This window comes from Staurois parvus, unplaced genomic scaffold (assembly GCF_062004578.1).
Source record: "Staurois parvus isolate SC_StPar_1 unplaced genomic scaffold, SC_StPar_1.0 ptg000153l, whole genome shotgun sequence".
Classification (NCBI taxonomy): domain Eukaryota; kingdom Metazoa; phylum Chordata; class Amphibia; order Anura; family Ranidae; genus Staurois; species Staurois parvus.
In genome coordinates, this window is record NW_028317949.1 from 24,104,692 (window position 1) to 24,619,609 (window position 514,918).

Below are 514,918 nucleotides of genomic sequence, written 5' to 3' on the forward strand. Positions count from 1 at the left end.
CTGTGGAGAAGATTGTCTCTGCCCTCTCCCTGACTCAACAGTTGGCAGCAGGGAGGACAAGAGAACTCTTCCTACAGATTCTGCGCCTCTCTGTGCATTTGCAGCACCCCTCTTGTCTCCACGCCCACCTTGTCTCAACAGTCAGCAGCAGAGAGGAGGACAGCACTTCTCCGCCAGATCCTGCACTTCTCTGTTCAGCTGCAGAGAGGAAAGTCTCTGTCCTCTCCCTGTCTTAGCAGTTGGCAGCAGGGAGGACAATAGAACTCCTCCTACAGATTCTGTGCAGCTGCAGCATCCCATCATCTCTGCCTCCCCTGGCCTCAGTATTCAGCAGACTTTGGCAGCTGACTTCAGCACCCTCCAGTCCTCCTCCAGACTCTGCACTTTCTGCTTCTCAACTTCTGTCCTGTCAGCAGCACAAGGTAAATGGGGTGCACTGTGATGTAAGGGAGGGTGGGGATGTCTTGACATCTGATGTAAGGGGGGGTGGGGTGCTCTGCACATCTAGTCCTACAGATACAACCAGTCCTTTGGGAGCAACCATAAAGCTGAGGTGGCCCTCCAATTAAATTGAGTTTGACAACCCTGCCCATATTTACTGAATAAGGATATTAATAAGGGAAGCAGCAATTTTTACATTCTATGGAAAAATAAACACTTTTCTATTAACTCTAATGACAGAAATATACAATTATATTTTTTATTACAATGCATCGCATGTCATGAAGTTTAGAATAAGGCAGTGATTCACAAAGCATGCCAATTTCCAGATTAGCAATTATAATGCCCATTGTATACCTGCATAATTGGGGGGGGGGTATTTATCAAAGATTTTAGCCCAGTATTCACCCAAAATTCACGCAGAATTCAGGGATGAACATTCTCTGGTTCAAGCCAAAATAGCAGAATTTATTCCAAGATTTACTCAATGGAAATGACATTCTCTGATAGTTAACATCTGTTTTTCAATAGAAAAAGGTATTACATGATAAGTTCATCTTTTTACCAATAATAATAACTGCACATTTTTTTGCAGGTAAAAAAAAATGTGCATTTTTTATTTTTTGTTTCTGGAGTCTCTAAAGCATTGCAGATCGCTGGTGCCAGGCAGATCTCCTGCAGACCTGTCAATATATCTGCTTCCCTGTACGCGATGTACGGGCAAGCATATATGCTGACAGGAAGAATCAACAAACTACCACAGTGCTCTACAGCGCCATGGAAGTTCATTGGGAACTACTAGCCAACAGCTGCAAAGGCTCTCGGGACTTGTAGTTCATTTACTCACAGAACACCATGAACGAATGATGTTGCCGGCCAGGCGGAATGTGTTTTTTTTAAAATAATGATTGCTATCAGGGAGGAGAGGATCCCCCGCTAACTGTCACAATGGAGAGCGGAGGGGTGTGGGGGGCAGTCTGTTCATAACATGTTACACCCTGAAGATGGATGTAACATGTAACATGTTATGAAAGGTGAACTTATCCTTTAACGTAATTTTCACCCTGTATAAGAAAAGACTGATCATCACATTTCCTACAAATTTCCCTGACATTCCTTCAACGTATTTTTTCCCAAATTCTTCTGGATTAGCTGCAGAAATGTTGCATTTTCACCTAGAAATGTAGTGATGGTCTATGGAGAGTGCTAAGCTTGTGGTTTTAATACAGATTCAGCTCTTTAATGGACAGCTCTGGTACCTAGTCCCTTTGAGAATCTTCCATGTGATCCTGACTCACTCCCCCTTGTGCCTCACAGGTTGCAAATAAAAGGCTTATTTAGACATATTTGGTGGAATTGCTCAGAAGTAAAAAGATTTTGGATCAGAGTCTATCAAATGATCTACATCAGGGGTCTCTAAACATCCTAAACAAAGGGCCAGTTTATTATCCTTCAGACTATAGAGGGGTTTGACTGTGGCCAGTAGGAGTAGTAAATATCCTGACGTCGGTAGCAATGCCCCATCATTGGTGTCAGTGGGTGGCATAGTGTCCCATCATTGGTGTCAGTGTCAGGAATAGTGCTCCATCATTGGTGTCAGGGCTGGTAGAGTGTCCCTTCATTGGTGTTAGTGTCAGGAATAGTGCCCTATCATTGGTGTAAGTGAGAGGAATAGTGCCCCATCATTGATGTCAGGGGCTGGTAGAGTGTCCCTTCATTGGTGTCAGTGTCAGGAATAGTGCCCTATCATTGGTGTAAGTGAGAGGAATAGTGCCCCATCATTGGTGTCAGTGGGAGAAATAGTGTCCCTTCATTGGTGTCAGGGGGTGGCATAGTGTCCCTTTATTGGTGTCAGGAGTAGTGCCCTATCATTGGTGTAAGTGAGAGTAATAGTGCCCCATCATTGGTGTCAGTAGGAGAAATAGTGTTCCATAGTCAGTGTCAGTGGGAGTAACAGTGCCCCACTGTTAATGTCAATGGCAGGAATTATGCCCCATTATTAATGTCAGTGGAAGGAATAGTGCCCCAAGGGCCGGATAAAGGCAATCAAGGGGCCACAGTTTGGAGACCACTGATCTATATGATCACAGGTAAGTTGTTTCACAGATATCCCTATTAAGCTCTTCTAAATAGACAAACTTAGGAGTGCACTAACAACTAATTCAAACTAGTCTCACACATTTATACAGCGGCAAAAAGGGTAATCGTATGAGCATGGAAAACCTGACTGTCCCTTTCATGGAGGTCAGCCATGGGGTCAAATAAGTCATGAAACACTAATAGCCAGACAAAACAATAAGAAACTGAAACTGTGGAAGGTATGGGAACCATGGATCGAGTTTTACTTACCATCCATTTTCAACCATTACTCGCTGACTCCATGAACATGGGGAAAAGTAGGAAAAAAGAGTAAACAAACCCCTTCCATTTTTTTTTTCCTTTCTCTCTTCTTTTTCTTCCTTTTCTACCCCGCTGTGCTTATGCCCTCATCTGCAGGTTGGGAAGACCTGGACTAGGTGGGAACTCATATGCACTTTCTATCCCTTTAGCCTAGTACACACTACTAGTTTTTTTTTCATTCAACCCAAGGGGCTGAACGAAAAAAAATCTGACAGCTCAGGAGGAGCCTCTGTACTAACTATCCGATGTTAGTACAGAGATCTCCCCTGCTGTGCTATTGTGTTCTTACAGGGGGGACCTCCACTGGCTGACAGCGCTGATTGAAAGTCGATCGGCAGACCATTTTTGGTTGTACCCCTTCAACAGAAGCCAAGCCTTGAGATTTTTTACGCTTTCTTAGGACAAACAATGTTTATATCTAATTTACAACTGACAATGAAATCTGACAGCACATTACAGACAGGGTTAATTGTAGTAAACAAACAAATTAGCCATCTCCTTACCTAGCAGGGGAAAACTTCAGCTTTGGAGTTTTCAGAAAACACCAAGTAAAAATGTAAGCAGCCATTTTTAAATATTGCTTTTTAAAGCAGAGCTGCACTGCATCTGAGCACCACAAACAAAAAATGCTATTTAAAATAATTTTTAGTATCCAAAGCAAACCTCCACATCCATCCTTGTCTCCATGCTTTATTTTGCTTTGAAATCACTTTGAAAAACACCTCCTAGCATTTCTGGCCGTGATCATCTTGAGTGAGGGCAGATGATTCTTGTAGTATTTACATCCTGGAATCCATCTGCTCTTAGCTGAAGCATGCAGGCAGGAAGGTGTGCTTAGCTGAGAAAACTCCTCCTCTCCTTTTCTGCCTAGGGATGGAAGCCAGGAAGTTACTGAAAAAATGTAAAAAAAATGTTTAAAATAAGTAAATCCGATATACTTTCCTATCTATTTACTAATACTACCAGAAATAAGGATTAAAAATAGTCACTGTTGATTGAGAGAGTGAAATTCTGCTTTAAGTTTTAAGTAGAATTTTAAGATCACTAAGAGCTCAATCCTTGGGAATGTTCCATTACTACTTCACATTCGCTCTCTTTCACTCTAATGCGTGCTTGACTAAGAAATGTTCCCCTACCTTGCACCTAACCTTGGAATCCTTGTTTTCATTACTAGTGACTTCATCAGTTACTGGATGAAACTGCTTTTTGTTTAAGCCACCAGAAGCAGGATTTTGCAACCTGTTCTATTCTACGTTACATTCTATGCTCGTAGCATGCCTTGCAGATCTACATTTCAGAGTATGTGGGTCGGCTCTTGGGAATGCAGTCAAAGCAATGGGCTAAAGGTACGGGTAAAGGTGTTGGTGGTGGACTGAACTCGGCAGGAGGGGGTCTGCAGTCGGTGAACCTTGGCAGGAACCTAATTCTAATACACTCACTGATTCAATCAGCACAGACATGAATACATTAGCACAGCCTTTAATTAAACTATCAGTGGGTGTTTTCTGTGTGCACACATAAAGTAGGCAGAGGTGGCAAATCCTCTAAACAGGGAGTTTTGTCTCAGGGCCGATTTTGGATTAAAATTAAAGATGGAGGCAAGAGGACCTCAATTCAGGAACATTGGGTGTACTGCATTATCTTCCAAATAAAAACAAATTCAATTGAAGATGAGTTTTGAACATGCTAATGTGGCCTTTCAGGAACACTTTTTAATCAGCGTACATCATCAAGTCAATTAAACTCCCGGGGTATTGTTCTGGTCAGTTAATTAGCAGAGGGGGTTGTTAATCAGTTTCAGCTGCTTTGGTGTTAATGAAATTAACAACAGGTGCACTAGATTGGCAACAATGAGACGACCCCAAAAACAGGAATGGTTTTACAGATGAAGACCACTGACATTTTTTCCAAACTCATCTTTTATGACTGTTTTTCACTAGTTTTGCATTTGGCTAGGGTCAGTGTTACTACTGGTAGCATTAGGTGATACCTGGACCCTACAGAGGTTGCACAGGCATTCAAATTCCTCCAGGATGGCATATCAATACGTGCCATTGCCAGAAGGTTTGCTGTGTATCCCAGCACAGTCTCAAGGGTATGGAGGAGATTCCAGGAGACAGGCAGTTACTCTAGGAGAGCTGGACAGGACCATAGAAGGTCCTTAACCCATCAGCAGGACCGGTATCTGCTCCTTTGTGCAAGGAGGAACAGGATGAGCACTGTCAGAGCCCTAAAAAATGACCTCCAGCAGGCCACTGGTGTGACTGTCTCTGACCAAACAATCAGAAACAGACTTCATGAGGGTGGCCTGAGAGCCCGACATCCTCTAGTGAGCCTTGTGCTCACTGCCCGGCACCATAGAGCTCGATTGGCATCTGCCATTGAACACCAGAATTGGCAGATCTGCCACTGGCACCCTGTGCTTTGCACAGATGAGAGCAGGTTCACCCTGAGCACATGTGACAGACGTGAAAGGGTCTGGAGAAGCCATGGAGAATGTTATGCTGCCTGTAACATCTTTCAGCATGACTATTTTGGTGGTGGGTCAGTGATGGTTTGGGGAGGTATATCCATGGAGGGACAAAGAGACCTCTACAAGCTAGATAATGGCACCCTGACTGCCATTGGGTATTTGGGATGAAATCCTTGGACCCATTGTCAGACCCTACACTGGTTCGGTGGGTCCTGGGTTCCTTCTGGTGCACGACAATGCCCGACCTCATGTGGTGAGAGTATGTAGGCAGTTCCTGGAAGATGAAGGAATTGATACCATTGAATGGCCCCCACACTCACCTGACTTAAATCCAATAGAACACCTCTGGGATATCATGTTTTGGTCCATCTGATGCTGCCAGGTTGCACCTCAGACTGTCTAGAAGCTCAATAATGCCCTGATCCAGATTTTGTCCTCTCATTCGGATCATGCCCAGACGTTGTCAGGCATGCATACAAGCACGTGGGGGCCATACAGACTACTGAGTACCACTTCGAGTTGCTGCAATGAAATTTCAGCAAAATGGACTAGCCTGCTGCATCATTTTTTCACATTGATTTTTGGGGTGTCTTTGAATTCAGTCCTCTGTAGGTTGATAATTTTAATTTCCATCAAATGATGGGGCATCCTTATGTACCTAATACATTACCCAGTCCATATCAGTATAGATCTCCAGCATGATATTTTTCCCCGTTGTGGTCTGATGTGTTTTCAAAGTGTTCCTTTAATTTTTTTGAGCAGTGTATGTAGATTTAGTGATATTGAAAATGGATAAATTGGGGCCGAATGTGAAGTCACAAAATTGGTTGGGCAGCAGAATTCAGGTACTGTCTGGCTTCCAACCAGGGGCGGACTGACCATTTGGAAACTCGGGGACTGCCCGAGGGCCCGGGGTCAGTAGGGGGCCCCATGAGATACCCATGGTACCTTTTTCATAGGCTTTTTTGAGTTTGGGCAAGGACACAGGGGCCCCATGATCCCCTATTGCCCGGGGGCCCCATGAATTGTCAGTCCACCCCTGCTTCCAACCTGGAATACACTATTCAATGTATTATTACTCCTGATGCTCCTTAAAATAACCTTCATCTTGCAGGTCTCAGTGCTGGAACACAGCTTGCCAGGCTGATTTAGGGTCCTTTTACAAAGGGCTTCCAATCAGATGATCCTGTCAGTTTCTCAGGTGGGTTCAGACAGAATCTCAATGTTAGTCTATGGACAAGCTGATGTAAACGGACATGTTTCTGTTTACATTAGATCACCTCCAATCCATCAAGGCCGCAAAAAAAAAGAAGAAAAGTAAAGGTTTGCATCTTTTCTTGATTTTTCAGATAAGTTAAAGAATGTAAACAGGTATTTGTCTATTTACATTATCCTGCCCATAGACCAAACATAGGACCGTTAAGTTCCACAAGAAAACAACTGAACGAATAAAGAGGTCACATAACTTTTACTGCTCTGTTCTGTTCCAATTCAGCAGATGATTTATCTACAGATCACTTGCTGATTGAACCAGATGTCGCCCTTGTGGAAGCTTTCACTAGAGAAAATAAATCTGCACACAGAATTTACCAGGTTCTGAAACGTTTTTAAAAATGTAGATCAATCTTTAGGCCCCAGTTCACAATAGTGTGGTGCGGGAAACAATGAGAACCCTAAGCGTTTCCCACACCAGACTTCAAACAGTCTGTGTTTTGCAATTTGCTGCAAATCTTAATTGCAAGTGTCAAATACCCTAAAAGCAGGATGCATATGCAGTGCATTTGACTGAGCCAGATCGCATGATACAAAACAACCATGCAATCTGGTTCCAGTGCGTTTTTGGTGCAGATGCGCTGCGATTCTAAACCATTCAAAATGAATAGTCACACCCAGGGGCGGACTGACAACTCATGGGGCCCCCGGGCAATAGGGGCCCCTGTGTCCTTGCCCAAACTCATAAAAGCCTATGAGAAAGGTACCAGGGGCATCTCATGGGGCCCCCTACTGACCCCGGGCCCTTGGGCAGTGCCCGAGTTTCCAAAATGGTCAGTCCGCCCCTGGTCACACCACACAGAATCGAAAATGAATTGCACAGGAATGTGGTGTGATTCCTGTGCGATTCACATGTGGTTCCTAGTGTGAATCTAGGCTGAAGCTGCTTACCAATAAAACTGCCATTTAATTTCATGTAACATATGGAACTGGTTAAAGAGATATTGTGTTTCAATTATATTAACATCTATCTAAATGTAACGCTATATGACAAAGCGTAATTCAACCATTGTATTGCCTTTTGAGGAGTGTTGAGGACATCTAGTGGCAAAAAAAATAGACTACACCAATCTAACATAAAACATTCTTAACCAGAAGTTACTGCAGAGGGAAGCTGTCTTCAAAAACGAGATTCAAAGCAGTTCTAATGGTAGCTCACTGTAAAGATCGACCTATACACCAATAAATGCTTCAGAGCCTGATAAATTCCTAGTGTGGGTTTATGTTTTCTGGGTCTTACATTTTCAATAAGACAGAAGTAGTCACTTTATGAGCAGGCAATGCTTTGTAATAGAAAGTCCAACATGGTTTGTAATATAATTGTAGTAGAAGCATCATGTATGTATGCCTATTTGAAGAGTACAATTGTTATACAAATACGATTGTAAGCTCCCAGGATCAGGGCCCTCCTATCCCTCTTGTATTGAACTGCATTGTTGCTGTATTGTCTCCCGTTATATTGTAAAGCGCTGAGCAAACTGTTGGCGCTATATAAATCCTGTATAATAAGAATAATAATAATACAATAAAGAAAAAAAAATCAGAGCTTGGAGCCTCTGACCCTGACCCTCTAATCACATTATTATCAAGCAGCTAAAATTTTGATAGGGCCCCTCCGCTGACCTCCCTACAGTCATTGGTATATTTATATCTGGGAACAGTAGCAGGAGAGCTGTTAGCATGATCAGTACATGACTAGGGACCAGACCTGTGAACAGAAGTTGCCAAGTAAGGAGGATCCATTCATGGAACTAACATTTAGCCTATATTGTCCAGCTAAGTACTCTGTCCTCAGTAGCTCAGAGTTGTAGTAATAACTATCATAATATTTTATATTATTATGTAATTGTGAGTACTCCTGCATACAATTACTCCAAGGCCCTAATGCAAAACTTCTTTAAAATGTGCCTTATTTTTTGCAGAAATACAAACAGATATTTCTGCAGTTTTTCATTCCTTTTAGGGGCAAATCAGAATATGAATCACTTAAAAATGTTTTTATTATTTTATGAATAATTTAAAAAAGCTATTTCTACTTATACTTTGTAACCAGAGGCGGACTGACCATTTGGAAACTCGGGCACTGCCCGAGGGCCCGGGGTCAGTAGGGGGCCCCATGAGATGCACCTGGTACCTTTTTCATAGGCTTTTTTGAGTTTGGGCAAGGACACAGTGGCCCCATGATCCCCTATTGCCCGGGGGCCCCATGAGTTGTCAGTCCGCCCCTGTTTGTAACCATAGATGTCTATAATGGCAGCCATGTCTGGTCATGATATACTGTATGTAGTCTGTACTTCTTGCTTCGTGTAACTGTACAGTGACTTTGCTTCACTACTTCTCTGCTAGGAGGATGGTAGCAAGCTAAAGGCTGCTTTCCAACTATTTAGCAAGTTGACTCTGTGCTATGCTATGCTGTGAAGAGGCTTAAAAACCAAACGATAGAGAAAGAAACACAGCTGACTGAGTCAAAGGAGGGACACACCATCAATCTATGCTAGCAGATTAATGACCCGTACACATGATAAGAAAATCGTATGAAAATTTTCATGGAATCACTGATTGAAGATTTTCTCTTTTTTGATGAGCAGGAGGTTTTAACCGATAACGATATTGTGAATGAGAAAATCCGCTATCACGCATGAGCGGAAACAGAAGATGATCCAGATGTTTATGTCCAAGGAATATTCATAAACACGAATGAAAAATCAAAATGTTAGAAGCAGGGGCGGACTGACAACTCATGGGGCCCCCGGCAATAGGGTATCATGGGGCCCCTGTGTCTTTGCCCAAACTAAAAAAAAAACTATGAAAAAGGTATCAGGGGCATCTCATGGGGCCCCCTACTGACCCCGGGCCCTTGGGCAGTGCCCGAGTTTCCAAATGGTTAGAAGTAGATTGGCCTAATGTGATAATGAAAGCAGAATTCTGCATATTATATTTTTATGTATCACTATTTATGTGTATAGTTCATGTAATAAACTATATTATACTCATTGCTGTTAATTGTTGTGTATATTGCTCGTTCTGGCCAGAAAAACGTGGGTACAAGGTCACACGCACACTGCATCACTTCCACTTGTATGGAAGGCGTCAACACTATGTATTGCCCAATGAACAATTTTTTTTAGATTGGTTAATGTGGGCCACGATTTCAACCAACAAAGAAATGCCTCTTGGTTGTCGGATGAGCAATTGGTATTCCCACCTTAAGTCTTGTATTTTCTTATTCAAACTTTTTTTATCAAAAACATTACCAAACAGCATTGACATCAAAATAGAAGAGCCACATGCATACATAAAAAGTTGGTCAACTTCAAGTATAGACAATAATAAAAATCAAAATAAAGTAATTTCCAAAGTTTTTTAAAGTAGTTACTTTAAGGGGTTCTGGTTATGTTAGGTATCAGTACTTTATAGTTTTATAGGATGAGAAGTCCTCGTAGATCATGATTCATGGTTTCCAAGAGACTAAGTAGTAAAAATTAAGTGTAAAAATACATCACACTTACACCCTTGTTCACTCTCCCTCTATTACCAGCCAATGTAAAATCAACCATATTCACACTTCTCGGTCTATCTACTGCCGTTGACCCTTTGAAGAGCCCATGTAAAAACCCATCACACTCGCACAGCTTAGCAACACACTTGAATAGCTTGGTGCCCTGCTGACTTTCACTCCTATCCATTGCTACATACAGCTACACAATACTAGTAGCTTCCATAAGAGGGCCCCAAAAAACAGCAGTCACCAGAATTTCATGTTTAAAAAATACAAAAAATAAGAATACAATAAATATTATTTACTATACAAGTAATGGGTGATAATTATCTGTGCTTATTATGTGTTTTTTTGTGCTTATATGTACAGAATGCTTACATGGACTATATACAAGTCTGCTTTTTATTACTATGTACAACCACATTTCCAAAAAAGTTGGGACACTGTGTAAAATCTACATAATTACAGAATGCAGTGATTTGCAAATCTCATAAACCCATATTTTATTCACAACAGAAAATAGAAAACATATTAAATGTTTAAACTGTAAAATGTACCATTTAAGAAAACAGAGCTGGAAGAACATTTTGCAACTAATTAGGTTAATTGGCAACATGCCAGTAACAGGATTGGGCATAAAAAGAGCATCTTAGAGAGTCAGAGTGTCTCAGAAGTAAAAATGGGCAGAGGTTCACCAATCTGTGAAAAGCTGTTTCTGAAAACTGTAGAATAATTCCAGAATAATGTTCCTTATTGTAAAATTGCAAAGACATTAAATAAATCACCATGTGCAGTAAATAATATCCTCAAAAGATTCAGAGAATCTGGATAAATGTCTGTGCGCAAGGGACAAGACAATACTGGATCATTGTGATCATCAACCTCACCGAAGGCACTGCATGACCAGAAGCTTTCACCCCCTTCCTGCCCAGGACAATTTTCAGCTTTCTGTGCTGTCACACTTTGAATGACAATTGTGTAGTCATGCAACACTGTACCCAAATGAATTTTTTACAATTTTTTTCCACACAAATAGAGCTTTCTTTTGGTGCTATTTCCTCACAACTGGGTTTTTAATTTTTGCCATATAAACGGAACAATACCAAAAATGTAGACAAAAACCCCACGTTTCTTACTGCACTGTTTGTTGTGCACTGGTGCGCAGTCATGTTGGAACAGGAAGGGCCATCCACAAAGTTGGGAGCATGGAATTGTCCAAAATGTCTTGGTATGCAGATGCCTTAGGAGTTCCCTTCACTGGAACTAGCCCAACCTCTGAAAAACAGCCCACACCATAATTCCCCCTTCACCAAACTTTACACTTGACACAATGCAGTCAGGCAAGTACCGTTCTCCTGGCAACCGCCAAACCAAGACACGCCCATCGGATTGCCAGACAGAGAAATGTGATTTGTCACTCCAGTGAACACATCTCTACTGCTGTATAGTCCAGTGGTGGCGTGCTTTACACCACTGCATCCGAAAATTTGCATTGCACTTGGTGATGTAAGGCTTGGATGCATTTGCTCAGCCATAGAAACCCATTCCATGAAGTTCAGTACGCACCGTTGTGTTAATCTGAAGGCCACGTGAAGTTTGGAGGTCTTTAGCTATTGACTCTGCAGACAGTTGGCGACTTCTGCGCGCTGTGCACTTCAGCATGCGCTGACCCTGCTCTGTCTTTTTACATGACCTATCACTTTGTGGCTGAGTTGCTGTTGTTCCCAGTTGCTTCCACTTTGTAATAATAGCACTAACAGTTGACCGTGGAATATTTAGTAGCAAGGACATTTCACTGATGGACTTATTGCACAGGTGGCAACCTATCACCAGGGGCGGACTGACCATTTAGAAACTCAGGCAGTGCCCAAGGGCCCGGGGTCGGTAGGGGGCCCCATGAGATGCCCCTGGTACCTTTTTCATAGGCTATTTTGAGTTTGGGCAAGGACACAGGGGCCCCATGATCCCCTATTGCCCGGGGGCCCCATGAGTTGGCAGTCCGCCCCTGCCTATCACGGTACCATGCATGAATTCACTGAGCTCCTGAGAGCGACCCATTCTCTCACAAATGTTTGTAGAAGCAGTCTGCATGCCTAGGTCCTTGATTTTATACACCTGTGGCCACGGAGGTGATTGGAACATCTGAATCCAATGATTTAGAGGGGTGTCCGAATGCTTTTGGAAATATAGTGTATATATGATTCTGCACAGAGCGACTGCCCTGTAACAGTAAAGCTGCTATAGGGTGGATGGCAACTGGTTAAATAACAACAAAGATAATTTTCACTTCCTTTCACTGGAGGGGGTTAGTTGTATACCAGATGGGTCAGTCCAACATGGAGGTAGTTCAATTCTGTCACTGTGAACCACAAAGGCCACACTATCGACATGAACCCAGTAAACAAAACTCCTTTCTCCTACTTGGTAGTAACCAGACATTCTCACTGATCCTAAATCTTGCATTTTGACAATTAACATGGAGCCTATGAAAATAGTGTCTGTACAGAACAAGTGTTAATGCCAGGTAAAAGAGGTTGCTGAGGTGAGATAGAAACCTGTAAACATGTTAAGGTTTATACTTTGCACATAAGACATGCTAGAGGGACATGTAAACTTCATGAAACTCAGGCTTCAGTCAGTTTCCAAATAGTCATGAAACTTACTGAAGCCTTCTACCAGAATGTTTAAAGAAATTATATATGCATTAAACACATTTTATGTATGTTATTTAACTGTAAATCCCTTCATTCTGTAGACATCCAAAAGCCCTGAGACTTCAAAACTCCACCATCTTGGATGCAATGTTAACAGGCCTAGCTGACTCTGAGCTGTCACTCAAGTTACACAATATAGTATTCCCTTTTGCTCCTCCCCCCAATGCTACATGAAGGGTTATGTAGGGAGGTGAGGGAAAAGCGGAACGTTAACACCTTCCCACCCGGCTTATAGCAGATTAATGGCCGGGTGGGACACTCCTCCTTCTGAGTGGGCGTCATATGACATCCTGTCAGAAGGAGCAGCTCACCTGGCCACGGGGCTGTGCAGCGGCACGATCTGTCATGGGCTGTGTCCACGGGACACAGCCGATGATAGATCACTACACCAGCCCGTTGCCAGTGTCATGTGACCGCTGTGACAAATCACAGCAGATCACATGACAATTGTATACAATGGATGGCTTCCTGTCATGCCATTCATTGTATACAATTGTAATGCTTGCTGTGATTGGTCAAAGCAGTCACATGGTACAGACATGACCAATCACAGCCCATCTGTATCATGTGATGAGTTTTGCCCAACCAAAGCTAATCACAACCAAAGACTGAATGAATCAGTTTCATTCAGTAACAATGGTTGCAAATACCAATGAAATACATTGGTATTAGCAATCACAATGTGTAAAAAAAATTAAAAAATCCTGATCACTTGCCCAGAGTAGTTCAATGTTACAATGGTAACATTGTATTGCTTTGGTCACAGTGTGTTGAAAACAATAGTAATAAAAAAATAAAAATAATAATGTAATAAAAAAGAAAAAAATTATTGACACATTTGAAAAAAAAATTAAATTATTATTATTATTTTAATTTTTTTTACATACTGTTACCAGTCAGTGTCCCTGATCACCGCCACACCAGTTATATAATAACGCTGTACTGGACTGGTGACAATATGTAAAAAGAAAAAAAAAATAGATTTTTTTTTTAATTTTCTTAATTTTCCAAAATATTGTAACAAACCGACCCATGATGTAGGATGGACGCGTGGTGACGTCTTATCTGGTATGGACGGCAGCCGCCATCTTGGTACTCCCGATCCCATACACCTTCCCTGCAGTTTTCTACTGCAAGAATTTTGCTGTTTTTGGTTTGCGGACCTATTTTAAATGTGAGTAGTGATTTTCAGATGTTATTCAAAATAAGGTTTTTGGCATAGTACATTATGGGAGTCTTCTTGCTTGCATCTTCTATGCGAGACACTGGAGATGACAGAAGTCTGCGGCCATTTCTGTAGCATACTTGTGAATGTTTGTCAGCACCATTGGAGATGACCATTTGCTCTTTGATTGCTATCGAGGAACAATTTCTTGGAATCATCATTTGAGGTTCTCTATGCTTTATGACTCCTTGCAGGTCACATGTTGAAGGTGAGCGCGCCAGTGGAGGATATTTTCGTATATGTTTGCAGCACTGGATGTTTCACTGCGTGCACTGAAGATTTACTCGTTTTTTTCCTGAGTTTTTGGGACTGCCATATATATAATTTTTGGGACTGAGTCACTTATTGATTTATTGATTTTTTGGGACTGAGTCACTTATTGATTTATTGATTTTTTTGGGGACTGATTCACTTTTATATTTCAATAGTTTTTAATCATTTTAATTTTAAACAGTAAAAAACATAAGCAACAAAACACGCCCACGAGGGGGCTATCAATTGCACCGATAAAAGCAAAGCATAATAGAGAAAACAGTGCTCTAACTCCAACAAGGCAAAAGGTACGCCCACGCAGGGGCTATCAATGGCACATAAGTTACAATAACATTAATGTAACTCTGACTATAACAACTAAAGGCAGCTGTCCACTGTCACACCAAAAACAAACAGAAAAAGAGAGAAAGGAAAAAAAAAAAAAAAAGCAGGGGTCCAAGAGCGCCAATGCCAAACGCCATTACATACCCATACTAACTGGGGGGAGCGTGGGAAAGGCATATTGCAACCACGGCTCCCATATTTTCAAAAATTTACGTTGGGAGTCGTTGCATATACTCAACATCTGTTCGTTGAGCATTATAGTGGTCATACGATCCCGCCATCCCTGAAGAAGGACAAACGGACTCTTCCAGGCCTGAGCAATTGTTCTAGTGGCTGATAAAAACAAATAGGAAGCCAACTTCTGCTGATGAGCCAAGAGGCCCGATATGGGACAATGAAGCAAAGCATACCGAGCATCCCGGCGTATGGAGAGATGGAACAAAGTGAAAAGGAGGCCAAACACACAAGACCAAAAATGAACCAGTCTCGGGCAAGACCACCAGATATGCAATACATCGCCACGATGGCCACAACCCTGAAAAAATCGATCACTACAGGCAGGGTTAGCCTGGGCCAAACGAGCCGGAACCCAATACCAACAAAACAATACCTTATAGGCTGCCTCCAGCATGGTCATATTGAATGAGCATTTAGCTATGATGCCATCACCCCTACAGGAGACGTGTTATTACAAGAAGCGCGTCTAGGAGGAGCCTCTGCACGCCTTGACGTTACGCCACCGGATCAGGAGGTCCGGTGGCCATCATTTTTTACCCACTGGTCAGTGTATTCAAAGAGCTCATTTCACACTATATCTGTATAGGTACTTTAACCCTGTACGTGTATTATTTTATCATAATGATCTTTACCCAATAAATACATTTCATAATACTACACCATGAGTATTTCCATCTCTATCACCTGGCACTGAGCCTTCACATCTCAGCCCAGCATTCTAGGAGTCCATCCAGGCAGGAGAATTTGGGATATAGGTCCAGACCATCATCTCTGGCAGCCATCACCCCATTTACCACCAGAGGGCACCTTCATCATCAGGCTGTACCTTCACGGGACTTCCGGCTTCATGGAATTTCTATGTGCACATTAAATTGCACTTCCGGTGAGTGGGCAATTTTTCTACACCTTCATGTTAGGATGTTGGAATATACCCATCTGGATTGAAGTCATTCATACTCCATCATTGGAATATACCTTTTTGGACTGATATCACATCACCTTGGACTGTATATTATTCAGTTTATAGGACTTTTTTGTCATATTTTGTCATACTTGTGACAGTGTGTTTTATTTGTATAGCGCTGCACACCCCATTTTTATGTCATGAACAATATATGCTCACCTCCAGACTAGACCCTTATGGCTAATCAAGGGTCACATGAGCTTGTGCCCCCTTCACGGGCTGCAGACAGGATTGCTCCAAATTCACTCCACCACAGATGGCTCCCACTGTTCCATGGTTCCTCCACTCACATTAGAAGTGTTATTTAATTCATGAAAAAAGAATAGAGACTTATAGTGCTCTCCGTACAGTAAAAACATTTATTCAATATTAAAAATTATACTTACAAGTCAGTGCACACACAGTGCTATGTACAGCGCATATCAAACACAGGCAGCTTTCTGTCTCACCACCTCCAATGCTGACATCAAGATGGCCACCAATTGACCCCACTCCACTCCTAACATAGGAGTGGAGTGAGGTCAGTCAGCGGGGTTGTGTGAACTGAGTCCAATGAAAACTATTGCTTTCAGTTTGTTATTGCATTGAGCCTGTGTAGCCTATTGCATGTGGTGTAAATGGGTCTCTAATTTATAGGCTGAGGGTCAGACAGAGTAGAGCTGGTGGGAAGATGCAGCATGCAAACTCTACTCTACTCCACTGTGTGAGTAGAGGCAAAAGGCACACAGGATTCTCAATGCTACCGTTTAAGGGGCTTTCGAGTATTGTTTCTGAGTGAAGACTGGCTTGACGGTGGTATCCAGGTTTGGTTTTCCCAGATCAGCGTCTGGAGCTTGGAGACTTCAAATAGATTATGGTGCTAGGAGGTCTCCAATCCTACACCCAGATCTTACTGGAGGCCCGCAGTTTGTGTGAGTGTGTAGGTGTGCACGTTAAGTGTGGTCTGGCCATAGCTCAGGGCTCCAGTCTGCAGACAGATGTGGGCTCCAGTTAAGAGACAGTTATATACTCCATCCAGGAGATATGCATACTGCCAGGAGGAGAGGTGATCCACTTGAGAGACTACACTCCACGTTGGAGAGATTCCTTACCCACAGGACTGGAAGAGTTGGGACAGCTGAGGGAACCTGGAGAACTGGGCGAGCTGAAGCAACTAAATGAGTTCAGGGGACTGAGGGAGTCTGTAAATCTCGGAGGAATGAGAGAGACCCGGGTTCCAGGAGATCCCCTATTGAAAGCCCAGGGTGTGGGCCCATGTAGCTGGCTTCCATAACTAAAGGCTGAGTCGGCCAGGAGAGCCCTGAGAGCTGGGAAAGCTGGGTTTGAAGGATCCTGACAAGAGCAGCAGAGCTGCTGAATAAATGGTGCCCTAACATTTTTGTTATCTATTTTGTTTGTAAAATCCCCTGCGTGGGCAACTATTTTTGTGAACTTTAGTTTTGCTTGGTCTAATAAAAGTGGATAGGCACATAACTACAGTTCCAACTGGCATGCACCCACTGAAATTTATCTACCACTGAACTAAACAACCCCCATATCACACCCTGCAGACAATTCCATTCTTTCCTGGAAGGCTATGGCTCAAGGCTTTGAAACTGTCAGCCAACATTGACAGGGCCTAGATGCAGGGGCATATCTGCCACGAGGCAAACAAGGTGTTTGCCTTGGTTGGCATTTTACAGGGGACGGCACCACCCCCAGAGGGGATAGCATGTGTGTGAGTGGCAGGGCTGCCATCGGTGGGGGGGGGCAGCCAAGCCAACACGCAAGTAGGGCAGAATGGTGGGCAGATCCTTGGTGTGCGCAGTGAGCAGTTGAGGGCCAGGGCCTGCTGTCAGTGTGAGCCGGGCTGTGCAGGCTATGCGAGGTGGGTGAGGCCAGGAGGTGCAAGTGGATAGCCTGTGGAGGGGAAAGAAGAAGAAGAAGAGGACAGGGTGGAGGAGCCCACCCCCCACTCTTTGTTGCAGCTCCCGCCAGAGATCCTGGTGGATATGGGACACAGGCTCAGCTACCACTCCTGGCACCATCTGGAGGAGCTGCTGCTGGACAGATAAAAGCTTGGAGGACTGGTACTTTCCCACTCCTGTCATATTGCCCCCTGTCACTCTGCCCCTCACCTGTCCTGCTGCTCCCCTGTCTCACTGCCCCACATCACGCTAGCCCCCCACCTATTCTACTGTACCCCCAGTTACACTGCCCCTCTCCTTTCCAGCTACCCCCCCACCTGTTCTGCTGCTCCCCTTCTGTCCCACTACTTCCCACCTGTCCTGTTGTCCCCCCTCCTGTCCCGGTGCCCCTCTCCTGTCCTGTTGCCCCCACCTGCCACGCTGCTCCCCTCCTGACCCACTGCTCCCTCCTATCCTGCTGCCCCCCTCCTGTCGCACTGCCCTCCTCATCATGCTGCTCCCCTCCTATCCTGTCCTGAAAGGGTGGGACAAATTTAGATGGGGGGCACCCAATTTTAGTCTTGCCTAGAGCAGCACAAAACCAAAATACATCACTGCCTAGATGTCTAAGTCTTAACTCAATTCCACCAAAAAGACAGGAGTGGATAAATACTTAATATTTTTACAAACTGAGCTACTATTACCACATTTACAAAAATGCTTTAATGTCCTAATGTTTTTAAAACTATGATGTCTAAATAAAATATGCATTTATAGGGACAAATATAAAGTTACATGGTTTATGAATATTTCTTTGCAAGAAAAAGTAATCTACTGTTTGTTCCAGTGCTAAGTAAACAGCTTATATAGCTTTGTAGAATGGGATATTTTTGCCTAATAGTACGGTGAGCTAAGCCTTTCACTACTATTTCTTGAAGAATGTACTGGCAGCATCTTTGGAGTGGAAAGCAGCTGTGACTAACAATGCACTGGAAATATGTGAAAGGCTGCCATTAAATGCAAACCAAGAGCATATCAGCTGCATAAACAGAACAGTATGAAGACACTCTGGATCACAGCAGTTGCTTTGTTTTAGTTTAAATGTTTCCTTGGAATCCTACTCTCAGTTTGAAAACAGTGTTTATCCACTATGGCTTAGCTCTAGAAAATATTTTTTAATTGCGTGAGGCAAATCACAGTTTCTACAAAGGCATTTATAATGTAAATGCCACGCATGTAGGAATAAATATATTATAAACATTGGGAGAACATTACCAAGCAGTGGAGGTTCCCTGAGGTCTATTTGCCAAGCTTTGCAGACCCACCAGAGGACATTCCCCAGGTTATTTCAGTGGTTTATTTTACATTAATTGACCTGCTGGGGATGAAACAGTAAAATTCTATTAGCATCACAAATGTCATATAAATAGAATAACAAATACACATAGTTACATTTTCTGGAGTGTTTTGCACTGTTCTTACCAGTTAAATAGATCTAAAAAAGAGAAGTATTTTTGCTACATTGAAACTCATTCACAAACTTCCCTGAAATCACAACACAAATGTCTCTTTTCACTGTCGGTATGTAAAAGAGGCACTGATGAGGAAAACATGGACACGTGGGTGGTTTACAACACTGAATTACATGGTTGGAACTGACCTCATCCTCCACTGGAAAGAAGTGTTTGTAACATTTCCAAAAATAAAGCACATAGTGATCTGGAATAAAGCTAACATCCTCGCAATATTTGTATAAAGGACTGTATAAAGGATTTGCATAAAAGCCGAAACAGTTTACATCATTTTCTAGTCATATAGTCATACTATATAACAAAACATGCAAGCTTTGACTGAACATAACCAAAGTTCAGACATGGTCCAAATATTAAAGCTGTTCAAATTTCTTCTTGATAATTTAGGGGGGAGCAAGGTCTTCATGCAAATGTATGAATTGTACAAGGCCAATTGAAAAAATGGACATGGACACTTTTTTATACCAGTAAACGGATTTTCAGGTTGCCAGATAGGGCAGGCTTCATCAGCTTGGTTGTTGAAATCTATACCTCCCATTTATAGATTATATTCATGAACCCAAATAGGTTTTTGAACCAGACCTTCCTTGAGCTTGTACTGAGGTATATTAGTTGTTGAATGAAAGGACATAAACATCCCATTTATCTTGCCATTTAACTGGCCAAAGTTTCCTCATAGCAAAAACTTGCTGATTTTAATTTTTGTGGTGAAAATTCTTTGTGGAAAGACTTTGCAATTTGGTTGCATTGTACCATAAGCAACATTGGAGAAAACGTTGTCTGGAAGATTGCACGTTGGAATAGAAATTGTCCACATACAGTAAAGGTGGTGTCCCTGACAGAATAAGGATGACAAAGTCCCACACTATCCTTCTGTTGCTACCAATATAATTTGGGCATCCAGGGGACTCTAGTCAGGTAGCTCTGATATTGTTTGATGTTAAGTCTGCCTCTGAAATGTATAAAGGACTCATCATTGCAGATATTTTTGTGGAGTATACATTTTTATATAGTTATACATCCAGTTCAACCATTAAAAAAAATATATATATACATACATAATATATATATATAATCCTATACCCAGAGTTGATCCAGAGGAAGGCAAAAAAACCCAGCAAAGCATGATTCAATTTGCTCCTGCTGGGAAAAAAATTCTTCCTGATCCCCCGAGAGGCAATCGGATATTCCCTGGATCAACTTTACCTATAAATGTTAGTATCCAGTTATATTCTATGTATCTAAGAAAAATCCAGGCCCTTTTTCAAGCAATCCACTGAGCTGGTCAGAACAAACTCTTGAGGGAGTCTATTCCACATTCTCACAGCTCTCACTGTGAAGAAACCTTTCCGTGTTTGGAGATTAAGTTTCTTTTTCTCTAGACGTAAAGAGTGCCCCCTTATCCTAGTGATGACCTCACAGTGAATAGCTCTACACCGAGTTCACTATATGAACCACCTGGGGCAGACTGACCATTCAGGCGCTCGGGCACTGCCCGAGGGCCCGGGGTTAGAAGGGGGCCCCATGAGATGCCCCTGGTACCTTTCATAGGCTTTTTTGGGTGTGGTTTGAGTGTGGGTGATAACACAGGGGCCCCATGATCCCCTATTGCCTGGGGGCCCCTTGAGTTGTCAGTCCGCCCCTGGTCAACTATAGCTATTAGCAGTGTCTAAAGGCATAAATAATACACTATGACATACAAATGTGCATGATGCCAGAAACACATATAAATATCAAGATATAAAGGTGAAATAAATGTCCTTCGAAAAAAAGTAATTAATATAAACCTCAAAATACCCCAATGTGTCAAAAAGTTATTATAGGTTTCAAACACCAAAAAAAGTCCTCTATACGGCAGAGATGTGCAATGAAAGGAAACTCAGAAAAGCTCCAAATCCCAAAAGAGTATCACACCACCTGTGTGCAACAGGCAAAAGCTTACCAGAGGTATATGACTGCTAATGTATAGTGGTCAAAGCACACTGTAAATGGTATTGGGCTTTTGCAACCCCACAGCGTTCTTCCACTTCCACCAACAGCTTTGTAACCTCTAATAGATAGCCATGTAATCTTCCAATTGTCAAAGAGACATCTGCTCATAGCAACATCATAGATATGACCTAGATATCATATACGAGGAGAAAAAAGAAATACCATCCACAGTGAAGATCCGTATAAAAACTGAAAGGTTTATTAGACCAATGCACTTACAGCATGTAAAACGCATTTACAATTCGCAGGGAAAGGAACTCCAAATGACAATATCCAAGATGGCCGTGAGTGTCTCATGCATGTGTGGTGTGTCATACATCCCGGCTCTTCATGTGTCACTGAGATGAAGATGTGTATGTTTCCCAGGAAAGCTGTGTAGAGGGGAATGTGTCCATTCCCTCCACTCAGGTCTCAGATTACAATCAGCTTTGTGTTCTGTACTATGAGATGTCAGATCCCTGCACCCTGCCTTCTGGAAGCTGACAAATATGTAGTTTAAAGGGTTCTGGAGCAGACAGGGTTGTAGATATAGAGGTACAGTTTATGCAGGAGGATTTGTTTCATCATTCTTTATCACCTGAGGTTTGTCCTTTCATTGGGCTTATGTAACGGTTTATTACCACTTTATCGCAAACCTGTGGTTTGAGACAATTAAAACCCCCAACCTCCACTATAGAGTAGCATACCTCCCAACTTTCCTTCATTTGAAGAGAATTACTCTTTTGGAACCTAATCACACTGCCCCTTTTAATGCCTATTTATGCTCTGATGTTTTGACCTCTATAAATAATGTACTACTTAACTACCAAAACGTTATAATACACTAAAGCTTTCATCCAAAAAATTTATTTGGTATTTTGAAAGGCCAGTATAAAAGCAAAGTATTGGCAAAAAGCACTTTTAGGTTTAACCAATCATTTTTGATTATTAATGTGGAGATAAACCTGTACATAAATACACTGAAATGACTAGCATCAGGTGATAAACAATCATGAAGCATATCCTCTCACATAAACTGTATGTCTGCAGCTGCAGTCCTCTCTCCTCCAAACCCCTCTAAATTACACTGAGAAGATAGTATTTCTTAGCTTCCAGGAGGCAGAAGAGGGATCTGACTTTACACATTCCACAGCAAAGAGCTGAGTGCAATCTGAGACCTGAGTGGAAGGAATGGCAAAACCAGCCTAAGGCCTGGTTCACACCTATGCGTTTTTGGTGGTTTTTGCAGAAATTAATTTAACATGGTTTCCTATATGTTGCACTAACCCCTTAGGAGTCGCTGAGTTATTTCCAGGCTCCCTGTCGCTCTGGACCCCTCTCTGTAGGTACAAACCCCTGCTGACACCACAGTACTCTTCTGACCAGAGTAAATTATCACCAGAAAATAGACTCACACACAGATTAGAGTGACCTGATATGATGCTTATATTAAACCTGACTGTAAGCTTAGTCAAACAGCATAAAGTGGTATATATGTACGTAATGGCAATTACCACACTTAGCAACTCTAATCAAAGAACACAACACATACAGCAAATTCTCAATCAGTGTTGTCAGGCCTGCTATTCAGAAGTTAACCCAAAACCTCAAACCTGAGGTGTTTCTAGTCCCCAGTGAGCAAGGAAAACTATCAAAGATGGAACTAGCTCACTTTGGGCCCTCAAGGTCTGATGACAAAGATTAAATCTGAAATAGAAAAGAGCTCTGTTAATTAGGGTAATCAATTTCCCTTTAAATGCAGTGAGAAATCTTCTGCATGCTTGTTGGGGCCCAGTTGATGCACTACAAAGATCCAGACCTTTTATGTGGGAAGAGATGGAGGTGGCAGTCCCTCAAAGGAATAATACAAGAAAAGGAAGAAGGAAGGACAAGCACTATCCCTTTAAGTGGCACTTGACTTGGGAGGTGTTCCTTAAATGCACTGAGCAGGTTGCAAATTTTAGACAAAAAGGAAGAAGTTGGCAAAAGCACTTGCTGGCAAAGAGCAACTCATCTCTGGGCTGCTGTAACTAATGGCAATGGTAGATGTTATCACAAAGAGGGTTGGCTGTTGGGTAAGGGAACAATGATGTGGTTTGGCCTGCAGCAGGCATGCACTTTGACTAGCTCTGATAATTGAACTATGCTGCAAATGTGTTCAATAGTAGCAGATGGGGAAACTAGGCTGCAACACGTGTTAACTATATGCAATGTCCAGAACTGTGTGCAGGAAAGTGGCAGATTTGAAAAGAATATCAGTGTTCACTTGTTTGTCTGGTGGATGGGACTCTCTCATCCAAACTGTGGCTTGCAGCAAGTCTTGGTGGTCTCTCTCTCAGCAGATGGGGGCCCCCAGCGGTTCTCCAATCCCCACTGCAGCGCTAGGTCTGGTCATAGCACTCTGAGTCACCTGCTGACAGGATTTCTTTCTCTCTCTAGGATGGCAATACTGGTGGTAAGCGATCTCTCCTCGCTCCTCTCACCCTCTGTGGCCTGGTCCGGTACCTTGGCGGGTGGCACAGCTCTCTCTCCTCACTTCTGCTCTCCAGTTCTCTCCCCTCTCACTTCCGGTTTGCTCTCCCGGGCTTCTGTATATATCAGTCCCTACCCCACGCCAGCTCCTCTGGGAAATGTAGTCCTCTGACACTCCCCTCTCTAACAAAATCCTGCGATGCAGCATACAAAGTTCATGAGGCTTTTTCTCATCCCAGAATGTGAGTGCCACTGAGCTGCAGGACACTGACATCCAGTTTTAACATCCTGCAACTAACATTGCAGCAGAGTGTTACATATAGGACACGTTTACATCTAAGCCTTTTTCAGCTGCTGAGTTTTTGGAAAGGGTCAGGGACTTTTTAAAATACTATTTTTTTTGGGTTCAATAGACTGCAATGGAAACGGTGCAGAAAATGCATGTAGTGCATTTTTTATGTGTTTTGTATTTTTTATTCTGCCCAACAACAAAATGGCCAAAAAAGCATAAAAACACAAAGTGCATCAAAAAATACTTTAAAAATGTAAAAAAAGGCAAAACACACCGCAAAACGGATCACAAGGAAGGAGAGAGTGGTCAGAATTATTGGAAGTTAGGATGATTACCATGTTTCCCATACTGAGACATACAATGTTTTAAGCTTAGGGTATGTTCAGGGTGCCCTGCATAGTGTGATGGATATGGTGTTTTAAATTCCTAAGAGGTCTTCTGAGAGTTTATTATAAGTTATAGAGACAAAGAGGCATCTTCTCTTTGTATGATTGCTGGCAGCACACATTTTTTTCCATCATTAGTAGAAATCATCTGTTAGCTGAATTGCATATTGTCATAATATGCGTAGCCACGTTAGGACCTGTAAAACAAGAAAATGTTCTGTTTAAAAGATGGGAGCCTAGGAGAGGGGTGTTGCTTTGGGTACAGAGTTTATATGCCTACAGGCTCCAGAGACTGAAATTTGGCCTTGACTTTAATTACCCTATTATATTTTAAGAAATTGGATAGATTAAAATGTTATAGGTGCCAATTTATTTACTTACAGAGGGACTTTTACTGTGTTGCAATGGATTTCAAAGAAAGAAATCAACTGAAAGCAACTTTCTTGGGATCATTCACATCACAACACAACGTATGTAGGGCTGGCCATGCATTGTACAATTTCCTTTAGACTTACCAAAACCATATGTAGTACTACCCCCTTAGGAGTTGTAAAGATTTCGGGTTCCCCTATAGCCCTGTACAGCCAGGCAACACACATTTTCATGCAGACTTGCATCCAGGAGTCAGAGGTCAGTCCTTGAGCTTTATTTTTGTGATTTTATTAGGGGGATTTGAACTGGGATAGGTTTAGGGGCGTACAGGATGCCCAATGGAACCGATAAACTGAGGACAACTTCCTGGAACTATTTACAAGCCTCCACTGCAACACAGTCTCTCTTAGAGAGCTAGCCAGCGTCTCCTAGTGTACCAACCCGGACCCTAGATAGACTCCTCTTCCTCTACCCAGCTGTCTAGAGGCATTCATAAGCAGGTGATCTGGTGCCTGTCCCTTTAAAAGATTAGACATTCCAATAGGTGGCGAATCCGGTTTCCCACAAGAGAGCTCCTTCCCCTATCTGGCCCAGGGAGTGCAGGTCTACTCACTCAGTCCTTCTTCCGTGTGACTGGTGAGTTGGTGGCTGCTACCAGGCCATCTAGTTAAGTCGATCCTTCCCTGCTACACAGGTGGCTCTCTCTCAAGCGTCCAGTGAAGTACCCAGTTTTCTACCTTCCGAGCTCCACTGCCTGTAGGTGAGCCCATATCTTCATCTGGGCCCCCTCCTAGGCTCCTGCCTTCAGCCTCGCATCTTCTTCTCTGTCTTCCACCTGAACTCTCTCTCCCAGTTGAGCAGGCTCTCTTTCTTTTAAGGGTTGTCTTGGATCCTTGCCAAGCCTCCTGTTGGGGATTGGCCAGGATCCCTTAAAAGTACAAGCCAGCCACTCCTCAGATCCACCCTCTGCTTCTAGACCTTTTTCCAAATTTCTAGAGCAGGGGGAAATTCCAGAGGGGCTGGCCTACAGCGCCTCTCAGCTCTGACCAAAGTTTGACCCCTGCTAGCTATCACACCCAGGCTGCTACTCAGCCTTCCTAGCTAACAATAAGGCTCTTAGCTCCCCCTAGCTGACTAAGAGGGTGCTACACAAACAATATGAGGTCAAAACTAAACACTTTCAATTTGTATGCATCTAGGCAGGACCTTGTACTACATAGTTAAAGGATAAGTTCACCTTTGGGAACATGTTATATGTTCCACCCGGTTTTAGGGTGGAACATGTAACATGTTCCCATAGTTGTAGCAACACACACCACACCCCCCCCTCTGACAGATAGCGCTGGGAGAAGTTTCTCCGTACTATCTGTCAGATTTGAAAACAGCGCGCCCACAAGGCCTTGTCACTCATTCAAAGAGTCCTGTGAATGAGTTCCTACAAGTCCCGGCAGCCTTAGCAGCTGTCGGCTTGTATTTTTCAATGAACTACCACAGCGCTGTGGAGCACTGTGGTAGTTCATTAAAACTTCCTTTTAGAATATCTACTTGCTCGTACATCCCATACAGCAAGCAGAAATTCTGACAGGTCTGCAGGAGACCTGCATGGCATCAGCGATCTACTGATCACTGGTGCAATGCTTTCCAAGCTCCTGCACATAAAAATAATTAATGCACACTTTTTACCTGCAAAAAAATGTGCATTCATTATTTTTGTCAAAAAGGTGAACTTATCCTTTAAAGGTAAATCTAAAGGAAATTGAGTAAGAAAATTGTATAATGTATGGCCATCTTTACAGTAAGGACTAGCATTTCACTGTATAAGTGTGTTGTGGTGCAATACCTTCTATTGTTAACTCCAGCTACATTTATTTCACAGCCAAAAAACAAGAAAAGAGGTGAACCATTTGAAAAAAAAAAATGTTGAAGTTTGTGAAAAGGTTCTTTTGCTGTGTTCTGAGATACAATCATCCTGTACATAATTACTGGATGTGCGCTATAGTAAATATGCCACAAATGTATTGAACAAGCTTTATTTGCCCAAACATTTGAGTGAAATGATGTACATCAGATACAATCTTTAGTTTTGTTTCGAGAGATATGACTCAGTCTTCCACTGACACTGACAGCAGCATCACTGACATTATTGGTAGATTGGTTTCAGTTTCGTTTCTCAGAAAGAGAGAGTTTTTGTTCCCATGGAAGCAATGTTCTCTTTACCCAGTAGTTATCATTACCCTCCGCTGAATTACTAACCTAGGAGTAACAAACAAATGTGCGTGTTACTCTTCAGCATTGAAAAAGAATTTATGTCCTGTTCATACCAATATCACCAGATTCCGAAATGGTATTAACAATTCTGTTTCTAAGCCTTCTGCTATTTAGCATAGTCTGGCAAGTACTGCAGCAGAGAGCCGCATACACGGTGATGTGTTCTTCATGCACTAAGATGGATTTTACATCTTGCTTTTTATAATGCTTCATATAACAAACAGGGGGGTTGTCAAAACCCATTGTAAATTATTTTCTCTATAGATACGGGCAGCATATCCTTTATTGCTCTACACTCAATATTTGCAGTTTAACACCTTCCCGGCCTATAGCAGATTGACGGCTGGGCATGACACTCGCTGTTGTGACTGGGTGTCATATGATGTCCTGTCAAAACGAGCTGCTCTAATGCGGCCGTGGTGCGATCTGTCACCGGTTGTGTCCACGGGACACAACCAATAACATATCACTACACCGGCATGTTGCCAGTGTCAGGTGACCGCTGTGACCAATCACAGCAGATCACATGTCAATTGTATACAATGGATGGCTTCCTGCCATCATAATGTATAAAACAAATTTAAAAAATCCTGATCACTTGCCCGGAGTAGTTCAACTCTGTTACTCTGGTAACATTGTATTGCTTTGGTCACGGTGCGCTGAAAAATAAAATAGTAAAAAAAAAGAAAACATTTCATAAAAAATTAAAAAAAAATAGAAACATTTGAAAACAAAATAAAAATTCAGTTGTTATTATTATTTTCACCAAAGAAATGTAGCAGAATACATTTTGACCTAAATGTATGAAAAAATGTTATTTATTTGCAAAATGTTATAACAGAAACAAAGAAAAGTATGTTTTTTTTCAAAAGTTTCAGGTGTTTTTTTTTTAATTAGCAAAAGATAAAAAAAACTCACTGGTGATTAAATACCACCAAAAGAAAGCTCTATTTGTGTGAAAAAAAATGATAAAAATGTTATATGGGTACAGTGTTGCATGACCACGCAATTGTCATTCAAAGTGCGACAGCGCTGAAAGCTGAAAATTGGCCTGGGCAGGAAGGGGGTATAAGTGCCTGATATTGAAGTGGTTAAACATTTTTATCTGTAGCCACCCTGCCCTAAGAAGGAATGGCTCTTTAAATTTAGTGCTGCAGGGTTATCAGCCTAAACTGAATTGATCATTTGGTGTTCACTTTATCTCATTTAACCCCCGTGTTATTATTTAGTTCAGTCTGTTGTTGGGGTGTGTACATGGCAATAGTGCATGAAGATCCATTAAGGCAGGATGTGAATATTTTTGTTCCCCTGACCAATAACTAGGAGGTTTCTTGCCAGTGTTGCCGCCTGGGAGAGGATATAAATATTTGGGTGTGACCTAGTGAAGCACCTTTTCTGAGGAAGGGTGTGTGCTGGACGTTTTGTCCTCCTACATTCATGAGGTTGTGAGAGTAGGCCTGTGTCTAGGGCCTAAGCTTGTACTGCCTTGCTGGAAGTGGCTTCCCAGAAGGAGCTGAGCCAGTTCCGGGAAGGAGCACCAGGGAGGAGCTTCAGCTGAAGGAGCCCAAGAAGCTGGAATTTAGATTGGGCTGCACACTGCACAGGGAATTTGGAGTCTCACCCAGAAAGTCTTTGTTGCATTTGCTCTATACTCTATTGCTTAAGGATCACAGCATTTTGGACTTTTTACCTGTGAAGGCTGTGAGTATGATTTGCCTGGTGCCTGCCGTGATCTCTGGATGTCTTATGCTATGGTGGCAAATAAATTCTAACATTTGACTTTAAAGTGACTGACTACTTGGAAAAATACCCAAGTAGGGCCGGTGGGCAATGGGAACGAGATGTTGGGACTTTTGAGGATGACCAGTGGGAGGCTGCCTTGCAGTACATCTTAGTTCGTTGACAGTTTCCCATCGCATTTCTCAACTATATATTCTACTTAGGGTTCACTACACTCCGGCAAATTTGTACAAGATGGGGCTACATCAGGATCCCCTGTGTGGCAGATGCAGACGGGACCATGGGGATCTGATACACATGTTGTGGAGATGTCCAAAACTGCATAGGTATTGGGAGGAGGTGGTAACTACCCTTAATTTGGTGTTTCAAACTAATTTAATTTTGGATCCTAAGCAGTTCATTTTGGGTATTTTAGATTTGGTAACGCAAGATACATTTATATTAGAGGCCCTTTCCAAGCCCTTGTTCCAGGCGCGCAAGGTGATTCTGGTGCGCTGGACCTTTGATACTCCCCCCACTGTTGCCGATTGGAAGCAAAATATGGGTATTATTTTACGATATGATCATTTAGTTTACTAGCATAGAGGATGTTTGGGTAAATTTGAGAAACTTTGGGATGCTTGGTTGGCCACTCCAGGTCTAGCCCCTTTTGATTTAATAATGCACAGAATGCTGTAGTTACTTCTGATTGTAATTTGATTATCACTTTCTTAAGACCAATTTCTGTCTCTCCTGTATTCCCCGGTGGGGGTGGAGTGCTCTCTGTTTCCCGCGGGTCCACTGTTATGGGGATACTCCTATTGTCCTGTATATGCAAAATTGCCTTACCATGTGATTGTATTGTAATGTGTTATCTCTGTAATTTTTCACAGACTCTTGAATTCTTGTCTTATTGATGGCACTGGAAGGTTCTCTTTATTATGTTGTTTGGTTTGTAATGATTAAGTCTTTGCTATCATTCTGTACATGCTTTGTCATTTTGGAAATGTATGACTTCACCATTAATAAACGGTATTTCTGATTTAAAAAAAAAGGTGACTGACACCCATCTGTTCACAACCCCACTAAAAGTCAAGAACTGTCAGCCCACCTAACCTCCTATTAAGGGTCCTTAATAGTCTCTAAGGGGTAAGAGGGCAATACATATCTAATAGCCACGAGAAACACTTTTTCACCAATCACTGGGTTACACTTACAAAGCATATACCAGTATACCGACGGATAAATGAAAGAAAATGAATATAGTGTGTGAAGTAGTCACTTTCAGCACACATTATTTCAGAGAAACTACATGGTTAAACAACAAAAATATTCAGCCATCCCCTGAAACAAACTTCACTTCCAAGCTTTGCTTCCACAATTTAAAGAATTAACTTTTCAGATATAAAGCAAAATCTAATCTACGAGTAAAAACAAAAATGTAGTATATTGCAGTTTACCAGTCCTTAGATGTTGTGGCTGTATTTTCTTTTTTCAGAATAAGAACATTTTCAGCAAGTACAGAAAATACTTGATCTTACCAGAAATGCAAGGTCCTTGTCACTTAATGTTGACTTTAACATAAAGCACAAACAACTCCCTTTTTTTTGGTAAACTACTATTACTTTTACTCTAATTTACCCCGTCTGAGCATCACTGTGTCCCTGAGGCTGTCCTAACCCACGGTGTGGTAGAGATCCATCTCCAGAAGCTACTGAATGAAACAGGCCTGGTCACTCAAAAAGTTCCCTTGGCTGCACATGGAAAGGGAAAAAGAATAAGAGCTAACATCTCTTCTTCCTGCAAGGCTATATAAATATAAACTGCTAAATACCTTTTCTCATCAGCAGTATATAGCAGTCTTGTGACTTCTATCAGTGTCCAGGAGTGTAGCAATCGTACCCACAGAGATGGACGCGGTTCAACCATTTTGCTCCAACCCTCCATCTTGTAGATCTCTCTCCCCCTGTTTGCTCATTTCCCCTCCCTCTCTGTTGAGTGACATGTGGTCGGTGTGTGTTTGCAGAGATCACAGGCACCAAACTCAGTGGGAGGGTGTCCTGGCTATAAAACCTCACTAGCTGGGTGCCTCTCTGTCTAAGAAACTGTGCAATCTGAAACATCGTAAAAGTGTAAACCAAGTCCTTCACTAAGTTCAAAGACATTCCAGAGCAGTAATAAACTAGACACCACATTCAAAATCCATTTTCCCTCAAAATCCATCATATCTTGGAAGATGAGGGATTTACACAAAACACAGGCATATCTTCAGATTGGTCACGTTGAGACAAATTGTTTGGTATATTACCTTCCCTAGCTGAGATCAACAGGAGAGCAGAAAATAAAATCTCCTTAATCATCCCAGCAGGAATGTTATATTTCATATGCAGATCTTCAGCAGACAATTCTGCATATTAATCTACCCGTGAGTGGAATGTTACATATACCTTGGAAAAGTTATGGGCCAAAATATCAGCTATGAGAGTTTCTGATCATAACTTAAGTCTCCACCTACACTTCCCTCCCCAAAAGGAGACGGTTGGCTTCACTGCTCCAGGGAGACACCCTGCTGAGATCCTAGAAAAAGGCTGTTATGCTTGAAATGTGAGAGAAAGATCTCCCTGCCTTAACATCAAAACTAGCAGTGGGAGATCAAAGCATCCTTTTGGTCATGAAACTTGAAGCTGTTTAAAACCAAGGCTGACTGGCAAGTACTTTAACCCTTTAAACTCCTTTCTGTTATCTCTTTGCTGTGCTATTGTTCTTTGTATATTTATATATATCTATTGGCTACATCTGTTTCTGTAAATATTTTTATTGCACCCTTTTGACCTTTTAGTATTAAACCCTTCTTTCTGAAAGTGTCGAACTGTTTCTAAAGCTCTTTAATGCCACTTACGAATCCCTGCCGCTGAAGAGAGCTACTATGTGTGTTTAACCCTCTGTATAACCTGCCTGCGGTGACAGTAGTATACAGATGATTATTTCAATCATCATAGTGTTATTGCTGATATTGCCGAGTGTTCTCTTTCTCTGTACAAAAAGGAGGTGGTGGCAGTGTGAAGGGTTAATTGCGTAATTAACCTGACCCAGTAACAATCACTTCCAGGCTGCCGGTACACAGACTGTGGTCCATTAGCTGGAAAATCTTTGTGCAGGGTGCAGCTGGGCATGTCACTGTTACGCAAGTGACATTGCGGTTTTAGATTGGCTAGTCCTTCGGTCACAAGTTTGGTGAGAAGGGCAGGGGTCTGACGCCGCGATCGTCACAAGGAGAGTACTGGTTAAAGCTTTTAGGAGGAGTTTTCTTCTCTGACTATCCTATGAGGCTGAATTACCCCTGACCCTCTGTGTGGACAGTGCTGATTGGCCTGTGGTGATCACATGCACTCTCCCAAGAGGAAAAAAAACCCTCTAGCAATACACACCAAACTGAGCATGTGCAGAGTGACTCCACACACTATGTCTTATCAAGACATACGAGGGGGACACTGGAAGAAGGGGAGGATCAGAGAAGACAGGATCAAACAGCCTTTTTACACAATTCAGAGGATTAACCCCTTAGGTTCCACAGTGAGTATAACAAGTATGCTTTACTGAATATACGGACTGATTTTACTGTTGTGGGTTTAGTAACACTTTAACCACTTGCTCTCCAGAGGATTTACCCCCCCCCCTTCCTGACCAGGCCATTTTTTGTATTATGGCACTGCGTTAATTTAACTTGAGAATTGCGCAGTCATGCAACACTGCACCCAAATTAAATTTACGTCTTTTTTTCCCCACGAATAGAGCTTTCTTTTGGCGGTATTTGATCGCCTGTGCGATTTTAATTTTTTGCACTATAAAAAAAAATGACAATTTTGAGAAAAAAAACTATATTTTTGACTTTTTGCTATTAAACATGTCCAATAAAAAAATTTAAAAAATAAAATTTCGTCATAAATTTGCACCAAAATGTATTCTGCTACACGTATTTACTAAAAAAAATCCCAATATATGTAAATTAATTGGTTTACGTGAAAGTTTTTTTTTCTACTAGTAATGGCGGTGATCAGCGACTTATAGCAGGACTGCAGGAATGTGGCGGGCATTCTGACACTGGGGGGAACTGACTTGGTGTCACTGCTATCCCCAGTGACACCAATACAGTGATCAGTGCTAAAAAAAAGCACTGACACTGTAGTAATGGCACTGGGCAGGAAGGGCTTAACATCTGGGGCGATCAAAGGGTTAATTGTGTGCGTGTTTTACTATGAGGCTGTGTGTGTGCTTTCCACTGTAAGCACACTGCTTTTATGGCTCTGCTATGCAGAGTCATACAAAGCAGTGTGCAGGAGCTGACAGGGGAGAGAACTGTAATGTTTACGTACAGTTCTCTCCCCCGTCGGTAATACTTGCTGATCACCGGTTGCAGGCGAGTAATCACCATCCGGGAGCTGGTGATTGACAGCCAAGGCCACGAATGGTGGCGAGCCCCCTACCCAGAAATGCAAAATCACGTATATATACGTGATTTTTTTGCACTTCTTCCGCCCTGTAGCAGTATTTCTGTTAATAAGCAAACTGGTCCCCTGTCTGGCTTTATCTCCAGAAGAGAAAAAAAGTTTTTAAAAAGAAGCTATAGACTTCTTTTGGCCTCTACCACCAGAATTAAAGACTGGAGGAAACATGGATATTTTGTGTAGCAAGGTGTGCATGGCAGCAGTCAGATTACTATTTATTTTATCTGGGGCACCCACAAAGCAGCTATTAGTCTGTTTAGAAAGGGGCACCCCAGGTTCTCCCCAGAAGATGGATCGGGTTGCCAAGGCAACACTCCCTACAAGACCATGGGTGTAGTCCAGCCTATAGTCCACACTTTCAAGCTCTTTCCATCTCTCTCATTGTCTTCGCTCCACTGAGATTCCCAGCATAGGTCCATGCCCAAGGGTAGTCCTTCATTCTGTACCAGGCCCTTTATTGCAACAAACATGATTTAATAATGATGACTGAATGTACAAAGAATCATACTAGGTAATGGTGGCACCACACTTGAATGAGCTGCAAACAAAGGTATTGTGCAAGCAGTGAATGTCTCTCCTCAAAACATATCTGACAAGCCCTTCTTGGACTCTTTCTCTTCTTCAGGTAATGTTGAATCCTCTGGGCCATGCCCCAAGTCTGAGACACTGGTTACAACTCCACTCTCCACGGGGAACTGGATACAACTCTCCCATGGGGAAATAGACAACCCCTGGAACCCCACTGTTAAGGCCTATTGCACGCAGATATGAAAATTTACTGAGGTCTATACAGTACTTAGGTTCTTGTTGACACAAAGATCCTGAATGAAATGTCTGTAAAGACCTTGCATAAATGCGTGTATGCGTAAACATGCCTAAAATTCTTCAGCATTCTCTTCTAGTTGCCAGTGTTTCAATATATGTGTACAAATGTGTAAATTATTGCACTCAAGCATAAAATGTTCTATTTTTATTTTACACCTCTGTATTCATCGCTGCATTGCTGAGCTTATGGGTACTTACACATGGTACTGACGTGTGAACATCAGACATTCCCAGCAAAAATGTGAGTATGGGCTGTATAACACGTGTGCATATTTGCACATGTTCACGTTTTCACACATAAAAATTCTCCTAGTTTTATTTGGATGCGTGACATATGTGCATATATATGCATACCTAATCTATACACGGTGCAAGTTTATGCCTGTGTGCACAAACCCATTAAAAGCAATTTAGATCATTAAAAAAACATGATTCAATGCCTAAAACATGGCATTTTTGGCCTCTTGCACATGGGACACCTAATGCACTTAGATGTTATACAGCCCATTTTTTTTGGAAAGGAAGGAACTGACCACCTCCAGCCAGAGACAGCCTTCCACACTCCGTGCTGATGATCCATGGCATCTTTGGAGACAAGTGAGTCCCCATGGATATCTTGAACCCAAAGTTAAGTTAGAGGGGGAAGCATCCAAAAGCCCACCAAAGGTATAGGAGGAAGGACAAGGAACCATCACCATGGCCTCAGTTTGCTCCTTTGGAGTTGCCCCTCCAGTTTTTCCAAGCGCAATGCTCATGGATCATACTGTTCCACAGACTGGCAGCAAAGGAGGAAACTACAAACTCTGCATTATGCTCAGGATGTGCTGCCTTTCAGTAAAGAGAAATAGTAATCAGCGCAAACACTGGAACCAAGTCCATAAAGTCCAATAATTAGTGGTAATAGTCTGAATAACTTAGATTTGGGAGGTCCATAAGGCACTAAGGGCAAGCTTCATGTAGTACTGTAGCAGAACTCTGTGTAATAGAATAGAGACGCTTCTTTTCTCCTTCTGTGCTGCCTTTCAGGTTTAGGATAAAACCAGAGTGTAAGGGCCAAATGACTCCTTCTGATCCTCTCATGCAGTTCACCAGGACTTCCACTGGGTAGAATCTAAGGCTGGTGCCTAAGGAGCACTTGACTGTGTCCTGTGGAAAACCCTCTCCAGGGACCATCTTGCAAAACACTTGCTCATGTAGCAGCAGCATCTTACTCTCCCTCTCCTAGTAGATCTAAAAGTGGAGTAATTCATTTCTCTTGGAGTTCATTTTGACCAATGGGGCTCTCAGACCCTGTTCATAATGCCAACATGTCTGCGACATGTCTTTGTTAAAAAAAAATCCAAATACGTGTAAATTAATTGGTTTACGTGAAAGTTATAGCGTTTACAAATGGCGGTATATATACTGGGATTTTTTTGAAAAAAATTTATTTTTACTAGTAATGGCGGGCATCAGTGACTTATAGCGGGACTGTGGCAGGCATTCTGACACTAGGGGGAACTGACTTGGTGTCACTGACATCCCCAGTGACACCAATACAGTGATCAGTGCTAATAAAAAGCACTGACACTGTACTAATAGCACTGGGCAGGAAGGGGTTAACGTGGGGCGATGAAAGGGTTAACTGTCAGCTGTTTTACTGTGTGCTTCACTGTAAGCACATTGCTTTGTATGGCTCTGCAGTGTGCAGGAGCTGACAGGGGAGAGAACTGTATTGTTTACTTACAGTTCTCTCCATCCCTCGCTGTAATGCTCCCCGATCACCAGGTGCCAGCGAGTAATCACTGGCCGGGACCCGGTGATTGACAGCTGAGGCCATGAATAGAGGCGCGCACTCCCAACCCAGAACTGCAAAATCACATACATACATACATACATATATATATATATGATTTTGAGCACCTGTGCTACCCTGTAGCAGTATTTTTGCTAAATTAACAATTACCAAACATTTGGAAAAAAAACACTTTTTTTGGTTTCTGTTATAAAATTTTGCATGGCCTAAATTTATGAAGAACAAAATTTTCCATTAGTCCCTTCTGAATAAGATGACGACGATCTTTGTCCAGGTTGTCAATTCCTCCTTTTGTAAACTTGATGAAATTCCTTTAAATAGAAGCAAAGCTGTGGAAGTTTTTAAAGTGCCTCCAGAGGACGGCTTGACAATTCCCTTATGGTGACTGAATCAAGTGGCTGTACTACACGGATGGAGCATGTTGTCACAGCAGGATGTCAAGAGTTTTGAATCACCCTTTTGGTCAGTGTGTCCCTTATGGGACTGGCCAGATACGTGACGTGATTAGAAGATATTGTGGCCTTCAAGGACATACTCAATAACTGCATTGTTCTTGATCTTGGAAGGTGAAGTCTGAATTAATAGTGGTCAGTTTGACTTCCTGCCTCAAGATAAACATCTGTTGAGTTAAAAGAGACTGGAGTTCAAGAGTCCGTTTCCACGCTCACTCCAGAGAGGGTAGCTTCTGCATTTCTGGCTGGGAGTCAAAGAAAAAGCCAGCACATAATCCAAGGGTAGACCTAATGAAGTTAGACAGCAAAACAAGGGGGCACTTAGGGGTTTATTTACTAAAGCTGGAGAGTCCAAAATCAGACTCCCTTCTGCATAGAAACCAATCAGCTTCCAGGTTTCATTGCCAAAGCTTCATTGAACAAGCTGAGGTTAGAAGCTGATTGGTTTCTATGCAGAAGGGAGTCTGATTTTGGACTCTCCAGCTTTAGTAAATAAACATCTTAATGTCTCCCTCTGAAGGTTTCTCTGGTTGGCTCAAGTCAATACCTTGCAGCTACCAGTTGCCTATGTGCTCGGTTGGAGGAATCTTTAGGCAATTTGTCCAGGAGAATCCTGGATGACAATGAATGGCCCAGACTGACAAGTCCTTCGAGAACGAACAGGCTTGGTAATCTCTTCCAGAGGCAGACCTGTTCACATCCTCAGTCAACACCATGTTGCTTTCTGTCCCAGGGTCCAGCATCCACAAGCAATTGGGGTGGAGGTGCTGTTCGCAGAGTGGATCTCCAGGACAGCTTATGTCTTTCTGCCTCTCCCTCTGATTCTCAGGTGATAGTTCTGGTGGTGATCCCAGATTGGTTGAAGGGGCTTTGATACCCTCTGCCCCCCTCCTAATGAGTGCCAAGGATCCACTCCCTCTGCTGTTCAGATCGGATTCTCCAAAGTCACATTCATCCGATTCTCCAAAGTCACATTTATCAAACACCTGACAGGCTCGATCTCATGGCTTAAGTCTTTAGAGGCAGATGCTAATAGATTTTAGGGGCTCTGTAAAGGTTGTGAATACTCTTATGAAAGCAAAAAAGAACAGCACTAACAGTGCCTATAGTGGAATATAACAAATTCACAGGATTGCTGCTTATCAAGGTTCTTCACACGTCTGTCTGAAGTTTCTGTAGGCGGAGCTTGATTTCGCTTTATGCACAAGTATGCTATGGGACCACATTTCAACTATCTCAGCCTTCTCTGGCATACAATGAGCATCCAACACTCAGTTATACTGTCCTTCAAGCAGCAACTTGGTTGAAACCTACCTAAGGGATTGTGAAGTGGGATCTCCTATTGGCGTGGGGCATCAGATGCCTTTGATCAAAATGGCCACTTGTGGTACCTCTTGCTGAAAACTGCTTTCCTGGTGGCAATTACATCAGCCAGAAGAATGTCCGTATTAGCAGCTCTGGGGTTTAACCTCCCTAGCGGTCTGATTATGTCCATATTTCTGTACTCAAAGCGGTAAATTTTTTTGCATGAAAATACGTTTTTTTTTATTGTAGGCCTGTAATTTTTAGGAATAACTCACTGAAATCTGTCCGAACAAGAGTCTAGTAAACATCCCGGGTAGGATAAAACTTGAAACACGAAATCATAAATTATAATTTAATAATCATAAAAAATAACAATAAATTAAATTCAATAATATAATCAAACCAAAAACACTGAAATTTGAAATATAGGGAAAAGTTGGCACATCACTGAACAAAGTCGCAAAATCGTTTTCAGTGTCTGATGACGAATTTCCCCACGAATCATTATCACTCAATTCTGCAAGCGGTTCTGATTTACTATCGCTGTTCTCTAGCTAGTCTAAAACCGATTTTGACCTAAAGGGACGCTTTTTGGACGCCATGGACGTTTCTCAGTTTCCAGGCAGAAAGAACAGTAAAAATGCAGGCAGGGCACAGGACAAAGCACTCGGGACAAAATGTATGTGAAATGGTTTGATACAGTAATGTTTTACTATGTGATTTTAGTGATCTTAGTGAATGTCACTTTTTGTCATTTTCAAATTTCCCGCCGTTCCGTCCCCCGTACGTCCCGAAGTCGCAGGGAATGGAATCCAGATGACAGATGCCGGCATCCACCGGAGGACATTACAGGGGACACTGCAGGAGGGACATCGCAGGAGCGCAGGACAAGGTAAGAGAAGAACAGATCCTGGAGCAGCGCCGCATGGTAAGCCTGAGTGTAGCTCGGGGTTACCGCTTGTGGTACTGAAACTTTACTCCGAGCTACACTCGGGAATACCGCCAGGGAGGTTAATGAACCCTTTCTTAAGTTCATCCCGGATAGGTTGATACTCATGCTGATGCTCAAGATTGTACAAAAGTGGCCTTCATAGTCCTTATCACATGGAAAGTTGTCCTTCCTACATCCCTCTTGGGGAGTACTGAAAAGGTTAGCCCATCAGATGTGGGTCAAGCTTTAAAATTTAACATCAAGGCAACATCTGGCATTAGGAAGTCAGAGCACATGTTTGTCATTCCATGTGGAGCGTGTAATGATTTCATGGCTTCCAACAAGATTATTGCCTCCTGGTTGGTGAAGCTCATCTCTTTGGCCTACAAGTTGAAATGGTTGGCTGTGCCAGGGGGCATCACTTCACTGTCTACTGTCGACTTTGTGAGCGGCAGCAGGCTAAATGTGTCTAGGCACTATCTGCAAGGCAGCTACGTGGGGGTCAATATACAGGTGAAACTCGAAAAATTAGAATATCATGCAAAAGTTCATTTATTTCAGTAATGCAACTTAAAAGGTGAAACTAATATATGAGATAGACTCATTACATGCAAAGCAAGATAGTTCAAGCTGTGATTAGTCATAATTGTGATGATTATGGCTTACAGCTCATGAAAACCCCAAATCCACAATCTCAGGAAATTTGAATATTGTGAAAAGGTGCAATATTCTCGGGCTCAGTGTCCCACTCTAATCAGATAATTAAGCCATAACACCTGCAAAGGGTTCCTGAGCCTTTAAATGGTCTCTCAGTCTGGTTCAGTAGGAATCACAATCATGGGAAAGACTGCTGACCTGACAGTTGTGCAGAAAACCATCATTGACACCCTCCATAAGGAGGGAAAGCCTCAAAAGGTAATTGCAAAAATTGGATGTTCCCAAAGTGCTGTATCAAAGCACATTAATAGAAAGTTATGTGGAAGGGAAAAGTGTGGAAGAAAAAGGTGCACAAGCAGCAGGGATGACTGCAGCCTTGAGAGGATTGTCAGGAAAAGGCCATTCAAAAGTGTTGGGGACTTTCACAAGGAGTGGACGGAGACTGGAGTCAGTGCATCAAAAGCCACCACACACAGACGGATCCTGGACATGGGCTTCAAATGTCGTATTCCTCTTGTCAAGCCGCTCCTGAACAACAATGTCAGAAGCGTCTTACCTGGGCAAAAGAAAAACAGACTTGGTTTGTTGCTCAGTGGTCCAAAGTCCTATTTTCTGAGCAACTTTTGCATTTCATTTGGAAACCAAAGACCCAGAGTATGGAGGAAGAATGGAGAGGCACACACTGCAAGAAACTTGAAGTCCAGTGTGAAGTTTCCACAGTCTGTGTTGATTTGGGGAGCCATGTCATCTGCTGGTGTTGGTCCACTGTGCTTCATTAAGTCCAGGGTCAACGCAGCCGTCTAACAGGTGATTTTGGAGCACTTCATGCTTCCTTCCGCAGACGAGCTTTATGGGGATGCTGACTTCATTTTCCAGCAGGACTTGGCACCTGCCCACACTGCCAAAAGCACCAAAACCTGGTTCAATGACCGTGGGATTACTGTGCTTGATTGGCCAAGCAAACTCACCTGACCTGAACCCCATAGAGAATCAATGGGGCATTGCCAAGAGAAAGATGAGAGACATGAGACCGAACAATGCAGAAGAGCTGAAGGCCGCTATTGAAGCATCCTGGTCTTCTATAACACCTCAGCAGTGCCACAGGCTGATAGTTTCCATGCCACGCCGCATTGAGGCAGTAATTGCTGCAAAAGGGGCCCAAACCAAGTACTGAGTACATATGCATGCTTATACTTTTCAGAGGTCCGATATTGTTCTATGTACAATCCTTGTTTTATTGATTGCATGTAGTATTCTAATTTTCTGAGATTGTGGATTTGGGGTTTTCATGAGCTATAAGCCATAATCATCACAATGATGACAAATCACGGCTTGAACTATCTTGCTTTGCATGTAATGAGTCTATCTCATATATTAGTTTCACCTTTTAAGTTGCATTACTGAAATAAATGAACTTTTGCACGATATTCTAATTTTTCGAGTTTCACCTGTAGATATGTTCATGGCTCATTACTGTATAGAAGCAGTCCTAATAACAGTTGGGTTTGGCAGAGGCATCCTGGCTTCTGCTTTTAGTCAGAATGGAGGAATGTGTAGCATTATCTCTCCCCTGTATGGCTACTTAGTTCCCAGCTGTGATGACATGGAGCTGTCCGGAAAACGGGAAATTGAATGGCAGATACTTTCCGTAATTTTCCTTTCCTGACGAGCTCCATGTCAGTACAATTCCCACCCAGCTTGGTAGGACTACTTACAGATCCCCGAGCCTGCAGGTGGGCTCACATTTATGAGTTAGGTCCTGAAAGCATGGGGGGGGGGGCTTACTAGCTGTGCTGACATCAGGGGCAGACTGACCATTTGGAAACTCAGGCACTGCCCGAGGTCAGTAGGGGGCCCCATGAGATGCCCCTGGTACCTTTTTCATAGGCTTTTTTGAGTTTGGGCAAGGACACAGGGGCCCCATGATCCCCTATTGCCCGGGGGTCCCATGAGTGGTCAGTCCACCCCTGCCTGGTACCTTTTTCATAGGCTTTTTTTGAGTTTGGGCAAGGACACAGGGGCCCCATGATCCCCTATTGCCCGGGGGCCCCATGAGTTGTCAGTCCACCCCTGCCTAGAGCTCATCCGTGTGTTCTAGGTTCCAGCCGGTGAACACATCCATCTCTCCTCATAACATGTCGCCCAGTACTGAGCCCTGACAGACGGTGCTCTCCTCAGAGAGGAGGTGGCGGGGATCCCGCGCTCAGCCAATCACGAGCCAGGCTTTCCCGTGCTGCGCGCCGCTGACGCCACAATGCTGAGACGTCACGGCTCGAGCAGTGGAACCCGGGGAAAGGGAACGAGCGTTCTGGAAGTCGTCTGTGATCCCTCCCCTCACACGCCCAGCGCCCGCTTCTCACTCAGCCCGGACTGGGGAGAGCTCCTGGGCCATGGCAACGGCTGCGCGGGCCTGAGACTTCGGATGCCGCTCGGCTGTACGGGCAGAGAATGCTGAAGATGAAGCTGCCGCCGAGGAAGAGCAGCAAGCACAAGGCGTTGGATGAAGAGGAGGACGACGAGGAAGAGCGGGGGATGTGTTCCCGTCCTTGTGCCCCCCTGACCGGGCCGGCCCCGCTCCAGCGGGAGTCCGTATACGAGTGGTTCGTGCAGTCGCTGGGCCCGGCTCAGAGGTTGGAGTTCGCCTGCGGCTTGCTGGACTTGTGCAATCCGCTGGAGCTGCGCTTCCTGGGCTCGTGCCTGGAGGACCTGGCCCGGAAAGACTGTCATTACCTGCGGGACTGTGAGAGCAGGGCCAACGGGCCGGCCGGAGAACCGGGGTTGGGGGACCTAAGCGACCGCACCGCCCGCTCCAGGCTCATCGTCTACCTGGCGCTGCTCAGCTCCGAGAACCGGGAGGTGGCCGGCCGCCTCTACCGCCTCCTACTACTGCCGGCCATGGGGACGGAGCGCCTGCTGGGGTGCCGGGAGGACGGAGAGCGAAAGCCGGGGGAGCTGGCGGCTTCTCGGGAGGAATTGCTGCTGCTGTTTACTATGGCATCCCTCCACCCGGCCTTCTCCTTCCACCAGAGGGTCACCCTGCGGGAACGTCTGGACCAGTTGCGGGAGGCCATGTGCAGGAAGGTAATTGGGGTGTGGGGACGGTTACTATGGAGAGCACTCCCTTCACACCGTGCACGCCCCCTTCACCACCGGCCTGTCACAGCGCACATGATCGCAGCACCGGTTAACCTGTGAGCTGCCATGCTGCGCTCACCTTCTCTGTTAGATTGTAGATCGCCTGTGGAACTACAAAGCCCAGCACACCTTGCTTCTGATGACAGGAGGTGCTGAGACTTTTTACAGCGAGTGGAAAATAATAAACGTTGTACTTGCCTGCTGTATGCAGTGCTTCTGTACAGAACAGCCAGGATCCTCCTCTTCTCAGGACCCTGCAGGCTCTCCTGGTTCCTCCCTCCTGTCCAGTGCCCCCACAGCAAGCAGCCTGCTATGGGGGTACCCGCTGCTCCGTGTGTCCATTCACACACAGCCGTGACTTGGCCTCCCTGCAGAAAAGCCCAATATTCTTACTTTCTGCTATAAAACATATTCAATAAAAATAAAAAAATCAGATTTCCCTTTTAACTTAGTAGTGAAAATTCTAGACTGAAACCGGAAATTCAGGATCACTTGGCCGAAAACCAAAATGGACAGTTTGTTTCAATATTTTTATTAAGTTTTTCAGAGATAAACAGGGACAAGAGATATGGTTCATTTATACAATATGGCAATAGATAAAATATAGTTGAGTATTTTTGTTGTGATTCCGGCCATTGGACGGTGGAGGAGTTGGTCTTGTTTAGTGATATCATCAGAGGTATTCGTGTGTAATTGATGATCCTTGGTGAGGAGTTAGGGGTGTTAGGGGGTTTTGGTGGAGAGGTGGGGGAGGCTAGGATTGGGGAAGGAGGGATGTAACTCGGCATTTGAGGAGATACCAGTCTTGGTATGGGAGGTAATTTCATCTCATGAAATGTCATCAGGGTTGTACAGAATATTTTGGGTGATTTAGCCATCGGGTCCATTGGATATTGAATTTGTGATAGGAAGAAGTGTTAATTGCGGATCATTTTTCCATTCGACATTGAGTGTTAAGGTCTATAATTAATGAAGTGATTGAGGGGTATTATTTGTGTTCCATAATCTGGTAATATTAATTTAAGCAGCAAAGAGTATGTGGCTAATAATTGTTCGGGAGTTTCTCGATTCTGATGTGTAGGAGTGCTAATGAGGGGTTCGGGACTATCGAAATTTTGTTTATTCAGAGATTAATTGGAACGTAGTATTCCAGAAGGATGGAAGTGACTTGCGTGACCACAGAATATGTAGTGTTGAGCCTGGCTCACCACATTGTCTCCAGCATGTAGGAGATAGTTTCGGGTAGTAGATGGAGAGTTTGACCGGGGTCAGGTACCATTGGTGGAGTATTTTTAGATATGACTCCCAGTGGGAGCTACATCGGGTAGCTTTATAGGTGATGTTGAAGGTATTTTCCCGGCATTTTAAAGTTATTTGATCTGATAGGATTTTTTCCCAATCGGTTAGGGAGGTTGTAGAGTAAATTGTAAGTTTATGAGGTATGTATAGAAGTTGGATATACCTTTACCAGGGTATTAAGGTTTGGTGAAGAAGGTGTAGGCTGTAATTGGTATCATAGTGTTGTGGGGTAAGCTAGTTGTTTGTAGACAATGAGCGATTATTAGATATGTAAAATTTTCAGTAGTAGGGATATTATATTTGGATTGGAGAACCTGGAAGGGGCATATAGATTGATATAGAGGTCTGTTATGTTGGTTATTCCTTGTTTTGTCCATTGGGATAGGTCTGAGGGAATGAGAAGGTGTAGTATATTGGTTCGGGTAGGTATATGTTTAATGTCTTTAAATTTAGTGGGTAGGAGGTCCCGCCAAGCTTGTAGGGAGGCTAGAATGCAGGGATGTTTTAGTTGGGGTTTTATTCGGTTGGTCGGTGGGGTCAAAAGTATATTTTGGGGGTTAAGTGGTTGAAAAGGGAGGGTTTCCATTATGGACCAAATTTTTGGGGGGTTAAGTGGTTGAAAAGGGAAGGTTTCCATTATGGACCAAATTTTTTCCTTCGATGGATTCCACCAGAAATATAATTGGTCTAAAAGAGTAGCTGTGTAATAAGACTTGAGGTGTGGGAGTCCTGCTCCTCCTTTAGTTGTAGGTCGTATTAAAAGATTGGTGGAACATCTCGTTTGTTTCGAGTTCCATAGGAACTTTGTGAGGATTGATTGTAGGTTAGAGAAGAATGAATTAGGGATTGGTATGGGGAGTGTGCGGAATATGTATAAGATTTTGGGTAAAATATACATTTTTAGAGTCGTCACTTGGCCTAGTTTGGAGAGTTCTGAGGTGCGTAGAGTGTTTAGTTCTCGGGGAATAGTTTTCAAGCAATATTTTGTGATTTGCTGTGTATAGATGGTCTGTCGTTGGTGTGAGTCTGATTCCTAAGTAAGGAATGCTGTTTGTTTCCCATAAACAAAATGGACAGTTTAAAAAAAAAAATATATATTTTCATATATAATTGTATAATATTCAACATTCTATTTAATATCATGAATTTAAATTAAAATAGCTATATTATTTGGGGAGGGCACTGGAGCAGAGTAATGAGGCTGCAGTTTATGGCATGGCACTGGCTGTAATACGCGTGAGGTGAGCTAATCTTTCTTGGCCGTTATCAGCCAAAACGCCGATAACCCTAGTTTCAGCTTAAAATTTTCAGCGGCCAATATATGAGTGCATCACTAAAATTTAGGCCAAAATGTATTCTGCTACGGTTCTTTGGTAAAAAAAAAAAAGTCTCAATGAGTATATATTTGGTTTGTGTGAACATTATAGTGTATACAAACTATGGTGTATGTATACTGAAATTTTTATTTATTTTTTTCATATACTAGTAATGGCGGTGATCAGTGATTTATGGCAGGCAATATGCAGGGATGTTGAATTTGTATCGCCCAATGCCCAGGACATGTAGTTTTTTTCTCAACCTTAACCCTGCTGCAGGCAAGCAGCAGGGCTCAACTGTCAGGTGAAAGCATTTGGGCGCCTGCGTTTTCGCCCGTTTACTTTCACACAGCCCACTATGGAAAGCCAGCCTTCTCCCCCCATGGCTAACCTTCCTCCGCCCACTATGGCTCCCGGGCTCCGCTTGCCCATCTGCGGGCCTGGTTCTGCGTGCATCGGCAGCTAGAAGGGGGGGGGAGGAGAGCGGACACGTCTGTTCCCCTCCCCTTCTTGTCCTTACAAACGTAAAAGCATACGCTGGGATGCCTACGCATGAAAACGTTGAATGCAATACACGTTACATATCACCATGCACGCCAGAATTAGATCAGTAATTCTAGCATGAGACCTCTTCTGTAGCACTATACTGATGACCTATAGGGGCTTTAAAAGGGTCGCCTATGAAAAATCTAGAGTACTGAAGTTTGTTGCCATTTCACGAGCGCACACAAATTTAAGGTTTGACATGTTGAATATCTATTTACTCATCTTTTATATTTTACCCAAAAATAGGGTAACTTATTCATTTTCTGTGCCCTAAAACAAGTGTATTTGTTACTAAAATTTTGCTTTTCCTAGACTTTTACGGTAATATCCTGCGACATGGAAAATTGGAACTACCACTATTTTATTATCTAGGGTCTCTGCTTTCAGAAAATATATAATATTTGGAGGTTTTCTGTAATCTTCAAGCCTAAAATGATTTTTTGAAACGTGTGCAAAAAAATGCAAAAACGGCTTTGGCAGTGAAAAGGATAAAGGATAAGCCCAACACTCCCCGTTCCTGAGAACCCAGTCGGTGCTCATTACGCTGCAAGGTTTCTCCCCTCCCTGCTAGTCCCCGGGTGCGGTGCTTGGGAGGAGAAGATATACAGCGCAATGTAAAAAAACTAAATGTGTAAGTCGCCATAAAGCCCCAGACATTCTTAAAAGCACCTCAGATTTAAATACGGTTTTGGTTAAATTTTAATTTTTTTTATCTGAAAAAGTAGATTGTCATGCAGGACAAGTAGATTGGGACCCATATTTAGTCCCTGGAAAAGTAGTTTTTTTCAAAAACTTCCACACCCCTGAATCTGACACTAGCTGACCCTGGCTGGGACATACACTGACTAATGCTGGGTAAACGCTATCAGGTTTTTTTTCTTCTTCAACCCAGTGGGCTAAACAGAAAAAAAAACTGAAGCGCTTGGGAGGAGCTTGCTGTACTATCTATCCAATGTTAGTACAGCAATCTCCCCGCTGAGCTATTGTGTTCTGACTGGGAACTGCCCCCACCAGAACACACCGATCAGTGCTCACAGGCATTGGCTGCCAGCATTGATTGGATGCTGGTTTTCTAGTATGCCGTTCGGTCGGCTCCTGTTGAACAGGCAGTTGTATACACTGGCTGAATGTCGGCTGGTTTTTATTGAACTGACGTCAATATTGGCTCTAATACAGTGATCGGTGCTAAAACTATACACTCTCGCTGTACTAATGACACTGACTGGAAAGGTGTTAACATCTAGGGATGAATTGTGTGCCTAACAATGTGTAATATGCGCTGCTTTTACGAAGGATCTTGGTTTTTCTCCCTTCTTAGCAAGGAAGACAAAAAAAAAAATCTAGATCCCCTCTCGGTGAAGAGAGCGGGCTTTCAGTCAGAAAAAAATATAAAATCAGCAGCTATAAATACTGTAGCTACTAACATTTATTAAAAAGACACTTTCCTGTCTAGGGATCCAGGTCTGTCCTAACCCAGGCTAGCTCTTCACTAGTCTTCGTGTGCCTGACCGACATAGTTAGCGTGGGAAGCCGGTTGGGACTGCCTTCGGCTTTACAGCTTGCTTCCCACTGTGCATGCGCAAGCTGCGCTGCACTTTGTGAATGGTCCCGCAGCCTTCTGAGATCTGAGATGGGTCACAGCTGCTGGGAGGGAGAGGGGCAAACTTGCACTTGGATCTCCCAGGCGTTCCGAGTGGGAGTGGGTACTTGTCAAAACAGGTACCACCACCACCCCAAAAAATATGTGCCAAAAGCAGAAGAGCAAAACTTCCTCTTTTTGGTGAAGTCCCACTTTAAAGCGAATCTTCATCTCCATCCCTGGCAGCAAGACCGGTGGGGGGGCCAGTGGGACAGGAGGGGGTAGCGGGATAAGTGGGGGCAGCGTCACCGGTGGGAAGCAGTGTCACAGGAGGGGGCAGCGGGAAAGGTGGGGGACATTGTCACAGGTGGGGCAGCGAGACAGGTGGGGGCAGCATCACAGGAGGGAGATAGGGACGGGGGGGACAGCGTCACAGGAGGGGTGCAGTGGGAGAGGTGGGGGGTAGAAGGACAGGTGGTGACAGTGTCACCGTGGGTGGCAGCAGTGGCTTCTCCAGATGTCCGCTTGGTTGTTGTGGTTGGTTGGGACTGTTGGCACCGTGCTGGAGGTGGGACTGTCCGCTATCGCACTGGTGGCTGGACGTGCTGGTAGGGAGCACCACTGCAATTGATGGTGGCTTTGATGGACTCCGTGGTGTGGATGGAGTGGACGGTGCAGGAGGCTGCATCCTCCACTCGATGGGCTCGGGGGGGCGGCGCCCTGCGGTGTTCTCCAGGGGGCTGGCTTTCCTGTAGCTATGCAGCTCTGTGTTCTGCCTGTGGACGGGAAGGGATGGGGGAGATTCCGGGGGTCCTGGAATGCTGGGTTCCACTCTGTGGGGCAGGGGAGAGGTGCTGGCCGAGGACATGGGGTGGGAGACAACAGAGCAGTGTGGGCTGACGGGGGTCCAGGCATCAGTATGCAGTTTCTGGTCGCCATTATGACCTGGAGCCTGGGAATTGTCAAGCCCTGCTTTAATGCCATCTGTTTATGATGTGTGTAAACTGAGTCTTGTGGCTAAAATATTAACCACCTTCCGCCCGCCATATAGTGCAATGACAGGCGCAAGGTGGGTCTCTCGTTCTGATAGGACGTCATATGACGTCCTTCCATTCTCACCGTGCATGCGCGGCTCAGGGAGCGCGCGGTGATCGCCGGTGCGCTGTGTCCCTTGGACACAGCGGATCACGGAACAAGCCGAAGATGTCGGCTCGGTCATGTGATCAGCTGTGTCCAATCACAGCTGATCACATGTAAACACGGAAATGCCGGTTATCGGCATTTCTCTCCTCTCGAGCTGTCACGCTGACAGCTCGAGAGGAGAGACGGTAATCGGCTTTCCGCAGAGGGGACATGTACACTGATCATCAGGGCACTGATGATCAGTGTGCCCTGATGATCAGTGTGGCCCCAAAAGTGCCACGTGCCACTGCCCATCAGTGCCACTGCCCATCAGTGCCACATCAATGCCACATATCAGTGCCCATCTGAGCTGCCTTTCAATGTCACCCATCAGTGCCAGTCAGTTCCACCTATCAATGCCAATCAGTGCTGCCTGTCAGTACCATATATCAGTGCCATATATCAGTGTCCTGTATAAGTGCTGCCTTTCAGTGCCCATCAGTGATGCCTGTCAGTGCCCATCAGCGCAACCTACCAGTGCCTCCTCATCAGTGCAGTCTATCAGTGCCCATCACTGCAGCCTCATTAGCACACATCAGTGAAGGAGAAAAATCACTTATTTACAAAATTGTATAACAAAAACTAAGAAAAAACGTTTTTTTTTTCAAAATTTTCAGTGTTTTTTTGTTTGTTTAAGAAAAAATAAAAATCCCAGATGTGATTACCACCAAAAGAAAGCTCTGTCTCAAAAAAATGATAAAAAGTTCATATGTGTACAGTGCTGCATGACTGTGCAATCGTCATTCAAAGTGTGACAGCGCTGAAAGCTGGAAATTGGCCTGGGCAGGAAGGGGGTATAAGTGCCCTGTAGGCTTGTGGTTAATTGATCCTAGCTGCTAGATTAAGTTTTATGCACATAAGCTCATGTTTATAGTTGTGTTTAGATGCATTTATGCTGGAAAACTCCCCGAACTATGCAGGTTTGGGGCATGTTTTGTATCTGTGAACACTGCTCTTAAATACACCTGTAAATGGTACAGGGGGTAGGATCTGGTGAACCTGTGCATGGCTTCTAACTTTAGCTTGTTCAATTAAGCTTTGACAGTAAAACCTGGAAGCTGATTGGTTTATCTGTAGAGCTGCACCAGTTTTTTCACTCTCCAGCTTTAGTAAATAACCCCCCAATGTGCATATGCACAATAGATCAGGGCTTGACAAATTTGCTTTGAATCTAGGAGTCAGCTAAAAAAGTTAGAAGCAAGTTTTTTTTTTTTTCTTTATAAAATGGCAAGATAAAAGCTATAAATTACTTACCCTACCAGTCCCATGAGGCGGGCAAGTAATTTATGGCTTTTATTTTATTATTTTATTTAATCATTTTAAAAATGAGACAGCTGTTTCATTCAGTTACAAGGCTAATGAATGAGACGGCTTTCTCACTAGGTAATTTCAAGGGATGTCACACAATATTACCGCAAGGTCTAGGAAATACAAATTTTCAGTAATAAACACACTAAAGTTATCTTTAGGGCACAAAAACACAATCGATTATCCAATTTGTTAAAGTATAAGGGTGCACCAAATAACTAGATACCCAGTATGTCAAACCTTACATTTACGTACGCCTGTGAAATGGCGACAAACTTCAGTACCGTATATTTTCTATAGGCGATGCTTTAACCTCCCTGGCGGTCTGATTATGTCAATATTTTTGAATGCCGAAGCGGTACATTGTTTTGCATGGACATTTGTTGTTTTATATTGTAGGCCTGTAATTCTTAGGAATAACTCACTGAAATCTGTCCAAGCAAGTCTCGTAAACATCCCGGGTATGATAAAGTTTGAAACACGAAATTATAAGTTATAAAAAATAATATAATAATAAATTCAATAATGTAATCAAACCAAAAACACTGAAATTTGAAATAGAGCACCAAGTTCGCACATCACTGAGCTCAGTCGCAGAATTGTCGCTGTTGTCACTTTCAGTGTCTGATGATGAATTTCCCCAGGAATCACTATCTCTTAATTCTGCAAGTGATTCTAATTTACTATCACTGTTTTCTAGCTGGTCTAAAACCGCTTTTGACCTAAAGGGACGCTTTTTGGATGCCATGGACGTTCTCAAGTTTCCAGGCAGAAAGAACGGTAAAAGTGCAGGCAGGGCACTGGACAAAACTGAGGTCAAATGGTTTGATACAGTAATGTAATCCTAACAGATTACAATGTATTGTGTATGCCATGTTTTTACTTTGTTGAATCTCCCGCTGGTTCCGCCCCCTGCTTTGCGACGCTCGCAGGGAAGGGAACCCAGAAGGCAGATGTCGGCATCGGCTGGAGGACATGGCGGGAGGATATCGGGGGATCACAGGATAAGGCAACTGCACTACAGTGTAATCAGGAGTGGCTCTGGGTTACCGCTTTTGGTACTGAAAATTAACCCCGAGCCACACTCGTGATTACCGCCAGGGAGGTTAAAAGCCCCCTGTAGGTCATCCGTTTAGCGTTACGGAGGAGGTCTGGTGCTTGAATTATTGCTCTCATTATGGCATGTGTGGCGATATTTATCACTTTTGACGTTTTCATGCATAGGCACCCCAATGTGTGCATTTATGATTGTATGTGTGTGTATATATGTGTGTGTGGGGGGGGGGGTGTTATGTGCTTGGGCGTAACTTGTAGTTTTTTACAATTTAAAAAAAAAAAAATTAACTTTTTTTTGTTTCATCACATAAGGAACAAAAAGTCCCCTATATGATGATCTTTTGGTGATAGGTTCTCTTTGAGTCATGCAGGGTCCAAGACCCTGCATGTCTCCCCTGTGTTCCACCGAATGTAATGCAGTGCAGATCGCACTGCATTACATTCTTAGCTGGCTGGAAACTGGAAACTTGTATGACATCACTTCCGGGTCAGGAACAGGTGGGCACAGCCATCCAAAGCAGTGTGACCGAGCTGACAGGGATGAGAACTGTTCGTAAACAAAACCGTTCTCCCCGTCGGAAATCACCAGGTGCCGGCAAGTAATCACTGGCCGGGACCCGGTGATTGACAGCCGTAGCTGCGAATGACTGTGTGGATAGTGCTCGCACACGCCCCCTACCCATAGCTGCAAAATCAAATTTCGTATATATACGTGATTTTGCGCACCCATGCCGGCCTGTAGCAGTATTTCTGCTATAGGGTGGACGGGAAGCAGTTACAGTAGAACTAAAAGGAAAAAACATTTTTTTTCCCCCATTTTGGACAATGTAAGGGAGGACTATAACCCGTGTAAGGTTTATTTTTGCCATCTGTGTCCCCATAGGGGAGATTTATTTCACTTTTTGTCTCGTATCCAAAACAGGAGGTGAAAATGAATCCCTTCAAAGTGAGAGAAACCCTGGTTGTCACGAGAACTAGTGTCCCCATTGGAAGATATCCCTACGATTCCTGTACTGGGGAGAACTCAAAACTTGTTTTATGCAAGGGTGGTGATTTTGCTGCTGGGGAGATCTTGCCAGCAGAAAAATTTCCATTAATATAAGCTTAACAGTAGCTGGACATAGTAGTTAATTAACCACAAAGCTCCCTTTCTCAAATACTTTTTAGGTAACTGGTGTGCACTGGTGTAAAGCAGGACCTGGCTTCCCTATACTCTGGAAGTTGGTCATATGGCACACGATGAAGAGCACAATTGAAGCTGGTCCCGCTTCCCTTATAGATTGTCTCAAGTCTGACAAGTAGATCTGAGTTGGAAAGTTTATAGGAAGGAAGTCTTGGTCCCAAAGGATCTTATTTTCTGTTCTGGTGACTGGGATTTGTTCCGCCCTGATAATAGACAGCAGTAACAAGATACAATTGAAGAGATGTGTGTCCATACACACCTATGCTCTAGTAACAGATTTAGGAGTCTGAGTTTGTAGCTGAAGTCAAGGAGGGTATAAAAGGCACAGCAGACCTTATAATGATAAAGCAGAGATTTTGTGAAATGTGGTAGACTGTATATTGTGACTGTTTGATTTATTCATACTCCAAAGATGATTGCCCTTCACTGTCTGGAAGTGGTCAGAGCCATCTACCTCAATGCCCACACTTCTGCCAGGAAGGCGGACTCCTTTTTTGTCCTTACCTCAGGAGCTCACAAAAGACATCCTGCTTCTAGATCCATCACTACTAGATTAAGATGAGAGCTTGCACCCTAAAGGACAGAGCACGTCCTGCACTATTACATGCTCACTCTACCTGGTCAGTAGGAGTTTCCTGGACATTCCAGCATCAAACCTCTGTTACCCAGTTTCGTAAGACTGACTAGTCTTTTGCTTATGTATTCAAAGTTCTACCTTGTAGATGTTTAATCTTCTGCTGAAGCAGCTTTTGGCTGCAACATTCTTGCAGCAGCACACTTGAGTTGGGTCTGTTGACCCTTGAGTTGGGTTTGTTGCTACAGTTCTGTTCTCTTTCCTGTAGCCCACCCTTCTTATTCATTTCTTAGGGACGTCCTAGGGTCTATGAATATCAAGCCTGTATCCTGTACTGTATGATTAAGATAAAAGGAATGTTTCCTTAACTATATATTTGATGCCATTTCTCCTTTGGACACAGGTCTGTGTGGAATCTCCATGGTGCTTCCTCTGCCCCTGTGTGGCCGTAAAGGTGGGCGCTTGCTCTCCGCTTATGTGGCCATATGGCCATGAACTTCTTCCTCTGGACTTTTGTGGCCTTACAGGTGGTCGCTTCCAGTGTGATCCTGCTCTTGGATCACCTCCTAAGCTTCCATGTGCTGCCTTCACACTCATCTGGGTGTTTCTTCACAGTGGCATCATCTCCCACTCCTCCTTACCTGGCATGGCACAGTAACAGTGCTGGATGATAGGGGCTTCTCCTCCCTCTTCATAGTACGCCAAGTACGCTTCTAGGGACACTTTGAACTGCAGGTGGCATATCAGGAGCTTAGGGGGGGGGGGGGAAAGGTCCTCATTAGATCAGACTGGATAGTTGGCTTCAGTTGTGAGGGACTCCTCTCGACAAGGACCCATCACCCTCTGTTCGGACAATTGCTCCCAGTCTGATTCCATGCCGCCTTTTGAGCACTCTTCCTCCTTTTCTTCCAGAGAGGAATTTTCTTAAACAATGTCAGATTTCATATGAAGAATTTCAGGCCTTATAGAGGCCATTAACGCAAAGGGTTACAAATGTGTGCCTTCAGTTTTCACTCCTGAGTAGGTCCCAGATTTTGCAGGCAGGCACTCTACCAGAGGAAGTAGTAAACGAGGAAGATGGCAGATGATGACCCCCCCCCCCCCCTTTCCTTCAAAGGAATCAGATCAGGACGAGATGCCTTTTTGTTGAAATTTCATCCAATCTTTAAAAAACCATTGCTACCTGTATTGATATTGTGTGCTTTTGTTTAGAATTAGAATAGTATGAGTCTGCTCAGTCCAAGGTCTCAAGTGTAGAATCACTAGAATTGCCAAAGCCTGCTAGTTTCCTAGTTTGCTACCTTGTGGAACCTGTCCCCTTAAATACTTTAAGGTTAACCACTTGTTTGTTCCCTATTTAGATACGTATATCCATTAGATCACAGTAGAGTATGAGTACTCTCCTTTCCAAGAAAAAAGTTTTGGTCTTTTATCAGTAGATCTTTTATTCCTGAGGTTATGAAAGGTTCCTTTTTCTTTCAAACCTCCAGTTCCAAATTTAAGCCAAGAATATCTTATTTGTAATTAGACATGGCCCTCCAAACCATCCAAGTCTGGTTCTAAGCCCGCTCCCTAGCATGGTATGCCTTCCCATCTAGGTCTTCTGGTCCCAGGAAATTTCATGCATCTTGATTGTCGTTTTCCAGGGGCTGCAAATCGGCTTTTCGGACTTTATCTCTTCATGCTTTTAAATTTGCCTCTCTCCCCACAAAAGCAGGTTGCTCCTCTTGCCATTCAGCAGCTTCTGTGACAAATGAGTATTTTGGTACACCTGTACCAAAAGGAAAATTTTCAAGGCTCTTGCTAAAAACCTCTTCACAGTTCTCAAACCAAATAGATGAGTTCAGCTCGTTCTGGACCTACCGACTCAGCTTGTTTCTAACGGTTCAGAGGTTTCTCATGAAAACTACCTCATCAGTTATTGCATACCTTCTTCCTAAAAATATCTTATACCTTGGATGATTTGGTTGTTCGTTCATTTGGGAAGGCGCTTGACAAGATTCTAGGTAGACAGTGCCATGGCTGTGGCCTGCATCAACCATCAAGGAAGGCACCAGAAGTCGTGCCACTCAACAAGAAGTGGACTTGATCCTCTCTTGAGCAGAACTATCTCTTCTGGCCCTGTCTGCTCTCCACATTCCAGACGTGGAAAGTTGGCAGGTGAACTTTCTCAGTTGGAAATGGGCTCTCCATGCGGAGGTATTTCAGATGTTGATCTTCTAGCATTCAATTCAACAATACACCCCGTTTCAAATTATTATGCAAATTCTATTTAAGTGTTACAAAGATTAAATATTTTGTTTTTCAGTTTAACTCATGGATGGCATTGTATCTCAGGGCTCTTTTGATCACTGAAAACAATCTCGGACACCTGTGATAATTAGATTAGCAGGTGAGCCCAATTTAAGGAAAAACTACTAAAGGAGGGTGTTCCACATTATTAAGCAGAGCACCATTTTCAAGCAATATGGGGAAGAAAAAGGATCTCTCTGCTGCCGAAAAGAGTGAAATAGTTCAATGCCTTGGACGAGGTATGAAAACATTAGATATTTCATGAAAACTTAAGCGTGATCATCGCACTATTAAGAGATTTGTGGCTGATTCAGAGCACAGATGGGTTTGTGCAGGTAAAGGCACATTGAGGAAGATTTCTGCCAGATCCATGCATCGGATCAAGAGATCAGCTGCTAAAATACCATTACATAGCAGCAAACAGATATTTGAAGCTGCTGGTGCCTCTGGAGTCCCACAAACATCAAGGTGTAGAGTCCTCCAGAGTCTTGCAACTGTGCATAAACCTTCTATTCGGCCACCACTAACCAATGCTCACAAGCAGAAACGGCTGCATTGGGCAGAAAAATACATGAAGACTAATTTTCAAACAGTCCTGTTCACTGATGAGTGCCGTGCAACCCTGGGTGGTCCAGATGGAGTAGTTGATGGTTGGTGGACGGCCACCCTGTTCCAACAAGGCTGCGACGTCAGCAAGGCGGTGGTGGAGTCATGTTTTAGGACGGAATCATGGGAACAGAGCTGGTTGGCCCCTTTAGGGTTCCCGAAGGTGTAAAGATGACCTCTGCAAAGTATGTGGAGTTTGACTGACCACTTTCTTCCCTGGTACAGAAGGAAGAACTATGCTTTCCGTAATAAAATCATCTTCAGACATGACAATGCACCATCTCATGCTGCAAAGAATACCTCTGCATCAATGGCTGCTATGGGGATAAAAGGAGAGAAAGTCATGGTGTGGCCTCCATCCTCCCCTGACCTCAATCCTATTGAGAACCTTTGGAGCATCCTCAAGCAAAAGATCTATGAGGGTGGGAGGCAGTTTACATCCAAACAGCAGCTCTGGGAGGCTATTCTGACATCTTGCAAACAAATTCAAGCAGAAACTGTCCAAAAACTCACAAGTTCAATGGATGCAAGACTTGTGAAGCTGCTATCAAAAAAGGGGTCCTATGTTACAATGTAATGTGACCTGTTAAAATGTTTAAAAAGTTAAAATGTTGTTAAAAGTTTGATTGAAATAGCTTTTGATTTCAGTAAATATGCTGCAAACACAACAAATGACAATTTTCAGTTCTTAACAACCTATAAAGTGTTTTGAAACTTACTGTGCATAATAATTTGGAACAGTACATTGTAAGTTTTTTATGTTGTATGTTAAAAAAAAATACTGTTATCATTAGGAGGTTTGTACAATAAAATTTGAATTGTACTCTTCATAGTTGATAACATGAGAATTATGCTGACTGTTATTTACATCAATTATTTAGGTAAATGAGAAAAATATAATTTGCATAATAATTTGGAACACGGTGTAAACTGGAAAGATTCATTACCAGTTTCAGGAACCTTCAGACTTTCGATGTGGATGCTCTGGCGCAGTGGAATCGTTTTCACTCTGATGTACACCTTTCTGCCCCCTCCAGATTCTCTCTCGACTGCTCCGTGGGATTGAGGTTGAGGGCACTTTTTTCATTACATAGAACAGGCCCAGGAGATGTGGCTACTGAAACATCCTGGCAGATTCTCCATGGACCTTCCTGCATTGTCTGGACCTTTTTTGTTCCAAGGGCCAGTACACCATGTTGCTTATCAGTTGATGGCTTTAATGGCATGGTATTCGAACTCAAGATCTGAAAGAAGAATTATCACAATTCTTTCTTTCTTCCTTTTTTTTTTCTTTTTCTTTAGTTTGATGAGGAAAAAAGTACATGTAGTACTTTGTTTTTTCTTTCTAGGTGACCTGAAACATTGGATTTGATATTGTACAGGTCACCCCCCAAAAAGAGAGTATGACTTGCTGAACATTGCATCTAATGTTTTAGGACCCCTAGGAAGCTGGGACAAAGTACTACATGTATTATTATTATTATTTCAGGTACTTATATAGCGCCATCAATTTACTCAGAGCTTTACATATATATTGTACATTCCCATCTGTCCCTAACCCTCAAGGGGCGTACAATCTAAGGTCCCTAACTTACATTCATACATACTAGGGAAAATTTAGACAGGAGCCAATTAACCTAGCAGCATGTCTTTGCATGTGGGAGGAAACCGGAGGAAACCCGAGCACCTGGAGGAAACCCACTCAGGCAAAGGGAGAACGTGCAAACTCCAGGCAGGAGTAGCCTGGGATTCAAACCAACAACTCTAGTACTGCCAGGCGGAAGTGCTAATCATTTAGCCACTGTGCTGCCCATACATGTACTTTCCAATAAAAAAAAGAAAGGTATTTAAAAGACAGGAGTCTGTCAGATTTGGTCAATCCTACCCTCTTGAAAGCTAGGAAGTTGATTTCCTGGATAGTCTACTATTGTACTTGGAAGTCCTATTTTGCGTGGATTCAAGATAAGAAAATTTCATCCTAGAAAGTACTCCTTGGGATGCATTCCATCCTTCCTCCAGTCTGATCTGGATCAGTAGCTTTGAATACTCTGAAAAGGCACATCTTGACCATGGCCATTCTCTTTTAGCAACTGCTGGCCTCTTATTCCTTAGTCTCACCTTTTTGTGCAGGGTGTCCGCATACCTCCTTTTTTCCCTATATGCTCCCCTTGTCTTTGTGGGACTTTAGCTTGGTTCTTTTGAAAACTATTAGGAATAGTCCCTCATCTTGCCTTGCTCACAAGACTGCCTTTGTCATTGCTTTGACATACTAATAGAGGAAGTCTGATGTCTATTTCCACCCAAAGTGTTGTATTGAAGTTTAGGCTATGTTTTTCATGATTTCAGTAAATGTAGTTATGCTATTTTTACCTTTTTTATAATCAGTGTTGTAAAAGTCTTTTAGGTGGCTGAAGTTTTACTTAGGCTAGCAAAGTGGCTGTGCAAGGAATGTGCTGTAACATCTGCCGCTGACTTGTCTTGCTGGCCTGTGCCAGAATCCTCCTGCATTCCAGCTGTCTCTGAGAACAGGGAATCCTCCTGTGACATAACAGAGCTAAGAACTCGCAGAATACACTGTTGATTTTGGGTCATACATGGTTTCATTTTTCTCGCTCTGTTCAAGGAAAATAAAAATTACCTCTTTAGTCAGTCTAAAGGAATGGTAAAGCAACCACGTACATTGACATCCTTAAGTTTAATGAAAACATGTTTCAAAAAAATTAGCATAATGGACATTATTTACAGTCAACGTGATGTATCCATTTTGCTGTTGGCTACAGATTTAGCTGTAATCTTCTGTCCTCCAAGCCTTCCAAACTCCGCTACTGTAATATTGCGGCAATTCCAGGGCAGTAGAGCTGAGGGACCTGTCTAATGCACTTGTCAAGAGTCCTGACTATGCCCTCCCTTTCCACCCAGCTCCTTCATTGAAAGAAACTGTATTATAGCTTCTGCAAATGAAAAACAATCTATCCGTCTGTCCTCTGATCATAGGTTGTGTTTTATTCCTAGAACCTGGTCCAGCTTTTATGAATGAAGCAGGGGTATGAAAAGTGTGGGCAAAGTTTTGGTACTCTTGATGAATGCATATGACCGGTCTGTTAACCCCATGGCACCAGAAGATTAGGGAAGCAGGTGGGGAGATCGGAGAATGGAAGATTTTTAACTAAAGCTGCAGCCAGCAGCACAAGGGACACCTACATTTTTGACTTGGCTTATGCTTTAACTTTTTTGCTCCCAGAGCCATTCTTGAATTTTTGCACATAAGGTTACAAAATCATTTTAGGCCCGTAGATTGCATAAAACCACCAAAACATTATAATTTTCTGAAAGCAGACACCCTAGAAATTATAGTACTGGTAGTTGCAATTTTTTATGTTACACGAAATTACTGCAAATGTCTAGAAAACCCTGACATTTAAGTAAGAAATACAGTAAAGTTAATTTTAGGGCACATAAGCGCAATAAATTACCCAATTTTTTGATACAAATAAAAGATGAGGTTGCACCAACTAAACAGATACCCAACATGTCAAACCTTGAATTTGCGTTCGCCCGTACAATTGATACAAACTTCAGTACCCTATATTTTCTAAAGGCGGCACTTTAAATCCCCCCCATAAGTCATTGGTTTAGCGTTTGCTCTCACTCTGGCATGCACAGCTATTGCAATCTACTTTTTCATGCGTAGGTGCCCCAGACATGTGTTTACGTTAGTATGTGCGTATATATGGGGAAGGGGGCCTCAAAAAAAAATTTTTTTTTTCACTTAAAATGGAACTAGAGGCGAAACCTTTTTTTTTTTTTTTTCCATTTTGGATAGAGCAAGGGAGGGTTATAACCCTTGTCAAATTTGTTTTTGCCACCTTTGTCCCATTTTAAGATTGCCCTTCACTTCCTGTCCCATAGCCAAACAAGAAGTGAGAGGAATTCTCTACAAATTAAGGGAATTCCCTGGGCACCTTCAGGCCACCAAGATTTCCCTTCGGTTACATTTCTGGGGACAACCCATAATTAGTAGTTTTCTTTTACTTTCAATGATAATGGTAAAGGGGACATATAGAGAGGTGAATATCTCTCTAATAATGGGGGCACAGACAGCAATAAAAACTGACAGGTATTCTAATCCCTCTCCACTCTAAAGTATAACTAAAGGCAAAGCTTTTTTAGTTTTAGTTAAAGTGGTTGTAAAGGCTCAAGATTTTTTAACTTCATGCATTATATGCATGAAGGTAAAAAACCTGTGTGCAGCGGCCCCTTCCCAATATTTACCTGAGCCCCCTCTGATCCACCTCTGCTGTCTCTGGACTCTTTCTCCTCATTGACTGAGACAGCAGCAGGAGCCCATTGGCTCTCACTGCTGTCAATCACAGCCAGTGAGCCAATGAGCAGAGAGTGTGGGGAGGAGTTGAGCCGTGGCTTATGTCTTATGGACACATAGAGGCAGCAGCTCGGGGATGAGCATGCAGCAGTGCCCTCAGGGCGAGCGGCTTTCTCTGGGGGCTTTGTTTGAGGGGGAGGAGCCAGGAGCACCAGCGGGGACCAAAAAAGGAGGATCAGGGCTGCTCTGCAAAATCGCTCATCAAAAAAAAAAAAAAAGACTAAGCTTTAGTGTCACTTAAACAATTTTTTTTTTTTTTTTTTTTCATATCACATAGGGGACAAAAATATTTTTGGTGACAGGTTCTCTTTAATGAGACTTTTAGAGCCTGGATGATTCCCCTGTGCTCCACTGAATGTAATGCATTGCAGATCACATTGCATTACATTTTTTCCTGGCCATGCTAGCCAGGGTAACAGAGGTGGACCCGGAAGTGACGCCAAACACATTGCTTCCAAGTCAACAAGAAGGGGAGGAGAGCGAATGTGTGTCCGCTCAGCTGCCTCCCCCTGTGCTGGTCCTGGACCTGCAGGTGGCCAAGAGGAATCCGGGACACATGGCGTGTGCACCGTTACTGCAGTATGTGAAAGCAATCCGGGCTGCTTTCATCTGACATGAAGCAGTCAGATTTACACACAATCTGGTGGCTGCAGACACTGGGATTGTATGTAAAACCCCCACTGTCAGGTCCATATGAAAAGGTTAAAGCCCAACTTCAGGGAAATTTAAACAATTCAACCTTTGTAGCCCCTCCATCTCAACGACTGTCTCCAGGTCTGAGGTAGGTGATAGAGACCTCATTGTCCACTTTTAGCCATAATGAGCATTTAACCCTTGCAGTGGGTGGGGGGCTGCTGCAAGATTGACATCCTGGCGTTAGGCTTTAGCCGCTTTCCCGCCGCCCTATAGCAGAAACACTGCTACAGGGCGGCAGGGCTGTGCAAAATCACGTGTGTGTATGTATGTATGTATGTGTGTGTGTATATGTATGTGTGTGTGTGTGTGTGTGTATATATATATATATATATATATATACACACACACACACACACAGCATTTCCAGGTAGGGGGCGCACGCCGTACCTGCACCGCCATTGGCGTCCTCTGCTGTCAATCACCGTGTCCCGGCCGGTGGTTCCCCTGCGATCATGGACGGGGAGAGACCTGTATGTAAACAATACAGATCTCTCCCCTGTCAGCTCCTGCACACTGCTTTGTATGGCTTTGCATAGCAGTGTGCTTACAGTGTAAAGCACACACACACAGTGAACAGCACACAGTTAATCCTTTCATCGCCCCAGATGTTAACAGGTTCCTGCCCAGTGTCATTAGTATAGTGTCAGTGCTTTTATTAGCACTGATCACAGTATTGGTGTCACTGGGGATGTCAGTGACACCAAGTCAGTTCCCCCCAGTGTCTGAATGCCCGCCGCAGTCCTGCTATAAGTCGCTGATTGCCGCCATTACTAGTATAAAAAAATAAATAAATACAAATTCCAGTATATGTACTGCCATTTGTAGATGCTATAACTTTCACGTAAACCAATTAATTTACACATATTGGGATTTTTTTCTAGCCGAATACATTTTGGCCTAAATTTATGACAATTTGATTTAAAAACAAAATTTTACTGGACATGTATAATAGCAAAAAGTATAAAATATAGTTTTTTTTTTCTCAAAATTGGCTGTCTCTTTCTTTTTTTTAATAGCGCAGAAACTAAAAACCGCAGAGGCGATCAAATACCACTGAAAGAAATCTCTGTGGGGATTTGAGTGCAGCATTGCATGACTGCGCAATTGTCAGTTAAACTGACACCGCGCCGTATCAGGAAGAGGTGTAAATCCTCTGGAGGGCAAGTAGTTAACCAGTTCCCTGCCACCCTATAGCAGAACTACTGCTACAGGGTGGCAGGGCTGCGCAAAATCATGTATATATACTTAATTTCGCAATTCCGGGTAGGGGGTGCTTGTAAATGGCGGCTACAGCTGTCGATCACTGGTCCCTGCCAGAGATTCCCCACCGACACCCAGCGATCACTGAGGAACAGTGACGGGAGAGGTCTGTATGTAAACAACACAGATCTCTCCCCTGTCAGCACTGACATTCTGCTTTGTGTTGCTCTGCATAGCAGAGCAATAGAAAGCAGTATGTTTCCCTAGTAAAGCACACAAAACACACATGGTAAAACAGCACACAGTTCACCCTTTGATCACCCCAGATGTTAACCCCTTTCTGCCCAGGGCCATTAGTACAGTGTCAGTGCTTTTTATTAGCACTGATCACTGTATTAGTGTCACTGGGGATGTTGGTGGCAGTTAGTCAGTCCCCCCCAGTTTCAGAATGCCCTCCACAGTCCCGCTATAAGTCGTTGATCGCCACCGTTACTAGTATATAAGAATAAAAAATTCCAGTATCTATACCGCCATTTGTAGACGCTATAGCTTTCACGTAAATCAATTAATTTGCACATATTGGGATTTTTTCTTTGTTAGCAAAGACGTAGTAGAATACATTTTGGCCTACATTTATCTAAAAATTTGATTTTATTTTTTATTGGATATGTTTTAGAGCAAAAAGTCAACTTTTTTTTTTCAAAATTGGTCTTTTTTTGTTTATAGCAGAGGCGATTAAATACCACTGAAAGAAAGTGCTATTTGTGGGGAAAAAAGGACACAAATGTAATTTATGTACAGTGTTGCATGACCGCGCAGTTGTCAATTAAAGTAATGCAGCGCTGTATCACAAAAAATGGCCTAGTCAGGAAGGGGGGTGTACATTCTCTGGAGGGCGAGTGGTTAAAGTGGTTTTAAGCCCAAAAAATCTAAATTGAAATGACCAGTCTACCTTACTCAGTATCGCAGCAGAAGTCAACTGTCCCTAGTCTGTCCAAAAAAAGAAGCCAGTCATTTGAAATCCTCTCTGCTTTCCTACAGTGAAAAAAACCACACATGTGCAGACACTATGTGCTGATCTCTAATAAGGGAGGAGGAGGGGGAACACATGATTTTATAGATCATCCTTATCAACTAATGGGAGCCAAACAACCTCACACAGGTTAAATCTGTGTGAGGCTGTTTGGCTCATGCATGAGACTCCTAATTAGTTTGAAAAAAAGGAACAAATCGGTGCTGGGAGGGGACCAAACTGGAAAATGAATTGATAAAATATAGTGGATGGTCAGTATAAAATAGTGGAGGGAGGAATGGGGGATATTGAATATAATGTGTTAACAATAATAAAAATCAGTAGTGATAAAAATAAAGAAATAATACAATAAAAATGACAGATGAGACATACAAGTCCATAATCCAGGGATCCTAAATGGTGTATGGCAGGTGAAGGCAGCTCCCCATAGAGTGAAGCAAAACTCTGCAGAAGATAAAAACGGACAGAAGGGGGCGCCGATCTAAGTGTAGAGGGTTATTATTTTAATAATAACATAGGGTATTAAAGCTACACAAACATCATGAGTAAGAAAGCGTGGTGAGGTTTTCCTTTGTTAAACCGTAAGTCCACCAGTGGTGAGAGTCCTGGTTGTTCAGGATGAACGGGGATGGAGCTGTCAGCAGTGCAGAGAGTTTGAAAATGGCGCTAAAACCAGCGCATTTGCTGCTTGTTTCCAAAAGATTGTTGTCGAGTGTTGGGAAATGCGCAGATGAGAATGCAGGCTAATTGTTAATCTCAGTTAGCAGACTCATGTTTTACTGCCAAAATGTGCATTGCTCCATGTAGGGAGTTTGTCGTGTGCAAGGCAGCTCAGTAAAGTGAATGTGCTGACGCAAGGCTTTTTTTTTTTACATGTGAGAAACACACAACAAAAAGTGAGTGGAATGTGCTTTTCAGCTATGCTCATGTGTGAATGGTATGTGCTAGGGAGTACATTTTTGGGAACAAGGATGACCAGGGAGGAGAGGTGAGGGTTAACCCCCCCCCCCCAACCAAAAAACAAAAAAACAAAACACTGCCTCAGAAGTACCAGCAGATTGGCTGCAATTAAGGAAATGTACAGCTTGCTGACGATTTTACATTGAAGTCTATGGGAGATGTACAGCACAAGAATCGTCCAAAAGTAGTGCAAGAAGTATTTCTTTTGTTGATGCAACAGTTAAGACAGCACCCACTGAAATCTGTATTTTCACTTGACCTGCGATTTTACGTTACAGGTTTCTGGAAATTTTTTTTTTTTTTGCACATTGAACACACAAGCATATAATTGGCAATTGAATGGCATCTTATCTGATTTGACCAACTTTATATAATTTTCATATAAAAATTATGAACTACACAAACATTACTTATTTAGGTACCACTCCCAGCATTGCAGAAGAGAAGAAGGCACATTATAGAGCAGCTCTCCTCTATGGTTGCACAGCTTTCACCACAAAACTGACATACAATTAAAATTCCCCATCCCTGCCGAATTCATACTTTAGGGGCCACTATGAAGCAGTTTGCTGATAAAACATTCAAGAATAACTTGGTGTTTTGTGACGTAGAGGACTGCTTTTCAGGAATTTCCTGACCTTTTGTGCTGGGGATCAATTACACACTGCTGTGTTTTTTTTTTGTTTTTTGTTTTTGTTTTAAAAAAGCTCTCGTCATGTGAATTTTCCTAGGTTAGAGGATGCCGTCAGCCTGCTTCACACAGATGTTGCCTGTGATGTGATCAAACTGATACATTGTAACTTCATAGAAAGTCTCACACTGAGAGGATGCCGTAAGGTTTGACCTGTGTCAGACGCTTGTGAATATGGCTGGTGACTGCACAGGCACAAGGATTTACTGTATTTTTCGCTCCATAAGACGCACCTGACCATAAAACGCACCTAGGTTTTAGAGGTGAAAAACAAGAAACAAAATATTCTCAACTAATGGACTGCAGACATAGTACAGGCTCGAAAGAGCAGGGCCCTCAATCCCCTCATGTTTTGCATTGTATTGGTATTGTTCTGTCACATGTTCTGTCCCCCTTTGTAATGTACAGCGCTGAGCGAACTATTGGCGCTTTATAAATACTGTATAATAATAATGACCAGAGACTGCGGACATAGTACAGGAGATGACCAGAGATATGCGGACACAGTACAGGGATGACCAGAGACTGTGGACACAGTACAGGAGATGACCAGAGACTGCGGACACGGTACAGGGGATGACCGGAGACTGCGGACACGGTACAGGGGATGACCGGAGACTGCGGACACGGTACAGGGGATGACCGGAGACTGCGGACGCGGTACAGGGGATGACCGGAGACTGCGGACGCGGTACAGGGGATGACCGGAGACTGCGGACGCGGTACAGGGGTTGACCGGAGACTGCGGACGCGGTTCAGGGGATGACCGGAGACTGCGGACGCGGTTCAGGGGATGACCGGAGACTGCGGACGCGGTTCAGGGGATGACCGGAGACTGCGGACGCGGTTCAGGGGATGACCGGAGACTGCGGACGCGGTTCAGGGGATGACCGGAGACTGCGGACGCGGTTCAGGGGATGACCGGAGACTGCGGACGCGGTTCAGGGGATGACCGGAGACTGCGGACGCGGTTCAGGGGATGACCGGAGACTGCGGACGCGGTTCAGGGGATGACCGGAGACTGCGGACGCGGTTCAGGGGATGACCGGAGACTGCGGACGCGGTTCAGGGGATGACCGGAGACTGCGGACGCGGTTCAGGGGATGACCGGAGACTGCGGACGCGGTTCAGGGGATGACCGGAGACTGCGGACGCGGTTCAGGGGATGACCGGAGACTGCGGACGCGGTTCAGGGGATGACCGGAGACTGCGGACGCGGTTCAGGGGATGACCGGAGACTGCGGACGCGGTTCAGGGGATGACCGGAGACTGCGGACGCGGTTCAGGGGATGACCGGAGACTGCGGACGCGGTTCAGGGGATGACCGGAGACTGCGGACGCGGTTCAGGGGATGACCGGAGACTGCGGACGCGGTTCAGGGGATGACCGGAGACTGCGGACGCGGTTCAGGGGATGACCGGAGACTGCGGACGCGGTTCAGGGGATGACCGGAGACTGCGGACGCGGTTCAGGGGATGACCGGAGACTGCGGACGCGGTTCAGGGGATGACCGGAGACTGCGGACGCGGTTCAGGGGATGACCGGAGACTGCGGACGCGGTTCAGGGGATGACCGGAGACTGCGGACGCGGTTCAGGGGATGACCGGAGACTGCGGACGCGGTTCAGGGGATGACCGGAGACTGCGGACGCGGTTCAGGGGATGACCGGAGACTGCGGACGCGGTTCAGGGGATGACCGGAGACTGCGGACGCGGTACAGTGGAAGACCGGAGACTGCGGACACGGTACAGGGGATGACCGGAGATATGCGGACACAGGGCAGGGGATGACCAGAGACTGCACTGACATTTTTTCCCCTTTTTGGGAGGAAAAAAGTGCGTCTTATGGAGCGAAAAATACGGTATATAAAAACCAAACCAAATAATTTCCTTGCCCTAGCAAAAAAAAAATATGAAGACTGCTGTATTCACTACACAATCTAGATACTAGATGTAAAACAATTCAAGATAAGTGGGTTCACTGTCTTTTAAAAATTCCAAAGTGCAGTTGTTCAAACAATATACCTATATCAAACCATATTATTTTATAAGGAAATAATAGTGTAAACACAATACATGCAATAACCTAAAAACATATAAACATTTAAAACCAAGTATAAACACAAAATTGTACCTTTGCTTAAAAAGCATTCAAATATTAAAGCATGTGTAACACCATACTCTTCTTTCAAACCTAGAAGAGTGTATATATGGACAAATGTGTGTATGGACAATAATTTCAAAAGCACTCAAACTTTATCCACTTGCCTACTGGGCACTTTTACCCCATTCCTGCCAAGGCCAATTTTCAGCTTTCAGTGCTGTTGCACATTGACAATTGCACGGTCATGCAACACTGTACCCATATGAAATGTTTATCATTTTTTTGAGACAGATATAGCTTTCTTTTGGTGGTATTTAATTACCACTGGGTTTTTTACTTTTTGATAAACCAAAAACAACTGAAAATTTTGAAAAAAAAAAACGTTTTTTTTTCTTAGTTTCTGTTTATAAAATTTTTGTAAATGAGTAATTTTTCTGCTTCACTGATGTGAGCTAATGAGGCTGTACTGATGGGCACTGATAGGTGGCACTGATGATGAGGCACTGGTGAGCATTGACAGGCATCACTGGTGGGCATTCACAGACATCACTGATGCACACTGAAAGGTAGTATTCATATATGGCACTGATTGGCACTGATTGGCAGCACTGATAGGTGGCACTAACTAGCACTGATAGTTGGCACTGAAAGGCAGCTCAGATGAGCACTGATATGTGGCATTACTGTGCATTGGTAGGCACTGATATGTGGCATTGATGGGCAATGACAGGTGGCACTGATGGGGATACACTGATCATCAGGGCACTGATGATCAGTGTAGATGTCCCCTCTGAGGAATGCCGATTACCGGTTCTCCTCTCTTCACGAGCTGTCAGCGGGACAGCTTGTGAGAAGAGAAATGGCGATAAACGGCATTTCCTTATTTACATGCGATCAGCTGTGATTGGACACAGCTGATCACATGACAGAGCCGAAGTAATTGGCTCTTTCCACTGATCGGTGATCCTCTGTGTGCCAGGGGCACAGCGCACCACCGATCACCCCCGGGAGCGCGTACGTGCAGTTAGAGTGGGAGGGCATATGATGTCCTCCCAGAATGAGAGAACCGCCTTGCGCCAGTCATTTCTTTACATGGCGGGCGGCTAAAGTGTATATAATATAACCCAGTACTCCACTTTCTGAATAGAAATAAATATAAAGAAGTGTATACATGTGCAGATGAATGGATGTATATATGGACGATAATAAATAAGTAGAAATAAAAGTTTTATTCAATATTGCAAACAAAAATAATAAAGATGAATAAAGCACACAAATGTGCAAAATGTCTGTAGAGATGGATGAATATGCTGGTGAACAGTCCAAAATCAAAATGTAGAATCCCAAAGAAATGGAAGATACACTTCAAAGTATGAGACGGAGAGCCTTCAGTTCAGTAAAATAGAGGGTGCAAGGAAAATCACATCACCCACATGTAAAGTAAATGCCTTGCCAGAGACACTGATCACACACATAGATTATAAATTGCCTTGCTGTCCCACAGCACAAAATATTCAGACACTCCACTCCATCTAGGTACGATCCTGTTAAAGTGCACAGTGGAGTTAAAAACAAGAAGGGACCACCATAGTGCAGTGGGAAAAAAAAGAGCTTTTGACGTACTTACAATAAGAAGACAATCACACGCCAGAGTGAGTAATAACGCCACGTTTGTCCCTGCCCTAAAGCATTTCACTGTAAACAGCATGCCTCTATCCTCTAAAGATGCTGTTTACAGTGAAACGCAATAGGATGGGGCCGAACACATGACATTATCACACATGCTAGTGGGAATCCAGCGGTGCTCATCGGTATATGTATGTAATTGTTTTCTTATTGTAAGTACATTACCATAGGGGTTTATATGACACTACCACCTGTGTGTCAGCATCTTGGTACATGGTGTAGATGATGGCTGAACAAGGATGGTGCCATCCCCCTGGAAAGCAAAGCTGCAGAATACTCGACATCCATGCATTAAATGTGCAAAATGTTTCTGATGCTAGGCCCAACTTAAGCATCAAGCTAGTATATGATAGTTTGCATTTTGGGTAACTGTTATTAGATATATGTAATTTTTTTTTTTTCCCATTGTTCTTTTTTTTAGGGAAACCTACAGGAATACTTGCCAAATCAGGAGAAACGTGTTGTAGATGGCAGTATAGGTACTTACAATGGCGTTAATGCTACATCTCATAGCCTTCAACAAGAAGGTATGTATAGTATTGTGTGTGTGTAAAAAAAAAAAAAACAACAAAAACTAGTACTATTGTGCTGGGCTCAAAAGATTTTTGTAAAATGCATCACATCTACATCGAGTGTGTGTGTGTGTGTGTGTGTGTGTGTGTGTGTATGTATTATGTGTGTATACACACACTTACTTGACTATTTATACACTGACACTAATTGCAATTTAAAAAGCCACAGATGTGGGACATTAACCTCTAATTGGCATTTTAACCCATGTGTGTCACCTTGTGTGTCTGTACCAATGCCAAACATTCCGGGGTATGTAAACTTTTGATCATGGCCATTTGGGTGATTTCTATTATTATGAATTAAAAAGGAGCCAAACAACTATTTGGTAATAAATGGCTTCATATGATCATCATACTTCAATAAAAGAAAAATTTTGGCATGATCAGTCATATTTTCAATATCAATGCCAAAACTTCACAATTTCTGCCAGGGTATGCAAACTTTTGAACACAATTATGTGTGTGTGTGTGTGTGTGTACACATACAGTGAGGAACAGAAGTACTTGAACACCCTGCAATTTTGCAAGTTCTCCCACTTAGAAATCATGGAGGGGTCTGAAATTCACATTGTAGGTGCATTCCCACTCTGAGAGGCAGAATTTAAAACAAAAATTCAGGAAATCACATTGTATGATTTTTAAAGAATTTATTTGTCTTGCACTGCTGAACATAAGTATTTGAACACCTAAGAAACAGCAAGAATTCTGGCTCTCAAAGACCTGTTACTGTGCCTTTTAAAAAGTCCACCTCTACTCCACTCATTAATCTAACTTAGTAGCACCTGTCTGAGCTCTTTAAAGACACCTGTCCACCCCACAGTCAGTCAGACGCCAACTACTACCATGGGCAAGACCAAAGAGCTGTCAAAAGACACCAGAGACAAAATTGTGGACCTCCACAAGGCTGGAAAGGGCTACGGGGCAATTGCCAAGCAGCTTGGTGAAAATAGATCAACTGTTGGAGCAATTGTTAGAAAATGGAATAGGCTAAAGACGTCTGTCAGTCTCCCTCGGACTGGGGCTCCATGCAAGCTCTCACCTCGTGGGGTATCACTGATGATAAGAAAGGTGAGGAATCAGCCCAGAACTACAAGGGAGGAGTTGGTCAATGACATGAAGAGAGCTGGGACCACAGTTTCAAAGGTCAGTGTCGGTAGAACACTACGCCATTATGGTTTCAAATCATGCATTGACTTGAGCAGGGGAACCTTCCGTGCATCACATATCCAGGCCCGTCTGAAGATTGCCAATGACCATCTGCATGATCCAGAGGAGGCATGGGAGAAAGTCATGTGGTCAGATGAGACCAAAGTAGAACTTTTTGGTCTAAACTTCACTCGTGTTTGGAGGAAAAAGAAAGATGAGTTGCATCCCAAGAACACCATCCCTACTGTGAAGCATGGGGGTGGTAACATCATGCTTTGGGGGTGCTTTTCTGCAAAGGGGATAGGACGACTGCACTGTATTAAGGAGAGGATGAATGGGACCATTTATTGTGAGATTTTGAGCAACAACCTCCTTCCCTCAGTCAGAGCATTGATGGGTCGTGGCTGGGTCTTCCAACATGACAACGACCCGAAGCACACAGCCAGGATAACCAAGGAGTGGCTCCGTAAGAAGCATATCGAGGTTCTGGAGTGGCCTAGCCAGTCTCCAGACCTAAATCCAATAGAACATCTTTGGAGGGAGCTGAAACTCCATGTTACTCAGCGACAGCCCCGAAACCTGACAGATCTAGAGGAGATCTGTGTGGAGGAGTGGGCCAAAATCCCTGTTGCAGTGTGTGCAAACCTGGTCAAGAACTACAGGAAACGTTTGACCTCTGTAATTGCAAACAAAGGCTTCTGTGCCAAATATTAACACTGATTTTTTTCAGGTGTTCAAATACTTATGTTCAGCAGTGCAAGACAAATAAATTCTTTAAAAATCATACAATGTGATTTCCTGAATTTGTTTTTTAATTCTGTCTCTCAGAGTGGGAATGCACCTACAATGTGAATTTCAGACCCCGCCATGATTTCTAAGTGGGAGAACTTGCAAAATCCCAGGGTGTTCAAATACTTCTGTGAATGCTTTTGCTGCTGTGCAATTGGATTTTGAGTGACTAAAGCGTTTTTCATAAAACTACCAGTTTAGTATAAATAGTGCCACTATCTCCTTTCTATATGAATTCCGATCAGATCAAATATTAGATATACCCTGGTTATGGACAAATGTGTTTAATATATGTCATTGGTGGCAGAAAAGAGGACCATGGTATTCTTTCTGGAATCATTAGTGTTTGTGTTTAATTGGATTTAAAAAGTATGTGCTAATATTTTATAGTTCATTGATGGACACAGAATTCAGAGACATCTGGGTTATACTGCTACCTACAAGAGAAATTGGGCACTAGCAAACAAAAAAATTGTGGCTAACCTCTGATATAACCCTGGAAGAACGGTCTGGATAAAAGCGCACAGATGTGTCCCAAAGGAAATAAGTGAATGGTATATGTCAACTATGATTGGTGGGGAAAAAACTCACTGCTGCCATGGTAAAAACACATCGGTTTGTGGGAGGTATGAACAGGAGCCAGGCGCTGTGTAGTTGTGTGATAAAAATAATACACCTTGTATGGAGGTGTGCCTTTAATAAGTCATATGGTAAAACAATAATAAATAACCAGCCTGTGGCTTTAGGAAGCCAGGTTCCAAGATGGACGGCCCGTCCGCTCAGAGGGAAGCAGTGGAGTAGAATGCCTGTCAGTGCAGGGACCACGTTTACCCGACGTCCCAGCGTCCTGGATGACGTCACCACGATGTGGAGAGACGGAGGGGGGGAACTCTTGCTGGAGCCGCAGCTTTAGAAGGAAGAGGCCGGTTGCTGGGACAACATGTTTCGCGCGCATGCGCTTTGTCAAGTCTTGTTGTTTATTATTGTTTTACCATATGACTTATTAAAGGCACACCTCCATACAAGGTGTATTATTTTTACCACAAAACTACACAGCGCCTGGCTCCTGTTCATATCTGATATAACCCCACCCACTCCCAGCATTTGCCAGCGTCTCAGAAAGATGAATGTTTTTTTTTCTCTACTGAGATACGTTTAAATATTTTTAAATTTTTTTCAAAATTACTGTATTTTGTTTTCTTCAATCAAAACTTAAAGTGCAGCTCCAGTGACAATTATAAAAAAATAAAAGTCAACAGCTAAAAAAACCTCTAGCGGCTGACTTTTAAAAAACAGACACCTGTTCCTCGTTCCTGCGGTGTCCTCACTGGCTGTCCTCTCTACCCAGCACCAGGCATCTTCAGTGTGGGCACCCGGTTGTGACAGTTTGTGTCTTCTCAGCCAGGTGCCCACTAAACGTGCATAAGTAGCGCTGCTCTTTCTGAATGGTCCTGTAGTGTTCTGAGACTGGTCACGTGTGTCCCAGAAGACTATGGGAAGGGGACAGACAGCGTCCGCTTCTGATAGCCTGGCAAAATCAGGAACCCGCTCCACAAAGGTGCCAATCCTTAACGGGGAGCGGGGACGAAGCCTTAAAGTGGAACTCCGCTTTAATCTTGAAGGTGCTTGAGCTGGTCTGTCCATGCAGCTATCCGGACTGCTGTTTCACTAGCAACTGCTTTGGGGGCTGTACCCCCACCCTGCTTGGCTGAATGTCTTCAGGGCCTGCCTGGAATGTTACACTCAGGCATAGGGTTCCAAATTTAGGCCTTTCCAGACCTTTCTGTACTGTGTTAGCCACAGAGCGCTTTCTAGGTCCAGAGTTGGGACCCAGTCTTTTGAAGACTGAAATTCTGAAGATTTCAGTGGGCTGAGCATTGGGTGCTACAACAGTTAGGTGCATTTAAATCAACACCATAGAAAACTTTTTCCCAAAATACTAGCAAATCTGATTTTTTTTTTTTTTCCCCTCCTTTTTACCATATATTATACACAGAGACCAGGTTGGCTTTGTCCTGGGCTGAGATGCCAGGAACAACACCCCCAAAACCTTTTACCTTCTTTCATATATCCATCAATGGGGAATTCCAGCCTGTCTATCATTTGACATGGAAAAGGAGTTTTGATAAGGTCAACTGGAAATTTCTACGCCTCTACCTGGAACAAATACTGCAGGTCTAGGACACAATATCATCACTAAAATCATGTCTCCATATTCCTCTCCCATCTTCAACAGTCCTGGTTAATGACTTCAAATCCACTTCTTTCCCCTTTCTCAAACGGGACTTGTCAGGGATGTCCTTTATCCTCACTGCTATCATCATAGAACATTTTGCTCAAGCAATCAGATGTAATGATTCGATAAAAAGCATTTCTACTCCCTTGGGACACTACAAACCCTCCTTACATGCTGATGACTTGCTGTTATATGTACATCAACCGCACACCAGTATACCTTCAATTTTCTCAGAAGTCTTTGGCCCCCTTAGTCATTTCAGACTTAACATTTCTAAAACTGAAGCCTTAAACATCTCCCTACTTTTTTCCTCCTTATTTTGTCTCCAGGACAATTATCCTTTCCAATGATAATCCAAGTACATTACCTACTTGGGTACAGCAATCCCAAACCAACTTCCAGATCTCTAGGCTTTAAACCACAGTCTCCTCTCTGAGTTTTTTTTATAAAGAACAAAACTCGTGGCCAAATATGCGCATTCCATGGTTGCTAGAATAAACATCCTGAAAATGGACACGCCTAAGCTTCTTTATATATTTCAGACCATTGCTATTCTCCATCCTAGAAACGTTTTCTGCATCTTGGTCTTCCTTTTGAAGCAGTTTATCTGGCAGAAACACTTTTGTAGACTGCGATATAGACTTTGTGATCCGAAACTACATGGCAGCATGGGCCTACCTGATTTTGAATTGCATCACACCTTGATATTGGCACTGATATTGCGTATGATAGAATGGTTCCCTCGTCCTCTAACCAAAGCCTCCACTCTAATAGCACAAGACTTGTCTCCTTTGGACTTTCGTTTGCTCCCCTGGGGCTACACTCAGGCTTTCCACTCATTACTGACCCTCTCTCCCTTTACTACTGCCACATTACACACATAGTATCGCATGAGAAACTTGTTATCACTTCCATCCAGACTGAGCCCTAGTATATCGCTCTTCTTTAGTATGAGCCTTCCTAATAGTCTAACATACTGCATTTTGGCTAATATGATAGGGTCTAACGGCCCATGGTGCGTTCTTTCGTTCACCCTCACTCAGGCCACATTATAATCCACACCTCCCAAAACAAGTGTATGGGACCCTACCCACTTATACCAGATTGTGGTCTAGAGCAGTGTTTCTCAACCATTTATCAGTCAAGGCACCATTTGAAATTATGGATAGTCCCAAGGCACCCTTTAAAATTATGGACAGTCTTGAGGCACCCCATTCTAAAATGTGGTGCCTCTAGACCAGGGGTGTCCAAACTATGGCCCTCCAGGTGTTTAGGAACTGCAAGTCCCATGAGGCCTTGCAAGACTTTGATATCCAAAGGCAAGACACACAGAGGCAGAGGCATGATGGGACTGGTAGTACTTCAACAGCTGGAGGGCCATAGTTTGGACACCCCTGCTCTAGACTGACCATAATTTTAAAAGGGCACCCCATTCTAAAATGTGAAAAACTATTCCAATAATTTTAAATAATGCAGCAACATCCACACATGTAGGACACTCAATATTAGACGTGATTTATTCTTCGAAAGCAAGTACACTTTTGCACACTGGTGCTGACTAGTATTCCAATGTTTCTCTTCTCCCTCAGTTTTTCCCCAGCACTGATGGAGAGGGGCAGGGGAGAGTCAAACAAAGATGCTGTGCAGGCAATCAACATCCTCCTTATCAACTGATGTCATTGGTTGTCAGGATGCCAGCAGCTAGAAGGTCATTTAGGTGCACAATGAAAACCTGTTGCTTTGTGTAACTAGAAGGCAGTTTTGTTTCATCCACTGGCTTGTATTCAAGTTTTGGGCAATTTTTAGACATTTTGCCAAGGCACCCCTGAAGAAATCTCAAGGCACCCCAGGGTGCCTGGGCACCCTGGTTGAGAGAGGCTGGTCTAGAGACTTGGGGTGAGAGTTGTCTCCCGATGACTGGAAGGCAGCGTTCCTGTTCACACATACATCTTCTGTTTCATGTTATGTTATGCCCCCCCAAAAAATTAACTCCTCTCCAGATGTTACAGAGACCTGGTCTCTTTACTGTATATTCCCAGAGGCTACTGATAACTGCTGGAGATGTACCTGCACATATAGTGGGAATGTAATAACATTTCTCCCTTTTTGGCAAAAAATGTTTTGAATGTACAGCGAGTCACTTTCACCATAACCAGATATCGCCCTATTATCTATTCTTCTGGGCTCCTATAGGTCCCAAAGGGTTTGCCTTCTACAACACTTATCAGCTGCCCGACAGTTGATTTCCATTTTTTGGAAATCCCTTTCTATTCCTCCTGTCACTCAATGAGTAGATATTGTTAATATCATGTGGATGGAGGAGTTAATGGCACAGGCCTCTGATATGTGGGACACATTCATTGCCCTGTGAATGGTGTGTATATTCATCATCAGATGATTTAAAAAAACAAAAACTAATCTCTACATGACCCTTATCAGCTTCTCATTCTTTGCTTTGTCCCCCTGCAGTTGATATTGGGATTCCTGGATTGCTTACCTTGGCCGTTATACTTTCTTCTCTTACCACAAATGTAGTCTTCATGAGACAAAAGCTTTTAGATTCATTCTTGATTCTCCCCCACTTCTACTTTATTTTCCTCACTCTTCCTTTATCCCACACCAGGGTATTTTTTAAACCCTTCTCTAGTTATTATAGTTTTAGTTTACATACTGTATATACGTCATGACGACTTTCTTTTGTTTAAGATATGCCGTCCTTCCATTGTGTTTCTTAAAGTTGATTAGTGTACTTGTTGCTGGAAACGTATAGTATCACATTTTCATTGTGACGGACATATTGCTGTTAAAACGAAAAAAATTATGTTCAATCCTAAATCAATACCTCCGTTGGGTGTATTTAAGTAAATACTACAAACACCTAATTAACTCTGTGCTCAAAGCTATTACCATAGGTACTCTACCAAAACAATTTGTGCAATTGCTGCCACATTAAAAAATAAAATCATATCGGCCCATAAGCAGATTAAAATCTCTTCAATAGGTAGCGCAATCCTTAATAACTTCAAATAACACACGTAATGATAAACATTAGGGGGCGTGGTCTGGCCGCGATCCAAAAAGGCCACCTAACAGGAGCTCACGCCAGCTGAGAACCTGCAACCTTAAACATCAGCGGAACGGGTGAGCTTAGTACTGCCACAATATGAGGAAAGTGGATTGGAACACCCATGCTTCCCGATCCCGCTTTCCCTGGGCTCCTAACTCCCAGCAGTCCTGACATATCACGGAGCTCTTCCGCTCACAGCAGAGGGACACACCGCCGCCATCTTCTTCCCCTCTACCTCCAGCAGCATCAGCCTGCATGCAGAGCCCTGTGAGAGACAGCCTGCCACACACGCCCTCTCTGAGAGATCTCCAGGCAGTGGCAGCTGACATTAAATATACATTAACTACAGCCCTAGCTGACCTAAGTAGTGACATACAAACATTGGGCACAAGATTAGAAGGAGTTGAACTTACTACTAGAACACACGCAGAAACCATACAGCAGGTGCGACAAGTGACCGCATCTCATTCACAACACATCCGTGACTTCTATAGGCAACTAGAGGACCTGGATAATCGTGGATGCAGAGATAACATCAGAATACGCGGTCTACCAGAATCAGTGGAGTCGGGCGACCTCTCTAAAACTGTGGTAGCGATTTTCAATGACCTGCTTGGCCACCCGCCTGCTAGCCCCATCAAGTTGGAACATGTACATAGATCCGTCCGCCCCAGGGGCAGAGATACCGACCCCCCACGAGACGTCTGCTGTCTTATTAGCTTCCCACTTAAGACATCTTAAGACGCTCTAGCGTGAGACGCTGCCTTCTACATTGCAGGACTGAAATCCAGTTATTTCAGTATCTTTCCAACCTAACTCCGCAACAAAGAAAGGGAGCTACGTCCCCTGCTGGACACACTCTGCTGTAGAGGCATCCCTTACAGATGGAGAATTTCTTTCTGCCTCTTGGCTTATGCTCACAGCCACACGGCCTATCTGAGGGTCCCGGAGGACTTGCCTAATTTTTGCTCTGCTCTCAATAATCCTGCAATTGTCATACCAGAATTTTACCGTTCAATGCACCTCCCTGACTCAACAAGTTTGCTGCCGCAGATCTATCCCTACAACTCCCCCCTAGACTGGCAGTTCCAGGGTCTCAAATGGCGAACAGCCTGACGGCTTCTCCAGTGTATTGGAGACCTCGCCACGAAGTCTGACTGACAGAGCATTGAAATACACCAGACAACTCATTGCGTGACGGCTAACCCTCCAAATCACCTTTTCTATGGGTCAGGTTTACCCCTCAAGGATTGGAATACCTACCTGGATATACCATTCTTCTTAACTCCTTGAGGCCTACCCACTGCCTCTCCATGAAGCTCCTCCATACCTACCCCATACTAAGAATAGTTCTCTTCAGGATCAGGGGTTCATTCGAGATCATACTGCTTCACTAGCATACATCAGTGCAGCAGATACCCAGTTTGACAAAGACCAGCGTGCACAACCCATGGCGAGTAGAGGAGCATTTTTTTCCAGCTCTCTCTCCTTTTTTCCACACGCCTTTATCCTCGTCTACGGCTCTCCTGATGGATCACCTCCCCCCTTCCTGTCCTGGAACTCTACAATCTCATGCTTGCACACAAATGAGGGTCGTACTAATGTATCAAGGCCTTCAGGTTTAAAAATTTGAGGGCGTTGTTCCACAGAGCGCCACCTTTTTGATCCTCTCCTGTCTGGTTATGGGAAGATGGATACCCGCATCTGCTCCTGTTGCACTACCTGGACGCTCTTTACCTGTTACATTCTGTTGCCTCGACATGGGATCACACTGTCCAACGTTTGTCACAAAAACTATCACCATATTCACCATTAACAAAGTATTTACTGAGTCCTGCTGATAGTTATCAGATGCCCGAAAGATGGAGGTGAGTGTTGCCCGTGGATAGACCTCGGATGGACTAAGTGATACGAGGCCATACTGTATTATTTCTCCCTCCAGTACCCAGCTTAGTCTCTAGCCTCTATTCGGTCGTACGTGGGGATCATCACCTAAAGTTCCTCCCAGCCCCCCCCCCCCCCCCTTTTTTCTCCTTTTTTTTTTTTTTTTTAATTTTTTTTGTGAGGCCCCCGCCTTCTTACTGGTCCATTTCCTACTCATCCTTGCCCTCCGACAAGGTTGTGTCCATTATTTAGGCTGTAATCGAAGTCATGTTGAATATGGACCATCTGCATGTTGTCATATGATTGTTTCGTAACTTGTTTGTATTTCTCATGCTCTCTCCTCCATTTTTGCATATTGCTCATGTATGGTTTTGGTAGTTTGCCTTTCCTTTCAGGATGCTCTGCTCTAGCTCTGATAGGCCTCCACCCTGCTTCCTAATGTCGCAGCTGGCATGGCAGCATACATACCACTATTACTATACATACCAACATTGCTTTGTCCCCTGGTAGACTTCAGACAAAACTGTGTCCTATATCCCTACCCACACATCTAATGTCCCATGTTCAGTAGAGGGATTCCAATTTTCCTGCTGTGCGCACTTGTTTACCTTATTCACCTGTATACACTACTCCAGGTTGATTTAGTCATACACTTCAAACCACATTTCCCCTTTTATGAAGAGACTGCTGTGAGAAAGCCCTCTTCAGTCTCCTACATATACACATAATTAGGCTTATCGTACCTGCATGAGGCTACCATTGAGCCAATGTTTATCTCGGATCATCATCCTATTACGTCCACGTTGCGTTTTCAGACCCGCACTAAAGTGTGGCGACTGGACACCTCTCTCTTGTCCGACAAAGCTCATGAAGCTACTATCCGCACTGAACTTATGGAGTACTTCAACACCAACCGCACCCCAGACACTTCTCCCTTAACTCAGTGGGAAGCTCATAAATGTGTAATTTGCGGGACTTTTATTGCCCTTCCCACAAAGTGCAAGCGTGAACAGCAAGCACGCATAAATACCCTCATGGATCACGTCGCTTTTCTGGAAAGGGTCCATAAGCGCACTCACGCTTCTCTAACCTTGACAGACCTGACTGAGGCTTGCTCTCAGCTTTTGGAAGAATTGGGCAAAGCGACGAAACATAAGTATATCTTGACACAAAAACTCTTCGAGCATGCCAATAAAAGCGGTAAATTCCTAGCCAGAGCTCTTCGTGCCAAGAAATCGAGCTTAACGGTTCACCGAATACGGGACACTGATGGTTCCCTGGCTACTTTGAATGTGGATATCGCTTTTCACTTCAAGCGTTATTATAATACCCTATATAACCTCCCCTTGGAGTCCCCACTCACTGCAGGCGATGTATCCAGGTCCAACTGGAGGATGTAGCCCAAGACTTGGAACGACCTATATCTATTTTTGAGTTGGAAAAAGCAATCAAACAAATTTAGCCTGGAAAAAGCCTTGGCTCTGATGGTCTCTCTCTAGCCTATTACAAAACATTTCCGGATATTCTAAATGTTCCGTTCCTGACGGCCTTTCACACCTTCTTCACGCTCCCTGTGTTGCACCATCATCTTTTAGAGGCACACATTACGGTTATCCCCAACGGAGATAAAGATGCGACGTCTGTGACCAACTTCAGGCCCATATCGCTACTGAACGTTGGCGTTAAACTTTATGCCAACATTTTAGCCAATCGTCTCCTCCCCGTTCTGCCTTCCCTCATAAACTTAGATCAGGTGGGTTTTGTTCCTGGGAGGGAAGCCAGAGACAATACCATCACTGGCTACGCACCTCCAAAAACAGCAGATTCTTCCTTTCTCTAGATACCGAGAAGGCTTTTGACAGGGTGGCTTGGGACTACATGGCAGCGGTCCTGAAGGCCATTGGTCTCCAAGAACACATGCTGAATTTTATCATGGCCCTCTATTCCAGTCCGAAAGCCCGAGTACGCGTGAATGGCCACCTGTCGAAAGCCTTTTCCCTTCAGTACGGCACGTGTCAAGGGTTCCGTCTCTCACCACTACTGTTTGTTCTGACACTTGAGCCACTTTTTTGCAGACTTCGTTCTAATCAAGATATTAAGGGCATCTCAGCTGCGGGATATGATTACAAGATTTCCGCTTACGTGGATGACATTCTGCTCTTCCTCTTGGAACCCCATATTATTCGGCCAATCTGCTTAAGTATTTTTTATATTTCCAGAATATCTCGACTTTAAAGAGTAATTTCTCCAAGTCATATGCTTTGAACATTTCTCTTTCCGCAGAACTGGTCTGTTTAAGTCAATCACATTTTTCTTTCACCTGGAAAACGGATGCAATTACATATCTGGGTGTTCAACTTCCAGGTGAACTTTCTGAACTCTATGTAAGAAACTTTCTTCCAGCTATCCGTTCTATCCAATCTGACTTGCAGAAATGGCATTTAGCCTTCTTTTCCTGGTTTGGGAGGGCAACCATACTGAAGATGAACATACTTCCCCGTCTCCTCTGCCTATTTTAAGCCCTCCCTATCCACCTGCCCCATGTGTTTTTTACTTTGTAGGCGGCTCTGCTCTCAGTTTCTCTGGAATCACAAACACCCGCGTATTTCCTTCTCTCAATTGGTGCTCCCTAAATCCAGAGGGGGTGATTGGGCTCCCAGACTTCCAAAAATATCATTGGGCCTGTCACCTTTCCAGAATCATTGACTGGAATGTCCACTCATCTACTAAGGCTTGGGTGAACTTGGAGAATTCTTTTTTGCAAGCACCCCTTGCTTCGATCCCCTGGTTTCACTCAAAATACATCCACCACACTTTTTTCTCTCACCCATTCATAGGGCCGACTCTGAAAACCTTCTACTCTGCTTGTAAGACAGCTTCCACCTCCTCTCTACCTAGCCCGCTGACCTCCATACACTTGAACCCGGAATTCCTTCTGGGCATGCACAATTCCTTCCTGGCTGGGCATTGGCCCCATCGGCACATGCGTGCCAAGAACTTTTTCCATAAAGGCCAGGTGGTGACCCATACATCCCTAGCCAGCTCCATGCAAAATCAGTCCTTTCCTTTCTGGATATATCTCCAGATACAGCACTTTCTCCAGACTCCAGCATATTTTCATAAATGGAGTCGACCTCTCACCCCTTTTGAAAGTATCTTCTTCAAAGCAGAACCTCAACGGCACCTTGTGTCAACCACATATCTACTATTGTTTGGTAATGAGGTCCCACAAACACTTCCTGCTTGCCGAGCATGGGAAAAAGACTTGGCTTTAGAAATGAAGGCATCGGATTGGGAACAAATTTTTACTTTCATAAAGTTCTGTTAATGTTTCCACACAGGAAAATGGGTACAAACTTTTCTCACGTTGGTATAGGACCTCCTCGAGGATTCATCGGTTCAATGCCTCGGTGTCCAATAAATGTTGGAGATGTGGTGTGGAGGTGGGCTCCCTTCTCCATATGTGGTGGAATTTCCCTTCTATACAACCCTATTGGAGGAAAGTGCATCGTATTACTTCCTCAGTCTCCACCCTCGCTCTCTTATATACTCTGGCCCAATTTCTTCTCCACCACACCTCCCTCCCTGGACGTTTTGTGTCTTAAATCATTAGCGATGCATATGATAAATGCTGCTAGACTCTGTATCCCGGTCCTGTGGGGATCTACTCGTGTCCCGTCGGTATGTGATTGGCTTATCTGTCTTGGGAGAATTGCGGATATGGAGGGATTGATCGCAATGTCTCAGGATAACCCAACAAACTTTTCTTACATCTGGTCTTGCTAGATCCACCTTCAAACTACCTCAGAATACCATAGCCTTATGGGCACTTCCCACCAACGCACTACCTGAGGTGAGCTCATGTTGAGAATTACGCATGCATACCCATAAGCTATCTTTTCTCTCCTTTACACTGTACATCAACACATCCCACACACCGCTAGGAGCGTAGCGCTGTGTTCTATAACGATTGGCCTTGGTTTTTGATCAGGCTCTTTTTTCGTAAGGGCTTGTGTATGCTTCAGGGTCTAGACTGCAACCCAACACCCCCTTCCCCCTATTGACCTCCCTTACCTCCCCTCCATACGACTTTCCCCTGCCCTTTCTCCGCCACTGTACCCCCCCACCTCCTTCTCTCATTTCCTTTCTACCCTCTTCTCCAACCAGAGACTGCGGACACAGTACAGGAGATGACCAGAGACTGCGGACACAGTACAGGAGATGACCAGAGACTGCGGACACAGTACAGGAGATGACCAGAGACTGCGGACACAGTACAGGAGATGACCAGAGACTGCGGACACAGTACAGGAGATGACCAGAGACTGCGGACACAGTACAGGAGATGACCAGAGACTGCGGACACAGTACAGGAGATGACCAGAGACTGCGGACACAGTACAGGAGATGACCAGAGACTGCGGACACAGTACAGGAGATGACCAGAGACTGCGGACACAGTACAGGAGATGACCAGAGACTGCGGACACAGTACAGGAGATGACCAGAGACTGCGGACACAGTACAGGAGATGACCAGAGACTGCGGACACAGTACAGGAGATGACCAGAGACTGCGGACACAGTACAGGAGATGACCAGAGACTGCGGACACAGTACAGGAGATGACCAGAGACTGCGGACACAGTACAGGAGATGACCAGAGACTGCGGACACAGTACAGGAGATGACCAGAGACTGCGGACACAGTACAGGAGATGACCAGAGACTGCGGACACAGTACAGGAGATGACCAGAGACTGCGGACACAGTACAGGAGATGACCAGAGACTGCGGACACAGTACAGGAGATGACCAGAGACTGCGGACACAGTACAGGAGATGACCAGAGACTGCGGACACAGTACAGGAGATGACCAGAGACTGCGGACACAGTACAGGAGATGACCAGAGACTGCGGACACAGTACAGGAGATGACCAGAGACTGCGGACACAGTACAGGAGATGACCAGAGACTGCGGACACAGTACAGGAGATGACCAGAGACTGCGGACACAGTACAGGAGATGACCAGAGACTGCGGACACTGTACAGGAGATGACCAGAGACTGCGGACAGTACAGGAGATGACCAGAGACTGCGGAAAGCACAGGGATGACCAGAGACTGCGGACAGTACAGAGATGACTGCTGACCTTTGGGGAGGGAGGGGGAGCGGGTACCTGAATTTGACAGGTACCCGCTCTACTTCCGCAGAGTTTTTTTTTTATCTTACCTGTTCCTTTATCCAGCCGCGCGCTGTCTTCCCGGCTTCTGTAGTGTGGGCGCTCGTCGGACAGCCGGATGCCCAGTGCGCATGCGCGAGAAGCGCTGCGCTTTGTGATTGGTCCGGCGGCTTCTGGGATCTGTCATGTGTCCCAGGTACCGCCTTACCATTCACAAAGAGCACTGCTTCTTGCGCATGCGCACTTGGGACCCGGCTGTCACGCACACTACAGAAGCCGGGAAGACAACGCGCCGCTGGATAGAGGGACAGGTACGGTCCCACTGCAGAGCTGAGCGGCCGGCCCGGTATTCTGACACGGCGGCGGTGGAAATACCGGACCAGCCGCTCTATATTCGCTCCATAAGACGCACTGACATTTTCCCCCCTTTTTTGGGGGAAAAAAAGTGCGTCTTATGGAGTGAAAAATACGGTATTCTCCTGGCGTGCCCACAGATAAGGCTCGGCGTGCCGGCTGTGGCACGCGTGCCAAAGGTTCGCCATCACTGATCTATACCATCCGAAGCCCCCATTGCCTATACTCACTAACACAGCTTGCATGGCAACAAGTCTTTCATCGCGTAGGACCCCTCCTTACTTAGTCTAACTTACAATGTACCATATGATGTCATTTTACTCGCCCTTCTTTCCACATTGCCCCTCTCACCGAGCATATCAGACAACCCTGGTTGGTAGTGGATTGATATACCGCCTACTTCATGTTATTTCGTACGTGCGTTCCCCTTCTTCACTATGTCTGTTTTGCAGAGAAGTTATTAAACTTTTTGTCGATGTTTAGTGTGTGCTCTAAGATTGCATATGTCGCTCAGTTCATTGTGACGTCTATGCCTAACGTGTATACACTGTATTCAGCTGTACACCTTTGTTTCTGTTATGTTGCATTTCCTTTCTCAATAAAAACATTATGGAAGAAAAAAAAATAATAAACATTAAAGATTACAATCACCCAGTGAGAAATAAAATGTCACTCAGTACAGTGTTCATGTAAACCAGGGGTGTCCAAACTTTTTTCAAAGAGGGCCAGATTGGATGAAGTGAACATGGTGGAGGGCCGAACATTTTTCCAAACATTCTTTGAACCATTACAATTAAATGCAAATAAATAATTTTATGCCAAGTTAATTGCAAACGACATACTTTTCATTTCATAACATTAAGATCAACTGACAGCTGAGTTTTCACAATGTATTGAAAATAAATTTAAAAAAAACTTACCTGCACTAATGTGAAGGGTGAAAAAGGTAGCTGGAGCTGAAGTCTCTGCTCGGCAGCCGGGAGGGGAAGAGAAACACACTTCACGCTGGAAGCCCGGCCCCGACGTCACCGCCCTCTGTCGCTCCCAGCGCGGCGCAGTCACGCATGCGCACTGCTCTCAAGCAGAAGACTGTCTGCCACAGAAGGGAGGGCCGTGCGACAGCCGCATTTACACAGACCAGGGAGAACGCGCCGCAGTCAGGCATGCGCACTGCCCTCTGCTCTCAAGCAGAAGACTGTCTGCCATAGAAGGGAGGGCCGTGGGAGGGCCACATTACACAGAGCAGGGAGGGCTGTTGGAGGGCCGTATTAAACCGACCCCCGGGCCGTAAATGGGCCGCGGGCCGGACTTTGGACATGCCTGATGTAACCAATACAAGATGTCTAATTGTATCTTCCTAAATAGTACAGTAGTGTAAATCACACTGAAATTGTCTAACTTCCACAGTGCATGTAATGCCTATGAAATGTGTTGGCCTTGGACCCTTTGTTTCTTGGGTAATTTTTACAATAAAGCATTGTTGCACAAATGCCAGGGACATGAGAGGTGACTTGATGTCATTTCTTTAGCCAAAGGAACAGAGTCACAAGATATTCTGCTGAGAGAAAGATGTGGAATGAACCGTGTTTATAACACCTAGTAACCTCACATTAGGAGACAAAAACCTGTTTAAGGACATCTAAGTTAGAAATCCTTAGGTCCGGGGGAGATGAAAAGAGGTTTTGGGGTAGATAAGCAAAAGTGTGACTTTTCAGATAACGAATAATGGTGGTTGAACATGACTTATCCTAGCGGAACCCTTCTACTCGCCCCTCCCATAGTGGGTGTGGCACCGCCCACTATTGGACTGCTTCTAGAAAAAGGATTTATAAGGCGAAGGTCTGGGCAAGACCAGTGGAAGCTCCCCTAGTGGCCAGAGGACGTTCTGACGCTGGGATTTTTACCAAGGCTATATGGGCTCATCAACTGGTCGCGCCTATGGCTTCTCCGTGACCCCCTGGGCAGTTTGGTTCCGATGGGATTCGTTCCCAGCTTCCACATAGCTTTGGTAATGTATTAATTCTATGCTGTGACGCTGTCAAATGATGTGTTTATATCATGCTGTAATACTCACATTATTATTGGTGTGTGTTATTATGTAGATTGTGATGAATATAAGATATATCCTCCTGTGTGTTGTGTGATAATAAAAGTGGAGGTTTTGACAGTGCAAGAATATTCCAGTTGGATTCTGTTATTTCTTGGAGTGCTGGGTGAATGCTATGATGTGCCAGGGCAGGTATTTATTGGGTAGTTGGTCTTTCACAATGCATAGAACATGTAATGGTTTAAATGCTGATTAAAAGCACGACTGCATGTTGATTGTGTGCATATATGACTTGTTTTGTTTTTAGTAATTGCACCCAGCATCACTATTACAGTGCACTAGAAGTAATTTCCTCTCCCCATAGCTCACCAAACTCACCAGACAGATTTGCCTCTCATTTTCATGATCAGCTTAAGGCGCACTCCTTAGAATCCCCTTATAACGGCATCTCCAATTTGCACCTCTGTTAATTGCTCTCACCACTCATAATGCCACTATTATACTAGGGGCCTTAGGAGTGGCGTTATGAGTGGTGACAGCGATTAAAAGAGGTGCAAATTGTAGGAGCCATTATAAGGAGTTTCTAAGGAGAGTGCTTTAAGCCGATCATGAAAATGAGAGCCAAATCTATCTGATGAGTTTGGGGACCTATAGGGAGAGGAAATTACTTCTAGTGCACAATGTAAGTTGGAAGATTCCAATGAGATTTACACTACTGTACTGTTTTGGAAGATACAATTGGATACATGAACCATGTACTGGTGAATACTTTATTATTTACTGGGTGATTTCAATGTTTGGTTTTAAGTGTGTTATTTGAAGTTACCAATGATTGTGCTACCTGTTGGATGGATTTCTGTTTCAATCGTTTTTATTGCAAATTTTTTTTCATTCTTTTACAAAAAGAAGGAACAAGACATAAGTGCATAGATGTTCTGATTGCATCATTATTATTATTATTATAATACAGTATTTATATAGCGCCAACAGTTCGCTCAGCGCTGTACATTACAATGGGAGACAATACATGAGACAGTACAATAACAATACAATGCGATACATGAGGGGTTCGAGGGCCCTGCTCCTTGGAGCTTACAATCTAGGAAGGAGGGGATAGTGGTACGGGAGGAGGGTGGGGTAGGCTTCCCTGAAGAGGTGAGTTTTCAGGATGCACCTAAAGGAGAGGAGAGTAGGTGATAGTCTGATGGATTGGGGTAGGAGTTCCAGAGGATGGGTGATGTCCTGGAGGCGGGCATGGGAGGAGGAGACCAGGGAACTAGAGAGAAGGAGGTCTTGTGAGGAGCGGAGGGTGCGTTTTGGGTGGTATTTGGATATTAGGTCAGTGATGTAGTTTGAGGCAGAGTTATGGACAGCTTTTTACGTCAGTGTTAGCATATTGAATTTGATCTGTTGGGCAATCGGAAGCCAGTGGAGGGATTGGCAGAGGGGGGTGGCGGAAACGGAGTGGTTGGTGAGGTGGATGAGTCTGGCCACCGTATTCAGGATCGACTGAAGCAGGGATAGCCTGTGGTGAGGCAGGCCAGTGAGGAGGGAGTTGCAGTAAGTCGTGATATGATGAGGGAGTGGATGAGTTGCTGGGGTTAGGAATCATCATCCACAAAGATATTGTGATTTATACTAAAAAGGAGTGGGCACATATGGATAGCCAAATACACGTGTCTACACCCCTCAGGGGGTGAACCCTGAGGTAGGCAGAGAATTGCAGCAATAATTGGCGCTCTAAGAGTACAGAAAAAGGATTATTCAGCAGTACATGTCTGGTCAGCAAATTACGTATAGCCACTGTGCGGTGGCATTAGGGAAAGTTGAGCGCGTGCTGTTGGAGGGATTTCACTGCTTATGGGTTGAAATAGTTGGCTGCAGTTGAACATGTGCATGCTTTTTTTCATTCCAATAAGTGTGTAGTAGCATCTTCCCGTCACTGCTCCTCCTTTAAAAAAAAAAAAAGACTGCCAGTTTCATCTTGGTTGGTCCTTGCTACTGCCAACAGTAACTTTGGAACCTCTGGCTATTTGAACCTCTCTTGCTTCCAGCAGTCAGTTTGTTAGCGCCTGAGGTTTAACTTGTATTTGAGCCAAATTGTTCTGCTTGAGGTGCAACATGGCAGATCTCAAACACATAGTGCCACTGTATTAGGTCCCTCTTGCTTTTGATCTAATAGCTGTTCTGTGACAGCCTGCAGTGTTCCCTCTCAAGAATCCAACATGGACAGCCTACAATGTTGTCACCTGCTTGAGTGTCTACACTTTTTCTGGAGCATTCCTTGGCTCCGTTGAGTATGGCCCTCTCCTTAGTTTCACAACCGTTTTGCAGGATTTTATGGGCCAAATGTAATGGCTTCCCTCGCAGAATCATTCGCTGACCTGCCTGCAGTCTTAATGGCTTCTCAGCCTTTGACTGCGAAGACTCTTATCTGTAAAATCTCAAAAATCCTTGCTGGATGATATTGGCCCTGAAGAGTTGCAGGCAATTGCTCTGATTCCCAGGCTTAGATCATTTTGGGTACCATTAACCACCCACTTAATACCGGCCAATTCTGACACTTCTCTCATATATATAAATATCTGCTTTTTTTATTTTTTTTTGCTAGAAAATTACTGAGAACCTTCAAATATTTTATTTATATATGTATGTACAGTGTGCAGTATAAATGAGTACACCCCTTTTTGAAAAGTAAGATTTTAAGCAATATCTCCATGAACACAAGAACAATTTCCAAAATTTTGACAAAAATGAGTTTTTTATAACATTTGTTTAGTTCATTACATGAAAGTAAGGTTAATAATTAGGTATGTAGCACAATTTTGGCCGCTGAAACATATCGGCTGAAAATAGCCCTATCATCTGTATTTTGCCGATAGGAGAAATTTAGCTGATACAGGTGCCGATACAGGGGACTATGTACTGCAGATCTGAGGTGGGGGTGGAGGGAGAAAGGCAGGAGAGAAGCAGTGTGTATACAGTAAATGGCTGCTTATATGTCAGTGCCTGTTTTTAAATTTAATTACTGGCTTCGCTATAACTCAGAGGATGAGCTGTCACTTTCCCTGGAGCAAAAAGAAACAAAGGGGCGGGGTAACTTAGTGACATTACCCAGTAACCCCACCCCTTAGTTTCCTTTAGCTCCGTGGAAAGTGATAGCTCGTTCTCTGAGCTATAATGAAGAAAAAAAAAAAAGCCGGTAATTACATTTAAAAACCAGCACTGACATAAAGTGACAGCCAGTGAGGGAGCCTCTTTGTGTACACTGCTCCCTGTATACACTGGTATCCTGTCTTCTCCTTGCACACACTGTTCCCGCACCCCCTGCCCCCTACAAAGAGGACCTGTCATTTATATGCTATTACATAGGGGACTATTGGTCCCCTATGTGATAACAATAAAATCATAAGTAAAAAAAAATACATTAAAGTAGAAAAAAATACAAAAACAAAATTGGAGCCTCCCCACCCCCCACATATGCAGACATTTCGGTTTGGTTTTTGGCCACGTGCATTCTAAATTTTCGGTATCGGTTTCGGCACCACAATTTCCATTTTGGTGCACCACTATTAATATAACAAAGATTACAAAATCTTCAGTTTTACTCAAATTAGTTGATGCAAAAATGAATACACCCCACAACAAAAACTACTACATCTATTATTTTGTATGACCTCCATGATTTGTAAGGACAGCACCAAGTCTTCTAGGCATGCAATGAACAATTTGGTGACATATTGCAACATCTTTTTCCATTCTTCAAGAACAACCTCTTTTAGAGCCTGGATGCTGGATGAAGAGGGATGCTCATCTTGTCTCTTCAGAATTCCCCATAGGTGTTCGATTGGGTTCAGATCAGGAGACATACTTGGCCACTAAATCACTTTCACCCTGTTCTTCTTCAGAAATGCTGCAGTGGCCTTAGTTGTGTTTTGGATCATTGTCACCTTGGGAAAAGTGCACGACAACCAAGGGCACGGAGTGATGGTAGCATCTTCTCTTTCAATATAGAGCAGTGCATTTGTGAATTCATGATACCATCAATGAAATGCAGCTCTCTGGCACCAGCAGCACTCGTGCAGTCCCACAGAAGGACACTGCCACCACCATGTTTCACTGTAGGCACCATGTATATTTATTTGTACTCCTCACCTTTGCAACGGCCTACAGTTGTGCAGCCATCCGTTCCAAAAAAAGTTATCTTGGCCTTATGGCTCCAGAGTACAGAGTCCCAGTAGTCTTCTTTTTCAGCATATGCCCTGTCAAATTTTAGGTGGGCTTTTTTGTGCATGGGCTTTAGGAGAGGCTTCCTTCGTGGATGACACCCATGCATGCCATTCTTCTGCAGTGTACACAGTATTGTGTCACAGGAAGCAATCATCATAGTTTGGCTTTCTACTTATTTAACTAACTGCAGTGAACTTGCATGGCGATTTTCTTCAATTCTTCTGATCAGGAGACGCTCCTGTTGAAGTGTTAACTGCCATGGATGGCCTGGTCGTCTCTGTGAGATGGTTGCAGTTCCATCTTTGTAAAACTTTTGTATCACTTTTGCTACAGTACTCTGACTGATAAGTAAAACTTTTCTGAACTTCTTGTAGCCTTCACCTTTCTTGTATAAAGACATTATTTTCTTTCTCAGGCCTTGTGACATTTCTCTACTATGTGGTGCCATTGCTGAAACATGAAATGAGAAGGGTGTTTTATTTGTTAAATAACACCCTTTTATAATCAACTGTCTACTGGATACCCGTTTAACCTCCCTGGAGGTATTCCCGAGTGTAGCTTGGGGTAAAGTTTCAGCACCAAAAGCGGTAACTCCGAGCTACACTCGGGAATACTCTGCAGCATTGCTACGGGATCTCTTCTTCACTTACCTTGTCCTGCGCTCCTGCGATGTCCCCCCTGCAGCGTCCCCAGCAATGTCCTCTGGCTGATGCCTGCATCTGTCTTCTGCGTTCCGTTCCCTGCGACGTCAGGATGGGCACAGAAGTGGCGGGAAATTTAAAAATGTCAAAAAGTGACATTCACTAAATATACTAAAATCACATAGTAAAACATTACTGTATCAAACCATTTCACATACATTTTGTCCCGAGTGCTTTGTCCGGTGCCCTGTCTGCATTTTGACTGTTCTTTCTGCCATGAAACTGAGAAATGTCCATGGCGTCCAAAAAGCGTCCCTTTTAGGTCAAAAGCAGTTTTAGATCAGCTAGAGAACAGCGATAGTAAATTAGAACTACTTGCAGAATTGAGCAATAATGATTCGTGGGGAAATTCGTCATCAGACGCTGTAAACGATTTTGTGACTTTGCTCAGTTGTGTGTGAACTTGGCGCGATACTTCAAATTTCAGTGTTTTTGGTTTGATTATATTATTGAATTAAATTTATTATTATGATATTTTATGATTATTAAATTATAATTTATGATTTTGTGTTTCAAATTTTAACATACCTGGGATTTTTACTAGACTTTACAGGCCTACAATGAAAAAACTACATACTTCCATGCAAAAAAATGTACCGCTTTGAGCACAGAAATATTGACATAATCGCGCCACTAGGGAGGTTAATGAATAATTAGACTCACCTGTAGCTGAATTCTTGTTAATTAGGATTTTGTTGTCTAAAATTAGCTTTGCGTCTAAGACATTCATTGGGGTGTATTCATTTTTGCAACATGGTCTTAACTGAATTTGTTAGGAAAAATACTTTTTTGTGTGTGCAAATTAACAAATCTTGTTTGCAATCAATGTCCCACATTTTTGGGAGTATTTTGTAGTATAGTGTCCCATAGAAAATGTTGATTCTGAAAGCAAAGGTTTTCTGATAAATCTGTTGGGGTGTACTCATTTATGCTGACCACTGCCACATTTGGCACTTTTTTGGAGGGAGGGGGTAAAACCAGGTACCCACTTCTGACTCCGTTCACTGTGGCGAACTGAGCTGGAAGTTCAGCCCCCCTCCTTCCCCCTGCAGCCCTTTGAGACACTTCACAGGTGCTAGAAGACTGCCGGACCAGGAGGCGCAGCACGACTCGTGCATGAGCAGTGAGCACCTGGCTGCTGCAAGGAGCCACAAGCTGTCCTAGAGGGGTGCCCATAGTTGCGGTGCCGGCGCCAAAGGGAGAGAGGGGACCACTCGGGTGAGTGCATTGCTGAATTCTGTGTTTATTAAACACAAAAACATCTGGAACTCTGCTTTGAGCAGAGGCCCTAGTGAATATATGCTTGTAGCTTCCTAATTCTTAGACTATAGAGATGATTGGCACCACTCTGGTCTCCAATCAGCTCTATGGTCAGCTGGCAGAAACACCGGCTACATTCTCAGGTTCCCCCGATGGCACAGGACTGCCCGAGAAGGCCGTGGAAGGCAGCGGGGGAGAGGTGGTCATCATCTCCCGCTGCTTGTAAAAGCAATCCTGCAGCTAATTAGCCACTAGGATTGCTTTTACATAAAAGTCGATCGCCGGCTGAAAAAAAACGATACCAGGGTGATGCCTGCAGCTGTAGGCATCATCCCGGTATAACCATTCAAAGTCCAGTGATGTATCAGTACATCGCTGATCCTTGTTGGGTGTATATGCTATGTCCTTCTTTTTTTTTTTTTGTATGCAGCCTGTGGACTGAATGAAGAAAAGAGAAGAAATCTCTGCCGGAAAAAGTGTGTGGTATGCCCACCATTAGAATATACTGCCCTGCATCCACCCACTTCTAATGGTGGGCACACATTAGGTCACACTTTGCCACAAGTGCCAGTTCCAAGATTGAACAAATGTTTAAATAGTGGCACGCTTGAATAAAAATTGTCCACGTATAAGTGGTACCCCATATGGAAAAAGGATGACACCAAGTCCCAAACTATCTTGCCACTGCTCCCCATGTAGTCTGGGCATCTGGGGGGCTCCTCGTGACTATCTTTTCCGTCGTAAATCCGAAACCTATAAGTATAGCCTGTCTTCTACACAGGTCTTCTACATCTTGACCCCATATCTGGCACGCTTGCTGGGGAGAAATTGTTTGAATGCAAGGCGGCAAGAAAAATTAATGAGGGACTCATCAACGCAGATTTTTTGCTGGGGAGTATAGACATCTGCAAATTTTTGGTTAAGGTGATTTGCGAGGGGCTGAATTTTGTGGAGCCGGTCAAATTCAGGGTCACCCCGAGGACAACAGAGTGTATTGTCGTTGAAATGCATAAAACACATTATACTTTCATATCTTTGCCTGGCCATGGCAGCAGAGAACACGGGCATATGATAAATTGGGTCTGCGGACCAATACACCAGCAATTCATTTTTTTTAGTAATGCCCATGTTGAGGGTTAGGCCCAAAAAAAATATAAATTCATAAACCGTAATGAGTTTCCATGCGACTGGTCTGGCAAGGTTTGAATTTGGGTTGGCGGCGATAAATTGTTGTGCATATAAATTTCTTTGATCCACAATCAATGCATACAGATATTCCGTGAAAAATGGCTCCAAATATCAAGGGGAGTAGTTAAATTTGCTATTTCCACCTGAATTCCGGGTTGGGCAGTGAATGGGGGAAGTACGGGTGCTGAAGAATTTGTGGGCTGTCAGTCGGGATTTGCAAGCACATCCGGAAGGTTACTAGGAGCTCTACGGGCTTGTGTGCGAATTCTTTGTTGTTGCAGGACAATACTTGTGCTCGCCACCGCACCAGCTTGTACTGCACTCATGGGGCTCACCACGTCGCCAAGTCATACTGCAGTGCTAGTATTTTTATTATTATACAGGATTTATGGCGCCAACAGTTTGCTCAGCGCTACAATATAATGGGCGACAATACAGAACAATACAGTTCAATACAAGAGGGTTAGGAGGGCCTGATCCTGGGAGCTTATAATCTAAGAGATATGTGAAAGACCAGGATGTACTAGGTCACTAGTACTCGCCAGTTCACCAAAAGGTAGCGTGGCACTAGTACTGGCACTCTGCTGCATATGAGAGTCATCAAAATTTATTGACAAGTGCTAACAGAGATCAGGCCTGATTCTGCGAACACTGCGGTTTTGTGTGTAATATATAAAGTGACAGTGACCTACTGACGCTGCACTTGCTGGGGGAGAAGGAGGGGGGGTAAGCATAGGGGCTAAACGCAGGTGCGGGGCTGATCCCGCTAACGCTGCGTTTTTGGGGGCACTATACTAATGTGAACGCTGGTATAGTGCTAATCTGATCAAAGATATTGATCCGTTCAGACACTATACTAGCAATGGAGGTTTATTGTGCATGAGTGTGTTCCTGGCAATCCGTGCCACTCTGTAGCAGTATTTCTGCTATAGGGCGGTCAGGAAGCAGTTTGTGTTACGTTGCTGCGTTACTTTAACTGAGATTTGCGCGGTCATGCAACACTGCACCCAAATTAAATTTACGTCCTTTTTTTTCCCCCACAAATTGAGCTTTCTTTCGATGGTATTTGATTGCCTGTGTTTTTTTTATTTTTTGCGCTATAAAAAAAAAAGCTGAAAATTTTGAGGAAAAAAAAAAACAATATTTTGGACTTTTTGCTATAAAACATGTCCAGTAAAAAAATTAAAAAATTGCGTCATAAATTTTGGCCAAAATGTTTTCTGGGACATGTCTTTGCTAAAAAAAAATCTGAATATGTGTAAATTATTTGGTTTACGTGAAAGTTATAGCGTTTACAAATGGCGGTATAGATACTGGATTTTTATACTAATGATGGTGATCAGCGACTTATGGCGGGACTGCGGTGGACATTCTGACACGGGGGGGGGGACTGACTTGGGGTCACTGACATCCCCCAGTGACACCAATACAGTGATCAGTGCAAAAAAAAAAAACAACACTGACACTGTACTAATGGACCTGGGGAGGTAGGGGGTTAACTTTTTTTAGGTAATGAAAGGGTTAACTGTGTGAGGGGAGTGTTTTACTAGGGGGCGGGGGTGTGTGCTTCACAGGAACATGCTGGTCCCGAGAGATGAACTCCGCTCTCAGGATCAGCGTGCTCGGAACTGACAGGGAGCCGGTAATCGCCAGGACCCGGCGGGTAATGACCAGCTGGGACCCGGTGATTGACACTCGCGGCCGCGATCGGCGGCACAGGTATGGCGGTCGCGCGCGCCCCCTACCTGTTTTGCAGAATGACATTTTAAAACGTCATTCTGCGCAGCGGTGCCGCCCTGCCGCATTATAAACACTGTGGCTGGACGGCAAGCAGTTAATACAAGAGAGGATTTCGCTCACTTTTGAAACCGCAGCTTGGCATTGCATGCCATTATTAAGCTTGTGATCTACCAGAACTCCCAGATCCTTCTCCACCATTGATTCCCCCAATTATCCCGCCCCCCCCCCCAGTATGTATGATGCATGCATATTCTTAGCCCCAAGTGCATAACCTTACATTTGTCAATATTAAACCTCATTTAAGTAACTTGAAGACATCCTGTAAGGACGTTATTCCACTGCACAGCTTTGTGTCGTCTGCAAAGACTGAAATGGTATTTTTAATCCCAGACCCTATATCATTTATAAATATATTAAAAAGTAAGGGTCCCAACACTGAACCTTGGGGTACACCACTGACAACCCTAGACCATTCAGAGTATGAATCATTAACCACTACTCTTTGAATATGATCTTTTAGCCAGTTTTCTATCCATTTACATATGGATTTTTCCAAGCCCGTAGACTTTACCTTACACGTTAGCTGTGTGTGAGGAACTGTGTCAAACGGTTTTGCAAAATCCAAATATACCACGTCCACCGCCACCCCTCTGTCCAAGTTTTGCTCACCTCATAAAATCAGATTTGTTTGACAACTTCTGTCTTTCATGAATCCATGCTGTCTGTTGCTTAAAATATTTTTTTCCAGCAAGAATTCATCTATGTGGTCTTTTATTAAACTCTCCAGTATCTTCCCAACTATAAAAGTGTTGTGTTAAGGGGCACTGCAATGTAAAGGGGGGCAATGATGTGAAGAGGAATGGAGGACACTGTGGGACTTCTTTAAAGAGGGGACTGTGATGTAGGAGGACTACAGTGTGAAAGGTACGCTAAAGATAATGTACCCGGGGACTGTGATGTGTTCTATCGCTAATGAAATTGGGACCTCTGCTGGAAGGAAATTTTGCTGACTGGACCTCTGTGAATTTTAATTCAAGACCCCTGTTTTAGAAGATTGTTACAAAGGTCGCCAACCTGACAGGCTGGGTGGGAGTCATAAACACCTTGTTGGTGCAGAGGACTAGATGCTGGAGGAATCTCATCTCCCAGTCATCGTTCTGGAGTGTTGAGCGATTTGGTTGTTCCTACATTGCTTGAAATTTTGATTGAAGGGTCATCAGTTCGGGATCCAGCTGAACAAAGCCATGACAGTGATGTACATCAATCAGGGAGGATTCAGAAGTCTTGCTATGGCAAGAGAAGTAGAAAAGATTCTCTCCTGGAACCTTGGTTTCCTGCCTAGTTTGTCTACATTTCAGGCATAGACAATTGACAGCCTGGCTCTCAGTTGGCTGCGCTTGGATCCAGGGGAATGGGCTCTACACCCAGAAGTGTTCCAGAACCTGTGTCAAAGGTGGGGAATGCTGGATGTTTACCTCCTGATCTCCAGTTTCAACCACACACTGGAATGGTTTGTCTTCAGGTGAAGAAACCCTCTGGTAGAAGTAATGGATGCTTTGTTCAGTAGAACCAGATATACTCCTTTCCTCTACTGAAACCCCTTTCTTGTTGGCAAAACAGGACCAAAAGGAAGGGCAATTTGGTGATCCTCATAGCTCTGAATTGGGGCTGTTGGATGTGGTACTCATACCTGATCAGACTCCTGACAGACATCTGTTGACTCTTTCAGATAATTTGAATCTTCTGTCCCAAGGACTGGTTTATCACCCTGCTTTTTTTTTTCCTTTTGCTTGCTTTTATGACATGGCTGAAGTCCATGGTTTTGAGGGAAAGGGGTAATTCCAAATCTGAGATTCTCACCATTGTAAAAAAACGAGGAAGTCTGCTTCCTGGAAGTCTGCCATTCCACATGGAAGACACACTGTGCTTGGTGCAAGGAAAAAGATTTCCATCCAAAAAATATTCAGTGGGACAAATCCTAACTGTTTTACAGTCAGTCCTGGGTCATCATTTAGCCCTGAGTGCGACCCAGGGGCTAATCTTGGCACTTGAGATCTTATTTCAAATACTGCTATCCTCCCTTTCCATTCCTTGATTAAATCTGAACTCCAGGAAACCTAAACCCTTCTGTGTTTATGATCTTTGTTCCCAGTACTGCTTTGTTCTTTCTTTAAAATAAATAAAAAAAAAAAAAAAACAGGCCTGCTGTGAGTGTGCAGGATTTTAGGATTTTACCACGTTAGTCACTTTTTTTTTTTGTCAGTTTCTAAATCCTCCTGTAGGTGGCAGGCAGCATAACCCAGTTTGTCAATGAATGTCTCACAGGTCCAAGAAAGGGATTTTCTGGCGAGTAAGAAAATCCAGTTTTTTATTATATGCAGCAGCGTTGATCGTTCATGAGGAAGCCTGGCATGTGACTGCAATGCACAAATATGGGTAAGCTGGGCTCAACTAGTTTGTGTGGTACATCTAATGGTAATGGGAAGAATGATATCCCCAAAACATGAGCCTGATATATTGCTTGAAGGCTATAAAAGATATAAAAAGCAGTTCTGAGGCTGTTAAGGCCATATCCAAATCTGTTACCAAATTAAAGTGCAAAATATAAAAGCTAGAACATTGAAAACCACTACATCACTGAAACATGAAAAAAAAAACCTCTGGGGTTTGTAGAATGCACTCAATGTCTTACAATTTTTTTTTTTTTTGTCTATAGCAGTACACATCAAGAACATCAGTTTTAAATATGTGCAGCGGAGGAGAGCTGAAAAACACTCAGAATATACTTTTGAGGTGGGTGTATGGTTTACACATGGTGATTTACATGTATTTTCCTTGTTCTTAACCCCTAGACGCTGAGTGCACGCAAATATGCAGCCGCTCGGCGTCTGGGCCTTGACGCCGTGTGGCCGCATATTTGCTTACCATTTGAAAATACGTATGTGGTGAGAGTGCATGCCCTGCACGCTCCCAGCACATATGTCCGTGACTCATGGAAAGGTCCTAATCTCCCCTTGTGATCGGAACCTTTTCCGATCATGTGACCGCCATCACAGCAGTCACATGACCCTAAAACCCCACCCCCCTTCTGAAACTCTTAAAGGGCCGGGAGGCACCGGCGCAAAGGGGTTAAGCTTTCAAAGATATTAAAATGTTTTGTTTAGACCAAACTATATATATATATATATATATATATATATTTGTTTTTTTTTTTAACTCAGTGGGTGTTCCACATTGAAATATGCTGCAACCACCTACCAGGCATTTGACACGTGGTTGGGTGCATCAGGAGGTGAAGTGGTAATGTGAACAGGTCAGAGTGGTAGTCACGAAAGTAGGACACTAGGAGTCTTGGAAAGTCAGGGAAGAAAGGAAGCACTGGGGGGTTACTTAGAATCCTCTCCTGAAGTCAGGGACACTAGGAAGAATTGGGGCACTCCTAGTGTAGAGAACTCCAAGTCACTGGGGGACCTGGCACTAGGAACACTAGCTGTTGCTCAGGCAGTGCCTGAAGGAATGAGCCTAGGTTAAATATAAAGGGAGACTGTCTTTCTTTCTATAATAGAATCAACAGTAGGTGGTTAACCAGTCTTGAACTTAAGTCTTTGGGATAATTGTCACCAGCAGAGCCTTGCAAGTTAAATTCATGGCACTACATGTATCTGCATGATTGCTTTGGGAATAGATTGATAAGCAGCAAAGCTGCTTTTTGGCAACAGTCTCATTTTTGTCCTCAATAAAAATGTTTATAGTATGTTAGATTAGATGACAAAAGTTATAAGATGTAGAACGGACATGGCTTAAGAATTGAGTTACTGAGTTGATTAAGCATATCTGTTTTCATTTTATTTTAGGTGACCTGGTCCGATAACTCCAAAACTTCAGTAACAAAGTCATATCGGGAGTTGGCGGAATTCCTGTTAATGGTATTGCCTGTTTCTGATATTGTGAAAATAATTAACTTTATGCATTCACAAAGCAAAAATTATGAACACTTGGTGATCTGGCCAATAATTTAGGGAAATAAATGCTCAAGCTGCCACTGCTGACCTCCCCATAAAACGAATTGCTTGGTTGTAGTTAAACAATTCAGTTTTGAAGCCAAGGACTCAATGCTACAAGTATTTTAGAATGATTTAAGGGTTTATCCTGTTGGGGTAGAAGTGTTGAGTGTTATGACTGAATGTAGTGGTGTTGCCCAGAGTATCCTGTAAAATGTAACTGTGTTAAAGTGGATCTTTAGTGTGCAGATTTAAATTCCTTGCATGTGCAAAAATATGGGAGGTTTCCTGCTTCCCTATTAGAGATCTTTTGTGTGGCAAAACCAGCAAGTGCGCAGATGCAGAGTACTCCAGGACATGCCCAGATGTACTGCAAGGATCCATAGGGATCTACGACACATCTGCTCACTCACTGGGAGTGGTGACAAAGTCTTGCCTAGGCAACAATGGAAGTACTGCTTTACAGCACAAATAAAGTGCTAAAAAAAAAGTCCAATAAGGAGGGAGGAGAAGGCAAGGGAAGACAGCTTCACAGTTTGGGCGAAGGTCAGCTTTAATTAGACAGGACACTAAACTTGTATTCTTCAACCATTGGCTATATGGAGCTACTGTCAGGTGATTGGACAATAGCAAAAACTTGCTAGAGGCCCCCCAGAGCACACCATATAACCTCACCCACTCCATGAGACTCATTTGTTTTGCTAGTGTCTTTGGGTGATTTGACCTTTTCACTACTGGAGAGGTTTTTCTCTGAAACTTTTTTTTTCTGAAACTTCTTTTAAGACATAAGTGCTTAACTTCCCTGGGCTGTTTAGCAACTTTCCTGATTGGTTATACTCTGTTTGTACCTTGGGAACTGTAACCGGACACCACTGTGTAAGGCTGGCCTGTAATGTTTACTTTGGGCACTGGGTCCTTTGTGGTCACAGTAGCATGTAGTGCAGTGCATGGAGTAGGACAGGAGGCAGAAAAAGAACACAGCATCACCTATAAAAAGTCCTAGCTGGTATGAACACCCTCTATGCTATAGGCAAGCCAGTTATTTCTGCCTAGTGTTTTAGGAATAAGGACATAGTTCCCTGCTGGGAGCTGAGGTTCCATAGGCTTTTTTTTTTCTTGGGATTTTATTCCTGTGGGGACCTTTCTTCAACAGCCAGACTTGAGTGATGAGCTGAATAATCTAGATTCAGTGATTACCCCAGTCTGGCCTAAGAGCACAGAGACCTTTTAGCTTCCACACTGGTTGGCCTCGACAAGCCCCATCCTGGACCGGGGCTGCAAGCGAGTTAAACGTCTTGCGTGGGCACATATGACCGGGAGTCTACAGTCCATGTCACAGTGCTACCCTGGCTGACAGCCCCCCACTTCGATGGAGATAAGGGTCTGTCTGGGGACTATTACCCGCAAACTCCATGGATCGGTAAGTAGATGTCTCCCCCCTCCCTTCCCGGGTGCGGTGCGGGTCGCGGACACTCCCTGGGGTGGTCAGCCCTGTAGGGTTCCTCTCCTCCCCTTTAGGCCAGTTGGTTGGCCCTGTGGGGTCTCATCCCCCCTCCTGGACTAAATTGTAGTCTTTTCTGCATGCTTATTAGCGGATCACTTGGTCCAGGCCCAAAGTACCTTTGTGAGCCATCCTTGGATGCTGCTCCACTTCTTACAACATTTCTGTCTTGGCAGTGATGCTTCTGTGGGTGCTGTCCAAGCTTCTACAAACGTGTTGACGGATATGCCATTCCTGGGAGAAACTCTCTTCGGTGCTAGCTTGGATGAAATCAATAAGAGTCTCTCGGGAGGCAAGAGTACCTTCTTCCTACAGGCCTGCAAGGGAACTAAACTGCCTCTGAGATTCAGAACCTTTCTTCCTGCCCTCTAGAGGCTTTTCTGTTCTCCTGGCTCTTTTGACAAGGGCCCCAAGCGCTTCCAGGTTCCTGTTGGTGGTACGCAGAGCTGCTGGTTGCACAAGTCCACCAAGGCTGCAGACAAGCCCTCCGTCTAAATGTTTGCCCCCACCTGTTTCCAGGATGAGAAGTCATCTTCGCTGCTTCGGGGCCAGTACAGGGGTGTGCAGGATCTGCTGCTCCAGGGAGCGATAGTCCCTGTGCCCGAGCTTGAAAGGATCCAGGGTTTTTTTTTGCTGCAAGCTTTTTACGGCTCCAACAAATGTTTGCCCCTTTTTGGACCTCTATGACCTGGCACTGCTTTATTCTGGTGCAGAAGTTCAAGATGTAATACATCTGTTCGGAGGTGCTTTCTCTTCATCAGAGGGATTTTCTGGTGTCCATAAACATCAAGATTGCATGCCTGCACATTCCCACCTATGAGGGACATCAGCAGTTGCTTCATTTTGCTGTGAGGGTCATAAATTATCGTTTTGTGGTACTCCCTTTCAGGTTGGCTTGTTTTCGCCAAGGTGTTGAAGCCAGTACTGGTTTTGCGTAGACAATTGGGGATTGCGGTGATGGGTTATCTGAACGACCTGTTCCTGTGGGAGACTCCCAGGCTGCACTGACGGACAACATGGAAATTACGATGTGCTCCCTGAAAGTCTTCGGAGGGGTCCTGACGCCGACCCAAAGGCTGAAGTGTCTGGTCCCAAGCCTCAGCTTGAAGCATGCCACAGTATTTTTCCTGGCTGATGAGCTTTGGACTGTGGTTCACCTAGTCTTGTCCCATGGACAGTCCTCCTTGCAGTCTTGCTTGCAGGCTCTGGGTCTTATGGTGTATACCTTCAAGGCGGTCCACAGAGGGAAAACCTGTTGCCTTTGGACTAGTCTTCTGCTTACCTGGCTGACCAGATTCATCTGGGCTTGTGGATGAGGGCCTCCCTCCGCTTGTGGCTCCGGTCTCCTTCCCTATAAGCCGGGAAGTCCTTCTCTCCTCCCTCAATGTATGGTAGCCACGTCTGGCTGGGGAAGTATCCTGGATTCAAGATCAGCACTAGATCACTGGACTCTGGAGGAGGCTCGGCCAACCATCATTGACCTTGAACTGTGAGTGATCAGTCTGTATCTGGAGCACTGCATGGATCTCTGGGGTTCCAGGTCAGGTGCCAAGTGGACAATGTCACCGTAGTGGCCTATGTCGATCATCGAAGCTGAGAGAATGGCAGGAGAAGAGCAGTGTAAATAGTGAGATAACGCTAAATGTCACTGCTGGTTTTTAAATGTAATTACCGCCTTTTTTCCCCCCTGCACTATAGCTCCAAGAATGAGCTGTCATTCTCTCTTCCACTAAAAGAAACTAAGGGGCAGAGTCACTGGGTAATGTCATTAGGTTACCCCGCCCCATAGTTTCCCTTGGCAGTGGGGAGAATGACTGCTCTCTCTTGGATATATAGTGAAAGAATAAAAAGTCAGTAATTCCATTTAAAAACTGGCACTGTTTTTTTTTATATGCAAATGTGTTTAGAAATCCTTCAGCGCAATGAAACCTCCTAAAAAAAATTGTGCAGCTAGCATATAATGTGTTCCCACATGTAACTAAGTAAAGGAAATGAAGAAATGCAGCTCAACAATATATAAATAAATATAATGGTGCTTACAATCTAATGTGTATGTGTGTGTGTGTATAAATAGTGAAAACAAATTGCTGTGCTCGTGAAGATCAGTATATGCTATTCAAGATGTCTTCCAATGCATACATATAAACACCCAGAGAAACTGCATATAACCAGTACTATAAATATAGTGCATACAAAAATAAAAACTTTAAATCCTAAATGCCATCATGTGGATCGGTGTGGTACACTTCCTGTGTATCGTGATCCAAATACACCAACAAAAAGTGGTGGACCGTCTCTTTAACCACTAGGGGACCTCCCACAGTAGATATACTGCGGCAAAGCGGCCCCTGTAGGCAGGATCACGTATATAAATGTGATCCTTGTTTACATGGTAGGGGGCGCGCGCCCGCCCTGCCCGCGGCACCGATCGCAGGTGTCAATCACCGGGTCCCGGCCGGTGATTACTGTCGGGTCCCGGCGATTGCAGGCAAACAGTGACACAGAGCACAGCTGCATTGTTTTCACTGCAGCTCTGCTCCCTGTCAGTTCCCAGCACACTGTCTGAGAGCAGAGATTAGCTTTCTGGGACAGCATGCAACAGTGAAGAACACCCCCCCCCGCCCACTAGTAAAACACTCCCCTCACACAGTTAACACTTTGATTGCCTAAAAATGTTAACCCCTTCCTCCCCAGTGCCATTATTACAGTGTCAGTGTTTTTTGCACTGATCACTGTATTGGTGTCACTGGGGATGTCGGTGAGCCCAAGTCAGTTCCCCCCAGTCTCAGAATGTCCACCGCAGTCCCGCCATAAGTCACTGATTGCCGCCATAAGTCACTGATCGCCGCTATTATTAATATAAAAAAATCCAGTATCTATAGTGCCATTTGTAAATGCTATAACTTTCACGTAAATCAATTAATTTACATGTATTGGGATTTTTTTTTTAGCAAAGACATGTCGCAGAATACATTTTGGCATAAATTTATGACTAAATTTGATTTTTAAATTTTTTTTACTGGACATATTTTATAGCAAAAAGTCCAAAATTTAGTTTTTTTTCTCAAAATTGTCGGGTTTTTTTTTTTATAGTGCAAAAAATAAAAACCGCACAGGCAATCAAATACCACTGAAAGAGAGCCCAATTCATAGGGAGAAAAGGATTTAAATTTCATTTTTGTGTAGCGTTGCATGACCGCGCAATTGTCAGTGACGCAGCGCCATAACACAAACTGCTTGTGTAACTGCTTCCTGACCACCCTATAGCAGAAATACTGCTACAGGGCGGCACAAGTGTGTAAAATCATATATATATATATATATATATATATATACACACACATACATACATACATGATTCGCGCTCCCGTGGTTTTCACACCCCTCCCAGATAGTGTCAGATTGCCTGTCAGTACACCAGTCATCACATTTAACCCCTTGATTGCCAGGAAGACGCTCATACACAATAAACCTCCATTGCTAGTATAGTGTCAGAACGGATCAATATGTTTGATCAGATCAGCACTATACCAGCGTTCACATTAGTATAGTGTCCCAAAAAACGTTAGCGGGATCAGCCCCGGCACCTGCCAGCCCCTGCGTTTTAACCCCTACGCTTACCCCCAGCTTCTCCCCCAGCAAATGCAGTGTCAGTAGGTCACTGTCACTTGATACATTGCACAAAAAACCGCAGTGTTCGCAGAATCAGGCCTGATCTCTGTTAGCACTTGCCGGTAAATTTTGATGACTCTCATACGCAGCAGAGTGCCAGTACTAGTGTCGCGCTACATTTTGGTGAACTGTCGAGTACTAGTGGCCTAGTACTTCCTGGTCTTTCACATACAGTTGCAAGAAAAAGTATGTGAACCCCTTGGGATTACGTGGAGTTTTGCATGAATTGGGCATAAAATGTGCTCTGAACGTCATCTAAGTCACAACAATAGAAGAACACAGTCTGCTGAACATAATACTACACACACATTAGATGTTGCCATGGTTTAATTGCACATAATATGTAAACATTCACAGTGCAGGGAGGAAAAAGTATGTGAACCTTTGGACTTAATAACTGGTTGACCCTCCTTTGGCAGCAATAACCTCAACCAAACGTTTCCTGTAGTTGCAGATCAGACCTGCACAACGATCTGGAGTCATTTTGGACCACTCCTCTTCACAAAACTGTTTCAGTGTAGCAGTATTCTTGGGATGTCTGGTGTGAATCGCTCTCTTAAGGTCATGCCACAGCATTTCAATTGTGTTGAGGTCAGGACTCTGACTAGGCCACTCCAGAAGGCGTATTCTGTGCTGTTGCAGCCATTGTTTTGTTGAATGACTTGTATGCTTTGGGTCATTGTCCTGTTGCATCACCATCCTCTGCGGAGCTTCAGTTGGAGGACAGATGGTCGTACGTTTTCCTGCAAAATGCCTTGATAAACTCTGGAATTCATTTTCCCATCAATGACAACAATCTGTCCAGGCATTGAGGCAGCAAAGCAGCCCCAAACCATGATGCTCCCTCCGCCATGTTTCACAGTGGGGATGAAGTTTTGATGTTGGTGTGCTGTGCCTTTTTTTCTCCACACATAGTGTTGTGTGTTCTTCCCAAACAACTCAATCTTGGTTTCATCTGCCCACAGTATATTTTGCCAGTAGTGCTGTGGAACATCCAGGTGCTCTTTTGCAAACTTCAAACGTGCTGCAATATTCTTTTTGGACAGCAATGGCTTCCTCCGTGGTGTCCTCCCATGTACTCCATTCTTGTTTAATGTTTTCCTTATTGTAGATGTGTCAACAAAAATGTTAGCATGTGCCAGAGATTTCTGTAGGTCTTTAGCTGACACTCTGGGATTCTTCTTTACCTCATGCAGCATTCTGCGCTGTGCTCTTGCAGTCATTTTTACAGGACGACCACGCCTAGGGAGAGTAGCAACAGTGCTAAACTTTCTCCATTTGTAGACAGTCTGTCTTACCGTGGACACATGAACATCAAGGCTTTTGGAGAAACTTTTGTAACCCTTTCCAGCTTCATGCAAGTCAACAATTCTTGATCGTAGGTCTTCTGAGAGCTCTTTTCTGTGAGGCATGGTTCACATCAGACAGTGCTTCTTGAAACCAGTAAACCCAAAACAGGTGTGTGTTTTTTAAGGGCAGGACAGCTGTCAGCAACACATCCAATATCATCCCACTGATTGGAGTCAAGGTTGGCTCACTCCTGGCTCCAATTAGCTCTGGGAGAAGTCTTTCAGCTAGGGCTTCACATACTTTTTCCTCCCTGCACTGTGAATGTTTACATGTTATGTGCAATTAAACCATGGCAACATCTAATGTTTGTGTAGTATTATGTTCAGCAGACTGTGTTCTTCTATTGTTGTGACTTAGATGACGTTCAGAGCACATTTTATGCCCAATTCATGCAAAACTCCACGTAATCCCAAGGGGTTCACATACTTTTTCTTGCAACTGTACCTCTTAGATTGTAAGCTCCAAGGAGCAGGCCCTCCTTACCCTCTTGTATTGAACTGCATTGTTGCTGTATTGTCTCCCGTCATATTGTAAAGCGCTGAGGAAACTGGTGGCGCTATATAAATCCTGTATAATAATAATAATACCAGCACTGCAGTATCACTTGGCAACGTGGCGAGTCCCATAAGTGCAGTACAAGCTGGTGCATTGGCGAGCACAAGTATTGTCCCGCAACCACCAAGAATTCGCACACAGGCCCATAGATCCCCTAGTATCCAGATGTGCTTGCAAATCCCGATTGGCAGCCCACAAATTCTGCAGCAAATTTAACTACTCGCCTTGATTTTTTGGAGCTGTTTTTCACAGAAGATCTGTATGCATTGATTGTGGATCAAAGCAATTTATATGCACAACAGTTTATCACCGCCAACCTAAATTCTAACCTTGCCAGACCATTCACATGGAAACCCATTACGGTTTCGGAATTTAAATTTTTTTGGACCTAACCCTCAACATGGGCATTACTAAAAAATATGAATTCCAGTTGTATTGGTCCACAGACCCGATTCACCAGATGCCCGTGTTCTCTGCTGCCATAGCCAGGCATAGATATGAGAGTATAATGTGTTTTATGCATTTCAATGACAATACACTCTGTCGTCCTCGGGGTGACCCTGAATTTGACCGGCTCCACAAAATTCAGCTCCTCGCAAATCACCTTAATCAAAAATTTGCAGATGTCTATACTCCCCAGCAAAACATCTGCGTTAATGAGTCCCTCATTAATTTTTCTGGCCGCCTTGCATTCAAACAATTTCTCCCCAGCAAGCGTGCCAGATATGGGGTCAAGATGTAGAAGACCTGTGAGAGGGCAACAGGCTATGCTTATAAGTTTCGGATTTACGAGGGAAAAGATAGTCATGTGGAGCCCCCCAGATGCCAAGACTACATGGGGAGTAGTGGCAAGATAGTTTGGGACTTGGTGTCATCCTTTTTCCATATGGGGTACCACTTATACGTGGACAATTTTTATTCAAGCGTGCCACTATTTAGACATTTGTACAATCTTGGAACTGGCGCTTGTGGCAAAGTGTGACCTAATGTGTGCCCACCATTAGAAATGGGTGGGTGCAAGGCGGTATATTCTAATGGTGGGCATACCACATACTTTTTCTGGCAGATATTTCTTCTCTTTTTTTTGCATTCAGTCCACAGGCTGCATACAAAAAAATAAAAAGAACATAGCATATACAGTATACCCAACAAGGACCAACGACGTACTGGTACATCACTGGACTTTGAATGGTTATACCAGGATGATACCTGCAGGCATCATCCTGGTATCATTTTTTTCAGCTGGCGATCTGCTTTCATGTAAAAGCAATCCTAGTGGCTAATTTGCTGCAGGATTGCTTTAACAAGTAGCGGGAGACGATGCCCCACTGCCTTCCACGGCCTTCTCGGGCAGTCCTGTGCCATCGGGGCAACCTGAGAATGCAGCCGGTGTTTCTGCCAGCTGATCATAGATCTGATTGGAGACCAGAGTGGTGCCAATCATCTCTATAGTCTAAGAATTCGGAAGCTACGAGCATTTCATGACTTCAGTTTCACAGGATATAAACAGCGCCATTTGTAAACTTTCCAAAAAGGGGTCATTTGGGGGGGGGTTTGGTGCTATCCTGTGCATTTCAGGGCCTTTGAAACTGTGATAGGTAGGGAGGAAGTGAAATGAGGAAGTTGCGCACCATCAGGCTTTCAAAGTGGTCATTGGATTTCAGGCTCAGTAGAAGTAGCAGAATGTATTTTGGGGTGTAATTCCACATATACCCATGGCTTGTGCGAGAAATATATCAGAAATATTTAAATGACAACTTTGTGTAAAAAAAAAAAAAAAAGTTTTTGTCATATTCCAGAAACATGTGGAAAAAAAATAAATCTTCCATGGACTCAATATGCCTCTCAGCAGATAGCTTAGGGTGTCTACTTTCCGAAAACGGGTCATTTGGGGGTGTTTGTACTATCCTGGTATTTTAGCACCTCAAGAAATGAGATGGGCAGTCAGAAAGTAAAAGCTGTGTAAATTCCATTATCTATACCATAGTTTGTAGACGCTATAACTTTAACACAAAGCAATCAAGCAATTGGGATTTTTTTAACCAAAAACATGGAGTAGAATACATTTTGGCCTAAATTTATGACGAAATTTTAGTTTTTTGGATATTTTTTATCACAGAAAAGAGAGAATATATATATATATTTTTTTTTTCTCAAAATTTTTTTGTTTATAGCGCCAAAAATAAATGTGCACAGGTGATCAAATACCACCAAAAGAAAGGTCTCTTTTTGTGAAAAAAAGAACATAAATTTCATTTATGTACCATATTGCATGACCACGCAATTGTCAGTTAAACTAGCGCAGCGCTGTATATCAAAAAAAGGCATAAATTACAGTATCTATACCATAGTTTGTAGACGCTACAACGTTCACACAAAGCAATCAATATACACTTATTGGGATTTTTTTTACCAAAAACATAGCGGAATACATTTTGGCCTAAATTTATAACTAACTTTGAGTTTGCTATATATTTTTTATAGCCAAAATGAAAAAATATAGTTTTTCTTCAAAATTTTCAGTACTTTTTTGTTTATAGCACGAAAAATAAAAAGCGCACAGGTGATCAAATACCACCAAAAGAAAGCTCTATTTTTGTGAAAAGAAGGATGTAAATTTAATTTTGGTACAGCATTGCATGACCACGAAATTATCAGTTGAATTTGTGCAGCGCCGAGTAGCAAAAAGAGGCCTGGTCATTAAGGGGGGTAAATCCTCTAGAGGGCAGGTGGTTAAATCTGCTGTACTTCAAGTGGACCAGTGTAAACATACTACTGCATAAACCTGTACGGTGCTCCTGTGTCACCCCTTAGTGCTCTTTCACCTTCAACCCTCTATTGCGCTCACCTCCAAGTTTGACCCGTAATGACAGTTCAAACTGTTCTTTTTCCCTTTAACATGGGAGGGTATAATGGTACACAGATCTTCACCACCGTTTGCCAGCACTTTTAAGCAGATCTAGATCGTTCTATATCCATGTCAAAAAATGCTCAATATAGTGTAGTATTTCTACTAAAAACAGCCTTTATTAAAACAAAATATCTTCAACTCACAATAAATTGTGTCCTCCTGGGACACTACAGGGTTAAAAACTCACTTTACAGTGTTTCTCACTATTTATACAGGCACATTAGATTGTAAGCACCATTATATTTATTTATATATTGCTGCGCTGCATTGCTTCATTTAATTTGTTTTTAAATGCAATTGCCTGCTTTTTTTTTTTTCCCTTCACTATAGCTTTGAGAAGGAGCTGTCATTCTCCCCTCTGCTAAGAGAAACTAAGGTGCGGGGTCACACAGTGACATTACCCAGTGATCCTGCCCCTTAGTTTCCTTTAGCAGAGGGGAGAATGACAGTTCATTCTTGGAGCTATAGTGAAAGGGAAAAAAAAGCCGGTAATTACATTTAAAAATCAGCAGTGACATAGGGGCAGCCAGTGAGGAAGCCTGAGTGTATACACTGCTCCTCTCGTGCCCCCCCCCCTCCCTCCTACAAAGGGGATCTGTCACTCATGTGCTATTACATAGGGGACTATTGTAACTATCATAAGTTAAAAAAATAAATAAAAATACACATTAAAGTTAAATAAATAAATGCATTTGAGCCTCCCCACTCCCACATTCGAAGACATTTTGGTTTCAGTTTTTGGCCACATGCATTCTGAATTTTCGGTATCCATTTCGGCACCAGAATTTTAATTTCGGTGCACCACTAGTGTCCACCCATGTTCCTTCTTGGTGGCTCGGGTTTTAGCCTTTCTCCAACAGGGAGTTGCTCAATAGCTTGCGTCTTTTTTCAGTTCTAACGCAAAAAAAAAAAAATTAAATACCACCAAAAGATATTTCTGTTTGTGTGAAAACATTATAAAATTTCATATGGGTACAGTGTTGTATGACCGCTTTGGTGTCATTCAAAGCACGACAGCACTGAAAGGTTAGATTGTACGCTCCTTGAGGGTTAGGGACTGATGTGAATGTACAATATATGTATGTAAAGCGCTGCGTAAATTGACGGCGCTATATAAGTACCTGAAATAAATAAAAATTAAAAAAAAGGTGAAAATTGGCCTGGGCAGGAGGGGGTAAAAGTGCTCACTAGGTAAGTGGTTAAAGGCAAGCAATTCTTCTTCTTCCCCATGCATTCCTTGATCTGCGCTTTCATCCAGGGTTGTCATGTAGTGCCTCCTGTCTGTTCTTGTTTACCTGAATTTGGTACTTTGTGTCCGCTGAAAGTCTCCCTTTGGGAGTACTCTGAATATTCCCCTGCTTACCTTTTCCAAGGTTGCCTACTTGGTCACCATCACTTCTGTACGATGAGTGTCGAGACTGGTGGCCTTCTCCTGTGGGTCTTGCCCTTTTTTTTGCCCTTGCACAAGGATAAGGTGGTTTGCCGTTCATGCCCTTTTTTTTCCTCTAAAGGTGGTGTTGGATTTTCACCTGAATGAGTGCATTGTCCTGCCTGCCTTCTGTCCACAGTGGTTGCATCTTTAGGAGGTTGCGTTGCACTCCTTGAATGTGGTCCACGCGATTCTTTTGAAGTCTGCTATGACTTCCTTTTGGAGGTCAGATTATCATTTGGTGCTTGCGGTTGGTCCAGGAAAAGGCCTGGCAGCCTTTCAGATTTGCAAGCCGGCTCTCGGTCGTCTGTTGATGTATTTACATCTTTGGATGGTTATTTTTGCTTCAAGGTTCTGCAGGTCACTGATTAGGAGCCCTTGTTTTTTTGTTTGCCCACCCCTTCTTGAGACACTGCTTTGGGGCATCCTAGTCAATAATCAGAAGAGCTGTGTCCATAAATGAACGTAAGAGAAAATGGGTTTTTATTCACCCTAAAATCCTCTTCTCTGAGTTAATTGATGGACATAGCACCCACCCTTATTTTTGTGGAGTTAATACTTCTGAAACTGCTTTGTGACTAACTTGCTTGCATATATCAGAGAGGGGGGGTTGCCCCCTTTTGGCCAAAAAGGCCTTGGTTCTCGTCACTGCTTAACCTGTTTGCGAGACCACCAATTTTCAGCTTTCAGCACTTTGAATGACAATTGCGCGGTCATGCAACACTGTACCCAAGCTAAATTTTTAGCATTTTTTTTTTTTTTAGATAAATAGAGCTTTCTTTTGGTGGTTTTTATTTTTTGCTAAATAAACTAAAAAGACCAAAAATGTTTTAAGAAGTTTTTCCTATTTACAAAACTTTGTAACAGAAAGTAAGTGATTTTTCACCTTCACTGATGGGCGCTGATGAGGCTGCAGTGATGGGCACTGATAGTCTGCACTGATCAGGCTGCACCGTTATACGGCACTGATGGGCTTTAATAGGTGGCACTGATGAGGAGGCACTGCTGAGGCTACACCGATATGTGGCAGTGATGGGCACTGATATCTGGAACTGATGATCAGTGTAGATGTCCACTCTGAGAAATGCCGCTTTACGGCTCTCCTTCTCACGCAATGACAGCGTGAGGAGAAGGCTGCCGACCACCAGCATTTCCTATTTACACTGTGATCAGCTGTGAATTGGACACAGCGATCACAGCTCAAGTACGGTGTGCACCCCGGGGGTGTGGTTTATGGGAGGATGTCCATGGACGCCCTTCCAAAACTAGCCAACCGTGCTGTAGCTGTCTTTTGGCTATAGCACGGTCAGGGACTAGTTAAACGTCCCATATCAGAGATGTGTAATAGTTGCTGCATCAAAAACGTGCTGCAAAATTCACCAGAAAAAGCATAAAGAAGCACACACAGGTGCAAACCTAGGCTTTGGTTTATTAATTAATGAAATGTGCTTTGCTGGAAGTGCCCTCTACAAAATATGTCCATACTGATCAGGCTTGAGTAGCAGTTCAGAGATAGTTTGACCCATTTGTTTATGCGGTTTTGTTTTAGGTAATGCACATTTCTAAAGTCTTGCATAAAAAGTGTTTTTAATTGTTGTATTTGTTCGCTCTCTTAATTCCAGATTCTTGCCTTTGCTTTGGGTCACTGTCATATTATATGATTGATCTTCTTTAGGTATTATGGTAACCTCAGTAATTTGTTGCAACTTTCCCACCAGCTTCCAAAGGAGTTGTCCAATGAACATTTTGATAATACTATAATAGATGCCTTACACCTAGGAAAAAGGAGAGAGGATCATCAGTGTTCAGACTTGGAGCCTATAGTACAGTAAGTTTTTGCTTCTGAACGTATTTTAGTATTTTAAATATATTTTAGGTTTAAAAGCATACAATGCATTTCATATCGGTTGGCATCTGGCTAAATATTTTTAAATACACTGAACATCTGGTTAAAATCTACTTCTCTCAAAATGAATTTCTTTCTTGCCCATTGAGGAAAACACATTCAGCCTATACTGCTGCTTACAACAGAGATTGGAGGCTGAAAAACAAAAGAACTGTAGGCCATTTTTCCTACTAGCATGCCTCAGTTTTTCATTGTGTCCTATATAAGGAATGTCCTTTCTTGAGCTCTGCTGAGAAGTCTAACTTAACCTTGCTAGAATCATTTTTTTTTATTCAACATGTTTTCCTTCATTCTAGATCCTTACCTATGTTAATGCTAGAGCTGGTCTCTGCAAGTTATCTGGTGCTGCCGCCCTCAGCTTGGATTTGGGAGTTCTGTATCCAGACCCCACTGAAATGGATGTGAGGATAGGCTGAAAGTGACGTTCAAGCATTCTGGGACTTGGCATTGACACCATGAACTGGGTGAACTGTCTACATGCTCATGCTCTGTAACCTTTCCTCTGTGAACAATGGTCTACCCCTACTGTGGATACATCAGTGGAACACCTTAGCAAGGAAGTCATTTTGGTTTTAGAGAATGTTCTGCATTTAAGGAACCCCCTGATGAATGGTTGGAAACCTTGTTTAGAACTTAGTTCTAACTGCTGGACCTTTCTGTTCGCCCTGTTTTGGTTGTGATTTAATTCGTCAAAACCACGGCAAAATTGTCAAAATCCCTAAAGAGACCCTTCCACTGTGGCAGTTGATTTTTTTAATGATAGAGCATGTGGGAGCAGTGAGCTGAAGCTTTACACTTTGGCTGTGATGGCCTGCTGGAAACATCTTGGCTTGTTACCTGTGTTGGTGTTAATGTGTATACATATATAGAGTACTGTGGTTAAAGTACTGATCTACAAATTCTGCTTCCAAGGACCAATGATTTGTATGGTCTTCAAGGAACAATATCACTTTGGACCAGCACTTAATATTTTCACGACTGTCACTGTAGACAAGAGCACTCCCATGCCTCAGTGCAAGAAGCTTGGGAAAAGGTCTGTAAATTATCCTTCCTTTTTGTTTCCTTACCCTTGGAATATACAGGTCTCAATAAGATACCAGGTCTCCCAAGCTTGGTTCTCTGGCCACCTGCAAAGTCTGGGTAAAAAGCTTGCTAAACACTCAAAAGAAAAATATCAGCATGAAGGTGCACCCACTTTCCAAATTTAGGGGCATTTGTTACTCTTTGTGGATACCTGGATAGTTTGCCCTTGGGGTAGAGTGAATGAGATATCTCCGCAATTCAAACTGAACCCTCATTTTTTGATCCCTCTTTGGCTTCTCACCAGTTCCTATGGCAAAACGTTCCTCTGGCAGGATCTTTCCCATGTATGTCTCATTTCGGGCTTGTAAGTTTAAAAGATTTTGCATGGTGGTCTCCATGAGATCTGCCATTGCTCCAATCCTCCAGGGGACTTTCTGTTTTTTTGTGATCAGTTAGATTGTGTACCTACAGGCCTCCATATTTCCAGTACTCTTGTACCCTGAGTGTTCCCCAGGGTGTTGGCTCCAGTGTTGGCCCTATTGCCCTCCCAGACTATCCCCATTGCGGGATATTTGGGAGACCTACTGTTGAGAAAACAGTCGGCGTTGGCGGTTGCACAATGTCTCACTGCCCAAATGTCGTAGCTGTTCAGTTGTGTCCTTAATCTTCAGAGATTGGCACTGAAATCATCTCATAGACTGCATAGGCCAGAAGATATTCTACAGGAAAATCTTCTGTCCATCCAGACTTATTCTTGCCCTTCAGTCCAGGAATTTCCCTCCTCTAAGTTGCAGTCATGGGCCAGTGGGTAACCCTCTTTGAGGCAACCTCTTTTGTATAATACCATCCCAGACTGTCTCAGCACTGCACTGTGTTGTTATGGGACAAGTTGAGTTTCGAAGCTGACCGATTTTTGTCTGCTCCTGAGGCTCCTTCAACCTCTGGAGTTGGAAGTTCTTTCTTCACCTTCTGGAAAAACCGATCATGGAATGCCAGCCTTTGGAGCTGGAGAGGAGGCATGGGCTCCCTGTTGGTACAGGGCACTTAATGGTCAAAGAATTCTAGTCTTCCTTTCTGGATCCAGTATTTTCAGGAGATGTAGTTGTTTTTACATCTCTGAATCATCCTATTGTCAGGTCACCTGGTTTGGATACAATTGGACCATGCCACTTCTTAAAGGGGAGCTCCACCCAAAAGGGGAAGTTCCGCTTTAAGGACTGCTCCCCCGCTGCCCATTAAGGATTGGCACCTTTTTGGGGGCGGGGGGGGTACCCGAATTTGACAGGTACCGGCTCCCAATTGCGGTTGGACCGCCTAGGCGATTGGAAACGGAAGGTGTCCTCCCTCCTTCCCTCCCTGTAGTCTTCAGGGACACGTGACAGGTCCCAGAAGACTACAGGACCATTCATGAAGCGCAGCGCTACTCGCGCATGCGCAGTGGGTACCCAGCTATGAAGCCGCAAGCAGTCACAGCCAGGTGCCCACACTCAAGATGCCGGCCTCCAGGAATCCAGGACGGCAGGTGAAACGGTCTGCGGGGGACACACCATGGGACGGAGGGACAGGTAAGTGGCTGTTTTTTAAAAGTCGGCAGCTACAGATTTTGTAGATGCTGACTTTTTTTTTTTGACAGGATGAGTGGAACTCCGCTTTAAGCTTGCCTCAACGAGGAACAGGAGATCTTGAAGCAATAGGAGCAGTGGACAAACTGAACGTTCTAGTTATATTCACTATATTCAACTCGGGTTTACATTTTTGTGGACATGCTTTCTCAGTGGATGCTCTGGCAACTCGATAGGATCTATCTGTCCAGATCTAGGCCTTTCCTCACTAACACTTCTTCATCTGCTTTACAGAAAAGGTCAAGGGATTTTTTAGCATTCTCTTTTGCCCCAGATTGACCCACAAGAATGTACTTTGCCAGCCTGGTGAGGCTCCTGACTGTTGGTCTGTGGACTTGATGAGTCAGGAGCATCTCTAAAGCTGGGCTATGCAGATAGATTTTCATTTGAATGGTCATACAGAAATCCTGAGAAATTGTTTGTCAGAACATTCATTCTTGCCATCAAGTCAGCTAATTTATTTGGAAAGCCCTTACAGTTTCACACAGACTTGCTATTTAAGTGGAATTTCAGACATATTAAACGGGTCTCATTACAATATGCACAATTTTTCCTGAACAAAAATCACACTGTTAGAATTTCATTTGTTTGGAAGAAAGTCAACATCCTTCTCCTACAGGTTTTCTCATACAGTCAAAAACTTTTGTAATATTGACACCACTAACTATTGAAAAATTGCATGAACATTACAAAAATTGAAATTTTTAAACTAAATTCTACTGAGGTATATGGCCAGCTTAAAGCAGTAGTAAACTGCACTAAAAAAAAAAAAAAAAAAAAATTTCCCCTGCAAGGTAATGTCATAATGTGCTACTACTAGCACAGTATAGAGGACTTGCCTTAAAACAAAGCCTTCCAGTGGCACGCTGTCACCGCTCCAGAGGCTTTCATTTTCACTCGGTCTTCTTTCCGGGTTTATGAGGTCTAGCCATCTGACTGACCAAGCCTCGAGTCCCGTGCCATGGCTGGCTGTCAAAAGGAGCGAAAATCTCCTGAATGGTGCACGTTTAGGAGAGATTCATTTTACCTACAGGTAAGCTTTATTATAGGACTACCTGTAGGTAAAAACAAAAATCTGGTGTTTACTACCACTTTAGTTTTGTGCTTCTTAATATGTTGTAGTGTAGGAAGCCTATTCCAGCAAGGGTCCGTCCTAGGGCATCCTCCCTGTCTGGCTTAAAGGTTGGTCTAGGGCTTTTCTGTCAACGCTGTTAAGTTTGGATTCTTCCTTGCTACTACTGGTTAAGACTGTTAACCTTCTGCCTCTTGCCTAAGACTGTGTATGGGGATTGTCCCATGTCATCCCAAACAATTTACCAGCACACTTATCAGCTGGCCTGCAAAAAAACCCAAACTGATCCTGTCTAACAATTGACACTGGATTTTCCCACCGTGTACCTACCCCTTTTTTTGTCCCTTGTGGAGTCCAAATTTGTGGGTCTTTGCATTTTGAGGAACTGCCCTAAAGCGGGATTAAATAGTTTACAATCCTTAAATTTGGTGGCTGCATTAGCTTTTTTTTTTTTTTTTTTGTTCTGTTCCTAATAATCTGACCAGTAACGTACGTCTGTCTCTGGATGGAGGAGTGACAAACACAACTTTGGACAGCAGCATTGTCGATTTGTGGAGAGGGCAGTGTTAGATGCACTGCTAACTCATTAAGCAGTTACAACAACAGATTTTTTTTTTACCCTTTTGGAATAAATTTTACACAAATGGGAAGAAACTGATCGTTGTAAGTACCCCTGTCAGTGGTAAATGATTTGTCTCAACCCTCTAATTTCCGCTTTTGGTGGACAGCTTGGTCTGTTAAAGGAAGTTGAAAAATGAGATTTACTGGCTGGATTAACAGGTGAAAAATAGAGAATAAAATCCTAAAAAAAAAACAAAAAAACAATCACCACATCTCAGAAGCTGTGTTATAATTATATTATGTTTTTAGGTTTATTACCACTTTAGGTAGCTGTTTATTGTAGTCATTGTTTCTGCATGTGTGTCTACCTGAAAGGATGAAAAATTGGATCCATACAAAACTTCCAGTATTCTCAGTGGGTACCTTCCCCTAAAATATATCTCAAAACAAAGAGCCCATCAGACACCCAAACAGGTTGGAGTAATTAAAGATGGGAGTCTATTTGCACCACACAGAGACAATAAAATTACATAAAATCCTATTTTATAATAAATGATTAAGGGCATTCCACATAGGTAAAGTGTGACTGTCCACAACTGTATACTCAAAAGTTGGCATAAACCATTCTTAGTGATTCTAAAGGTTAATTTTTTATTTCTTTGCAAAATAACAAACATGTTTATACTTACCCGCTGTATGCAGTGGCTTTGCACAGAGCAATTGTTAGATGGAAATAATCAACCTACGGAGGACTGAATTCAAAGACACCCTAAAAATCAAAGTTGAAAAGATTATGCAGCAGGCTAGTCCGGTTTGCTGAAATTTAATTGCAGCAACTCAAAATGGTACACCGTAGTTTGTATGGCCCCCACGTGCTTGTATGGATGCCTGACAACATCAGGGCATGCTTCTAATGAGACGTCAGATGGTGTCCTGTGGTATTTCCTCCCAGATCTGGTCCAGGGCATCACTGAGCTCATGGACAGTCTGAGGTGCAACCTGGCGGCAACGGATGGACCGAAACATGATATCCCAGAGGTGTTCTTTGGATTTAGGTCAGGCGAGGAACCTCTGTAGGGTCCAGGTATGGCCTCATGCTACCAGTAGTGACACTGATGCTAGCCAAATGCAAAACTGTTTTGGGGGTAGTCTTGTTGTTGCCCATCTAGTGCACCTGTTCATTTCATTAACACCAAAGCAGCTGAAACTGATTAACAACCTCCTCTGCTACTTAACTGACCAGATCAATATCCCAGGAGTTTAAAGTGTTATTAAACCCAAAACCCTGCATTCACTATATCTGGTCTCCCACAGTACAGAGAACATGGAAGTGCAACTATTTTAGTAAATATAAACTGCTAAATACCTTTTCTCATCAGCAGTATATAGCAGTCTTGTGACTTCAGCTGAGCACTAGTTAAAGCTTGTAGGAGGAGTTTTCTTTCTGCTCTAGGAGGATGCAAAGTCCCTGACCTCTGTCTCGACAGTGCTGATGAGCCCTGTACTGATGACATGCACTCTCCCAAGAGAAAAAGAAAAACCTCTCTAGCAATAGAGAGGTATTAAAAAGTGTTAAAAAGGTATTAAGTATTAAAAAGTGAAAGTCTGATGATTATTATTCTGTCCCATTACTTTTGGTCCCTTAACAAGTGGGAGGCACATATGCAAACTGTTGTAATTCCTACACCGGTAACCTGATTTGGATGTAAATACCCTCAGATTAAAGCTGACAGTCTGCAGTTAAATCACATCTTGTTTTTTTCATTTCAAATCCATTGTGGTGGTGTATAGAGCCACAAATGTTAGAATTTTGTCGATGTCCCAATATTTATGGACCTGACTGTACATACCTATAAAATTTCAAAAGCCCCATCTTTAGAGCCTATATAAACTCCACAGGACTGAAGAATAAGAGGTCAACTTGCTGTACTGTGTATAGGTGCAGGGGAAAGGGGAAACCTATGGGCTCATTCTGAATTCTAGTAAACAAATATTTCTACATATAAACGTAATGTGTAAATCTAAAGTAAAACTATGCTTGACCTATCAAGACAATCTTGCCTGATGTGTAAAAATGTGACTATATATTTTGGTAAGCTTCTAAAATACGCATTTACTATTATCCCCTATTATTTGGTTTATTATACGTGTTGACACTTTTTTTGTGTACTGGTTTTTTTTTTTTTTTTTGTCTGATTTATTTTTCTAAATTTTGGAAGGTCCTCAGCATGGTTGACCTTTTTCTTATTAACACATAGGGTAAGGTTCTCTTTATGGGTTAAGCATATTTTTACTTTTGATTTACACATGGTTTATATGTAGAAATATTTTTTAGTTATTCAGGATGTGCCCATGGGTTTCCATTTTCCACTGCATTTCTGCCATCTACAGTATGGCATTGCTGTCAATCACAACCAGTGAGCCAATGAGAAGAGAGAGGGGACGGGGCCAAGTCGCGGCTCCGTGTGTGAATGGACATACAGATCAGTGGCTGGGGAGTGTGTATGCTCAGGTGCCCCCATAGAAAGCAGCTTGCTGTGGGGTCGGCTGACAGGAGGGATGGGCCAGGAGCGCCGGCGGGGTACCCGAGAATAGGAGGATCTGGGCTGCTCTGTGCAAAACCACTGCACACAGCAGGTAAGTATAGACAGATTTGTTATTCTTGTACAAAAAAATGTAAACCTTTAGAATCACTATAAGTAGTTAGATGATTATGGACTATTTTAGGAGAATGGGGATGTTCTTTAGTGTCACTAAACATAACATACAGGACACAGGGTTTATACTCGTATACCGTGGGTTATATGCAGGATCAGGTGATTGGACACTGGCAAAAATCTTTCTAGGGCTGCCTCTGATGCATGCTTATATAACCCCACCCACTCTGTGATACCCCAGTTTGGGGGTGATGGACCTTTTCTTGTTTGAAGAAGTGTGTGTGTTGTTTTGTTTTTTTTTTGTTTTTTTTAATCATGATTGGAATGCCTATTGCCCAGGGCTATTGAGCAGTTTCCATCTCTATGGTTCCCAGACTCTAAACCCTTCGGGGGGGTATGTCCAATGTGAGGGGCAAAGCTTGGACTCTGAATGGATCCAGCTATTTAGACATGGCAAGATAGGGTTTTCCTGTATTGTTTACCAGTTTTTGGCCTAATAAACAACCCACAGTGCTTGGCATGCTATAGTGAGAAATAGGCAGTGGAATGAGGAGGCATTAATTTTGTTGCATTACTCCCTGTTGTAATTGTCTCCAATGTTGTTGGTGCAATAAACAATATCCACTTAATTTCACCCGTCTGCTGGTTGACGCACTTCCACCCACCATATCCACTGAAATAGCACAAAGCACATATGCAGAAATTCCTACTGCATTCTGCTTTAGAGACACAGCCACACTAACGTAGACATTCAAAATTAATGGACTGTAACGCACCTCAAGGCCCACAATTTTAGTCCTGTGTTTTTCGCAGTGTATTGCAATGCACACTGAAGTAATTGTGACTGCTGAAACCCCCAGTATTGTTGTGAGTGCAATAATAACCTCCAGCATTGTTGTCAGTGAGTGCAATAATAACTCTCAACATTGGTGTCAGTGGTGTCCAATAGCTCATGTGCCGTGTGTTTGACACCAGGGCTCTAGTATATCTCTGATCTGTGTGCCTATGTGTAGGATTTTGTGCTCAAAACTTGGTCTGCTGAGTCAACTTGTAAAAGATGCCCTTTGATGGTGAATGAGTATTTGGGGAATCCCTTAATAAATTCATCAAAAATAGAAAACGCTTAAGTGTACAACCTACCACCTCTACTCTGCAAAAGGTGTCTTTTCGCTCTCTTCAGCAACAAACCCTAGACTCAGTACTTTCTTTCTTTGGAAACATTGGACCCCCTAAGTCAACCAAGCCTAAGCAGAATCCCTTGTCACACTGAAGGGACTCCCCCCACTCCTAAGACTGGGAGGACGTTTATTGTCTTTTGCAGCATTCTGAATCGGAGACATCTTGAACCTCTGGCTCCAATCTGCCATTGGAGCCAGAGGTTCATTCAAAGGGGAACAAAATCAAATTTTATCTCTGCTCCCTCCTTGCTTCTTATACCCCGTACACACTGTAATTTTTTTTTTTTTTTCATTTAACCTAGGGGGCTGAACGAAAAAAACTGACTAAGACATTGTTAGTACAGCGATCTCCCCTGCTATGCTATTGTGTTCTGACGGGGATTACCCCCCACTAGAACAGGCAGATCGGCAGAACTTTTTCGGTCATGCCCCTTTGACAAGCTGGACGAACGTCCGGCCTCTGTCCAATCGACTGCCGTACACACAGGCCAAATGTTGGCCAGTTTCTGTTGAACTGGCCATTACCGCCCGATAGTCGGCCCGTGTATGGTGCTTTTACCCTCTTAACTGTTAGTATCAGCTCAAAAACAAGCAGGTTTACTTGATGCCTTACACCAACTTCAGTCACAGGCAGTGGTTGTACCTGTTCCTTCAATGGAAAGGTTTCAAGTTTTTTTTTTTTTTTTTTTTTTTGACCTATTCACAGTCCCCAGAACAAATGGGGCCACACACCCCATATTGAGCTGAAAAATCTCTGAACAAGTTTCTTTGTGTACCAAAATTCCTTATGGAACTGGCAAGATCTGTCATTGCTTCTCTCAGACAAGGGGGATTTCCCAAGTCATCCTCCAGGACAGTCACATGAAAGATAGGCTCCACCTCCTACAGGAAACACAAGCACAGGTTTAAAAGGCCACCCAAGAGGCTGCCCCCTAAATGTTTGCGTTTCTGCATCCTGCAGTTGCAAGCACAGCAGCTACAGTTCGTTATTTTGTTAGGGTATGAATACCTTCCACCTCCTGGCTGTGGAAGGGGGACTAGGGGATCTGCTGCAGGGACACGGGGTGGAGAGAACATAAAGGAATTTCTGGAGGGTTCCCTCTGTGGGCTCTTTTCTGTTTCCAGGTTGTATGCCCTTTAATGGGAATGAATGTTTTCTGCAGCTCAGGTCGGGAGGCTTTGCAAAGCGTGGAGGGGACTAACCTGGTTGCCGGCCAGGAGGTCCTGAGCTTGCTATACTGTCCCACCGCATCCCCTCCGCTGACTCACGCAGACAAACCTGGAGGTTCTGGAGTCTGTCTTGTGTTGCAGACTTTTCCTCTTCTTTCTTCTACTGTGGTCATCGTTCTAAGATGGCTGATAAGGGCAGAGTGGATATCGGGCAAGATCGCATCAGACCCGAAAGAGGGGAATGTACAGCGGCCATCTTGCAATTGGCAAGGTAAGGGCTGCTGGAAAGGACGTGGCAAAGATGGAAAGACTGCGCTGACACCGGGAGTGCCGGGCGCCCGCTATCATTATAGAGGGCAAGGTCCAGCACCGGAAGTCATATTGGGGGGGGGGGGGGGGGGCAGGCAGCTTGCAGGGTGACATTACCCCTATCTCCAAGCCATGGGAATGGTGGAGGACTAAGCCTTGCCTGCCATGAAGCGGGGCTTCTTTTGGATGTGACGTCTGGATGCTCCTCGTAGACTGTTGGCTGTGATATCGCGGTGAGCGAGGCTTGTCCCTGTTTTGTTGAGGCTGTCATTGCTGGTGTCGGCTAGACACCCTGTTTGTGAGTGCGTTTCTGACATTTTAATAAAACATTTTGGTTTTAAACGTACTGCACCATGATTTCCTTTTTTGATTCCCCGAACATGATCTATGGTATGGAGATGTGATGACTACCTGCTGTTAGGGCTCGTTCACACTTGGCTTTTTTACCAATGCTTGCAAATGCCCCTATAGTGTTTGGCAAGCGTTGTATGTAGATAGATATAGATATATACTGGAATTTGTATTTATTTTTATTTTTTTTATACTAGTAATGGTGGCTATCAGTGACTTATAGCGGGACTGGGGGACTGCGGCGGGCATTCTGACACTGGGTGGGAACTAACTGCCACTGACATCCCAAGGACACTAATACAGTGATCAGTGCTAATAAAAAACACGGACACTGTGCTAATAACATTGGGCAGGAAGGGGTTAACATCTGGGGCAGTCAAAGGGTTAACTGTGTCCTGTGTGTGTTTTTACATAATGTTCTGTGTGTATTTTACTAGGGAAACATGCTGTCGTGTATTTCTCTGCAGAGAAATACACAGCAGCATGTTCTTGCTGGCAGGAAAGAGACCTGCGTTTATACACAGGTCTCTCCCCTGTCAGTGTTACTTGGGGATCGTTGGGTGCCGGCGGAGAATCTCCGGCCGTTACCTGGTGATTGACATCTGTAGCAGCCAATGGTGGCGTGCGCCCCCTACCTGGAAATGCAAATCAGGTATATATACATCTTTTTTTGCAGCCCTGCCGCCCTGTAGCAGTATTTCTGCTAGAGGACGGGGAGCAAGTGGTTAAGCAAAGGCTTCTATACTCCGGTAGTTGATACCCTGCTAAAGAGTAGAAAACCGGTAACTAGAAAAATTTTACACTAAAATCTAGAAGAAATACTTTGCAGTAATAACTCTGGAAAACAAAAACTCCAGGCAGCTGGCTACTGTTCTAGATTTTTTACAGGGCACAGCGGAGGACTTTCAGTAAGTATTCTCAAATTCCATTCTGCTGCATTGGTGGTTTTTCTCAACTTTCTTTTGAGCAAAAATGCTATGGTTTAAGAGGTTCTTTGAGGCCATTTTAAGAAATTGGAAGAAACATTAGTGAAGTTTTTGACGTTCAGAGTAGCCTTCTTAGTGGCCATCACTTCAGCCAGGAGAGTCAGTGAGCTTGCAGGCCTTATACATTAAAGAGCCTTTTCTAACAGTTTTTGCAGACAGGCTCATACTCAAGACAGATCCCCTATTTTTTGCCACAGGTGGCAGCTACCATAGATCTCATGAAGGGTACTGCCATCCTTCTGTGAGAATCCTATCTATCTTGTCCTGACCAACATCTTGCCCTGAGTACCCTTTAAGGTTTCTGCCTTATCCGTTCTCTTGCAGATATCTCTTGCTTTGCAACCTTCAATCAAGATTTTCTTAAGGGTGTTTGCTCATATAAATCCCCCTTGTCGACCCCCTGTATTGCCTTAGTATCCTCAACACTGTGCTCTCTGCACCGTAGAGACAACCTTTTAAATCTATTAAAGATATTCCTTTGAGAGTTTTTGTCTGTTAGGTGTGTTTTTAAGCTGTTAGCCCATTCTTGTAAAGAGTTTTTTCTTGTATTGCACAGCGACAAGGTAGTCTTGAGACCAAGACCTCCTTTTCTCTTCAAGGTGGTAGATAAATTTACCTGGCTGCCACAACTTCTGTTCATTTTTGTCTTCAATGCAGGCTCTCGTAGAGGACATCGTGCCTCCTCCCACTCCTCCATTGCCAGGTGAATCGGGCAACTTATCTCCAGGATCTATGTCCTTAAAGAAAGCTTTTCTCTCTGTCAACATTGGCTTTTTTAATCCTTATGCTGTTAGCATTAGCAAATAGATAGGAAGGTATATTGTTTTAAACCTTTTTTTTTTTTTTTTTTTTTTTTTTTTTTTTACATTTCTTCCGTTACTTCCTGGGTCCCATGCCTAGACAAGTGATGTCATACATCCCAGGAGACTTCAGAAGGGGAGGAGGGGTTTTCTCAGCTAAGTACACCCTCCTGCTTGCATGGCTGAGCTGGGGGCAGACATATTCCAGGAAGTAAATGCTACATGAATCATCTGCCCTTACTAAAGGTGGCCAAGGCTAGAAATGCTAGGGAGTGCTTTTCAGAGTGATTTCTCAGCAAAATAAAGCATGTAGAGAGATGAATGTGTGAGTTTGCTTTTAATATTAAAAATGAATTAAATAGGGTTTTTGGAGCTCAGATGCAGTGTATTTTCCAAAAGGTCTTTTGGTGTCTCTTACACTTTTCAGGATCAAGCACCACCTAGTCCTCTGTTCACTTGTTTTCCAAGTTTTACCAGGTCGATGTTCAGGCCTCAACTGGTGTGAGCTTTTGGGGCAAGGTACTTCAAGTTGTCCTCACACCTGCAGGTTTTCAGGTTCCTTAACCTTTGTTTTTTGTGGGAATGATGGTTCTGTCTGCTTTATGGTTGCCTACCCCTCAGTTTACTGAATTTGAATGTTCTATGATCTGAGTATAATCCCTGTGTCCTGTACGATTAAGATAATAGAAATTTTGACTTACCTATAAATTCCTTAACTTTGTGTACTGTACAGGGCACATGCCTATCCCCTTTGTGTTCTCTTGTCACTCCTTGCATAAAAAACTTGAGTTTCACAGGGTGGATGTGGTTATATAAACATGCATTAAAAGTGGCCAGTAAGAGGTTTTTTATATTTTTTTGTCCAAGATTACTTGCATAGACCCATGGTCTCCGAATGTAAAACCTTGTTTTGTACTGTATTCCAAGATAGGAATTATACATGCAAGAAGTCAAAATTCTTTTTTTACTTTCTTCTTTTAGGCAAATATTTTCATCCCCGTCCCAGGCGCTCCTGCAGAATAGGAGAGTGTGCAAGTTCTTCCATATTGTGCGGACAGAAACTGGACATTCCAGTAAGTTAAAAAAATAAATAAATAATTATGATGTGTGTGTGTTCGTTCCAAGTCCCTGTGGCTGATCTATTTTGGGCTAAGTGGCAATTACACTGAACAGGTGGAATATGATCACTAGTAATATGACACAAGCTAGTGTGAGCTTTGCACCTCATATATAAACATCATATATATCACACAGTTTGTTGAATAAAATAAATTTACAATTAAGGTTTCTTTTTTTTTTTCCCCCTAAAGATTTTCATTCTCAGAACTCAGATTTTATTTATTTTTTTGACCCAATTGAGATCCCCCCCACCATTTCCTTTAACACCTATACAAGAAGAGAGGGATGTAAGTGTCATTTTCCATGGGTAATTTCTCCATTAGATTAATAATAATAAAAATATCTTCCATATCCGATAGATGGGGGTTCTAATCTGAAAACTATCTGGGCATGTGCCCTACTAAATGTGTAAATGTATACAAATAAGAATAAATCATGTATACAAATAAGAATTTTATATAGAAAAAACAGCACAGGGCAACATACCCTACCCAAATATCAAGATTTATTAGATACACAAGTTTCAAACAGTTTGATCCAAAAATGTACAAAAAAGCACAACTTCCCCAACCTATTTAAAACTATACCAGCGGTATTGCCCACACTCCTGCCCTTGACCTCTCTGAAATCAGACTACCTAACCCAGTGGTGAGCAACCTTTTTTTTCAACTGAGCCAAATCTCGCCAAAACCACGATTGAAATTTATTTTGAGAGCCACATTTTTAAAACTGAATATACATCCCCCATATAGTAATTCATCCCCCATAGTAATTCATCCCCCATAGTAATTCATCCCCCATAGTAATTCATCCCCCATATAGTAATTCATCCCCCATAGTAATTAACCCCCCATATAGTAATTCATCTCCCATATAGTAATTCATCCCCCCTATAGTAATTCATTCCCCATATTGTGTCAATTCACTTACCTTTGCTCCGCACGTTCCTCTCGCCGTGTTCCCGCGCCGTTCCGGTCTTCAGGGCGGACTGTGAGAGGAGAGGAGTTCGTCACGCTGCCCCGCCTACATCCTGACAGCCAATGTTTGCCACGCTCCGCGGGCCGGATTAAAAGGTCCGCCGGGCCGTAGTTTGCCCATTGCTGGGCTAGCTGCAGAGTCCTGACTTTTGGGGCGGCCGCCCGAGAGGAGGGAGGGGAGCGGGCGCCCGGCACACAGAAGAGCCGCATTAAAGTGTGCAAAGAGCCGCATGTGGCTCGCGAGCCGCGGCTTGCCGACCACTGACCTAACCTTCCCTATCTAAATAGAACTTGTACAGGCAAAAATCTTTGCATGATGTGTAAAAACCTTTTTATTTACAACATATTAAAAGATCATAAAATACCATTGTTACAAAATAAATATATTTATCCAGTGCTGTAAAAAAATATTTGCCCCTTTCCTGATTTTTTTTTTTCCTTCTTTTTGCATATTTGTCACACTTAAATGTTTCAACTCATCAAACAAATTTTAATATTACACAAAGCCCGAGTAGGTACAAAAAAAATGCAGTTTTTAAGTGATGCCTTCATTTATTAAGGGTAAAAGCTGCTCAAACCTGCATGGCCCTATGTGGAAAAAAAATCCCCCCCCCCTTTCCTTGCCATGCCCAGGCCCGAATACTGCCAGACCTGTTGAATAAAAAAAAAAAAAAAAAAAATTCTAAAGAAATTCAAGAAAAGATGAGAAAGTGATTGGCATGTTTCAGTCTGGAAAGGGTTACAAAGCTATTTCTAAGGATTTGGGTTTCCATTGAACCATGGTGAGAGCCATTATCCACAAATGGAGAAAACTTGGAACAGTGGTGGACCTTCCCAGGAGTGGCCAGCCTACCAATAAGAGTACAACAACAACATATCCAGGAGGTCATAAAATAACCCAGAACAACATCTACAGAACTCCAGGCCTCATTTGCCTCAGTTAAGGTTAATTCAACAATAAGAAAGAGGCTGGGCAAAAATGGCATCCATGGGAGAGTTCCAAAGCAAAAGCTACTGTTGACCAAAAAAGAACACAAAGGCTGATCTCACATTTGCCAAAAAACATCTTGATTGGCGTTTTGGCGCGTTTGTGGCATATTTTGCTGTGCAAAAACACGAATCTGCAGGATGCATTTAGGATGCCACTAACTATTTTTAAAAAATTAAGAATTCACCTGCAATTCTCGCAAGCATGACCTTTCAAAAATGCCTGCCATATGGCGTCCTCCCGGACACAAGCAGTTTGCGCGCCTGCAGAGCCGTGCAGCGGCGTGATCTGTCACCGGCCGTGTACCTCGGACACGGCCGATGACCGATCTGAGTACCGGCCCCGTTGCCGGTACCATGTGACCTGCTGTGACCAATTACAGCAGGTCACATGACAGTTGTATACAATGGATAGCTTCATTCATGCCATCTATACTAGTGTGCCTAGCTGTGAATGGTCACAGCGATCACATGCACAAGCTGGGCCAATTACAGCCCAGCTGTGTCATGTGATTCGCTGTGGCCAAATCACAGCTAAGCACAAAAAAAAAAAAGACCTGAATGAATCGATGTCATTCAGGTAAATGCTTGCTTATAGCAAAGTAATTCTTTGCTATAAGCAAATTGTGTAAAAAAAAAAAAAAAAAAAAAAAAAAAAAATACTGATCACTTCCCCAAAGTAGTACAATGTTACTATGGTAACATTGTACTACTTTGGTCATAGTGAAATATGAAAAAAAATCTTTAAAAAAATGTAATAAAAAATTAAACAAAATAAAAAGAATTTTTTTTTTTTTCATACTGTCACCAGTCAGTGTCCCTGATCGCCGCCATGGCAGTTATATGATGACGCTGTACTGCACTGATGACAGTATGTAAAAAAAAATAGTGAAAATAATTTTTTTAATTTTTTAATTTTCCGAAAAATTCTGACAAAAAAAATACAACTTCAAAAAACTTGTCATGCCTCTTATGAAGTACGTCGGACTGTCTACTTTGCAAAATTTGGTCATTTGGGGGATATCTGTACTGTTCTGACATTCTTGGACCTCAAGAAATTAGATTGGCTGTCAGTACTTCAGCATTGATCAATATTCAGATATATCCCATAGTTTGTGAACTCTAACTTTCCTACAGACTAAAAAATACATCCTAATTTGGGTTATTTTCACCAAAGACATGTAGCAGAATACATCTCGACCTAAATTTATGAAGAACAATTATTTATTTGCAAACTTTTATAACAGAAACAAAGAAAAACGTGTTTTTTTTTTTCTTCAAAATTTTCGGTCTTTTTTTGTTAACTTAGCAAAAAATAAAAACCCCAGTGGTGATTAAATACCACCAAAAGAAAGCTCTAGTTGTGTGAAGAAAATGCTAAAATTTTAGTTTGGGTACAATGTTGTATGACCGCGCAATTGTCATTCAAAGTGTGAGAGCGCTGAGACCTGAAAAATGGCCTGGGCAGGAAGGGGGTAAAAGTGCCCGGTATGGAAATGGTTAAACACAATAAAATTGGGTAAAAGAAGGGACTTCGAGCTGTAAAAATAATGTAACCTTTGACAGAAGTCACTTTACAAACAACATAAATAAGTGAAATTGGGATATGTCGCAATGAATTTCTAAATTATAATTATCTGTTATCACATCTGTATACTATTAGAGTGAACAATTATTTCCATCCTGCTGGTACCCTAACTAGTTTTGTTAACTTTGGCAGACAATCTACATTTGACCAGTTATATCCTTTGGTCTACTGCAGCTGGATCAAAGAGTGAAGTCTGTTTTAAAATTATGTCAATACAGCTAAACTAAAAATAACCTAGTCATTAGGGGCTAGGATATCATGAGGGGGGTAGCAAATTACTTGGTAAAACTATTGTAAACGGGAAACTAACAAAAACATCAATTTGATCAAACTATAGTTACCCTTCAAAAGCAAACATAGTGAATCACTGGGTAGAACAGATAGACCTTGGAATGGCTGCTGACCAAGCCCTCAAAGATGGCTGACGATCAAAGGGTGGAGATTTGCTGAGCCTAATGTTGAGATTGTCTTCTCAAAATGGAGTCTAGCCAAGATGGAAGATGTGTGTCTTGGGATATCTGATGATGGATGAGATGATGTCCTCTTGAATATATATCTTTGATCTTGAATGTCTATCCTCTGTCTCCCTGAGCTTACTATATATTGAAAACAATACCTCTATAAAAAACCTGCCAAGAGGGTGTAGCTGGTATTATTTACTTATTGGAAGATCAAATTATTGATTGATTAATTATCTGTATAAGCACCAGCTTAACTTGGCCATCAGGTGGCACTCTGAGACCAGAAATTTTCCACCATTTCCGATGTCAATAATTTTGCACAATATATGGTTAATAACTTGGACATCACCCAGGTTGGATTTCCCAGTAACATCATCCTGCGTTCATATAGAAAAACAATGTCTAAAAATTCACTTTTGAATGCGTCAAGCTGCCACCCTCCACATGTGATCGAAGACAATCAGAAGCCAGTTTATTAGCGCGAAACGCAATTGGTCCATTCGGGCCAACTTTGATAGAGGCATCTCAGATGGATTCTAGATTTGTGAAACGTGTGTACAACAAGTTAGCGATCAAAAGTGAATATGCTTACACGAGGCATCTCAAGAACAGGTCTCTTGGGAAGCCACTCACATAAATGACAGGAAAGGAGGGGTGAATTTTATTATAACACATCACCCTCTGTGTTCTCCACACTTTAAAGTCCAAAAGTTCAAGACATCTACTTGTTTCTAGATATCTTTCCATTTTATATAGGGACCCTAGGAACAGAAAGATAATAGACAAAGGGGTCAACTTTGTGGCTAGAAATGCATGAATCGTCAGCAACATAGTCTCACCTAGCCTGTTCCGTTCTAAGAAAATTATGAGAGCATGGCTACATACTACAGGCATATTTCAATTCGGGGCTACGAGTTTTATCTGGGTGATTCACATATTATAGTGTTCAAATGGTTATTCGACTCAAATCAAACAATTGGTCAACTGTCAAACTAGGTTTGTGATCTATGTGATAACATGTGTTATCTGCAGCATACAATATGTTAGTATGACTACCAGACAATTATGTAACTGAATACGAGACCACCCATACTTCTGAATAGTCCCTTTTCCATCTACTCTCTGTTCCCTCTTTTTTTTCAGCCTTTCCCGTCTTCCTTCTTCCCTGCGTATTCAAGCCTCTAATATGCTAACACCTTAGTGTGTCTAATTATGTTCATACTTCCTCTGAAACATGCACACATCACCCCCATACTTAAAAAGCCCTCCCTGGACCCCAATGACCCAAACAACCTCAGACCCATCTCCCTGCTCCCATTTACATCTAAACTCCTCGAGCGCCTAGTCTACACCCGCCTAAGCTCTCACCTCAACGACAACAACCTCCTCGATCCCCTACAGTCCGGCTTCCGTCCCCTACACTCCACCGAAACTGCCTTACTCAAACTCTCCAACGACTTGCTAACCGCCAAAGCTAATGGCCATTATTCAGTGCTCCTACTCCTTGACCTCTCTGTGGCCTTCGACACAGTCGACCACCCCCTCCTCCTCAAAAAACTACACTCCCTCGGCCTCAGAGATTCTGCTCTCTCCTGGCTCTCATCCTACCTGTCACAACGCTCTTTCAGCGTTACCTATAATGCTACCACCTCCCCCTCACTCCCCCTCTCTGTTGGGGTCCCTCAAGGCTCTGTCCTCGGGCCCCTTCTCTTCTCCATCTACACCTCCTCCCTTGGCCAACTCATACACTCTCACGGCTTCAACTACCACCTCTATGCCGACGACACACAAATCTATCTCTCAACCCCCCACCTCACCCCCTCAGTCTCCGCCCGAATCACACACCTACTGAGCGACATATCGGACTGGATGTCTCTCCACTTCCTTAAACTGAACCTCTCCAAAACCGAGTTTCTTGTCTTCCCCCCAGCCCGGACACCACCCCCCATTGACTTCTCCGTCACATCCAACAACGCCACCATCAAACCAGCCCCGCAGGCCAGAGTACTTGGTGTCATTCTGAACTCCAACCTACCCTTCCAGCCCCAAGTCCAATCTTTAACAAACTCGTGCAGACTCCACCTCCGCAACATCGCCAAAATACGCACGTTCCTAACCCCAGAAACCACTAAACGGCTCATCCACTCCCTCATCATATCACGACTCGACTACTGCAACTCCCTCCTCACTGGCCTGCCTCGCCGCTGGCTATCCCGCTTCAGTCGATCATGAATACGGCTGCCAGACTCATTCACCTTTCCAACTGCTCCATCTCCGCCACCCCCCCTCTGCCAATCCCTCCACTGGCTTCCGATTGCGCAACGGATCAAATTCAAAATCCTAACACTGACGTACAAAGCTGTCCACCATACTGCCCCGAACTACATCACTGACCTAATATCCAAGTACCACCCAGCACGCACACTCCGCTCCTCACAAGACCTCCTTCTCTCTAGTTCCCTGGTCTCCTCCTCCCATGCCCGCCTCCAGGACTTCTCCAGGGTGTCACCCATCCTCTGGAACTCCCTGCCCCAACCCATCAGATTATCACCTACTCTCCTCTCCTTGAGGCGTACCCTGAAAACACATCTCTTCAGGGAAGCCTACCCCACCCCCTGCTAACCTGCCGACCTCCTCCACTCTTCCTACCACTCCATCCCCCACAGCTATCTCCTCCTGTACCACTATCCCCTCCCTCCTAGATTGTAAGCTCGAAAGAGCAGGGCCCTCGATCCCCTCATGTTTTGCATTGTATTGGTATTCTGTCACATGTTCTGTCCCCCTTTGTAATGTACAGCGCTGAGCGAACCATTGGCACTTTATAAATACTGTATAATAATAATAATACTTCCTACTATATATGAAGCTTCTGAAAGTGGTGATTAATCTAGAGACGTGCATCACACACTAGACAGAGCTCCTTTTTACCTTATCCTTATTTCTTTTTAAAACACTGCCTTTTGTGGCTTTTTTGGTTAACTACATTAGCAGCTCATGATGGGATATATCTCCTCAACCACGGAAATGGCCCCATCTCCATGATTAAGCCCTGGGGACAGGACTTAGACAGAGCAAGCTAAGGCTGTTATTACTTGTCTGCAGCTGTGTATTTACCGCGAGGCAAACAAGGCATTTGTCTAGGGTGGTCTGCCTTCAGGGAGCTTCTAAGATCCTTAGCTCTCATTCATACATACACATACTAGGGCCATACCGAAGCCAATTAACCTACCAGCATGTCTTTGGAGTGTGGGAGGAAACGGGAGTATCCGGAAGAAACCCAAGCAAGCACAGGGAAAGCATGAAAACTCTATGCAGGTAGGGCTGTGGTTGGAATTTGAACTGATGACCCTAGTACTTCTAGGCAGAAGTGTTAACCACTTAGCCACTGTGCTGCCTTTCTGTTCGTACCTTTTTATAAGCTTTATGAGGTGGATAATTAATCCTGAGCAGATGCAGCTTTCGGTCGCAAACTTGTTCGGCTTGTTGGCACAGTGTGAGCATCCTGGATGTTCCAGGATCTATGAATATTAAGCATGTGTCCTGTACTGTTAAATACATTTTTGATTTGTCTCCAAATTTTGTATCTTGGAGCATAATACAGGACACAGGTTCCCCTTCCCTATGTTCCTGTGTCCCTCTGCATTGCTTGCTAGAAAACAGAACTCAACGAAGTGGGTTAGGGGGGTGGCATGTAATCAAAAGCTTTGCCATTGTCTGAAGGTGCAGACATTGCCTGAAGGTGCCAACCTACAACACTGTGTCTTTGAATATCAAGCCTGTGTCCTGTACTGTACATCCAAAATGTCACGTTTACATTTAAAAAGTAATTTCTGTGCCAATAACACATCCCAACATATGCTATTGCCAGCAGTTCAAGTATTTTGACAGTGGATTTATATGGTGTCTCAGATAAGGGGTTGGGATATATCTGAGTAATGCAGATTTAGCAATTACTTTTCACTTAGAACTATCATCAATTTTGTAAATGTAATAATGTAATGGTCTCAGCAGTGTTTTTTCTTGTTTGTTACCAGGTCATTTGCAGGCAGGCTCAAAGTGTTGTAAAACGTCTGAAGACAGTTCTGAGACTTCTAGTCAAGAGGAAGGTAAGATTCCTGAAGAATCTAGTGTTGAATTTTATTTCTCTCAAGTTTTTGTTCCTACATTTATATAATGTAAGACGTATTTCATGTTCTTTGCACTGCTTGCTGATAAATAAAATGTTTCATTTTTCACACACGTTAAAATCTGCACTTTTTTTTTGCTAGAAAATTACTTAAAGCCCCCAAACAGTTAATATATTACCTGAAAGCCAGAAGCTCTGTAAAATAAAATGGTGGCAGTTGCAATTTTTTTAATGTTGCATCTTATTTGCGCAACTGTTTATCAAATCTGTATTTTTAGGAAGATCTAACTTAACATTACTTTTAAGGTGCACAAACACAATTTTTTTTTGTAAAATATAGGAGATGGTGTCTTAGTATATAGATACCAAACATCTGTTATCAAGTAAATAAATACTAAACATGTCAAGCCTTAAAACTGTGCTCACTTGTGAAAGGTGCATTCGTATTTGTGCGCTTGGGGCAGTGGAGTTGCTGTTAAAATTAGTGGTGCACCGAAATGAAAATTCTGGTGCTGAAAACAAAAATTCAAAATGTACTTGGCCAAAACCAAAAAGCGCAGTTTTTAAAAATGAATATTTTTTGGAGAAAAAACAAAACAAAAAACCCCAATTTTTTGTAATATATGAAAGAGGATGTTACGGGAAGTAAATATATACCCAACCTGTTACACTTTAAAATTGCGCACACTCGTGGAATGGCGTGAAACTGCGATACTTAAAAATCTCCATGGGTGATGCTTTAAAAACTTCTACAGGTTAGCAGTGTAAAGTTAGAGAAGGTTTAGTGCGAGAAATATTTCTCTTGCTCTGACGTTCGTGGCTATACCTCACGTGTGTGGTTTGAACACCATTTACATATGTGGGCATGGCCTACGTATGCTTTTACCACTACGTGCGAGCACGGGGGGATGGGGGCACTTTAAACATCACTCCGGTCCTCCAGGGCATAGAGAGGAGTGGAGGCCATCTTTCCTTCACCAATCTCTATTCCCAGCGCCGGGATCGTTCGATGCTTTCTCAGCTATGGCTGATGGCGGTGACGGCGGGTGGGCAGCGGCGAGGGGCAGGATTTTTTCTGCACCTGTATCGGTGTTTTTTTTTCATATTGGCCAACGGCCGAAATTTCGGCAACCGAAATTTCAGTGCATCCCTAGTTAAAATGTTTCCTATTTCTTTTATTATAAACACAAAACAATTGTGTGCTTAGTGCAAAAAGGGAATAAAGAAACCTATTTTCCGGACACAAAGGAATTACAAAATTAATTAATCTAAAAGGTAGGCAAAACCAATATCTCTGTAGTGATCAATACAAAAATGTGTATGAAAAAAATAACGTAACTCCATATTAAACCATATTGATCAATGCTCATCACATAATTGGTGAAAAAGTACCGTATATACTCGAGTATAAGCCGAGTTTTTCAGCACATTTTTTGTGCTGAAAAACGGCCCCCTCGGCGTATACTCGAGTCAGCGTCTGCAGATGGCTCCCCCCCTCTTTCCAACAGAAGGGAAACTACGGTAAGTACAGGGGTGGGCAGGGGGCTGCTGTCTCTTACCTGGCTCCGGTCCCACGACGATCCGGTCCAGGAAGCACGGCTGCTCCTTCATTCGGTTCGTCCACTGGATGTTCATGCGGCTGCTCGGCTCCGCCTTCTCACCGGTGATTGGCCGCCAGAACTGTAGCTCAGGAAAGGCACACAGGCGGCCAATCACCGGCGAGGAGGCGGAGCTGAGCGGCCCTGCGAAAATCGAGTGAAGGAGATGCAGGTAAGTGTGCCGTGCTTAGGTGCTGCTGCAACCACATATGCTGGCTGCAGCAGCACCATACTGGAACAGAGGTCAGCAAGTGTCAGTGGGCGGAATAGTGCCCCATCATTGGTGTCACTGATACCAATCATGGGGCATTATTCCTCCCACTGACACCAACGATGGGGCACTTTTCCTCCCCCCACTGACACCAACGATTGGGCACTATTTCTCCCCCCCCCCCCCCCACTGACACCAATGATGGGGCACTATTCCACCCCCCACTGACACCAATCATGGAGCACTATTCCACCCCCCACTGACACCAATCATGGAGCACTATTCCACCCCCCACTGACACCAATCATGGGATACTATTCCCCCCCCACTGACACCAACGATGGGGCACTATGCCTCCACCCCCCCACTGACACCGATGATGGGATACTATTCCTCCCACTGACACCAATGATGGGACACTATTCCTCCCACTGACACCAAAGATGGGGCACTATTCCACTGACACCAATAATGGGGTGCTATTCCCCCCACTGATACTAATGATGGGGCACTATTCCTCCCACTGACACCAATGATGGGGCGCTATTCCTCCCACTGACACCAATGATGGGGCACTATTCCTCCCACTGACACCAATGATGGGGCACTATTCCTCCCATTGATACCAATGATGGGGCACTATTCCTCCCACTGATACCAATGATGGGGCACTATTCCTCCCACTGATACCAATGATGGGGCACTATTCCTCCCACTGACACCAATGATGGGGCACTATTCCTCCCACTGACACCAATGATGAGGCACGATTCTTCCCACTGGTGTTCCCACCCTCGGCTTATACTCGAGTCAATAGTTTTTCCCAGTTTTTTTGTGGTAAAATTAGGTACCTCGGCTTATATTCGGGTCGGCCTATACTTGAGTATATACGGTAGTTTCATATAATTCACTTGTGCATAACAATTAAACCTCAAAGAGAAATATATACAGTAAGTCTAAATGTGATATCTTGAAAATGATGCTAGTCCATGTGTAAGAATCCCAAGCCACCTCACAGATATCCCCTGAAGACGTGTGTTGCACTATATGAAACACATGTAGGGTGAGGCCAGTGGAATAATCCCTGAAGACTTTTGTTGCTCCAGATAAAATGCATGTAGGGCGAGGCCATTGGCATACGATGTTGTATACTTGCTGTTGATCCCTGGTGTGTTTTGCATATGTTACTCTGTAACTTTTGTTAGTGTATCTGCTTTTAATAAATCATGTGGTTTTAGCATACTACTCTATGGTCTTTTCTTCTTTCTCATACGCTTTATTACTCTGAGGTGTGCTGGCTTTGGATAAGTAGTTAAGGACTGTGGAGGCCGTGGAGTCAGTTGTATCCTCAGTGGTGGCCCCAAATCTGGATGATTTCTGTGCTGTTGATCTCTTATTATTCGGAGATCATTGCTGTTTGGTAAGGGAACTGGCACACTTCTGTGATTCTTACACCTGGGCTTTCATCTTTTTTCAAGATTTCACATTTGGACTTTTATATATTTCTCTTTTGAGATTTACGTGTTTGTTATGGACAAAGGTATTGTATGTTGTGGGACTGTGTTTCCTATTTATGTGATGCACATTTTTCATTATGGTTTAATATGAGTTAGCTTTATCTTTTCACACACATTTTTGTTCTGATCACTACAGAGATACTAGTTTTGTGCACCATTTGAGTATTTTATTAGAATTTAGATTTTCTTTTTTTGTTGGTAAACTTTTTATTTTTTTAACTGTATTACTAAAAAGCCCCCTATGTGATGGTACCAGCAGGCGAAAGGGTCTCATTATTATTATTTATTATTATACAGGATTTATATAGCGCCAACAATTTGCGCAGCGCTTTGCAAAATTAGGGTAGACATTAAGGTAGACATTACAGTTACAATACAATTTGGTACAAGAGGAAATAGAGGGCCCTGCTCGTTAGAGCTTACAATCTAGGAGGAAGGGTTGAATGATACAAAAGGTAATAGCTGTGGGGGGATGAGCTGATGGAGGAAATAAATGGCGGCTTACTAGGTAGAAGCAGAATAGGCTTCTTTAAAGAGAGATTTTCAGGTATCATCTAAAAGTGGATAGATTAGGAGACAGCCGGACAGATTAGGGTAGGGAGTTCCATAGGATGGGAGAAGCTCGGGAGAAGCCCTGGAGGCGAGCATGGGAGGAGGTGACACGGGAACTAGAAAGCAGAAGGTCTTGGGAGGTTTGAAGAGAGCGGTTTTGTTGATTTTTTGAGAGATAACCAGGGAGTGAATTAGGAACTTTGTGGTATCATTGGTTAAAAAGGGGCGTATTCTGGAGATGTTTTGCGGAGGTTCAGGCGGCATGATTTGGACAGGGATTGGATGTGGGCCTGAAAGGATAGTTCAGAAGCCAGGGTTACACCTAGCACCCTGGTATTCAGGGATGGGTTGATAGTGGTGCTATTGATCGAGAAATCAGGGCAAGAGGCGCGTGGGGGAGGAAATATTATGAGCTTAGTTTTGGATAGATTGAGTTTTTTAGGAAGTGGTGTGACATCCAGTTTGATATGTCTGTTAGTAAATCGGTGATACGTGATGAAACTGATGGGGTGAGCTGAGGAGTAGAGAGATAGATTTGTGTCATCAGCATAGAAATGGTATTGGAAACCATGGGAAGCTATCAGCTGACCCAAGGAAGAAGTGTGGATTGAGAATAGGAGAGGTCCAAGGACAGAACCTTGGGGGACCCCAACAGTAAGAGTAGGAGAGGAGGAAGTAGAATTGTAAGTGACACTGAAGGTGCGGTGAGATAGGTAAGATTCGAACCAACAGAGAATACAGTCATGGAGACCAAGTCAATTGTTTTTGAGGAGGAGGGGGTGGTCAACTGTGTCAAAGGCAGCTGACAGGTCCAAGAGCATGGAATAGTGACCATTGGTTTTAGCGGTTAGTAAGTTGTTTGTGAGTTTTAGGAGAGCAGTTTCTGTGGAGTGTTGTGGGCGAAATCCAGACTGAAAGGGATCAGGAAGGTTATTCTCAATAAGCTGGCAGCTCAGCCGGTTGTAGACTAGACGTTCAAGGTGTTTGGAGGCAAAAGGGAGTAAGGAGATGGGTCTAAGGTTGCTAAGATTGGTGGGGTCCAGTGAGGCTTTAAGTATGGGGGTGACTAGCGCATGTTTTAGAATGTTGGGGAAGATGCCAGTAGAAAGGGAGAGATTGAAGATATGAGTTAAAGGATGAAGGATAGAGTCAGAGGATGACTGTAGTTGTTGCGAGGGAACAGGGACCAGGAGGCAGGTGCTTAGGTGGGCTTTAGAAAACAGTTTACCAACCTCCTCTATAGTAGCTGGGTTAAACAAGGGAAGTATAGATTGTGCAGGTGGTCAAGGAGTGTGGGGTGAGGGAGATATCTGTACAGTGGAGATCTCGTCAATTGTATCAATCTTATTTTTGAAGTGATTAGCGATCTCCTGGGCAGTGAGTGAGTTAGTGGGTGGTGGTAAAGAAGGACGAAGTAGAGCGTTAAAGGTAAAAAAGAGTTGACGGGGATTGTGTGAGGTGGTGTTAATGAGAGTGATAAAATAGGTCTGTTTGGCAGTGTAGAGACAGGAGTTGTATTTTTGAAGGACAGGTTTATATTGGTCAAAGTCTTGCTGGGTCTTAGTCTTACGCCATAAACGCTCCAGAGCACGGCCACATTTTTTGAGGCATCTGGTATTGTCTGTTTGCCAGAGCTGTAGTGGTTGGGGCCTGATTCTGTGTGTAGTGAGGGGGGCCAATGTGTCCAGGGTGGATGATAGTGAACTATTGTTGACAGAAGTCACTAGGTTGGGGCAGGACAGGGCTGAGATTTTGTCAGAGACAATCTGTTGCCAAAAAAAGGAGAAGGGTTAAGATAACAAAGGTTTCTATGGGTAACTGTTTGGTAGTTGGAGGACAAGGAGGAGGAAGCCAAGGAGAGAATGAAGCTAATAAGGGAGTGATAGGAGAGAGGAAAAGGAAAGTTGGTGAGGTTGCAAGGAGTGCACAGGTAGGATAATACTAGGTCGAGGCAGTTACCATTCTAGTGAGTAGAAGCATGTGTCCATTGTTTTAGGTCAAAAGAAGTGGTTAGGCTCAGAAGTTTAGAGGTAGCATGAGTGTTAAGATTGACAGGGATGTTAAAGTCACCAAGAATGATTGTGGGAATTTCAGAAGAGAGAAAGTAAGGCAGTCAGGCAGAGAAGTCATCAAGGAAGCTTCATACCGGTCCAGGAGGCCGATAGACCACATCAATTCTTAAAGAAACTGGAGACAAAAGAGGAATACAGTGAACTTCAAATGAGGAGAGGGACAGAGAGGGAGGTGAATGAAGGACCTGAAAAGTGCTTTGAGGGGATAGGAGGATTCCAATTCCACCTCCTTTTCGTCCACTAGACTGGGAGAGTGAGTCCAGAGGAGACCACCAAAGGAGAAGGCAGCAGGAGAGGGAATGTCAGATTCATGAAGTCAGGTTTCCGTAATTGCAAGTAGATTAAAGGAGTTTGTGATAAAAAGATCATGGACAGAGGTGAGTTTGTCACAGACAGAGCAGGCATTCCAGAGGGCACAGGAAAGGGAAGGCTGGTTCTAGGAAGCAGAGGAATAGTAACTAGATTGTGTAGATTTCAGCTGCTGTTGGAGGATAGGGGGTGCCAGGTGTGTTGATCAAAGGAAAAAGATGGTGGCCCAGGATTTGGGAAATGTATCCAGATGTTAGGAGAAGCAGAATGGTGAGGGTGGTATGATATGGGAGTATGACTTGTATGGAGGGACAGGTTCCAGTGTCCTGGAGGTTTTATTAGTGTGTGGGTTCAGAATTTGCAGGAGTTCATGAGTACAGTAGTAAGGAGAAGAAAAAAGTGAGGATGATTATATATAAGCTGAGGGGTGAAGGAGAGAGAGTTTGAAGAGAGAGAATACAACTGTGAGGAGGAGTAGGGAGTGCATGTTAGAGTGGAGATGAAGTAGACTGGATAAGAGCTGAAAGAGCTGGATGGGGAAAAGGTCACCTGTAGTCTTAGTATATAAAGTTGTCTGCTGCTCGCTTTGTGCATTTGCTGAAGTGCAGAGCCGAAGTGTAATGCTTAATACTTAATCCAAGATTAATACTTTATCCATGGTTATAGTTGCCAATGCTACCCCTAGCTGTGCCTCCCCCTAAGGAAGGCCTAAATTTATACTGAGTTGGGTGGGGGCATTGCCAATTAATCAATTAGGAATGCATAGCAGAGACACATGGCTAGCAGGGCAAACTTCTCACAACAAAGAAGGACTACAAGAGACAACAAGAGAGCAGGAGGGCGGAGTTGTAAAGATTAGGATCAGCTCATAAATTTGGGTTAGACAATAAAGAGCAAAATAAACACAGTAATATAGACCAGAGTTAAAGATTTTTTGAAGCAGTAAGAATGACCAATAAGAACATTGATAGTTAAGAATCAGCTTCAGTTAGAGGTGGATTTTAAAAGCAGTATAGATTACATATAGCAGTGTGGGGTGAATTAGCATTCATACATGGCATGGGTGATATTACAGATGGATATTGCTTGCAGACATTTACCATATAGCAGTGCTCATGGAGACACTGGGGGTTCCCCTGCCTTCCACTCTAGCCAATCAAACACAGGATTGTACTTAATTAGCAGTTAACTGGGATTCAGACACTCAGTACTCAGTCCTAATAATGTCCAGGTTCAATCTTGATATTATTTGCTGAGGTCTCAGAGGAGCAGGAGAGCCCAGGAACCAGTGCAGGGGGGATTGCACTTCTAAGTACTATAAAAGTGAAAGCAGCTGCTCTTCTGCTACCCGGATCACTTTTTCATGAAAGACAATAGCTGGCTGAACAAAACGATACCAAGCTCACAGCTGCTGCATGAATTTGTTTTAAAATGTTGTCTACTCCGACATTTATAAATGCATTTTGGTAGACAAGAAGTTATCAATGTCAGTAATCGACATTTTTGTAGGTAGTGTACAATCAATGCTCATATTTGGATGTGACTTGGCAATTATTGTATGTGTTAAATATTCAGTCAATGTTTGGTGAAAATGCAGCTAATTAGTTTGCTGTAACATTTTTATTTGTTTGTTAGATGGTATGCACCACACAACAGGCTACAAGAAATCAGGAAAAAGTCTGGTTACAAAGTAAGTTCACTTATTTTTTTGGAAGTTGATATCTTTTAATTTTCATTATTATAGTAGCAACATTAAAATACAGAGCAGGTAAAATACGTATTGAACACGTCATTTTTCTCAGTAAAAATATTTCTAAAGGTGCTATTAACATGAAAATTTCATCACATGTTTGCTAACGATATATTTTTGTCGATTACGAACTCGGGGGTCAATTTGCCAAATTTACTTGCGGTTTTGGATTCCTTTGCAGCTCTCTCAGGCCTCAATGTCAACCCTGCCAAATCTAAGGCTATGTCAATTACCCTCTCACCATCACTTTTGGCTACTCTGAAACATTTGTTTCCTTTTCAGTGGCTCTCGGCCTTGCCGTATTTAGGAGTCAAGCTCACCCCAACTTATGAAGGACTTTACCGGGCTAATTTCCCCGCCGTCTTTAATGAACTGACAGAGCTGTTGTCCTCCTGGTCTCACTATCCGCTTTCGTGGTTCGGTAGAATCAATGCGATCCGTATGACTTATCTTCCCAAATTATTGTATGTGTTTCGAGTTTTACCTGTCCCTGTTCCCTCACATATATTGCGTATTCATCAGCGAAAGCTCCTGTCTTTCATTTGGGGTTCTTCTCGACCCAGAATTCGTAAACAAATCTTATTTGCTTGTAGGACCGCAGGTGGGTTATCTGTCCCAAATCTTCAGTCTTACTATCTGGTGTCCAATATTGCCCCCTTAGCCCATCTGTATGCATCTCACCACTTTCCCTTGTGGGCTACTATAGACTTGATGGATTACCACCCGATACCACTCTCTTCTTTGCCGTGGCTTCCCTCTACTCATCGACCTTCATCCCTTAGTCCGACGCTGACGCTAACGCTTCATCTTTGGGATTCTATTAAATATTCCGCTGGTCTCATCTCTGCCCACCTACCGTTACTACGTTTGCTACATAACCCATTATTCCCTCCAGGTCGTGATAACCCTGGACAGTTTGCTTGGTGGCAAGCACATAGCTTCCATGATGTACATTCGATGCTATCTCCCACTCGAATACTCACCTTTGAAACTCTGTGCTCCTCTCATGATATCCCATTGCGGGAACATTATGGCTATCTTCAAATACGCCATTTTATCAATACATTAATACAGACGCACTCGGGACCCTACAGGTTGTCCCCCTTTGAAAATCAATGTAGACATAGACCCCAGGCTCCGGGCTTAATTTCTCTGGTCTATTCTTCTATTACTTCTTCTAGAACTCCTCCGGTCCGTTCTTATCAGTGTTGGCAGTTGGAACTCGGGGGCACTCTGGATCAACAGGATTGGAGGACCATGACCCAAGCGTTATCTAAATGCTCTAGGAATGTTATCATACTAGAAAATGCTTATAAGGTTCTTTATAGATGGTATTACACGCTTGCTCGTCTGGCTCGTTTTAGCCCTACATATTCCCCGACTTGTTTTCGGGGCTGTCAACAAATAGGTACTATGGTCCATATTTGGTGGACTTGTCCTAAGGTTTGCAGATTGTGGATCAGAGTTTATGCCCTCCTCCGTACTATGTTTCACACAGACATTAAGCGCAACCCATATGAAGCGCTTTTATTTAAACCATTAGTGGGCCTACTTCGTCCCGAACGACAGCTGGCATCAGACCTGTTTATGGCTACCAAGCTGACGAATGCAAGGGCTTGGAAGACACCCCTCCTCAGCTTCGAGGCTGTCAAAAACCGGATGAACTTCATAATGGTCAATGAAAAACTGATGGCTATACTGTTAGACACCCACACAAAATTCCTGCAGACATGGCATCCCTGGCTTGATATAGCCCAACCATCGAGATTCGACCAGTCCATTTTGTTGATATAAAATTCACATATCAGTTTATTTTTTTTTTTTCTGCTGCGATCCCCCTGGAGCCCTTTTTTTTGTTTTCGTTTTCGTCTCCTTCCTCTTCGTTCCTCTCTTTCCTTTTGTCTAGTCTGTTTTCATGTTATGTGTACTGATTGTGATTAATGCTTTGAGTGCCGCACCAGCAATACTATATCCGTATGCTGGACTCCATCGGGAGCCCTGCGTGTGGAATGCCCATTTTTATTCAGAGAGGTTCCATCTCATATCATCTCCGCTTTCTATATGCTGATATAATGACAATTTTTCCTTAGAGTTTATATTCTCATTGGTCTATAAACGTTTCCCATTTTTGCAACTTATTGTTTTCTCCCTTTTTTTTTTCTGTACTCGGCACTTAAGTATGCTGTTTATTTCTGTGTCTCTCCATCAGTACGTATTCTGTAATATTCATCTAATACCTTGTATGTTTTATTCCTGTTGGTCAATGTATCTGTTTTTGACTGATTCGCTGCTCCTATCTATTCTATAATAAAATTCTTTGTAAAGGAAAATTTCATCACATGTCAGTAAGAACCCATGCAATGCATATATACAAACAAACCAAAACATGTTCAGAAATGAAGTTATGTATAATAAAATGCACTGACACAAGGAAAAAGTATTGAACATATGAAGAATGGGAAGTGCAAAAAAGGCATGGAAAGCCAAGACGCCAGCTGGAATCTATCGGTAATTAGAAAGCAATCCTGCCCTTTGTCAGTGCAAATTAATATCGGCTGGTTCAGTCTCAACTGATGGCCCATAAAAATGTGTCTCATTACCAAGGTGTCACGCAAAAAAACATCTCATGATGGGTAAAAGCAAAGAGCCCTCTCAAGATCTTCGCAAGGATTTCTAAACTTCTGAATGTTCCAGTGAGCACTGTTGGGGCCATAATCATAAAGTGGAAAGAACATCATTTCATGATAAACCAGCCACAAAAAGGTGCTCCTCGCAAGATTTCTGTCAGAGGAGTGAAAAGAATTTTCTGAAGAATTGTCCAAGAGCCAAGGACCACTTGTGGAGAGCTTCAGAAAGACCTGGAATTAGCAGGTACAATTGATTCAAATAAAACAATAAGTAATGCACTCAACCGCTCGTTTAAAGTTTGCTACACAACATTTAAATAAAAATCTGCTGCCATCTACCAGGATGATGAAGATGAAATTAGGGTGGACGTTTCAGCAAGACAATTATCCCTAACACAAAGCCAAGGAAACACTCAATTGGTTTCAAAGAAAATAAATGTACTAGAATGGCCTAGCCAATCACCTGACTTGAATCAAATAGAAAATCTATGGAAAGAACTAATAATTGGAGTTCATGGAAGAGGCCCTCAGAACCTTGAAGATTTGGAAGAATGGGCCAAAATCACACCTGAATGATGCATGCGACTAGTGTCTCCATACCAGAGGTGTCTTGAAGCTGTCATTACATACAAAGGATTTTGTATGGAGTATTAAATTTCAGTTGGCATGTTCAATACGTTTTCCCTGTGTCGTTCTATTTTATTACACACAACTTAATTTCTGAACTTATTTATTTTGGTTTCATTGTATGTATGGATTGCATGAGTTGTTATCGACATGTGGGGACAATTTCAGGTTAATAGCACCTTTTTAGAAATATATTTACTGTGAAAAATGGTGGAGTATTCAATACTTATTTTACTCTCTGTCTATCTTGAGCATATAGTATTGCACACAGGCAGAGTACTCCTACACCATAGGCTATAGGCATGTACCGTCATTGGACATGTCCCCTTGGTGCCTTCCCTATAACTCCCCTACGTCGCTCCGTTAGTTCAGTTTTGTGCTAATGTCTGAAATTGATGGAACTTTTCTTCTTCAGGGGATCTACTTACCCTAAGATTAACCTGTCCTGACCATGCTATAGCAGATATACTACTATAGGGCGGAACGAGTGCACAAAATCATGTGTATATATATATATATATACAGTCAGGTCCATAAATATTGGGACATCGACACAATTCTACCATTTTTGGCTCTATACACCACCACAATGGATTTATAATGAAACGAACAAGATGTGCTTTAACTGCAGACTGTCAGCTTTAATTTGAGGGTATTTACATCCAAATCAGGTGAACAGTGTAGGAATTACAACAGTTTGCATATGTGCCTCCCACTTGTTAAGGGACCGAAAGTAATGGGACAGAATAATAATCATAAATCAAACTTTCACTTTTTAATACTTGGTTGCAAATCCTTTGCAGTCCATTACAACCTGAAGTCTGGAACGCATAGACATCACCAGACGCTGGGTTTCATCCCCGGTGATGCTCTGCCAGGCCTCTACTGCAACTGTCTTCAGTTCCTGCTTGTTCTTGGGGCTTTTTCCCTTCAGTTTTGTCTTCAGCAAGTGAAATGCATGCTCAATCGGATTCAGGTCAGGTGATTGACTTGGCCATTGCAGAACATTCCACTTCTTTCCCTTAAAAAACTCTTTGGTTGCTTTTGCAGTCTGCTTTGGGTCATTGTCCATCTGCACTGTGAAGCGGCGTCCAATGAGTTGTGAAGCATTTGGCTGCATATGAGCAGATAATATTGCTGGAAACACTTCAGAATTCATCCTGCTGCTTTTGTCAGCAGTCACATCATCAATAAATACAAGAGAACCAGTTCCATTGGCAGCCATACATGCCCACGCCATGACACTACCACCACCATGCTTCACTGATGAGGTGGTATGCTTAGGATCCTGAGCAGTTCCTTTCCTTCTCCATACTCTTCTCTTCCCATCACTCTGGTACAAGTTGATCTTGGTCTCATCTGTCCATAGGATGTTGTTCCAGAACTGTGAAGGCTTTTTTAGATGTCATTTAGCAAACTCTAATCTGGCCTTCCTGTTTTTGAGGCTCACCAATGGTTTCCATCTTGTGGTGAACCCTCTGTATTCACTCTGGGGAAGTCTTCTCTTGATTGGTGACTTTGACACACATACACCTACCTCCTGGAGAGTGTTCTTGATCTGGCCAACTGTTGTGAAGGGTGTTTTCTTCACCAGGGAAAGAATTCTTCGGTCATCCACCACAGTTGTTTTCCGTGGTCTTCCGGGTCTTTTGGTGTTGCTGAGCTCACCGGTGCGTTCCTTCTTTTTAAGAATGTTCCAAACAGTTGTTTTGGCCACGCCTAATGTTTTTGCTATCTCTCTGATGGGTTTGTTTTGTTTTTTCAGCCTAATGATGGCTTGCTTCACTGATAGTGACAGCTCTTTGGATCTCATCTTGAGAGTTGACAGCAACAGATTCCAAATGCAAATAGCTCACTTGAAATGAACTCTGGACCTTTTATCTGCTCATTGTAATTGGGATAATGAGGGAATAACACACGCCTGGCCATGGAACAGCTGAGAAGCCAATTGTCCCATTACTTTTGGTCCCTTAACAAGTGGGAGGCACATATGCAAACGGTTGTAATTCCTACACCGTTCACCTTATTTAGATGTAAATACCCTCAAATTAAAGCTGACAGTCTGCAGTTAAAGCACATCTTGTTCGTTTCATTTCAAATCCATTGTGGTGGTGTATAGAGCCAAAAATGTTAGAATTGCGTTGATGTCCCAATATTTATGGACCTGACTGTACGTGATTTTGCATTTCTGCGTAGGGGGCGCACGCCCTACCCACACCACCATTCGTGGCTGTGGCTGTCAATCACTGTGTCCCGGCCGGTGATTGACGAGCATCTCCGACGAGGAGGAGAACTGCATGTAAACAATACAGTTCTCCTCCATGTTAGCTCGTGCACACTGCTTTTGGGTGGCTGTGCACAATACAGCCATGCAAAGCAGTGTGACTACACACAGACACAAGTAAAACAGCACAGAGTTAACCCTTTGATTGCCCCAGAGATGCTCAATTGGATTGAGATCTGCTGACTGTGGAGGCCATTGGAGTACAGTGAACTCATTGTCATGTTCAAGAAACAGTTTGAGATGATTTTGAGCTACAGTGTCAGTGCTTTTTTTTTTTTTTTTTTTTTTTAGCACTGATCACTGTATTGGTGTCACTTGGGATGTCAGTGACACCAAGTCAGTTCACCCCAGTGTCAGAATGCCGCTGCAGTCCCACTATAAGTTGCTGATTGCCGCCATTACTAGTAGAAAAAAAAAATTGCAGTATATCGCCATTTGTAAACGCTATGACTTTCACAAAAAACAATTAATTTACACATATTGGGATTTTTTTTTTAGCAAAGACATGTAGCAGAATACATTTTGGCCTAAATTCATGATGAAATTAGGTTTTTTAAAAATGATTTACTGGACATGTTTAATAGCAAAAAGTCAAAAATATTTTTTTTTCTTTCAAAATTGTTGGTCTTTTTTTGTTTATAGCGCAAAAAATAAAAACGGCACAGGCGATCAAATACCACTGAAAGAAAGCTCTATTTGTGAGGGAATAAAGGACATACATTTCATTATGGTGCAGCGTTGCATAACCATGCAATTGTCAGTTAAACTAACGCAGTGCTGTAACGCAAAAAATAGCCTGGTCAGGAAGGGGGGTAAATCCTCTGGAGGGCAAGTGGTAAAAAAAAAAAATATATATATATATCCAGTCACATGGCAGCAACGCAATGCATTTAGGTATGATGTGGTGGAGACTACTTGCTGAAATTCAAACCGAGCATCAGAATGGGGAAGAAGTGAGATTTAAGTGACTTTGAACGTGACATGGCTGTTGGTGCCAGACGGGCTGGTCTGAGTATTTCAAAATGTGCTGATCTACTGTGATTTTCAAGCACAACCATCTCTAGGGTTTACAGAGAATGGTCCAAAAAAGAGAAGATATCCAGTGAGCGGCAGTTGTGTGACGAAAATGCCTTCTTCATGTCGGAGGTCAGAGAAGAATGGGCAGGCTGGTTTGAGATGATAGAAAAGTAACAGTAACTCAAATAACCACTTGTTACAACCAAGGTATGCAGAATACCATCTCTGAACGCGCGACATGTTGAACCTTGAGGCAGATGGGCTACAGCAACAGAAGACCACCCCAGTTACTCCTGTCAGCTAAGAACAAGAAACGGAGCCTACATTTCGCACAGGATCACCAAAACTGGGCAATAGAAGATTGGAAAAACGTCTGATCTGATGAGTCTAAATTTTCAGCTGCAACATTCAAATGGTAGGGTCAGGATGTGGCGTAAAAATGAAAGCATGGCTCCACCTGCCTTGTATCAACAGTTCAGGGTGGTGGTGTATTGGTGTGGGGGATATTTTCTTGGCACACTTTGGGCCCCTTAATACCAATTGAGCATCATTTTAATGCCACGGCCTACCTGAGTATAGTTGCTGGCTATGTACATCCCTTTATTAATACAGTGTACTCATCTTCTGATGGCTACTTCTAGCAGGATAATGCAGCATGCCACAAAGCTCATATCATCTCAAACTGTATTTTGAACATGACAATGAGTTCACTGTACTCAAATGGCCTCCACATTCAGCAGATCTCAATCCAGTTGAACATCTTTGGGATGCGGTGGATCGGGAGATTCGCATCATGGATGTGCAGACAACAAATCTGTAGCAACTGTGTAATGCTATCATGTTAATATGGACCAAAATCTCTGAGGAATGTTTCCAACACCTTGATGAATCTATGCCACAAAGAATCTAGACAGTTCTGAAGGCTAAAGGGGTCGGTACTAGCAAGGTGTACCTAATTAAAAGTGGTTGGTGTGTGTATATGTATGCAGTGGTGCATTTTGGTTTTGTGCTGCCCTAGGCAAGACTAAAATCGGACACCCCTCCTATCTAAATTCATCCCACCCCTTCCTGTTTAAGAACCACCCCTTCATCTGTAAACTCCACTCTTCCTCTTTAGGCTCCACCTCTTATTTTATTCCATTATCGGTGCCATTTGGAGGAATAGTGCCCCATCCCTGGTATCACTGGAAGGAATAGTGCCCCATCCCTGGTATCACTGGAAGGAATAGTGCCCCATCATTTGTGTCGGTGGGAGGAATAGTGCCCCATCATTGGTGTCGGTGGGAAGAATAGTGCCCCATCATTGGTGTCGGTAAGAAGAATAGTGCCCCATTACTGGTGTCGGTGGGAGGAATAGTGCCCCATCATTGGTGTCGGTGGGAAGAATAGTGCCCCATCACTGGTGTCGGTGGGAGGAATAGTGTCCCATCATTGGTGTCGGTGGGAGGAATAGTGCCCCATCACTGGTGTCGGTGGGAGGAATAGTGCCCCATTACTGGTGTCGGTGGAAGGAATAGTGCCCCATTACTGGTGTCAGTGGAAGGAATAGTGCCCCATCATTGGTGTCGGTGGGAGGAATAGTGCCCCATCACTGGTGTCGGTGGGAGGAATAGTGCCCCATCACTGGTGTCGGCGAAGGGAGGAATAGTGCCCCATCACTGGTGTCGGCGAAGGGAGGAATAGTGCCCCATCACTGGTGTCGGTGAAGGGAGGAATAGTGCCCCATCACTGGTGTCGGTGGGAGGAATAGTGCCCCATTCTGGTGTCGGTGGGAGGAATAGTGCCCCATCACTGGTGTCAGTGGGAGGAATTGGTATCCCATCACTGGTGTAAGTGGGAGGAATTAGTGTCCCATCACTGATGTCAGCGGACGGAGAAATAGTGCCCCATCACTGGTGTCGGCGGAAGGAGGAATACTGCCCCATTATTGGTGTCGGCGAAAGAAGGAATAGTGCCCCATCATTGGTGTCGGCGTAAGGAGGACTAGTGCCCCATCATTGGTGTCGGCGAAAGGAGGACTAGTGCCCCATCATTGGTGACGGCGAAAGGAGGAATAGTGCCCCATCATTGGTGTCGGCGAAAGGAAGAATAGTGCCCCATCATTGGTGTCGGCGAAAGGAGGAATAGTGCCCCATCATTGGTGTCGGCGAAAGGAGGAATAGTGCCCCATCATTGGTGTCGGCGAAAGGAGGAATAGTGCCCCATCATTGGTGTCGGCGAAAGGAGGAATAGTGCCCCATCATTGGTGTCGGCGAAAGGAGGAATAGTGCCCCACCATTGGTGTCGGCGGGAAGAATAGTGCCCCATCACTGGTGTCGATGGGTGGAATAGAGCCCCATCACTGGTATCAGTGACATCAATGATGGGGCATTATTCCTCCCACACGAACACTAATGATGGGGCACCATTACTCCCACTGACACCAATGATGCTTACATTGCTGACCCCTTCTCCAGCCTGGGCTCCCTCCCTCACCCATCCACAGCCACCATACCTGGCTGCAGCAGCACCATCTGCTCTGCCCAGATGCCGGCTGCACACTTACCTTACCGATCAGATGTCTTCCTTCTCCGGCCGCTCTCCTTCTCTTCACCGGCTTCGACTGGTCCCCCACTCCGATCAGATTCTTCAATCTTAGCGCTGCCGCTCGGCTTCTCCACTCCAAGCTCCACCTCCTCACCGGTGATTGGTTGCTTGTGTGCTTTCCCTGAGCTACAGATCCGGCTGCCAATCACCGATGAGTAGGCAGAGCTTGGAGAGGGAGGGATAGGCTGCCCGATGATCCTGGGGGTTTGGCCAGGCGAGAGCGGCGGCATGTCATCCGGCCACATCGCGATCCAAGAAGATGAAGACACTGGACCCCTCCTCCAGCAGCGCCTCATGAACTGGATCGAAGTGGGACACAGGTAAGACACAGCAGCCCCTGTCCATTTCCCACGGAAGTGCCCCCCACGTCCATATATACAGTATTTGGACACAGGCACAATTGTAGATTTTTTTCAGATATTTACCAAAACATATTCAAGCTATATATAATGTATATGGGCTGAAAGTGCACACTCTCAGTTTTAATTTGAGGGTATGTACATCCAAATTGGAGGAAGGGTTTAGGAATTACAGCTCTTAAGAGTAGCCATCCCCCTTTTTCAAGGGACCAAAAGTAATTGGAGAATTGAATCAAAAGCTGTTTCATAGCCAGGAGTGGGCTACTCCTTCGTTATTTCTTCATCAATTAAGCAGGTAAAAGGTCTGGAGTGGATTCTAAGCGTGGTATTTGCATTTGGAATCTATTGCTGTGAATCTAAATCATGTGTTCCAAGGAGCTGTCTATGCAAGCGAAACAGGCCATTGTAAGGCTTCAAAAACAAAACAAATCTATCAGATAGCAGCAACATTAGGAGTGGCCAAATCAACAGTTTGGTGCATTCTGAGGGAAGAAGAACGGACTGGTGAGCTCAGCAACATAGAAAGGCATGGACGTCCATGGAAGACAACAGTGGTGGATGATCGCAGGATCCTCTCTATGGTAAAGAAAAACCCATTCACAACATCCAGACAAGTGAAGGACACTCTCCATGAGGTGGGTGTATAATTGTCAAAGCCTACAATCAAGATAAGACTTCACGAGAACAAATACAGAGGGTTCGCCACAAGGTGCAAACCATTCATAAGCCTGAAGAATAGAAAAGCCAGATTAGACTTTGCCAAAAAAACATCCAAAACAGCCAGACCAGTTCTGGAAAAGCATTCTTTGGACGGATGGAACTAAGATTAATTTGTACCAGAATGACGGGAAGAAAAAAGTGTGGAGAAGGCTTGGAACAGCTCATGATCCAAAACACACAACGTCATCTGTAAAACATGGTGGAGGCAGTGTGGTGGCATGGGCATGCATGGCTTCCAGTAGCACTGGGTCACTGGTGTTTATTGATGATGTGACAGAAGCAGCCGGATGAATTCTGCAGAGAGATACTGTCAGCCCAGATTCAGCCAAATGCAGCAAAGTTGATTGGACGGCACTTCACGGTACAGATGGACAATGATCCAGAACACATTGAAGACAGCTGCAGTTAAAGCCTGGCAAAGCATCAGAAAGGAGGAAATCTAGTCTTTGGTAGTGTCCATGGGTTCCAGACTTCAGGCAGTCATTGCCAGTAAAGGATTCTCAACAAAATATTAAAAATGAAAATGTTGTTTATGATTATATTAATTTGTCCAATTACATTGAAAATGGAGGAACGGTGTATAAAAACGGTTGCAGTTCCTAAAATTTGTACTTCATATTTGTTTAACCCCTTGCATTAAAGCTGAAAGTCTGCACTTCAAATTCATTTGGATTGTTTTGTTTTAATTTATTATGGTATATATATACCATACTAGTAATACCACTCCAAACCACTAACAATATACTACATTAATAAATAAATATACCCCAGTAGCATAAATCCACCTTCACCCTTGAAGTTGTCAAATTGATAATCAAAAAATGCCAGTCAATATAAATAATAAATCAAAAACATACAAAATCCAAAAAAACAAACAAAACAAAAATCAAAATATGTCCAAAATTCTAAAGTCCAAAACTATAACCCCAGTGTTTGTAGTTGTCAAATATGTGACTCCACACAGTAATCTCAATATTAGAGCCTCCTACAGGCTTGCACAATCAAAATTGCCTCAAAGAAAAAGAAAAGAAAAAACATAGTGCATTATCCTTTTACATAAATAAACTTTGAGTGAATGCACTCCACAAAAAACACACTTTTGAATCCTCTATAGTGATTAGAGTGCAAGTGTATAAGTGAAACATGCGTTGTGCCACACAGGTGAAAAACCGTGTTCACTTCTATTAAAGTAAGGAATAAATACCCTTACCAGAGCAACAAAATAATTAAGCCTTATCCAATGGAAGTTCTATAGCCCTCGAAAGGATCCTTATGGTTATCCCTCTCTCCTTCTATCCTCCAGGATCCATCAGCAAGTCAGCTCCATACTCCTCCTTACACCATACTTCACCAAATTGCCAAAATATATGGGGAATATAATAGTTTAATGCCGCCACTGTACCATGTAATATCTTTATTCAGTGTACTCACAATATGCACTCCTTAAAACCGCATTGATCCAGTAATATCAGACCTTTTAACAATCCTCTGCAATCTCCAGATAGTTTGGTGTGCTTTTGCCACAACTAAAATGGCCGCCCCCCCACTTCCGTTCCTCTCTTGCCTTTCAGCAATCCTCTGCAGGAGGATCGGAAGTGGGGCGGCGGCCATTTTATTAGTGGCAAAAGCATGGTACAGTGGCGGTATTACACTATTATATTCCCCATATATTTTGGCAATTTGGTGGAGTATGGTGTAAGGAGGAGTATGGAGCTGGCTTGCTGATGGATCCTGAGGATAGAAGGAGAGAGGGATAACCATAAGGATCCTTTCGAGGGCTATAGAACTTCGATTGCTATTTGGATAAGGCTTAATTATTTTGTTGCTCTGGTAAGGGTATTTATTCCTTACTTTAATAGAAGTGAACACGGTTTTTCACCTGTGTGGCACAACGCATGTTTCACTTATACACTTGCACTCTAATCACTATAGAGGATTCACAAGTGTGTTTTTTGTGGAGTGCATTCACTCAAAGTTTATTTATGTAAAAGGATAATGCACTATGTTTTCTTTTCTTTTTCTTTGAGGCGATTTTGATTGTGCAAGCCTGTGGGAGGCTCTAATATTGAGATTACTGTGTGGAGTCACATATTTGACAACTACAAACACTGGGGTTATAGTTTAGGACTTTAGAATTTTGGCCATATTTTGATTTTTGTTTTTTTTGGGGGGGATTTTGTATGTTTTTGATTTATTATTTATATTGAGTGGCATTTTTTGATTATCAATATATATACACCATAGTTTTTAGACGCTATAACTTTCACTTATTGGGATTTTTTTTCCTTTACCAAAGACAGGTAACAGAATACATTTTGGCCTAAATTTATAGAGACATTGGATAGTCACATTTTTTTATTGGATATATTTTATAGCAGAAATTAAAGTTTTTTGTTTTTTTTTTCCCCCAAAAAAATGTGTAATCATATTTTTTTGTTTGTTTATATAAAATAAACCCAGTGGTGATCAAATACCACCAAATCAAAGCTCTATTTGTGTGACACAAATTATACAAAATTTGTTAGGGTACAGTATTGCATGTCCACACAATTACCAGTTAAAATAGTTCAGTGCCAAATAGCAAAAAATGGCTTGATCATGAAGGGGGTAAAACCTTCTGGAGCTGATGTGATTAAGCTAAATTAAGCCTTCCCTCCAGTGCAAATTCTGCCTCGTCTGCTTGTAAAATAAAGCAAGAGTAGAAAATGGGTACACAGACATACTCAGACTTTTTGCAGACAACTCCTGGCCTCTTCCTGACAGGCCAGATCTCCTGTATCAAGGCGCTCTATTTTATCCTGCTTCTCAGTCTCTGGTTTGGCTGTTTAAACTGTGGGCTTCAAGGATAGAGTAGTTTCTTAGTCTGTGATTTCTAACTTGCTAAAAGCAAGAAAAGGCTCTTCCAGGAAGATCTTTTTTAATAACTGGAAATCCCTTTTTGTCTGTTGTGAACACAGACAATTAAATCCCAGAGATTGCTTTGTTGGAACTACAGGATCCATAGTATAAACAGGAACCAGAACTTGGCCTGAGGTCTCAGCCTTATCCATTCGTTTTCAAAGGTATTTTCAAGGGTGTATCTTGTAATAACCCCCTTGAAAAATCCGGTGCTTCCTTTGGGATCTTGGCTTGCTTCTCTGACCTGCAGAAACCCCCCTTTGAACCTATCAGAGATAATCCCCCAGAGCAGGGTTGGACAAACTGCATCCCACCAGCTGTTGCAGAACTACAGGTCCCATCATGCCTCTGCCAATGGGAGTCATGTTTGTAATTGTCAGTTTTGCATTGCCTCATGGGAAAAATAGTTTCACAACAGCTGGGGGGCCACAGTTTTCCCCATCCCTGCACTAGAAGATCTCTGCTGCAAAGTAGCCTTTGCATCTGGCAGACTTGTTCCTAAATTGGCAGCCCTTTCCTGTAAAGAACCTTTCCTCATACTTCACAATAACAAGGTTGTCTTGATCCCAAGGCCATCATTTCTCCCAAAGGTGGTTCCAGTATTCCTCTTCAATGAGGACATTGTCCTATCATCCTCATGCCCTTCTCTTAAGTATCCAAATGAAACCCCTCTACTTTGCTTTGAATCAGTCAGAGCCATTCACATATATCTCTGGGTTACTACTACAATCAGATGGATAGATACCTGTTTGTCCTGTCCTCAGGAGCTTGCAAGGGATGCCCTCCTTCAAAGTCCACAATTGCACGATGGATAAGGAATCTGATTGCATGAGCTTACATTATCAAATAAAAATATCCTCCTATGCTTTTATGCCTTTATTTCACCAGATCGATGGGAGTTTCCTTGGCATTTTGACACCAAGTCACTATGGCCCAGTTAAGTAAGGCCTCCAACTGGTCTTCTGTATATAAAATTTCAAAGTCTTTTTATCAGGTGGACTCCCAGTCTTCTGCGGATGCAGCTTGACTGCAAAGTTCTTGCAGCGGCTCACTAAAGTTGGGGCTTCTGACCCTTGTAGTTTGGGCCTGTTGGAAAAGATCTGTTTGCTTCATTGTTGCCTGCCCTTTTTATTCATTGCTTGGGGTTGTCCCATGGTGTAAGAATACTCTGCCTGTGTATACCGTGCCATTAAGATGAGACATTTTTTTGCTTTCCTTTAAATTCCATATCTTGGATTATAGTACAGGTCAGATACCACCCTGCCTTCCATTCCTTGGTTTACGCTGCATTGCTTGCTACAAAACTGAGGACTCACGGAGTGGGGTAGGATTATAGGAAAGGCGCCAAGCCTTGTCTCCTCTAAAGCTTTGCCAGTGTCCAATCACTTGAGGGTACATGCCTATGACCCATGGTATGAGTACTCTGTGTCATGTACTGTGCTCCAAGCTATTTACTTCATTGTCAAGTCAAAATTTTCAAATATTTCTGTGTTTACTTCTGTGTTTGTGTGTCCTTACTATGCTATAATACTTGAAAATATAGCATTGAATGTGCTTTTTACTGTCTTGGAATAACTGCTGCATTATATCTTTATTTACTTCTTCTAACAGTTATGTTGCTGTGAAAAGCTCAACCAGTGATGGTGTTCACATCTCTTGCCTTGAGCATAATGGAACAGACTGGAGGAAAAATGATTGTAAGAACCCTCAGCATCCTTTGCGCTATATAAATGATGGACACCAGGTGAGAGAAATAATGATCAGTATCAGAGCTTAACCATTTGCCTACCACCAACAGTAATTTGGCTGCAGGCAAGCGGGTGGCACATGCAGGCACAATCATGTACATGTATGTCAATGTGCCCAGGGCTCAAAATTTCAAGTCCTGAGCTACTAGGCAGGACTTAAGAGTTACTTGCCACCAGTTGCCCCACCCACCCCCTACCATTCCCCTCCCTTAATTCCACCCCGAAACACGCACTCATAAATTATCTCATGAAATGGCACTCTTAAATGTTTTATGCAGAAGAAAGGAAATCGAAGGAAGAAAGGAAATGGAGCGAGGGGTGGAGGAAATGGAAGGAAGGGAGGGGTGGAGGAAATGGAAGGGAGGGGTGGAGGAAATGGAAGGAAGGGAGAGGGAGGGAGAGGTGGAAGGGAGGGGTGGAAAGAAGAAAGGGAGCGAGGGGTGGACGGAAGAAAGGGAGCAAGGGAGGGAGGGGTAGAGGGAAGGGTGGGAGAAAGGAATGGAAGGGAGGGAGGGGTGGAAAGAAGAAAGGGAGCAAGGGGTGGACGGAAGAAAGGGGTAGAGGGAAGGGTGGGAGGGAGGAAGGAATGGAAGGAAGGGAGGGAGGGGTAGAAGGAAGAGAGGTAGGTCAGACTTACATGCTCAGTCAGCAGCATCAGAGTTGCTGGCTACTCTGTGTTCAATTACTCGCCCCACAACTCTGAAGCTGCACGTACTGGATTGTGGGCAGGCACATGGGGGGGGGGGAGAGCAGATCCAGCCTCTCTACCCTTTTCTCCTATTGGTGTGGAGGATGGAAGGAGGGCCTGGGCACTGTGTGGCACACAGCGGGGGGAGGGGCAACAAAGAAAAGGAATGATCAGGAGTGACCAGTGCAGTGATGAGCAGCGATCTCCCTGTATGGCTTTCAATGAAGCAGCTGGAAGCTGATTTTCCTCCTCTCCCTTCTGTGGATTCCATACAGGGAGATCGCTGCTTGTCACTGCCCACACCACACCCACCCCTAGTTCCGATGCTGCTCGCCCCACCTTATTTCCACTCACCACATGCTAGCGGGCAAGTGGAATTTTCGAGGGCTGATTGTGCCTGCTCTGGACACGGCATATTGTGGCTCCAGGTACCAAGCAATAGAGCAGTCCCGGCTCTGCTCGCCCCCACCTTATTTCCACTCACCAAATGCTAGCAAGAGAGTGGAATTTTCGAGGGCTGATTGTGCCTGCTCTGTGGCTTCCGGTACCAAGCATGATCACAATGTCAATAAAGCAGTTATGAATGAATCTCATTCATAACAGCTCTGCTTTCTATACCAGTGACCTGTGATTGGCCCACAGTTATCACATACCTGGGCCAGTGACAGCACTCTGTACCATGTAATTAGCTGTAACCAGTTACAGATCACTAGTAAGCATTCATTCATGACAGTTCAAAGCATTGTTGTTACAATGGTCATCATTTTAACAGCAATAAAAAAAAACCAACAACTCCCTGATCTACCCCCCCCCCCCCCCCAGAGTAGATCAGTGTTGCTATAGCGACACTGAACTACTCCGATGAAAGTATGTAAAAAAAAATAAAAATTGGCGCCGGCGCCTCCCGGCCCTTTAAGGGTTTCAGGAGGTGGGGTGGGGTTTAGGGTCATGTGACCGCCATGACACGCGGTCACATGATTGGGAAAGGTCCCGATCGAAAGAGGAGATTGGGATCTTTCCTTGAGTACCGGACATGTGTGCTGGGAGTGGGCAGGGCGCACGCTCTCAGCACGTTTTTTTTTTTTTTTAATAGAACGCAAATGTGCGGCTATTCGGTGTCAAGGCACAGGCGCCGGGAGGCCGCACATTTGCGTTCGGCCGGTGTGAAGAGGTTAAAATTGTTTTATAACCTTTTTCTAACAATGATGTAAAATTATTTACATTTCTATAAATTCCTTTTTTTTTTAACATTGTCACCAGTCAGTGTCCTTGATTATTGCCACCCCAGCCATATGATGACACTGCACTGGTGACAGCATGTTAAAAAGTTGAAAAAAACCCCAAAATTTATTTCATTTCTTAATTTTCCAAAAAAATTGTGACAAAGAATTAAATCCTCAAAAAACTTGCCATGCCTCTTACTGACTATCTCATACTGTCTACTTTCCAAAAAGCGGTAATTTGGGGAGTATTTATATTGTCCTGGCATTTTAAGGGTCTCAAGAAATGAGATCGACCATCAGTACATCAGGAATGATCAATTTTCAAATATGTATACCATAGTTTGTAGACGCTATAACTCACACAAATCAATTAATATACACTTATTGAGATCTTTTGATTTATTTTTAACAAAGATGTGTATTTTTTGGCCTTTTTTTTTTTTTTATTATACTATGTGATATGTTTTAGAACAGAAAGTAGAAAATAACATTTTCTTTTTCTCAAAATTTGTTTGTTTTTTTTTTAATATATTTTTTAAAAAGCGGTGATCAAATACACCAAAAGAATGCTCTATTTGTGTGAAAAAAATAATTATATAAATTTTAATTTGCTTACAGTGTTGCGTGACCATGCAGTTGTCAGTTAAATTAGCACAGTGCCGAATAGAAAAAATGGCCTGATCATGAAGGGGGTAAAACCTTTCAGAGATTTAAGTGGTTAAAAGAAACCTGTGGCCAGATTATGAACATTCAAGTATGTACATGTTCTTGCCTTCCAGACTGTTGGGAGGAAGGCTTTCCCAGTTTCAGCACTGAACTTGTAAGCCACCATGCCAGGGCCAACCTGTTTTTGCTGTCCAGGCATGTAGGATGATCCAAAGATTGTGCTCTCCTGTTCCAAGCTGCCAGAATGTCGAGTTGCAATGGTCTGGCATGAAATTTGGCGTATGGGACTGTCTCGTAGGAGGCCAAAATTAAGCCTAAAGTGCTGAACTCAGATGTCCAAAATGTCCTGGGCCCAGGTGACCACAAAATCCAACAGATGTCCCCCTAGTTTGACAAATGGTGGCGTCCCCTCACTGTGAGGAGTACTTGCTCATGGGTTTGATAGACTTGGGGGTTAAAAGCTGTGTTTTGGCTTTGGAGGCCTAAGAGAGAGGACATTTCTTAGTTCCTTGGGCACAGTGATTCCCACACGGGGATTTTGCCTGTGGCAAAAGGGTACTCTACCCCTATTCCCCCCCATTACTGGTGACCTTAATGAAGTTGTCATTTTCCATAGAAGGGCGTACTGCGTATCTTGCATTGATGCTCAGCAGTCTAACATGTGGACCAAAATCAGTGCCATTCTGAATATATCGTGTATAAAATCTACCAGCCGATCAAAGCAGAGTAGGACCACAGGTATGAGCTTCAGCTGCTGGAGGACAGGAGAATCCGATAGGATAAAACCAGAATCCTAGGACCTGACCTTGGACCAGACAGCTGAGGTACAGTAAATGGACATGACAGGTTGCAGGGCAGAGCCTTCGAGGCAGAGTAAGGGCTTCTAGCCTTTTATCCACTTGGTCTTTAAACGTGGAGATGTCCTTTACAGATACCTAGTGTTGTTGAGATAGGAAATGACTGTGTCCACAATGGGAACAGATAATTTCCTTAGGAATAACTCCTCAGTAGGCTATTGTTGGGCAAAATGTTTAGGAGGAGCAAAGACTTTATCTGGTTTGGGTCAATCGGAGCCATTTGCAATAGGAAATACAGTGGAAAGGGCTTTTCAGAGAACCCTGACTAGTAACTTTAGACTTTACTCATGCAGTCTGCACATGCCTAGACTTAGAACTAAGCTGAGATGGTATCCTTAAGCTTTGGAGTTATACCTGCAGACTAGGACTCCTTTACAAACTCTTCAAATGAGGAGAGGTACTGTATCCTCTCAATATCCTGAGCTGACCGTGCAGAAACAACTGCAGCCCCAGGAAATTCAGAGATGGACTCTGGAGCATGCTTGTAGCCCCATGTCGGCTATCATCACTGAACATTTTCCCATAAACTCAGATATAGTAGCAAAGAATTCCTTTCTAGATAAAACAGATGAGTTATTTGCCCCTGAAGGCACTAGAGTGCTGTGATCTTGGCTATCTGTGTCAGGTCCCTTAGGGATATACAATGCAAGACTCTCTGGCACTCTTAGCATATGGTTAGCTGATGAGGACCCCTTGTGCCTATGATCCAACGTACTAGATAGTGAAGGATACTCACAAAAGAAAACTGTTGGAGTAGGAAGGGTGACCAGGTCACTGTAAGGCCAAACATCCAAATTATCGGGATCTGATGTGTGTGCTGAGGAGTTTACACCTGCACCTGAAAGGAGGAATGCACATATGCACTAAGGCCACCAAGAGGGGACTTGAGCAAGAGCAATAGATCACAGAACGTGCTGCTCCAGTGCCAAATTAAAAAGGTGCAACTCCCTTTCCCAGCACTAGTAATGCAACAGTTTGTGTTGAAGCCAAAACCCAGCATATTGAAAATCCAGGAATGTAGCACCAAGTAGGCTCCCTGTACAGAAAGAACAAAAGCCTTGCTCACTGCAGATGAGCTCCTAAGGAGGCCATGCGGCACCCCCTCGTGCACAAGCTGCAAGATGTGCCCATTCTGAAGAAACTTTGTAGATTTGAAAAAGGAATCTTGATAAATAGGGAAAGGTATCTCATGAGATGACATCCATATTCCTAGGAGACTACCAAAAAGCTGAGGCTTACTAGGAGTTGGACGGGTTATATTGGGCTCCCCTTTTTAGTGTTGTTTGCCAGTATCCAAACCTTAATGTACCCGATGTACCTGAATACTTCATCCTACTTTAATGTATAACTAAGAAATAAGCTTTAAGGAAGTTGTCTTATCAGAAATAAAAATTGAACTGCATGTTTATTGGTTCATGTTTAAGTACTAATCTTTTGTAAAAAGAATAGCTAAAGATACCGTAGTAATTCACATCTTTTCAGCTCTTCCCCTGCACGAAACTAGATTTGTGGGTGAGAGCTTGTTTGAAAATCTTATGTGTTTACAGTGACAGAAAAGCTATCTTATACAGTTTTGTTTCGTATTTATGCTGTTTCAACATTCTCCTATGACTAAGCCCATGAAAACTCTGGTTGCTCACAACTATGGTTGAAATGCTTTTAGGTGCTCTTTTAGGTCTGTTTCCTTCTAAGTACTTAGACACTTTGAACAATTAAAATGTGTATGGGAAAAAAAGCATTGTGTTTTGAAGAAAGAAAACATTGCAAAGCCCTGTGCATGGTGTTTCCAGTCTGTGGTTCTTGTGCCTTCAATATTACTTATATTTTCAGTGTTTGCAAAACCGTGTTTTATGGGGAAGAGGGGGATGCCAGAAGGCAGAGCATCTGCAGTTTATTTGCTGTGTGCATGTGACATTCCTTAAGCTGACATGCCCCCTGCCCCAGCTAACACTCCTCTTCTTCCTGGCTGATATGCCCTGGGATGACTTTAGTGCTTCTACTGTTAAAAGGGTGAATTGCTCCACAGTGCCTGCAGCTATATGTCACTGAGGGGTGCATTCACTATATCTGGTCTCCCACAGTACACAGAACATGGAAATACAATTATTTTAGTAAATATAAACTGCTAAATACCTTTTTTTATCAGCAGTTAGAGCAGTCTTGTGACTTCTATCAGTGTCCAGTTGAGCACATGTTAAAGCTTGTAGGAGGAGTTTTCATTCTGCTGTAGTAGGAGGACACAAAACTCCTGACCTGTCTGGACAGTGCTGATTTGGCCCTGTGCTGATCACATGCACTCTCCCAAGAAAAAAAAAAGAAGCAATACACACCAAACTGCACATGTGCAGAGGGACTCCACATGATATGTCTTATCAGGAGAAAAGAGAAGGATCAGAGAAGTCAGGATAAAACAGCGTTTTTACACAATGCAGAGGATTATCCCCTTAGGTTCCACAGCGAGTATAACAAGCACCCTTTATTGCATATCCAGACTGATTTTACTGTTGTGGGTTTAGTAACACTTTTTAAAAGCTATTTTTTTTTGTTTTCTTTGTTAATTAGCTTCAGATAGAATACAACCCCTACCAGGTTCTTATGGCTCTCTTTTTGTGAAAATTCAAACCCTCTTAAGTTCTGGTAATCATTGTAACAAAGTCAGAAAGTGAAGAAAAAACATTTTACAGTTATCACCCAAACAAGAAGTGAGGGTAAATTTGGCAATGGGGACAACTGTTCTGGTGACATCTTTCTAACAGTGAAATTCCCCTCTTTGTATAGATTTTCTCTTTCTTCATATTACTTTTTTAATATTGTAACCTCTGATGAGGAAATAAAGGGAAGTCTTGACAGTGGGAAACAGCAATAAACTTACAGGGTTTTGGGTCTTCCCTAATGTAATCAAAACCGAATTTTAAAACATCTGTTTTCATGAGCTGGAACATGTCCCTTTTTCCCATGTCCCTCACGGTTAGCCCATTAATGTGATGGGCAGTCTCACTGTCCAACAGCAGGGCATAGGTCATAAGGAGGTGCTGTCAGGTCCTTCTCAAGACAATTGTGCTTATCTGAGCTTCTGGACATCAAGGTTCTCGCATTAAAAACAGACCCTATGTTTGCGCCTGGAAGTACACAGGTATGCTGGATTAGGTCACTAATACTTTCAAAATGATTGCAGTTGGAGGAAAGTTATTTCCTAGTTTAAATGTAATATGCAAAGCTTCTTTCATTTTGTCTGTCTTAATTGTTATAGTCTGTAGTTGTGGTGGTGAAGTACAAATTTCTACACTGTAGTCTGATTTTGGACAAAGCCTTTTTTTAAAAACTGTTTTGTTTTCTCAGCAGCGTACCTTGGAAAAATACAGATCACACATAGTATGCCGGGAAAACACAGAAAGGTACTACCCTATTTTGTTGCATTTTTTTTTCAGTAACAAACACAAGACCTATTTTTTACATTCCTTTTTTGTTTACTGGGCTGTTTATGTGTGGCCAATAAAATGTTTATTACCACTGTAGTCCTCTTAGGTTACTTTTGCATTGTTTTCAATTTGTTCATTGTGGAATGTGGTGGTGGTTTACAGCTCGTCTGTAGCCTAAGTCTTTCTTTTGTTTCTCAACTGTAACCCTAATTGTAGTCAGTAAAAAGAAAGACACATCTTTGTTGGGGGTTCTTTAGTTTAGTGACCCTTATTCTTTAAAGAAAAAAAAAAATCACAAAAGCCTCAGGGAAAAAAAAAAAGATTTAAGTGAAATACAGGGGTGGAGGACAGACCCTCATCCCAAAAAAGCTGACATGAATTCACATGAGCTTGATAAGGCACAGATCGTGTCCAGATTGAATGAACATTATGAGATGGTAATGAGCGTAGAAGGTATGGTGTGACAGTAGCATCATGGCCATATGTATCTAAGTAGTGGGAGGAGTGTTCTCATTCACATCAAGAACAATTGGGAGTCACACAAACAGTAAAGTATGGAAATGGGAGAGGTGGGAAGGAGGGGAGCTTAGCCAAGGCAAAACTGCAATTTCAACTTCAGTTGGTTCTGGTTGTAGGAGAGGCAGGGGATGAGGATAGAGCGGATGGAAAATACAAGGTTATTAAAAGGTTTGTATTTCCGTCATGCAATCTACTTGTCAGTTCTTTCGTTCTCATAATGGGATTCAGTTCAGTGGTCACATCTGTTATGTTAGCGTTGGGAACAGTTGCAGACCTCTTATGTTCTGGGGATAATTATTCCACCTGTAGAAATTAAAAACCTCAATAGGCCTTGTTTGGTCACCTTAAATGGTCTGTACCTGACTGGCCATGCACTTTGTAAAGCTCACATGTAATGATTTTTCCCAGCCAGCTTTGGTCATTTATAGTATGTCTAGGTTGTAGGTATCTCTGAAAAAATAGAAAAAAAATTTCTGCTTTGCCTCTCTGCTTTCTAACTTGAGCCTTGTGCTTTAAATAGAGGTAATCAGAAAGTTGATGGTCGGTCGACACAAGCAAATGGGGTTAAATCATCTCAGAACTTTCGGGTTGCTTTTGTGAAGGGTAAGTGCAATGTATAAAACTAGGGTTTAATTGATTTTGTGAAATCTAATCTAATAATGCTATAGCAGATTTACAAATAAACTAATAAAATGTAACACGTTTTTTTTTTATTTAATATTCTTATTAATACAAATTAGACCACCTATTTTTTCATTTTCTCTATTTCCCATTTTGGAGATTTTCTGTACTACTGATGCTTGTTGCACTATGGCAGGGGTTAGGGGGGACACAGGAAGCAATAAAAAAAAAAAAAAAAAAAAATATATATATATATATATATATATATATATATAATTTTTTTTTTTTTTTCAGTGAAGGAAATAAGTTTTTGATCCCCTGCTGATTTTGAATGTTTGCCCACTCACAAAGAAATGATTAGTCTAAAAATCGAATGGTAGGTGTATTGTAACACTGAGAAACAGAATAGCAACAAAAAATTCAAAAGAAATGCATGTCTAACAAATTATGCACGGATTTGCATGTTCATGAGGGAAATAAGTATTTGATCCCCTTCACAAAACATGACTTAGTACTTGGTGGCAAATCCCTTGTTGGCAATCACAGATGTCAGATGTTTCCTGTAGTTGGCCATCAGGTTTGCACACATCTCAGGAGGGATTTTGGCCCACTCCTCTTGGCAGATCCTCTTCAAGTCATTAAGGTTTGGTGGCTAACGTTTGGCAACTTGAACTTTCAGCTCCCTCCACAGATTTTCAATTGGATTAAGGGGTGGAGACTGGCTAGGCCACTCCAGGACCTTAATGTGCTTCTTCTTGAGCCACTCCTTTGTTTCCTTGGCCGTGTGTTTTTGGTCATTGTCATGCTGGAACACCCATCCATGACCCATTTCCAATGCCCTGGCTGAGGGAAGAAGGTTCTCACCCAAGATTTTAACGGTGCAGTTGTCCTGTCCCCTTAGCAGAAAAACACCCCCAAAGCAGAATGTTTCCACCACCATGTTTGACAGTTTGGATGGTGTTCTTGGGGTCATAGGCAGCTTTCCTCCTCCTCCAAACACGGCGAGTTGAGTTGATGCCAAAGAGCTCGATTTTGGTTTCATCTGACCACAACACTTTCAACCAGTCCTCCTCTGCATCATTCAGATGTTCAGTGGCAAACTTCAGATGGGCCTGGACATGTGCTTTCTTGAGCAGAGGGACCTTGCAGGCACTGCAGGATTTAAATCTTTATCGGCGTAGTGTGTTACCAATTGTTTTCTTGGTGACTGTGGTCCCAGCTACCTGTAGATCATTGTCTAGATCAGCAATGGGCAAACTACGGCCCGCGGGCTGTATACGGCCCGGAGGACCTTTTAATCCGGTCCGCGGAGCTAGGCTCCTCTCACAGTCCGCCCTGAAGACTGGTGTAGCATGAAAATCTGTCTCCTATGAGGATCTGTCCCCCTCGACGTATCTGCGCATGTGCCGGAGATCGCCGATCGGCTGCTAATGCCTGAAACTGGCACATGCGCAGATACGTCGAGGGGGACAGATCCTCATAGGAGACAGATTTTCATGCTACACCGGAACGGCGCGGGAACACTGCGAGAGGAACGCGCGGAGCAAAGGTAAGTGAATTGACACAGGGGGGACTTGGGGGATGAATTACTATAGGGGGGATGAATTACTATATGGGGGATGAATTACTATGGGGGATGAATTACTATATGGGGGATGAATTACTATGCTTACTATGGGGGAATATTACTATACTTACTATGGATGACACATACACATCATTCATCTACTCTTGGTCCGGCCCCTGGGTCCAATATATGAACCCATTGCGGCCCTCAAGTCAAAAAGTTTGCCCACCCCTGGTCTAGATCCTCGCGTGTAGTTCTGGGATCATTCTTCACTGTTCTTATGATCATTGACACTCCACGAGCTGAGATCTTGTATGGTGCACCAGACCTAGGGAGACTGACAGTTGTTTTGTGTTTCTTCCATTTGCGAATGATTGCACCAACTGTTGTCACCTTCTCACCAAGCTGCTTGGTGATCGTTTTGTTGCCCAGTCCAGCTTTGTGTAGGTCTACAATCTTGTCCCTGACATCTTTGGACAGCTCTTTGGTCTTTGCCATGGTGGAGAGTTTGGAATCTGATTGTTTGATTGCTCCTGTGGACAAGTGTGTTTTATACAGCTAACAAAATGAGATTAGCAGAACTCCTTTTAAGAGACTGCTTCTAATTTCAGCTTGCTACCTGTATGAAAGACACCTGGTAGCCAGAAATCCTGCAGAATGATAGAGGATCAAATACTTATTTCCCCCCACGAACATGCAAATCAGTTCATAATTTGTTTAGACATGCATTTCTTTTGAGTTTTTTGTTGCTATTCTGTCTCTGTGTTACAATACACCTACCATTCTATTTTTGGACTGATCATTTCTTTGTGAGTGGGCAAACATTCAAAATCACCAATGGATCAAATACTTAACACACACACACACACACCTTTCCCGAAGTGAAGGAAAAAATCTTGTCAGAATGAATTAAAGAAAAGAAAATTGAAACATGTTTTCTACATGTATACTAAAGGGACATGGTACCATATTGCCTAGTTTCAGAAACCCCTATGTGTGTGATATTAGTGATAGGGCTTTACAGTCAGTAGAAATATCCCTCAATTTTCTCACCATTGCTGTCTTGTGCGGACCTTTGACTTTGTCAAAATATGGAAAGGCTATTTCTTATTAATAATATTAAATGAACTGTGATATTTAAAATGATACCTAGTAGAAAAACCCTGGACAAGGTAATTATGTAGAAAAAACATTTGCATAAAAGTTCTTCCAGCTTGACCTAGCCAGCAAGCAAATTTTTGGGGCAGGTTAACCCTGTGCATTCATTTAAGCCTATGAGAATTGACATTTATATTTGGCACAAACCTTTCATCATCATCATCATCATCTAATTGCAGCACACCAACAGCTTTTAACGTATGAGTTTTGCACTTGTGGACCCAATCTACTCAGTGACTCTTAATCTTAACAGTACATCTAGAATGTAAAAAAATACAATCTGATTAAAAAACTAAAACGTTTTGATTGCATAAGTATCCATAAAGGCATAGATTATCCCTGGGACTTTGAATGCGGCACAACACATGCAATCAGTAAATAACACACACACATTTGTCTGAAGTACCATTTTTCTTTAACAAATGAATGTTCATATTAAAATTGTTTCTTTAGAATGAGATCTGTGAGTAATCATGTCCATAACAAAAATCATGTAGATAAAGGGAGGGGGGAGAAAGGATTGTGTTTTCTTTCATTTAAAAAAAAAAAAAAAAAAAAAAAAAAAAGCTTTGAAACTTTACTAACAAAAACAGTACCCCTCTGCAGTGGGGATAAATATCAAAACCATATATAATACTTCTCAGATTGTTATATTAGTAAAGAGAGAGAGAGAGCACAGTCCATTCATTTAGTACATTGCTTTATCCAGTGATCTGTCTAGCCAATGAGTATGCTCCCAGCCATATTTGCAAGAGAACTTCCAGCTGTATGTACAGATGCTATGGTGCTAGCAACAGCCGGATCATGGAGGCAAGTTTGGTAGTAGATCAGCAGCCTATAATCATTAGGAGGTGATTCAACTTGTATCACAGAAAAATTATATTTTTGATGTAGATATTGTTATAAAAATTCCAAATAAATTCTATTAAATTTCAGGTTGTAACACTGAAGCCTTGGAAGTGAAGTTATGCAGCGCAGTACTATCACAAAGATAAATACTATAAGGCCTCAATTCAACCATACCAGGGGAGCCATATGTGCAGCATATAGCCTGCCATACAAGTAGATGTCTGGACAAGGCCATGCTTTTGTAAATGCTGCTGCTTCTGTGCATTGGCATTTACCAGCAAATTCATGTTTGACTTATGTGAAAATCCGCACCAATGTGTACAAGACTACGAATGGGTACCAACCCACAGCTACCACACAGGCCATATTTAAGACATCACAGTATGGTGATGGTTTTCAGCACAAGTGTGGAAGTGACCTCAGATTACATATGTGGGTGGAGGGCACTTTCCCCACAGTGATACTAGAGGGGGGCCTGCCTGCGTGTGATTGTAAAGTGGGCAATCACAGCTGCCATATTTGTGGCTTCCAACTGCCAACTGTGTCAGCCTCTAAAAGAGCTCAGAAAGGCAGATATGGCTCAACGGGGGGTGTTAATGGCCACTACCGTTAAGCCGACACATAATTGCTTGCTCCCAGCATCTTGCCAGATGCCCTTCTCTTACTGCCTTGCCACCAACATTTGCAGTGCTCCCACTACAGCCAGGACAACAGCCCCTCTGCCACCAGCACACCTGCATTTCCACAAGGTAGTTGAGGGTGGTTGTAGAGTAGGCCGCATGCATATATATATATATATATATATATATATATATATGAATATATATATTTACACACTGTATTGCCAAGAGTATTGGGACGCCTGCCTTTACACGCACATGAACTTTAATGGCATCCCAGTCTTAGTCTTACCACCTTTTGCAGCTATAGCAAATTCAACTCTTCTGGGAAGGCTGTCCACAAGGTTTAGGTGTCTGTCTGTGGGAATGTTTGACCATTATTTCAGAAATGCATTTGTGATTTGTCACTAGAGAACACGTTGGCACTGCTCTAGAGTCCAGTGGCAGCCTGCTTTACACTACTGCATTCAACACTTTGCATTGTACTTGGTGATGTCAGGCTTGGATGCAGCTGCTCGGCCATGGAAACCCATTCCATGAAGCTCTCTAGGCACTGTTGTGCTAATCTGAAGGCCACACAAAGTTTAGAGGTCTTTAGCTATGGACTCTGCAGACATTTGGTGACTTCCTCGCACTGTGCGCTTCAGCATGCGTAGACCCCGCTCCGTCATATTACGTTTTCCTACCATTTCGTGGCTGAGTTGCTGCTGTTCCCAGTTGCTTCCACTTTGTTATAATACCACTAACAGTTGGCCGTGGAATATTAAATAGCAAGGAAATTTCACAGATGGACTTATTGCACAGGTGGCAACCTATCACGGTACCACGCTTGAATTCACTGAGCTCCTGAGAGCGACCCATTCTTTCACAAATGTTTGTAGAAACAGTCTGCATGCCTAAGCGCTTGATTTTATACACCTGTGGCCATTGAGGTGACTGGAACACCTGAATCCAATTATTTGGAGGGTTGTCCCAATATGTGTGTGTGTGTACATACACTCTGAAGTGTATTCTTAATCAGAACCCTAACCTTGATGGTAAATACTGCTATCCGTAAACCTGATGTAGTAAATTAGGAATTATTTAATTTTGGTATTTATGCAGCATGTAAAACAAGTATTGAACATGTCACAATTTTTCTAGGTAAATAGGTGCTATTGACATGAAATTTTCACCATATGTCGATAACCACTCATGCAATCCATACATACAAAGAAAACAAAATAAATAAGTTCAGAAATGAAGTTATGTGTAATAAAATGGAATGACACAGTGAAAAAGTATTGAACACATGAAGAACGGGAGGTGCAAAAAGGCATGGAAAGCCAAGACGCAAGCTGAAATCTTTCAGTAATTAGAAAGCAATCCTGCCTCTTGTCATTGCAAATTAATATCAGCTGGTTCAGTCTCTAATGGCCTATAAAAGGTGTCTCATTACCAGGGTGTTACATAAGAAACATCTCATGATGGGTAATAGCAAGGAGCTCTCAAGACCTTTGCAAGCTTATTGTTGCAAAATATACTGATGGCATTGGTTACAGAAGGATTTCTGAATGTTCCAGTGAGCACTGTTGGGACCATAATCCGGAAGTGAAAAGGACATAATTTCACCATAAACCGACCAGGAGTTCCTCGCAAGATTTCTGACAGAGAAGTGAAAAGAATTATCAGAAAAGTTGTCCAAGAGCCAAAGACCACTTGTAAAGGGCTTCAGAAAGACCTGGAATTAGCAGATTCAATTGTTAAAAGAAAACATTAAGTAATGCACTCAATCACCATGGCCTGTATGCACACTCAGCACGCAAGACTCCACTTATGAAGAAAAAGCATGTTGAAGCTCGTTTAAAGTTTGCTGCACAACAATTAGACAACCCTGTGAAATACTGGGACAATATAGTCTGGTCAGACGAGACCAAAATTTTAACTCTTTGGATGCCATAATACTCATTATGTTTGGAGGTCAAATGGCACTGCCTTCCTCCAAAAACACCATTCCAACAGGGAAGTTTGGAGGTGGGATTGCATGGATTGGTACCGACCTGAAAATTTCATGTCAATAGCATCTTTAGAAATATATTTACTGAGAAAATAGGTGGCGTGTTCAATACTTATTTTACCTGCTGTAAGAATAAAGACCTGTTGCTTTTTAGTGTCTGTTTTGATTGGTGGCATTTGTGCAGATTGCTCTTCTTTGCTTCTGTCTACCCTAAGCAAATGTTTGGATTAATAGAATGGAAATCTTACTTTACGGTTTGGCCACAGTGCAGGTGTACCCTTGAGTTTAGTGCAGTTAACCTGCGGTTTCCTATTTCTATTATATCTTGTGTTTTTGGTGCGTTTTCTGAAACCACACCAAAGATGCCACAGGAAGGAGTTTTTGGTGCGTTTCCAGAAAATGTGGCAAAAACGTGGGATAATAATTAGGTATGTACCAAAATTCCGGCTGCCGAAACCTATCTGTCAAAAATAGCCCTATCACATTTTGCAGATATGAAAAAAGTGAGCCGATACATGTGCCAATAATTGTGGCCTGAGGGGTGGAGTATTTGTCCGGAGGGTTTGGGGAGCTGTGTGTATTGCAGATGGGGCGGGGGCGTAAAAAGGCAGGAGAAGGGGGTAAGCAGTGTATACAATGAAGGAACAGGGTAAACAGACAGGCTCCCTTACTTGCCGCCTCTGAATGTCATTGCCAGTTTTTAAATGCAAATGCCGGCTTTTTTTTCTTCACTTTATTGCTCCAAGAAGGAGCTCTCATTTTCCCTGCCGCTAAAGTAAACAAAGGGGCAGAGGGCACCCAGTGACATTACCCAGCGACCCCTGTCCCTTTGTTTACTTTAGCGGCAGGGAGCTATAAAGTGAAGAGCAAAAAAAAAAAGCCGGCATTTGGATTTAAAAACCGGCAATGACCATTAGCGACGGCAAGTGAGGGAGCCTGTCTGTATACACTGTTCCCTCAATGTATACACTGCTCCTCTCCTGCCCCCCTCCTTGCACACACGGCACCCCCTTCTCCTCCCCCCTTCAAAGAGGACCTGTCACTTGTATGCTATCACATACGGGACTATTAGTCCCCTATGTACTAGCAATAAAATTATAAGTTAAACAAAAACACATTAAACGTAAAAAAAAAAGAGAAACAAAAGAAAAATTAAAGCCTCCCCACCCAAACATATACGCAGACATTTCGGTTTTTGGCCAAGTGCATCCTGAAATTTCTGTTTCGGCACCAGAATTTGCATTTCGGTGCACCACGAATAGTAGTATTGGAAACCACGAGTACACCCTCGCTGTGGCCAAGCTGCAGCTCAGCAATGTGAAACAGCCCTTAAAAAGTTGACATAGGCCTCAAATTTCATTAGGTAGTGTATTTCAGCCACTGCTTTCAGACAGCGTAACTGTGACATGTAGATGGATTCTATCTGTACACTGCTCTCATGCACCACCAATCTGCTTTTGACAGATACAAGTTACCTGTCAATATTGTAGTACGGTTTTCACATAATTGTAGTTATCTGTAATTCCACTTTAAAGAATACAAACTCAAATCTGACTTCAATGGTGGCTTTTCTTTTCTAACAATTATTTGTTCTTTCCTAATTCCAGATGAGTAATTATTTGGATTTAGTCAAATGTCAATCAAATTATAGCTATTCTATAGGCAAAAATATTTAAAAGAACATTTCTTTGTCTTTTGTTTTTAGATGCAACACAGGAAGTTGGGTCGGGGCATGAAACGTGTGGCGAGACCTCTTCTGAGAGTTACAGTTCACCACCTAGCCCCCGCCATAACAGGAGGGAGAGTTTTGAAAGTGAAGAAGAGAAAGACAGAGGTTGGCACCAAAAAGGGCAGCTTGTATGAATGGGAAAATGGATTCAGTGTAATAATGGGGTAGTCCGGTTTTGAACTTACAGTCAGGTCCATAAATATTGGGACATCGACACAATTCTAACATTTTTGGCTCTATACACCACCACAATGAATTTGAAATGAAACAAACAAGATGTGCTTTAACTGCAGACTGTCAGCTTTAATTTGAGGGTATTTACATCCAAATCAGGTGAACGGTGTAGGAATTACAACAGTTTGCATATGTGCCTCCCACTTGTTAAGGGACCAAAAGTAATGGGACAATTGGCTTCTCAGCTGTTCCATGGCCAGATGTGTGTTATTCCCTCATTATCCCAATTACAATGAGCAGATAAAAGGTCCAGAGTTCATTTCAAGTGTGCTATTTGCATTTGGAATCTGTTGCTGTCAACTCTCACGCTGAGATCCAAAGAGCTGTCACTATCAGTGAAACAAGCCATCATTAGGCTGAAAAAACAAACCCATCAGAGAGATAGCAAAAACATTAGGCGTGGCCAAAACAACTGTTTGGAACATTCTTAAAAAGAAGGAACGCACCCGTGAGCTCAGCAACACCAAAAGACCGGGAAGACCACGGAAAACAACTGTGGTGGATGACCGAAGAATTCTTTCCCTGGTGAAGAAAACACCCTTCACAACAGTTGGCCAGATCAAGAACACTCTCCAGGAGGTAGGTGTATGTGTGTCAAAGTCAACAATCAAGAGAAGACTTCACCAGAGTGAATACAGAGGGTTCACCACAAGATGCAAACCATTGGTGAGCCTCAAAAACAGGAAGGCCAGATTAGAGTTTGCCAAACGACATCTAAAAAAGCCTTCACAGTTCTGGAACAACATCCTATGGACAGATGAGACCAAGATCAACTTGTACCAGAGTGATGGGAAGAGAAGAGTATGGAGAAGGAAAGGAACTGCTCATGATCCTAAGCATACCACCTCATCAGTGAAGCATGGTGGTGGTAGTGTCATGGCGTGGGCATGTATGGCTGCCAATGGAACTGGTTCTCTTGTATTTATTGATGATGTGACTGCTGACAAAAGCAGCAGGATGAATTCTGAAGTGTTTCGGGAATATTATCTGCTCATATTCAGCCAAATGCTTCAGAACTCATTGGACGCTTCACAGTGCAGATGGACAATGACCCAAAGCATACTGCAAAAACAACCAAAGAGTTTTTTAAGGGAAAGAAGTGGAATGTTATGCAATGGCCAAGTCAATCACCTGACCTGAATCCGATTGAGCATGCATTTCACTTGCTGAAGACAAAACTGAAGGGAAAAAGCCCCAAGAACAAGCAGGAACTGAAGACAGTTGCAGTAGAGGCCTGGCAGAGCATCACCAGGGATGAAACCCAGCGCCTGGTGATCTCTATGCATTCCAGACTTCAGGCTGTAATTGACTGCAAAGGATTTGCAACCAAGTATTAAAAAGTGAAAGTTTGATTTATGATTATTATTCTGTCCTATTACTTTTGGTCCCTTAACAAGTGGGAGGCATATATGCAAACTGTTGTAATTCCTACACCGTTCACCTGATTTGGATGTCAATACCCTCAAATTAAAGCTGACAGTCTGCAGTTAAAGCACATCTTGTTCGGTTCATTTCAAATCCATTGTGGTGGTGTATAGAGCCAAAAATGTTAGAATTGTGTCGATGTCCCAATATTTATGGACCTGACTGTATATCAAAGAGTTGGAAGTCAATATTGAAAAATAGTGTTTTTCTACACATTTTTGTTAACATTGCTATGGCATTAAGGATGGAAGCACAGGCAATTTTGTTAGTACAATCTTGCTACTAAGCATATGTTAACGATTGTTCAGTATACGTAGGGAATAGTGAAGTGTAGCATATTGGAACGATTAACCTCTAATAATAACATCATGCTCTAAATTTGTGTACTCAATAGCTTTTACATTCACCTATGTCTGATTGCTGATGATTTTAGTAGCATGATTGAATGAGCAAAAATTGGCTATAGGCACCCAGTTTTAAATGCACTGAAGCTTGCAGCTCGCAAGTTCTACTTGCGCCAGTTAACCTACCAGCATGTGTTTGGAGCATGAGAGGAAACCAGAGTACCAGGAGGATAACCAAACGGGCACAAGGAGAACATGCAAACTCCAGGCAGGTAGTGCCATCTTAGGGATTTGAACTGATGACCTTAATTTAGGCTAAATAAGTCATTTAAAAAAAGTTATTACACTTTTATCTGTCTAGTCTAAGTGACAAGACAGTGAAAGCATGATTATCTTTCTAACCGAGCCATGGTTACTTCTGCTACACTCCTTTCTAAAACAACTATCGGGGGGGGCTACAGGTTTGAAATGTATTTTCTGTCTTATGACTTCAAGATTGGTCTTCTAAAACATAAAAGCAGCTTAAAGTGGTTCTAAAGTCAAAACTACTTGATCCTACCCTCCCCCCTAAACACTTACCCGAGTCCTCTCTCGATCCAGTGATGTGCCCATGTGCAGCCCTACTCCTCTCTTCCTTTTCTTATAGATGACACAGGCAGCAGTGGGAACCATAGGCTCCTGCTGCTGTCAGTCAAATACTATGAGGTGGGAGCGTGGCAGGGCCATGCTGTGTGCCAATGGATGAACACAGCCTGGCTCAGGAGCATGCCTGCACATGTGCTCCCATTGCACATGGCTTCTTGAGGGTGAACACAGAGAAGAGGAGCAGAGAGTTCCCTCAGGGGACTCAAGACTGTACAGGTAAAGTAAGGGACCACTCTGTGCAATACCTATAAAGTATTTAATAAAGTTTTTATTTTTTAAGAAAAAATGTGCCTTTAGAACCACTTTAAGGTATATACAGCTGCATCATCTCTAGGAAATGCTGCTGACTGTACATAAGCATGCACAGGGTGGAACAAACTGCTTGACAAGTCATTTTAGAATATCATACTTTTACTGTATAGTGAGTTGCCTCATTCAAACTACATCAGGTGTATGAACTGCAGTTGTGGACTGCTTATTTCATACACAATTCCAAGAGGTAATCATTCACCCAGAGTATAGTAGTGTTTTAGAAATCCAAAACCAATTTATTGCTTTTAAAAAGTAAAAATGTCACAGACCCATATGAATTGAAAATAAGCACATTATGATTAGATATGCCAGCAGTCCAGGTTTACTTTAAAATCAGCTGAGGGTTACTTTTAAGATCACATTTAAAAAGCTTAATTGGTTTTCAAATTGTTTCGAAATTCTTATAGTATCATTACTTGTTTATAAAACAATATACAACTGCAAATGTCTTCAGTTTATCATAATCATATTCTCAACTGTTCCCAGTTTCATTTCTGTTTGATATATTTTTTTTTAACAGACACAGACAGCAATTCAGAGGATTCTGGCAAACATGTTCCTGGATTCCCAACTTTTGGTTCAGTAAATACATCATCAGCCAAGTTATCTGACCACCTTACTAGTAATGAAGAAAGTATTGATGAACCCTTGAATGGTCGCAACTTTACGCAGTTTCCTCTTTTGAATACATTGCACTCCATGATGGCATCTAACATAGAGAAGTTGGAGCCTGGGCATCCACTTCCGACAGAAGGAAAAACTCTGGGTATGATAGTCAGCCCAGTTTCTATTCCCCCTGTGAGAGAGGTTATTCACCAGAGTTCCATTGGAATTGGTGTTGCCACTGTAGCCTCCACCATAGGGGAGCCAGAGAAGTGCATTGATATACTGAAATCCTCAATGCCTGTCCCTTCCACTTTTCTTCCAAGGAACTGTTCACCCAGCAGCCCCGCTTTGCAAATGCCAGTTCACAGGCTGAAAGTACCAACTCAGGGGTCAGCAGAGGCTTGTACTGTTAATGGATCAACACAGACTAATATGGGTTTGGGAACTGCCAATGCTGGATTTATTTCATTTCACAACCATGCGGGCTTTACAGCTTCTCCTGTGACTGCTTCAGAACCTCTCAGTAAACCAATTTCACAAGTAGCAAGTCTTAATCAGGTAGTGCCTCATCTGGATGGAAATTTGGGGATTGCATCTCCGACTACCAATGTGAAGTTGGTTCTTTCAAGCACTAACTTGACCCCAGCACCTTCAACAGTCCCGTACCCTCTTTCTGGACCATCACTTCCAAGTGGAGTGTTACCTGCTCCTAACACCAATGTGCTGAATGCTGCTGCTCCTCAGCCAACTAATATTGGTATAGGTCAGGTGCAGTCTGCCGTTCCCCTCACTGTTCCTACCCATAGCCCTGGTCCTGCACCCAGTCCAAGCCCTGCGTTGACCCACAGTACTGCACAGAGTGATAGCACTTCTTTCATTAGTGCGGCAGTTGGTAATACTAGCACAAATGGCACGCTTTTATCACCACAGCAAATGGGCACTGGGGCATGTGTCTCTTGTGGACGTCGATGCAGTTGTGGAGTACCGATGGGCAGTTACTATTATCCTAATCCAATCCCTGGACAGATGTTCACTCGAGTTCCATTTCCATTTCCTATGCCATCAATCTGCAATAGCACCTACCTCAACCAAGCACACCAGAGCAATGGAACACACTATCCTGTCTTCCTGCATCAGCCTCCCTATAACAATGGACTAATGCATGACCCTGTGCTTGGTGGCCAGGCCAACTATGGCATGCAGCAGATGGCAGGGTTTGCTAGGTTGTACCCAATTTACCCAGCAACCAATGTAGTAGGCAACGCTAATGGATCGGTGGCTAAGAAAAATGGCAATATCTCATGCTTCAACTGTGGGGTAGCTGGTCATTATGCACAGGACTGTAAGCAACCACCTATGGAGGCCAATCAGCAAGGTAATCGTGATACTTCCCAGAGGACTTGTTTCTAAATTTTCTTGTTTCTTCTGTTTCAACATGATTGGTATTTGGGTGTGTGTGTGTGTGCGCGCACGCGTGTGTGTCCTGTTCTCCCACTTTGCTGGCCACAATGGTGTAGACCATTCTAATGAATCATTCTGACCATTTGCTAAAAACTGAAAACAAGCTGGTAAAGTCCCTCTGTATTTGTTTTGTATTTTGTGTGTCTAATAACTTAAAACTCCTGTGCCTCTGTAACTCAATGTCTGTCTGTTGTATTGCAAATTTATAATGTGTAACTTGTGTAGCCAAGTGAAGAAATTAAGATAATATTGGGGGATGTAAAAAACTGCCCCCCATAAGACGTTTATTAAGGTTAAGGCTGTTGAATGGGTCTCCACCATGTGTTACTATAGCAACTGTGATGCTCAATCACCCACTGAAAAAGTGCCTTTTTGATTTTGTGCTTATTTACCCCATAAATATTTGTTGAACTTTTTCTAGTTTGTAAACATTGACTCAGAAGTTCTCTTTCCTGTTTTAGGCACTTTCAGGCTGAGGTATGCACCTCTCCCTAATCCCTCTCATGATTCTTTGGATTCTACTGACTGACACCAGTTCACAAAAAAATTATTACATGTACGTTGAATCTACTTGTAACGTTACCATATGGAAAATTCACTTTCCTTTTCATGATGGGTTTAGGAGCTAGAGTGTTTACAACTTCAAGGTGACAAGAAGCCCATTACTGTGCCATGAATTATGTACCTCGAACTGAAGAAGTGTACATGGCATACCGGTTTCAACAGGGCAAGGCCTTACGTGATGAACAGAGGCAAAATAACCTGCCTAGGATGCTTGGATCTACAGTGTGGTGGAAACCGAGATGAAGAGGAATCCCAATGTTTTGCAAAAATGTAAATGTTCCTGATATTTCAGTGACATGTTCCGTTGTTCATTTCTGTGACTTATCTTTGAATCTGTAGTGCATCTTCTGTCTAGCGCACAGTGTATTATGTAAAGCTCTCAGCTGTAGATTCAAAAGTCACAGCAGAAGTTTGGTGTGTAACAGGAAGACAGCAAAGTTCAACTTTGTAAGTGTATTGAAGATGCTTTTTCTTCACCCTTTTGAGTTCTATGTATTAGGTAAAACCATGCCTATAAAACGTAAGAGCTAACACCTCCAAGTCAAAAGCTAGTGAAGTATCTGAATATTTAGTTTCAGATGGTGACTTGGAAGACCTCTCATAACAAGTTATCCTGTTGATGCAGAGAACCCCTTCGCCCCTTTGCATCTGCTGTTATGTTAACTGCAACAGTTTGACGTTTGATTGATAAGTATTTTTATTTTGTAGAAAACAAAATAACCTATGTTATAGGTTTTCTTTAAGCTTATCTGACTGCTGTTGAATTTAGACAGAAATGTTCTGTCAATGCAGTCTGGCTTTGGGTTATCCTTGTGGCAGAGCACAATGGTGCCTCTGCAAGGCATATCCAAGCCTAATTTATTTAACGCTTAAGACATATTACAGTATTTAAGTATGAGAAGTTTCAGTCCTTTATTTTGAAGACTATTCTTGTTAATTGGAAAGAGTAGTAGAGTTAACTATTTAATTGTTCTGTTTATCAAATCTACCACTGAGCATATCTCATAATGTGAAGATGATTATTTTTGTGTTCTTTAAGGATCTGAGGTGGTATTTTTATATGTGTCAGTTGTCTAAACTGAAAACCGCTACATGCATGGTCCATGTTAGTCTGAAAATTGCTATATCAGTATGTGTGGGAAAGCACCCTGCCCTATTACATAAGTGAAACATACAACAAAAGCTAAATGCAACATCTTCGGGAACACACACTTTTATGATGGAGTATAGTGTTTTCCCATGTATGCCCATTTCACTGCTGAAGCAATGATCAGATTAAAGGAAACCTGTAGTGATAGAAAAATAAGAGCTGCCTTCTTAAAATGCCAGTTGCCTGGCTGTTTCTAGTTTCCATGTGTTATAAATCAATGTCCCAGAACTATCATGCACATGTGAAAGTTGGAGTACAGTCAGAACCCCTGATATGCATATTGTTACAAGTCTGTGATGCCAAGTTTTGAAGCCATTGAATCAGCATGAAGACCAGGCTACTAGCATTCTCAGGAGGTGAGGTCAGTAATGGCAGCCTTCATGTTTTTCACAGTACTGTTTTTTCTTTAATATGAGGAAACATATTGTGGTCTTCATTGAAGAAATTCAGTGTGCAAAGACACTATTCTGTCCTTGCCCTTAGGGTCAGTGTCATGTCATCTTAAGATGTTTGCTGCTGTTTTACAGTTTCTATATATATTTTTTAAAAAAGCCAATATATGCACTACAATTTCTTGATTCCAGGTAATGCTTGACATACCCTTGTGCACTGAGGTTATCTGGGAGATAGGTGTGTATTCTGTGTCAAACGGCAGCCATTTACCAGCATAATATTACTGTTTTTTTCCTTGTGCGCATTCCTTTAACTTCCATTTGCTGGGAAGTATTTTTTTTTTTTTTTTGCAGATGCATTTTTTTTTTGTAGGTCCTAATTCTATTCTTTCAGAACAGGTAAATGTAGGCTTGTTATAAACACATATTTAAAATGAAAATATGGTGACTAAAACCATAGAGAATTTTTTTTTAAACTTTAAAATCTTATTGCAAAAAGTCTCTTCTTGAATTTCAAAACTTGAAAAAAAAAAATATATATATTGATGATATCTTGAATTAAACTATTTTTGTCTTCCCCAGCTATACTGCATCAAAATATGATGTTTGAGGATGACAAAATGTGTAGTTGACATAGAAAAAGTTCACAAAAAAGCTTTAATTTAAGAAGAAGAAAATCTTATAAATATTTTATTTGATCTAGGTATTTTGGATATGATTGAACACAGCGAAGGTGTAGTACAAGATTCCTCTTCGGTTAGATTAAGCAGCAAGGATTAAAGCAGCAAAAAGGAGATAGGAGGATTCTACAATACTTCAAGAGTGAGGTGTTACCTTCTCTTTATTTGTATGTTTACCATATTCTTTGATATTTCAATTGTTATGTACTGGAAAGGTTACTTATATTTCTAGAACAGATTCTGAATTTTATGCAAACTTATTTCCTTGAATTAACAGCAATAAAAAAACAGGAAAGCTTTTTGCTCACGTTTCCTATTGATTTATATTTGAACATTGATCTGCAACCTGTAAATACAAAGTAGAAATGGATCATTAGACTTGGATACAAAAAAGTCACACAATGTAGGACATGAATTTTAAACTCTAACAGTATTAGTGCAGAGGAGGAACAAATAAAGAAAATGAATACTCCCCAGCAGTTGGCAACACTATGACCCCTGGGCAGACTAAAACAGACAAACTCAAAACCAGCTCTATAAGGACTCTGCATATTGGGACTATTTTCTTTTGATGGAGGTTTTGAAAACAGAAAATGTTTTTTTTCTAGGACTCTCACCATATGCGAGTTGATAATATCTGGATCTACAGCCATGACCAAAGGTTTTAACAATGACACAAATATTAATTTTCACAAAGTCTGCTGCTTCAGTGTTTTTAGATCTTTTTGTCAGATATTAACATGGTATATTGAAGTATAATTACAAGCATTTCATAAGTGTCAGGTTTTTATTGACAATTACATTAACCACTTGCCCTCCAGAGGATTCCCACCCCCAATGACCAGGCCTCTTTTTGCTATTCGGCGCTGCATTATTTCAACTGACAATTGTGTGGTCATGCAATGCTGTACCTAAATGAAATTTACATCCTTTTTTTCACACAAATAGCTTTCTTTTGGTGGTATTTGATCACCTGTGCTTTTTATTTTTCACACTATAAACAAAAAAAGACCGAACATTTTGAAGAAAAACTATATTTTTTACTTTAGGCTATAAAAAATATATAGTAAACTCAAAGTTAGTCATAAATGTAGGCCAAAATGTATTCTGCTACATGTTTTTGGTAAAAAAAAAAATCCCAATAAGTGTATATTGATTGGTTTGTGTGAAAGTTATAGCATGGGCAGCACAGTGGCTTAGTGGTTAGCACGTCTGCCTTGCAGTAAATGGGTCATGGGTTCGATTCCCGACCATGGCGCCACCTGCATGGAGTTTTCATGTTCTCCCTGTGCTTGCGTGGGTTTCCTCCGGGTTCTCCGGTTTCCTCCCACACTCCAAAGAAATGCTGGTAGGTTAATTGGATCCTTTCTAAATTGGCCCTAATATGTGTATGTATGAATGTGAGTTAGGGACCTTAGATTGTACACCCCTTGAGGGTTAGGGATTGATGTGAATGTACAATATATATGTGTAAAGCGCTGCGTAAATTGACAGCGCTATATAAGTACCTGAAATAAATAAAAAATAAATCTACAAACTGTGGTGTATATATACTGTAATTTACTTCATTTTTTTTTTATGCTATAGAGCGCTGCACTAGCTTAACTGAGAATTGCGCGGTCATGCAATATGGTAGATAAATGAAATTTACATCCTTTTTTTCACACAAATAGAGCTTTCTTTCGGTGGTATTTGATCACCTGTGCACTTTTTTGGCGCTATAAACAAAAAAAGTTTTGAAAAAAAAATGTTTTTGAAAAATACACAATATTTTCTAATTTCTGTCAAAAAATATCCAAAAAACTCAAATTTTTTTATAAATTTAGACCAAAATGTATTCTGCTACATGTTTTTGGTTACAAAAATCCCAATAAGTGTATATTGATTGCTGTGTGTGAAAGTTATAGCGCCTACAAACTATGGTATAGATAATGGAATTTACACAGCTTTTACTTTCTGACTGCCCATCACATTTCTTGAGGTGTAAAATACCAGGATAGTACAAACACCCTCAAATGACCTCTTTTTGGAAAGTAGACACGCTAAGCTATCTGCTGAGAGGCATATTGAGTCCATGGAAGATTTTTTTTTTTCCACAAATATTTGTGTACAAAAATAAAATTTTTTGTAATTTTCCAAAGTTGTCATTTAAATTATATATTTCTCACACAAGCCATGGGTATAAGTGGAATTACACCCCAAAATACATTCTGCTACATCTACTGAGTATGGGGATACCACATGTGTGAGACTTTTTGGGAGCCTGGCCACATACAGGAGCCTGAAATCCAATGACCACTTTGAAAGCCTGAAGGTGCGTAACTTCCTCATTTCACTTCCTCACTACCTATCACAGTTTCGGAGGTCCTGAAATGCCAGGATAGCACCAACCCCCCCCCCCCTTCCAAATGACCCCTTTTTGGAAAGTAGACAGCCCAAGGAATTTAAAAAGAGGCATGGTGAGTATTATGCAGATCTTTTTTTTTTATATTTGAAAACTTTGTGAGAAAAAAATAAGAAAAGAAAAAATGTTTTCTTTTCCAAAAACTTGTGGCAACAAACAAGATCTGAAAAATACTCACCATGCTTCTTATCAAATTCTTTGGGGTATCTATTTTCCAAAAAGGGGTCATTTGGGGGGTATTTGGTGCTATACTGGCATTTCAGGACCTCTGAAACTGTGATAGGCAGTCAGGAAGTGTAAAGAGGAAATAAAGCCCTTTAAAAGCCTGAAAGGTGCTTATTGGATTTTGGGGTCCTGTACTTGGCTAGACTGCCAAAATGTCTCTCACATGTTGTACCCCCATACTCGGGAGACTTAGCAGAATGTATTTTGGGGAGTAATTCTACATATACCCATGGCATGTGTGAGCAATAAGTCATTTAAGAGACAATTATGTGCAAAATAAACTTTTTTTTTTTTTTTTGTCATTTTCCAAAAACTTGTGGTACAAAAAAATAAATTCTACTGACTCATCATGCCTCTTAGCAAATAGTTTGGGGTGTCCACTTTCCAAAAAGGGGTCTTTTTGAGAGGCAGGGACATTTTATGCCCAGCATTAGAAGTTTATGCCACACATCATTCACTCTTCTAACCTCCCTGAGGACCAAGCCTTTTCTGACACTTTGTTCACGTAAAAAAAAAAAATCAGTATTTTTTTGCTAAGAAATTACTTTGAACCCCCAAATATTATATATTTTTCTAAAGCAGACACCCTAGTGAATAAAATAATGGCTGCTGCAATTTTTTATGTCACATAGTACTTGCGCAGCGATTTTTTTCAAACACAATTTTTTTGCAAAAAATACACTTTTTTTTACTTTTAATGCACAAAAACACAATATATTGACCAATTATTTGGTAACATCTAAAAGATGGTATACCGAGTAAATGGATATCAAACATGACATGCTTTAAAACCGTGCATGCCCCGTGTAATGGTGACAAACTGTATACATGTTTAATATCCATAGGCAACATTTTAAAAGCCTTTACAAGCTACCCTTTTAGATTTAAAAAGGAGGCTTGGTTCTAGAATTACTGCCCTTGATCTGACATTTGTGGCGATACCTCACATGCATGGTGCAACTGCTGTTTACATACTGGCATGGGGTCAACGCTTGCGTACGTGTGGTGGACATTTTTAATGCTATCACAGGGAATGCAAATATTCCCTATAACTTCAATGGGCATTGTCATATTATTTTTTGAGAAATCCGGGGTCTATCAGACTCTAGATATCTCCTCTGCCCTTACATTGTCTAATCTCACCAAGATTGGTGTGAGCAGATGCTTTCCAAATTTACAAATGGCGCGGCTTATATCCTGCGAAACTGAAGTGATGAAATGCTCGTAGCTTCCGATTTCTATAGAGATGATTGTCACGATTCCGGTCTCCATTCAGCTCTATGGTCATCTGGCAGAAACACCAGTTGCATTCTCAGGTTCCCCTGATGGCACTTGACTGCCCAAGAAGGCTGTGGAAGGCAGCGGGGGATGGGGGGGGGGGCATAGACTCCAGCTACTTGTAAAAGCAATCCTGCAGCTAATTAGCCACTAGATTGCTTTTACATGAAAGCTGATCGCTGGCTGAAAAAAAAAAACGATACCAGGATGATGCCTGCAGCTGTAGGCATCATCCTGGTATAACCAAAGTCCAGTATGTAGCTGATCCTTGTTGGGTATATATGCTATGTTCTTTTTTTTTTTTTTGTTTTGTTTTTTTGTATGCAGCCTGTGGACTGAATGGAAAAAAAAACAGAACAAATCTCTGAAAGAAAAAAGTGTGTGGTGTGCCCACCATTAGAATATACTGTCTTGCATCCACCCACTTCTATTGGTGGGCACACATTAGGTCACATGATACCACATGCGCCAATTCCAAGATTGTACAAATGTCTAAATAGTGGCACGCTTGAATAAAAATTGTACACGTATAAGTGGTACCCCATGTGGAAAAAGGATAACTCCAAGTCCAAAACGATCTTCCCACTACTCCCCATGTAGTGTGGGCATCCGGAGGGCTCCAAGTGACTATCTTTTCCCTCATAAATCCGAAACTTATATGTATAGCCTGTTGCCCTCCCACAGGTCTTATACATCTTGACCCCATATCTGGCATGCTTTCTGGGGAGAAATTGTTTGAATGCAAGGAAGCCAGAAAAATTAATCAGGGACTCATCAATGCAGATTTTTTTGCTGGGGAGTATAGACATCTTTTTTGGTTAAGGTGATTTACGAGGGGCTGAATTTTGTGGAGCCGGTCAAATTCAGGGTCACCCTGAGGACAAAAGAGTGTATTGTTGTTGAAATGCATAAAACACATTATACTCTCATATCTATGCCTGGCCATGGCAGCAGAAACACGGGCATATGATGAATCGGGTCTGTGGACCAATACAACCGCAATTCATTTTTTTTTTTTTTTTAGTAATTCCCATGTTGAGGGTTAGGCCTAAGAAATAAATGTACATTTGGAAACCGTAATGGATTTCCATGCGAATGGTCTGACAAGGATTGAATTTGGGTTGTGCATATAAATTACTTTGATCCACAATCAATGCATACAGATCTTCTGTGAAAAACAGCTCCAAACAAAATCAAGGGGAAGTAGTTAAATTTGCTGTTTCCACCTAAATTCCGGGTTGGGCAGTGAATAGGGGAAGTACAGGTGTTGATTCTGTGAACACTGCGGTTTATGTGTGCAATGTATCAAGTGACAGCGACCTACTGACACTGCACTTGCTGGGGGAGAAGGTGGGGGGGGGGGGGTAAGTGTAGGGGTTAAATGCAGGTGTCGGGGCTAATCCTTCTAACGCTGCGGTTTTTAGGACACTATACTAATGTGAATGTTGGAATCGTGCTGATCTGATCAAAGATATTGATCTGTTCAGACACTATACTAGCAATGGAGGTTTATTATATATGAGCATTTTCCTGGCAATCAAGGGGTTAAATGTGATTACTGGTGTACTGATGGGCAATTAACGCTATCTGGGAGGGACTTGAAAACCATGGGAGCGCATATCACATATACAGGTGAAACTCCAAAAATTAGAATATTGTGCAAAAGTTCATTTATTTCAGTAATGCACGTTAAAAGGTGAAACTAATATATGAAATAAACTCATTACATGCAAAGCAAGATAGTTCAAGCTGTGATTTGTCATAATTGTGATGATTATGGCTTACAGCTCATGAAAACCCCAAATCCACGATCGCAGAAAATTAGAATATTGTGAAAAGGTGCAATATTCTAGGCTCAAAGTGTCCCACTCTAATCAGCTAATTAAGCCATAACACCTGCAAAGGGTTCCTGAGCCTTTAAATGGTCTATCAGTCTGGTTCAGTAGGAATCACGATCATGGGAAAGACTGCTGACCTGTCAGTTGCGCAGAAAACCATCATTGACACCCTCCATAAGGAGGGAAAGCCTCAAAAGGTAATTGAAAAAGAAGTTGGATGTTCCCAAAGTGCTGTATCAAAGCACATTAATAGAAAGTTATGTGGAAGGGAAAAGTGTGGAAGAAAAAGGTGCACAAGCAGCAGGGATCACCGCAGCCTGGAGAAGATTGTCAGGAAAAGACCGTTCAAAAGTGTTGGGGACTTTCATAAGGAGTGGACTGAGGCTGGAGTCAGTGCACCAAGAACCACCACACAGACGGATCCTAGACATGGACTTCAAATATCGTATTCCTCTTGTCAAGCCGCTCCTGAACAACAAAACGTCAGAAGCATCTTACCTTGGCTAAAGAAAAATAGACCTGTTCTGTTGCTCAGTGGTCCAAAGCCCTCTTTTCTGATGAGAGCAACTTTTGTATCTCATTTGGAAACCAAGGACCCAGAGTATGCAGGAAGAATGGAGAGGCACACACTGTGAGATGCTTGAAGTCCAGTGTGAAGTTTCCACAGTCTGTGTTGATTTGGGGAGCCATGTCATCTGCTGGTGTTGGTCCACTGTGCTTCATTAAGTCCAGGGTCAACGCAGCCGTCTACCAGGAGATTTTGGAGCACTTCATGCTTCCTTCTGCAGACAAGCTTTATGGGGATGCGGACTTCATTTTTCAGCAGGACTTGGCACCTGCCAAAAGCACCAAAATCTGGTTCAATAACCGTGGGATTACTGTGCTTGATTGGCCAGCAAACTCGCCTGACCTGAACCCCATAGAGAATCTATGGGGCATTGCTAAGAGAAAGATGAGAGACATGAGACCGAACAATGCAGAAGAGCTGAAGGCCGCCATTGAAGCATATGCATGCTTATACTTTTCAGAGGTCCGATATTGTTCTATGTACAATCCTTGTTTTATTGATTGCATGTAATATTCTAATTTTCTGAGATTGTGGATTTGGGGTTTTTATGAGCTGTAAGCCATAATCATCACAATTCTGACAAATCACGGCTTGAACTATCTTGCTTTGCATGTAATGAGTTTCTCTCATATATTAGTTTCACCTTTTAAGTTGCATTACTGAAATAAATGAACGATTGCACGATATTCTAATTTTTCAAGTTTCACCTGTATATGTGATATGCGCACCCGTGCTGCCCTGTAGCAGTATTTCTGCTATAGGGCGGCCAGGAAGTGGTTTGTGTTATGGTGCTTTGTTATTTTAACTGACAATTGCATGGTCATGATGCTGCACACATGAAATTTATGTCCTATTTTCCCCACAAATTGAGCTTTCTTTCGGTGGTATTTGATCGCCTGTGCGGTTTTTATTTTTTGTGCTATTAAAAAAAAGGACCAACAATTTTGAGAAACAATATTTTGGACTTTTTGCTATAAAACATCCAGTAAAAAAATGTAAAAATCAAATTTCGTCATAAATTTGGGCCAAAATGTATTCTGTGACATGTCTTTTGCTAAAAAATAAAAAAATCCCAATACATATAAATTAATCGGTTAACGTGAAAGTTATAGCGTCTACAAATGGCTGTATATATACTGGGATTTTTTTTTTAATACTAATAATGGTGGCGATCAGCGACTTGTGGCGGGACTGCGGCGGACATTCTGACAGTGGAAGGAAACTGACTTGTGACACCAATACAGTGGTCAGTGCAAAATAACAACACTGACACTGTACTAATGGCACTGGGGAGGAAGGGCTTAACATTTGGAGGCAATCAAAGGGTTAACTGTGTAATGGGAGTGTTTTACTAGGGGGTGGGGGGGTGTGCTTTAACTGTATGCACACTGATCGGGATGGCTGTGCTCAGCCATCCCGAGCAGTGTGCCCAAACCGACAGGGAGGAGAGCTGCATTGTAAACAATGCAGCTGTCCTCCCTGTCAGTGTTTGGCAGCAGTCACCGGGCTCTGGCGGGTAATCACCGGCTGGGACCTGGTGATTGACATTCGCGGCCACGATTGGCGGCGCGGGTAGAGCAGTTGCGCACGCCCCTACCTGAAATGCAAAATCACGTATATATACGGCCGTAAATGTACTGTGCCTGGTTGGCAAGTGGTTACCCGCTTTCCCGCCACTCTATAGCAAATATACCACTACAGGGCAGCAGGGGTACGCAAAATCACGTGTATATATACGTGATTTTGCATTTCTAGGTTGGGGGGGCGCGCGCGCGATTTTGGGTGCAGCGTTGCATGACCGCGCACTTGTCCTATAAAGTAAAACAGCACCGTAATGCAAAAAAATTGCCTGGTCAGGAAGGGGGGGGGGGGTAAATCCTCTGGAGGGCAAGTGGTTAAGTTTATTATGCTATTGACCATTCTTTTGCAATACCTGTGCAGTTCGCCCTGGCATGCTGTCAATCATCTTCCAGGCCACATCCTGACTGATGACAGCCCATTCTTGCTTAGTCAATGCTTGCAGTTTGTTCGAATTTTACCACAAGTTCTCAATAGGATTAAGGTCTGGGGAGTTACCTGGCCATGAGCCCAACATTTTGATGTTTTTGTTCCCCAAGCCACTTGGTTATCACTTTTTCCTTATGGCAAGGTGCATCATGTTGGAAAAGGCATTGGTCATCACCAAACTGTTCTTGGATGGTTGGGAGAAGTTGCTCTCGGAGGATGTTTTTGTACCATACATGGCTGTGGTTTTGGCAAAATTGTGAGTGAGTCCACACCAATGAATGATCTCAGGATGCTGTACTGTTGGCATGACACAGGACTGATGGTAGCACTCACCTTTTTTCCAGATTCCAAAACAATCGGAAAGGGGATTCATCAGAGAAAATTACTTTACCCCCTGTACCTTTTGCAGAATATCAGTCTGTCCCTGAAGTGGCTTCTTTGCTGCCATCATCCAAAAGTCTTTGCCTCACTGCGTGCAGATGCACTCACATCTGCCTGCTGTCATTCTGGAGCAAGCACTGCAGTGATCAGTACCTTGATTGTGGCGCTTGCTGGAACAAGAACGGCACCCTGAAACCTTGACAACAATTGAACCTCTCTCCATGAAGTGCTTGATAATCCGATAAATGGTTGATATAGATGCAATCTTAGTAGCAGCAGTATCCTTGCTTGTGAATCCCTTTTTGTGCAAAGCAATGATGGCTGTGATGTGATTCCGGGCAGGTATATTAATATTTGTGTCAATCTCAAAACTTTTGGCCAGGGCTGTATTGAGTATGCTCAAAATAATTAAAATTGTGTTCACAATGTGAATAAAATGTGCTACTCAGTGCACTTCATGCATACTGCCATCGCTATTGTCCATTTACTCTTTCCCAATAAATGTCGTCTTGCACATATCATGCAGTCATGGCCAAAAATATTGGCACCTTGCATTTCTGTCAGATTATGCACCACTTAACACAGAAAATTGTTGCAATTTTTAGGTATGTCACGGTTTTTCTTTTGCTTGTATTAGTAAGGCACAAAAAAGGTGGAGAAACAAAAAGCCAAATCTGACACATTCCATGCAAAAACGCCAGAAAATGTACTGGGCAAAATTATTGGCACCCTCAATTTAATATCTGGTAGCACACCTCTTGGAAAAAATAACTGAAATCTATCGCTTCCTGTAACAATCAATGTGTTTTACACCTCTCTGCTGGAATGTTGGACCACTCTTCTTTCGCCAACTGCTCCAGGTCTCTGAGTGAAAGGGTTCCTTTTCCCAACTTCTGTTTTGAGATCTCTTCACAGGTGCTCTATGGGATTGAGATCTGGACTCAATGCTGGCCAGTTCAGTACTCTCCAGTGCTTTTGCCTTAAACCATTTCTGGGTGCTTTTTGAATTGTGCTTTGGGTCATTGTCCTGCTGTAAGACCCATGACCTCTTATGGAGACCACACTTTCTGACACTGAGCTCTACACTACAGAATTCTTTTGGTAGTCTTCAGATTTTATAATGCCATGCACATGGTCAAGGCAGCCAGTGCCTAAAGCAGCAAAAGAACCCAAAACAGCAACAAGCTTCCACCATGTTTGACTGTAGGAACTGTATTCTTTTCTTTAAATACCTAATTTCTTTTTCTGAAAACAGTAGACTGATGGGCTTTACCAAAAAGCTGTAATTTTGTTTCATCTGTCCACATTCTCCCAAAAGAAGTTTCACTTTCATATGTAAGTTTTGGCAAACTCCAATCTTTTTTATGTTTCTGTGTCAGCAATGGGGTTCTCCTACCATAGCGTCCCTTTTCGTTCAGATAGTGATGTATAGTGTGAGCTCACCCTAAAATGCTTAAACCATTCCCCAATATATTAAATAAATAAATGTAAAAGTCTGCACAGTCCCAACCCTAAAAAGTCAAATTATTCACCAGTGTCCATAAATAAAGTAATTCAAAATTCTGATTCCAAAAAAAAGGAAAAACTCCAAAATCTTTGCTGTCGAGCCCTCCAAGTTGGCTCCAAAGGAAAACGTGAACCTCAAAGTAAGAGAAAAACGTAGAAAAAACAAGATTTAAAGTTAGTCAGAGCTATGTAGGGGATACAAAAATCAAAAAACAACAGATAATAAAAATGGATAAAGAGAAAAAGGTGGTATATGCATTCATATCTGGGTTTAATTGCCAATATAGGGAAATAGAATCCATTTTTAGTAAGTATTGGCCAATAATCAGGACAAAATTTTGGGTCCTATAATACCAAAAAAGCCCTCATTTGTTTATAGGAAAACTAACAACCTAAGAGATGTATTAGTGAAAAGTATTATTTCCCCTCCTAGACAAAGGAAATCTAACATATTTGTATTTTTTCCCCTCCTAGACAAAGGAAATCGCACGTTTGATTTTAAAGGTTTTTATCAATGCAAAAAATGTCACATTTGTAAAATGAAGACTAGTGTAATTCATGATTTTATTTCATATAGTACGGGAAATGTTTTTAACATACAGAAATTTATCACTTGACAGACATTCCAGCAAATAGGTTACGAATGTCGTGGAGCAACTTCAGTATATGGGTAGGACTTCTAGACCCCTATATAAAAGGCTGAGAGAACATGTGGCAAACATAAAGAAAGGAAAAAAAGACCACTGTCTATCGAGACATTTTAGAGACTTTCATAATTGTGATCCGGGGCTTTAAAATTCTGTGGGATAGACAGGATAGAAGCCCACTGGAAAGGAGGGAATAAACTACAAGCCATCTCAAAGAATGAAACCTTCTGCATATTCCAATTACAGACTTTGAGACCAAAGGGATTAAATGTGGATCTATACTTAAACTGTTTTATTTCCAATTACTGATTTTTAGGAGTAAGTTATTTTATTTAACATGAATTTAATCTTTAAAAAATGTATATTATAGGGGTGTATTGTAATTATGAAATATTAAATAATGAGATACCTTTAGATATTAAAATATAGATTGTAGCTTTTAAGAAGTTGTGTAAAATATTTATATATATATATATATATATATATATATTTATATATATATTTATATTTTATGGTAATGCTTAATAGTAAGTTTTTTATTAAATACATTTTTTTGAGGTTTGTCATAAAATATTATTTACAACATTTTAACCACTATTGGGCATGATCAGAGGAGGTAAAAATATGAGATAGAATATTATAATAATTTATTGTATATACATTCATTATAATACTTATTGGTGTAAAGTATTATTTAAAAAAAAAAATTAAATTTTATTTATGTAACTATTTATTTTGTTTAACTTACCGGTAGTCCTTAAGTAAGCTCCAGATATATGGGGGTTTCTGTCTGTTATATCTATACTGGCTACTTATTATTTATATACATAGTATGCCCCCAGTAGCTATATGTTATATGTTGTTAGTGGTGAGTCCCCTGAGGGTAGTATAAGGATGGCAGTGGGGTATATCGCCTATAAACATTATATACAGTATACCTGAGTATATAGAGTATTTTCTGTTTTTGGGGGGATCTTGATATATAAAGAGGGTGTTTTGGTTTCTGGATGGGGAAAAGGATTTTTATATATAGCCGCCTGCATTGTTATTTTTGATTAACCTCCCTGACGGTATTCCCGAGTGTAGCTCGGGGTAAGGTTTCAGTACCAAAAGCGGTAACCCCGAGCTACACTCGGGCTTACCATGCGGCGCTACTCCGGCATCTGTTCTTCACCTACCTTGTCCTGCGCTCCCGCGATGTCCCTCCTGCAGTGTCCCCTGTAATGTAATCCTGCACATGCCGGCATCTGTCATCTGGTTTCAGTCCCCTGCGAGCGTCTGGACGTACGGGGGACGGAACTGGCGGGAAATTTGAAAATGACAAAAAGTGACATGCACTAAATACACTAAAATCACATAGTAAACCATTACTGTATCAAACCATTTCACATACATTTTGTCTCGAGTGCTTTGTCCTGTGTCATGCCTACATTTTTACTGTTCTTATTGGCTTGAAACTGAGAAACGTCCATGGCGTCCAAAAGGTGTCCCTTTAGGTCAAAAGCGGTTTTAGACCAGCTAGAGAACAGCGATAGTAAATCAGAACCACTTGCAGAATTGAGTGATAATGATTCGTGGGAAAATTCGTCATCAGACACTGAAAATGATTTTGCGACTTTGCTCAGTGATGTGCGAACTTGGCACTATATTTCAAATTTCAGTGTTTTTGGTTTGATTATATTATTGAATTAAATTTATTATTATTATATTATTTTTTATGATTATTTATTAAATTATAATGTATGATTTCGTGTTTCAAATTTTAACATACCCGGGATGTTTACTAGACTCTTGTTCGGACAGATTTCAGTGAGTTATTCCTAAAAATTACAGGCCTACAATAAAAAAATACATATTTCCATGCAAAAAAATGTACCGCTTTCAGCACAGAAATACGGACATAATCAGACCGCTAGGGAGGTTAAAATGCAAAGTTAATAGAGATTACGGTACATTGTGGGCAACTTTCCCTCCCTCAATAGGGCGGCCGGAGGCTCGGACTCATTGAGAGGAGCGGTATAAAGTGCGGCTGATCAGCCCGGCGAACACAGCCCTTATGAATAAGTACTGGAAGTGAAGAAACATGATGTGACATCGGGGGCAAGTGGAGGAACTGGAAGTAGCGGAGCGGCCATCTTCAGAAGTGGAAAATTACACCAAACACTCCTGGAAGCTGCTCTGAGGTTTGGAGTCATGGGAATAAGGCGTTTTTAATGTGATTTATGTGAGAGCAATAATAAAGTATATTGTGATGGTTTAAAGGGGAATTACACTATATCCTTTTCATATATTTATACATACATGTCAGGGATCCCCTCGATCCCCGCCGCGATGGTCCCGGCGCAGTGCACCGCCCTGTGCAGGGACACGGGCACTAGGTCCGGGCCGGCCGCGGCGTTTGAGTTCGCGCATGCACAGTAGAAGCTGCGGCCGCCCGCTGGGCACCAATGGCAGCGCAGGGCGGGATATTTAAACGTCCCTGAGCTGTCATTTCAGTGCCTTCTGGTCCTACCTGTATCCTGCGAATCTGAACCTGTGCCTAGTAAGTTTCTTGACCCGGATTGCTCTTGACCTGCTGATTTCTCCTGCCCAGACCCTTGCTTTGCCTGACCTCTCTTCTGAATGCCCCTCATTAGATCTGACCTGCTGTTGCTGACCTGGCGTGTGACCCGACGATTCTCTGTCCGCTCCCTTGTACCATACCGTCCTCTATGTTACCAACTCGGCCCGTCTGACTTCGCACTCGCTCAGCCATCCATCCCATCGGGGTCACCCGACCTCCTCACATCTGGCTCTCCCTGGTTGGAGCCCCTGGCGGACACCCCTACCACTGACAGGTGTGCTCAGTAGTGGCGACCTGGTCCCGGGGTACTCCAAGTCCATCCCCACCATCAGGGGCTCTGGTGAACAAGTACCCTGGGGCTTAGACTCCGCGCTCTGGGCACGCCTGACCAGTGGAGTGCTAGTGGTGCCGCTCGGCGGTCCCTCACAATACATCTGTGGAGCATGGGTACTATGGAGTACTCCTATTGAGGCCATGACGACATCTATGCAAGTATCTATGAGGCTGTGATGACATCCATGGGATTATTACTCAGGCTGTGAAGGCGTCTTTGGAGTTTTATGAATATATACCCTGCTGGATTACTAGCGTGTTATTATAGCGATTTGCTAAGGGTATTTATTCCTTACACTGTAGAAGTGCACACCATATTGTCACTTGGAGTAATATTTTAACACAGAGTGATTCACGATCACGGTTGTTACACAGTGTTCACAATCACATATGTGGTCACGTTTATTTGAAGTGTACAGTGCATATTTGTTTTATAATTTTTAGGATTGATTTAATAATGGTAATGCACTAAGTTTTTTCTTACTTTGAGGTTCACGTTTTCTTGGAGGGCTTGACAGCAAAGATTTTGGAGTTTTTCCTTATTTTGGAATCAGAATTTTGAATGACTTTATTTATGGACACTGGTGAATAATTTGACTTTTTAGGGTTAGGACTGTACAGACTTTCACATTTATTTATTTAATATATTGGGGAATGTTTTGAGCATTTTATGGTGAATTTTAGATTATTATACTTTCAAGGGTGAAAGGTAGACCTTTATGCTTTAGGGTGTAGTTTCTATAGATTAGGATACCGTAATATATTTATGTATAGTGCGAGCTGACACAATTGTTCCCTGTGCCTTAAGGTCAACTTCAATTTGTCTGGAAGCTGATCGAGGTTCTTTGTCCACCAGTCAAACAATCCTTTGTTGCAATCTTTCATCAATTTTTCTTTTTTGCCCACGTCCAGGGAGATTAGCTACAGTGCCATGGGCTGCAAACTTCATGACAATGTTGTAAGCAATGGGCACAGGAACATTAAGATCTCAGAAGATGGATTTGTAACCTTAAGATTGTCCATGGTTTCTCACAATTTTTGTTCTCAAATCCTCAGTCAATTTTTTGCTTTTCTTTCTCTTCTGCATGTGGCAAACAGACAATAGCAAGATCAAGTCAATTTTTCACCATTTTAACTGGTTGCCGATATGATTTCTATATTGTCAGCACCTGTTAATTGATACAGGTGCATTTAATTACAAATGACAGGAGCATCACAAACTTGGAATGCAATTATTTCTTACAATATTGAGAAGGTAAAAAAGTCCAGTCTATTTTTGGTGTTTTGCATGGAATGTGTCAGCTTTGTCTTTTTGTTTCTCCAATTTTTTGGAGAATCAATAGCTAATGATCTCCAGACTTTGTGTAGCCTTCAGATTAGCACGACAGAAGTGCGTAGAGAGCTTCATGGAATGGGTTTCCATGGCCAAGCAGCTGCATCCAAGCCTTACATCATCAACTGCAATGCAAAGCATCAGATGCAGTGGTGTAAAGCATGCTGCCACTAGACTCTAGAGCAGTGGAGACGTGTTCTCTTGAGTGATGAATCATGCTTCTCTGGCAATCCGATGGACAGGTCTGGGTTTGGCAGTTGGCAGGAGAGCCGTACTTGCCTGACTGTATTGTGCCAAGTATAAAGTTTGGTAGAGGGGGATTATGGTGTGGGGTTTTCAGGGGTTGGGAATGGCCCCATAGTTCCAGTGAAGGGATCTCTTAAGTTGTCTTCCTACAAGGTTGGGAGCATGAAATTGTCCAAAACGTACTGGTATGCTCAGTTTGGGGATGGCCCCTTCCCATTCCAACATGACTGCGCACCAGTGCACAAAGCGAGGTTTATAAAGATGGATGAGCAAGTTTGGGGTGGAGGGATTTGAGTGGCTGGCTATCCTGACCTCAACCAGATAGAACACATTTGGGATGAATTAGAGTGAAGACTGCAAGCCAGGCCTTCTCGTCCGACATCAGTGCCTGACCTCTTAAATGCGCTTTTGGAAGAATGGTCAAACATTCCCATAGACACACTCCTAAACCTTGTGGACAGCCCTCCTAGAATAGTTGAAGCTGTTATAGCTACAAAGTGTGGGCCTATGGACTAAGACTGGGATGCCATTAAAGTTAATGTACTTGTAAAGGCAGGCATTCCAATACTTTTGGCAGTATAGTGTATGTAAAGCCCCTTTCAAGATGGCCACCACACCACTCCCGGTTCCAGTCTGATGTCACGCCCTGATTTGTTTCATCAGGTTTGACTTTTTCAAAGGAGAGCAAAGAATACATCAAGACTGATACCAAAGGCTTTTTTAGACGCAGATAAAAGGGTCTTCACATCTTGTGAGAATTCTATGAAAAAGCATTATCGTCTTTTAGCATATTGGGACTCCTTTCTTTTGATAGAGATTGTGAATGGACATTTGAACAGACTTAAAGGATAAGTGGAGCCAAAGCTATTTTGGCTGTACTTCTGTGGATCACAGGAGTGTAGTTCGCTCTGCACTCATGTGACCCGTTTTCAGTTGACAGGCAGGCCGAAGCCCACTGTTGGCTGATGTCACTCAGTAAGTCCAGGCTGGGGAAAGATCCCGGCTTCAATCCTGCTGTCTGTTCAGAGCTGCTGTGAGAAGTCGGGATCCACACTGGAGTTTGGAGCTGCATCTGGCTGAGCTTCTCAGCAACCCTCCCTCTCCACTGCCCAGTACTCCAGTGAGCGTGGAGGGGGGCCGAGCAGAGAGCAGTGACTGCCAATCCTGCTGTCTGCTCAGAGCTGCTGTGAGAACTCAGTGATCATGTGATCGCTGAGTTCTCACCCTTAGAGCCAGTGGGTGACAGATGCAGCATCGGAATGATGCTGCATCTACCTAGGTAAGTATGATTGGGGAAAAAAATACCACACCTTTAAAATTGCTGGTTCTGAGTTTGTACATGTATTAAAAAAAATAGTTATGTATTTATTAAAAACCAATACAGGTATCTTGATATTGGCCTTTTGCAGTCCCCTTAACAGCAGGCTAGGAGAGAAATTGTTAGCACTCTAGGGAAATCAGGGCTCTACTGCTTGTCCTTTGCTCAGTCTAAGCTTGAGCATGCCTAAAGGGTTGAATACTTGGCATGCATCTGTTCTTTTAATGTCATGGGCTGGAGTGGGTCCTTGATCAATCTATATTGGTTAGCTTAAGTGTAGCCTGCAGTAAGGTCTGGGATCTGACTGTGCTATTTGGTGATTCACTAGAGATCACAAGGTACTAGTGAACTTTTTGTTGTATATTCTAAAGTACTGTACATAGATTTAGTCAAGATAAAGTGACTGTTGCAATTTTCAAACACTAAAAAGATGTCCTTCCCTTAAAGGAAACAATATTTAACCTTTTCAACACCCAGTCTGCCAAACTGTCTTGAAGAGATGCTACTGCAAGAGTCTTCAGGATCAGGCACACATCCGGAAGTGCCTCATTCCCTGTAGTGATAGGGGCCAGCTGATAAAAAAAAAAAAACAAACAGCACAGTGGGGGACGCAAGCTTACAACTCCCCTACGGCGGTGACAGATCCATAGGTTTTTCACCAAGTTTATCTCCTTTGCAGGTAGTGCTTTTTTGCCAAATATGGAAATATATTCCCTTTACTTTGTTGAATTTTTGGGAAGTATGGGCAAAGTTTTTTTTTTTTTTTTTTTTGGTTTTACCTCTCTTTTGGGTCACAGGAGTACATTTACTAACTTTCTCCTGTGAACCAGAGTCTGCTAACAGCTGTGCCAGTTGTTCTCTTTCTTCCTTTATGGTGAGTGCAGACATCTTGATAGGATGTTTGTCCTTCCCAAGCACCTATCAATCCTGTTTGAGGAAGTTTTTGTTAAAAATTGGGTACCCTTTCTAAAGCTTTGTTCTCCCTTGCATGCCCTGCACTGCAACCTGTCTTAGCTGTGACCTTGAGTCTGGTTAAAGTGTTGTACTATGGAGCCTGCATGTTAAAGCATATGCTCTGCATGACCTTCGAGGGACAACACCTCTTTGGATTGCCCATGGTTCTTCATCAAGAATGCCACCGGGGGCAAGATATCCTCAGCTAAGTAAGCCTAGGGTTCAATCTGGAAGAGACTGGTAACTCGACAGAGAAACAGCAGAGTCCTTTCATACATTACAGGGACACAGGATGAAGTAACTCAGCTACATTGGGTTATGCAGCTGCCTTTGGAGAGTTGGGATACTGGCAAACAAACTTGCAAGGACACTCTAGTATAACCCATTGCAACATGCCTCAGTTTTTAGTGTTTTAGAAGAATAGACGTCTTCCCTGAGAGGAACAAAACCTTTTCCTTTTTTATAAAGATTTTTTTCCTGACAAGTTTCTTCAGTTGCTGCTGAGCCAGAAGAGGCTTGTTTTATAAGTTTTCCAGATCGATTGATCCTTGGCATTGTCATGAAAGCTGTACTTGGACAAGTGGTGAAAGGAAGAAGCTGATCTGTAATGTGTACTTGAGCACTGGACTCAGTTCAAGGAACTCACCTAGTCCCTGTGTTTGACAGGTGGCTCAGCTGCAGTGTGTTTACAGGTCTGGGGGCACGGTGCACCCATTTGCTGGAACCAAATCCCTGTAGATTCCTTAGGGATGTACCCACCAGTGAAGCAAAGGCTAGCGGATATGATATGAATTCGGTGCTTTTAGAACCCGTTTTGTGTAGCGATTGGCCTAATCCAGCAAAAGTCTGTCATCCTTTCCTCTTAATGTTTTTCCCAGCAATACCTGCTCTTAAAAAGTGTTCCACCTTGTAGTGGACCCTGCCATTTCTTGCCTTAACAAGACTTTCTATCCATGTAGAGGGCATCCTGGTGTTTAAAGACCTGGTGGATAAAAGACTGGAAGCCCATTCTAAGGTCCTATTTTCCATTTGAAGGCCTTGCTATTGCTGCCATTTCCATCTGCCAGACCTTAGGTGTCTGGTCCAAGAATATGTCCCCAGATGCTGGATCTAACCTAAAGGGTCCTTTTGACCTCCCAACAACTGGAGCTCATACCTGTGGCACTACACTGTGTTGACAGGCTAGCAGATATTATAGGCCAAATATCTAAAATGGTCCTCCTTTTGGTATACATGCAGAGGACGCTTTAGCTCGTTTGACCCTATTGTCTCTGGAGCTTCGGAGCCAAAAAAGCCTCTTGCATAGGCCCCTTGATGAGATACACCTTTTTTTTTATTTTTTTATTTCATGGACATTTTTTTCAAGAAGGTCAATGAGGAAAACTGTAAGCCTTCAGCTGGGGAACCTCTAGTTTTGGTAATTTTCCATTTGGTTTTCTGAGATCTACAAATCTGGAACTCTCTAAAGTCCCAGACTCTCAAATCTGCAAACAAGTCCACCTCTCAATGAGGGGGCACCCCTACTTGTCAGAGTACAGGGACATCTGTTTGGCCTTTCCAGCCATCTAGTCTCAGAACATTTCAGGTATTTGAGTCAAGAACATTGTATCCAGAGGTTACTAACTGGAATTTTGGTCTTTTCCTCTACCCCACTTCATCTTTCCAAACTTGTCATACTGTTTACTGCCTTTCCTCCTACAACCTTATTAAGGCATATAGGCAACTCCTTCTGCCCCATTACACAAGGAAATTCCGTACAGGACGATCTAATATCACGATGTAGCATTGTCAGACCATTCAGCCTAACCTTAAAGCTGAAACATGTCATAGCACCTGCACCCGAAGCTGCCTATATATCCGGCCCACCACAGGTGCCTTATCTGTCTGCAGATATCTGTAGCCTATTTTCCATAGCAATAGATTTGTCTTGGAGCTCTTTTACCTGCCTCTGGAGAGCCCTGAGTTCCCTAGAGTCAGTCTGAACCATGTCCTCCACCTGGGATATGCAGAATTCTGCTTCAGTCAGCCTAGGGCAGTACTTTTCCAGATCGTGACGGGTAAGACCTATATCCGTGGATAGTGAGTCAATCTTGGAGAGCAGGGCTTCTTTGCAGGAAGTGATGGCTGCTATGAGATCAGTTGGAGACGGTCCAGGATCTTCCATGTTCACCGTAGATGTCTGTGTGCCCACTGACACTGCAGTAGGAGCCGACCTCGTTGCCAAGATGACCACCAGGGGGGGGAGGAGCACTAACAGTCCATGGCCGACCCTATTTTAGCTTGCTGGGCAACATGACACAGGGAGGCGGTATGCACACCAAGCTTACCACTGTCACGGAGAAGCCCGCTGGTGAGAAATAGGTAAACCACTGCAACAGGATAAGGGAAAGAATTAGATCGGAGCAGAGTGGAGCTCAGCTGCAACATGTCTAGCTTGTTTGCTCCTTCTCTTCTTTAACCGCCTCCCACCCGCCATATAAGGTAATGATGGGAGGGCGGCGGTTCTCTCGTTCTGGGAGGACTTCATATGACGTCCTCCCACTCTAACCACATGCGCACCCTCAGGGACGCGCGACAATCAACAGTGCGCTGTGTCCTTGGGACACAGCGGATCACCGGTCACTGTACAGAGCCAATGACGTTGGTTCTGTCATGTGATAAGCTGTGTCCAATTACAGCTGATCACATTTAAATAGAAAATGCCGGTTGTCGGCAGTCCTCTTCTCCCGCTGACAGTACGTGAGGAGAGGAGAGGCGGTAATCTTTTTTTTAGGACGTTATACAGGTTTGTAATACGTTTTTGCTTTAAATAGGTGTAACAAGAAAGTAAAATACCCCCTAGCTAGGGTAAATTGAGACCATAGCTTGGCCTGGGCCTTGGGATAACGGTGAGCTGTATATGGGTATAGAAAGATTGTAACTTTTTAACGCTGCCACCTGGTCCTCGGGTTATACTATTTCAGTTCTACAAGGTGGATGTCCAATCCTCTATGGTGCATGTTTTGGCTGCAAGGTTCTTGCAGCAGCACTCTGAGGTTGGGTCTTCCAACCCTTGTTGTTGGGCCTTTTGGCACAGTTCTGTTTGCCTAGTTGGGACACTGAATAGTGTTACTAGTGATACGGTAAGATGTGACAGGTGGTTAGCTGCACTGCTTTCTGACACTTTACACTGGTGGGCTAGTGCTCAGGACACTGCTGCTGATGTATATTGGTCTGGCGTCACTGAAACAGGTATGCAATTAGGGTCACTGACTGGCTACACTGGTCTGGTGACAGTGTGGCTGGTGTCACTAGCAATCAGGTACACTTGTGCTGGCAGTACTTTAGTGACAAATCACATATGTATGGCTGGCAATAAGGGACATAGGGGCATGTAGCTGTCTTCATTGGTGTTTTGTGAAGAACACTAACTGCTGGGATAAAATCACTCACATATCACTTGGCTGCAACGCCTCTTTCACTCTCCTCTCACAGCTGCTGTCTGTATGAGGAGAGAGCTAATGGTTCAGGGGAAAGTAGGGTTCTAGAACCACACCACTCAGTCTTCAGTTGTGCATGTACAAGCAAGGGTAGGCCAACCAGTTCTAGTCATCACCAGCAAGCAACGTCTCAAATTCCCGAGAGCATGTGTACATGGTCCAATAGAACCATGTGCGCCTGAACTTTTCTTCGTTTCCTTTAGTTGTAGCAGTAAGGTTTTCTATTTGGTGTCTTTCTGTAATCTTGGAGAACCACAGTGTGACTGAGGGGTGGGAGGGGGGTGTCTCCTGTTTCCAAAGGGCAGGAATTGCACACAACTGCATTCACAAGATGAATAGCATTGTCTTTTTGTGTCTGTGTCTAGAGTCAGATGTGAGGAATGTAACAGGTACTTTGTCAGATCAGTCCCCAGGTCAAAGTCCAGCAGTTATTCAATGATGGTCCCCACCTAGGACCAAAAGCTCTGGATTTTGTTGCATGATCAGAAAATATGAAGACATGTTTCTGTGTCTTTTCCACAGTGCCAACAGCCATCAGATGTTTGTGGGTACATTTTGCAGACAGCTGATGGATCTTTAAACCATATGATCAGGACCTTATACCCCAGTTCCTGATATTTGTTCACTATAGGAGGAGTGTTGTGCAAAGTATAAGATAGCCTCACTTTGGTCAGGAGAGAATGCATCCTCAAGGTCCTCCCTTTTATGCAGAGATGGGGGCATGACATTGTCCAATAGCTGGATTAGGAGTTTTTAAGCAGCTTAGACCATATGGGAAGATAGTCCAGAAACTGAGCGGAAATGTTCAACGGGCTATTTCAAGTGTAAGGAGTTATCCCTTCTGGAGACTGAAGACAAATAATGGCACAGTTGTTGGAGGTACCATTGATCCAGAGGAGGGTTAAACATCTGTTGGAGGGATTGGATGGGTTTCAGATCCGTATCAAGAAAGAAGTTTCCAAGTTTATAGATACCAGTTGTCAGAAGTTATAAATAATATATATTATAATTACTTGCGAGCCACTGAGGTATAATATAATAATTAAATATATAGGTCAGCAGGCATCTATTCACATCCTCATATAAATGTGTTTTGTAGTAATGTACAGTAAATTGATTGCTTATTGCCTCGCCCTAAATGTGAGATATGAATACTTCCAGAAATAATGAACAATCCAAGTCAACTTATTACAACTTCAAAATAAATCAATAATAAAATGTGAAAAACATATAAGTAATTTAAATAATATAAATGAATAGTGTCCAAAAAAGTCTATATAAATTTGATTAAAGTGGATTAGTCAAAAAAGATTGCAGATGGATTCTTGCTGGAATATAGATACTTATATGCGCTCACCTTCCATTAAGCCCACTGCTGGGCTAACAGAGCTTTATGATGTTTATCCTTGATGGATATCTTTAGAGACTCCCTTGGATACTCCTGATGATTGATAATGGATGATTGTGGCTCTGTGGGTTAGCTTTTTCTCATGGCAATAAAAAGTGCTCCATTTCCTTGTATTATTCCTCGTTAGTATAGTGGGAAAGAAAAAGGTACATAGTGCCTTATCGTTTTTTAAAAGAACAATTTTATTCACAACTTCTTCTTATGCACTCACAAGTATTCAGTATAAAAAGCGCTGAATTAAAATCAGTGAAACCACTAAATGGGTTTGTGACAGGTCTCCTGCGTGGCTGCTCACACTCGCTCACATAGACTATACTCGCCGTGAAGTCAGGTTGCTGTGGTGACGTCAAAGCCCCTCCCCAACGCGTTGCGCCACAGGGACACGTCCGGGGGATGTGATAGAACAATCACCATACTAAGGATTCTTTTATAGTGATACGGCGCCATGTTCTAGAAGTCTGGATGGTCATGGCCATCTTTTTGGGGTCCAATCTACATATTAAGGTATGATTAAGCACAGGTGTATTCAAGCTTGATTATTGATTTATTTTGAAGTTGTAATAAGTTGACTTGGATTGTTCATTATTTCTGGAAGTTGTCAAGAGTTGCTTGAATCATCTGTCTGACACTCCTGGTGGGGTCTCCAGATTTCCCAGCATCAGGATAAAACATGAAAAGTCAGAAAGAAGATTAGATGACCCACTGGTCATTGTGACAACTCGGAGTGTTGGGCCTATAAGTGGATGGCCTCTGAGGTCTGAGATAAATTTTGGATGAATCGAGGGGTTGCAGCATAGTGGAATGTCTGAACTGGATTGTTCCAGCGATATCCATTGCTTGGGGTCATAGTCCCTACATCAGAATATCACCCTGGAAAGATGTGTCACCTGGTAGTACTTTATAGGGTCAGAGAATGCTATTCCCCTGCATAGCTTGGGCATAGTTAGTGACGGAGGAAAGGCAGGACAGAACACACAGAGTGGATGACAGACGCACAAAGCTTTATTGAGACAAACAGACGGCAGTCCTTCAATACGGGGGTGGCAGAGAGGGTGGATTTGCCACTAAATGGTAATGAGGGGGCTCCACCCACTTATAGTCCACTAGGAGAGCCAAGGGGGTGTACCTGTAACAGGGGTAGTCCAACACAGGAGAGGGGTGCGAGGAGTCACCACCGCAACAGTTCAGGTAACACAGTGGGGAAGCAGGTACTCACGGATCCAACAGGGTGCCTGGTCTCCCAGGGGTAGAAGCAGAACGCAGGTACCTGTGGAGTCCGGATCAGGCGGGTAGCCTCTGGCTCTGGCAGATGGGCTGTAGTAGTCTTTCCCTCTTCTGTGGGGTCTCTCGCAATCGCAGGCAAGCTTTCTCTGGTTGTCTCTTCCCTCCTGTGGGGTCTCTGTGAGGCTGGGGTAGGCTTGCAGAGTCTAGTCTCAAAGGTCTCGCCCAAGCTTGAGATCCTTTTCAGACTACTATTCAGTGCTCCTACTCCTTAACCTCTCTGCGGCCTTCGACACAGTCAACCACCCCCTCCTCCTCAAAAAACTACACTCCCTTGGCCTCAGAGATTCTGCTCTCTCCTGGCTCGCATCCTACCTGTCACAACGCTCCTTCAGCGTTACCTATAATGTTACCACCACCCCCTCACTCCCCCTCTCTGTTGGGGTCCCTCAAGGCTCTGTCCTTGGGCCCCTTCTCTTCTCCATCTACACCTCCTCCCTTGGCCAACTCATACACTCTCACGGCTTCAACTACCACCTCTATGCCGACGACACACAAATCTATCTCTCAACCCCCCCACCTCACCCCCTCGGTCTCCGCCCCGAATCACACACCTACTGAGCGACATATCAGACTGGATGTCGCTCCACTTCCTTAAACTGAACCTCTCCAAAACCGAGTTTCTTGTCTTCCCCCCAGCCCAGACACCACCCCCCATTGACTTCTCCATCACATCCAACAACGCCACCATCAAACCCGCCCCGCAGGCCAGAGTACTTGGTGTCATTCTGGACTCCAACCTATCCTTCCAGCCCCAAGTCCAATCTTTAACTAACTCATGCAGACTCCACCTCCGCAACATCGCCAAAATACGCACGTTCCTAACCCCAGAAACCACTAAACAGCTCATCCACTCCCTCATCATATCACGACTCGATACTGCAACTCCCTCCTCACTGGCCTGCCTCGCCGCTGGCTATCCCCGCTTCAGTCGATCCTGAATATGGCTGCCAGACTCATTCACCTTTCCAACTGCTCCATTTCCGCCACCCCCCTCTGCCAATCCCTCCACTGGCTTCCGATTGCGCAACGGATCAAATTCAAAATCCTAACACTGACGTACAAAGCTGTCCACCATACTGCCCCGAACTACATCACTAACCTAATATCCAAGTACCGCCCAGCACGCACACTCCGCTCCTCACAAGACCTCCTTCTCTCTAGTTCCCTGGTCTCCTCCTCCCATGCCCGCCTCCAGGCCTTCTCCAGGGTGTCACCCATCCTCTGGAACTCCCTGCCCCAACCCATCAGATTATCACCTACTCTCCTCTCCTTTAGGCGCACCCTGAAAACCCATCTCTTCAAGGAAGCCTACCCCACCCCCTGCTAACTTGAGGACCTCCTCTACTCTTCCTACCACTCCATCCCCCACAGCTATCTCCTCCTGTACCACTATCCCCTCCCTCCTAGATTGTAAGCTCGAAAGAGCAGGGCCCTCAATCCCCTCATGTTTTGCATTGTATTGGTATTGTTCTGTCCCCCTTTGTAATGTACAGCGCTGAGTGAACTATTGGCGCTTTATAAATACTGTATAATAATAATAATGAGTGTAAGATAGACTGGGATGAGAGCGTCTTCCCAAAAATCGTAGGAATTCCCTGTGTAACGGTTTCAGAAGTGGTTGTGGGATTACAATCGGGAGGGTTTGGAGTAAGAATAGCATCTTGGGTCATTTTCAGTATGACATTTCTGCCAAAGCCCGTATACGTATGTCTGTGCCATCACTTTCGGTCCTCTTTATTGTACAGTAAGGATGGGATGTTAGCCTCAAAAACCTCATCTATGGTCGGGGTAATTTTGGTGCTTATGTACGTGATATGGGTTGTTGCCCAGTAAAAAGCGAATGAACACCATAAAGTTTTCCAATGGGACGAGGACAAGGAAATGTTCAGGGCCTCCAATTTATGAAAGTTAATTTTAAAGTTCGATAATTCCCCTTATTTATTAAATTCTGTGAGAATGATCAGGTGGTTGGTGTGTGGGGAAATAACAAAAACAGGTCATCCGAGAAAGCAACTACTTTGTGGTGCACCTGTTTCATGGGAAAACTCCTAATATCTGGATTTTGCAGGATATAGTACAAGAAAGGTTCCAGTGTCCAGATGAATATAAGGGGTGACAACAGGCATCCTTGTCATGTACAATTAGCCAAGATGAAGTAGGAGAATATGGCTGGCTTTGTTGGTGTGTACCACAGCAGTAGGGGTAGAAAAAGGAGCGGCAATCCATTTACAGATGTTTCCACCAATTCTGATATGGGCCAAAGTCGCTCTCAGAAAGAGTCAGTCTAATCAATCAAATGCTTTCTCGGCCTCAGTGGATAGTTGGCAAAGAGGGATTCTGCAGGCGTGTGCCAAGAGTATTATATTGAGGACTATTTTTTTTATTTATATTAATATTTTATTAAGTTTTACATTTCATCTATTCCATCCATAAAAAAAATATCAGTATCACTTAGTCAACTATTTTCACCCCAAACACAAAAATACAAAACTCCCCCTTCCCCCAACCCTATCCCAATCAAAACTTTCCCTTCCCTCACCCTACCCTCCCCTCCCTCCACATCATTCCCTTCTCTTTTGGAGTCCAAGGGTTTTCATCTATTCCTATTTCCTATATGCTTTCAATTAATTTATCCTTCTTATACTCCTCCCACTTTTTTCCATTTTTCCCCAAAACACTCCATTTTATCCTCATCTATATGATATAATTCTTCCATTCTATATATCTGATCTACCATTCTGATCCAATCCATTGTTTTTGGTACTTCCTGTTCCATCCAAAACTTAGGAATCAGACTTTTTGCTGCGTTAATATAGTGCAATAACCCAGAATTTTTGTATTTTTCGACTGTTAACGACAAAGACATATCCCTGGCTTCTTTAGTATTTTTTATCACAGTTATTTCCTGTATCTGATGGATTATTTCTTCCCAATATTCTTGGATTTTAGAACACTCCCACCAAATGTGACCTACTGAGCCCTGTTCTCCACATCCCCTCCAACATAAAGGTGATTTATCCTTATTTTGTTTGTGTACTATATTTGGTGTCATATACCACCTTGCCAAACATTTATAATTCATCTCTACATCTTTCATGCTCACATAACCGTGTGTTAACTTATAAATATTTTGTTTATCTTTCTCTATCCTTAATCCAAATTCTCTTTCCCATCTCTCCATATATGCAGGGACTGTGTTTGTGGTTAACTTAGTAAAAATTTTGTATATTTTTGAAGTTCCATGTTTCCCATCCCCCCCCCGTGTACTAAACAAAATTTCAAATGGATTCCACTTTTCTTTCTTCCTTAGGGGCCTAGGAAGTTTTTCTATAAAAGGTTTCATTTGTAAATACCTCCACTCATCTACTTTAATAAACAACTCCTTCCTTTTCATTTCTACTAGTGGGCAAATTTCCTAACCTTTCATAATGGGTCTTAATTGTGTGTCTCCCTTTGTTAACCGTCTCCCTGCAACCTTTATCATTCCCTGGCAGGAAGAAATCTGTGTTTACGATAGGCATTAACATTGAGTTAAATTCCCATCCCATCTGTTTATGCATTGTGTCCCAAACTCTCAAAACAATTCTTGTAAATACACTTGTGCTATCATTCCACGACAGTGAAGTTAGTTTTACTTAATGTGTTTTCTATATTTATCCAACTTTTCCCCTGTGCATTATGTGTCCAATCAAAAATTTGTGCGATCAATACTACGTTATAATATCTTTTAAAATCAGGTACACCCAATCCCCAATTTTCTTTGTCTCTAGGTAGAACTTCATAACTGAAACTAGGTTTTTTATTTCTCCTTATAAACGTTATCATAATTTTTTTCATTATCCTAAAATACTGTCCTGGCAGCTTTATCGGGATAATCTGAAATTTATTTAAAATTTTTGGAACAATTACCATTTTAATTAGATTTATTCATCCTATCCAAGATATACCACCTATCCCAAACTTTCTCATTTCGCCTTTAATTTAATAATGGAATATAAATTTTCTTTATATAGGTTCTTTAGGGATACAGTTAAATTTATTCCTAAATATTTTAGTTCTTTATCTTTCCACGAGAAGGAAGATTTTTTGTAATGCCTTTTTCTCTCTTCTTGGAAGATTAATATTCAAGATTTCTGTTTTAGTTGGTTTTTTAGGTTAGACAGTTCCCCATATTCCTTCAGGGTTTTCATTAAATTGGGTAATGTTATCCTTGGGTTACCTACATAAAACAGCAAATTGTGGGCATACGCCGCTACTTTATGCTCTGTCTCTCCTATCCAAATTCCCTTAAAATCTATATTTTTTTCTTATTTTTGCAAAGAGGGATTCTAAGGACAGGACAAACAGCAAAGGTGACAATGGGCATCCCTGACGGGATTTACATCTTAAAGCTCTCTGATAATTCCCCATTAACCTTTATTGCAGCAGATGGTTGACTATACAATTTCCCTATCCATACTCACATTCTAGGGCCTAACCCCAGAGCTTTCAGTGTATCCAACATATACTCCCAGTCTAATCTGTCAAACGCTTTCTCAGCATCTACTGACAGTAACAGAATAGGGCATTTTTCTCTTTTACTTTTTTGTATAAGCAATAACGATCTTAGTCCATTATCCCTACCCTCTCTCCCAGGGACAAACCCCACTTGATCCATATGGATCCACTCCGGCATTAAATACTTTAACCTATTTGCTAACACTTTTGCAGTTTAGTGTCTATATTTAGTAAGGATATTGGTCTATAACTAGAACACTGTGCACTATCTTTCCCTTCATTTGGTATTATTGTAGTATGAGCCTGCAGGGATTCCGCTCTTATTTCCATCTCCCCTCCCAATACATTCATATATGCACTCAGTTTAGGTGTCACTTGATCTTTAAATTTCTTATAGTATCTCACAGTATACCCATCCGGTCCCGGACTTTTCCCTGCCATAGTACTTTTCAACGCACTTTGAATTTCTTCCTCTGATATTGATCTCTCAAGGGATATTAACTGATCTTCTCTCAGTTTCGGTAACCTCGCCTCTATGTCTGTCTTTTTTTACTTCTTTCTGCCTCTTCTCTTATGGACCGTTGAGGATTGATATTATATAATTTACTATTACAATCTTTAAACACGTTTGCAATATTTTTGGTGGAATATTTTAGTTCTTTATTATCTCTTATTTTCTCTATATAGTTCTTACCCATTTTCTTTGAGCTCTCATTAAAAATTTTCCTGGTCTATCTCCCCACTGATATCTTTCACTAATCATCTTATTAAACACTCTTTTTTCTTCCTCCATTAAATTGTTTAGTTCTTGTTTTTCCATTATATTCTGCTTAATTTGTTTTGTTATTTTCTTTTTATGTACCTGTTCTAATTCAAATAATTCTCTAAGAAGCATGTTAATTCGCTTTCCTTTTTCTTTTTCACCCCAATCACTATTAAGATTCCTCTAATATAAGCCTTATGGGCTTCCCACACAGTCGCTACAGACACCTCTTCAGTCTAATTTCTTTCAAAATATTGTTCTAGTTATCTTTTGTCTGTTCCATCTCCTAATCCTGAAGAAGTGTCTCGTTTAATCTCCACGCGTTTATCTTTTTTATGCTCCCCCCCATCTCAACCTCATTGTGACAGGTGCATGATCCGATAGTGTTCTAACTTCTATCTTTGCTTTCACCAGAGACTCTATGGGGTTTATTTACTAAAGCTGGAGAGTCCAAAATCAGACTCCCTCCTGCATAGAAACCAATCAGCTTCCAGGTTTCATTGCCAAAGCTTCATTGAACAAGCTGAGGTTAGAAGCCGATTGGTTTCTATGCAGAAGAGAGTCTGATTTTGGACTCTCCAGCTTTAGTAAATAAACCCCTATGAGTCTATGATCTAGCAATATGTAATCCAATCTTGAGTATGTCTCATGTGCATGGGAATAGAATGTATAGTCTCTATCATTCAGATTTTTAATTCTCCAGCTATCCACCAACTGACAACATTGTATTGTTTTCCTTAATACTTTCAGATATTTATTACCCTCCCCCAGCACATGTGACGTCGTATCCATCTGCGGTTCCATGCAACAGTTAAAATCCCCTGCCACAATTAGTTTACCTATTTTAAAATCTAATAGCTACTTCAATATGTTCTTTAGATAGACCTCAGGTTTTTTTTTTATTAGGGCAGTATATATTTGCCAGTGTACATTCTACCGCTTGCAATTTCCCCTTTAAGAATAAAAATCTCCCCTCTGGATCCTCCATTTTATCTTCCAAACTAAACCTTATATTTTTCGCAAACCCAATTTCTACACCTTTAGCACGTTTAGTTGAGGAGTCTGCATAATACCATTTTGGGTAGTGCTTAGAATATAATTTCACATTTGTTTCTTGTATTAGATGGGTTTCCTGTATAAACACTACTTGAATAAATCTTTTTTGTATTTCTCTAAGTATCTTGAATCTTTTCTCTGGGCTATTTAACTCTTTAATATTATATGTCATAAAGTTAACCTCCATTACTATATATTTTTTCATTCTTTCTTTCCCTAGGATTCTCCCTACTTCTTCTATCTCCTCTCTTTATGCTGAGTGTCACCCTTATCCCTCCCTGCTCCCTCACCCTTATCCCCTTACCCTCCCCAATTCCACTTTCCCTCCCCTCCCATTACCCTCCCTATCCCTTAGGCTACCTTTTTGCCTACAAATCATTTGTGGTCCTAATCCCACTTTTGATTCAACCTTAAGGGGATGCTCCGACCATGTACGACTCACCAGCCACCTATCCTCCTCCATGTCCTTCCACTCTCTATATCCAATGTCTCCCGCAACCCATCCGAGTGGAAGGGTTGGAGGGAAAGAGAAAGGGGCAGAAAAAAAAAAACAAACAAAAAAAGGGACCCCCCTCCCCTTCCCTCTCCTCTACTCTCTATTTCTCCTAACTGGCTGCCAATCCTCTTTATCAATAGCCCATATCTCTCCTTCCTCTTCTTCCCACCCAGGTATCTCCATTCTCTGCAATTCAAGTCTCTCACAAAAGTCTCTCATATCTTCAGGAAATCTTAATCTTGCTGTAACTCCATTTTTCCATCTGATTAAACACGCCGAGAAGCCTCATCTATATTGCACATTTTGCTTCTTCATCTGCTCTAATAATGGTTTAAAAAATCTCCTTGTCAGTGTCTCAGCTGCTAAATCGGCAAAAATCTGGATATTTATTTCTCCATACTTAATAGGTGTTCTTCCTTTGATCTTCTTCCATATCTCTTCTTTATCCCCATAGTTATGGAATTGCACAATTATATCTCCTGGTTTTTCTTTACACCTTTCTTGTTGGAACTTTCCTATTCTATATACACCATCCAATTTAAGAGTCTCTGATGCAGATCTGTCCATTATAGTGTTCAACATTTTACATATTATTCCCATTAGGTCTTCCCCGTGTTAAATCTCTGGTACTCCTGGTATCCTTAGATTACATCTCTTATCCCTATTTTCTTGATCCTCCATCTTCTAAAGCAGCTTTCTTTGTTCTTTTCTCATTTCTATCGTCCGTTTTTCTAATTTCAAAATAATTTGGGCGTGTTTATTCACTTTTCCCTTTGTCTCTTCCACTCAAGATAGCATTTGCCCCGCCTCCACTCTCTTTCATTTGTTGACTTCATTTGTTGACTGCTGTTAGCCATTCCCAGGGATAGTCTAGGATGGTCTTCCATACTGATTTCCAGCTCACTCCTTTCACTTATTCCTTGTCTTTCTGGGGCCATATTCCCCTGTGAGGGTATATATTTTTTAATCGTACCTGTTTGGGAACCCTTGGGCCCACTTCCTTTGGCAACTTTATTTTTCATGCCTTCAAAGACTTAATTCCCTTATCCAGGCTGTGTGGAGGGTTAATTATTTTATTGTCCTGTTTATCACTTTAAATTCCCCTCTACTAAAATCTGTATCTTCTGGGACTAGTGCTATAATACTTTGTCCTCTCTTTCTTTTAGACCCCCTGGAGGATCTCCCCCTTTGATTTCACGTTACATATTAGTTCATTCCAATACAATAAGCCTTGCCACTCTCACTCACCTTCCCATCGTCTTCTCTTTTCTGTGAGGCGGCTTCAGGCTTTTCCTTCTGGGGGCTGTGATTCTCAACAGCCCCTCCGCTTCTTAATGCTGCTTTTCTTGCTTAGGGGGAGATTCCTCCCGCTGGGTCTCGTCCCTGGTCATACAAGTCCCCTGTGCTCAAGGAAAAACCGGCGTCTCCCTCTGCCTGGGAATGCCGGCCGGCTTCTCCTGCTCCCGACGCTCCTTTACGGCTGGTCACGTGGGCACTCCAGGCACTGTCCCACAAAGGCCTAACCTCCCCCCCTTATTTTCTTCCTTACTCAGTCTTACTCCATCTTGCTCCTCTGTCATTCTAGTGGCTTATTTATGCACTGTTTGGCATGTTTCCTTTCCCAGTAGAGGCGCTCATTTATTTTAACATTCCTCATTGGACTCATCAGAACTCCTATCCCTTGTGTTGGATATGGAGTCTGCAGCACTCCATGGCTCAAATCGCTTATGCTTTGTCTCATACTGCTGTGCTGTGGTATATCTCCAAAATGCCTCTGTTTACCCAACTGTTTTGAGTGACATTCCTGTGTTTCTGTATGCATTGTACTGAAAAACAATTAAAAACCAATAAATTGTTTGTGAAACAAAGGTGTTTCTTTCAATTGTGTCCTGGACTCAGCGATAGACTTCACCTCTGATAAATCACCAATTTAAGGTAATTTCTGCCTGCTGCTTGCAACAATCTTTTGCTTGTTTGCTGACCATTTCTCTGCCTGCCACCTTAACTGACCCATCAGCACATCCAACTGACTATGTTCCTGTGAGACACCAGTCCCAGCCATCCCCTGTGGACAACTGCACTGGAATCACATGAACTCTTTTGTTCCTTTCTTTGCCTTAATGTACTTCCTTGCCAGGGACAGCCGTGTAGTAGTAGGCCAGGTTTGCTTGGCTTATAGGAACAGGGACTGCTATAGGTCACACTTCAGTGTCAAACACAAGGCCTGCAGGCTGAATTAAGCTTGTCAGGCCATTTCATTTGGCCCTTGCACCACACCACCCCTGCAGCTGCGGTAACTCCCTCTTGTTCGCCCCTGACTTTTTAAGCAGTCAGCAGCAAAGAGGACAGAACTCCAGCTTATAGATCTTCTGTCTTCCCTCATCTAAGCAAACTCTGGCAGCTTACTGCAGCCCTTCTCTAGTCCTCCTTCGGATCTTGCACTTTTTGCTTCCCAGCTCCACCCCTAGCTTTTTCCAGGTAGCAGCACAGGATTTGGGGGGGGGGGGGGGGGGACAGCTAAGAAGCCAATTGTCCCATTACTTTTGGTCCCTTAACAAGTGGGAGGCACATATGCAAACTGTTGTAATTCCTACACCGTTCGTGACAGTCTGCAGTTAAAGCACATCTTGTTCGTTTCATTTCAAATCCATTGTGGTGGTGTATAGAGCCAAAAATGTTAGAATTGTGTCGATGTCCCAATATTTATGGACCTGACTGTACATTTTAAACTAAATGTTCTGCCTTAACCACTTGACCTCCACAAGGTTTTAACCCCTTCATGACCAGACCTTTTTTTTTTGCTAGTCATAACTGTGCTCCTTTAACTGGCAATTGCTTGGTCATGCAACTCTGTATCCAAATTCAATTTTTATTTTTTTTCCCCTCACAGATTTCTTTTGGTGGTAGTTTATCACCACTGGGTTTTTTCGCTATATAAAATGAAAAAATACTGAAAATTTTTAAAACAACTAAAATGTTTTTAATTTCTGTTATACAATTTTACAAATACATTTTCCTTCATAAATTTAGGCCAAAATGCATTCTGCTACATTTCTTTGGTAAATTTAACCCAAATCAGTGAATATTATTTAGTCTGTGTGAAAGGTAGAGCGTTTACAAACTATTGGACATATATTTGAAAACTGATCAATTCTGAAGTACTGTCGACCTATCTCATTTCTTCAGGCCCTAAAATACCAGGAGAGTACATATACCCCCTAAATGACAGTCCAAGGCATTTAGTAAGAGGCATTAGTTTTTTTTAAGTTGTAATTTTTTTTTTAATTTTTTGTAAAAAGAAAAAACAAAAAAGTTTTTATTATTTTTTACATACTGGCACCAATAAATATATATAAAACATGCATTCCCTTAACCACTTGCCTACAGGGCACTTATACCCCCTTCCTGCCCAATTTCCAGCTTTCAGCACTGTCACGCTTTGAATGACAATTGCGCGGTCATGCAACACTGTACCCATATGAAATTTTTACCATTTTTTTCTGGCACTGGCAGGTGGCATGGATGAGCACCGACAGCTGGCACTGATGGACACTGACAGGTGGCACTGCTGGGGCTACACAGATCATCAGGGCACACTGATCATCAGTGCCCTGATGATCAGTGTAGATGTCCCCTCTGAGGAATGCAGATTACCGGCTCTCCTCTCGAGCTGTCAGCGTGACAGCTCGTGAGGAGAGAAATGCCGATAACCGGCATTTCCCTATTTACATGCGATCAGCTGTGATTGGACATCTTTGGCTCTTTCTGTTGATCGGTGATCCGCTGTGTCCGAGGGACACAGCGCACCGCCGTTCGCCGCGCCAGTTAGAATGCCACGCATGCGTGGTTAGAATGGGAGGACGTCATATGATGTCCTCCCAGACAGAACGAGAGCCTTGCATCTGTCATTTTACTATATGGCAGGCGGGAGGCGGTTAAAGCAGTTCAGCGTCACCACAGTAATACTGTACTACTCTGGGAGGGGTGGAGGGAATAAGGGATGGCTTTTTTTTTTTGTAAACACAATTATTGCTTAAAACAGTGAATGGAGTAAAATTCATGACAGCTTAGTTACTGTTGACATGCTGTATTTAGCTACAGCTAATCACATTGTACAGGTATACAGGTGCCATGTGATAGCTGCGAGTCAATCACAGCTTCACAACACTATGCAAGCAGTCATTAATGACCGCTATGACCAATCATGAGCAGCCCAGGGGGCATGCTAGTGCGCATGTGCAGGATGACGAACAAGTACATCACCCAACCTGGCAGTGCCGCCCATCTATAGTATAACTACAGTGGGCAGGTGGCAAGTGGTTAATTGATGCTTACAGTGTAAAACATCCTCTAATGCTGGGTGTCCTACGTGTGTGGATGTTGCTGCATTAAGTAAAAATACTAGTTTAGTTTTTTGATATTTTAGAATGAGGTGCCTCAAGATTATGATCATTTTAAAAGGTGCCTTGACTGAAAAAAAGGTTGAGAAACACTGGTCTAAAACTCTACCTACTGCAAACAGAAACGTCGTCAGTGAAGTGAAAGCAGATTGGTTACTTTGTGTTACTGTACTTAATCATCTCTGCTCCTTGCACTGCCTCATATAATAAGTCCATGAGTGTGCTAATAACTGCAAACAAGCACAAAACAAGCGGCTCAGAAATGACTAGTTTATCCTCATACTTCAGCTCAGATATTTTGTAATATAAGTCAACCTATTTCCCAAGGGTGTATGGTTAAAATCAACCACAGTATGAAAACACAATCCACACTGTGCTTTTGTAGAAATGACAGGAAGCTTTGTGTTACTTGTAAAGTTTGATGTTTATTATACCAAAATGACAACACTTTCATCTGTGCATTCTGCATTGATATAACTCCGGGTAGGTTGAATCTAAATGAGCTTTGTACAATCATGCTGGATTGTGGTGGCAGCAATACAGAACACATTCAGGAGAGAGAAAGGGGGGGGGGAGAAAAAAAAAAACGAAAACAAAAAAAGGGAAAACATGGTCCAGCAGATAATGCTCCATTTCATTTTTTTTCTTTCAATTTTTCAAGAAAAATCACATTTTTCACCACAGCCATTCAGATCAACTGTGACTTGATTGCTGTATAAACAAAAAAAATAAACCCTTCGATTTTACCCTTTTGATACTGTTTGTGCCTTCACAAAGCTAAAAAATATATTAAATTTACCCAGTAATGCTCACATTGGTTGAGAAAGATACTCTGGTCATGGATCTCCAGCAAAGAAAATCCTTCTGATAGCTGCAGCACCACAGAGTATATCATAATGAACACTATACAATACATAAGCTATATACATTAACCCTTAAATTGCTGGAAGGAAATGCCTGAGGTAACCAGACAGCTCCTGCCAGCAGCAAAAGAGCCGAAATGTCCTAATCAACTGTTCTCTCAGAGAAAATTAGTGAAACTCCGTGATTTTTAAGTCACTGGAAAGAGTAAGCAACTCCTAAGAGTTAAGTCATATTGTTCTACAAATATCTAGCACGTCCCATGGTCCATCTCTACACAGAAGTTTGTGTCTCCACTTCCACAAGGCATTTTAGGTTACAAGTCTTTAGCTTTGCCAGACACTGTTGCGCTTCAAAATTAAACAAAACTATTTTTGTTTCTTAAAAAATATTACAAATCTGTATTATTTGTATCTCTGTAATATATTAAACTTTTTTTCATCAAAACCTCTCTTCAAACTTTAATTTCCTTAAACATGATATGTTATGGAAAACAGCGATTAAAAGTTGGTTGTTAAAGCATCTGTAGAAGGATGGTGGTTAGTTAAAAAAAGGAAGGGAGAAAGTAATGAAGTAGTAAAGAAGTGAAAAATAGGAAGATTACATTATTTAAAAAGGAAGATGAGCAGATGCTTAAAGAAAGAAAAAAAGGTACCTAAAATTTGCTGTCCTCATAATTGGAAGAGTGGAGGAAGCTCAAAAGTTCAGTTAAAATGGAGTCACTCAGGAATGAAAGTGTCATAGTGGTGTATCATAGTAGTCTGGTAATTGGTCCATTTGATACTGTCTATGCTGCTGAAGTTGCAGCTGTTGCTGCTGTTCCTGATGTTGCTTCATAATCTCCTTTACTTCCTCCTCAAGTTCAGGAGGTATAATAAACTGATCATCAGGATCTGGCTGCGCTGGTGCTGCAAAATATCCTCCCGTTTTTCGTAAAGGTGCATCTGCAGCAATCTCAATTAGATTATGACTTCTCTCTGATGGTGCTACAGAGCCATTACCTCTCCTCTGACGACCAAGAGTGTTGGAAGAAAAGTCCTGTCTCCTGACTAAGCCTCCCAGGTCATCCTCATTAGCGCTTACAACAATGCCCTCATCAGTGGGCTCTAAGACAGTGCAGGTAGGTGCAGGCTGCCCACCATTTCTAAATCGCGAGCAATGAATGTCCACTTCCACCTCAACTCGACTTCCATTGGAAAAAACTCCTTCAATAGGTTCCTCATCTTCACTGTCAAGACCATTGTCTGAAAAGGCACTGGAGAAAGTGGCACTGGATAGTTGTCGCTGAAAAGCGCTAGAAAGACATACAGGATGTAATGTACAGCGTTGTTCACTCGGGCATCCTGCTGGGCCAACTCCATTCTCATGAAGTGAAACTGCAGGAGGTTCATCAGAGGCTGTGGACCCAACTTCACTGCTCATCTCAGAGGTGGATATCTCACTGCTGATTTCAGAAGCCAGGCCACTGCTAGAAGATGGCATGCCTAAGCTGTCTTGGGCACGGTCCTTAATAACATTGACAGAAGGTGTGAAGATTCCAGGGCTGGGTGGTGGAATTCCACCATTCAGTTCGCAACAGCAGAAGCAGTCTTCTGCAACATTCAGCTGCACAACTACAGCACATATGCTCCCGCTGCAGCCATAACTCTGTGCCAAGCTGCATAACTTCTTGGAAGCAGCCAGGGCATCTGGCACATTTCGTATCGTCTCAACAGCTTCTTCCTCCGAGATGCTATCCCATAATCCCTTACTTCCAAGAATGAAGAATTCATCTTGAGGTGTTAAAGAAACTGACTGAACATAAGGCCTTGGAGTAACACTAGGATGGAGAAATGTGTATCCCAAAATACGTGTACAGTCAGTCACTCCGTTTACTTTACCATCCTGCAGGAGAACACAGTTATTCAGTGTTATTTAAAATGAACTAATAACTATACACGGTATAATACAGTGAACAGAATTACTACATTATTTTCATCACTTGTGCAGAAATATCACAAATGCAAAGAACTTGTTAGTTCATATTAATTCATAACAAAAAGTGGTTACCTCATGTTATCTTATCAACATCCAAATTTATGTACAGTAGGAATCAATTTACAAAGGTTACCTTAGGATAACTGTGAAGCCCAATAATCAGTCTACCTACAGCCTCAGGAAAACCACCAATTCATTAGATAAGATTCCAAAAAATAGGGTATTTGTACTCACTGTAAAATCATTTTCTTGCAGTCTATTTAGAGACATGGGAATTCAGGACTGCTGCATACAGAATAGGACAAAAGGCAAAATAAAAATTGTAGGTCAGCCCTACAATAGCCCCTACTTTACACAGCATGCCTCAGTTGTAGAAAGCAAAACCAAGAGCATGCCAAACAGAGTAGTGCGAATGGTGTCCCTCACTGGACTGCAAGAAAAATGATAATGTTATTTCTCCTGGAGCACAGTACAGGACACAGCCTCCTTTAAACCACTGTGACTATATGAAGCTACCTTCAGGTTACTGAAAACTAGCAAAAAAAAGAAAGACTACAAGGACATCCCCCTAAATAACCCCTCCCACTCCAGGTAACCTCAGTTTTGTGACAAGCAATGAGAAGATCAGGAGGGGAGGGTCATGTGCTCTGTACACCAGGAAACCGATTTTACTGGTCGTTTTAAAGAAGGAATTTTGACTTGCCTATAAATCGCGTATCTTGGAGTACAGTTGCAAGAAAAAGTATGTGAACCCCTTGGGATTACGTGGAGTTTTGCATGAATTGGGCATAAAATGTGCTCTGAACGTCATCTAAGTCACAACAATAGAAGAACACAGTCTGCTGAACATAATACTACACAAACATTAGATGTTGCCATGGTTTAATTGCACATAACATGTAAACATTCACAGTGCAGGGAGGAAAAAGTATGTGAACCTTTGGACCTAATAACTGGTTGACCCTCCTTTGGCAGCAATAACCTCAACCAAACGTTTCCTGTAGTTGCAGATCAGACCTGCACATTGATCTGGAGTCATTTTGGACCACTCCTCTTCACAAAACTGTTTCAGTGTAGCAATATTCTTGGGATGTCTGGTGTGAATCGCTCTCTTAAGGTCATGCCACAGCATTTCAATCGGGTTGAGGTTAGGACTCCGACTGGGCCACTCCAAAAGGCGTATTCTGTGCTGTTGCAGCCATTGTTTTGTTGAATTACCTGTATGCTTTGGGTCATTGTCCTGTTGCATCACCCATCCTCTGCAGAGCTTCAGTTGGCGGACAGATGGTTGTACGTTTTCCTGCAAAATGTCTTGATAAACTCTGGAATTCATTTTCCCATCAATGACAACAATCCGTCCAGGCCCTGAGGCAGCAAAGCAGCCCCAAACCATGATGCTCCCTTCGCCATGTTTTACAGTGGGGATGAGGTTTTGATGTTGGTGTGCTGGGCCTTTTTTTCTCCACACATAGTGTTGTGTGTTCTTCCCAAACAACTCAATCTTGGTTTCATCTGTCCACAGTATATTTTGCCAGTAGTGCTGTGGAACATCCAGGTGCTCTTTTGCTAACTTCAAACGTGCTGCAATATTCTTTTCGGACAGCAATGGCTTCCTCTGTGGTGTCCTCCCATGTACTCCATTCTTGTTTAATGTTTTCCTTATTGTAGATGTGTCAACAAAAATGTTAGCATGTGCCAGAGATTTCTGTAGGTCTTTAGCTGACACTCTGGGATTCTTCTTTACCTCATGCAGCATTCTGCGCTGTGCTCTTGCAGACATTTTTACAGGACGACCACGCCTAGGGAGAGTAGCAACAGTGCTAAACTTTCTCCATTTGTAGACAGTCTGTCTTACCGTGGACACATGAACATCAAGGCTTTTGGAGATACTTTTGTAACCCTTTCCAGCTTCATGCAAGTCAACAATTCTTGATCGTAGGTCTTCTGAGAGCTCTTTTCTGCGAGGCATGGTTCACATCAGACAGTGCTTCTTGAAACCAGTAAACCCAAAACAGGTGTGTGTTTTTTAAGGGCAGGACAGCTGTCAGCAACACATCCAATATCATCACATTGATTGGAGTCAAGGTTGGCTCACTCCTGGCTCCAATTAGCTCTGGGAGAAGTCATTAAGCTAGGGCCTCACATACTTTTTCCTCCCTGCACTGTGAATGTTTACATGTTATGTGCAATTAAACCATGGCAACATCTAATGTTTGTGTAGTATTATGTTCAGCAGACTGTGTTCTTCTATTGTTGTGACTTAGATGACGTTTAGAGCACATTTAATGCCCAATTCATGCAAACTTCCACGTAATCCCAAGGGGTTCACATACTTTTTCTTGCAACTGTACACTATAGACTATAGGCTGGAAACATATAGACCTTGGGTTATAGGCTGCTACCTTTAGGTGATTGAACACTGGAAAGATTTTGGACATACCCCTGGTAGTACCCTATAATTCTTCCCCCACTTTTTCAGACTTTGGGTTTTCTCAGCAAGCAATGCAGAGTAACACAAAAAGAGGGGAGGGTGGTTTGCATCCTTTACTTCAAAATATGAAAGTTACAGGCAAGTCAAATTTCCCTTTATCCTAGTCATACAGTACTGGACAAAGGATGGATATTCATAGACCCCGAGATGTCCCAAGCAATGAAACAGAGGAGTGGGAAACAGCAAGACAAAAGTCAAGGACCCAAGCCAGGGTGCTGCTGAAAGTGCCCTGGTGGATTAAGCCTGTATCCACAGAGGCCTGAACATCCACCTTGGAGAAGGTATGATCAAACCATGGCCTTACAAAGCTGGATAACGGATGTTTGATGTTGGAACACCCAGGAAACCCTCCCTGATCTGGTGCAGTGAGCATGTAAGGGTACAGAAAGTACCTTATCCTTTTAGCTGTCTTAAAGCAACCACATCCAGACAATGGAGAGAAATTAATTGGGTGCTTAGGAGCAGGGCATAAAGAAAGAAGGACAATATCTTCATTGAGAGAGCTGATGCCAGCTCAGGTTGGAAGGAGGATCTTGGTACAAGACTACTTTATTCTTATTAAGAATCAGGAGAGCTCCTTACAAGAGGAAGTTGCTAACACTGAAACTCATCTGACAGATGGGATAGCCACTTTCCATGTCTCTTTGCAGAAGAGAACTCCCAAGGGGAGACTAATGGGTTCAAACGGTGATTAATGCAGTGCAGAGATAACCAACCGGATAGCCCAAGGAAGCAAAGTGTGCTGATCCATCGGAGAACTTAAATAAAGGTTTTGTTAAGAGAAATTAAAGCCAAAAGGTTTCTGGATTAAAATATACAATGCTGAAACCTGTCCCTTAAAGAGTATTTAAAGTCAACTTCTGTTGAGGTCCCGACTGTAGACCAGAATGTCAAGTACCGAATAATGTCTGGGGTTGAAATGCCTGTGTTCACACCAGGCGAAAAAAGATTAAGCATAATGAGGGAATGGCAGTCAGATATACCCCTGTCCAAGAGCCCCGCCCCCCACCCCAATGTCCCAGTTAAAAAAAAAAAAAAGTGGTCGTGCGCGGCTCCGCCCACCCAGCCATGTCACTCATTCACATCATTCTCTAAATGAGACTGCAAGTCCCAGCAGCCTTCGTGACTGTCAGCTTGTAGTCCTCAATGAACTACCACGGCACTGTGGAGCGCTGTAGTAGTTAATTGATTCTTCCTGTCAGTATATCTGCTTGCTCATACATCCCGTATGAGGAAGCAGATATTATGACATATCTGCATTATTTTTTACTAAAAGGTGAACGTATCCTTTAAGACAGCAAGTCTGGCCTGTTTGAAAAAGGACAGGGGTTGTTTCCTAGCAGTTTGTGTACCAAATTTTTTGGGCCATTTTGACAACGCTAACAATGGATTTCTTCGCTATCTATTTTGCGGAGCAGTCAAGGAAGAATCTGCACTGGAAGTCCTATAATAACCTGAACAATGTTCATGGGATTGCCAGAGCATCCTATGCAAGTGCTAGAGGATCCTTTGGTCCTGGCTACAAACAGGGGTAATTTATTGTTGAACTTGAAAGCCAGGATATCCACATCTGGAGTCCCCCATTTCCAACATAGGATACTGAAGATGTCAGGATGAAAGGACCATTCCTTTTAGTCCAGGCAGTGATAACTGAGCAACTCCACCCTTTAATTGTCCACTCCTAGGGCGTTAAACAGCAGAGATTGTTGATCAGTGTTTCCCCATCCTGGAGACGATCAGACTTACTTCCTTCAAGGTTGGCTGGCTTCTAGTACCCCCTGAAGATGGATATAGCTCACTTTTTGTGGCATTGCTGATTGCACCCTGATTGGGTGTCCTTGAAGAGGGGTTCATTGATGCAAAGCTAATTTTATTGCACCAAGTTCCAGGATGTTGATGTGGGGCTTTGCTTCCGTGGGAGACTAGGTTCCGTGAACTGTGAGAGATTGGAAAACTACTCCCCAGCCTGTGAAACTGGCATCTGTAGTCACCACCTTCCATGAGTGTGGAAGAAAAAAAAAAAAAAAAAAAAAAATCAGATTTCCAAGGTGGGATTGGAAATTCACCAAGTTAGAGAGTTCCTTGCTTGACTGGAAAGAAGCGTAAAGAGGTCCAGAGAAGCAGTGCATTTATTCCATTCTAACAGAATGCTGTGTTAAAGAAGCCTTAACTGGAACTGAGTAAAGGCTATCAGGAGGCTCAGGAATCTCTTTGAGGGATGTCGTTTGATCCTAAATTCCAAGCATGATATCTTAGAAATACAAGCTTGTTTGAAGGAAAAAAAATTATGCCCGGGCCATGCTTAGAATGTGGTGCAAGTATTCTAGAGGAATGGCTGTAGGGCAGACTTTTGCAAGCTGACTACCCAACAGAAAGCATAAGAATTTGAATAGCCCTATGGACATTTGCAGATAGTTTTGAAGGAGATGAATCCTTCAGGTGGTTTTCTAGGTACCCTGTAATCTAGATGCCCTGTGTTTTTAAGAGGCTGACTAGGAGAGTAAACATATTCGAATACTTTGGGTGCAGAGGAAAGGCCAAACATCGATGCAACAAATTGGAGGCATTTGCTTCCTTCTGTGAAGAAAGTGCTTATGAGTAGGTAAATGGGAATATGTAGGTAGGCATCTTGAAAGCTTACTGATGCTGGTCTCAGATAAGCAACTTGTGGATTCCATGCAAAACTCAGGAATAGAAAGAGTATATATATATATATATATATATATATATATATATATATATATATATATATATATATATATATATTCAGGATAGGATGAATACCCCCCAACTGCGTTTTGGTACCTTGAATAGGAACATGTCCTCTAGAGGGACCAAAAACGACCAGTCCCTAGGACAGGGGATTCTTCAGGGTGGTCTGCAAATCTGACTGTCCTTGGGCAAATTTTGGTTGGTTTGAGAGTGGAAAATGATGAAGGGGTACAGTTTGAAACCATTTTGTACCCCATTTGAAATCACTGATGAAACCCATAAATTTGGGATGTCTGTGACCCAGAGGAATGAAAACTGTAACAAATATCCCTCTATTCTTAAGAGTGAGGGCATCCCTTTTGAAGATGGCTTTGGGGTAGACTGTGTTGAAAAGAACTGCTGAATTTTGGCTTTGAAGATGAAGCCTGAGGAGAATGATGAAGCACTGTCAGGAATCCAAGGGCTCGCGGCGGCGCATGGGTCGGCGCATGTGCAGAACGCCGATGCGCATTAGCCGGCGGGCACTAGGACATAGGCATCCGCGGCAACAGCGGCGTCCGCGCATGCACACTCGCGATCACGCTATTTAAACCAGCCCTGTGCATACTCAAGTTGCCGTATGGTCTTTGTTCCCTGTTCGTCTGTTCCTGAGAGATATACCTTCTTGCCGACCCTGCTTGATCCTGATCCCTGTTGACCGTCTCCTGCTCTGACCTCTGGCTCGTTTGAGTACTCTTCTGCCTACTCCTGATTACTTGACCTCCTGTTGCTTAACTTGGCTTGTGACCCGACTACTACTCTCTGTCTGCTGCTCTGTATCGTTTTGCCTCCGCTGTTACCGATCTGGTCTGTTTGATTACGCTATACTTGCACTGTCATCCGTCCATCCATCCTGCACGGATCCAGTCACTACTGCCCGGGCCTGCCAGCCTCTTCACATCAGGCTCTCTTCCATTACATACCTCCGGCAGTTCCATCTACCACAGCTGGGTGTGCTCAGGGGCCACGACCTGGTTTCAGTCTGCTCCAAGTCCATCTCCACCATCAGGGGCTCTGGTGAATAAGCAGACTGAGGCTTAGACCCCGCGCCCTGGGGAATCCCGTTCTGTGGGTTGCTAGAGGTACCGCCGGGCGGTACATGACAAGCACAGTTTGTTTAGAGGAAGTAGAAGGGGAGTTTTGGAGCCATCCGCTGTGAAAGGACCTTTTCTCCTGTGACCTCCTTTGTGATCTTGTCAAATGCATCACCAAAGAGATGTTCTCCTTCAAAGGTCAAATGAGTGAGGAGTCTTTTACAGACAGCTTCTCTGACCTGGCTTTTAGCTATATGATTCTGTGCATATCATTTTGGAGATGTGTTAAGACTTGTTATAGTGCAGGGGTGTCAAACTCCATTTCATTGCGAGCCGTATCAGCATTATGGTTGCCCTCAAAAGGCAGTTTGTATCTGTAAGACTAGATGTCCAGAGCTCCCCACCCCCATTACATCAGATGTCAAGAATCCTACACCCTCCCTAACATCACCGTACACCCCTTTTGGGGGTAGAGCTGGAAAGCAGAAAGTGCAGGGTCTGGAGGAGGACCAGAGTAGGTGTGGAGTCAATTACCAGAGTTTGCTGAATGCTGGGACCAGGGGAGGCAGAGATGAAGAGGGTGCTGCAGCTGCACTGACAGGTGCATCATTTGGTAGAGGAGTTCTATTTTCTGCTCCACTGCCGAGACAAGGTGGGGGCGGAGACAAGGGAATACCTGCAGGAGAGGTGTAAGGACCACATGAAATGGCCTGGAGGGCCAGATTTGGAACGTCGACCTTGTGTTTGACACCTGTGTTCTAGAGCATCAACATGAAAAATTAAGGCAGATGGCAGGGTTAGTAAGTGTTCCATCAGAGTTCAGCCCTGGTTTACAGGGTCCTGTTTGATTAATAAACATGATTCTTGTGCGCTACTATGGTGTATACTATAAGTGAAAATTAAATAAAATTAATATATATTTAAAAAAAAAAAAAAACAAGTTAACGAAATATCGTGTGTTTGTTTTATATTTCATTGTATTTATTTTTAATTTATACCAAATGAGCTGGTGTATAAAATATTAAAATGATTAAATAAATGAATGGGTCGCCTACACTATACACATACTAGTGTGTCAAAATAAATCAAAAAACAATGGTGTCACGGTCCACTATCAATAATATATAAACATATATATGGATTAAATGAAATGTATTAGATGAGATTAAATTGAATAAATTAAATAAAAATGAGTAAATAAGTCCAACATTAATTCAGCAGTGTGATATTACAATCATGCTGGTGCTACATGCATGTCTTTGAATAATCTGTGATTTTGAAGTGTCTTCTAATGGCGTAATACAAAGTAAATAACGTATAGAAGAGGATGGATGGAGTTATCCCTCTTCACTCCCTTCAGACTTTTGTTACACAGGTTTGCCTGTGACACTATCCAATTTAACTGTGCAGGCAAGATCTGGGTCTTCCTTTTTCTCCAGAGGGTTTAGTTATCCCATAATTCAAGAAATAAGGATGCTGGCAATTTTACCAGGGAGACTGGATCTGCAAGATGAATGCTATGGTACAAATTAGAGCCACTCACCAGATGCACATGGAGGAAAAAGTCAGAAGGGAGTGAAGAGACCCCCTAGTGGGAAGAGGGATAACTCCATCCATCCGCCTCCAGGAAAAAGGTTTCTAGGATGTGGCGAGACCCTCTGCTGGGAAAAGTGAAAAACTCTGTTCATCCATCTGGGAAACAGGGATATATCCATCTGTTCACCTATGAGTCCAATTAAAGGGACACAAGCTTGTACGACCTCACTTAATGGGGTTGTACACAATTGGTGAAAGAGCACATCACTTAAGATTGGTGGACTATACGTTATTTACTTTGTATTACACCATTAGAAGACACTTCAAAATCACAGATTATTCAAAGACAAGGATCCTGTTTGATCGCCCTAATCCAATTAGCTGCAATTTGACAAACAGACTGCAGCAATAGCAGTTTGCAGGGCTGGATCTTCAAGATTCCATGAAGTCAATGTGACTGAGGAGGTAGGATGCCTGGGTGGCACCTGCACAAGTGAAAGCAATAAATGGAAGTGAGATCTTAGCTCCAGACTGGTGAGATAGGAACCACAGGAGAGAACAACACATCCTCCATGGCACACAAGGATCAACGCTAGGGAACTGCAGAGGTTCCTGCAGATAAACCATCTTGCCTATCCCTAACCTCAAGCTAGCAGGTCTAAAAAAAGCTCCTATTTCCCTAGATTCAGCAAAGAATCAAAAGCCGTGGAGCAAGGAATTGGAATCTTAGCAGTACCACCAAGAGCATTCACCTGACTAGAGGCAGAACAAGAGAAGGCATCCACAGAACCTTCAACAGGCAGTGGATCAGCCAAAAAAGGAGGTGCTATACCCAGGTGCACAGGTCCTACAAGGTCATTAAAGCATACTCTGTTCATGTCAGAGGATACCTGCAGCAGGAAGCTATAGTGACCTGCCTGCTGACAATCCAGAAAGGTACAGGGCCCTCCAACAACGATCTTTACCTGCATTGCAGTATCTGAAGTACACCTGTGTTACATTGTTCTTGTCCAAATAGACATGAAACAGGAACCTGTTGCCAAGAATTTGTCCTTAAGTAATCAGTGCTAGCAAAGCTAAGAGTTGCAGTGATGTTGAGCACAGGAACTAGCCTCCCTCCCCTTTGGAAGAAGGGACTCCCATTTTTCCTTGGTGTTAAAGGTACAGCAGCAGATGGTGTCCATTGGGGTCCAAACCAGGAGATCCATTCAAGGTGAGATTCTTTGATAAGAAAAGAACCATCTGTTCTTAAAGGCCAAACAATGGCTATGGGATAATGGTACTTTAATGAGCAAAGCCTCCAGATGCAGGGAGAAGGATCACCTGGACACGGACTGCTCAGAAACAAATACCAGATGCAGAGAAGGGGGCTGAAATAGACCAAGAAAAATAGGGAAGAAGATCCCACCAATGCTCCTGAAAGGGAGGAGAAAGCTTCACTTCCTGTCTGACCAGGGACACGAAAGTACACAGACTGTAGCAAGGAAATAAGGCTGGTTAACCTTGCTTAAAGGTGACAAAAAGGCGGGGAAGATACATCAAGATGGATCTTGCAGTTATTTGGCCCTTCAGAAAAATGGTAACTGAAAAGGTCTGCAAGCTATCTTTACAGGAAATGGTCTTAGAATTCCACCAGGTAATGCCAGGAAAATGCACTAGGCTGTACACAGGAGCCAATTTCCTGAGTAGTTTAAGGTATGCATGGGTCAACACTAAGAATACAGGTTTTTATACAGGTAAGGAACACGCAAAACTCATCTTAGTTGACATAGTGGGGTTTATTTACTAAAGCTGGAGAGTCCAAAATCAGACTCCCTTCTGCATAGAAACCAATCAGCTTCTAACCTCAGCTTGTTCAATGAAGCTTTGGCAATGAAACCTGGAAGCTGATTGGTTTCTATGCAGAAGGGAGTCTGATTTTGGACTCTCCAGCTTTAGTAAATAAACCCCAGTAAGTCAAGGGGTCTCTTATACCAGGTACCATTAAGGGCTTTTCATATCCCTGAGCCAGGGGATTTTCCTGAGGGAAGAAGCTGTGACCCGAATAGGACACACACAGCTCCTGAGACCGGTTGTCACAAGAGTTGATCAAGGAGTCTAGGGGTGGGAAAAACCCAAAAACGCCAGGGAAAGTTTTTTAATCTGCATAGTAGCACAGGGGAGATGAGGGACCAGCTGAAAGGAGCGCTGAAGAAGGTGCCAGAGGTAAAGGCTTAGGCTTGTAAGCCTAAAGAGGCATTCTACACATGAATGCCTGAAAGTCAAAAACTACGCAGGGACCTGCTAGGGTTCACAATCGGCTCCTACACTTTTTGAAGCAGGGGTTCACCTTCATATGGAAGATTTTTTTTTTTTTCAGAGGGCCTAGCTAGTTTAATTTTGGGGCTGCCTCAAAATTAGAGTAAGGTTCCAAGGATCTGGGGACACCCTACTGCATAAATAGATGAAGCATTTTCTTTTACTGTATTTACATTCTATATACCAGCTCCCGTATTCACAGGTAGGAGGTATGTGTGTGTGTCTGTATCTTTACCCTGCTTGTATTTGCAGACTCTCCGTAAGTCGGTAAGAGGACTGGTATTTGTTGTGATCCTTCCTTGGCTCCCCCTACCCTCCACCTCAGGGTGTATATTATAATTGTATCTGCACTGTAGTGCTTATCTTGAAGCAGCGATTATTGTGAAATGCCCAGATATCTGCATACATGTGATTGTAATTTACATATCATGAAGAATTTGAGCTGATGTCTCTTATGTTGATCTATGTAATATTGCTTAGTTAATTTGTATTTATAATAAACACTGTTTTTAAGATATAAAAGTAGTTCATTTCTTCATGAAGGTGCATGTAAAGTCCCTTAAAGTGATTCTAAAGGTTGGAATTTAAAATAAACTAAACAAAAAAAAAAACAAAAACATTTGGCTCCTCCAGCAAACAGCAAGCCTCTTGCTATGTGGGCACTCCAGCAGGCTTGCTCCTGGGCTGCGCTCCTGTAAATGGACCTTGTACATTCACACACAAAGCCTGGCTCAGCCCTGCCCCCCGTTCTCTCCTCATTGGTTCACTGGTTGTGATTGACAGCAGCAGGAGTCAATGGCTGCCATTACTGTGTGTGCCAATGAGGAGAGAGAGACAAGGAACAGCCGTGGCTCTCATGCAAATCACTGGAGATAGGGCTCAATTGAGTATAAGGGGGCTGAGGGGGGAGCTGCAGCCAGGTTTTATATCTTAATGCATAGAATGCATTAAGGTAAACAAACGCTGCCAGTTTGTTGCGGTGATAAATACATATAGCTTAACTGCCTGAATGACATAATAGAGGAGTAGAGCCATCCTTGTAATGGCTTCAGCATATTTCTTGCTTTGAGTCCAAAAACAAAGCTCTCTCAGATATTTACTCTTGTAGAAAGCTGCACACTTGGCTACAACTGTGCCAGCCACAGCAAAAGTCACATGACAATCTGACTGGTTATTATGGGCAATACAGATTTCCCTTAAGACACTTTGTTATGAGATCTCAAGATTATCTTGTAGCAAAGCACTTTACTCTTACTTTCAGGCATTGTATAGGATAAAAGCTAGCATTGAAGTAATAGTTCTGGATGCCATTTAAAAAAAAGCAGCTTTATTCAGCCAGCTGCAGCTCAGAGTTATTTATGCTCCAATTACTTTTGAGCAGGATAAAGGGAAGGGGGGGGGGGGGAGAAGAGGAAGAAAAATAACATCACAAAGAGGAGGATAGGATAAATGAGAGTTTCTTGTGATGCTGGGACATGAGCACAGGATAAGTATCTTTACCTCATTCTCAGAGTGCTAAATGCCTCCCATTCTAGCCCTGAACAACAAATCCCTACAGCTTTGACATTTCATTTACATCTTATCAAAACCTTGCTAATATAGGGGTCACAAATATCAGCTGTGTGCTACATCACACGCTAAAAAAATTGAATGCTAGACAATGCGGCATTCTGTATTATGCAATCTTTTAAAGTGACATTTTGGGGGAATTCTTATAACTGCTTAGAAATGTTTACTGAATGCTACAGTCAGTTGTAAAATAAGGATCCCTTCACATAGGCATTCAGTTTTCATCCATCTTGTCAGTTTTTCAGATAGATCCAGACTTAACCACAGAGTACTGAGTGTCTATGGGCAGGCAAACAGATGACCATCCACCTACATCCATGGCTGTTCAGGTCTTTTTTTTCCTTTTTAACAAAACAGGGCTGCATTATTTTGCGTTTAGACTGATCTGAATGATGTAAACAGACGTTGTCCATTTATGTCCGCTTTTAGGGCCGGTTAACACACACAGTTACCACACAGGAACGCATTGCATTCCAGATATGTTTGTGCATGCATGTTTTTGGCACATTTTTGATGCGTTCTAGTGCGTTATTTTTTGTATGTATTTCTGTGTGCTTTTCCCCTCTTTTACTTCATCTTAAAATAGGAACATATACTTTCTTGTGTGTTGTCGATGCATTTTGCCACGTTCCAGTACAGTTCTGTGCATAAAAACAATGTAGCATGTGCTTTTTGTCTGAACTGGGACTGCATTGGTGTGAACTATGCCAATAGAACTCATAACATGCTGTCCCATGCATTTTTAATGCAGAAAAAAATGCACTGGACTGCATCCACTGTGAACTAGCCCTTAGTCAAGAAAATTTTTGTTTTTATGTAGTGCAGATTCAGTGAGTTGCTTATACTATTTTTCACCTATGATTAGTTTCTGCAACATCTAAAAAAAAAAAAAAAAAAAAAAAAAAAAAATGAAGCAAGACTGAACTGAAGATAGATGTACAAACTGATGTAATCTGCATCAGTATTTTCTGATTGGCATCAGTTCAGTCACATTCAATGTGAAAAGATCCTAAAGTTATAGGACAATTTAACAGATGCTTCAGCTTATGGGCTGCAAAGACTGCTGAGTCTTCTAGTTACTTCATTCACAAGCTACCGGTACATTTTCAAATATACAGTTGGTAAAGTTGACTACTGTACACTACTCTGTGTATGAGAGGGTCTACTGAAAGCCTATTTTTTGAAAACCGGCGTGAACAATTCTGGAGTTAGATGAAACTGACCATCCAGCACAACAAAATCCTTCCAACTTATTTTGTTTAAAATATTAAATTTGATTTCTTTAAATGGGTCCTCCTGCATACTCCTAGCTAGTTGTTCAACAGCTGACCAAGGAACTCACAGATTTCTTAACAGTAGCTTTCAAGTTTGAAAAACAAAATGTTCTCCCAAAAGGCTCAGGATTCCTGCAAAAAGAATTCTACAAGTCTGATGTTCATATAGCACGGGTATAAGACAAGTTGGAGTCAAAAGCAAAAAAGGTCCTCACCTCTGTAATAATTGCCTTGTGCTGTTTCATGCGCTTCAACTCCTCCTCACAGCCAACAGTGTAACATTTGGAAAGGTTGAGGGGCTTCCCACTCCTGCAGAGCACAGTTTGGCATTTGCCCACATTGGCAGAGGTTAGTGTAAAGCAACTGGTTGGATCCATGGGGTCATGCTTTATGTGGCAAAGAACAGCAGAGCCACCTAGCTTTTGCCCGGCAGTTCCCAGCTTCCTAAAAAAAAAAAGAAAAAAAAAAAAAAAAAGAAAAAAAGAAGAAAGGTCTTTAATTTCCAATGCACAGTGCAGTGGGTATAGAAAATAATCATCCCCTTTTCAAAATAATCACATTATGTTGCTTTGCAGTCTGAAATGAAGCCAGACAGTTTTTGTTTTATCCAGCTATATTTACTCAGTGCAACAACCAAGTGAAAGATATATCACTAAGGGCCGCGATTCTGCCCGCAATTTGAAAATGCGCTGTAAAAGTGTGAAAATGCACAAATGTGTTTTCATGTGGCATTCATTTTAACGGCACTCGAAAAAAGCAGGGTGTTTTTGCTCTGATCACGGTGCATTTTTCCACATGCAACCTGGAACTTTTTTGAAAAAGCCTAGTGTGAATGGAGCCTAACATATCAGATTATTTATTTTTTTAAATAGCCATTTTTGCTTTTTGCGCACACGTATAAAAAAAGCATTTTAGGCCTGTAGATTACACAAAACCCCCAAACATTATATATTTTCTGAATGCAGACACCCTAGAGAATAAAATAGTGGTAGTTCCAATTTTTAATGTCACACAATATTACTGCAAAAGTCTAGTAAATTCCAGTAAAAAACACACTAAAGTGAATTTTGGGGTAAACCAACACAATAATTATCCACATTTTTGGTAAAATATAAAAGTCGAGGTTGCAGTGAGTAAATAAATACCAAACATGTCAAACCTTCCATGAAATGGCAAACTTCAGTACCTTATATTTTCTATAGGCAACACTTCAAAAACCTCTATAGGTCATCAGTTTAGTGTCATGGAGAAGGTCTGGTGCTAGCATTAGTGCTCTCACTCTGGCGTGCGAGGCAATATGGAACATGTGTATCGCAATCACGTGGAGGCACCCCCAACGTGTGCGTTTATGTTCGTACAAGTGAGCGTATATATGGGGGGGCCTCAGTTATGTGAGTGGGTGTAACTTTTGCAAAAAAAAAAATATTTTTTGTATTTTATTGCTTACATTTTTTTTCCATCACAGGAGGGGATGATTTTTTGGTCACAGGTTCTCTTTAACGAGACATCCAGGGTCTGCGTTGTACCAAACACCTTCCACTTATTAAGAATAGAATTCACTGTGCCTCTATGCATTGATAAAGCCTTTAAAATTGCTTTGTATCCATCTCATGACCTGTGCCTTTCCACAATTTTATCCTGGAGATCTTTTGACAGCGCCTTACCACCCAGTTGTTTGCTTCCCTTGCACTATCAGGGACTGAAATGCTCCAGGAAAGCTCTAATCATGAGCTAATCAAAATGAGCACAGCTGATAGTCAAAAGGCATTGTGTGCCACTGAGAAAGTGATCAGCTACACCTGATTGAATTTTTTTTTTTTTTTTAGGAAGGGAGTGATTCTTTTTCCAACTCAGGGATTCGGTTTTTGAAAATGTTTAAATTTTTTTCTGATATGTTGGTGTTATATCTTTCACTTGGATTTTGTAAGTACTGAGTAAATACAGCTAAATAAAACAAACTCATTTCAGACTGTAAAAGCAACAGTGCCACTGCCGCACAGCTCATTCCACCTTGGGGGTTGACATAGGCCACTACTTTTGCAGTATCCGATTGGCTCCTGGCCGGAAGCCCCCCAGAGAAGATTTTGTCCAGTGCCTCAGAGACAACCTGACTGCTCGCGATCCCAGGACGTTGATGAGTAGCTGAGGCTCCTCTGTAGTCCAGTAACCTGGTGTGGATCTGGAACCCAGACACATCCCCAACCATACAGGCTGGCATTTGTCATGACTACCATCAAGGGGGGGGGGGGGCAAAAGGGCTTTCTGTCCTGTAGGGAAGGAGACCGGAACCACCAGTGGAGGGGGGGCCATTGTTAACTGGCCCAGACAAAAAACTGGCTGTCCAGGGAGGCAGGGGACTTGCCAGATGTCAACAGGATTTCCCTATTTACGTAACTACAGAAGGAGCTTCCTGGAGGCAGACACCATAAGACTCAGAGCCTACATGCAAGAACACCAGGAAGACCACTTAAGGAACAAGAGTCATTGCACCGCAGTCTGAAGCTCCCAGAGCTCATCCACCAGGTAAAACACTATGGTCTGCATTGAGGCAAGACTCGGACCTAGACACTCCAGCCTCCTGGTCAAGGAAAGGCAGACTTCTTGAGGTTCAGGACCCAGCCAAAGCATTGTGATCTTCATGTTGACCGCTAGCGCAGGCCGCTGCCAGCCACAGGTCGTTCAAGTAACCAGTCACGGCAAGCATTGGGGCTAACACTTCAGAGAATTCACAGGGAGCACAGACCAGACTGAAAGGGAGCACCACCGTTTGATAATGTGCATCCCCACCGCAAAGCATAGGAACCTACTGAAGTCCTGCGCAGATGGGAACATGCAGGTATGCATGATGCCAGGAAATCTCTAGACGAAATGGAGGCCACCATGTAAGGGATGGAATCCATCTTAAACATAGCAGCTCGTGGACCGTGTCAGGAACAAAGGAGGTCCACAGGCCAGCAATCCAATGAAGATGACCCCCCAACCTGGATCTGGATGCTTGAGAACTTGTCCGCAGGTTTTGTGGAGCCAGAATGCTTAGCACCATCTGCAGGGACCTTGGATAAACCCTCATCTAAGAAGTTAGGTGAATGAAAAGGCCTCTTGTGTGCAGAGACCTGGCCTACGACCTATCCTTCTTGGCCTGTGGGAGAAAAGTACTCCCGTCACCCATAAGGTTTTTGATGATGCTGCCAAAGTTACCCCTGAAGCAAAAATCATCCTGGAAGGGTAAATCCACCAGAACCTATTTATATGTCAAGTCAGCAGCCCAACATTCAAGCCAAAGAACTCACCAAAGCGCAACAGCCAAGACAGAGCTTGGAATGTAGTGGGGCTGCATTGCCAACAAATTTCAGGCCTGCACCGACTGGTCCACCAGCTTCACATAGAAAACACATGGCCTGTAACCAGACCCAGTTGTAGAAATATGGCCCATTCAGTAGGGCTCCAGGGCTGTGGCCAAAACAGGCCACAAAGCCGAACCAGCAATGGCAAACAATGCAGGTAACCGAATCGGTCTAATGATCCGAAGCCATAGTAAACTGCTGTCTTTCAAAAAGAAAAGAAAAGAAAAAATCTCTTGCAAGGCAATGGCATAATGTGCTGGTATGCATTGCATACTAGCACATTATGAAATACTTACCCTAGAACAAAGCCCTCTAGCAGTGCTAGGGCTTCCATCTTCCCCCAGTCATCATTTTAGGCTTGCTGGCTTCTGTCCTTTGAATAGCCGACGCACAATGACATCACGGATTTAAGGCACAGAGCTCTGAAGGGATGGCATACGCATGCGTGGGAGTGATGTCACCGGATGCATCCAGTGTGAAGATCTCCTAAAAACTGCAAGTTTAGGAGATATTCACTGTACCTACAGGTAAGCCTTATTATACAGCTTCAAAAGCAGAGTTTACCGTCACTTTAAAGGATAAATACTCCTCCATCGGTGGCATAGTTGCCATGCGCAATCTAGATACAGGATAATCCACCAAAAGAGGAGAGATCTACTTCCTAAAAAAGGGCAATGAACCGAAGGGTGCTTTGAACCGAGAATAAGCGCTTCAGACATTTCCAATACTTGAAAGTAAGTCTATCAAAGAAAAGCCACCCTGGCCGGTTAGGCTAATCAAAGGGGGCAGCCATCTCGTTGGCAACCCCAGAAGGGACCTCAATCCTCAATGGGCACAATTCACTAAAAGTTATTGCATGCATTAAGTGGCCACGTGACTGTCATAATGCATGCGATTATAGTAAATTCACCATTGCTTATATGCGGTATTTAGCACAAACAAAAACACTTGGTAAATACCTCATAAAAAGGTGTTACAGTCAATTCACAGAAGGAAGTAAATGCATGCAGTAATTCGGTTGTGGTCCAAGCTTGCGATAACTATGCGATATGCATGGCAATGGTCAGAGCCAGGGTAAGAGGTCAGTGATTGTTTAAAAAAAAAAAAAAAAAATAGGCAGGAGAGTGCAAGCAGGAGCAGGTGGCAGCTAGATTCCATTCAGGAGTTGTTTCTGGAGGCTGGCAGACTGTGTAGCACAGACGATGGAGCCCTTTGAATCCAGTCATCTGGAATTTAAAGTAATGCAGAAGAGGAGAAGCTCTAGAGTGTTTTTTTGTGAAGGAAAGATGCTTCAAGGATATGCTCTGCTGTGCAGAGCCATACAAAGCAGCACGTCCATGCTGACAGGAGAGATCTGTGTTTACACACAGATCTCTTCCCTCTTAGCCCTACAGACAATCACCGAGTACAGACCGGGAATCGCCGGTCAGGACCCGCTGCTGTACATTCCCAGCAGCCAACCGCAGCATGGGTAAGCCGGCGTACACCCCCTACCCGGAGATGCAAATCATGTACATATGTGTGATTTTGCGCAGCTGTGCTGCCCTGTAGCAGTACTTCTGCTATTGGGTGAAGGGCAACCAGTTAAAGAGCATATCTACTGCAACAGGAAAGGTTACCACTCCCTAAATATCCAAGAGGTATAAATAGAGATTTGGCAAGCTGAGCCTGCACACATCCCACATAAATATCAAAGCGGTATATGATGCAAATTTGATTGTCAGGAATGTAGTGACTGGATTCCCGGGATCTGAGCATGATGCCTACATATTGTGCCAATCCCAAATCTATGACAACTTTGAAACTCAAAAAATATTCGAAGGTTGGTTGCTGGTTAACACGTGTGTTCATGTGTTTTTATGCTTATATCCTGTGTTCTTTCCCTTTAAAGCAACTAATGAAATGTTTTACCATCTAGGTCAGGGGTGTCAAACTCAATTTCACTGAGGGCTGCATCAGCATGATGGTTTCCCTCAAAGAGCCAGTTCTATCTGTAAGACTAGACCACCCCACCCTCTCTTACATCAGATATCAAGAGCCTCCCCATCATCAAAAGTCAAGAGTCCCCCACCTTCCTTTACATCTATTACCTTCTGCTGCTGCTAGGAAGAAGCTGGGGGTGGAACAGGGCAGCAGAAAGTGCAAGGAGGAAGAGGACCAGACGAGGACTGGAGTCAGTTGTTAGAGTCTGCTGAATGTTGAGACCGGAGGAGACTGAGACAAGGGGTTGCTGCAGTTGTACAGAGAGGCGCAGGATCTGTAGGAGTTCTGTCGTCCTCTCTGCTGCCAACTATTGAGACGAGGGGGGTGACACAGCTGCAGGAGAGATGCGAGGACCAAATGAAATGGCCTGGCGGGCAGATCTTGGCACATGCGAGCTAGGTGATGCTTGTTACCCATGGCTTCTCACGCCACTGTTGAGACTGTCCACAGCTGATGAAAATAGACACAACACTGCTTTTGCACACAGGATGTGATGATGTTTATGCAATATTCTCGCTATAACTGACCGCATGATTTCATGCGGTAATTAACGCATAATTCGGAACTATAATGCATGTCAAATTTTAAGCAGCGTTTCTTCGAGAATTATACAGTTTTTTTAAAAAACATGCTGTGCGTTATTTTACTGCATGCTCCGATGTGGTAAAATATTGTTTAGTGAACTGTGCCCAATGTCTCTCGCACAGAGGAAATCAGTACGGCCATTAGCGCTTTTGCTTGCGTGGCAACAGAGGCCTCATCCTTGCTGTCTGAGGAATTGCGGATCATGGCTTCATGGCCCGCAGAGAGTGCAGGACCTGCGGTGACTGCGCCTGATTCGGGCTCAGAAACATCTGAGGAAGTGGAACATGGCGGAAGGTATTTTTTGCTCATCCTGCTCCCAAACGCCCTTTTAGGTGTAGCAGCAGAGTTTACAGCAACCCAGAGGGAATACTGTCCTATCAGCAGCTGCCGAACAGCTGAGCAGGACAAGCTGGATGCCGAGCGTGATGCCCCGAGACAGGGTCCACCCATCCCAAAACTGCCCATGAATCAACAGTAGTAGCAGAGGGAAGGGTATAGAGTTGCCATCAAAGTGCGGTCGCATAGGTGCTTGCAAGGGCACTGGCACAGCGCCAGTCTACCTCCTGCGCTGACTCCATTAGTTGTAGACCACTACAGTACTGTAGCTGCTGACCTGGCATCGGCTGGGTACAACCCACCACAGGCATATGCAGGGTCACTAACAGCACCTGCAACGCCACAGCCATGGATTCCTCCACATTTGGTTTTTTTTGTGTGTGTGTCCACATAGGGAGAAAAGGGTGGAAGCCCAGAGTCAGCATGGTGGCTGCACCAGCCATCTCCTGTGTCCACTCTCAAAGCATAGCCTATCACAAGGCAGGGCACCCGGCTCAGTGGCAGTACGATGGTGGAGAAGAGAAACTGCCCAAAAGCAGTATGGCGCTAGGGTCCAAATGTTGAGGCTGCAAAGCCATGGCCTACATTTTTGGGCACACCGACCGTATGGTGCGCGTTCCCTTGGGAGGGCCCATAGCAGTGCCTCCAGCTGGAAGGGGGTAGCCTGTACCCTCCCCACCCCACAACATATGGTGAAAATAGCCTCAGCAGACAGGAGGAGAACTGGTCTGGACCCTGCAGCCACATGGTCTAAAACCCAGGAGAAAAAAAAATGGAGATCGAGAGCTCACAGGTAGCAATGCTACCCCAGCACAAGTAGTCCCCCTTGTCTGAGACCAGGGGGCTGCCTGCCAAATGGGCAGCACAGGCACCCACAGGACATTGTCCCCACAGCTACACCACGCAACCCAATCAAAGCATGGGAGGGGATTAGGGCAACTAGGTACCCAACCCTGCACCATTTCACCAACTAGGGGACATAGGGGGAGAGGGGGGATTGGCAAAAGGACCAGGGCCTATGGCGGGGGGAGGAGGAGACCCATCAGGACCCACCACCCCAGAGAGTATCCGCACCCAGCATATAGGTGGGAGGCATCTACAGTGAGGATCGAAAGTTTGGGCACCCCAGCTAAAAATTTGTATTAATGTGCATAAAGAAGCCAAGGAAAGATGGAAAAGTCTCCAAAAGGCATCAAATTACAGATTAGACATTCTTATAATATGTCAACAAAAGTTAGATTTTATTTCCATCATTTACACTTTCAAAAGAACAGAAAACAAAAAAATGGCATCTGCAAAAGTTTGGGCACCCTGTAGAAATTAGAGCATGCACTGCCCCCTTTGCCAAGCTGAGACCTGCCAGTGTCATGGATTGTTCTCAATCATTGTCTGGGAAGACCAGGTGATGTCAATCTCAAAGGTTTTAAATGCCCAGACTCATCTGACCTTGCCCAAACAATCAGCACCATGGGTTCTTCTAAGCAGTTGTCTAGAAAACTGAAACTGAAAAAAGTTGACGCTCACAAAGCTGGAGAAGGCTATAAGAAGATAGCAAAGTGTTTTCAGATGTCAATATCTTCTGTACGGAATGTAATTAAGAAATGGCAGTCATCAGGAACAGTGGAAGTTAAAGCAAGATCTGGAAGACCAAGAAAAATATCAGACAGAACCGCTCGCAGGATTGTGAGAAAAACAATTCAAAACCCACGTTTGACTGCACGATCCCTCCAGAAAGATCTGGCAGACACTGGAGTTGTGGTACACTATTCCACTATAAAGAGATACTTGTACAAATATGGTCTTCATGGAAGAGTCATCAGAAGAAAACCTCTTTTATGTCCTCACCACAAAAATCATCGTTTTAACTTTGCAAATGAACATATAGACAAGCCTGATGCATTTTGAAAACAAGTTCTGTGGACCGATGAGGTTAAAATTGAACTTTTTGGCCGGAATGAGCAAAGGTACGTTTGGAGAAGAAGGGGCACAGAATTTAATGAAAAGAACCTCTGTCCAACTGTTAAGCATGGGGTTGGATCAATCATGCTTTGGGGTTGTGTTGCAGCCAGTGGCACAGGGAACATCTCACGAGTAGAAGGAAAAATGGATTCAATAAAATTTCAGCAAATTTTGGATGGTAACTTGATGCCATCTGTGAAAAAGCTGAAGTTAAAGAGAGGATGGCTTCTACAAATGGATAATGATCCTAAACACACCTCGAAATCCATGGGGGATTACATCAAGAGGCATAAACTGAAGGTTTTGCCATGGCCTTCACAATCTCCTGACCTCAACATAATTGAAAATCTATGGATTGACCTTAAAAGAGCAGTGCGTGACAGACAGCCCAGAAATCTCAAAGAACTGGAAGACTTTTGTAAGGAAGAATGGGCAAAGATACCTCAAACAAGAATTGAAAGACTCTTGGCTGGCTACAAAAAGCGTTTACAAGCTGTGATACTTGCCAAAGGTGGCAGTACAAGATATTAACTCTGCAGGGTGCCCAAACTTTTGCAGACGCCATTTTTTTGGTTTCTGTTATTTTGAAAGTGTAAATGATGGAAATAAAATCTAACTTTTGTTGACATATTATAAGAATGTCTAATCTGTAATTTGATGCCTTTTGGAGATTTTTCCATCTTTCCTTGGCTTCTTTATGCACATTAATACAAATTTTTAGCTGGGGTGCCAAACTTTCGATCCCCACTGTACTTACTGATCCAGCAGAGCATGCAGGTAAGGTTACCATGACAGATCCTCCTCTCCAACAAAGTGGTGGGGCTGTCGGCCAGGGTAACACTGACACTGGTGCCCAGTCATACATGTCCCTGCAAGATGTTTACCTCGCTGGCTGACCTGGTCAAGGATGGGGCTTGTCGCGGCTGTCCGAGCACAGAGCTAAAGATCTGTACACGCTCCATGGCTAGACTGGGGTGACCACTGGATCTAGACTATCCAGCCTGTCCCCAACCCAGCTATTGATTGAAGATCTCAGCAGGAAAAAAAAATCCCAGGAAAAAAAGCCATAGAACAACAGGTTCTAGTAGGGAACCAGGTCCTTACTCCTGAAACACTGGGCAAAGATAACTGCCTTGCCTATAGCAGAGAGGTGGGTCATACCAGCTTAAACTAACCATAAGGGGTGCTGTGTTTTTTCTGCCTAGTGTCCTAATCCTGTAGGTGATGCTATAACCTATGGTCAAGAATCAGAAGAACTGTGTCCGTCAATTTACGTAAGAGAAAAGTGATTTAAGATAGTGCTGTGTTTTTTTGGCAATGTAGCGATTAGTCAGAGAAGGTTGAGCAGTAGGGGTAGGAGGGGGAAGGGTTTTAACTAAATGCCAGTATTACAATGAACATTACTAATAGCCGATCCATAATGATCACTGTAAAAAGCTAAATCATATAAAGACCTTATAATTATCTTTGGTTTTAAGGCTAGATTCACGCTCCTTTATTTTGCTGGTGAAAAAACTTGCTTGTCAACATTTGCCCCACTGTCCTTTGCATCTCACAGGCAAGAATACTATGGTAAGAAGCAGAAATGTATTAGGATTACCTTTGCATGACAAGGAAGGTGTTTCCCATGTACTCCTCTTCACTCTTGGTCTTCTGAAGCTCATCAGCTAATATGTCACACATAGTACACTGCAGCAAGCTAGGCACTTCTACGTTGCGTTCTCCATCAAACACACCATACACTGCTTCTCGGTTATCACAGAAGTTGTTAACCAAAAGGGAGGCAACACATAACCTGAAGAAAACCAAAGAAAAGTAACATAATATTTTAGAGCAGACATGGTATTCATATAAATGTTATCTACAAAATGGGGGAATTTATCAAAACTTGAGTGGACAGAATCTGGAGCAGTTGTACAAAGTAACCAGTCAGCTTCTAGCTTCAGCTTTTTAAAAGCGAAATTAAACACAAAAAATGTAAACTATTGCAGCTTACCAATCATTAAAAGTGTGGGCTGCACTAGTTTTTTGGGGCCGTTTTTTTCTTTTATTTCACCTGGTGGTCCAGCCATTAACACTTCTTGCCAAGGGTCTCTACACTCCGAATGTAGCAGTAAAGCAGACACCTTTGCACAGAAGCATTGTTCATGTGTGGAGAGGGTAGTTTTAGACTAGATCTCTATTTGCGGCTCGCAGAATGATACTGCTGAAGTGGGTTGCAAGTGTTACCCTTTCGACAGGAGAATGGGTCAAAGAACTTCGCAAATTGTTAGTATATGAAAAAAATCACATATGAACAAAGGGGTGTATTAAAAAAAATTCCTAATGTGGGCCAGATGTGGCATTATGATACAACCAGGTTAAAGCAGTAGTAACCGCAACTTGACACAAAAAAGTAAAAAAATTCCCCTGGAAAGTAAATGTCATAATGTGCTAGTATGCATCACATACTGGCACACTATGCAGGACTTACCTAAAAACGAAGCCCTCCAGCAGTGCGATGTCCCCGCTGCAGAAGCTTCCTTCTTCTCCCAGTCTTCCTTCTGGGTTCGTGAGTCCTGGCCGCCTGACTAGCTGAGCTGCACTAATGTCACTCCCATGCATGCCTGCGGGAGTCTTGGACGCGGCACAGTGTTCTGAAGGAACGGCAGGGGTATGCTGTTCCTTCACAGAGCATGCGCCAGCAGACAAAATGAGCAAATATTCATTTTACCTACAGACAAACTTACCTGTAGGCAAAACATACAAAAGTGGGTTTACTTTCACTTTAAGATTTCAGATGGTACATTTATAATGACGTGCCACTATGTGTGCCTCTTTTCCTTGTGTTGTGTACACTTCTTCCGTTGTAGCACCATTATAAACTTAAAAAAAGCCACTTTTTGGAAAAATTAAATTGGATAAAAAAAACAAAAACAAAAAGACTAGCAGGTTTAGATAGACTTGACTAATACCTTTGAACCAATCCTCTATCTCACACTTATAAGCCGTTGCAGGAGTTGTTTCTGTTTTTGGGAAAAAGGTTTAACAAATGAAAAAATCTGATCCTTGTAAGCACCATTGTCAGTGTTAAATGGTTTGTCGCACCCCCCTAACTGCTACTTTGTCTGGACAGCCTGGGCAATTAAAAATAAAAAATAGGACTGGATAACCAGGCAGTAAAATACAGGAAAAAGAAAATTATGCAGCCACCACATCTAAGAATTGGCAAGCTGCTATTTAATAATTTTTTGTTTTTGGCTTTAATAGTGCTTTAGGCTTTACAAATAAAAAGAGAAACTGATTGGTCACCATGGGCATATGCTCCAGATTTGATAAACCCATTTCAATGAAAAGCCACAAAAATAAAAGCAAATCCCATTAATGTCACATGTAATGTATGCATTTTTTTTTCATGAGTACAATGCACAGTTTTTAGAATTTATGTTGCCAAATCTCAATTTCCATATCAAGAGCAAGAGGAGAGGAATTTGCATGGATGGGTCCTGTGGGAACAGTTTTGTGAAGTCCTCTAGAGTAGGTGGCAGACAAGCAGTTAACATTCCTTCTAGCTTACATCATTCTGTACTGAGACTTGAAAGCAGAACTTTTCAGCCATCAATGAATACAGATGAAATGTTGGGTTGTACTTGCAGTAGTATACACACTGCTATGTTATGAAGTCAGACCGCATCGCTTACACCAAGTCTCACAGCAACCATGGACAATAAAGGAAAAAGAAGAAAAGGCCAGGGTAACACCTGATGTTGTGACCCTCTCTGAGCTTTCCTGACTCGACAAAACAACGCAACTGTAACAAAACAATTCGATTTCAAAAGATTTAAACTGCATCATACATCTCCACTTTCATACTGAAATGCAGTGTTATACAAGTCTCAAAAAAAGTGACTTTACTTAAAAAGTCTAGCAATTTCTCATTTAAATATGAAAACAGGTGTTATCTGCCACTTGTGGGAGTGGGATTCTTTTAAAGAATGAGGAGCATGATGATGCCTAAGTACCAAGACTTACAGGGGTAGGAACTCTGACCGAATCTGCTGACAGAAAGGACAGCCATGGCAAAGTTTTAATTCACTGACCACACAGAATCTTAAAGTAGTGGTACACTGAAATGAAAATTCTGCACTAAAACTGAAAATATTTTTTATATATATATATATATATTCAGATACATTAAATAACTTTAATTGAAAAAAATATAAAAAATTATATACAGTCGTGTTGAAAAATTTGAATAAAGCTCAAAATCCTTCCAATAGCTTTTATTTCCATACACACAAATGCATTGGGAACACGACACATTCTATTCCAAATCAAAACATGAAGAAAAATATATCAAATTTGTGTTGTTCCTCTAAAAAAAAAATTGAAGAAGTGAATATTAGACTGTTCAAAAAAATAGCAGTGTTTGTATTCTTCTTTACAAACTCAAACATTCACTATATAAACTGAAAAATGTTTGAAGATTTTGCTTTCCTTTGAATCACTTAATGAATATTTAGTTGTATAAGCACTGTTTCTGAGAACTGCTGTACATCTGTGTTGCATGGAGTCAACCAACTTCTGGCACCTGTGAACAGGTATTCCAGCCCAGGATGATTGGACTACATTCCACAGTTCTTCTCTATTTCTTGGTTTTGCCTCAGAAACTGCATTTTTGATGTCACCCCACAAGTTTTCTATTGGATTAAGATCCGGGGATTGGGCTGGACACTCCATAACGTCAATCTTGTTGGTCTGGAACCAAGATGTTGCACGTTTACTGGTGTGTTTGGGGTCGTTGTCTTGTTGGAACACCCATTTCAAGGGCATTTCCTCTTCAGCATAAGGCAGCATGACCGCTTCAAGTATTCTGATGTATTCAAACTGATCCATGATCCCTGGTATGCGATAAATAGGCCCAACACCGTAGTATGAGAAACATCCCCATATCATGATGCTTGCACCACCATGCTTCACTGTCTTCACAGTGTACTGTGGCTTGAATTCAGTGTTTGGGGGTCGTCTGACAAACTGTCTCCGGCCACTAGACCCAAAAAGAACAATCTTACTTTCATCAGTCCACAAAATGTTGCACCATTTCTCTTTAGCCAGTCAATGTGCTCTTTGGCAAATTGTACCCTCTTCAGCACACGTCTTTTTTTCAACAGTGGGACTTTGCGGGGGCTTCTTGCAGATAGCTTGGCTTCACATAGGCCTCTTCTAATTGTAACAGTACTCACAGGGAACTTTACACCTTCTTTCATCTTCCTGGAGCTGATTGTTGGCTGAGTCCTTGCCACTTTGGCTATTCTTCTATCCATTCGAATGGTAGTTTTTTGCTTTCTTCCATGTCTTTCAGGTTTTGGTTGCCATTTTAAAGCATTTGCGATCATTTTAGCTGAGCAGCCTATCATTTTCTGCTCTTCTTTATATGTTTTCCCCTCTCCAATCAACTTTTTAATCAAGGTACGCTGCTCTTCTGAACAATGTCTGGAACGACCCATTTTCCTCAGAATTTCAGAGAGAAATGCACTGTAACCAGCATGTACAACATTTGCTGCCTTCCTTCCTTAAATAAGGGCAATAATTGCCACCTGTTTTTTAGAAGAATGAATGACCTCACTAATAGAACTCCACACTGCTATTATATTGAACATGCCCCTTTCAATTAGTGATTCAATTACACAGAATCAGCAGCACGCATGTCATGACTGTTGGGTCTGTTGGATTTCTATTACTCTACTACACCTGCTAGTAAATTATTTGCCATGTAGAAATATCATTTCTACCAAAAACAGTGATTGATCAGGTTAATGATGTCTGACTGCTATTATTTTGAACACAACTGTGTGTGCGTGTGTACATACACACACACACATATATATATATATATACACACACACACACACACACACACACACACACACATATATATATATATATATACACACTCACACACATATACATACACACACGCATTTTATTTTGCACAATAATTTAAAGGATAAGATCACTGTTTGACAAATAATAAATCCACTTTTTTTGCAGGTTGAAAAAAAAATTTGCATTTTGTTATATGAGCCTGATAAGCATTGTATCAGACCTGTCAGATCTGTTTGCCCATACCTCTTGTACTAGCAAGCCAATACACGGCCATGTTTTTTATTTTTACAGCTAGCAGAAGGAGACGAACCCCTGCTAGCTGTCAAAGTGGGGGGGGGGGGGGGCGGACCTTCCTTAACACGTTACACCCAGAATAATATGGGTGTAACGTTATGAAAAGTGAATCATTGGCATTATTATATTTTTTCTAATCAGCAAAATGCTGATAACCCTATTTTCAGGGTATGATATATCAGTGCATAACTATCTTAAACATAACCCAGGTCACTACTATTTTAACTGCTGGGCTCCCTCTTCTGCACCACTGAATGAATAATCTGCATATAACTCCACCTTTGAAAATGTTTGGTCTGGACAATGTAGCCCAAGCTGCTGGAGGCTCATTGTCTTTGCATGCATATCAAAACATACTTTTGCTTGACTCCTGAGGCCTCTGCATATCCATGGCTCCAAACAGCAGGGGCTCCAGATGCTTCATTGGCAGAGAATCCACATGAAGGCTGATCCACTTTAAAATATCGAATGTTACTGCTGGGACAAGATAAAGACAGATCAAACTAAATTTCTTCCAAGTTATAAGTAATCCAAAGTATCTGACATGGTTTCTTTAAAACTCAGATGCCAACTACCACTGAAGCAAGTACTCTGACAAGAGGAAAAAAAAGGGGCATGTAAACCAGTTACGCCATTTACCTTCTGGGTGCAGGGAAAAAACATAACAGTCAAAGATCAGTGATCTCTGATGAGACAAACTAACAACAAGGATGCTGTGAAAAAAAATATAAACAAATAACCTATGACATAATATGGTACATACTTAAATACAGTAGCCCCAGTTATATTATTTACCAACATCAATTCAGCTTCTGCTGTGTCAGTCAGGCACTGCGTAAAGAATAATTCACGACAGAAGAGTCCTGTGACCAGTGTAAAATGCCAAAAAAGGTGACCTTTAATTAATGCTGCTGAGGAAACTTTCTACAAGGGATACTTAACCCCTTCAAACAGAAAACATAATGGATTAAAGAGCCTGTCTGTAAACAAGAACAGTTTAAAAAAACTGTTTTAAAGTTGACCCAAACTATTTCCTTCACTAGTACATGCGCCTGCTGTGAGCTCTGTGTAAACGGTTACATATAGCATACTATGTTCCAGCAGCAGTATAAACACGGCGTCCCATTCCTGGAACAAAACAGTAGAGCTGAGTACTGATCAGCCATTCACGTGATGCTTTGTACTTTATGAATGAATAGAACGCTTCCTCTGATTGAGACAGAGATCACAACATCATCTGCCCAACTTTCCACCTCAGCCAAATCAGAGGAAGACTTGTATTTATTCATAAAATAGAAATTTTCCTGTGAATGGCAAAGCAGCACTCAGTCCCACATAATTTTGTTAAGGAATGGGATGCGAATTCCCCCACCCCTGCTGAACACAGCTCTGTATACTGTATGTAGCTGATGCTACATACACAATACTCATAGCGGATGCATGTATTAGTGAAGGAAATGGTTCCTTTGGACCAACTTGGCCCAAGCAAACTATCTGACCATAAATGAAACCCGGAATTAGGCTTTAAAAGATAAATGTATAAAAACAGCCTCATTCCAAAGAGAATATTTGAATCCATAAACAGGCCAACCCTGTTTCTAACTTAGCAGCCCACTGCAGTGCTTGGGTAAGGTTTCTAATCTGAAAGTCAACTTTGAACTAGACCTAAACTTTCCACTTTTAAGTGGCACATTACCCTTATTTTTCTGTTCAGTAAAATATTCCTCCCACTGACACCATCGCTGGGGCACGATTACTCCCACTGACACCATCGCTGGGGCACGATTACTCCCACTGACACCATCGCTGGGGCACGATTACTCCCACTGACACCATCGCTGGGGCACGATTTCTCCCACTGACACCATCGCTGGGGCACGATTACTCCCAATGACACCATCACTGGGGCACGATTACTCCCAATGACATCATCGCTGGGGCACTATTTCTCCCACAGACACCATCACTAGGGCACGATTACTCCCAATGACACCATCACTGGGGCACGATTACTCCCAATGACACCATCACTGGGGCACGATTACTCCCACTGACACCATCGCTGGGGCACAATTTCTCCCACTGACACCATCGCTGGGGCACAATTTCTCCCACTGACACCATCGCTGGGGCACGATTTCTCCCACTGACACCATCGCTGGGGCACGATTACTCCCAATGACACCATCACTGGGGCACGATTACTCCCACTGACACCATCGCTGGGGCACAATTTCTCCCACTGACACCATCGCTGGGGCACAATTTCTCCCACTGACACCATCGCTGGGGCACGATTTCTCCCACTGACACCATCGCTGGGGCACGATTTCTCCCACTGACACCATCGCTGGGGCACGATTTCTCCCACTGACACCATCGCTGGGGCACGATTTCTCCCACTGACACCATCGCTGGGGCACGATTTCTCCCACTGACACCATCGCTGGGGCACGATTTCTCCCACTGACACCATCGCTGGGGCACGATTTCTCCCACTGACACCATTGCTGGGGCATGATTTCTCCCACTGACACCATCGCTGGGGCACTATTTCTATCACTGACACCATCACTGGGGCACTATTTCTCCCACTGACACCATCGCTGGGGCACTATTTCTATCACTGACACCATCACTGGGGCACTATTTCTATCACTGACACCATCACTGGGGCACTATTTCTCCCACTGACACCATCGCTGGGGCACTATTTCTATCACTGACACCATCACTGGGGCACTATTTCTCCCACTGACACCATCGCTGGGGCACTATACCTTCTGTTAAAAACCAATGATGGGGCACAGTTCCTCCTGTTAAAACCACTAATGGGGAAGGGTTTACTCCCACCTTTGTAGAAACATTTTCTACTCACACTGGCGACAGTCCAGCCCCCTAAAGCCTGAAGGACAGTAAACTGGCCCTTTGTTTAAAAAGTTTGGAGACCCCTGATTTATACCATAGTTTGTAGACGCTATAACTCTCACGCAAAGCAATCAATATACACTTATTGGGATTTTTTTTTGTACCAAAAACATGTAGCAGAATACACTTTGGCCTAAATTTATGACTAACTTAGAGTTTATATTTTTTATAGCTGAAAGTAGAAAAATATATTTTTCTCAAAATTTTCGATCTTTTGTTTATAGTGCAAAAAATAAAAAGCGCACAATGATCAAATACCACCGGAAGAAAGTTTTATTTGTGCGAAAAAAAGGACTCATTTTGGTTGGGTACAGCGTTGCATGACCCCGCAATTACCAGCTGAAATAGTGCTGTGAATAATAAAAAGATAGGCCTGGTCGGGGGGGGGGGGGGGGGGGGGTAAATCCTCTGGAGGGCAAGTGGTTAATATTACTAAGCAGAAAATGCACAGCTCTGGCCAAACATTTGTGAAAATTAATATTTATGTAATTCTCAAAAGTCTGTTGCCTCAGTTTTTATGATGGCAATTTGCATATACTCTATACCAGTGATGGCGAACCTTTTTGAGCCCGAGTGCCCAAACTGCAACCCAAAACCAACTTATTTCTTTCAAAGTGCCAACACTGCAATGAAACCTGAATATCGAGCTTTTGGTTTAGAAAAAACAACTCGTACAGTAGTGCAAACTAATTAACAGTACAGGGATGACCAGAGACTGCGGACAGTACAGGGATGACCAGAGACTGCGGACACAGTACAGGAGATGACCAGAGACTGCAGACAGTACAGGGATGACCAGTGACTGCAGACAGTACAGGGATGACCAGAGACTGCGGAAAGTACAGGAGATGACCAGAGACTGCAGACACAGTACAGGGATGACCAGAGACTGCGGACACAGTACAGGGATGACCAGAGACTGCGGACACAGTACAGGGATGACCAGAGACTGCGGACACAGTACAGGGATGACCAGAGACTGCGGACACAGTACAGGGATGACCAGAGACTGCGGACACAGTACAGGGATGACCAGAGACTGCGGACACAGTACAGGGATGACCAGAGACTGCGGACACAGTACAGGGATGACCAGAGACTGCGGACACAGTACAGGGATGACCAGAGACTGCGGACACAGTACAGGAGATGACCAGAGACTGCGGACACAGTACAGGAGATGACCAGAGACTGCGGACACAGTACAGGAGATGACCAGAGACTGCGGACACAGTACAGGAGATGACCAGTGACTGCGGAAAGTACAGGGATGACCAGAGACTGCGGACACAGTACAGGAGATGACCAGAGACTGCGGACACAGTACAGGAGATGACCAGAGACTGCGGACACAGTACAGGAGATGACCAGAGACTGCGGACACAGTACAGGAGATGACCAGAGACTGCGGACACAGTACAGGAGATGACCAGAGACTGCGGACACAGTACAGGAGATGACCAGAGACTGCGGACACAGTACAGGGATGACCAGAGACTGCGGACACAGTACAGGAGATGACCAGAGACTGCAGACACAGTACAGGGATGACCAGAGACTGCGGACACAGTACAGGGATGACCAGAGACTGCGGACACAGTACAGGAGATGACCAGAGACTGCGGACAGTACAGGAGATGACCAGAGACTGCGGACACAGTACAGGAGATGACCAGAGACTGCGGACACAGTACAGGAGATGACCAGAGACAGCGAACAGTACAGAAGATGACCAGAGACTGCGGACAGTACAGGGGATGACCAGAGACTGCGGACAGTACAGGGATGACCAGAGACTGCGGACAGTACAGGGATGACCAGAGACTGCGGACACAGTACAGGAGATGACCAGAGACTGCGGACACAGTACAGGGATGACCAGTGACTGCAGACAGTACAGGGATGACCAGAGACTGCGGAAAGTACAGGAGATGACCAGAGACTGCAGACACAGTACAGGGATGACCAGAGACTGCAGACACAGTACAGGGATGACCAGAGACTGCAGACACAGTACAGGGATGACCAGAGACTGCGGACACAGTACAGGGATGACCAGAGACTGCGGACACAGTACAGGGATGACCAGAGACTGCGGACACAGTACAGGGATGACCAGAGACTGCGGACACAGTACAGGGATGACCAGAGACTGCGGACACAGTACAGGGATGACCAGAGACTGCGGACACAGTACAGGGATGACCAGAGACTGCGGACAGTACAGGGATGACCAGAGACTGCGGACACAGTACAGGAGATGACCAGAGACTGCGGACACAGTACAGGAGATGACCAGAGACTGCGGACACAGTACAGGAGATGACCAGTGACTGCGGAAAGTACAGGGGATGACCAGAGACTGCGGACAGTACAGGGATGACCAGAGACTGCGGACACAGTACAGGGATGACCAGAGACTGCGGACATAGTACAGGAGATGACCAGAGACTGCGGACAGTACAGGAGATGACCAGAGACTGCGGACAGTACAGGAGATGACCAGAGACTGCGGACATAGTACAGGAGATGACCAGAGACTGCGGACACAGTACAGGAGATGACCAGAGACTGCGGACACAGTACAGGAGATGACCAGAGACTGCGGACACAGTACAGGGATGACCAGAGACTGCGGACACAGTACAGGAGATGACCAGAGACTGCGGACACAGTACAGGGATGACCAGAGACTGCGGACACAGTACAGGAGATGACCAGAGACTGCGGACACAGTACAGGGATGACCAGAGACTGCGGACACAGTACAGGAGATGACCAGAGACTGCAGACACAGTACAGGGATGACCAGAGACTGCGGACACAGTACAGGGATGACCAGAGACTGCGGACACAGTACAGGAGATGACCAGAGACTGCGGACAGTACAGGAGATGACCAGAGACTGCGGACACAGTACAGGAGATGACCAGAGACTGCGGACACAGTACAGGAGATGACCAGAGACTGCGGACAGTACAGGGGATGACCAGAGACTGCGGACAGTACAGGGATGACCAGAGACTGCGGACACAGTACAGGGATGACCAGAGACTGCGGACAGTACAGGGATGACCAGAGACTGCGGACACAGTACAGGAGATGACCAGAGACTGCGGACACAGTACAGGGATGACCAGTGACTGCAGACAGTACAGGGATGACCAGAGACTGCGGAAAGTACAGGAGATGACCAGAGACTGCAGACACAGTACAGGGATGACCAGAGACTGCAGACACAGTACAGGGATGACCAGAGACTGCAGACACAGTACAGGGATGACCAGAGACTGCGGACACAGTACAGGGATGACCAGAGACTGCGGACACAGTACAGGGATGACCAGAGACTGCGGACACAGTACAGGGATGACCAGAGACTGCGGACACAGTACAGGGATGACCAGAGACTGCGGACAGTACAGGGATGACCAGAGACTGCGGACACAGTACAGGAGATGACCAGAGACTGCGGACACAGTACAGGGATGACCAGTGACTGCAGACAGTACAGGGATGACCAGAGACTGCGGAAAGTACAGGAGATGACCAGAGACTGCAGACACAGTACAGGGATGACCAGAGACTGCAGACACAGTACAGGGATGACCAGAGACTGCGGACACAGTACAGGGATGACCAGAGACTGCGGACACAGTACAGGGATGACCAGAGACTGCGGACACAGTACAGGGATGACCAGAGACTGCGGACACAGTACAGGGATGACCAGAGACTGCGGACAGTACAGGGATGACCAGAGACTGCGAACACAGTACAGGAGATGACCAGAGACTGCGGACACAGTACAGGAGATGACCAGAGACTGCGGACACAGTACAGGAGATGACCAGTGACTGCGGAAAGTACAGGAGATGACCAGAGACTGCGGACAGTACAGGGATGACCAGAGACTGCGGACACAGTACAGGGATGACCAGTGACTGCGGACAGTACAGGGATGACCAGAGACTGCGGACAGTACAGGGATGACCAGAGACTGCGGACACAGTACAGGGATGACCAGAGACTGCGGACATAGTACAGGAGATGACCAGAGACTGTGGACAGTACAGGAGATGACCAGAGACTGCGGACATAGTACAGGAGATGACCAGAGACTGCGGACACAGTACAGGAGATGACCAGAGACTGCGGACACAGTACAGGAGATGACCAGAGACTGCGGACACAATACAGGGATGACCAGAGACTGCGGACACAATACAGGGATGACCAGAGACTGCGGACAGCACAGGAGATGACCAGAGACTGCGGACAGCACAGGAGATGACCAGAGACTGCAGACAGCACAGGAGATGACCAGAGACTGCGGACAGCACAGGAGATGACCAGAGACTGCGGACAGCACAGGGATGACCAGAGACTGCGGACAGCACAGGGATGACCAGAGACTGCGGACAGCACAGGGATGACCAGAGACTGCGGACAGCACAGGGATGACCAGAGACTGCGGACAGCACAGGGATGACCAGAGACTGTGGACAGCACAGGGATGACTGCTGACCTTTGGGGAGGGAGGGGGAGCGGGTACCTGAATTTGACAGGTACCCGCTCTTACTTCCGCAGAGTTTTTTTTTTTATCTTACCTGTTCCTTTATCCAGCCGCGCGTTGTCTTCCCGGCTTCTGTAGTGTGGGCGGACAGCCGGATGCCCAGTGCGCATGCGCGAGAAGCGCTGCGCTTTGTGATTGGTCCGGCGGCTTCTGGGATCTGTCATGTGTCCCAGGTACCGCCTTACCATTCACAAAGAGCACTGCTTCTTGTGCATGCGCACTTGGGACCCGGCTGTCACGCACACTACAGCCTTGAAGACAGCGCGCCGCTGGATTCTCCTGGCGTGCCCACAGATAAGGCTCGGCGTGCCGGCTGTGGCACGCGTGCCACGGGTTCGCCATCACTGCTCTAGAATGTTATGAAGAGTGATCAGATGAATTGCAAATAATTGCAAAGTCCCTCTTTGCCATGAAAAACTTGATCCCCAGAAAAAACATTTCCACTGCATTTCAGCCCTGCCACAAAAGGACCAGCTGACAAGACAGTGATTCTCTCGTTAACATGGGTGTCAGTGTCAACGAGGACAAGGCTGGAGATCACTGTCGTGCTGATTGAGTTAGAACAGACTGTAAGCTTTAAAAGAAGGGTGGTGCTTGCAATCATTCTTCCTCGGTTAACCATGGTTACCTGCAATGAAACACGTGCAGTCATCATTGCTTTGCACAAAAAGGGATTCACCGGCAAGGATATTGCTGCTACTAAGATTGCAACTAAATCAACCATTTATGTGATCATCAAGAACTTCAAGGAGAAAAGTTCAATTCTTGGGCACCCTGAAGCCTTCTATACAACAAAGTCCAGAAAGCACCAGGATGGTCTCCTAAAGTTGATTCAGCTGCCAGATCAGGGCACTACCAGTGCAGAACTACCTCAGGAATGGCAGCAGGCAGATGTGAGTGCATCTGAACGCACAGTGAGGCAAAAGACTTTTAGAGGATGGCCTGGTGTCAAGAAGGGCATCAAAGAAACCACTTCTTTAAAGGAAAATCATCAGGGACAGACTATTCTGCAAAAGGTACAGGGATTGAACTGCTGAGTGTAGCAATTGTGCATACAGAGATGGACAAGGTCATCCATCTTGCTAAGGATCCTCCATCTTGTATAATTTCTACTCCCAAATCAGCTTCCCTCCAATTTCCCCCCTCCCTCAGGAATGTGGTCTGTATGATGTCAGAGACCACAGGCACAGTGGTAGAACTGCATGGTAATAAATCCCCACACTAGCTGGTGCCCGGGTGTCCGTTAGCTTCTCAATCTGAGATATCATAAAACCATAAACCAGTCCTTCACTGAGCTTCAAAGACATTCCAGCTAGCTGTAAAACAGACTCACATTTAAAAATCCCCTTTTCCATATCATTTTATATCTGGAGATATGGAAGACTTACAAGGAAACCAGGCATATATTCGGATCGGTCACTTTAATACAAGTTGGCTGATATATTACACCCCCTAGCTGAAATCTACAGGAGAGCAGAAAATAATATCTCCTTAACCGTCCCAAGCAGGTATGTCATATTTAATATCAATACGTTCAGCAGATGCTTCTGCATATTAATCTACTAGTGGCAAGTCTGCTACATGCACCGAGGGTAAGTTATGGATCATGATATAAACTGCGAGGGATTTTGGTTCTAGCTTGGGTCTCCGCCTGCAACACCCTCCCCAAATGAGGTGATTGGTTCTCTGCTTCAAGGAGACACCTTGCTGAGTTCCTAGAAAGGCTGTTATGCTTGGAGCAGAGAGTTAAGTTGAGTAGGTCGTATTGCAGTTGAAGAAACCTCCCTTTTAACATCGGAACCACCGTTGGGAGATAAGGCACCCTTTTGGCTCAGGAAACTTGATCTGCTTAACCCAGGACTTTTGGCAAGTACTCTCTCTAAACTTCTATTATATCTTTGCTATGTTATTGCTCTGTGTGTGTGTGCGCATGTATATATATGTATGTATGTATGTATGTATGTATGTATGTATGTATGTATATATATATATATATATATATATATAGGCTACATCTTTTTCTGTAAATATTTCTATTGCACCCCTTTGACCTTACTTTCTGAAAGTGTTGAACTGTTTCTAAATCTATTTAATGCAAACTAAGAATCCCTGTCTCTGAAGAGCGCTACTGTGTGTTTTAAAACGTCTGCATACATCTGTCTGCGGTGACATTGTGTATACAAACGATTATTCAAACATCATAGTGTTATTGCTAATATTGCCACGTTTCCTCTTTCTCTGTACAAAAAGGAGGTGGTGGCAGTGTGAAGGGTTAATTGCGTAATAAACCTGACCCAGTAACAATCGCTCCCAGGCTGCAGGTACAGAGATTGTGGTCCATTAGCTGGAAAATCGTTGTGCAGGGTGCAGCTGTGTGTGGCATTGTTACGCACGTGACAGCGCGGTTTTAGATTGGCTAGTCCTTCGGTCGTGAGTTTGTTGAGAAGGGCTGAGGTCTGACGCCGCGATCGTCACACTGAGGACTGGGGTTAAATCATTATCTCTGATGAATCCCCTTTCCAATTGTTTGGGGCATCCGGAAAAAAAAAAAAACCTTGTCCCGAGAAGAAAAGGTGAGCGCTACTATCAGTCCTTTGTCATGCCACCAGTAAAGCATCCTGGGACCATTCACGTGTGGGGTTGCTTCTCAGACAAGGGAGTGGTTCTCAAGAGCACACATTTGCCCAAGAACACAGCCAGGAATAAAGAATGGTACAAAAACATCCTCTGACAGCAATTTCACCCAACCATTCAAGAACACTTTGGTGATGAACAATGCCTTTTGCAGCATGATGGAGCACCTTTCCATAAGGCAAACGTGATAACTAAGTGGCTTGGGGAATAAAACATCAAAATTTTGGGTTCATGGCCAGGAAACTCCCAAGACCTTAATCCCATTGAGAACTTGTGGTCAATCCTCAAGAGGCGAGTGAACAAAAAAACCCCCCAGAAATTCAGACAAACTCCAAGCATTGATTATGCAAGAATAGGCTGCCACATCAGCCAAGATGTGACTCAGAACTTGATTGACAGCATGCCAGGGCGAATTGCAGTGGTCTTGCAAAGGAAGGGTCAACACTGAAAATACTGACTCTCTGCATACACTTAATGTAACTGTCAATAAAAGCCTTTGACACTTATGAAATGCTTGCAATTATACTTCAGTATACCATAGTAACATCTGACAAAGATCTAAAAACACTGAAGCAGCAGACTTTGTGAAAATTAATATTTGTGTCATTCTCAAAACATTCGAACAGGGCTATATGTGCACCTAATCGATGTTGGCATCACTGTTGTTAAAGACCTGACATTAGATATAATTCCAACTACTAAAAAAGCAAGTGCTATCTGAGAGTGCTGTACGAATCTATGAAGACAATATCACTGGACAGGGGTGACAGTTGGCAAGGCTTTAACCTCTTGACCTCCAGAAGATATACCCTGTTCATTACCAGGCCATTTTTTGCTATTCGGCATTGCACTAATTTAACTGGTAATTATGCGGTCATGCAACACTGTACCCAAATGAAATTTGTATAATTTTATTCACACAAATAGAGCTTTATTTTGGCGGCATTTGATCACCACTGGGTTTTTTTTTTATTTTACACAAAGTTTTCACTTAAATGATATAGAACTCACACATACCATGGGTACATGTGGAAGTACATCTCAAAATACATTCTGCTACTTCTACCAAATATGAGGATGCCACATGTGTGGGACTTTTTGGGAGCCTAGTCACATACAGGAGCCCGAAATCCAATAACCCCTGATTTTTGTCACAAGGTTTTGAAAAAGAAAAAAAAAACATTTTTTGTTTTCTTTCTTCATGTTCAAAAAACGTGTGGCGTTGCACTATTCTGGCATTTCAGGGCCTCAAAAACTGACACGTAGCCAGGAAGTTTAATGAGGAAATAAAGTCCTGTAAAAGCCTGAAGGTGCTTATTGGATTATGGGGTCCTGTACATGGCTAGACTGACAAAAACTCTTACATGTGGTATCCCCATACTCAGGAGAAGAAGCAGAATGTATTTTGGGGTGTATTTCCACATATACACCATGGCATATGTAAGCAATATGTCATTTAAGTGCCAACTTTACGTAAAAAAAAAATAATTGTAATTTTCCAAAAAAGTACGGTAAAAAAAAATTGACTCAATATGCCTCTCATCAAATAGTTTGGGGTATCTACTTTCTTTTTGGGGGGATTTTGTGCTATCCTGGCATTTTATCCTCAACATTAGAAGCTTCTGCCATACATCACCTACTCTTCTAACCACTTGAAGACTTTCACACTTTTGTTCACATGAAAAAAAGTTTTTTTGCTAGAAAATTACTTTGAACTCCCAAACATTATATATTTTTTAAAGCAGAGGCCCAAGAGAATAAAATGGTGGGTGTTACAATGTTTTATGTCACACAGTACTTGCGCAGCGATTTTTCAAACGCAAATGTTTGGGAAAAAATACTCCTATTTTGAATTTTAATGCACAAAAACACAATATATTGGCCAATTGTTTGGTAGAATATAAAAGATGATGTTACTCTGAGTAAATAGATACCAAACATGATATGCTTTAAAAAAAACTACGCACGCCCGATGCAACAGTGACAAACTTTATAGATTTTTAATATCCATAGGCGATGCTTTAAAAGCCTTTACAGGTTAGAACACAGGAGATCTAGTGCTAGAATTGCTGCCTTCGCTCTGATGTTCGTGGTGATAGCTCACATACATGGTGCAATTGCGGTTTACATCATGACACGGGGCAAACGCTTGTATTCACCTTTGCACACGAGCACAGGGCCACTTTAATTTTTTTTTATTTTGATAATTTTATTTTTACATTGTCCCTTCCAATTTTTTTTATCACTTTTATTGTTATCACAGGGAATGTATATATCCCCTATGATTGCAATAACAGGTATTCATTCTTGAAAAATCAGGGGTCTGTTAGACTCTTGATCTCCCCTCTGCCTCTAAAGCATCTGATCACACCGATTTTGGTGTGATCAGAAGCTTTCCCAATTTAAAAATGGCGCTGTTTATTTCCAGCGAAACCGGAGTGATGAAATGCTTGTAGCTTCTGTTTATAGACTATAGACTGTTCTGACTATAGAGATAATTGGAGCCGTCCTGGTCTCCAATCAGCTCTATGAACAGCCAGCTGCATTCTTGGGTTCTGCCATGGGACGGAACAGCCTGACAAAGCTGTGGAAAGCAGTTGGGGGTGGGGGAATTTTACATCCCCTCCCACTGCATGTAAAAGCAATCCAGTGGCTAAATAGCAGCTATGATTGCTTTTACATAAAAGTCGACTTCTGGCTGAAACAAATTATAGCAAAATGATACCTGCAGCAGGCATCATCCTGGTGTAACCACTCAAAGCCCAGTGATGTACCAGTACCTTGCTGGTCCTTGTTGGGCATATATATTAGGATTTTTTTTTTTATATATAGCCTGTGGGCTGAATGCAAAAAGAGAATAAATATCTGCCAGAAAAAGTGTATGGTATGCTCACCATTAGAATATACTGCCCTGCATCCACTTACTTCTAATGTTGGGCATACATGAGAAAAAAAAAAAAAGGAAAAAAAAAAAAAAGGAAAAAAAAAAAAAAAGAGCCCGACAGATTACTCCATTCACATTGATCGATGTGAAGAAATCTCTGCGAAAAAAAAAAAATGCAGATGCATAGGAACGATTCACCCATTGACCACCCCAGGCCCCCATGCTTAGGAATAAGTTTTGTTTTTGTTATTGCAGATGAGAGATTGGCTCCAGCAGTGCTGCACGCACTGATGTTTATTCTGAGAGCAACACTTTTCCTGCAAGGAAAATAACGGTTAATAAGATACAGTAATAGAACATAAATTCAATAAAACAACTTTTTAAAAATATACGAAACATATATATGCTGAAGAACAGGCATCCGCCCACTGACCACCCCAGTCCCCCATGCTTGGGTATATATGGGTTTTTTTTTTTTTAAACTGCAGATGAGAAATCTCATTCCACAGCGCTGCACTCTTTAATGTATATATTCTAAAAGTACACTCTGCTGCTGTCAAAATAAACAGATCAGTGCTGTAGCTGAATGGCATCCCTGCAAAGCAAATAATGGTTAACAATAAAACACAGTAACAAAAGAACATTGTCTCAGTAAATACAACAAGCATTTTTGTCTTTTAATTTTTTTTTTACTTTTTTAATCTTTTTTGCTTTTTACTTTTTTTGTAACTTAAAAAAAACTGTAAATGTCCCAGACTATGATTTTAGGGTCTCTCAAAATGCGATAGCCAGTCTCCTCACTACCTAACACCTTAGAGACCCTGTGTACATGTGTACCCTATACTATGCTGTGCCGTAACCTATACTAATACTCCACTAGTGTGTGGTAGTGACGGAAGCAGTCCTTGAAGCAGAGACCAGGTTGGCCAGGACAGGAGGGACAAAAAAAAAAAAAGTGCCATGTTTAATTCCGTGTCTGCTACAGACGCATTTTTTTTGGGAGGGGGATTGGGTACCAGGAATGGCATCAGGAAAATTCCTCTCATGCAGCTGGCCAACTGCATCTGGGTCAGATGTTATGGCCACAGTACCTTCTGGGTACAAAAGGGCCGTGATGATCTCTTCCTGAAATTTTAGGAAGAATCCAATTCGTCCAGTTGCTTTGTAAAGCTCAAAAGCGTTGTACAGAGCCAACTGAAATATACAGACACTTTTTTGTACTAACGTCTGCCTTTACAGGTAACTAAATACAGCTTCATCATCTGGCCATTGAAGTCCAACCCTCCCATATTAAGGTTATAGTCGTGTACACAGAGGTGCTTCTCAACACCAGTTGCCGTGCAAACTTGAACTGTCGTGTCTACAAGAATGGAAGACAGGATGAAAACATCCTGTTTGTCCTTCCACTTCACTGTGAAGTCATTTCTCAAGCAGGCTTTCTCCCCATTTCCAAGCCTTTGGGAGAAGCCCCAGCGATTAGGTCACATGGTGCCATGAGTCAATCCAAGATCAAAAAGGTGTTTAAAAATGACATACTTGTATAAAAATTGTCCACATATAAGTGATACCCCATAAGGAAAAAGGGTGACAAGTCCCAAACTATCTTGCCACTGCTCCAGGGGGCTCCACATGACTATCTTTTCCCTTGTAAATCGGAAAATTACATATATAGTCTGTTGCCCTCTCACAGACCTTACGATACATTCTGACACCAGATCTGGCACGCTTGCTGGGTAGAAACTGCTTGAATGCAAGGCGGGCAGAAAAATGAACAAGGGACTCATCAACGCAGTTTTTTTTTGGGACGTAAATACATCTGCAAATTCCTGGTTAAGATGATTTACGAGGGGCTGAATTTTGTGAAGCCGATCCTATTCAGGGTCACCCTGAAAATGACAGAGTGTACGGTCGTTTAAATACATAAATTACATTATATTCTCATATCTATGTCTGCCATGGCAGCAGAGAACACAGGCATATGATGAATTGGGTCTGTGGATCAATATGACCGACTCATTCTTTTCAGTAATGCCCATGTTAAAGCGATTCTAAAAGTCCATTTTTTTTTTTGGAAAGTACCAAACATGCTACATTTACCTACTGTGTGCAGTGGTTTTGCACAGAGCAGCCTGGATCCTTCTCTTCACAGGTCCCCTGCAGGCTCTCCTGGCCCCTCCCTCCCGTTGGGTGCCCCCACAGCAAGCAGCCTATGGGGGCACACGCTGCTCCGTGTCCATTCATACACGGAGCCATGGCTTGGCCCCACCTCCTCTCTCTCCTCATTGGCTGACTGCCTGCGAATGACAGCAGCGGGAGCCAATGGCTTCCTGCTTGCTCTCTCAGCCAATGAGGAGGCAGAGACCTGGGACAGCTGAGGCGATGGATCGCAGTGGGGCTCAGGTGAGTATTGAGGGGGCTGGGGGCACTGTTGCACACAGGTTTTTTTACCTTCATGCATAGAATGCACAAAGGTAAAAAACCTTAAGAACCTTTACAACCACTTTGAGGGTTAAGCCCAAAAATTGTTCAACTCAAAAACCGTAATAGGTTTTCATGCAAATTGTCTGGCAAGGTTTGAATTTGGGTTGGCGCCGATAAATTGTGCGAATAAATTACTTTGGTCTACAATAGATCCATACAGATCTTCTGTGAAAAACCGCTAAAAAAAAAAAAAAAATGGGGAGTAGTTAAATTTGCACCTGAATTGCATCTGGGGTGGGCCATGAATGGGGTAAGTAAAGGGGCTGTAGAATCTGAAGGCTGCCAATTAGGATTTACAAACACATCCGGGAAGGACACTATGAGCTCTACGGACACTATAGTCTCTATAGGCCTGTGTTTGAATTCTTGGTGGCTGTGGGACACTACTTATGCTAGCAACTGTACCAGCTGGTACTGCACTTGGGGCTGCATGGGACTCGTCATGTCACCAAATGATACTGTAGTGCTGGTATGTAAAAGACCAGGATGTATTAGGCCGCTGGTGCTCACCAGTTCACCAAAAGGTAGTTCGGCACTAGTACTGGCACTCTGCTGCATAAGAGAATCATCGTTCAATTCTAACACCTCAGCAACCTGGGTAAGGGGGATGGGTATACCTGACCTTAGCAGGTGCTGGCAGGTGTGGGGACAAATCCCACTAATGCTGCATTTTTGGGGACACTAGTATAGTTCTGATCAAAAGATATTGATCTGTTCAGACACTATACTAGCAATGGAAGTTTATAGTGTGTCTGTGAGAATGTCCCTGGCAATCAAAGGGTTAAATGTGATCGTAATGTAATGGCCTGCACTCTGATCCTATCTGGGAGGGACACTGACGCTTACACTATCTGAAGTCACCCATGACATTAATACTGTGATCAGTTGAAAAGAAAAAAAAAATCTGTACACTGTACTAATGATTTGGGGGGGGGGGGGGTGAAATTTATTCTAACTAGGTGTTTCAGTGTAAAATGTGCTACTTTTACTCACATAGATGTTCTCCTCTCTCTGGCTCCAGGAGAGAAGATTGCTTCATTTCCTGTGCCTGTGTTCTGTAAACAGAGGCGCAGAATGATCTCTGGTTCGGTACAACTGATCAGCAGGTCCAGATCAAAATTCATTGGCCTGGATCTGGTGACTGATCAGTGCTGTACCAAATCACAGCACCCCCAACCCGGAAACATGGCGGGAGCGTCGATCATGTATATATACGTGATTTCGCGCAGGGAGTCCGCCCTGTAGCAATAAAACTACTATAGGGTAGACAGCAACTGGTTAATCTTAAAGTTAGGTCAATTTAGATTCTAAGTAAGTTTCAGAAAGGCATGCAAAGGAGGGTTTTCCAGCTAAAGAACGTAATGCACAACTTGGTGCCTGCTCTAAGGTGGGGCCGTCAAAATATTTTAAATAAATTCCAGGTTGGCTTTGAGGATATTATTAATCAAAATACAGTTTAGACATACAACACTCCAAAATAAAATATTCACCATTTTTTCCCCAAATTGGTTAAAAGAAATATGACCATTTATGCAATTTGTCCTCAGGAAAGACACTGAAGGTCGAAAAGTAACATTAGACATTTCTGTTCAGTTCACATTGAGTTCCAGGTATCATTACATAATAACTGTTCAATTATGCCATACAGTCTTTCCTAGTAAAAGTAGTGTTTGCCCCCAGCTGTATTGTATGCTTTTCCTTAATGTATTGTCATATGCTGCAATATGAAGTGGAAAATCACATGACAAAGCAAAGGCCACTCACTTAAGCAGCTCCAGGGTTTTATGGTCCAACAGCAGCCGTGCATTGCCAGTCAAGTCCAGTTCTTGTAACTTGGGAGGGAGAGTTTCAGGCAATGTAATTTCACTCAGTTCGTTGCAACCTAAATCCACACACTGAGATGTGTTGAAAAGAAAAGTTCAAATTAGCCTTTGGATTATGAAATTATGTAGGTCAGCAACTCTTGCTACTGCATAACCTGTCATGAAATGTCATCATAGGAGTTCTCAAAGTATTAATCTGTAAAGATGACAGTAAGGACTAATGCATATGGACGATAAGATGCACAAATGAACTCGAGTGTAGAAAACCTGGCAATTTTAAGTGTTCGAGGAGCTGTGGGTGGCATTTACTTACATGCATATGTACGCATGAGACATTTCCAAACGTGAAAGTTCTGCGTTCAGAAAGTACCTCCTTTGTGAGCGTAAGCAACAATGCAAGAAAGCACTGATGTTTACCCGCACACAGCTATTCACTTCTATGGCTGGCTTTACACACCACCTGCGGCTGCTCGGGCAAGGAAAACCGATGGGACTTTTATACTAGAGCTTATTTGTGTCTCTCACTGTCCATGTGCATAAGCCCCAAACACTTTGCAGTACTTGTTAACCACTTCCATACGGGCACTTTTACCCCCTTCCTGCCCAGCCCATTTTTCAGGTTTCAGCGCTCTCACACTTTGAATGACAATTGCGCGGTCATACAACATTGTACCCAAACTAAAATTTTATCATTTTCTTCACACAACTAGAGCTTTCTTTTGATAGTATTTAATCACCACTGGGGTTTTTATTTTTTGCTAAATTAACAAAAAAAGGCCGAAAATATTGAAAAAAAACCCAAAAAACACGTTTTTCTTTGTTTCTGTTCTAAACGTTTGCAAATAAATAATTGTTCTTCATAAATTTAGGCCAAAATGTATTCTACTACATGTCTTTGGTGAAAATAACCCAAATTAGGATGTATTTTTTAGTTTGTAGGAAAGTTATAGAGTTCACAAACTATGGTATAGATCTGAATATTGATCAATCCTGAAGTACAAGTACTGACAGCCAATCTAATTTCTTGAGGTCCAAGAATGTCAGAATAGTACAGATATCCTCCAAATGACCCCTTTTTGCAAAGTAGACAGTACGACGTACTTCATAAAAGGCATTGCGAGAATTTTGAAGTTGTATTTTTTTTGGCATAATTTTTCGGAAAATTAAAAAAATTATTTTCACTATTTTTTTTTTTTACATATTGTCACCAGTGCAGTACAGCGTCATCATAACTGGCATGGCGGTGATCAGGGACACTGATGACAGTATGAATAACCATACTAACATTGTACTACTTTGGGGAAGTGATCAGTATTTTTTATTTTTTTTTAACACAATTTGCTTATAGCAAAGAATTACTTTGCTATAAGCAAGCATTTACCTGAATGACATCGATTCATTCAGGGGTTTTTTTTTTTCGTGCTTAGCTGTGATTTGGCCACAGCTAATCACATGACACAGCTGGGCTGTGACCAATCACAGCTACACACACTAGTTTACAATGGATGGCATGAATGAAGCCATCCATTGTATACAACTGTCATGTGACCTGCTGTGATTGGTCACAGCAGGTCACATGGTACCGGCAACGGGGCCAGTACTCAGATCTGTCATCGGCCGTGTCAGAGGTACACGGCCGGTGACAGATCGCACCGCTGTGCGGCTCTGCAGGCGCGCAAACTGCGCATGCCCGGGAGTACGCCATATGGCGTCCACCCGGAACGCTGAGGGATTTTGCAGGCCGCCATTCGGCCATAGGCCGGGCGGCTACTGGTTAAATAAGCACTTTTGTGTTGTAGTATTTACCTGAAAACCATTTATTATGGAACCATCACATTTCATTTTCTCAGTGACTTACAATCCAAAGTCTATCATTTTGCAATGCGCACACAGACACACATTTTAAAGCAGTGTATATTCGAGCAAGTACCACAAACAGGTCATGTCTTCCAGGATTTCCTTAAGGCCACACACACACACTTCCAGCAGTTTCATATTAACAAGCTGGTCATTGGTTGCTACAACCGCCCCAGCAACCAAATGCCGGCACCTAAAAAAGGCAGGGGTTAGCAGCACAGGGACCGGATCATGGCCTAGTTGCCACCTGCCTGCAGTCGACAGGTAGACCATGACTGACTGGTTGCCGTCCCCGCGCAAGAGTGTTTGCTTTCAGAAAATATAAAATGTTTTGGTGGTTTTATGTAATCTTCAGGGCTAAAATGATTTTGTAAATGCTAAAGGATAAGTTCGGTCTGGATAAAAGCGCACAGATGTGTCCCAAAGGAAATAAGTGAATGGTATATGTCAACTATGATTGGTGGGGAAAAAACTCACTGCTGCCATGGTAAAAACACATCGGTTTGTGGGAGGTATGAACAGGAGCCAGGCGCTGTGTAGTTTTGTGATAGAAATAATACACCTTGTATGGAGGTGTGCCTTTAATAAGTCATATGGTAAAACAATAATAAATAACCAGCCTGTGGCTTTAGGAAGCCAGGTTCCAAGATGGACGGCCCGTCCGCTCAGAGGGAAGCAGTGGAGTAGAATGCCTGTCAGTGCAGGGACCACGTTTACCCGACGTCCCAGCGTCCTGGATGACGTCATCACGATGTGGAGAGACGGAGGGGGGGAACTCTTGCTGGAGCCGCAGCTTTAGAAGGAAGAGGCCTCTTGAGAGACTTGACAAAGCGCATGCGCGCGAAACATGTTGTCCCAGCAACCGGCCTCTTCCTTCTAAAGCTGCGGCTCCAGCAAGAGTTCCCCCCCTCCGTCTCTCCACATCGTGGTGACGTCATCCAGGACGCTGGGACGTCGGGTAAACGTGGTCCCTGCACTGACAGGCATTCTACTCCACTGCTTCCCTCTGAGCGGACGGGCCGTCCATCTTGGAACCTGGCTTCCTAAAGCCACAGGCTGGTTATTTATTATTGTTTTACCATATGACTTATTAAAGGCACACCTCCATACAAGGTGTATTATTTCTATCACAAAACTACACAGCGCCTGGCTCCTGTTCATAAAGGATAAGTTCACCTTCAGGAAAAAGTTACATGTTCCACCCATTTTTAGAGTGGAACATGCTACATGTTGCCGCTCCTGCAGTGGCTCAACAATTCAAGCCCTCTGTATGACAGCAGTACAGGGAGAAGTTCCCCATACCAGCTGTCACTTCTTGAAAAGAGCACAGCCACGTGGGGCCCTGCCCACACTGCATCATTCATTCACAGCGCTGTTGAGCACTCTGGCAGTTCATTGATGGTTCCTGTCCTTGTGAAACTGCCTGCCCATATGATGTATAGACAGACAGATTACACTAACAGTTTGCAGGAGTCCTATAACTCTCCCAGAATGGCTCCAACACTCCAGATCTACAATCTCTGGTAATGACTAAGAAAAAAATGCAAGATAAGCACAAAGATATATATCTGCCTTTGTGAAGGTAATGTTAAAGAGGGAAGACCGCACAACGCTCTCATCACTGCCGGTCCTCGCTCTCAGACAGTCCCGCGTCGCTTCCGGTTCCAAAGTACGTCACTTCCAGTTCTCGCTTAGCCGATCCCTGACGCGTTTCGTCACTTCCGGACTTATTCATAGGGAGCCATTCTGGGAGAGTTACTGCGGAGAGTCAGTTACAGAGGCGATTGATTTGGAGTGTTGGAACCATTCTGAGGAAAAATCGATGTATATGAGTGAACATCTTTGTCTGGAGAAATATGTTTATACCAAAGCGATTTTTGCCAACCATGAGAGTGGGAGGCAAATAAAAGTTGGTGAGTGCATACCTAAAGGGGGAGCACAGCACTGTTTGGAAATTTATTTACAGTCACATGGTGGTTTTATTTGAAATTCAACTCACATGGTGATTTCAAAAAGGACTTTATTGATGGACTTTTTGTTTATGATTACTTTTATATGATTTATAGAGCGCTGCATATAGATTTTATTTCAAAATATTATTTATTTGTTACAATTTTTTTCTCACAGTAGAAAGTAGCGGCAATTTTTATTATTGTAATTCACATTTATTATTTGGGGCGCACTTTGTATTCAGAAAGGTAGAATATATATGTATTTATATATATAATTTTTTACCTGGAGATATATATATATTTTTTTTATAACTTATTGAGTGCTTTAGCTCTTGTTCTAATCATTTTAAAAAAATGTAAGCGGACTGAAGGAAAAATATGCCCATGTCATTGTTTTTATACTGCAGAGAAGAACACAAACATCAGTATTTTGCTTCATACATCTGATCACAGTTTCAGAATTGCAGTTTAACAGATGCCAGGTATTGGCTTTTTTTCGAATCTGACAGTATAAACAGTGTGAAACTTCCCTGACCTTGATCTCTGAAAGCTGCATAACTTCAGGGAAAACTTCTATGCAGTTGGAGTGGGCGATGACAGTGTGCATACGTCTGCAGTTCATGATGGTGGTTGGTATGGCTTTCAGCTTGTTTCCACTGATATCTATCTCTTCCAGCTCTTCCAGTTTGGCCATTTTGCTGTGCAAATAAACAGAAAAAAAGTAATTCTTGTCTAACACAACAGAGAAACACGGATTTTGTTTGTGAAAATTTGTGAATATTAGGTTAACAAACAGGATTTTTGGTTACCGTAAAATCCCTTTCTCAGAGTTCATCGATGAACACAGCTTCTCTTCATTCTCTAGGATTTATAGGGCCACCTACCAGAGCAAAACACTAGGCCGAAAAAACACAAATGCCTATGGGTGGTCCTAGTTGGTATACACTCCCTCTCTGTTATAGGTAAACCAGTGAGTCACAAAGCAGTGGAAGAAGACAGAAAAATCACAAGATGGGTGGGTACTGTGCCCATCAATTATTTCAGAGAAAGATTTAACAGTGACAAAAAAAAAAAAAATCCCCTCTTCGCTTACGATCATTTACGAACGCAGCATCATGACCATAGGGACATCCAAAAGCAGTGCCTCAATGATGGGTAGGAAAAAAACAGACAGAAAACCACTTGAAGAAAAGCCCCTACAAGGGAAACAAGGAACCTCAAACAGCCACCTTCAAAGCCACAGATAACCAAGTCACTGCCCTGCAAACGTGAGACCTAGACGCTGGAAGTTGAAGTGGCCAAAAGGCCCAAATCACACCAGCAGAAAATGCCAAACTCGAGGAAGGGAGAAACCCAACTCTTAAGGTCATAAACCTGAAGCACCGTCTGCCTGATCCATCATGAAACGGTGGCAGAAAAGGCCACTATGCCATCTCGTGGTCCGCACACAATCATGAAAAGGATCCGACCACCGAAAGAAAGCTGTAGCGAACAGGTATACACAAATTGCCTGGACCACGTCCATCGAAAGCAGTGCAATCTCCCTAGCGAGGGAGGGACAATGTCACCAGGCAGATGAAAAATCTGATGCTACCTCAAAAAAAACAAAAGAACGTAAATGGACAACCACCATATCGCCATGTTAGACCAAAAAAATACTAATGAGACAAGGCTGCCAGCTCTGACATGTGGTACATGAATGTAACCACGATAAAAAAAAGGCAACTTTTTGAGAGAGCGTGAACATGTCAAATGCACTCAAAAAGGAGACTGGGACCTGAACTTCGGGTGGGTACAGAGAATGCACCGAGGATGCCACATGACGAACTCCTTGTATCAGGGTACAAATCAAAAGAGTACATGGCCAAGGGATGGTGGAAAAAAAAAAAAAAAAAAAAAAAAGACTTCAAGGGCAGAGAGCTGACCCTTAATGGAACATAAGGCAAGCTGTGCCCAATGCCTTGGTGAAGAAAGGCCAAGATCCAAGCCACCGTGAAGGCATATGGAGAAACACCCATAGCTCGTACCACAATATATAAATCTTCCAAATGTGATAAAACCTCTGGAAGGAGCCTTAATGGGCCTTCAGCCCAGGAATCACTGAGTGCGGCAACCCCCAATCTCTCAGAACCTGGCTCCCAATATTTAACCTGTCAATCCAGCAACAGTAACCCTCCAGAGGCAAGTCGAGGAGGGCTTGTGGAAGCCTGAAGGGCTTGCAGCCTGTGTCCAAGGAACCTGGGGAACAAAAACAAACAAATGCATGTGTGCAGGGGAGGGAGATCCATGCCAGCAGATTGGCTCCATCTCTTAACTGGGTAATGGAGGAAAGGTGTAGAGCCACCCCTAAGGTTCTTGACAATGTCATCTAAGGTGCCACTAAAGATCCGCTCGCCTTGGAGGGAAAGTCAGCCAGGGCCCACCTAGATGTCTGGTCCGCCGACCAACACTGAAGCCAGAGAAAATGTCAAAGCACTACCACCAAGATGGAGATCTTGGAAAGCAAGGGAGCTGCATTCAAGGATACACCATACCTTAGGGTCCTGGACAAGGTGGTAAGACTAGGTTCCCGCAAGACCAAGAAAAAAAGTGATCTTTACACAGTCCTTGGCATGAAGCCCAGTTCACCCAGTGAGTGTCTGCTACAGCACAGTCATGCAAACACCAGACAGGGCACTGAATCCGCGAAAATAAACCGTAGGAAACTGGCTCTGCCTTGTCTATGGAACCCTTAAAGGGAGAAAACTCCTCCCCCGGTATGATGGTTACCTGTTCAACCAAAATATTGGGGGACCCACAACAGGGGAGGTCCTCCTCACAGGTATAATGCACTGAAAGCTCTCTGGTAAATGGATATAGTTAGGTCCATATATATTTGGACACAGGCACAATTTTATTTATTTTTTTCAGGTATTTACCAAAACATATTCAAGCTAAAGTTAGTGCATACTCCCAAATTTAATTGAAAGTGCATACTCCCAAATTTAATTTCAGGGTATGTACATCCAAATTGGAGGAAGGGTTTAGGAATTACAGATTTTAAGAGTAGCCATCCCCCTTTTTCAAGGGACCAAAAGTAACTGGACAATTGCATCAAAAGCTGTTTCATGGCCAGGTGTGGGCTACTCCTTGGCCATTTCTTCATCAATTAAGCAGGGAAAAGGTTTGGAGTTGATTCTAAGTGTGGTATTTGCATTTGGAATCTATTGTTGTGAACCTAGATCATGCGTTCAAAGGAGCTGTCCATGCAAGTGAAACAGGCTTCAAAAACAAAAAATCCATCAGAGAGATAGCAGCAACATTATGAGTGGCCAAATCAACAGTTTGGTACATTCTGCGGAAAGAATGTACTGGTGAGCTCAGCAACATAAAAAGGCATGGACGTCCACGGAAGACAACAGTGGTGGATGATCGCAGGATCCTCTCTACGGTAAAGAAAAAAACATTCACAATATCCAGACAAGTGAAGGACACTCTCCAGGAAGTGGGCGTATCATTGTCAAAGTCTACAATCAAGAGAAGACTTCACGAGAGCAAATACAGAGGGGTCACCACGAGGTGTAAACCATTCATAAGCCTGAAGAATAGAAAAGCCAGATTAGACTTTGCCAAAAACATCTAAAACAGCCAGACCAGTTCTGGAAAAGCATTCTTTAAACGGATGAAACTAAGATGAATCTGTACCAGTGTGACAGGAAGAAAAAAATGTGGAGAAGGCTTGGATCAGGTCATGATCCAAAACACACATCATCTGTAAAACATGGTGCAGGCAGTGTGATGGCATGGGCAAGAAAAAAATCAAACATTCACTGTCTCGGCAACCCCAGAAGCACCTTCAAATCACAATGTGCTCCACATGGGGTAATATGTGCGATCAACAGCATCTTATTATGCGCAGCAGTGAAATCCAAATGGACACAAAAAAAGGGGGGGGGGGGGGGGGGAGACAACATTGCCCCGTCATCTGGTGCTGCACAGCTGAGCAAGATCAAAAGGGTACTGGGCGTTTACTCTCCAGAGAGACTTTTACCAGATGATAATGCTGTGATCTGCATTATATTGGAGGTTTGTTAACCATTATCAGGGTATTTGCTTTTACCAGCACCTTGTACAGTATACATTTGAAAAATGAAATAAGAACTTGATAGTGCTACTAACACCTCTGGGGAAAAAAAAGAAAAAAAACAAGCGCTGTTGAAGAGAAACCCCCTCACTTCCTGCACCTATAAAAAGCACAGAGCAATGAAAACCCAACATAAAAAAATAATCGTTGCCTACAGTTAGGCTTTAAAAATATGAAATGCGCAACATTGTGAGAAAGGTATAGGAGCGAACAAAATTTTTACATGAATGGCTAACGATTTAACCTGACCAATTGCAGCCTAACCAATGAAAAAAAATCTTAATTTAATGAAAATGTACATAATTTAGACAGTCTTGTCTCACTGAAAAATCTGTGTTAATCAATCAAGGTGGCTGAAAGAAATAGTATTGTAAATGTCTAGTATCAGGACACCTTGATGACAAGGGGATAAATGTTGCAATCAATTTAAATTACCTGTTCTTCAGATCAGAATTCTTTTGAAGTGAAATATTGACAAAGATAATTCAGTGGACCCCCCAAAAAAGAGTCACTCAGGCTGGGTTCACACATATGCGGTGCGGTATATTGCATGTGATTCGCACAGGAACCACGTCGCGAATTGTGTGCGGTGCGCTTGGAGCCATACATTTTGTATGGCTCAAATCACACCGCATCCGCACTAAAAAGGTACAGGGCCTTTTTTTTGGTTCGCACTAGAATCAGATCACATGAGTATTCACACCCATGCGATGAGATTCTGCACATCGCACCATGTTTTGCGAACCGATTTTGGGGTGTTAACATACACACCTGCAGCAGTTCGCATGAACGGGGTGAGATTGTGATGCAGTGCGGAATTCACACAGAAAACACTGCAAATTTCAGACTGCATCAGTGTGATCCCAGGCTGAAGCTCAAAAACTGTAAGGGGATTACAAAAGACTGTGCAAGGTACTGAGCCTCAATCTGCATGGGAAAAATGTATCCCTGAAGATGGCCAAAATAAAAAACTTGGCTAACTATGAAGAGAAGACTTATGATAGTATCCAGCTAATTCCAAAGGGTTCAAAAAAATCTTCTCACAATATCTGATACACTTTGATAATTTGGGCTATTGAAAGTAAAAAAAAAACAAAAACAAAAAAAAAACACGCACACAAGTAGAAACTGCACAAACCTGGCTGGAAAGGTCTGTAGATGATTAAAGGCCATATGCAGAATCTTCAGATGGGGATGTCCAGTTAGCAAGGGCACACACTTGTCAGTGAGGTTGTTATTTGAAACGTAAAGCTCTTGCAATGAGCTCTGTGTCTCCTCAGACAGATATGCTGCTGGAAGCATTTCCAAATTATTGGCTGATACGTTTAAACATCTTAAGCTGCAAGGAAAAAACAAACAGCTCAATTAAGCACACCGTAGAACAATGCAGAAAAAAGGAAAATCAGCATGTTTTCAGAGTTTCTAGACATGCTACTGGTCAAGAGTACCAACAGTACTTCCCAACATTGAATGCTATTGGTCTTTGTGAATGACAGTATGGTTTGCATGCCACACTGTTCACAGCACATCCATATACCCAGATTCAAGCAGCAATGACAATTTAAATATACAGACAAATGCTCACGTGGCCAAAACCGTAAAAGCATGATCCTGACAACCAGAAAACAAATTGATATTCTACTGACACTGTACATATTGGACTTTAATACTGGGTCCCATTTTTTGATTTATTGAACACACTATCTGCATAATTAATGCATGCACAGTTTATACTATTACAATTATTTCTGTAAGGCTTGTTATTTAAGTCCAGGGAGAGCTCCAGTGCATCTGAATATGACATGGCTAACAAGCTAAAATATAGAAAACATGAAAAGATAGAATAAAACATTACCAAGGCCATCTACATTTTGTCCCAAATTATTTACAGAATTTATACTTCAGTTTTACACCCCTACTTTGTTGTTACCTCAAATAAGGCTTGAATGTGTCCTTTCACATGATACTCTTCTTTCCACACACAGAAATAGCAACTTGCCTTCAGTACACATAATAATAATTACCCGTATAAAAGAAGCCATCTGAACTGTTAGATAACTTTTTAAAGTGAAATCTCTGAAAGCGGTTTTAAATTTCCATTTTGGATACATCGGAGCAATAAAACAGCATACTTTATCTGCTGCCTCTTTGCCATGACAGGAAAAGCCTAGCTGCTGCTATTCCTTCATCATAAGCAAATCTAAATCATGCCGATAATATTGATGGAGTTAAATATATAAAGCAACTTTTCAGCAGGACTTCTCAGCAGCTTGTTGGAACTTGTTGCCTGCAATAAAGGGTCACGTGGAACTCTGAACAGCTAAGTCAATGAGTGCACTGAAAGCAGAGAGCTAGGCTGGCCAGTTTGCACAGGCAAGTTCTGGAGTTTTCTAAAAGAACGCTGGTGCCAGGCAATTATTCCTGAGTGCAGCTATCTGGGAAAAGAGGGGGAGGTGGATAGGTAAACCAGGTTGACTGCTTCTCATTGGTCTGTACAAACACAGCCTCAGCAAGTGAACATGCAGCCAAACTCTGAACTCTTGTGTACGGGAACATCTAATTATCCAATTCACAAAGCAACATTGAACATTTAATTACTTCAAACAGGGTAAGAATACAGACTGTACTAAATGCTAGAAAGTGACAGCGTGCCAATTATTTGTGGAAAAACAAATGGAAAAGTCACCCTTTTTTCATGCCTCACTCCCTAACCACAAAACAACGATTTTAAAGAGTACTTGTCACCATACACACTGGACAAAACCATTCTGAAGGCTGTGCTAAACCAGTAATATTACTGAGGTATTTATCAATCTAATGCCTTATACTACAGGAAGGTTATCATTTCTGATTCAGGTGATATGCTGCTTTCTGATGCAGGATTCATCTCACCTTAAGCAGGAAATAATAGCACACGTTTAATAAATCCAAGTTAAGATAGAGGCCTAAATAAATGACCAACATCTGGAATGGTATTATTTTTGAATCAATTTAATGACATTACACATATAAGCAGAAAAAGTTTCCTACACAACATAAGGATTGTGTGATGTCCAGCCAATCTGAGTCTTGCGGAGCACAAAAGCGTAGGACGAGTAATGGTGCCACACCATCATTGAACACAAACTGAATGGCAAGATGTAACATTTTGACCCACCCAAAAGATTGTACAATGCAGCATGCATAATTCACTTAGTCCCCAGAAAATATAAGGCTACTGTACATGTGCATTAGGAATGTTCATTCTGAAACGGAAAAAATAGAAGAAAAAAAATCTGAATACTTTTTTTTTTTTTTTTTTGTTGAATATCCAACTTTTACATAGCTCAAATTACTACCTTAAAGTGGTTGTAAAGGTTCAAGGTTTTTTTTACCTTCATGCATTCTATGCATGAAGGTAAACAACCTTTTCTGTACAGCAGCTCCCCCAGCCCCCCCCCCTCAATACTCACCTAAGCCTCCTCTAGTTCCAGCGATATGCACAGGAGTCTCAGCAATCCTGGGATTCCCTCTACTCATTGGCTGACAAAGCAGTGGGAGATGAGAACAGAGGGGGCAAGGCCAAGCCGCAGCTTCATGTGTAAATGCACACATGGACCAACGGGGGGTGCCCCCATAGCAAGTTGCTTGCTGTGGGGGCACCCAACAGGAGGGACGGGCCAGAAGCGCCAACTGGGGACCAGAGAAGAGCATCTGGGCTGCTTTGTGCAAATCCACTGCAGGGAGCTGGTAAGTAAGATGTGTTTGATATTTAAAAAAAAAAAGTCAGCCTTTAATATCACTTTAACATGTATTGTTTGAAGTAAATGAAAACATGCATCTGCAATTATTTGGAAAGTGTTTTACATAATTTTATTGAAATTCTTACACATAGCTGTGTAAGAATAATATAGCCTTACATAATAAACATTTGTTCAGATTACACACAAATCTGAAAGGAATGTGTGGCAGAGCATTACATTGAAATTATAAAGAAAAGGAGGACAGGACCTTAACAAAATAGTCTGCATATGTACTACTTTTTGCATCCAGGGATCATCCAAAGAATAAATCCACAGAGAACCAACACCGGACTGACAGTGTTTTTTAAATGAGGAACACTGCACATCTGTGCACTGTTCAAAATGAACTGTACTGCAACACATCATCTTACTGCTTGATCTCCTAGATTGTAAGCTCCAAAGAGCAGTGCCCTCCTATCCCTCTTGTATTGAACTGTATTGTTGCTGTATTGTCTCCCGTTATATTGAAAAGCACTGAGAAAACTGTTGGCGCGATATAAATCCTGTATAACAGGGTGCTGGCACATTCTTCCACTTTTTAGAACTGTCCAAAGTGCATAAAGTGCAATGGTGAAATGAAAGATATTCATGCTAGTGTGCTATTTTATACCAAAACCCAAGGCATATTAAACATGCTCATTCACCCTGATGCTAACAGAGCCTCGCATAAATTGCAAACAGCTAACGGTGTGATAGAACAGCAGCACTGGAAACTGAAATGTATAACTGGGGTAACTGACCATTACATTCACGCTCTTGTAATGCTAAGGAAACAAATGTGGTCCCTGTTGTGTCTGCTTTGAAAATGCAGGCAACAAAAACAGCTGAAGAGAAGACCTAAGTGATTTTACCACAAATTGCAGACTTAAGCCAGCCATAGATGATGCAATTTTCTTTCCTGAAAACACGGGTTTAAAGGAAAGAAAATTGCTCGATTCCCCCATCAACACAGCCCCTGTGTTATCCTGGGGCGGAGCTGTCCCTGCCAGGAGAACACCGTTATTATTGCTAATCCAACAGGCTAGTGGTACCCAATTTGTACAATTGAATTGGGTACAATAAGTCTGCTTATAGATGGGGAGGGGTCTGAACATGGCACCGTGAGCTCTAAGCACCCGCCAGTAAAATAACAAGTGGAGTGCCCGACCTTCCCGATCCAAGTCGAGGGAAGCCCAGGCTGGAGAGGAGCAGAGGGGGCTGCGGTCCAACGGCGGCTGGATGGTTCTGGCAGTGAATGGTGTGGGCGGAGGATCCTTGCAGTCAGGCCCCTGGATCGGTTTGTGACCAGCAGGGGCCATGATGAGTGCAGGAGATCCGAGTCCAGGCGGGCCGGGAGTGGGTAGCTGTGGCTAGGAGCGCCCAGGTAACAGAGGACTTCCCAGTCCAAGGGGGAAGTCCCAAAGGTCTGGGAGAGCAGGGATGCACCGTGAAGAAAACAGAAACATGGCTATGGAAGGACCCCTCCAATGCTGAGATACCAACCTCAGGAGACCTAGAGACCCCACAGACCATCACTTATGCATAAGAGTCTCCCCACAGGTGTGTTTGGAAGCCCAACATGGAGGCCTTGGCCGAAGAGTGAACAGGGACTGATTGGAACTGAATGGTCAGTGAGGGTAAGCTGCCGTGGGTAACTTTTAGTTATATCGTGTGTTCGCGTGTGTGTGTTCGCGTGTGTGTGTTCGCGTGTGTGTGTTCTCTCGGGTCCTACTAGTTCTTTTGGGTTGGTAGAACTGCTCAACTTACTCTGGCCCCCCACAGTAATAGAACAGGAGTGGCAAAAGCTATTAGAAGTAAATGAAAAAGGGCCTTCTTCCTGGTGAAGATTGTACTGCATTATAACAAACTCCAGTGCGAGGATGAGCATGTGATTATTTGTGTGACAGAGTTGAACCAGGAATGAAGGGCAAATCAGCTAAAAGGTGGGAGCTCAAAAACCCCCCAACCAAATGCGAAGGCTACTACAATCAAAAAATAATTTGCCCTTCCAGGAGAAAAGTCAGGAGAATCAAACTCAGGAAAGACAAGAAGGAGCTGGAAAATTTAACGGAGACCAATCTAGATTGTCATCTGGATCCCGGGAAGGGAACCAGAGTAACGATTCAATAAGTTTGGACAGTGTTATGGAACAAAAGGTCACGGAACAACAAGGAGCCACATCACAAATACCAACAAAAACTGATATGGCGGAAATGTTTGCGGAATTGGAGATGTCTTTAAAAAACGAGATGGGGTACTACGCAATGATTTGGGTCGCATACGAATGCAAGTGGAAGAAGTAGAGGGGAGAATGGAGGCACACCAGAGGGTGGGATGGTGGGGTGTGGGGGGCGGGGGGGGGGGAGGTGGGTGGGAAAGCAGAGGGGGGTGGGGAGGAAAAAGGGGGGGGGGAGTTTTAGGTGGGGAAGAGAGAACGTCCATATCTTAAAATGTCTGTATTTGTTTCCTTTTGATGGGGAATTAGGTAGTGTAGTGAACTAACAGTAGAAATGAGCCTAATTAAATTGATGACATATAATGTGAAAGGGTTAAAATCTCTGACAAAAAGACACAAGATAGTGAGGGAAATCCATCAACATTTCATAGATGTAGTGTTTCTTAAAGAGACATATATAACTCAAGATACAAACATCAAGTTATATCCAAAGCATTATCGAAGGTGGTATTATGCTGACTCTCCTTTAAAAAGGTTAAAGGAGTAGCAATTGGGTTTTCAAAAATGCACGTTTCACCCTGGAGGGTAGATTAGAGGACCCCAAGGGTTGGTATCTGTTCCTGAGGGAAAAATGACAAGGATCTGAATACACATTACTTAATATCTACTGTCCGAATAAAAACACAGTAATATTTCTGGAGGGTGTGAAGAAAACTTCCTGAATTTAAAAAGGGTACCCAGATAGTGCAGGAGATTTAAATTTGTGTCCGAATCCTCAGTTGGATGTATCATCAGATACGCGGATAGAAGGGGGTAGGAAATTAAAATTATTGAAGAGGTTATTCTATCAATGCCAACTGACCAACACTTGGAGAGTAAAACATTCAAGAGAAAGATTATACCTTCTTCTCTCCGGTACATGGTTCGTATTCAAGACTGGACTATATAATGACGAACAGACAACTGGAGTCGTTTGTTCCAACATAGAAGTTATGTCCATCTCTGATCATGCTCCTGTCACAATGAGGGTATGGGTAGAAGGGGATCAGGATAAACCAACTATGTGGAGACTAAATGAGATGCTTATACAGGAACCTGAAAGAGACAAGGCTAATGCAGGAAATTGAGAATTTTTTTGAGCTCAGTGAGACTGAGGAGGTTTCAGTGGCCACAATTTGGGAGGCACACATATATTAGGGGAATATGAATTTCGATAGGAGCAGGAAAAAGAAAGAAAAAAGGGGAAAAAAAATAAAGATGGTGATAGAGGAGCTCCAGAAGTTAGAGCAGTTACATAAAAAGAAGATAGACACAGATGTTTGTCAGAAGATAATTTCCAAAAGAGAAGAACTAAAAACTTGTGGAACAGGAATCTAGAAGAATATTTAATAGGGTTTCAAAAGAAAGATATCAATGGGGGAACAGACCTGGAAGATACTTAATGAAGAGGTTAAAGGAAAAGAAATCTAAAAACTTTATAGAAAAATTTAAGACAGAAAAGGAGAAATGGTTTATTCCACCACTGAAATTGCCAATAGGTTTCAAAAATATTATAGTGGACTGTATAATGTGAGCTCCAGAAATCAAAAAGAAAGAGGATGAAAAGAAGAAAATCAGGCAGAAATATTTGAAGGAGACGGAGTTACCAAGAATAGCAGAAAAAATAGAAGCCCTAGAGGGAACTATTACCTTGGAGAAAATCACCTTGGCCTTAAAGAACACGGATGCAGGAAAGAGCCCTGGCACGGATGGATATACAGTGGGATATTTTAAAAAATGTAGAGATCTACTTGTCCCTAAAATGTGTGGTTATATGAATGCAGTACGGGAGGGGCTGGAAATGAGGGAAGAGTCATTGCAAGCCTACATAACGATCATACTTAAAGAAGGAAAGGATAGCTCACAGTGTTCCAGTTAAAGGTCCATATCCTTATTAAATATTGACACCAAACTGTACACTAAGGTTCTGGTAACTAGATTAAAGGAGCTGCTGCTGCAGTGGATACACCTGGATCAAGTAGGATTCATTCCTGGAAGAGAAGGAAAGGACAATGGCCTGAGATCACTGCTCCTCTTACAAAAGGCAAAGAATCAGCCGACAATATTTGTCGATTGATGCCGAAAAAGCTTTGGACAGGGTTAACTGTGGATTTATGTTTAAAACGCTAGAGGTCTTAGGATTAGGGCCTAAAATGATAAGGTGGATAAAAGGGTTGTATAACAGTCCGTCAGCAGCAGTTAAGATTAATGGATCCCTCTCAGTTTTTCAAAATGTACAATGGTACTAGACAAGGATGTCCACTTTCATTTTTGTGGTTTGTTCTATCCCTGGAACCTGTTCTGGCAAAAGTAAGAAAATGTGTAGATATAGTAGGAATAAAGATAGGGAAAGTGGAGCATAAGGTAGCAGCATATGCAGACGATATGTTATACTATATTGTAAATCCAAGAAGAACGTTGCCCAATTTACTGAGGTTATTAAAACAGCACGGCGAGCTATCAAACCTGAAAATAAATCCTGCAAAGTCAGAAATTTTAAAATATCAATACACCAAAGCTAGAGATACTGAGTTTACAAAAGATTTTCCATTTACCTGGAGATAAAAAGGAAACCGGCTATCTGGGAATAAAACTAACACTTTCAATAAAAGCCCTTTACCAGGCAGATTTTATTCCATTAATAAATTAAATAAAGGAGGAGCTGGGGAGACTTTTAAAAAGGGAAGAGCCTCCTGGATAGGTCATATAAATCTGGTAAAGATGGTGATAGTACCAAAAATCCTGTATAAGTTTCACATGCTTCCAATACACCTACCAAGGTCTTTCTTTGGGATAAGAAGATGATACTCAGGTTTATATGGGCTAAGAAGAAACCGAGAATTAGGTAGGAGGTATTATGTAGGGCAAAAAAGGAGGGGGGATTGGGTTTGCCTAATGTTAGGATTTCCTATTATGAATAGTAGATTAGACATTTAACTCACATAGGAAAGGTTGGGTTAATATGGAAGGGATTTAAAGTAAGGCACAGTTAGAGAAGATTGTTTGGATTCCACATAAATTTCACACATTGAATGTGAATACTAGTCCATTGACAAAGAAAGTTTTAAGTGTTTGAAATAGAATGTTTAAGCAAAAAGGATGGAAATATAATTCCATATTGACTCCCTTGGTGGGAACGGAGTATTTCCCCCCAGAGAAGGATAATTTCTCAGGGAAATGGATTAAAGATAAACATTCACGTTTGAGGATATTTTGAATAAAAGGGGAATTGCAAACTTTAGATTTAAAGAGGAAAAAATATTTATTTTTTACATTAGATGAGTGGCGGTATGGTCAATTAGTTCATTTTGTTTCAATGCTCCCACAACCACTGAGGACGTCGGAGGATCAGTATCCATTTGAAAAATTGCTGAATGTAACTGCAGGTCCAAAACAATCCACCTCTAGGATTTATAAGATGCTTATGAATATGGAAGGGGCTGATCCTCCCCAGTTCTGGGAATTGAATGTGCAACAAAGGAATAAAACATTTAACACACAAAGTGATAAACATGAGCACAGTTGAAATGAACTATAAATGTTTGGCGAGATGGTATATTACACCGAGTATGGCACATAAACAACAAGTAGAGGTATCACCGTTGTCTTGGACAGGTTGTGGTGAAAAGGGAACAATGGCACATACAGTGAAGGAAAAGTATTTGATCCCCTGCTGATTTTGAATGTTTACCCACTCACAAAGAAGTAATCAGTCTAAAAATCGAATGGTAGGTGTATTGTAACACAGAGAAAGAATAGCAACAAAAAATTCAAAAGAAATGCATGTCTAACAAATTATGCACTGATTTGCATGTTCATGAGGGAAATAAGTATTTGATCCCCTATGATTCAGCAGGATTTCTGGCTACCAGGTGTCTTTCACACAGGAAACAAGCTGAGATTAGAAGCAGTCTCTTAAAGGGAGTGCTGCTAATCTCATTTTGTTAGCTGTATAAAAGACACCTGTCCACAGGAGCAATCAAACAATCAGATTCCGGACTCTCCACCATGGCAAAGACCAAAGAGCTGTCCAAGGATGTCAGGGACAAGATTATAGACCTACACAAGGCTGGACTGGCTACCAAACTATTGCCAAGCACCTCAGTGAGAAGGTGACAACAGTTGGTGCAATCATTCGCAAATGGAAGAAACACAAAACAACTGTCAGTCTCCCTAGGTCTGGTGCACCATGCACGGGCTCACCTCGTTGAGTGTTAATGATCATGAGAACAGTGAAGAATCATCCCAGAACTACACATGAGTATCTTGTCAATGATCTCCTGGCAGCTGGGACCACAGTCACCAAGAAAACGATTGGTAACACACTATGCCAACAAGGATTGAAATCCTGCAGTGCCCGCAAGGTCCCACTGCTCAAGAAAGCACATGTCCTGGCCAGTCTGAAGTTTGCCACTGAACATCTGAATGATGCAGAGGAGGACTGGTTGAAAGTGTTGTAGTCAGATGAGACCAAAACCGAGCTCTTTCGCATCAACTCAACTCACCGTGTTTGGCGGAGTAGGAATGCTGCCTATGACCCCAAGTACACCATCCCAACTGTCAAACATGGTGGTGGAAACATTCTGCTTTGGGGGTGTTTTTCTGCTAAGGGGACAGGGCAACTGCACCGCATCAAAGGGATGATGGAAGGGGCAATGTACCATCAAATCTTGGGTGGGAACCTTCTTCCCTCAGCCAGGGCATTGAAAATGGGTCATGGATGGGTGGTCTAGCATGACAATGACCCAAAACACACAGCCACAAAGGTGTGGCTCAAGAAGAAGCACATTAAGGTCCTGAAGTGGCCTAGAAAGTCTCCAGACCTTAATCTGATTGAAAGTCTGTGGAGGGAGCTGAAAGTTCGAGTTGCAAAAGTCAGCCACCAAACCTTAATGACTTGGAGAGGATCTGCCAAGAGGAGTGGGTCAAAATCCCTCCTGAGATGTGTGCAAACCTGTTGGTCAACTACAGGAAACGTCTGACCTCTGTGATTGCCAACAAGGGATTTGCCACCAAATACTAAGTCATGTTTTGTGAAAGGGATCAAATACTTATTTCCCACATGAACATGCAAATCAGTGCATAATTTGTTAGACATGCATTTCTTTAAAGTTTTTGGTTGCTATTCTGTCTCTCAGTGTTACAATACACTTACCATTGACTGGGGTAAATGGGGGGGAGGTGGGGGTGAGGAAGGGTGGGGGTAAGGGGTAAGGTGGTAAAATGGAATTTTAAGTACATCTGAAGTGTTTATGTACTAGGGTGTTCCTTTCTTTGTTTTGTACTGAAAAATTTAAGTTAAAAAAAAAGAAAAAAGCCTGCCTATAGATGGTTAGAATCTCACACCGTCCCTGCTGAATTGGCTGAGATTCGAACCATCTATGGCTGGCTTTATTATTGGAGCTTGTTCCTCTTGACAAGGACAAGCAAGAGCATGATCTGAAATCACATGCTTCACCGGTAGTTAACTCCACAAAAAAACAAAAAAAAAAACAAATAAAACTTAACTGTTAATGTTTACAGGACACCCACTCATTTTAATGCAGGAATATAAAGGGGAAAGAAAGCCGATACTGGCTGAAAGTCTAAAAAATACTGCACAATTATGTCTATAGGCACTTAAGCATTAATGAATGGTCTTTACATGATTATCTGTAAAGTATTTACAAACGTTAACCTTTTAAGATTATAGAGGTTTTTTTTTTTGTTTTTTTTTACAGAATGGAAAAATGGGATTTTTTTGTTACTCAGATACTTGGCCCATAATGGTTTTCATGGTCAGTTGCTGATCCACACTCCATTGTAGAAAGGCCAAAATCCGAGTCCCCGAGGAGCAGTGCGGATGCAAATCCACAGCCTCACACTATAAATTTGTAAGCCTTCCAAGTGCAGTGATACATTTTTCAAGAGGTATTTTTATACTCCAACATAGTGGGGAATCACAGAAGCCAGCAATCACCAGCCCTCAAAACCTGGCTTTCAATAGCCACGTTGTCAAAGCCAGAGGCAGTAAAGCAGGGTGGAAGATTGGTCCTTGTGACAGAAGATTTTCGCATAGAGGTAACCACCAGGGGATGTCTGTAACCAGCCACACCATGCCTGCGTACCAGGAGCTACCAGAATGACAAGATGGCCTCCATCCTATGCAGCAGACAATGGAGAAGCTTAAAAAACGGGGAAAGGTATAAATGAGTTGATAATTGATCCACAGTGACACCAGAGTGTCCGTCGCATTTGCCAGGGGATACCCCCCCTCCTGACACTAAACTCAACAATTTCCTGTTGAGACAGGAGGCCAGCAGATCCATGTCTGGCACACTCCACAGCAGGTAGATTTGGTGAAACATCTGGGTGCAGGGAATACTCTCCTTGATCCAGCAATTGGTGACTGAGGTAGTCCGCCTGCCAGATTTCTATGCACGAAATGTAGCTGTCAAGAGAGTCTGCACATGAAGTTCTGCTCACCGAAGAATGTGTGAGGCCTCCAGTGTCACTGCTGAACGCCTGTCCTGCACCAGTGATTGACACAGGCCACCGCCATGGCGTTGTCCACCTGAATCCTGATTGGCTTTCTCTGCAGAAGCTCTGTCCAATGATGGTGAAACAGTGGGTAGCCAAGACTCCTCTAGCATCCAACGACCCTGGGCCGTCCTCAGACTCTGAATCCCCTCTCCCCCTTCCTGGTTTACTACACCAAGGTAATGATTGTGGTTACCAGAGCTCTCTCATATACAGCAACAGAAGAATTGTTCTCACTATCAAGAGGAATTGGGGGCCATGTCTTCTGAGCACACAGGGATTGCTAGACCCGCTACAATTGAGCCGGAGTCTAGGTCAGAATTCTCTGAGGAGGAGGTCGAGGGAGATTTGTTACTAGTTATACACCAGACCGCAACCCAGGAGTCAAATTACTCTAGGACCGCTGGGAAGTCCAAGGGAATGGAAGACCAAGAGGACCCTGCCACCTCCAAGAGTGGGTCTAAGGAAGGATGCATGTGCCTGGGACTTCATAGGTAAAGCCCATCCCAGACTAGGCAAAGCTAAGAATAAAACACCCACGGAGAGGAGCCAATAACCCATCCATAACAGCTGCCATAGACAGGAGGTACCCCAGCAGAGCTCACCAACAATAGAAGCCAGCACATCAGAGAAGCTGAGAGGAAATATGGTCTTGTGGAGGAGCATTCCAAAACTGGTCCAGAGTGCAGGATACACCACACACACAGGGCCTCTGCACTAGAAAGCTGCGAAAGGCCACTGCCACATGGTTACAGAAAAATGGCCACTGCTCAATACCCACCAAAATGGCTGCCCATGCATCCTTCTAGGCCAGGTGGGGAGACAACCTAACAGAGCTGACCACCCCAGGGAGTACCCACTCCCCACACCACGCCCGAGGGTGGGGGAAGCATCAACTTACTGATCCAGCAGGAGTTGCAGGTAACGCTCCCAAGACAGATCCACCTTCCACCAAAGTGGGGTGGCTGTCGGTCAGGTTGACTTGGACGCTAGGTGTCCCCACGAGACGTTTAACTCAGGCAACTCGGGATGGGGCTGTCGCAGCTGACCAAGAGAGTACCTTAATGTCTGTATGCACTCACTGGCCAGGTTGAGGTGACATCTGGATCTAGATTATCTAGCCTGTCACCCAGTCTGACTGTTGGTTGGAGATCAAAGGAGGAAAAATTCCAAAGAAAAAAAAAAAGGGGGAAAACATGGCAATGCATCTCTGCCATACTCCTCTAAATCAACTGTGCAAAGCATTTATTTTATTAGTATTAATGTAGCATGTTCTGTAAACATTCAGCTTTCTCTTACTTGTCTGACTTCATAAGCAGGTTGGCTGGAAGTTCCAGAAGCTGGTTATGCTGAACATCCAGTATCTCAAGCTGAGTGCGCTCAATACATTCTGGAAGTCGGGGAAGCCGATTAAATCCTACGAGTAGCTTCCGCAGACCGTTGGCACAGAAGAGCCTGTGTGACATAAGACAGGCATGCTATAAACACAGTTTGTTACCAGAGACTATTACCAGAGAGGCCTATCCTTCCCCCACCTAGCAACTGTACATGTATTTTCTCCATCAGCCCATCCTCCAGTTATTACTTTTTGTATCAATTGACCCTCCTTTCTAGATTGTGAGCTCTAACGAGCAGGGCCCTCTAATCCCTCCTGCATTAAGTTGTATTGTAGTTGTACTGTCTGCCCTTATGTTAAGTGCTGCGTAAACTGTTGGAGCTATATAAATCCTGTATAATAATTATCAAAAGAAAAAATCATTACTGAATACTTTTGACGGATAAACTCAAATGAACTTGACCTGATGTGTGAGAACTACCCAAAAGGCTCATGTCTACCTTCAAATGATCATTCCATGAACATGTCTGCTTTTATGATTGCGGGCATGTTCATGTGTCAGAATAGAAAGGATAGAAACGCTTAGCAGCTTCTACTCCTGGTAAACAGCTATAGTTCAAAAACGAAAAAAAAAAAAAAAAATTAAATCTGATTGTACACCTGTCCTCCAGATTGAATGACCATTATACATTTACTAGTCCTTTAAATGCGTTTTTATTTTATAAGTTTACTTTTTATTAGCAGTGACTGATTGCTATAATATAGTCCACACAAAAATCATTATGACTAGCTATGGGTTGCAACTAGTACAAAAAAAACAAAAAAACAAAAGGCAGGTTTAAAAACTGAAATGCACAAGAACAAACACATTTAGCATGTCCTACAGTTTATTACAGATCTGTTTATTATATTCTTACTTAACCACTTGCCCTCCAAAGGATTTACCCCCTTCCTGACCAGGCCAAAATTTGCGTTATGGCGCTGCATTATTTTAACTGACAATTGCGCAGTCATGCAGCGCTGCACCCAAATGAAATTTACGTACTTTTCCCCTCCACAAATAGAGCTTTCTTTTGGCGGTGTTTGATTGCCGGTGAGATTTTTATTTTTTGCGCTATAAAAACAAAAAAAGACCGACAATTTTGAGAAAAAAAAATTGACTTTTGTGATTAAACAGGTCCAGAAAAATGTTTAAAAAAATCTAATTTCGTTATAAACTTAAGGCAAAATGTATTCTGTTATGTCTTTGCTAAAAAAAAAAAACCCCAATACATGTAAATGAATTGGATTACGTGAAAGTTATAGCGTTTACAAATAGCGGTATATATACACACTGGGATTTTTTTTTTTTGCTAGTAATGGCAGCGATCAGTGACTTATAGCACGACTAACAGTGGGGGGAACTGACCTGGTGTCACCGACACCAATACAGTGATCAGTGCTAATAAAAATCAATGACACTGTAGTAATGACACTGGGCAGGAAGGGGATAAACATCTGGGGCGACCAAAGAGTTAACTGGGTGCTGTGTGTGGTTTACTAGGAGGCTGTGTCTGTGCTTTCCACTGTAAGCACACTGCTTTGTATGGCTCTGCTATGCAGAAAAGCTCTTGAACGTGAGTTTACCAGCTGCAGTGCACATGAACCCTAAATCAATTGATTATATTCTTAAATCTGATGGGAAGAAGTACTTGCTCTATGAGAAATCCTTACATAAGGTTTTCTGTGAGCTGTAGCAGTGCTGCAAACCTGCTGACAAAATCCTGAAAACACTGACCGCTACAAACCTTTTCCCCGCAGACAGGACATGCAACTGGGGGAATTAAAAGGACTCACTGTTTAAAACTGTATTGTGTTTCTTGGTTACTTTGTCTAAACACACTGGTATTGGCTTAATTTCAAGTGTATAAGGTACATACAAACAGGAAACACAGATAACTAACCACATTTAATATTGTGAGGTTTGAATTTCTCTTTCAAAAACAATATATATATATATATATATATATATATATATATATATATATATATATATATATATATATATATATATATAGATAGATAGAGAGAGAGAGAGAGAGAGAGAGAGGGGGGGGGGGAGAGGCTCCAAATCCAAGGTAGATCAACGATGAAAACAGCAGGATACAAGTGTCTGATAACATATAGAAACACTGTCGTCTAGGATGTCTAGAACACTCACTTTGCAGGAAGTGCAGTCAGAAGATTGTGACTGACATCCAGCACCTCCAGGTTTTTGCTCTCACTAACCCACTCAGGCAGGCAATCTATGCAATTTCTGCAGAACACAAGAGGATTATAAGAGAACAGTATTTACAACATTAAAACAGAAGGTAACAGAGCTACAAATAACGAGGAAAAGGATTAGCAATCAAAAACAATGTCACACAATGTGAAACTGCTGCATTTGAGGCATGTAGTGTTAGGCAGTCTATTCATTTTTAATGGACTGGCAATATACCTCACTGCACAGAAAACCGTACCCACATAGTTTTTTCTAGCACATTGTACCCATGTAAACCACTTATACATGAGGTGCAATGAGATGCAATTCAAATTTAATAGGACCACAGCACACTTTGTTCAATGGACTGGCATCATGGGAAAGGCCACATACCAAGTACATTATATTGCCAAACGTATTGGGATACCACTCCAAATCATTGGATTCAGGTGTTCTAATCACCTCCATGGGCACAGGTGTATAAAATGAAGCACCTAGGCATGCAAACTTCTTCAACAAACATTTGAGAAAAAATAGGTCACTCTCAGGAGCTCCGTGAATTCAAGCGTGGTACTGTGATAGGTTGCCACCTGTGCAATAAGTCCATCCGTGAAATTTCCTTGCTACTAAACATTCCACGGTCAACGGTTAGTGGTATCATAAAGGCGAAACAACTGGGAACAAAAGAAACTCTGCCAGTGGTATGCCACGTAAAATGACAGCGGGGTCAGCGCATGCTAAAGTGCACAGAAGTCAATGACTGTCTGCAGAGTCAATAGCTAAAGACCTCCAAATTTCGTGATTAGCACAACAGTGTGTAGAGAGCATCATGGAATGGCTTTCCATGGCCAAGCAGCTGCATCCAAGCCCTACATCACCAAGAGCAATGCAAAGTGTCAGGTGCAGTGATGTAAAGCACGCCACCACTGGACTCTAGAGCAGTGGAGGAGTGACTAATCACGCTTTTCTGTCTGGCAATCCGGTGGATGTGTCTGGGTCTGGCGGTTGCTAGGAGAATGGTACTTCGTCTGACTGCATTGTGCCAAGTGCAAAGTTTGGTGGAGGGGGGATTATGGTGTGAGGTTGTTTTTCAGGGGTTGGGCTTGGCCCCTCAGTTTCAGTGAAGGGAAATCTTAAGCCGCCAGCATACCAAGACATTTTGGACAACTTCGTGCTCCCAACATTGTGGGAACAGTTTGCAGATGGGCCCTACATATTCCAACATGACTGCGCACCAGTGCACAAAGAACGGTCCATGGTCCAAGGACATGGATGAGCAAGTTTGGGGTGGAGGAACTTGACTGGCTTGCACAGAGTCCTGACCTCAACCCAACAGAAGACCTTTGGGATGAATTAGAGGTAAGACTGCAAGCCAGGCCTTCTCATCTGACATCAGTGCCTGACCTCACAAACACGCTTCTGGAAGAAGTGTCAAACATTCCCATAGACACACTCCTAAGCCTTGTGGACAGTCTTCCTAGAAGAGTTGAAGCTGTTATAGCTGCAAAGGGTAGGTAAACATAGTATTGAACCCTACAGACTAAGCCTGGGATGCCATTAAAGTTCATGTGTGTATAAAGGCAGGCGTCCCAATACTTTTGGCAATATAGTGTATATACACAACACCTTTGTACATTACTATAATGCAGGTATTGATCTACATGGGTTATTAGAAATTGTTAAACATAAGGAAAAAGAAAAGCATTTTATGACAACGTTAATGGAATTACTCATAGATTGTAATTAGCCGTTCTCAGCAAGTGTTGTAAAACAAACAAAAACACCTATACAAGCCAAGCAGTTTGGTGCATGGCCTTTAAAACACAGTTCAATCATTATACAAGCTAAATATTAACTTACAGTTGTCAAAAACTCCTTGGCGTAAGAGCAATGAAAAAAAAGAAACCAGCAACCACCTAGTGATAATCTTACACAATGTGCTGAATCTGACCTTTTACTGCAATGGGGCCCCAAGGAGATTAAGAAAAAAAAAATATGAGTAAATGGAAGCAAAACATGTAATTGTTACCCCCAGCAACTTGATTTCTTGCTTCACTGGAAAAATTAAACTTACTATGGGCAACTGTCGCACTTCTGTAACAGCTCTCTTAGATCCGGTTGTAGTAACATACCCCTAAATAACTGTCAGTTTGGTTTACCCCTTCTTTCAGATGTGAATTCCACACATCTGAAACTGTCCATTAAAGCCCAACTCCGGGCAAACTGGAAATTATCCCTTGAAGTGAGACTGCACCAGCACTGTAAGGCTTAATTGCTTGTTTTGTCTAGGACAGGGGTGGGCAACTGTGGTCCTCCAGCTGTTGTAGAACTACAAGTCCCATGAGTCATTGCAAAACTGACAGTTACAAGCACGACTCCCAAAGGCAGAGGCATGTTTGGACTTGTAGTTCAACAGCTGGAGGGCCACAGCTGCCATTTTACTTACCTGATTCTCCATTCCCCCAGCAGGCAGTGCTTCCCCACAATCCAGCGGTGGACTGTCCCTTAGCGTCTCCACGTCCAGAGAAGCGTTATAGACCCTGCTCTGGTCTTGATAAGGTCAGGACCCTAGACTGGTGGAGTGTGAAGATGTTGCGGGGACCAGTCTAGCTGTGGGGATGAACAGTGGATTGGTCAAGCATAGTTTATTCCCCCTAGATAAAACCAAGCTGTGGGGCTGTGCCTGCACTGCAAGGGACAATTAACTTGAGTTGCGCTTTAAGTGTAACTCTTGCTACCAATCTTCACTTTTGCTTTTCCAGGCACTCAAACACAGATTTTCACTTTAATCAGTATTATGCTGGCCATACATGGAACGAAATTAGTCAGGCTCAGCAGGGACTGGCCAAATTTCGATCCATGTATGGGCAGGCTGGTTGTACACAAGTTGATCCATCAATTAATTTGTGTACAACCAGCTTGTCAGGTGTTTTCTAAACTATCAGTGCCACTGGCTACAGTTGGCAATGCTGATCATCACAGTGGGAAAGATACCCCCATCCATCAAAAGTGTGGATGGGGGAATCAAAGCATTTTCTTTCGTTTCCGTTGGTTGAACAAAAAAAATAATGCATAATGTATGAGCTATCTTAAAAAGATGGGCATTACTCAGTTTCATCTGAGTTCTTGATGATCAAAACTGAGCATTGTTCTAATACAGCAAGCAACACTAAATGACAGACCACAGTTCAGGTCTGGACCGAGTCACTGTTTCTCCATTTAGGAACCAGTTTTTCACCTCTGCTGCCACCACTGCGGTCAGTATCACAGCAAAGCAGGGAGGCAGGCAGAAAAGTCCGAGATAAACACTGGGAGGCACAGCAGCTTAGATGGAAGGTGGGAGAGGGAGCTGCTGGAGTTAACGTTTGAAGTTAACCAGCCGATGATTGGTTGTTGGGATGTAGGGTGGTCCTAGCAACCAATAACCTGATGGGTAAGTTAAACTCAAGCAGCTCCCACCCTCCATCCAGAGATGTTTTTACTCTCACTCTCTACTCCATGCCCGAGTAAGGTAGGAGAGTGAAGGAGCAGAACTGCAATGAAAATGGGGGGCAGAGCTGCAGGGAGTGTAATGTATACTGGGGGAAAGAGAGGAGGGGGGTTTAGTGTGAATGGCATGGAAAAGCTGCAGGAGCTGTAATGTGACTAAGGGGGACTAGATGTGCAATGTAAATTGGGGGGATAGAGCTGTGGGGGGTGGTAATGTGAATGGGGCACAGAGCTTCAGGGGCTGCAATAAGAATAAGGGGGCACAGCTGTGGGGGGCTGTGATGTGAAGGGAGCAGAGCCTTAAGGGGGGGTGATGGACACTGCTGTGGGAAGGGGAAGCTGTAAGGGAGGGGAGAGGATGATTTGAAGGGGTGGGCAGCAGAGGACACCGACGTGTGTCGGGGACTGAGGACGATGTACGAAGGGGATTGTGATATAAGAAAAGGGGGCTGTGATGTAAAGGACCAGAGTCATCGCAAAAACATGCGATATGGACCTCTGCTGGCAGAAGATTTTTCTGATTGGACCTCCATGAATTTTAATTCAATATCCCTGTAAGAGAAGAAGATCCAAAGAAATTATATAATTGTTGATTCTATGACGTATACTACACCCCCTTAATAGCACAAAGATGTATAAGCATACAAAAAAAACCAACAAAAAAACAGCGATTTAAAAGCACGATACCTGGAAATATCCATAAGGGCCAGATTACAAGGGTCAGGATACACATTCAAGTGGATGAGTTCTACAAAAAGAAGACAGAACTTTATAGTAATCAAAAGAATGTGCTACCTGCATCTACAAAAGTTACAATGAATAAGAAAACCTGAAATTAATTGCATTTCCTAAAAAGTCTGAAGGTACCTTTCCAAAAGATATCACCTGTATTATTCCATATAAAAAAGCATTGCACACCACACAAACACACTCTTCCATTTTTGACTGCACACTTAAGTTCTCCATGAGGTTCACATGCAAATCAAAAGCACATGAAAACTCAGCAATATCTCAAATAAAAAACTGCATCAAATACTGGTAGTTTCAGTGAAGTTCTCCCTTTACTGAACCGTTTTAGAATGCAGGCTGAGTTTTCTATAGTGTCACAACGTTGTTAGCCATTTACAAGATATGCTGAGCTTTCAAAAAAGTCAGAAAATGAAGATCATAGGGTACCTCTTCATACACTAACACAACCTTGCAATACCACAGTACTTAAACACTAAATCAAACTTTTTGTATTTTGAAGTTCAGAGTGAAAATTTCTGTTAGGTTAGTATAGCCCTTTCCTGCTCCATACATAAAAGAGAATATGTTAGCTGGAGTTGGGATTCAAGATCACTGGTTTAATGCTTCTGAAGGCATGACCATGGTTTTACCCTCACCTCTTGTTCAGATGACAACTGCAAATTTTAGGTTTCCCAACACTTTTGGTTCTGGCGACTGTATCCACCAGAACTAAGAGGATGAATCTCCCCCCTGGACACCCTCCCTATAACCCTACCCCATTCTGTAAGTCCTTTGTTTTATTGAAAGCATGTAGAGTAACCAAGAAAGAAGGGAGGATGGCCTGTGTCCTGTACTGCATGCCATGATATGGATTTTACAGGTTAGAAACATTTCTCTTATATTAATTGTACATTACAGGATACTGGCTGAGTATTCATAGACCATAGGATGTCCCCATGCAATGAAAGAGTACGGTGGGCAAAAACAGGTAAGCTGTGCCAATAAGCCCAGCAACAAAAGGATCAACAGACCCCAATTAGAGTGCCGCAGCAGGAACCTTGCAGCCAAAAGCAGTAAGTCCCCCACAGCATGGAGTCTGGGTACAGCTCTCAAGGTTTTACTGAGGTTACACCAATCCAGATGCACTGCTTCTATTGTTTTGGAAGACCGAAAGGTTGAATGAAATGCTGATTGAAGAATCTGAAGATAAACTAAAATAGTTAAGAGTGCTTTCTCTGTAAGAAACCCAGGGTCTATGAATACTTATAGTACAGTACAGGTAAGAAAAGATTTTACAGAAGTATAACACAGTGTAACTTACCATTGGATGATGCATAAAGAGCCTTTAAATAGTAGCCACTGATTTTGAGAGATGTTAGGTGGTTTCTTTCACAGTGTAAGACCTCTAAGTTACTTAGAGTAGTTACATCAAGCTCTGTCATGTTGTTATCTCTCAAATCCAACTGGGTAATGTTAGGCAGGAAGTCTACATCATCTGCCACTAAACTTCGAACTGCATTAAGCCTAGAGTGAAAAAAAAACATTCAATCGTGTTAATACTTTTAGTTTTTGGTGAAGAGAGATATTTTATTACATACTAAGTAAACGCATTTTAAGTGTAAATAAAATCTGAGCTCATACATTGTCATACAAGCAAGATATTTGTGACTAATTTTGGTCAAACATGCATGACATCAACATAAAAATCCAGTATACCTTCTAATCTGTGGGAAGCATATCCATTGGCCTTGGTATAAACATTTCCTTTGGTTCCCTATTGTGTTTTGTTGACTTAGCTGTAGTGTGCTTTACTACCATGAGGATCTAACCAAACATTGAAGAATTGGGTTCACATTGATTGCAGCTGATGTCCTCTAATAGTCAAGAAGGGTCCATTGTCGAAGTCAAGAAGCCAATACAGGTTTCAAAAGTTCATAAAACAAAAAAAACACTAGGGATGCACCGAAATTTCGGCCACAGAAACATATCGGCCGAAAATAGCCCTATCAGCATTCTGCGATAGGAAAAATTTAGCCGATACAGGGGACTGTGTGTACTGCAGATGTGAGGGGGGGCAGTGGAGAAAGGCAGGAGAGGAGGAGAAGTGTATACAGTGACTGTCACTATACGTCAGTGCCGGTTTTTAAATGTAATTGCCGGCTTTTTTTTTCTTCTTCACTATAGCTCAGAGAATCAGCGGTCACTTTCCCCCCCAGCTAAAAGAAACAACGTTCTTTAGCTCCGGGGAAAGAGACAGCTAATTCTGTGAGCTATAGTGAAGAAAAAAAAAAAAGCTGCCAATTGCATTTAAAAATCGGCACCAACATGCTACCTCACTGTATACACTGCTCCTCTCCTGCCCTCTCAACTGCTCCTCTCCCCACCCCCTCCCCCCTACAAAGAGGACCGGTCACTCATATACCATCACATAGGGAACTATTGATGCCCCATGTGATAGCAATAAAATCATAAGTGAAAACATAAATAAAAAACATACATGAAAGTATTAAAAGAAAAAAAAATTGGAGCACCCCCACATACGCAGACATTTCGGTTTGGTTTTCGGCCACATGCATTCTGAATTTTCGGTATCTGTTTCGGCACCGGAATTTTCGTTTCAGTGCACCACTGCAAAAACACACAGACCAATGTAAACCCACTTTTTGTAAGCTTTCAAGCTGCACAAACTCCAGCTCTCACAGTGGCGTCTCACCAGCCGCTCTCAGCAACAGATGACGTAGTTGCAGTCACATGGTCCAGCCACGTAGTAACGGCATACGTGATGACATCACTGCTTGATCGCGCTCTTACGCGTTTCGTCACACAACTTCATCTGAGGGTATGATCAACATGCAGACGTTCAGTCTTTTATACAACCCAGGAAACAACTTCTTCAGTAGCTTCCCTGTCACATTCTTCCCCACTTCTGGTTCTGGATCCTCCTTTTGAGGACATCATTGCGTATGCCATTACCACGTGGCTGGACCATGTGACCACAACTATGTCATCTGTTGCTGAGAGTGGCTGGTGAGACGCCACTGAGAGCTGGAGATTGTGCAGCTATATATTATTGAATGCTGGTTTTTAACTTACACATTGTGAGTTTTTTTTAAAGGGGGTATTTTGATACAATAAATAGTCAAACGATATTATGCTATGGCGAGTGTTCTTTATTTACCTACATATGGAATTGGATTATACGTACCTTGATGGAGTCTAAATGGATCAACCATCTGATGAATGAATATTATCTGGATTGATTAGTTTGTTGATTAATCTTCCACATCTACTAATATTTTATTGAAATGCTGATTCAACACCAGCATCTGGTGAGTTAGCACTTTAATAGGGTGTTGAGCACAAAGGAATACACAGTTGTGGCGAATATATTTTTTAAAGAAAAGTATATATGGACTACACTTTATTATGGACTTTTGGATTTTTGATGTCTCACATTTTTTGCACATATTACTTTTTTGGTGGCAGTTTATATATTGATTTATTTTGTTTATATATAGATTTTTAGTTTAGCCACTAGAAAGAGCTTGGGATTTCAATGCAGCCACTAAGCCTTCCTATTCAAAACAATGCTGAAATAAAATAGCAGTCACAAACAAGAAACAATTTTTTTCTAACCATCCTCTACAGAATTGCATTTTGGGAATGAGTAGTTATGAATAACCACTGGGTAACAGCACTTCAAGGCAGCCTGCCTGTGAATTGACCAAATAGGGTTACCACTGTGTATATAAATTTCAATATAAGGCTGGTTTCACATTGATCTGTTTTTCTTCCGGTTTTGTTTAAAAAAAAAATAAGTGTGTGACCATACAGTTAGGTCCATATATATTTGGACACAGGCACAATTTTAGTTTTTTTTTCAGGTATTTACCAAAACATATTCAAGCTATAGTTATATAATGGATAAGAGCTGAAAGTGCCCACCCTCAGGTTTAATTTGAGGGCATGTACATCCAAATTGGAGGAAAGGTTTAGGAATTACAGCTCTTAAGAGTAGCCATCCCCCTTTTTCAAGGGGCCAAAAAGTAATTGGATAATTCAATCAAAAGCTGTTTCATGGCCAGGTGTGGGCTACTCCTTCCTTATTTCTTCATCAATTAAGCAGGTAAAAGGTCTGGAGTTGATTCTAAGTGTGTTATTTGGAATCTATTGCTGTGAACTTACAGTATGCGTTCAAAAGAGCTGTCCATGCAATTGAAAAAGGGCATTGTAAGGCTTCAAAAATGAAACAAATCCATCAGAGAGATAGCAGCAACATTAGGAGTGGTCAGCAGTTTGGTACATTCTGAGGAAAGAAGAACCCACTGGTGAGCTCAGCAACATATAAAGGCATGGACATCCATGGAAGACAAAAGTGGTGGAAGATCACAGGATCCTCTCTATGGTAAAGAAAAACCCATTCACAACGTCCAGACAACTGAAGGACACTCTCCAGGAGGTGGGCATATCATTGTCAAAGTCTGCAATCAAGAGAAGACTTCACGAGAGCAAATACAGAGGGTTCACCACAAGGTGCAAACCATTCATAAGCCTGAAGAATAGAAAAGCCAGATTAGACTTTGCCAAAAAAAAAAAAAAATCGAAAAAAGCCAGACCAGTTCTGGAAAAGCATCCTTTGGACAGATGAAATGAAGATTAATCTGTAACAGAATGATGGGAAGAAAAAAAGTGTGGAGAAGGCTTGGAACAGGTCATGATCCAAAGCACACGTCATCTGTAAAACATGGTGGAGGCAGTGTGATGGCATGGGCACGCATGGCTTCCAGTGGCACTGGGTCATTGGTGTTTATTGATGTGACAGAAGACAGAGTTGGAGGAATTCTGTAATGTTTACAGATATACTGGCAGCCCAGATTCAGCCAAATGCAGCAAAGTTGATGTGGCGGTGCTTCACAGTACAGATGGACAATGATCCAAAACACACTGCAAAAGCAACCCAGAAGCTTTTGAAGGAAAAGAAGTGGAATATTCTGCAATGGCCGAGTCAATTGCCTGATCTCAACCCAATTGAGCATGCATTTCACTTGCTGAAGGCAAAACTAAAAGGCAGAAAAACCCACAAAGAACAACTGAAAACAGCTGTAGTTAGAGCCTGGCAAAGCATCAGAAATGAGGAAAACCAGTCTTTGGTAATGTCCATGGATTCCAGACTTCAGGCAGACATTGCCAGTAAAGGATTCTCAACAAAATATTAAAAATGAGCATTTTATTTATGATTATATTCAAGTGTCCAATTTCTTTTGGTCCCTTGAAAAAGGGGGGATGGCTACTCATGTAATTCCTAAACCCTTCCTCCAATTTAGCTGTACATACCCCCTCAAATTAAACCTGAGTGTGCCCATATCCATTATATAACAATAGGTTGAATATGTTTTGGTAAATACCTGAAAAACTAAAAGTGTGCCTGTGTCCAAATATATATGGTCCTAACTGTATATTCCAATGGCACTCTTCACACTGATTGCTGCATTTTTGGTGCAGTTAAAAAAAAAAAAAAAAAAGCACCTCCCCATTGACGTCAATAGAAAACGTGGCAAAAAAAAAAAGCATCTAAAACGCATCAAAAATGCATAAAAAGGAGTCCACAGTGTGTTTTTGAGTCACAGGTACTGTAAAAACCTTGTAAACACACATGCATTTTTGCCGTGTTTTTGCTAGGATCAGTGTGAAACATACAGTATGCTGTGAAGAAATCTTTGTAAGCAAAAACACGGTGCATTTTACATTGTACCTGCATTTTTTGTCAAGTCATCAAGTTGCCGGCTTTTACCTTTGGAGATACACACACATAATAACAATACTAAACAAATTTGCACCTGGAATCTGCCGATAGGGGAACCTTCTTGCGCTCCCCTGTGACAGCAGCCAATGGCTCCCACTGTTGTGTGAGCGATAGAGGGGAGAAACCCAGGAGAGCCGCTGCTCTCATGCACATTGTTGGATCGAGATGGGGCTCAGTTAAGTATAAGGAGTGCTGAGGTAGGGGGGAAGTGCACCCATGTGGTTTATTCTAATGCACAGAATACATTAAGGTAAAAAACCTTGAGCCTTTAGGACCACTTTATGTTCTGCTATAATCTGTACGTTGGAAAATGTGAAAAATTAGTATTCCTCTGGTCAAACAGATTGGCTAGTATTAAAAGAAAATATATGAGTCAGGAGGGTTTAAACTTACAAGGAATGAAAAAAAAAAAACTTCACGCACTCAAAACTAGTCTTACAAGACATGGGTTGTTGTAAACACAATCACAGGAAGCACTTTGTTGTGAATAGTTCCATTTGGCAGGAAACTAGTTTTCTTGCTGTGTAAAGTCATCACTGACTAAAATATACAACACGCACACTACAAGCAGCATGGAATTTGCAGTCTGGAATGTTTGGGGCCCCGAGATTTCTCATTTAAAAATGACCATTGCCTACAACAAATGGCTTTCAATGAGCATTTTGGAATACTTTTTGTCTGCATATTTTACAAAAGTGCAACTGTTATTGTCCTACTTATTTATCAATATATTCCTTACTTACTGGAGTAATATTTTATCTTTTATGCTAAATTTAGAACTACTTTACAAGCTGATATTTTGGAAGCAAGAGAGTTTCTTTATTTCTTTCTAGATGATGTGGTTTTGGTTTCTAGCACAACCTGTTGTATAAACAAGGTATAATGCAGGAAATACACAAGTCAAATTCCGAACAAATGTTCTTTAGAAAATCAGAATTTTCGTGCATTTTGTAATCCGATGTTGCCACCACTGATTTCGAGATTCGTCCAACCAAGCCCTTAATTTCACCTCATGTTGCTACAGCCAAGAATTTTCTTTGGTTTCCAGGTCACAGCTCATGTTCAATTCTTTTTTCGATTACATTTTTCACATGATTCTCCCATCATTGATTAGAAATGCGTTTGTGAGACAGAGAAGGCACAGGTGGGGGAGGAGCCTGACTATGGTGTCGTTCGGGAGATCATGGTGAGATCTCCCGCACCCAGGCTCCCCAAAGTCTAGCTATTTGGTGCTATGACCTAACCAGGGAAGTGGAGTGAGCAGGTAGGCTGCGGAGACCCGTGAATGAGATCCTGCATTGGGGCTGTCAGCCGGGAGCCCTCGGCGTGTTGGGAGGAGGAGGGCAGAAAGCCTTGAGAGCAGAGGCACGGAAGACGCCGGGTGGGCACATGACCGGCTGCAGGGAAGCCCAGAGAGGAGAGAGATGCCGGCCCGCATAGGAGTGTACACGAGGTCTTGATCTCCCCCTCTCTCCTTGCTCTCCTGATCTGCCTAGTTCTCCCTGTCACCCTTAACCCCCCCTTCCTCTCTCCTTGTGAATGAGCACTAAATAAGTAAATAAGAGTGCAGTGGACTGGACCCTGAAGAGGGGGGAAAAAAAAAAAAGACCTGTGTCTGAGAAGGAACCCCTCATCAGAGAGACTATCGGATCAAAGAGGCCCTCTTTTGCAGCCCCCTCCGAGAAGATCGACAGATGCCACCCCCCCCAGAAGTGCAAAAGAGAAAAAAGTCTGAGGGTGAGTGAGAGTGGTAGAAGAAACAAAATGTAATATATGCTATAAGGTTGAAAAAAAATGTAATGTAAATGAAGTAAATATGGACTGTTAATAGGAGTGGGGGTTGCATATAGGGGTCACAACGAAGAACATAGCGGGTCCCATATTTTCAAATAAATAACGTCAGGTTCCCGTCGGGCGCCTAAGAGGGAGACAGGGGGAGAGAAGGAGAAGGGTATGGGGAGGGGGTAGGTAGGTTAAGACTCTGCAATATAGTAGGAGATATAGTAGTTTGGAGAAGTTTTAGGGAACGAAGGAAAAGTTTTGGACAAGATAGGAGGAGAGCGGGGATGGAGGAAAAGGGAAGAATGGAAGAAATTCACTTTGTGACTTATAATGTTAATGGTTTAAATAGCCCTGGGAAGAGATTTAGGATATTTCCAGAGATTCAGCATAGATTGTCCTCAGTGGTTTTTCTACAGGAGAAACATTTGGGGCCAGAAACAAATGTGAAACTGAATTCCAAATATTATCCAATGTGGTTTTATGCAGATTCCCTAATTAGAAGAGCTAAAAGGAGTGGCAATATGTTTTGCAAAAAATATAAGGCTTAAATTGGAAGATAGTTTGGTAGACCCTGAAGGCAGATTTGTGCTTCTGAAAGGAAAACTACAAGAAATAGATTGCACACTAGCAAATATTTATTGCCCGATTAAAAAAAACAGATATTCCTAAAAGATACTCTGAAAAAATTATTGGATTTCAAAAAAGGTAGTTTAATTGTGGCAGGAGATTTCAATCTTTGTATGGATCCTCAGATAGACAGGACGTCTCCTGTGCAGAAAGAGGAAAGTAGATCTCTGAGATCCTTGAAAAAAATTATATATCAATGTCAACTTGTAGATATATGGAGAATTAAGCATATGAAGGACAGAGATTACACGTTTTACTCACATGCACATGAGAAGTATTCAAGATTGGATTATATATTGCTGGAACATCGACTCCTTGAGTCTTTGTTCAAAGTAAAAATAGAAGTGATGTCAATATCGGACCACTCTCCTGTCACAATGCAACTACTATGGGGGAAGGAGCAGAAGGGGGAAAATGGTTGGAGATTAAATGAGACACTTCAGGATCAGGAGACTGATGAGAAAATTAAAAAAAGAAATAGAGCAATTCTTTGAAGAGAATGATTCGGAGAAAGTGTTTGAGGCAACAGTGTGGGAGGCCCATAAGGCGTATATTAGAGGAATTCTGATAGCGATAGGAGCTAAGAAGAAGAGGGAAAGAAGCAAAAAAATTAATACTCTTCTTAGGGAACTCTGTGAGCTAGGACACAGAGTAACAAAAGAGATTATGCAGAGGGTAAAAAATAAAAGAATTAAATAATTTCCTGGAAGAAGAGAAGAGTATTTAATAAAATAAGTGAGATATAGTTGGGGAGACAGGCCAGGAAAATATTTAATGACAGTTCAGAGAAAAAAGAAAACTAGGAACTATATAGAGAAAATAAGGGATCCCAAAGGAGAATTAGTGTATTCAACTAACGATATAGCCAAAGTGTTTAAAGAATATTATAATAACCTATATAATATTATTCCCAACAGTTCTAGACATAAAGAAGAGGTAGGAAAAATAGAAAAAAGACGGACACTTAAAGGCGGGACTACCAAAAAAAGGGAGGAGCAATTAAAATCTCACAAATTAGAAATAACGCAGGAAGAAATACAAACAGCATTAAAAAGTACAATAGTGGGGAAAAGCCCACGACCAGATGGATATACTGTGAGGTATTATAAAAACCATAAAGAACTATTAGTACCTAAATTGAGGATATATATGACTGCATTGGGTGGAGAGATGGAAAGGAGGAAGGAATCCCTACAAGCACATGTAGTTCTCATGCATAAAGAAGGAAAGGCTGATTTCCTTATTAAACACAGACACTAAACTATATGCAAAAGTTCTGGCAAATAGGTTAAAAGATCATATGCCGGAATGGATACACATAGATCAAGTGGGATTTGTCCCAGGGAGAGAGGGTAGAGATAAGGGACTGAGATCATTGTTTGTCATACAAAAAAGTAGGCAAGAAAAAACCCCTGTGGTGGTTCTCTCGATTGATGCTGAAAAGGCTTTCGATAGAGTAGATTGGGGATATATGTTGGATACACTGGAAGTATAAGGGATGGGTCCGAGAATGATAGAGTATGGATAAGGAAATTATATAGTCAACCTCTGCAGCAATCATGGTCAACGGGGAATTATCAGAGTATTTTGGGTTGTCCCCTGTCTCCACTTCTGTATGTTTTGTCATTAGAATCTCTATTAGCTACAAAAAGGAATAATATAGATATAAAAGGAAGAATCTGGATAGGAGACACAGAGCATAAGGTGGGAAATTAAGAGTACGGGGAGATATCAAATTTAAAAATGAATCCAACAAAAACAGATTTTAAATATAAATCTTCCAAATAGTGAGAAAAATAGATTACAGAAGGAATTCCCCTTCATTTGGTGAGGAAAATAACTAAAATATTTAGGAATAAAACTAACTGTAGCCTCCAAGAACTTACCTCCCTTTGTTAAATTAGATTAAGGATGAAATTAGGAGGGGGTACCCCGTCGTGGACAGGACGTATAAATGTGATAAAAATGGCGATCATTCCAAAAAATTCTATATAAATTTCAAATGATACCAATTAAATTACCAGAAGTATATTTTAGAACAATTAAAAAAAGTTAAGATTTATTTGGAGGGAAAAAAAACCGAGGATAAGCTATGAAATTTTAAGCAGAAGTAAAGAGAAAGTTGGACTGGGAGTACCAGACTTGAAAAAATACTATAGCTCGGTAATAATGACGATAATTTTTGATTGGACACAACGCAAAAGGGAAAAGTTGGGTTAAAATAGAAAATACATTACGTTGTACCAATTTAAGTAGAATCGTATGGTTACCTCCACAATACCGAGGATTAGTAGATAACACAAGCTTGTTCACATTAAATGTTTTAAGAGTGTGGGATGCTTTACACAAACAGGTGGGATGGGAATTTAGTTCATTATTAATGCCCTTAGGGTCCACAGAGTTTTTCCCCTGGGTAAAGAAGGTATCACAGGGAAGTGGATAAAGAAGGAAGACTCACAATTAAGGGATATAATGGTGGGGGAGGAAATAGAATCACTTAAGGAACTGGAAAAAAAAAAGATGTTTTCACAAAAATGGATCAGTGGCGTTACTTTCAATTGAAACACTTTATAGGGAAGCTTCCAAAGCCTTTAAGAATAAGAAAGGATTGGAACCCTATTGAGCATTTGTTAGATACACGGGGAGATGGGAAACACGGAAATTCTAAAATATATAAGATTCTCAACGAAATAAACACTGAAATAAGGCCTCCATGTATAGAAAAATGGGAAAGGGATATAGGAATAACACTAGATGCGGAAAAACAGAGGAAAATGTATAGAATAATTCACAGAAATGTAAATATGAAGGAGGTTGAGATGAATTATAAGTGTTTGGCAAGATGGTATATCACACCGAGTGTGGCACATAGATTAAGTGGGGATAATTCACCTTTGCGTTGGCGTGGATGTGGAGTTAGAGGCACAATGTATCATATATGGTGGGAATGTCCTAAAATTCAAGAGTATTGGGGGAAAATAGTAAGTTTGATTCACAAAAATTCAGAGGAAGAAGTAATAAAAGACCCAGAGACTTGCCTTTTTCACAGTACCAAGCTTTCAGTCAAAAAATATAAAAAAAATCTGGTTTATTGTATTATTTGAACGCAGCAAAGGGATTGATAACCAAGTTTTGGAGGAGACAGGAGGTGCCGAAATAATGAATTTAAAAAGTCAAAGTTAAATTTGGAGTTGATGGGGGATTAATATAGAACAATAAAGTTTTACTTGCTCCTTCCTTTGTCGAGATTGGACCCCTAGAAAAGAATAGGAATTGCAGAGAATTGCAGGGTGGTGAATAGGTAGGAGGGGAGGGTCTGGGAGGGGGGGATAAGTTCTGAGATTGTGATTATGTTTTTATAAAGGATAAAAAGAAGAAGAAAAAAAAATGTGATCGTTTTTCAAAAAATTTCCAACATGTCCAATCACTCAAATTTGATGCTTGCTAGAAAATTGGCCGTTCCTGTGGCCCACTAATGGTGCGAAATTCAAACGAAAATTCTTAGAAAAAAGATTTTTGAAAGAAAATTCTTTCAGAATTCGACCCATGTATGTCCGGCTTAAGGCTTTGACTTATTTGTCTCAAGGACAGTTTTTACAGCTTTGGAGCGTTTGGATGATAAAGTATCCCTTAAAGCTACACAGCTCATGGCTTCTCCAAGAAAACTGCAGTGATCAGTGCATGTTGTGGAAGAAGACTTCTACATGGGTTTTGGACAGTGGAAAAATACCTAGCCATCACATTTCACAATGACACAGTTTTCTGGGGAGTACGATTATCTGGGGAGGATTTTTTAAATCAGTAACGGTGTCCCATCTATTAAAAAAAGTGATGCAAAGTCCGCAACGCACATTTTGCAACATGTATGCATCTACGTTATATTGCCAAAAATATTGGGACATCTGCCTTTACACGCACATGAACTTTAATGACATCCCAGTCTTAGTCTGTAGGGTTCAATATTGAGTTGGCCAACCCTTAGCAGCTATAACAGCTTCAACTCTTCCAGGAAGACTGTCCACAAGGTTTAGGAGTGTGTCTATGAGAATGTTTGACCATTCTTCCAGAAGCATATTTGTGAGGTCAGGCACTGATGTCAGATGAGGAGGCCTGGCTTGCAGTCTCCACTATAATTCATCCCAAAGGTGTTCTATCAGGTTGAGTTCAGGACTCTGTGCAGGCCAGTCAAGTTCCTCCACCCTAAACTCGCTCATCCATGTCTTTATGGACCTTGCTTTGTGCACAGTCATGTTGGAACAAGAAAGGGCCATCCTCAAACTGTTCCCACAAAGTTGGGAGCATGAAATTGTCCAAAATGTCTTGGTATGCTGATCCTTAAGACTTTCCTTCAGTGGAACAAAGGAGCCAAGCCCAACCCCTGAAAAAACAACCCCACACCATAATCCCCCTTCACCAAACTTTACACTTGGCATAATGCAGTCAGACAAGTACCGTTCTCCTGGCAAACGCCATACCGAGACACGTCCATCGAACTGCCAGGCAGTGAAGCATGATTCATCACTCCAGAGAACATGTCTCCACTGCTCTAGAGTCCAGTAGCGGCATGCTTTACACCACTGCATCCGAAGCATTGCACTTGGATGAAGCTGCTCGGCCATGGAAACCCATTCCATGAAGCTCTCTTCACATGGTTGTTGTGCCAATCTGAAGGCCACACAAGTTTGGAACTCTTTAGGTACTGACTCTGCAGACAGTCGGTGACTTCTGCACACTGCGCTTTAGCATGCGCTGACCTCGCTCTTTCATTTTACATGGCCTACCACTTTGTGGCTGAATTGCTGTTCCCAGTTGTTTCCAGTTTATAATACCACTAACCACTGACCGTGGAATAGTTAGTAGCAAGGAAATATCACGGATGGACTTATTGCACAGGTGGCAACCTATCACGGTACCATGCTTTAATTCACGGAGCTCCTGAGAGCGACCCATTCTTTCACAAATATTTGTAGAAGCAGTCTGCATGCTTGGTGCTTGATTTTATACACCTGTGGCTATGAAGGTGATTGGAACACCTGAATCCAATGATTTGAAGGGGTGTCCCAATACTTTTGGCAATATAGTGTATGCTTATGTATCTGTAGTGACAAAGATAAAAAATGTTCATGGATTCCCAAATACCTAGTTTTTGTCTAGCAAGCAGAGTTTGCTGACTGTTCGATGCAGAGTTTGGCAGTAACATACGTAAGTTTCAGGACTATGTTGAACTGTGCACATCAGAAACTACAATACAATGTTTACCTTAAATCCACGTGTTTCATATGAGGAAGCCGTCTGAGGGTCTGCAGGTTCAACACCTGCAGAGAATTTCCAGGCATACAAAGTTTGTCTATGGATTGCATTTTCTCCAGAACTTCAGGGATTTCTGTGAATTCATTGAATGAGAGACCCAAATAGCTGAGCTGGCTCATTTTCCCCAGTTCGGAAGGCAGTGTTTGGAGATAGTTGCCATCTACAAGGAACGTCTGCAAGCTAGGTGGTGCAAAAATACATACAAAAAAAAAAAAAAAAAAAAGACATTACTACAAAAAAATATGATAAAAGCTTGAGATTTCATAGTAAAATAGATGTTGGTGCAACAGAAAGATTACATATTCCTGATGTTTTGACTTTAGCAAATCGGAAAGACCTATATAATATCTGACCAATATAACAGCATAACGAGGCAGACATGCAAACTATGAAACAGTCAGGCAAGCCAGTAAGCTGCCATGACAAACTAATGCTCTTTGACATTTCCACAACGGCAGTTTGACAAGTTTTTAAACACTTCAGTACCAGCCAGTTAATATCCCTTCCTGGGCCATTGTTCTGTGTTCAGTGATGTGATAGTTTGACTTAAATACTTGTTGATGAAACACTATCAAAATTAATTTTATAATGCAGCCAGCACATCTAAGAAATGGTAAACTGCATTATAATCAATGTTGGGTTTAATATTGCTCCAGTTGTTTTTTTATTTTTACTATAAAGAGGAAATCGTTCTGTTAAAAAAACATAGGAAGTGTTTGGAACAGTACAAACATTTCTGAAAAGACTCGTTTTTAGAAAGTAGACCCCTCACAGTGATCAATTTTAGCCATACATTTTTGGAAATGAAGCAAAAATGCTGATATTGAAGGCATACAAAGAAGTGAAGCGCACAGACACAGCTTACAGAAAAACAGCACACAGTTAACCCTTTGATCGCCCCTCATGTTAACCCCTTCCTGCCCAGCACCATTAGTACAGTGTCCGTGTTTTTTTTTTTTTTTTTTTTTTAGCACTGATCACTGTATTGGTGTCACTGGGAATGTCAGTGACGCCAAGTCAGTTCCCTCCAGTGTCAGAATGACCGCCGCACTCTCGTTATAAGTCGCTGATCGCCGCCATTACTAGTAAAAATAAAATTAAACCATCCCAGTATATATACTGCCATTTGTAAACACTATAACTTTCACGCAAACCAATTTACACGTATTGAGATTTTTTTTCAGTAAAGACACATAGTAGAATACATTTTGGCCTAAATTTATGATGAAATTAGTTTTTTTTTTAATTTACTGGACATAGCAAAAAGTCAAAAATATTGTTTTCCCTCAAAATTGTTGTTTTATTTTTCTTGATAGCACAAAAAAAAAAAAAAAAGCGAACAGGCGATCAAATACCACTAAAAGAAAGCTCCATTCGTGGGGAAAAAAAAGGATGTAAATTTAATTTGGGTGCAGCATTGCATGACCACGCAACTGTCAGTTAAAGTAACTCAGCGCCATAATGCAAAAAATGGCCTGGTCAGGAAGGGGGGTAAATCATCAGGAGAGCAAGTGGTTAAAGAAAGCACTTGCCACCTGAGAGTATTTCTGGAGTGACGTTTATAAACTGCATTCCTGAAATAGAAATCTACCATTCTGCCTTTTTTCACAATATGTCAAATATATTAAGTTTGAACTGCCACCAAAAGGTCTGTTTTGTTGTGAAGAGGGGCAGGGTCTTCGTTGCTGTTGGGAAGGTTTCTCCAATGAATACACAAAGTTGAGTACAATCTTGATAAATTCTGATTCAAAATGAAAAGACTTACCACAAATTTTACTTCGCACCAAAAGCTTAGCACACATTACAAATAAAACTCACTAAACCTTTTCAAATACAATCCAATGACATACAAATAAATAAATACATATATTTACAAAATACTATAAACTGGCTTTCAGATGCAAACAGGATTATGTCTAAAGGACTGGTTAATGGGAAACACTGTCATAGCTCACAGCCAATACATACTTGTGCATGCCTCCTACTGCAGAGGGTATCACACGAAGAGCATTACACGAAAGGTTTAGTTCCGTCAAAGTTGGGATACTACAGACAGCCAGTGGAAACTCTCCTAAATTATTATTGGAAAGATTAAGGCTCCTCAACTTTGTGAATCTGGAAGAAAACAGCAAAACAAAAACAATGATTACATTTATTATAGAAAGCTTTTATCTATAATACTTCTCTAGCTAAAATCATTATGTCAAAGGATTAGAACTCCTGTCCTGTTTTTGCTACTGCATACATCTCCATTGAGGATATGTAAACTCAGTTCCAATCACAGCAATCACTAGTACAGGAAGCAAGGGGAAATATATCTCTCATGGGAACCAGAGTCATCAATAAATACAGTTGACCTAACCCTTTAAAACTTAAACTATTTCTGAAAAGAAAAAAAAAAAAAAAAAGATAGATACACAAAGACTCTTTTGAACTTTGGCTTGGAGACTGTAGTTCCCAGTCTTCTGGGCTTTGTAAGCATGGAGGACCAGGGTATGGAGTGGAGTAGGATAAAAACCCCTGCTAGGTTTTTACTACTATCTGGCACTATGTCAAAGACTTCTCCCCAGGCGACCAGTGTTTTACTAGAAAGGAATTGAAAAAAAATTTCCAACAGCAACATGCACAGGAATAAAAAAAAATGTCTGGGCAAAACCTAAAATGCAGCCAGTGATGTGGATACCTGAAGAACACTGCCTCCTGTGCACAGAAGGAGTCTTGGGACCAGACTGACAGATGACCAAGGATTTAAGAGGGCAAAAGGGAATTTAGGTGGGGCTTTATTTTACAACTAATGATTAGTTAGAGGGCAGATGAGGTAGGGTTATTCTGAAGAGTAACATTAAACAAAAATATTTTCTGTTGCTGTTGAAGATTTTAACCCACCTCCTTACTGATTTTACAGGACAATGCAAAAAATAAATGCAAAACAAACCAGAGAATCCTAAACTTAACTTTGTAAAATCTATGCATAAATTAGTTGCTATGACCAAAAAAATGGTTCATATATGGCAGAGAATCATTGTGGCTTAGTAATATTTTGCTACGTGTGACCACATAGCTAAATGCAATTTTCTGAAGTGATGTCAGAATTTCATCTCTGTGCAAAAGGAAGTGAATAAAAAGTCAGCAGATGAGAGTCTGCCTAATGTGAATGTGTAGCCAGCTCATTTGCTGTTGCCTAACAACTATAAGGACAAGTATAGAGAAGGGGATAAGATCGAAGGCGGTGCCTGGAAGCCACATGAGTACAATGTAATGGCAAATGAATGGAAGGCCAAATAGGAATAAAAGGATCTTTGTTACTCGGAGATAGATGAAGGAAGCAGTCTTTCAAAGAACAAGTTTATTCCAAACTGCTCTTGATTTACTTCAACAAATCTCAACTGCTAGCCAATACAAAGGCCTAGTGATATTCACAATGCAAGAAGAAAAGTTTTGAGAATATTCATCACCTACAAAAAAGAAATTCTGATAAAAGATTTTTCTTACAGGTATTTTTCTATGCACACTAGACTTCCTGTTATTGCAACCATCTTCGAGAGGTTACTTTTGAAGTCACTTGGATCATTAACATTAGATGATCATGTGTAAATGTGCTGAACTAAAAACTACATAAAGATCTATGTAAAATGTCATATAAAGCATTGCAATAAAATCTCCATAAAAATGTGCACATGTGTGCATAAATTAAAATAATGTATCCAAAAACAAATTGTTGAAAAAATATTCAAGTCCACCTAGGCAAATGACCTGTGCATGCAAGTGTACAATCCAAACAAACAAGTTCCTGCGTTAAAAATGGCTGTGTGTATAAGTGGGAGCTGCAGCGACCGTCGAATGGAACTGAACAGAATCAGCAAGGGAGAATGTCACCAGCACACCGAGGATCACCAATATGGGTCCAAAAGTTTTAATGAACGATCACATAGTTAAAGAAAGGCAACGTTTCGGAGTCTCGCAGGACTCCATTAGTCTTCCATTCATGAAAGAATGAGGGGGTCGGACCTAACAGAACGAGATTGGGACACCCTCCAGCTAAACTCGAAAGACGGGCAGATAATAAAGATGACTGTATTAGTAGTGTCAACTGTAGCAATCGTGCACACAGAGATGGACGCGGTCATCTCTCTTGCATCTCTCTCCCTCCAATCCCCCCTCCCTCTCTGTTGAGCGACACGTGGTCTCTGTGTGTGTATGCTGAGTTCAAAAGGCATCAGGCCCCAGCTGGAGAGCTTCATGGTTATAAACCCCAATTAGCCTGGCCCCAGTATGTCTGTGAGACTCTTGCTCGGAAAGGATCGTAAAGCCATAAGTCAGCCCTTCACTGGGCTTCAAAGACATTCCAACTAGCCGTAAAACAAGACAACACATTTAAACCCCACTTTTGCATATAATTTTATATCTGGAGATGGGAAATAATTACATAAAAACCAAGCATATATTTGGATAGCTCAATTTAATGCGAGTCGTCTGATATCTTATACCCCCTAGTTGAGTCTACAGGAGAGCAGAAAGCCATATAGTTCTAGCTGAAATAGTAAATTATGGCATGTTTAATATCTAGACGTTCAGCAGATGATTCTGCACATTAATCTACCGCTGGATGGAATGTTACATGTACCTAGGGAAGGTTATTGCCCTGATATCAACTTGTGAGGGATTTTGGTTCTAGCCTGAGTCCCCTGCCTACAACACCCTCCCCAAATGAGGCGATTGGTTCTCTGCTTCAAGGAGACACCCTGCTGAGTTCCTAGAAAAGGCTGTTATGCTTGGAAAAGGGAGTTGGGTTGAGTTGAAGAAATCTCCCTTTTAACATCGGAACCAACTTGGGAGATAACACCCCTTTTGCTCTGAAACTTTATCTGCTTAACCCAGGACTTTTGGCAAGTACTCTACCTCTCTAAAACTTCTGTTATCTCTTTGCTGTGTTATTGCTCTCTGTGTATGTATATGTGTGTGTGTGCGTGTGTGTGTGCGTGTGTGTAGTATGTATGCATTGAGTACAAAATGTAGTATGTATGCATTGAGCTTCATTTTCAAGAACCACCAAACATGAAAAACAGCCTAGAGAGAAAAAACCCACACATGAAAATGCCCACAACAGCTCCAGGTTAGCACCATTTACCAAAAAATAACTGACATTTTTTCAGTTTTTCAAGAAAATAAGAAAACAAAAAGGCAACATTAGAAACACTTTTTTTTTCCTTTTTTTTACCTTTGAAGGTCATCAAGAGTTCCCTCAGCCACAGAGCAAGGACTAAGCCGGAGAACATTCTGCTTCAAGTTCAGATGGGTAAGATCTTGGCTATAAAACAGGTTTTCAGGTAGGTGCTCCAAATTACAACAGGATAGGTCCACAGAACTGATCCTTTGGGAGGCAATCTAGGGGCGATACATGAAACTATCCTTAGCAACAAGCACACAAGGCAATAGTATAGTTAAGAGCGTACAAAACCCTTGGCAAAAAAACGTTTTTGAATACTTAGAAGACATTATAGAAAAGTCAATTCACTATGAAATAATTGTAACTAAAAACATTTGTAATTAAAGTTATGTCTAACAGGCAAACATGGCAAAATAGTTTATAATTATTTCATACACTAGTTAACATGATATAGATTATGTGATGCATATGCATGTTTTTGCACTTCTCTGCACGACAATGGGCTGCCATACACATAGAAAATTAACTTGTGCACATTTTTGAGCTTTGCAAGTTTTTTTTTTTTTATTTAACAAAAAGCGCACATCTTCCAGCCATGTTTGGGGTACCATTAACAATGTCTTGCATTGTTTTTTTTTTTTTGCTTGCAGTCACAAAACACTACAGTGTTATAGTGCAGCCTTACAGGATAAAGTCACAGTTCACTTAGTAGCTTCTTTCCAGTCTTGCTTCTTCTCGTAGGCAGGCCATACAATCATCTATTTTTGTTCAACCTGCTGGTTGAATGAAAAGAAAAAACAATCTGATTTACCAATCCACATATTTGGATTGGGGAATCCTTCTGCTGTGGTATTGTGTTCTGACATCGGACAGCCTTCCTGCCATCAGAATACAAAGATCAGTGCCATTGGCTATAGCTGGTTGCACTGATCGAAAGGGAAAAAACTGACAGACTGGTAGTAAGTAAATCAACTTCTGTACAACCCAAGATGCCTATATATGGATTAAAATTTGGCTGTCCCTGCTGAATTATGATCCGTGTATAACCGGTTAATAACAAACCAAGTATAAAGGAGTGTGCAAATCTCTCGATTACTTCACTGCTGCAGCACTGACTCCTAAGCAGCCAATTGCCAAGACCAAGGTGTCAGTTGGGGGCAGAGAGAGTATTCATAGCCCTCTGAAACCTTCAAGCAGATCAATACAATAATAATGATTGAATGTATTTCGATAGGTCTTTCGGTAACCAATAGTGCCTTTGTGCTAGAAACAAATTGTGAGCAGCCTGCAGTTCTGGGAGGAAAAAAGCTCCATATTTACATTGCAGGTATGCCTTGAAATCTGGAGAAAATTAAGAAAAATTATTTTTACTCTGCAAAATCCTTTTCACTGAGTCAATTGATAGACATTTTATGGTAATAAGCAACCATTGTTATACTGTTACCTACAGGAGAAATACATTAGACACACAAAAACTGAGGACCAGCCCCCTAGTAAATATAACCCCTCCCACCTACTCAGTTGTAACAAGCAATACAAAGAAAAGCATATGAGAGGAACCATGTCTCCTCAGTGGATTCCAAGAAAAATTATTTTATGGAGATTGAGAAAAAATAGGGTTTTTGTACTCTTGGAGGGATCTAGTTTTATGGTAAAAAAAAACAAACAAAAAAAAAAGGTGATATTCAAAAGCAACAGAGGGTGGGCACACCAAACACAGGAAAAACCAGCTAAACAATAACCCCATAACAAGGGGAAAACAAGGGTATTAAACAGCAGCCTGCAGACCTTTTTTACTGAAACAAGCATCTGCAGAGACAGTATTGACCTTGTAAACCTTGAAGACCTTAAGACAGTAGCCTGATGTTAAAGAATCCAAGGAGTACTCACTAATCTGTTGGAGTGGGCTTTAATGAGAAAAGGAGACACCTTATTTTGCAAGTCATAGGCCTGCACGATAACCTATCGAATTCACTTAGAAATGGTGGACATGGAAGCAGGAAAGCCTCTTCTAGGAATATCTGAAATAAAAAACAAGGAATATGTCTACCTACAAATAGCAGCTGAAAAGTAGATCCTGACACCCCTCACCACATGCACACAATGAAGAAAAGTCTACTTGGATTGAACAGGTGTTTGAAACAGCAGAGGTATAAATATTCTCATTAAGGTAAAAAAAGGGCATTGCTAAGATTTCAAGCTGAAGTGATGGCAAAAGGACTAAAGGAAAGGAAATGTCCAGAATTGGCTCAAACAAGGTGTATTCACAACACTGACAATACAAGATTAAAATTCCACAGATGGAGTGGGGGTTGAACAAGAACGTGTGAAGTATGAATCAGAGAATTATTGGGAAGAGGACATTGAAAAAGAACAGACAGGGTAGACATCTGGCCTTTGATGGTGACAAGAGCCATAACATTGTTCTACACACACCTGTAGAAAGGGAAGAACATAGCCCACCAAAAAGGTACATAAAGAGACCCCCAGAGACTCATAGCAGTGAAAATAGGTTTTTAACATCTTGGATGTCAGGGTTGGGTTGGAGTTCAAGGTGTCAAACCTGATACTGCAGTTTCTTCAGCTTCCAGGCCTTGGCTTGCAAGGTTTCCAGAAGGCCACGTACTCAAAGAGATGTGATGAAATTAGAGATAACATCTTAAAATGTGAAATTCACCATACATCTGAAGTCTTCCAAAATCAGTATTGTGATTGACACATGGCAGCTCAATGCCAGAGTTTTGATTCCACAATCGCGGATCGTTCAGGATATCCAGTGACTAAAAACACCCCTGAGACGACAATAACCCTGAACTAGTGTGAGGTCCTTTCAGCATACTTTAGGGACAAATGCGAAACGGAATGGAAGGGCTACAAGCTGATGCTGGTAGTAGTCAACAGAAAAGCAAAGAAATCACCGGTGACCTAGAAAGATGGAAATGTGAAACATTGCCCCATTTATGTCAATGAATGCTAAAGTTGACCATACACTAGTAGAAGTTTGCACGAAAATTCTCAGTACATTTGAAGACTTGATGTACGTTGTTCGAAAGTACTTAAAAATTTTGTCCGCTTTTAATATTAGACTTTGGAATACATGGACTTTACTGAATGAAAACTACATACACCGTTAGAAATTTATTCGTTTAAGAAAATTTTTATCGTTACGGCAGTCAAAACCAAATCCAAGCATTGCGTATGTGACTCTCCCAAATATCCATAAAAGCCAGCTAAATCTTCACTGATGTGGCTGTGGGGAGGATCTTCTTGCAAAGACCTTTTTCTTTTTTTTTTTTTTTTTTTAATCAAAAAGTTTTTTTATTGCACAACATATATCATTCCAATGTATAGACATACAGTCCAAAAGGTACACAGAATCAAGTGCAAAACAGGCCTGATATCATGCCAAACTGATATATTCACTTCAAAGGACACAAGGACGCAATAAAAGGCAGGAAGAGAAAGGGTGTACAGAGTACTATACCCATTTGCCACAGCACCATTCAGGTTACCCAAGAGAGCATTGCACTAGTCCAGTGTTTCTCAACTCCAGTCCTCATGGACCCCCAACAGGTCATGTTTTCAGGATTTCCCTCAGATGAAACAGCTGTGGTAATTACTAAGGCAGTGAAACTGATCAAATCACCTGTGCAAAATAATGGAAATCCTGAAAACATGACCTGTTGGGGGTCCATGAGGACTGGAGTTTAGAAACACTGCACTAGTCTCAGGTGGATAAGTTCCCCTGGGCACAGGCCAGGTACATCAAGCCATGGGATCCACAGCTTTTCAAAATTTACCCAGACATCCTCAACACTGAAAAATGTGTCATTCAAGCAGGAGAGTAGGACCCACATGAGTTACCCAAGACATAAGAGGGTGGATCAAGGGATCTCTACATATGCAAAATTAACTTACAGGCCTGCAAAAAGAGAACGTGTAACTGCTACTCTAGCCATCTCCGGATTCACTTCACTAAGAATGCTCTACAGGCAACATTTAGGATCAAGGGATATACAAGTCTGAAATACTCCATTAAGGGTATTCGCCATCCCTGTACAATACAAATGTAGTTTAGGACAATGCCAGAGAAGATGAATAAGGTCCCTATGATCTTGTCTGCCTCTACAGCATAGCATAGAGGCAGACAAGAGTGGTATATAATGGGCTCTCAAAAAGATGTATAACTGAGACACCCTCAGAGACATTAGGGGAACTAAATAGTACAGATTAAAAAGCCTCATCCCATTGGTCCTCAGATACTGTGCCCACATCTTCCTCCGGGCACTTTAACAGGGTGGCCTTAGAGAAATTCAGACAATAGCATATGATAGCACTGAGCGATAAAACCCTTGGCCCCGTCAGCTGAGTGGACCAAGTTAAACACTGGGGTTGGAGATATAACCCATCCATCTATGTTCCCCTGGGCTCCAACAAGTTATAGTACATATAAGGAGGCAAAGTATATATATCCTGCAATCAAGAAAACAAAAGCAATGACCCATCTCGAAAGACATGGAAGAGGTGTGTTACCCTAAACTCTTTCCACATGGCTAGAGATGTAAAATTTCAGGAAATTTTTAAGTCATTTGGAAAAAAACTTTTTTTTTCTGGAAATGATGAAAATTTTCAGGAAAAAACTTTAAAACGTTCAGTGTGGAGTGGTTTTACAAATGGATTTTGTTTCACTGGAAACGTGAAATGCAGTCCATATAAAAAGTATGCTTGTAATAAAAAGTACAGCAGATTCAGTAAAATAAATTAAACTTGCTTTTTAAAACTGTATTCATTACAAATGGAATAACAAGGAGTATACACAGTATAGTGATTTCATCCAGTGAACAGCAAAGGAGCTGAAAAGTCTTCCACAAAGGGTTGTAGTAACAAAGCCATCTTACACTATAGCTTCACCAGCACTTAAGCCAAAGAGCCCTTCAGATTTGGACAGAAGAAAGCGTTAACCGACATTATAACCCAGCTGTTCTCCAGTGCCGAATAAAAAGTTTAATGCAACAGTAATCTCGTCTACACAAATAAATTGGGAGTCAACACCAACAGCTGCCAGATACTTGACCAGAGATTTAGACTAGTCAGCCAGACTCAGAGAAGTGCAGAGAGAAGCTTTGTTAAAGATAGACTAAGGTGAGTAAACTACAAGTGGAGTAGACCTTTTAGTGTCAAACAAAATTAGGGGCAAGAAATATTTTGTCTGAGGTTTCAATCTGAGGAAAAACAAACACACAGGATAGGAGGGGAATCTTCCCCAATGGAGACATACCAACACATACCTGAGTCGCGATCAAACCCTATCCACACTACCTACATTTTTGAAAAGGCATTTACAAGTGAAACTCGAAAAATTAGAATATCATGCAAGTGTTCATTTATTTCAGTAATGCAACTTAAAAGGTGAAACTAATATATGAGATAGACTCATTACATGCAAACAAAGATAGTTCAAGCCGTGATTTGTCATAATTGTGATTAACTCTTCTATTTCTAAAAACGTCACTTAAATTCCAAACATATATTGACATTAGAAAATACGTTAGGCAACTATCCCTTAAAAAATATTTCTATAATAAACCAGCTGTATTAAACACACACAATACCATGACTAGTAACTCTAATTTAAGAAATGCGTCTACGTTCAATCCCCCTCCTCAAACCAACACATATTAACGCTTTTCGGGATACAGTTTTTAAAGACTTAGAATCTTTGAAAATAAAACCAGTGAATAGATATGACCCTTCCAAAAAAGTGATTGAATCCTTATTAGAAAGAAAGGATCTGGTTATACGCCCGGCCGACAAGGGGGGAGAGGTAGTAGTTTTAAATAAATCTGATTATGTAAAGGAAGTGAATATTTTAGATAAAGAAACATACTTACCTTTGTCTAAGAACCCTCTGGGACTATATAAGAAAACTTTGAAAAACATTATCCAACAAGGATATGATAAACATATTTTGACTATAAGAGAAAAACTTTACCTCTGTCCATCAGCCCCCAGATTTCCGGTCATGTATATCCTTCCAAAAATGCATAAAAATCCCCTAAACCCCCCGGTAGGCCAATTATTAGCGGCATAGGATCGCTTTGTTCCAGAGTCGGGGAATATATCGACCATTTCTTATAGCTGCTGGTTATTAAGAACCCTGCTTACCTAAAAGATACAAAGCAGGTACTCCAGGAGATCAGTAATATTACTATGGATACTTCTACATTTCTTGTGACAGCAGATGTGACCTCCTTGTACACAAATATAGCGCATTCCGATGGTATGGAGGCGGTACGTTTCTTTTTAAATGATTTTAATGGTATGTCTGCCCCACAGAAAGATTTCATTTTAACCCTTTTAGATTTTGCGATGACTAAACTATTTTTGGTTTAACCATCATTTTTATCTTCAAACTAAAGGCGTTGCAATGGGGGCTAAGTTTGCTCCCAGCCTAGCTAATCTTTTTATGGCCAGGTGGGAGGAGGATATCATCTATGCCAGGGATTGGCCTGAGCTTTCCTTTTACAAAAGATATATAGATGACATCCTCCTCATCTGGAACAGGGAAGAACAGTCGCTTTTAAATTTTTTTACTACTTTGAATTTTAATACATTGAATATTAAATTACCTTTTAACTATAGTAAGAGTAGTATTAACTTTCTTGATCTGACCTTAAACAACCAAGATGGTAGAATAATGACAGAAACATATTTTAAACTTACAGACAGGAATAGTTATATTCCGACAGATAGCTGCCACCGTCCCAGCTGGCTACGGAACATACCCAAAAGGCCAATTCTCTAGAATAAGGCGCAACTATACTGATATCACTTATCGGAAACAAGCTATTGAAATTACATTTTTAGAGAAAGGGTATGGTGAACCTGAACTTGATCAAGTGATGGAAGAAATAGGCAAATCAAACAGAAATACCATAATAAATAATGAGACTACACTTAGGCCTAAGAATATTTGTCCTTTTGTTACAGGCTATTCTATCCAACATAAAGCCATAACAAAAATTATAAATAATAATTGGAAAATTTTGAAGTCTAACCCCGTACTTAGCATTTTATTACCAGAGAAACCCGAGATAACCTTTAGAAGAGCTACTTCACTAAGGAAAAAAATATCTCCTAACATTATCGACCCCCCCCAAAGTATATTACATTATTTTCTAACCTGAAAGGCTTTCACCCTTGCAAAAAATGTGTAATATGCAAATACAGCAAATTTACAAAAAAATGTTTATAATTTTAACGCTACCGTTAAGGGTACTACGTACACTATAGATGATTTTATCACATGTACTAGCAAAAATGTGGTCTATCTTCTTCAGTGTCCTTGTAAGTTACAATATGTAGAACGCACAACAAGATGCCTAAAAGATAGACTTAGGGAACATGTTAGTAATATCAAAAAAGGGTATAAAGAACATTCCCTATCACACCATTACAAAAAGCGACACAACAAAGACCCATCCTCTCTTACTTTCATAGGTATAGGAATTATCAACACCCACTGGAGAGGGTCGAATAACAAGAGATCTGTGTCACAATTAGAGTCTAGATGGATTTATGAACTTCGTTCCCTACACCCTAAGGGGTTAAATATCGATTTTGACTTAAATTGTTTTATAGATAATAGCTAGTAATATGTTCGATAGGTTTGATGATGTTTTATTTGGGGTCTCTTTATTCTAACGTCTTTTGCTCCACAGTGTTTCATTGTATGGCATTTTCCTCCTTATTTTATATATATATTTTTTATTTGAAAGTTATTTATGAGATAATATATATATATATATATATATATATATATATATATATATTACTTATTCTTCTCTATTTGCACTTTGGTTTCTCTATCAGTGCTATCAGTTTAGTCCACACATCACAACGCCTATATATCCCTCTTTTTTATACTTTGTATTTATATATTATGTATATATTATTCCATATTTATCTTTTACAGATTTTATACATATTCTAATCTGTATATACATATTCATTTGTCTCTGCATTTTTATTTTGTCATCGCATTTTAACCTTTATTTTATTTACATTTTATATAATTATGTTTCATTTGGATTTTTATGTTTATATTATGTGTTTTTTTTATACTGACCTATATATTATTCAGCTTTTATGGTACACTTTTAAATTGACATCCTTTATTTGATGTCAGTCTGGGAACTCCAACATCATCGATCTATTTATTTTTTGTATATACACATATCAGTATTATTACTAATTTGATATGTTTTTGGTGGGGGGTTTCTCTGCACACAGTGTATGCTTTATAATATGTTATTATCTCCCCTTAGGTTTACATTACGTGTCAACCGCTATTATTTTATATCTGCATGGCCGTCTTGCAGTCACAGCCCCGTATTATTCCGTTCTTGATTACTGCCAAGAAAATGGCGCCTGCCGCACGCACATATATGAGACACCTTTGTCTTTTCCTGCCTCTACAATCCATGGTATAATGGCGCCGTAGTCTGCTGGGTGCGCACGCACATATATGAGACATCATAGTCTCTCCCCCTTACTTGTCCTTATGATCTATGGCAAAATGGCGCCGACACATCGCGCATGCGCGAATAGCCGGCAAAATGGTGGCCATGATTAGCACGGGCACCATTTTCAAATATAAATAAGAGCAGCAGAACGTCCAAGCTGTAAGCCCTGCACCCTATGATGATGAGCATAGCTCAAAATGCATCCGGGGGGCTACAGTTACTGGACGTTTAGCCACCGCTGGTGGCCATCCTGAATCTTATATGGTCAGTGTCTTTTTTCAATACGTTTATTACACATTCAAATTTACCTGTTTGACAATAAACTAGCCTTACGGTATCACGCTATTTGGTGTCCCTTATTGGGCTCTCTTTATTGAGAGCCTCCATTCGCAGAACCTGCACTCTACAGGGACCTTTGAACAGGTTGTTACGCATCTGAGCACCCTACCTTAGACGTGACCAGAAGGCGTACAGGATCCTGACCCTTACGAGAATGCAGATGACCTCGTAGACACCTGGTGAGACAGGCATATCTCAAAGTCGTATTTTTTACGCACTTCTGGTGAGTGCGCAATTTACTCATTTACCTTATTTCATCTATCACCTCGGATCAAGTCCTTCACGCACCTATCTAAGGATCATATCAGATCCTCACGTGGGCTTTATATACTTTGGGACATTCATTCATTCGTCACCATTAGTGACATGTGACTTCGTTTTTTATATAGATTTTTACTGATTGTTATTTTATACTTTTTAGTCTGTTGCTTGATTTTTGGCACTGCACCTATGTTGTTTTATATTACAACAAACTGCACACGGTTATTGATATTAAAGGGGGCAATACACAGTTTTAGGAACTAATGGTATGCAATCATTTGAGCAGGGGTCATTTAGATTGTCTACTTATTGCCATGTTTTAGGACAGTGCTATTCTGTTATGACCGACCGTTGAACATGAACCCCACAGGACATAAGAGAAATGTGTTTTGCCTTCTCCCTCTTGTTTAACTGCCTCCCACTGTACACAAACGGTCAGGGGGGACAAATGCCGTTCTGAGAGGTCATTACTGTACACCCTTTTAGACTCAGGGCCGCCCAAAGCCCAACACAGATTAGAAGATCCGCTCTGATTGGCTCTCCCAATCATGCGATGGCTGTGTCCAATCACAGCCATCACAGAATGTAAACAGAGGCATGTGTCAATGTATCAGCTCTCCTCACACAGAGCGCAGTGTGGAGGAGAACCAAGTTATGCAGCCTGTCAGGGATCTGTGTGTAGCTGATTTTACTGTGCAGTTACACACAGATCCCACACAGTGCAATCATCTGTCTCAGTGGACCATCAACATCTGTCGGTGTCCCTGTGGACCATCAAAATCTGCAATAGTGTCCTGGTCCCAACAAAGATTCAGGTGATCTAAGGAGAAACAGGCAATCACCAGCAGCGCTGTACATCCTTGTGAAGTGGTGATCACTAACAGTGCAGTACACACAAATAAGCCAGGTAGTAGTGGGGTGTCATGTCCACCACAAAGAATTAGGGCCCATAGTAAGGAAGATAATATATGAACATAATTTAATAGGTTACAAACAGCATAGTGTATCCAAACACTTTCTTAAATACCATAATAAAGATCCTTCATCATTACAATTTTGGGAGATTGAAAAAAATGTAAAAATCATTGGAGGGGAAAAATAAAATCAAAACACTTAGTCAGAAGGCATAAAAATGGATATACCAGCTTAACACTTTGTCACCCAATGGGTTGAATATTGATTTTGATCTGAATTGTTTAATTAGTAATTATGAGATTCCAGGTGTTTTGCCAAGCACCATAAGGGGGAAATTTGCATATAGTATGTATAGATTTTCGTCCGACTAAATAGAGAATATCATCTGAGCCCACACTTACACCAAAAGAGATTTTAGGACATATTCATTACCTTTCACTTTTTCAGCGAGGCATTCTCTTTACGCACCAATAGGTGATCATATATGTAACCACTATCAGTCCCTCCCCTCATTTAAATACACAGGGTTTATAGGTTTTATGTACTGTGTCTATTTTATTTCTTGCACTGGTGCATTTATAGGGAGTATGGTTTTTGCTATATTTTATAATTTTTTTTTTATTCTTAGCGGTTTAGTACACGTTCCCATGGAAAATAAGGGTATCCTATACCGTACAGCCTAGTTTTATACATCTTAGAGACTGAAATTAGTCATTTTAGTTGCACAATTTGTCTAAATATGTTAATATAAGGGCCACCGTACGAATTTAACAGATTATGGCAGCTGTAGATCATCTCTTATTGCAGACAATCCATAAGAAAATTGCCGCTGTAACTACCCACTAAAATATGGCCGCCGTATATTATCCTAAGAAGGACTACAACAAAATGGCCGCCACATTTTGATGCGTTTGTTCAGCTATATATTTACCCAACATCCCGCTCACTTCCCTGATGAAGAAGTCAGGAGGGGCATAATGTAATGCATGGGAGGAGCCTGGTATTGAACACTGCAAAAGTGCGGCTGTACACTTGTCTTAAAGGAGCGTTGATCTCAAATTATTATGTAAGTGCAATACTTTTAACAGCATGGTTTTAACTATTACACTATGAAAAGCTATTATGTGTTTACTTGAGCATAATGGAAAAGTACGAAAGAGTTAATGCCTATAACAGGGGTTTTGAATTAACATTTACGGAGGTACGGTCAGCAAAATTTCCTTTCAGCAGAGGTACGAATCTCGTTAGCTATATAACACATTACAGTACCCCGGTACATTATGATCTTTAGCAGACCTTTCACACTGTAGTCCCCCCTACATCACAGTCCCCTCTTTTCCCTTCACATTACTACCCCCCTTTTAATCACAGCGCCCCCTAACGCCACAACACAGCGCCCCAACACAACACAGCAAATATATAGCAAAGACCGGATGTCTCTTTGCTGGATTGGGATTTCTCTTTGCTGGACCCAACTAGGCAAAGAGACAGCCCAGTGCAGCAAAGAGACAGCCCAGTGCAGCAAAGAGACAGCCCAGTGCAGCAAAGAGACAGCCCAGTGCAGCAAAGAGACAGCCCAGTGCAGCAAAGAGACAGCCCAGTGCAGCAAAGAGACAGCCCAGTGCAGCAAAGAGACAGCCCAGTGCAGCAAAGAGACAGCCCAGTGCAGCAAAGAGACAGCCCAGTGCAGCAAAGAGACAGCCCAGTGCAGCAAAGAAACAGCCCAGTGCAGCAAAGAAACAGCCCAGTGCAGCAAAGAAACAGCCCGTCCAGCAGAGACAGCCCCATCCAGAAGCTGCTACAGAGCTGTAACAGTGTGCCAGTGGGTGAAGAAGAGGCCGCCGTTGTCCCTTCAGTGCAGCGGCCGGCGAGGTGTCCCTGTGTCAGCAGCACTTCCTGCTTGTCATCTGTGGTCATCACAGCTGCTCCTCCTGTCTGCTCTGCTTTAGGCATAGCCACACAGCGGGAGGTGAGAAGTGGCCACAGTCTGTATTAGTCCTGTCCAGACAGCAATCGCCGCTTACCTCTCGCTGCGCAGCCCGATCCTCTTAAGCCTGGAGGCCTGTGCCCTATGGCCAGTGCGGGCCTAGCCCCGAGGGAGGGCACCCGGCAATGGTGTGACTGTGGTCCGGACGGGACTGTCCTGCGGTCCGCCATTTAGTGGCCACTGGCCTATAAGATCGCAGAAGATTGGCCTTTTTTCCTAAGGAGAGATTATTAACTCCATAGGGGAAAAGCACATCTAGACCTAATAATGTATGCTCTTAGGTCTCATTTTGGAAGTGAACGCATTATCATTAAGGAGATGGGAGTCACAGTTGCATGAAAGCAGTCATTATTGATTTAATCACAGATTGGAAGATGTACGAGTTGCACTAAGGAATATTAGTCTGAATTTGGGACTTTTACGGACTGATTATGTTTAATCTTTTTCTCCATTTTACTGAGCACATTTTATTACACAGAGGTGTATTTTTGTACATTGGTCTAACAAATATTTTATGCATTTAATTTTGTGTGTTTATGTTACATGCATTTTTATATTATTTTGATTTACTTTGGTTGGCAAGGGAGCGCCGCATATATATCCTTCTATATTATTTCAAGACTCATTATGCCTCACAGAAAAAATAGTTAGGTCCATATATATTTGGACACAGGCACAATTTTCATACTTTTGGCTCTGTATGCCTCCAGAATAAAATTAAAACAAAACAATCCACATGAATTTGAAGTGCAGACTTTAATTCAAGGGGTTGAACATAAATATCAAACAAGTATTAGGAACTGCAACCATTTTCATACACAGTCCCTCCATTTTCTGGAGCCCAAATGTAATTAGACAAGTGACTATAATCATAAATAAAAAGTTCATTTTTAATATTTTGTTGAGAATCCTTTACTGGCAATGACTGCTTGAAGTCTGGAACCCATGGACATTACCAAAGACTGGGTTTCCTCCTGATGCTTTGCCAGGCTCTAACTGCAGCTGCCTTCAGTTCTTTGTGGGTCTTTCTGCCTTTAGTTTTGCCTTCAGCTCAATTGAAAAGCATGCTCAATTGGGTTGAGATCCCGCGATTGACTTGGCCATTGCAGAATATTCCACTTCTTTTCCTTCAAAAGCTCCTGGGTTGCTTTCGCAGTGTGTTTTGGATCATTGTCTGTCTATACTGTGATGTGCCGTTCAATCAACTTTGCTGCATTTGGCTGAATCTGGACTGACAGTATATCTGTAAACACTGCAGAATTCATATGGCTGCTTCTGTCTTCTGCTACATCATTAACACCAATAACCCAGTGCCACTGGAAGCCATGCATGCCCATTCCATCACACTGCCTCCACCATGTATTACAGATGACATTGTGTGCTTTGGATCATAAGCTGTTCCAAGCCTTCTTCACACTTTTTTCTTCCCGTCATTCTGGTACAGATTAATCTTAGTTTCATCTATCCAAAGAATGCTTTTCCAGAACTGGTCTGGCTTTTTTTTTTTTTTTTTAGATGTGTTTTGGCACAGCCTAATCTGGCTTTTCTATTCTTCAGGCTAATGAATGGTTTGCACCTTGTGGTGAACCCTCTGTATTTGCTCCCGTGAAGTCTTCTCTTGATTGTAGACTTTGACAATGATACGCCCACCTCCTGGAGTGTGTCCTTCACTTGTCTGGATGTTGTGAATGGGTTTTTCTTTACCATAGAGGATCCTGCGATCATCCACCACTTTTGTCTTCCGTGGACGTCCATGCCTTTTTATGTTGCTGAGCTCACCAGTGCGTTCTTCTTTCCTCAGAATGCACCAAACTGTTGATTTGGCCACTCCTAATGTTGCTGCTATCTGACAGATTTCTTTTGTTTTTGAAGCCTTACAATGGCCTGTTGTACTTGCATGGACAGCTCCTTTGAACACATGATGTAAGTTCACAGCAATAGATTCCAAATGCAAATACCACACTTAGAATCAACTCCAGACCTTTTACTTGCTTAATTGATGAATAATGAAGACGTAGCCCACACCTGGCCATGAAACGGCTTTTGATTCAATTATCCAATTACTTTTGGTCCCTTGAAAAGGGGGGGATGGCTACTCTTAATAGCTGTAATTCCTAAACCCTTCCTCCAATTTAGATGTACATACTCTCAAATTAAACCTGAGAGTATGCGCTTTCCGCCCATATCCATTATATAACTATATCTTGAATATGTTTTAGAAAAAACTGGAATTTTTTTTTTTTTAATTATGCCTGTGTCCAAATATATATGAACCTAACTGTACCTTGGGGTGTGTGTTTTCCAAAATGTGGTTATTTTGGGAGTATTTCCATTGTCCTGGTGCTCCCGGGGCTTCAAAAGTGTGATAGGTAGTCTGAGCTTTTAAGTAGCATAAATTACGCATCTAATTTCCAAAGGTGCTTGTTGGATTTTGGGCCCCTCTATGTGGCTAGGCAGTAAAAAAAAAAGTTACCCATGTGGTATTCCCTTACTTGGGAGAAGCAGCACAATGTGTTTTTGGGTGTAATTTCAAGTATAGGTGAGAAATAATTTGTTAAAATGAAAGTTATCAGAAAAAAAAAAAGCTAGTACTCGTAGTTCCCCCCCCCTCCCTTATGACCGTAAGAACACATCCCTACAGTGTCAAGCACTTGGGTGGAAACATTATGCTTTGGGGCTGTTTCTCTGCTAAAAAGGTACAGGGCCAACTTGGTCACATTGAGGGGCCAATGTATTGTAAAATCTTGGTTGAGAACCTTCTTCCCTCAGCCAGAACACTGAAAATGGGTCTTCAAGCATGACAATAACCCAAAACATACCGCCAAAGCAACAAAGGACTGGCTCATGAAGAAGTACAATAAGGTCATGGAGTGGCCTAGCAAGTCTCCAGACCTTAATCCTATAGACAATTTATAGAGGTAACAGAAAACTTCAAGTTGCCAAGCAACAGCCAAGAAACCCTAAAGTGTTACTAAACCCAGGAACCTGCATTCACTATATCTGGTCTCCCACAGTACACGGAAGTGCAATTATTTTAGTAAATATAAACAGCTAAATACCTTTTCTCATCAGCCGTTAGCGAAGTTTTGTGACTTCAGCTGAGCACTGGTCAAAGCTTGTAGGAGTTTTCTGTAGGAGGATGGAAATCCCGACCTCTGTCTGGACAGAGCTAATTGGCCCTGTGCTGATCATATACAGTCAAGCACCTAGGCATGCAGACTGCTTCTACAAACATTTGTGAAAGAATGGGTCTGCTCTCAGGAGCTCAGTGAATTCAAGCGTGCTACTGTGATAGGTTGTCCATCTGTGAAATTTCCTTGGTACTAAATATTTCATGGTCAACTGTTAGTGGCATTATAACAAAGTGGAAAAAACTGGGAACAGCAGCAAGTCAGCCACAAAGTGGTAGGCCACGTAAAATAACAGAGTGGGGTCACTGCATGCTAAAGCGCACAGTGCGCAGAAGTCGAGTGGACTTCTGCACAGCAGAGACGTGTTCTCTGGAGTGAAAAATCGCGCCTCCCTATCTAGCAATCCAATGGGCATGTCTGGGTTTGGTGGTTGCCAGGACTGCATTGTGCGCCAAGTGGAAAGTTTGGCGTAGGGGGGATTATGGTGTGGGGTTGTTTTTCAGAGGTTGGGCTTGGCCCCTTAGTTCCAGTGAAGGGAACTCTTACAGTGTCAGCATACCAAGACATTTTGGACAATTTCATGCTCCCAACTTTGTGGGAACAGTTTGGGGATGGCCCCTTCCTGTTAGAACATGACTGCGCATCAGTGCACAAAGCAAGGCCCATAAAGACATGGGTGAGCGAGTTTGGAGTGGAGGATCATGACTGGCCTGCACAGAGTCCTGACCTAAACCCGATAGAACACCTTTGGGATGAATTAAAGCAGAGACTGCAAGCCAGGCCTTCTCGTCCAACATCAGTGCCTCACCTCACAAATGAGCTTCTGGAAGAATGGTCATTCCCATAGACACACTCCTAAACCTTGTGGACAGCCTTCCCAGAAGAGATGAAGCTGTCACTGTACGAATGACACTGGCTGGAAGGAGTTAACATCTCAGGGTAATCAAAGGATTACGAGTGTGTCTAATAAGTGTTAATGTGTGTACTATGTGCTGCTTTTTACTAAAAATATTTGTTCCTTATCGATTCTGTGCAGGGAGAAGAAACGAAGACCATTCCCTCTGTACAGAGCCCTGTGTTGTCAAAACAGGGTTCTGGGCTGTGATTGGACACAGCTAATCATCAGGTCCTGGCCATGTACCTGCTGACAAAATCCTGCTGTTTGTAATCACAGCAGACGTGTGTTCAACTGGAAGTAGGGATCAATATACAGGTATATCACTGTGCCTGTAGGAGCCGCCCTTTTGCAGTACAATGTGGGCAGGTGACCCTGAAGTGGATACACAAACACAAGTGTTCTGCCTTGCATTTCCATTTTAAACTGAATGGGCTGCTTTTATGAGATAAGGGTTCACATTCTTTAAAGCCCACGTGAACCCTCTCTATTATATCAGTATAATGGTATCAGACTGCATACGGTATACGGTACAATAATACATGTCCTGAAGAAAAGGTTAGAACACTGTGCTGACCGCACATTGGACCACTACTCACACACATAAGCAGCAGCCTGAGTCTCCAGTGGCCTGACACCCCCCCTACACACTGCTTGCAACTGAATACTCTCGGAATAGTTTTGTTAAAGAATTTCTATACTCTATGGTCACACCACACAACAGCAAAACAGATATATTTGACAATCCAATATAAGCTTAACATATAAGGAAATGACGGGCACAAGGCGGTTCTCTCGTTCTGGGAGGACGTCATATGGCGTCCTCCCACTCTAACCATGCATGCGTGGCTCTAGGGGCGCACAGTGTGGCGATCGGTGGTGCATTGTGTCCCTCGGACACAGCGGATCACCAATCAACGGAAAAAGACGAAGACTTCGACTCGGTCATGTGATCAGCTGTGTCCAATCACAGCTGATCGCATGTAAAATAGGGAAATGCCGGTTATCGCATGTAAAATAGGGAAATGCCGGTTATCGACATTTCTCTCCTCACGAGCTGTCACACTGACAGCTCGTGAGGAGTGGAGAGCCAGAAATCAGCATCCCTCAGAGGGGACATGTACACTGATCGGGGCACTGATTATCAGTGTGCCCTGATGATCAGTGTAGCCCCAGCAGTGCCACCTGTCAGTGTCCATCAATGCCAGCTGTCAGTGCTCATCAATGCCACCTGCCAGTGCCCATCAGTTCCCCATCAACACCACATATCAGTGCCTACCAGTGCACATTAATGTCACATATCAGTGCTACCTTTCAGTGCCGCCAGTCAGTGCCGCCAGCCAGTGCCGCCAGCCAGTGCCGCCAGTCAGTGCTGCCTATCAGTGCCCAGTGATGCCTGTCAGTGCCCATCAGTGCCACCTACCAGTCCCTCCTCATCAGTGCCCATCACTGCAACCTCATTAGCGCACATCAGTGAAGGAGAAAAATCACTTATTTACAAAATTTTATAACAAAAACTAAGAAAAAACTTTTTTTTTCAAAATTTTCAGAGGTGATTAATTACCATCAAAAGAAAGCTCTGTCTCAAAAAATTATAAAAATTTCTTATGGGTACATTGTTGCATGACCACACAAATGTCATTCAAAGCGTGACAGTGCTGAAAGCTGAAAATTGCCTGGGCAGGAAGGGGGTATAAGTGCCCTGTAGGCAAGTGATTAAAGTGATTGCAAACCCAAGTCTTGTAAAACAACCCATTCAGCTTAACCCCTTCACGCCTAAGGGTAAAACAAATCTAAATGCCTAAGCACAATTTTGCAATGTTGACATGTGTTAGTAAAACCGTACATATCATCACAACTACTTTGTACATCCAGGTGAATTATACCGCATTTTTTTCAGGACAAATTGGGCTTTCATTTGGTGGTAAATGGTAATGGAGATCTACGGATTTTTTTTATTATCAAAGGAAAATTGGCCCAAAATAGTAAAAAAAAATAAATAAAAATAATAATAATATATATATATATATATATATATATATATAATTTTTTCAAACTCAGCTGTGTGTTTCTTCTTACTACCATAACCGATCACCGAAGATCAACCCAAAATAAATTCTCCAGCTCTTGACGATCCCAGCGATACCATATACAGCTGTGTTCAAAATAATAGCAGTCAGACATCACTAACCGGATCAATCACTGTTTTTGGTAGAAATGATATTTCTACATGGCAAATAATTAACTAGCAGGTGTAGTAGAGTAATAGAAATCCAACAGACCCAACAGTCATGACATGTATGCTGCTGATTCTGTGTAATTGAATCACTAATTGAAAGGGGCATGTTCAAAATAATAGCAGTGTGGAGTTCTATTAGTGAGGTCATTCATTCTTTGAAAAACAGGTGGCAATTATTGCCCTTATTTAAGGAAGGAAGGCAGCAAATGTTGTACATGCTGGTTACAGTGCATTTCTCTCTGAAATTCTGAGGAAAATGGGCCGTTCCAGACAATGTTCAGAAGAACAGCGTACCTTGATTAAAAAGTTGATTGGAGAGGGGAAAACATATAAAGAAGTGCAGAAAATGATAGGCTGCCCAGTTAAAATGATCGCAAATGCTTTAAAATGGCAACCAAAACCTGAAAGACGTTGAAGAAAGCGAAAAACTACCATTCGAATGGATAGAAGAATAGCCAAAATGGCGCGGACTCGGCCAACAATCAGCTCCAGGAAGATCAAAGAAGGTGTAAAGTTCCCTGTGAGTACTGTTACAATTAGAAGAGGCCTATGTGAAGCCAAGCTATCTGCAAGAAGCCCCCGCAAAGTCCCACTGTTGAAAAAAAGACATGTGCTGAAGAGGTTACAATTTGCCAAAGAGCACATTGACTGGCCTAAAGAGAAATGGCGCAACATTTTGTGGACTGATGAAAGTAAGATTGTTCTTTTTGGGTCTAGTGGCCGGAGACAGTTTGTCAGACGACCCCCAAACACTGAATTCAAGCCACAGTACACTGTGAAGACAGTGAAGCATGGTGGTGCAAGCATCATGATATGGGGATGTTTCTCATACTACGGTGTTGGGCCTATTTATCGCATACCAGGGATCATGGATCAGTTTGAATACATCAGAATACTTGAAGAGGTCATGCTGCCTTATGCTGAAGAGGAAATGCCCTTGAAATGGGTGCTTCAACAAGACAATGACCCCAAAACACACCAGTAAACGTGCAACATCTTGGTTCCAGACCAACAAGATTGACGTTATGGAGTGGCCAGCCCAATCCCCGGATCTTAATTCAAAAGAAAACTTGTGGGGTGACATCAAAAATGCAGTTTCTGAAGCAAAACCAAGAAATAGAGAAGAACTGTGGAATGTAGTCCAATCATCCTGGGCTGGAATACCTGATCACAGGTGCCAGAAGTTGGGTGACTCCATGCAACACAGATGTACAGCAGTTCTCAGAAACAGTGCGACTACAACCAAATATTCATTAAGTGATTCAAAGGAAAGCAAAATCTTCAAACATTTTTCAGTTTATATAGTGAATGTTTGAGTTTGTAAAGAAGAATACAAACACTGCTATTTTTTTGAACAGTCTAATATTCACTTTTCTTAAATTTTTTTTATAGAAACACAAATTTGATATTTTTCTTCATGTTTTGATTTGGAATAGAATGTGTAGTGTTCCCAATGCATTTGTGTGTATGGAAATAAAAGCTATTAGAAGGATTTTGAGCTTTATTCACTTTTTTCAACACACTGCTAATATTTTGAACACAACTGTATGTGTATGTTGTTTGTACTCATAGTACAGCCCAGAAACAGTGCGCATTTTGTTTTTGTCTTTTTTTTACCTAAAAACAAACTGACACTAATACCAAATTTTTTTTTTTTAACTCCTGACCTTTGACCCTGACCTTGACAATGACCTTGACCCAAACAATAACCCTGGCACTGAACTAGATCAAACCTTGATCTACGTATTTTTTAATATTTATTTATAATTTTTTTCGCTCTATGCCAGGAGTTAGAGAGATATAATGCATCTCTTCTCCATTCATAGAGAGAAAAAAAAAACGGGGCCGGGCTGCACAGTGACTGATCACTGTGATAGCCAAATCAGTGGCTATCATAGCGATCATGTGACCCAGAATCGGGAGTCCCGGGTCCCGATCGTTAGAACGGGACCAGGGGCTCTCAGTGACACCGCGGCCTTTTGCTGGGAGCGCGCAGTGCGGCATGCTCCCAGCACAAAGACAGGTACACAAATATGCGGCCCCACGGAAAAAAGCCCAGTTCTGTGAAGCCGCATATTTGTGTGACGTCGGCGTCAAGGGGTTAACATAGAAATGAAAGGCAAAACATTTGTGTATAGATATATAAATATTATAAAACACCTTCTTTTTTTTTTATAAAACAAGTGAACACATTCCCTATGTTTTCAGCTGCACAAGAGCTGGGGGAGAACAGCAGTACACGGATCTTTTCTGTGAAAGGCTATGCGGTATGGGGGGGTGTCAGCAGAACTCTGATCATTGGAGGAGAGCCAACTGAGTTCTCAGCACAGATACAGAACTGACCACACTGTGTTCTCATGCTTAATGCAGTCATTTGCTAATAGGAAAGCAGAGGGACTGGCAGAAACACCAGGGATTTCACACAAAGGAAGCAATACAAAGAACAGGATACTTTTTCAAACAAGTACATGGTACAGCAGGCACATACCAGGAATATGAAATGTTGGAATAACATAATCGTTAATTGAAAAAGTTTCTTTTTGTGACATACAGTAAGTGCTGTCTGACCCCTGGTCCCATCTCTCCACAAATTCTTGGATACCCTACAACTTTGCATCTCATCTCCTATGAAGTTTAATTTCTAAAAAGGACTATAGATCCCATGCTAGCTTGCCATTTACTCCTGATGCTGTCAATCAAACCTGTAAGAAGGGAGTGTGTGTGGGGGGACTGATCCAAGCTGTGTCTATGGAAGCACAAAGGGCTCGTCAGCGTGCCCACATATGTGCTCTCATAGCACATAGCTTCATACAGGGGCACATACAGAAGGACGACCCAAGAGCACCAATTTCACTAGCAGACAGTTCTAGCAGTCTCCAAAGGGCTGGGCGAATTATCAGAAAGATAAAAGGTAACTTGTTAGGTGTGTCTGGATGTAGTGAGAGCAAAAGCACGTAAAAAGCACAATTCTTTAAAGTCAAGCCATTCAACATGAGAAAAGCAAAATAAAATGATATAGCAAAGACAAGAAAACATTCAAGTCAGTCCCTACCCTAAAGTAGCTTACAAATTGATCTTATCTACTAGTATCATACACGCTTGGGTGAAAAACGATTATAACCTACAAGTATGAAACTGGCGGGAACGCAAACAAACATTGTAAGGACAGACAGAATACATGCAGGCAGTATACCTGGTGGGAATGGAATTCAGAACAGTAAGGCCACAGTAAACCACCAAGACACTGTGCTGACCATTAGAAGATAAAGAACACGCTATCACATTAAATGACAAAATTAAAGTCACACCGTAACAAACACGGATAGGTTAGGATGCTGTCAGTGGCAAAGAACTGAAACCTGCAGTGTAAGTAGCTAAACATGACAGAGAAATGTTATATGAAACAAAAAAAAAAAAAAAAAAAGTACAAAGATCACATGCATGACCTTGTCAACATTAAAAGTGGACTTTGGCCAGAAACATATTGACGAAGGGATTATTTTTCTCTCATAAACAAACAATTAGTAATAGAGTAAAAGGTAAACCAAACTGATCTATCCTGAGGTCTTCGCGGCAGTGCCACGTGACAATAATCGCACACAGTCCTTTCTGGGAGAAGGGCCACAGAGAAGAAATGCAAAACAATGCTATCACTGTTAAGAAGCAACTCTTACAAAACAAGGACCCTTCCCAAAACAGACTGAGGCCCTGATCTTCAATAGGCTTTCATCCTTGAAGGACTTCTTGCAGGCTTTCTTGGAGACAAAAGCAATGAAAAAACTGCAGAATTCCAAACTAAAGACAATCAAAACACAATGGAATCTGTCAATAAAGACCAAGCAAATAACGCAACAGTTTAGCACTGCTGCTAACAAAGGCCCTTTAACAGAAAAAACTGGGAAAATGTTTACCAGTGCCAGGCTCACAATATTTATGCTGGGCTGAGTTTTAACCCATCTGCTGCTAGGGACTTTCTTCATGCTGCTGAAAGTATGAGAGAAGCTAATGAAAGTACATTATATGGGTAAAAAAAAAAAAAAAAAAAAAACTTTAGAAATTAGGAAGGCATCTTTACATAATACTACAAGTCACAAATAGCCGTACACGCTGTCAAGTCTAAACTGACATGTATAATAAAAACACCAATGCATGCTTACATTCACTTCAGCCCAGAAGGTTTTCCCTCCTTCCAGACCAGGCCATTGTTTGCGATTCGGCACTGCGCTATTTCAACTAATTGTGTGGCCATGCAACGCTTTACCCAAACAAAATGTATGCCCTTTCTTCACATAAACAAAGCTTTCATTTGGTGGTATTTGATCACTGCTGCTCAGTGTGTCCTGATGATCTGTGTAGCCCCAGCAGTGCCAGCTGTCTGTGCTCATCCATGCCACCTGCCAGTGCCCATCAGTGCCCACCAGTGCACATCAATGCCACATATCAGTGCCTACCAGTGCACATCAATGCCACATATCAATGCCTACCAGTGCACATCAATGCCACATATCAGTGCCTACCAGTGCACATCAATGCCACATATCAGTGCCGCCTAACAGTGCCATATATGAGTGCTGCCTTTCAGTGCCCATCAGTGATGCCTGTCAATGCCCATCAGTGCCACCTACCAGTGCCTCCTCATCAGTGCCCATCACAGCAGCCTATCAGTGCCCATCACAGCAGCCTCATTAGCGCACATCAATGAAGGAGAAAAATCACTTATTTACAACATTTTATAACAAAAAATAAGAAAAACGTTTTTTTTTTCAAAATTTTCAGTGGTTTTTGGTTTAAGAAAAAATAAAAAACCCAGAGGTGATTAAATATCACCAAAATAAAATTTCATATGGGTACAGTGTTGCATGACCGCGCAATTGTCATTCAAAATGTGAGTGCTTAAAGCTGGAGGTATAAGTGTCCTGTAGGCTAGTGGTTAAAATTGCGCACGCTCGTGGAATTGTGCTTAACTACTACCAGTTTCAAGTTACAGAGGAGGGCTAGTGCTAGAATTATTGCTTTCGTTCTGACGTTTGTTTGCAGCAATACCTCACATGTGTGATTTGAACGTTTACATAAGTGGGCGTGGCCTACATATGATTTCACCACTACGTACAAGCCTGGGGCACTTTTTAAAAACAATTTCCACTGTTCCTTTAAGATTTTTTTTTTTATCACTTTTATTCCTATCAAAAGGAATGCAAACATCCCTTGTGATAGAAATAACGGGGGGGGGGGGCGCAATAGGACCCCACATTTCTCCTCTACAATGTAAAGCATTAATTAAAGCATTAAAAAAGCATTGATCACGTGCTTTAAACCCCACCCCCCCAAAAAAAAACCCAAACCCCCAAAAAACCCCAACCCCCCCCCCCCCCAAAAAAAAAGAAGGGGCCTTGTTTACATGGCGCTGGAACCGAAAGTGACGTTATGACGTTGTTACGGTCCTCCAAGGGCACAGAGATGAGTGGAGGCCATCTTTCCTTCATTGATCTCTACGCCCAGCCTCTGGTATTGTTGGAATGGGTTCTCAGGTAAGCCTAACGACCACCGGGTGGAGGGGGGGGACCAGTGCCATTTTCGGCAAATAGTGGTATTTTCCGCCGAAATTTCGGTGCATCCCTAATATTGGAATTAACGCATTTGCTTTCTGACTGCCCATCATATTCCTTGAGGTGCTAAAATGCCAGGGCAGTACAAAAAAAAACCCAAGTGACCTTTTTTTGGAAAGCAGACACCCCAAGGAATTTGCTGAGACATTGAGTCCATGAAAGATTTTAGTTTTTGCCACAAATATTTTGGAATGAGACAAAATTTTTTTTTTTTTTTTTTTAACACAATTTTCACTTAAATCATATATTGCTTACACATAACATGGGTATATGAAGAAGTAGCAGAATGTGTTCTGGGGTGTTTTTCCACAGAGTATGGGGATACCACATGTGCAACTTTTTGACAGCCTAGCCACATACATGCCCCTAAAATCCAATGACCACCTTCAGGCTTTCGAAGTGCATATTCACTCATTTCACTTCCTCACTACCTATCACAATTTCAGAGGTCCTAAAATGCCAGGATAGTACAAACAGCCCCACAAATGATCCCTTTTTGTAAAGTAGGCACCCCATGGAATTTGATAAGAGGCATGATAAGTATTTTTCAGATTTTTTTTTTTTTTCAAAACCCTGGCACAAAAAAATAAGAAAACATTAATTTTCATTTTCTTTCTTCATTTTCCAAAAACTTGTGGCAACAAATGAAATCTGCAAAATACTCACCATGCCCCTTATCAAATACCTTGGAGTGTCTACTTTCCAAAGAGGGGTTATCTGGCATTTCAAGGTCAACATTAGATGCTTACACCACACATCACCCACTCTTCCAACCACTGAAGACCAAGCCTTGTCTGACACTTTTTGTCTACATGGAAAAAAAAATGTTTTTTTGCTGCAAGCATCATCCTGGTATAACCACTTAAATCCAGTGACATATGTTGCTGGTCCTTGTTGGGTATATACATAACAGCAGAAAACATGCGCATATGATGAATCGGGTCTGTGGCCCAATATGACTGCAATTCATTCTTTTTTGTAATGCCCAGGTCGAAGGTTAGGCCCAAAAAAGTTTTAACTTCAAAAACGGTGTTAGGTTTCCATGTGAATTGTTTTGCAAAATCTGAGTTTGGGTGGGCGGCGATGTATTTTTGTGTGTATAACTTGCTTTGGCCCACAATCAATTGATACAAATCTTCCATGAATACCAGCGGAGGGGCTAAACACTAGTGCTGGTAGTGAACGGGGCTTATTATGCTAACACTGCGTTTTAGGGGACACTATACTAAGGGGGCACTAATATAGTACTGTTCATGATCAATATACTAATCTGTACAAACGCTATACTAGTAATGAATAGAAGATGTCAGTGAGCGCTCAAAAAAAAAAAATATATATATATATATATAAGCTGCTAGCACAAAAAGACCACTCTTTGTATCCTCAGTAGTGATAAATGTAAAAAAGGTGCAGCGCTTAAAGTATGAGCCAGTATGCCAAATACCAAATGCAAAAAATGAATTTATATCTGGGCAACATGAAAAGTAAAATAAGCAGCAGTACCAGATATAGTCACAGCATGGCACTGTGGAGATAGATATATATAGAGATAGATAGATACAGTTGTGTCCAAAATTATTCAACCCCCAATGCTGTAAAGGGGTTTAGGGACTATAGTGTACATTTGGAATTGTATTCAGAATCAAATCCTACAAGGACGTTGTAACTACCCAAATGCAACTAAAATGACATCAATTGTTTATGTAATACAGTAGTAAATGGTTCTTATGTGGTTTCTTCATTGCCACAATTATTCAACCCCTTAAAGACTACCACTCTGAAGAACAGAGGTTCATACAGGTGCTTTCCATCAGGTATTGAAAACACCTGTGGATGTCACCGAGCAGCAATCAAGCATAATAAGCACCAATTAGGCAGCTTTAAAATGACTGTGATACTCAGCTCCTTCTAGACATTTACTGGTGTGGTTACAAACATGGTGAAGACAAGAGAATGGTCCAGGAAGACAAGAGAAGAGGTGATTTCTCTTCACAGGAAGGGCAATGGCTATAAGAAGATTGCAAAGATGTTAAACATACCAAGAGACACCTTAGGAAGCATCATTCGCAAATTCAAGGCAAAGGGCACTGTTGAAACGCTACCTGGTCGTGGCAGAAAGAAGATGCTGACTTCGACTGCTGTGCGCTACCTGAAGCGTAGAGTGGAGAGAAGTCCCCGTGTGACTGCTGAGGAACTGAGAAAAGATTTGTCAGATGTGGGTACAGAAGTTTCAGCCCAGACAATAAGACGCACACTGCGTAATGAAGGCCTCCGTGCCAGAACTCCCAGGCGTACCCCCTTGCTGTCTCCAAAGAATAAGAAGAGTCGACTGCAGTATGCCAAAAGCCATGTGGACAAACCACAAAAGTTGTGGGATAGTGTTCTGTGGACTGATGAAACAAAATTAGAACTGTTTGGGCCCATGGATCAACGCTATGTTTGGAGGAGGAAGAACAAGGCCTATGATGAAAAGAACACCTTGCCTACTGTGAAGCATGGTGGAGGGTCAATCATGCTTTGGGGCTGTTTTGCTTCTGCAGGTACAGGGAAGCTTCAGCGTGTGCAAGGTACCATGAATTCTCTTCAGTACCAGGAGATATTGGATGGAAACGTGATGCAGTCCGTCACACACCTGAGGCTTGGGAGACGTTGGACCTTTCAACAGGACAATGATCCCAAGCATACCTCCAAGTCCACTAGAGCATGGTTGCAGAGGAAAGGCTGGAACATTTTGGAGTGGCCATCGCAGTCACCAGACTTAAATCCGATTGAGAACCTCTGGTGGGACTTAAAGAAAGCAGTTGCAGTGCGCAAGCCTAAGAATGTGACTGAACTGGAGGCCTTTGCCCATGAAGAATGGGCGAAGATACCCGTAGATCGCTGCAAGACACTTGTGTCAAGCTATGCTTCACGTTTAAAAGCTGTTATAACTGTAAAAGGATGCTGTACTAAGTACTAAGATTGAATGTCACTTGGGGGTTGAATAAAACTGATAATGCTGTGAGCACAGAAAAGACATTTGTGGTTATTTCATTATAACTGTTATGTTATATTTGTCTGACCTACAAGTGCCTCTTTAATGTAAATGTAAGCAAGATGACTGAATGATCAAAAGCAATGTCAAACTGGCCAAAACACTCAATTTCAGTGGGGGTTGAATAATTTTGGACACAACTGTAGATAGATAGATAGATAGATAGATAGATAGATAGATAGATAGATAGATAGATCTATATATCGATAGATATATATATAAATATATAAAACTGAGGCGCTAAATACAATATAGTGAAGGCAGTGTGACACTGAAAACCAGTGCAATAGTGGTCATAAATTTGTGACTGTAGTGAAATGAATACAAGAATGACAATATATAATAAAGTCCAATAATAAATTAATCCGAAAGAAAAATGGTGACTTCCGATAAGTGAATCCGTGAGAATGATTCCTTTATATGCACTCACCAGAAGCGCATATACAGCAAAACAGGCACACTCCTCCACAGGCAGATCAGGCTATGTTTCCATCCAACAGAACCCAGGAAGCCAAGATGTACCAGATTGAAGGGGTATCCTCAGCACAGCAATCAATCCTCTAGATGGAACAGACAGGGATCACAAAAAGAGCCCAGAGAGAGATCGGCTGATAGTGTAGTACTTTATTATGAGATTTAAAACATCTATGTGGGAGTAAGCAAACAGAAACCGTAGAAAAACTACGCGCGAAGATGGCGGCCGGACCATTATACGGACATGGCGGTGTGACGTCAGTACACAGGCTCCTCTCTTTCAAGCGATCTCTCTCTGGGCTCTTTTGTGAGTTGGTTCTTCAGGATTCCTGTCTGTTCCATCTTGAGGATTGATTGCTATGCTGAGGATACCCTGGGAAGGGGGGGGGGGTTGTGAGGGAGAAGCCCTCCTTGCCACCTCCCTCCCCACAGTCTTCTGGGACACGTGACAGGTCCCAGAAGACTGCAGGACCATTTACAATGCGCAGTGCAGCTCACGCATGCGCAGTGGGCACCCGGACACAAGCTGTGATAGCTGGGAGCCCACAGTTGAGATGCGGCGCAGAGAACAGAAGGAGGGAAGGGACGGCTCGGGTGAGCACATCACTGGATCCTGGGACAGGCGAGTATCTGTTTAGTAAAAGTCAGCAGCTACAGTTTTTGTAGCTTCTGACTTGTAACAAACAAAAAAAATGGCTGGAGCTCCTCTTTAACCACTTGCTCTCCTGAGGATTTACCCCCCTTAATGACCAGGCCTCTTTTTGCTACTCGGCGCTGCACTAATTCAACTGATAATTGCGCGGTCATGCAATGCTGCACCCAAACAAAACTTATGTCCTGTTTTTCACGCTATAAACAAAAAAAGGCCAAAAATTTTGAAGAAAAACAATATTTTTTACTTTCAGCTATAAAAAATATATAGTAAACTCAAAGTTGGTTATAAAATTTAGGCCAAAATGTATTCTGCTCCATGTTTTTGGTAAAAAAAAATCCCAATGAGTGTATATTGATTGCTTTGTGTTAAAGTTATAGCATCTACAAACTATGGTATAAATACTGCAATTTACGCCATTTTTCTGCTATACAGCTCTGCACTAGTTTAACGGACAATTGCGCGGTCATGCAATACGGTACATAAATGATATTTACATCCTTTTTTTTCCCACAAATTGAGCTTTCTTTTGGTGGTATTTGATCGCCTGTGCAGTTTTTATTTTTTGCGCTATAAAAAAAAAAAGGCTGACAATTTTGAGGAAAAAAAACAAATATTTTGGACTTTTTGCTATAAAACATGTCCAGTAAGAAAAAATGCAAAAATCAAATTTAGTCATAAATTTCTGCCAAAATGCATTCTGCGATGTCTTTGCTAAGAAAAAAAAAAAAATATGTGTAAATTAATTGGTTTACGTGAAAGTTATAGCGTTTACAAATGGCGGGAAAGATACTGGGATTTTTAGGGTTTTTTTTATACTAATAATGGCGGCGATCAGTGACTTATGGCAGAGACCAGCGACTTATGGCAGGACTGCGGCGGACATTCTGACATTGGGGGGTACTGACTTGGGGTCACTGACATCCCCAAAAACATTAATACAGTGATCAGTGCAAAAAGAAAAACACTGACACTGTACTAATGGCACTGGGGAGGAAGGGGTTAACTTTATTTTGCAGGGAAGGGTTATAGGAGTGAGGGGAGTGCTTTACTATGGGGCGGGGGTGTGTGCTGGACAGGACAAGGCTGATTGAGAGAGAGAAACTCTTCTGTCTCGATCAGCTCGTCCTCGAGCTGAGAAGGAAGTGACAGACAGCACAGCTACTGCAGCTGTGCTCTCTGTCACTGTTTACCACCGATCGCTGGGAAACAGAAGCTAAGGACCGGCTGTGACCCGGCTACTGACATCCGCGGCGGTGATCGGCGGGACAGATAGGGCGGCAGCGTGCCTCGCGCGCACCCTCTATTTGTTTACAAAACACACGTTTTAAAATGTGGTTTTGCCTGCTAGTGCCGCCCTGCCGCCGTATTTCTACAGTGGCTGGGCGGCATGTAGTTAAGCAAATAACATATGCTGTAATGTTATTGTTTCAGTTGAATAAATCTATTTAAATTATTATTAAGGTAATGATTATTTTTCTCCTTCCTAAGTACAACAGAAAAGTTGTCCAAATATAAATGATTAACCTATTAAACTGGGGATAAAAAAACTAATATGAAAAGTTGTTATTCTAAAAATCTTCATCTACTTGCATATTAAAGTTATACCAGCAAGAAATAGTCTTTATGTAGAAAACTAGGATTTAAATCAAGCCTTACTGACTAGTGATTTAAATCAGTTTAATTTAAATCAAATCCACCCTGGTATATGTGGAATTATACCACAAAATACAGTCTGCTACTTCTACCGAGTATGGGGATACCACATGTGTGAGACTTTTTGGGAGCCTAGCCACATACAGGAGCCTGAAATCCAATAACCACTTTGAAAGCCTGAAGGTGCATAACTTCCTCATTTCACTTCCTCAATACCTATCACAGTTTTGAAGGCCCTGACATGCCACCAAACCCCCCAAATGACCCCTTTATGGAAAGCAGACACCCCAAGGAATTTAAAAAGAGGCATGGTGAGTATTTTGCAGATCTCCTTTTTTCTCACAAGGTTTTGAAATATAAAAAAAGAATAGAAAAAATATGTTTTTAAAAAACTTGTGGCAACAAATGAGATCTGCAAAATACTTACCGTGCTTCTTATCAAATTCCTTGGGGTATCTACTTTCCAAAAAGTGGTCATTTCGGGGGGTTAGGTGCTATCCTGGCATTTCAGGGCCTCCAAAACTGTGATAGGTAGTCTGGAAGTGTAATGAGGAAATAAAGTCCTTTAAAAGACTGAAGGTGCTTATCGGATTTTGGGGTCCTGTACTTGGCTAGACTGCCAAAACGTCTCTCACATGTGGTACCCCATACTTGGGAGAAGTAGCAGAATGTATTTTGGGGAGAAACTCCACATATACCCATGGCATGTGTAAGCTGTAAATCATTTAAGTGACAATTTTGTGTAAAAAAAAAAAAAATACTTTGTGTGTGCAAATTACTAAATCTTGTTTGCAATCAAAGTATTTTTTCTAGCAAATTAATTCAAGACCCAACAAAACTCTTTGAAGCAAAGCTAAATTTTAGACAACAAAAATCAAATTTACAAGAATTCAACTACAGGCGAGTCTAATTATTCATTAAACAGGTGTCCAACAAACAGCTGATTATAAAATGGCGTTACTTAAAGAAAACCCCTTCCAATTTCATGCTATCAGCAATGGCACCACATGGAAGAGAAATGTCACAAGACCCGAGAAAGAAAACAAGCTCTTTACACAAGAAAGGTGAAGGCTACAAGAAGATCAGCAAAGTGTTACAGTCATAATACTGTAGCAAAAGTGATACAAAATCATAAAGATGGAACTGTAACCATCTCACAGAGATGTCCAGGTCATCCATGGAAGTTAACACCTCGACAGGAGCATCTTCTGATAAGGATTGAAGAAAATCGCTATGCAAGTTCACTGCAGTTAGCCAAAGAAGTAGAAAGCCAAACTGGGGTGATTGTTTCCCGTGACACAATATGGTGTACACTGCAGAGGAATGCATGCATGGGTGTCGTCCACGAAGCAAGCCTCTCCTAAAACCCATGCACCGATTAGCCTGCCTAGAATTTGCCATGGTGGAGGCAGTGTCCTTCTGTGGGGCTGCATGAGTGCTGCTCACGTCGGGGAGCTGCATCTCATTGATGGTATCATGAATTCACAGATGCTCTGCTCTATATTGAAAGAGAAGATGCTACGATCACTTCATGCCCTTGACCCTCGTGCACTTTTCCAACATAACAATGATCCAAAACACACATCTGAGGCTACTGTTGCAATTCTAAAGAAGTGAAAAGTGATTCAGTGGCCAAGTATGTCTCCTGATCTAAACCCAATCGAACACCTATGGGGGAGTTCTGAAGAGAAAAGACAAGTTGAGCATCACTCTCCATCCAGGAACCAAGCTCTAAAAGAGGTCATTCTTGAAGAATGGAAAAAGATACATGTTGCAATGTCACCAACTTGTTCATTCTATGCCTAGAAGACTTGGTGCTGTCCTTACAAATCATGGAGGTCATACAAAATACTAGATGTAGTAGTTTTTGTTGTGGGGTATATTTATTTTTGCATCAACTAATTTGCGTAAAACTGAAGATTTTGTAATCCAAATTATATTATTAACCTTACTTTCCTGTAAAGAGCTAAACAAATGTTCTATAAAACTCAGTTTTATCCAAATTTTGGAAATTGTTCTTGTGTTCATTGAGATATTGATTAAAATCTTACTTTTCAAAAGTGGTGTACTCATTTATGTTGAGCACACACACACACACACACACACACATATATATATTAAGGGTGCACCGAAATTTCGATGGCCGAAATCACCCCTATTGGCCGTCAGCCGATCTGAAAAAAAAAAAAAAGCACAGATACAGGTGGTGCATGTTAAAGTAACATCCAAATGAAAGGCAGGACCAAGGTTACCAGGAAGAACATTGCTCCAAGCATTACACCGCCTCCACTGGCTTGCCTTCTCTCCATTCTGTATCCTGGTACCATCTCTTCCTCAGGTAAGTGGTGCACACGCACCCTGCCATTCACATGATGTAAAGGAAAACATGATTCACCAGTCACCTTCTTCCACTCCATTCTCCAGTTCTGATGCTCACATGCCCACTGTAGGAGCTTTTGGCTATGGCCACAGGTCAGCATGGGCACCCTGAATTGTCTGCGGCCCCATAAACAAACTGCAATGCAATTTTTACTGCTTCAACACATCACCTTCATGTACATTAACCAGTCAATGGTCTTAAAGCTATGGTGTGTACGTTTTAAAGGGTTAGCTCACCTTTACCAAAAAATGCCTATGCAACTATGGGGTGCCTGTAGATAATAAAAAAGTGCAGCATTGAGTAAAGTTGGATAATGCCCTTGCTACAGGTGTAGGCCATTTATGTACCCTTATGAAGTCTGACTGGAATACTCCCAGGATGCCGCTAACCAAGGCTTAGTCATTACTGTACACCTCCACTATCACAAGCGTGAGCTCTCAAACTCTGTTCTCAGAGCTACTTCCTCAGGGGAGAGAAAGAGCACGAGAGGGTTTGAATCAGAGAAAGCGCTCACTCCTGTGATAATTAAGGTGAGCAGTAACAAGTAGGCCTCCCTTAGCAATGTCCTTAAAGTATTCCAGTGAGGCTTGATTAGGCATGTAAAATTCCCTACACCTATAGAAAGTACAATATCCATCTCTGGTCAAAGCTGCACAGTTTTTTTTATCTGGAGATATCCTTTACCTAAATAGGCTGTTTTTTTGTGAAGGTGAGCTAACCTCCTAAAATACACACACACAGATATGTGGTATAGATATTATACTGTCAGACTGTAATGTTTATGGCCAGCCTCAGACTAGACTTTGATAGCAAAAAAAAAAAAAAAAAAAATCAACACTGGAAAGCAGATCACATCATGGATTTATTAACCATTCAATGTATATAATGTACCCTAAATACTACTTAATAGCCAGAAAAGTGATCCCCCATGCCAGTCAAACAGGACTCCGTAGAGCATTTCCTTTAAAAAAAAAGGGACATACAATGGCTATCTCCAGTGCTGGCCTGAATCTCAGCAGCGCTTTTATGATCCTCTGGCTGGCAAGTGAACACTGGGCGCATCACATGACAACCCTTTTTGGACTACATGTCCCTCTTCCTAGACCCAGCTTCAGGAGCTGCAATCACTGTATTACCCCGGTGGAGGAGCAGGGGTGGGGCTTACATTGCTTCAGGGCTGCCTGTGTGTACAGACAGCCAGGAACATACATGCAAGGGTGGCTCCACGGCATTCATGGCAAAGCAATTACAGCACCATAACACAGGAAACAAAAGGAGGAAAGTTTTTAAGAAGCAGATATAAAAAAAATAACATCCTTCAAAAGGAAGGCACACATCAACCACTTGAGCTCTGGAAGATTTTACCCCCAGGCCATTTTTTGTTATTTAGCACTGCACTACTTTAACTGGTAACTGCGTGGTCATGGAACACTGTACTCAAAATTTATATCATTTTTTCCACACAAATATTTGATCACTGCTGGGTGTATATTGATTGGTTTGCATGAAATATATAGTGTCCACAAACTATAGAATATATACTGGAATTCTTAGTTTTTTAAAAATACTAATGTCAGCGATCTAAAATGGGACTGATAGTGCAGTGGGCAATCTGACACTGACGCTGGGGGGGACTGATTAATTGCCACTGATATTAATACGGTGATCATTATTATACACTGCCACTGTATTAATGGCACTGGGTGGGAAGGGGTTAACATCTAGGGCAATCAAGGGGTTAAATGAGTGCCTATCTTTAAGGTGTGTAAACTGTGCTGCTTTTTACTACTAGATCTCCAAATTTCTCATCTTTGCTTTGCAGGGATCGTTCCCACTGTACAGAGCTCTGTTTTGATTGTCAACAGTTCTGGGCTGTGACTATACACAGCTGATCAGCAGGTCCTGGGCATGAATCATTGGCCAGGACTTGCTGACAGGCTCCCACTGTGTACAATCACAGCGGGTGCAGGCAGGGGGGCACGTATGCAAGTGCCCGAAACCTGGAACTAGACAGCGAGATACAGTAATTTTGCTTTTGCCTACAGTGGCTGCACATCCACAGAACATTGCAGAGTGGGTGCTAAGTGGTTAAACACAGTAAGAGCCAAGCCAAGAAGCAATATATGCACTTTAAAAGGGTTTGCTAATACTAATGACCTGAAGTGTGGTGGTGGGATGTAAAAAGCCGCAGGCCACCAATGACTGTGGAATGTTTAAAGGGTTAAAGTGTTTTTGGTTTATCCCTGGCATTTAACAACTGCACACCATGCAATTAATGTTATCCATAAAATGCATTTATTTTGGTACAGTGTTGCGTGACTGAGTCGCTTTTCACAGCAAAGAAAACAAAAAATTGGTCTGGAAAAGCATGCTCGTATTGAAGTGGTTAAGCTATAGGTGTCTCCCAACTACCCATGATATTCGCTCTAAATGCCACTCAGCAGATGGCTCCTTCCCCTCTCTGTTAAAACCACTTTTTCAATAAATACCTTTTAGAAGCATGAAATTACCTAACTACCTGAAAAAAAAAATATGAAGGCCTGATGCTCACTGTAAAATGCACATGAAATATGTGGAGGCTAGACACTGTGCCACGTGGTAATTGTGTTTAGGGCTGTATGCCCGGAATTCAGGTATTCCACGTTCTAGGCATATGCCCATGAACACGTATGGCCCTAAATGCAAACATCACTAAAGTGCAGCGTCCAGCCACTGCATATTTCAGCCTATCAGATTTTGACAGGCTGCAAACAGTTGGTATGGTACATCCGGAGGGCTGCTGGAGATGCCAACATTGTCAGCTTTGATCTCTTGGCTCTCTGCCACTCAGTGATGATAGCGAGTTGCTCAGCATACAAAATCTAAGGCGTGACAATACTTTGAGGGCATAGATACCATCCAGAAATTACATAGCACAGCATCATAAATCAAATGGCATCAAGGTAAAAATATATCACTTTAGGTCAGATGGGCAATAATGTAGCCATGATTATGACAGTTGCATTAGTCGGACACTTCTATCAGAGATAAATTTGGGCCGTTTGGAAAGGTTCGGAAGGAAAAGGTGGAGTTGTCGCTGTTCCACAGAAGGAAAGGGCTGAAATAAATGGGTGTGCATGAAAAGGACAGGGGAAAAAAAAAAAAAAGAAGAGGGAAGGGTGTGGAAGAGGTGGTCAAGGGAGATTAAGACTAACTAAAATATCAGTTTAGTTGGCTGAGTAACAGTAGGAGAGCAGTAATTGTGCCTTCAATGTGGGGGATGGGGTGGGGTGAGGAAATTCACATGGAGCCCCAGGAGTCTATCCAGGTAGACCAAATCTTATCAAACTTCTTGGGGCAGTACCTACTTGCAAAGGGATGGTTTATATAGCCGTAAAACAGCATTGATAGCAGCACACCAGTAGGACATTGCGGGAGGATTAGAGGGCTTCCAGTAGAAAAGAGTTTCTCTACGAGCATAGAAAGTTGCATAGAAAATTAACAGTTTAACAGAACAGCCCAAAGTTACAACATCAAAAATGGGAAAGAGCAACACCTTCGGGTGCAATCTATGTGTTAAGTGGTATGCACCATTAATGTCCGTCACTACCGCAATCCAGCAAGGGCGAATACTAGGACAAATCCATATTGTAAGAAGGAACAAACCTTTAGCTGAATGACAGAGTAAAAAGAGGAGAGGGGTGGGGAAGAATGATAAACATTGGCTGATATATTTGTGAAATAATTACACACATAGTCATCCCAGTCATCCTCCTCCAAGTCTAGCCAGTCAATCCTTCCACTTCTGGTAAGTACAAATACTTTTGGAAGTACATACAAGAAAGTGAGACAAATGAAAGATAAAAGGTTTCCCTGGCATTCTTGAAGTAAGCAGCCTCTCAACAGGAGCGGATTCAAAAGTAATATCGAAGGGAAACTGCATACGAAATGCATGGTACAACTGTAGATATTGAAAGAACATCCAATTAGGGAGGTTGTATTTCACATTGAGAGCATAAAGGTCCATTAGTTTCCCATCTGATATGTTTCAAACCCACAACACCCCCCACAACTGGTGGTTTGGAATATTTCTTAGAAGGGGAAGAGTGGGCTTGCCCCATAAGGGTTTATGTGGGGAGTAAGAGGAGAGGGAACAATATTTTGCTCTAGCCTTGTGCAATAGCTTGATGGTGGTTCCCATCAAGCATGTGGTACCAGGGTGAGATTGGAATCCTCTAAAGAGTAGGTTACTAAAGGTCACATATGAGCCAACAATAGTGGCCTCTAAGGTCACAGCTGGGTTATCTTGGTTAACTTTAGGTTGAGAGAACAACCATCACACAGTTACCAGTACTGCGAATCAGTAATATACTAGGAAATTGGGAAGAGATAGGCAACATTGTGTTACAGGAAGCTATAGTGTCAATTTAGCAAGATGAGGGGTTTTCCCTGCTCACACAAAAGAAACAATTTACAGAAATGTAGGCATTTTTTCAGTTTTTGCTATGATAGGGAAGGGTTAGAACGTCTTTCAGGTTTTAATCCTATCCAAGACCATTCCTAACCTTTTAATAGGCCAAAAATTGTGTAAAATCTGCAATAGGGAAATAAACAATGAAAAGCTGACAGAGGGTCTACCATTCCTCACTTAAAAAAAAAAAAAATATATGATTTGCCTGCGTCTGTGTTGCCGTTGGAGTGTCTGTCAATTACTGCCTTGAGAAAAGGTTGTCCCTGGGACAGTGACTAAGGGAAATCTCTAAACTGAGGTCTATACAGTAGTAAACCATGACCGGGGCTCTGATGCTAAATTTATCATACAATTGCATTAATAAAATCTGTTCCTAAAAATCAGCAAAATTTTCAAAGGTGGTATTAAAGAAAAGAGGTGCAAGACAAAAAAAAAATGGAAAATGAATGGTCTGGTTTCATAAAGAGGACACAATCACCTAGGCCATGCTGTCAATTTTAATCAGAACACTTGCAGTGCTTGGCATAAAAAGTGCTTTGCATATACAAGCAAAATGTCTGCCAAAATCAGACACTGAGAGGAGGAAAATTGCCTGCATTTATTCTATTATCTGATAACTTCTGGCTGTTTTAATCCGATAATGGAGCACAACTGGCAAAGTGAAGCACTCTAGTAATCAACACTTTACCCCAGCATTTCCCATTATTCAGGACTCATTAGCATAATTAGAATTACATTTCTAAATGATAATATGGCAGAGTCTAGAACACATGGCTCTACTTCGACAAACTGCTGATAAAGAAGAAACACAGACTCCCTGCAGAGATGAAGAAGGTGGCAAATTAGAGCAACTGAGATGTTTTCAAGAGAGTCTTTATTATAAAAGATAATTGCAGTGCCTATCTGAGGAAACAGAAAGCTTTCTATGCACAGGTATCCATGAATAGATGAAAATCCTTCAAGCTCAAAAAATAAACTAGTAAAAGTATAAGGCATTACTGTAGAGATCGTTCTACAGATGTGCAGCCTAGAATATTGTGCTATAAATTACCACCATTTTCAACAACTGTTCAGAAGATCACAAAGGAAAGCCTAGGCTATACAGGCAGCAGGAGAAACATTAGCATTGTTCTGGCAGGATCTTCCAGTCTGCAAGGCAAAGCATACATGCATTACTAAAGACTCATACGGTTGGCATTCTTGTCTTCAGTAAATTGGCCTATCCAAACTGTCCGAACTGACACAAAGTAAAAAGGTCAGGGACCATTCCAAATACATATGTAAAATACAGACTAACCAATTTACATGAACAGACCAATAGAAAATTACAAATGTTCTACAAATCTAAATAGTAAACACCAAAATGTATCTAAGCCAAAAAGGCAGATAAAATGCAGTCACCACATCGAAGGACTGGTAAGATGCAATACATGACTTTTGTTTTTGGGTTTAGTTATAATTTAAGGATGTGTGTTCAGCCAGTTTTTTCCCCCTTCAGTTTCAGATAGAGTGGGAAAAGATTACAATCCTTTTTGGGTTTTTATTGTTATCTAGGGCTCTGTTGAACAATTCCCCTCAGCTGCTATTCCATTTACAATTAAAACACAGCTTTGAAAAATTTGGAAAAAAAATGGCAAAAGAGCAAAAAAAAAGACCCAGTATGTTCCTAACTAATTACCTCTGAGAATGTATAATTCTGCTGAAAATAGAGCAGAGTAACCCCTTGATGCATGAACAGGAATTACAACTCAGTAGTCATCCAACAGCCAAAAGTAATGGTCATGGCCAAGATGGCAACAGTGGGCAGAGAAGCAACTGCCTGGATCAGTCTCTCCTTAAAGAAAGCACTGTGACAGTTAAAGATGAACTCCAGGAATTCAGCCATTTTGTAAAAAGAGCAGGCATACTATGGGTTAAGTCCAATGAGTTGCATACCAGCTAGCAGACTTCTCTTTATTCCAGGAAGATAGCTTCTGGAGCTCCCATGCTGGACCTTCTGGTCCCAGCTTCTTCAAGAGCAAAGTTGATGCAGCTGGCCACTTCTCCCCTCTTCCTGCCCAATCACAGAACCTTTTGTATTATGTGAACTCATTCACAAAGGGAATGGGTAGCAGAGGGGAAGGGCGGTCTGAGCTGGAGTGTGTGCGCTTCTTTTCTCCAGGAGTGCGATAAACCTGTCAGATGTAAACAGAGATACCGTATATACTCGAGTATAAGCCGACCCGAATATAAGCCGAGGTACCTAATTTTACCACAAAAAACTGGGAAAAACTATTGACTCGAGTATAAGCCGAGGGTGGAAACACCAGTGGGAAGAATCGTGCCTCATCATTGGTGTCAGTGGGAGGAATAGTGCCCCATCATTGGTATCAGTGGGAGGACTAGTGCCCCATCATTAGTATCAGTGGGGGGAATAGCACCCTATTATTGGTGTCAGTGGAATAGTGCCCCATCTTTGGTGTCAGTGGGAGGAATAGTGTCCCATCATTGGTGTCAGTGGGAGGAATAGTGTCCCAACATTGGTGTCAGTGGGAGGAATAGTATCCCATCATTGGTGTCAGTGGGGGGGTGGAGGAATAGTGCCCCATCGTTGGTGTCAGTGGGGGGGGAGGAAAAGTGCCCCATCGTTGGTGTCAGTGGGGGGGAGGAATAGTATCCCATGATTGGTGTCAGTGGGGGGTGGAATAGTGCTCCATGATTGGTGTCAGTGGGGGGTGGAATAGTGCTCCATGATTGGTGTCAGTGGGGGGTGGAATAGTGCCCCATCATTGGTGTCAGTGTGGGGGGGGGGTGTAATAGTGCCCAATCATTGGTGTCAGTGAGGGGGGGGAGGAATAGTGCCCAATCGTTGGTGTCAGTGGGGGGGAGGAAAAGTGCCCCATCGTTGGTGTCAGTGGGAGGAATAATGCCCCATCATTGGTATCAGTGACACCAATGATGGGGCACTATTCCTCCCACTTACACTTGCTGACCCCTGTTCCAGTATGGTGCTACTGCAGCCAGCATATGTGGTTGCAGCAGCACCTAAGCACGGCACACTTACCTGCATCTCCTTCACTCGATTTTTGCGGGGCCGCTCAGCTCCGCCTCCTCGCCGGTGATTGGCCGCCTGTGTGCCTTTCCTGAGCTACAGTTCTGGCGGCCAATCACCGGTGAGAAAGCGGAGCCGAGCAGCCGCGCGAACATCAAGTGGACGAACCGAATGAAGGAGCAGCCGCGCTTCCTGGACCGGATCGTCGTGGGACCGGAGCCAGGTAAGAGACAGCAGCCCCCTGCAGACGTTGACTCGAGTATAAGCCGAGGGGGCCGTTTTTCAGCACAAAAAATGTGCTGAAAAACTCGGCTTATACTCGAGTATATAGGGTAAGTTCTGGATGTGGCATGCACCTTGTAGTATGCCTGCACATTTTATAAAGTGGCAGAATTCCTGGAATTCAGCTTTAGAGTAAACCTTCACCCTGAGAGACAATGTGGGTGTACCTGGCTCCGGGCTCCCTCCCTCCACCATAGTTACCTTTTTTTTTTTTTATTAAAGTGCTTTCATTTTTTTTTTTCTGCGGCAGGACAACACTTCCTTCTTTCTCATCCAGGCAATAATGACGCTGCACAAGTGTGCGTGGATGTGCTAAAGAGCTCTGCCAGGCTTCAGGACCTGGCAGAGATATTCAGTGCAGATAGCCTGCCAGAGCCCTTCAGCGCATCTGCATATGCACTGGAGCATCCAAAATTACTGGCGGTGGAGGAGAGTGAAACAATAATCAAGGAGACTGACATTTTTTTTTAGTACGCTGTGCATACTTGCACATTATGACGAGAATTCACCTGCACACAACCGAATGTAGTTTCATTTTTAGTGCATCTAAACCAAAAAACAAAAATGAATATATTGCAGCATTCCCAACCTTGAATGTGGTGGTTGTAGTATTTTTTTTACCTGGTGATCCTGCCAGCAACACAATTTCTGTCCTAGGGTGACAACACTCACTCACCATTCTTCATCTATGGAGCATCAGCATTGTCACCCTTGGACAGAAAGGGTGTTAGGACTACAGAACACCTTCTCTAGTCATCGCCATAACTTAAGGAGAGCGGTTTTTCAATCCAAAGAGTTGAAAACAATCCTAACGGAAAACAGTCTTCGAAGGAAGGAAGCACAGGAAGGAATCTATTCACATGATTTCTGGTAGGATCAACAAGTATTAAAAAAAATACTTTCAATGCTATATATAACAAACCAAACGGAAGCAAAATAAGTTTATGGTTGGGGTTTACATATACTTAAAACTGCTATATCAGGTCAACAACTTACGCAGAGCTACTTTTGTCTACCTGAAAACCTACAGTTTAATGTCTTAACACAGCTTGCTATACTACATAGCACCATAAATCTTTCCGTGTGTGCGTGTGTGTGTGTGCGTGTGTGTGCGTGTCCGTGCGTGCGTGTGTGCGTGCGTGTGTGCGTCATGCTGCGTACTTTATTGCTACTGACACTTTGCTCGTTTGTCACATTGATCTCAATGTGCTGAGAGGAGCTCCTAAGGCAGGCTATACATGATTAATTTTCTTTCCTTCAACCTGCACCAAAATGACTGGATTCCCCCACACACACATTTGAGTTTGATGTGGAAATCCCTCCCTTTGAGCTATTGTATACTGACAGCAGGGAGGCTTCCCCACTATCAGAATACACTCATCAGCGCCCAAGGCACTGATTTGAACAGAAAGTTTCCAACAGGCTGGTTATACAGAAATCAATCTCTTGATTGATTTCTGTACAACCAGCCTGCCCATTGATGTATTGAAATGTGGTTAGTCCCTGCTGAACTGGTCAAATTTCGATCCATCTATGGCCAGCTTGAATCTTCAGCTTCTCCTTTCACTATCTAGTCATAGGCTTGGTGAGTAATCGAGATATTACCGTACAAGCATTAATTACCACAGAGAGTTTTAAAAAAAAAAAAAAATAATCAGGTATTCCAACCTGCTAGACAAGGCGTTGCTGTGTGACAAATTTCAGAACCTGCTAAAGAAATACAAATCCTTTGGACAGGTAAAACAGTTCCCATATATATTTATCATCCGTGTATTCAGCTATTTGCCTGGAGTTCAGCTTTATTTTACCAGTAACATATATAGAGGTTTTGGGCACGGTCCTATATATTTATGCATTAAGGGTCTAAAATTCCTTATAATAATAAAGTGTTACTCCCAGTAGGATGCAAGTCTCATACATAGGCTTTTATTCTCTGCCTAGTATCTAGCAGTTGTCTGGATGATCACTGATGTGTTAAATACAGGACTGTATTTAAAATAGAAAACAAAACAAAAAAACGAACAATGATATGGAATAGATAGGCATAAGCATTCAAATATACGTGTATGTACATACAGTGGATATGAAAAGTTTACACACCCTGTTAAAATGTCAGGTTTCTGTGATGTAAAAAAATTAGACAAAGATAAATAATTTCAGAACTTTTTCCACCTTTAATGTAACCCATAAACTGTACAACTCAGTTCAACAAACTGAAATCTTTTAGGTGGAGGGAAGTAAAAATACAAAACTAAAATAATATGGCTGCATAAGTGTGCACACCCTTAAACAAATATTTTGTTGAAGTACCTTTTGATTTGATTACAGAACTCAGTCTTTTTGGCTATGAGTCTATCAGCATGGCACATGTTGACTTGGAAATATTTGCCCACTCTTCCTTGCAAAAACACTCCAAATCTGTCAGATTGTGAGGGCATCTACTGTGCACAGCCCTCTTCAGATAACCCCACAGATTTTCGATCGGATTCAGGTCTGAGCCATTCCAAAACTTTAATCTTCTTCTTGTGAAGCCATTCCTTTGTTGGTTTGGGTCGTTGTCATGCTGAAAAGATGAAGTTCCTCTTCATGTTCAGCTTTCTAGCAGGAGCCTTAAAAGGTTTTGTGCCAATACTGTTTTTTTTTTTTTTTTTAGAACTGTTCATAATTTCCTCTACCTTGACTAAGGCCCCAGTTCCAGCTGAAGAAAAACAGTTCCAAAGCATGATGCTGCCACCACCATGCTTCACTGTGGGTATGGTGTTCTTTTAGTGATGTGCAGTGTTGTTTTTGCGCCAAACATATCTTTTGGAATCATGGCCAAAAAGTTCAACCTTGGTTTCATCAGACCAGCACACATTTTCCCCACATGATTTTGGGAGACTTCAGATGTGTTTTTTGCAAAATGTAACCGGGATTGGATGAAAAGGCTTCAGTCTTGCCACTCTACCCCAGACATATAGTCCAGACAAATGAAGAATACGGGAGATTGTTGTCACATGTACCACACAGACAGTACTTGCCACATATTCCTGCAGATCCTTTAATGTTGCTGTAAGCCTCGACAGCCTCCCAGACCAGTTTTCTTCTCATCGTTTAATTAATTTTGGAGGGAGGTCCAGTTCTTGGTAATGTCACTGTTGCACCATATTTTCTCCACTTGATGATGACTGTCTTCACTGTATTCCATGGAATATCTAATGCCTTGGAAATTCTTTTGTACCCTTCTCCTGACTGATCTGATACCTTTTAACAATGAGATCCCTCTGACACTTTGGAAGCTCTCTGCGGACCATGGCTTTTGCTGTAGGATGAGACTAAGAAAATGTCAGGAAAGACCTACTAGAACAGCTGAACTTTATTTGGGGTTAATCAGAGGCACTTTAAATGATGGCAGGTGTGTACTGACTCCTATTTAACATGATTTTGTGATTGCTTAATTCTGAACACAGCTACATCCCCAGTTATAAGAGGGTATGCACACTTCTACAACCACACTATTTTAGTTTGTTATGGAGATTTTAAAAACAAAAAGGTGCTTTATAACAAATTAAACGTTTAATATTTTTAACATTGCGCTGTTTATCTCCTCCTCCCCTCCCTGCCTGTCTCCAGCACTGCACCCAGGGACTAGCAGGGAAGGGAGAGACCTTGCAGTGTAATGAGCACCGATTGGCTGCTTATCAGGAAAGGGGACTGTCCGGCTTATCCTTTATCCCTTTTGCTGCCAGAGATGTTTTTGCGTTATTTGCACACGATTTAAAAATTGTTTTAGACCTGAAGATGACAAAAAACCCCCAAACATAGTATATTTTCTGAAATAAGAGATCCTAGAGAATAAAATAGCGGTAGTTTAAATTTTGTATGTCACATGATATTATCACATGTCTAGGAAACACAAAATCTCAGCAAAAAATACTTAAGTTAATTTTAGGACACAAAAAGCAATAAATTATCCAATTTTTTTTTTTAAATATAAAAGACGAGGTTGCAGCAAGTAAATAGATATTCAACATGTCAAAGCTTAAATTTGTGTGCGCTCGTGAAACAGCAACAAAACTTTAGTACCCTATATTTTCTATAAGTGATACTTTTAAAGCCCCTATAGGTCATCTGTATAGTGTACGGAGGAGGCTTGGTGCTAGAATTATTGCTCTCATTCTGGCGTGCGCGGCGATATTTAACATGTGTCTAGCAATCCACATTTTCATGTGTAGGTGCCCCAGCGCGTGCGTTTACGTTTGTGCATGCGTACATAAGTGGGGGTGGGGGGCCTTGAAAAATTTGGGGCTGTTATATGCTTGAGTGTAACTTCCATTTAAAAATAAATTAAAAATTTACCTTTTTTTTTTAATCACATACAGGCCAATAAGTTCCCTATGGGATGATCTTTGGTGACATGTTCTTTTTTTTTTTTTTTTTTTTTTGAGACATGCAGGGTCTAAAAAAGGACCCTGCATGTCTCCCCTGTACTACACTGAATGTAATGCGGTGCACATTGCACCGCATTACATTCTTTCCCGGCGTCAATGACTCGGAATCTATGGAACGGGAACCCTGAAGTGACGTCACATCACTTCCAGATCAGAAGAAGGGGAGGGGAGGGGAACGGATATGTCCGCTCTCCTCCTTCCTCCCCTATACCTCATCCCACGGCACCCAACGAACCAGACTCTGTTCCTCAAATGGGCAAGCGGAGTCTGGTACATATAGCGGGGGAGAGGCTGACACTGTGGACTGTGTGGAAGCAATCCAGTGAGCCTGACAGGTGAGCCCTGCTGCTTGCCTTCAGCAGGGCTAAAGGCAAAAAAAAAAAAACCTACCTGCCCAGCGCCCGGAACTACATGTCCCAGGCATCAGGCAATAGGAATTGAACATCCCTGTCCCTTATATTATTACATTAATTCTGGTCAAAGATTGCAGTCTTGAAATGTCTCAAAATAAACGTGAACCAAGGAATGACCTAGTACATTTTCGTAGGACAAACAGAGTGCAAAATAATTGCACTAAACTTCCAGGAGAAAAAGCAGATGCAAGACTATTGAGTCCAAAATCCTGATGGCACAATAATGAAGTGTCTGTCTATATACAGTAAAAACAATGTAATTATGTCTTTCCTTAAACAGATCAATATACCAAATATCAGTTTGGGTAATTTTGAGAACTTTTAAAGTGTACCTGTACTCCATTTTAAAAAAGGCATTCTTTAAGATGCATTTTTTTCCTGTTAGCCAGCCTCAAGCACGATAAAAAAAAAAAAATCAAACACAAAATGATACTGTAACACCTTTGTTTGTACGTGCCTGTTTGGTGCTGTATGTTTAACCAGTTCCTGCCTGGCCTATAGGAGAATGACGGCCAAGCGGGACTCTTGTCGATCTGGGTGGGCGTCATATGACATTCCTCCTGGACTGCCGCCTTGCACGTGGCCACGCTGCGGCAAGATCTGTCACTGGCTGTCTCCATGACCTGTGTACCGGCCAGTGCTGGTACCAAGTGATCGCTGTGACCAATCACAGCAGGTCAAATGGCAATAGGAAACAATAGATGGCTTCCTTTCATGCCATCCATTGAATACAACTATGTTAGCTCTGATTGGCCACAGCTAATCACATGACACAGATGGGCTGCGTTTGGTCCAGTATGTACATGTGATCACTGTGACCAATCACAGCTAAGCACAACAAAATTGATTTCATTCAGGTAAATGCAGTGAAATTCTCTGCTATAGACAATCATAATGTGTAAAAGAAATACTGATCACTTCCTTCCCCAGAGTAGTATGTTACCATGGTAACATTATATTAGTCTGGTCACAGGGTTTTGTTTAACAAAAAAATATAATATATCACCAGTGCTATGATGCTGTACTGCATGATGACAGTATGTGAGAAAAAAAAAAAAAAAAAAAAGATAAAAAACTTGCCATGCCTCTTACAAAATACCGCAGACTGCTTTCCAAAAAGGGGTAATTTGGGGGATAGCTGTACTGTCCTGGCATTTTTGGGTCTCAAGAAATGAGATCAGTACAAGTCAGTACATCCGGATTGATTGCTTTTCAGGTATATACAATAATTGTAGACTATCTTTCCTACATACTAATATACAATAATTTGAACAATTATTTATTTGCAAAACTTTGTAACAGAAAATGAAGAAAAAAACTTGTTTCAGTCTTTTGTTTATTTAGCAGCAAATAAAAAACCTAGTGGTGATTAAATACCACCAAAAGACAGCTCTATTTGTGTGAAATAAAATTATAAAATTTTGTTTAGGTACAGTGTTGCATGACCGCACATTTGCTCTTCAAACATCGCACCAAAAGCTGAAAATTGGCCTAGGCAGGAAGGGGGTAAAAGTGCCCGGTATTTAAGTGGTTAAATGTACTTTTCTGACAACTTGAAAACAAAAACAGAATTTCAAAAGCATTTTTTAAATTACTGAATGTAAGTGTATTGACTTCAATAGCGTCATGCACACAGGTGCATAAACATGTACTGCATTCAGATCCCTAACCCAAAATTGAAAAAAATCTGTATCCAAGGATATGTAGTTTACGTACTTATGAGTATAAAAGCATGTATACTCACATATCAGTGTATTAAAAGTATCTAAAAGACAAGCATTTCACAGATCAGTTACGCAGGAGCTTTTGTCCCAGAAAAACCTAGCCTATACGATCAGTAACATTATTATGGTCATTTGCAATAATGGAAAAAATGAATAAAATCCTCAAAGGCCCTATTTATTAATATGCTTTTCTATACCCAAATAGGAATACATAATACTGGTGGGGTAGTCGCCGGTATGCAGAAATATATTAAACAACCCAAAGTAAAAAAACCTGGCTCAGACACACACACACACACACACACAAAAATCTCCAAAAAGGCACACCATGATAGTCAAACCTATTAAACATCCATAACTTTTATTGCTTCAATATCCACAGAGAGTTAAAATTCCTGGCCAGAAAAGCGTAAACAAACACTACTTAACCCTGGTGTGACCTCCAAGGAGGCTGAACATCCCATAATAGACCTTTAATGACCAATATACATAACCAAAAGACATATCCTGCAATTTTCAAATAGGCATGCACAGCTTAGCTTACGTCACTGCACAGTCTTTGTGTGCCAAAATGACTGACTCCTGCGCCTAAGCGATGTCATCCCGCACCAGCCAACAAAGACACCCAGAAGATGCAAGCAAGGGACAAGGACTGCTGAAGAAAATAGTACATTTAGCTCCTCTTTAAACAGGATTTTGCACAGAGAGTAAACACATTTTGGATGTGATGGATCAGGTTCTTGATGCCAGCTACATAGAATATTAGAGCTGCAGGTGAATGTTGCAACTTTGAGAAAATATTTGGGTTGTCTATCACAGGGATCCCTTCAGACGAAGTCCGGAAGTGACGAAACGCGTTAGGGAGTGACGTCAAGACGCACGCTAACCAGAAGTGTCGCCGCGGCCATTTTGTTGGTTATCCACACATGGTTTTCTGCATTGTTTGTTGAAGCCTGTACAGGAGCCATGGTCAGAGCTGGAATCTCTCTATTTTTAATGTAAGTTGCTATAAAATTTTCCCATGCTTTGAAGATCAGTCTTAAGACCCTTCTTGTCTTTCTGAAGACATTGGATAATTATCTTTGAAGAGAGAATGGAGGATTATGATCCATAGTATTGATAAGCTGATTAATACTTACAGAGGGTAATAGTATTTAGTACTATTGGGTGCTGGTCCACAGTGTGTACACAGCGTTGCAGTGATCAAAGAGTGTTCACAGTTCATAGTTTGTGTTATATGTGCACATATAAGGAATTACCTTTATTACTATTTTTTTTTTTTTTGGCACTTTTCTTTGGAGTGGTTTGTGATTTGCACTGAATAATTATTCTTTTTGTATAAAAGGTAATACACTAGAGGATTTATTTCTTTATTTTGAGGTTTTCACCAGATCAAATAGGAGTCAATCCTTCTTATTGGATGAAAGTTTGAAATTTTGGACACTTTTGGGACTTTATTGGTATTGGACACTTTATGGTTTGATTTAAATTTTTTAATGTGTTATAATATCATAATTTTTGGTATATCACAAAAAGGTTATATAATTTGAACTTTCTAGGGAGAAAGTGTGACTTTTTGAGGGGATTGTAGTGGAGGAGGTTACATATTTATTTATTTATCACAGGTGAAGGTTCATTAAGAATTTCTCTGGACAAGTTATTCATAGGTTGGGCAACTGCAAAGGTGACAGCGGGCGACTGCAGGGCCGATGTTCCAAACAAGGTTTTTAGAAAAAGCCTCCAAACGCCTATCCACCAACTCTTTAAAAGAAGGGCTAAACTCAATTAGGGATAGTAGGGTCAGCATTATGACCATTTTTGTTAAATTCATCAACCATAAAATGCAAGGCTTTGAAATTATCAAGAGGGGTAGAATAATTACTGAGGGCAATTACTGTATATGACCCAATTTACCTGCTCCAAAGTGGGAAAGGGTTTCCTACAGAAAGGCACTGTAGCACTAGCTGATTCTTTACATAGCCTCAATCAAGGAATCCACACAGTAACCAATATATGACGAGAGGGTAAGGCAAGTCATTTCCTTAAAAGGTCACTAAACCCACATCGTAAAAAACTATAAATAAATGGTGTATTACATGCTGTTCATACTCAGTCACTATGATATTCATTTTCTATATTCTGCAAAAACCTGGTTGATCCTGCTGCTCTCTATATCCATCTACTGTTTATGTCCCCAATTCAGCTAGGGATTTTGCAGTAGTAAAGGCAACTTTGCACATGGTCAGTTTTCGGTGAGTTTCTAAGCAAAGCATTTCCTTCCTATCACATCGGAGCAGCTCATTTGGCTATAGAGTCACACACGTGGGCATATACACAGTGGAAAATGACAGCCCACTCCCTCTCTCCTCCATGCCCACTAACCAGCTAAACACAATGGGGGTGGGATATTACATGTAGATTAATGGAGGAATCACCTGCCTGTTATTTTAGGACACAGGCTGGGGGGGGGGGGGTGACATAGCTTGTGACTGGCAGAAATCCACCCACACCATGTTATGTCCACAAAATTATTGATTTTAAATATATATTTGCATGCCAATTATTATTTATTTTTACTCAGCATTACAAAGCCTTTTTTCTTTTTTTAAACATGTAGCAGCATAGGACTAGAAGCTCCCCCTGCTTATGTTTACAAACAGGCTGTGAAAGAGCTGGGTCATGTGACAGCTGTGTATTAGGAAAAAGGTAGTTTTTTATTATGAAAATAACAGTGCCATTGTCCACAAACAGAAATAGAAGGAAAAATGTAAATGAAATAGCATGTGTTTAGTGTCACTTTAAAAATATTGTAGAAGAAAACTTGAGGTGCCTCAGATGGAAAGACCAAATCCCTCTTAGTTTGTGCTGCTGCAAGTGATTCAATTCCATTGTTTGAGCAGAGATATAATCAGTAAGAAGCAAGGCAGCATAGTGCTTGTGGTTGATGGCTCCCTCTAATTCCAGAAGAGGCAATAGCCTATGGAATAGGACAGAGTCTGAATTTTGTTGCTTGTAACGTGCCTGTAAGGGAGCTGGAGTTCTGGGGTTGGAGCAGTATTGGTATTAGACCTTGCTCTGGAGCAGGGCACAAGTAACGAGAGAGAAACTTAAAGCTTCTTCTGGGCTTGTGGCAGCTTCACTGGCCACTCTCTGACCCATATGTTCCTTCTCCCAAGCAACTGTAATACGCCATTGCTAAGTGTGGATAATCCCTTTGTTGGGTACTCACAGAACAGACGTGGAATAAAGACTTAGATGCTCCAGCATATCCCCTATTCCTCTCACCTCCTGAGCCCCACCAGATGGCCTGTAGTTGTCCACTGACTAAGTGCACAGATTAATGCACTCATAGTCCACTGACACTTCCTCCAACTTTCTAACTAAAGCCAGTATGGAGGTATGGGCAGAAGCAACGATGTGGACATTTTTAAACAAAACTACTAGACCAAGGGAGTAAATCGGGCTTCCAATATACTTATCCCTCATGACAATCTACTTGTCCGGTTAAAAAAAAAAATATATATGAAGGAATGATGTTTTAGGTAGAGGTGCTTTTAGAAATGTCTGGGGCTTTTAACCACCTGCCCTCCAGAGGATTTACCCCCCCCCCCCTTCCTGACCAGGCCATTTTTTGCTATACGGCATTGCGTTACTTTAACTGACAATTGCGCGATCATGCAACGCTGCAGAGCTTTCATTCTGTGGAATTTGATCGCCTGTGCGGTTTTTACTTTTTGCGCTATAAACAAAAAATACCAACGATTTTGAGGAAAGAAAAAAAAACTATTTTTTACTTTTTGCTATTAAACATGTTCAGTGGAAAAAAAAAAAAAAGAAAAAAAAACACATTTTGTCAAATTTAGGCCAAAATGTATTCTGTGACATGTCTTTGCTAAAAAAAAAAACCCAATGCATGCAAATTGGTTTACGTGAAAGTTATAGCATTTACAAATGACGGTGTATATACACTGGAATTTTTGTTTTTACTAGTAATGGCGGCGATCAGTGACTTATAGCGGGACTGCGGTGGGCATTCTGACACTCGGGGGAAATGACGTGGTGTCACTGACATCCCCAGTGACACCAATACAGTGATCAGTGCTAATAAAAAGCACTGACACTGTACTAATGGCACTGTGGGCAGGAAGGGGTTAAACGAAAGTAGCTTTGTAACGACTTAACGTTTTAATGTTTTTAACATTGTGCGGTTTTATCTCCTACTCACCTACTTACCTGACTTCAGCAACATACCCAGGGACTAGCAGGGAGGGGAGAGATCTTGCAGTGTGACAAGGAGGGATTGGGTGCTCATCAGGAAAGAGGAGAGTCGGGCTCTTTAAAAGCTCCGCAGAAGCGCATCGCTTCAGAGTAAATAAGGCACAGGCCTCCAATGAGAAGAAGAAAAAAAAAAAAAAAAACACAAACTATTCCTTTAGGTTACCCTCACATATGGAAACACTTGGGTGCTCAATACTAGCACCTGCTGAGCAGAAAAATCAAGCTCCGGTGTGTGCTCCATCAGGCCCTGCTCCCACCTTGGCATTTTGGGATTGCAGCAGTTACTGCAGTTTTGCCTGCAATCTCAAAAAGCACCACAATCTCAAAAATGCAGGTGACTGTGTCATTTTCAATGGCACCAAAAAAGCGGTGCAGTCTTGCAACGATTGTCATGCAATTTACTGTGCATCAATCGTGGCAAATTGCATTGCGTGAAGCTTGTTGCCCAAAAAGGAGCTTTTTTGGGGACAAGCTTCACGCGATGCCATTTGCTGTGACTATCATGTGAGTTACTGCGCAGCAATTTGCATCACGTAAAGCTAGTCTCCTAAAAAGGAGCAAGAGCTTCTTTTGGGTGACAAGTTTCATGTCATGCAATTTGGGACAATTCTTTCAAAACTGCAGCACGTTTTAGGTGCCATTGAAAATAATGGCACCTGAACCTGCATTTTGCAGTCATGGGCAGAATCACAGCAATTTTGCCACAATCCCAAATTGCCCCAGTGTCAATAGAGCCGCCCTGGTTCATATATATGCGATTTCAAACGCACAGATTTGCATGACAGGCTAGATATGTGTTCCTATTGAGGTGGTTCACACAGACGTGATCCACATGTATTGCGTTTTGAGTGCCATTACAAAAAGGATACGGTACGTGTCTGTAGCGGTGCGTTCCAGACTGGCAAGTGACAGCAGAGTGGCATGTGTAGATAAGTATTTACATAGGATTGCTACTGCATGAGTGTGGACATTTTTTAAAAAACTACTTTAGTCCAAGGGACTAAATCGGGGTCCCAATCTACTTGTCCTGATAAAAAACAGTAATTTTACCCAAAGCCGTATTTAAATCTGAGGTGCTTTTAGGAATGTCTGGGGCTTTTAAAAATGAAAGGGGCTTTATGGCAACTTAAAAACTTTTAACATTTTTAACATTGTGCTGTTTATCTCCTCCTCACCTCCCTGTCTCCAGCACCGCACACCGAGACTAGCAGGGAGAGGAGAGACCTTGAAGTGTGACGAACACGACTGGGCGCTCGTCAAGAAAGGGGAGCCTTGCACCAGCGAGCAGCAGATCATGGGTGTAATGCAGGACTCTTGCAGACTGTCAGTGTAAGGTCTGGAATTCATACGGGCAAGCAGTTTCACGCTGACAGGAAAAATCAATGAACTACCAGAGCGCTGAACAGCGCCGTGGTAGTTCATTGAGAACTTCAAGCCGACAGTAGTTGATTTTTAAAGTGACAGCAGGTGCAAGGAACTTCTCCCTGTACTACTGTCACACAGATGGCTCTGATAGCCGAGCTGCTGCAGGAGTGGGAACAGGTTACATGTTCCACCCTAAAAATGGGTAAAACATGTAATGTGATGCCATACACGCCATTTCCAGGTCAGGACTAGAAGGGAAGGACTCCCCTCTACCAGCCGGCACCCTGTTATACCGGTCCTGGGCCCGCAGATGAGACTTGCACGGTTTGCTTCAGCACTGTTATCTGCAGAGCTTTAAGTTATGTTATTCATATTTACATTTGGTGGTGTACACTTTAGTATTGCACTTGGTATTGTTTGGAGTGTTTGTCCCATGATTTTTCCAGTTGCCTTTTTGTATACAGTATTACGTTACACTTTCATATTTTTTGTAGCACAGCAATTCTATTCAAGCAGATTTGTATTTTAAATGAAAAAAAATAATGTTAATGTACTTTGCCTTTTATGTCATTTCAGTAATAACCTCCAGAACGTTCAGTCAAGCTTTAATAAGCTACAAAGCACAAGAAGCCATTATAACAATTAAAGTGTTACTTAACCCGCAACAGTAAAATCAGTCTGTATACGCAGTCAAGCATGCTTGTTATACTCACTGTGGAACCTAAGGGGTTTGGTGTCTATTGCTGGAGAGAACATTTCCTGTATGATTGGAGCTAGGCAGGTCACATGGCATTGACATCACACATTGGGGCTTGTATACAGATCCTAAAGGAACACCCATTCCTTCCCTCCTCCTCCATGCCCAGTCCATAAAATGTCACATCTTGATGGATGGACGCACTGCCTCCCATAAAAGCACGTGTGCAAGAGGCATTGATTCCCAAAAACTATTTTATTTCTGCATATTAACTTTTAGGTTGTACACATAGCTATATATAATGAATTTACAATTTTATGATATTTCAACTGCATTTCTATGAAATTTTATGAAATATCTATGAAATTTTAAAATATTTTTTTTTTTTTTTTTTAACGTGCACACATGTGATCAGCACAGTGTCAATAAGTGCAGGCCAGAAAGGGGATCAGGGGTCAGCGAGCATCACAGAAGATGTCAGAGGAGAGTGAAGTCTCCTTCTACAAGAACATACAGCGCTCGGCCGGGCACCTCTTCATGTTTAGAGATAGCTGCATTCTCAATATCAATCGATATATATATATATATATATATAGATATATATATATATATTATATATAAAATTAAAGACAAATAAGTCACAATATGAACATTCTGAGAAGACTGTAAAGCATTTCTGTTTTGCTCAACTATGCACTGCAGATATTCGCAGAATAATTTGTCTCCTTTTGTCTTAAGCATTTGATCCACTAGAAAGTGAGTTTATTCAAAGTGTGAAAATGAATGAGGTACATGTCTCCAATGGATAATGTTCAGGCTACGGTTTGAATACTTTCCACTCTACGCTTCATTAGACATGTTGGCACAGCATAATAATTTCAATGACCAAGCACAAATTATCAATCAAGCAGAGAAAGAATTATTTACATAGGTGCCTGAAAGATTTAGGGCCTGTTCACAGCAAATGCAGTACTGCATACTGCCACAATAAATAGAACTCCATTGAAATGGCACATGTGACATTTCAATAAAGTTAAAGAAAAAGTTGGATTTTTTTTCTACATACATACCTATAAATCCATTTCTTGGAGTACTTCACAGGACGCAGCGCAGGCTACGCATGACTATGAGGGTTATGCCGCCTACAGGTGAATGGACACTAGCAGATCAAACAGGGAGTCCTCCCCTCTACAGCACAGTGGCTAAATGGTTAGCACTTCCACCTGGCAGTACTAGGGTTGTTGGTTCGAATCCCAACCACGGCACCACCTGCATGGAGTTTGCATGTTCTCCCTGTGCCTCTGTGGGTTTCCTCAGGGTACTCCGGTAAGTTAATTGGCTCCTGTCTAAATTGGCCCTAGTATGTGTATGTATGAATGTGAGTTAGGGACTTTAGATTGTACGCCCCCTCGAGGGTTAGGGATTGATGTAAATGTACAATATATATGTAAAGTGATGCTTAAATGGACAGCGCTATACAAGTCCCTGTAATAATAATATCCCTCCTACACAGGAAATACTTCAGTTTTTGAAGCAAGCAATAACATTTCAGAACATAGGAGGGAAGTCTGTTCTGCGATATACCCCAATAATTGGATTTGATAGGTCATAGAAAAAAAAACAAATTTCGTTATCATAGATCACGGGACACAGAGCAGGCTATTCATGACTATGTGGGATGTTCTATTGCAATTAAAAAAAAAAACTGAGTGGTGGGTGACACCATCAATCCCAAAGGTCCTACTAAGCCATACGTGACAAGCTGTGGCCAAAAGCAGAATCTTCAGCAGCTCTGACATCTACCTGATAAAACCTTGTGAATGTATGAACAGAAGACCATGTAGCAGGCTTCGAAACCTGAGCCACTGACACCTGATGGTGGAGAGCCCCAGATGCCCCCACACTTATCCAAACCATAGGCTTGAATGATTAACTGGCGAATCCAATGAGAAATAGTAAACCTGGATGACGCCTGCCCTTCTGACAGCACAAACCAGGATTCCTGACCTGTGCTGCCAAACTCAAGTAAATCCCCCTTCTCCAGATTCTGAACAACCACCAACTCGGACTCAGCATTGGATTACCGGGGACAAAGCTCTCCGGCAATCCAATGGTCAGACTTTCATGATCCAGACAGACAGACAGACAGAATGTGCCTCTAAAAAAAAAAAAAAAAAAAAAAAAAAAAAGACCAGGGAGTGGAACCGCATGTAGGAAACGGCTTCATTGTAGATGCCATTTCCTCATGCAGAGACATACAGGTGAAACTCAAAAAATTAGAATACCGTGCAAAATTTAATTTATTTCAGTAATGTAACTTAAAGGGTGAAACAAGCAAGATAGTTCAAGCCGTGATTTGTCATAATTGTGATGATTTTGGCTTACAGCTCATGAAAACCCCAAATCCACAATCTCAGAAGATTAGAATATTGTAAAAAAAGGTACAATATTCTCGGCTCAAAGTGTCCCACTCTAATCAGCTAATTAAGCCATAACACCTGCAAAGGGTTCCTGAGCCTTTAAATGGTCTCTCAGTCTCATTCAGTAGGAATCACAATCATGGGAAAGACTGCTGACCTGACAGTTGTGCAGAAAACCATCATTGACACCCTCCATAAGGAGGGAAAGCCTCAAAAGGTAATTGCAAAAGAAGTTGGATGTTCCCAAAGTGCTGTATCAAAGCACATTAATAGAAAGTTGTGTGGAAGGGAAAAGTGTGGAAGAAAAAGGTGCACAAGCAGCAGGGATGACCGCAGCCTGGAGAGGAGTGTCAGGAAAAGGCCATTCAAAAGTGTTGGGGACTTTCACAAGGAGTGGACTGAGGCTGGAGTCAGTGCATCAAGAGCCACCACACACACAGACGGATCCTGGACATGGGCTTCAAATGTCGTATTCCTCTTGTTAAGCCGCTCCTGAACAACAAACGTCAGAAGCGTCTTACCTGGGCTAAAGAAAAACAGACCTGGTCTGTTGCTCAGTGGTCCAAAGCCCTCTTTTCTGATGAGAGCAACTTTTTCATCTCATTTGGAAACCAAGGACCCCGAGTATGGAGGAAGAATGGAGAGGCACACACTGCAAGATGCTTGAAGTCCAGTGTGAAGTTTCCACAGTCTGTGTTGATTTGGGGAGCCATGTCATCTGCTGGTGTTGGTCCACTGTGCTTCATTAAGTCCAGGGTCAACGCAGCCGTCTAACAGGTGATTTTGGAGCACTTCATGCTTCCTTCCGCAGACGAGCTTTATGGGGATGCCGACTTCATTTTCCAGCAGGACTTGGCACCTGCCCACACTGCCGAAAGCACCAACACCTGGTTCAATGACCGTGGCATTACTGTGCTTGATTGGCCAGAAAACTCGCCTGACCTGAACCCCATAGAGAATCTATGGGGCATTGCCAAGAGAAAGATGAGAGACATGAGACCAAACAATGCAGAAGAGCTGATGGGCACTATTGAAGCATCCTGGTCTTCCATAACACCTCAGCAGTGCCACAGGCTTCCATGCCACGCCACATTGAGGCAGTAATTGCTCCAAAAGGGGTCCAAACCAAGTACTGAGTACATATGCATGCTTATAATTTTCAGAGGTCCGATATTGTTCTATGTACAATCCTTGTTTTATTGATTGCAGGTAATATTCTAATTTTCTGAGATTGTGGATTTGGGGTTTTCATGAGCTGTAAGCCATAATCATCACAATTATGACAAATCACAGCTTGAACTATCTTGCTTTGCATGTAATGAGTCTCATATCAGTTTCACCTTTTAAGTTGCATTACTGAAATAAATGAACTTTTGCACAATATTCAAATTTTTCGAGTTTCACCTGTATTAAAGGATACCTTTTGCTTCTTATATTTTGCTTTAAACTTGAAACAGACTACTCCCCGAGCAAGGGAACATTAAGGTATTTTAAGACGGAGAGTGACACCGCCCTGTGTCCTCAGCAAGCCCAGCACCAGGACTAGGAGCTTTGTGAACCCTCGGGGGGGGGGGGGGGGGGGTCTGCCAAAGGGCAATGCCACAAGACAAAAAAAAATTGTGATTCCATACTGCAAATAGCAGAAACCCTTGCGGAGACTAAAAAAAATTGGCACACAAAGATATGCGTCATTGAGGACTATGGACTCCCGAAATCTATCTGTAGCAGATAGACCACCACTGATCGGACTGACCCCATCCAAAACAAGAAGTCCAGACTTAGGTCTAGTGCTTTGAGATCTAAATTAGACCTCACATGCCCGTTTGCTTTTGGGCCTGCAAACCTGTCAAAAAATGTCTCCAATTACCTCAGAGACTGGCCTAGCATCCTCTGCCTGAGATACTTCTCACGATATCGCCATTTCAGCCTGTAGAGGGGAAAAGCTTACAGCACCTGGTATTCCCAGGCAGTCTCCCCTCCAAGTACTAACCAAGGATGACCCTGCTTAGCTTCTGAGTTCAGACTAGATCAGGAGCATTCAGGGTGATGAGACTGCAGTCCATTGCAGCTCCGCTAGCAGGAATAGCTGCAATGCAGCTAAGCAGGTACACAGGTATGCAGTTATGCAAGTATGCATTTATGCAAGTATACAGGTACTCAACTAAGCAAGTATGCATGTACATATGCAGTCTGTGCAAGTATAAGTATGCAGTTTATGCAAGTATGCATTTACATATGCAGTTTATGCAAGTATGTATTTAAGTATGCATGTACGTATGTAATTTATGCATTTGAGTACGCATATGTGGTTTATGCATTAAGTATGCAGTTTTTTTACATTACGTATACATGTATGCAGTTTATGCAAATATACAGTTCAAAAAATGATGCAGGTATGTATGCAATAATGTAATACAATGCTGCAACTGCCAGTTTTCTAGACACTAAGGATACATCGATACGGAGTATTTTCACGAAAATGCTCGCGATGCTGATACTTTGCAGTGCGATTTGCGTCAATACAAAAATTGCACTGCAAAGATTAGCATGCAATTTGAACAGGAATGCGATTCCTGTCCAAATCGCATGCAGTTATCCCACTACTCCTGTGTGAACCCAGGCTTTTCATAGCCCAAGCGCACACAGCAGAGGTGCGGAAAACCTCCCTGAAGGGATCCTATACTGAGCGGAGAGTGGGGCTATATACTATGGAGGTAGATTCTTCATATTCTCAGCAGCAGGAGAAGAGAGAAAGTGTTGGGGATTTGAAATCCCCGTTGCTTTCGCTTTTCTCCTTGCAGGGATGACACTTCAGGCTAGAGGTCTTTTGGATGATGCTGACCAATCAGATACCATCTAGCCCATACGGTCATCTCTGCAAAGAGGAGAGAAAGCCGAGGGGATTTCATATACCCAGACCTGTGAAGCGGCTTTCTCTCCTCACCTTGCAGAGAGGACAGTTTGGGCTAGACGGCGTCTTATTGATTAGCACCATCAATGTGACAATGCTGACCAACCAAAAGCCCTCTAGCCCAAACTGCCATCCCTGCAAGGAGAGAAAAGAAAGCAGTGGGGATTTAAAACCCCCAACGCTTTCTCTCCTACTGCTAAGAATCTGCCAACAGAGTATACATCCCCACTATCCACTGCAGGAAACCTCCCTGCACAGCTCCTGTGTTAACTCTAAGAGAGCCTGGGTTCACATAGGAGCAGTGTCGAACCTGCACGAGATTCAGCCAGGAATCGCATTCCTGTTCAAAAACGCATGCTATTCTTTTCGGTGCAATTTGCATACATACATTTTAATGTAAATCGCACAGCAAAGTATAAGTAATCGGCATTGGCGAGTACTTGACCAAAAGTATCGGTACTTGTCGATTAAAAAAAACAGTATTCGTGTATCCGATCTGTCTCAACGCACACAAACAGTTGCCAGTTGTGCATTCAGTGCACCTCAATGGTGTGAACAAGGCCTCAACGCTAGAGCTGGAACCCTTTCCAGGCAATGTGTAACAATTTCCTTGAAACACTGGCTACTCACAGAAAGGTTGGTTTCCTTACATGCCTTATCACATTTTTTTCATGGCAAATAGCTAAACATTGAGAATTTCATCATACATTACAACCTCCCATTGCTGTACAGCACTGCTACACTTACAAAGATACAATATTTCAACTTTTTTTTTTTTTTTGTTAGGGAATTTCAGCACATATTTTAAGAACTGGAATCCAATTATAGTAAAAGATAACATGTTACCTTTGAGGCTTGTCGCAGCCACCTCAAGTAGTCTGTGAATGTATCAAAACTGACATAGTATGTTTGACTCTGGGGTCCTGACGAACTGAAAGCCAAACAGTGTTGGTGTTTTTTAACTTCTTCCACCTAAACAGGGGGAAAAAAAAAAAAAGTTTTGCTTGTGAAACCCACAAAGGCAGACCGACAAAAACAGTTTAAGTGCAAAACTTTTAGTGCTATATAAATACTGTATAATAATAATAATGACCATTTATTCAGTTCAATTTTGAATTTCAAATTTTGCTAGCCTACTTCTTTGTAAACCTATTTTGTGAAGCTCCCTACACATTTATTTCCATTAATTCTGTGAATTCTCCCCTATCAGCCCCTGCACACTTTGTATGGCTCTGCGTAAGTGTGCTTACAGTGAAGCACATACACAGCCCCCATAGTGAAAACAGCACACAGTTAACCCTTTGATCGCCCTACATCTGAGGTGCTTTTAGGAATTTCTGGGGCTTTATGGCAACTTATACAGCGCAATGTTGAAAAAATTAAATGTCTATCTCCTCCCCAATCGGTGTTCATTACACTGCAAGGTCTGTTCCCTCCCTGCGAGTGCGGTACTGGAGACAGGCAGGGGAGAGACCTTGTAGTGTAATGAGCACCGACTGGGTGCTCCTCAGGAAAGGGGAGTGTTGGGCTTATCCTTTATCCCTTTCGCTGCCAGAGCTGCTTTTGTGTTTTTTGCTCGTGTTTAAAAAATAATTTTAGGCTTGAAGATTACACAAAACCCCCAAACATATTTTCTGAAAGCAGAAACCCTAGAGAACAAAATAGTGGTAGTTCCAATTTTACATGTCACATATTACCGTAAAAGGTCTAGAAAATGCTACATTTCAGTAAAAAAAAAGTTAATTTTAGGGCACAAAAAAAAAAAAGCAATGAACTACCCTATTTTTGGTAAAATATAAAAAAGATGAGGTTGTATCAAGTAAATAGACATCCAACATGTCAAACCTTAAATTTGCGTGCACTCATAAAATGGCAACAAACTTCAGTACCCTATATTTTCTATAGGCGTCCCTTTTAAGGCCCCTATAGGTCATCGGTGTAGTGTTACAGAGAAGGTCTTATGCTAGCATTATTGCTCTCACTCTGGTGTGCACGGCGAAATGTAACATGTGTATCACAATCAAAGTTTTCATGCGTAGGCATCCCAGGGTATGCTTTTATGTTTGTACGTGTGTGTGTTCAAATTTTTTTTTTAGTTTGAGGGCATGTTATGTGCTTTTGTGTAACTAATATTTTACAATTAAAGCAAATTTTTTCTTTAACTTTTTTTTTTGCCCCTACGTGATGATTTTTGGTGATTGGCTCTCTATCGAGACATCCAGGATCTAAACGTCCTTGCATATCTTCCCTGAATGTAACGCAGTGTACAACACACTGCATTACATTCTTTCCTTGCCTCTGTGAACAGGGACCTGGAAATGATGTCACTTCCAGGTCAGGACAACAAGGAGAGGGGAGCAGACATGTCCACGTTGGGCGATACAAATTCAACATCCCTGATAAAGTTATTGTGCACAGTAAGGGCCTACAAGTGCAAATAAAACCACTGAAAAGTTCAATTTTACACCTCTGCTACCAATAACTGGTGTGCAATGTCCAGCAACCACTTTATTTCTTTGTCATTCACTTGAATATATTTAAGTCAGTATGGATGATGTGAACCAATGCAACTTAATGTGTCCATCAGCAAGCATACCTAAGCTGGGTTCAGTCGAAGACAAAACCTTCCTAATAAGAAAAAAGGCCAGAAGAAAGCAAACATGCACACATACAGAGTCTGGTAAGCAAGAATACAGCCCACAGCTGAGAAAAACTGTTGTCTGTGTAAATCACAGTCTGATAACCAAGTCAAGAGTTTCAGTATTGGTGATAACCAAAGAGCTCTAAACTCTAAAATATTGATTGGAAGAAGAGCCTCCTCCAATGACCAAGTTCTTACAAGAACTATGAGGTCTCCACGGTCACCTGATAGGCTAGCATTTACAGTGAGAACCCTCCAGACAAATCAGAAGGAAAGATTTTCCCGTTTACAGCTCCGAACGTGTGATCCATCAGGCCAAAGCAAGTTCCTGGTTTGTCAGGTCCAGTTTAGAATGCAGCTAGCCAGAGACCGGGCCTGCATGTCCCATGTTTTCAAAATGTTGAGTTGCAACAGTCTGGAATGATATTGGGCAGTAGCAACAGCTTCAAAGAGCTTCAATCAATCCCAGATCCCTCATGCAAAAAAATAGATTACTACTCAATGTAAAATCCCTTTCCCAGAGTTCATTTTGAGACACAGCTCTTCTATTCTTGACCATAGGGTTATAGCGCCACCTACAGGAGTAGGACACTAGGCAAAAGACGACAGCACTGCTAAGGGGCAGTCCTTGCTGGTATAAACCCCCTCACTGCTATAAGCAAGCTAGTTAGTTACAAAGCAATGTAAGAAGATAGAAAAAACTCAAAGAAGAGGGGTGGGTGCTATGTCTGTCAATGAACTCAGAGAAAGGGATTTTATGGTAACAAAAAAATCCAGTTCTCTTACGTTCAATGACAGACACAGCTCTTCTAATCTTGACCACAAGGACGTCACAAATCAGTGCCTCAATGAGGGGTAGACAAACCAAAAAGAAAAACAGACAAATGGGCAAACCTGCCAACCACCCACACAAACCCCCTCCTGGGGGAAAGGAACTATAAGCAGCGGCTAGCAAAACCTTCCATACAAACATAGCAGGTTTAATACCTGCCCCCATGGCCCCCACAGCCTCAGGGTTCACCATCAACCCAAAATGGGGGCAGGCAGGCCACATATGCAGCAGTGCTAACCAGCTACCCATGCCCCATCAAACTAGGCCAAGGGGCCACCTGGCTTTCTGGGGCATGGACAAAGGTCACCAGCCCAGGGGACAAACACACACAGCCTGGCAGATACAGGATCTCTTCAGATACATCCCTTGATACAGCATGGGCCCCGGGGAGACTATGGGAGCAGGATACAACACCCCACACCAATTCCCCTGGAGTACATAGGGAGAGAAGGGGGGCAGCAGGAGAGAAAGTCCTGTGGGGAGGAGAACACCACCAAAGGGCAGACCACCTCAAGAAGTACCTGCATGCCCAGGAAAGGAAGGGAATCTACTTACCAATCCCAGAGGTTGCAGGTAACACTCCGAAGACAGGATTCTCTTCAACACCGAAGTGGGGGGGCTATTGGTCAGGGTAACATTGTGACAAGGACTCTGGTACCCGGTCATGTGTGTCTCAGTGAGAAATTTAACTCGCTAGTAATCCCTGTCCCAGTAGGGGCTCGCTGCAGCCAACTGAGCAAATAGTATGCACTCACTCATTGACCAAACTGGGGTGACCACTGGATCTAGATTGTCCAGCCCATCACACAGCCTGCCTGTTGATTAAAGATCTCTGCAGGGAAAAATAATTCAGCAGGTAACAAAAAGGTCCTTAATCCTGAAAGCTAGTCAGAAAAACTGGCTTGCCTATAACAGAGGGAGTTTATACCAGCTAGGACTGCCCCTAGGTGGTGCTGTGTTTTTCTTCCTAGTGTCCTACTCCTGTAGGCGGCACTCTAACCCTATGCTCAAAATAGAAAAGCTGTGTCTACCAATGAAAGCAAGCAGGAAACAGAAGGTTTAGCTGGCTCCTGATTGAGCATGAAGAGTCTGGAGTTTGTCCTGTGGAAGAAAAACTTAAAACAGGTCCTATCCAGGACCAGTCATAAATACGCCAAGTGACAGGATGGTTGCATGGCAGACATCTGGAGATTTAGTATCAATCCAAACCTTGACTGACAGAACTTGCATGTTTTGCTCTCTCAGATGGTGGTCCATCCATATATCCAATACAGGGGATGCCCCAAGATTGAAGCAGAGCAAGAAATCAGGGCTAGCAACGTATTGAACCCTGTGGTACAGTGGACAGGCCACAGAGAAGGGACACAACACTGGTAATGTTTCATACCCACAGAAAAACAAAGTTAGCACTGATGTACCAGGAAGATAGGGGAAGTGCAAGTAAACATACTGGATGTGCAGAAAAACTACAAAATCCCCCAGATGGAGGGAAACAATCTGTGTTGATTCCATACAGAATTTCTTAACTCAAGGGAATCTCTTGGGAATCTTTAGATCCAGTATACGACAAATTGCTTTCATTGTGGTTTGCAAATCTTATTACAGGTACTTATATAGCGCTGTCAATTTACGCAGTGCTTTACATATATACTGCACACATCAGTGCGTGCCCTCAAGGAGCTTGCATTTTAAGGTCCCTAACTCACATTCATACATACAAATACTAGGGCTAATCAGAACAAGAGCCAATAAACCTACCAGCATGTCTTTGGAGTGTGGGAAGAAACTGGAGTACCAGGAGGAAACCAACGTAGGCACAAGGAGAAAATGCAAACTCCACAAAGGTAGCGCTGGGGTTGGGGCTCGAACCGACTCCAGTGCTGCTAGGCAGAAGTACCAACCACTCAGCCACTGGACTGCCCAAATCTTTACAGAGAAAATTGCATATATGATAACATGAAGTAACGTGTAGGAAGAGACCAAAACACTAGTGTGTAGTCTCCAGAAACAAAGTTCCAGACGCAAGCACCTGCAAAGTCTTTGGACAGATGGTCACAAAGGCCAAGAGATGTCTCCATTTACCCAGGCTATGTATGCGTGAACACAGTTGCACTGCGTGTCATCTCATCCCACCTCTCCTTGACTCAATAGAAATACACATCCCATCACGCATTGAGATGTTTGTTCACAGACCGCACAAGTAATATTGACACTGGAACTGAGTCAGGGAGAGTAATCTAGTCCTTTGTCACCGCCCCTAATACTAGCATAGTACTGAATCCAGCTGTAAACAGTGAAAAGGCTTGGATGATGGGATGAGGTAGGCAGCACTGATGAGAAAGCTAGATATTAGTAGAAAAATGGACGTCCATGCTGAATTGGATTAGCAATGCCCACTGAGCCTTAATGTTCACATGAGGATGTCAGTGAAATAGTCACTCAAACTACAAAAGCAGAGGAGGTGACTGGTTACCCTGATAAGAGGGGAGCCACTATTGTCAGGTCCCCTGGACCAAAAACTGCAGAAAGAAAGCCCACCAGACCAACGAGTGCTTACCAGATATGTGAACATAGATTTTGTACATGTGCCTTGGAGTGGATGCATTTTTTTATTTTTTTCACAGTTCCTACACTACAGGTATCAAATTTAAAAAATAAAGGCACGCACCTTTCCACCTATCAAAGGGAGGACATGCATTTTGCCAGCCTGGCTTTCCTTCACTGATGACACAATTAGACAAGTCCCACACAAGATAACTTGCCGCCTCATCCATCTGTTTACAGGTAACTGCATCTTTCCCTTTCGAACATTGTACATCCCAGAAAGCTGAGTCCGATCTGAAGTGCCAGTTCCATTAGGCTTTCCTGAAATTAAAGTAAAATGAGTCAGTGGTTTGTTACCAATGCAGCTAGTCATTGTTGTAATGAAGGCATACATTTTTATTAACAGGAGCAAATACTAAAGTAATATTTGCAAGAGAAAAATGACAGGGTCTGCAATTGCTTGCCTCCTCAGAATTGTTACTTGCTGTTATTCTACTCCATTGGCTTCAGAAGGCTGCTCATCTTTGACTTAAAACTATGCAAATCAGCATTCTCATAAGGAGAAGTCAGTAATGGCAATGTTTATGAGCAAAAAATTGTAGATGCTGTACTATAAAACATACACATGAGGAATAATAGGAAAAGTAAAATACTCAGATTTTAGATGTCACTTCACCATTCTGGCATGGGGCGGCACCCCCGATCGTTTTTGGGGCAGAAATGGACAAGTTAGAAAAAACATCTTATCGGTTTCTCCAGTTAGTGTTATCTGGAAATGCCCAACTTTCTGAACCTTGCTAGAAAGCCTTAAAAAGGAACCTTTTGGACCAAAACAAGAATGTTTGGAGTGAACAAAACTGTGCCGGCAGACTTGAGACTGCTGGAGAGTGCAACTACAATGCAACTTACAGTAAAGCAGAACCAAACCCACCTATCCTTTATACCAAAGAAAGCTGCTATATTAGTTATGTTAGCCAGTTGCCATGGTGCTGTACATGTGATCAATTATAACACCAGCCATTTGATGGCTTGACAATTTGGTTGAGAGCTCAAGTAACTGTTCATAGCATGCCTAGAACAGAACGGTTTTGGGAAACCATTAAATCAGTGAGAAGTTCTGTTTTAAAGTGGACATGAACTAAAAGTAAAGATCTGCTACATTATAAGGAACGTCCAGAAACAGTGTATGCAAGTAGTGTCCCAATGTAAATTTATCTTCAATTCATCTTGAAAAACAATAGTGTACTACCTAGTAAGGGTGCTAGGTACTCTTTTTGACTACAGCCTCATAACTGTATGTCTGCAGTGAGAGAGATAAAGGGTATCACTCTCCTGAAATTGCTAGTCAAGATTTGCAGCGAGGTTTGGTGATGCCACTACTGTGCGGCTTGCTAGAGAGGAATCTGCACTGCATGCGTCAACCTTCTTCTATACTTCGATGTTGCCTGTGCTAACAAAATATTGACTAAATAAATCAGTAAGGGATATAGGATATACAAAAGCATAGGTAGAATGCACCCATTTAAAACAGAAAGTCCAGCTATTAATGTGTTCGTTCATCTATACAGAAAAAAAGAAACCCTCCCGATCCCCGCTATACTTACTTCCAGGGCTCCCGGGCTGTTAGCATCTCTGCAGCTGCTCCAGTGGTGCAGGAATTTGAAATCCCAGTTCTTCTGCATGCAGAGCTTCAGCACAGACCAGATCGATTCTGATTTGTCAGTGTGTGGTGCCAAACTGACAGTGCTGACCAATCAGAATAGAGATTTGAAATCCCCACATTGCTGGGGCGGCTGTGGGGGTGCATGGCAACCCCAGAGGCAAGTACAGAGGGGACCAGGGGTTGCAGAGTGTGTTTAATGTTAGTTCACCTTTACATCTTTTTCTGTAAAAGGTGAACTGACCCTTTAAAAAGGCATGTGGCAACCCTAGTTGCCCCCGATTGCTTCCACCACTGATCTTTAAGACTGTAAAATGCTTCTGGAAAAAACTGCAAATCTCCCTAATAGGAGCACAGGCAGAAATAAAAACCACCAGAAGTGAATTCTGTGATCTCGGTTATTGGTCCTGATCACAGCAGGGCTCTGAAAATAGCAAAGCTCCTCAAGGGAGACCAAGGAAGGTACCCATAGTGTAGTAGTTAAGTACTGATTTATTGGCAAAAACGTTTCTTAAAACAGAGTATGGCAGTAAAACAGCGTCCGATATGTGCAAACAAACTGACCATCCAGACAGAAAGATGGCCTAGATGGGTAGGGGCACACGCGAGCCCTACCCACGCCACCATTCGCGGCCGTCAATCAGAGTCCGGGCCAGTGATTACCCGCTGGTGCCTGGTGATTACCGAGGATCTCCGATGCGGAGGAGGGCTGCTTTGTTTACGAACAGTCGTCCTCCCTGTTGGCTTGGGCACACTGCTCTGGATGGCTGTGCACAGCATGATCCTCACACAGAGTATGCACTTATATACCTCGTGTGAACGAGGCCTAAAAGTACTGCCAGTCAGTTTCCCCAATCACAACCACACCAATTTCAGTGTCACCATAAAGTCTCATTCACATTACAATATCAAAGCAGACCCCATGCAAGATCTGTGTTTACAGACAGGTGTTCCTTGCATCCCAATGCAGGCAGTCCCATAGAGGTCTACTAGGACACAGCCCCAAATGCAGACAGTGTGACCAGCCAGTCACAAGGTTCCTGATCAGCACTGCACTAGTGCCACTGTCACCAGAGCAGTGCAGCCAGAAACAGTGCTCCTGATCACCGTCACACCAGTGAACGGCTGCCTCTGCCTGTACTAACCCTGGCCTGTTGACTACGTTGCTGTCTGGACCAATCCTTTGCCTGTTTATTGAACATGTCTCCACCTGCCACCTGAACTGACCCATCTGCACATCCTGCTGACTAGGCTCCTGGGAGATACCAGTCCCAGCCATCCTCTGCATACAACTGCACTCCTGGAACCACAAACTCTCTTGCTCACCTTCTGTTCAGCCTCCTGTACCTCCTGTCCAGTGAGCAAAGCATTTTTCGAAGCAGCCACATACCAGTAGGCTAGGTTTGTTTGGCTTCTAGGAACAGGGGTTTCTATTGGTGACGCTACACTAAGCTACATTCCGAGACCAGAGGCAACTATTACAGTACATCAGTTTTGGTTCAATTGGTTGATTTCTGTGACACACAAAGATTCAATGTCCAGTACATAGTCCATACAATGAAAAAGTATCACATATGGTATTGCCATTTTCAGGAGGAGTAGCAGGATGTGTTTTGGGGTGTAATTCCAAGTATGCCAATGTGCTTTATTAAAAATTTTATTTTTTTTTTGCCTTCCCTTTAATCAGCTCTCAGAGCTTTCCTCACCGAGATCTGCAGTGTGTAATCTCAGCTCTCTGCCCCCTTTTTTCAGAACTCTCAGACAAGCTTCATAAATTCAGCACTTTGATCAGATGCAGAGAAGAGACAACAGACAGACAGGTACAACTTATGTAGGAAGATTTGTTGCATATCTGTGCATCACCTGAGGCCAGTCATTTCACTGGGTAAATATAAGGGTTCACAAATACTGGGTTTAGTTCCGCTTTAGTTCATTTCTAAAATAGAAAGCAAGTTCCTACCAAAAGAGGTTTACAACCATTTTAAGGTGCTTCTTGGATTTTGAGCTTTCTATGTGGTTAGGCTGTGAAAGTCTCACACCTGGTATCCCCATACTCAGGAGAAGTAACACAATATGTGTTCGAAATATGTCCATCTGGTGTGTTAATCTTACTGACAACTTAGTGTTAAAAAAAAAAAACCCAAAACATTTTTTTTTTTTTTATTACAGGTACTTCTATAGCACTGTCAATTTACGCAGTGCTGTACATTCATATCAGTCTCTGCCCTTAAGGAGAATCATTTTCTTTCTGCATTTTCCAAAAATAAACAATTACATTTTCAAAAGACTCGTTATGCCTCTTAGAAAATACATTGAAGAGTTTGCTTTTCAAAATGGGGTCATTTTGTGGTTGTTTCCACCCTCCTGATGCTCCAAGACCTCTAAAATTGTGAGGAGTAGTCAGGAAATTAGACAATTTATGCCCCTGGAAACCCTAAAAGGTACTCTTTGGATATTGGGCCTCTCTATGCAGTTAGACTGTGAAAGTCACACATGTGCTATCCCTTTACTCAGGAGTAGCAGAATGTTTTTTGGCATGTAATTGTAAGTATGCCTATGTTGTGTGCGAGACGTAACCCATTACAAAATTAAAACTTTGTGGGGGGGGGGGATTCTATATATGTTTTTATTTTTTTCCCTCCATTTTCCCAAAAAATTACGACTTCAAAAGACCCACAATGCTTCTTACTAAATGCCTTGGGCAGTCTACTTTCCAAAAAAGGGCCATTGATGGGGTATTCGTATTGTCCTGGCATTTTAGGGCCTCAAGAAATATCAGGATTGATCACTTTTCAAATATATATATACACCCAACAGTTTATAGATTAACTTTCACACAGACTAAATAATAGACAGTGATTTGGGTTTTCTTTACAAAAAAATTATTGGAGCAGGAAACATTTTTGTCTAAATATATAAAGAAAGAAACCCAGTGGCTATTAAATGCCACCAAAACAAAAAGTTCTGTTTAAAAAAATGATAGAAATTTAATCTGGGTTGTAGCAGGGCGAGGCCATGCCACTGTGCAAAATGGCAGTCTAGGCCAAGTTTTGCAGAAAGCTGGCACACAAAAGTGTGTACTGTCTTTTTAGGAGAGACTGGATTAGAGTGCAGTGCTCCACCCTCTAGAGAGTCAGAGTGTTTGTAAGCAAGGCAGCATAGAGGTGCAGGACAGAGACAGGCCCAAGCCTGAACGACATAGCAGCAGAGAGCTGCAGCAAAAGAGACAAGCTGACAGGTATGGCGTTTATGCATGAGTACTGGACATTTTGGTAGATGGTTTGAAGTACCAAGGTACTAAGTTTGAGCAGCAAAAAGGCAAAAGAGCCAGGAAGCTGAACACGATTTTGTTCCTTCGTGATGATGGAAACACCTGCATGGGCAACTGATGTCTTTTGTTGAACTTTTCTTTGCTTTAAATAAAAGTGGGCAGAAAAAACCCTGGAAAGACACTTTTGGCATGGGGTAAACTTACTGTGAAGCACTACTATTGAGCTAAGCAACACCCATGTTGTCACAGGGCACCGTGTTGCATGGCTTAAAAATTGTCAAAGTGTGACAGCGCTGAAATCTGAAAAATGGCCTAGGCAGAATGGGGGTGAAACAGTCCGCTCCTGAAGTGGTTAATACCATTTAAGTAATCTAGACAAAGGGAAGGTTGGAAATCAAGACAGTTTATGAAGGCTAAAAGAGTCGTCTGGACAATTGCAGATAGTTTTGAGTGCGATTAATCATTCAGAATGTCATCTAGGTATGCTGTGAACTGAATGTTCTGAGTTCTTAGGAGGGCAAGTGGGGGTGTAAGTACCTTTGTAAATACTCTGGGGGCAGAGGACAGACAGAATGATGGTGCAACAAATTGGAAATGCTTGTCTCCTACTGCAAAGTGCAGAAGCAGTGATGAGGTAGGTAAATGGAAAAGTGTAGGTGGGCATCTTGAATATTTACTGATGGCAGATATTCTTACTGAACTTGAGGATTCAAGATTTTGAAACATGAAGGAATGTTAAGTCCGGAATAAGATAAACATCTCCACTGGGTTTTGGTACCTTGAACAGGTTTGAAAGACTGCTTTGAACCTGTCCTCTATTGTACATGGACTGGAACAACTCCCTAGGACTCCCTGGTTCAGCTCGCAGTAAATCTGTCTTTGGGCAAATGTTGGCTGGTCTGAGAAAAGAAAATGGTTAATTTTGGCTTTAGCGATGAAACTTGGGGACAGCAATGGGATACTCTTCATTTAGAAAAGGTAGAAGCCCTGAGGTTTTGAAATTCTGGAAGGACTTTCTCCTTTGAACTCTTATGAACTTTGCATTACCAATAAAATGCCCTCCCTCAAAAGGCATTTAAGATGTCTTTCAGGCTACGTAAGCTGCCCAGGTTTTAGCTATGAGATTCTGTGCATATGGACAAAAACTAAATCCATTCTGGAAATTTGTGTCATGACTTGTTTTAGGGCATCAATACAGAAAAGCAAGGCAGAAGGCAATGTTTGTAAGCATTTCTGAAACTGGTCCTAGAATGAAAGATACTGTTGACTGTTTATTGCCCTAGTCCAATTAGCTGCAGTGTGAAAAACATAAATTGTAGCAATTGCTTTTGCAGAACTGGATCGGCAATAGCAAAAGCGCTATTAACCCCTTGGCGCCGGCGCCTCCCGGCCCTTTAAGGGTTTCAGAAGACAGGAGGCGGGGTGGGGTTTTAGGGTCATGTGACCACCGTGATTAGCTGTCACATGATCGGGAAAGGTCCCGATCACAAGAGGAGATCGGGACCTTTCTGTGAGTACCGGACATGTGTGCTCAGAGCGCGAGCTCTCAGCACACTTTTTTTTAATTGCACGCAAATGTGCGGCCACTCGGCTTCAAGGCCCAGATGCCAAGAGACCACACATTTGCGTGCGCTCGGCATGAAGAGGTTAAGGAGAGTCTCGAGGTCTACAAAATCCTTAAAGTGATATTAAAAAGGCAAGTGGTTTTTTTTTCCTTTTTTTTTCAAAATAACAAATGTCATTTACCTACTCTGTGCAGTGGTTTTGTACAGAACAGCCCTGATCCTCCTCGTCTTAGGCCCCCCCCCAGTGCTCCTGGCCCTCCCTCCCGCCAAGTGCCCCCAGAGCAAGCAGTGTGTTATAGGGACCCCCAAGCAGGCTTGCTCCTGAGCTGCTGCTCTGTCTGTCCATTTACATACACACAGAGCCAGGGCTTGGCTCCAACCCCTCTCTCTCTCTCCTCATTGGCTGAGATTGACAATGGCTCCCGCTGCGGTCTCAGCCAATGAGGGAGGGTCCCAAAGAGCTAAGGCTCTCGTGCACATCGCTAGTTCGCGACGGGGCTCTGGTATTAGGAGAGGCTGCTGCACACAGGTGTTTTTTTTACCTTCATGCATAAAATGCATGAAGGTAAAAAAAACCTTGAGCCTTTACAACCACATTAAACAAAGGAACATCTACAGAGACAGCACGATATTTATTTAAGACTGAGATGGCAAGATCTACTACCAAACAGACAACTTTTTTGTGAATTAGTTTTCCACTCGATAGGGCCAGGCTCTATTTGTTCACGAATGGGGAACGCCTTTCTTAGACTTTGCAGGTCTCTTAGAAGTGTGGAGTAAGCATATCCGCGGAAGGATACACAACCTTCCTTTAGTAAAGTCCTTGTGTCAAAAGGGCAGGAAGAAGTGCTAGACTATCTTTATAAAGGGCTCTGGGTGGAAGTGGTGATAAAAGAGCAATCTGCAGCGTAATGTAACACCTATTTATCCACCAGAGACTAAGCTCTGTATAGTAGAATTTTTGCTGCCAAACTAAAAAGTTTAAACAGCCAATAGATGATTAAATTTGGGAGGGGGGTACCCACATTCCTGGCTTTTTGATAGGTTTGCATAAGGTGAATACTATTCAAGGGATGCCTTAAATAAGTGTACTGCAAAAATTGGAGATACTGGGTCGCAAACTTGCTGTAAGGCTATATTATCAAGTTGATAACCAGGACAAACCTGTCTTACCTTTCCATGTCATTGGTCCCTATATGGGTCCAGGCTTCCCCCGTCAGGGTGGGCATATCACCGGAGAGGGTCAGAGTCTGGGAACAATAGAATAGACCACAGACCTGTATAAACTATCCTGTTGCTAACTGCACTCGTAGCACTTCGTGCCAAGGTAGGTTTCCAAGCGGGATCCAGTGCTAGAAGCAACATTACAGTCAATCCTCACAGTGTGGGGTCTGGGTAAGGTTACAAAGGTTATACCGATTTGGATGCACTGCTTCTATTGTTTTTGTAGGAGGGGAAGAGATCCAACACCTAAGAACACCAACAGAAAAAAAAGAAAAAAAAAAAAAAAAAAAAGACATGCGGAGTGGGGCAGGGTTATATAAGGGCATATCCAGCAAAGCTTTTGCCTGTGTCCAATCCCCTGATGGTCGCAGTCTATAACCCAATGGCTATGAATGTCTGGTCTGCATCCTGCACTGTACGAATAAAATATTTTGTACCTTTCTAGTTGTTTCTTTGGAGCAGGATTAAACACAGAATGCAAGGCATCCTGTAAATAGACAAGAGGAGATCATATTGACCAACTCCTCCTCTCCCATGTTCATTAACAGAAGGCCTTACATACTGGGAATGGAATAGAAGGCATCTGTGAATGGATGGTTGGAGATGAAAGGAGAATTGAATGACACAACCCCTTCAAGGTACTAGAGAATCTGCCATTAACGAAACTGTCTTTTCTACAGTCAGCAGCAGCGCTCTGGACCGAGCATATTCTTTATTGGAGGAAACCCAATAATAAAAAGGAAGACCCCCCCCCCCTCCCAGCCTCCCCCCTTAAAATAAAATAGAAGGGGAAAACTTATGTTTTTAAGTTTTCAGAAAACAAGTACAAGAAAATATTTAAATTTTTTTTTTTTTTTAATTTAATATTTGTTTTTCCACAACAATACAAAAATACATATTCCACTTCCATTTCCATTCATTTAATAACATTCCCTCTCCCTTCCTATCACAATCCCCATCCTTCCCTCCCCCCCTTTTATCCTACGTTTTCCACCTTATATCTCAAACACTTCAATTCTTAAAGCAAGGAAAATTCTCAGAAATAATCATTATTACTTCATACATTTAACCTTCAATCTATATTCTTCCCATTTGTTCCATTTCAAATAATATGCTCCTAATCTATCCTCTGGAGTGTAATACAATTTTTCCATTCTACTAATCTGTTTTACTCTATCCATCCAGTCCTCCTCCCTCGGCGCCTCAACCTTACGCCAAAACTTGGGTATCAGTCCCTTTGCAGCATTCAAGTAGTGCCATATTCCTGTTTCTTTATATTTAACAGACAAGTCTGTTCTATGAAAGAGACATATTTCTGGATCCAATCTCAGCTCTACTTCCGTTATCAGCCTAATTTGATGTATTATTTTCTTCCAGAATATCTGTATTTTTGGACACTCCCACCAAATGTGACATGTCGTGCCTATCTCTCCACACTCTCGTCAACATCCTGAAGATCTCTCCACACTCATCCTGTGTTCCACCCTTGGTGTAATATGCCATCTTATCAAAGACTTATAATTCATTTCCACCTCACACATGCTTATATTTTCGTGAATCTATAACAATATTTACATTTTTAATCATGATGTTAATAGAAACATGTCACAAATATAAAATAGATGCTATCCCAAATTGGCTACAAAGATAGAAACACACTAACACTTTTAATGAGTATCTGTGGTCAAAATGTAAAATCATATTCATTTCCATATTGCATTTCAATTTATCCTAGCCCACCCTTATTAAGTTTTGAACAATCTTGAAATCTGAACTTACTTTGTGAATATTCTCACATATTTACTTCCTTGAACTCTGACACAGATTCAATAAGCCGAGTATGCACTGCTGTGTCACACATTTCACAGACCTTGCCTTCTGAATTAGAGCTGCCAAGAGGAACAGTTTCACGAGGCGGAGTTAGTACAAGAATCACTGCTTGCAGGTAAGGTACTGTGGGATTTATAGTACTTAAAAGTCAACCAAAAGGAATGGACAGAGGAGAAGCTGTAAATCATGCAGAAAGTCGTGGAATGATGGCCAGTGGACAAGCAGTCCTTATAACACGAAAGGAGATTTTTCACATAGTAAAATAAACAGTAGTTATTGTTTGTATAAGCCTGTTACAATGCTGATGTTATCAAATTAAATATGAAGACACAACTTTCCATATTCTTGATTTGTACCTGCTGTACCATGTACTTGTATGAAAAAAGTAGCCTGTTCTTTGTATTGCTTTGTGTGAAATCCCTGGTGTCCTATAAAAAAAACTGACTACACTAGGCAGGAGAGCACAGAGGGGTGGTCAGTTCCCTAGCTGTGCTGGGAGCTTAATCAAATCAGGCTTGTGCTGACACACACCCTCTGCACAGCCGTTTACTGGGAAGATTAGTGAGCTGCCGTTTCTCATCCCCAAGCGAAGATCCAGCTGAGTACAGAGGGTATTTGATCAGAGACCAATTTATTCCACCGGTCCTGTACTTTCAGAAAATGCAAGGTTGGGGGAAGTCTTTTACAAACTCTGAAAGCTGTAAGAGAAACATAACCTCCATTTTTTATACTAATTTACTTACTTGCAGTTTTGCGTACATTCAATTTTCAATGTTTCTTTGTAAAAACAAATATTTTCTAATATGTTATTAATATGCTTATCTTTTAGATTTAGTAGGAATTTAGGAGAAATGTTTGTTTTGCTGTGCTTGTGTCCAACAATAATTGATTTTAATTTATTTTTAGGGAAAATATTGGTTTTGTAAGCATATGCGCAACTATCACAGAACCTAAAAAAAAAAATTCATAGTGCCTTCTTTTTAATTCTACTGGTCCTTTTCTTTCAGATCAGATGGAAATGAATGAACTGAATATTGTAGTGGCTGCTCTCACCTAATGCGAGACCTGGGGTAGCAAAAAGGACACGTGCTACAAAGCCATCTGTATTAATTCATACATTTATGGAATTCATGAAGGAAGAAATACTTGGGAGAAAAAAAAAAGTGTTCCTGGCAAATCCCCTGAAATTATAAGGCAGGGCAGCCAGAAATAAAGTAATAAACTATATTGCCAAAAGTATTGGGACACCGCTCCAAATCATTGGATTCAGGTGTTCCAATCACCTCCATGGCCACAGGTGTATAAAATCAAGCACCTAGGCATGCAGACTGCTTCTACAAACATTTGTGAAAGAATGGGTCACACTCAGGAGCTCAGTGAATTCAAGCGTGGTACTGTGATAGGTTGCCACATGTGCAATAAGTCCATCCGTGAAATTTCCTTGCAACTAAATATTCCACAGTCAACGGTTAGTGGTATTATAACAAAGTGGAAGCAAATGGGAACAAAAAGCATTTCAGCCACGAAGGGATGGCCCCTTCCTGTTCTAACATGAGTGCGCACCAGTGCACAAAGCAAGATCCAGAAGGACATGAATGAGCGAGTTTGGGGTGGAGGAACTTGTCTGGTCTGCACAGAGTCCTGACATCAACCCGATAGAACAACTTTGAGACGAATTAGAGCGAAGACTGGAAGCCAGGCCTTCTCATCTGACATCAATGTCTGACCTCACAAATGCGCTTCTGGAAGAATGGTCAAACATTCCCATAGACACACTCCTAAACCTTGTGGACAGTCTTCCCAGAAGAGGTGAAGTTTTTATAGCTGTAAAGGGTGAGCCAACTCAATATTGAACTGAGACTGGGATGCCATTAAAGATCATGTGTGTGTAAAAGCAGGTGTCCCAATACTTTTGGCAATATAGTGTACATGCCAGCTGAAGTAATATGATATGCAGACTACACTACGGACGATCTGTGATGTATAGAGATGGCATATTTAGCCGTGAACCATTTAATCCAAATGCGAACCCCCACTGTCTTCAATGATCCTCATTTTTGATAACGTAAACTATCTGATACGTCTCTGTACACCCACAAAGCACAATTCAACTGCTTGTTCATCTGCAGCGAGGCCAGGGGAATCGTAGTACAAAGGGTGTTGTTTTTGACTAGCGAATTTACTCAAGCATACTCTAACAAGCTATTCAAGAGTTCAATACTACTTGTCCAAATGGATTAGTCAAGTTAGCAAAAGAGCCCAGATTTCTGCAAAGGGGACTTCTATCCACCGTGCTTCATTAGCCTGAGATCAGACAAAAACAAGCCACTTCAAAACAGAGCACAAAACAAGGTGGGGGTCATTATCTTTCGTGGCTGCCTAAAAGCAAAGTTCACACAGGCAACAACAGCAGTGACCAAGATACTGAGGCAAAATTGCAAGATAAAAAGGAAAAAAAAAAAAAAAAAAAAGGCATTATTTGCACTTTTATTTTCCTTCCAACCACCTTTAACTAAAGATTTTCACAGCTCTGATCCTAAAGTGCTTATCTTAAAAGGACAAGTTCACCTTTCATAACATGTGACACCTATATTCAGGGAGTAACATGTTATGAATGGACCACCCCAGCTATGGAGCACCGTGGTAGTTCATTGTTTTTCCTGTCAGAATATCTGCTTGCCCATACATCCCCTACGGGCAAGTAGATATACCGACAGGTCTGCAGGAGACCCTCATGGCACCAGTGATCTGATCGATGGTGCAATCGTTTACAGGTTCCTGCAAAAAAAAAAAAAAAATAACTGCACATTTTTTTACCTGCAAAAAAATAAAATAAAATACAAAAATAATTTATTAATTTTTTTAGCAAAAGGTGAACGTATGCTTTAATCTTAAAGGATATGTAAACCCAACATTTCAAATTCCTAATATGATCCTGCTGTACAATTTACATGCCAGTCCCTCTGCTTTCATATTAAAAGCGTACCACACTAGGCATGAAAGCACAGCGTGGTCCGTCTTCTAGTTATGCTGAGAACCCAGTCTGCTTGCCTCCAATTTTCAGATCTGTGATGACATGGCAGCCCTGGCCACTTTAACTTAAGCTACTGAGTTCCATTCAACGTGTTGTTAAATACAAGGTATTGAGATACAGGAAAAGGAACCAAAATTGTTGCCTAAAGTCTAATATTCAATTAAAGAAAAAAAAAAAAACTGTACAAACCTGTATGTAATGGGCAGCACAGTGGCTAAATGGTTAGCACTTCTGCCTGGCAGTACTAGGGTCATTGGTTCGAATCCCAGCCATGGCATCACTTGCCTGGAGTATGCATGTTCTCCCTGTGCCTGCGTGGGTTTCCTCCGGGTACTCTGGTTTCTTCCAAAGACATGCTGGTATGTTAATTGGCTCCTGTCTAAATTGGCTCTAGTATGTGTATGTATGAATGTAAGTTAGGGACCTTAGATTGTACGCCCCTTGAGGGTTAGGGATTGATGTGAATGTACAATATATATGTAAAGTGCTGCGTAAATTGACGGCGCTATACAAGTACCTGAAATAAATAATAAAATGTAACAATTCAACCCAAAGTCTTTTCTGTTTACTTCCTGTTTTGGGTCTATCTAAGGCTGTCCACATCAGTGCCTGACTGACGTAGACACTTCCTACTGGATGGACTGCAGCAGAGTTCTCTCAGAGGAGATCAAAGAGGCACGGCAGGGGACTAATGATCTCAGAGGCTGCATCACACAACTGGATCAGCAGTCCCCTAACCTGGAGTCGGCAGCATCTACGGAATTGGATGAGGGAATTAAATGCCTATTTTCTGGCTTCACAGTGTAAGTGGGGAAAAAAAGCCTACCAGAATTGGTTAAATGTGGGTGCGAGAGGGGGCTTGACAAAAAATGTATTTTAGGTACTGCTATTTAGAATGGATTCCCTTTCCAGGATACAGTCAGGACTTGCCCACTGATCCTTACTTTTCTTCAATACGGTTTTGTCTTAAAAAAAACAAAATTGCTTAAAACACTGGTAAGTATTGCATTGTAGCATGTAATTGAACATTTTGTGTCATCTTCAAAACCTTATAGGATTTCCATTTATATTGCCATTCCATTCTCTAAATGAAACCTACATCACACTGCACAAAAAACTGATTTATGGCTGATATACAGCTTTGGGAAAATCATTTAAAACGTTGCTGTTTTTCAGACTATTTTACAAAATAAGCTGGATCATTTTAACCACTTGCCCTCCAGAGGATTTACCCCCCTTCCTGACCAGGCCATTTTTTGTGTTACGTTAAATGACAATTGCATGGTCATGGAACGCTGCACCTAAATTAAATGATGTCCTTGTCCCCACAAATTGCACTCTTTCGGTGGCATTTGATCACCTGTGCGTACTTTTTGCGCTATAAAAAGAAATAAGCTGACAATTTTGAGGAAAAAAAAACAATTTTTTTCACTTTTGGCTATTAAACATGTCCAGTATAAAAAATCAAATGTCATAAATTTAGGCCAAAATGTATTCTGCTATGTCTTTGCTAAAACAAAAATCCTAATACGTGTAAATTAATTGGTTACAATGAAAGTTATACCGTTTACAAATGGCGGTATATATAGTGGAATTTGGTTTTTGTTTTTTTTACACTAGTAATGGTGGCAATCAGCGGGACTGCAGCAGGCCTTCTGACACTGGGGGGAACTGACTTGGTTTCAATGATTAACATAAGGGGGCAATCAGAGTTAACTGTGTGCTATTTTACTTGTGTTTGTGTGCTTCACTGTAAGCACACTGCTTTGGATGGCTGGGCTGTGCCATCCAAAGCAGTGTGCACAAGCTGACAGGGAGGAGAACTGTTTTGTTTACAAACAGTTCTCCTCCCCGTTGGAGTTGCTTGGAAGTCACCGGCCGGGACTCGGTGATTGACAGCCACAGCAGCAAATGGCGGCGTGGGTAGGGCGCATGCACCCCCTACCCGGAAATGCAAAATCATGTAAATATACGTAGTGTTGCAGACCCGTGTCGCCCTCTAGCAGTATTTCTGCTATAGGGCAGTCGGGAAGCAGTTAAAAAAGCTCAGTGACAATCCCGCTTTTTAATAAGTTATAGATATTATAAATAAAATGCACAACATACTAAGAAAAGTAGTGTGCAATTATTGTGCACCCTAAAAGCATAGCATGCATTGCTATAAAGCAACATTGCTTTGTGTGTGTAAGCAATACAAAATGAATATACTATTTTATGCAGAAATGCCTAAACATGGCCGACAGACACCAGTATCATTTTTATACACAGAATAGTAATAACTATTTATGTTTTGCTCTTCATTTCAACACTATTTTACTCAAGAGGAAAGGGTGTGATCACATGAAACAACTACAGCACACTGCATGTTTAAAACTGTAAACAGAGTTCCACCCAAGTAGAATTTACTTCAGTGTAGACACAGGAAGGCTCTGAATTCAAGGACAGAATGCAAGGATTGCACAAATAAAGCAAAGCTGGTTAGTTTAGTACTGCATAGACCTCCCTGTCTTCCTAGCATGCACCTAAACCCAATGATATAATAAACTCCAGGGAAGAAAGGTTTAAAACACAGAAAAGGCCAAAACTGCACTTTTATAAAAAAAAAAAAAAGTCAAACAAAAACTTAATTGTATCTGAGCACCACAAACTAAAAAATGTATTTAAAAGCAGGACTTAACCCTTCTAAGTTTTTCAGGCAAGGAAGCTGCTATCTTAGTCTCTGATCAGCAAATGCCATGGTGCTTGCTGCACGTGATCAGTTATGTCACCAGCCACTTGTTAGTTTGATAGTTTGGTGGAGAACACAAGCAAGTGACAATTTGTATTCCCAGCATGACTGGAACGCAAGCTTTTTGAAACGTAGTTCACGGCATACGTGCATAAATACTGATGGAAAAACTACGCACATTTCACTTTCAGAGATACACGTTCACATCAGTTTTCATGCATGTTCTAGTGAGTTTTTATGCATGCTGACATCGGATTTCATGCAAGTGTTATGTGCCCCGTTCACACCACAATGTTGATGTCCTGTCAGTTTTTTTCCCTGCAGATTCCTGTGCAGAAGAAATCTGCATGTGATACCAGTGTTGTGGTATGAACAAGGCACATAGAGAATCATTGTTTTCTTTGAGCCCTTGCAGAACATGTGCAGAAAAGCGGGTATGTCTGCACATGGAGTGAAGTAGGCCTTAAAGTGGTAGTAAACTGGCCGAAAGTAAAAATAAATAATGGGCCCCCTACAGCACATACTAGTACATTATGACAAAGTTACCTGTACACAGAGCCCTCCAGCGCCAAGCGGTCATGGATCCCCGGAGTTGCCATCTTCATCTAGTTTTCCTTCCGGGTTCGCAGGCTGCAGCAGTTTTTTTTTTCTTAGTCAAAGCTCAACTGAATAAGCGGATGTTAGAAGCTGATTGGCTACCATGCGCAGCTGCACCAGATTTTGTACCAGATCAAGTTTTAGTAAATCAACCCTTAAGTGTCATTTCTGTCTGCTGCTTTGTTCCTCTGCTATCAGTATGAATCGCGTCTGACAAGTTTTCTTGATACCAAGAGAAAAACTGTGACAGAGGGATGACCTCCAACAGATTGACAGTCTCAGCTCTGTTACTGTGAGCTGTATGTAGTGGGGTGTGTCCCTTCCCTCCAATCAGCTTTCAGACCTCTCCTCACTGAGCTCTGCAGAGTATCTTCAAGTAGCACCATAAGGCAAAACTTTTTTTTTTCATTTTTGATAGAGCAACGGAGGGTTATAACCTAATCAGATTTTTTTGCCATCTGTGTCCCATTGCAGAAATTTCCCTTCACTTCTTGTCTTATAGAAAAACAGGAAGTGAAAAGAAATCCCTGCAAATTAAGGCAATTCCTTGCAGACCCCCAGGTCACCAAAACTAGTGTCCCCATTGGAAGATTTCCCCTCTATTCTATTTCTGAAGACAACCCAAAATTTGGGATTTTGTTTTACTTTCAATGATAATGGCACACAGGTCAAATAGAGAGTGTGATTCTCCCTAATGGGGACACAGACCACAATGAAAACCAACAGGTGTTCTAATCCATCTCTACTGTATTCATAATGAAAAAAAAAAAAAGTTTTGCCTTTAGTTATACCTTCAGCTCTCTGCCCCTTTTTATGAACTATCAGACAAGCTTTATAAATTCAACACTTTGAACAGATGTAGAGAAGAGAAGACTGCAGATGGCTAGGTACAACTTGTACAGAGATGCAACAAATCCTTCTACATCACCTGAGGCCAGTCACTTCACTTGATATATGTAAGGATTTACAACCACTTTAAATCACCTGGTTTTCTTCTGCTTTAATTAATTTCATTTAATTCATTAAAAGCAACTTCTCACCCTAGAATCGTGATTATTATTTATTAATTTTATTTCAAGTACTTATATAGCACCATGAATTTACACAGCGCTTTACATATACATTGTACATTCACATCAGTCCCTTACCCTCAAGGGGCGTACAATTTAAGATCCCTAACTCACATTCATACATGTACATACTAGGGACAATTTAGACAGGATTCAATTCATCTACCAGCATGTCTTTGGAGTGTTGGAGGAACCCGGAGGAAACCCACGCAGGCACAGGAAGAGCATGTAAACTCCAGACAAGTGGTGCCATGGCTGGGATTCGAACCAATGACCCTAGTACTGCGAGGTGGAAGTGCTAACCATATAGCCACTGTGCTTCCCATTTAGGTCCTTCAAGAACCTGGGGGGAACACACGATTCTAGGGTGAGAAGTTGCTTTTAATATTAGCAGTGAAATAAAGCGGAAGAAAACCAAGTGATTTAGCATTACCCGACCTTTACAAATACCCTTTAGCGAGCCAGATGGTGTTAACATGCAGATGGTTGCTGGGCCATGACAGAGATTCGGTCACCATGCTTGAAGCTGCACTTTTAGGATCTTACAAGTCTTATGAAAAAGTTTTACACTTTTAGTTCATGGTGGAAATAATTTTGGGTCTTCTCTTACTAGTTCCAAGCAAAAAAATGATTCAGGAACGCGAGCAGATCCAGATTATTATGCATCCAAGGGCGCCTTCCAACTCTCCCACTTAGCCACTCAGGCAGAATACCCGTCTCCCAAATGTAGCTGCTTTGCCTGACCCAATATGGGCAACTAAAAGGGTCAAAGTATAAAAGGATATAACTAGAGAGGGTAGGTTAACCCTTTAGTCTTGACTTTAAACATTAAGCGTCAAGTTTGCTCTTCCTACCCATTACTTTTACATTTCAGATACCGACAGTTGCGCAATGCCTTTGTTTTGCAGTTTAGCTCCCTTCGTATAGAGACTGGGCCTTCTACTATTAATAGTTGCTCACTGATGGCTCCTTGAAGAAACCACTCTCAAAAGGTCTATTAAAAAAAAAAGGGTACTATTCCCAGTGGCCCCTTCCTAGGTGAGGTGTTGCAGGAAGCAGTGGGTGGAAGATGTTCCAGGTTTGCAGGGAGAGGATTAGGAGGACATATGGGATTACCCATTCAAACCTTTAGCTTCGGACTGTGACCACCTTATACATTTTAAAATTTCTCCACAGAATATATTTAGCCTCTGCCAAATTAGCCAGAATTTATCATACCGTATCCGCTGAAATTTGATAAGGTCTGGCAATGCTTGTTGCCTAAACTTCTTATGTAACCGCTTATGAACGGAGGATATAGTGTGATGGAGTTATTGTCATTGCTCATCTATGCTCTGATTTTACCAGCTTCTTGCATCTGCTCAGATGTGACTGTTGTATCGTAAGCCTCTGCTGTTATCCCGTAGCTTCTTGATGCCATCACATTCCTTGGTTGTTTCCGGGGTCGCGTAAACAAAAATGATTCATCTCTTGCTATTATTGTTACTAACAAATACTTTTCTTTTTGGTGCATTTCTTCACGGTGTTATTTTTACAGGCACATTTGATACTACTGGTATATTATCAGCGCTAAGAGGGAAACACAATGGATTTTTACTCGAGTCATTAAATGTGGAAATTGATTTAAAATTGTTTTATTTCAGGTTATATGCATCGCTGCTGTGTTTTATAAGTATATTTTAGTTTATATGTATATGGTCATTTTAGGTTTGTAGAGAGCAGCACATTACATATGTAGTTTGGAATATTCACCATTGTCTTTTAGAAGCACTAGTTTGGGCATCAGGAGTATATGAAGGGTTAAGCAATTGATGGGAGGGAGAGTATATAGAGCGGATAGTGGAGCAAGATGGCACCACTACTGATGACATCACGCCGACGAAACTAGTTGGGTGGAGCCTTTTGAGTCACTTCCAGGTGCCTACTCCCGATCTGTGGAATGCAGGAGCGCCCCGGAACCACGAGATAAGCAAGTTTGAATACTTTTTAATGTTAGTGCAATTTTGATACATGTGAAGTTTTAATAAACAGTATTACACTATTAAAGTTCCGCTTTTTGGTTCTCTTGGACTATTACTGGTGTAGTGGAAGAGGAAGGAGATTCGGGGACCCAAGAGGTTCATTAAGAGGAAGTGCAGAGGAGCTGAGGGTGGACGTTATGCAGCACTGCATTCATTTCAAGAGCACTTTAAAGTGGACCGCACTAAAGCACTTTAAGGAGTTTTATATTGTGGATGTCACAAATGTTTGTAATCGCATAGACTTTGCACAGAAACACATTGTTTCAGTGGGGGGAGGGGTTTTATAGTACGTTGTACACAGCTTGCAGAACACTTTAAGGTCTTGTATATTGTATTTTGAGGATGTCACAAATCATTGTTGCATACATTTATACAGAAACACATTCATGCTTCTGTGGAGGGAGGCGTTTTATAGTACACATAACACATATAAATTGGGAATTTCTTTTGGATTTGATACTGTGATTTCATAATCATATCACTGGATTTCATTTGAGGAGGATGCACATATAAGTAGGTTAGTGATGCATTTATAAAGGGAGGGAGGTGTTTATAGCACTTCTAGTTTATTAGCACAATATCCAGTACGTTTTAAGTACTAAGTAGCGCCACACTAAAAAGTTTGGAGCATTTGGTACTACTGTTGCTGCCATTTAAAGCGATACTAAAAACGTCCATTTGTTTTTTTTGTTTTTTTATGAAAATAAACATGTTATACTTAATCTATTGTGTGCAGTGGTTTTGCACCGTGAAGCCTGAATCCTCCTCTACTCAGGTCCCCTGCCAGTGCTGTTCCTAAGCCATTGCTCTGTGTGTCCACTTACACACGGAGCCACGGCTTGCCCCCCCCCTCCTCATTGGCTGACTGGCTGTAATTGATAGCAGCGGGAGCCAATTCTGCGAAACCACTCTGAAAAACACTAAACATTTCTAGCCACAGCTACCGGTATCTTAAGGACAGATGACATGTTCATTTACTACCTAGAATCCTTAGCTCAGGCATGATGGCAGGAGGGTGTGCTTAGACAAGAAATATCTATGAAACATATGACATCATTTTGGCATAGGCCAAAAGCCAGACAGCAACGCAAGATATTGAATTTATAAAAAAAAAAAAAAAAAAAAGTTTAAAAACAAGTACATTTAATATACCTTCCTATCCATTTATTAATGCTACCAGCATAATAAAAATAGTTAATGCTGATTGAGAAAGTACAGTGCCACTGTAAAAAATCAAAGGAATACAGCTGAAAAACAAATTTAAAACTCCATAAATTAAAAACTATTGTACTTTTTAAAAGAATTGATCTCTTTGCATCTCCTAGAGATGTGCATCTCGAAAATCTAGCTCCACCCTTTTGCTTGCTGCATTGAAACTAGTCTGTCACCTTAGTATGTATGTTCCATTTAATAAATGAAACACATTAGGAAAAAAAAAAAAAAGTTATGGGAAAAAGGCTGGTTTTACCACTTTAGTAGTAATTTGGAACACACAGAAATACACAAAATCACTGAAACAGCACCTGAAAAAAGTACATTGAAATAAAGCTTTCCAGAAAATGGACATGCATGCTATCATTGCCAACGATCCGTTGGGCTATATGAGATAAAAGTCACTGGCCTGAAACATGTATGCATATATGTCAAGACTGACATCCTTATCTACAATCCTTACCTGGAACAAATATTCAAAGTAATCAAATAGGGTAAACATGCGAGAAGGATACAAGCATTTGCTGAATGTGGAGTAGTAGCAATGGCCATGCCTACGTTATTTCCAGGAATGGTTTCCTTTAAGCAATTTAAAAGAACTCATGTTTCCTATGGGACTGGTAAATTTCCCTGGCTTGCAACCATAGGGCACACAGTCCGAATACAGGGTAGCAAAAAACACTTTAAACTCATAACTCAGCTACTTCTAAATTATCTGTGCATCCACTTAAACTGGCAAAGAAAAGTTAAAAATGCTGCAGCACCCGGGAAGGAGAACTATAATGATACAGCAGAGATCAAAGCAAAATGTTCCCATTTGTAGCAATTCCCAAACCCGATTAAATTTGCTCCATTGCTCTGAAACCACCATTCTTAATATACTGAATATGCCATTAAATTTTGTCCCTGATCTGCTATAGCCTATAGCGACTATGGTATCAGGTGACATATGTTCCAAACTACAATCTTTACAGCAATCTCTTCTCATTGGGCTGTCTTTTCATTTTGAAATAAGCAGGACAGCAAATCATACCACAAGGTTTTATTGTAAGTTCACATTTTCAGAGAATATATTTAATGCCCACCCTTATTCTGATTCCATGACTTATACTTCAAGAAATTGTTTTCTAGCCAGTGACGCAGAACACAGTACATTAAAGTGTTACTAAACACACATCAGTAAAATCAGTCTGTATATGCAGTAAAGCATGCTTGTTATACTTACTGTGGAACCTAAGGGATTAATCCTCTGCATTGTGTAAAAAGGCTGTTTGATCCTGACCTCTCTGATCCTCCCCTTCTTCCAGTGCCCCCCCCCCCCCCCTTATCTCCTGATAAGAAATATCTTGTGGAGTCACTCTGCACATGTTCAGTTTGGTTAGTTTTTTTTCTCTTAGGAGAGTTCATGTGATCAGCACAGGGCCAATCAGCACTGTCAAAACAGAGGTCAGGAGGTCTACATCCTCTTAGAGCAATATGAAAACTCCCCCTACAACTTTAAGATGTGCTCAGCTGGACACTGATAGAAGTCACAAAACTGATATGTACAGCTGATGAGAAAAGGAGTTCATATTTACTAAAATAACTGCAATTCCATGTTGTGTGGGAGAATAGATATAGTAAATGCAGGATCCTAGATTTAGTAACACTTTAATTATATTCTAAGAAAGGGGGGGGGGGGGGAAATACTACAAAATGGCATACAAATGCAACTTTGGGTAAAGGTAAAAACATAAAATACTGTCCAACAGGCTGGATGTACAAAAGTCAATTGACTTGTGCACAGCCAGCCTGCCCATACATGGATCAAAAGACCAAAGACCTCTCAGTAAAGAGTACCTGTCACTGCCCATGCTATCACAAGGGATGTTGTTCATCCCTTGGGATATCAATAAAGTTGATAAAAGAAACAGTATAAAAACAAATGTAAATAAATATTTTTTTTTTCTTTTTAAAGCATCCAACCCCCCTGTGCTTGTGCGTAAAGGTGAATGCATACATAGGTCCCAAACACATAATCTGTAAAGGCTTTTAAAGCGTCGCCCAAAGGGGAATGTAAGCACCGTAGTTTGTCGCCATTCTACAAGTGTTATAGTTATATAGGTGTATAGTTTGGTGGTTCTAAATTTTCTAGGAAAAAAAAAAAAGCTGAGAAATGTCAGAATACGCTACTTCTGCCACTCCTGTAGCAAGAATGGTGGGACGGGTTGCCACCAAGGCAGGAATGGCAATTGTCAGGAGTTCAAACCCGTTCCCACTTTATACAAACATGTTTTGTCTGTGTCAATGTCCTAGCTGGAAGAGATTTCTCATCATTCTGTTTTGAAAGAAAGCAAAAAGAAATCCTTACAATAGGAACACAGATGTGAAGAAACCTAATAGAGGTGCTAATCCTTCCCCACTCTATCCAAATCTAAATTATGTTTGGTTGCTTTGAGTTGGGCTATAAAACTATTGGACTGGATCAGTTTTATTTTGGGTGTTTTTTTAAGATGAACTTTTTCAACTGTTTTAGATCGGTTTGACTTACCTTGTATACTATATGCGTACGGTTCATATTACAGGTATTTAATTGCATTCCCTGTCACAAAGCAAACACCTGTATGATTAGGTTCTTATGCAAGCATAAATTTCTCTACATAATCATTCTTGGGCGGTGAAGCAAAGCTTCCCTGTGCAAAAAACTGAGCCGGAACAATTAAATGGCACGAGGGCTTTTGGAATGACACTTCTTTTGCACCCTCATGCAAGACCAGTATTAGATTTGTGATCTCCTCCAGCCACTTCGTATCCATAAGAACTGTAGAGGCATCGGAAATGTCATTATTTAGGGTGGGTTTCCTATTGGTAACAACAATGAACATGCCTGCACAATGAGCATCGGCACAGGAAGCCTTCACAGGAGGTACACATTACAGGGTGACAACATGAAGTACAACTGGGAGACAGAGAATCACCACCTCATAATAGAAAGTTCCTAAAACAAAAATCTGCAGGTCAGGATTACTCTATCGATCATCTTTTTCATTAAAACCTGTACATTTTAACCACTTCAAAACTGGGCCTATTTATTTCTTTGTAAAAAAAAAAAAAATCAGTATTTTTACAAGATTATACAAATATAATTTTTTAAAGCAAAAGCCCTAAAGAATAAAATTGTGGGTTTTCAATTTTTTATGTTACACGGTATTTGTGAAGCAGTTTTTCAAACGCAATTTAAAAAAAAAATCAAAAAAAAACAAAACACACTTTTATGAATTTTAACTCGCAAAAAACAATATAATGCCCCATTGTTTGGTAAAATATAAAAGATGATAAATAGATATCAAACATGTTGCGCTATAAAGCTGCACACACCCGTGCAATGGCAAAGAACTAAGGAACCTTTTATTATCTATAGGCAATGCTTTAACCACTAGCCTACAGGGCACTTATACCCCCCTTCCTGCCCAGGCCAATTTCCAGCTTTCAGCAGTGTTGCATGACCGCGCAATTGTCATTCAAAGTGCAACACTGTACCCATATGAAATGTTTATTTTTTGTGACAGATAGAACTTTATTTTGGTGGGATTTAATCACCTTTGGGTTTATTTTTTCTTAAACAAACCAAAAACCACTGAAAATTTTTTGTTATAAAATTTTGTAAATAAGTGATTTTTCTCCTTCACTGATGTGTGCTAATGAGACTGTAGTGATGGGCACTGATAGGCTACACTGATGGGCACTGATAAGGAGGCACTGGTAGGTGGCACTGATGGGCATTGACCGGCATCACTGATGGGCACTGAAAGGCAGCACTCATATATGGCAGTGATGCACACTGGTAGGCGGCACTGAAAGACAGATCAGATGGGCACTGATATGTGGCACTGACAGGTGGCATGGATGAGTACTGAGAGCTGGCACTGATGGACACTGACAAGTGGCGCTGCTGTGGCTACACAGATCATCAGTGCTTAACAGTCTGGTACATTCGGAGGAAAGAAAAACACGCGGGTGAGCTCAGCAACATAAAAGAGGCATGGACGTCCACAGAAGAGAACATTGGTGGATGATCGCAGGATCTTCTCTATGGTAAAGAAAAACCCATTCACAACATCCAGACAAGTGAAGGTCACTCTCCAGGAGGTGGGCGTATCATTGTCAAAGTCTACAATCAAGAGAAGACTTCACAAGAGCAAATACAGAGGGTTCACCACAAGGTGCAAACCATTCATAAGCCTGAAGAATAGAAAAGCCAGATTAGACTTTGCCAAAAAACATCTAAAAAAGCCAGACCAGTTCTGGAAAAGCATTCTTTGGACGGATGAAACTAAGATTAATCTGTACCAGAATGACGGGAAGAAAAAAGTGTGAAGAAGGCTGGGAGCAGCTCATGATCCAAAGCACACAATGTCATCTGTAAAACATGGTGGAGGCAGTGCGATGGCATGGGCATGCATGGCTTCTAGTGGCACTGAGTCATTGGTGTTTATTGATGATGTGACAGAAGACAGAAGCAGCCGGATGAATTCTGCAGTGTTTAAAGATATACTGTCAGTCCAGATTCAGCCAAATGCAGCAAAGTTGACTGGACAGTGCTTTGCAGTACAGATGGACAATGATCCAAAAACACACTGCAAAAAGCAACCCAGGAGCTGTTGAAGGAAAAGAAATGGAATATTCTGCAATGGCTGAGTCAATCGCCTGATCTCAACCCAATTGAGCATGCATTTCACTTGCTGAAGGCAAAACTAAGAAAGAGTCACAAACAAAGAACTGAAGACAGCTGCAGTTAGAGCCTGACAAAGCATCAGAAATGAGGAAACCCAGTCTTTGGTAATGTCCATGCGTTCCAGACTTCAGGCAGTCATTGCCAGTAAAGGAATAACAAAATATTACAAAATGAACATTTTATTTATAATTATATTCATTTGTCCAATTACATTTGAGCCCCTGAAAATGGAGGGACTGTGTATAGAAATGGCTGCAGTTCCTAAAATTTGCACTTGATAATTATGTTCAACCCCTTGAATTAAAGCTGAAAGTCTGCACTTCAAATTCATTTGGATTGTTTCGTTAATTTCGTTAATTTATTCTGGCAGCATACAGATCCAAAAGTATGAAATTTGTGCCTGTGTCCAAATATATACGTGTGTGTTTAATTCATTCTGCAGGACTTTTCATATAGCAAAAAATTTGTAAACCGAAATCATAATTTTCAAACCGAAAAATCATGCAGTATTTTAGTAGTGACAACCATAGGTTAATGTTTCAACTGTCAGCGGGGTTCCCTACCTACAGCTGAATGTAAAATTGCCGGCAATTAAAAAAATAATTTAAAAAAACAGCATGGGGTCCCCCTCCCATCCATATCTAGCCCTTTGGGTCTGGTATGGATTTTGAGGGGGAACTCCTATGGCAAAATTGAAAAAAAAAAAAAAAAAGAAGAAGGATGTGGGGGTCCTCCCCAAAATCCCTACCAGACCCTTATCTGAGCATTTACCATGGCAAGCCAGGAAAGGGGGGTGGTGTGAGACAAGCGAGCACCCCCCTCCCCCCCGAACCATACAAGGCCACATGCACTCAACATGGGGGGGGGGGTTCTCTCCCCCCCCCCCCCCCCCAAAACACCTTGTCCCTTGATGGGACAAGGACCTCTTCCACACAACCCTGGCCAGTGGTTGCAGCGGTCACTCCGAAAGCCGGCAATTGCATTTAAAAATCAGCACTGACACTTCGTATTGTGAAAAAAATTTGTAAACTGAGGCATTTTAAATGAATTTTCATTCGTAAACCGAAAATTACATTAACCAGGGCGTTTGTAAACAGAGGTACCGTATTTTCCTGCGTATAAGACGACTTTTTAACCCCTGGAAATCTTCTACAAAGTCGGGGGTCGTCTTATACGCCGGGTGTTGTGCTGAAACCTTACCTGTACTTCCGAGCTGACGCTTCTGCGCATGTCTTCGGCAGCAGTAGACGATCGCTGATCACCATTCCTCACAGAACTGCATGAGACGTCGGATGCAGCCGTTCAGTGCTCGATTGAGCTTGACTGAAACTGTGACATGTGCAGAAGCGTCTTCTTGCCGCTACCCGATGTGTATCCCTTCTCTGCATATCACAGTTTCAGTCAAGCTCAATCGAGCACTGAACGGCTGCATCCGACGTCTCATGCAGTTCTGTGAGGAATGGTGATCAGCGATCGTCTACTGCTGCCGAAGACATGTGCAGAAGCGTCAGCTAGGCAGTACCTTGCAGGAAATACGGTAATTAACATTAATTATTATATATTAATAACTGTGGCAGTTCTCAGATCATCTTGGAGACAGGGAGGGCTGGGCAGGCAGGGAGAGCTGACCCACCCAATCCAAGCAGGCTTTGTATGCAGTGTGCACAGAAAATACTGGTACATCGCTTGCCGTGATTGGTTGGTAGAGGGGGGTAGTCTTATACGGCGAGTATAGCCCAAAGCCTATATTTTAACAGGAAAAGTAGGGGGGTCGTCTTATACGCCGGAAAATACGGTATTAATGTGTATAATTAATATATACTATAAAAAAAATACAAAAAAAAAACCACACACAATATTGCCAAAAGTATTGTGATGCTTGCCTTCACATGCATGTAAACTTTAATGACATCCCAGTCTTAGTCCATAGGGTTCAATATTGAGTTGGCCCACCCTTTTCAGCTATAACAGCTTCAACTCTTATTGGAAGGCTGTCCACAAGATGTAGGAGTGTGTCTATGGGAATGTTTGACTGTCAGACAAGAAGGCCTGGCTCACAGTCTCCACTCCAATTCATCCCAAAGGTGTTCTATCGGGTTGAGGTCAGGCTCTAAGCAGGCCAGTAAAGTTTCTCCACCCCAAACTCTCTCATCCATGTCTTTATGAACCTTGCTTTGTGCACTGGTGCGTAGTCATGATGGAACAGGAAGGGGCCATCCCCAAACTGTTCCCACAAAGTTGGGAGCATGAAATTGTCCAAAATGTCTTGGTATGCTGATGCCTTAAAAACTAGAACTAAGGAACTAAGGGGCCAAGCCCAATCCCTGAAAAAAAAATCTACACCAGAACCCCTCCTCCACCAAACACTACACTTGGCACAATGCAGTCAGGTAAGTAATGTTCTCCTGGCAACCGCCAAACCCAGACACATCCATCGGATTGCCAGATAGAGAAGCGTGATTCGTCATTCCAGGGAACTATACTTCGGCTCAAATCCAATCACTGTCAAAAGCTTGTAGACTTCACCTCCGTAACATCTCTAAAATTTGCTCCCATTTAACTAATAAAACCACCAAGCTATTCGTTCACCCCCTTGTTTCTCTCGCCTTGACTATTGCAACTCCATTCTCATAGGCCTACCTCTTCGTAGGCTATCCCCTCTTCAGTCTAATATGAATGCTGCTGCCAGACTTTTGTACCTTACCAACCGCTCAGTGTCCATGCCCATCTATGCCAATCCCTCCACTGGCTTCCAATTACCCAGTGAATTAAATTAAAAATGCTAACAACTTACAAAGCTATAAACAACTCTGCCCCAAGCTACATCACCAATCTTGTCTCCAAATATCACCCAAACTGTCCTCTCTACTCCTCTCATGATTGCCTGCTCTCGAGCTCCCTTGCCTCCTCCTCCCATGCTCGTCTACAGGACATCGCCAAAGCCACTCCTATCCTTTGCAACTCTCTACCTCAATCTGTCCGCCTATCCACTACTCTGGCTGCCTTTAGGCAATACCTGAAAACTCATCTCTTCAGGGAAGCCTATCATGCCTTCAATTACTGGATGTTTTTACAGCTGCTGTTTTTGGCTTTTGACTTTTTTTCTACAGCTAGTAAATCCCCCAGCATCTTGTCCTACGTGTCCATGCACACAGACTGTAAAACGTTTTTCGGCAGGGATGTTTTCTGGCTGGAAAAAACCCAGGATTATTGGGTTTCTAGAGACTTTTTTAGCTGTAAAAACACTCTAACTCTTAAAAAATGCAGCGAAACACGGTAAATCGAAGAAAACCATCGCAAACTGGAGTTCTGGACTATTTTTGACCAAAAAAATATATTTTCGGGTGGTAAAAAACCCCTAAAACCCACAAATGCGGAAAAACGCCACTAAACGCGGCACAACGCTGTTAAACGCTAATGCAAAACCGCAAAAAACTTGTTTACACGTCTTTACACAGCTAATGTTACCAGCGTTATCAAAGCACCCAGTGTGCATGGAGCACTAAACATTTATCACTTCCATCAGCTCATCCCCAACAGTTCTAACCTTTTATATTACTTGCCCCACCCTATTGGATTGTAAACTCTTCTGAGCAGGGCCCTCTTAATCCTCTTTTTTCTTTTTTATATTGTATAGTAACTATACTGTCTTCCTTTATATTGTAAAGAACTGCGCAAACGAAGGGTGCTATATAAATCCTATATAATAATAATAATGCTCATCTGCAGATAGCATGCTATCATATGGTTTGGGAGAACCTACCTATCCAGCCTTCTGGTCTGCAATTATGGTTTCAGGTTTTATTTGCAAGCTTGCAAAATTGTATTTGTAACCCTTTACGCTGCTTGTCTATGTATACAGATAACAAATTTTCTGTTCCACTTTAATGGACATTCAGTACTTACTACATTTATATGTTAGCACTGTTTGCAAAAAATAAATAAATAAATAAAATGTATAAAGCGAAGCAAAGTTTTTTTTTCAATTTTTAATATTCAAAAGCAAATTCCCCATCCATCCATCCATATCTCCATTATTTATTTTGTTATGAAATCATGTTGAAAAAACACCCCCTGGCATTTCTGGCCATGGCCATGTTGAGTAAGGGCAGATGATTCCTGTAGCATTTACTTACTGGAATCCATATGACCTTGACTCCTGGGATGCAGGACATAATTTGCGTAGGCATGCAAACCAGGAACTGAAGTAGTGTAAAAGGGAAAAAAAAAAAAAAAGTTTAAACCCAAGTAAATGTGATATACTCCCTATCTATTTACCAATGCTAGCAACATAAGGATTAAAAATAGTCAATATGGACAGAGAGAAGTTCCGCTTTAAGATACGTGGTATGCATCCTAGTAACATCCTCATGAATGGCAGGCCCAAGGTTTCCAGGTAGAACAGTGCCCAAAGCATGACACTGCCTTTGCCAGCTTGCCTTCTTCCCAAGTTGCACCCTGATGCCATCACTTCCCCAGGTTAGCGATACACACACCCCACCCCAGCCATCCACATGATGTAAAACAAAACATGATTCCTCATACCAGGCCACATTCTTCCATTGCTCCATGGTCCAGTTCTGATGCTCACATGCCCATTGTACGAGCTTTTTGGCTGTGGACACGGGTCAGCACAGGCACCCTGACCAGTCTGCGGCTAAGCATCCCCATACACAATCTGCAATGCCCATTTTTTTCTGCTTTCAACAGGTCAACTACAAGGACAACATGTTTACTTGCTGCCCAATATTTTCCATTGACTTTCAGATGCCATATACATACTGTATACACAGATATAGAACAACTTTAAAAATATTAATTAATTTTGAAATTACATTAACATGTTAATGTTTAAACACTATTTTAGTGACTGGGTTTACATATACCTTTAAAAAAATGTTGTCAATATGAAAAATATAGCAAAAAAAAAAAAAAAAGGAACAGGTTATCTGGCTACTATGGGCAACAGCTTCACTCTTACTGCAGATTTAATCAAATCTATCATACGAAAATCCTTTCTGTAGAATTACAAAAATAATGTATAATTTTATGCCAGGAATTCAGGTTATGTACAGCTGGTTACAGCAATTGTCCCAGCTGATTGCAGTTCACCAAGCACCCAGCCTGTGCGATCTGCGTCTAATTACGACAGATCTGGTATGACATAGCAAAGAGGCCTCTGGGACTAGAGTTCACATTTATTCTATTAACTGCTAAACACTATGTAATCCCTTTGCGACAACATCTCTTCTCTTATGTAATGGTTTTACACCGCTTGGTGAAATTTCTGGATTTGGATTTTAGTGCTAATTATCTTCAGATTCTCTAGCTGAAAACTAATCTGAAATTTGTTACCTTCCACATAAACTCTATACACCATTCATATCATCGCTACAATTAAATTAACGCAAATCATTCCCCCAGTTATCTTTCTTATCAGCCTTATGTATTACAATACAACTTGTAGAACTATATAATCTAAAATCAATATTAAACAAAATTCCACTCCCCCATTTTAGATTATATTTCTATAACTGACTCCATAGAATAAATATTGCAAGGTACATGAATACATGCATTTGTGCTGGTCGTCCTTTTTCTATGTTCCACTGCTTGCAAGTTAGTACAAAAAAAAAATGGATCTGCACCAGATCTCACATATCCATCCAAATGGGGGCACAGGTAGCAATAGAGAAAATGAACAACTAGTGTAGTAGTGGTCCATTCAAGACTCAAATTTTAGAAGGTTTCTGATGAACCTGCTGAAATGGGAGCAATGGGGGGGCCCTATCTGGCTCTAAAACCTTCAAAATCAGAAAATCTAGGAGCCAGGCATATAATTCTTGGCCAAACAGTGACTGCAAGCTGTCTGAATACTACTGGTGCACCGAAAAGAAAATTCTGGTGCCGAAACCGATACCAAAAATTCAGAATGCATGTGGCCGGAAACCGAAATGTCTGCGTATGTGGGGGTGGGGAGGCTCCAATTCTCTTGTATTTTTTTCTACTTTCTATATATATATATATATATATATATATATATATATATATATATACATATATATACATATATATATATATATATATATATACACATATATACACACACACACACACACACACATACACACACACAGTGGGGATCGACCGTTTGGGCACCCCAGCTAAAAATTTGTATTAATGTGCATAAAGAAGCCAAGGAAAGATGGAAAATCTCCAAAAGGCATCAAATTACAGATTAGACATTGTTATAATATGTCAACAAAAGTTAGATTTTATTTCCATCATTTACACTTTCAAAATAACAGAAAACAAAACAATGGCGTCTGCAAAAGTTTGGGAACCCTGCAGAGTTAATATCTTGTACTGCCCCCTTTGGCAAGTATCACAGCTTGTAAACACTTTTTGTAGCCAGCCAAGAGTCTTTCAATTCTTGTTTGAGGTATCTTTGCCCATTCTTCCTTACAAAAGTCTTCCAGTTCTTTGAGATTTCTGGGCTGTCTGTCACGCACTGCTCTTTTAAGGTCTAACCATAGATTTTCAATTATGTTGAGGTCAGGAGATTGTGAAGGCCACGGCAAAACCTTCAGTTTGCGCCTCTTGATGTAATCCCCCGTGGATTTCAAGGTGTGTTTAGGATCATTATCCATTTGTAGAAGCCATCCTCTCTAACTTCAGATTTTTCACAGATGGCATCAAGTTACCATCCAAAATTTGCTGAAATTTTATTGAATCCATTTTTCCTTCTACTCGTGAGATGTTCCCTGTGCCACTGGCTGCAACACAACCCCAAAGCATGATTGATCCAACCCCATGCTTAACAGTTGGACAGAGGTTCTTTTCATTAAATTCTGTGCCCCTTCTTCTCCAAACGTACCTTTGCTCATTCCGGCCAAAAAGTTCAATTTTAACCTCATCGGTCCACAGAACTTGTTTCCAAAATGCATCAGGCTCGTCTATATGTTCATTTGCAAAGTTAAAACGATGATTTTTGTGGTGAGGACATAAAAGAGGTTTTCTTCTGATGACTCTTCCATGAAGACCATATTTGTACAAGTATCTCTTTATAGTGGAATAGTGTACCACAACTCCAGTGTCTGCCAGATCTTTCTGGAGGGATCGTGCAGTCAAACGTGGGTTTTGAATTGTTTTTCTCACAATCCCGTGAGCTGTTCTGTCTGATATTTTTCTTGGTCTTCCACATCTTGCTTTAACTTCCACTGTTCCTGATGACTGCCATTTAATTACATTCCGAACAGAGGATATTGACATCTGAAAACGCTTTGCTATCTTCTTATAGCCTTCTCCAGCTTTGTGAGCGTCAACTATTTTCAGTTTCAGTTTTCTAGACAACGGCTTAGAAGAACCCATGGTGCTGATTGTTGGGGCAAGGTCAGATGAGTCTGGGCATTTAAAACCTTTGAGATTGACATCACCTGGTCTTCCCAGACGATGATTGAGAACAATCCATGACACTGGCAGGTCACAGCTTTGCAAAGGGGGCAGTGCATGCTATAAATTCTGCAGGGTGCCCAAACTTTTGCAGATGCCATTTTTTGTTTTCTGTTATTTTGAAAGTGTAAATGATGGAAATAAAATCTAACTTTTGTTGACATATTATAAGAATGTCTAATCTGTAATTTGATGCCTTTTGGAGATTTTTCCATCTTTCCTTGGCTTCTTTAAGCACATTAATACACATTTTGAGCTGGGGTGCCCAAACTTTCGATCCCCACTGTGTGTGTGTGTATGTATATATATATATATATATATATATATATATATATATATATCAGGTTCTGCTGCACAGCACAAAATGTTCAGGCAATGGAATCCAACGAGAAAGGTAGAGCAGCTTACAGAAGGAGGAGAGGATAGGTAGGATCCCAGAACTGTGAAAATAATGCTTCTGTTACCCAAGGGGCAGGCAGCAAACAGAACATAAAGTTGTAAATCTACAACAGTGTGGCACGTTTATGTTAGTCACAAGAGTGCCTAAACACATCACCAAATATAGGCTGTAAATGCACTTACAGCCTATTGCTCTGTGTACATATTTTCAGCAGTATTCCATGCCCCAGTGACCATGGCAGGGCAGTGGATAGGACAGAGGTAAATGGGGCCATCTTCCAAGACTGGAGACATTCGGGAGATACCTATTCAACTCTATGACAACTTACTGGAAATTGCAGTAGGCAATACCAATGCACTGCAGCAATGTTTTTAAATTAATACAAAGTAGAATGTTCTGCTTGTGGATAATTGACATAAGCTGCCCAAGTATTACGATAAGCAATACATACTGCATCATTTTACAAATTTAGAGTCTAAAACCAAATAAGAAATTCCCCAAGTAATGATCCCAAGACCATTTCTTGAAATTCTATTTTAGTAGAACTATAGGCAAAAGGTTTTTTTTTTTTTTTTTTTTTTTTTTTTAAATTTTGGTTAGAGCATGAGGAGGGTTTTACCCTGTCAGTTTATTTTTTGCCATCTGTGTCCCATTGGGGAGATTTCTCTTGGCTTCCTGTCCCATAGCCAAAACAGGAAGCGATCCTGGGGACCTCCAGGTCACCAGAACTAGTGTCCCCGTTGGAAGATTTCCCCTATTACTTTTCTGAGAACAATCCAAAGCTTTCTATTTGTCCTGTTTACCATTATCTGTAAAAGCAAAAAGAAAATTGAGGGTGAATCTCCCTAACGGGGACACTTACAGCAATAAAAACTGACAGGTGCTCTAATACATCTTTACTCGGTTAAAAAAAAAAAAAAAAAAAAAAAAAAAAAAGGGCTTTCCTTTTAGTTTACTTTAATCCAACATCTTTTTCCCATGTGTTTCTAACAGTGGAGAGAGAACGGGAGATTTCTGAAGAGTCATCAACCAGTACTTCTGTATTAGAAAATAGAATTACAGCTATGAGCCATTAGTGCCTTCACACTGTCAGAAGCAACACTGACACGTAACATAAAAGCTACCAAAGTGTAAGTAATCAAGAACATTGTTTGACAACCATTGCATTGCAACATGTGAAAACACTGCAAACAAAAGCAAACAGAATAGTACACAAAAGTTTAACACTTTTTAAAACTGGTACATAAGGTATGAATAAATAATAAAGTGTTACTCCAAAAAGTTTGCTGTAAAATAAACCTATGAAAAAAAAAAAAAAAAAAAACCCACATGCACACAAAAAGCACTATATACCCATTTGCTAAAGCTTCACTCCATAGCACAGCTCCTAGATTTGACTCCTTGTGCTGGCATGTGGTTCCTTCGGCTGACCCCTAGTCACTGGCATGCACAGTAGTGATGTAGGGGGTTGGAGGAGGAACCACAGAATCCTGCAGGGGACATACTATAACCACACCCCTTACATATGGTATAGTGTCAGTTCTGGGAGATCTACTACAGTGCAGCACTATGAGCAAACAGGCTGGTGAACAGGTATGCATACAGCCATTTTATTCACAGGTTAGAATTTTTTGCAATTTTGCTGACTCCTGACAAATAAGATTTGTTTTGTATTACTAGTTACTGCAAAATAAAGATAAAACATTCAATTTCATTATTCATTGCTAAGAAGCAAAACAAATTCTCTTTGATCTCTGAAGAGTGATCGCATATGAACAAGCCCTAATAGTTAATTTTTGAGAATTTAGTTAGCCGCTTAGCAATGAATAAGGAAATCCGACAGGCGGCAAGAAGTCACCGTATTTCCTAGTCACCGCCTGCCGAAAGCAACAGAGAGAATAATTCTTGCCGCAAAACAAAGCATCATGGTCATAACATGTGTACAGCCCCAGCTGCTGCCTCTGCAGCTAAAGAGGAAGTAGGGTTTTACCGCCCCTCAACCATTAGTGTGAATGAGTCCTTAGAAAAACACCTTGCTCCCTAAAGCAGAAAAGCAACTTGTGGAAAAAAACAAAAAAACACCACTTGTCACACGGTTCACTTGTTCAGTAGGATTGGCAATCATTTGTTATTCATACAGAGGACTCCTAAAAGAAGAAAAAGCATGGATCTTTCTTCTGGTCTGTGCCCTTTTATTTATGGTTCTTGGTATGTAACTAGTCAAAGTTGCTTTTGCAAAAAACAGAGATGCCACAATTAAAAGCTCATTTGTCAACATTTGTCAGTTTGCTGCAGCTGCTGCCATCTCCTCCTGAGCCTTGAAAAGATGCCAGTCCACATTTGCTTGGCTCTTCGTTTGCTAAAAACACATCGTGTGGATCATCAGAACAGGAATTTGCAGGATTCAGATTGCATAATACAGTTAAAAATAGAAAAGCAGTCTATACAGAGAAATTGTGGCAAACCTAGCGATTGCATTATTGTTTGCTGCTGCACACGAATTAATGGGCATGCGTGTAACAGACATGTAACAATAGTTCTTGTGGGTGTAATGCTGAACATAAATATAACGATTTCTACATGGAGAAGTAGCAATGTCTGCAGAGTTGTGTTCACATCTACTTATTGGTATCCTGCAAAGATAACATCTGCACTGGACAAAAAAGAATTACTTGCCAATAAGATGGAAAATTCCCTCCTGGCACAACATGTGGAATTATGCCAAGTAAAATGACAGCAGGAAATGGAAGGAAAAGGGAGTGGTAAGCAAGAAAACACTTTACAACAAGGAAAACGAACTTTGGAAGGACTGATTTAACAAAAGTCCTGAGGAAACAGAAGGTCAGTCGCAGGAAAAGATGGATTTATCTGCACCTCTTAATCCTATTAAACATTGCACTGAGTTTAAAGCTGTAGTATTTTTTCTGGAATACAGCACCAAAAATACATTACTTACATGTAATGTTCTGTATCCAATTACCTGCATGCTGCTGCTTCGTGTAAAAAAATCTTCTCTTCAGAGCTTCCTTCAGTCACTGAGAACTGTCCTAGACGGCTATCTTCTGGCACGGTCAGAGTTAAAAGCAGCCACTAGAGTAAAAAGAGTTGCACCACTCCAACTATTCTCCCACAGTGCATCATGGGTTTTTTTTTTTGAATGGGTGGTAGAGATTCTCTCAGTCAATTGCTCCTCTTCTATTTATACACTGCTCAAAATAATTAAAAGAAGCACATCAGATCTAAACAGAGAAAAATCTCATGCTGGATATCTCTACTGATGTGTGCTGGGTAATGTGTTAGGAACGTAAGGATGACCCATCATTTGATTGAAATGAAAATTATCAACCTACAAAGGACTGAATTCAAAGACACCCCAAAAATCAAAGTGAAGAAATGATGCATCAGGCTAATCCATTTAGCTGAAATTTCATTGCAGCAACTCAGAATGGTCCTCAGTAGTTTGTATGGTCCTCACGTGCTTGTATGCATGCCTGACAATGTCGGGGGAGGCTCCTAATGAGATGACAGTTGTGTTCTGGGGTATTTCCTGCCAGATCTGGACCAGGGCATCACTGAGCTCCTGGACAGATTGAGGTGCAACCTGGAGGCCTTGGATGGACCGAAACATGATAAATCGCAGAGGTGTCCTATTGGATTTAGGTCAGGCAAGCATGGGGGCCATTCAATGCTATCAATTCCTTCATTCTCCAGAAACTGCCTGCATACTCTCACCACACGGGGCCGGGCATTGTCGTGCACCAGGAGGAACCCAGGGCCAACTGCACAGCGAAGGATCTGACAATGGGTCCAAGGATTTCATATGGACACCTAATGGCAGAGTGCCATTGTCTAGCCTGTAGAGGTCTGTGCGTCCCTCCATGAATGTGCCTCTCCAGAACAACACTGACTCACCAACAAAACGGTCATGCTGAACAATGTTACAGGCAGCATAACATTCTCCATGGCTTCTCCAGACCCATTCACATCTGTCATGTGCTCAGGGTGAATCTGCTCTCATCTGTGAAAAAGCACAGGGTGCCAGTGGTGGACCTGCCAATTCTGGTGTTCAATGGCAAATGCCAATCGAGCTCTATGGTGCCGGGTAGTGAGCACAGGGTCCACTAGAGGACGTCAGGCCCTCCTCATGAAGTCTGTTTCTGATGGTTTGGTCAGATACATTCACACCAGTGGCCTGCTGGAGGTCATTTTGTAGGGCTCTGGCAGTGCTCATCCTGTTCCTCCTTGCACAAAGGAGCAGATACCGGGTCCTGCTGATGGGTTAAGGACCGTCTACGGCCCTGTCCAGCTCTCCTAGATTAACTGCTGGTCTCCTGGAATCTCCTCCATACTCTTGAGATTGTGCAGGAAGACACAACAAACCTTCTGGCAATCGCACGTATTGATGTGCCATCCTGAAGGAGTTGGACTGCCCCTGTAACCTCTATAGGGTCCAGGTATGGCCTCATGCGACCAGTAGTGACACTGACCCTAGCCAAATGCAAAACTAGTGAAAAACAGTCAGAAAAGATGAGTAGGGAAAAAATGGCAGTGGCCTCCACCTGTATAACCATTCCTGTTTTGGGGGAACGCCTCATTGTCGCCTATCTAGTGCACCTGGTAATTTCATTAAACACCAAAGCAGCTGAAAGTGATTACCAACCCCCTCTGCTACTTAACTGACCAGATCAATATCCCAGGAGTTTAATTGACTTGATGCTATATGCCGATACTCTAAAAAGCGTTCCTTTAATTTTTTTTGCGCATTATAGAATGTGATGCATCCTGCAAGAACCGTAATACAAGGTTTTAGAATGGCAGAAAGGGGAGGGCAAGCGGTGCAAATCTCCCCACTAGCAGTGTGTGCTGTTAATGCAGTGCAAGAAGACAGCCGCTCAGTTTTTTTTTTGTTTTTTTTGTTTTTTTTTTTACACACAGAACCAGGTAATGGGATACACATCATAACTGGTAACTATGTTGAATGCTGTATCCCAAAAACTTTAAACCCAACTTCTGTTCTAAAAAAAAAATATATATATAAACTTTTTGGGTGAGCTTGCGAGGCTCTGCCACTGTGGAAATGGGTTTGAAAAGGACACAGGATTCTCAAACAGTTAGTATGAGAAGCTCCAGCAAATGTTTTGTAAGTTTGGATCAGGCTTGGAAGCTTGAAGACTCCAAAGAGCATTTGGTGGGACAGAATTCTCATTCTTGTGTCCAGATCTTCCAGAAATTCTGCAGATCTGGGCATAGCTCAGGGGAGGTGGAGGTGGAATAGCAGTTTCTGCAGTTTGAAGACAGAGCCCTGTCAGGAGAGCTGGGAGTTCCTGGTGGAGACTACAACCCTTGTGAGAGGGATTCTGGGCCCAAGAACTGGGAAAGCCTGGGCAGCTTCAAGAGTTGGTCTGGGAGTCTGAGGAAGCTGCAGAGGCCAATGAGTCAAGGGAGCTGGAGAGAATCTGTGAGTCTCTAGAGGGAACAAGTTGAGGTGCTGGGAAAACTGTCAGGAGACCACGTGGGGCCTGAACAGCAAGGTGCTGTCATCTAGGCTGAGAGAACATGAATGCCCAGTTGTCTGGAGGACCAAACCGAGCAGAGGTACTGTTAACCCAAGAGCCAGGTGGCTCATTGTGTATTATTTTTGAGTGAAGTTGAAACCCCGTTTGGGAAACCTTGTGTTGTAAAGGACTTTTAAAGTTATCCAATAAAAGTGGGCTACCAAGCCCTTAAATTTAGTTCCTGTCTGGCATGAACTCACTTAAAACCTCATCTACTACTATATACAGAATATCTATCAAGCACATGTTTCAAATGGTAGGTGCTGTCTTTGTTGCAATATTCAGTCCCCTGCCCCCCAACCCCAAATTTACCAACAGATGGGGTTAATACATAGGCACTTGTCAAGAGTGCCAACTATGCTGGCCCTTTCAGCCCTCTCCTCCATTGATATGAGCTGCGCTATAGCTTCCAGCAATGAAAATAACTATGAATGGGCAGATGAATTCAAGTTTTGCTTCCTCCATTCATAAAAGCACTTTTCATTACTGGAAGCTATAGCGCAGCTCTATGAATGGAGGAGCAGGTGGAAAGGGCAGGCATATTTGGCTCTTTCCAAGTGCCTATGACAAGTCCAGCTGCCCGTAGCACTGAAAGATTCTGCTGCAGGGGTATACAGGGTGAAGAGAATGGAAGATTTCAACTAAAGAAAGCAGGCACCAGCACATGAGATTATTAGAGGAATGATCGTCTTTTTTTGATTTTGCATGCTAGTCTCATATCAAAAGTGAAAGGTTACTAAAAGTTACGAAAATTCTTGTAGGACAGAAAGAAAATTCGAAAGTAATGTACTGTATTTGTATTGTATTTCCAGACAAAAACTTTACTGATTAAACGAAAATTGTATGATCTGGTATCTATGAGAAGTTTTCGTGCTTATCCCTTCAAATAATTTTGGACGAAAGATGTGTACCAGCAGTTGAATTATCATACGATCTCTTCAAAAGCGGTATTTTTTTTGTACGATTTTCTGATCGTGTGTACTAGGCTTAAGTATCCAATGTACCATAAAACCATCAAAGGCTGATTAGCACACAGGTAATGGCTCTTAGGTATTGCATTGGTAGCAAAGACTGAGGTCTAGGTGTGAAATTATGGGAACTAAAATGCTCCTGAGCCTTTCCCAGTGTACAGACGTGCTTGCAAGGATAATGGACAGAGCTTTCACACCAATATGTGACAGGTTAAATAATTTCTAAGTACTTTGCTTACATTTTTAGTGCTTTTATTAAAAATTCGTACAAATGGTAAATCCTTTTACAATTTTTATCTTTTGAAGCAACAAAAGAAAAATACAGTCACTGATGCAGATACCCATACCACATATAAATAATGCTACCTTGCCCTCTTGCTGAACTCGGCCTCCATCATTTCAGCACCAGGATGCTGAAGCCTTTGTATGCCTACACAAAACAAGAAATGCTACTCCTGGCACTCCAACACTACTGACCTAGTTTGACAGAACACAGCCAGAAATAAAACCACTCTACACAAAAGCTGTCTGGAGAAAAGCTTGCATATGGAAACCTAATTTGCATAAACTTTAAGGAACAGTGAATATCTAAGCCGAATTGTCTGAAATGATGTCAAACCTTATGTAATAAAAGGCTCCCCCCCCCACAGTATGTATACGGATTTACTAAAGTTGTTCTGTCCCAGGACAGATCATAGCAAAGTAAATTAGTAACTTACATGTCTTAACTACCAGGCTCATTTCATCACAGTCACTGACTACCATAGTCATGATTACTGAAGGCAAATGTTGCCAATACAGTATCTGATTGATTTCTTACAATATTTCAATGGACAATAATTGAAGTGGTTGTAAACCCTTAGGGTGAATTGACAATGCAATGGAGAGCTGCAGGAGTGATTCACCGCTCCAGCAGCTCTCCGTTGCCCCCTCCGTAGGGGACAGTGCTATATGCTGTGCTGCATTGTGAATGGGTCACATAGGAAAATTGTTTCCGTGTGTCCCTGCAGTGACAGGCAATTTACATTGCAGTAAAATGTTCATCACTGCACACAGTGTGAATTCAACCTTACGTATGCTCACTGAATAGATCAGGTGATACACAGATGAAAACACATCCTCCTATATAAGTTGCATCCATTTGTCTGAGCCCTCCCCTCTACAGCCTCCTAAAGCACACAATTTACAAAGAATTTCTGAGCTCCAGAAAGCAGTGGGTGGGGATCTGATGTCACAATCTGCACAGCATATAGTACAGAGCGGAGTGTATTATGAGACCTGATTTGAGAGAAAGGACACCCCCCCCCCCCCTACACAGTCTCATAGGGAAACATGCATAGCTGAGGCTGTCAATCACCTGCTGTGTGCTGGGGGGGGGTTGAATCTCCAGGCAGAAATAGCAGATAGAGGATGAGAGAGGAGATGGAAATCACACAAGGTGCTTTGGATAGAGGTAAGTGCACACTATAGTTGTTCACTTTTCACTTCAGAGGTGTATAACTACTTTAAAAGCTAACAAACCTGAATACCATTTCACATTCAATAAACAGGCAAACTTAATGGTAATGAGAATGCTGAAGATGTTGGCATTGGAGGCAGTTGAAATAATTGTTAAATTGCATGGCAGCAAAAGTAGACAGAGTTTGAGTTTAAGAACATTCCACTTGGGGGGGGGGGGGGGGGCAGTGATAAGTTATAGTCAACAGAAGCCCATCCCTGAATTCACATATTATACTGTGATCTGAAGACCTGCCAATTTTTGAAAGTTACACTGTAGAAAGCACTGCAATTCTGTCTCTAGTCATCACAAGGTCGCCTAATTGAATTATTTTAATGGAAAACAGTTGTATATTACTGCCGTCACATTGCATAGGGAAATGTTGTGATCTGGCTGCACAGCAACAAATCAATACTGGATTTACACTAACATTACAAGGTTCACTTTTTTTCCCCCTTTAAAATAATACACGTCATACTTAACCTGCTCTGTGCAATGGTTTTGCACAGAGCAGCTCCGATCCTCTTCTTGGGTCTCCTGCCAGCACTCTTGGCCCCTCCTTTTTGGTGTCCCCATTAGGAAGCCGCTTCTGATGGGAGCACTCATGCGGGGCTCACTCTGGAGCTGCATTATCTGCATTCATTGACACAGACAGGGAGGCTCAGCCAATGGCGCCACTGCTATCAATTTATGCAGGGTGGTAGGATAGAGCAGGGAGAGCCGCTGCTCTCATGCACATTGCTGAATCAGGATCAGGCTCAAGTAAGTATAAGGGGGGTGAAGGGAAACACATGCAGCAGAGAATGTTTCTTTTCTTAATGCATAGAATACATTAAGGTAAAAAAAAAAATCCTAAGGCTTTACAACCACTTTAACTTTCTAATGCTGGTTCCCTCAAAATAGTTTGCATTCTATTTATGGTACCACTGCTGTATAACTGTACCCCTGCATGATCAGTTTTTCATTTCAATCCATATTAAAGCTGGAATGAACCATGTACAACCCCTGGCAAAAAGTACTGTATGGAATCACCACTCTTGGAAAATGTTCATTCAATTCTGTAGAAAAAAAAACTAATCACAGACATGCCTTAAAACTATTTTTATTTAACATTTAAGCTTTCTGGCTTTAAGAAACACTTAAAAATGTAAAAAAGAAAGAAAACTATAGGTCAGTTGCAATTGTTTTTGCAGATCAAGCAGAGGAAAAAAAAATGAAATCACTAAATTCTAAGGAAAGTATTATGGAATCACCCTGTGCTTTGCAGTTCTAATATAAACATCTGCATCAGATTACATCTGCTAATTAGTCTGCAGTTAAAGATGATTATAAAACTTCAAGAAAGTAAATCATTACAGAATGTTGCAAAAGATGTTGGTTGTTCCCAGTTAGCTGTGTCTAAAATCTGGTCCAAGTAAAAATCAAATGGGAAGGTTGTAAAAAGGGAAAAAAAAAAGAACACTAATCAAAACGCAAATGCACATCCCAAGGCAGAGGATAAAAACGGTCATAAGTGATGAAGAACCACTGCAGCCATAGCAAGTCACATGAGTGAATCCAGGGAATACTGAAAAGAGCCAGGCGCTGTGGAATGTGGAATCATATAAACACCTGTGAGGTGTACCTTTAATCAAGGATGGTGCAGAACAGGAGAAAATATAAAACACAAGCCTGTGGCTTTAAGATGCCTGGTTTACAGATGGACGGCCCCTCTGCTTAGAGGGGAGCTGTGGAGGAAAAGAACGCCGGTCAAGCAGGGACCACGTGATCGCAGCATCCTGGGTGACATCACCGCAATGTCCAGGAGACAGAGGGGAGGAATCCACACTAAAGCCCAGCTTGGAAGTGAAGCCCGGACATCGCGGTGACGTCACTCGTGACGCCGCGATCACGTGGTCCCTGCTGGACAGGCGTTCTTTTCCTCCACAGCTCCCCTCTTAGCGGACAGGCCATCCATCTGGAAACCAGGCATCTTAAAGCCACAGGCTTGTATTTTATCTTGTTACCTCACAGAAAGGTGTTTATATGATTACACATTCCACAGCGCCTGGCTCTTTTCAGTAGTCTTTAGGGTACTCCCTTGTAAAAAGGGAAGAATACTGGTAGACCAAGGAAGACATCAAAGCATCAAGATAGAAAAAGTAATGTGTCTTGAAAACAGAATATGCACAACAAAACAAATGGAGAGTCAATGTCTGTGACTGAACTGTAAGATATCATCTAAGGAAATGGGATTTACATACAGAAATGCCAAACGAAAACCATCATTAACACCTAAACAGAAAAAAATGTTACAGTGAGTTAAAGAAAAGCAATCATGGACTGTGGATAACTGGATGAAAGTGATATTCAGTGGTGAATCACGAATCTGCATTGGGCAGGGTGATGATGCTGGAACTTGTGTTTGGTGCCGTTCCAATGAAATGTATAAATACGACTGCCTGAAGAAAACATGCAAATTTCCAGAGTCATTGATGATGTGGGGTTGCATGTCAGGTTAAGGTACGGGGGAGAGGACAGTCATTAAATCTTCAATAAATGCACAAGTATATATTGAGATTTTGGACACTTTTCTGTTTCCATCAATTGAAAGGATATTTGGTGATGACTACATCATTTTTCAGGATGATAATGCATCTTGCCATAGGGCAAAAGCTGTGAAAACTTTCCTACAAGAAACACATATTGTCAATGGCATGGCATGAAAATATTTCAGAAAATCTATGGTGGAAAGTAAAGAAAATGGTCCATCACAAAGCTGATCTGGCAACTTCAATAAGAGAAAGTTGGAACTGGACTGACGAAGAATACGGTTTGTCGATAAATAAATCCATGCCTCAGAGAATTCAAGCTGGTATAAAAGCCAGAGGTGGTGCGACGAAGTACTAGTGGTGTACTGTAGTGTTTGTTTTTTTATTGTTTTTTATTTTATTTTTTTTTACTCCAGCATATTTTCATCAGAATTGAGCATTCCATATATTTTTTTTCCTCTGCTTGAGCTGCAGAAACAGTTGCAACAGACTAGTTTTCTTTTTTTTTTTTTTTTTTTTCTTTTTTTTTAAGTGTTTCTTAACCACTTGACAACCAGTTTATAGCTAAATGATGGCTACAGCGTGGTTGTCCAGTTCTGGGAAGGAGTCATATGACTCTGTAAAGCCCTCTAAGCTCTGTTGTTGTGCTAATCTGAAGGCCACATGAAGTTTGGAAGTCTTTAGCTGTTGACTCTTCACACTTGGCAACTTTTGCACACACTGCACCTCAGCATGCACTGACTCCGCTCTGTCATTTTACATGGCCTACCACTTCGTGGCCAAGTTACTGTTGTTCCCAGCTGCTTCTACTTTGGTATAATACCACTAACAGTGGACCGTGAAATATTTATTAGCAAAGAAATTTCACAAATGGACTTCTTGCACACATGGCAACTTATCATGATACCACGCTGGAATTCATTGAGTTCCTAAGAGCGACCCATTCACTTACAAATGTTTGTAGAAGCAGTCTGCATGCCTAGGTGCTTGATTTTATACAGCTGTGGCCATGGAGGTGATTGGAACACCTGAATCCAATGATTTGGAGGGGTGTCCCAATACTTTAGGAAATATAGTGTATGAAACATTACCTTGGTTTTATTCAACCCTAAAAGCCGGTGCACACCACATGCAGTCCAGGGCTTTTTTTTTTTTTACTGCATCAAAAACACATGGACTGTAGATTACATGGATTCCAATGGAAAAATTCACACCACTGCAGTGCATTCCAACATGGTCAACAAAAGTAGAACATGCTGGATTTTTTTTTTCTGCAGTGAGCTGCACTGGAGCATGCAAAACATATCAAAAAACACACCAGAACACATTACATCAAAAACAAATAAAACTGGAAATAAACTGAAAACCGCACGTTCAGAAATGCATCTGACTGTGGTGTGAAGCAGCAATAAGGGCTTGTTCACACCAGGTTTATTCAGTTGTGTTTATCAGCTAGATCAATGCAGACTAAGCGCAAGAACCAAGAACAATTGTCCCTGTTCACACCACACCAGTGTGTTGCATGTGTGTTTGATAAAAATGTCCACATTTTTATCACACACAAAAATACCATTACATTGCATGGCAATGCACTGTCTTGTATAACGGTAAAGTCGTAGTAAACTGAGGTAATACAAAATCCGCTGACAGACAGGGCTTTTATAAGACACCCTAGAGGTCTCTTCTGTCATAAATCTCTCTCCTGGCTATAAGAGTAATGAGATCTGAGTTGCACATGCGCAGCTCAGACTACATTTATGGCCCATTCTTCATGCTGTAGTGATGTTACCCATGTGCATGCACGGGGGTGATATCACCACTGCCATCCATTCAAGTGGCCGAAGATTCCGAACCCTGAAGGAAGACCAGGTGAAGAAGGAAGGAAAGGAAGACCAGGTGAAGAAGGAAGGAAAGGAAGACCAGGTGAAGAAGGAAGGAAAGGAAGACCAGGTGAAGTGATCCGCTTGGCAGTACTAGGGTCGTTGGTTCGAATCCCAACCATGGCACCACCTGCCTGGAGTTTGCATGTTCCCCTGTGCCTGCGAGGGTTTCCTCCTACACTCCAAAGACATGCGGGTAGGTTAAGTTGCTCCTGTCTAAATTGGCCCTAGTATGTGTATGTATGAATGTAACTTAAGAACCTTTGATTGTACGCCCCTTGAGCGTTAGGGACTGATGTGAACCTACAATATATATGTAAAGCGCTGCATAAATTGATGGTGCTATACAAGTACCTGAAATAATAATACTAGTATATTGTGACTTAAAGTGTTCCTAAACCCAGGACCCTGCATTCACTCTATCTGGTCTCCCACAGTACACTACATGAAAATGCAATTATTTTAGTAAATATAAACTGCTAAATACCTTTTCTCATCAGCAGTTACAGCAGTCTTGTAAATTCTATCAGTTTCCAGCCAAGCACATGTTAAAGCTTGTAGGAGGACTTTTCTTTCTGCTCTAGGAGGATGCAGAACCCCTTACCTCTGTCTGGACAGTATTGAGTGGCGTTGTGCTGATCACATGCACCAAGAAAAAAAAAAAACCTCTATAGCAATACACAATGAACTGAGCATGTGCAAAGTGTCTCCACATGATATGTCTTATCAGGAGATAAGAGAGGGACACTGGAAGAAGGGGAGGATCAGAGAAGACAGGATCAAACAGCCTTTTTACACAATGCAGAGGATTAACCTTTTAGATTCCACAGTGAGCATGCTTTACTGCATATACAGACTGACTTTACTTTTGTGGTTTTAGGAACACTTTAAACCTGCCACCGGACCCATTTTTGTTCATACTAGGAGCTCAGTTTGGGAAAGATTGAGTTTGAAGAAGTGGAGTGACATCCAATCCGATATGTCACTTAGTAGGCTTGTGATACGAGAGGAGACTGACGGGGTGAGGTGAGGGGTAGAGAGATAGATTTGTGTGTCGTCAGCATAGAGATGGTAATTGAAGCCGTGGGAATTTATCAATTGACCAAGGGAGGAGGTGTAGATTGAGAAGAGAAGGGGTCCGAGGACAGAACCTTGAGGGACCCCAACACAGAGATGGAGTGAAGAGGAGGTGGCAGCGTTATAGAGAACACTGAAGGAGCGCTGTGATAGGTAGGAGGAGAGCCAGGAGAGAGCGAAGTCTCTGAGGCCAAGAGAGTGTAGTTTTTTTTTGAGGAGGAAGGGGTGGTCAACCGTGTCAAAAGCCGCAGAGAGGTCGAGGAGTAGGAGTACTGTATAGTGGCCATTGGTTTTGGCAGTTAGTAGGTCGTTGGGGAGTTTGAGTAGGGCAGTTTCGGTGGAGTGTAGGAGGCGGAAGCCAGACTGTAGAGGATCAAGGAGGTTGTCAGCGAGGTGGGGGCTCAGGCGATTTTAGACTAAGCGCTCTAGGAGTTTAGAGGTAAATGGCAGCAGGGAGATGGGTCTTAAGTTGTTCAAGTCGGTGGGGTCCAGGGAGGGTTTTTTAAGTATGGGAGTGATGTGCGCGTGCTTTAGAGGGGAGGGGAAGGTGCCAGTAGATAGGGAAAGATTGAAGATGTGAGTGAGGGAGCATAGGATGGAAGAAGAGGGTGACCGTAGGAGTTGTGAGGGGACAGGGTCCAGGGGACAGGTGGTGAGGCGGGCTTCTGAAAAGACCTTAGTGACCTCTTCAGTAGTAGCGGGGTCGAAGGAGCGAAGTGTTGAGGGGGTTTTGGTGTGAGGAATGCTAGGTGGGGGTGGAAGTCTGAGCAGTGGCAATGTCCCTACGAATTGCGTCAATCTTGTTTTTGAAGTGGTTAAAAAAAAATAAAAAATCTAAGGCTAAACCTACTCCCAGCCCTAATCTAGGCCTATTCTAACTAGCACTGTAAAGAAAAGATCTGTATACTTACCTATTCTGAAGATGCTCCAGTCCGGTCCCATGGTCAGTTGTCAGGGACAGCTTCAGTGTAGAAAAGGGACATCTGCCATCTCCCAGACATTTACAGTCATCAGTGATCTCTTCTCTACACAGAAACCGCCACTGGAAAGATCACCTGACCAGAGCAGCCTTACAATAGCCAAGTATACATATCTTTTCTTTACAGGGTTAGATAAAATAGGATTAGATTGGGGTGGGAGTAAGTCTAGCCTTAGATTTTGACTAAACGGTCACTCAAACATTTCTTAATGTTTCCTATAAGACAGCAGATCTTCATTTTTGAAAATCAGGTATCAGGTCCACTGTAATAGAGGCAGGGGGTGAGGGAGAGACCTGTAAGTATTACATAGATAAACCATAAATTCTACACAGTATATGTCAAATAAAGAAAAAAGTTTTAAAATCAAATTTCATTAAATTTAAGCCAAAATATATGTAAATTAATTGGTTTACGTGAAAGTTATAGCGTCTACAGATGGCGGTATACATACTGGAATTTTTATATTATTTTCTTTATACTAATAACGATGGCGATCAGCGACTTATAGCGGGACTGCGGTGGGCATTCTGACACTGGGTGACACCAATACAGTGATCAGTGCTAATAAAAAGCACTGACACTGTACTAATGACAGGGCAGGAAGGGGTTAATGTTCGAGCGATCAAAGGGTTAACTGTGTGCATTTTACTGTTTGTGCGGTTTTACCTTGGAGACATGCTGTTTTGTATTTCTCTGCTGTGCTGAGAAAATACAAAACAGCATGTTCTTGCTGGCAGGAGAGAGACCTGTTTTGTTTACACACAGGTCTCTCCCATCAGCTTTGCACGGCGAGTGCTGGGCACCTGCGGGGAATCTCTGGCCGGGACCTGGAGATTGACATGCCTAGCTGCAAATGGCGGCATGGGTAGGGCAGCGCACGCTCCCTACCCAGAAATGTAAATAACGTATATATACACAATTTTGCACAGCCCTGCAGCAATCGTTCTACTATAGGACAGCGGGTAAGCGGTTAAATTAAAAAAATTGTTAAATCGTTATTTTTCTCAGCTGTCCCCAACTTGAGTTTGGCTGCAGATCTAGAAACAAGAGAATTCTCAGTAACCAGTTAGAGTCATGGCGCTTCATCTACAGATTATCTGTAGTTGCATTAAAGCAGTACTAAACCCAAAAGCCAACATTTGTTGTATTGCAGCTTACCAATTCTTAGATGTAATGGCTGTATTCGTTTCCTTTTCAAGGCTTTCTTTTACTTTCATCTGGTGATCTGGCCAGCAAGTCTGTTTCTCAACAGAAAAGCACTCTTGCAGTTAGACGGATGAGACAGACCTTTTAACACTGGCAGGAATGCTTAAAATGATCAACTTTTGAGTAAAACTTTTATCATCCCAAAAGGAAAAAAACTGCCTGCTGTAACTGATTATAAACATATTTGATGGAGTTTGGCTTCAATTGGTTACTGTATTTAAATCTGCTTCTAACACTCCCCTCCCTGCAGACCGACGATGCTGCTGTCCAAATCTGCCGACTGTACTTCAGAGTGGTGTCTATATAATACAGGTGGTGTGTTACTGGCCAGATCACCAGGGAAAAACAGTGGGAGAAAAAAGCCTAGAAAAAAAAAAGAAAAAACTAATACAGCAACTACATCTAATAATTGGTAAGCTGCAATATTTTAAATTTTTGGCTTTGGGTTTAATACTGTTTTAGGGTTTGCAAGCATTGTACAAAGAGCATCCCAAACATGGAACAGCGCAAGAAAGGTATAAAGCAGAACTAAACCCTCAACCTTTACAGTCATGGAAGCTGTCATATTAGGCTCTGTTTAATCTGCAGTTACCATGGTGCTGTACATGTGATCAGTCATTTGATCGTTTGACAGTTCGATTGAGAGCACAAGCAACTGACAGCCATCATTCACAGAATGCATTGAATGTAACAGTTTTGGGAAACCATTAAATCAATTGGTTTAGTTCTGCTTTAAGCAAAAATGCTCTTATAGACCAGTCTATCCTGCACAATAAGATCAGGTGTACCCTTTGAGGACCGTAAGGTTTTGGAACGCCAAAAGAATCAATTTTTTTGTTTTTAAAGTTCGTACACTTCAGTTGCTGTAACTAAGCCATTTCATGAAATAATTGGCAAAAAGCTAGATCCATTTGTTGTTTGTTGATAAGAACTAATATTTTGACTCAAACAAAAATTAAAAAAAAAAAAAAAAGTTTTAGGTTCTTAATCAGATGATATACGCAATTACAATCATGGGACAAATATGTCCCTTGGTCCTCAAAGGGTTAAAGCGGAACTATACTTACCTTGGTCCCAGCGATGAGGTACCCTGGAGCACCCTGCCAGCCGCTGACATATTTGGGTGGTCAGCTTCTGGTTATAGACCACTGGCCAGGCCGAGATGACATTGCTTCCACGCATGTGAGGGAGTTCAGTCAGCTCAGTGATGCCAAATTTGTACAACAAGCTGCGAGTGAGCAGCTCACTGTACAGGGGGTACAGCCAGGTATGTCATTTTAATGTAGAAGAGACAGAACATGTCTATTCTGCATTAAAAATTGTCACTGTTCACCCATGTTTTCCACTTTAAAGAAAGTTTATAGAATGTATATCATGCAGTGCCAATTGACATCTAGCATTGAAATAAATGGAAACACATCAAAGCATGTCACTGCATACGTAAAGAAGCACATCAATGCACAATATGATAAGTATTTAGTGCAAAGCACAACAGGTATTAATGCAGATGGATATGTGTTTTGATACTCTTACATTTATTTCAATGAAAACCTGCATCAGATATAAACACACAGGTGTGAACAGGCCCCACAGCTTCTCCTGTGTTTACAAATAGCAAGCAATAGGACTATTTGTATACATTACTCTGACACAACCCACACCCATATACAAGTGGAGACATCTGTCTACAGATGTTTGTGTTCACACAGCCTATGGCTATAAAACATACAAGAAACAATCAGTAATACTCAGAAATCAGTAGAATGCAATCACTTCACACAGGCGAGAAGGAAAAAAAACAAAACAAAAAAAACCTAAGGCTACACTTCTAAAAATATGCCACACCAACCTGTGGATAGACATTGTCGGAGAAGTAAACATTGTCTAAAAGACAAGAGAGATGTGTATTCTTACTGATGTGCTTTGTGTAATTCTTACCGATCAGTACTCCAGCGTGAAACTTTATTCTGTGTAAAAGCTTCCTGTAAAAAGATTGCTCACTGCTGCTCTGTTCTTGTGCAGGGTGACTGCACCGCCATCATACAGTTGGTGGACCTACTGGGTCACTCACACAGCTCTGCTCTCTGCACAGACCATGTACAGCAAAGTCACAACTTCACTAATATGTTTATAAAGGTAATATCTGGGTTTGAAAATGTACCTGGTGTACACAAAATAGATTTGTATATCTTGTGATTATTGAGAAATAGTTAAAGGTTTTTGTGTGCGGAATTCAGCTTTAAATTAGAAGGCAATAAAGGTAAAAAACAAACACACAGTCTTGAAGTAACCAAATACTGTACATTGCAGGTTTACATAAGCACACACAGAGGTGTTGATGATCTGGACTGTCACACCAGAACAACAAATAAAGCTTACCAAAGAAGACTGAAGTGAAACTGGTTATAAAAATTAAAGTATGCCCAAAAAAATGAAAGACTGTTCACTTTATGAAGTATTCTATGATCATATCTAAACCAGACAGCATCATGTATTGGTAAATTATTATTATACAGTATTTATAAAGCGCCAATAGTTCACTCAGAGCTGTACATTACAAAGGGGGACAGAACATGTGACAGAACAATACCAATACAATACAAAACATGAGGGGATTGAGGGCCCTGCTCTTTGGAGCTTACAATCTAAGAGGGAGGGAAGACAAGATAATAGTCTTTCAAAATGCAAACCTCTTTCTAAAGCCTGGTACACACAGGCAGTGTTTTTTTTTTGTTCAACCCAGTGGGCTGAATGGGGAAAAAAAAAAAAAAAGCTGAGTAGCTTGCATGATGCTTACTGTACTAACTATTGTGTTAGTACAGGGGGACTGAACCCCCCCCCCCTCCCCGAACACACCGGTTAGCGACCGCAGCCATTGGCTGCGAGCGCCGATTAGTTACTGTTCTTTCAACATACCCGTTCAACTCAAGCTGGACAAGCTGCTGTACACATGGGCTGAATGTTCAGCCTGTGTATACCAGACTTAAAGTGGCTGTAAACCTCAGACATGAAATATGAAAAGTACTAAGTGTCATTTCTGTCCGTTGCCGTGTTCCTCTGCTATAAGCACAAGTCATTTCTGATTAGTTTTCCTGACACCAAAAGGGATGGATCTCAGATTGACAGCCTCAGCTATGTTCCTGTGTGAAGGGAGTGTGTCTCTTCCCTCCAGTCAGCTCTCAGAGGTCTCCTCCTCACTGTTAGGCCCCATGTACACGGGAAGTTTGTGAACGATGGAAACTGACTGCTGGAAAATGTAGGTTAAAAAAACGCCTGTTTAGCCGCGTTTGCATAATGCATTTATGCACATTTGCGTTTAGAAGCGTTTTTTAAAGATAAACACCGGAAAACCTCCCAAATGCCCCGAATGCACTGAAAAGTGGTAAATTATTAACGATTTCAGACTGTTTTAGAGAAATACACACATTAGAAGCAGAGACAGCAGTATGTGTTGACATTAGCTAGGTGTGAGTTGCTCATTAACATTTCTTTTGTTTCCAGGGGTGGGAAGGTGGCTGCTGGAGTGAGTCATTAAGGTCACCTGGCAGGAGGTCTTCATGAGGAATTTGAGGTGTGAATGGGCATTAACATATCTTTTGTTTCCAAGGGTGGGAGAGGTCTGAGATGTGAATTGGTCATTACAATGTGTGACAAGCTTGGTAGGAACATCCTGTGTTCAGTGTTTTGTCCATCTGAGCACCTTGAAAACTCTTTCCATGCATTTTTCATGATGGAAAAAAGGCTCTGAACATTGGGAACTGGAAGAGTTAAAAAAAAAATTTAAAATGCAACCGCTTATAAACATGATTTGCCGCGTTTACAGGCGTTTTACGTTTGAAACGCTAATAAAATCGACATCTGAATGCAAGTTTGTTGCTTTAAAAAAAAAAGACTCAACTGCCTGTAAATGACTGCAAATGAAGAGGTGTACATAGACACATAGGAAAACATTAGGGTGAGTTCAGGGGCTGCTGAAAAAAACGCTGAACAGCTCCTAAACGTGAGTTTATTTGTGGCAGTGTACATGAGCCCTTACACCTTCAGCTCCCTAACCCCTGCTTTTCAGAGCCAAGAGATCCTGATTAAATTCTGCACTTTGATTGATATAGGGGAAAGACCGCTTTAGGAAAACAGGTATAACTAATGTAAAATGATTTCACCAGGGGCAATCAGTGCAGCCTCACCAGCACACATCAGTGAGAAAGAAAAGTGCCCATTTTCAAAATTTTATAACAATAAGGCTACGTTCACACTAGCATTGTGTGCAGGCGGCAGAGAGGTGTTTGGGAAGCATTTTTACAGCTTCCCAAACGCCTCTGACAATTCTGCACATTGCAGCACATGGTGCTGTTCTAACGGGAGCGTTAGCGTCGCGGCAAAACAGACGCCTCTGGTCGAGTCAGAAGGTGTTGAAGCCTCCTATTCTAGTCTATGTTGCTGCTCCGATAACGATAACACCATTTAAATTCATTATAGGCGTTTGCGGAGCATTTTTAACGCTCGGGTAACGCCTAGCAACCCCCGCTAAACCACGCATGTGGCATTTGCCGAGCATTAAAAAACGCTCAGCAAACGCCGGACCAACGCTTGCCCAACGCTATAGGGGCGTTTGGCAAGCGTTGGTAAACAGTCAAGTGTGAACGAGCCATGAAAAAGGTTTTTCCCTTTTCAAAATCTTCAGACTTTTGTTCATTTGTTTAGCAAAAAATAAAAAACCCAGTAGTGATTAAACACCACCAAAAGAAATCTCCATCTCAAACAATGATACAAATTTCACTTGGGTACAGTGTTGCATGTCCGCGCACTTGTCATTCAAAATGTAAGAGTGCTAAGAGCTGAAAATTCGCCTGGGCAGAAAGGGAGTGAAAGCGCCACGTATTGAAGTGGTTAAGGGTCAGATTGTTAATTCAAAGCATTATTTAGTGTTGCAGAATAGTAATGTCAGCCTGCTCAGTTGGTCACACCTGAGCATTATTTAGCAATAATTCTAGCTCCAGTGCGCATGTTTAACTCTAAACTGGTAACCTGTATAGGCTTTTAAAGTGTCATCCATGGACAATTTTAGGCTCCCTACTTTGTCGCCATTTCACAGGCATGTGCAATTTTAAATCTTGACATGTTTGGAATCTATTTACTCAATGCAATACCAAAAATTATGTGGTATTATGTTGTGTTTGTATGCACTAAAATTCATTTAACCATGTTTTTCCCTGAAACTTTCCATTTGATAAACAGCTGCGCAAATATCGTGCAACATAAAAAATTGCAAAGGCCACCATTTTATTCTCTAGGGTCTCTGCTTTCAGAAAATATATGTTTTGGGGTTCTAAGAGATTTTCTTGCAAAAACAAAACAAAAAAAAGATTAACATTTTCTAAATTGCCTCAACGGGCAAGTGGTTAAGGCACCACAGGAAGTGTTCACTGGACAGTTCTGAATTTCAGACATAACAGGTGTGTTTTTTGGGGTTTTTTTTAACACTTATTCAACAGATTTAAAAGCAGATTTCACCCCAAATGGGAAGTCCTGCTTTATGCTCTTTTTTTTTTTTTTTTTCGAGGGGGGTATCATGTGGACATCACAGGTCCCCGAAGGCTGCGGGACCATTCACAAAACACAGTGTGGCTCGTGCACGCAAAATGGGCAGCTGGCCGTGAAGCAGCAAGGAATCATAGCCGGATGCTCACAGTAAACATGCCGGTGCAGAAGCGCTTCAGGTGAGCACAGTGCTGGACCCCCGTACAGGTGAGCGTCCTGCTGACTTAATTTTTTTTTTTTTTCAAAAAGGCTGAAGAGCAGCTTTAGCTAAAATGGTTTCAATGGAAATATTTAATAACCAAAAAGAACAAATAAGGGAAGTTCATTGTTTGGATTTAAAAACAATTTAGGAAAATTACATTCACTTAATATAAAAACACAACATAAACCACACATAAAACACAAAATCTAGATGCCCTCCTATATTTATGGAATAAACTGACAGATTAAATGTTTGTGGTTACGCAATAACAGAATGGGGTTGCTTTATGAAAAAGAAAGCCAAGCAGATAAAAACTGGATGCAGGCATTTAATTTTGTAACCTGCATATTGTTAGCAGAATCATTACCGTACTTAGTAGGGCAATTGCTCCACCTTTCCTTTGCTCTATTTTTCATAAATAGAAAAGGAATAGAGCTTAGGAGAAAGCAATACTAAAACGCCAAATACATTTTAGCTCCCTACAAAATTCTCTGCTACTACGAATGTGGCTGGCAGTGGGGTTTTTTTTGCCTTGGAAGAGGAGCAAAACTGAAGCCCAGACCAATAACTCAAATATGTGGTCCTGTCTGATTGTACCAACTAGTTCTGCTATATTCCCACCAACAAGTGCAGTTAGATAGTAACCAGATGAGGCAATAGTTGCCTGCCATGGTTTTGAACTCACTAAATGAAAAAGAAAAATTTGGTTTGCTACAGGAGATGTATTGTGTCTCCCAGCTCAGTTAATATGGTGGCCCTTTAGCCACAGTATAGTCTGCCCAGAGGTCCAGGACCTGGCTCTGCGGTCTGTCATATGTCAGGTATATCAGGATACCTTTCTAAGCGAAAACAGCTCACAAAAATATGTATTACATTGTGTGGAGTTCAGCTTTAATAACAGCAAAGTGGAACTTTGCTACAGGTAGGCAGGACAAAAAAAAAAAAAAAAAAAGTTAGTGTGTGGGTAGTGTTCTGCTCAGGAAGGATACTCACCAACCCAGTGGATCCAGCATTGTCCCGCTGAAATCCCCTTCTCTGTAGCCGGCACTCAGGTCCTGCACCATCTTCTTCCAGGATGTCATCAGGAGGTTCAGGCACTCCTCCCGATGACGCACTGCTAGGCCCACCCCTTCCTGCTTTATTGAATGGCTGCTCCTGGCACCTCTCAGGATATCCACGTTGTATATTCCCGAGAGGCACTTGGGGGCACTGACGTCAATCGCCTAGGCCGCAGGTGTCAAACACAAGGCCAGAGGGACAAATCCGGCCCTCCAGGCCATTTCATGTAGTTCTCAAACCTCTCCTGCAGCTCTGGCATTCCCTTGTCTCAGCAGTCAACAAAAGAGAGGACGACAGATCTCCTCTGCCAGATCCTGCTCTTCTTTATGCAGCACACAAAGGCTAATTTCTGAAACCCCCCACCCTTGGTCTCAGCAGTCGGCAGCAGAGAGGACAGAACTCCTCCTACAGATCATGCACGTCTCTGTGCAGCCGCAGCACCCAGTCTCCACCTCCCCTGCAGACTTCAGCAGTTGACTCCAGAACTCCTTTGATCCTCCTCCAGGCCCTGCACTTTCTTCCCAGCTCCACCTTCAGCTTCTTCCTGGCAGCAGCACAAGGTAAGGGGGCTGCACTGTGATGTAATGGGGGGTGGGGTGCTCTGGACATCTTTTACAGATGCAACTGGCCCTTTGAGGGCAACCATAATGCTGATGCGGCCCAAGATGTAATTGAGTTTGACACCCCTGGCTTAGGCGATTGACAGCAGATGGGTTTAGGGAAAAAATACCTTTTCTTAAAAAAGGTAAGAAAGCAAAAAAGGAGGGGAAAAAATGGATAGCTGTGCAGAGGAGGGATGGGATAGAGGAGGAAACTTGCCAGGGAGGGTAAAGTTACACTTTAATGTGCAATATGTTTTCAAATGCCTCCTTACCCCGACTTCCTTATACTCGTTTCCAACCCTCACTTGTAGTCAATGACTACCTGCTACCCTAATCCCCCCACCCCCACGTTGTCAACACCCAAAAACCTCCTACTGTCCAATATTACCGCATGTATTACATGCACACCTATTCATCATGTTGCAAATAAAACAAACATTCAGAATAGCTACACAGTGTTAAAAAGTAACATCTAAGACTTTTCACAGTATATTTATTTATTTTTTTTTTTTTTAAAGTCCAGCCTATATAAAGCCATGATTTAGCAAAAGTGTGCAGGCATGGCTGAGAAATCACCTCATGCTCATTTTCTATTGAAAATTCCATCAGACTATTAATGCACACAACCAGAAAGAGAAGGGGGAGTGTGGGAAAATTCAGATTTTAAGCTAAGGTCAAAATTCTCAAGCAGTCCTCAATTCATATGTAAATTAAAATGTTAGAACTTCCTGGTAGTGAAAATCTTTGTAACACGAACAAGGAATAATAGCCCAACCTATTGCTGGCAGCAGAAGATTGCAGAACTTTACAGAAACACAAGGACACAACTTAAAAACAAAAAAGTATAAAATGGTAAACAAAGAAATTAACAGTTCCGTACTTGAAACCATTCTCACAGTGAACGAGATAACAAAAAAGTCATGGGTGTGTTGCTAAGGCAAAAATTACTACAGGCAGACAAGCTCTTTGGCCTACGAATACCTTAACAATCCTGCCTACCCCCATTTACACTGCGCAAGGCCCCAGTCAGATTGGCACTGAGGTGCATACAAGTTATTGCAAGTCCTATGTAGTATTTGATTTACGTAACTGCACCGTATCTCTGATGTTGGCAATCCTAACTTTTTGTACTTATTCCTACATACAAATCAATTCGATAATTGCTCTATAATAGCAAAAAGTAACACCTGCTGAATGTTTTTACTCTGAACTGGGCTGAAGAATTTCTGGATTCCAGAGTTTGGGTCTGGTCCCCTTCCCTGTCAATTAACACATTGAATGCATATAACCTGAAAAAAGGCAGCATGTACATTGCAGAGGAGCATTTCTGTGTTTAGACTTCGGATAAGAAGGCCAAAAGTAAATTAGAAAGGACCCCAGGGTTTGTAAGTTCCACAGGATTTCATGAGGTCAAAGACAGATACAAGCAGGAACCTTTCTTAAGGACCATTTTAAACCAAGTATACTAGCTTCTGCACTTTGTATGCTTACAGGTCCTGGGGCTGCACAGCTCAGGAATCAGACTAAGTCACAAACTGCATATAAAGTATATTTAATAACATTTTTGCCAAAATACTTAACTGCATTATATATTTTTATATATGCCTGGCACTCACTTTAAAATGTGACAAAATGTCATCAATACATTTTTCCATATTTGTTAGGCAGAAAATAGGTAAGAAATCCCCTCGGAAGAGCATACAATATACATTTTTTTTTGTTCAACCTGCTTATTGGCCAAATTTTGATCCATCTACGGCTGACTTTAGTCATTACTTATTTTTAGTCTATAGCACATCTTAGGAAATTTCTCCAAAGCCATGTCCCGTAGTCTCGTCTCTAGATGAGAATGTAACTATAAATGGGCTGTTTGTGAAGTATACAAATTCTGAAAATGTCATTTAACCACTTCAGCCCTAGAAGGTTTTTCAACCTTCATGACCAGGTCATTGTTTGCTATTCGGCAATGTGCTATTTCAACAGGTAATTGCGTGGGTACCCAAACAAAATGAATGTTTTTTTTTCCACACAAAGAGCCTTCTTTTGGTGATATTTGATCACCACTTGTTTTATTTTTTATGATATTTTGGAAAAAAAAAAAAAAACAATATTTTTTCTGTTATAAAAATATCCAATAAACTCAAATTTAGTCAGGAATTTAGACCAAAATGTATTCTGCTACATGTCTGGTCAAAAAAAAAAAAAAAAATGCCAATACGTGTATATTAATTGGTTTGTGTGACAGTTATAGTCTACAAACTATGGTATAGATATTGGAATTTACGCAGCGTTTACTTTCTGACTGCCCGTCATATTTCTTGAAGTGGCAGTAAGAAACCCCCCCAAATTACCCCTTTTTAGAAAGCAGACAAGTAAATTGCTGAGAGGCATGTTGAGCCCATGGAAGATTTTACTTTTTGTCACAAGTTTTTAAAATCAATTTTTTTGGGGGGGAGCCTAGCCGCATACAGGGCCCAAAAAGCAATGACCACCATCAGGCTTTCAAAGGACGTACTTTCCTCATTTCACTTCCTAAGTACCTATCATTTTTGGAGGCCCTGAAATGCTAGGATAGTATAAACACCACCCCCAAATGACCCCCTTTTTGAAAGTAGACAACCCAAGGAATGGAATAGGAGGCATGGTGAGTGTTTTGCAGATAATTTTTCTCACAAGGTTTTGAAAAAATAAATAAAAAAAAGAAAAAAATACATTTTCGTTTTCTTTCTTTATTTTCCAAAAATCTGTGGCAACAAACAAGATCTGCAAAATACTCCCCATACCCATGCCTTTTAATTATTTAATCAATTCCTTAGAGTGTCTACTTTCCAAAAAAAGTCTTTTTTTTTGGGGGGGGGGGGTATTGTACTATCCTGGCATTCAGGGCCTCTGAGATTGTTCGTATACTGGGGAAGTAACACCCTATAAAAGTCTGAAGGTGCCTACTGGATTTTGGGGGCCTGTACGTGGTTAGACTGCCAAAAAGTCTCGCACATGTGGTATCCCTATACTAAGTAGCAGAATGTGGTTTAGGGTTTAATTCCACATATACCCATGGCATGTGTGAGTAATAAATCATTAAAGTGAAAACATTGTGTAAAAAAACGTGTCATTTTCAAGAAATTTATGTTAAAAAAAAAAAAAAAATCTTCCGTGCACAACATGCCACTCAGCAAATACCCTGGGGTATCTACATTCCAAAAAGGAGTCATTTTGGGGGGGGGGGGCGTGTTTGAACTGTCCAGGCATTTTATGCCATACATCACCCATTCTAACCACTTCAAATCAGTATTTGTTTGGTAGGAAATTTTAAACCCCACCCTCCCGCATTTTTTTTTTTATAAATCAGAAGCCCTAGAGAACAAAATGGTGGGTGTTACAATTTTTTTGGCATACAGGGTTTGCGCAACAAATTTTCAAATGCAAATTTTGTTCGGAAAAAAATACACTTTTGAATTTTAATGCACAAAAATATATTGCCCATTTTTTTGGTAAAATATAAAAGCTGATGTTACGCCGAGTAAATAGATACCAAACATGATATGCTTTAAAATTGTGCGCGCCCGTGCAATGGGGACAAACTACACACATTTTTTAATATCCATAGGTGAAGCTTTAAACGCCTTTACAGTTACCACTTTAGATTTACACATGAAGTCTAGTGCTAGAATTACTGTCCTTGATCTGACATTCATGGCGATACCTCACATGCATGGTGCAATTGCTGTTTACAAACCACCACAGGACCTATGCTGTGTTCGCCTTTGCGCATGAGCACAGGGGTGCTTTCATTTTTTTTAATTTTTTTTTACTTTTTTGAATTTTTACATTGTCCTTTTTTTTTCTTCAATCACTTTTTTGTTATGGCAGACTGTAAATATCCCCTACGACAGCAATAAGCAGGTGACGGGTAGTGTTTTTCTGAGAAATCTGGGGTCTACTAGACTCAAGATCTCTCCTCTGCCCTCTATGAAAGCTGGTTGAAGCTGTAATTAGGAGTGCAGTGTTTAACCCACTGATGCCTGCAGGGAGAGGAGACACACTGGCTAATCAGGCTAGACTGACCCCCATGGTTTTAACCCTGTGAGTGTGGACCAGGACACAGCTGCACTGTAACCAGGACCCTGTGCTGCATAGACACACACACTTTAAATGCTGTAAATGGTGGGAAGACTTACAGGCTTGTAGTGTCTACCCATTGGTGGACATTCCCTTGTTCTGTGAGAGCTGAGGAATGAGAGTGTCATGCTGGGATTTGCAGTGCCATAGAGAATCCTCCTTTATCTTTGCGCCCCCCCCCCCCCACACACACACACACACACACACACACACACTCTTTTCCCCCTCTCCCCTTTGTCTCTCTCTCCCACCATCCACACCCCACTCTCATCCTAACCTCTGCACCCCACTCCCTGCACATCCTCATCTTAACCTCTTCCATACCGGGACTTTTACCCCCTTCCTGCCCAGCCCATTTTTTAGGTTTCAGCGCTCTCACACTTTGAATGACAATTGCGCGGTCATACAACATTGTACCCAAACTAAAATTTTAGCATTTTCTTCACACAACTAGAGCTTTCTTTTGGTGGTATTTAATCACCGCCGGGGTTTTTATTTTTTGCTAAGTTAACAAAAAAAGGCCGAAAATTTTGAAAAAAAACACCACGTTTTTCTTTCTGTTAAACGTTTGCAAATAAATAATTGTTCTTCATAAATTTAGGCCAAAATGTATTCTGCTACATGTCTTTGGTGAAAATAACCCAAATTAGGATGTATTATTTAGTTTGTAGGAAAGTTATAGAGTTCACAAACTATGGGATAGATCTGAATATTGATCAATCCTGAAGTACTGACAGCCAATCTAATTTCTTGAGGTCCAAGAATGTCAGAACAGTACAGATATCCCCCAAATGACCCCTTTTTGTAGAGTAGACAGTCCGACGTACTTTATAAGAGGCATGGCGAGTTTTTTGAAGTTGTATTTGTTTTGTCATAATTTTTCGGAAAATGAAAAAGTAAAAAAACAATTAATTTTCACTATTTTTTTTTTTTTTTACATACTGTCACCAGTGCAGTACAGCATCATCATATAACTGGCATGGCGGTGAACAGGGACACTGACTGGTGACAGTATGAAAAAAATATATATATATAATTTTTTTTAATTTTTTATTATTTTTAATTTATTACATTTTCTTTTTTATATTTCACTATGACCAAAGTAGTACAATGTTACCATAGTAACATTGTACTACTTTGGGGTAGTGATCAGTACACACAATTTGCTTATAGCAAAGAATTACTTTGCTATAAGCAAGCATTTACCTAAATGACATCGATTCAAGGGTTTTTTTTTTTTTTGTGCTTAGCTGTGATTTGGCCACAGCTAATCACATGACACAGCTGGGCTGTGATTGGCCCAGCTTGTGCATGTGATCACTGTGACCAATCACAGCTACACACACTAGTATACAATGGATGGCATGAATGAAGCCATCCATTGTATACAACTGTCATGTGACCTGCTGTGATTGGTCACAGCAGGTCACATGGTATTGTCAACGGGCCGGTACTCAGATCTGTCATCAGCCGTGTCCGAGGTGCATGGCCGGTGACAGATCGCGCCGCTGCGTGGCTCTGCAGGCGCGCAAACTGCGCATGCCCGGGAGGACGCCATATGGCGTCCACCCGGAACGCTAATGGATTTTGCCGGCTGCCATTCGGCCATTGGCCGGGCGGCTAATGGTTAATCATGATCTCCCTAATTGTTGGCAAGAGGTATCAGTAATTGGTATCAGCGAGTATGTTTTAAAAAAGTATTCGTATCCGTTGCTAAAAAGTGGTATCAGTGCATCTCTATTTGCAGGAGAGCTTATTTCTGTTGAAAAACAATAGACTTACTGGCTGGATTACCAGATGAAGAAAAGAAAAAACTAAATGTAGCCATCACATCTAAGAATTGGCAAACTGTAATCTAATAAAATGTTTGCTTTTGGGTTTAATACCACTTTATTACCGCTTTAACAAACCGCTTATGGGTGAAGATTGCACATAGCTTTGGGACCCCATAGATTATTACATGGTTACTTTATCACCCATTCAGCAGCACAAATACCTTTCTCTGTAACTCTGTGCACGCTGTTCCTTGGTGTTCAGCTGATCCCAGAAACTGAAGATGTAAGAGAAAGGAAAAAAAGCAAAAACAAACACTGCACTGTTTCCTGCATCACTCAATGAATGCAAAGAGCTTCCCGCGTTCACAGGGAGATGAATAGACTTGGCAATGAGTCAGATTTCATGCAATCCTGTGAATGATCACGATTCAGCCTTCCTGCCGGCTTCATATCAAAGCAACTAAAAGACCCCCAGAAGAGCAAGGTTGTTACGGCGCCTCTGCTTTTTACATTTCAGATAAATTTGTTACATGTCACATGGAATACCAAGGTGTCAAGTATCTTTCCACTAGGAATAAATGGGCATCAATGCTACGTTATATCCAGTCATTTTATAATACTCTTACAAGCTTACACCTGTATCCACAATACAAAGCAATTCCTGATAAACAGGGTCTGTGCAAAACACACAAAATACTTAGGACCATATAGCTGTGAAAAAAGTGCAGTATCTATAGAAGCCAATAAATATTCATCAGCTTAAAACAGATTTCCCTTTACTGAAGGCTGAAGTCTAGGCAGATATAAAAGATACAAACCAATGCAGCTCTGTATTCATTACTACATCAGAAAGGAGTTTAAAAAAAAAAAACAACAATCAGTTTAAGTACTTTTCAACAAGAAGCATGCAGAGGAGAGAGCAGAGTCAAATATGATTCTGCTGCTTCGCTTCTTCTTTCCCTGTCCAGTTATAGGCTGGGGGAGGAACCCGACCTGTAAGTTATTTAACATGGAACCAAACCCTCCTTATCCTTTACAGCCAAGAAATCTGACAACTTAGCCTCTGATATGGGAGGTGGAAGTCCCAGGGGTCAGTATTCCTACAGGATTAAGGCTACTTTCACACTGATTGACAGCAAAAACACATAGGCTCTTTTACCGCCCTTTTGAGCGTTTTTATAGGACTTTAAAACTGCACCAAAAATGCTTCTCAGCATAAGGAGGCGTTTTTGGGGCATTTTTTTTTTAACTCACCAAACATGCCCCAAAGATGCTGCAAGTTTTTACACCGCATGGCAAGTGCAATGCCACAGTGTGAAAACATACATAGTCGATCCTGAATACGGCTGCCAGACTCATTCACCTTTCCAACCGCTCCGTCTCCGCCACCCCCCTCTGCCAATCCCTCCACTGGCTTCCGATTGCGCAACGGATCAAATTCAAAATCCTAACACTGACGTACAAAGCTGTCCACCATACTGCCCCGAACTACATCACTGACCTAATATCCAAGTACCACCCAGCATGCACACTCCGCTCCTCACAAGACCTCCTTCTCTCTAGTTCCCTGGTCTCCTCCCATGCCCGCCTCCAGGACTTCTCCAGGGTGTCACCCATCCTCTGGAACTCCCTGCCCCAACCCATCAGATTATCACCTACTCTCCTCTCCTTTAGGCGCACCCTGAAAACCCATCTCTTCAGGGAAGCCTACCCCACCCCCTGCTAACCTGCTGACCTCCTCCACTCTTCCTACCACTCCATCCCCCACAGCTATCTCCTCCTGTACCACCATCCCCTCCCCTCCTAGATTGTAAGCTCGAAAGAGCAGGGCCCTCGATCCCCTCATGTTTTGCATTGTATTGGTATTGTTCTGTCACATGTTCTGTCCCCCTTTGTAATGTACAGCGCTGAGCGAACTATTGGCGCTTTATAAATACTGTATAATAATAATATACATTCCCATACATAGGGAAGTGTTTTTCTGGAGCTTTTCAGGCACCTTTTTTAACGCAAAAACACTTCAAAAACTCCTCAGTGTATAGCCTAAAAGGTGAACTCCAGGAATTCAGCCCCTTTGTAAAATGTTCTGGCATACTAGGAGTTAAGTCCAACAAGACTTTGACCTCTTATTTATATCGAATATTTTTATGCAGCTCCAGGATTACAGCTATAACTACACTCCAGGATTCGGAGGGCTGATGCTGTCTTCTCATACACAGTTCTGAACACCCCTACCTTCTGCTGCCCATTCACAAGAGACTTTATATTTGCGGAGTTCACATAATAACATTAGACAGGAGGAGGGGGCGGGCACAGCAGCTGCATGCAACTCTGGTCCAGCATAGGAGCTCTGGAAATGTAAAATATCCTCTCAAAGTTCCATAAACTTGTCAGATATAAATTAGGCCTCATGCACACTGGACATTTATACAGCTACTCCAAGAGGCATCTGCCTGTAAACCCCCTGCATGTTAGCCTGTGTGTCCATGCACACAAACATGTTAAGTGGCAGGAGAGATTGGAGGCAGGAAAACAAAAACCCACCGCCAATGCATCCAGAAGTAGCTGACTTTTGGCAGCAATAAAAACACTTGAACCGTGTAATCGCACCTGAACACTAGGCGGGTTTAGCACTTGAGTGTTAATTTCAATGGTCAGAACAAATTTATTCTGGTCGAAATTAACCCCCAAAACGCTTGACGCAGCTAAACGCGTTACACACTTTTTGGCCAAAACGCTGCTGCCAGAAGGCTTCTAGCATAAAGAAAACGTCCAGTGTACATGGAGGTCTTAACCACTTGTCCTCCAGAATATTTACCCACCTTCCTGACCAGGTCATTTTTTTGCGATACGGCACTGCGTTACTTTAACCGATAATTGTGCGGTCATGCAATGCTGTAAATGAAATTTACATTATTCTTTCCCCACAAATAGAGCTTTCTTTTGGTGGTATTTGATCATATCTGCAGTTTTTATTTTTTGCGCTATAAAACAAAAATAAGACATACAATTTGAAGAAAAAAAAATAAATATTTTTGACTTTTTGCTATAAAACATATCCAAAAAAAAAAAAAATCATAAAATTGAGGCCAAAATGTATTTTGCTACATGACTTTGCGGTAAAAAAAAAAAAAAAAAAATCCCAATAAGTATACATTAATTCATTTACGTGAAAGTTATAGCATCTACAAATGGCGGTGTATATATAGTGAAATTTTTTTTTTTTTTAGTAATGGCGACAATCAGCAACCTATAGCAGGACTGCGGCGGCCATTCTGGCACTGGGTGGGAACTAATTGCCACGGACACTAATACAGTGATCAGTGCTAATAAAAAAGCACTGACACTGTACTAATGACACTGGGCAGTAAGTGGTTAACATCTGGGGCAATCAAAGGGTGCCTTGTGTGTTCTGTTTTACTTGGGAGACATGCTGCTTTGTATCTCTCTGTTGTATAGAGAGATACAAAGCAGCATGTCCATTCTGACAGTAGAGAAATATGTGGTTTACATACAGATCTCTCCCCTCTCAGCCCTGCTGACGAACACAGAGTCCCAGCCGGGATCTGGCGATTGACATATCCAGCTGCCAATAGCAGTGTGCCCCCTACCCAGAGCTGCAAAAATCACATATATACACACACACACACGAGGTTTTTTGCTGCAGACTCATCCTGTAGCAGTATATCTGCTATGGGGTGGCTCTTAAGTGGTCAAAGAAGTCCAGGAGGTGGCATGCACCTTGTTGAACTTATTTTATTGTATACCTGCACATTTTACAGAGTAACTGGGTACTTTGAGTACAGTTCTAAATAAACAGTAGCGAATTTTCAAATCATAGAGGAGTTGCAACATAAGAAACTTAGTCAGTTAAAGTGTTACTGACCCAAGAACCCTGCATTCACTATCTGGTCTCCCATAGTAAACAGAACATGGAAGTGCAATTATGTTAGTAAATATAAACTGCTAAATACCTTTTCTCATCAGCAGTTAGAGCAGTCTTGTGACTTCTATCAGTGTCCAGCCCACCACTAGCTAAAGCCTGTAGGAGTTTTCTTTCTGTTCTAGGAGGATGGAAATCCCCTGAGCTCTGTCTGACCAGTGCCAATTGGCCCAGTACTGAGCACATGCACTCTCCCAAAGAAAAAAAAAACACCTCTCTAGCAATACACACCAAACTGAGCATGTGCATGCCTACAGTTCAGTCTGGAGAGACGAGGTGGTCACTTGAAAATGGGGAGGAACAGAGAGGGAAGGATAAAACAGCCTTTTTACAAAATGCAGAGGATTAACCCCTTAGGTTCCACCGTGAGTATAACAAGCATGCTTTACTGCATATACAGACTGATTTTACTGTTGTGGGTTTAGTAACACTAAGATAGCCATGGTTTTCATCGATAAGGTCAGTTAAGCTATTCTTAACCACTTTAAAGCTTAATGTGGGGGTTTCCCAAGCCTTGGCTGTCTTTTATAATTAAAAGGCATGCCTCAAATGTAACGGTTTTGGGAAAACATTGAGTTAGTGGGTTTAGTTCTGGTTTAACTAGCAGAGAAAAAGCAGGTCTCCTCTCCTGCCAGACAGGGTTGCATCGTGTGGCAGAGCTGTTAAGTCTCAGAACTGAATGAACAACAGAACAATCATTTGGCAGGTAAAATATGCTCCTGTGTATTTTTTCTGAGTATTTATCGGTATGCCTGGAGTTCATGGCATTCAAAGGGTTTAAACAAACGTCTGTGAGCTTATGTCAATTCCAGCAGAAGGGAGGAGCACCGTACCACAACAGCACCATTGTAAGCATATCTTGGGGAAGACCATAGTAATCAACAGAAAAGATCAAACACAGCCAGCCACTATTTACCCCCTTGATTGGTCAGTCCGATCAGGCCATGGTCATCTCATGTATAGGTTGCAGCGTGCCTTATTCGCCACATGATGTTCATGCCAAAAGCTCAGTGACATGAATTCTGAAGGCGTCGGTTTACAATGCAGAAAAGGAAACTGAGCATGAACTTTTCCTTCTAGTTCCTTACATCATTCTCTTGGACACAGCTCTAGTGTATTTGAGATTGAGAGAATTATTGCCAAAGTCTAAAAATATATCTCTTACTAAATATTAGAATCACAAATTAAACCGTGCTCATCATCTAGCAAAAGACCAAAATGTCAAACAATGAAAAAAAAATATATAAAACTACTAATAAAACAAAAATGAGAATGTTTTTATATGGGGATATCACACAAAAAAGCGAGCGTGCAAAAATTGAATTAAAAAAAAAAAAACTAACTATAGCCAAAACTTTTTTGTGGTTTCGAAAAAAGGGAGGATGGGTTAGAAGAACTCAGTAATCTGTTCTAGGGAAACCTTTTACCAGGCAGGAAAAAAAAAACAAAAACCTACAGCTGGAAAAAAAAAAAAAAAAGAAAAAAAAAAAAAAGCGGTCATGGCTTTAGCATTCCTCTACTTAAAGAGTAAGGCTGGCCATACATTATACAATTATCTGCAGATTTTTGGTTTAGATTTACCAAAAACCATATAATAGGAGGACAAACCTAAACAACACTTTCAGTTGTATCCAATTAGGCAGGCCCTTGCACTACATAGTTGAAGGTAAATCTAAAGGAAATTGGGCAGAAAATCTGCAGATAATTGTATAATGTATGGCCAGCCTAACTGCACCTGAGCGCCACACATCAAAAATGTGGTTTAATCCACTTTTAATATTCTTAATATTCAAAGCCATTCATCCATGTCTCCATGATTTATTTTACTGAGAAAGCATCTTGAACAACACACCCTGGCATTGGCCATCTTTAGTAAGGGCCGAGGATTTACTTCATTTCCTGTCTGGGGAAAGGTGGTGCCCACAATCCACAGAAGAGCAAGTTATAATATTAATCCCAAAAGCAAACATTATATTACAGCTTACCAGTTCTTAGATGTGATGCCTGCATTTGTTTCCTTATTTAGGCTCGCTTATTTTCACCTGGTAATTCTGCCAATAAGATGGTTATTTTTTAAAGAACAACCTGTCTTGCAGATGTAGCAGTTAGAGTGTTGAGACAAGCAAATTAATACTGAAAGGGGTGATTAGAATGATCAGCTTTTATTTATTCGTGTAAAATCTTTATCCCAAAAGAAAAAAAAAACAAAAACAAAACGGTTGCTGTAGCTGCTTGTATAACTGCAGTTTGGCTTCAATTTGTTAGTGTATCTAATCTGTTAATCTGGGAGGGAGGAAAGTGTTAGATATACAATGCTGTTGTCCAAAAATGCCCCTGTGATCATTCATGCAGAGTGGGTATACTCTAATACAGGAAGTATGTTAGAAGTTAGATAACCGGGTGAAAACAAAATAAAGGGGAAATTAAAAAAAAAACAAAAAAAAAAAACTAATGCATCCACCACATCTAAATATTGGTAAACTGTAATATATAAAATTTTTGGTTTGGGGTTTAATACTGCTTTAAACTGACCATATACTCTGAATTTCAGCCAATTCCTGAGTAACCAGCCGTGATTCGTTCAATATCTGGCCCAGACAGTACTGCTCTGTTCAACAGAAGTAAAATTGTTCGAACTACATTTATTGAAGTAGCTTGCTGAAAAAATTCCATCCAAAAGCAGCCGCATCCAAAACAATACAATAGTCACAGTGGGAGATTCGTTCATCTGCATGGTTATAGCATGGATGAAGGAATTTGTCACGTATGGCAAGCTTAAGGTGTTGTTCACACACGTGTTGGATTATAAAACGACAAAAGCAATTTATTACAGGTACTTGTATAGTGCCATCAATTTACACATACATTGTACATTCACATCAGTCCCTAACGCGCCTATAGCATTTATGACGCACTGAAAAAACTTCAAGCATGCTTGATAAATGCACTTGAAAGTGTTGCCTTTCTAGTGGCTTAAGTGCTTAAAAGGGAAGTAGTGTGGAGGAAATGACCTGCTTTGAGCTGGTTAGGCTGTGGTGTGATAGCTACATTTTTATGAATTCTCTGCAGACCTTATTCACACAGGGGTACTTAATCGCGTGTGCCGGTGTTCCATGCATCCGCGCGCAGGCAGTCACAGTCATGTAAATTGGGACGCAGGAGCTGCATGGACACAGATGCGGCTCCCAATCTGACATCCTGTCAGCTGTGTCCATGCAGTACACAAATTGGACTGCCTGCATGCAGAGGCATGAACATCTGTGCATCCCATGTGAATGAGGCCTAATACTGCAACTGGAAGAAGTCTTTGCAGACAAAATAGATAAAAAGTGAAAAAAAAAGGAGCTTTTTTTGCAAATTAATGACTTGTTGTCTAGAAGCCAAAAGTAGTCAAATAATGCAATTATAGGTACTGACAACTATAACCTTAGTTTGTATTTTTGTACTGTTTTTCAGGTAAAAACAGAACCACTTGGCTGTGTACTAGGTTCCAAAAAAAAAACATTTATGAAAGAGCAGTATATGGAGAGCTAGGGACATGTGACTAGAATGTGAAATGTATAGTCATGTATTGCAGCACTGTTGCCATCATTCTAATCAGTTATATTTTTCTGTGGCACTGCTCATAATATGGTTTGCGATTTAGAAGTGCCAACAAGAAAATATGTCTTGATGCTAATTGCAACTAATCTGAATACTTTTCACTACTTCACTGCAGAAACCAGAAATTCCTGGCTAGCGCAAACAGATGCCCCTCAGACACTTAGCATGGAGGGTCATAAGGCAATGCTGCTCCACCATCAGATATCACAGAGCACAGTAAAGGCTTCTTTCTGGCAAATCACTTTTGTTAAATTATTGTCGTATTGTGCTCCTTGAAACAACCACACTGCCTTTTTCCAGAGCAGCCTGTATTTTTTCGGAGGCTACCTGTGGGTTTTTCTTTGTATCTTGAACAATTCTTCTGGCAGTTGTGGCTGCAAACTTTCTTGGTCTACAGGACCTTGAATTAGTGTTGAGAGATCCCCAAATTTCTCACTTCTAAATGAGTAACTGCACAGTACTGACTGGCATATTCGAGGCTTTGGATATCTTTTTATATCCTTTTCCATCTTTTTAAAGCTCCATTACCTTGTTAAACAGGTCTTTTTACAGTTCTTTTCTGCTCCCCATGGCTCAGAACATCCACATGAGACCTCACAAACTCAGACTATTTACACAGACACTAATTACAGTTTGCAAGGCCACAGATGTGGGAAATTACCCTTCAACTGCCATTTTAACATGTTTGTGTCACCTTTTGTGTCTGTGCCAAGGCCAAACATTTCCAGGGAATGTAAAGTTTTGATCAGGGCCATTTGGGCGATTTCTATTATGATTTTAAAAAAACGGAGCCAAAACAACGATGTGATAATAAATGGCTTCATAACAACATTATCCATAAATAAAAGACAGTTTTTTCGCTTAATCAGTCATTTCCAATATCCATGCCAAAATTTCACGATTTCTGCTAGGGTGTGCAGACTTTTGAGCACAACTGTATAAACAGATGAGCTACTCAAGATTCTCTCTTTTCAACCAATGATAAACAAAACCATAAGAATCATTTTTCCTAAAAAAGTGAAAACCGCAAACAGGACCATGCCCCACAAGTTGTATACAAAGCAGGTAGATCAACTAACCTAATGTCAATAAGGAGCAAGAAACTAAATATTTTCAACTCTAGATGAATAAACTACCCACATGCTTTCATAGTCCACAAATGCCCAACCATTTGCTGTTTTGCAAAACATCCATAAGTTTTACATAAGCAATAAAGACAATACAGAACACTATACAGAGTTAAATTCTTTACAGCAGTTACTGTGTGCTTCATAAATTAGGGATAGAAAGAGAAAAAACAAAGTTAAAATCAAAATGATATGTCTTCTACAAAAGTATTTTGATAATGTTAACACACTAGTTAGGCTTGATCATAAACCAAGAACGTTCGGTGCTGAAAGTGAGTACTGAAAATAAGCGCGGTCAGCGGCCAATGACATCTGATGTAAAATGTGAAGATTTCAGCAGTATCAACACCCCACAGGAAATGGCAGATAACCGACAAATACCATCACTTAAAAAGTATATACCAGAAGACAAAAATTGTTTTTTTCTTAGTGTTGGACAGTGGGGACGGATTAGAACATTTGTTAGGTTTTTATTTCTGTCTTGCAAAAAGAAAATGTGAGGGGTTAGAACCTTCCTTTATTCAAAATGGAAAAAATGCCTTAAGCGCTACCTTAAATACAGTAGTTGGCATAGCACAGTCTAAAAAAAAATGGCACCAAAACCTACTGTATTCCAGTTCCGGCCAAGGAGGTAAATACACAGTTGAAATATGTGAATTTGTAGTTCTGTCAAGCCACATTTGCAGTTCATTCAGAAAGGCTATACCACTTTCATTGTTGTCAAGCCAAAACTTATTATTTTTATTAATCTTGCATAGAGTGAGGAAGGGTTACAACCCCCGGTCAGGTTTTTACAGATATCCAGGGCTCTATTAGTGAGAATGCTTCCACTCACATACAGTTAAGTCCATATATATTTGGACACAGGCACAATTTTAGTTTTTTTCAGGTATTTGTCAAAACATATTCAAGCTATAGTTATATATCTAAGGTTTAGAGTGTGCACTCTCTGAAGAGTAGACAACAACCCCCCCCCCCCCTTTTTTTTTCAAGGGACCAAAAGTAATTGGACAATTGAATATAATCATAAATAAAATGTTCATTTTTAATATTTTGATGAGAATCCTTTAATGGCAATGACTGCCTGAAGTCTGGAATCCATGGACATTACCAAAGACTGGGTTTCCTCCTTTCTGATGCTTTAGGCTCTAACTGCAGCTGTCTTCAGTTCTTTGCTTGTGGGCCTTTCTACCTTTAGTTTTGCCTTCAGCAAGTGAAATGCATGCTCAATTGGGTTGAGATCAGGTGATTGATTCGGACATTGCAAAATATTCCGCTTCTTTTCCTTCAAAAGCTCCAGGGGTGCTTTTGCAGTGTGTGTTTTGGATCATTGTCCATCTGTACTGTGAAGCTCTGTCCAATCAACTTTGCTGCATTTGGCTGACAGATTATCTCTAAATACTACAGAATTCATCCGGCTACTTCTGTCTTCTGCCACATCATCAATAAACACCAATGACCCAGTGCCACTGGAAGCCATGCATATCCATGCCATCACACTGCCTCCACCATGTTTTACAGAGGATGTTGCGTGATCATGAGCTGTTCCAAGCCTTCTACACACTTTTTTCTTCCCTTCATTCTGGTACAGATTAAATCTTAGTTTCATCCATCCAAAGAATGCTTTTCCAGAACTGGTCTGGCTTTTTTTTTTAGATGTTTTTTGGCAAAGTCTAATCTGGCTTTTCTATTCTTCAGGCTTATGAATGGTTTGCACCTTGTGGTGAATCCTCTGTATTTGCTCTCGTGAAGTCTTCTCTTGATTGTAGACTTTGACAATGATACGCCCACCTCCTGGAGAGTGTCCTTCACTTGTCTGAATGTTGTGAATGGGTTTTTCTTTACCATAGAGAGGATCCTGCGATCATCCACCACTTCTGTCTTCCATGGATGTCCATGCCTTTATGTTGTTGAGCTCACCAGTGCGTTCTTCTTTCCTCAGAATGTACCAAACTGTTGATCTGGCCACTCCTAATGTTGCTGCTATCTGATGGATTTGTTTAGTTTTGGAAGCCTTACAATGGCCTGTTTCACTTGCATGGACAGCTCCTTTGAAAGCATGATGTAGGTTCACAGCAATAGATTCCAAATGCAAATACCAGACTTAGAATCAACTCCAGACCTTTTCCCTGCTTAATAGATGAAGAAATAACGAAGGGGTAGCCCACACCTGGCCATGAAACAGCTTTTGATTCAATTGTCCAATGACTTTTGGCCCCTTGGAAAAGGGGGATGGCTCCTCTTTAGAGCTGTAATTTCTAAACCCTTCCTCTAATTTGGATGTACATACCCTCACATTAAACCTGAGAGTGTGCACTTTCAGCCAATATCCATTATAGAACGATAGCTTGAATACGTTTTGGTCAATGCCTGAAAAAAATCTAAAATTGTGCCGGTGTCCAAATATATATGGGCCTAACTGGACATGTACACTGTACATGATTCAGATTCAGGAGAAATTAGTCAAAATTCGAGCAGTGGTGGAAACCTCTTAGCCAGACAGCAACTGGAGCAACTGTTCAAGTATTTGGACAAGCACTGGAGCAGCAGCTGTCGGAACACAAGTCAGCAGGGGAGATTAATCCATCCCTGCCGCTTAAGAGTGATTGGAGGAATCTGAATTCTCTCTTTCAACTCCCAGGGCTGAATGTCATGATGACAACGGAAGGGATTTATCATTATTCCATGTGGTGATGACTTATAACAATGGGCATACATACTTCACTGAAAACAACCACACAGATTCAAATACATTTTTACAGAAGTGGGTAAAAATTACAGCTTCTTAAATACATCTCAACATAAAAATAATAAAATAAAACCACAACTAAAATAACCTGCCTATAAGCTGCTCTGGCAATAGATAAAAGTCAAAAAATAGTTTAAAGATGAATTCCAGCTATGGATAGCTACATTTGTCCAAACTGGACCAATCCAACAATGCATTAACTATACTTGGATGATGCTCTGGAAGCTGGAAATCACTGAAGTAGACACTGCTACTCCAGAGATCTTCACTTCCCTGAGTTCAGTGCTGAGCGGCTGATCTGGTGCGTTCTGAACAGAGGAAGCTAGCCATTCAACATGGGTGCCATTTAGCGAATGCTTCTAAAATGAATGCAAAACGTTCTCTAATTGGACATGGTGAAGAGGTGAGGCAGTGACATCAACCTCTCCACATCATCCAACCAGAAAATGATTTGCATTCAATCAGAAGATGCAGGACAGCTACTCAGAAGATGCAGGAGGAGAAAGCAAGTGGAGATCACTGGAGAAGGGTCTACTTCCGTGATTTACAGCTTCCAGGGGCATCAGCAAGGTGGTGGTATATACATAGTTACATTGGTCCAGCTTGGATTAATGTAACTATGTATAATCCGCACTACATATGCAAACTAGGACAAACCGCCCTTAAATATGACATCTGCAGAGGTTATCACACTGAGTTTGCAGATGGAAAAGGCTTTGCAAATAAATCAAAACATGTTGCACAATGTAAGGGCTACATAAGAGCAGCTGGGAGTTCATGACTGACAAAAGATGGCAGCAAAATTCCTAGGACAGATCTATCAAGCAAAGCAGGCTTTTTAAGGGAAGGTGTATTACTGCATCTGACTTAAAAGGCCAGACAAGATACAAATAGTAAATATGGTCAAATATAAGAGTGAAAAATCTCCACACCCAGTTAAAACATCTTGTGTGTATTTTTAGCGTTTCATCTGTCCACCTACAGATAAATACCAATGTCACAGAATACAACGGGGGGAAATTTACCAAACCTGGAGCAGCTATGTATAGTATCCAATCTGCTTCTATATCCATCTTGTCCAGTTAAGCTTTGAAAATGAAAACTAGAATCCAATCAGTTGCCATGCACAGCTGCTCCAGATTCTGGCTACTCCAATCTTAGTAAATTCCCTTCAGAGTTTTTTCCATTCAGAGAGCAGCACAATCCTTCACTGTACTATAGCCAAAATGCTCATAGCCAGCACTGGAATATAAAAATTGTCAGTTGTATGAATAAAACGAACATTAATCACCTCACCCAGCAGGCATCCTAACCTACTACACCCAACATTAAAAGGTAACATACCTAGGTAACTTCGGTAGACAAAGCAAAAAATTAAAAAAACGCTTTCTTTTCTTGGACTTCCACTAATTTTGTTTGTAAGGATTTATAATAGCTTTATTTCTACAACCACGTGAATCCAAAAACAACATTCTCAAGTCACACACAGGCTGACAGGTATATAAAACCGTTTTAAAACAAAAACGGCAAAAGGCAATAGAAAAAACATTATTTGAAAGCTAGTGTGCAGAGGGATTTGTGCTTTGCCTTCGACATCAGTAAGGGCTCATGCACATGGGCACAGTGCACTGTCCAGGGCCGCTCATCTGTCGCTGTACACACCTGCAGCATCTGTCAGTCGCTCATTGATTTGGACAAGCTTCTGGCCATGTTTATACACAAATACCTGACTCCCGAGCACAGACATAAATATACTTCTTGCTGGTGTACGCCCCTCATCACCGCTGTGCATGAGCCCAAAGTGAATCATTTTTGACAGATGTGAACAGGGTGGATTTGATTTAAATCACTAGTCAGTAAGGCTTGATTTAAATCCTAGTTTTCTACATAGACTAATTCTTGCTGGTATAACTTCAATATGCAAGTAGATGAAGATTTTTAGAACAACAACTTTTCATATTAGTTTTTCCCCGAGTCATCTTCTAGGACAGCTCACTTGAGAGATAGGGCTCCTCCCAGGAAACACCCGCTCCACCTTTTTTTTTTTCCCTTTATAGGCATCCTCTCTCCCATTGGCCCCCAGTTTTAGTGTTTCCTCCGGCCAGGAAGGAGCTACGCCCGTTTTTTATTTTTTATCTGGGCTCTCTGGCGGAGTACAGAGGGTCCCTGGCTGGGGCCCCCCCCTCCCTCCAAGCAAGGCAGGGGCCTTGTGAGGGGGGGGACCTTTCAGCCAGTTTCACTCTGGATGCCCGTTGTGGGGTGGGGGCGTCGGCCCCAGATGGTCCCAGCGGGGCTCTCCAGGGGGGTAGAGCCCGCTCCGCCGACCGAGGCATTGGTGCCTTTCCCTGAGGGGTTTTCAGGTAAGTCTTACCTGCTCCTGGATCCCGGCAGCATGGCCAGGAGGCTCGGCTGCGGAGGGTCTGGACGCTGCGATCGCGTCACTTCCGGGCGCCGGGTGTCGTCACTTCCAGCGCAGGAGCAGGGAACGGCCGCCGCCATCTTGGAAATGGGCGGCGGGCCGTGGAAGGAACCCGTGCCACGGCCGCTTCTCCACCGGCGGCCGTGAGAGGGGGGTCGGCGAGGGGGGATCGCGGGGGGGGGCGGAGCCCACCAGCCCCTGAAAAACCGTCGCACCGAGGCAGAGTCTGCGGCGGCATGGAGGCAGATCTGTCAGGAGCGGGGGAGGCCTGCAGTAAGGTAAGGGCCTTTGTTTGGCAACTTTCTTTTTGTTTTTACCCCCCTCCTCCCCCCCCCCCCCGGGGTGATTGGGTACCTCCCACGCACACACAGCCCCCCTCTCCCCCCCCCAGGCCCATGGCTGGAGCTTTCACAGTGGCACAGGGGGGGAGGCGTTGCTGTTACAGACGCATGAACACGTGTATCTCCTTGTCCCCAGATGGGCCCACAGGAGGAGGATAGAGGGGAGAAAGAAGCTCCTTGTGAGCAGAAAAAGAAGTGTGCCACTTGTAGGAAGAAACTGGCGAGCTCCTGGAGGAAGCAGCTCTGCCAGGGGTGCATAGACAAGCTCATCAAGAAGGAGTCTGGATCTCTTTTTAAAGACTTCCTACAGAATATGACACAAGAGATGTCCAAGACATTTCAAAGCTTCAGAGAACAGAAGCCGGGACCGGCCCAGGATGAGCCCCAACCGGGCACTTCTGGCACCCAAGGGGGGAAAAAGAGGAAGCTGGTAGCGCCGGTAAGGGACTGGGAGGAGGACGAACAGTCGGACACCTCAGACTCGGAGGAGGGTGAGATTGAGGCTCAGGGCCCAAAGGCAGACAGGTTCCTTTTTCAGGTGGAAGACACGGAGGACCTGTTAAAGGTGATCTATGAGACCCTGGATCTGGAGGAAGAACAGCAGGACCTCTCTCTCCACAACCAACTGTACGCAGGGCTACAGGCAAAAAGCAGCCGTACATTCCCAGTACACCCTGCCCTATGGTCCACGATCAGGAGAGAATGGGAAGAGCCAGAGAAGAAGGCTTTCCTTCCCAAGAACCTCAAGAGACGTTTCCCCTTTAAGGAGGAAGATGCCTCGGTTTGGGAGACTTGCCCAAAGCCAGACGCCCCTCTCTCGAGGATCTCGAAGGACACGGATCTGTCCTTTGAAGACGGTGGGTCCCTAAAAGACCCGATGGATCGGAAAGCGGATGCCTTCCTGAAGAGGGCATGGGAAGCGTCCGCAGTGAATTTTAAACCTGCAGTGGCAACGACCTGTGTGTCCAGAACCCTGGATGTGTGGTTGGGGCAGCTCCGTTCGCATCTGGAACAAGGCACTCCGGGGGAAGAGATTCTGAAGTCCCTTCCGGTGCTGGAGAAAGCGGTAGCCTTCATCGCGGACGCATCAGCAGAGACCATCAGACTCTCTGCTAGATCTACAGCGCTCATAAACACGGCAAGGAGGGCTATCTGGCTGAAATCGTGGCAGGGGGATCTGGCCTCCAAATCTAAACTCTGTGGCCTGCCGTTTGAAGGTAAACTCCTTTTCGGCCCGGAGCTGAATTCAGTCCTGGAAAGGTCGGCCGACAGAAAAAAGAGCTTCCCGGTCCCCAGCAGGCAGGTTGGACGGAAGGGGTTTCGCCCATCCAGGCGATACGCGTCGAGGGAAGCTAGGTTCCAAACCCAGCGCCCAGGCTGGGGCGCAAGAAGAGGCAGGAACGAGCCGAGAGGCAGGGGAGGTTTCCTTTTCAACCCCAGCCAGAATAGACCCAAAACCCAGCCGAAGTGACTGGAGAGGCCAGGTGGGAGCGAGGCTGGGGCGCTTCCACGCACAATGGCTAAGGATAACCCAGAACACCTACATTCTGGAGGCCATCCACAGGGGGTACAGAATAGAGTTCACAAGGGCCCCCCCTCAGAGATTCTTTGCAACACCCCTGCCAAAGGACAGGGCTATGGCGGATGCGCTGGTGGACCTCCTACAAGATATGCTCAGTCAGAACGTTATCTGCCAGTTGAGAGAAGAGGAAAGGGGAAGTGGATTCTTCTCCCATTTCTTTCTAAGGAAAAAACCGTCAGGTACTTACAGGATGATATTGAATCTGCGGAAGGTGAATGAGTTCGTGAGGCCCAGCAAATTCCGTATGGAATCCATATACACGGTGAAGGAACTCCTTTCACCTGGGGTGTTCATGGCCTCGATAGATCTGCAAGACGCATACCTGCATGTCCCGATAAGAAAAGATTCCAGGAGATTCCTGAGGTTTGCGCTGGAAGGAGAAAAGGGTCCGGTGCTATTTCAGTTCAACACACTCCCCTTCGGCCTGTCGTCGGCCCCGAGGATATTCACCAAGATTTTAGCGGAGCCTTTAAGAGTTTTGAGACTGGAAGGGATAAACATCATCCCCTATTTGGACGACCTGCTTTTATTTGCGGACACAGAGGGAGGCCTGAGATTTGCGCCAGGTGGGGCTCCCCCTCTATCGATCTATTTGCCAACGGCCAGAACACAAAGCGGGAAAGGTACTTCTGCCTGCAGAAGGACCCCAAAAGCGAGGGGATAGATGCGCTAGCCCAGCAGTGGGAAGGAGACCTCCTTTATGCCTTCCCTCCATTCAGACTACTGCCGAAGGTGATACAGAAGATCCAGTTGTCTCAAGCCAAAGTTATTCTGATCGCGCCATTCTGGCCCAAGAGATCTTGGTTCTCCCGGTTGAAGGAGCTCAGTTTAGCAGACCCTTGGATGATACCACCCACACGCGATTTACTCACCCAAGGGAGGGTGATGCATCCTCATCCAGAAAGGCTGTCCTTAGCGGCGTGGCTTCTGAGCGGGACAGGCTAGCGGAAAAGGGGCTCTCGGCAAGAGTGGTCGCCACCCTCTTGGATGGCCGGAAGAGGTCGACGAACGCCTTGTACGACAAGGTCTGGAAGAAGTTTTCCGCCTGGAAGGTCAGAAACGAAGCACCGGGCACGCCCATTTTGCATACAGTTCTTGAATTCCTTCAAGCCGGGGCGGATAAGAGTCTGGCCGCCAATACCCTCAAAGTACAGGTAGCGGCTCTGTCGAACTTTCTCGAGCTGAGGTTGGCGGCAGACCCATTAGTAATCAGATTCCTGAGGGCTATCTCCAGGCGCCGTGCCCCGTCCTTGCCAAAACTTCCAACATGGGACCTGGGCACAGTCCTGAAGAGCTTTCAGCGGGGGCCTTTCGAACCGCTGGATGAATGTTCGCTCAGATCTTTGACTCTTAAAACCATCCTCCTCACGGCACTAGTTTCTGCCCGCAGGGTCAGCGAGTTGCATGCCCTTTCAGTGATCGAGCCGTACTGCACCATCTTATTGGATAGAATCATCCTCCGCACGGACGCGGCCTTCCTACCTAAGGTCGCGTCACACTTCCATAGATCTCAGGAAATAGTAATACCTTCCCTGGAGGCCGATCCGGGCAGCGCGGAGGACTGTAGCAGGTTAGACGTAAGACGGTGTTTGATCACGTACATCGAACGCACAAAGACATGGAGACACTCGTCCCGGCTTTTCGTCCTATTCCAGGGGCCAAGGAAGGGGGACGGTGCCTCCAAGGGCACCATCGCCAGATGGATCAGGGAGGCAGTTTCGGAAGGTTACAAGTCGGCAGGCCCGTCACCACCGCCCGGCCTAAAAGCCCACTCCACAAGGGCCACTGCGGCCTCCTGGGCGGAAAAAGGGGGGGCCTCCCCCGGACAGATCTGCAGAGCCGCAACGTGGTCCAGTTTCGCCACCTTCACTAAGCATTACAGGCTGGATCTGATTGGCAGCAAGGACCAGGCATTTGGCAGGAAGGTCCTACAAGCAGGGTGCCCGCCCTAATGTACGTATTTCTATTCTACTCCTCTCAAGTGAGCTGTCCTAGAAGATGACTCGGGAAAACGCAGTTATTTACCTGTTAACTGTATTTCCAGGAATCTTCTAGGACAGCGTAACTCCCCCCCGATTACTGTTTGATCACACAATTATGTGCAGGTATGTTGCGAACCTATGGGGGATGTCTTTATTACCGGTTTTCTTCTTTGTTTTCTCCTAGGCCTTCGGTCATATTCTTATACTGGGGGCCAATGGGAGAGAGGACGCCTATAAAGGGAAAAAAAAAAAAAGGTGGAGCGGGTGTTTCCTGGGAGGAGCCCTATCTCTCAAGTGAGCTGTCCTAGAAGATTCCTGGAAATACAGTTAACAGGTAAATAACTGCGTTTTTTTATCCCCAGTTTAATAGGTTAATCATTCATATTTGGACAACTTTTCTGTTGTACTTAGGAAGGAGAAAAATAATCATTACCTTAATAACAACAATTTAAATAGATTTATTCAACTGAAACAATAACATTCCAGCAGATGTGATTTGCTTAAACATCCATGTTTGTTAACTAATTTGGCTAAACAAAATCTATATATTTGAAGAAACTTAGACTGTCAGCCCCTCCTCCTCACACTTAGTTTCACTTTCTTCTTGTGCAGATCTATTCCACTCCAAACAATCAGAAAAATATTGTTTCTATTCTATTCACTGAACTTCTTGAAACTTAGCACTGAAGGGGTTGATTCTGTATTCATAGGTTTGTAGAAGTTAGCATGAAGGTCTTTTTCTTAACTCTGTTCATGTTATAACATTTTTGCTGTGAAGAAGAGGCATGTGATCTCCGCTGAGTCAAATTCAGTTTTGAGAACTGCAAAAGTAAACCAATCATCTGTGATAATATCTTGTAGGCAGAGAAACTGCCCAATAATCTTACAAAAACCTCTGGAAGAGCCTGACATTGTGAATGGATTCATGGAATTTATTTACCAAAAAAAGTAAACATATACAGCCTTATTCTACATAATTAAAAAAACTAATCTTTATTTCATGATGGAATAACCTTTGGATGGTAATATATTTTCCTCAAAAAGCATTTTATTTAAAAAAAATCTGATTTAAAATAAAAAAAATTTTGATTTTTTTGATTTTAAAAAAATCATTGATTTTTATCCACCCTGGATGTGAAATTAGTGTTTAAATATTGAATTTGATCTTTTGGAACAGAGTGCACCCAAAGTGATTATAACCCAATCCCAATACACAGACCCCTGGCCACCTTAAGTTGTGTACACACAGGCAGTTTTTTTTCACTCAACCAGCAGGTTGACCAAGAATAAAACTGACAGATTAATGCCGCTTCCCTATTGTATTCTGTCAACGGGGACTACTCCCCACTGCCTGTATACACTGAGCAGTGCCTGCAGCCATTGACTGCTAGCGCTGACCAAATTATGGTTTTTCAGCAAGTTTGTTCGACGAAAGCCAGTCGTTAGACCAGCTTCTGCTGAACAGACAGCTTTACACACAGACTAAAAGTCGGCCACTTTCTGCTGAGTCAGATTTAAAGTGGTTGTAAAGGCACAAGTTTTTTATCTTCATGAATTCTATGCACTCCTCTGTTAGCCACAAACTAAGAAGGTGTCACACAAGAACAAACCACATCCCAAAAGGTTTAAATCAAACCTCAATCAACACAAGATGAAAACACAGTAGTAAACTACAAGTATCAACTCTGTATCTTTACACTATATAAAAAAAAAAAAAAAAACCACCAGAGAGTTAAACACTTGCCCTGCAGAGTATTTATTTCCCTACAAATAGAGATTCCTTTCAACTCTACAGTTTTTATTATTTTGTGCTATAAACAAAAAAAGACCAACAATTTTGAAAAGAAAAAAAACCCACAATATTTGTTTTTTGCTATAAAACATATCCAATAGAAAAAAAAAAAAAATCAAATGTCTTCATACATTTAGGCCAAGATGTATTCTGCTACATGTCTTTGCTGAAAAGAAAATCCCAATACATGTAAATTAATTGGTTTATGTGAAAGTTATAGCGCCTACAAATGCCAGTATATGTAGTAGAATTTTTATTTTTTTAAACTAGTAATGGCAGCGATCTATAGCAGGACTGCGGCGGGCATTCTGACACTGTTTGGGAACTGCCACTGACATCCCAACGACACTACTACAGTGATCAGTGTGTGCAGAGAAACACACAGCAGCATGTTCTTGCTGGCAGGAGAGAGACCTGTATTTACACACAGGTGTCTTCCCTGTCAGTTTTACTCAGCGATCGCAGGTGGGGAATCTCCGGCCAAGACCCAATACAATGGATCTCTCGTCTCCATTCAGAGAGAGAAAACAAGGGCGGCGGGCTTCACAGTGACTGATCACTGATATCCAAGCAGAGGCTTTCACAGCGATCATGCGACCCAGAATCGTGAGTTCCGTGTTCCGATCATTAGAATGGGACCAGGGGCTCCCAGTGACACCTCGGTCCATGTGCTGGGAGTGGGCTGCGAGGCCCACTCCTAGAACACAGACAGGTATGTAAATTAGCAGCCCCACAGGAAAGACCAGTGCGCATGCCTGGCGCCAAGGGGTAAAGTTGCACAGGAGGTCTGGTTCTAGAATTCATGCTCTCATTATACCGTTCGCGGAGTTACCTCAGATGTGTGGTGCAAGCTAGGATTGCGCTGATATTAAGCATCTGCATAATTCCTTGTACTCGTGCAACTGTTGCGATACCAAAAACAGATACATTTGCAGTGCGATTTGAGCCTATACAAAATAAATGGGCTCAAATCGCACTGCAAAGAATCACATGTGATTGGAACAGGCAGTACTGCATTCAAAGACATCACTGGCCAATAAGAAGGCTGATGGATGCATGGTTTGGCCTCCAAAACTCATTCTGATTGGCCATAGTATCCTGAACATCTGACAGCTCCTTTGACAGATCGAGTCTCCTGCGACATCTGCTCGTGGCATGCCTGGATTCCTGCCTCAGCTTCACAGCACTTTCTCCAGCAGTTCTAGTACTAGTATGCCTCGCACTGCATGTTCAAATCACATGAGATTCTCTGCAGTGACATTTGAGCCCAATAATTTTGTAAGTGCTCAAATCGCACCGCAAAATGTATCAGTAACTGGTATTGGCGAGTACTTGAGCACGAGTATCGGTACTTGTACTCAGTGAAAAAAAAAAATACAAAACAAAAACAGGCATCAGTGAACACCATAAACATATGCATGCGTGGCCCACGTATGTGTTCGCTTTTGTGCGCACGGGGGGATGGGGACGCTTTAAATTTTCTTTTCAATTTTAGTTTTTTGGGGGTTTTTTACTGTTTATTTTTTTTTCTCTCTTATTGCTGTCACAAGGAATGTAAACATCCCTTGTGACAGCAATGGGAAAAGACAGGTACTCTTTATGGAGAGATCTGGGTTCTGTTAGACCCCAGATGTCTCCTCTGTCCTTACAAGCATCTGATCACACCAAGACCCCCGCCCACCACCTGTAAAAACGATCCAACAGCTAATTAGCTGCTAGGGTTGCTTTTCCAAAGAAGAGAAATGCCGGAATGACGCCTGTAGCTGCAGGCATCATCTTGGTATAACCAGTGCAACTCAAGGATGTCCATGGGCGGCAAGTGTTTAAAATAACATTAACATGGTAAAGTTTCTACTACGCAGGTCAACACACATTTTGGTGCCTTGAATGTTAGACCTGTTCCTGGCTATATTTGACCCGCTGATCCCAAAATCCTTATCAGCTCTAATTTTTGAGATACAGCATTAATTCCATGTACCACGCTTTACTCTGGTCACCTATCAAAAACCAGGACATTAATGTAGTGTTCTATTTAATGTCCTTGTAGCATGAAAAACACTTAAGAACTAGCCATAACCTATACGGTGCTCAATCGGCAAAAGTGAAACAAAGTGGCAATACGCCTACACCTCATATACAATCAGAACTAGAATACAGCTAACAACTTACACTCTACACGCCAGTGTTTCTGATGTAAAATTGCAATTGGAAGTACGTAAATCACCCTGACTAACTTGCTAACTTGTACGCAAAGACACAAACTAGGCACCGGAAGAACAAGTTGATAAGCAAGATTGTTTCAAAAACTGACTGACAAATGATAGAAGATTTGACCATGTCTAAGAACTAGAGCTGATGCAGTATAGCCAATCCAATCTTCTTAATCAGCATCCTAAATAACCCAAGAATAGGTCTAAAAAGCAAGGCACCAAGAATTTTTTTTTGGCCTATTTTATATTTCAGTAATTGAGTTTAGATGTTCTTTCACATTTTATATCTGAGTCTTTATCCCCTTTTGTTAATGAGGACCCATTCGTACCTGAGAGCTTTGCAGGTCAATTCCTGCAGTGACAAGGCTAATGTTGAAGAATCTGATTATGTTCAATGGGCCTGTTGACACCTGAGTGATGTGTTGTCCAAGCCTCAATTATATGAACTTGTTTTGGGGCTTTAAGCTGATCTCCAGGTTTCCTGTCCCTTTAAATAGTTAATTTGGAATAATTTGGTCCAATCAAACTATTTTCTTCACTAACTGCTGCAATGGGTCTAAGCACCTTATAAACGGCATGTAACTTCAGATACATAGAGAACACAGTGCTGGCTTCCAACTGTGGGACAGAGATTTTCCGTCTCAAACCTGAAACAAAACAGAGTTAGACCGAGCGGCGCTCAGCCATTCATAGGTAGCTTTGTATTCTGTGAATGAATATGATGCTTCCTCTGATTGGCTGAAGGTGTCACATCCTCTGACACCAATGCAATGGAGTGAACTAGGCTCATTGGAATACATAGCGAATAATGCATATGCATTTAAAAACTATCTCAACTGTCTAGTGTGAATGAGCCCTAAAGTCCATGAGCCAAAAACAGGCGATTCTGCTCCTGTACTACAAGTCACATGTAAAAATGTTAAAGTGCCTCTGAAATCACCTGCCTACACTCACTCCTAGTGTGGATGGAGCCCAAGACAAAGTCACCTTAAATCCAACAGCTGCTTTCTTGTCCAGTGCTTGCCCATTATGCTCTGTACGCTCATTGGCTGGGGAACGGTGTGTAGGGTCATGCGGTAGATAATCAGCAAAGCTTGCCATACACTAAATCTCCTTTAACCACTTACCTACTAGGCTCTTATACCCCCTTCCTGCCCAGACCAATTTTCAGTTTACAGTGCTGTTGCACTTTGAATGACAATTGCACGATCATGCAACACTGTCCCCATATGAAATTTTTATCATTTTTTCACACAAATAGAGCTTTCTTTTGGTGGCAAGTAATCGGCACTGGGTGTTTTATTTTTTGCGCTATGATGGACATTGATGAGGCTGCGCTGATAGGCAACACTTTCGTGTGGCACTGCTGGGCACAGGTGGGCAGCAATGATCATCAGTGCCGATCTGCTTTCTGACAATTGCCAGTTTTCGGCAGTACTTTCCTCACACTGTGACAGCGTGAGGAAAGTGCAGCCGATGCCCGGCAACTGTATTTACCCGGTGATCTGCTGTGTCATTGGACAAAGCTGATCACGTGGTAAAAGGCCGCTGTGATTGGCCTTTTACCACATCATGTGATCGCGATAACAGATCGTTGGGGGCGCGTGGGAGGGCGCATTCAGGGAGGATGTCATATGAAGCCCTACGAGAACTGGACAACTGCGATGTACCCATCATTCGGATATAGTGCGGTTGCCAAGTGGTTAAACGCTGACCCCACTATTTAATTTTAATAGTTCTTTGAACCAAGCTGGTCAAAACAAACTATTTACTTCACCAGCAGTTGCAGCAGCTGCTGTATAAACTGTATTTGCTGAAGCAGTAGTAAACTGGCCAAAAAAAAAAAAAAACGTTGCACCCTTTCCCCTCTGCAAGTTTATACCATAATGTGTTAATATGCACTGCACATTATGACAAACTTGCTTGTCAAACGAGGTCTTCCATCTTCACTGTATTCCTTCCAGGTTCGCAGGCTCCAGCTGTTTGAATGGCCAGGTCGCAATGACGTCACTCCCATGCATGAGTGGCATAACGCAGTGCATTCCACAGCACACTGTTGTGCCCTGACTAAAAGGCGTCACTGCGGTGCATGTTAAGGAAACATTCAATACACCTACAGGCAAGCCTGATTGTAAGCTTACCTGTAGGTACAAGTTCAAATAGAGAGTTAACTACTGCTTCAAATGCAGTATAAGGCACTGTGTTCTGGCAGTGGAACTGGGACTTCCCGTTCTGCTCCCGAAACAAAACTGAGTCAGGCTGAGCGCTGCTTAGCCATTCACAGGGAGCTTTGTATTCTATGAATAAATACAAAGGATAGATGGGAGAGGATTTTACAATCTCCACCACAGCCAATGTTAGTGAAGAAAATAGTATGTTTGGACCAAGCTATTTAAAGGAAAATGAAACCTGGAGATCAGCATTAAAGGTTACCATATACTATACAATTTAATGTACAATCTTCTTTTGATCTACCATTAACAATGTACAAGGCTCTAACTGATCTGATATACAATGAATCAAATATCAAACAAAATCAAATATGATCTAATCTGTGAGCTATCAAAAGGACACATTGAGTCATCAATTGTAGGAAAGGAGATAACGCAATATGAACTTTACGTGTATGGCACATTGAACAACCTTTTCAGCCAGTAGAGCCATTAAAAATAGAATTGCTTAATAAAAAAAAAACAAAAAACAAGTTGCATGTATGGCCATTATGAAGAAGACTGTAAAATCAGAATCCACTGTGTATGGCTTTGGATCTACCAAAAAGATGCAATAATAAACCCAAGAAATGCACTGAATTAGTATCCAATCAGGCAGTCCCTTACAAAGCACAAGTGATGGCAGAGCTAAAGGAGATTGTGCAATCATACTGTATAGCGGTATGGTCACCTTAAAGTAGAACTATAGGCAAAACTTTTTTTTTGTTCATTTTTGGATAGAGCAAGAGAGGTATAAACCCAGTCAGATTTTTTTTTCTCCATCTGTGCCTCCTTGCAGAGATTTCCCTTCACTTTCTGTCCCATAGCCAAACAGGAAGTGGGAGGAAATCCCGACAAATTAAGGGAATTCCTTGGGGACTCCCAAGTCACCAAAACTAGTGTCCCCATTAGAAAATTTCCCCTCTATTACTTTTCTGGGGACAAACCATAATGTAGGATTTTCTTTTACTTTCAACAAAGGACAAAGTGAGAGGGTGAATCTCCCTAATGAGGGCACATACAGCAATATAAAAACGGCCAGGTGTTCTAATCCCCATCCACTTTATCCAAAGCTTTAAGAAGAAAAAAAGTTTTTTTTTTTGTTATACTTTAAAGTAAGATAAGCGAGTAACCACATCACTCAAGAACGTCTGCCCAGCCATGCACTCATGTTCATAGTAAAAGCCCAATCTGCTACCCTAACCCAAATCGCATGCCAAGTCGCACCCAGTGTGACCGAGGTGTAAAGGTGACCAAACACTATACAATCTGGTTTTACAATCTTCTTTAAAGTGGTCGTAAACTCATTTTTATTTTATTTTTTGAAATTTTACCTACAGTTAGGCTTATATTAAAGCTTACCTGTAAGTAAAATGAATAGCTCCTAAAAGTGCACCATGTATCAATGCCATTCCTTCAGAGCACTGTGCCATGGCTCGGGAATCCCGCGTGCATGCGTGGGACTGCCGTCATTGCAGCCCGGCCTGTCAGATAGCAAAGCTCATGAACCCGGAAGGAGGACAGGGTGAACATGGAAGCCTCTGCAGTGGAGACCGCTTACTGCTGGAGGGCATCATTTAAAGCCAAGTTTTACATAATGTGCTAGTATGCGATGCATAATAGCACATTATGACATTACCTTGCAGGTGACTATTTTTTTTTTCTTCCTGCGATTTACTACCACTTTAAAGCAATTCTTTTTGGAAAAATAAACATGTCTATATGTACCTGCTGTGTGTAGTGGTTTTGCAGAGAGCAGACTGGATCCTTCTTCAGACCTGAGAAGAAGGATCCAGTCTGCTCTCTGCAAAACCACTACACACAGCAGGTACATATAGACATGTTTATTTTTCCAAAAAGAATGGACATACGGAGCATCGGGTACCCCCATAGCAAGCTGCTTGCTGTGGGGGTACCCGATGCTCCGTATGTCCATTCACACATGGAGCCGTGGCTTGGCCCCGCACCCTCTCTCCCCTCATTGGCTGGCTGTGATTGACAGCAGCAGGAGCCAATGGCTCCTGCTTGCCGTCTCAGCCAATGAGGAGACCTGGGACAGCCGAGACGGTCACTCACACCGCTGGATTGCGAAGGGGCTCAGGTAAGTATTGAGGAGGCTGTATGAAGGTAAAAAAACCTTCAGCCTTTTTGCAAACACTTTAAGCTGGGAATACACGCTCAGTTTTTTTGGTTCACAGAACAAGGCTCAGCTCACATTACTGCAGGCCTTGCGGCCCACGTTTCCCACACGAAAAAAGGCGCATGCTCCTTATTAAAAACGTGGCCACAGGGAAACCTCATGGTCTTTTTTGAGAATGTCATTTTCCTATGGTTCTTGCACCCGCAATTGTATTGTTGCCTGACGTGTGGAGGGTGCTATTCAAGATGAATGGCAGCCCTGCGCATCTCATAAGAGCCACACAATTCAGCCTTGGGTGGAAAAACATATGCGATTCCTGCACTCCTAACCAGCCTGCATAGTGTGAACCAGGACTAAAAAGTGACAGATCTCCACATCAACACAAGGATGTGGGCATCTCAACTGCTGAGCTATTGTATTCTGACAGCAGGGAATCCCTTGTCAGAATGTACTGAACACCACTTGCTATTAGTTTTTCCACCAGGACCAATCGACAAAAGCGGATCTTTAGACTAGCTTCTGATGAACAGACAGCAGTACACATGTCCTGAAAGTCACTTTCGACATGTGTGTACCAGGCTTTAGATCTACCAACTATGACGTAATACCAAGGGTCTGCCTAGATTGATACAAATTGAATGGATTGTTTAGGTGCTCCCTTACATAACAGGGCATGAATGGATTGTTTAGGTGCTCCCTTACATAACAGGGCATGAATGGATTGTTTAGGTGCTCCCGTACATAACAGGACATGAATGGATTGTTTAGGTGCTCCCTTACATGACAGGGCATGAACGGATTGTTTAGGTGCTCCCTTACATAACAGGACATGAACGGATTGTTTAGGTGCTCCCTTACATAACAGGGCATGAATGGATTGTTTAGGTGCTCCCTTACATGACAGGGCATGAATGGATTGTTTAGGCGCTCCCTTACGTAACAGGACATGAATGGATTGTTTAGGTGCTCCCTTACATAACAGGACATGAATGGATTGTTTAGGTGCTCCCGTACATAACAGGACATGAATGGATTGTTTAGGTGCTCCCGTACATAACAGGACATGAATGGATTGTTTAGGTGCTCCCGTACATAACAGGACATGAATGGATTGTTTAGGTGCTCCCGTACATAACAGGACATGAATGGATTGTTTAGGTGCTCCCTTACATAACAGGACATGAATGGATTGTTTAGGTGCTCCCTTACATGACAGGGCATGAATGGATTGTTTAGGTGCTCCCTTACATAACAGGACATGAACGGATTGTTTAGGTGCTCCCTTACATAACAGGGCATGAATGGATTGTTTAGGTGCTCCCTTACATAACAGGGCATGAATGGATTGTTTAGGTGCTCCCTTACATAACAGGGCATGAATGGATTGTTTAGGTGCTCCCTCACATAACAGGGCATGAATGGATTGTGTAGGTGCTCCCTTACATCCCTATTTGTTGCATAGTTTGCTTGAAAGGGTATATACCAGTGTGCAGAGGGTCCTTCAGAATTTCTAGAGTTAATGTGGTTACACCCCTTTAGCACCTGATGGATAAATGCATGCACTAGCTGTATGGATTTGAGCACAGGGATCTCTTGTTTGTTGTATTGTTGGGTCAGTAGCCAGACCTGAACCTTGTAGCTCTCCCCATTGTGTCTTTTCCCCTATGCTAGCATTGTGTCCACAGTAGCACTTGCGTAGGCAGGGCAGAGTAGGACTGGCCATAGAGGGATTACTTTGACGCAGTTGGCCAGCTTAAACATGTATTGCAATATGTGTGAACCAAATATCCCTATTTTTTGCATAGTTTGCTTGAAAGGGTATATACCAGTGTGCAGAGGGCCCTTCAGAATTTCTAGAGTTAATGTGGTTACACCCCTTTAGCACCTGATGGATAAATGCATGCACTAGCTGTATGGATTTGAGCACAGGGATCTCTTGTTTCCCGTACATAACAGGACATGAATGGATTGTTTAGGTGCTCCCGTACATAACAGGACATGAATGGATTGTTTAGGTGCTCCCGTACATAACAGGACATGAATGGATTGTTTAGGTGCTCCCTTACATGACAGGGCATGAATGGATTGTTTAGGTGCTCCCTTACATGACAGGGCATGAATGGATTGTTTAGGTGCTCCCTTACATAACAGGGCATGAATGGATTGTTTAGGTGCTCCCTTACATAACAGGGCATGAATGGATTGTTTAGGTGCTCCCTTACATAACAGGGCATGAATGGATTGTTTAGGTGCTCCCTCACATAACAGGGCATGAATGGATTGTGTAGGTGCTCCCTTACATAACAGGACATGAATGGATTGTTTAGGTGCTCCCTTACATAACAGGGCATGAATGGATTGTTTAGGTGCTCCCTTACATAACAGGGCATGAATGGATTGTTTAGGTGCTCCCTTACATAACAGGACATGAATGGATTGTTTAGGTGCTCCCTTACATAACAGGACATGAATGGATTGTTTAGGTGCTCCCTTACATAACAGGACATGAACGGATTGTTTAGGTGCTCCCCTACATAACAGGACATTGGGAAATTGAAAGAACTTGATAGCCTATGATCAGCTTCTAGATCTTCCATCAAGTATGCAATGCAAGAGTCAGCGTGAATTGCTATGACTGGAATGGATTGTACAGATTTGCAGGGAGATTATTTAGTTTGGGTAAAGCTAAAAGAGATTATAGAGTCTGTAGAACAGCATTTCTCAACCTTTTTTCATTCAAGGCACCCTTTAAAATTCTGCACAATCTTGAGGCACCCATTACAGAATTAATATACTTTTACAGATTTTAACAACATCTGCACATGTGGAGCACCTAACGTCAGAGGTGATTTATTCTTCCAAAGCAAATACACCTTTGCACGCTGGTAGTGACTAGTATTCTGTTGTTTCTCTTTCCCCTCAGTTTCTCGCTCTCTCTCATCTAATGTGACCCCAGTGCTGATGGAGATGGGCAAGCAAGGTTCTTGTGCCGATGCCTAATGTCCTTATCAACTGATGACATAATTGGTATTTTATGTCGGCAGCTAGAAAGTTGTAAGTGCACAATGAAAACCTGTAGCTTTGTGTAACTAAAAGGCAGGCTGGATGCACCTGCTGGCTTGCATACAAATTTTGGGCATTTTGCCAAGGCACCCCTGGCTGAAACCTGAAGGCACCCCTGAAGAAACCTGAAGGCACCCCTGGCTGAAACCTGAAGGCACCCCTGGCTGAAACCTGAAGGCACCCCTGGCTGAAACCTGAAGGCACCCCTGAAGGCACCCTGAAGGCACCCCTGAAGGCACCCTGGCTGAAACCTGAAGGCACCCCTGAAGGCACCCTGGCTGAAACCTGAAGGCACCCCTGAAGGCACCCTGGCTGAAACCTGAAGGCACCCCTGAAGGCACCCCTGGCTGAAACCTGAAGGCACCCCTGGCTGAAACCTGAAGGCACCCCTGAAGGCACCCCTGGCTGAAACCTGAAGGCACCCCTGGCTGAAACCTGAAGGCACCCCTGGCTGAAACCTGAAGGCACCCCTGGCTGAAACCTGAAGGCACCCCTGGCTGAAACCTGAAGGCACCCCTGGCTGAAACCTGAAGGCACCCCTGAAGGCACCCCTGGCTGAAACCTGAAGGCACCCCTGGCTGAAACCTGAAGGCACCCCTGGCTGAAACCTGAAGGCACCCCTGAAGGCACCCCTGGCTGAAACCTGAAGGCACCCCTGGCTGAAACCTGAAGGCACCCCTGAAGGCACCCTGGCTGAAACCTGAAGGCACCCCTGGCTGAAACCTGAAGGCACCCCTGGCTGAAACCTGAAGGCACCCCTGGCTGAAACCTGAAGGCACCCCTGGCTGAAACCTGAAGGCACCCCTGGCTGAAACCTGAAGGCACCCCTGGCTGAAACCTGAAGGCACCCCTGGCTGAAACCTGAAGGCACCCCTGGCTGAAACCTGAAGGCACCCCTGGCTGAAACCTGAAGGCACCCCTGAAGGCCCCCCTGGCTGACACCTGAAGGCCCCCCTGGCTGACACCTGAAGGCCCCCCTGGCTGACACCTGAAGGCCCCCCTGGCTGACACCTGAAGGCCCCCCTGGCTGACACCTGAAGGCCCCCCTGGCTGACACCTGAAGGCCCCCCTGGCTGACACCTGAAGGCCCCCCTGGCTGACACCTGAAGGCCCCCCTGGCTGACACCTGAAGGCCCCCCTGGCTGACACCTGAAGGCCCCCCTGGCTGACACCTGAAGGCCCCCCTGGCTGACACCTGAAGGCCCCCCTGGCTGACACCTGAAGGCCCCCCTGGCTGACACCTGAAGGCCCCCCTGGCTGACACAGGCTGCTGTAGAAGGTCTGCATCGGCTGGGATTCCAGCGGCGGGCTGTGTGTAGCGGCCGCAGAGCCGGGTCCCAGTGTACACTGACAGCTGTCACAGAGCGGGCGGCTCTTACCTGCATAGAAGCGGATGAGGCAGCCGATCTCGGGCTCCATGCCCTCCTCTTGTACCCGGCACAGGTCCCTGAAGCCCAGCTGGAAGAGGTAATCGTTCTGGACGTGCAGCGGCCGTTCGTGCGGCTCCAGCCTCCGGCTGCTCTCCCCGTGCAGCTGTACATAGAGGGATCCGGGAGACTGGACATCGTGCAGCGGCCGGGCGGGGACAGTGACAGCCCGGGCAGGCGGCGGGTCGGCGCTCAGCTCCTCCACAGAGGACGATGAAGAAGAAGAGGAGGACGAGGCGGAGGAGGACGACGCGGCTCCGCAGTGGAAGAGCTCCAGTCCCTGGCACACGGCGGGGCTCCGGCAGTCAGCGGGCTCCTCCTGGTTCCCGTGCTCCCAGGACGTCTTCTGCGGGGTGCTGAGCCAGGCTCCGCAGGCCGGGAAGGGCTCGGTTTGGCCCAGTACCCGGAGCACCCCTGACGAGCCTCCGCCGGGTCTGAGCAGGCGGGCGGCCACTTGGGCGGCGGTGGTGTCCAGGGTGCAGAGCAGCGGCCTGAGGCTGGGAGACGAGTGTCTGTGGTAGATATGGACGCAGCCTCTCCTCAGCTCCTCCCGCACCCACTCCTTCTCCTGCCTCGGCAGCGGCACCCACTGCTTGGACTTCAGCAGGCTCTTCCTGTCCAGGCTGCGGCTGCCAGGCCCCAGGGTGCCGGCCGGGCTCTGAGGGGACGAGGGGGCGGCGGCCGGAGCCAGCGGACTGGCGGACACATTCCTCTTCAGCCGCCGTCTCCTCCTCAGGAGCAGCACGGAGTTGGCGCTGGACGCCGCCGGGTGGTGTGTCGGGTTGTCCGGCGCTGGGGTGCCCTCAGTGACCGCCGGGCGCCTCTTCTCCTCTCCCGGAGGGGTCCCGGCTGCTGCCTGCTCCATGGGCTGCTGTGAGGACGAGGAGGCGGGAACACGCGAAGCTTCCAGAGACATCATTGCTGGCTTGTGAGGACGAATCCCGAGCATCCCAGCAGAGAGCGCACAGCCCCGAGCATTCTACCGAGCCCCGGCTCTGCCCTGCGCCATCATGGAGATGATGTTGATGAGCTACAGCTCCCCTCCTAAACTGCTCCAGATAGGCAGCCCCGCCACTCCATACAAGAGGGGTGTGCCCGCCCAGCCAGCCTCATACATATTAACCACACACGGGAGGCCTCGCTGATACACAGCCCACAGGCTCGTGTCACTATGACGTGCCCGCGGTCACGTGAGCTGCTGAGCATCACGGGAAACGTAGTTCCTTCCTGGTGGGCAGAGGAGCTGTCTTGTCACGTGGGGACGCTCCGTGATGCTGATTGGGGGAAGAGAATGGAACGGAATCTCACTTTAGATTCCTGTACAGGTGTTTAACCATTTCAGTGCTGGGCTCGTCCTGCCCAGGACAAATTTCAGCTTCCAGTACTGCTACCAGGGGCAGACTGACCATTTGGAAACTCAGGTCAGTAGGGGGCCCCATGAGATGCCCCTGGTACCTTTTTCATAGGCTTTTTTGAGTTTGAGCAAGGATACAGGGGCCCCATGATCCCCTATTGCCCAGGGGCCCCATGAGTTGTCAGTCCGCTCCTGACTGCTCCTGTCGCACTTTGACAATTGTGCGGTCATGCAACATTGTTCCTATATGACATTTTTATCATTTACAGTAATATTTATTTCAGGTACTTATATAGCGCTGTCAATTTGCGCAGCGCTTTACACATATATATTGTACATTCACATCAGTCCCTAACCCTCAAGGGGTGTACAACAATCTAAGGTCCCTAACTCCCATTCATACACACACATACTATGGAGCCACTTAACCTACCAGCATGTCTTTGGAGTGTGGGAGGAAACCGGAGTACCTGGAGGAAACGCACACAAGCACAGGGAGAACATGCAAACTCCATGCAGGAGGCGCCATGGTCGGGAATCGACCATGACCCATTTACTGCAAGGCAGACATGCTAACCACTAAGCCACTGTGCCGCCCCGGTTAACCTCGGTTAATGTAATTTTCGGTTTACGAATGAAAATCCATTGAAAGTAATGTCTCGGTTTACAAATTTTTTTCACAATACGAAGTGTATGTCAGTGCTGATTTTTAAATGCAAATGCCTGCTTTTTTTTTTTCTTCACTATATAGCGCAGAATTAGCTGTCACTTTTCCCAGAGTTAACGGAAACTTTGTTTCTTTTGAGAACCTAAAAGGAAACATTGTTTCTCTTAACTCAGGTAAATAAACTAAAAGAAAACTTTCTTTTAGCTGGGGGAAGGTGACAGCTGAATTTCTGAGCTATAGTGGAGAAAAATAAAAGCGGTAATTACATTTAAAAACCAGCACCATAATAAATTGAAAAAATGGCGTGGGGTCCCCCCTCCCATCCATACCAAGCCCTGCGAGTCTGGTATGGATTTTGAGGGGAACTCCCCATGCCAAAATTAAAAAAAAAAAAAATTGCGTGGGGGTCTCCCCCAAAATCCATATCAGACCCTTATCTGAGCATGCAGCCCAGCAGGTCAGGAAAGGGGGAGGGGTGAGCGAGCCCCCCCCATCCCGAACCATACCAGGCCACATGTCCGCAACATGAGGGTGCTTTCACAAAAAAACAAAAAATGTAGTGTGAAAAAAGACAGGATATGGTCTTTGACAAGTCCTTTATTAAAAGTAAAATCTTAAAGAATGTCCCCCACAGTAGATCCAACGTCAATCACCATCGCTGCCACCGCCGATGGCCCGAAAAAAGAATTTTGAAAAAAGGCATTTCAATTTACGAATTTTTCACTATACAAAAAGTCCTACAGAACGAATTAAATTTGTAAAGCGAAGTAATACTGTAGAGCTCTCATTTGGTGGTATATTAAGTGGAACTTCGCTCTCTCAATCAACATTGACTACTTTAATCCTTATGCTGCTAGCATTAGGAAATAGGAAAGTACACTATATCGCCAAAAGTATGAACTTTAATGGCATCCCAGTCTTAGTCCGTAGGGTTCAATATTGAGTTGGCCCCACCCTTTGCAGCTATAACCGCTTCCACTCTTCTGGGAAGGCTGTCCACAAGGTTTAGGAGGGTGTCTATGGGAATGTTTGACTATTCTTCCAGAAGTGCATTTGTGAGGTCAGGCACTGATGTCGGACGAGAAGGCCTGGCTCACAGTCTCTGCTCTAATTCATCCCAAAGGTATCCTATTGGGTTGAGGTCAGGACTCTGTGCTGGACAGTCAAGTTCCTCCACCCCAAACTTTCTCATCTATGTCTTTGTGGACCTTCTTTGTGCACTGGTGAGCAGTCATGTTGGAACAGGAAGGGGCCAGCCCTAAACTGTTGAGAGCATGAAATTGTCCAAAATGTCTTGTTATGCTGACACCTTATGAGTTCCTTTCACTGGAACTAAGGAGCCAAGCCCAACCCCTGAGAAACAACCTCACACCATAATCCCCCCTCCACCATACCTTACACTTGGCACAATGCAGCCAGGCATGTACTGTTCTCCTGGAAACCACTAAACTCAGACATGTCCATCGAATTTCTAGACAGAGAAGCGTAATTCATCACTCCAGAGAACACATCTCCACTGCTCTAGAGTCCAGTGGCGGCATGTTTTACACCACTGCATCCAACGCTTTGCATTGCACTTGGTGATGTAAGGCTTGGATTCAGCTGCTTGGCCATGGAAACCCATTCTATGAAGCTCTCTACTCACTGTTGTGCTAATCTGAAGGCCACACGAAGTTTGGAGGTCTTTAGCTCCTGACTCTGCAGACAGTTGGCGACTTCTGCGCACTGTGCACTTCAGCATGCGCTGACCCCGCTCTGTCATATTACATGACCTATCACTTGGTGGCTGAGTTGCTGTTGTTTCCAGTTGCTTCCACTTTGTTATAATACCCCTAACAGTTGACCGGGGAATATTTAGTAGCAAGGAAATTTCACAGATGGACTTATTGCACAGGTGGCAACCTATCACAGTACCACGCTTGAATTCACTGACCCATTCTTCAGCGACCCATTCTTTCACAAATGTTTGTAGAATCAGTCTGCCTAGGTGCTTTATTTTATACACCTGTGGCCATGGAGGTGATTGGAACACCTGAATCCAATGATTTGGAGGGGTGTCCCAATACTTTTGGCAAAATAGGGTATATTATATTTATTTACGTTTAAACTTTTTTTTTTTTTTAATTTTTCAGTTATTTCCTGGTTTTCATGTCTAGGCAAATGATGTCATACATCCCAGGAGTCTTCAGGAGGGGCTTTCTCAGCTAAGACAGATGGATTGCAGATTCCAGGAAGTAAATTCATCTGCCCTTACTTAAGATGGCCAGAGATGCTAAAGGGGTCTTTTTCAAAGTGATTTCTCAGCAAAATAAAGCATGGAGATTTGGATGGATGGGGGAGTTTGCTTTGAATAATAACAATTAATTAAATAGTGTTTTTGGTTTGGGCTGCTTAGATGCAGTGTAGTTCCTCTTTAACGCCCAACTCCAGGATCCCGGTAAATTTGGATTTCCAGATCTTCTCCCCGGGCTCTAATAAAATGCTGGCAAATTGTAAATCAAAATTTCTCACTTTACTATTAATTCTCAATTTTCGGTTCACAATGATGTCATCTTTCCCCTCAGAAAATGTGCAGTTCCATGATCCGGGAAGAAGACTTTCTGTATTCTAACCTGTCACATTCTAGGGGGGGAAAAGCATCACATTTCCCAAAATGCAATGGGAAATGCAGGAAGTGATGACTGGATGTGGTCAGAGCTTAGGCTGAGATGAGTGCAGGACTGCAGCTGAGATGAAGAATGGGCTGGGGCTGAGTTGAGTGCAGAGCTGAGGGTTAATGAGGCAGGTACAGAGGGTTGGTTCAGACCGGGAGTACGCCCAGTACAGTGAGCGGGGACATAATTACATCACCGCTTGCTGCAGCAGAACTACAGTAGGGAGCAGGGGTGGACTGACAACTTATGGGGCCCCCGGGCAATAGGGGAGCATGGGGCCCCTGTGTCCTCGCCCTCACCCAAAAAAGCCTATGAAAAAGCCAATGAAAGGTACCAGGGGCATCTCATGGGGCCCCCTACTGACCCCGGGCCCTCGGGCAGTGTCCAAGTGATCGAATGGTCAGTCCACCCCTGGTGGGGAGGTTACCAGACTGGTGGCTGCCACCATAGAGGGTACAGCAGAAACCAGTCTTACAAAGTGGATGTGCAGGTGAATCAGACCTGCAAAGCTAAAGAAAACAATCAATATTTCATGTTCAGTATTCTTAATAATGCACTCAGCACCACATTAATTTAAGGTATGAAATCATTGTAGATATTCAAAAACATTTTTGCCTGGAGTTCTGCTTTAACCACTGGGTTTTTTTTGCTTAACAAACTAAAAAAGACTGGCAATTAAAAAAAACATTTTTCTTAGTTTCTGTTATAAAATTTAGCAAATAAGCAGTTTTTCTTTTTTACTGATGTGGGCTAATGAGGCTGCACTGATGGGCACTGATGTGCTGATGAGGCTGCACTGATGGGCACTGATGAGGCGGCACTGATGAAGCTGTACTGATAATCAGTACCCTGATTATCAGTGGAAATGTGTCCTGTCAGAAATGCTGGTTATCGGCTTTTCTTTCCTCACACATTGACAGCACGTGAGGAAAGGAAATACCAATAACCAGCAAGTTTGTTTACATGTGGTCAGCTGTGATTGAACACAAAAGTGAATGGCTGTACTCAGCCGTACTCTTGTAATCACTAATGCTTGTTTACATATATACTCACACCCAAAGTATAACATTTCCTACCTCTATGCCGATGACACACAAATCTATCTCTCAACCCCCCACCTCACCCCCTTGGTCTCCGCCCCGAATCACACACCTACTGAGCGACATATCAGACTGGATGTCACTCCACTTCCTTAAACTGAACCTCTCCAAAACCGAGTTTCTTGTCTTCCCCCCAGCCCGGACATCACCCCCCATTGACCTCTCCATCACATCCAACAATGCCACCATCAAACCCACCCCGCAGGCCAGAGTACTTGGTGTCATTCTGGACTCCAACCTATCCTTCCAGCCCCAAGTCCAATCTTTAACAAGCTCGTGCAGACTCCACCTCCGCAACATCGCCAAAATACGCGCGTTCCTAACCCCAGAAACCAATAAACAGCTCATCCACTCCCTCATCATATCACGACTCGACTACTGCAACTCCCTCCTCACTGGCCTGCCTCGCCACTGGCTATCCTCGCTTCAGTCGATCCTGAATACGGCTGCCAGACTCATTCACCTTTCCAACCGCTCCGTTTCCGCCACCCCCCTCTGCCAATCCCTCCACTGGCTTCCGATTGCGCAATGGATCAAATTCAAAATCCTAACACTGACGTACAATGCTGTCCACCATACTGCCCCGAACTACATCACTGACCTAATATCCAAGTACCGCCCAGCACGCACACTCCGCTCCTCACAAGACCTCCTTCTCTCTAGTTTCCTGGTCTCCTCCTCCCATGCCCGCCTCCAGGACTTCTCCAGGGTGTCACTCATCCTCTGGAACTCCCTGCCCCAACCAATCAGATTATCACCTACTCTCCTCTCCTTTAGGCGCACCTTGAAAACCCATCTCTTCAGGGAAACCTACCCCACCCCCTGCTAACTTGCCGACCTCCTCCACTCTTCCTACCATTCCATCCCCCACAGCTATCTCCTCCTGTGCCACCATCCCCTCCCTCCCAGATTGTAAGCTCGAAAGAGCAGGGCCCTCAATCCCCTCATGTTTTGCATTGTATTGGTATTGTTCTGTCACATGTTCTGTCCCCCTTTGTAATGTACAGCGCTGAGCGAACTATTGGCGCTTTATAAATACTGTATAATAATAATAATTTCCTGAACAGGAAATACATCATACACACATGCACAGGTAAACGCCATTGCAAGAAAAGTATCAGCATTTGAAAGAATACGGTCACTTGTATAGCAGGCTGTACGCGACACCTGCAACTTCCTGGGAGCAGGTAATAAACCAGGAGAGAGAAGAAAAATCCGGTCAGCTGCACATCCAAAAAAATCACCTTTTTTGGACATATTCAAAATAGAGACTCCACATAGCACTCCAGCTAATGCATTTCACACTACCATCAGCGCTTAATCATAGCTCATAAGGGAGCAATGTCATTGGAACAGGTGAGTGTTCTTCTCTGGGGATGTTTTCTAATTCTGCCAGTATGATACTGATTGTGTCGGTATAAAAATGTTCCTTTTTCTGCAGTTCTGTCTTTTGTCTCTGTGGGGAAGATAACGGTTGTCATTACAGTACTGATTCAATCTTTGTGGACACAGTTCTTATGTTTTTACTTATCATATTACTGGGTGTTTTGCCTCCAGCAGGATATCCAATGTTGTTTTGCCTGCAATATCAGATTTGACCACAAGATGAAGCTGGTTGTGAATTTACTGTTTTTGCAGAAACTAGAAACTCTTCATGTTTAGGAAAAGTTCCTTCAGTCTAAGAAAGAAACAGATGCATCCTGGAAGCTCAGTCTTTATCTTAGGGACTGAGAGAGAAGGAACTAACTACCAGAGCACACGTTGGATTAAGACTCACATTCCTTTTTTTGCCTCCCTTGATAGCAGAATCACTGGTATGAATCATTTACTGCATTCCAGAACCTAATTATTTATTGTATTTCTGTGTATTTCATATACTGACTATATATAGTTTATCTGTTTTTACCTGACAGTTTCTCCCACCCCATTTTGTCAAAAAAGCTTCAAAATTACATCCAGTCTGGCTTATTACAGAACAGGAGGGTTTAGCTGCCTATCAAGTTACACACAGGGAACCGTGTAGTGAGGACAGAACAGTGAAACAGTGTCTGCCAGTAAAACAGTGACTGCCAGGGAAACAGTGGCTACCCAGCAAGTGGGATACAGAGTGACTACACAGAAGCCTGCTAGACTATCAGCGCAGCCACTTGCATACAGCAATATTCACTTCACTTAAAACAAGGTCCAAAGTCTCTGATTTCTTTAAATCCTCATCTGCAAGAAATGTACTTGCTATCGCTCGTGCAAAAGTTGAAGCCGCAAAGGCCGGGTCAGCCTTTGCTGAGCAAGAAATGCAGATAAAAAGAGAGTTCACGCTTAGAGCTGGGAAGAAACAGAGGGAAGCTGAAATGGTGCAACAACAAGCACAATTAGAGACTGAGAAGGTGCAACACAAAGAGTCCTTGGAAATGCAGAAAGCCCTACTAGATGTAAACCTAGAAAAGCTTACTGTAGAGAAAGAAGTGGCAGTCACCATAGCTGACGCAGAAGCCGTAGAATTAGCTGTATACCCTGATAGTGAATGTAGTAGACACAGCAGTATGCACAGTCCAGAAGCTGAACCTCAAGATCCTCTACAAAGCTCTTCAGACTGCATCAATCAACACTCCAGGCCAAGCAGCAACAAAGACTATGTCAAGGAGACAAAGCAGGAATGATTCATAGCACCATTGTAAGTCAGCAACAAGTCTCAAATCTGCAAGCAAAAGGACTCCAAGTAAAGTGAAACCTCTTGTAACAGACATCTTACATGCAAGGCACCAGAATTTTCACATTATCCTTCAGGTCCTGCCTTCACATCAGAACAGTATGCCAAGGACCGGGTTAAACCAGAGACTCCTAAAAGGTATGATTACTACCTTTCCACCATAGAAATACACAGCCAGCTAATCAAGCCATGGTATACTTTGCCAAGTTCTTTGCATGAGGCGAGTTTGTCACAAAAGGATGTGAAAAGTTTAACAACAGCCCCAAGAGCTACAGAGCCTTGTAATCTTCCTTCCAAAACACTATCAGAGGCTTAGACATGTCATGTAGTGAAGAGATAGACCACCAGATCAAATGGCTTGAAAATCAGCTGAACATGCCAGGCGAAAAAGGATAATAATTATAAACTACCCAGACAGGTTGACTTAGTAAAGAAACTTCAGGTAGCCAAAGCTGTAGGTGACTTACAAGGACTTGCTTTCCTTAACACAGCCAGAGGTGTCAACCCCATTGTACAAAAGCTACCCTATAACTTACAAGAGCAGTGGATTACACATGGCTCCAAATATAAGAGAAAGCATAATGTTTCATTCCCCCTTTCTCTATTTTTGTGGACTTTGTAAGCCAGCAAGCTAGAACAAGAAATTATCCTAGTTTTGATTTCACATTGTCATGTGTGGCTTCAACAGAACTCAACCTTTGCAGTACCTAAAACTAATGTGACCCTTCCAGATTATTTTCATGGATCTTCCAGCTCCTCTAACTCAGAGACTAAGGTCAAAGATGTTGGTAAGCAGTGTCCTTTGTACCAGAGGCAACATCCTCTTTTAAAGTGCTGAGCCTTCAGAGGAATGTCCACAGAGGATTGCAAAGCCTTCCTGAAGGAGAACATCTGCTGCAAGTGCTGCTCCACGACATCTCACTTTGCCAAGGATTGTAAGGTCAGTGTAAAATGCATAGAATTGGACAGCTCAGATCACCATGCAGCTTTACACCCAGTGCCAGCCCCAGGACTTTATAACGCACTCACAGAACTAATGAGAATGGCGGGAAGGAGGAACACACTGCTACAACTACACTAGAGATCAGCTCACAATGCACAAAGATCTCCAAAGGAATCATAGGTAGCAAGTCCTGCTCCAGAATCTGTCTAGTCAGAGTTTATCCTGCAGACCAAAGGAATTAAGCTCTAAGCAATTCTGGATGTTTAAAGTAACAAGTCTTTAGCCAGCTCAACCTTCTTTGACATATTTGGCATTAAAGGTTCCAGCATGCCTTATTCCTTAATAACTTTTGCAAGAATAGTGGAGACAGCAGGGATGAGAGCATCTAGCTACTTACTTAGCTGCCATTGATGGACAAACATGCCTGTCCTTATCAACTCTTATTGAATGCAATCAGATCCCTGATCACAGATGTGAAATTCCTACACCAGATGTAGCAGTTCATCACCCACACTTGAAATGTCTTGTGCACCTGATACCAGAACTTGATCCTCAGGTTCAGATAATCCTACTTCTTGGGAGAGATATCTTATGAGCTAGACCTAGGATGAGTCATTGTAGGATATGTCTGTTTGGGAAATATACACAAACCTACCTCTGTTAACAGCATGCTTACAAGTACATTAGAGAACGGAAGTCCCTCCCTTTTTCAGCCATGTCACAACCATTTCCTCATAAATGAATTGCCATTTACTACCCACTCGTCCCTTCATAGGCCCCTCTAGTGACAGCCTTGCCTTTGACAGTGACCAAGACCATTTAGGGTGCACATTCTTTCAAAGAACAAAAGAGGACAATCAGGTGGCAATGTCTATTGAGGACAAACTCTTCTTGGACATAATGGCGCAGGAACTAGTCAAAGATGACACAAACAACTTTGTCACACCTCTTCCCTTAAGACCACAGAGGCAACACCTGCCTAATAACAGAGAACAAGTACAAGGCCTTTTTTTTCTCTTCAGCAACATTTTCAAAGAAAGCCAAAGATGAGAGACTACTGCTTTATTTTCCTAGAGAAAATCTTTGAGAATGGTCATGCAGAAATAGCCCCCACTCTTAAGGACTCTGAGGGGTGCTCGTGCCTACTAATATTCAGAGTTTACCACCATAGGAAGCTGGGCCAGATCAGAGTAGTGTTTGACTCTAGTGCCAAATTCGAGAGTATCTCCCTAAAAGATGCTCTCTTAACAGGTCCAGACCTCAATAACAAACTGCTGGGGGTGCTCTTACACTTTTGCGGGGACTCAGTTGCTTTCATAGCTGACATCCAACAGATGTTCCATTGCTTCCTTTTCAGAAAGACAGAAACTTCTTGAGATTTCTTTGGTTCAGAGATAATGACCCTTCCAAAGACATCATTGAGTATGGCATGAGAGTAGATATCTTCAGCAGCAGCCCTTCTCCTGCAGTTGCTATCTATGGACTCAGAGATTCTGCTCAGGAAGGTGAGCCTGAGTATTGCTTAAATGACAGACAATTCATAGAAAAGGATTTTATGTAGATGACTGTTTAACATCTCTACCTTCCAATGAGTCTGCCATTAGTCTCCTAAAAAGAGCACAGCAAATGTAGGCTTTCTTCCAACAGTAGGGAAGTAATAGAAGCTTTCCCTTTCCAAGACCACTCTGATGATCTAAGAGGCTTAGGAATAGACTCTTTACTTGTATAATGCAGTCTTGGTCTGCTATGGGACTTGAAATCAGATTCCTTTACCTTCCAAATAAACACAGAGGAAAAACCTTTCAGAGGTGTCTTGTCCACGATTAATAGCCTGTATGATCCATTAGAATTTACAGCTCCTGTCACCATTCAATGTAAAGCACTGCTTAACTCATGAAACATCTGACTGGAAAGCCCCACTGCCCCTTGATGAAAGGAACTCTTGGGTAGAGTGGACAAGTTTTCTGACAGCTTTAACTAATCTATGTGTTTCACGCCCATATGCTCCTGTACCCTCTACAGAAGTACAAAACCAAAGACTTTGCTTATTCTCTGATGCTTCTGCCAAAGAAATAGCTGCTGTTGCCTACTTAAAGGATAATATATAATTTCACTTTTTAGACAAAAATAATAAATGCACAATTTTTTGCAGGTAACAAAATCTACATTTATTATATTTGTCTACAGGAGCCTGGAAAGCATTGCACCAGCAATCAGTAGATCGTTGATGCCATGCAGATCTTGTACAGCACAGAACAGATCGATCCTGATAGTGACACAGTTGAGCTAGTAGATCCAGAATCAGATGTTAAAATCCACCCTAAGGTCTCCACGCTTCAGACAGTAACTTCTGAAAGTCAGCTTAAATCCCACAGATTTGACAGATTCTCGACCTGGAAGTCATTAGTTCGAGCTATCACTTGCCTCATCCACATTTCATTCCTTTAAACGTGTGACCCTTGCAAATGGCTATGGACTAGAAACGCTAGCACCACTGTCAAAGGATTAGATCAGCAGCAGAGCTCCAGCAGTCTCAAGGCGTCATCATCCACACTGTGTAATATGAAACTTCTACAAGGGAGATTGACTGTATCCTAAACAAGAAATCGATTCCCACTGACAGTGCTCTACATAAACCTGACCCATATCTTGAACAAAATGGCTTATTGAGGGTAGGTGGCAATTTCAGGGAATCAAAAAATCCCTAATTCCTGGCCATCATCATATTGCTTTCTTGATTGTGCTACACCATCAACTCCAAGTCAAACAAGGACGACTATTTACAGAAGGGACTTTACAAGCTGCTGGCTTGTGGATAGTTGGAGCTAAAAGATGAGTGGTGTAATCTTCAAATGTGTTACTTGCCGCAAGCTTCATGGCATACTACAAATGCAAAAGATGGCTAATCTTCCAACTGATAGACTCAGTCCAGACCCTCCTTTCACCAATGTTGGCCTTGATGTCTTGGGTCAAGATCTGTTGCTACACGCCACACTAGAGGCGGCCATGCAAGCAGTAAGCACTAGGCAGTCATATTCACCTATATGACCATCTGAGCCATTCACATTGAAGTGACACTTCCAGTTTTATAAATGCTCTTAGATGCTTCATTGCTATCCTAAGCTCTGTGAAACACATCCGTTCAGATAGAAACACTAACTCATTTGCAACACTTGTGACATCATTGCTTACTACGTGTGAAATCTGTGAATGATCACAGAGGTCACATGGTACAAGGCTATTCACAACAACCTTGTACCATGTGACAAGCTGTGACCAATCACAGCTCACTCAGTACTTCTCAATGACTGCAAGAATGCAGACAGAGAGAAAGAGAAATGATTGCTTTTATATCCTATATGGGTGTAAAAGCATTAAGTGTAAAAAAAAAAAAAAAAAAATCTTCATCACCCCCCACAAGTAGTACAGTGTCACCATGGTGACACTGTACTGCTAAGGTGACAGTATGTAAAAAAAAAAATAAAAATAAAAAATAATAATATAAAAAAAAAAAAAATGTAAAAAAAAAAATGTTTAAAAATTATATTTTTTGGTTAAAAACTAATTTGGATTTTTTTTTTTACTAAAAAAATAACGGAATAAATTTTGGCCAAGATCTTTGATGAAATATTATTTATTTGCAAAATTTTATAAAAAAAAACACTTTTTTTCAAAATGTTTTGACTTTTTTATTTACATAGTAAAAAAAATAAAAATCCCAGCGGTGAATAAATACCACCAAAATAAAGCTTTATCTGTCTCAAAAAAACAGTAAAAAATTCATATGGGTACAGTATTGCATGACTGCGCAATTGTCATTCAAAGTGTGATAGCGCTGAAAGCTGAAAATTGCCCTGGTCAGGAAGGGGGTAAAAGTGTCCGGACAGGAAGTGGTTAAGGGACAGGTGGAAGAAACAGTACATCTCCACTTTGCAACAACAGAGAAAATGGCAGGAGAATAAGCCTAATCTAAAGGAGGGTGATGTTGTTCTTGTGAAGGACTATCCGTCACATGGCCTCTAGGTCACTCTAGTTAAAGGTCACTGGGACAAGGAGCCAAAGTTGTTCCTCAGACCAGTTTCTGATCTGGTCTTACTGTTTTCTTATGACGACACAAATAGTGGTATCTTGATACCAGGCGGGGAGTGTTCTGCCTCCAGCAGGATATCAAATAAGTTGATTTGCCTGCAGTATCTGATTTCACCACAAGATGGTGGATTTAGTGTTTTACTAGAAAGTGTTCAGATTTAACCGGTTCAGCTCCACCCCATAGCAGAAATACTGCTACAGGACTACAGCTGTGCGCAAAATCACGTATATATACATGATTTTGCATTTCTGGGTAGGAGCCGCATGCGAGCACAGCACAGCCATGCAAAGCAGTGTGCTTACAGTGAAGTGAAAACACAGCACACATTGTAAAACGGCACACAGCACACAGTTAACCCTTTGATTGCCCCACATGTTAACCCCTTCATGCCCAGTGCCATTAGTACAGTGTCAGTGCTTTTTATTAGCACTAATCACTAGATTGGTGTCACTGGGGATGTCAGTTCCCCCCAGTGTCAGAATGCCCCTGCAGTCCCTCTATAAGTTGCTGATCGCCGCCTTTACTAGTAAAAATTAAAAAAAAACGCTGTAACTTTCACGTAAAGCAATGAATTTACACGTATTGGGATTTTTTTTTAGCAAACACATGTAGCTGAATACATTTTGGCCTAAATTTGATTTTTTTAATTTTTTTACTGGACATGTTTAATAGCAAAAAGTCAAAAATATAGTTTTTTTCTCAAAATTTTTTTTTTTTTTTTAGCGCAAAAAGTAAAAAATGCACAGGTGATAAAATACCACCGAAAACAACTCTAGTCATGGGAAAAGAGAACGTAAATTTAATTTTATGCAGCGTTGCATGACCGCACAATTGTCAGTTAAAGTAACGCAGCTCTAGCTCTGTAACGCCAATAATGGCCTGGTCAGGGGTAAATCCTTTGGAGGGCAAGTGGTTAATAAAAGTTCCTGTTATTCTTCAGTCTAAGAAAGAAACAGATGCATCCTGGGAACTCAGACTCCATCTTAGGGACTGGAAGAGAAGGAACTAACTAACAGAGCACATGTTGCTCTAAGACTTGTATCCCTTTATGTATCCTTCTTGATCACAGCATCGCTGGTATGAATCCGTTATTGCCAGCCACAACTTAATTGTTTGCTATATTTCTGTGTATTTAACATACTGATTATATGTACTCTATCTGTTTTTTCCTCAGAGTTTCACCCACTCCCTTTGTCAATAAAGCTTCAAAATTAGATTCAGTCTGTTACAGAACAGGAGGCAGGGATGTTGAATTCATATCGCCTGATGCCTGGGACATGTAGTTCCGGGTGTCGGGCAGGTAGGTTTTTTTTCAACCTGTAGTCCTGCTGTGGGCAAGCAGCAGGGCTCACCTGTCAAGTGGAAGCATTCGAGCGGCAACACTTCCAACAATTGCTTCCACACAGTGCCAGACTTTGTCCCCTATGTGATTGAAAAAAAAAATTAAGTAAAAAAAAAGTTACACCCAAGCACATAATATCCCCCCCTTCAAAAAAAAATTGAGACCCCCACATATACACACGTACGAATGTAAAACCACATGCTGGGGTGCGTAGGTATTTGATCGCCTGTGTGGTTTTTTATTTTTTGCGCTATTAAAAAAAAAGACCGACAATTTTGAGAAAAAAAAATATTTTGGACTTTTTGCTATAAAACATGTCCAGTAAAAAAAATTTAAAAATCAAATTTTGTCATAAATTTTGGCCAAAATGTATTCTGCTCCGTGTCTTTGCTAAAAAAAATTCCCAATACGTGTAAATTAATTGGTTTACGTGAAAGTTATAGCATTTACAAATGGCGGTATATACACTGGAATTTTTTTTTTATACTAATAACAGCGGCGATCAGCAACTTATGGCGGGACTGCAGCGGACATTCTGACACTGGGGGAGAACTGACTTGAGGTCACTGACATCCCCAGTGACACCAATACAGTGATCAGTGCAAAAAAAAAAAAAAAAACACTGACACTGTGCTAATAGCACTGGGGAGGAAGGGGTTAACATTTTTAGGCAATCAAAGGGTTAACTGTGTGAGGGGAGTGTTTTACTAGGGGACAGGGGGTGTGTTCTTCACAGGAACACACTGATCCGGAAAGCTGAACTCCTCTCTCCAGAACAGTGTGCTGGAAACTGACAGGGAGGATAGCTGCAGTGTAAACACTGCAGCCTTCCTCTCTGTCACTGTTTGTCGGTAATCGCCGGGCTCTGGCAGGTAATCACCTGCCGGGACCCCGTGATGGACACCCACGGCCGCGATCGCGTGCGCCCTTTACCCAATATGCAAAATCACGTATATATACACATGATTTTGCGCAGCTGTGCTACCCTACCACAGTATATGTACTGTGGCTGGTCGGCAACTGGTTGAAGATATTCCTGAATAGAGCATCACCACAACATTTCCTTCACATACAATGATGCAGAGAGCTGCACTGACATGACATCCTGTTCCCTGCATTATCATGAGCAAATCACTGCTGGGAGGAGAATGACCCTGCACATCTCATATTTAGTTGTAATTGGAAGTTTTCATACATTTTTCATTAGCAACAAAATATTTTATTTTTTTCAAAAAATATTTATGTGTTTGCATAGTAAAAACAATTATTTGACATACAAAACAATCTGCAGTTCCATTTAGAATGTTCAAACATTGTGCAGTCTGTCTTAGTCTGTCTTTTCAGGTTTGAGCAATGCAAAAGAATCAATAAAACTGGTCACAAATGTTGAATCTACTATCGTATCAGACTAGAACCAAGGTAAGACCCTACTGACCAGATTCCTTTACTCACGGTCTGTTTTCACAGCCCACAGTTTCTCTGTCTGAATTTTTTAAAAATACTTTCTCGTTCTTCCTCTCTCTGCTTCTTTTTCTCAAATTTTCCCTTTCACTTTTCTCTCTCTCCTCCACAACAATCTTCTTTGCTTTCTCCATATCCCCACTATCCTGATCTCCCCACTTTTCCAGATTTTCCCACCAAATGTTTAATGTGTAAATGTTGGTATGCTTAGACCGGCATGCACTCTACAGTCATATGTTGGGAATAAAGAAAACTGTCAATGTCCGTACGATGACGCTTTATTCTGTACCACGGTTTTTACTAATGACATTTTCGCAATGGTCCTAAGAACAGTCTTTTTATGTAACCTGTGGATGCCTCAGAAACTTTTTGTGCGTCTGGACATTTGATATGTATGCTTTTATCACAGTATGCTTTATTTTATGGTCAGTGTGCACTAGTAGAATAGATTTAAAAAAAAAGTCCACTCAATTGTATATAGATACAATGAAATTAATAGAATGTCAAACAAAACAAAGCATACAGAGCATAAAAGGAGGCAATGCTAGTATTTCAATCATTCAAAAAGCTGAAGATGAGGCATCCCTAAAGAGCTCTCAAATGGCTCATTCACATTTGCTTCGATCTCTGAAGAGCTATCTGTGTTTGGATCACGACCTACTTAAAAGACTTGTCCCCCACTCCCCTTGAAGAATTGGCACCTTTGGGGAGTGAGTACCCAAATTTGATAGGTACTTGCTCCCACTTCCGAAGCCGAACTTCTCCCTCCCTCTCCGCACTCTTCTGGGACACATGACAGGTCACAGAAGACTGCGGAACCATTCCAAATGCACAGCGTTGCTAGTGAGCACACAGCTGTGAAGCTGCAAGCTGTCACAGCCAGGTACCCACAGTTAAGATGCCGGCGCCAGGGACAGAAGACGGCAGGTGAACCCAAGTAGGATGAGCACACCACTGGATCATAGGACAGGTGAGTGGCTGTTTTTTTAAAAGTCAGCAGCCACAGTTTTTGTAACTGCCAACTTTTATTTAAACCTCTGTAGCCCTTTGAATCCTACACTAGCGTGCTGCAACTGTGCAGGGCACTTGCAGAATGGCACTTGAATAGGTAATGCTCAGCAGGCGCTACTCCAACTAAATGTGACAGGAGGTATAGTTCCTATGCTATGCTTTGCGGTCACGTAATATGTACTCCCTAGCCGCTGCAGCTAAAGGGGGTAGGAGTTTGGGGACAGTAAAAGTGTGGCTCAACCACACTGAATTTTACCGCTGCCCCACCACCCATGTAAATGAGCCCTTGCTGACATCACAAATCACAAGACAGAGCCAAACAGGACATCTGCATCATTTCAGTCTACCCCAATTGACTGGCAAGTGACCATCACTCACTTGTACAGTTCTGTTCTATGCAACTGTGACATTTTTGTGCCATATCAAGTACGGTTTGTCAGATTATTTCTGACCTTCAGCAACATGGTAAAGGCACCTTACCCTTATGATAAAAGTTTCTGGTTCTGTAACTATTGCCAACTGGACTGAAATTTTCCCAGCAAATGGGGAAAAAATGGTGGCCAAGTTGTCAAACAGCCAGAAATTTATGGACAACTCATAAAATTTGCAGACAAACGAAGGTTTTCCACTAAAGTATATGTAACAGTAATAAAGGATAGGAACAACATCCTATTTAAAAACTACCTAAAGCCTTAGTTAAATTCCTTTCAAAATATAAAAATGGTTTCTTTTTTATTGTTAACTCCATAATCATGTGATTGCTCGGTCCTACACTGCACCTTCAACTCAGTGGCTTTTGCCAACTTAACATATCAAGAGGACCGATATTTCAACTCAAGCTGTATGTAAGAATACAGCGATGACTGATATCCCTTGCCAATCAATGCCAGTAGTCACTATCACTCACACTCTGGAGGGCTTGACGGGGGCTTGGTGGCTTTATTCTGACTTTGGGACTACAAGCATGCCACTACAGGCAGCCAAACTGGGATAATACCTCATTTATGTTGATTTAAATATATTTGTTTGGATATTTTTACACCTGTAATGACAGTATTCCTTATATCATATAAATTATGTTTTTTTCTTTATTCTATAGTCCTTTATTTATATTTTTCTTCAATTTTTACATGCAGACCTTAATGTCTACCAAGAGTGACAGTAGGAAGGTTTGTACCTGCTTAAAAAGTGTTAGCTGGAGTTTGGATTTAAGTTGCATGTTGCTTACATAAACCCAACTCCAGGATTTTGTATGCGCTGTGTTTGTTATTGCATCTACATGATTACACAGTGAATACTTTAACACTCATTTTGAGGTCTGTTTTCTCTGTGTACTTGCAATTCTGGTCATACCTTGTTTTCAGGATTCTTGCACTGAAATTCCAGACACCAAGACACTGGTGAAAGATAAAGAGTAAAATAAATAACTGCCGAATTGGAATCTCTGCAATGTTGGCGTATAACATTACAACACTGGGTTTAGTAAACCAGGTTTCCGAATAGCTTCAAAGGCTCACCCACCCTCTTCTTTGTACATTCCTATTGGTCAATAAGGTTGGCTATCAAAATGATAAGGCCAATATGAACATTCAGGTGGGTTAGGCCAGCCTCCAAATCTGTCATAAAGGTTTAAAACTGACATCTTACACTGAACAAGGATTTTAACATTTGCGTATAGTTTTGAAGGCTGAACCACCCCCTGCTGCATGGTCCTATGAATCCACGCACAATATGCAAAAAAAGAGACCTTTAAGGCATCATATACACCAGAGCTTAAAATTTCGAGTCTAGACTTACTAGCCAGGCACAAACCTTACTCTCCACCAGTTGCCCCACCCAACCTTGCCCAGGTCCGCCTCCAACCCCACCCCTGGCCCGTCCCCCAACCCCGCCCCCAGCCCTGCTCCCAACCACACCCCTTAAAGCTTATGAAATTACATTTTTCTTTAGAATAAAGAGTCCAAAATATAAAAAACTGCAATTATAACATAGCTTTATTATGTCAATTTAAACATAACAGCAATAGCTTAATAGCAATAGGGTGCAATCAAAATATCACGTTTTACAGCTTTAAACCTGCAGTGAACATTTTGTATTTTTTTTGTTTATCTCCTGCATCTTTAAAAAGAGACTTTAGTAACTAAAGTCTCTTTTAAAAGATGTAAGTTTAGTTTACAGAAGTATAACATAAGAAAAAGTGCTTATTTTGATGCCAAAAAACATGGAATAATAATTACTGTAAACATGTTGTATTTTTTATCTCCAGCAGAGACCTTAGAGAAGTGTGGCATTAAGAAAAAAGAATCCCCCGCGGCGGTCGAGAGGGTGCCTCCTCTCAGCGGAGGAGAGCGGACCTGTCCTGCACCTGTCCCCTCAGCGGCGCTGCCAGTGTAATGGCGGTGCCAAAGAAGCTGGAAACCAGAAGTTGGAAACTGGAACTCGGCTTCACAATGAGTCTTGGAGCGCAGGTGCAGCCGCTCCATCATCTGTGCTCGCCGCACAAGAATTTCTCCTCGCATTTGGCGAGCTGGCGAGTGGCTTTTTCAAGCCCTGAATTATACACTATATTGCCAAAAGTATTGGGACACCCCTCAAAATCATTGGATTCAGGTGTTCCGATCACCACCATGGCCACAAGTGTATAAAATCAAGTACCTAGACATGCAGACTGCTTTTGCAAACATTTGTGAAAGAATGGGTCATTCTCAGGAGCTCAGTGAATTCAAGTGTGGTACTGTGATAGGTTGCCATCTGTGCAATAAGTCCATCCGTGAAATTTCATTGCTACTAACCATTCCATGGTCAACTGTTAGTGGTATTATAACAAAGTGGAAGTAACTGGGAACAACAGCATGAAGTGGTAGGCCACGTAAAATGACAGAGTGGGGTCCGCGCATGCTGAAGCACACAGTGCGCAGAAGTCGCCAACTGTCTGCAGAGTCAATAGCTAAAGACCTCCAAACTTCGTGTGGCCTTCAGATTAGCACAACAACAGTGCGTAGAGAGCTTCATGGAATGGGTTTCCATGGCCGAGCAGCTGCATCCAAGCCTTACATCACCAAGTGCAATGCAAAGCATTGGATGCAGTGGTGTAAAGCACGCCGCCACTGAATTCTAGAGCAGTGGAGATGTGTTCTCTGGAGAGACTAATTACACTTCTCTGTCTGGCAATCTGATGGACGTGTCTGGGTTTGGCATTTGCCAGGAGAAGAGTACTTGCCTGACTGCATTGTGCCAAGTGTAAAGTTTGGTGGAGGGGGAATTATGGTGTGGGGTTGTTTTTCAGGGGTTGGATTTGGCCCCTTAGTTCCAGTGAAAGTAACTCTTAAGGCATCAGCATACCAAAACATTTTGGACAATTTCATGCCCCCAACTTTGTGGGAACAGTTTGGGGATGGCCCCTTCCTGTTGCAGTGCACAAAGGAAGGGCCATAAAAACATGGATGAGTGAGTTTGGAGTGGAAGAACTTGACTGGCCTCAACCCGATAGACCACCTTTGGGATGAATTAGAGAGGAGACTATAGGCCAGGCCTTCCCGTCATCAATGTCTGACCTCACAAATGCGTTTCTGTAAGAATGGTCAAACATAACCATATACACACTCCTAAACCTTGTGGACTGTAGATAGATAGAAAGGAGTCTGCAGCTGTGGTAAATAAAGGTAAATATTTCAGCTTTGCTACTACACCCTACTAAATACTGCACAACTAAATACTTAGAGGAAATATGTATTAACTGCCGTTTTACCTGGTAAATGATTTGTAAATTTAACCACTTCCTGTCCGGACACTTTTACCCCCTTCCTGTCCAGGGCAATTTTTAGCTTTCAGCGCTATCACACTTTGAATGACAATTGCGCGGTCATGCAACACTGTACCCATATGAATTTTTTACCATTTTTTGAGAAAGATAAAGCTTTATTTTGGTGGTATTTATTCACCACTGGGATTTAAATTTTTTTGCTATGTAAATGAAAAAGTGTTATTCTTATAAAATTTTGCAAATAAATATTTCATCATAAATCTTGGCCAAAATTTATTCAGTTATCTTTTTAGTAAAAAAAAAAAATAAGCCAAATTAGTTTATAACCAAAAATTATAATTTTTAAACATTTTTTTTACATTTTTATTTTATTTTTTTATATTATTATTTATGTTTTTTGTTTTTTTTTACATATTGTCACCCTAGCAGTACAGTGTCACCATGGTGACACTGTACTACTTGTGGGGGGTGATGAAGATTTTTTTTTTTATTACACTGATTGCTTTTACTCCCATATAGGATGGTAAAGCAATCATTTTTCTTTCTCTCTGTCTGCATTCTTGCAGCCATTGAGAACTACTGAGTGAGCTGTGATTGGTCACAGCTTGTCACATGGTACAAGGCTGTTGTGAATAGCCTTGTACCATGTGACCTCTGTGATCATTCACAGATTTCACACGTAGTAAGCAATGATGTCACAAGTGGCATCTTGCTTACTACTTTGCATGTGATCACTGATTGGCCAATCAGCAGGGGCGGACTGACAACTCATGGGGCCCCTGAGCAATAGGGGATCATGGGGCCCCTGTGTCTTTCCCCAAGCTCAAAAAAGCCTATGAAAAAGGTACCAGGGGCATCTCATGGGGCCCCCTACTGACCCCGGGCCCTTGGGCAGTGCCCGAGTTTCCAAATGGTCAGTCTGCCCCTGCCAATCAGTGATCGCATGATCGGGTCCTCGTACAGAGGTCCTGTCTGACGATCAGTGTTTCACTGTGTCCAGAGGACACAGCGGGCACCAGATCGTGGTGCTGCGCGCTCCCCGGGAGCGCACACAAGCAGGGTGCGTGGAGGCCGTTTATTAACAGCCACCCGACCCTGCAGTGCCACTGTCTGGCCATTTATATACAACAGCCGGACGGGAGGTGGTTAACCATCTAGCACTTAGGTTTGCATAGCTATGCCTTATAGAGCAGAGCAGAAAACCTGATTTTGCTCTGCTGCAGTTAAGTAACACTTACAGGTCTTGTCCCTTTCCCAGCCTTTGACTGGACAGTAAAAGAAGCAGTAGGCTAAAGAGCTTACCTCTTTGTCACTGTTCCATCTTCTCCTATCAGCGTTGGCTCCTTGTGCTGCTTTCCCCTTATCCCTGTGTGACAGTAGGCAGGTGAAATCACCTGGTTGCGTCCTGGATGGACGATATATTTGTCCGAGGTTCAGGGTTTATGGGGATTTGTACCACTAGAGGGAAGTGCTGAGTCCTTCAGCACTGAGATAATGAGCCCAGCTGAAGGTAGTGGGCTCATTAACACTTGTATAAAGCTTCCCAGAGTGCTTAGGGAGTTGCTCCACCCTGGAACCAGATCTGTGCCTGAACTGTCTGGGGAGCTGACCTGTTATCTGTGTGCAGAGAGACCAAAGCCTGTGTGGCTAACCTCCCAGTACTAGCAACTAGGTATAGCAGCAGGCTGTACCTAGTGGGTAGCTAGGGAAAAGCTGTTGTTGCAGTAAGTAGCCAAGTTGGCCAGGATTTATTTTGATGTCTCTTTTTGTTTATCAATTTTTCTGTAAATATTGTAAATAAATTGCACCTGTTTGTTTTCACCTCCACTATTGTTGTGCTGTGCCTATCTTTTTTTTGTGTTGTGCACCCATCCAGGGGGTCACACACACCCGCTGCCGAGCTAACCCTGTTACATATGGTGGAGGACGGCGGGCAGTTGTGGTAACTAAAGGCCAGCATGGAGGAGATAATCAGACAGTTGGCTCTGGCAAATGCCAATCAACAACAGGCAAATGCCAATCAACAGCAGGCAAATGCAAGTTTCCAGCAGAGCATTGCAGCCCAGCAGAAGGCCTTGGAACAAGCAGAGGTCCGCCATAGGGAATTGCTGGTGCAACAGGACCAGAAACACCAGAAACAAATTGAGGCTGTTTTGAAGCAGCTCCAGCAGAGGCAGCAGACTGAGGCTGGTGATGATTCTGGTAAAACACCATCATTTTCTGTGGGCCGTTTATTGCCAAAAATGACGGGAGAGGATGATCCAGAGGTGTTTCTAACCACCTTTGAAAGGACTGCTGAAAGGGAAAAGTGGCCTAAAGAACAGTGGGCTGGATTGATGGCCCCATTATTAACTGGAGAGTCGCAAAAAGCTTACTATGACCTGGAGCCAGACCAAGCCAAAAACTATGATGTGCTAAAAGTGGAAATTTTGGCCCGGTTGGGTGTTACCCTCGCTGTCCGTGCTCAGCGGGTACATAATTGGACTTTTCGGCTTGGGAAACCTCCCAGGTCACAGATGTATGATCTCATTCACCTGAGCAGGAAGTGGCTGCAGCCAGAGACTTTGACCGCCCCAAAAATTGTGGAACGTGTCGTCATGGATCGGTTCCTAAGGTCTCTGCCTAATACTATTCAAAAGTGGGTCAGCCATGGAGACCCAGAAACTGCAGACAAGCTGGTGGATCTAGTGGAGAGATACTTGGCTACTGAGAACCTGACCTCCTCTTCCAGAGACTCACAGACTTTCCCCCCTAAGACCAGACCATCCCCAGCGGCGGGTAAGATGACTACAAGGGGTGAGGGTGGAGAGAGTGAGAGGGTGGGAGTATTACCCAATGTCTGGCAAGAGCGGCTAGGAAGGCCAAGGCCGCAAGAAGCGGTGAAAAAAATTATTTGTTACCGCTGCCGGCAAGAGGGACATATTGCAGCTAATTGCCCAGTGGTGGATGAGCCTATGCAGTGTGACTGAGCAATAGACGTCAGTCGCTGTTTGCGACAGTGGTATGCACGGCCAGCCCGGGCACTGAGAAACATTTGTGCAAAATGACTGTTAATGGAAATAATATTGTGGGGTTGCTGGATTCAGGTAGCTTGGTAACCTTGATAAGAGAGGAGATGGTCACTACAAAGGTCTCTGGGCATAAAAAGGTGGCAGTGATTTGTGTGCATGGGGACACTAGGGAGTATCCCGTGGCTACTGTGTTTTTTGAGACCCCCAAAGGTAACCTGTCTCATCAGGTAGGATTGGTACCTCATTTACCACATGATGCCATTGTGGGGAGGGATTTTCCAAAATTCTGGGAACTCTGGGATTGTTCTGACCCCCCCACTGTCTCCCCTGCAGACCAGGAAGGTGAATCCCAGAAAGCGTCTGAGTGTGGTGAGGTCTCTCCCAAGTTCCCCTTGTCGGTACTAGCTGGGGAGACCCAAGGAACTGGGGAGGAGCCCACCTCCTCAGATGAAAATCTGCCGGTTTTGGATTTCTCGGACTTAGAGGTGCATAGGGAAAATTTTGCCACCGAACAGCTGAAAGACCCCACGCTGATAAAAGCCCGGGAAAATGTAGTAAAAGTAGATGGCCAACTAGTGAGTCCTGAGAAAACTGCTGCTTATCCATACTTCCTTGTGGAAAGGGACTTACTCTATCGAGTTGCTCAGGGGGCAGAAGAAACCATTGAGCAACTGGTGGTGCCCAGACCTTACAGGAAGTTGGTGTTGGAGTTGGCCCATGGACACATCCTTGGGGGTCATTTGGGGGCGGAGAAAACACGGGAAAGAGTACTGCAGCGGTTCTATTGGCCTGGGGTCATTAAGGAGGTGGAAAATTACTGTTCCTCTTGCCCTGTGTGTCAGAAGTCGGCCCCTATGCCCCATTTCCATAGTCCACTGGTACCTCTTCCCATCATTGAGGTCCCCTTTGAAAGGATTGCCATGGATTTGGTAGGTCCGCTGGTGAAATCCGCTAGGGGGCATCAGTACCTGTTGGTCATACTCGACTATGCCACCCGCTATCCAGAAGCAATTCCACTCCAAAATACCTCTGCCAAGACAATAGCTAAGGAGCTATTCCTCGTTTTCAGCCGAGTGGGTATTTCAAAGGAACTGCTGACGGACCAGGGAACCCCCTTTATGTCTCGGGTGATGAAAGAGCTCTGCAAACTGTTCAAGGTAAAACAGTTGCGCACCTCTGTGTATCATCCCCAAACTGACGGGTTGGTGGAAAGGTTCAACAAAACCCTGAAACAAATGCTAAGGAAGGTGGTAGATAAGGATGGAAAGGGTTGGGATTATTTAGTACCCTATTTGATGTTTGCCATCCGGGAGGTACCCCAGTCCTCCACAGGGTTTTCACCATTTGAGTTGCTCTATGGGAGACACCCAAGGGGGCTGTTAGATATCGCCAAGGAAACTTGGGAAAGTGAGAGTTCTCCCCACCGGAGTGTGATTGAGCACGTCGCCCAAATGCAAGATAGAATTGCCCAGGTCATGCCTATCGTAAAGGAACATTTGTCCCAAGCACAGTTAGCGCAGCAGAGGGTGTACAATCGGGGGGCCCGGACCAGGTCGTTTGCTGAAGGAGATAGAGTGCTAGTGCTAATCCCTACGGTTGAAAGCAAATTCCTGGCCAAATGGCATGGCCCATACGAGGTGATTGAGAAAGTGAGTGAGGTGAATTACAGGGTCAGACAACCAGGAAGGCGGAAACCGGAGCAGATCTACCACATCAATCTGCTAAAGGCCTGGAGGGACAGGGAATCCCTAGTTGCTGAGGGTTTGTCACCAGCGCCATCTAACTGCTTGGTTCCGGAGGTTGGAATAGCAGTCACCTTGTCTACAATTCAAAAACAGGAGGCTAAAGAGTTTGTGCTCCGCAACACAGAGGTTTTTTCTGAGCTGCCGGGACAAACCTCGGGGGTGGAGCATGACATTATCACCCCACCGGGTGAAAGAGTAAAACTGAAACCCTATAGAATCCCAGAGGCTCGACGGGAGGCAATACGTGGGGAAGTACAGAGAATGCTAGATTTGGGGGTGATAGAGGAGTCCCAAAGTGGCTGGTCCAGCCCCATAGTGTTGGTGCCCAAACCAGATGGGAGCTGGCGATTTTGTAACGACTTTCGACAGTTGAATAAAGTTACAAAATTTGACACCTACCCCATGCCAAGGATAGATGAACTAATCGACCGACTGGGAGCAGCCCGGTACATGACAACACTAGACTTGACGAAAGGTTATTGGCAAATTCCCCTAGCTAAGTCGGCAAAGGAGAAGACTGCATTTGTAACCCCAGAAGGGTCATTCCAGTATAAAAGAATGCCGTTCGGGTTACAGAATGCACCGGCCACCTTTCAGCGAAAAATGGATCAGATTCTTCGTCCCCATCAGAAGTATGCTGCAGCGTACTTGGACGATGTGATTATCCATAGCGCAGACTGGGCCTCACATTTGCCAAAAGTTCAGGCTGTGCTAGACTCAATATGGAAAGCTGGGTTTACGGCCAACCCAAAGAAGTGTACGATTGGACAGGAGGAGGCCAGGTACCTGGGGTACACTATTGGGAGAGGGGTAATAAAACCTCAGATAAACAAAGTGGAAGCAATACAGAATTGGCCACGCCCAAATAACAAAAAGCAGGTACGGGCTTTTCTAGGAATTGCTGGCTACTATCGGAGATTCATTCCCCATTTTGCTTCTATGGCAGTACCCCTAACCAACCTGACAAAAGGGAAGGAGTCTGTCATGGTTAAGTGGTCCCCTGAGGCTGAAGCAGCCTTCCTGTCTTTAAAAAGGGCCTTATGTAGCCAGCCAGTCCTATACTCACCAGACTTCTCAAAAGACTTTGTGGTCCAGACGGATGCATCCAATGTTGGCTTAGGAGCAGTGCTGTCCCAGGTTTGGCAGGGGGAGGAGCACCCGGTAATCTATCTCAGCCGAAAGCTAAAGTCTCACGAGGAAAATTACGCCACGATTGAGAAGGAGTGTTTAGCGGTGAAGTGGGCCCTAGATTCCCTTCGGTACTATCTGCTGGGCAGACATTTTGACCTGATCACAGATCACGCTCCCTTGAAATGGATGGCTCAAAATAAGGAGACCAATAGAAGGGTAAATAGGTGGTTTCTGGCCTTACAGGAATTTACCTTCACGGTGAAGCATCGCCCCGGTGTTCAGATGGGAAATGTGGATGCTTTATCCCGGGTACATGCCTGCCTGGCTACTGGTGTTACAACCCCAAGGTTGAAACAAGAGGGGGGGTATGTGACAGTAGGCAGGTGAAATCACCTGGTTGCGTCCTGGATGGACGATATATTTGTCCGAGATTCAGGGTTTATGGGGATTTGTACCACTAGAGGGAAGTGCTGAGTCCTTCAGCACTGAGATAATGAGCCCAGCTGAAGGTAGTGGGCTCATTAACACTTGTATAAAGCTTCCCAGAGTGCTTAGGGAGTTGCTCCACCCTGGAACCAGATCTGTGCCTGAACTGTCTGGGGAGCTGACCTGTTATCTGTGTGCAGAGAGACCAAAGCCTGTGTGGCTAACCTCCCAGTACTAGCAACTAGGTATAGCAGCAGGCTGTACCTAGTGGGTAGCTAGGGAAAAGCTGTTGTTGCAGTAAGTAGCCAAGTTGGCCAGGATTTATTTTGATGTCTCTTTTTGTTTATCAATTTTTCTGTAAATATTGTAAATAAATTGCACCTGTTTGTTTTCACCTCCACTATTGTTGTGCTGTGCCTATCTTTTTTTTGTGTTGTGCACCCATCCAGGGGGTCACACACACCCGCTGCCGAGCTAACCCTGTTACACCTGTCATAATACTGCTGAACGGGGACTGCATGAGGCTAATACCAATTCAAATATCTACATTACTTGCATTTAGAAATACATTTACTTATGTATTAATTGTTACAGAGCTGCATTAGTTATCAGATTCGAGTTCAGCCTTATTGCTAACATGGGTTATTAGAGTTTAGATCAGAATCATTTGTGAATTAAAAAGTAATTTGGAGTATATTTGGAGAAAGATATATTATTATTATACAGGATTTATATAGCGGCAACAGTTTGTTCAGCGCTTTACAATATAACGGGAGACAATACAGCAACAATACAGTTCAATACAAGAGGGTGAGGAGGGCCCTGATCCTTGGAGCTTACAATCTAAGATATATATATGGCATATGCTCCAATTGTAGTAGGTTTCAAAATGGCAAGCAGAGGACAAGTTATGCAGGCCATAGATGGGTCGAAAATCGGGCAATTTTTCGGCCGGAAATAAAATCGGCCGATTTTCGGATCGTTAGTGGGCGATTTGGTCGGCCGTTTTTCGGTATTTTGGCCGTTTTTTTTTTTCGGTAAAGTTGGAAAAAAATCGGCCGATTTTGCCGATCGGCCGATTTTCGCGGCAATTAGTGGGCAAATCGGCCAATTTTTTACCGATAAAAAATCTGCGCATGAGCAGTGACCTGCAAGAGGAAGAGAAAAAGAAGAAGAGGAAGAGGATGAAGAAGAAGATGAAGAAGAAGAGGAAGAAGAAGAGGATGAAGAATAAGAAGAAGAGGATGAGGAAGGAGAAGAAGAAGAGGATGAGGAAGAAGAAGAAGAGGATGAGGATGAAGAAGAAGAAGAGGATGAGGAAGAAGAAGAAGAGGATGAGGAAGAAGAAGAAGAGGATGAGGATGAGAATGAAGAAGAAGAAGAGGATGAGGATGAAGAAGAAGAGGATGAGGATGAAGAAGAAGAGGATGAGGATGAAGAAGAAGAGGAAGAAGAAGAGGATGAGGAAGAAGAAGAAGAAGCAGAAGAAGAGGATGAGGATGAGGAAGAAGAAGAGGATGAGGAAGAAGAGGATGAGGGTGAGGATGAAGAAGAAGAGGATGAGGATGAAGAAGAAGAAGAAGAAGAAGAAGAAGAGGATGAGGATGAAGAAGAAGAAGAGGAAGAGGATGATGAAGAAGAAGAGGATGAGGATGAAGAAGAAGAAGAAGAAGAAGAGGATGAGGATGAAGAAGAAGAAGAAGGAGGAGGATGATGAGGAAGAAGAAGAAGCAGAAGAAGAGGATGAGGATGAAGAAGAGGATGAGGATGAAGAAGAAGAAGAAGAAAAAGAGGAAGGGGATGAAGAAGAAGAAGAGGATGAGGATGAAGATGATGAAGAAGAAGATGAAGAAGAAGAAGAGGATGAGGATGAAGAAGAAGAAGTAGGATGCAAATAAGAGGAATTCCAGTCCACCAAAAAGTGTCTCTGCAGAGAGCTCCGCTATTTCTGACAGTTCTCTGACAGTTCCTTGAGATTTACAGCGGTTGCAACATTGTATCTATTTGTTTCTGTATAAAAACATCTGTATCCTAAATGGAAACAAATAGATACAATGTTGCAACCGCTGTAAATCTCAAGGAACTGTCAGAGAACTGTCAGAAATAGCGGAGCTCTCTGCAGAGACACTTTTTGCCGGCTGTAGAGGGGATGAAAATCGGCCGATTTTTTTTTACCATTGATGGTAACGTCGGCCGCTTGAACGACCGAATTTTCGTTTTTTAAAAGAAAAATCTGCCGTTTTTCTCCCCATCTATGGCCTGCATAAGTTTATGTGTGAAAGTGATCATCTTTTTGTCAGAGCTGCGCCACTCTTAACTAGTTTTTTAAAAAAATATTAATGTGCTGGAAGTGCAATGCTGAAGAAGGAACAATGTTGCACATCCGGAGGTCATGTTGCAAATTACAGCCCTTTTAGTTGAAGGTCAAGAAAAATATGCCTTGCCACTGGAGCTGAATGAGTTCAATAAAGGAATGTTTACAAAGAATCAACTGAATGGAGGAGATTGAAGAGTTCGTCCATAGTTCTCAAGACAGACTTACAAAACTTATTACCATGTGGTACTGCTGGACTCACTTTAAAATGACTCGTGCTTACAGCAATTACTAACTCTTCCATTGTTAAACTACTGAGGACAGAAGTGTCAGTCTAAATTTTTGACTATGGGTGACTTGCTTTCCTGAGGGGGACTAGAGAGAGAGAGATTGGGCCCTCTACCCTATTTTCCATCCTTATTCCCCTTAGATCCCTGCCTATGGTAAATTACCCATCCCCATTTATTTATTTATTTTTATCTTCATATACCCCTTCTTTTCCACCCATCCTCTCCTGTCTGATTATTTTACATCTAAATACTTCTTCATTTCAATGCAACTCCAGGATCCTGTAAGGGACGAAAAAAGTTGGTAACTGCTCCTAGTAAGCATCATGATTAAACAATCGTGGTTAAACAATTATGGTGATCACAGGGAAAGTTTTTGCATAGCAATAAACTCTCCCTGCTACTTAGTTTCTTCATTTAGGTACCTGCCTGCAGGTAAGTGGATGTATTGTTAAATGGATTTGAGTCTGTCTATCTCTGCCATCCAGGTCCAGAAAAATAAACAGAAAGGGGGGGCGCGTGATTTTTGTGTTGCCCAGGGCAGCACCAAATCTAAATACACCACTGTTTACATCAGAAAAGAAAAAAAAAATCTAGTTTAAAATATAACTGTATCATAATTACAAATTTGATGCACTTGTGGATGGATTGCTTTTGCATTTGCAAAAAGATTGCTTTCATTAACTGCTTTGCTTATGGAAAATCTAAGACTATTAGCTTAAAGAATCCTCTCAAATGCAAATAATCATTAGCTCTAGGTAATTTAAAACTATAGATTATGTGGAGTAAGCAAACTAGTTTGCATTGTAAAGCATATTTTTGGATTCAGGAAATCAATTATTAACATTAGCCACCTAAAAGTAGAACACTAGTTACAATTTGTACAGACTTTGAAAGAGGTAACGTTTTGCTTCAGCGAAGTAGTCTTGTAGCACTATACTGTATATCATCTACTTTGGAATATGTCTGCCACCCTGTGGATGAAAACCACATCATCACAGTGGACATTAAGGTGCACTTGGAACAACGCAGGCGAGTACTTTCTGTGATCAAGGATGAGGTCGAGCATGTTCAGACTGGGATCCAACCCAAGTATGTGAGCCCGTCAGGAAGCTGAGGAAGTTGTTAAATGTACGGGACAATCATCTGCAACCGGCACATACCCCCCTTCCCCCAGCCACACGTATACAAGATGAGTGCATATGTTCGGCTGCTGGGTAAGGAGAGCCCCGGCCGCAGATGATTGGGCCCACACAGGTGACCGCTTCTTGGTGAGCTTGCACACGGGGTTTGGATCCTAGTCCAAAAATAAGTAAAGCACAGAGTGCCTTCTGAACAAATATTCCTCCCTCCTCCCAATACAATGCCCCACATGTCAAAACCATCTTCAGCACCTTCCCTGCACCAGACACTGCCATGGCACTGATGGTGAGTCCCCAGAGTCCACCATCTGCTGGTGAACTTCTTCCCCTCACCTCCAGTGCAGAAGGCACCATATAGTTTCAGGACAGAAGTCTATGGCATAAGATGGAGCATGTCACCGTTCCAGCACTCCTATGCTTCCCTCTGCACAGGCAATCACCAACACACTCATGTGACAGGCCATGTCTCAGTTTCCATTTAGAGGTGGCTGCCAGTCACAATCTAGTTCAGACACAAAGTGCTATTGGTGTCTATTGCTACGGATTTACTTAAGCCCCACAGGGCATAACCCTCTACCACTTACCTAACATTAAAACACTGTGCATGAGGCAGCTTCTCCTCCTGCCATCCCCTTGTTCCGGTCCTGTATCCTAGTGTGGTGTTGACTTACCAGCTCCAGGTCCAGATATACTCTACAGGTCACCTGTGGAGGTCACAGGACTTGGCTATTGTGATGTTATTTATTTATTTTTTTATACAACCTATTAACATCAATGTTCTAGTATTATATGCAAGACGTGTGTTGAGGTCTAGTAATGGTGTAATCCCTCTTGTGATTCTCATGATATACTGTAAAGTCACTGTGGACTCCGGACAAGTGAGGGCTTTGTTGGCCTACAGCTGGGATTGTGTTCAGTCCAGGGGCGGACTGACAACTCATGGGGCCCTGGGCAATAGGGGATCATGGGGCCCCTGTGCCCTTGCCCATACCCAAAAAAGCCAATGAAAGGCATCTCATGGGGCCCCCTACTGAACCCGGGCCCTCCGGCACTGGTTCAGTCCCCATACATCTCTCATGGCAGAGTCACTTTAAATTAAATATAACTAAATCTTTGCATAAACATATTCTAGTTTAGTGAAAATAGAAGTTCTCCACTCCCTACATGCAGATGCACATTTCCCTCTGGTGACGTAGTTATCATATGCCATCTTGTCCTCACTGTGGATTTCAAGCTGTATAGGCTGGACACGTGCATCAGCACATCATCTTGCAGTACAAAGGCAAATTGAAGAATAGCAGAAAGAAAGAATGACACTGCTGGAATCAGGAGGTTAAGTTACTATTTTATATGCTTTTCTTCCTGGGATTAAATACACTTAAATCCAGTGCAGAGCGTTGCAGCATAAAAAATTGGACATTCTTTTTCCAATTTATTTACTAAAAGCATTTGTTACCTGAATTGTAGCTGATGACTTCTGTGGAACGTCTTCCTTTGTTGCTGATGTATTATCCTTCTGCAGTGTGGACAGGGTTAAACTGAATATTCCTTAATGCAGAAGTTCAGCAACCAATTTTAAGGGGACCACTTTGCAATGCTAATCTATGTAGTATCTCCATGTGTAGGGGACATCCATCTTGGTTGAGTCTGATTCAATCCTGGAGGTGATAGGATGATGTAATAGAGAAAGGAGAGGGGGTTCTGAAGGGTGGAGAGAAAGGAGAGGATAGTTTAAGGATAATTCCACTTTTCCTAACACGCTCCCATATTCAGGGTGTAGCATGTAACACGTTATGATCAGACCAGCCCCTGCTCCCCCCACCCTGATCCCCACTTTGACAGCTAGTGGAGGATCTTCTCCCCCCTTGCTAGCTGTCAGATTGTAAAAACCGCGGCCATACGGGGCTCCACCCACACGGCCGCGTCACTCGTTCACAGTCATCTGTCAGCTTGTAGTCCTCAATGAACTACCACGGCGCTGTGAAGTGCTGTGACAGTTCATTCATTCTTCCTGTCAGTATATCTGCTTGCTCAAACATCCTTTAGAAATCTAAATATCCTGACAGATCTGCAGGTGACCAAATTTGAAAACAGCGTAGCCGTGCGGGGCTCCGCCCACACAGCCACATCATTCATTCATGGACTTCCATGGATGAATGAACTGTAAGTCCCGACAGCCTTAGCAGCTGTTGGCTCCACAGCGCCTTGATAGTTCATTGAAGCCTCCTGTCAGAATATCTGCTTGCTTGTACATCTCATATGACAAGCAGATATTCTGACAGGTCTGCAGGAGACCTGCATGGCATCAGTGATCTACTGATCGCAGGTGCAATGCTTTCCAGGCTCCTGTAGACAAAAATAATAAATGCACATTTTTTTTACCTGTAAAAAAATGTGCATTTATTATTTTTTTTCTAAAAGGTGAACTTATCCTTTAAAGTGAGGAGGGGGTCAAAAAGGGAGACTGAATGGAATATTGCAATAGCTGACCACAATCGGGAGAAACTACCCATTGCGCAGTTCAGTTCTGTTAATTACTGTTAGTCAAAATACTGCAGGTGTTTAACCATATCTCTCAGAGTAACATTATTATCTTATTGATTGTATAAGTACACTTGCTAATCCTCTCTTCTGGCTTTGCTTGGCCTAAAACATTTTTTTTAAATAACTCAGGGTACTGTATGCCAGTAAGTGCGGGATGAGTGTGGTGTGTCATCTTCAGGTGTGCAGAGATATTCACAAAACAACTCAGCAGCTCCTCTGGGGGTAGAGCTACAAATTTGAAAGGATCATTGCAAATATTTTCAGTGAATGAGAAAAACTACATGGCCAATTGGTCATCCCTTGCACAACAGCACTTAGATTGTGGGAGGGTGGTGCAGAACTTGGAGCCACTGCGGCTCTGCTGCATGCACATGTGCTTGTAATATAAAAGAGCAGATTGAGCACAAATTATGACTTATTAGTGTATTCCTCTTGCATTTTTACCCAGTTAGCAGTCTGCCATTGGGAAGGTGACACCACTGTATTGCTTAAAGTGGTTCTTCAGCCAAGTTTTAAAAAATTAAAAGCCAGCAGCTACAAATACTGAAGTTGCTGACTTATAATAAAAGGACATTTACCTGACCAGCTCTGTCCTCACCTGGGCCAGTTCTTCACTGGTCTTTGGGTCCATGGCTTGTTATGGCTTCCCACTGAACATGCATGAACAACACTGCACTGTGTAAATGGTCCTGCGGCCGTTTAGGACTTGTGATGTGTCACGTGGGGGGGGGGGGGGGGGAATGTCCGGTAGACTTGCCCAAGCGATTCCAGTAGAAGTAGGGAGCAAGTACTTGTAAAAACTAGATACCCACTCCTCAAAATAAAAAAAAGTTCAAAAGAAAAAGAAGAGTTGGGGAGGAGGACATAAAGTGGAACTTCCCTTTTTGAAGCTTTAATGCTAACAGAGGAAGTGGCGTCACCTTCCTGAAGAGATATATATATATATATATATATATTTATTTATTTATAGTGCATATACATAGTGTTAAAGCTGACAACTGCATTCACGTGCCACAACAAGCTTTTTTAAGCAGCTCCTTGCAGAAAGCTCTATCATAGATGGAAATATTTTAATACACCTGTGTGCGTGTCTCTCTAAAGAGATGTTAGAGAAAGAGAATTATGAAATTGGGTAGGACACTTTTCTCATAGTAAAATTTTATAAGTAAAATGTTTTTAGCCTGGAGTTCTGCTACACCTAATAAAACTACTTCCAGGACATCACAATTTGATTGCAAAAACTTATACAAAAACCTATACAAATTATAACCATTAGGTGGCGACAAAAACTGCATAATGTTTGTGCGTGACATTTACTGTGCATATTGGCAGCAAAGTATTATTACTGGTTGTTTTATTATGACAATATTATTTATTATTATTTATTTATTATAAATTTGTATATTATAAAATATACAATTATATTGTTGTATTGTTCCGGTGTATTCTGCAGTGCTGTGTAGGGAACACTGAATCCTCCACATGTGCACCAGAGAAGGTTATACTCTAATATTCTTGCCATAGTCATATATATATATTTGTTGTACAGACTCTGAATCAGAGGAGCTTACACGCAAAACTCCCCAATACAAACTCAGTGGACTTCTTCCAAAATAATTTAATAAGTGTATTCTAATAATTCTTGATCATAGCTCCAAAACAAGTATTTCCCACAGTGAAAATCGTAAGGGTAATAGCAGAAAAGGTAAGGTACCAACATAAATGCCCCATTTACACCTTTCTAGTCCAGGCTAACTATCTTTTACTCCATGTTACAACCATATCTATGCTGTGACAGGTAACATGATGCCAAGCGAACCCTTTACCCCCGTGACAACGTGCAGGAGTTCATCTCCCCCACAGCCACTGCCACTTTTGATATTGGTGCGGTTTTGTGGGGCTTTACCTGTCTGCCACCACAGAAGACTGACTTGTAGTTCTCATCGGAATACAAGTGCGGTGATTACTACACTCATATTCCATTGGCTTTTCCTCCAGCTGTCTAACTGAAAGCCTGTACCTCGGTATAAGAAAGAAGCAAGAAGAAGAGTCTAAGAAGCCTAGCATCGCACCTGCAATCCACTGATCCTACCCCTGTTAAAAAAAAAAAAATAAAAATGTGCATTTATTATTTAAAAGTTGACTTAGCCATTATGTTGCATGTTAATCACAACGCATAGGGTTGAAGGCAGCCGAATAGTGGCCACTTGATTATGTACACATGCTTGTTAACACATATAGCCAGTAGTAAATCGTGTGTATACAACTATTTGCATAAAGACAGGCAGGCAAGATCAAGATTTTCAGTTATTGTTAGACCAAGCATTGGTTACAACTGTAAAAGACCAATACAATATTCCATTTCTGGATAGAGAAGAAAAAAATGAGACTCGATAAAGGGAGACGTCCCCGAAACACATTCTTATGGCAACCAAAACACGCTGTGTCTTCTCCTGCTTGTTTTTTCAGTCATTCCTGATCCCAAGGAATATTGGATGCTGCAAAACCCTTGAACTGGGTCCGTCCTGCTGTTTTATTTCATGCCATATACTTACATACATTAAAATGACAAGATATTGTAGGACTTTGCTTTAGCACAGTGCTATTTTGTTTTCTGTTTGGAGTATTTTTTGTAAAGCACCTGTTGGCTGATTGCGGTTTGGCCTCACTGCTGCTTTATAAATCAACATTATTTGGGTTTTACTTTGTCAGCTGCACAACGTCTCATAACCTGCAGATGTCAGTTTTGCTAAGCTGTACTGTAGTTTGTGTTGCAATAACACATGTGATCCAGCTTTGGAGGAGACAGCTGTCATAAATGAGCAAAGTAATAAACCAATATATATTTAATTTAAACATGAGCAATATTTCTTATGGGCCAGAAATGCAATTAGTTCACATTAAAATGGATTAACACTCTAGGGCACACTTATCCTGCACTTTCAGAAATATATTAATTCATTGGGGAATGGTATGTACATGCGACCTGACACTTTCATGACACGTTACAAGATGTATACTACAGGAAAGACTCTTCAATTAGTACCAGTTACAGACCAATCTCACTAGTAAATATTGACAAAATGTACACTGAGATTTGGGCTAACAAGCACTTTAAACCGGTGGGATCTATGCCTGGCAGCGAGGTCAGGAATAATGTCCTATAGACATTCCTTATACAGTATCTTCCAGAAGTGAGTATACCCCTCACATTGTTTTGTAAATATTTGATTCTATCTTTTCATGTGACAACACTGAAGAAATTATACTTTGCTACAATGTAAAGTAGTGAGTGTACTGCTTGTATAACATGTACAGTTGCAAGAAAAAATATGTGAACCCCTTGGGATTACGGGGAGTTTTGCATGAATTGGGCATAAAATGTGCTCTGAACGTCATCTAAGTCACAACAATAGAAGAACACAGTCTGCTGAACATAATACTACACAAACATTAGATGTTGCCATGGTTTAATTGCACATAACATGTTAACATTCACAGTGCAGGGAGGAAAAAGTATGTGAACCTTTGGACTTAATAACTGGTTGACCCTCCTTTGGCAGCAATAACCTCAACCAAACATTTCCTGTAGTTGCAGATCAGACCTGCACAACGATCTGGAGTCATTTTGGACCACTCCTCTTCACAAAACTGTTTCAGTGTAGCAATATTCTTGGGATGTCTGGTGTGAATCGCTCTCTTAAGGTCATGCCACAGCATTTCAATGGGGTTGAGGTCAGGACTCTGACTGGGCCGCTCCAGAAGGCGTATTCTGTGCTGTTGCAGCCATTGTTTTGTTGAATTACTTGTATGCTTTGGGTCATTGTCCTGTTGCATCACCCATCCTCTGCGGAGCTTCAGTTGGTGGACAGATGGTCGTACGTTTTCCTGCAAAATGTCTTGATAAACTCTGGAATTCATTTTCCCATCAATGACAACAATCCGTCCAGGCCCTGAGGCAGCAAAGCAGCCCCAAACCATGATGCTCCCTCCGCCATGTTTTACAGTGGGGATGAGCTTTTGATGTTGGTGTGCTGTGCCTTTTTTTCTCCACACATAGTGTTGTGTGTTCTTCCCAAACAACTCAATCTTGGTTTCATCTGTCCACAGTATATTTTGCCAGTAGTGCTGTGAAACATCCAGGTGCTCTTTTGCAAACTTCAAACGTGCTGCAATATTCTTTTTGGACAGCAATGGCTTCCTCCGTGGTGTCCTCCCATGTACTCCATTCTTGTTTAATGTTTTCCTTATTGTAGATGTGTCAACAAAAATGTTAGCATGTGCCAGAGATTTCTGTAGGTCTTTAGCTGACACGCTGGGATTCTTCTTTACCTCATGCAGCATTCTGCGCTGTGCTCTTGCAGTCATTTTTACAGGACGGCCACGCCTAGGGAGAGTAGCAACAGTGCTAAACTTTCTCCATTTGTAGACAGTCTGTCTTACCGTGGACACATGAACATCAAGGCTTTTGGAGATACTTTTGTAACCCTTTCCAGCTTCATGCAAGTCAACAATTCTTGATCGTAGGTCTTCTGAGAGCTCTTTTCTGCGAGGCGTGGTTCACATCAGACAGTGCTTCTTGAAACCAGTAAACCCAAAAAAGGTGTGTGTTTTTTAAGGGCAGAACAGCTGTCAGCAACACATCCAATATCATCACACTGATTGGAGTCAAGGTTGGCTCACTCCTGGCTCCAATTAGCTCTGGGAGAAGTCATTAAGCTAGGGCCTCACATACATTTTCCTCCCTGCACTGTGAATGTTTACATGTTATGTGCAATTAAACCATGGCAACATCTAATGTTTGTGTAGTATTATGTTCAGCAGACTGTGTTCTTCTATTGTTGTGACTTAGATGACGTTCAGAGCACATTTTATGCCCAATTCATGCAAAACTCCACGTAATCCCAAGGGGTTCACATAATTTTTCTTGCAACTGTAGCCTCTTATGTTAAAAAAAAAAATCTAGGTTGTCCTTGACGAGTATATTTCATGAACTCGACTGCTGTGAGACACCGTCGAAGTTTAAAAACAACCTAGCACCCAAAGTGAGTTTAAGGACATATTATTTTTTAAAATAAAAAACAAATTATGTTACCTGCACTGTGCAGTAGAATTGCTCTGAGCGACCCCATTCCTTTTCTGGAGTCCCTTGCTCCTCTTCTTTGCTGCTGGCTCCTGCTGTTCTTTGTGTGTCACCATAGGAAACTGCTTCCTATGGTGGTACACCTGCTGACCCGATCCCGAGGCGCACTGCTTGCATCCATAGTTACACACAGTGCATTTTGGCCCCGCCCCCTGCCTCACATGATTTTACTGACAGCCTCAGCAAAGCCTGTGAGAGCTGGGGGAGCCACTACAGATGTGTACCGTGCTGGATTGAGTGAAGACTAAGGTAAGTATAAAGAGGGAAGGGAAAAGGGGGTGATACAGGTTCTGGAACATTTTTTACCATAAAGCAAGGAATACATTAAGGTAAAAAATGTTTAGGATTTAGAAGCATTTTAAAGCTATAGAGACTTTAAAAGCTAAAGTTTAGTTATGGTAATTGTTACACAGATTGCTCCAACCTTGATCAATATCAGTATGTATGTGCCATAACTGTGGGATCCCACTAGAACAAAGATTTTTACTCTACAGGAACCCTTTGAAATATTTTCAGGTCTAGGGGAACCCTTGCTAAAAAAAAATGAATCGGTGGTCAGTGGGATAAATGTCCCTCACATTGGTGGTCAATGGGAAAAATGCTGCCCTTACAGACCGGTAAAAAGATCATTGGTGTCATGCCAAGTGGCATTGGCAAAGAACTATGCAGACACCACCACATGACCACATGGGCATAGTTGACAAATGTCTCAATTTTGCTGGGACGATCACACATTTTAGCTATTGTCCTGCACTGTCTGTATCCTGGGCTGTGTCTCGGGAATCACAGAGTGGGGTTGAATTACTAAAACTGGAGAGTGCCAAATCTGGTGCAGCTGTGCATGGTAGCCAATCAGCTTCTAACTTCAGCTCATTCAATTAAACTTTGACAATAAAACCTGAAAGCTAATCAGTTCTGTGCAGAGTTGCACCAGATTTTGCACTCTGCAGTTTTAGTAAATCAACCCCATTGAGGCATCTCTCAGTTGACAAATGTAAATGTGTTTGGGGCCGGGCCATAGGAGACCAGAGTCTAGGGTGGGGCTGTAGGTGGCCAATGAGCATGAAGTAAGCAACATTGGGTGGGTATCAGAAAATGCTCAGGCAAAGGCTTTCCTGTATTCCGGATCCATCAGGTCTCTGTGCACAGTGTGTGGAATGGGTGTTCAATGCCACTGCTGCTGTGTCCATACATGTTATTCATTGTCCATAAATTGGTAGATTACCCTGTGCTAAATTATGCCTGCCATGACTCCTAATCAACTAGATTACCAAAATGGCTCCAAAGCTCCTGTTCCAATTTTCTGCCTTTTATGGCCACCACACCAGCCAACCAAATCCCCGCCTCCTGTCCGCATGTATAATGAAACCAAAATGTGCCCTTACATGCAGCCATCAGAAATGCACAGTAAGATGCAATTGCACAAAGTGTGCACATGCGTCATATGGACAGTGTTTAATTAGCAGGCACCACCCCTACCTGAGCTGGATACCACATATCACTGAGAATGTCTGGACAGGGAGGAGTGTCCAATCCAACCAAAAAAATAGCACCGCTCATCCCATTAAAAAAAGAGAAAAAGTTCCAGAACCAGGATTTTCCCCTCTTAAAAAAAGTAGTGGCAATCACTTAGATATGTTTTAATGAATAGTGATTCTGGTCCTGGAAATTTTAATTTTTTTTTTTCAGGATGGGTGTCACTATGTTTTGGGTGGGTTGGACACTCCTCCCTATCCGGAAGTTCTCTCTTGTAATATGTGGGTAGTGTGTTCCAACTCAGTTTGGGAAAGTACCCGCAAATGGATCACCGTCCATCTGACACATGTACACAATTTGCGCAATTATGTCATATGGCAAGCCCATGCAATGCTGTTGGCCACATGCAGGGGCACCCCCTTCCCCTCGTGATAAGCACATAACTAACACCACATATTTACTAAAAGGGGAAAGAGACAATGTATCTTGAATTGGTGGCCAACTTTACTACTATGGAAAACAATAGGAAATGCTATATGAACAATATGAGGGCATGTTTAAACTTTGTAGTGGCAAGACCTGCTATTGCCACCCAACGACTCCAGATTCTGCCAAAACCTCCATCTCCACTCTTCTGTCTTCAGTACCTTAAAAATGAAGGTCCAGTAATGCTGAACTCTCATGCACTTTAGGACGTTAGATCACAGTTGTACATCTAACCTCCACCATAAGTCAGACTATCATGAAGATTCTTTGACCAGTACTTTCCAAATCACTGACTTGGAACAAGCATGCAGTCAGTGAAGTCAGAACACCTTTTTGCCTACTTGTTCCCAGTTAATGACCTAAAATGTATTGAAGCCTTTAGATTGGCATTATAGCCAGGCAAAACAGCAATGTCAAGATCCGTGATCTGTAGTGGCAGCTTCTGTATTTCCTCTGGCACAGATTCCCTTGTACTCTACAGTCAAGGTGACCAAGCAAAGACGTCTGGTGAGGTGATCCCAAAGCTAGTGTTCTTAAGAGTAATAAAAGTCAAACATGACCTTATCCACAAGCATCTGCCTATACAAGATTGACTATGGGTGGCCTGACCCCAGATCCCAATTACTTCCCACCCACAGATCCCCATTACTCACCACTCCCAGTTCCCATCATTTAGCAAGCAAATGATGTTCTAAATAAAATAATTTAAATATAATTTTTTTTTGTCAGGCCATAGCCCTCATTCTTATATATTATATAATAAACGTAAGCAGCCTGCTACCCAGGGAAATGTTTAAATGTGCAAAAAAATCCTTTCATTTTTACAAGTGAGTCTTGAGGCACTTGTAAAATTTGAATCTCCCGTGCTGCTCAATCCCCTCCCTAATCTACAGTGTATTTAAGCAGCCCGCCAACACTAACGTAACAATAAAGGATGAAAAAAGGAGGATTGTGCTACTGAAACCCCCGAAGGGGAAAGGAGTTTTTTTTAACTTCTGTAACATGCATACTGGAAATCAAAGGTGAAAGCACATCTTGCGTCAAGCGTAAGCACATGGTAAAGGATGGAGTGCATTGCAGTGGATCACAGTGAACTTTGAATATATGCTCATCTCTTGGAATGGATTCTTGTTTAACAAGGACTTTGATTTTTTTCAGTACATTGGGTTCAACTAGTTCTTAATGTCACATATAGGAGATAAAGGTAGAAACATACTGTGACATTCTGAGAGCATTTTTTGGAATACAGTTAAAAGCATGGCAGAATAATTTATATAAAAAGAAAGCTATTTGTGGTTATGGATTTTGTTTATAATGCGGTAGAATTGATTTATATGAATTTACTATTTATTTTCTTTCTATTTGTATGCACAATATAATTAAAAGTAGAGAAAGTAACGCTGCAACGATTTAAAGGTTCATCTTCAGAAATGCATTTTTCATGTGTTCTCATAGAGTATCCACTAGGTGGCTGCCCCATTAACCATTTCCTACTGGGCACTTTCACCCCTTCCTACCTAGGCCAATTTTCAGCTTTCAGCGCTGTCGCACTTTGAATGATAATTGTGTGGTCATGCAACACTGTGCCCAAACCAAATTTTCTATCATGTTTTTGAGACAGATAGAGCTTTCTTTTGGTTGTATTTAATCGCCACTGGGTTTTTATTTTTTGCTAAACAAACTAAAGAAGACAAATTAAAAAAAAAAGTTTTTCTCTTTCTGTTATAAAATTTTGTAAATAAGTATTTCTTCTCCTTCACTGATGTATCCTGATGAGGCGGCACTGATGGGTACTGACAGGTATAATTGATGGGCACTGATAGGCAGCACAATTTGGCACTGATAGGTGGCACTGATGGGTACTGATAGACTGCACTGATGAGGAAGCACTGATAGGTGGTAGTGATGGGCACTGAAAGGCAACACTGATGGGCACTGATATGTGGCATTGATGTGCACTGACCGGAGGCAATGATGGGCATTGAAAGGCAGCACTAATGGGGCTGCACTGATAATCATGCCCTGATGATCAGTGTAGATGCTTTGAGGAATGCCGTTTACCGACTCCTCTCCACACATGCTGTCAGTGTGAGGAGAAGACTGCTGATAACACTGTTCAACAAATTTTTATTTTTTGCCAGTTTTGGAAACAAAAGGATCCATTTATTAATGAATTTCACATTCTGAGTTCAAATATAACAATGAAATTTGTCAATTGGCTCTAGTTTTTCTGTAAACGGAAAGTTTTCTACTATAGGCGTAATGACTACATAATGCACAATAATTATATAGATAGATGTCTTTCCACAAATATAAAGCAAGTGATATTGACTACATAACAAAGCCTAAATGGCATAATATATTGCATAGGATTACCAAGAAAAATTATAGCCATAAGCTAAGTTGAATCATTTTATTACTTCTCACTAGTTTTGTCTTCAGTTTGTGTCGGTTTTGCTTCTCTTGGCTTTTCTCTTGTATTCGAGGAAAGGGCTCTCTCTTACAACTGTCCTGCAATAGTGAGCAAGCATTGATGGGCTCCATTTACCTTGATATCTTCTTTCCATAGCTGCAATGTCTTGATGGAAGCGCTCTCCGTGTTCATCACTCACTGCTCCACAGTTTGGTGGGAAAAAATCCAGATCCGAATGTAGAAAATGAATTTTTAGAGACATGTTGCAACCCAGATTTCTGTAAGTCTGGATGAGTTTTTCTACCACTTTCTTGTAGTCTGGTGTTTTATTGTTTCCAAGAAAATTTGATGTCACTGATACAAATGCTGTCCAGGCAGCCTTTTCCTTTCCACGCAACAGAGAAACAAACTCATCATCATGAATAAGTTTACGAATCTGTGGCCCAACAAAGACTCCTTCATTTATTTTTGCAGCACTAAGTGCTGGAAATTTGCTAATCAGGTACTTGAAACCTGCTTTATTCTTGTCCATTGCCTTAACAAAGTTTTTCATTAATCCCAACTTGATGTGTAATGGAGGTAATAAGATCTTATTGCTGTCTACAAGTGCTGGATAGTTAACATTTTTTTCTCCAGGCTGCAATGACTGGCGTAATGGCCAGTCTCTTTTGGCATAGTGCATTTCTCTCGCACGACTGTCCCACTCACAGAGGAAGCAGCAGTACTTAGTATATCCACCTTGAAGTCCAAGTAGGATAGCAATCACCTTCAGGTCACCACAAATCGACCATTGATGTTCATCATAGTTGATGCACCTTAAAAGCTCTTTCAAGTTTTCATACGTTTCTTTCATTGAAACTGCGTAAGCAACTGGAACTGACGGCAGCTGATTGCCATTATGGAGCAAAACAGCTTTAAGACTCGCCTTTGAAGCATCAATGAACAGCCTCCACTCATCGGGATCATAGCATACGCCGATGGCTGAGATTAAACCATGAACATTGTTACATACAGCAATATCACCATCCTGGACGAAGAATGGGATCAGATCTTTCTGACGATGACGGTAGAAAGACGTACGAACATCACTTGCTAGGAGATTCCACTGTTGTAGTCTTGACGCCAAAAGCTCTGCCTTGTTCTTCGGAAGATCCAAGTCTCTGATAAGATCGCTCAATTCCACTTGTGTAATGAGGTGTGGTTCAGTGGGTGTGGATGGAAGAAAGTCTGGGTCATGTGAGGTTGACGGTTGATGACTACACGCTTCAGGTTCTTCCTCACTTGACTCAACCACGAAGGATTCTGGTGCTTTAGGAATTGGTAGCCCCTCTCCATGAGGAACTGGACGTATTGCCGATGGAATATTTGGATAGTGCACAGATAACTTTTTCTTCTTATTTAGCCCTTTTGTTGGAGGCACCATACAAAAGTAACAATTACTAACATGATCTGTTGGCTCTCTCCAAATCATTGGCACAGTGAAAGGCATAGATGCCTTTTTTCCATTCAACCATTGCTCCAGTGCCGTCCCACAAGAATTGCAGCATATATGTGGTGCCCAGCTCTTGTCCTGGTCTCCTATCTTGTCTCCTAAGTTCGAGGCATTACTGAGTAGCCTATATAAGCATAAAACGAAATGTAAAGACGCTGTCGAACTACAATCAGCTACAGATACTGCAGCTTTTATGCAGTGAAGTGATGCAATTAAAGGCTAATATTGCATCATCTCAGTATACATGCAATTTTCTATTGGTCACCAGTATCAATTGCGCAATATGCAGCTGAAGTTGCATCATAATTTTGAATGGCTTACGTCATTAGATGGGTGAATATATCATGGAAACTAGAGCCAATCAACATTTTTTAGGGTCATTTTCGTTTTCAGCACCCCAAAATTATGTAAGATTAGCTAATTTTATGCCCAAAACTTTTTACCTGTTGAACAGTGTAACTGGTATTTCCAGTTTACATGTGATCAGCTGTGATTGGACACAGCTGATCACATGGTAGAGCTTACATCATCAGCTCTTTACCGCGATCAGTGATCCACTGTGTCCTGGGGACACAGCGCACCACCTATCAGTTGCGCATGCGCAGCTAGAGTGGGAGGACATCATATGACATCCTCCCAGAACAAGAGTGCTCCCACTCATCCATTATTTCCTTATATGGCAGATGGGACGCAGTCAAACCCTCGGGAGACAGTTTCTCATAATGGAATCTTTTAGCAGTATGCCCTTTAGATAAGAGACTTTGGAGCTCTTTCACACAGGCTTTCCAACCAGGTTAGCCTGTCAGTTTGTCAGGTGGACCTGATCAGAAGCTGCATTCAGGTCTATTGGCAGGCAGATGTAAACAGGCAGTCCCTAGCTGGTGCGCATCGGGAGACACCGACCGTACGGGGTTACACTGGACCCACTCCACGAAAAGGTAAGTTGTAAAGAAAGCTGACGATCCTCCATCCTGAGGGGATCGTCGGCTTTCTTTACAACTTACCTTTTCTTGGAGCGGATCAGGTATCACCCTGATTAGGTTGCATGCCAGCGATCCCAGCATCCTGCGTGGATCGTCAGCATGCAACCTATACGGGGTGACACCAGACCCGCTCCAAGAAAAGGTAAGTTGTAAAGAAAGCCGACGATCCCCACAGGATGGATTGGATTTGCGGATTGAGCATAATGGATCGAAGTCCGATCCATTCTGCTCAATCCGCAGATCATATCCATTCTGCGGGGATCATCGAAGGGGGTGTCACCAAGTGTTATCGCACCAGGTGACACCAACCCTAGGGACGCCTCCGCTCTTAGGCCAAATTACTTAGAGCAGAACTAAAGTCCTGCTTTCAAAAACCGCAAGATTTGCAATGCCTCTTCTGCAAGTAAAGAAACCTACCTGCTTGCTCTTAGTCTGCACACTGAGCTGTGCAAGCTGGGAGAACTGTATTCCTGCACACGTAGGAAGGTGCCTACCATTGAATAATATTACCCTTTTAAAGTGAGTTAGACTGCCCAGTCCAGGAAAGGGTTAAGTCTTACCACCTGCTTCCCAGGCTTTTTGTCCTGCCTTCCTTCCTGGTTGATATAAATACAAGTCGAAGGCCGATCTGCGGGAGTCATTGGAATCAGGACTGCATGGGAGGTAGAGGGTCCATGTTGCTGGAGAAGATGTAACCTTGTGTGCCACTCCAAGGGGTTCACCAGTTATGGCCTACCAATATGGTACTCTCAGCAGTAAAGGTGTGCCTGGGCAGCCATCAGAATAGTTAGGAATTGGACTGTGTTGCACTTTGAACTGTAATGTTCATGAAGTGTTTTGAAGCGAACATCACCCTCTGTCAAAATTGACTATTTGTAATCCTTACGCTGTTAGCATTAGTAAATAGATAGGAAAGTATATCTTATTTACTTGTTTTAAACTTTTTTTTTTTACATTTCTTCAGTTACTTCCTGATTTCCATGCCTAAGCAAACTAATGTAATGCATCCCAGCCTTCAGGAGGGGAGGAGGGGTTTTCTTAGAGAAGCACACCCTACTTCTTGCATGCTTGAGCTAAAGCCAGATGGATTCCAGGAAGTAAATGCTACATGAATCATCTGCCCTTACTCAAGATGCCCACTGCCAGAAATGCTAGGGGGTGTATTTCAATGTGATTTATTAGCAAAAAAAACAGAGATAGGGATGGGGGAGTTTTCTTTGAATATTAAAAATGAATTACACAGAGTTTTTGGTTTGTGGTGTTCAGATGCACTGAAGTTCTGCTTTAACTTAGCCAATAGAGTAGCACCTATGAAAGGGAACCGTGAATAAAATGCACAGCATGTACATTTGTAAAACTGCAGCAAAAATGATTTGAGCAAATCCTTCCAATATATGCTTCATACAAATAGTGTTTTGGTGGTTACACGGAAATGTGCCAGGTGATGAATTCAAGTGATAAACAGAGGCATAAATCTACTGAAAATACATGGAGAGGTTGGATTGTACTTCACAAAAAGTATATCCAATTAAAAGAAAAAATAAAATTTGTACATTAAAGAGGAAACACACCAGTAAAACTGGACGTTTCTTTCATCCAGTGTAATCTAGCCATAACTTATTTTACACAGTTTGCCACTAAGACTGAGAACGTGTTTTGGCAATTAAAAACAACAAAGCAAAAACTTGTCTGCTTGCCCACAGTCCAAGGAGAAACCTCACAAGCAACCCTTGCAAAGGACCCGCAAAGACATCCATTTACAAAGGTGCTCCACACCTGAGTAGTTAGACGTAAAAGTCCCAATTGGTAAGACTGTTGGAAAGTATAAAAAATACATTTTAAAAAATCAAGAAAAGTAAGTAGTGTTGATTAGCACTAAAGGGCACACTTATTCCACAGGTGGTAGTTTCCTTGTGGTATACTTATGTACATTTCCATGTACATAGGCGTACTTAAACTAATATGACCAAATACAATTTATTTTATAGTTAGTGTAAGCTTGAACCATCCATAAAGCCTTTTCTTCTGGTGTTTAATGAGCCAAGCTCTGTAGTTCCAGCTTTAATTCCAGAATAACTTAAAATATAGATCATGGCAACAAGAATAAAAATAATGATCTATGAAAAAACACAGGTGGGCTAGCAGCAAACTTTTTCTAGGTCTACAGAGCATCCAGAGGCCACGATTTGTTTTTTTAATGCAGGAATGCACGCTGGGGAAAGAATATGGATTAGCAGGTAATAGTAACTGCTGCTGCTGTTAGATCAGTGCAAATAATGTATATAAAAATGACACTTGGGAAATGCTTTGGACCAACAGGTAACAGTGACTTTTATTGTTAGAGCAATAAAATTAATATATACAGTATGTATATAAAAATTACTTTTTATACAGAGCATTAATCCTCCAAGTACTTCCTAGTGGCTCATCCTGAACAGCTCTAGGCACTTGCAACTGCCAAATATGCTACAACTTTCTGCCATACGTTATGGCCATGCCACAACTCCCAATGTATAATTCTCCCAAGCTGTGACCTAAAATGTCCAACGCAGAATGAGGTTTGCTAAGTATAAAGGATTTCCAAAAAGCCAAACACATATATTATTATTATTATTATACAGTATTTATAAAGCGCCAATAGTTCGCTCAGTGCTGTACATTACAAAGGGAGACAGAACATGTGACAGAACAATATCAATACAATGCAAAACATGAGGGGATCAAGGGCCCTGCTCTTTCGAGCTTACAATCTAGGAGGGAGGGGGTGGTGGCACAGGAGGAGATAGCTGTGGGGGATGGAGTGGTAGGAAGAGTGGAGGAGGGAGGCAAGTTAGCAGGGGGTGGGGTAGGCTTCCCTGAAGAGATGGGTTTTCAGGGTGCGCCTAAAGGAGAGGAGAGTAGGTGATAATCTGATGGGTTGGGGCAGGGAGTTCCAGAGGATAGGTGACACCCTGGAGAAGTCCTGGAGGCGGGCATGGGAGGAGGAGACCAGGGAACTAGAGAGAAGGAGGTCTTGTGAGGAGCGGAGTGTGCGTGCTGGGCGGTACTTGGATATTAGGTCAGTGATGTAGTTCGGGGCAGTATGGTGGACAGCTTTGTACGTCAGCGTTAGGATTTTGAATTTGATCCGTTGCGCAATCGGAAGCCAGTGGAGGGATTGGCAGAGGGGGGTGGCGGAGACAGAGCGGTTGGAAAGGTGAATGAGTCTGGCAGCCGTGTTCAGGATGGACTGAAGAGGGGATAGCCAGCGGCGAGGCAGGCCAGTGAGGAGGGAGTTGCAGTAGTCGAGTCGTGATATGATGAGGGAGTGGATGAGCTGTTTAGTGGTTTCTGGGGTTAGGAACGTGCGGATTTTGGCGATGTTGCGGAGGTGGAGTCTGCACGAGTTTGTTAAAGATTGGACTTGGGGCTGGAAGGATAGGTTGGAGTCCAGAATGACACCCAGTACTCTGGCCTGCAGGGCGGGTTTGATGGTAGCGTTGTTGGATGTGACGGAGAAATCAATGGGGGGTGGTGTCCGGGCTGGGGGGAAGACAAGAAACTCGGTTTTGGAGAGGTTCAATTTAAGGAAGTGGAGCGACATCCAGTCTGATATGTCGCTCAGTAGGTGTGTGATTCGGGCTGAGACCAAGGGGGTGAGGTGGGGGGTTGAGAGATAGATTTGTGTGTCGTCGGCATAGAGGTGGTAGTTGAAGCCGTGAGAGTGTATGAGTTGGCCAAGGGAGGAGGTATAGATGGAGAAGAGAAGGGGCCCGAGGACAGAGCCTTGAGGGACCCCAACAGAGAGGGGGAGTGAGGGGGAGGTGGTAGCATTATAGGTAACGCTGAAAGAGCGTTGTGACAGGTAGGATGAGATCCAGGAGAGAGCAGAATCTCTGAGGCCGAGGGAGTGTAGTTTTTTGAGGAGGAGGGGGTGGTCGACTGTGTCGAAGGCCGCAGAGAGGTCAAGGAGTAGGAGCACTGAATAGTGTCCATTAGCTTTGGCGGTTAGCAGGTCGTTGGAGAGTTTGAGTAAGGCAGTTTCGGTGGAGTGTAGGGGACGGAAGCCGGACTGTA

The 514,918-nt window shown here is 42.5% G+C and overlaps 2 protein-coding genes across 5 annotated transcripts; one reads left to right on the forward strand and one right to left on the reverse strand.

The window, feature by feature from the left end:
• Positions 1–41,439: 41,439 nt before the first annotated feature.
• On the forward strand, positions 41,440–180,864 carry ZCCHC2 (zinc finger CCHC-type containing 2). Of its 3 annotated transcripts, none has more exons than XM_089674863.1 (14): positions 41,440–42,271; positions 68,438–68,543; positions 97,132–97,208; positions 98,270–98,341; positions 111,553–111,662; positions 124,451–124,542; positions 132,636–132,707; positions 140,622–140,676; positions 155,466–155,598; positions 162,376–162,431; positions 163,495–163,577; positions 171,491–171,619; positions 174,995–176,455; positions 177,003–180,864. In XM_089674863.1, exons 1-14 carry the CDS (start codon positions 41,639–41,641, stop codon positions 177,068–177,070), a joined length of 3,147 nt encoding a protein of 1,048 aa, XP_089530989.1. In that variant the 5' UTR covers positions 41,440–41,638; the 3' UTR covers positions 177,071–180,864. The 3 variants fall into 3 exon arrangements, with proteins under 3 accessions (XP_089530989.1, XP_089530991.1, XP_089530990.1); XM_089674865.1 differs by having other exon boundaries at positions 177,164–180,864; XM_089674864.1 differs by having other exon boundaries at positions 162,379–162,431.
• Positions 180,865–214,710: 33,846 nt separating this feature from the next.
• Positions 214,711–466,249, reverse strand: PHLPP1 (PH domain and leucine rich repeat protein phosphatase 1). 2 transcript variants are annotated; one of them, XM_089674867.1, is made up of 17 exons: positions 465,130–466,249; positions 372,943–373,139; positions 367,648–367,773; positions 308,758–308,924; positions 305,508–305,654; positions 303,489–303,719; positions 291,339–291,541; positions 289,976–290,036; positions 285,758–285,853; positions 283,521–283,676; positions 270,865–271,065; positions 266,139–266,301; positions 261,736–261,866; positions 244,826–244,942; positions 239,910–240,104; positions 230,318–230,546; positions 214,711–217,056 (listed from the first exon to the last, which is right to left on the reverse strand). In XM_089674867.1, the coding sequence occupies exons 1-17, from the start codon at positions 466,124–466,126 to the stop codon at positions 215,911–215,913; spliced, it is 4,563 nt and encodes a 1,520-aa protein (XP_089530993.1). In that variant the 5' UTR covers positions 466,127–466,249; the 3' UTR covers positions 214,711–215,910. The 2 variants fall into 2 exon arrangements, with proteins under 2 accessions (XP_089530993.1, XP_089530992.1); XM_089674866.1 differs by having other exon boundaries at positions 244,826–244,945; positions 465,130–466,248.
• Positions 466,250–514,918: the final 48,669 nt, after the last annotated feature.

Excerpts from the sequence above, each read along its gene's own strand:
- PHLPP1 (XM_089674866.1), bottom strand. The coding sequence starts at position 466,126 with ATGCTCGGGATTCGTCCTCACAAGCCAGCAATGATGTCTCTGGAAGCT. Across the intron at positions 290,037-291,338 it reads TCTTTATGCATCATCCAATG|AACTCATCCACTTGAATGTG; the intron begins GTAAGTTACACT and ends TTCTTTTTGTAG. Across the intron at positions 244,946-261,735 it reads AAAACCCTGGAGCTGCTTAA|CAGTAACATTCGATATTTTA; the intron begins GTGAGTGGCCTT and ends ATCTTGTCCCAG.
- ZCCHC2 (XM_089674863.1), top strand. The coding sequence starts at position 41,639 with ATGCTGAAGATGAAGCTGCCGCCGAGGAAGAGCAGCAAGCACAAGGCG. Across the intron at positions 42,272-68,437 it reads GGGAGGCCATGTGCAGGAAG|GGAAACCTACAGGAATACTT; the intron begins GTAATTGGGGTG and ends TCTTTTTTTTAG. Across the intron at positions 176,456-177,002 it reads TATGGAGGCCAATCAGCAAG|GCACTTTCAGGCTGAGGTAT; the intron begins GTAATCGTGATA and ends TTCCTGTTTTAG.